Source organism: Pleurodeles waltl, chromosome 8 (assembly GCF_031143425.1).
Source record: "Pleurodeles waltl isolate 20211129_DDA chromosome 8, aPleWal1.hap1.20221129, whole genome shotgun sequence".
Taxonomy (NCBI): Eukaryota; Metazoa; Chordata; class Amphibia; order Caudata; family Salamandridae; genus Pleurodeles; species Pleurodeles waltl.
The window spans coordinates 1516028192-1516585313 of NC_090447.1; the positions used below are offsets into that span (position 1 = coordinate 1516028192).

A 557122-nucleotide genomic window follows, 5' to 3' on the forward strand; every position below is an offset into this window, starting at 1 on the left:
TTAATTTACCGATTAAAAGCTTCCACTGCTTGGCGCTATTAGCCTGTTTGTGTTTCTTACTGGGCCACTGGTTTTTAGAACTGTTTTGAACTGTCTCAGGAGCATTTGTTAGAGCTGGCGTCCCCGATCCCTCGGCTGGCACGTTTATTTCTGGACCAAATAGGTGTTTAATGTATCTGTGTCTCTCAGTTTTGCCCCGTGAACGTATAAAACGACTGGAGCAGCTGCGGCTGGCCCATAAATTTGTGTTTGTGCGTCTAACCCTTGCCTTTTTAGGGTGCGCTGTCAGGGTGTATTGAGGCGGATGTCTGCTGGGTTCTAACTTCTTTTTTACCATGAGGCCTTGTAAGAACCGTTGCGCTTTTGGAATTATGCCTTGTACCCTTTTTTATATTTGTGACTTTTGTCTGGTTTATTAATAGAGCTGGAACCTCAGTATTTTAGGGATTGCCACAGACACTGTCGAAATTAAATAGCTTCCACGTCTGTAACAGCTGATTTGCAAGATTGTAGCACTTTGTACACCTTTCCATCCTCTAGAATATCTCCTGTACATCCCTCAAGGGTCTATTCATGGATTCTCTCTTCCATAGTTTTATAGCTTTAGAGTTCAGAGTGGTTTTTACATTTCTGACATCCTTGTGCATCTCTTTCATATATGACCCTAGAATGCCTTTTAGGGCTAAAATCCCATATTCTGGGGTATTAACTATGAACGGAGGCACAGATTTTATATTAGCCCAGATCTCCCTGAGTACCATGCTCTGGGTACCTCCACTAACACTGTTCTGAAGGTCTGGAATGGCGGGGCTTGAAAAAGACGGTTCCCAATCTGAACATACCGTAGATGTATGGAGATTCTGTTTCAAAGCTCTAATTATGACAACCGCTCTATCCTATGCTGCTGTCAGGGAGTGTTGGAAATGGCCCTTTTTACAGGGTTTACCCCAAACGTTTTGCCTTCTTCCTCCTATTTGTTCAGGTCTGTTTTTGCTGGTTTATTGTCTCTGCGCACTTTACCACTGCTAATCAGTGCTAAAATGCAAGAGCTCCCTATAGAAATTGTACTGTTGATTGTTTTATCCACGATTGGCATATTTGATTTACTGGAAAGTCCCTAGTAAAGTGCACTAGAGGTGCCCAGTGCCACCCACATTAGTAGCCCTGTACCATGGCTCAGACCTGCCACTGCAGGTTTAAACTGCCAATTCGACTTGGCAAGTGTACACACTTGCCAGGCCTAAACCTTCCCGTTTTATACATGTAAGGCACCCCTAAGGTAGGCCCTATGTAGCCCCATGGGCAGGGTGCAGTGTATGTTTAAGGTAGGACATGTACTGGTGTGTTTTACATGTCCTGACAGTCAAATACTGCCATATTAGTTTTTCACTGTTACAATGCCTGTCTCTCTCATAGGTTAACATGGGGGCTGCCTTTAAATAACTTTAACATGCAGATTCCCTTTGGGAGCAGATAGAAATATGGAGTTTATGGTCTCTGAACTCACAATTTAAAAATACATCTTTTAGTAAAGTTGATTTTAAGATTGTGCGTTTGAAAATGCCACTTTTAGAAAGTAGACATTTTCTTACTTAATCCCTTCTGTGACTCTGCCTGTTTGTGGATTCCTGTCTGGGTCAGTTTGACAGTTGGGCTGTACACACCTCTCCTCTAGACCGTGACACAAAGGGGGCTGGGATGTAGCCTGCATATCCTGATGAGCCATCTGTGCTGGAAGGGAGGGGAGGAGTGGTCACTCACACCTGAAAGGACTGTGCCTGCCCTCACACAATGCAGTCTCCGACCCCCTGGTGTGTGTCTGGGGCCTGGCCTGGACAAGGAAGGATCTTGCAAACACTTGAGACTTTGCTTTGAAGTTTGCCAACTTCAAAGGCAGAAAGGGGTATAAGAAGAAGACCTCAAAACCCAGACTTTGAGAATCTTTCTGGAATCAAGAGGAACCTCTGCCCTGGAGAAGAGCTAAGGAGCTGGAGGAGGAGTACTTAACCTTTGCTGTGTTGCTTTGTTGGACTGGCCTGCAGTTGCTGCTTCTGCCTGAAAAGAGTGCAAAGGTTGAATTTTGCTGTGTGTCCTGCTTGAGAAAGTTCTCCAAGGGTTTGGAGTAGAGCTTGCCTACTGTTGGAAGTCTCAGGGACACCAACGACTTCAGTTTCCTCAACCTGCAGCACTGGGAACTGTGTGTTTTGTGCTGTTCAAGAGGAGAAACCACTGTGATGCCGCACCGTGACCTGCTGCTGCCGCACGGAGTTGCATTGCCCCGCTTCTCACCGCGACCCTGGTCTCACCAACGCCGTCATCGGACAACTTCACCGAGCTGCTGCTCACACCGCGACATATGGGCCCCGCGCTCCGGCATCACCTGCTCACACCACAGCCTGGGCATTCCCACCTGCACTGTGGCATGTGGCCACTGCTCGTGAGGAGCACAAAGCACTGTGCCGCACTGCAGCCCCGGTCCACCGATGCCAGCACCATCGACTCCAGTGTCATCACCAGGCATCCATGCCTGCACGGTGACCTGTGGACACCGCTCGTGAGGGTCCCATTCCGCACCGCTGGCTTGGGCCTACCGACGATGGCGATTCAGCAACGCCGCCGCCGCTGCCTGCACCGTGACCTGTGGACACCGCACGTTGCACTGCCCCACTTCGTACCGCATCCCCAATGCCATCAACACCGGCGCACCTGACTTCATCAGCCCGCAGTTTGATCCGCAAGGCGTGTGACTTCAAGGGCCTGACGAGTCCTGCACCGACTCTGGAACCGACACTGCAACGCCACTCTCTAGAGCTCACTGCAAGGATCACAACGCCCTGCAAATCCAAGATACTGTTTGCCGGTCTTCCTGACACCGTAGCTGGCCCGCGACGCCGCAGCTGGCCTGAACTGTTGGTTTTGTTGCTCACAACGCCGTGATAGCCCCAGGTGGAGCTATTGACTTCAAGGAATTGTATTTATGAATAAATCTTGCAAAATTCATATTTTTATTACTGTATGTTGGATTTTTATCGTATTTGGTCTTGTTTTAAATAGATCAATGTTGGCTATTTTTCTTAAACTGATGTGGTGTCCTTTTGTTATGTTTTCACTGTGTTACTGTGTGTTATGTGCAAATGCTTTACACAGTGCTTCTGTGATAAGCCTGGCTGCTTGTGTCAAGCTACAGAGGGGTGAGCAGGGGTTATCTGAGCAGGTATCTCCCTTATGCTGACTAGAGTGAGGGTCCCTACTTGGAAAGGGTGCAAACCCACTGCCAACTAGAGGCCTCATTTCTAACAGGGAGTATTGAGATGGGTGATGGAGGATTTACAGTTGTCGTGGGATCGTACACTCCTGGAGATGTAACTGGTGATAAAAGAGGATGTGGGGAATTTAAATGCTGGTCATAATAGTTCATAGTGGTGAGGAAGCGCAGGGACTGGGAACGGGTGTCTGCTGCCCCCCCCAGTGTCTCTGGTAGAAACCTGACTATAAACGGTTGTTGCGACGGCTAGCGGTTCAGAACCTGATGCTTCCCCGGTCAGACCCTTGAGAAGCCACGTACCTACAGAAGGTGTGTCCTTTCAAACCCTTTGTCAGATAGGGTCGGTGAGATTTTTGTAGGCAGTTGTGGCTCAGCGACTAGCCCCTTGAGAAACCCTATCTCTGCAGAATGCAGGTACGGGTCTGGGTGATCAGTTTCAGGACCTTCGTCAAACAGGGTCTGTGAGATTTTTATAGGAGGTTGTGACACAGCAGCTACCTCCTCATGAAACCCTATACATGCCTAATGCAGATATGGGCCGGGGGGACTTGTTTCAAGCCCAGCAACCCCAAGGCTATGTGAGATATTTCTTTATAGCTCTCTTAGACTGGGAGCAGTAACCTGTGAAAAGATTGTGAGTGACTGATGGAATTGTAACAGTATTTTTTAAATATAGATCTAAAGGGATGATTTTTAGGTCAGAGCCTGAGGGTTTCATCTTCCTTAAAGAAAGGCACCTCAAGTTTTTTTTTTTTGTGTGCGATCTACCTCCTGCTTTTTAAATGAGTGCTCTAGTTGTATGTCTGGGGTTGGAGTGGGTCACACTATAAGGTCCACCTCCCTACTCAGCAGCGCCCTTCCTGTTTGCGTGCTCGCTATATTGGTTACTCCTTTTGGTAGTAAAGCAGTGCAGGGGTTATGGTAGCAAGCATCTCTAAGTCCTTCTTTTGCAGAGCAGAGCATGGTTTGTTATGACTCACGGAGCGTCTCTCGCCAGTTGGTGCCATTGGTTCATTTTGTACGAGATATGTTATGTCGTTTAGAGGCATTGATGGTCGATTTGCCTTTCCTGGTATTCCGGTAGAGGTCTTTTGTGTTGGTGCTACAATGGAAAAAAAACAAAATTTCCATTAGTTAAAAAAAAAAAAAAAAAAAAACAGCCTTATGTTTGCTTTACATTTTTTATAGATGGATGCTGAAGAAAATTAATGCTTTAGACATGTATACATTAGGATTCTTAATGACCTACACTGCGTAAAACACACCTACTTTGTTCCTTTGTGGAACCAATTCTTGGTAGCCGGTCCACCTAAAGGCCCCAAAGGCTTCCTTTTTTTTAATGAGGGTGTGACCTTTCCAGGACTCTTTGAGGGCTCCACCGTCACTTTTGCTGGGGGTCTACCATATGTTGTGGTCTAGAATAATTGTGAGTTTCCAGGGGAACTGTGACGATAAGAAATCAGTGTCACAATTCCAATATAATAAACTGTTTTAGGGTACCTCTGGGGGGTTCAATGGAGTCCTGGGGTTTGGAGGGTACAAAATACCCCATGCACTTGCGGTCTAATCCTCACACATCATTTATACAACATGTTTTATTCACCTGTAATAGCGGTATTATGTTGCATGCTGTTCAGAGCGGGTGTTGCGTCTTCGTTGTTAGACTCTAAAATTCAGTTTAGTTCTTCAACAGCCAGCTGCACTTTTGCCTCATAACCTGTAAAACACATGAATACCTTTAAAAACAAAAAGGCGGTGATGTTGAGAGAACTCAGAACTAAAGCGCTCTAAATATCTGTACCTTGTTGAAAGTCAACTGTTTCCTCGTGGCTCCACGATAATGTTGGGAGATCATGCAAGTGGAAAAAACAAATTATGCATAAAAAAGGCTCTCACATGCCATAGTTTCTTACATTAACTTTTTTTTTTCTAAAGTTTCTAGACAGACGTTGTTCTTTTAAAGTTGCTGGAACTGTCATTCTTATCGGCCTGCGTAGCATTTAGGGCTAATTAACACACAGGCTTTGAACCGTCCCTTAACAATTCAGACACCTAAGCATGGGGAATGCATTGGATTCTTAATCCTTGCAGAATCATGCATTGAATATTACAATCAAAACAGCCTTACAAAAGTTACAACTGTTTTCTACACAGACTTGCATTAATTACAGGGTACTTACTACCTGTGCCTAAATTCCCAACATTTGCATTTTGCACATTACTTAAGACCATCTAAGCATATAAAAAATAAACCATCTGGAACTAAGGGGGTCATTCCAATGTTGGCGGGCGGCGGAGGCTGCCCGCCAGAATTCCCCCATCCGAAATACCGCGCCGCGGTCAAAAGACCGCGGCGGGTATTACAAGTTTTCCCCTGGGCTGGCGGGCGGTTGCTGAAAAACCGCCCGCCAGCCCAGGGGAAAACGACCTTCCCACGAGGATGCCGGCTCGTAATCGAGCCGGCGGAGTGGGAAGGTGCGACGGGTGCAGTGGCACCCGTCGCGTATTTCAGTGTCTGCAAGGCAGACACTGAAATACTTTGCGTGGCCCCATTGGATCCCGCCACCCTCCTCCCAGTTGACACACCCTCCCTCCTCCCCTCTTATGCCAGCCGCAGTGCGGGCGCGCCAAAGGCAAGCCCGCCTGCGCCCGTCCGTGCCAAGACCGCGCCTAGCGTCAGACCCCCTGGCCAACACGCTGCCCGCACTACCTTTAACCATTACACCGCCGACGAACTCCACGGCTTAAACCCAGGTCGTTCCTCCATCTGCTGCCAATCCACACCAACGCGCACCAGACGACCTTTCTCTTGCAACGCCTGCAAATTCACCTGCAAGCCAACCCCCGAACACCATACCAAAACAACAGACTGCCATCTAAGATGCATCCTGCTGAACACCCGCTCCGTCCACAAACATGCAATTGAACTCTGGGACTTACTTACCGCTCACTCGCCTGACGTCGCTTTCCTCACCAAAACATGGATGAACCCTGCCTCGGAACCAGACATAGCAATAGCTATACCAGATAATTACAAAATCACCAGAAGAGACTGCAATAACAAACCAGGAGGAGGAATTGCCATAGTCCATAAAACACCATAAGAATCTCCACCAACTCCGACGACTTCATCAAGTCCGCCGAGCACCTCCACTTCACCAGCTACGTAAATGCCAACAACACACTCAGAGGAAGACTGGTCTACAGCCCTCCCGGTCTGAGACCACAGTTCTGCGACAATATCGCAGACACCATCAGCTCCCAAGCCCTCACCTCAACGGACTATATCCTCCTAGGGGACCTGAATTTCCACCTGGAAAATAACAACAATACCAACACCAACAACCTAATCGACAACCTCGCCAACCTCGGCCTCAAGCAACTTGTCACTTCTCTGACCCACTCCGCAGGCCACACACTCGATCCCATCTTCTCAACCAGCAACCACGTCGCCTTCAACCACACCACCGAACTATACTGGACAGATCACCGATGCATCCATTTCTCCTACCAGAAACCAGTCACTCACAACCACCGCACACAACCGCCCCGACGCAACTGGAGCAAAATATCCACGGACCAACTGATCTCCACCCTCGCCCATACTCCCCCGGGACCTCAGACCCCAGCACAGCCGCCACCAACCTGCACCACTGGATTGAAGACTGCGCCAACACCCTCGCACCGCTCAAAAAACACCCTAACACCCCTCACAGAATCAAGGCCAGCTGGTTCACCCCAGATTTAAAGGAATCCAAACAACAATGCCGCAGAATGGAAAAAAGCTGGCGCCGTGACCCTACCACCTCCAATCGCATCGCCTTCAAGGAGGCCCTACGCAGACAGCACCAATTGATACGCACCACCAAAAGGACCCACTTCAAAAACCGCATCAACACCAACGCTCACAACAGCAAAGATCTCTTTGGCATCATCAAAGAGCTATCCACCCCCAGAGCCTGCTCCAACGAACCCCCGCCATCACAGGAGCTCTGCAACTCACTTGCATCTCACTTCCGTCGAAAAATAGAAGAAATCCACAACAGCTTCAACTCCCAGTCCCACCAGCTAACTACAAACACCCCAGAGCCCTACACGCCAAGCAACACCCACCTCCTCCACACCTGGACCCCGGTCAACACAGAAGACACCGCGAACACCATGGCCACCATCCACTCCGGATCACCATCGGACCCCTGCCCACACCACATCTTCAACAAAGCCAGCACCATCATCGCCCCCCCATCTCTGCCACACCCTCAACAGTTCCTTCGATTCAGCCACCTTCCCAGAGAGATGGAAGCATACAGAAATCAACGCCTTGCTAAAGAAACTCAAGGCAGACCCTGTCAACCCCACAAACTACCGACCTATCTCCCTCCTCCCCTTCCCAGCCAAGGTCATCAAAAAAATCATGAACAATCAACTATCCCGGTTCCTGGAAGACAACAAGGCACTCAACACCTCCCAATCCGGATTCCGCAAAAACCACAGCACCGAGACTGCACTCATTGCTGCAACAGATGACATCAGGACCATGCTCGACAAAGGAGAAACAGCAGCACTCATCCTCCTGGACCTCTCTGCAGCTTTTGACAAGGTATGCCACCAAACTCTCCACACACACCTCCACAACGCTGGAATCCGCGACAAAGCCCTGGACTGGATCTCATCATTCTCACAGACAGGACCCAAGGAGTCCGCCTACCGCCGTTCCTATCAGAAGCCTCCAACATCACCTGTGGCGTCCCTCAAGGATCTTCACTCAGCCCCACACTTTTCAACGTGTACATGGCCCCCCTCGGAAACATCGCACAAACACACCACATCAACATAGTCTTCTACGCTGACGACACTCAACTCATCTCCCTCACGAAAGATCCCACAACCGCAAAGGTCAGCCTCCACAACGGACTCTGGATGGAATCAAGCCACCTCAGGTTAAACACAGACAAGACAGAATTAATCATCTTCTGCACCAACCCCTCAGCCTGGAACGACTTCCTGGTGGCCCACCTCCCTAGGACCCTCACCCACCTCTCACGCATGCAACTTGGGCTTCATCCTGGACTCCACACTCAGCATGACTCAGCAGGTCAATGCCATCTCCTCTTCCTGCTACAACACCCTCCGCCTGCTCCACAGAATCTTCAAATGGATTCCCATCGAAACCAGGAAAACCGTCATCCACGCCTTGGTCAGTAGCGATTGGATTACAGAAACGCCCTATTTGCAGGAACAACAAACAAACTCCAAACAAAACTGCAAAGAATCCAGAACGCATCTGCCCGCCTCATTCTGGACATCCCACGCTGTGACCACATCTCACCCCACCTCAGAGACCTACACTGGCTACCAGTATCAAAGAGGATCACCTTCAAAATCCTCATCCACGCACACAAGGCCCTCCACAACACAGGTCCCAACTACCTCAACGACAGACTCACCTTTCACACCCCCACCCGCAACCTTTGCTCCGCCAACCACGCCCTCGCCTACGTTCCTCGCATCCGTCGCACGACCGCTGGAGGAAGATCATTCTCTCACCTTGCCGCAAAGACCAAGAACTCCCTACCACTCCACCTCCGTCTGACCCAAGACCTTCTATCTTTCAGGAAAAACCTCAAGACTTGGCTCTTCGACCAGTAGCTCCACCCCCCAGCCCCTTAGCGCCTTGAGACCTTACCGGGTGAGTAGTGCGCTTTATAAATCCCTGATTGATTAATTGATTGATTGAGTTGTAGTCCACACCCCCAAGGATCATCTCAGAGCTTCTGGACCCTTGGGGTGAGCTGTGGACCCCAAAAGAACCTTAAAAGAACATCTGGGAGAAGACCCAGAAGTTTGGAGAAGTTTGGAGAACTTTTGAAAAAAAGCTCCATAGAAGGACTGCCCTGCTAGACCCCTGGCCTGCACCTGGAACCTGCACTCTGAAGGACTGCACCAGCTTCACACTTGGGCTTCAAAACAAGAAGGGCTTTGCCTGGCTTCAACTAGTTCAAGGAGGGACTCCATGTTTGCTACAGGTGAAAAATTGCTAAACAGAGTCCCCTGCAACAACTCCCGAAGAAATCAACCAGCTGACCACTGCCCAGTGGCCAAAAAGGAGTTTGCACCAGGTGCATTCTGGGAGTTGTAGTCCACACACCCCAAGGATGATCTCAGAGCTTCTGGACCCTTGGGGTGAGCTGTGGACCCTAAAAGAACCTTAAAAGAACATCTGGGAGAAGACCCAGAAGTTTAGAGAAGTTTGGAGAACGTTTGAAAAAAAGCTCCATAGAGGGACCGACCCGCTGCGGCAACTCTAGCCGTGACCCGGCCTGATTTGCGGGTTCGTCCTGGTGAAAAAAATCTCCAAGAAAGAGACTAAGGGCCTCATTCCGACCCTCGGAGGATGCACCGCCAACAGGCTGGCGGTGCATCCAGGCCAATTCTGACCGCGGCGGTAAAGCCGCGGTCAGAAAAGGGAAACCAGCGGTTTCCCGCCGGTTTTCCCCTGGCCTAAAGAATCCTCCATGGCGGCGTTGCAGGCAGCGCCGCCATGGGGATTCCGACCCCCTTCCCGCCAGCCTGGTTCTGGCGGTTTTGACCGCCAGAACCAGGCTGGCGGGAACGGGTGTCGTGGGGCCCCCTAACAGGGCCCCACATTGATTTTCAGTGTCTGCATAGCAGACACTGAAAATCGCGACGGGTGCAACTGCACCCGTCGCACAAAAGCAACTCCGCCGGCTCCATTCGGAGCCGGCTTCATCGTTGCTGTGGCTTTCCCACTGGGCGGGCGGGCGGGTGGCCTTTTGGAGGTCACCCGCCCGCCCAGCGGGAAAGTCATAATGACCGCCGCGGTCTTTTGACCGCGGTAAGGTCATCTGGCGGTTCCCGCCAGGCGGGCGGCTACCGCCGCCAGCGGGGGTCGGAATGACCCCCAAAGTCCAAACATAGAAAGTTGACCAGGACCTCCCAGCCAGCGTATCCGAGGAGGGCTCCAGGGACGTCGGATCAAGATCCAGGTTTGCCCCGGTCAAAGGATTTTGACCTTGAAAAAACGACTAAGTCCGAAGGTAAAAATCTCCACCGAGGGCTCCTGTGACACGTATCCGGAGAAGAGTTCCAGGAGTTCAGATTGGACTGGCAGGTTCTTCCCGCTGAAGAAAAGCTTCAGAAAAGAGACTAAGTTCGAAGGTAAACTTTTGACCGAGGCCTCCCACGAGCTGTAGCCGAGCAGGGCTCCATCATGGTCGGCCTTAAACTTTGACTTTGCCCCGGTCGAGGTGCAACCAGATGACCCGATTGGCGGTTTTTGTTTCTAGGCGCTAAAAAAACAATAATTCTTTAAAAATTCGTATCTCCGGTTCCCCTTATCCGATTTTATTTGTTTCTGTGTCATTTTAAAGAAACAAATATAATCTATTTTTATAAATTGGTTTTGGATTTTTAAACTGTTTCCTGTGTTTTATTTAATTACTGTTTTGTGATATTTGAATGCTTTACACTCTGTCTCCTAAGATAAGCTTTGTCGCTCGTTGCCAAGCTACCAAGGGTTGAGCTGGGTTTAATTTACTGAGACCTAACTGGACCTAAGTGGAGGTTAGTGGCCTATTATTAGTGTAGGTACTTACCTGCCCTTACCAATAACCCATTTTCCAACATTTTTGGTGCGCAGTGGTGGGATCCTGTACTTGTATTCAGTATCACATTACAGTTTAAGTAAAACAAATTAAAAATCCTTTAAATTGTCCTACTGCAAAAATTGTTCTTAATTTTTTATTTGGATTAATTTAAATTATTGAATTTTTGTGATTTTTCTAAATTCTTGTTTCCAATTTTTGCAAAACTTTTTTGTTGACACAAAACTAGGGAACCATGGAGCTTGATCTGGCTAGCCTGCCCACACTGACAGTAATCCAGCTTAGGGGGTTGTGTACTGAAAGAGGGTTGCCTGCAACCACTGACCTCAGGAAGCATGTCCTGATCAAATCCCTGACAGCATGGGCTGAGGCCCAAGAAGTAGGCTCAGAGGAAGCTCCAGAGGAGGAAGAAGTAGGGGGAAGGGGCACTCAGGGGAGGGAGGGCATCTGAGCCTAAGTGAGGATGAGGAAGACCGGTCCTCACTACACACAGTCACTAGGGCCATACCCAAAGCTAGTTGGGGGAAAGGGGTCCCTTCAGGAGGAGAGAACCTGTCCCTCGGGGAAAAAGAGCTGGAGTCCCAGCTAGCATTTATAGCTTTGGAGGCAGAGAAGCTGGCCCTAGAAAAGAAGAAGTGGGCAAAGAAAGAGAAAATAGATGGTGGCAGCGATAGAGAAGCTGAGGTGTCCATGGGTTGGGTTTTTTGCCCCAGATTACCCAGGGGGGGTGGTTCCTGCCTATGTGGAGGGGGATGACATAGACAAATGGTTGGAGGCCTTTGAGAGGGCACTCCAAATAAGAAGGGTTAGGCCTCATTACTGGGGTTCATTTTTATGAGAGTTGTTCCCAAACTCAGGGAGGGATAGACTTCTGGCCTTAAGTGGGGAGGAGGCAGATTCATACCCTAGTATGAAGAGGAGGTTAACCAAGAAGTTTGGTCTGACCCCAGAGCAGTATAGGATGAAGTTCAGGGACACCCAGAAGGTCAGTACCCAGTCTTGGGTTGACTTTGTAGACACCTCACTTTAGGCACTAGAGGGCTGGATTCATGGTAACAAAGTAAATACTTATGAGGGGTTATACAATCTGATCATGAGTGAGCAAATCTTGACCAATTGTATCCACGAAAGGTTACACCAGCATCTAGTGGACTCTAAGCTGACCAACCCTAGAGAGCTGGGGGAGGCAGCTGATGAGTGGTTGAGAACAAGGGTGGTTGTCAAGTCCCAGGGGGAGACTCCAAGAAGGGGGGGGCGGTCAGGTCCCCAAAAACCTAAGGAGGGAGGTGGTAAGCCCACCACAGAGACTCCCTCTGTACCCCAGAACCCTAAGAGGGAGGAGAGTAAATCCCACTCTGACAAGCAGAGACAGGGAGATCCAGGGTAAAAAAAAGCTCCTGGACAGTAAGGTTTGCTTTGATTGTCAGCAGACAGGTCATTTCAGAGGAGATGCAGCCTGTCCAAAGAAGGTGGTTAGCACTGGGCTGTCCAGTGTAGCTATGGAGGAGGACTCCTCAGATGATGAAGTCCTCCTAGCTTTGAGCTGGGAGACAGGACCAGATGGGAAGCTGGTGATCCCTGAGGGTGGGCGTAAGCACTTCCACGCCATTCAGGTGAATGGGATCCCTACCACTGGCCTGAGAGACACCTGTGCCAGTCACACTATAGTGAGTGACCAGTTAGTGACCCCAGACATGTATGTCTCAGGAGAGACCAAGAAAGTCAGGATAGCCACAGGGGAGGTCATCTCCAAACCTGTAGCCATAGTGCCCCTAGAGAGGGAGGGTATCCTTGACTGGTTTAGGGTGGTAGTCAGTGCTGACCTCACCCTAGATTGTATCCTGGGAAATGACCTCCCAGAGGTGAGTCTGGTCCCAGATGGGGTGGTCGCCCAGAGCGCCCTCCCAACCCAAAGTCCTGGGGAGTCAGTCCCTACAGTTAGGAGACAGGGGTCCCCAATGAAAGGAAAGAAGAAAAGGAAGGGTGGGCCACTCTTAAAGAGAGTTCCAGGGAGCCAAAGGCCTTCTGCCCCAGTAGGGGGGAGCCCATAGTTGGCACTGGTGAGGCCTCACCTGTCCCCAAGGAAGTTCTGAGTAGTCAGGCAGATGTTCAGATGCAGGGTGTTGCCCCTGCACTGACAGAAGGGAGAGTGGAAGGATGGTGTCTGCCACAGGAGGTGGTAGCCCCCACTCTAGACAGCAAGATGGGTGCCAGGACCCCACAGTTGCCCCTAAAGCAGCTCAGCCACCTGTCAGTGGAGAGCTTAGGGTGTGGTTCTGGGTACTGACAGCTGTCAGCAGCCTCTGCTGGGTGCTAGCCTTCCTGACAGCACTGCACTTGGCCTGGGAGCAAAAGCAAAGTAGGCCCTGTGACCCTGTTGGTCATGGTGGGGTTGCTCAAGTGTTGGGTGACCTCTTTGGGTAAGCTAGGTGTTGCCCTAGCAAAGTTAGGAGTAGGGGAGGTGGGCATTTCAATACTCAAGTTGGCAGAGAGAGAGGAGGAAGACCCCCCTAGAGGGAAGTTTCAGTTTGAGATGGGTCCTTTTTACTGTTGTGATGGATTCACTACCCAGAGAGAGTGACCATGGCAGGAGGATGTAAGGCAGAGTAGGCCCTGCAAAGCGACAGCCTGTTCTCTTCCCTGTCTTCCTCGCCTGACAAGCCAGGAAGACTCTCCCAGGGTTGGGCTGAGCCTCCTGGGCATGTGGGCTGGGGGGTGGGGGGGCTTGTGTGAGAAAACAGGGCTGATTGCAGAGGCCCCCTAAATTGTTGCCCCCATTTTCCACTTTTTGCTGGTGTTTTCCTGTCTCTCATGGTACCCTGGGTACTGGTAACCAGTCCCAGGGCCTGTGCTCTGTGTAAAATCAATATGCAAATTCAGCTAATTATAATTGGCTAAGTCAACCTACCTATAAGTCCCTAGTATATGGTAGGGCATGTAGCTTTATGGACCCCAGCATAGGTAGTGCACCCATAGGTGCACTGCTGAGGTGCCCAGTGTCATTTTAAAGGCAGGCCTGCCTTGCTGGCTGCTTTCAAATTAAAGTTATATGCAAATTCGACTTTGGAATTAAAAGTAGTTCCAAAGTCTTAAACTACCTCATTTGTACATATAAGTCACCCTTAAGGTGTGCCCTATGTGCCCCGAGGGCTGGGTGCCATGTAATTATAAGCAGGGACCTTTTAAAAATAGTTTTCTAAGCCCTGGTGAGGTAAAAACAGGCACATTCATTTTTCCTTCATTGTAGTGAATGGCCTTCATAGGTTAGAATGGGGAGACTTTATTTAAATTTTAAAAGTCCCCATAAGTATAGATACAAAGATACATAGAGATACAAAGAGTTTGGTATCAAATTAATTGTTATAATAAATCCCACAACTTCCAGTTGTTGGATTTAATATAACTTGTTCAGGTAAAGAGTTTTAAACATTACCTGAAAAGTTGCCAGTTTCAGCCCTGCATTGTTTTTGCTGCTGTGCTCTGATTGGCCAGCCTTTGGCTGCCTTGATGAGGTGTGGAGTGGCCTGGCTTCACACAAAGAGATGTGCCTGTGGGAGGGAATTTCCCATCAGCAGATGGTGAGGCAGGAAGGGGGAGGGCTACCAAACTGGTCTTCAAAGGCAGATAAGGACATTTGGAGCAACCCAGCAACACCCCCACATCCTGCAACCCCAGACAACTAGGTGCCCCCTTGATTAGATTAGAAGAGGGCAGGAGAGGGGTGTGTTTATGATTTTTAGCCACACCAGTGGGTGGGCTCAGCCAGATGTAACCTCCAATAATCATTTTCGCCCATGAGGGATTTTTGAAGAATGTTGCCTCCTGGGATTGATTTTTGCCATACTTCCCAGGAAGTGGTCATCACAGGGGAAGGACCCTACACCTGATTGGAGAATTAGGACCCCCCTGTTTTTCACCCAGGAGCAAGGATAAAACTGGCAGACCTGCACCCACGCCTCAGTTCCCTACCACATCCCTACCAGCAAGAACTACAGAAGAAGAAGGACTGCCCTGCTAGACCCCTGGCCTGCACCTGGAACCTGCACTCTGAAGGACTGCACCAGCTGCACACTTGGGCTTCAAAACAAGAAGGGCTTTGCCTGGCTTCAACTGGTTCAAGGAGGGACTCCATGTTTGCTACAGGTGAAAAATTGCTAAACAGAGTCCCCTGCAACAACTCCTGAAGAAATCAACCAGCTGACCACTGCCCAGTGGCCAAAAAGGAGTTTGCACCAGGGTCATTCTGGGAGTTGTAGTCCACACACCCCAAGGATCATCTCAGAGCTTCTGGACCCTTGGGGTGAGCTGTGGACCCTAAAAGAACCTTAAAAGAACATCTGGGAGAAGACCCAGAAGTTTGGAGAAGTTTGGAGAACTTTTGAAAAAAAGCTCCATAGAGGGACCGACCCGCTGCGGCAACTCTAGCCGTGACCCGGCCTGATTTGCGGGTTCGTCCTGGTGAAGAAAATCTCCAAGAAAGAGACTAAGGCCCTCATTCCGACCCTAGCGGTTTGAAACCGCCAGGGTGGAGGGAAACGGAAGCACCGCCAACAGGCTGGCGGTGCTTCCAGGGCTATTCTGACCGCGGCGGTAAAGCCGCGGTCAGAAAAGGGGATCCGAAACCGCCGGATTTCCCCTGGCCCAGGGAATCCTCCATGGCGGCGCTGCTTGCAGCTTGCAGCTTGCTGCTTGCAGAGCCGCCATGGGGATTCCGACCCCCTTCCCGCCAGCCTGTTCCTGGCGGTAAAACCCGCCAGGAACAGGATGGCGGGAACAGGTGTCGTGGGGCCCCTGGGGGCCCCTGCACTGCCCATGCCACTGGCATGGGCAGTGCAGGGGCCCCCTAACAGGGCCCCACAAAGATTTTCACTGTCTGCTTAGCAGACAGTGAAAATTGCGACGGGTGCCACTGCACCCGTCGCACCCCTGCAACTCCGCCGGCTCCATTCGGAGCCGGCTTCCTCGTTGCAGGGTCTTTCCTGCTGGGCCGGCGCCGGCCCAGCGGGAAAGCCAGAATGGCTGCCGCGGTCTTTTGACCGCGGTGCGGTCATTCGGCGGTGACCGCATGGCAGGCGGCGACCGCCGCCCGCCGCGGTCAGAATGACCGCCTAAGTCCAAACGTAGAAAGTTGACCGGGACCTCCCAGCCAGCGTATCCGAGGAGGGCTCCAGGTACGTCGGATCAAGATCCAGGTTTGCCCCGGTCAAAGGATTTTGACCTCGAAAAAACGACTAAGTCCGAAGGTAAAAATCTCCACCGAGGGCTCCCGTGACACGTATCCGGAGAAGAGTTCCAGGAGTTCAGATTGGACTGGCAGGTTCTTCCCGCTGAAGAAAAGCTTCAGAAAAGAGACTAAGTTCGAAGGTAAACCTTTGACCGAGGCCTCCCGCGAGCTGTAGCCGAGCAGGGCTCCATTGTGGTAGGCCTTAAACTTTGACTTTGCCCCGGTCGAGGTGCAACCAGATGACCCGATTGGCGCTTTTTGTTTCTAGGTGCTAAAAAAACAATAATTCTTTAAAAATTCATATCTCCGGTTCCCCTTATCCGAATTTATTCGTTTTTGTGTCATTTTAAAGATACAAATATAATCTATTTTTATAAATTGGTTTTGGATTTTTAAACTGTTTCCTGTGTTTTATTTAATTACTGTTTTGTGATATTTGAATGCTTTACACTCTGTCTCCTAAGTTAAGCCTTGTCGCTCTTTGCCAAGCTACCAAGGGTTGAGCTGGGTTTAATTTACTGAGACCTAACTGGACCTAAGTGGAGGTTAGTGGCCTATTGTTAAGTGTAGGTACTTACCTGCCCCTACTAATAACCCATTTTTCAACAGTAACACAGTGAAATCACCACAAACATACACCACACAGGTTCAGAAAAATATATGATACTTATCTGGTTAAAGTAAAGTCAAAACGATAAAGATTCAATAAGCAGAAGTTGAAATATCACTTTTGCAAGCTTAAATAGTCTTAAATCTTAGAAATTAACAGTTGTCTCTTGGTTACCCAAAATACCTGGTTTGTGTCAAACATTACACCCACAAAGACCGCAGAGGAGAAGATGCGTGGAAAAATAAGGTGTGCTCCGGATTTAAATGACGCGGCACAGACGATGTGTTGTTTCTTTCCACGTTGCCAGGGGCTTTGCGTTGTTTTTCGGCGCAATGTCTTGGTTCCTCACTGTGATGCTGGGATCTTGTTGATGCCCTGGGATGATGCATGGAAATCTTGGGCGCGCTGTAAGAAGTCACAGGTGGTGCATCCATCCACTGTGGCAGCACGTCAAATTTTCTGTCACACAGCAGGCCTTGTGTCGATTTTCTACTCAGGGAATTGGCTGGGTGCTTCTGTTTCGGTTCTGCGTTGATCCAGTAGGGTTGTGCGTTGAATGTTCTGTCACAAGACAGGTGCTGCGTTGAATCTTCATTCGGGAAGTCGGGCTGCATAGTTCCAGTTTGGCTGTGCAGCAATTTCTCGATTGCAAAGCGGCTGTGTGTCATTTCTGGCAGGCTGTCTGTAGATTTGTGGCACACAAGGTGTAGGAAGTTGGCTCTGTATGTACTATTTCAAAGTAAGAAATAGCATGCACAGAGTCCAAGGGTTCCCGTTAGAGGTAAGATAGTGGCAAAAAGAGATAATTCTAATGCTCTATTTTGTGGTAGTGTGGTCGAGCAGTAGGCTTATCGGAGGGTAGTGTTAAGCATTTGTTGTACACACACAGGCAATAAATGAGGAACACACACTCAAAGACAATTCCAGGCCAATAGGTTTTTTATATAGAAAAATATATTTTCTTAGTTTATTTTAAGAACCACAGGCTCAAGATTTACAAACAATACTTTAAATGAAAGGTAATTCACTCAGGTATCATAGGAACCTTGAATCATCAAAATAGCTTGTACAGTTTTGGCAAAAATGCCAATAAGCTATTTTAAAACTAGACAGTGCAAATTTCAACAGTTTCTGGGGGAGGTAAGTATTTGTTAGTTTTGCAGGTAAGTAAAACACCCACAGGGTTCAAAGTTGGGTCCAAGGTAGCCCACCGTTGGGGGTTCAGGGCAACCCCAAGGTTACCACACCAGCAGCTCAGGGCCGGTCAGGTGCAGAGGTTAAAGTGGTGCCCAAAACGCATAGGCTTCAATGGAGAAGGGGGTGCCCCGGTTCCAGTCTGCCAGAAGGTAAGTACCCGCGTCTTCGGAGGGCAGACCAGGGGGGTTTTGTAGGGCACCGGGGGGACACAAGTCAGCACAAAAAGTACACCCTCAGCGGCACGGGGGTGGCTGGGTGCAAAGTGCAAACAGGCGTCGGGTTTGCAATAGGTTTCAATGGGAGACCCAGGGGTCTCTTCAGCGAAGCAGGCAGGCAAGGGGGGGGCTCCTCGGGGTAGCCACCACCTGGGCAAGGGAGAGGGCCACCTGGGGGTCGCTTCTGCACTGGAGGTCAGATCCTTCAGGTCCTGAGGGCTGCGGGTGCAGTGTCTTTACCAGGCGTCGGGTTCTTTGAAGCAGGCAGTCGCGGTCAGGAGAGCCTCTGGATTCCCTCTGCAGGCATCGCTGGGGAGGCTCAGGGGGGTCAACTCTGGCTACTAACAGGGTCACAGTCGTCGGGGAGTCCTCCCTGTAGTGTTGGTTCTCCGCAGGTCGAGCCGGGGGCGTCGGGTGCAGAGTGGAAAGTCTCACGCTTCAGGCGGGAAACGTGCAGTTCTTTAAAAGTTGTTTCTTTGTAGCAAAGTTGTATCTTCTTTGGAGCAGAGCCACTTTCCTCTGGAGTTCTTGGTCCTTTTAGATGCAGGGTAGTCCTCTGAGGCTTCAGAGGTCGCCGGACCCTGGGGGACGCGTCGCTGTTGCAGTTTTTCTTGAAGTGAGGAGACAGGCCGGTAGGGCTGGGGCCAAAGCAGTTGGTGTCTCCGTTTTCTCTGCAGGGCTTCAGGTCAGCAGTCCTTCTTCATCTTCAGGTTTCAGGAATCTCTCTTGCATGGTTCTGGGGGCCCCTAAATACTCAATTTAGGGGTGTGTTTAGGTCTGGGGGGTTAGTAGCCAATGGCTACTAACCCTGAGGGTGGCTACACCCTCTTTGTGCCTCCTCCCTGAGGGGAGGGGGGCACATCCCTAATCCTATTGGGGGAATCCTCCATCTGCAAGATGGAGGATTTCTAAAAGTCAGAGTCACCTCAGCTCAGGACACCTTAGGGGTTGTCCTGACTGGCCAGTGACTCCTCCTTGTTTTTCTCATTATCTCCTCCGGCCTTGCTGCCAAAAGTGGGCCTGTGGCCGGAGTGGGCGGGCATCTCCACTAGCTGGAGTACCCTGGGGCGCCTTAACAAAGGGGGGTGAGCCTTTGAGTCTCACTGCCAGGTGTTACAGTTCCTGCAGGTGGAGGTGAGAAGCACCTCCACCCAGTACAGGCTTTGTTACTAACCACAGAGTGACAAAGGCACTCTCCTCATGTGGCCAGCAACATGTCTGGTGTGTGGCAGGCTGGCAAAACTAGTCAGCCCACACTGGAAGTCGGGTTATGTTTTCAGGGGGCATCTCTAAGATGCCCTCTGGGGTGTATTTTACAATAAAATGAACACTGGCATCAGTGTGCATTTATTGTGCTGAGAAGTTTGATACCAAACTTCCCAGTTTTCACTGTGTAGCCATTATGGTGCTGTGGAGTTCGTGTATGACAGACTCCCAGACCATATACTCTTATGGCTACCCTGCACTTACAATGTCTAAGGTTTTGCTTAGACACTGTAGGGGCATAGTGCTCATGCACCTATGCCCTCACCTATGGTATAGTGCACCCTGCCTTAGGGCTAAAAGGCCTGCTAGAGGGGTGACTTATCTATGCCATAGGCAGTGTGAGGTTGGCATGGCACCCTGAGGGGAGTGCCATGTCGACTTAGTCATTTTCTCCTCACCACGCACACAAGCTGGCAAGCAGTGTGTCTGTGTTGAGTGAGGGGTCCCCAGGGTGGCATAAGACAAGCTGCAGCCCTTAGAGACCTTACCTTCCCTGGCATCAGGGCCCTTAGTACCAGGGGTACCAGTTACAAGGGACTTACCTGGCTGCCAGGGTGTGCCAACTGGGCAGACAAAGGTACAGTTTTAGGGAAAGAACACTGGTGCCGGGGCTTGGTTAGCAGGCCTCAGCACACTTTCAAATCATAACTTGGCATCAGCAAAGGCAAAAAGTTAGGGGGTAACCAGGCCAAGGAGGCATTTCCTTACACAAGGAGTTTCCTGAAGAGATTAAGGTCGTCATTACAACCCTGGTGGACGGTGTTAAAGCGGCGGTAAGACCACCAACAGGCCGGCGGAAAAGAAAATTGAATTACGACTGCGGCGGAAACCGCCAACAAAGGCAGCCACTTTAACACTCTGACCGCCACGGCGGTACATACAAACAGCATGGCGGTCACCGCCAACAGACAGGCGGAGGACAATGTAGCGCCCACAGTATCACAACCTACCAATCCGCCAACTTTTCCGGGCGGATTCGCCGCGAACAAAAAGACGGCGGAAACAGGACTTCGAAGGGAAAACGCTCACCTCTACACACCCCACGAGGAACCAGGACGCCATCGAACCCGAGCTTCACATTTTCCCTGCCCTTATCTTCTTGCTCCTCTACCAGGAGCACGAACACCGGTGGCGAAGACCACGGTGAGTACTGCACATACGACACAGGGGAAGGGGGAGGGAAAAAACAGGGACTCACACATGCAACAACCCCACCCCCACCCTCACCCACTACAACACACACACTAATACAGCATGATACATTACAGTTACACCCCCAAGCCCCCCAGAAGAATGCAAAGACAAAAGGAAATGAGTGTAACCATTGTAATATATTAAAATCCAGTACGCAAAAATATATATACACTATTAACGAATATATACACCAAGAATAGTAGTCCAGGTATAGCTCCATTGAAATCCGTGGAACACTTGGCCCACACGACATGGGGGAGGCCCACACTCAATACCTGAACATGACGGAGAGAACACTGCAGGGGCATCAGATAGCAATAAAACAGGCACCTCAGAGGGAAGGGAAAGGTCGGGCACCTCAGCCAGTTGAGTGCATGACGCCAAATCCACGAGGGGGCCCCATGCCCACTGTTCAATCCTGGGGAGTGCAAAGCCACAGTCTCTTAAGTCTCTACAGTGGGTGGGTTGCCCACTGTTCAATCCTGGGGAATGCAAAGCCACAGTCTCACAAGTCTCTACAGTGGGTGGGTTGCCCACTGTTCAATCCTGGGGAGTGCAAAGCCACAGTCTCTCAAGTCTCTACAGTGGGTGGTTTGCACACTGTTCAATCCTGGGGAGTGCAAAGCCACAGTCTCTCAATTCTCTACAGTGGGTGGTTTGCCCACTGTTCAATCCTGGGGAGTGCAAAGCCACAGTCTCTCAAGTGGATTACAGTCTCCACTGGTTCTGGAGGGGGCTTTGTGCCCAGAGTGCTTCATCCTGCCAAGGACAGAGGTAGTGGATGCCTTTCTCCACTGGTTTTGGAGGGGGCTTTGTGCCCAGAGTGCTTCATCCTGCTCGTGGCGGACACAGTAGCGTCAGTGCCCTTGGGGCTCATGGGCCAGCGGTGCTTGTGGCGGCGGTGTCCTGTTCAGCGGTGCTTGTGGCGGCGGGGTCCTTGGCAGCGACTCAGCTGGTGGTGGTCCTTTCTGGCCCAGCGGGGCTGGTGCTGGCGGTCCTTTCTGGCCCAGCGGGGCTGGTGCTGGCGGTCATTTCTGACCCAGCGGGGCTGAAGGCGGTGGCCTCCTGGGCAGCAGGGCTGATGGCGCTGGCCTCCTGGGCAGCGGGGATGGCGGTGGCCTCCTGGGCAGCGGGGATGATGGTGGTGGCAGCGGGGATGATGGCAGTGGCCTCCTGGGCAGCGGGGATAATGGCGATCTTCTCCGCTGTGCTGCTCTTCCCAGACTTGCTGAGTTTCTTGTGCCCCTTCCCCACCTTGGAAGGTGTCGCAGCTGACTCCACACTCCCACCTGAACCCCTGGGAGCGGCTTTGGTGGCTGGAGTCTTCCACCTCTCCCGCCGGGCACTGGGCAACTTTTGATGCTTGACAGGTGGGTGACTGTCCGTGCTGTGGCTCCTTGCCACACTGGCTGCCCTGCTGCCTGGTGCACTCCAGAATCCTGTGACTATTGGCACCACTGGTCCCGGAGATGTTGTGGCTGAGGTGCTAGGTTGGGACCTGGAGAATCGGGCCCTAGGAGACTGACGGGGTGGGGGAGGTGAGGGAAAGAGGTCAAGGGTGGACAGGAAAAGTTTCTTGGAAACACTGGGACGGGTAGCTGGAGGGGGTTGGAGTGGAGGAAGAGGTTGTGGTTGCAGGAGGTGTTCGTTTGGTGACTTTGGGTGAAGGTGCATGCGCTGGAGGCTGTCGTGAGGTGGATGGCTGTTGGGTGGGTGTGTGCCTGCTTTTGTGCATCTTGGGAGGTGGCGTCACAGACACACTGGGAGAGGACACAGGGGACGTGTGAATGGTAGTGGGGGTGGTGACTGAACGTGAGCGGGGTATGGTGGTGTGTGTGCTGGTGATGGAAGTAGTGGCTGTAGATGTAGTGCATGCAGGTGTGAGTGGAGACGAGACTGGGAGGGAGGAGGGAGATGAGGAGGAGGGGGACACAGTGGAGGCAGTGGATGCTGGTGTGTCTGCATGTGTGTGATGCTTGCATAAGTGCCTGTGGGATGTGTGGTGCTTATGTTTGCCAGAGCTTCCCTTGTGTGTTGACCTGTGTGCATGCTGGTCTGATGGTGTGCTTGGGGTATGCTGAGGTACAGGGTGTGGGTCTGCGTTGAGGCAGTTGGAGGGGGGAGGCTAGAGACAGGGACAATAGCTGCCATCAGTGCTGAGGCCAGAGTCTGAAAAGCTCGCTGAAGGGCTGCCTGACCAGAATGAATGCCCTCCAGGAATGCATTGGTTTGTTGCAACTGCCTCTCTACACCCTGGATGGCATTCAAATTGGTAGACTGCCCAACAGTGAGGGACCTGAGGAGGTCAATAGCCTCCTCACTGAGGGCAGCAGGGGTGACTGGGTGAGAGGGCACGGGCACGGGGCAAAGGCTGAGGGGCTGCTGGGAGGGCAGTGCTGGTAGGGGGGGTGGTGGCTGTACCTGTAGATGCGGGGGACACAGATGTGGCCACCACCACAAGGGAGCTCCCATCAGAGGACGAGCTGTATCACTGGTCTAAGCTCCTGTCCCCGCCGTGGAGTTCTCCTCGCCCTCCGTCCCACTGGTGAATTCCGAGTCCGTAGTCTCGCCCTCCAGGCCCATGTGGGATGCAGCTCTCTCCTGCTCCGGTGCCACTGCTCCTCCGCCTGATGATGCTAATGCACACAAGAACAGGGAGACCACAAAAAAGGGGGACCACGACATAAGAAAGACATGTTGAGTGCATGCATTACCGCTACCGTTGGCGGACACAACAGTCACAGAAGCCCCCTGCACTACGCCGCGCACTTGGGGTCCACTGTTCAATCCCTGGGACATGGCCTACAAGGCTATGGCCGACATCTGCACACATGGATGTCACAAGAGCCTGACTAGGTGTAGTTGGCAATGTACACAGGTGGGGTGGGGTGCCACAGGGTCTGCCAGAAGAAGGGGACCTAACTAGCACAGTCGCCCTGGCCTAGGGAAACCCACAGCCCACCTCCCCCACCAGACACCTCCACTACGCGCTGAATCAGCTGAATGAGAGTGTACTCACCCCCTTGTGGCTGCTGTGATGCCCTTAAGCGCCCATCCAACTGTTCTGCTTTCCTACTTATCTCGTATCAGAGCTTACAGAACATATCGAATGCACTTCTGAGTTTAAAGAAGACCTTTATTGTTGTTAATTCTTCCCCACCCACAAGTTCGTGAGAGTCGAATTAATAGATTTCAAGCACATGTTCAAATGAGTAAAAGTATTGCAGCAATGAAAACAAAATATATCACAGTACTTCTCAGTTGCAATGTACATAGCAGGTTATACATATATAAGATATTGATAAGATATTGAATGCAAAGCAAAACAAATACTTCACTGTGTGAGAAACTATTTACAGCTTCATCTTTCTGGGGTCTGCAAGTTGATGACTCCGGTCAACTGCGAGAAAGAGATTATCTACCCACACAGGACACTGGCAACTGGCACCAAGTTCCAGCCCGAAGTCCAGCAGATTCTAATCTGAATCTCCGAAGCCCCGGGTCATCCTTACAAAAGCGTGCCCCCTCCTCTCAGACTCGGGAAAACTACGCCAGCCTTTGGAGACTGGCCAGATCTCCTAGACTTCTCCTCTTCCCAAGCCTGAGCAGAAAGGAAAACACCAAATGTACTCTCTCTTATCAGTTCTAGTCTGGTATGAAGAAAACATCTTGGTTCATCTTGTGACAAAAACACAGCTTGGAAAAATACAGCTTGGATTCTCAACTGCAATGTCTAACTCCACGTTAAAGGCAATAGGCAGCCAACCTAAATATCAAATGCAATGTCTAATGTCATGTTAAAGCCAATAGGCAGCTGAGCTGAATACAAAATGTAAGGTCTAATATCACGTCAAAGCCAATAGGCAGCTAAGCTGAATACAAAATGTAATGTCTAATATCGTGTCAAAGCCAATAGGCAACTAAGCTGAATACAAAATGTGATGTCTAATATCATGTCAAAGCCAATAGGCAGCTAAGCTGGATACAGAATGTAATATCTAATAGCATGTCAAAGCCAATAGGCAGCTAAACTGAATACATCATGTCAAAGCCAATAGGCAGAATACAGAATGTAATGGCTAATGCAGTGTCAAAGCCCGTAGGCGGCTAAACTGGATACAGAAAGTAATGGCTAATGCCATGTCAAAGTCAATAGGCGGCTAGGCTGAACAAAACATACAATGTGCTACTGATGAACATTGAGCAACTAATATGCGCAGTGGTGAAACACAAAGTCATTGGTCAAACAAAATTAATATCATCACATTCCACCCTATGACCAATGAATTTTTGTTTCACATATCTCTTGTTTCAAACAGAAAAAAAAACATCAGCACAAAAAAAACCCATTATCAGCAAATCAGGTTTGAATGATCAAAGCAATCACTGTAAAGCAATGGAAGTGGATTAACATATAGATCTCATAACCTTTCACATCAGATAGATCTACACAGAAAAGACTGAAACTTTTATACTCTAAATGAGATGATAGTGTCTCTAAAATAGCAATTTGATGTAGCATGAGTACTACTCATGGAAAGGTGCACGGTCCACCTGAAAGGTTTGCTGGAATGTAAGTGAAAGTCAGAGTTCTATACGAAAAAACACAGAAAGTTAACTGTTAAGGTTGCTTAGTTCCAGTGGAAGAATGCAATCAAACAAGTTGAACTTGAACTGAAGGCGCCATGTGCGCAAAATGGATCCATGGTGCTTGTACTTTACTCAGTCAGGTTCAGGTTGGGGGTTCGGTCCCTTCCCCGACCCCACACGCACACACCCGAAGGGGGACCACACAGCACACTCAGGGATAGTGGCGATACGTGGTAGGATCTGCAAAAGAAACAAGTATGACTTTTCTTGCAAATAACATTTGTCATCTGAAAAGTACCCTTCCTCTTCCTTTCCCTGTGTTATAATCAGCAGGATGTTTTAGGGGCCCTTTATTATAATTTCTACAGGTTCTGAAGGGTCACTTGGGTCTTCAACCCACACCTCAGCACAGAGGTTTTTATCTGCTGCACCACAGCTTCCCTTTTCTTGCACTGTCAGAAGGGCTGGGCAGACTCATTCTTTACCAAACCTCCATTCACTGCACTTTTGACAAGTTGGGCCATTCTGTCTCCAATTTGTATGAATAAATCAGATTATTTTCTAGTTGCCAGCATAATTTTGATTTCTGCTTGGTAATCTGCAGCAATCACTTGCCCTAAAACCTGATCAATTTGCCATATTTGTCCTGGTAACTTTCCTCTCTCTGTGACTGCTTGTGGGACAATCTGCTTTTGTGCATGCTGCACAGTTTTTATCAAATCTAGGGGAATGTGCATCTCACTCCTCTCTTCCCACCTGTAAGTGGCTTTTTCTCCCAGCTGTTCACATTTCTGGTGCACCCACTTAGCCATCCCCACTAAGTCAGAATTCTGGGTGAACACTTCTCTCTCTGAATTTTTCTCTTTAACATCTGCTAGGGAATTGAACCAGTTAGGTGCAAGCCATGTGGAAAACCAAATGGCTAAACCATTGGCAATGAACCAAGAATCAGTGTAAAAATGACACATCTCACGCAGCTCTTGCTTTAAAATCTGACACACATTGTACAACGCTGTTCCTTCTCCTGTGCCAGAAAACAACATTTCAGTCAATGAATCATTAGTAAAACAAACATGCTTTTTATCTTCAGTGGACACGAATTCAAATGGTGCACTCAGTTTCACTGGTGACTCTTTTACCTGTGGTACTCTAGCCCTGTTTTTCAAGTACCAGATCCAGTGTATGATCCTAGCTAGGGGCACTATTTTCTTCACCTGTTCCTGATTTACATGTACATCAGTGTTTCCCTCTTGCACTGCGCAGAAACCTAAAGTCTGAATTATTTCATTTGCCAAATCACAAGCGCGCAGCTGCATATAATTTTTCCTAGTGACCTTATACCAAAGTGTTAGGATTTCACTCAGATGAGGGCTATTCTGTTTCCAAAAATCAAACAAGCTAATGAAACTCGGTGTCTCTTGCTTAGTGCAAACAATAAGAAACTCTAAAATCTTTTGTTTTACTTCATTTTGCAACGGTAACTCGTAAATCACATTCTGAGCTCCGTCGTCCTTCTCTGTGTTATCAGTTAAGGAATGCACTTTGACTGCCAAAAAACCTGGCTCACACGAAGAATCAGACTGTCTCACAGCTGTCTTAACCCCCTTATTACTGGAATGGGAAAAGACAGATTCTTCTAAAACAGCATTTTTATACATTTCAGCATTATCTTGCATTAATGTATTCTGGCAAATTTGCTCACATAAATTCTCATTTTCATGTTCCAACTGCCTACATTTCTCCTGCATTTCTCTGTAAGCAGATAAAAGTATCCAAACCCTTCTGTCAAAAACAAAAGGATCATCATTGCTTCCAAAAGGCACATTTTCTAAATATGCTTTATCACAGGAAAACATGTTTGTCACAGCACCATCAGGCAGTTTATCTACACATGCATTTTCAAACATGGTCTGCCGTGCTTCTGTAATTCTCCAAACAACAAAAAACAATTACACTTTTAAATTGTGCACGTAGAAATCTATAATTCGACCCTACCCCACTTCTGGTACCAAAATGTTCTGCTTTCCTACTTATCTCGTATCAGAGCTTACAGAACATATCTGAAATGCACTTCTGAGTTTAAAGAAGACCTTTATTGTTGTTAATTCTTCCCCACCCACAAGTTCGTGAGAGACAAATTAATAGATTTCAAGCACACGTTCAAATGAGTAAAAGTATCGCAGCAATGAAAACAAAATATATCACAGTACTTCTCAGTTGCAATGTACATAGCAGGTTATATATATATAAGATATTGATAAGATATTGAATGCAAAGCAAAACAAATACTTCACTGTGTGAGAAACTATTTACAGCTTCATCTTTCTGGGGTCTGCAAGTTGATGACTCCGGTCAACTGCGAGAAAGAGATTATCTACCCACACGGGACACTGGCAACTGGCACCAAGTTCCAGCCCGAAGTCCAGCAGATTCGAATCTGAATCTCCGAAGCCCCGGGTCATGATTACAAAAGCGTGCACCCTCCTCTCAGACTCGGGAAAACTACGCAAGCCTTTGGAGACTGGCCAGATCTCCTAGACTTCTCCTCTTCCCAAGCCTGAGCAGTAAGGAAAACACCAAATGTACTCTCTCTTATCAGGTCTAGTCTGGTGTGAAGAAAACATCTTGGTTCATCTTGTGGCAAAAACACAGCTTGGAAAAATACAGCTTGGATTCTCAACTGCAATGTCTAACTCCACGTTAAAGGCAATAGGCAGCCAACCTGAATATCAAATGCAATGTCTAATGTCATGTTAAAGCCAATAGGCAGCTGAGCTGAATACAAAATGTAAGGTCTAATATCACGTCAAAGCCAATAGGCAGCTAAGCTGAATACAAAATGTAATGTCTAATATCGTGTCAAAGCCAATAGGCAACTAAGCTGAATACAAAATGTGATGTCTAATATCATGTCAAAGCCAATAGGCAGCTAAGCTGGATACAGAATGTAATATCTAATAACATGTCAAAGCCAATAGGCAGCTAAACTGAATACATCATGTCAAAGCCAATAGGCAGAATACAGAATGTAATGGCTAATGCAGTGTCAAAGCCCGTAGGCGGCTAAACTGGATACAGAAAGTAATGGCTAATGCCATGTCAAAGTCAATAGGCGGCTAGGCTGAACAAAACATACAATGTGCTACTGATGAACATTGAGCAACTAATATGCGCAGTGGTGAAACACAAAGTCATTGGTCAAACAAAATTAATATCATCACATCAACTCCGTGTACGCCACAGCTAGGATCCTGAACATCAGGGGGGTCATGGTGTAACGGGCACCTCTCCCACGTTGGGAGGCCATCCCCAGCTGGGCCTCCGCCGTCTTCTTGCTCCAACAGCGAATGTCCTCCCATCTCTCACGGCAGTGGGTGCTCCGTCTGTGATAGACCCCCAGGGTCCGGACGTCCTTGGCGATTGCACGCCAAACATCTTTCTTCTGGTGGGCGCTGACCTACAGGAATTGTACAGGGGAAAAAGAAAAGTTATTACCAACTGCACCGTCACAGTCATTGGCCCCCATCCCTACCCTTGCCATGTGGCACATGCACTCACCGTCGTTTCATGCACGCCTCAATCTCCCCCCCCATCTTTCATCCACCCCAATTCACACAGGCATAGCCCATACAACATGCTCCCAGTGTACTTACCTGTTTGTCTGGAGGACCGTAGAGTAGCGTGTACTGGGGAGGACCCCATCCACAAGTTTCTCCAACTCCTCCGATGTGAAGGCAGGGGCCCATTCCCCAGACGCACGAGCCATTGTCCCTTCCAGACTGAGGTCACAGCAGCACTTGCAGTGTAGGTCCTCTCCTGTCGAAGATCAGGTATCGAGTGATTGAACAGATAGAAAGTGACGGTCACGTCCGCGGCGGTGGGTACCGTCACCGCCGGCGCACATTGGCTCCTAGGACCCATAGGGTCCACTGTTAACCAATGCAGAATTGCGCCGCAGTCTTCGACCGCCTACCTCAACGGTGTACAACGCCAGCGAAGTTACCTCACATCCCATTGTCCCACTTTACAGTTCAGGCAGCCGCCATTTCAAGGGCCCACATGGCTTAATTTTTAACTGCATCACACATACCAGGGCCTTGCCTCAACACTCATACATGCAAATTTTGGATTATGAATCGTGTTCTGTGTAAGCTGTGGGTACGTCCCTCTGAGTTGCTTGACTCTGTGCTCGCTGTTGTCCTTTATAGGCACCGTCCGCTGGGACTTGTGAGGAGATGGCGGCATCCTCCGGTGTACAGACCGCTGGTGGACCTGTCGACAATGAAGATAAGACATGTGATCATCACCTACAGGCTTGATCGTGCCACAATCCTGGAACTGTGTGCCCAGTTGGAGCCAGACCTCATGTCAGCTATCCGCCATCCCACAGGAATTCCCCCTTTAGTGCAGGTGCTGTCAGTTCTCCATTTCCTTGCAAGTGGGTCATTTCAAACAACAGTGGCCATAGCATCAGGGATGTCCTAGCCTATGTTTTCCAACGTGTTGTCCAGAGTGTTGTCTGCCCTGCTGAAACACATGCGGAGCTACATCGTTTTCCCTCAGGTGGAGGATTTGCCTACAGTGAAAGGTGATTTCTATGCCCTGGTACATATCCCCAACATCATAGGTGCCATTGATGGGACACATGTGGCTTTGGTACCCCCCCGCAGGAATGATCAGGTGTACAGAAACCGGAAGAGTTATCATTCGAGGAATGTGCAGATGGTGTGTTTGACCGACCAGTACATCTCCCATGTTAATGCCAAATTCCCTGGCTCAGTGCATGACGCTTACATCCTGCGGAATAGCAGCATCCCTTATGTGATGGGGCAACTCCAGAGGCACCGTTTGTGGCTATTAGCTGAGCAGCTGGAAGCTAGTCAATGGGAATGGTTGTCTGGGTCTGGGAATATCCCTACAGGTTAGTGTGTGTCTAACAGTTGTCCCTCGCCATTTGCAGGTGACTCTGGTTACCCCAACCTGTCATGGCTACTGACCCCAGTGAGGAATCCCAGGACAAGGGCAGAGGAACGCTACAATGAGGCCCATGGGCAAACTCGGAGGATTATAGAGCGGACCTTCGGCCTCCTGAAGGCCAGGTTCAGGTGCCTCCATATGACAGGTGGATCCCTATTCTACTCACCAAAGAAGGTGTGCCAGATCATCGTGGCCTGCTGTATGCTTCACAACTTAGCTTTGCGACGACAGGTGCCTTTTCTGCAGGAGGATGGTCCAGATTGAGGTGTTGTGGCAGCTGTGGAGCCTGTGGACAGTGACAGTGAAGACGAGGAAGCAGAAGAAGAGGACATCGACAACAGGAACTCGGTGATCCTGCAATACTTCCAGTGAGACACAGGTAAGAATACAAACCTGCCTACTACATGTACTTTAACACTACTACGTCTCTACTGTCTGTTGTTTTCACCCAGTGTATGGTCACCGAGTTGTCACTTTCCCTTACGATTTCACAGATGTGGGTCCCACTGTGTGACATCTGCTTTGTTTCCTCATGGAATAGAGCTGTGTGACATAGGTATGTTGACATTACAATTGAAAGAGCATTTTGACACTGGATTTGCTAATACACTATTTGGAAATCACAGACAGAATCCAGATTGTTTTGTGCTTTAAGGGTGTTTATTTAAGTGCTCAATATTGGAAGGTGCTGTAAAATGGTGAGGGGTGATGGTGGAGGAATGTCCATGGCAGAGTCCAGTTTATTAGTCTCACAGGTGCATTGCCCAAATGGGCATAGGAAGTGGAGCTGGGGCAGTTTGAGGATGGACTGGGTGACAAGGTGGGACAGAAGGATGACAGGGGGTCTTGGCATCGTTCTCTGTCTTTGTCCTGGATCTCAGGGACCGTTTGCGTGGTGGTTCTCCCTCTGCAAGGGGTGGGGTGCTGGTGTGGTGGTCCTGTTGCGGTGCCTCCTGTCCACTAGCGCCGGCGGAGGTGGTGGGCAGTTCATCGTCCAGGCTAGTGTCAGGGGCCCCTTGTTGTGCCACAGTGTCCCTTCTGGTGTTGAGGACTTCCTTCAGCACCCCTACGATGGTGCCCAGGGTGGAATTGATGGATCTGAGTTCCTCCCTGAAGCCCAAATACTGTTCCTCCTGCAGCCGCTGGGTCTCCTGAAACTTGGCCAGTACCGTTGCCATCGTCTCCTGGGATGTTGGAGAGGGCCTCGTGGAGAGTGGGTTCCCTGGGCCTGTCCTCCCCCTGTCGCACAGCAGCCCTCCCAGTTCCCCTGTGTTCCTGGGCCTCTGTCCCCTGGACCGTGTGCCCACTGCCACTGCCCCCAGGTCCCTGTTGTTGGGGTGGTGGGTTAGCCTGGGTTCCCTGTAGTGATGGCATGCAGGTAGGGTGGGGGATGTTATAGTTAAGATTTGACTTACCAGGGTCCATTCCTCCATCTACTCCTGCGAGGCCCTCAGGATGCAGAATCACCAAGACTTGCTCCTCCCATGTTGTTAGTTGTGGGGGAGGAGGTCGGGTCCGCTGCCTGCCCGCTGAACCGCAAGGTGGTGTCTTGAGAACACGGAACGCACCTTCCCCCGTAGGTCGTTCCACCTCTTCCGGATGTCATCCCTATTTCTTGGGTGCTGTCCCACTGCGTTAACCCTGTCCACTATTCTTCGCCATACCTCCATCTTCCTAGCTTTGGAGGTGTGCTGCACCTGTGATCCGAATAGCTGTGGCTCTACCCGGACGATTTCCTCCACCATGACCCTGAGCTCCTCCTCAGAGAACCTGGGGTGTCTTTGCCGTGCCATGGGGTGGTGTGGGTGATGTGTGGGGTGGTGTGTGTGGTGATAAGTGGGGTGATATTTGGTGGTGTGTTGTGTGAGGTGCGTGGAAGTTATGTTGGTGATGGTATTGTGTGCCTGTGGCTGCTTGGTAGTAGTTTGTAGTGTCTTTCTCTGGCCTTCTTTCGCTATTTTGGTCGTAGGGGTTTGTGGGTGATCAGGGTGTGTGTTTTATATTGTATTGGGTGTGTGGGAGTGGTGTGTGTATGTGTATCAGGTGTGTGTATTTCGAATTGTCCAATGTGGATGTGTTTTGTATATGTGTGTGTATTTTGAGCGCGGCGGTGTGTACCGCCAATGGAATACCGCGGTTGAAAGACCGCCACGTGGATTCGTGGGTCGTGATAGTGTGGGCGTATATCTGTTGGCGTGACAGTGGAGGTTTTGGTTTCGCCAGTTTATCACTGACCTTTGGTGTGGCGGACTTGTGTGGGTGTCTGAATTTTGGCGGATTCCGAGCTGTGGGTCGTAATAGCTGTGGTGGAATTCCACCGCCGCGGCGTTGTGTTGGCGGTCTTCTGCACGGCGGTAAGCGTTTTTTACTGCCAATGTTGTAACGAGGGCCTAAGTCTTTTTGGCCCTGAGACTTCAGAACACAGGAGGCAAGCTCAATCCAAGTCCTTGGAGAGCACTTCTCAGCAAAGTCAGAGGGCAGGAGGGCAGCAGTCCTTCTCAGCAAAGCAATCCAGATGAGTCCTTTGGCCAGCCAGGCAGTTCCTCTTGACAGGTTGCAGGTTCAGGTCCAGAAGTGTCTGAGTTGGTGAAGTCAGAAACCCAGTTTATATACCCAAAAATGCCTTTGAAGAGGGGGAGACTTCAAAGAGTGGTTTTGAAGTGCACAAGTTCCCCTTTCGGTACAGGTCTGTCTGCCAGGCATAGATGGTTTTTAAGTACAGAGACATGCTCACTTTCTAAAGTGGCATTTCTACAATAGTAATATAAAATCCAACCTCACCGATAAGCAGGAGTTTCTATTACCGTTCTAGCCATACTAAATATGACCTGGTTACCCCTTCCTGATCAGAAGCTATCACTCAAACAGTATAAGAGGGCAGACCTAATGCTATCCTATGAAAGGGGCAGGCCTCACAGTAGTGGAAAACGAAGTTTGTTTTCCATTACCAGGACAGTTAAAACACACATGTACATGTCCTGCCTTTTACCTACATAGCACCCTGCCCTATGGGTTATATAGGACATACCTTAGGGGTGACTTGCATGTAGAAAAAGGGGAGTTTAAGGCTTGGCAAGTACTTTTAAATGCCAAGTCGAAGTGACAGTGAAACTGCCCAAACAGGCCTTGCAATGGCAGGCCAGAGACATGGTTAGGGGGCTACTTATGTGGGTGGCACAATCAGTGCCGCAGGCCCGCAAGTAGCATTTAATTTACAGGCCCTGGGCACAAGTAAATCAAAAATGGAAATTGGGAATGAACCAATGTTACCATGTTTAAGGGAGAGAGCATATGCACTTTAGCACTGGTAAAGTGCACAGCGCCCTAAAACCAGCAAACAAAAATGTCAGAAAAGTGGAAGGAGACAGGCAAAAGGTTGGGGGATGACCACCCTAAGGCTGTCAGGTCTAACAGTCATATGTTGGGGGTTGGGGGAGTCAGACACATCTGCGTTTGGATTCTATTTAATAACAGTTTGGATTCTTTTATGAATATGTGTAGACGTTTTGAAACCTATTTAAATCAGCTTTTTCCTGACTTCATGATGAGTCGTCGGCTACTTTTGGGAGACAGTGGACCTGTTGCGGTTTCATCTGTCGCACCAAGGATTGTTGCGCTCCTAAGCTATGTGACAAGAAACCTTGGGTAGGGTAGTCGGAGAGGAGCTCTAGCTTATAACAGCGGGCCTTGCAGTCTGCATCGACGTCTTCTCTTCATACACCTGCTATACGATAGACAATAATTTTGAATGTTAATCTCTCTCTTTCTCACTCATTTTCAGACCCCACACCTCTCCTAACTCCCTTCTTTCTGACGCTCTCTATATATCTCTCTCCCCCACCCCTCCCTCCACCGTTTCTCCTAAACTCTGGGTCTGCCATTTATGCAACATAACACAATGCACCAATTTTGTTCTTAGTGGCAAACCCCCATCCCAGCAAAAGTCTGCATAATAAATAGGGATTCTCTAACAAAACATGCCCAGTCCTGTTTGCACACAAGCTCCCTCACACCTGCGGCTGTCTGAACAGTCCCGGGATAGTTTTGTTAGAGACTTCCAGACTGTACACACAGCAGGTGCTGCAATTTTACCTGAGACACGACTCTAGCCACAGGAGGCCAAGGCCTGTGACAGCTGCAGCATAGCACCATCTACATGTCTGGGCCATGACCACGCCACTAAGGTGATGTCACAAGACATGTGACCCAGCATGGTCACAAAATCCCACAAAGGTGATGTGTCACGGTGCCTTTTCCTCAGGATCTGCACACTGCCAAACATAAAGGCCCACCTCCCGACGTCACCAACTCAGAAAGCTTTTATAGCACAGAGTTATGATGAAGGAAAGGAAAAAGTTAGAACAAATATGTATATACTCATTCATAACAGTGTAACTCACCAATAGATTCTTGAATAAAGGCGTCTCCGTAATACCAGATTGAGACCCTTTATGAATTGGGCATAGCCCCTTCTTTGAATCATGAAGCAAAAATGAAATGAGACCTCAGAACCTTGAGAAGGCAAGAGCCTTAGACTATGGGCATTCTCTGAATATCAATCATGCAACTACTATGTATTCACAAACATAAAACGTTTGATCTCAGTCTAGAAATTCGTAAAGACTTAAATATGTATCTCACATATCATTCAAGACTTAATTATGTATCTCACATATTATGCTTCCAAAAACAATGAAACTGTGATTTGCTTATCTTTGAAACATTTTCACAATTGCCATCTAGGCCTGAAAGTTTTACTCATGTAAACTGAAGTACTTTGATTATTTGACCAAGGGCGCTTTACTCCTGTGAACTGAAGCGCTTTGATTACTGTGCCAAGGGCGCTTTGCTTTCTGTGAACTAAAGCGCTTTAAATGCTGTGTCACAGGTGCTTTAGTCATGTGAACTGAAGCGCTTAGATTGCTGTGCCTAAGGCGCTTTACTTCCTATGAACTGATGCGCTTTGAATATCGAGGCAAGTGCGCTTTACTCTTGGGAACTGAAGCGTTTTGAATATCGAGGCAAGAGCGCTTTATTCCTGTGAACTGAAACGCTTTGAATATGGAGGCAAATGCGCTTTACTCCTGTGAACTGAAGCGCTGTGGATATTGAGCCAAGGGCGCTTTACTTCTGTGAACTGAAGCGCTTTGAATATTGAGTCAAGAGCGCTTTATTCCTGTGAACTGAAGCGCTTTGGATATCGAGGCAAATGCGCTTTACTCCTGTGAACTGAAGCGCTCTGGATATTGAGTCAAGAGCTCTTTAGTCCTGTAAACTAAATCGCTTTGAATGTCGTGCCCAGGGCGCTTTATCAATGTGGCCTGATACGCTTTGCTCGTTATGCTAAGGGGGCGCTTTATCTTCGGAAGAAATAACTCCCTTCTAGATTGGGCTCATCAAGACCTTACCGCTACGAGTACGACCTACTCCTATCTGAATTCACCATGGAACCAAGGATCCTCTGAGTTACTGACAATCTGCTCTGAAGGAATTCTGCTCTTCTTCAGAGGAAACCCCCACGAGGTATGACTGCATCGAAGTCTTCAAAATAGTGAGCAACGTGCTTGGGTGTGGCTAGGCTTTATAGGCCTGCCACACCCCAAGATGGCTGCTGCCTCTAAAAACATGGGAATTGTAGTCCCTTCATAGGATAGCACTGATAAGTGCATCTTGTCCACCAATGCCCTGAACCTGCAGCTACATGAGCTTTACCACAGGGCAGACTACGCTGATGGCCACTCTTGGAACAAGTGGGGATGACAAGTGGTGTGCATAAAGCGCCGCAAATCCACGCAGCGGAGTTTTGGGTGGGACCTGGACCGCGCACAGCCTTATTCCTGACATTACACCCCTCTCCCAAGCGCAGTCCAGGGCCTGGTTTATCAGGATGGAGGAGATGAAATCATCGCACCAAACGTGGTGCATGGACATTTTTCGCAGGTTCTCAAGAGTCATTTTGCGGTCCGCATCCTTTCCAGGACACCAAGTACCAAAGAGAAGACCCCCGATATTTGGAGTCTAAGATAGCTCCCACCTCATATTTCCAATGACCTTGACTAATAGAGGAGCAGGTTGTGTGACACTTGAGGGCGAAGCAGGCTTAAGAAGCGAAGTGTGAACCACTGGGTGAATTTTCAAAGACTATGGTAATTTTAGTTTATATGTTACTGGGTGTACTTGTTGTAGAACTTCATAGGGCCCTATGAATCTTGGATGAAACATATTTTTATTTTGGAATACAAAGTTTTTTGTGGATAACCAAACTCTATCTTTGTCTGTATATTGAGGACCAGGCTGGTGTTTCTTGTCATACTGCATTTTATATTGTTTCTTTGCTTGATGAAGATTTGTTTGCAATTGTGAATGCACCTTTTTCATGTGTGCTAGCATGTCCATGACTGCTGGAGTGGTTTGCGTAGAAACAGGTAACGTGACTGGCAAAATGTGCGGATGACGCCCATATAAACCATTGAAAGGAGTTGAGTTTATTGAAGAGTGATGAGAGTTATTATAAGCCAGTTCTGCAAGCCACAAAAGATCCAGCCAGGTTTTAGGAGACTTTGTTGCATAACATCGTAAGTATTGTTTCAGAGTTTGGTTTAGTCTCTCTGACCATCCGTTTGTGGATGATAACTAGTAGATAAGGGCGAATCAATTCGTAAAGCCTTGCATCATTGTTGCCAAAAACGTGCAGAAAATTATGTTCCTCTATCTGAGAGGATGACTCATGGAAGTCCATGAAGGCGAACAATGTTTGTTAAGATGATAGTTGATAAGGTGGCGGAGGTTGGGAGCCCTTTACAAGCAATGAAATGAGCATATTTAGTAAGGCTGTCCACCACCACTAAAATGGTTGTAAATTGCTTTATTTGAGGAAGACCAGTAATAAAATCCATTGAGATATGTTCCCATGGATGATTGGAAACAGGTAGAGGTATCAGTAGACCTCTGGGCTTGCTATGTTCGCTTTTGTATCTTGCACATACTTCACATGATTGTAGCATTTGCTTAAGATCGTGAAAGAATGTAGGCCACCAAAAATACCTCTTCATGAGTTCTATTGTTTTGTGAGGACCTGGATGACCTGCCAGAGGATGACTATGTAACCAATGAAAAGCTGTTTCTCTTAACTCCTCAGTAGGAAGGAATACTCGAGATTCGTGTAGAGGTAAACCTTGTTGAATGGACCTTTTGGTGTCTTGTTGTAACCACTCTTGCCACTTGGTGATATGAAAATGATTACTAATAAGATCAAAGAATTTCTCTGCTGCTATTAAGCACAACACTTTTGAAGGCGTTACAATAGGCATGGGTTTTTGTTCGGTATGTGTGATCGAAGAATCTTGCCTAGACAATGCATCTGCCTTTTGATTATCTACTCCTGGGCTAAAAGTCACTATGAAATCAAATTCTGCGAAGAATAGCATCCATCTCAGTTGTCTGGGAGTTAGTAGTCCGGCAGAACTCATAAATTGTAAATTTCTGTGATCAGAATATACAGTTATTGTGTGTTTTGCTCCCAACAGATAATGTCTCCACTCTTTGAAAGCATTGCGAATTGCTAGTAATTCCTTTTCGGCGATGGTGTAATTCTGTTGCGCTTCATTCAATTTTCTTGACGCATATGCTATGGGGTGCAACTGTCCCGTTTCTCTATGACATTGGGACCGGATGGCTCCAACAGCAACATCGGATGCATTGGCTTCCACATTGAATGGTTCCTCCACACTGGGGTGAGCTAAGATGGGAGCTGTATTAAAGACCTTTTTTAAATCTTGAAATGCTTCCTCTGTCTCTTGGGACCAGTTGAAGATGACCTTTTTCCTTAGCAATTTGGCGATTGGTGCCACCTTTTGGGAGAAGTGATGGATGAAGCGCCAATAAAAATTCGCATAACCCAAAAAGCATTGAACATCACTTACTGATTTTGGTGTGGGCCATTCAGATATAGCTTGAAATTTTCTTTCAGTCATTTGCATGCCATCAGGTGTTAAAATGACTCCTAGAAATTCAACTTCTTCGGTATGGAATTCGCATTTACTTAATTTGCAGAACAAATTATGTTTCTGCAGGGTTTGTAACACCTTTTTTTTACATGTTCTTCATGTATTTCTTCAGAGTTTAAATAAATCAGTATATCGTCTATATAAACGATGACAAAGATGTCTAAATATTCTCTCAGAACATCGTTTAGAAAATATTGAAAGGCTGCTGGGGCATTACATAGACTAAACAGCATCACTAGATACTCAAAGAGGCCATAACGAGTTTTAAAAGCTGTTTTCCACTCATCTCCCTCTCGAATTCGGACTATGTGATAAGCACCTCGTAAGTCAAGTTTGGTATAGATAACGGCGGATTTTACCTGGTCTAACAAGACTGGTATGAGAGGCAGTGGATATTTATTTTTAACTGTGATCTTATTTATCGCTCTAAAGTCAATACAAGGCCTCAAATCGCCATTAGCTTTGGGTACGAAAAACAGCGGAGAAGCTGCTGGAGATCGTGATGACCGAATTAGCTTGTTGGCCAAACATTGATCAAGGTATTCTCGTATGACTTGATTTTCTTTCTCTGATAATGCATAGATTCTACAATTTGGTATACTGGCGCCAGGTACCAGGTCGATCTGACAATCGTACGGCCTGTGAGGTGGTAAAGAACTCGCTTTCTTTTCAATGAAAACATCAGTATATTCTGAATACTGGGATGGCAGATCAATTTCCTTCTCAACTGCAGTAGCAATAGAGTGTTGAAAATGTCCTTCTTTGTTTTATTTTGGTTGAAAACATCTTTTTGCACAAGAGGAAGAAGAAAAACACAAAACCTGGTTGCGCCAGCGATGCATGGATTGTGTAACATTAACCACGGCATTCCTAGAATAAAACCATATTGGGGTGCTTGGATTATATTGAAGCAAATGATCTCACAGTGGTTCTGGTTCTCATCATCTTTGCAAAATATTTGTATTCGTGAGGTTTGTTTAGTAACGGGCCTCCTGCCAATTCACTGCCATCAACTGCTTAAACAACTTCGGGAATCTTTTTCTTGACACTGGGTATATCTAAGTCTAGTGCAGTTTGTTGATCCACAAAATTTCCTGTTCCCCTGAATCAATTAGAACTTGTGCATTATGTCTTTTTCCCTGCACAGTCATTTGTACTAAAATTCGAAAATGTTTGACATAACGATTTGTGCACGAGCACACTGAAGGGATTGTTAATTTGCCCAAGAGGTCCCCTTCGTTTTTTCTTGGACACTTTAGTTTTTCCTGTGAGTCTTCCAAAGCAACTGCTATCTTTTTCTTTTTTACAAATGTTGGATCAATTTTATCTTTGTGTTTCTTTTGGCATTCTTTTATGAAATGACCCTTTTTTTCACAATACAGACACTGACCATTTCTCCGTCGCTTGTCTATTTCCTCTTTGGTCAAAGATGAGCAGACAGTTCCGATATCCATCGGTTCTATCATAGAGTCTGAGGACACTTGAAGGTGTCTGGGCCTTTCCATTTGCCAGTTAGTTTTTTCCCATTTTTTCCTTACTTCTTTTCTTTCAGAGAGTCTATGGTCTAACCGTAGGGTTAGATTAATTAAATCAGTGCAAGTTTCTGGTTGAGGTTCAACCTGGGCAAATGCATCTTTTAGTTTGTCTTTTAGCCCTTGATAAAATACTGCTGACCTTTTTTCCTCAGGCCAAGCGGTTTCTACTACTAACCAGTTGAAGTGTGACAAATACGTTATCAAGTCTTTATTTCCTTGGCGTAATTCTAGTAACTCTTTGTCTGCAGACATAGTTATTGCGCGTCTATCAAATACCTTTACAAATTCTTCTATAAAACAACGCCAATAATATGAAAGGGGGCTGTCTACTCGAACTAATGGCACTGCCCAAGTAGCTGCATCACCATTCAGATATGATATCAGAAATGCAATTCTAGATTATGCGTCTGAAAAAGCTCTGGGACGACACGCAAAATGTAACTCCACCCGTGTGAGAAAAATTTGAACCTTATTGGGGTCCCCTGAAAATCTTTCTGGTGCAGCTAGAGGAATCTGTGTAGGCACGTTCACAGCTATGTTAGTAGGTGTGGAAATGGTAGGACGAGACTCAGAATCAAAACCATCCACCTTACTCCGTAACTGGGTTACTTTACTAACTAAATTAGCTGTAACATTTTTTGAGTCTGTCAAATCTCTTTGCATCTGAGCAACTGCTTGCATAAGGGTGTCTAAGGTGGCCATTTTTGTGCAGCTAACGTACAGACCAAGAGGAAAGTATAAAATCGTGGTCTCACTATTCTGTCACGGTGCCTTTTCCTCGGGCTCTGCACGCTGCCGAACAAAAAGGCCCACTACCGGCGTCACCAACTCAGAAAGCTTTTATAGCACAGAGTTATGATGAAGCCAGGCGGGGAAAGGGAATTAGGGTAGGGAACTACTGGGAGACAGATCTGAAAGTAAAAAAGTTAGAACAAATATGCATATACTCATTCATAACAGTATAACTCACCAATAGACTCTTGAATAAAGGCGTCTCCGTAATATCAGATTGAGACCCTTTATGCATTGGGCATAGTCCCTTCTTTGAATCATGAAACGAAAATGAACTGAGACCTCTGAACCTTGAGAAGGCAAGAGCCTTAGACTATCGACATTCTCTGAGTATCAATCATGCAACTACTATGCATTCATAAACATAAAACGTTTGATCTCAGTCTAGAAATTCGTAAAGACTTAAATATGTATCTCACATATCATCAAAGACTTAAATATGTATCTCACATATTACGCTTCCAAAAATAATGAAACTGTGATTTGCTTATCTTTGAAACATTTTCACAATTGCCATCTAGGCCTGAAAGTTTTACTCATGTAAACTGAAGTACTTTGATCATTTGACCAAGGGAGCTTTACTCCTGTGAACTGAAGCGCTTTGATTACTGTGCCAAGGGCGCTTTGCTTTTTGTGAACTGAAGCATTTTAAATGCTGTGTCTCGGGCACTTTACTCATGTGAACTGAAGCCCTTAGATTGCTGTGCCTAAGGTGCTTTACTTCCTGTGAACTGAAGCGCTTTGAATATCGAGGCAAGTGCGCTTTACTCCTGGGAACTGAAGCGCTTTAAATATCGAGGCAAGAGCGCTTTATTCCTGTGAACTGAAACGCTTTGAATATGGAGGCAAATGCGCTTTACTCCTGTGAAGTGAAGCGCTTTGGATATTGAGTCAAGAGCGCTTTATTCCTGTGAACTGAAGCACTTTGAATATTGGGGCAAATGCGCTTTACTCCTGTGAACTGAAGCGCTTTGGATATTGAGCCAAGGACGCTTTACTTCCGTGAACTGAAGCGCTTTGAATATCGAGTCAAGAGCGCTTTATTCCTGTGAACTGAAGCACTTTGAATATTGGGGCAAATGCGCTTTACTCCTGTGAACTGAATCGCTTTGGATATTGAGTCAAGAGCGCTTTAGTCCTGTAAACTGAAGCGCTTTGAGTGTCGTGCCCGGTGCGCTTTATCAATGTGGCCTGCTCGTTATGCTAAGGGGGCGCTTTATCTTCGGAAGAAATAACTCCCTTCTAGATTGGGCTCATCACGACCTTACCGCTACGAGTACGACCTACTCCTATCTGAATTCACCATGGAAACAAGGATCCTCCAAGTTACTGCCAATTTGCTCTGAAGGAATTCTGCTGACTGTATCGAAGTCTTCAAAATAGTGAGCAACGTGCTTGGGTGTGGCTGGGCTTTATAGGCCTGCCACACCCCAAGATGGCTGCTGCCTCTAAAAACATGGGAATTGTAGTCCCTTCATAGGATAGCACTGATAAGTGCATCTTGTCCACCAATGCCCTGAACCTGCAGCTACATGAGCTTTACCACAGGGCAGACGACACTGATGGCCACTCTTGGAACAAGAGGGGATGACAAGTGGTGCGCATAAAGCGCTGCAAATCTGCGGAGCAGAGTTTCCGGTGGGACCTGGACCGCGCACAGCCTTATTCCTGACATGATGTCAGTTCTGGGAAGGGCCACTGAGGGCTCGGAATTCCTGGTCATGGAAGTGACATCACTTCCGGGGCGGAAGAGCTGCCACCTTTTGTTGAAGACCTAAGGTGTCCCATTACAATACTCGGATTTAAATCATTCAGTCTGTGGGTAAAGCTATGTGTTAAAGTGTCCTGTATCCTTCGGCATCTAAGTAGGAGCAATTAGTCGTTTACATTTTTGAGACACAAACAAGGTAGTTTTTTTGTAATCTCTGAATAGGCAACCACTCTGATACACAGAAATGTGTGGCATGAGTCGGCAAGCTATATCATCTGACAGTTGGTTCAAGGGAAGATGGAAATGATGCAGGCTACGGTTTACCTACTAATCAAGATAGAATCGGGAAATAATGGAAGTCAAAGCTGAAGGCAAGAGAGGTGGAATCCATTTTCAAAAGAAGATAGAAAACAAGTAGTCTTGTACTGATGGTATGTCAATTAAGGTTATGCAAGTTTTTTTATCAATTAAATACATTGTCACCTGAAGCTGACTCCAAGAAGGAAGTAGCCTAACTAGGTAGGTGCTCAGTCAAGGCTGAAACCCAGGATTGAACCAGGGACCTTTAGATCTTCAGTCTAACGCTCTCTCAACTGAGATATTTCGGCCAGTTGTCAGTGAGTGCCTTCCTAGGTATTGTTAATCATTGTACACAAAACACAGCAGTCCACGTTATTCACTGTGACAATACAGCTATGTTAAACTTTGCTTGACCCTTCTGCAGCTAACTGGGCGCAATTACTCATTTACTTTTTTGGTGCGCAACGTAGGTACTTCTTTTATTCCAAACTCTGAATAGGCACACAAATGTGTGGGATGAGTAAGCAAGCTATATCATCTGACAGCTTGGTTCATGGGAAAATGGAAGATGACGCAGCCTAAGCTTTACATTAAAATCAAGATAGAAACTGGAAATAATGGAAGTCAAAGCTGAAGGCAAGAGAGGTGGAAACCATTTTGAAAGGAAGATAGAACGCAAGTGCTGTGCTCTACTGATGGTATGTCGATCAGGTTATTAAAAGGTTTAATCTATGAACTAAAATGTGTACTGAAGCTGACTCCAAGAGAGAACTACACCTAATTAGCTAGGTGCTCAGTACTTGTCGAAACCCGGGATCGAACCAGGGACCTTTAGATCTTCAGTCTAACGCTCTCCCAACTGAGCTATTTCAGCCAGTTGTCAGAGAATACCTTCCTGATGAGTCTTAATAATTGTAGGCAACAAGAGGGCATCTGATCAATCACTAGGAGGGTACATCTATGTGTTAAAGTATGCTGTCCCCTTCTGCAGCTAACTGGGCACAATTACTCATTTACTTTTTTGGTGCGCAACGTAGGTACTTCTTTTATTCCAAACTCTGAATAGGCACACAAATGTGTGGGATGACTAAGCAAGCTATATCATCTGACAGCTTGGTTCATGGGAAAATGGAAGATGATGCAGCCTAAGCTTTACATTAAAATCAAGATAGAAACTGGAAATAATGGAAGTCAAAGCTGAAGGCAAGAGAGGTGGAAGCCATTTTGAAAGGAAGATAGAACGCACGTGCTGTGCTCTACTGATGGTATGTCGTTCAGGTAATGGAAAGGTTTTATCAATTAAATAAAATGTCACCTGAAGCTGACTCGAAGAAAGAAGTACACCTAATTAGCTAGATGCTCAGTCTTTGCCGAAACCCGGCTTTTGAACCAGGGACCTTTAGATCTTCAGTCTAAAGCTCTCCCAACTGAGCTATTGTGGCCAGAGAGTGCCTTCCTGATGATTGTTAATCACTGTAGACAACAAATGTGCGTCTACATCATCCACTAGGAGGGTACATCTATGTGTTAAAGTGTGCTGTATCCTTCTGCAGCTAACTGGGCGCAATTAGTCAATTTCTTTTTTATTGCGCAAGCTAGGTATTTCTTTTTTTTCTAAATGTTGAATAGGCTAGCAATCTAATACACAGAAATGTGTGGCATGAGTAAGCAAGCTATATCATCTGACAGTTTGGTTCAAGGGAAGATGGAAAATGATGCAGACTGCGGTTTACCTAAAAATCAAGATAGAAACGGTAAATAATGGAAGTCAAAGCTGAAGGCAAGAGAGGTGGAATCCATTTTGAGGGAACAACTATGTCTTAAACTTTCTGGTATCCTTCTGCAGCTAAGTGGGTGCAATTACTGATTTACTTTTTTGGTACCCAAGGTAGGTACTTCTGTTGGAGTGTGACCTTTATAATCAATATTAACATGAAAAGCTTTCAAAATAATGTATAAGTGATGCTGCATAGAAAACGTGGTAGAATAAATATTAATGCACGCATTTGAAATGTGCCCACAGAGAGTGGCCATCAATGAATACCATGACTAATAAAACTGACTAATAATGAATTAATAATGTACTCATGTATGATTCTGTATTAGCACTATGAATTATGTATTAAGGTTTTACTAAATGAATCACTAGGCCTTAGTAGCGAAGGTTGGGGACTAGCCACCTGGTCTCATATTAAATGTGTTTTTCTAACGTGCAATGCGCTGTCTTCCTGAAGGACATGAAGCTGTACTTTTCCAGAAGCTAGAGATGTGTGTGTGTAACCGTAGTAAATTCTTTCTCATGAGACCTGACTTGCTCAAGGAGACATTCTTGCCGAATGCAATAGTGTAATTTGCAACAGGCACAAGGTCACCTAAACCAAGGGAAGACAATGGAACTACTGACTGGAATGACTAGTGTAACTTTTCCTACCTGACATTCTACCTGTTGAAGATGTCAATCACGGGAGCCAATAAACTGTCTTAGGTGAAAATTCTAGTAAGGTGAGCAATGGATTATTGGACAGAGATATCGATGCACCAAAAATTGCCCAATTGGAAATTAGAGACTTGTCCGGCAACTTTAATATAATGACGTGACACAAGGAGAAATCAGCAATTTTTTGAGCCATTACTCGCCTTTACCCTGCCACTCGTGAAGCCGTTATTCTTCTTAGCTATCCTGAGAGACTTTGTCTTTAGCTGTTAAATGCCCTAAACCATCCTCGCCTTACCCCTTGCCTGATTTGCACTTCTCCTCCTTATGAGGGAAGAGCCTTTTGCTATGCCCTACTGAGCCTTACCTGCTTATCCTGTCTGATGGCGAATCGACTGCTGTCCTGAGGACGAAGACTGTCACTGTATGCCGCCCCATCTGGATGGGTAACTATCTGATGAAGAATTGAAATTGTCTGTTTGCCTTTTCTTTCTAGGTACCAACTGCTCTTTTGACAGAGGCCATAGTTAGATGTTTTCTAAATTCATATTACTAGATTGTTTTGCATGAAGCCCAACATGCTGATGCTAATTCGAGGTTAGTTAAGGAATTCACTAATGGCCAGATGTAGCAAAATTTTGCGAGTCGCAAATGGCCCGAATCGCTATTTGCGACCCCGCAAAATCGAAAATGGGATGCAAAAACCCCATTTCCGAATCGCAAATAGCAACACGAGCCATTACCGACTCGCAAAATTTGCGACCCCATTGTGCGACCCGCAAATACGAAGTCGCAATTTGCGAGTCGCAAACCATATGAAAAAGCCACTCGCAAATTGCGACTAGTCGCAAAAAGCCCATTTTGCACACCCAATTTACCCCTAACTCAGAGCAGGTGGTAACCAGAACCAAAGTATAAAAGGAGACCCAGAAGGCATCTGGGTGACTCAAGATAGCGGAGATATATGTGATAGCAAGGAGGAGGAGAGTCTACGCAGCCCAGCAGAGGAGGAGGAGGAGCCAGAGACAGGAGAGGATATACAGAACCAGGCAGACACTTTTCCAACAAACAGAGGAGGAGATTTATGATAAATACAGACTCAGCAGTGCAGCAATATTAGAAATAATAGATCTACCTAATCCGCAGCTTCAACGTCAGACTGTGCGCGGAAGCGCCATCCCCACACATGTGCAAGTGCCATGCTCACTGCACCTCTTGGCCTCGGGTAGCTATCAGGGGGTCATTGCTGTGGCAGGTGGGGTATTCCAAAGTGCACTCTCATGGTTTTTCAGATGTTTCTTAGATGCCATACTCACACACATATCCAGATACATATACCTACCCAGGAATGAGGCAGAAATCAACAGCACCAAGTTGGAATTCTACAGGATTGCCAACTTCCCGCATGTAATAGGGTGTGTAGACGGGACACATATACAAATATGCCCTCCTGCAAATCTGGAATATCTGTTCTGCAACTGGAAGTGTACCCACTCACTGAACATCCAGGTGGTATGTGACGCCCATTATATAATCACTGACATAGTAGCCAAATTTCCAGGGAGTACACATGACTCTTACATTTTCAGGCATAGTGGGATACACCAACGCCTAGAACGTGGGGAGTTTGGAGACGGATATCTCCTAGGTATAGCTGAATACACCTTGAAGACATACACACAGGTCAATGTGGAAACCATCCATGCCCTGCTAACATTGTTCAATTTTGCCAAACAGGTGACAGTGCATATGCGCTACGACCATGGATACTTACCCCGTACTTAACAACACCCAGCAATGAGACTGAGAGGCGATACAACAGTGCACATAGGAGGACCCGAAATGTTATAGAGAGGACCTTTTGACTGTTGAAAGCAAGATTCAGGTGCCTCCACAGAAGTGGAGGTGCGCTCCAGTATGACCCAATAACAGCATTCAAGATCGTTGGCGCATGCGCTATACTGCACAACATTGCCACCAGACGTGGGCTACATCTCACCCCAGAAGACCCAGATTCAGAGGATGACGAGCAAGAGCTACCACATCGCCATCATGGGGATAGAAGTATTGCAAATCAAGGTAGACAGAGACGGGACCACATTGCAAACCAATACTTTGGAAGGTATGTGCTGCCTGTCACCACACACACACAAATGTCACACACAAAGAGCCCAGGTGTGAAGTGGAACAAACAAGAACTTTTATTAAGTGAACCAAATAACTAAAGAACTGAACTGTTGGTCAGGGGCTGTAAATGTCCACCTGCAATGAGGACACATTCACCTCATGTGCCTCAATTGTTCGTAAGTGCGTAGCTCAACTCCTACGCCTGGTGCACCCAGCATGGCTAGTGCCTGGAGTGTCAGCAGATCCCTGACGTGCACTGCCACTCCTCAATACCCTGGTGTCCGTGGCAGATGCACTACTGACAGTGGAGCCCTCCTCACTATCTTGAGGTGTGTCTGCCGTGCCCCTAGCCACCTGTCTTGCCTCCATCATGTCCACAGCGTGGCTTATCCGTCCCAGCCCACGAGCCACATCCCCTGCAAAGTGGCCCAAGTCTACTTGTAAACTGACTGTCCGGCGTGACAGCCCTGTTGTATTGACAGCCAGGCGGATGATTGAGGCAGCCATGCGGTCCAAACGGTGTATGAGTTGGCGTTCACGGCGCCTTGCAATCTCTCTCTCTGAAACAAGTTCAGTCACTAGTTGCCTGATGGCGAGTGCAAGGTCACCGACATGACTGTTCAGGCTTTGGAAGTCTGTGTGCACCTGTGCCAGCCCTGTTGTGAAATTTCTCTCCATACGCTGCATGGCCCCTGATATGACTCTCATCTGCCTTGTTTGCAGGCGCCGACCTCTGATGAGAGCTGCCTCGGCGGTGGACATGGAGGACTCCCCTACATCTCCCTGGGACACTGCAGGGACATGGACACGTCGTCTGCGACGCAGTGGAGCATCAGGGTCCTGTTGGCTGGCACTGTGGCTGGGACCGGGTGCTGGGTCAATCTCCACAATTTACAATGGAGCATCTGGAGGGGACTGTGGTCAGGTGGTGCTGGGCCCTGTGGTGGCTGCTCCTGGGTCTTGTGCTGCCTGTTGGCTGACCTCTGCACCCTGGACGGACTGGCTGGTGGGGATGTCTTGTGGGAGACCTGTGGGACATATGGAACACACTGTCAGTATCTAACATCTGTTGTATGCTTCCTAATAAACTGTTGCCTATCAGCTGCCTACTGGACTACATTGCCCATAATGCACCATTCTGGTGGTTGCTACTCTGAAATGGAGCTCATTTGGTTGTGCATGCTGCTGTGTACTGGGTGGGTGGGGGTATGGCAGATATGGGTGTACATGCATGTTTCATGGTACTCACTTGTTGATGGTCCTGGCGCTCACATGTCCAACTCTCCTATTTCAGCCACTGCCTCTGACTCCAGGGTCTGTTGCACACGTTCCTCCATGGGTGTGGGTGGTGGGACGGTAGGTGGGCCTCCTCTTGTGCCTCATCTCCCAGAGGCGCTCTGCCACCCTCTCCTTGGTCCTGGGGAGCAGGTCGTACCATCTCTTTTTCAGCTCTTCAATGCTCCTGTGGCTCACCCCGATTGTATTTACCTTCTCCTGGATGTCAGTCCCAATCCTCCTTTTGTCAGACTCTGGCACACTGAGGGCAGCCCTTCCAAATAGCTGGTCATGCTGCTGGCAGCATTCATCTGTCAGCACCTCCAGTTCCTTCTCTGAAAATTTAAGTTTCCTCTTCCTGCCAGAGTCCTCCATTCTTGCTGCTGTTCCTCCTGGTGGTTGTACAGCAGTTGGAAATGGGTGTGGTCCTCCCTCCTCCCAGGTGTATTTGTAAACTTCCTGTCTGTGATGTCATCAGCAAGAGCCAGGAAGTGTTTTCCAGACTGTTCTGCTGCACCTGCATGCAATTTGCGGCACAGTCGCAATTTGCGACACCCACTCGCAATTTGCGTGTTCGTTTTTAGCGAGGTCGCAAAAAGCGACCTCGCAAACAGCGGACTCCCAATCTGCGGTGCGACTTCATTTGCGAGTCGCAAAATGAAGTCGCTTTTTCTTGTTGGATACCTGTTTGCGAGTCGGAAATTGCTAGTTGCAACGACTCGCAATTTCCGACTCGCATATTTTTGCCTACCTACATCTGGCCCTAAATCGGGTGCAAATAGACAAATGACCGAATCTTTGCTTTGTTGAATACTGAACTAATGATACTCTGCTAAAGTTGATTCATTTTGACGTCGTGCTTTGTTCTGATGTTCCTGATTTTTGCTTTGATAAAGTCTTATTCAAGTTGCCATATTATAATGCTTTTGATGTGCTTATTGATATTGAGACTAATAAACATGACCTTAAAATTGTAACTAATAGGGAATAAATATCTTAACCTTTACTAGATTTGTGTGATCATTTATTGGTTGGAAGGTCATGGTGTTTCATCCTTATTGGAGGGTATTGATAAGTAGAATTGTTTAGTTACTGTGAATATTGATGAAGTGATTGATCTATTGATTGAAATGCCAAATAGCTATCTCGTCCTAAGGAGTCCCCAATCAGGGTCAAAAGGTTCATTGGCCTAAAACGAGTCCCCATATAAGTAAAATTAGCTAGGTCGGGATGCGTTATCAGTTTTGGTAGCAGAGGACGGTTTCGGCCCTTTGGGGCCCAAAGACGAGGGACCATTGTTTTAGAATTGTTTTAGAGATAATTTAAATTGGAAGGATGATGTGCCCCTAAGTCCCAAATGACTTTCCCGGAACCTCGGAGCCTGCCGAAGTGAGTTGGGTATGTTCACGGCGTTCTAGTGACAGAGTAAGTGACGTAGGGTTTGCGCTTGCACAGCTTATGCATATCGCAGGTGAATTGTGAGGTTTGCAAGAATTTTAGGTCAGGTGATATTTTAGTAGGAGTGTGCGTACTCCACAGTATGAGAGTAGGGAAGTCGGCGAACTTCATGTGAATGTGGCGTGTGACGCTTTATGCTAAAAAATTGTCGTAGTTGTTGGTGATGTACGACCCTGCGTGGTCTAAGAGTCCGGAGTATATTGATAAGTGTATGAGGCACTTGGTTCATGTTGTAATTTGCGCGGTTTAATAGGTCAATCGGGCGTGGTTGACGAGTCGAGTTTGAGTCAATGTGAGTGAATGAAAACTTTGATGGAGATTTGGGGTGTTCTAAAGTGCACTAGGACAACAAATGACAAGTCAAGAGTAGAATTTGTGGGTCAAAATTTGCTTGCGAGTGCGGGATCTGAGAAGTAGAGAGTAGGGGCCGAGGCTTTAAGTGAAATCTCTGTAAAGTTCTGAAGGGATTGTGTTATCCCTTCCTGTAGTAAACCGGCAAATTTGAGTTTTTTTTGTTAGTGCTCGCAGTATATTGCATTAGTTTTGTGCGACTCGAGAGTGAGGAAGACAAGCCGCAAGACTTTGTCAGCCGCAGTGTCTGTGTGATGTCATTGGAGCCGCGCTGGGATAGGTCAGCTAATGAGAAGGACCGCACAAGGATTGGCAGCCGTCCGTGAGAGACAATTGGTTGAGAAGGTAGACGAAGAGTGTTCTGGGAATTAAAGTCACTTCCTGATTCAATTATACACTAAACAAAAGATGCAAAAATAAAGTTTTTTAAGGCTCCAAGGAGCGCTTTGAGGGGAGATGCGTACATTACCGTGACTGTGGGGGAGCCTACACTGCCAGAGGATACTCCGGCTTATGCCGTAATGGAGGAGAGGGGAGTCGCGCCATGTCTTTGGCTAAAGCAATGGTGCAAATTAACAGAAAACGATGGGAGTTTAGCGTTTCCAGAGAACGGGTCATTCAATATAATGATCTTAGAGAATTTGCGGAAGGTGTTAAATTAACAAAAGCTGCCTCCAAGACCAGCACAGTTTGAGGCCTTAGCAATTTGGGAACTGATGGCCATACGACAACGGCAACAAAAATTTGAGAGGAGAATGAGGAAAGCAGAAAAGACACTAGCGGAGGCTAGATGGGATAGTGAACACAGAATGTGGAGAAGGGAATTAATAGACGGAGTTAGGATGTTTCCAGCAATAACTCAAGAAGCCGACACGCAAGGAAGAAAGGCCACTTGTAAAACGGATAAGGGTTCTAGCAAGGAAAAGGATACTAAAAGGTCTTGGGCAGATGCAGATGACTCAGATGATGATGAGTTCCTCAATCAGTTGCTACATGATCGTCCACCGCCATATGCCATGGATGACAATAGACCAAGTACTAGTGCAGGTCCTGTAAATTTGACACAGGACCAGGGGACAGCGAATGCAGCACAGGTAAGTACAGTTGCGACACCAGCCCCGGTACAAAATAGTGTCAGTGTGTCTACTGCCCCAGAGATGCAGACACAGTTGCAGCCACCACCGGTTCAAAGACTCTACCCTGATGTCCCGATATTAGAGACAACTACGAGCTTGATGGTGCCGCCGGATCAGGCATACACGAGACCCAAGTTAGTACAGATTGAGCCAACTCCACTTTTATTGCCCCAGTCGCAGCAACACATGGTTCTGAGTTACACTTCGGTCACAGGACCGCAGTTAGGTACTGCACAGATAATGAATCAGAATATGGGAGCCAGTGTTCCACAGGTTGTGGGGAATAAGCCGGCACCAGCTGCTATATCCTTACCCATTACAGTTGGTCCACCAGTACCATTGTACACGCAGGACAAGCCTAGCGTATGTGATCAGGGAGTAATGACCCAGGACATGACAAGAGGAGGGTTCGTAGGGAGCTCTCAAGGGATGGCTCCAGTGAAACACTCAGGTTTGGAACTCCTGACTCCGCAGATCTCAAGTGCAAACATGCTGCAAACATCAAGTAATGCAGGCTGGGAATCTCTCTTTGCAAGGGTTAACAGCGAAACAGCTGAATGAATGGTTAGACAAGTTAAATTCACCACAGACTACTCCTGCGACAGCAGCGCGGTCAGAAAGAGAAGAGTACCTGAATTTTGTGAGGTTGGGCATGGAAACAGCTGAACTAGTTGAAGGAAGCATGGGAGTGAACAGACTAGAGTCTTATACTGAGGCAAAATTGAGGTATTTGTGCCCGAAAATAACTAAAGAAGTGAGCAAAGTGCATCAAAGGTTGGCAACCCTAGCAGACAAATATGGCATAGACTTAGACAATAATAAGCATCTGAAGAGGAGCTACAGGCTAGACTTTGAGCCGAAGGATTTTGATCACATGAGGTCTACTGGGATGAAGGCACACCTCAAAGAGATACTGCAGAGCGCCCAAGTTTGTGGAGCATTAGAAAAGTGGGAAGGCAGATGGGCAAAGAAAAGAGATAAAAGAAAGAGTGATTGCTGGGAGCAGCAGCAGATGAAATCAGTGCCTGACACTGGTACAATGAAGACGTACCCCATGAGAGAGACAGATGGAGGGGTTCTTGACCATGTACCGTGGTCCAGGGGTGACATTTTGTCATTTACAAATGACTTTCCCAGGTTAAGAGAGAAGCCAATAGAGTGGTATCAGCAGACAGATAGGTTTGTAAAGCTTGCGAAGTGTCTTTGGGAAGACCTGAATACCCTGATTGAGATTATTGTTCCAGCTGATTTGTGGATTGAATGCAAGAGAAGTGTTGATTGGCCGACAGCGGAACCGGCAAGGAACAGAGCCACAGGAGCACCGTCTCCTGATGTAATGAGGTACTACTATAAGGTGATTGAGTTTTTAAAGCAGAAGTTGTCACCGCAGAATATTGATTGGCAAAAGATTGATCGAACGGCACAGGAAGCTAAAGAGTTGATACATGCCTACTATGAGAGGTTGTTGAAAGTGTTCAAGCATTACATCGGTACCGAGGTTATAGAGGCAAAAATCACCTTGTGTCTAGGTTCGTTGAGGGGCTGAGGCCAGAGATTAGCCAGAGGATTAAGAATCATTTGATCTGTTGGTAAACAAAGCCGATTGATGAGGTGTTGCAGTATACGAAATATTGTAGTGACGAGATTGAGTTGAAGCAGAGAAAGTTGAAGGAGAAAGTGATGGTGATGCAAATTAAGGCAGCACAAGCAGGGATGCAGGGAAATGGAGTACAGCAGATTGTGCAACAGCCGCAAGGAAACGGAATGTTTCAGACGCAAGTAAGAGGCAAAGGTCGAGGAGGGTTTGCGAACCGTGGTCTAGATTTGAATACCATTGCAGTTCAATATGATGTGCAAGGGATGAAGAAGGTGTTACCATGTAATGCGTGCGGGGGCGTCGGACACTGGGAGCGGGAATGCCCGATGATGGTGCAGGAGGGTGTTGTTCAACAAAGCAATGATGTCAATACATTTCAAAATGTTAAAGGACGAAGAATGAGGGGTCCAAATCCGAACTTTCAGAATAACATGGTTCAGATGCAGGGTCTTCAACCCATGCAACAGGTACAGATGCCACGTGTACAACCAGTACAGATGCAGCAAATGCAACAGCAGATTCCTGTGGTACCTAGACAGCAAATGCAGTTGCCCTTAGCACCAATGGGACAGCAACAGGTGATGCTTCCTCAACAGGTCACAGGTCAAGGAATGAGTCAAAACAATGCAGTACAACAGTTCCCTTTGCGTGGTGAGAATGGAATAAACGATGAATGGTCGGATGACAGTTCAGATAGTGAGGAGTGTAGACTGGCAGCATCCCTAGAAGTAGATCAGAGAGGGCCCTATGTACAAGGGAAAGTGATGGGTCACAAGGTCTCATTCTTGGTTGACACAGGAGCTACACGCTCTACTAGAAAAAGGCAAAGTCGACATGGAATCCCCCTCAGGATGCCATGCACACAAAATACTGCCTGTGGCATAGGTAAGTCATCCGTCTAGCAGGCCTTACAGCCCTAAGGCAGGGTGCACTATACCACAAGTGAGGCCATAGCTGCATGAGCAATATGCCCCTACAGTGTCTAAGTCTATTCTTAGACATTGTAAGTACAGTTGTGGCCATATTAAGTATATGGTCCGGGAGTTTGTCTAAAACAAACTCCACAGCTCCATAATGGCCAAACTGAATACTGGGAAGTTTGGTATCAAACTTCTCAGAATAATAAACCCACACAGATTTCAGTGTTGGATTTATTAAAACAAAATGCACACAGAGGGCATCTTAGAGATGCCCCCTGTATTTTACCCAATTGTTCAGTGCAGGACTGACTGGTCTGTGCCAGCCTGCTGCTGAGAGACGAGTTTCTGACCTCATGTGGTGAGGGCCTTTGTGCTCTCTGAGGACAGAAACAAAAGCCTGCTCTGGGTGGAGGTGCTTCACACCGCCCCCCTGCAGGAACTGTAACACCTAGCAGTGAGCCTCAAAGGCTCAGGCTTCGTGTTACAAAGCCCCTGGGCACTCCAGCTAGTGGAGATGCCCGCCCCCTGGACACAGCCCCCACTTTTGGCAGCAAGTCCAGGAGAGATAATGAGAAAAACAAGGAGGAGTCACCCATCAGTCAGGACAGCCCCTAAGGTGTCCTGAGCTGAGGTGACCCCTGCCTTTAGAAATCCTCCATCTTGATTTTGGAGGATTCCCCCAATAGGAATAAGGATGTGCCCCCCTCCCCTCAGGGAGGAGGCACAAAGAGGGTGTAGCCACCGTCAAGGACAGTAGCCATTGGCTACTGCCCTCCCAGACCTAAACACACCCCTAAATTCAGTACTTAGGGGCTCCCCAGAACCTAGGAAACTAGATTCCTGCAACCTAAAATGAAAAAGGACTGCTGACCTGAAGCCCTGCAGAGAAGACGGAGACGCCAATTGCTTTGGCCCCAGCCATACCGGCCTGTCTCCCCACTTCACGAAAAACTGCAACAGCGACGCGTTACCCAGGGTCCAGCGACCTCTGAAGCCTCAGAGGACTACCCTGCATCTAAAAGGACCAAGAACTCCCGAGGACAGCGGCCCTCTTCCAAAGAAACCAAAACTTGCAACAAAGAAACAACTTTTAAAGGACTCCACGTTTCCCGCCGGAAGCATGAGACTTTCCACTCTGCACCCGACGCCCCCGGCTCGACCTGTGGAGAAACAACACAACAGGGAGGACTCCCCGGCGACTGCGAGCCCGTGAGTAGCCAGAGTTGACCTCCCTGAGCCCCCACAGTGACACCTGCAGAGGGAATCCAGAGGCTCCCCCTGACCGCAACTGCCTGCTTCAAAGAACCCGACGCCTGGTAAAGACACTGCACCCGCAGCCCCCAGGACCTGAAGGATCTGACCTCCAGTGCAGAAGCGACCCCCAGGTGGCCCTCTCCCTTGCCCAGGGGGTGGCTACCCCGAGGAGCCCCCCCCCTGTCCTGCCAGCTTTGCTGAAGAGACCCCTGGGTCTCCCATTGAAACCAATTGCAAACCTGACACCTGTTTGCACTCTGCACCCGGCCGCCCCTGTGCCGCTGAGGGTGTACTTTTTGTGCTGACTTGTGTCCCCCCCGGTTCCCTACAAAACCCCCCTGGTCTGCCCTCAGAAGTCACGGGTACCTACCTGCTGGCAGACTAGAACCGGGGCACCCCCTTCTCCATTGAAGCCTATGCGTTTTGGGCACCACTTTGTCCTCTGCACCTGACCGGCCCTGAGCTGCTGGTGTGGTAACTTTGGGGTTGCTCTGAACCCCCAACGGTGGGCTACCTTGGACCCAACTTTGAACCCTGTAGGTGTTTTACTTACCTGCAAAACTAACCAAAACTTACCTCCCCCAGGAACTGTTGAACATTGTCCTGTCTAGCTTTAAAATAGCTTATTGCCATTTTTGCTAAAACTGTATATGATATTGTGTTGATTCAAAGTTCCTAAGATACCTGAGTGAAATACCTTTAATTTGAAGTATTACTTGTAAATCGTGAACCTGTGGTTCTCAAAATAAACTAAGAAAATATATTTTTCTATATAAAAAACCTATTGGCCTGGAATTGTCTTTTGAGTGTATGTTCCTCATTTATTGCCTGTGTGTGTACAACAAATGCTTAACACTACCCTCTGATAAGCCTACTGCTCGACCACACTACCACAAAATAGAGCATTAGAATTATCTCTTTTTGCCACTATCTTACCTCTAAGGGGAACCCTTGGACTCTGTGCATGCTATTTCTTACTTTGAAATAGTACATACAGAGCCAACTTCCTACAGGCCCTCATAACTTTTTGTCCACATAAGCTAGCCAAGCCAAATTTGCGTCCTTTTTTCCAACATCCTAGGAATTCTAGAGGTACCCAGACTTTGTGGGTTCCCCTTAAGGAGGCCAAGAAATTAGCCAAAATACAGTGAACATTTTGTATTTTTAAAAAAAATGGGAAAAAGAGGCTGCAGAAGAAGGCTTGTGTTTTTTTTCCTGAAAATGGCATCAACTAAGGGTTTGTGGTGCTAAAATCACCATCTTCCCAGCTTTCAGGAACAGGCAGAGTTGAATCAGAAAACCCACTTTTTCAACACAAATGTGGCATTTTACTGGGACATACCCCATTTTTACGTTTTTTTGTGCTTTCAGCCTCCTTCCAGTCAGTGACAGAAATGGGCGTGAAACCAATGCTGGATCCCAAAAACCTAAACATTTCTGAAAAGTAGACACAATTCTGAATTCAGCAAGGGGTCATTTGTGTAGATCCTACAAGGGTTTCCTACAGAAAATAACAACTGAAAAAAAAAGATATTGAAATTGAGGTGAAAAAAAACAGCAATTTTTCTCTACGTTTTATTCTGTAACTTTTTCCTGCAATGTCAGATTTTTGAAAGCAATATACCAATACGTCTGCTGGACTCTTCTGGTTGCGGGGATATATAGTACCCAGAGCCAATAAATGAGCTGCACCCTGCAGTGGGTTTTCATTCTATACCGGGTATACAGCAATTCATTTGCTGAAATATAAAGAGTGAAAAATAGCTATCAGGAAAACCTTTGTATTTCCAAAATGGGCAAAAGATAAGGTGTTGGGGAGCAGTGGTTATTTGCACATCTCTGAATTCCGAGGGTGCCCATACTAGCATGTGAATTACATGGCAATTCTCAAATAGACGTCTTTTTTACACACTCTCTTATATTTGAAAGGAAAAAATGTAGAGAAAGAAAAGGGGCAGTAACACTTGTTTTGCTATTCTATGTTCCCCCAAGTCTCCCGATAAAAATGATACCTCACTTGTGTGGGTAGGCCTAGCATCACAATTTTTGACAGAAAACAGAGGTGTTTTTTGCAAAGTGCCTACCTTTAGATTTTGGCCTCTAGCTCAGCCGGCACCAGGGGGGGCAGAAATGGCCTAAAATAAATTTGACCCTCCCACCACCATTTTTGAAAACTAGAAACCTAGAGGAATCCAAGATGGGGTGACTTGTGGGGCTCTGGCCAGGTTCTGTTACCAGAATCCTTTTTAAACCTCAAAATGAGGCCAAAAAACACTTTTCCCTCTCATTTCGGTGAAAGAAAGTTCTGGAATCTGAGAGGAGCCACAAATTTCCTTCCACCCAGCGTTCCCCCAAGTCTCCCGATAAAAATGGTACCTCACTTGTGTGGGTAGGCCTAGCGCCCATGAAAGGAAACGGCCCAAAACGCAACGTGGACACATCACATTTTTTCACAGAAAACAGAGGTGTTTTTTTGCAAAGTGCCTACCTGTGGATTTTGGCCTCTAGCTCAGCCGGCACCAGGGGGGGCAGAAATGGCCTAAAATAAATTTGACCCCCCCACCGCCCTACCCCGCCAACCCCCTCCCCGGGAGCGACCCTTGCCTACGGGGTCACTCCCCTTGCATGACATTGGCGCAAAAAAAAAAATCCCCGATGCCTAGTGGTTTCTGCCCCCTTGGGAGCAGATTGACCTAAAATCGGCCGATCTGCCCCCAAGGGGGGCAGAAATGGTCTAAATACAATTTGCCCCCCAGGTCGCTCTCCATCTCTAAAAAAACAAACAAACCAAAAAAAAAACACAAAAAAAATTTGCCCTGGCGCCTAGAGGTTTCTGCCCCCCCTGGGGGCAGATCGGCCTATTAACAATAGGCCGATCTGCCCCCGGGGGGGTGCAGAAATGGCCTAAAATAAATTACATTTATTAAATAAATAAAATTGCAAAGCAATCCGGCTTTTGAAACGCTCAGAGAGACTTCAAAGGGAAGGAAATACATTTCCTTCCCTTTGAAACCTCTCCGGGCCTCCTCCACGTGATCAGAAGAGAAATGCTTTCCATTTCTCTTTCAATCGCACTGGAAGCTGAGCTTCCAGCGGGATGGAGGAGGGCCTTCTGTGATTGTCAGCGCGCAATGCGCGCTGACGTCACGGGGCGGCAGGGGTGGAAGGGGAAGGGATTCCCCTTCCATCCACGACCGGTTGGGGGGTGGGGAGCCCATGGGGGTAGCGCTAGCGCTCCCCCCAGTTCCCTGGTGCAGGACGAGGTGATCTCGTCCAAGGCACCTGGGAACCGGTGCCTTGGACGAGATTACCTCGTAAGGGCACCGTAGCGGTTAAGCTCTTGTGTGCAGCATTAAACATTGAGCAGAAGCTGCATTGTAGCTACCGGCCTGAAGCATCAGGATTAGTGGAGCAGATGAATGGTACCCTGAAGTCGAGAATGACAAAAATGAGTGCAGCTACAAATTTGAAATGGCCTGATGCGTTGACCTTAGTGCTAATGTCAATGAGAAACATGCCCAACAAGAAAACAGGACTGTCTCCTCATGAAATTCTCATGGGCCGGGCTATGAGACTGCCCACGGTGCCTGCAAATGCTCTTGTGAATATCACGGATGATATGGTGTTGGACTACTGCAAGGGTCTGGCTGATGTGGTCCGCTCTTTCTCTCACCAGGTGGAGGCCACCACATTGCCATCAAGAAACACATGAGGAAGTCGTGTTTGGAGCCACGTTGGTAGGGGCCATATCAAGTAATACTGACAACTACTACTGCTGTGAAGTGTGCAGGAATTCCAAACTGGATTCATGCCAGTCACACGAAAAAGGTGACGTGTCCGACTGATGAAGAGATTGAGTTGTCGAAAGTAACAGCAAAAGAAAAGGAAGTCTCAGGGCCGGAGAGTAATCAAAGGGGAACTGAGACAGAAGGAGAGCCCGTTGAGGACGGCTTGGTCACTTCAGTAAGAGACGCGACCCAGAGGGGTGACGCTGAGCCTATCACAACTGAGGCGCCAGAAGGACCGACCCAAAGAGAGGTTCTCCCAGAAGCAGACGGATATGGGTTTGAAGTTGAGCCCCTGACAGACCCAGAAGGCGAAGGAGCTGAGGCAGAAGAGGGTCAGGGTGTCCGGACTCCTCCTGAGCAAGCTGCAGGTTCATCAAGAGAAAACACCATAGAGTCAGAGGAGGGCAACGAGCTGCCACAAGTAAGATCAAAGACCAAAGAGACGCTGAAAGGAGATAAGTGGCCAGAATCGCAAGTGACAAAGGGAAAGGTGGGTGTTGAAGAAACAGTAGAAGAAGGGGTTGATACAATGAGGAAAGAAGATCTCAGTGAAGGAGAATTACAGGGCAAGCGTAAATTGAAAAGAAAGAGAGTAGCAAACAGAAGGTACGCAGGTCCTGAATGGGCATATGCAACATCAGCTGAGTGGCATCAAGAGTTTTTGGCATTTTGTTTTGATTGAGAAGTCCCAGGTCAATACTATGGTACCTGAGTTTGGCCACAAAGAAAAGAGACTGTGTTAAGTTGAAATTGAGTTAAAGGAAGCTGAGAAAAGAGACTAAGTTACCGGATGTGACACTGTTAACCTGAATTGACCTTTGAAAACTAATTTTGACAAGCTGCTAACCTGAATTGACAAGGATCCTGGGAGTGAATGAAAACCTGTAAATACTTGCTAAAGATAGACTTTGCTCAGCATTTGCCCAAGAAAAAAAAAAAAGAGAAGAGAGAAAAAAAAAAGCTTGAAACCATTCTCAGTTGGTTGTTTACACTTATAGCGCTCTGCTTTCTGATTCTTTACAGATCATGCCTAGCACAGGAGATGATAATGGGGGAAGTAGGCGTTGTAAATATTTGGGTGTTGCTTTGGGTGTTGTATGTGTAATATTCATAATAGCTTTGTTTGTAGAAATGCGATTGGTGGATGAGAATGAAACTAACAATGCTACAATTCCTGAGACGGCTAGACTAACACCTTGGGAGATGTTTGAGCAAGATACGAAGTATTTGCATGAAGGCACTAGCACAAAAGGAGAACTGTCTACTAATGTTTTCTATCACTTGCTGGGTGAGTATGTTGATACCATGGATGCGAAAGCTTGTTATGTGTGTACACAAATTCCTGTTTCAGTGCAAGAGGGCGTTACCTATCATAGTCTACCTTTAACTTAGGGATAAGTTGTAGTTTGTTACTAACTCAGTTCTATAACCAGGAAGAGATACAATATTTCTATTCTAACCACGACCTTGTGTTCTCTTATGTGCCTATCATGGAAGATTTGAATAGCATATTATGCCATAAAGTTAGTCAAGGGGTTCTTTGAAGCAACGTTAACAATTAGTACATCTTATGCACACGGCAATAATTTGACTTGCTTGCTTACACCTGTAGAGAAAAACTTTTTAGATCACACTGAAGATAGAAGGAGGGTTTTGAAGGGGAAACTAGAGAAAGGCTTGCAGCAGCGATCCTTTATTAATAGTGGGAGATATAGTGCGGTTAGGGAACAAGGGAAATTAGCTTTAGATGCACTACATGTAGGTAAGCTTTGCATAACACGACCTAAGTCATATTATGACAATGTGTTTGTGGGAACGAGTGAATGTAAGCATGTGTTTTTGTTTCAGAATAAATGGACGTTCATATTAAATGGACAGGATCCAGCGATCCCTGGAGTCTATTATATTTGTGGGCTTAATGCTTATTACCGTCTTCCAAAGGGATGGTATGGGACATCTTACTTGGGGATAGTTTTCCCAAATATATATCAGCTAGAGGATTTGAAGAAGTTTCCGAGGGTGTCTGAATTACATCGTACTAGAGAAAAGAGAGAGAATGCTACTGGTGTAGTAGGAGACATATTTGGAGCAATAATTCCTTCAGTGGGAGTTATCTTATACTCCATAAAGATTCGAAAGTTGTCTACTATTGTGGATAACATGCTGACAAATTTTACAGGAGCTATACTCCTGATGGATACTGAATTTGCTGCGGAGAGGGCTATGACTCTTCAAAACAGGCTTGCTTTAGACATTATTTTAGCAAAAAATGGCGGAGTCTGTAAGATGCTTAATGAGCGTCACTGCTGTGCCTACATACCTGACAATAGTAATGAGATTAGAAGTATGCTTACTAACCTAACAAGAGCTAGTACTGATTTGAAGGAAATGAAAGAACCAGTTGTTTGGGAAAAGGCTGGAAAGGGACTTGCTCATGTGGGAAGCTGGTTTAGTAATAGCTGGCATGGGATATTGGCAAAAATAATACAGGGAATATTGATTGTTTTGGCTTCTTTATTTGGATTATGGTTATCATGCAAAATTAGTAAAAGAATTTGGGCAAAAGTGGCAAAAACGTAATGCGAGGAGGGAAGAAAAGAAAAGGGAAAACATTTTCAGAGCAAAATATGAAAAGGCAAAATCAAGGGAAGAAATTGAGATGAAGGAACTCAGAAGATGAATAAATTGTGAAGAAAGGATTTGTGTGATGACAAGGGTCATCAGAGGAGGGAATGTTGTAGTGCGACCTTTATAATCAATATTAACATGAAAAGCTTGCAAAATAATGTATAAATGATCCTGCATAGAAAACGTGGTAGAATAAATATTAATGCACACGTTTGAAACGTGCCCACGGGAGTGGCCACCAATGAATACGATGACTAATGAAATTGACTAATAATGAATTAATAATGTACTCATTTATGATTCTGTATTAGCACTATGAATTATGTATTAAGGTTTTTCTAAATTAATCACTAGGCCTTAGTAGCGAGGGTCTGGGTCTAGCCGCCTGGTCTCATATTAAATGTGTTTTTCTAACGTACAATGCGTTGTCTTCCTGAAGGACATGAAGCTGTACTTTTCCAGAAGCTAGAGATGTGTGTGTAACCGTAGTAAATTCTTTCTCAGGAGACCCGCCTTGCTCAAGGAGACATTCTTGCCGAATGCAACAGTGTAATTCGCAACAGGTACAAGGTCGCCTAAACCAAGGGAAGTCAATGGAACTACTGACTGGAATGACTAGTGTAACTTTTCCTACCTGACATTCTACCCGTTGAAGACGTCAATCACGGGTGCACAAGAACTGTCTTAGGTGAAAATTCTAGTAAGGTAAGCAACGGATTATTGGACAGAGATAACGATGCACCAAATATTGCCCAATTGGAAATTAGAGACTTGTCCGGCAACTTTAATATAATGACGTGACACAAGGAGAAATCAGCCATTTTTTTAGCCGTTACTCGCCTTTACTCTGCCACTCTTGAAGCCGTTATCCTACTAAGCTATCCTGAGAGACTTTGGCGGTCATTACAACATTGGCTGTAAAAGCCGCTTACCGCCGTGCAGAAGACCGCCAACACACCGCCAACACACCGCCGCGGCTGCAGAATTCCGCCACAGCTATTATGACCCACATCTCGAAATCCGACAAAATTCAGACACCCATACAATTCCGCCACACCAAAGGTCAGTGATAAACTGGCGAAAACAAATCCTCCACCGTCACGCCAACAGAAATATGCCCAACCTATCATGACCCACGAATCCACGCGGCGGTCTTTCAACCGCGGTATTCCATTGGCGGAACACAACGCCGCGCTCAAAATACACACAGACATACAAAACACTGCCACATTGGACAATTCGAAATACACACACCTGATACACATACACACACCACACCCACACACCCAATACAATATAAAACACACACCCACATCACCCACAAACCCCTACTACCACAAATTCCGAAAGAAGGCCAGAGAGAGACACCACCATCCACAAACTAGCAGCCACAGGCACTCAACACCATCACCCACACAACTTCCACACACAAAACACCACACACCACTACATATCACCACACTTATCACCACACACACCACCCCACACATCACCCACACCACCCCATGGCACGGCAAAGATACCCCAGGTTCTCGGAGGAGGAGCTCAGGGTCATGGTGGAGGAAATCGTCCGGGTAGAGCCACAGCTATTCGGATCACAGGTGCAGCACACCTCCATAGCTAGGAAGATGGAGCTATGGCGAAGAATAGTCAACAGGGTCAACGCAGTGGGACAGCACCCAAGAAATCAGGACGGCATCAGGAAGAGGTGGAACAACCTATGGGGGAAGGTGCGTTCCGTGTTCTCAAGACACCACCTGGCGGTACAGCGGACTGGCGGCGGACCCCCACCTCCTCCACCACAACTAACAACATGGGAGGAGCAGGTCTTGGCGATTCTGCATCCTGAGGGCCTCGCAGGAGTCGGTGGAGGAATGGACTCTGGTAAGTCAAACCTTTAACTATCATATCCCCCACCCTACCTACATGCTACCACAGATCCCCACCCTCGCCCCCTCCCCTATCACTCCAACTCCTCACAAATGTACTAATAACACAAACCACACATCCCAACACCAAGCCCTGCATGACACAACAAAGAATGGACACCCATCACTAAAGCATGCCCACTGCACATACCCATAACACCCCCCTCAACCATCATCACACAAGCCCCCACACAGGAATGCTAGCACTGGGGTACACAGTCACCCACCCATCGCACACCATGACACACACAGATGCAATAATCATGCTTTTACACCCCTGCAGGACCACTACCCAACGTCACCAGACAGGAGGGTCCAGACATCTCCACCCCACCCACAGAAGAGGCCCACAGTGATGACAGCAGCTCTGTCCAACTGGATCCAGATGACCAGCCCGGACCATCGTGGGCCTCGGGGCAGTCGGTTCCCCTCACACAGGCACAGCCCACCACAGACCTTCCACCCTCTGGTAACACCAGCACAGCACCCATCCAGCGGGCCCATACCTCCGTGCCCAGGACACGTCAATCAGCTGTGTGTCCACCACTACAGGGAACCCAGGATAACCCACCACCCCAACAACAACAGGGATCTGGGGTCAGTGGTAATGGGCACACGGTCCAGGGGACGGAGGCACAGGAACACAGGGGAACTGGGAGGGCTGCCATGCAACAGGGGGCGGATAGGCCAAGGTAACCCACTCTCCACGAGGCCCTCTCCTCCATCATGGGAGCATACCACCTCTCCCAGGAGACGATGGCAACGGTCCTGGCCAAGTTTCAGGAGACCCAGCGCATGCAGGAGGAAGAGTATTTGGGGTTCAGGGAGGAACTCCGAACCATCAGCTCCGCCCTGGGCACCATCGTAGGGGTGCTGAAGGATATACTTAACACCAGGAGGGACACTGTGGCACTACAAGGGGCCCCTGACACTAGCATGGACGATGAACTGCCCACCACCACCGCTGGCGCTAGTGGACAGGAGGCCCCGCCACAGGACCACCACACCAGCACCCCCCCCCCCCTCCGACGGAGAACCACCCCTCAAGCGGTCCCTGAGATCCAGGAACAAGATAGAGCACGATGCCAAGACCCCCGCCAAGAAATGAGACCACCCTGATTGTCAAACCACTGTCCCACTTTGTAACCCTGTCTATATTGGAACTGCCCCAGCTCCACTTCCTATGCCCATATGGGCAATGCACCTGTGAGACTAATAGACTGGACTCTGCCATGGACATTCCTCCACCATCCCCCCTCACCATTTTACAACCCCCTCCAATATTGAGCACTTCAATGAACACCCTTGAAGCACAAAACAATCTGGAGTCAGTCTGTGATTTCAAAATTGTGTATTAGCAATGACAGTGACAAAATGCTTTTTCAAATGTAATGTCAGCATACCTATGTCACACATCTCAAGTCCATGAGGAATCTAAGCAGATGACACACATTGGAAACCACACCTGTGAAACCGTAAGGGAAAATGACAACTCAGTGACCATACACTGGTTGAAATCGACAAACAGGATAGAAGTAGAAGTGTTAAAGTACTTGTAGTAGGCAGGAATGTTTTCTCACCTGTGTGTCACTGGAAATATTGCTGGATGACTAAGTCCCTGCTGTCAATGTCTTCTTCCTCTGCATCCTCCTCATCACTGTCCACAGGCTCCACAGCTGCCACAACACTGCCATCTCGACCATCCTCCTGCAGAAAAGGCACCTGTCATTGCAAAGCCAAGTTGTGAAGCATACAGCAGGCCACGATGATCTGGCACACCTTTGGTGAGTAGAATAGGGAACCACCTGTCATATGGAGGCACCTGAACCTGGCCTTCAGGAGGCCGAAGGTGCGTTCGATCACCCTCCTAGTCCGCCCATGGGCCTCATTGTAGCGTTCCCCTGCCCTTGTCCTGGGATTCCTCACTGGGGTCAGTAGCCATGACAGGTTGGGGTAACCAGAGCCCCCTAATAGCCACACCCGGTGCCTCTGGAATTGACCCATCACATAAGGGATGCTGCTATTCCGCAGGATGTAGGCGTCATGCACAGAGCCAGGGAACATAGCATTTACCTGGGAGATGTACTGGTCTGCCAAACATACCATCTGTACATTCATGGAATGATAACTCTTCTGGTTCCTGTACACCTGTTCACTCCTTTGGGTGGGGACCAAAGCTACATGGGTCCCATCAATGGCACCTATGATGTTGGGGATATGTCCAAGGGCATAGAAGTCACCTTTCACTGTAGGCAAGTCCTCCACCTGAGGAAAAATGATATATCTCCGCATGTGTTTCAGAAGGGCAGACAACACTCTGGACAACACGTTGGAAAACATAGGCTGGGACATCCCTGATGCCATGGCCACTGTTGTTTGAAATGACCCACTTGCAAGGAAATGGAGCACTGATAGCAGGTTGGATTCCTGTGGGATGGCGGATTGCTGACATCAGGTCAGGCTCCAACTGGGTATACAGTTCCTGGATTGTGGCACGGTCAAACCTGTAGGTGATGATCAAACTTCTTTCCTCCATTGTCGACAAGTCCACCAGCGGTCGGTACACCGGAGGATGCCGCCATCTCCTCACATGTCCCAGCGGACGGTGCCTATGAAGGACAACAGCGACCACAGAGTCAAACAACTCAGAGGTATGTACCCACAGTCTACGCAGAACACCATTCATACACAAAATGTGGCCTGTATTTGTTTTGTGAGACAAGGCCTAGGTATGTGTGACGCAGTTGGTAATTAGGCCATGTGGCCCCTGAAATGGCGGCTGCCTGACCTCTAAACTGGGACAATGGGATGTGAGGTAACTGCGCTGGCGTTGTACACCGTTGCGGTAGGCGGTCGAAGACCGCGGCGCAATGCTGCATTGGTTAACATTGGACCCTATGGGTCCCAGGAGCCAATGACGATGTACGCCCGCGGTGATGGTACGCAGCGCCGCGGACGAAACCGCTGCGGACGTGACCGCCATTTTCTAGCTGTTGAATCACTCAATACCTGATCTTCGACAGGAGAGGACCTACACTGCAAGTGCTGCTGTGACCTCGGTCTGGAGGAGACAATGGCTCGTGCGTCTGGGGAAAGGGCCCCTGCCTTCCCTGCAGAGGAGTTGGAGAAGCTCGTCGACAGGGTCCTCCCCCAGTACACGCTACTCTACGGTCCTCCAGACCAACAGGTAAGTACACAGGGAGCATGTTGTATGGGCTATGCCTGTGTGGAGAGGGCTGGTTGCAAGAAGGAAGGGGGCACAGTTCTGCGTGCATGAAGGACTGTGAATGCATGTGCCACATGGCAAGGGTAGGGATGTGGGCCACTCACTTTGACGGTGCAGTTGGTAATGACTTCTCTTCTTCCCCTGCACATGTCATGTAGGTCAGCGCCCACCAGAAGAAGGATATTTGGTGTGCCATCGTCAAGGACGTCCAGACCCTGGGGGTCCACCACAGACGGAGCACTCACTGCCGTAAAAGATGGGAGGACATTCGCCGGTGGAGCAAGAAGACGGCGGAGGCTCAGCTGGGGATGGCCTCCCAATGTGGGAGGGGTGCCCGTCGAACCATGACCCCCCTGATGTTCCGGATCCTGGCGGTGGCCTACCCTAAGTTGGATGGCCGCTTGAGGGCATCACAGCAGACACAAGGGGGTGAGTACACTATCATTCAGTGGACTTTGCGCGCAGTGAAGGTGTCTGGGTGGGGGAGGAGGGCTGTGGGTTTCCCTAGGCCAGGGCGAGTTCAGTTGGCAAGGCCCCTCCGTAAGCCATGTGGCAACCCACTCCACCTCTGGTGAGTGCCAAGTACAGGTATTTATGCCCCTGTGTCATCTATGTGTGCAGATGTCGTCCATAGCCTTGTAGGCCATTTCCCAGGAATTGCATCTGTAGAGCCCAACAGCGCAACATAGTGCAGGGGGCTGCTGTGTCTGTATTGTCCGCCAACGGTAGCGGTAAGCCATGCACTCAACCTGTCTTTCTTCTGTGGCCCCCCCCTTTTTGTGGTCTCCCTGTTCTTGTGTGCATTAGCATCTTCAGGCGGAGGTACAGTGGCACCGGAGCACGAGGGAGCTGCATCCCACATGGCCATGGAGGGCAACACTACGGACTCAGAATACACCAGTGGGACAGAGGGCGAGGGGAGCACCACGGCGGTCACAGGATCTGCAACCAGCGACACAGACTCATCCTCCGATGGGAGCTCCCTTGTGGTGGCGGCAACATCTGTGCCCCCCACTTCAACAGAAACAGCCGCCACCCCCCCTACTAGCACTGCCCTCCCAGCAGCCCCTCAGCCTTCGCCCCGTGCCCGCTCACCCAGGAGGGTGGGCATCACCTTTGCCCCAGGCACCTCAGCCCCTGCCCCTGTCACCTCTGCTGCCCTCAGTGAGGAGGCCATTGACCTCCTCAGGTCCCTCACTGTTGGGCAGTCTACCATTTTGAATGCCATCCAGGGTGTAGAAAGGGAGTTGCAACACACAAATGAATTCCTGGAGGGCATTCATTCTGGTCAGGCTGCCCTTCATCGAACCCTTCAAACTCTGGCCTCAGCACTGATGGCAGCCATTGTCCCTGTGTCTAGCCTCCCCCTCCAACTTCCTCCACCCAGACCCAATCCCCTGCCCCTCTGCCTATCCCAAGCACACCATCAGACCAGCCTGTACACACCTCACCACAAAAGGAAGCTCAGGCAAACATAAGCACCACACATCCCACAGGCACTCACGCAAGCATCACACACATACAGACACACCAACATCCACTGCCTCCACTGTGTCCCCCTCCTCCTCGTCTCCCTCCTCCCTCCCAGTCTCGTCTACACTCACACCTGCATGCACTACCACTACAGCCACTACGTCCCGCACCAGCACACCCACCACCACACCCGCTCACGTGCACTCACCACCCCCACTACCATTTCCACGTCCCCTGTGTCCTCTCCCAGTGTGTCTGTGACGCCCCCTCCGAAGATACACAAACGCAGGCACACACCCACCCAACAGCCATCCACCTCACAACAGCCTCCAGCCCATGCACCTGCACCCAAATCCACAAACGTTACACCTCCTACAACCGCCACCTCTTCCTCCACTCCCAAACCCCCTCCAGCTACCCATCCCAGTGTCTCCCAAAAACTTTTCCTGTCCACCCTTAACCTATTCCCCCCGTCCAACTCATAGGTCCCGTACTAGCACCTCAGCAAAAAAATCTCCGGGACCAGTGGTGCCTGTTGTTACAGGTATGTGGAGTGCACCGGCCACCAGGCCAGCCAGTGTGGCACGGAGCCACAGCACAGCCAGTCCCCCCCCTGTGAAGCACCAGAAGTTGGACAGTGCCCGGCGGGAGAGGGGGAAGACTCCAGCCAGCCAAGCCGCTCACAGGGGCCCCGGGGGCAGTGTCAACTCAGCTTTGACTCCTCCCAAGGAGGGGAAGGGGCATTAGAAGTCTGGGAGGAGCAGCACGGCGGAGAAGACCGCCATCATCCCCGCTGCCCAAGAGGCCTCCGCCAGCCCCATCGTCACTGCGAAGGAGGCCACGCCAGCCTCATCGTCACTGCCCAGGAGGCCACCGCCAGAGTCACTGCCCAGGAGGCCACCACCAGCATCATCGTAACTGCCAAGGAGGCCACCGCCAGAGTCACTGCCCAGGAGGCCACCGCCAGCCCCATCATCACTGCCCAGGAGGCCTCCGCCAGCCCCATCGTCACTGCCCAGGAGGACACCGCCAGCCCCATCGTCACTGCCCAGGAGGCCACCGCCAGGGTCACTGCCCAGGAGGCCACTGCCAGCCCCATCGTCACTGCCCAGGAGGCCACCGCCAGAGTCACTGCCCAGGAGGCCACCGCCAGCCCCATCGTCACTGCCCAGGAGGCCACCGCCAGAGTCACTGCCCAGGAGGCCACTGCCAGCCCCATTGTCACTGCCGAGGAGGCCTCTGCCATCCCCATCGTCACTGCCCAGGAGGCCTCCAACAGGCCAGCCAGTGTGGCACGGAGCCACAGCACAGCCAGTCCCCCCCCCCGTGAAGCACCAGAAGTTGGACAGTGCCCGGCGGGAGAGGGGGAAGACTCCAGCCAGCCAAGCTGCTCACAGGGGTCCCGGGGGGAGTGTCGACTCAACTGTGACTCCTCCCAAGGTGGGGAAGGGGCAGAAGAAATCTCCAAAGTCTGGGAGGAGCAGCACGGCGGAGAAGACCGCCATCATCCCCGCTGCCCAGGAGGCCTCCACCAGCCCCATCGTCATTGCCCAGGAGGACACCGCCAGCTCCATCGTCACTGCCCAGGAGGCCACGGCCAGAGTCACTGCCTAGGAGGCCACCTCCAGCCCCATCGTCACTGCCCAGGAGGCCGCTGCCAGAGTCACTGCCCAGGAGGCCACCGCCAGCCACAGCCCAGCTAGCCAGGAGGGCCCCGCAAGCCACAGCCCAGCTGACCCATGAAGGACCGCCAGCCACAGCCCTGCTGGGCAATGAACGACCGCCTTGGCAAGGACTGCTGAACAGGGCAAAGACCGCCATGAAAAACACTGCTGAACAGGTCTGACACTGGCAACTCAAGCACCGCTGAACAGGCCAGGGACCGCTGAACAGGGCAAAGACCGCCATGGAAAGCACCGCTGAACAGGTCTGACACTGGCAACTCAAGCACCGCTGAACATGCCAAGGACCTGCATCCACTTGAGAGACTGTGGCTTTGCACTCCCCAGGATGGTACAGTGGGCAACCCACCCACTGTAGAGACTTGAGAGACTGTGGCTTTGCACTCCCCAGGATGGTACAGAGGGCAACCCACCCACTGGAGAGACTTGAGGGACTGTGGCTTTGCACTCCCCAGGATTGAACAGTGGGCAACCCACCCGCAGTAGTGACTTGAGAGACTGTGGCTTTGCACTCTCCAGGATACATCAATGGGCATTGAGCCCCCTCGTGGATCTGGCGTGGTGGACTCATCCGGCTGAGGTGCCCCCCTTTCCCTTCCTCCTAAGGTGCCTGTTGTATTTCGATCTGATGCCCCTGCAGTGTTCTCTCCGTTTGGATCGGGTATCTTGTGTGGGCCTAACCCATGCATTTTGGGCCCAGTGGTCCACGGACTATGAATGGTGCAATACCTGCACTACTAATCTTGGTGTATATTTTGTTTATTGTGTATATATATATGTATATATTTGCTTACTGTATTTTGATATATTACAATGGTTCCACTCATTTCCTTTTGTCTTTGCATTCTTCCGGGGGGTTGGGGGGTGTTACTGTAATGTATAGATATGCATTGGTGTGTGTGTTATAGTGGGTGAGGGTCGGGGTGGGGGTTGGGGTGTTGAGTGTGTGTGTCCCTGTGTTTTTGCCTCCCCCCTCCCCTATGTCGTAGGTGCAGTACTCACAGTGGTCTTCGCCGCCGGCGTTGATGATCCTCGTAGAGGAGCAGGAAGACTAGCGTTGGCAGAATATGAAGTTCCGGCTCCATGGTGCCCTCATTCCTCGTGGAGTGTGTAGAGGTGAGCGTTTTCCCTTTGAAATGGATGTTTCTGCCGTGTTTGTATCCGCGGTGAATCCGCTCCGGAAAAGGTGGCGGATTGGTATGTTGTGATACTGTGGGTGGTACATTGTCTTCCGCCTGTCTGTTGGCGGTGACTGCCGCGCTGTTTGTTTATACCGCTGTGGCGGTCAGAGTGTTAAAGTAGCTGTCTTTGTTGGCGGTTTCCGCCACGGTCATAATTGCAAATTTTTTACCGCCTGCCTGTTGGCGGTCTTACCGCCGCTTTAACACCGTCCGCCAGGGTTGTAATGACCACCTTTGTCTTTAGCTGTTAGATGCCCCAAACCATCCTTGCCTTACCCCTTGCCTGATTTGCACTTCTCCTCCTTCTGAGGGAAGAGCCTTTTGCTATGCCCTGCTGACCCTTACCTGCGTATCCTGTCTGATGGCGAATCAACTGCTGTCCTGAGGACAAGACTGTCACTGTATGCCGCCCCATCTGGATGGGTAACTATCTGATGATGAATTGAAATTGTCTGTTTGCCTTTTCTTTCTAGGTACCAACTGCTCTTTTGACAGAGGCCATAGTTAGATGTTTTCTAAATTCATGTTACTAAATTGTTTTGCATGAAGCCCAACATGCTGATGCTAATTCAAGGTTAGTTAAGGAATTCACCAAATCGAGTGCAAATAGACAAATGACTGAATCTTTGCTTTGTTGAATACTGTACTAATGATACTCTGCTAAAGTTGATTCATGTTGACGTTGTGCTTTGTTCTGATGTTCCTGATTTTTGCTTTGATAAAGTCTTATTCAAGTTGCCATATTATAATGCTTTTGATGTACTTATTGATATTGAGACTAATAAAGATGACATTAGAATTGTAACTAATAGGGAATAAATATCTTAACCTTTACTATATTTGTGTGATCATTTATTGATTGGAAGGTCATGGTGTTTCATCCTTATCGGAGGGTATTGATAAGTAGAATTGATTAGTGATGGAGTGTGATTAAAATCTAATAATTAACATGAGAAGCTTGCAATATAATGCTTAGTGAAATCGCATAGAAAATGTAAACGTTGATGCATGTGTATGAAATGTGCCCACGGGGAGTGGCCATCATTTTATTCGATGATTAATAAAACTGACTAATAATGAAATATTAATGTACTAATGTATGATTTTGTATTAGTATTAAGAGTTAAATGTTAAGGTTTTGCTAATTAATCACTAGGCCTTAGTTAGCATGAGTCGGGGCCTAGCCGCCCGGGTTCATATTAAACGTGTTTTTTTCCTAACGTGCAATGTGCTGACTTGCTGAAGGACATGAAGCTGTACTTTTCCAGAAGTTAGAGATGTGTGTGTAACCGTAGTAAATCTTCTCATGAGAACCCGACTTGCTCAAGGAGACATTCTTGTGGAGCGCAACAGTGTAATTCGCAACAGGTACAAGGTCATTTAGACTAGGGAAGACAATGGGACTACTGACTTAAGTAACAACTGTCACTTATTCCTCACCTGACATTTGATGAAGCAGAAAATGAAGGTTTTGATTTATTAACACGTAAACGTAGTGCGAAATAATCATGTGTGACTTTAACCAAACTAATAAAGATTGTACGGGGACAAAATGTGCCCTCAGAGTAGTTTGCCATCATTTATACGCGAGCTTAATATAACGTGGTGTATTAGAATTGCACTAATCCGACATAATCATAAACGTGTGCTATGATTTTCCTGTTTGAAATGCTTTAGCTTAGCATGACTTTAGCGGAGGCTTTGGCCTAGTTGCCTGGTCTCACGGTTTAGATGCTCGTATTTTTCCACTGTGCCAATAAACGTGTATTTTTGCTTGGAGCTGTACTTTTCCACAGAAACTGTTCACTTGCTTATCTTAAAGTTAGTGCCAGCCTGGCATATTTTCTCCTTACTCCAAGGTCGATCTGCAGGTGCGGACAATGGAAGCTCTGAAAGTAAGCTAATTGGTATACTATGTTGCAACTTGCGTACCCATCTCCAAGGATAATGTATGCTTAAGTAGAAGCTTGAGAACTGTCGTTTTTGATTGGTCAATTTGAAGCTAACCTATGAACCCTCCAATGGAGACCCTACTGGATTCGAACTGTTGTCTATAAAAACCAGGTGCACGAGAAGAAGGTAGCCATTGCGCCATTACGGCCATTATTGGACAGCCCGCCATTTTGACTTCGTAGCTATTATGGCCCACTTTGCTGCGACGCCATTTCGAAAGAGACCTTGATTCTTTCTCTAATCGAGAGAAAGAGACTTTAATGATTCTTGCCCTAGAGACTTTAACTTTGATCCCTTTGCATGAAGTAGTAGTTTTACCTTGCCGCCGTGAGGCAATTGCCCCGTCCATCCCTGCCCCTTTGCCCCGTCCCATGCTGATCGAAACGGTACCCATGATGACCGAAGAAGGGTACCTGTGAGACGAAGACTTCCTTGTATGCTGATCGTAATTGGTAAATATGAAAGGAAATTGTAAAATTGCATTGTGTTTCTTTTAGGTAACCAACTGCTGATTTTGATAAGGTCCCTAGTTAGGAGTTTTTCTAAATCAATGTTGCTAAATTGTTTTTGCATGAAGTCCCACATGCAGATGCTAATTTGAGGTTAGACGAGGATTCCATATGTCGCACGATGCAATTTGAGATCTTGTTATGCTGACTAAATGTATGCAATTAGTTCATTACAGATTATCGTATTAGTGATTTGCATAGCTATTATCGAATGCCTTGTGATTCAAATGCTACATAGATTACACTTGTTCCGCCGTTATGGACAGCTATTAATGTTCATATATGTTTATCATTTGGTGTTGAGACACATTTATATCGTGCTAGCTTTGTTAATATAGGGAAATAAATTCACTAACTTTGAATAAACTGGTGTGGTTATTCCTGACTGAAAGGTCAGGGTTCGCCGAAATGTATTCTGGATTAATTGTCAAGTGTTATGTCGAACAAGGGATTGCTTATGTTCGTTATTGATTATTGATTTGATGCAATTGATCGATTAAGAGTACAGAGAGTTCCCACTAAGTCAAAAGATTCATCGGCCTAAAGAGCGTCCGAACACAGGTAAAATTATTACTACGGACTGCTCTATCACATTCTACATGTTGGAGGTGTCAAATCCAGGAACCAATAAACTACGTGAGAACTGTTATGGGGTGACAATTGTAATGAGGTGACCGATGGACTATTGGATGGAGATAATGATGCACCAAAACTTGACCAATTGGAAATTAGAGACTTGTTCAACAATTTTAATATAACCGCATGACCCGAGGAGAAATCAGCCAATATATGCCATTTCCTTTGCCTTAGCCATGACGTGCCTTTTTGCTATCACCCAGCCACTTTGTTACTCTGCTTAAAGACTTTGCTGTTTGACTCTTCAAACCATCCTCACCTTTGCCTAGACCGTTCTATACTTTTCTTCCTTAAGAGGGAAATGTCCCTTATTACCTGTCTTGCTGAACTTTGCTGCGTTTCCTGGCTGATGGCGAATCAACTGATGTCCTCAGAAAGAAGACTGACCCTGTATGCTGACTCATTATGGAGGGTAACTATATGATGATGAAATTGTAATTGTCTGTTTGCCTTTTGTTTCTAGGTACCAACTGCTTCTTTTGATAGAGACCATAGATAGATGTTTTCTAAATTGGTGTTGCTAAATTGTTTTGCATGAAGCCCAACATGCTAATGCTGATTCGAGGTTATTTAAGGGGTTCACTAAACGGACGCAAATAGACAAATGACTGAATCTATGCTTTGTTGAATAATGCGCTAATGATATTCTGCTAAAGTTAATTCATGTTGACATCGTGCTATGTTCTAATGTTCATGATTTTTGCTTTGATGAAATCTTATTCGAGTTGGCATATTATGACATTCCTGATGTGTTTTCTGGTTTTGAGACTAATAAAGTTGCTAGTAGAATTGTAATCAACAGGGAATACATATCATAAATTGTACTAAATTCTGTGTGGTTATTCATGACTGAAAGGTCATGGCGTGTTTTAATTTTATTGATGTTATTGATTAATTTGATTGACTTGCTATTGTGAATATTGATGAGGTTATTGATTTATTATTGATATGTTGACTAGTTATCTCGTCTTAAGGAGACTTCAATCAGGGTCAAAAGATTCATCGGCCTAAAACGAGTCCAAGAGTGAAACAATTATCTAGATTGGGACGTGTTATCATTAGTTACTGTGAATATTGATGAAGTGATTGTACTATTGATTGAAATGACAAATAGCTATCTCGTCCTAAGGAGTCCCCCATCAGGGTCAAAAGGTTCATTGGCCTAAAACGAGTCCCCGTATAAGTAAAATTAGCTAGGTCGGGACGCATTATCAGTTCTTTTTTTCTAAACTCTGAATAGGCTAGCAATCTAATGCACAGAAATGTGTGGCATGAGTAAGCAAGCTATTTCATCTGACAGTTTGGTTCAAGGGTAGATGGAAAATGATGCAGACTGCGGTTTACCTAAAAATCAAGATAGAAACAGTAAATAATGGAAGTCAAAGCTGAAGGCAAGAGAGGTGGAATCCATTTTGAAAGGAAGATAGAAAACAAGTAATGTCTTGTACTGATGGTATGTCAATTAGGTTGATGAAAGGTTTTATCAATTAAATAAAACGTCACCAGAAGCTGAATCCAAGAAAGAAACACGCCTAACAAGCTGTCTTCTGAGTCTTTGCCGAAACCCGGGATTGAACCAGGGATCTTTAGATCTGTCTGTCTAACGCTCTCCCAACTGAGCTATTTCGGCCAGTTATTTCACAGGTCCCTCCGTTTTCTTCTTAATCATTGTAGACAAGACATACACCTCGAAATCATTCACTTTGAGGGTACAGCTATGTCTTAAACTTCCGGTATCCTTCTGCAGCTAACTGGGTGCAATTACTCATTTACTTTTTTGGTGCGCAACCTAGGTACTTCTTTTATTCCAAACTCTGAATAGGCACACAAATGTGTGGGATGAGTAAGCAAGCTATATCATCTGACAGCTTGGTTCATGGGAAAATGGAAGATGATGCAGCCTAAGGTTTACATTAAAATCAAGATAGAAACTGGAAATAATGGAAGTCAAAGCTGAAGGCAAGAGAGGTGGAATCCATTTTGAAAGGAAGATAGAACGCAAGTGATGTGCTCTACTGATGGTATGTCGATCAGGTTATTAAAAGGTTTCATCTATGAACTAAAATGTCTACTGAAGCTGACTCCAAGAGAGAACTACACCTAATTAGCTAGGTGCTCAGTCCTTGCCGAAACCCGGGATTAAAACAGGGACCTTTAGATCTTCAATCTAACACTCTCCCAACTGAGCTATTTCGGCCAGTTTTCAGAGAATACCTTCCTGATGATTCTTAATCATTGTAGGCAACAAGTGGGCATCTGATCAATCACTAGGAGGGTACATCTATGTGTTAAAGTATGCTGTATCCTTCTGCAGCTAACTGGGCACAATTAGTCAATTTATTTTTTATTGCGCAAGCTAGGTATTTCTTTTTTTCTAAACGCTAAATAGGCTAGCAATCTAATACACAGAAATGTGTGGCATGAGGAAGCGAGCTATATCATCTGACACTTTGGTCCAAGGTTAGATGGAAAATGATGCAGGCTACAGTTTACCCTAAAATCGAGATAGAAACGGGAAATAATGGAAGTCAAAGCTGAAGGCAAAAGAGGTGGAATCCATTTTCAAAGGAAGATAGAAAACACGTACTGTCTTGTACTGATGGTATGTCAATTAGGTTGATGAAAGGTTTTATTAATTAAATAAAACGTCACCGGAAGCTGACCCCAAAAAAGAAACATGCCCGACGAACTAGCTGCTCAGTCTTTGACCAAACCAAGGATTTAACCAGGGACCCTTAGATCTAAAGTTTGACGCTCTCGCAACTGAGCTCTTTCAGCCCGTTTTTTCACAGTGCCTTCCTTATTATTGTTAATCATTGTAGACAAGAAATATAAGTCGCAATCATTCACTGTGAGGGTACAGCTATGTGTTACACTTTGCTGTATCCTTCTGTAGCTAACTGGGGGCAATTACTCCTTTACTTTTTTGCTACGCGAGGTAGGTACTTCTTTTTTTCTAAACTCTGAATAGGCTACCACTCTCATAAACAGAAATGTGTGGCATGACTAAGCAAGCTATATCATCTGACAGTTTGGCTCATGGGAAAATGGAAGATGACGCTGGCTACGGTTTACATTAAAATCAAGATAGAAACGGGAAATAATGGAAGTCAAAGCTGAAGGCAAGAGAGGTGGAAGCCATTTTGAAAGGAAGATAGAACGCAAGTGCTGTGCTCTACTGATGGTATGTCGATCAGGTTATTAAAAGGTTTCATCTATGAACTAAAATGTCTACTGAAGCTGACTCCAACAGAGAACTACACCTAATTAGCTAGGTGCTCAGTCCTTGCCAAAAACCAGCATTGAACCAGGGACCTTTAGATCTTCAGTCGAATGCTCTCCTAACTGAGCTATTTGGGCCACTTATTTCACAGGTCCCTCCGTATTCTTCTTAATCATTGTAGACAAGATATACACCTCGAAATCATTCACTTTGAGGGTACAGCTATGTCTTAAACTTCCGGTATCCTTCTGCAGCTAACTGGGTGCAATTACTCATTTACTTTTTTGGTGCGCAACGTAGGTACTTCTTTTATTCCAAACTCTGAATAGGCACACAAATGTGTGGGATGAGTAAGCAAGCTATATCATCTGACAGCTTGGTTCATGGGAAAATAGAAGATGATGCAGCCTAAGCTTTACATGAAAATCAAGATAGAAACTGGAAATAATGGAAGTCAAAGCTGAAGGCAAGAGAGGTGGAAGCCATTTTGAAAGGAAGATAGAACGCAAGTGCTGTGCTCTACTGATGGTATGTCGATCAGGTTATTAAAAGGTTTCATCTATGAACTAAAATGTCTACTGAAGCTGACTCCAAGAGAGAACTACACCTTATTAGCTAGGTGCTCAGTCCTTGCCGAAACCCGGGATTGAACCAGGGACCTTTAGATCTTCAGTCTAACGCTCTCCCAACTGAGCTATTTCGGCCAGTTGTCAGAGAATACCTTCCTGATGATTCTTAATCATTGTAGGTGATAGAGCGTTCCGTACTAATAATTTACCTGTACTTGGACGCTCTTTCGGCCGATGAATCTTTTGGCTAAGTGGGACTCTCTTCACCCGAGATCAGTCAATTTAATCAAATCAATAATCAATAACGAACATAAGCAATGCCCTGATCAACATAACACTTAACAATTAATCCAGAATACATTTCGGCGAACCATGACCTTTCGGTCATGAATAACCACACCAGTTTATTCAAAGTTAATGAATTTATTTTCCTATATTAACAAAGCTAGCACAATATAGATGTGTCTCAACACCAAATGATAAACGTAAATGAACATTAATAGCTGTCCATAACGACGAAACAGGTGCAATCTATGCAGCATTTGAATAACAAGGCATTCGATGATAGCAATGCAAATCACTAAAACTATAATCTGTAATGAGCTAATTGTATACATTTAGTCAGCATAACAAGGTCTCAAATTGCATCGTGCAACAAAAGGAATCCTCATCTAACCTCAAATTAGCATCGGCATGTGGGACTTCATGCAAAAACAATTTAGCAACATTAATTTAGAAAAACTCCTAACTAGGGCTCTTATCAAAAATCAGCAGTTGGTTACCTAAAAGAAACACAATGCAATTGTACAATTTCCTTTCATATTTACCAATTACAATCAGCATTCAAGGAAGTCTTCGTCTCACAGGTACCGTTTCTCGATCAGCATGGAACGGGGCAAAGGGGCAGGGGTGGACGGGGCAATTGCCTCACGGCGGCAAGATAAACTACTACTTCATGCGAAGGGATCAAAGTTAAAGTCTCTAGGGCAAGAATCATTTAAAGTCTCTTTCTCTCGATTAGAGAAAGCATCAAAGTCTCTTTCAAAATGGCGTCGCAGCAAGGTGGGCCATAATAGCTGCAATGTCCTGCAAAATGGCGGGATGTCCAATAATGGCCACTTTCCTCTCGTGCACCTGGTTTAAATAGACAACAGTTCAAATCCAGTAGGGTCTTCCATTGGAGGGTTCATAGGTTGGCTTCAAATTGTCCAATCAAAAACAACAGTTCTCAAGCTTTTACTTAAGCATACATTAACCTTGGAGACGGGTACGCAAGTTGCAACATTTTATACCAATTAACTCACTTTCAGAGCTTCCATTGTCCGCACCTGCAGATTGACCTTGGAGCAAAGAGAAAAATGCCAGGCTGGCACGAAACCTTAAGATAAGCATGTGAACGATCTCAGTGGAAAAGTACAGCTTCAAGCAAAAATACACGTTTATTAGCACATTGGAAAAATACGAGCATCTAAATCGTGAGACAAGGCAACTAGGCCGAAGCCTGCACTAAAGTTATGCTAAGCTAAAACATTTCAAACAAGCAAATGATAGCACACGTTTACGATTATGTCGGATTAGTGCACTTCTAATACATCACGTTATATAAAGCACGCTTATAAATGTTGGCAAACTACTCTGAGGGCACATTTTGTCCCCGTACAATCTTTATTAGTTCGATTAAAGTCACACTCGATTATTGCAGCACTACGTTTATGCGCTAATAAATGTAAAACCTTCATTTCTGCGTCATCAATCCCTCCTCTGATGACTACTTGTCATCACACAAACTACTGCCACAAATTTTATTCCATTAAAATTCTGTCAGTTCTCTTTTCCTTTTAGTTCCCCTAGTTTTCGCTTTGTATTCTTCTGCCATCCTTTTCATCATTTTCTCTTCCTTCCTTCTTTTAATTCTTGCCATAATCATTATTATTCCCCTTTTTATTCCCCAAATTCCAAATATACAAATCAGTACTATTAATATTCCCTGTATTATTTTTAGTAATATTCCATTCCAAATGCCACCAAGCCAATTTCCCACTGAAGCAAGTCCTTTTCCAACCTTCTCCCACACTCCTGGTTCTTTCAATTCCTTCAAGTCTGCACTCTCCTTTGTTAGATTAGCAAGCATAGTTTTAATTTTCACACTGTTGTCTGGAATATACGTGCAACAGTGGCGCGCACCAAGCATTTTGCAAACGCCGCCATCCTTTGCTAAAAGAATGTCTAAGGCAAGCCTATTTTGAAGAGTCATAGATCTTTCCGCTGCAAGTTCAGCATCTATCAGGATTATAGCACCTGAAAACTTTGTCAACATGTTATCCACTATAGTAGACAACTTTCTTATTTTGATGGAATTCAACACAACTCCCAATGAAGGAATCATGGCTCCAAATATATCTCCTATCACAGCAGCTGCGGTCTCTCTTTTCTGGATACGATGGGATCCAGATGTCTTTTGAATCATCGATAGGTCATCCAGCTGATAAACCTTTGGGAACACTATACCCAAATAACATCTCCCCCACCATCCCTTTGGAAGACGATAATAGGCATTATACCCACAAATGTAATATACACCTGGAATGACAGGGTCAAGTCCGTTCATCATGAATGTCCATTTGGCCTTAAAGATAAACGTATGTTTACACTCACTCGCTCCTACGAAAATGTTATCATAATAAGATTATGATCTGTATAGAATCAGAGAGCTAGAAGCACCTATAAAGAAACTATTTAGCAATTCAGTTACAAAGCTGAACGAGCGCAATGTTCACACAGTTTTCTTCAAGAGGCCAGTCACTTATCGGTTAGCAGCATTTGTCTCAATTCGGCAATAACTCAGTCTTTTATCAGTTCAGCAAGTGTCTTATCCGGTTTAGCAATGTCTCAGCTGGTTGTATCACGTTAGATTGTAGCAAGCAATATCATTTATTACCCTTTCAATCGACAGAGTCCATAAAACTTTTCTTTTCTATTGGTATCTCTTCTTCTTCGTTCTCGAGGCTAAGAGATACAAATTCGTCAGTCCAATCGTCATTGACTACATATGCCCATTCTGGACCGGAATATCTCCTGTTTGGTATCCTTTTCCTTTTCAATTTTGCTTCTCTTTTCGATTCTGCCTCACTGGTACTTTCCTCTTTGGCCAAGTCTTTTCCTTCACTTGAAGATGGTACCACGACAGACACTTCCTTTCTTTTCTCTTTCACTTTTGGCCTTTCTCTGTCGTTCAAATTTTCTCTATCTCTTAGTTTTATTGGTGATATACTTAGTCTCCTCTTTGCACCGTGTCCATTTGATGGACCTGCGATCTTTTCTGTGGAAGCTTGAACTGTTTCGTTCTGTTCTGCCTTGTCCCCTCCTTCTGGGGAATCAATCACGTTCTCTTTTTCTTTTTCTGTATCGTCTGCTTCTGGGAAAGCCCTCCTCTGATCAGGCTCTCCTGCTTTTTCACCTCTTTCGAGCCCTTCGTCACCGTTACTTTCGTCAGGCTCTTTATCACTTTCAGATGCTTCAGGTTCTTTGTCACCTTCAGCTGCTTCAGGCTCTTTGCTACCCTCAGCTGCTTCAGGTTCTTTGTCACCTTCCGCTGCTTCGTCGCTGTCTGAGGTTTCTCCTTGGTCTTCCCCAAGTGAGTCGGTTGCTTCGTCCTCAGAGAATATTTCTCTCTCTCCTGTTTCTGCCTGTTCGCTTTCAGTTCGGTTTTGCTCTGTCTCAGCGCTTAGCACTGTTTTATCAGGCACTGGCAGTTTCAGCGCTTCAACTTCCTCATCTGTGGGACACAACACTTTTTTTGTGTGACTGGGGTGAAACCAGTTGGGAACTCCCGCACACTTCACAGCGGTAGTTGTCGTCAGGATCACTTGGAAAGGGCCTTTCCAACGGGGTTCCAGACACGACTTCCTCACATGCTTCTTTATCACGACCCAGTCACCTGCTTTCAGTGTGTGTCCTGGACCTTGGATCGGTGGCAAGGTGGTCGCTTCCACCTGGTGAGAGAAAGAGCGAACCACGTCAGCCAGACCTTTGCAGTAGTCTAACACCATATCATCTGTAATATTCAAAAGCGCGTTTGCGGGAACTGCAGGAAGTCTCATGGCCCTGCCCATGAGAATTTCGTGCGAGGACAATCCAGTCTTTCTGTCAGGGGTGTTTCTCATTGACATTAACACCAAAGGCAATGCGTCAGGCCATTTCAAATTTGTCGATGCACATATTTTCGCCATTCTTGATTTCAGTGTACCATTCATCTGCTCCACCAGTCCTGAAGCTTCTGGGCGATAGCTACAATGCAGTTTTTGCTCAATGTTCAGCGCTGCACAAAGTAACTTTATCACCTCGTTATTGAAGTGACTTCCTCTATCTGATTCTAAAGAGATCGGGAATCCGAAACGTGGTATTAGCTCCCTCAACAATAGTTTTGCAACTGTAAGGCTGTCATTTCTACGTGTGGGGTATGCTTCAATCCAGTGACTAAAAATGCACACAGTCACCAACACATACTTCAGACCTCCATGCACAGGCATCTCAATGAAGTCCATCTGCATTCTGCTGAACGGGCCACTCGCCCTACCAATGTGGCTCGCGTTCACAACCGTTCCCTTCCCTGGGTTCATCTGCTGAGAAATGACACATCGATGGCAAACTGCTTCTGCAGCTTGACGAAATCTGGGGTTAAACCAATCAGTTTTGAACAATCTTATCATGGCATCTCTCCCGAGGTGAGCCTGCCCATGATAGAACCGCACAAGCTGTGATAAGAGACTATTTGGCAAAACAAATTTTCCCTCATTTGAAACCCATAACTCATCTGGTCTTTTTATACATTGTGATTTAATCCAGGAATCTCTTTCATCCTCCCTGACGTTATTCTGTAATGCTTTTAGTTCATCTATTGTATCTACGACCTTCAAGGCAAATGCTTCAGCTGGTTCGAGTTCTGGTTCACTTATCGAATTCCATTCATCCCTGAGTAATATACAGTTCAAGGCACAAAATCTTGCGACTTGATCCGCATATGCATTTCCCAGAGAAACATAGTCCTGTCCTTTTGTATGAGCACTACACTTTACCACTGCAACTTCGGCTGGCATTTGAATGGCGTGTAACAATTCCCTTATTCTCTCCCGGTTTTTCACTGGGGATCCTGAAGAAGTCAGGAAACCTCTCTGTGACCATAGTTGTCCAAAGTCGTGCACAATTCCAAACCCGTACTGACTATCAGTGTAAATGGTGACTTTCATCAATGCAGACAGTTGACATGCTCTTGTAAGGGCTACAAGTTCTGCTACTTGTGCGGAATAGACTCCTTGGAGCCAGAATGCTTCCAAGACACCTGTTACAGTACATACAGCATATCCTGCTTTCAAAATTCCCATCCCATCTCTTAGACATGAACCATCAACGAAAACAATTTGGTCATTTTCATCAAGCTTAGTATCCTTAATGTCAGGTCGAGGTTTTGTGCAAAATTCAGTCACCTGAAGGCAGTCATGCTCGACGTCTTCAGCGTTCTCAATTTCAGCATTTTCACCAGGAAGCAAGGTTGCTCGATTCAACGTAGTGCACCTTTTCAGCTGCACGTTCGGTGAGCCCAGAATTACCGTTTCATACCTTGTGAGTCTTGCTCCAGTCATGTGTTGCGTTCGGGAGCGGGTCAAAAGTATCTCAACTGAGTGAGGGACCATGACTGTTACTGGGTGTCCCATCACTATTCCTTCACTCTGAGTGAGGCTGATACCAACTGCTGCTACGGCGCGCAAACACCCTGGAAGTGCTGCTGCGACCGGATCCAAAGTAGCTGAAAAATACGCTACTGGTCTGTTTATGCCACCATGGGCTTGAGTCAAGACAGACAAAGAACATGCATCACGTTCATGACAAAACAGTGTGAAAGGTTTTGTGTAATCAGGCATACCTAAAGCTGGAGCCCTGTACATGCATTCCTTTAATTCAATAAAAGCATCCATCTCATCTCCTTTCAGCTCAATCTGATCCAAGGCATCCTTCTGGGTCAGTTTCAGTAAAGGCTTTGCTAGAGTTGAAAAGTTGGGAATCCACTGACAACAGTAGCTTACCATTCCCAAAAACTTCCTCACCTCCCTCCTCGTCTTTGGTGGACTCATTTGAAGTACACTTGTTATTCTTTCCTTCATTATTCTCCGTGACCCTTTCTTTATCTGGTGACCCAAGTATTTCACTTTCTTCTGACAGAACTGCAACTTGGAAGGAGGCACCTTGTGTCCATTCCTTCCCAAATGGTTCAACAGAGCAATGGTGTCGGCTGTGCAGCCACTTTCTGTCTTTGATGCAATCAGTAAGTCATCGATGTACTGTACTAGGGTTGACTCGAATGGCAATTCTAATGCTTCCAAGTCTTTCTTTAGAATCTGATTGAAAATTGACGGTGACTCAGAAAACCCTTGAGGAATTCGACACCAACTGTAAACTCTGTCTAAGAATTTGAAACAAAAGAGAAATTGGCTGTCCTCATGAAGAGGCACCGAGAAGAATGCTTGGGACAGGTCGATGACTGAGAACCACTCGGCATCGCAAGGGACTTGAAACATTATCACAGCTGGATTCGGTACGACAGGGCAACATTTAATTATAATGTCATTTATTTTCCTCAAGTCCTGTACGATTCGGACCTTTCCACTCGGCTTTATTAGTCCCATGATTGGTGAATTACATGGACTGCTTAACACTTCTTTCAGTACTCCCTGCTTTACAAATTCGTCAATGAGTTGGGCAACTTTCATGAGGGTGTCTTGTGCCATGTGGTATTGTGGGGTCTGGGGAAAGGTTGCATTGGGCTTTACAGTCACTTTCACTGGTTCCACTCCTTTCATCAATCCCACCTCTTTCCCTGTCATATCCCACACTTCCTTTCCGACTGTTTCCCGTAATTCAGCTGGAATATCTTCTTCAGTTATCATCGGGAAAAGACAAATCAGAGGATACTCTTCATCGACAGTTTCCATCTCATCCCCCTCTACACTGTCCTCTTCTTCCCCATCACTGCTCGTCTGAATTTTGATTCCATCGTTCGAACACATAATCGAACATTCCAATTTGCACAATAGGTCTCTCCCTAACAGTGCTATCGGGCTTGAGTCACATACCACAAATTTGTGTAACCCTTGATAGTTACCAATGCTGACTGGTACCGGATCTGTAATTGGGTTTGTCAGGTGCCTGTTTGCTACTCCCACCACTTGAACTGTTCTCCCTGAGAGTGGCAAATTTGGTACTTCAATGCTCTTAACAGTTGAACGTGTGGCTCCTGTGTCAACCAAGAATGAGACACGATGACCCATTACTCTTCCCTCCACGTACGGACCCTTTTGATCAACTTCCAAGGATGCTGCAAGCACATAATCTCCTTCCTCTCCTGAACTTTCACTCTCCCATACATTCTTTATTCCACTCTCACTGTGTAATGGGAACTGTTGTACGGTGCCATTTGTATTCATTACCTGACCCGAGACCTGTGGAGGAACCATCACTTGCTGCTGACTCATTGGTGCCAAAGGTATTTGCATTTGCTGATTAGGTACCATGGGAAACTGCTGTTGCATTGGCTGCATTTGCGTCATCTGCATACGGGGCATCTGCATCTGCTGCGGCTGCATAGGTTGTAATCCCTGCAGCTGATTTATGGTCTGAAAATTTGGGTTTGGACCTCTCATTTTCGGTCCCCTCATTGTCTGAAATGCATTGACATCATTGTTTTGCTGACCAACACCTGCACCTTCCTGCACCACCATTGGGCACTCGCGTTTCCAATGACCGACAATTCCGCACACGTGACATGGCATCACTTTTTTCAATGCCTGCACACCATTCGGAGTCACAACAGTGTTCAAATCCGGACCATTATTTCCAAAACCTCCTCTGCCTCTGCCTCTCGCCTGTGGCTGAAACATCATATTTCCCTGCAACTGCGGCTGCGGTTGAGGTACCTGCTGTTGGAACCCTTGCAACCCTTGCAAACCTTGCAGACCTGTCTGAGCTGCTTTAAGTTGCATCATCATCACTTTCTCCTTCAACTTTTTCTGTTTCACTTCAATTTCGTCGCTACAATATTTCGCATAATTCAACACCTCATCAATCGGTTTCGATTGCCAGCAAATCAAATGCGACTTTATCATCTGACTTATCTCTGGTCTCAGCCCTTCCACAAATCTAAACACAAAATAAAGCATGTCCTTCGCCTCTATTGTTTCCGTGCCACTGTAGTTCTTGAACGCCTTCAACAACCTCTCATAGTAGCTATGAATCGACTCTTTAGCCTCTTGGGCAGTTCGATCGATCTTCTGCCAATCCACATTTTTCGCGGCAACCTTCGTCTTCAAATCACCTTATAGTACAAGCTTATCACCATAGGTGATGGTGCACCCTAATCCCTGTCTCTCTCCGGTTCACTTGTCGGCCAACCTACAGCTCTTTTGCAATCCTCCCACAAATCTGCCGGAACCACAATCTCAAAGAGAGTGTTCAGGTCTTCCCAAAGACATTTTGCAAGTTTCACAAACCCATCAGTCTGTTGATACCATTCAATCGGTTTCTCTCTCAGTTTGGGAAAATCATCCGTAAAAGACTGAATGTCGCTTCTGTGCCATGGTACATGTATTACTTTTCCCCCTGCTGTCTCCCTCATTGGTAACATGGTTACTGCATCACTACTCTGTGGTCTTTTCTCGTTGAGCTCTGGGGCACTGTCCCTCCTCTTTTCCTTTCTCTTTACCCATCTGCTTTCCCATTTGTCTAAGCACCTCCACACTTGTGCACTCTGCAGCAATTCTCTAAGGTGCGCCTTCATGCCTGCTGACCTCATGTGTTCAAAGTCTGTGGTCCCGAAATCCAATCTGTAGCTCCTGCTCAAGTGTTTTGTCTTGTCTATCTCAACCCCATTTTTGTCTGCTATTTCTTGCAACCTTCTATGTACCTTGTTCACTTCTCTCGTAATCCTGGGACATAGATACCTCAGCTCTTCTTCCGAGTAGGACTCTAACCTATTCACACCCATAGTCCCTTCCACCAATTCTTGTGCTTCCATGTTCAACCTGACCCTATTCAGATAGTCTTCTCCCTTCCCACTGGCTGAGCTTTGTGTGGAATTCAGACTGTTGAACCACTGTGTCAGCTGTTGCGCATTCAACCACATCAGTGTAGCACTCACATCGACTGCCATTGATGGTTGCGGCAACTTTTCAGTGTTCGATGATAGCGGTATCATCAGTGGGGGACTCGACCTCACCACTGTTGACTGAGCACATATGGGACTAAACTCCATCAAGGACCCAGATCCAGTTGGCAGAGCCGCTATCGGAGTTGTCTCTGGAGTGTTTTGTATGCACCTCCTTTCCATCCCGCTCTGCACCATTGATCCTTGACTGCTCATACCTGAATTAGGCTGAATGTCAAAGGTACCGGTGGACCTACAGTAATGGGTAGGGATATCGCATCTGCGTTCTGTCCATTCCCCATGTTCTGAGACATGTTCATTCCCATATTATGGGTCATCATTGCCGGCATGCCCGTCTGACTCCCCGTCATCTGAGCATGTGCGTTTCCCCCCTGCATCTGCTTTTGAGGCATCAGAAACTGGGTTGATTCAGCTTGTGCCAATGTTGAGTTGCGACCATTCTGTCCTCCCATTATGGTTGGATCTAGAATCATTCCCGTACTGTTGTCACTGCTGTAGTACCTTGGGACCTGCGGCTGATAATTTTCTGCTGGTTTCAACATGGGCACATCTGGATATATTCTCCTAACCTGCGGTATCTGCGGGGTGAACAGTAAACTCGGGTCCTTAGATCCCGATGGCGTTTCTGAACTCTGAGTTTCATTATTCTGTACCGGTGCCGGAGGGGCAGAACTGGTACTTGGACCTTGTCCACTCTCTGCATAAGGTGGTGGACGGTCGTTCAGCAATTGCATGATTAACTCCTCATCCTCTAACTCCTCTTCTCTTCTCAACTTTTCCTCGTCCTCTCTATCCTTGGAACACCTCCTGTTTGTCTTACAGGTAGCTTTCTTACCTGTCTCCTCTTCTTCCTTAGTAATTGCGGGAAACAATTTTATCCCCTGCAATACATCTGACCTCCACACCTTCTGTGCATTATCCCACCTAGCGTCCGCTAGTGTCTTTTCTACCTTTCTTATCCTGGTCTCGAACTTATTTTGCTGTTGCTGTCTAGCCATCAGTTCCCAAATTGCTAGAGCCTCAAACTGTGCTGGCCTTGGAGGTACCTTCATGTCGTACATCGCGAATCTCAAATTCTCTAGGATCCTTATATTGAATGTCCCATGGACTGGGAACGTTAACGCTCCCATGTTTCTCTGTCAGCTTGTGCCATTGCTTTAGCCAAAGGCACGGAGCTACCCCTTTTTCCTCCATTACAATGTAAGCTGGTGTACCTTCGGGCGGCGTCTCCTCTCCTACGCTCGCTTTAATGTAAGACTCCCCCTTCATCGCACTCCTTAATGCTTTAAAAAATTTCATTTTCTCGTCTTTTATTTCACAAAGTTTGTAATCAATAGGTGACTTTAATTCCCGGAATACTCTTCGCTTGCCTTTCCCCTTCCAATCGAGCCCCACGGACTGCGTCCAATCCGTGCACGACCCTTCTCTGCTACCAACCTATCCCAGCGCGGCTCCTAGTGACGTCACACTCACACACACTGCGGCTGACAAAGCCTCGCGGCTAGTCCTCCTTCACCCAGCTCCTCTCGTAACAACTTCTGGCATGTATCGCGAGCTACCAAAAAAATAATAATAAAACAGATCTGTCGGTTTACTACAGGAAGGGTAACACAATCGCTTCAGGACCTTAGGGATTTTTCACTAGCCTCTGCAGTTATTCCATCATTCTCGGTCCCCACGTTCGCAAGCAAATCTGACCCGCAGACTGCTCTCAACTTGTCAGTGATCTATTCTAGTGCACTTTAGAATTTTGTCAAAGCCCGAAGTCGAAGTTTTCTTTCACTCCCTTAACACACGCACCGACTCGTTGACCACGCCTGATCAACCTATTAAACCGACCAGACCACAACATAAAACAAGTGTCTCATACACTTTTCAACATACTCCGGAGTTTCTTGACCTCGCAGGGCCCGTCTCAACAACAACAACCACGTGGACCTTTTTCTGCACAAAGCGCCACATGCACATGAAGTTCGACGACTTCCCTACTCTCACACTCGGAGTCGCACCTCCGGTATTTTCTATGAAGTTCGACGACTTCCCTACTCCTACACTCGGAGTCGCACCTCCGCTATTCTCTAAAATCCTCGCAACCTTTTCACACAATCTGCGGCAATAAGCTGTGCAAGCGCAAAATCCTAACTTCACTCAAACCATCACTAGTACCGCCAACGCTGATCTCACACCTCCATTCTCTTCATTCGCAAGCTCCGAGATCCCGGGAAAGTCGCGGTGGACTTAGCCCATCATCATTTTCTCAATCTGTTTTACCAAAGAAAATCTAATTCAACTTCTCGAGTGGGATCTCAAAAGTCGAAACCGTTAATTCAACACCATGTATGTCTCGAGTGGGGTCCCAAAAGTCTAAACCGTCCTCTGCTACCATCTACTGATAGAGCGTTCCGTACTAATAATTTACCTGTACTTGGACGCTCTTTCGGCCGATGAATCTTTTGGCTAAGTGGGACTCTCTTCACCCGAGATCAGTCAATTTAATCAAATCAATAATCAATAACGAACATAAGAAATGCCCTGATCAACATAACACTTAACAATTAATCCAGAATACATTTCGGCGAACCATGACCTTTCGGTCATGAATAACCACACCAGTTTATTCAAAGTTAATGAATTTATTTCCCTATATTAACAAAGCTAGCACAATATAGATGTGTCTCAACACCAAATGATAAACGTAAATGAACATTAATAGCTGTCCATAACGACGAAACAGGTGCAATCTATGCAGCATTTGAATAACAAGGCATTCGATGATAGCAATGCAAATCACTAAAACTATAATCTGTAATGAGCTAATTGCATACATTTAGTCAGCATAACAAGGTCTCAAATTGCATCGTGCAACAAAAGGAATCCTCATCTAACCTCAAATTAGCATCGGCATGTGGGACTTCATGCAAAAACAATTTAGCAACATTAATTTAGAAAAACTCCTAACTAGGGCTCTTATCAAAAATCAGCAGTTGGTTACCTAAAAGAAACACAATGCAATTGTACAATTTCCTTTCATATTTACCAAATACAATCAGCATTCAAGGAAGTCTTCGTCTCACAGGTACCGTTTCTCGATCAGCATGGGACGGGGCAAAGGGGCAGGGGTGGACGGGGCAATTGCCTCACGGCGGCAAGATAAACTACTACTTCATGCGAAGGGATCAAAGTTAAAGTCTCTAGGGCAAGAATCATTTAAAGTCTCTTTCTCTCGATTAGAGAAAGCATCAAAGTCTCTTTCAAAATGGCGTCGCAGCAAGGTGGGCCATAATAGCTGCAATGTCCTGCAAGTGAAGTTTTGCGCTTGCACAGCTTATTGCCGCAGGGTGTGTGAAAAGGTTGCGAGGATTTTTTTTCTTTTAGAGGATAGCGGAGGTGCGACTCCGAGTGTAGAAGTAGAGAAGTCGTCGAACTTCATAGAAATAGCGGAGGTGCGACTCCGAGGGTGAGAGTAGGGAAGTCGTCGAACTTCATGTGCGTGTTGCGCTTTGTGCATAAAAAGGTCCACGTGGTTGTTGTTGTTGAGACGGGCCCTGCGAGGTCAAGAGACTCCGGAGTATGTTGTTTTATGTTGTGGTCTGGGCGGTTTAGTAGGTTGATCGGGCGTGGTCAACGAGTCGGTACGTGTGTAAGGGAGTGAAAGAAACTTCGACTTCGGGCTTTGACAAGATTCTAAGTGCACTAGAACAGATCATTGACAAGTTGAGAGTAGGTCTGCGGGTCAGATTTGCTTGCGAACGTGGGGACCGAGAAAGATGGAATAACTGCCGAGGCTAGTGAAAAATCCCTAAGGTCCTGAAGCGATTGTGTTACCCTTCCTGTAGTAAACCGACAGATCTGTTTTAGTTTTTGGTAGCTCGTGATACATGCAAGAAGTTGTTACGAGAGGAGCTGAGTGAAGGAAGACTAGCCGCGAGGCTTTGTCAGCCGCAGTGTGTGTGAGTGTGACGTCACTAGGAGCCGCGCTGGGATAGGTTGGTTGCAGAGAAGGGTCGCGCACGGATTGGACGCAGTCCGTGGGACTCGATTGGAAGGGGAAAGGCAAGCGAAGAGTATTCCGGGAATTAAAGTCACCTATTGATTACAAACTTTGTGAAATAAAAAACGAGAAAATGAAATTCTTTAAAGCATTTAGGAGTGCGATGAAGGGGGAGTCTTACATTAAAGCGAGCGTAGGAGAGGAGACGCCGCCCGAGGGCACACCAGCTTACATTGTAATGGAAGAGAAGGGGGTAGCTCCGTGTCTTTGGCTAAAGCAATGGCACAAACTGACAGAGAAACATGGGAGCGTAGCGTTCCCGATACATGGGACATTCAATATAAGGATCCTAGAGAATTTGAGATTCACGATGTACGACATGAAGGTGCCTCCAAGGCCAGCCCAGTTTGAGGCTCTAGCGATTTGGGAACTAATGGCCAGGCAGCAACAGCAGAAGAAGTTTGAGACCAGGATGAGAAAGGTAGAAAAGACACTAGCGGATGCTAGGTGGGATAATGCACAGAAGGTGTGGAGGTCAGATGTATTGCAGGGGATAAAATTGTTTCCCGCAATTACTAAGGAAGAAGGGGAGGCAGGTAAGAAAGCTACCTGTAAGACAGACAGGAAGTGTTCCAAGAATAGAGAGGACGAGGAAAAGTTGAGAAGAGAAGAGGAGTTAGAGGATGAGGAGTTAATAATGCAATTGCTGAACGACCGTCCACCACCTTATGCGGAGAATGGACAAGGTCCAAGTACCAGTTCTGCCCCTCCGGCACCGGTACGGAACAGTGAAACCCAGAGTTCAGGAGCGTCATCGGGATCTAAGGACCCGAGTTTATTGTTCACCCCGCAGATACCGCAGGTTAGGAGAATATGTCCAGATGTGCCCATGTTGAAACCAGCAGAAAATTATCAGCCGCAGATGCCAGGGTACTACAGCAGTGACAACAGTGGAGGAATGATTCTAGAACAAACCGTAAGGGGAGTACAGAATGGTCACAACCAGACATTGGCACAAGCTGAATCAACTCAGTTTTTGATGCCCCAAAAGCAGATGCAGGGGGGAAACGCACATGCTCAAATGACGGGGAGTCAGATGGGCATGCCGGCAATGATGACCCATGGTGTGGGAATGAACATGCCTCAGAACATGGGAAATGGACAAAACCCAGATGCGATATCACTACCCATTACTGTAGGTCCACCGGTACCTTTGTATAGTCAGCCTAACTTAGGTCTGAGCGGTCAGGGATCAATGCTGCAGAATGGGACCGAAAGGAGGTGCATAGAAAACACTCCAGGGATAACTCCGATAGCGGCTCAGCCAAATGGATCTGGGTCCTTGATGGAGTTTAGTCCCATGTGTGCTCAGTCAACACTGGTGAGGTCGAGCCCCCCCCTGATAATACCTCTAACATCGAACACTGAAAAGTTGCCGCAACCATCAATGGCAGTCGATGTGAACGCTACACTGATGGGGGTGAATGCACAACAGCTGACACAGTGGTTCAACAGTTTGAATTCCACCCAGGGCTCAGCCAGTGGGAAAGGAGAAGATTATCTGAATAGGATGAGGTTAAACATGGAAGCACAAGAATTGGTGGAAGGGACTATGGGTGTGAATAGGTTAGAGTCCTACTCGGAAGAGGAGCTGAGGTATCTATGTCCAAAGATTACGAAGGAAGTGAACAAGGTACATAAAAGCTTGCAGGAAATAGCTGACAAAAACGGGGTTGACATAGACAAGACAAAACACTTGAGCAGGAGCTACAGGTTGGATATTGGGACCACAGATTTTGAACACATGAGGTCAGCAGGCATGAAGGCACACCTTAGAGAATTGTTGCAGAGTGCACAAGTGTGGAGGTGTTTAGACAAGTGGGAAAGCAGGTGGGTAAAGAGAAAGGAAAAGAGGAGGGACAGCGCTACAGAGCACAATGAGAAAAGACCACAGAGCAGTGATACAGTAACTATGTTTCCAATGAGGGAGACAGCAGGGGGAAAATTAATACATGTACCATGGCACAGAAGTGACATTCAGTCTTTTACGGATGATTTTCCCAAACTGAGAGAGAAACAGATTGAATGGTATCAACAGACTGACAGGTTTGTGAAGCTTGCAAAATGTCTCTGGGAAGACCTGAACACTCTCTTTGAGATTGTGGTTCCGGCAGATTTGTGGGAAGATTGCAAAAGAGCTGTAGGTTGGCCGACAAGTGAACCAGAGAGAGACAGGGATACGGGTGCACCATCACCTATGGTGATGAGCTTGTACTATAAGGTGATTGAGCATTTGAAGACGAAGGTTGCCGCGAAAAATGTGGATTGGCAGAAGATCGATCGAACTGCCCAAGAGGCTAAAGAGTCGATTCATAGTTACTATGAGAGGTTGTTGAAGGCATTTAAGAACTACAGTGGCACGGAAACAATAGAGGCGAAGGACATGCTCCATTTTGTGTTTAGATTTGTGGAAGGGCTGAGGCCAGAGATAAGTCAGATGATAAAGTCGCATTTGATTTGCTGGCAGTCTAAACCGATTGACGAAGTCTTGAATTATGCGAAATACTGTAGCGACGAAATTGAAGTGAAACAGAAAAAGTTGAAAGAGAAGGTGATGATGATGCAGCTTAAGGCAGCTCAGACAGGTTTGCAAGGTCTGCAAGGGTTGCAAGGGTTCCAACAGCAGATACCGCAACCGCAGCCGCAGTTACAGGGAAACACAGCGTTTCAGCCACAGGCCAGAGGCAGAGGCAGAGGAGGTTTTGTGAATAATGGTCCGGATTTGAACACTGTTGTGAATGGTGTGCAGGCAATGAAGAAGGTGATACCGTGTCACGCGAGCGGAATAGAAGGTCATTGGAAACGCGAGTGCCCGATGGTGGTGCAGGAAGGTGCAGGTGCAGGTGTAGGTGTTGGTCAGCAAAACAATGATGTCAATGCATTTCAGACAATGAGGGGACCGAAAATGAGAGGTCCAAACCCAAATTTTCAGACCATAAATCAATTGCAGGGATTGCAACCTATGCAGCCGCAGCAGATGCAGATGCCTCGTATGCAGATGACGCAAATGCAGCCAATGCAACAGCAGTTACCCATGGTACCTAATCAGCAAATGCAAATACCCTTGGCACCAATGAGTCAGCAGCAAGTGACGGTTCCTCCACAGGTCTCGGGTCAGGTAATGAGTACAAATGGCACCGTGCAACAGTTCCCACTACACAGTGAAAGTGGAATAAACAATGTATGGGAGAGTGAAAGTTCAGAAGAAGAAGGAGATTGTGTGCTTGCAGCATCCTTGGAAGTTGATCAAAAGGGTCCGTACGTGGAGGGAAGAGTAATGGGTCATCGTGTCTCATTCTTGGTTGACACGGGAGCCACACGTTCAACTGTTAAGAGCAGTGAAGTACCAAATTTGCCACTCTCAGGGAGGACAGTTCAAGTGGTGGGAGTAGCAAACAGACATCTGACGAACCCAATAACAGATCCGGTACCAGTCAGCATCGGTAACTATCAAGGGGTACATCAGTTTGTGGTATGTGACTCAAGCCCGATAGCACTATTAGGGAGAGACCTATTGTGCAAATTGGGTTGTTCGATCATGTGTTCGAACGAAGGAATAACAATACAGACGAGCAGTGATGGGGAAGAAGAGGACAGTGTAGAGGGGGATGAGATGGAAACTGTAGATGAAGAGTATCCTCTGATTTGTCTCTTCCCGATGATAACTGAAGAAGATATTCCAGCTGAATTACGGGAAACAGTCGGAAAGGAAGTGTGGGATATGACAGGGAAAGAGGTGGGATTGATGAAAGGAGTGGAACCAGTGAAAGTGACTGTAAAGCCCAATGCAATCTTTCCCCAGACCCCACAATACCACATGGCACAAGACACCCTCATGAAAGTTGCTCAACTTATTGACGAATTTGTAAAACAGGGAGTACTGAAAGAAGTGTTAAGCAGTCCATGTAATTCACCAATAATGGGACTAATAAAGCCGAGTGGAAAGGTCCGACTCGTGCAGGACTTGAGGAAAATAAATGACATCTGAGTGGTTCTCAGTCATCGATTTGTCACAAGCATTCTTCTCGGTGCCTCTTCATGAGGACAGCCAATTTCTCTTTTGTTTCAAATTCCTAGACAGAGTGTACAGTTGGTGTCGAATTCCTCAAGGGTTTTCTGAGTCACCGTCAATCTTCAATCAGATTCTAAAGAAAGATTTGGAAGCATTAGAATTGCCATTCGAGTCAACCCTAGTACAGTACATTGATGACTTACTGGTTGCATCAAAGACAGAAAGTGGCTGCACAGCCGATACCATTGCTCTGTTGAATCATTTGGGAAGGAATGGACATAAAGTGTCTCCTTCCAAATTGCAGTTCTGTCAGAAGAAAGTGAAATACTTGGGTCACCAGATAGAGAAGGGGTCACGGAGAATAATGAAGGAAAGAATAACGAGTATACTTCAAATGAGTCCACCAAAGACAAGGAGGGAGGTGAGGAAGTTTTTGGGAATGGTGGGTTATTGTCGCCAGTGGATTCCCAACTTCTCGACTCTAGCAAAGCCTTTACTGAAATTGACCCAGAAGGATGCCTTGGATCAAATTGAGCTGAAGGGAGATGAGATGGATGCTTTTGTTGAACTCAAAGAATGCATGTGCAGGGCTCCAGCTTTAGGTATGCCTGACTACACAAAGCCTTTCACATTGTTTTGCCATGAACGTGATGCATGTTCTCTGTCTGTCTTGACTCAAGCCCATGGTGGCGTAAACAGACCAGTAGCGTATTTTTCAGCTACTTTGGATCCGGTCGCAGCAGCACTCCCAGGGTGTTTGCGCGCCGTAGCAGCAGTTGGTATCAGCCTCACTCAGAGTGAAGGAATAGTGATGGGACACCCAGTAACAGTCATGGTCCCTCACTCAGTTGAGATACTTTTGACCCGCTCCCGAACGCAGCACATGACTGGAGCTAGACTCACAAGGTATGAAACGATAATTCTGGGCTCACCGAATGTGCAGCTGAAAAGGTGCACTACGTTGAATCCAGCAACCTTGCTCCCTGGAGAAAATGCCGAAATTGAGAACGCTGAAGACGTCGAGCATGACTGCCTTCAGGTGACTGAATTTTGCACAAAACCTCGACCGGACATTAAGGATACTAAGCTTGATGAAAATGACCACATTCTTTTTGTTGATGGTTCATGTCTAAGAGACGGGATGGGGATTTTGAAAGCAGGATATGCTGTATGTACTGTAACAGGGGTCTTGGAAGCGGGATGGCTTCAAGGAGTCTATTCTGCACAAGTAGCAGAACTTGTAGCCCTTACCAGAGCATGTCAACTGTCTGCATTGATGAAAGTCCCCATTTACACTGATAGTCAATACGGGTTTGGGATTGTGCATGACTTTGGACAACTATGGTCACAGAGAGGTTTCCTGACTTCTTCAGGATCCCCAGTGAAAAACGGGGAGAGAATAAGGGAATTGTTACACGCCATTCAAGTGCCAGCCGAAGTTGCAGTGGTAAAGTGCAGTGCTCACACGAAAGGACAGGACTATGTTTCTCTGGGAAATGCGTATGCGGATCAAGTCGCAAGATTTTGTGCCTTGAACTGTATATTACTCAGGGACGAATGGAATTCAATAAGTGAGCCAGAACTAGAACCAGCTGAAGCATTTGACTTGAAGGTCGTAGATACAATAGATGAATTAAAAGCATTACAAAATAATGTCAGGGAGGATGAAAGAGATTCCTGGATTAAATCACAATGTATAAAGAGACCAGACGAGTTATGGGTTTCAAATGAGGGAAAATTTGTTTTGCCAAACAGTCTCTTATCACAGCTTGCGCGGTTCTATCATGGGCAGGCTCACCTAGGGAGAGATGCCATGATAAGATTGTTCAAAACTGATTGGTTTAACCCCAGATTTCGTCAAGCTGCAGAAGCAGTTTGCCATCGATGTGTCACTTGCCAGCAGATGAACCCAGGAAAGGGAACAGTTGTGAACGCGAGCCACATTGGTAGGGCAAGCGGGCCTTTTAGTCGTACGCAGATGGACTTCATTGAGATGCCTGTGCATGGAGGTCTGAAGTATGTGTTGGTGATTGTGTGCATTTTTAGTCATTGTATTGAGGCATACCCCACACGTAGAAATGACAGCCTTACAGTTGCAAAGCTATTGTTGAGAGAGTTAATACCACGTTTCGGATTCCCGATCTCTTTAGAATCAGATAGGGGAAGTCACTTCAATAACGAGGTGATAAAGTTACTTTGCGAAGCGCTGAACATTGAGCAAAAACTACATTGTAGCTATCGCCCTGAAGCCTCAGGACTGGTGGAGCAAATGAATGGTACACTGAAATCAAGAATGGTGAAAATATGTGCATCGACAAATTTGAAATGGCCTGACGCATTGCCCTTAGTGCTAATGTCAATGAGAAACACCCCTGATAGAAAGACTGGATTGTCTCCGCACGAAATTCTCATGGGCAGGGCTATGAGACTTCCTGCAGTTCCCGCAAACGCGCTTTTGAATATTACAGATGATATGGTGTTAGACTACTGCAAGGGTCTGGCTGACGTGGTTCGCTCTTTCTCTCACCAGGTGGAAGCGACCACCTTGCCACCGATCCAAGGTCCAGGACACGCACTGAAAGCAGGTGACTGGGTCGTGGTAAAGAAGCACGTGAGAAAGTCGTGTCTGGAACCCCGTTGGAAAGGCCCTTTCCAAGTGATCCTGACGACAACTACCGCTGTGAAGTGTGCGTGGGTTCCCAACTGGATTCACGCCAGTCACACAAAGAAGGTGTTGTGTCCCACAGATGAGGAAGTTGAAGCGCTAAAACTGCCAGTGCCTGACAAAACAGTGCTGAGTGCTGAGACAGAGCAAAACCGAACTGAAAGCGAACAGGCAGAAACGGGAGAGAGGGAGATATTCTCTGAGGACGAAGAGACCAATTCGCTTGGGGGAGACCAAGGAGAAAGTTCAGACAGCGACGAAGCAGCTGAAGGTGACAAAGAACCTGAAGCAGCTGAGGGTAGCAAAGAGCCTGAAGCAGCTGAAGGTGACAAAGAACCTGAAGCAGCTGAAAGTGATAAAGAGCCTGACGAAAGTAACGGTGACGAAGGGCTCGAAAAAGGTGAAAAAGCAGGAGAGCCTGATCAGAGGAGGGCTTTCCCAGAAGCAGACGATAGAGAAAAAGAAAAGGAGAACGTGATTGATTCCCCAGAAGGAGGGGACAAGGCAGAACAGGACGAAAAAGTTCAAGCCTCCACAGAAAAGATCGCAGGTCCATCAAATGGACACGGTGCAAAGAGGAGACTAAGTATATCACCAATAAAAGAAAGGACTAAAGAAAGTTTGAACGACGGAGAAAGGCCAAAAGTGAAAGAGAAAAGAAAGGAAGTGACTGTTGTGGAACAATCCTCAAGTGAAGAAAAAGACTTGACAAAAGAGGAAAGTACCAGCGAAGCAGAATCAAAAAGAGAAGCAAAATTGAAAAGGAAAAGGATACCAAACAGGAGATATTCCGGTCCTGAATGGGCATATGTAGTCAATGACGATTGGACTGACGAGTTTGTATCTCTAAGCATCGAGAACGAAGAAGAAGAAGAGATACCAATAGAAAAGAAAAGTTGTATGGACTCTGTCGATTGAAAGGGTAATAAATGATATTGCTTGCTACAATATAACGTGAAACAAACAACCAGCTGAGACATTGCTAAACCGGATGAGACTTGCTGAACTGATAAAGACTGAGTTATTGCCGAATTGAGACAAATGCTGCTAACCGATAAGTGACTGGCCTCCTGAAGAAGACGGTGTGAACATTGTGCTCGTTCAGCTTTGTAACTGAATTGCTAGATAGTTTCATTTACAAGTGCTTCTAGCTCTCTGATTCTATACAGATCATGACGCAAAACAATAGAAAGAAATATTGTAAATATGTGTGTATAGGCTTGATAATTGCATGTGTACTAATAATAATGGCAATTGTGCTTGGAATACATGGTAAGACTGAGAATGAGAGAATTGATGCTTCTACTCTTGCTCCTGTTACTGTCACCGAACTAACCGCATTGAAAAGACTAGCATTGGATGAGAGGCTCTTGCACGATAAGAAAGAGCTTTCGTATATCGTTTCCTATCGCTTGCTAACAGAATATGTTGTAACAGACTATGGATGCAAAGGATTGTTATGTGTGTACACAGATACCGACATCAGTGAAGGAAGGGGTGACATATCACCACATGCCTCTTACATACGGGATTACATGTAGTATAGTAATGTCTCGATTTTATGGTCAAACTAACATACAGTATTTTTACTCAAATTATGATGTTACCTTTGCATATGTTCCTATAATAGCGCAGCTAAGCCAGATTGCTAAAGATTGGGACGCTAAAATAATGAGGGAATTTTTCGAGCCAATGTAACCTTTTGAAACGGCTCACGCTCATAGGGAAAACCTTACCTGCTCGCTCTCTGCAATAGAAATAAGCTTTTTAGATCGCACAGATGATAGAAGGGCACAAATGAATGCGAAATTAGAAAACGAGTTACATAAGAGGACTTCAGTAGATAATTATGATTTTGCTGCAATAAAGACACAAGGGAAAATAGCTTTAGATGCTTGGCATGTAGGGAAATTTTGTATATATCGAGGTGAATCTTATTATGACAACATTTTTGTAGGAGCGAGTGAGTGTAAACATACGTTTATCTTTAAGGCCAAATGGACATTCATGATGGACAGACTTGACCCTGTCATTCCAGGTGTATATTACATTTGTGGGTATAATGCCTATTATCGTCTTCCAAAGGGATGGTGGGGGAGATGTTATTTGGGTATAGTGTTCCCAAAGGTTTATCAACTGGATGACCTATCGATGATTCAAAAGACATCTGGATCCCATCGTATCCAGAAAAGAGAGACCGCAGCTGCTGTGGTAGGAGATATATTTGGAGCCATGATTCCTTCGTTGGGAGTCGTGTTGAATTCCATCAAAATAAGAAAGTTGTCTACTATAGTGGATAACATGTTGACGAAGTTTTCAGGTGCTATAATCCTGATAGATGCTGAACTTGCAGCGGAAAGAGCTATGACTCTTCAAAATAGGCTTGCTTTAGACATTCTTTTAGCAAAGGATGGTGGCGTTTGCAAAATGCTTGGTACACGACACTGTTGTACATATATTCCTGACAATAGTGTGAAAATTAAAACTATGCTTGCTAATCTAACAAAAGAGAGTGCAGATTTGAAGGAATTGAAAGAACCAGGAGTGTGGGAGAAGGTTGGAAAAGGTATTGTTTCAGTGGGACATTGGATTGGGGGAATTTGGAATGGAATATTGTTAAAAATAATAGAGGGAATTTTAATAGTGATAATTTGCATATTTGGAATTTGGGGAATAAAAAGGGGAATAATAATGATTATGGAAAGAATTAAGAGAAGAAAAGAAGAGAAAATTATGAAAAGAATGGCAGAAGAATACAAAGCGCAAACTAGGGGAACTAAAAGGAAAAGAGAGCTGACAGAATTTTAATGGAATAAAATTTGTGGGCATGGTTTGCTGTGATGACAAGTAGTCATCAGAGGAGGGATTGATGAAGCAGAAAATGAAGGTTTTACATTTATTAACACGTAAACGTAGTGTGAAATAATCATGTGTGACTTTAACCGAACTAATAAAGATTGTACGGGGACAAAATGTGCCCTCAGAGTAGTTTGCCAACATTTATAAGCGTGCTTTATATAACGTGGTGTATTAGAATTGCACTAATCCGACATAATCGTAAACGTGTGCTATGATTTGCTTGTTTGAAATGTTTTAGCTTAGCATTACTTTAGTGCAGGCTTCGGCCTAGTGGCCTGGTCTCACGGTTTAGATGCTCGTATTTTTCCAATGTGCTATTAACGTGTACTTTTGCTTGAAGCTGTACTTTTCCACTGAGACCGTTCACATGCTTATCTTAAGGTTTCGTGCCAGCCTGGCATATTTTCTCTTTACTCCAAGGTCGATCTGCAGGTGCGGACAATGGAAGCTCTGAAAGTGAGTTAATTGGTATAAAATGTTGCAACTTGCGTACCCATCTCCAAGGATAATGTATGCTTAAGTAAAAGCTTGAGAACTGTCGTTTTTGATTGGACAATTTGAAGCTAACCTATGAACCCTCCAATGGAAGACCCTACTGTATTTGAACTGTTGTCTATAAAACCCAGGTGCATGAGAGGAAAGCAGCCATTATTGGACATCCCGCCATTTTGTAGACTTTGCAGCTATTATGGCCCACTTTGCTGCGACGCCATTTTGAAAGAGACTTTGATTCTTTCTCTAATCGAGAGAAAGAGACTTTAGATGATTCTTGCCCTAGAGACTTTAACTTTGATTTAATCCCTTGCATGAAGTAGTAGTTTTACCTTGCCGCCGTGAGGCAATTGCCCCGTCCACCCCTGCCCCTTTTGCCCCGTCCCATGCTGATCGAGAAACGGTACCTGTGAGACGAAGACTTCCTTGATTGCTGATCGTAATTGGTAAATATGAAAGGAAAATTGTAAAATTGCATTGTGTTTCTTTTAGGTAACCAACTGCTGATTTTGATAAGAGCCCTAGTTAGGAGTTTTTCTAAATTAATGTTGCTAAATTGTTTTTGCATGAAGTCCCACATGCCGATGCTAATTTGAGGTTAGACGAGGATTCCATATGTCGCACGATGCAATTTGAGATCTTGTTATGCTGACTAAATGTATGCAATTAGTTCGCTACAGATTATCGTATTAGTGATTTGCATTGCTATTATCGAATGCCTTGTGATTCAAATGCTACATAGATTGCACCTGTTTCGCCGTTATGGACAGCTATTAATGTCCATATATGTTTATCATTTGGTGTTGAGACACATCTATATTGTGCTAGCTTTGTTAATATAGGGAAATAAAATTCACTAACTTTGAATAAACTGGTGTGGTTATTCCTAACTGAAAGGTCAGGGTTCGCCGAAATGTATTCTGGATTAATTGTCAAGTGTTATGTTGATCAAGGTATTGCTTATGTTCGTTATTAATTATTGATTTAAGGAAGTTGACCGATATAGAGTACAGAGAGTCCCACTTAGTCAAAAGATTCATCGGCCTAAAGAGCATCCGAACACAGGTAAAGTTATTAGTACAGACCGCTCTATCACTTCTGAGTCTTTGGCGAAACCCGGGATTGAACCAGGGACCTTTAGATCTTCAGTCTAACGCTCTCCCAACTGAGCTATTTCGGCCAGTTGTCAGAGAATACCTTCCTGATGATTCTTAATCATTGTAGGCAACAAGTGGGCACCCGATCAATCACTAGGAGGGTACATCTATGTGTTAAAGTATGCGGTATCCTTCTGCAGCTAACTGGGCACAATTAGTCAATTTCTTTTTTATTGCGCAAGCTAGGTATTTCTTTTTTTCTAAACGCTAAATAGGCTAGCAATCTAATACACAGAAATGTGTGGCATGAGGAAGCAAGCTATATCATCTGACACTTTGGTCCAAGGTTAGATGGAAAATGATGCAGGCTACAGTTTACCCTAAAATCAAGATAGAAACGGCAAATAATGGAAGTCAAAGCTGAAGGCAAGAGAGGTGGAATCCATTTTCAAAGGAAGATAGAAAACACGTACTGTCTTGTACTGATGGTATGTCAATTAGGTTGATGAAAGGTTTTATCAATTAAATAAAACGTCACCAGAAGTTGAATCCAAGAAAGAAACACGCCTAACAAGCTGTCTTCTGAGTCTTTGCCGAAACCCGGGATTGAACCAGGGACCTTTAGATCTTCAGTCTAACGCTCTCCCAACTGAGCTATTTCGGCCACTTATTGCGCAGGTCCCTCCGTATTTTTCTTAATCATTGTAGACAAGACATACACCCCGAAATCATTCACTTTGAGGGTACAGCTATGTCTTAAACTTCCGGTATCCTTCTGCAGCTAACTGGGTGCAATTACTCATTTACTTTTTTGGTGCGCAACCTAGGTACTTCTTTTATTCCAAACTCTGAATAGGCACACAAATGTGTGGGATGAGTAAGCAAGCTATATCATCTGACAGCTTGGTTCATGGGAAAATGGAAGATGATGCAGCCTAAGCTTTACATTAAAATCAAGATAGAAACTGGAAATAATGGAAGTCAAAGCTGAAGGCAAGAGAGGTGGAAGCCATTTTGAAAGGAAGATAGAACGCAAGTGCTGTGCTCTACTGATGGTATGTTGATCAGGTTATTAAAAGGTTTCATCTATGAACTAAAATGTCTACTGAAGCTGACTCCAAGAGAGAACTACACCTAATTAGCTAGGTGCTCAGTCCTTGCCAAAACCCGGGATTGAACCAGGGACCTTTAGATCTTCAATCTAACGCTCTCCCAACTGAGCTATTTCGGCCACTTATTTCACAGGTCCCTCCGTATTCTTCTTAATCATTGTAGACAAGACATACACCTCGAAATCATTCACTTTGAGGGTACAGCTATGTCTTAAACTTCCGGTATCCTTCTGCAGCTAACTGGGTGCAATTACTCATTTACTTTTTTGGTGCGCAACCTAGGTACTTCTTTTATTCCAAACTCTGAATAGGCACACAAATGTGTGGGATGAGTAAGCAAGCTATATCATCTGACAGCTTGGTTCATGGGAAAATGTAAGATGATGCAGCCTAAGGTTTACATTAAAATCAAGATAGAAACTGGAAATAATGGAAGTCAAAGCTGAAGGCAAGAGAGGTGGAATCCATTTTGAAAGGAAGATAGAAAACAAGTACTGTCTTGTACTGATGGTATGTCAATTAGGTTGATGAAAGGTTTTATTAATTAAATAAAACGTCCCCGGAAGCTGAATCCAAGAAAGAAACACGCCTAACAAGCTGTCTTCTGAGTCTTTGCCGAAACCCGGGATTGAACCAGGGACCTTTAGATCTTCAGTCTAACGCTCTCCCAACTGAGCTATTTCAGCCAGTCATTTCACAGCTCCCTCCGTTTTCTTCTTAATCATTGTAGACAAGACATACACCTCCAAATCATTCACTTTGATGGTACAGCTATGTCTTAAACTTCCGGTATCCTTCTGCAGCTAACTGGGTGCATTTACTCATTTACTTTTTTGGTGCGCAACCTAGGTACTTCTTTTATTCCAAACTCTGAATAGGCACACAAATGTGTGGGATGAGTAAGCAAGCTATATCATCTGACAGCTTGGTTCATGGGAAAATAGATGATGTAGCCTAAGCTTTACATTAAAATCAAGATAGAAACTGGAAATAATGGAAGTCAAAGCTGAAGGCAAGAGAGGTGGAAGCCATTTTGAAAGGAAGATAGAACGCAAGTGCTGTGCTCTACTGATGGTATGTCGATCAGGTTATTGAAAGGTTTCATCTATGAACTAAAATGTCTACTGAAGCTGACTCCAAGAGAGAACTACACCTAATTAGCTAGGTGCTCAGTCCTTGCCGAATCCCGGGATTGAACCAGGGACCTTTAGATCTTCAGTCTAACGCTCTCCAACTGAGCTATTTCGGCCAGTTGTCAGAGAATACCTTCATGATGATTCTTAATCATTGTAGGCAACAAGTGGGCATCTGATCAATCACTAGGAGGGTGTTAAAGGATGCTGTATCCTTCTGCAGCTAACTGGGCACAATTAGTCAATTTATTTTTTATTGCGCAAGCTAGGTATTTCTTTTTTTCTAAACGCTATATAGGCTAGCAATCTAATACACAGAAATGTGTGGCATGAGGAAGCAAGCTATATCATCTGACACTTTGTTCCAAGGTTAGATGGAAAATGATGCAGGCTACAGTTTACCCTAAAATCGAGATAGAAACGGGAAATAATGGAAGTCAAAGCTGAAGGCAAGAGAGGTGGAATCCATTTTCAAAGGAAGATAGAAAACACGTACTGTCTTGTACTGATGGTATGTCAATTAGGTTGATGAAAGGTTTTATCAATTAAATAAAACGTCACCAGAAGCTGAATCCAAGAAAGAAACACACCTAACAAGCTGCCTTCTGAGTCTTTGCCGAAACCCGGGATTGAACCAGGGACCTTTAGATCTTCAGTCTAACACTCTCCCAACTGAGCTATTTCAGCCAGTCATTTCACAGCTCCCTCCGTTTTCTTCTTAATCATTGTAGACAAGACATACACCTCCAAATCATTCACTTTGATGGTACAGCTATGTCTTAAACTTCCGGTATCCTTCTGCAGCTAACTGGGTGCATTTACTCATTTACTTTTTTGGTGCGCAACCTAGGTACTTCTTTTATTCCAAACTCTGAAAAGGCACACAAATGTGTGGGATGAGTAAGCAAGCTATATCATCTGACAGCTTGGTTCATGGGAAAATAGAAGATGATGCAGCCTAAGCTTTACATTAAAATCAAGATAGAAACTGGAAATAATGGAAGTCAAAGCTGAAGGCAAGAGAGGTGGAAGCCATTTTGAAAGGAAGATAGAACGCAAGTGCTGTGCTCTACTGATGGTATGTCGATCAGGTTATTGAAAGGTTTCATCTATGAACTAAAATGTCTACTGAAGCTGACTCCAAGAGAGAACTACACCCAATTAGCTAGGTGCTCAGTCCTTGCCGAAACCCGGGATTGAACCAGGGACCTTTAGATCTTCAGTCTAACGCTCTCCCAACTGAGCTATTTCGGCCAGTTGTCAAAGAATACCTTCCGGATGATTCTTAATCATTGTAGGCAACAAGTGGGCATCTGATCAATCACTAGGAGGGTACATCTATGTGTTAAAGTATGCTGTATCCTTCTGCAGCTAACTGGGCACAATTAGTCAATTTATTTTTTATTGCGCAAGCTAGGTATTTCTTTTTTTCTAAACGCTAAATAGGCTTGCAATCTAATACACAGAAATGTGTGGCATGAGGAAGCAAGCTATATCATCTGACACTTTGGTCCAAGGTTAGATGGAAAATGATGCAGGCTACAGTTTACCCTAAAATCGAGATAGAAACGGGAAATAATGGAAGTCAAAGCTGAAGGCAAGAGAGGTGGAATCCATTTTCAAAGGAAGATAGAAAACACGTACTGTCTTGTACTGATGGTATGTCAATTAGGTTGATGAAAGGTTTTATTAATTAAATAAAACGTCACCGGAAGCTGACTCCAAAAAAGAAACTTGCCTGACGAACTAGCTGCTCAGTCTTTGACCAAACCAAGGATTTAACCAGGGACCCTTAGATCTAAAGTTTGACGTCCTCGCAACTGAGCTCTTTCAGCCCGTTTTTTCACAGTGCCTTCCTTATTATTATTAATCATTGTAGACAAGAAATATAAGTCGCAATCATTCACTGTGAGGGTACAGCTATGTGTTACACTTTGCTGTATCCTTCTGTAGCTAACTGGGGGCAATTACTCCTTTACTTTTTTGCTACGCGAGCTAGGTACTTCTTTTTTTCTAAACTCTGAATAGGCTACCACTCTCATAAACAGAAATGTGTGGCATGACTAAGCAAGCTATATCATCTGACAGTTTGGCTCATGGGAAAATGGAAGATGACGCCGCCTACGGTTTACATCAAAATCAAGATAGAAACGGGAAATAATGGAAGTCAAAGCTGAAGGCAAGAGAGGTGGAAGCCATTTTGAAAGGAAGATAGAAAATAAGTGCTCTTTTGTACCGATGGCATGTCGATCAGGTTGATGCAAGTTTTTATCAATGAAATAAAATGTCCCTTGAGAGTGACTCCAAGAAAGAAACATGCCTAACAAGCTGAGTGCTTGGTCTTTGGCACAACCCAGGATTGAACCAAGGACCTTTTTTATCTTTAGTCTAACATTATCCTAACTGAGATATTTTAGCCAGGTGTCATGAAAAGCTTTCCGTATCATTTTTAATCATTGTAGACAAGACACAGAAGTCTAAATCATTCACTGTGAGGGTACAGCTATGTCTTAAACTTTGTTGTATCCTTCTCCAGTTAACTGGGTGTAATTAGGGAATTTGTTTTTTATTCTGCAAGCTAGGTATTTCTTTTTTTCTAAACTCTAAATAGGCTAGCAATCTAATGCACAGAAATGTGTGGCATGAGTAAGCAAGCTATTTCATCCGACACTTTGGTTCAAGGGAAGATGGAGACTGATGCAGACTGCGGGTTACCTAAAAATCAAGACAGAAACAGTAAATAATGGAAGTCAAAGCTGAAGGCAAGAGAGGTGGAATCCATTTTGAAAGGAAGATAGAAAACAAGTACTGTCTTGTACTGATGGTATGTCAATTAGGTCGATGAAAGATTTTATCAATTAAATAAAACGTCACCAGAAGCTGAATCCAAGAAAGAAACACACCTAACAAGCTGTCTTCTGAGTCTTTGCCGAAACCCGGGATTGAACCAGGGACCTTTAGATCCTCAGTCTAACGCTCTCCCAACTGAGCTATTTCTGCCAGTTATTTCACAGCTCCCTCCGTTTTCTTCTTAATCATGGTAGACAAGACATACACCTCCAAATCATTCACTTTGAGGGTACAGCTATGTCTTAAACTTCCGGTATCCTTCTGCAGCTAACTGGGTGCATTTACTCATTTACTTTTTTGGTGCGCAACCTAGGTACTTCTTTTATTCCAAACTCTGAATAGGCACACAAATGTGTGGGATGAGTAAGCAAGCTATATCATCTGACAGCTTGGTTCATGGGAAAATAGAAGATGATGCAGCCTAAGCTTTACATTAAAATCAAGATAGAAACTAAAAATAATGGAAGTCAAAGCTGAAGGCAAGAGAGGTGGAAGCCATTTTGAAAGGAAGATAGAACGCAAGTGCTGTGCTCTACTGATGGTATGTCGATCAGGTTATTGAAAGGTTTCATCTATGAACTAAAATGTCTACCGAAGCTGACTCCAAGAGAGAACTACACCTAATTAGCTAGGTGCTCAGTCCTTGCCGAAACCCGGGATTGAACCAGGGACCTTTAAATCTTCAGTCTAACGCTCTCCCAACTGAGCTATTTCGGCCAGTTGTCAGAGAATACCTTCCTGATGATTCTTAATCATTGTAGGCAACAAGTGGGCATGTGATCAATCACTAGGAGGGTACATCTATGTGTTAAAGTATGCTGTATCCTTCTGCAGCTAACTGGGCACAATTAGTCAATTTATTTTTTATTGCGCAAGCTAGGTATTTCTTTTTTTCTAAACGCTAAATAGGCTAGCAATCTAATACACAGAAATGTGTGGCATGAGGAAGCAAGCTATATCATCTGACACTTTGGTCCAAGGTTAGATGGAAAATGATGAAGGCTACAGTTTACCCTAAAATCGAGATAGAAACGGCAAATAATGGAAGTCAAAGCTGAAGGCAAGAGAGGTGGAAGCCATTTTGAAAGGAAGATAGAAAATAAGTGCTCTTTTGTACCGATGGCATGTCGATCAGGTTGATGCAAGTTTTTATCAATGAAATAAAATGTCCCTTGAGAGTGACTCCAAGAAAGAAACATGCCTAACAAGCTGAGTGCTTGGTCTTTGGCACAACCCAGGATTGAACCAAGGACCTTTTTTATCTTTAGTCTAACATTCTCCCAACTGAGATATTTAAACCAGGTGTCATGAAAAGCTTTCCGTATCATTTTTAATCATTGTAGACAAGACACAGAAGTCTAAATCATTCACTGTGAGGGTACAGCTATGTCTTAAACTTTGCTGTATCCTTCTCCAGTTAACTGGGTGTAATTAGGGAATTCGTTTTTTATTGTGCAAGCTAGGTATTTCTTTTTTTCTAAACTCTAAATAGGCTAGCAATCTAATGCACAGAAATGTGTGGCATGAGTAAGCAAGCTATTTCATCCGACACTTTGGTTCAAGGGAAGATGGAGACTGATGCAGACTGCGGGTTACCTAAAAATCAAGACAGAAACAGTAAATAATGGAAGTCAAAGCTGAAGGCAAGAGAGGTGGAATCCATTTTGAAAGGAAGATAGAAAACAAGTACTGTCTTGTACTGATGGTATGTCAATTAGGTTGATGAAAGGTTTTAACAATTAAATAAAACATCACCAGAAGCTGAATCCAAGAAAGAAACACACCTAACAAGCTGTCTTCTGAGTTTTGCCGAAACCCGGGATTGAACCAGGGACCTTTAGATCTTCAGTCTAACGCTCTCCCAACTGAGCTATTTCGGCCAGTTATTGCACAGGTCCCTCCGTATTCTTCTTAATCATTGTAGACAAGACATACACCTCGAAATCATTCACTTTGAGGGTACAGCTATGTCTTAAACTTCCGGTATCCTTCTGCAGCTAACTGGGTGCATTTACTCATTTACTTTTTTGGTGCACAACCTAGGTACTTCTTTTATTCCAAACTCTGAATAGGCACACAAATGTGTGGGATGAGTAAGCAAGCTATATCATCTGACAGCTTGGTTCATGGGAAAATGGAAGATGATGCAGCCTAAGCTTTACATTAAAATCAAGATACAAACTGGAAATAATGGAAGTCAAAGCTGAAGGCAAGAGAGGTGGAAGCCATTTTGAAAGGAAGACAGAACGCAAGTGCTGTGCTCTACTGATGGTATGTCGATCAGGTGATTGAAAGGTTTCATCTATGAACTAAAATGTCTACTGAAGCTGACTCCAAGTGAGAACTACACCTAATTAGCTAGGTGCTCAGTCCTTGCCGAAACCCGGGATCTTTAGACCTTCAGTCTAACGCTCTCCCAACTGAGCTATTTCGGCCAGTTGTCAGAGAATTCCTTCCTGATGATTCCTAATCATTGTAGGTGATAGAGCGTTCCGTATTAGTAATTTACCTATACTTTGGACGCTCTTTAGGCCGATGAATCTTTTGGCTAAGTGGGACCCTCTCCACCCTTAGTCAGTCAATTTAATCAAATCAATAATCAATAACGAACATAAGCAATCCCCTGATCAACATAACACTTAACAATTAATCCAGAATACATTTTCGGCGAACCCTGACCTTTCAGTCAGGAATAACCACACCAGTTTATTCAAAGTTAGTGAATTTATTTCCCTATATTAACAAAGCTAGCACAATATAGATGTGTCTCAACACCAAATGATAAACATATATGAACATTAATAGCTGTCCATAACGGCGAAACAAGTGCAATCTATGCAACATTTGAATAACAAGGCATTCGATAATAGCAATGCAAATCACTAGAACTGTAATCTGTAATGAGCTAATTGCATACATTTAGTCAGCATAGCAAGATCTCAAATTGCATCGTGCGACAAAAGGACTCCTCATCTAACCTCAAATTAGCATCGGCATGTGGGACTTCATGCAAAAACGATTTAGCAACATTAATTTAGAAAACTCCTAACTAGGGCTCTTATCAAAATCAGCAGTTGGTTACCTAAAAGAGACACAATGCAATCGTACAATTTCCTTTCATATTTACCAATCTCAATCAGCATTCAAGGAAGACTTCGTCTCACAGGTATCGTTTCTCGATCAGCATGGGACGGGGCAAAGGGGCAGGGTGGACGGGGCAGTTGCCTCACGGCGGCAAGATGAACTACTACTTCATGCAAAGGGACAAATTCAAGTTAAAGTCTCTAGGGTAAGAATCATTTAAGTCTCTTTCTCTCGATTAGAGAAAGCATCAAAGTCTCTCAAAATGGCGTCGCAGCAAAGTGGGCCATAATAGCTGCAATGTCCTGCAAAATGGCGGGTATCGGGCTGGTGATGGCTGCAATGGCTGCTTTCTTCTCGTGCACCTGGTTTAAATAGACAACAGTTCAAATCCAGTAGGGTCTTCCATTGGAGGGTTCATAGGTTAGCTTCAAATGGTCCAATCAAAAACAACAGTTCTCAAGCTTTTACTTAAGCATACATTATCCTTGGAGACGGGTACGCAAGTTGCAACATTTTATACCAATTAACTCATTTTCAGAGCTTCCATTGTCCACACCTGCAGATTGACCTTGGAGTAAAGAGAAAAATGCCGGGCTGGCACGAAACCTTAAGATAAGCATGTGAACGATCTCAGTGGAAAAGTACAGCTTCAAGCAAGAATACACGTTCTATAGCACATTGGAAAAATACGAGCATCTAAACCGTGAGACCAGGCCACTAGGCCAAAGCCTCCACTAAAGTAATGCTAAGCAAAAACATTTCAAACAAGCAAATCATAGCACACGTTTATGATTATGTCGGATTAGTGCAATTCTAATACACCACATTATATAAAGCACGCTTATAAATGTTGGCAAACTACTCTGAGGGCACATTTTGTCCCCGTACAATCTTTATTAGTTCGGTTAAAGTCACACATGATTATTTCACACTACGTTTATGCGCTAATAAATGTAAAACCTTCATTTCAGCGTGATCAATCCCTCCTCTGATGACTACTTGTCATCACACCACACCATGCCCACAAATTTTATTCCATTAAAATTCTGTCAGTTCTCTTTTCCTTTTAATTCCCCTAGTTTTCGCTTTGTATTCTTCTGCCATTCTTTTCATCATTTTCTCTTCCTTCCTTCTTCTAATTCTTTCCATTATCATTATTATTCCTCTTTTTATTCCCCAAATTCCAAAAATGCAAATTACTACTATTAATATTCCCTGTATTATTTTTAGCAATATTCCATTCCAAATTCCCCCAATCCAATTTCCCACTGAAGCAAGTCCTTTTCCAACCTTCTCCCACACTCCTGGTTCTTTCAGTTCCTTCAAATCTGCACTCTCTTTTGTTAGATTAGCAAGCATAGTTTTAATTTTCACACTGTTGTCGGGAATATACGTGCAACAGTGGCGCGCACCAAGCATTTTGCAAACGCCGCCATCCTTTGCTAAAAGAATGTCTAAGGCAAGCCTATTTTGAAGAGTCATAGCTCTTTCCGCTGCAAGTTCAGCATCTATCAGGATTATAGCACCTGAAAACTTTGTCAACATGTTATCCACTATAGTAGACAACTTTCTTATTTTGATGGAATTCAACACAACTCCCAATGAAGGAATCATGGCTCCAAATATATCTCCTACCACAGCAGCTGCGGTCTCTCTTTTCTGGATACGATGGGATCCAGATGTCTTTGGAATCATCGATAGGTCATCCAGTTGATAAACCTTTGGGAACACTATACCCAAATAACATCTTCCCCACCATCCCTTTGGAAGACGATGATAGGCATTATACCCACAAATGTAATATACACCTGGAATGACAGGGTCAAGTCCGTTCATCATGAATGTCCATTTGGCCTTAAAAATAAACGTATGTTTACACTCACTCGCTCCTACGAAAATGTTATCATAATAAGATTCACCTCGATATATACAAAATTTCCCTACATGCCAAGCATCTAAAGCTATTCTCCCTTGTGTCTTTATTGCGGCAAAATCATAATTATCTACTGAAGTCCTCTTATGTAGCTCTTTTTCTAATTTCGCATTCATTTGTGCCCTTCTATCATCTGTGCGATCTAAAAAGCTTATTTCTACTGCAGAGAGCGAGCAGGTAAGGTTTTCCCTATGAGCGTGAGCCGTTTCAAAAGGTTGCATTGGCTCGAAAAATTCCCTCATTATTTTAGCATCCCAATCTTTAGCAATCTGGCTTAGCTGCGCTATTATAGGAACGTATGCAAAGGTAACATCTTAATTCGAGTAAAAATACTGTAGGTTAGTCTGACCATAAAACCTAGACATTACTATACTACATGTAATCCCGTATGTAAGAGGCATGTGGTGATAAGTCACCCCTTCCTTTACTGATGTCGGTATCTGTGTACACACATAACAATCTTTCGCATCCATAGTCTCAACATATTCTGTTAGCAAGCGATAGAAAACATTATACGAAAGTTCTTTCTTATCATGCAAGTGTCTCTCATCTAATTCTAGTCTTTTCAATGCGGTTAGTTCAGTGACAGTAACAGGAGCAAAAGTAGAAGCATCAATTTTCTCATTCTCACCCTTACCATGCATTCCAAGCACAATTGCCATTATTATTAGTACACATGCAATTACCAAGCCTACACACACATATTTACAATATTTCTTTCTACTGTTTTGCGTCATGATCTGTATAGAATCAGAGAGCTAGAAGCACCTATAAAGAAACTATTTAGCAATTCAGTTACAAAGCTGAACGAGCGCAATGTTCACACAGTCTTCTTCAAGAGGCCAGTCACTTATCGGTTAGCAGCATTTGTCTCAATTCGGCAATTGTTTTTTTTTTTTTTTTTTTTTCAATTCGGCAATAACTCAATTCGGCAATAACTCAGTCTCTATCAGTTCAGCAAGTGTCTCATCCGGTTTAGCAATGTCTCAGCTGGTTGTATCACGTTAGATTGTAGCAAGCAATATCATTTATTACCCTTTCAATCGACAGAGTCCATAAAACTTTTCTTTTCTATTGGTATCTCTTCTTCTTCGTTCTCGAGGCTAAGAGATACAAATTCGTCAGTCCAATCGTCATTGACTGCATATGCCCATTCTGGACCGGAATATCTCCTATTCGGTATACTTTTCCTTTTCAATTTTGCTTCTCTTTTCGATTCTGCCTCACTGGTACTTTCCTCTTTGGCCAAGTCTTTTCCTTCACTTGAGGATGGTACCACGACAGTCACTTCCTTTCTTTTCTCTTTCACTTTTGGCCTTTCTCCGTCGTTCAAACTTTCTTTAGTCCTTTGTTTTATTGGCGATATACTTAGTCTCCTCTTTGCACCGTGTCCATTTGATGGACCTGCGATCTTTTCTGTGGAAGCTTGAACTGTTTCGTTCTGTTCTGCCTTGTCCCCTCCTTCTGGGGAATCAATCACGTTCTCCTTTTCTTTTTCTCTATCGTCTGCTTCTGGGAAAGCCCTCCTCTGATCCGGCTCTCCTTCTTTTTCACCTCTTTCAAGCCCTTCGTCACCGTTACTTTCTTCAGACTCTTTATCACTTTCAGCTGCTTCAGGCTCTTTGTCACCTTCAGCTGCTTCAGGCTCTTTGCTACCCTCAGCTGCTTCAGGTTCTTTGTCACCTTCAGCTGCTTCGTCGCTGTCTGAACTTTCTCCTTGGTCTCCCCCAAGCGAGTTGGTCTCTTCGTCCTCAGAGAATATCTCTCTCTCTTCCGTTTCTGCCTGTTCGCTTTCAGTTTGGTTTTGCTCTGTCTCAGCGCTCAGCACTGTTTTATCAGGCACTGGTAGTTTCAGCGCTTCAACTTCCTCATCTGTGGGACACAACACTTTCTTTGTGTGACTGGCGTGAATCCAGTTGGGAACCCCCGCACACTTCACAGCGGTAGTTGTCGTCAGAATCACTTGGAAAGGGCCTTTCCAACGGGGTTCCAGACACGACTTCCCCACGTGCTTCTTTATCACGACCCAGTCACCTGCTTTCAGTGTGTGTCCTGGACCTTGGATCGGTGGCAAGGTGGTTGCTTCCACCTGGTGAGAGAAAGAGCGAACCACGTCAGCCAGACCTTTGCAGTAGTCTAACACCATATCATCTGTAATATTCAAAAGCGCGTTTGCGGGAACTGCAGGAAGTCTCATAGCCCTGCCCATAAGAATTTCGTGCGGAGACAATCCAGTCTTTCTATCAGGGGTGTTTCTCATTGACATTAGCACCAAGGGCAATGCGTCAGGCCATTTCAAATTTGTCGATGCACATATTTTCGCCATTCTTGATTTCAGTGTACCATTCATTTGCTCCACCAGTCCTGAGGCTTCAGGGCGATAGCTACAATGTAGTTTTTGCTCAATGTTCAGCGCTTCGCAAAGTAACTTTATCACCTCGTTATTGAAGTGACTTCCCCTATCTGATTCTAAAGAGATCGGGAATCCGAAACGTGGTATTAATTCCCTCAACAATAGTTTTGCAACTGTAAGGCTGTCATTTCTACGTGTGGGGTATGCTTCAATCCAGTGACTAAAAATGCACACAATCACCAACACATACTTCAAACCTCCATGTACAGGCATCTCAATGAAGTCCATCTGCATTCTACTAAATGGGCCACTGGCTCTGCCAATGTGGCTCGCGTTCACAACTGTTCCCTTTCCTGGGTTCATCTGCTGACAAATGACACATCGATGGCAAACTGCTTCTGCAGCTTGACGGAATCTGGGGTTAAACCAATCAGTTTTGAACAATCTTATCATGGCATCTCTCCCTAGGTGAGCCTGTCCATGATAGAACCGCGCAAGCTGTGATAAGAGACTATTTGGCAAAAAAATGTTCCCTCATTTGAAACCCATAACTCATCTGGTCTTTTTATACATTGTGATTTAATCCAGGAATCTCTTTCGTCCTCCCTGACGTTATTCTGTAATGTTTTTAGTTCATCTATTGTATCTACGACTTTCAAGGCAAATGCTTCAGCTGGTTCGAGTTCTGGTTCACTAATCAAATTCCATTCATCTCTGAGTAATATACAATTCAAGGCACAAAATCTTGCGACTTGATCCGCATATGCATTTCCCAGAGAAACATAGTCCTGTCCTTTTGTAGGAGCACTACACTTTACCACTGCAACTTCGGCTGGCATTTGAATGGCGTGTAACAATTCCCTTATTCTTTCCCCGTTTTTCACTGGGGATCCTGAAGAAGTCAGGAAACCTCTCTGTGACCATAGTTGTCCAAAATCATGCACAATCCCAAACCCGTACTGACTATCGGTGTAAATGGTGACTTTCATCAATGCAGACAGTTGACATGCTCTTGTAAGGGCTACAAGTTCTGCTACTTGTGCAGAATAGACTCCTTGAAGCCATCCCGCTTCCAAGACCCCTGTTACAGTACATACAGCGTATCCTGCTTTCAAAATCCCCATCCCATCCCTTAGACATGAACCATCAACAAAAAGAATTTGGTCATTTTCATCAAGCTTAGTATCCTTAATGTCCGGTCGGGGTTTTGTGCAAAATTCAGTCACCTGAAGGCAGTCATGCTCGACGTCTTCAGCGTTCTCAATTTCAGCATTTTCTCCAGGGAGCAAGGTTGCTGGATTCAGCGTAGTGCACCTTTTCAGCTGCACATTCGGTGAGCCCAGAATTATCGTTTCATACCTTGTGAGTCTTGCTCCAGTCATGTGTTGCGTTCGGGAGCGGGTCAAAAGTATCTCAACTGAGTGAGGGACCATGACTGTTACTGGGTGTCCCATCACTATTCCTTCACTCTGAGTGAGGCTGATACCAACTGCTGCTACAGCGCGCAAACACCCTGGAAGTGCTGCTGCGACCGGATCCAAGGTAGCTGAAAAATACGCTACTGGTCTGTTTATGCCACCATGGGCTTGAGTCAAGACAGACAAAGAACATGCATCACGTTCATGACAAAACAATGTGAAAGGCTTTGTGTAATCAGGCATACCTAAAGCTGGAGCCCTGCACATGCATTCCTTTAATTCAATAAAAGCATCCATCTCATCTCCTTTCAGCTCAATTTGATCCAAGGCATCCTTCTGGGTCAGCTTCAGTAAAGGCTTTGCTAGAGTTGAGAAGTTGGGAATCCACTGACGACAGTAGCCCACCATTCCCAAAAACTTCCTCACCTCCCTCCTTGTCCTTGGTGGACTCATTTGAAGTACACTCGTTATTCTTTCCTTCATTATTCTCCGTGACCCTTTCTCTATCTGGTGACCCAAGTATTTCACTTTCTTCTGACAGAACTGTAATTTGGAAGGAGACACCTTGTGTCCATTCCTTCCCAAATGGTTCAACAGAGCAATGGTATCGGCTGTGCAGCCACTTTCTGTCTTTGATGCAATCAGTAAGTCATCAATGTACTGTACTAGGGTTGACTCGAATGGCAATTCTAATGCTTCCAAGTCTTTCTTTAGAATCTGATTGAATATTGACGGTGACTCAGAAAACACTTGAGGAATTCGACACCAACTGTACACTCTGTCTAAGAATTTGAAACAAAAGAGAAATTGGCTGTCCTCATGAAGAGGCACCGAGAAGAACGCTTGTGACAAATCGATGACTGAGAACCACTCAGCATCGCAAGGGACTTGAAACATTATCACAGCTGGATTCGGTACTACAGGGCAGCATTTGACTATGATGTCATTTATTTTCCTCAAGTCCTGCACGAGTCGGACCTTTCCACTCGGCTTTATTAGTCCCATGATTGGTGAATTACATGGACTGCTTAACACTTCTTTCAGTACTCCCTGTTTTACAAATTCGTCAATGAGTTGGGCAACTTTCATGAGGGTGTCTTGTGTCATGTGGTATTGTGGGGTCTGGGGAAAGGTTGCATTGGGCTTTACAGTCACTTTCACTGGTTCCACTCCTTTCATCAATCCCACCTCTTTCCCTGTCATATCCCACACTTCCTTTCCGACTGTTTCCCGTAATTCAGCTGGAATATCTTCTTCAGTTATCATCGGGAAGAGACAAATCAGAGGATACTCTTCATCAACAGTTTCCATCTCATCCCCCTCTACACCGTCCTCTTCTTCCCCATCACTGCTCGTCTGAATTTTGATTCCCTCGTTCGAACACATAATCGAACAACCCAATTTGCACAATAGGTCTCTCCCTAACAGTGCTATCGGGCTTGAGTCACATACCACAAATTTGTGTAACCCTTGATAGTTACCAATGCTGACTGGTACTGGATCTGTGATTGGGTTTGTCAGGTGCCTGTTTGCTACTCCCACCACTTGAACTGTTCTCCCTGAGAGTGGCAAATTTGGTACTTCAATGCTCTTAACAGTTGAACGTGTGGCTCCTGTGTCAACCAAGAATGAGACACGATGACCCATTACTCTTCCCTCCACGTACGGACCCTTTTGATCAACTTCCAAGAATGCTGCAAGCACACAATCTCCTTCCTCTCCTGAACTTTCACTCTCCCATACATTGTTTATTCCACTCTCACTGTGTAATGGGAACTGTTGTACGGTGCCATTTGTATTCATTACCTGACCCGAGACCTGTGGAGGAACCATCACTTGCTGCTGACTCATTGGTGCCAAGGGTATTTGCATTTGCTGATTAGGTACCATGGGTAACTGCTGTTGCATTGGCTGCATTTGCGTCATCTGCATACGGGGCATCTGCATCTGCTGCGGCTGCATGGGCTGTAACCCCTGCAGCTGATTTATGGTCTGAAAATTTGGGTTTGGACCTCTCATCTTCGGTCCCCTCATTGTCTGAAATGCATTGACATCATTATTTTGCTGACCAACACCTGCACCTTCCTGCACCACCATCGGGCACTCGCGTTTCCAATGTCCGACAATTCCGCACACGTGACACGGCATCACCTTCTTCATTGCCTGCACACCATTCACAACAGTGTTCAAATCCGGACCATTATTCACAAAACCTCCTCTGCCTCTGCCTCTCGCCTGTGGCTGAAACGCCATGTTTCCCTGCAACTGCGGCTGCAGTTGCGGTACCTGTTGTTGGAACCCTTGCAACCCTTGCAGACCTTGCAAACCTGTCTGAGCTGCCTTAAGCTGCATCATCATCACTTTCTCTTTCAACCTTTTCTGTTTCACTTCAATTTCGTCGCTACAGTATTTCGCATAATTCAACACCTCATCAATAGGTTTCGACTGCCAACAAATCAAATGCGACTTTATCATCTGACTTATCTCTGGTCTCAGCCCTTCCACAAATCTAAACACAAAATGAAGCATGTCCTTCGCCTCTATTGTTTCCGTGCCACTGTAGTTCTTGAACGCCTTCAACAACCTCTCATAGTAACTATGAATCGACTCTTTAGCCTCTTGGGCAGTTCGATCGATCTTCTGCCAATCCACATTTTTCGCGGCAACCTTCGTCTTCAAATGCTCAATCACCTTATAGTACAAGCTCATCACCATAGGTGATGGTGCACCCGTATCCCTGTCTCTCTCCGGTTCACTTGTCGGCCAACCTACAGCTCTTTTGCAATCCTCCCACAAGTCTGCTGGAACCACAATCTCAAAGAGAGTGTTCAGGTCTTCCCAGAGACATTTTGCAAGCTTCACAAACCTGTCAGTCTGTTGATACCATTCAATCGGTTTCTCTCTCAGTTTGGGAAAATCATCCGTAAAAGCCTGAATGTCGCTTCTATGCCATGGTACATGTATTAGTTTTCCCCCTGCTGTCTCCCTCATTGGTAACATGGTTACTGCATCACTACTCTGTGGTCTTTTCTCGTTTAGCTCTGGGACACTGTCTTTCCTCTTTTCCTTTCTCTTTACCCATCTGCTTTCCCATTTGTCTAAGCACCTCCATACTTGTGCACTCTGCAACAATTCTCTAAGGTGCGCCTTCATGCCTGCTGACCTCATGTGTTCAAAATCTGTGGTCCCGAAATCCAACCTGTAGCTTCTGCTCAAGTGTTTTGTCTTGTCTATGTCAACCCCGTTTTTGTCAGCTATTTCCTGCAAGCTTTTATGTACCTTGTTCACTTCTCTCGTAATCCTGGGACATAGATACCTCAGCTCTTCTTCCGAGTAGGATTCTAACCTATTCACACCCATAGTCCCTTCCACCAATTCTTGTGCTTCCATGTTCAACCTGACCCTATTCAGATAATCTTCTTCCTTCCCACTGGCTGAGCTTTGTGTGGAATTCAGACTGTTGAACCACTGTGACAGCTGTTGCACATTCAACCCCATCAGTGTGGCATTCACATCGACTGCCATTGATGGTTGCGGCAACTTTTCAGTGTTCGATGTTAGAGGTATTATCAGTGGGGGGCTCGACCTCACCAGCGTTGACTGAGCACATACGGGACTAAACTCCATCAAGGACCCAGATCCGGTTGGCTGAGCCGCTATCGGAGTTATCCCTGGAGTGTTTTCTATGCACCTCCTTTCTGTCCCACTCTGCAGCATTGATCCATGACCGCTCATTCCTAAGTTAGGCTGACTGTACAAAGGTACCGGTGGGCCTACAGTAATGGGTAGTGATATCACGTCTGGGTTCTGTCCATTTCCCATGTTCTGGGACATGTTCATTCCCACACTATGGGTCATCATTGCCGGCATGCCCATCTGACTCCCCGTCATCTGAGCATGTGCGTTTCCCCCCTGCATCTGCTTTTGAGGCATCAAAAACTGGGTTGATTCAGCTTGTGCCAGTGTTGGGTTGTGACCATTCTGTCCTCCCATTACGGTTGGATCTAGAATCATTCCCGTACTGTTGTCACTGCTGTAGTACCTTGGGACCTGCGGCTGATCATTTTCTGCTGGTTTCAACATGGGCACATCTGGATATATTCTCCTAACCTGCGGTATCTGCGGGGTGAACAGTAAACTCGGGTCCTTAGATCCCGGTGATGCTCCTGAACTCTGAGTTTCACTGTTCTGTACCGGTGCCGGAGGGGCAGAACTGGTACTTGGACCTTGTCCACTCTCTGCATAAGGTGGTGGACGGTCGTTCAACAATTGCATGATTAACTCCTCATCCTCTAACTCCTCCTCTCTTCTCAACTTTTCCTCGTCCTCTCTATCCTTGGAACACCTCCTGTTTGTCTTACAGGTAGCTTTCTTACCTGTCTCCTCTTCTTCCTTAGTAATTGTGGGAAACAATTTTATCCCCTGCAATACATCTGACCTCCACACCTTCTGTGCATTGTCCCACCTAGCGTCCGCTAGTGTCTTTTCTACCTTCCTTATCCTAGTCTCGAACTTGTTTTGCTGTTGCTGTCTAGCCATTAGTTCCCAAATCGCTAGAGCCTCAAACTGTGCTGGCCTTGGGGGTACCTTCATGTCATACATCGCGAATCTCAAATTCTCTAGTATCCTTATATTAAACGTCCCATGGATCGGGAACGCTACGCTCCCATGTTTCTCTGTCACCTTGTGCCATTGCTTTAGCCAAAGACACGGAGCTACCCCCTTTTCCTCCATTACAATGTAAGCTGGTGTGCCTTCGGGCGGCGTTTCCTCTCCTACGCTCGCTTTAATGTATGTCTCCCCCTTCATCGCACTCCTTAATGCTTTAAAAAATTTCATTTTCTCGTCTTTTATTTCACAAAGTTTGTAATCAATAGGTGACTTTAATTCCCGGAATACTCTTCGCTTGCCTTTCCCCTTCCAATCGAGCCCCACGGACTGCGTCCAATCCGTGCGCGACCCTTCTCTACAACCAACCTATCCCAGCGCGGCTCCTAGTGACGTCACACTCACACACACTGCGGCTGACAAAGCCTCGCGGCTAGTCCTCCTTCACTCAGCTCCTCTCGTAACAACTTCTTGCATGTATCGCGAGCTACCAAAAAATATAAAACAGATCTGTCGGTTTACTATAGGAAGGGTAACACAATCGCTTCAGGACCTTAGGGATTTTTCACTAGCCTCGGCAGTTATTCCATCTTTCTCGGTCCCCACGTTCGCAAGCAAATCTGACCCGCAGACTCTGCTCTCAACTTGTCAGTGATCCATTCTAGTGCACTTAGAATTTGTCAAAGCCCGAAGTCGAAGTTTCTTTCACTCCCTTAACACACGTACCGACTTGTTGACCACGCCCGATCAACCTACTAAACCGACCAGACCACAACATAAAACAACATACTCCGGAGTCTCTTGACCTCGCAGGGCCCGTCTCAACAACAACAACCACGTGGACCTTTTTATGCACGAAGCGCCACATGCACATGAAGTTCGACGACTTCCCTACTCTCACACTCGGAGTCGCACCTCCGCTATTTCTATGAAGTTCAACGACTTCCCTACTTCTACACTCGGAGTCGCACCTCCGCTATTCTCTAAAATCCTCACAACCTTTTCACACAATCTGCGGCAATAAGCTGTGCAAGCGCAAAATCCTAACTTCTCTCATACCGTCACTAGTACCACCCACGCCGATTCCACACCTCCATTCTCTTCATTCGCAAGCTCTGAGATCCCGGGAAAGTCGCGGTGGACTTAGCCCATCATCATTCTCTCAATCTGTTTCATCCAAGAAAAATCTAATCCAACTTTTCGAGTGGGGTCTCAAAAGGCGTAACCGTTAATTCAACACCATGTACTTTAAGAGTACAGGGTCCCAAAAGGCGTAACCGTTAATTCAACACCATGTACTTTAAGAGTACAGGGTCCCAAAAGGCGTAACCGTCCTCTGCTACCATCTACTGATAGAGCGTTCCGTATTAGTAATTTACCTATACTTTGGACGCTCTTTAGGCCGATGAATCTTTTGGCTAAGTGGGACCCTCTCCACCCTTAGTCAGTCAATTTAATCAAATCAAATTCAATAACGAACATAAGCAATCCCCTGATCAACATAACACTTAACAATTAATCCAGAATACATTTTCGGCGAACCCTGACCTTTCAGTCAGGAATAACCACACCAGTTTATTCAAAGTTAGTGAATTTATTTCCCTATATTAACAAAGCTAGCACAATATAGATGTGTCTCAACACCAAATGATAAACATATATGAACATTAATAGCTGTCCATAACGGCGAAACAAGTGCAATCTATGCAACATTTGAATAACAAGGCATTCGATAATAGCAATGCAAATCACTAGACTCTATAATCTGTAATGAGCTAATTGTATACATTTAGTCAGCATAGCAAGATCTCAAATTGCATCGTGCGACAAAAGGACTCCTCATCTAACCTCAAATTAGCATCGGCATGTGGGACTTCATGCAAAAACGATTTAGCAACATTAATTTAGAAAACTCCTAACTAGGGCTCTTATCAAAATCAGCAGTTGGTTACCTAAAAGAGACACAATGCAATCGTACAATTTCCTTTCATATTTACCAATCTCAATCAGCATTCAAGGAAGTCTTCGTCTCACAGGTATCGTTTCTCGATCAGCATGGGACGGGGCAAAGGGGCAGGGTGGACGGGGCAGTTGCCTCACGGCGGCAAGATGAACTACTACTTCATGCAAAGGGACAAATTCAAGTTAAAGTCTCTAGGGTAAGAATCATTTAAGTCTCTTTCTCTCGATTAGAGAAAGCATCAAAGTCTCTCAAAATGGCGTCGCAGCAAAGTGGGCCATAATAGCTGCAATGTCCTGCAAAATGGCGGGTATCGGGCTGGTGATGGCTGCAATGGCTGCTTTCTTCTCGTGCACCTGGTTTAAATAGACAACAGTTCAAATCCAGTAGGGTCTTCCATTGGAGGGTTCATAAGTTAGCTTCAAATGGTCCAATCAAAAACAACAGTTCTCAAGCTTTTACTTAAGCATACATTATCCTTGGAGACGGGTACGCAAGTTGCAACATTTTATACCAATTAACTCATTTTCAGAGCTTCCATTGTCCGCACCTGCAGATTGACCTTGGAGTAAAGAGAAAAATGCCGGGCTGGCACGAAACCTTAAGATAAGCATGTGAACGATCTCAGTGGAAAAGTACAGCTTCAAGCAAGAATACACGTTTTATAGCACATTGGAAAAATACGAGCATCTAAACCGTGAGACCAGGCCACTAGGCCAAAGCCTCCACTAAAGTAATGCTAAGCAAAAACAATTCAAACAAGCAAATCATAGCACACGTTTATGATTATGTCGGATTAGTGCAATTCTAATACACCACGTTATATAAAGCACGCTTATAAATGTTGGCAAACTACTCTGAGGGCACATTTTGTCCCCGTACAATCTTTATTAGTTCGGTTAAAGTCACACATGATTATTTCACACTACGTTTATGCGCTAATAAATGTAAAACCTTCATTTCAGCGTGATCAATCCCTCCTCTGATGACTACTTGTCATCACACCACACCATGCCCACAAATTTTATTCCATTAAAATTCTGTCAGTTCTCTTTTCCTTTTAATTCCCCTAGTTTTCGCTTTGTATTCTTCTGCCATTCTTTTCATCATTTTCTCTTCCTTCCTTCTTCTAATTCTTTCCATTATCATTATTATTCCTCTTTTTATTCCCCAAATTCCAAAAATGCAAATTACTACTATTAATATTCCCTGTATTATTTTTAGCAATATTCCATTCCAAATTCCCCCAATCCAATTTCCCACTGAAGCAAGTCCTTTTCCAACCTTCTCCCACACTCCTGGTTCTTTCAGTTCCTTCAAATCTGCACTCTCTTTTGTTAGATTAGCAAGCATAGTTTTAATTTTCACACTGTTGTCGGGAATATACGTGCAACAGTGGCGCGCACCAAGCATTTTGCAAACGCCGCCATCCTTTGCTAAAAGAATGTCTAAGGCAAGCCTATTTTGAAGAGTCATAGCTCTTTCCGCTGCAAGTTCAGCATCTATCAGGATTATAGCACCTGAAAACTTTGTCAACATGTTATCCACTATAGTAGACAACTTTCTTATTTTGATGGAATTCAACACAACTCCCAATGAAGGAATCATGGCTCCAAATATATCTCCTACCACAGCAGCTGCGGTCTCTCTTTTCTGGATACGATGGGATCCAGATGTCTTTGGAATCATCGATAGGTCATCCAGTTGATAAACCTTTGGGAACACTATACCCAAATAACATCTTCCCCACCATCCCTTTGGAAGACGATGATAGGCATTATACCCACAAATGTAATATACACCTGGAATGACAGGGTCAAGTCCGTTCATCATGAATGTCCATTTGGCCTTAAAGATAAACGTATGTTTACACTCACTCGCTCCTACGAAAATGTTATCATAATAAGATTCACCTCGATATATACAAAATTTCCCTACATGCCAAGCATCTAAAGCTATTCTCCCTTGTGTCTTTATTGCGGCAAAATCATAATTATCTACTGAAGTCCTCTTATGTAGCTCTTTTTCTAATTTCGCATTCATTTGTGCCCTTCTATCATCTGTGCGATCTAAAAAGCTTATTTCTACTGCAGAGAGCGAGCAGGTAAGGTTTTCCCTATGAGCGTGAGCCGTTTCAAAAGGTTGCATTGGCTCGAAAAATTCCCTCATTATTTTAGCATCCCAATCTTTAGCAATCTGGCTTAGCTGCGCTATTATAGGAACGTATGCAAAGGTAACATCTTAATTCGAGTAAAAATACTGTAGGTTAGTCTGACCATAAAACCTAGACATTACTATACTACATGTAATCCCGTATGTAAGAGGCATGTGGTGATAAGTCACCCCTTCCTTTACTGATGTCGGTATCTGTGTACACACATAACAATCTTTCGCATCCATAGTCTCAACATATTCTGTTAGCAAGCGATAGAAAACATTATACGAAAGTTCTTTCTTATCATGCAAGTGTCTCTCATCTAATTCTAGTCTTTTCAATGCGGTTAGTTCAGTGACAGTAACAGGAGCAAAAGTAGAAGCATCAATTTTCTCATTCTCACCCTTACCATGCATTCCAAGCACAATTGCCATTATTATTAGTACACATGCAATTACCAAGCCTACACACACATATTTACAATATTTCTTTCTACTGTTTTGCGTCATGATCTGTATAGAATCAGAGAGCTAGAAGCACCTATAAAGAAACTATTTAGCAATTCAGTTACAAAGCTGAACGAGCGCAATGTTCACACAGTCTTCTTCAAGAGGCCAGTCACTTATCGGTTAGCAGCATTTGTCTCAATTCGGCAATTTTTTTTTATTTTTTATTTTTTTCAATTCGGCAATAACTCAATTCGGCAATAACTCAGTCTCTATCAGTTCAGCAAGTGTCTCATCCGGTTTAGCAATGTCTCAGCTGGTTGTATCACGTTAGATTGTAGCAAGCAATATCATTTATTACCCTTTCAATCGACAGAGTCCATAAAACTTTTCTTTTCTATTGGTATCTCTTCTTCTTCGTTCTCGAGGCTAAGAGATACAAATTCGTCAGTCCAATCGTCATTGACTGCATATGCCCATTCTGGACCGGAATATCTCCTATTCGGTATACTTTTCCTTTTCAATTTTGCTTCTCTTTTCGATTCTGCCTCACTGGTACTTTCCTCTTTGGCCAAGTCTTTTCCTTCACTTGAGGATGGTACCACGACAGTCACTTCCTTTCTTTTCTCTTTCACTTTTGGCCTTTCTCCGTCGTTCAAACTTTCTTTAGTCCTTTGTTTTATTGGCGATATACTTAGTCTCCTCTTTGCACCGTGTCCATTTGATGGACCTGCGATCTTTTCTGTGGAAGCTTGAACTGTTTCGTTCTGTTCTGCCTTGTCCCCTCCTTCTGGGGAATCAATCACGTTCTCCTTTTCTTTTTCTCTATCGTCTGCTTCTGGGAAAGCCCTCCTCTGATCCGGCTCTCCTTCTTTTTCACCTCTTTCAAGCCCTTCGTCACCGTTACTTTCTTCAGACTCTTTATCACTTTCAGCTGCTTCAGGCTCTTTGTCACCTTCAGCTGCTTCAGGCTCTTTGCTACCCTCAGCTGCTTCAGGTTCTTTGTCACCTTCAGCTGCTTCGTCGCTGTCTGAACTTTCTCCTTGGTCTCCCCCAAGCGAGTTGGTCTCTTCGTCCTCAGAGAATATCTCTCTCTCTTCCGTTTCTGCCTGTTCGCTTTCAGTTTGGTTTTGCTCTGTCTCAGCGCTCAGCACTGTTTTATCAGGCACTGGTAGTTTCAGCGCTTCAACTTCCTCATCTGTGGGACACAACACTTTCTTTGTGTGACTGGCGTGAATCCAGTTGGGAACCCCCGCACACTTCACAGCGGTAGTTGTCGTCAGAATCACTTGGAAAGGGCCTTTCCAACGGGGTTCCAGACACGACTTCCCCACGTGCTTCTTTATCACGACCCAGTCACCTGCTTTCAGTGTGTGTCCTGGACCTTGGATCGGTGGCAAGGTGGTTGCTTCCACCTGGTGAGAGAAAGAGCGAACCACGTCAGCCAGACCTTTGCAGTAGTCTAACACCATATCATCTGTAATATTCAAAAGCGCGTTTGCGGGAACTGCAGGAAGTCTCATAGCCCTGCCCATAAGAATTTCGTGCGGAGACAATCCAGTCTTTCTATCAGGGGTGTTTCTCAATGACATTAGCACCAAGGGCAATGCGTCAGGCCATTTCAAATTTGTCGATGCACATATTTTCGCCATTCTTGATTTCAGTGTACCATTCATTTGCTCCACCAGTCCTGAGGCTTCAGGGCGATAGCTACAATGCAGTTTTTGCTCAATGTTCAGCGCTGCGCAAAGTAACTTTATCACCTCGTTATTGAAGTGGCTTCCCCTATCTGATTCTAAAGAGATCGGGAATCCGAAACGTGGTATTAATTCCCTCAACAATAGTTTTGCAACTGTAAGGCTGTCATTTCTACGTGTGGGGTATGCTTCAATCCAGTGACTAAAAATGCACACAATCACCAACACATACTTCAAACCTCCATGTACAGGCATCTCAATGAAGTCCATCTGCATTCTACTAAATGGGCCACTGGCTCTGCCAATGTGGCTCGCGTTCACAACTGTTCCCTTTCCTGGGTTCATCTGCTGACAAATGACACATCGATGGCAAACTGCTTCTGCAGCTTGACGGAATCTGGGGTTAAACCAATCAGTTTTGAACAATCTTATCATGGCATCTCTCCCTAGGTGAGCCTGTCCATGATAGAACCGCGCAAGCTGTGATAAGAGACTATTTGGCAAAAAAATGTTCCCTCATTTGAAACCCATAACTCATCTGGTCTTTTTATACATTGTGATTTAATCCAGGAATCTCTTTCGTCCTCCCTGACGTTATTCTGTAATGTTTTTAGTTCATCTATTGTATCTACGACTTTCAAGGCAAATGCTTCAGCTGGTTCGAGTTCTGGTTCACTAATCAAATTCCATTCATCTCTGAGTAATATACAATTCAAGGCACAAAATCTTGCGACTTGATCCGCATATGCATTTCCCAGAGAAACATAGTCCTGTCCTTTTGTAGGAGCACTACACTTTACCACTGCAACTTCGGCTGGCATTTGAATGGCGTGTAACAATTCCCTTATTCTTTCCCCGTTTTTCACTGGGGATCCTGAAGAAGTCAGGAAACCTCTCTGTGACCATAGTTGTCCAAAATCATGCACAATCCCAAACCCGTACTGACTATCGGTGTAAATGGTGACTTTCATCAATGCAGACAGTTGACATGCTCTTGTAAGGGCTACAAGTTCTGCTACTTGTGCAGAATAGACTCCTTGAAGCCATCCCGCTTCCAAGACCCCTGTTACAGTACATACAGCGTATCCTGCTTTCAAAATCCCCATCCCATCCCTTAGACATGAACCATCAACAAAAAGAATTTGGTCATTTTCATCAAGCTTAGTATCCTTAATGTCCGGTCGGGGTTTTGTGCAAAATTCAGTCACCTGAAGGCAGTCATGCTCGACGTCTTCAGCGTTCTCAATTTCAGCATTTTCTCCAGGGAGCAAGGTTGCTGGATTCAGCGTAGTGCACCTTTTCAGCTGCACATTCGGTGAGCCCAGAATTATCGTTTCATACCTTGTGAGTCTTGCTCCAGTCATGTGTTGCGTTCGGGAGCGGGTCAAAAGTATCTCAACTGAGTGAGGGACCATGACTGTTACTGGGTGTCCCATCACTATTCCTTCACTCTGAGTGAGGCTGATACCAACTGCTGCTACAGCGCGCAAACACCCTGGAAGTGCTGCTGCGACCGGATCCAAGGTAGCTGAAAAATACGCTACTGGTCTGTTTATGCCACCATGGGCTTGAGTCAAGACAGACAAAGAACATGCATCACGTTCATGACAAAACAATGTGAAAGGCTTTGTGTAATCAGGCATACCTAAAGCTGGAGCCCTGCACATGCATTCCTTTAATTCAATAAAAGCATCCATCTCATCTCCTTTCAGCTCAATTTGATCCAAGGCATCCTTCTGGGTCAGCTTCAGTAAAGGCTTTGCTAGAGTTGAGAAGTTGGGAATCCACTGACGACAGTAGCCCACCATTCCCAAAAACTTCCTCACCTCCCTCCTTGTCCTTGGTGGACTCATTTGAAGTACACTCGTTATTCTTTCCTTCATTATTCTCCGTGACCCTTTCTCTATCTGGTGACCCAAGTATTTCACTTTCTTCTGACAGAACTGTAATTTGGAAGGAGACACCTTGTGTCCATTCCTTCCCAAATGGTTCAACAGAGCAATGGTATCGGCTGTGCAGCCACTTTCTGTCTTTGATGCAATCAGTAAGTCATCAATGTACTGTACTAGGGTTGACTCGAATGGCAATTCTAATGCTTCCAAGTCTTTCTTTAGAATCTGATTGAATATTGACGGTGACTCAGAAAACACTTGAGGAATTCGACACCAACTGTACACTCTGTCTAAGAATTTGAAACAAAAGAGAAATTGGCTGTCCTCATGAAGAGGCACCGAGAAGAACGCTTGTGACAAATCGATGACTGAGAACCACTCAGCATCGCAAGGGACTTGAAACATTATCACAGCTGGATTCGGTACTACAGGGCAGCATTTGACTATGATGTCATTTATTTTCCTCAAGTCCTGCACGAGTCGGACCTTTCCACTCGGCTTTATTAGTCCCATGATTGGTGAATTACATGGACTGCTTAACACTTCTTTCAGTACTCCCTGTTTTACAAATTCGTCAATGAGTTGGGCAACTTTCATGAGGGTGTCTTGTGTCATGTGGTATTGTGGGGTCTGGGGAAAGGTTGCATTGGGCTTTACAGTCACTTTCACTGGTTCCACTCCTTTCATCAATCCCACCTCTTTCCCTGTCATATCCCACACTTCCTTTCCGACTGTTTCCCGTAATTCAGCTGGAATATCTTCTTCAGTTATCATCGGGAAGAGACAAATCAGAGGATACTCTTCATCAACAGTTTCCATCTCATCCCCCTCTACACCGTCCTCTTCTTCCCCATCACTGCTCGTCTGAATTTTGATTCCCTCGTTCGAACACATAATCGAACAACCCAATTTGCACAATAGGTCTCTCCCTAACAGTGCTATCGGGCTTGAGTCACATACCACAAATTTGTGTAACCCTTGATAGTTACCAATGCTGACTGGTACTGGATCTGTGATTGGGTTTGTCAGGTGCCTGTTTGCTACTCCCACCACTTGAACTGTTCTCCCTGAGAGTGGCAAATTTGGTACTTCAATGCTCTTAACAGTTGAACGTGTGGCTCCTGTGTCAACCAAGAATGAGACACGATGACCCATTACTCTTCCCTCCACGTACGGACCCTTTTGATCAACTTCCAAGGATTCTGCAAGCACACAATCTCCTTCCTCTCCTGAACTTTCACTCTCCCATACATTGTTTATTCCACTCTCACTGTGTAATGGGAACTGTTGTACGGTGCCATTTGTATTCATTACCTGACCCGAGACCTGTGGAGGAACCATCACTTGCTGCTGACTCATTGGTGCCAAGGGTATTTGCATTTGCTGATTAGGTACCATGGGTAACTGCTGTTGCATTGGCTGCATTTGCGTCATCTGCATACGGGGCATCTGCATCTGCTGCGGCTGCATGGGCTGTAACCCCTGCAGCTGATTTATGGTCTGAAAATTTGGGTTTGGACCTCTCATCTTCGGTCCCCTCATTGTCTGAAATGCATTGACATCATTATTTTGCTGACCAACACCTGCACCTTCCTGCACCACCATCGGGCACTCGCGTTTCCAATGTCCGACAATTCCGCACACGTGACACGGCATCACCTTCTTCATTGCCTGCACACCATTCACAACAGTGTTCAAATCCGGACCATTATTCACAAAACCTCCTCTGCCTCTGCCTCTCGCCTGTGGCTGAAACGCCATGTTTCCCTGCAACTGCGGCTGCAGTTGCGGTACCTGTTGTTGGAACCCTTGCAACCCTTGCAGACCTTGCAAACCTGTCTGAGCTGCCTTAAGCTGCATCATCATCACTTTCTCTTTCAACCTTTTCTGTTTCACTTCAATTTCGTCGCTACAGTATTTCGCATAATTCAACACCTCATCAATAGGTTTCGACTGCCAACAAATCAAATGCGACTTTATCATCTGACTTATCTCTGGTCTCAGCCCTTCCACAAATCTAAACACAAAATGAAGCATGTCCTTCGCCTCTATTGTTTCCGTGCCACTGTAGTTCTTGAACGCCTTCAACAACCTCTCATAGTAACTATGAATCGACTCTTTAGCCTCTTGGGCAGTTCGATCGATCTTCTGCCAATCCACATTTTTCGCGGCAACCTTCGTCTTCAAATGCTCAATCACCTTATAGTACAAGCTCATCACCATAGGTGATGGTGCACCCGTATCCCTGTCTCTCTCCGGTTCACTTGTCGGCCAACCTACAGCTCTTTTGCAATCCTCCCACAAGTCTGCTGGAACCACAATCTCAAAGAGAGTGTTCAGGTCTTCCCAGAGACATTTTGCAAGCTTCACAAACCTGTCAGTCTGTTGATACCATTCAATCGGTTTCTCTCTCAGTTTGGGAAAATCATCCGTAAAAGCCTGAATGTCGCTTCTATGCCATGGTACATGTATTAGTTTTCCCCCTGCTGTCTCCCTCATTGGTAACATGGTTACTGCATCACTACTCTGTGGTCTTTTCTCGTTTAGCTCTGGGACACTGTCTTTCCTCTTTTCCTTTCTCTTTACCCATCTGCTTTCCCATTTGTCTAAGCACCTCCATACTTGTGCACTCTGCAACAATTCTCTAAGGTGCGCCTTCATGCCTGCTGACCTCATGTGTTCAAAATCTGTGGTCCCGAAATCCAACCTGTAGCTTCTGCTCAAGTGTTTTGTCTTGTCTATGTCAACCCCGTTTTTGTCAGCTATTTCCTGCAAGCTTTTATGTACCTTGTTCACTTCTCTCGTAATCCTGGGACATAGATACCTCAGCTCTTCTTCCGAGTAGGATTCTAACCTATTCACACCCATAGTCCCTTCCACCAATTCTTGTGCTTCCATGTTCAACCTGACCCTATTCAGATAATCTTCTTCCTTCCCACTGGCTGAGCTTTGTGTGGAATTCAGACTGTTGAACCACTGTGACAGCTGTTGCACATTCAACCCCATCAGTGTGGCATTCACATCGACTGCCATTGATGGTTGCGGCAACTTTTCAGTGTTCGATGTTAGAGGTATTATCAGTGGGGGGCTCGACCTCACCAGCGTTGACTGAGCACATACGGGACTAAACTCCATCAAGGACCCAGATCCGGTTGGCTGAGCCGCTATCGGAGTTATCCCTGGAGTGTTTTCTATGCACCTCCTTTCTGTCCCACTCTGCAGCATTGATCCATGACCGCTCATTCCTAAGTTAGGCTGACTGTACAAAGGTACCGGTGGGCCTACAGTAATGGGTAGTGATATCACGTCTGGGTTCTGTCCATTTCCCATGTTCTGGGACATGTTCATTCCCACACTATGGGTCATCATTGCCGGCATGCCCATCTGACTCCCCGTCATCTGAGCATGTGCGTTTCCCCCCTGCATCTGCTTTTGAGGCATCAAAAACTGGGTTGATTCAGCTTGTGCCAGTGTTGGGTTGTGACCATTCTGTCCTCCCATTACGGTTGGATCTAGAATCATTCCCGTACTGTTGTCACTGCTGTAGTACCTTGGGACCTGCGGCTGATCATTTTCTGCTGGTTTCAACATGGGCACATCTGGATATATTCTCCTAACCTGCGGTATCTGCGGGGTGAACAGTAAACTCGGGTCCTTAGATCCCGGTGATGCTCCTGAACTCTGAGTTTCACTGTTCTGTACCGGTGCCGGAGGGGCAGAACTGGTACTTGGACCTTGTCCACTCTCTGCATAAGGTGGTGGACGGTCGTTCAACAATTGCATGATTAACTCCTCATCCTCTAACTCCTCCTCTCTTCTCAACTTTTCCTCGTCCTCTCTATCCTTGGAACACCTCCTGTTTGTCTTACAGGTAGCTTTCTTACCTGTCTCCTCTTCTTCCTTAGTAATTGTGGGAAACAATTTTATCCCCTGCAATACATCTGACCTCCACACCTTCTGTGCATTGTCCCACCTAGCGTCCGCTAGTGTCTTTTCTACCTTCCTTATCCTAGTCTCGAACTTGTTTTGCTGTTGCTGTCTAGCCATTAGTTCCCAAATCGCTAGAGCCTCAAACTGTGCTGGCCTTGGGGGTACCTTCATGTCATACATCGCGAATCTCAAATTCTCTAGTATCCTTATATTAAACGTCCCATGGATCGGGAACGCTACGCTCCCATGTTTCTCTGTCACCTTGTGCCATTGCTTTAGCCAAAGACACGGAGCTACCCCCTTTTCCTCCATTACAATGTAAGCTGGTGTGCCTTCGGGCGGCGTTTCCTCTCCTACGCTCGCTTTAATGTATGTCTCCCCCTTCATCGCACTCCTTAATGCTTTAAAAAATTTCATTTTCTCGTCTTTTATTTCACAAAGTTTGTAATCAATAGGTGACTTTAATTCCCGGAATACTCTTCGCTTGCCTTTCCCCTTCCAATCGAGCCCCACGGACTGCGTCCAATCCGTGCGCGACCCTTCTCTACAACCAACCTATCCCAGCGCGGCTCCTAGTGACGTCACACTCACACACACTGCGGCTGACAAAGCCTCGCGGCTAGTCCTCCTTCACTCAGCTCCTCTCGTAACAACTTCTTGCATGTATCGCGAGCTACCAAAAAATATAAAACAGATCTGTCGGTTTACTATAGGAAGGGTAACACAATCGCTTCAGGACCTTAGGGATTTTTCACTAGCCTCGGCAGTTATTCCATCTTTCTCGGTCCCCACGTTCGCAAGCAAATCTGACCCGCAGACTCTGCTCTCAACTTGTCAGTGATCCATTCTAGTGCACTTAGAATTTGTCAAAGCCCGAAGTCGAAGTTTCTTTCACTCCCTTAACACACGTACCGACTTGTTGACCACGCCCGATCAACCTACTAAACCGACCAGACCACAACATAAAACAACATACTCCGGAGTCTCTTGACCTCGCAGGGCCCGTCTCAACAACAACAACCACGTGGACCTTTTTATGCACGAAGCGCCACATGCACATGAAGTTCGACGACTTCCCTACTCTCACACTCGGAGTCGCACCTCCGCTATTTCTATGAAGTTCAACGACTTCCCTACTTCTACACTCGGAGTCGCACCTCCGCTATTCTCTAAAATCCTCACAACCTTTTCACACAATCTGCGGCAATAAGCTGTGCAAGCGCAAAATCCTAACTTCTCTCATACCGTCACTAGTACCACCCACGCCGATTCCACACCTCCATTCTCTTCATTCGCAAGCTCTGAGATCCCGGGAAAGTCGCGGTGGACTTAGCCCATCATCATTCTCTCAATCTGTTTCATCCAAGAAAAATCTAATCCAACTTTTCGAGTGGGGTCTCAAAAGGCGTAACCGTTAATTCAACACCATGTACTTTAAGAGTACAGGGTCCCAAAAGGCGTAACCGTTAATTCAACACCATGTACTTTAAGAGTACAGGGTCCCAAAAGGCGTAACCGTCCTCTGCTACCATCTACTGATAGAGCGTTCCGTATTAGTAATTTACCTATACTTTGGACGCTCTTTAGGCCGATGAATCTTTTGGCTAAGTGGGACCCTCTCCACCCTTAGTCAGTCAATTTAATCAAATCAAATTCAATAACGAACATAAGCAATCCCCTGATCAACATAACACTTAACAATTAATCCAGAATACATTTTCGGCGAACCCTGACCTTTCAGTCAGGAATAACCACACCAGTTTATTCAAAGTTAGTGAATTTATTTCCCTATATTAACAAAGCTAGCACAATATAGATGTGTCTCAACACCAAATGATAAACATATATGAACATTAATAGCTGTCCATAACGGCGAAACAAGTGCAATCTATGCAACATTTGAATAACAAGGCATTCGATAATAGCAATGCAAATCACTAGACTCTATAATCTGTAATGAGCTAATTGTATACATTTAGTCAGCATAGCAAGATCTCAAATTGCATCGTGCGACAAAAGGACTCCTCATCTAACCTCAAATTAGCATCGGCATGTGGGACTTCATGCAAAAACGATTTAGCAACATTAATTTAGAAAACTCCTAACTAGGGCTCTTATCAAAATCAGCAGTTGGTTACCTAAAAGAGACACAATGCAATCGTACAATTTCCTTTCATATTTACCAATCTCAATCAGCATTCAAGGAAGTCTTCGTCTCACAGGTATCGTTTCTCGATCAGCATGGGACGGGGCAAATGGGCAGGGTGGACGGGGCAGTTGCCTCACGGCGGCAAGATGAACTACTACTTCATGCAAAGGGACAAATTCAAGTTAAAGTCTCTAGGGTAAGAATCATTTAAGTCTCTTTCTCTCGATTAGAGAAAGCATCAAAGTCTCTCAAAATGGCGTCGCAGCAAAGTGGGCCATAATAGCTGCAATGTCCTGCAAAATGGCGGGTATCGGGCTGGTGATGGCTGCAATGGCTGCTTTCTTCTCGTGCACCTGGTTTAAATAGACAACAGTTCAAATCCAGTAGGGTCTTCCATTGGAGGGTTCATAGGTTAGCTTCAAATGGTCCAATCAAAAACAACAGTTCTCAAGCTTTTACTTAAGCATACATTATCCTTGGAGACGGGTACGCAAGTTGCAACATTTTATACCAATTAACTCATTTTCAGAGCTTCCATTGTCCGCACCTGCAGATTGACCTTGGAGTAAAGAGAAAAATGCCGGGCTGGCACGAAACCTTAAGATAAGCATGTGAACGATCTCAGTGGAAAAGTACAGCTTCAAGCAAGAATACACGTTTTATAGCACATTGGAAAAATACGAGCATCTAAACCGTGAGACCAGGCCACTAGGCCAAAGCCTCCACTAAAGTAATGCTAAGCAAAAACAATTCAAACAAGCAAATCATAGCACACGTTTATGATTATGTCGGATTAGTGCAATTCTAATACACCACGTTATATAAAGCACGCTTATAAATGTTGGCAAACTACTCTGAGGGCACATTTTGTCCCCGTACAATCTTTATTAGTTCGGTTAAAGTCACACATGATTATTTCACACTACGTTTATGCGCTAATAAATGTAAAACCTTCATTTCAGCGTGATCAATCCCTCCTCTGATGACTACTTGTCATCACACCACACCATGCCCACAAATTTTATTCCATTAAAATTCTGTCAGTTCTCTTTTCCTTTTAATTCCCCTAGTTTTCGCTTTGTATTCTTCTGCCATTCTTTTCATCATTTTCTCTTCCTTCCTTCTTCTAATTCTTTCCATTATCATTATTATTCCTCTTTTTATTCCCCAAATTCCAAAAATGCAAATTACTACTATTAATATTCCCTGTATTATTTTTAGCAATATTCCATTCCAAATTCCCCCAATCCAATTTCCCACTGAAGCAAGTCCTTTTCCAACCTTCTCCCACACTCCTGGTTCTTTCAGTTCCTTCAAATCTGCACTCTCTTTTGTTAGATTAGCAAGCATAGTTTTAATTTTCACACTGTTGTCGGGAATATAAGTGCAACAGTGGCGCGCACCAAGCATTTTGCAAACGCCGCCATCCTTTGCTAAAAGAATGTCTAAGGCAAGCCTATTTTGAAGAGTCATAGCTCTTTCCGCTGCAAGTTCAGCATCTATCAGGATTATAGCACCTGAAAACTTTGTCAACATGTTATCCACTATAGTAGACAACTTTCTTATTTTGATGGAATTCAACACAACTCCCAATGAAGGAATCATGGCTCCAAATATATCTCCTACCACAGCAGCTGCGGTCTCTCTTTTCTGGATACGATGGGATCCAGATGTCTTTGGAATCATCGATAGGTCATCCAGTTGATAAACCTTTGGGAACACTATACCCAAATAACATCTTCCCCACCATCCCTTTGGAAGACGATGATAGGCATTATACCCACAAATGTAATATACACCTGGAATGACAGGGTCAAGTCCGTTCATCATGAATGTCCATTTGGCCTTAAAGATAAACGTATGTTTACACTCACTCGCTCCTACGAAAATGTTATCATAATAAGATTCACCTCGATATATACAAAATTTCCCTACATGCCAAGCATCTAAAGCTATTCTCCCTTGTGTCTTTATTGCGGCAAAATCATAATTATCTACTGAAGTCCTCTTATGTAGCTCTTTTTCTAATTTCGCATTCATTTGTGCCCTTCTATCATCTGTGCGATCTAAAAAGCTTATTTCTACTGCAGAGAGCGAGCAGGTAAGGTTTTCCCTATGAGCGTGAGCCGTTTCAAAAGGTTGCATTGGCTCGAAAAATTCCCTCATTATTTTAGCATCCCAATCTTTAGCAATCTGGCTTAGCTGCGCTATTATAGGAACGTATGCAAAGGTAACATCTTAATTCGAGTAAAAATACTGTAGGTTAGTCTGACCATAAAACCTAGACATTACTATACTACATGTAATCCCGTATGTAAGAGGCATGTGGTGATAAGTCACCCCTTCCTTTACTGATGTCGGTATCTGTGTACACACATAACAATCTTTCGCATCCATAGTCTCAACATATTCTGTTAGCAAGCGATAGAAAACATTATACGAAAGTTCTTTCTTATCATGCAAGTGTCTCTCATCTAATTCTAGTCTTTTCAATGCGGTTAGTTCAGTGACAGTAACAGGAGCAAAAGTAGAAGCATCAATTTTCTCATTCTCACCCTTACCATGCATTCCAAGCACAATTGCCATTATTATTAGTACACATGCAATTACCAAGCCTACACACACATATTTACAATATTTCTTTCTACTGTTTTGCGTCATGATCTGTATAGAATCAGAGAGCTAGAAGCACCTATAAAGAAACTATTTAGCAATTCAGTTACAAAGCTGAACGAGCGCAATGTTCACACAGTCTTCTTCAAGAGGCCAGTCACTTATCGGTTAGCAGCATTTGTCTCAATTCGGCAATTGTTTTTTTTTTTTTTTTTTTTTTCAATTCGGCAATAACTCAATTCGGCAATAACTCAGTCTCTATCAGTTCAGCAAGTGTCTCATCCGGTTTAGCAATGTCTCAGCTGGTTGTATCACGTTAGATTGTAGCAAGCAATATCATTTATTACCCTTTCAATCGACAGCGTCCATAAAACTTTTCTTTTCTATTGGTATCTCTTCTTCTTCGTTCTCGAGGCTAAGAGATACAAATTCGTCAGTCCAATCGTCATTGACTGCATATGCCCATTCTGGACCGGAATATCTCCTATTCGGTATACTTTTCCTTTTCAATTTTGCTTCTCTTTTCGATTCTGCCTCACTGGTACTTTCCTCTTTGGCCAAGTCTTTTCCTTCACTTGAGGATGGTACCACGACAGTCACTTCCTTTCTTTTCTCTTTCACTTTTGGCCTTTCTCCGTCGTTCAAACTTTCTTTAGTCCTTTGTTTTATTGGCGATATACTTAGTCTCCTCTTTGCACCGTGTCCATTTGATGGACCTGCGATCTTTTCTGTGGAAGCTTGAACTGTTTCGTTCTGTTCTGCCTTGTCCCCTCCTTCTGGGGAATCAATCACGTTCTCCTTTTCTTTTTCTCTATAGTCTGCTTCTGGGAAAGCCCTCCTCTGATCCGGCTCTCCTTCTTTTTCACCTCTTTCAAGCCCTTCGTCACCGTTACTTTCTTCAGACTCTTTATCACTTTCAGCTGCTTCAGGCTCTTTGTCACCTTCAGCTGCTTCAGGCTCTTTGCTACCCTCAGCTGCTTCAGGTTCTTTGTCACCTTCAGCTGCTTCGTCGCTGTCTGAACTTTCTCCTTGGTCTCCCCCAAGCGAGTTGGTCTCTTCGTCCTCAGAGAATATCTCTCTCTCTTCTGTTTCTGCCTGTTCGCTTTCAGTTTGGTTTTGCTCTGTCTCAGCGCTCAGCACTGTTTTATCAGGCACTGGTAGTTTCAGCGCTTCAACTTCCTCATCTGTGGGACACAACACTTTCTTTGTGTGACTGGCGTGAATCCAGTTGGGAACCCCCGCACACTTCACAGCGGTAGTTGTCGTCAGAATCACTTGGAAAGGGCCTTTCCAACGGGGTTCCAGACACGACTTCCCCACGTGCTTCTTTATCACGACCCAGTCACCTGCTTTCAGTGTGTGTCCTGGACCTTGGATCGGTGGCAAGGTGGTTGCTTCCACCTGGTGAGAGAAAGAGCGAACCACGTCAGCCAGACCTTTGCAGTAGTCTAACACCATATCATCTGTAATATTCAAAAGCGCGTTTGCGGGAACTGCAGGAAGTCTCATAGCCCTGCCCATAAGAATTTCGTGCGGAGACAATCCAGTCTTTCTATCAGGGGTGTTTCTCAATGACATTAGCACCAAGGGCAATGCGTCAGGCCATTTCAAATTTGTCGATGCACATATTTTCGCCATTCTTGATTTCAGTGTACCATTCATTTGCTCCACCAGTCCTGAGGCTTCAGGGCGATAGCTACAATGCAGTTTTTGCTCAATGTTCAGCGCTGCGCAAAGTAACTTTATCACCTCGTTATTGAAGTGGCTTCCCCTATCTGATTCTAAAGAGATCGGGAATCCGAAACGTGGTATTAATTCCCTCAACAATAGTTTTGCAACTGTAAGGCTGTCATTTCTACGTGTGGGGTATGCTTCAATCCAGTGACTAAAAATGCACACAATCACCAACACATACTTCAAACCTCCATGTACAGGCATCTCAATGAAGTCCATCTGCATTCTACTAAATGGGCCACTGGCTCTGCCAATGTGGCTCGCGTTCACAACTGTTCCCTTTCCTGGGTTCATCTGCTGACAAATGACACATCGATGGCAAACTGCTTCTGCAGCTTGACGGAATCTGGGGTTAAACCAATCAGTTTTGAACAATCTTATCATGGCATCTCTCCCTAGGTGAGCCTGTCCATGATAGAACCGCGCAAGCTGTGATAAGAGACTATTTGGCAAAAAAATGTTCCCTCATTTGAAACCCATAACTCATCTGGTCTTTTTATACATTGTGATTTAATCCAGGAATCTCTTTCGTCCTCCCTGACGTTATTCTGTAATGTTTTTAGTTCATCTATTGTATCTACGACTTTCAAGGCAAATGCTTCAGCTGGTTCGAGTTCTGGTTCACTAATCAAATTCCATTCATCTCTGAGTAATATACAATTCAAGGCACAAAATCTTGCGACTTGATCCGCATATGCATTTCCCAGAGAAACATAGTCCTGTCCTTTTGTAGGAGCACTACACTTTACCACTGCAACTTCGGCTGGCATTTGAATGGCGTGTAACAATTCCCTTATTCTTTCCCCGTTTTTCACTGGGGATCCTGAAGAAGTCAGGAAACCTCTCTGTGACCATAGTTGTCCAAAATCATGCACAATCCCAAACCCGTACTGACTATCGGTGTAAATGGTGACTTTCATCAATGCAGACAGTTGACATGCTCTTGTAAGGGCTACAAGTTCTGCTACTTGTGCAGAATAGACTCCTTGAAGCCATCCCGCTTCCAAGACCCCTGTTACAGTACATACAGCGTATCCTGCTTTCAAAATCCCCATCCCATCCCTTAGACATGAACCATCAACAAAAAGAATTTGGTCATTTTCATCAAGCTTAGTATCCTTAATGTCCGGTCGGGGTTTTGTGCAAAATTCAGTCACCTGAAGGCAGTCATGCTCGACGTCTTCAGCGTTCTCAATTTCAGCATTTTCTCCAGGGAGCAAGGTTGCTGGATTCAGCGTAGTGCACCTTTTCAGCTGCACATTCGGTGAGCCCAGAATTATCGTTTCATACCTTGTGAGTCTTGCTCCAGTCATGTGTTGCGTTCGGGAGCGGGTCAAAAGTATCTCAACTGAGTGAGGGACCATGACTGTTACTGGGTGTCCCATCACTATTCCTTCACTCTGAGTGAGGCTGATACCAACTGCTGCTACAGCGCGCAAACACCCTGGAAGTGCTGCTGCGACCGGATCCAAGGTAGCTGAAAAATACGCTACTGGTCTGTTTATGCCACCATGGGCTTGAGTCAAGACAGACAAAGAACATGCATCACGTTCATGACAAAACAATGTGAAAGGCTTTGTGTAATCAGGCATACCTAAAGCTGGAGCCCTGCACATGCATTCCTTTAATTCAATAAAAGCATCCATCTCATCTCCTTTCAGCTCAATTTGATCCAAGGCATCCTTCTGGGTCAGCTTCAGTAAAGGCTTTGCTAGAGTTGAGAAGTTGGGAATCCACTGACGACAGTAGCCCACCATTCCCAAAAACTTCCTCACCTCCCTCCTTGTCCTTGGTGGACTCATTTGAAGTACACTCGTTATTCTTTCCTTCATTATTCTCCGTGACCCTTTCTCTATCTGGTGACCCAAGTATTTCACTTTCTTCTGACAGAACTGTAATTTGGAAGGAGACACCTTGTGTCCATTCCTTCCCAAATGGTTCAACAGAGCAATGGTATCGGCTGTGCAGCCACTTTCTGTCTTTGATGCAATCAGTAAGTCATCAATGTACTGTACTAGGGTTGACTCGAATGGCAATTCTAATGCTTCCAAGTCTTTCTTTAGAATCTGATTGAATATTGACGGTGACTCAGAAAACACTTGAGGAATTCGACACCAACTGTACACTCTGTCTAAGAATTTGAAACAAAAGAGAAATTGGCTGTCCTCATGAAGAGGCACCGAGAAGAACGCTTGTGACAAATCGATGACTGAGAACCACTCAGCATCGCAAGGGACTTGAAACATTATCACAGCTGGATTCGGTACTACAGGGCAGCATTTGACTATGATGTCATTTATTTTCCTCAAGTCCTGCACGAGTCGGACCTTTCCACTCGGCTTTATTAGTCCCATGATTGGTGAATTACATGGAATGCTTAACACTTCTTTCAGTACTCCCTGTTTTACAAATTCGTCAATGAGTTGGGCAACTTTCATGAGGGTGTCTTGTGTCATGTGGTATTGTGGGGTCTGGGGAAAGGTTGCATTGGGCTTTACAGTCACTTTCACTGGTTCCACTCCTTTCATCAATCCCACCTCTTTCCCTGTCATATCCCACACTTCCTTTCCGACTGTTTCCCGTAATTCAGCTGGAATATCTTCTTCAGTTATCATCGGGAAGAGACAAATCAGAGGATACTCTTCATCAACAGTTTCCATCTCATCCCCCTCTACACCGTCCTCTTCTTCCCCATCACTGCTCGTCTGAATTTTGATTCCCTCGTTCGAACACATAATCGAACAACCCAATTTGCACAATAGGTCTCTCCCTAACAGTGCTATCGGGCTTGAGTCACATACCACAAATTTGTGTAACCCTTGATAGTTACCAATGCTGACTGGTACTGGATCTGTGATTGGGTTTGTCAGGTGCCTGTTTGCTACTCCCACCACTTGAACTGTTCTCCCTGAGAGTGGCAAATTTGGTACTTCAATGCTCTTAACAGTTGAACGTGTGGCTCCTGTGTCAACCAAGAATGAGACACGATGACCCATTACTCTTCCCTCCACGTACGGACCCTTTTGATCAACTTCCAAGGATGCTGCAAGCACACAATCTCCTTCCTCTCCTGAACTTTCACTCTCCCATACATTGTTTATTCCACTCTCACTGTGTAATGGGAACTGTTGTACGGTGCCATTTGTATTCATTACCTGACCCGAGACCTGTGGAGGAACCATCACTTGCTGCTGACTCATTGGTGCCAAGGGTATTTGCATTTGCTGATTAGGTACCATGGGTAACTGCTGTTGCATTGGCTGCATTTGCGTCATCTGCATACGGGGCATCTGCATCTGCTGCGGCTGCATGGGCTGTAACCCCTGCAGCTGATTTATGGTCTGAAAATTTGGGTTTGGACCTCTCATCTTCGGTCCCCTCATTGTCTGAAATGCATTGACATCATTATTTTGCTGACCAACACCTGCACCTTCCTGCACCACCATCGGGCACTCGCGTTTCCAATGTCCGACAATTCCGCACACGTGACACGGCATCACCTTCTTCATTGCCTGCACACCATTCACAACAGTGTTCAAATCCGGACCATTATTCACAAAACCTCCTCTGCCTCTGCCTCTCGCCTGTGGCTGAAACGCCATGTTTCCCTGCAACTGCGGCTGCAGTTGCGGTACCTGTTGTTGGAACCCTTGCAACCCTTGCAGACCTTGCAAACCTGTCTGAGCTGCCTTAAGCTGCATCATCATCACTTTCTCTTTCAACCTTTTCTGTTTCACTTCAATTTCGTCGCTACAGTATTTCGCATAATTCAACACCTCATCAATAGGTTTCGACTGCCAACAAATCAAATGCGACTTTATCATCTGACTTATCTCTGGTCTCAGCCCTTCCACAAATCTAAACACAAAATGAAGCATGTCCTTCGCCTCTATTGTTTCCGTGCCACTGTAGTTCTTGAACGCCTTCAACAACCTCTCATAGTAACTATGAATCGACTCTTTAGCCTCTTGGGCAGTTCGATCGATCTTCTGCCAATCCACATTTTTCGCGGCAACCTTCGTCTTCAAATGCTCAATCACCTTATAGTACAAGCTCATCACCATAGGTGATGGTGCACCCGTATCCCTGTCTCTCTCCGGTTCACTTGTCGGCCAACCTACAGCTCTTTTGCAATCCTCCCACAAGTCTGCTGGAACCACAATCTCAAAGAGAGTGTTCAGGTCTTCCCAGAGACATTTTGCAAGCTTCACAAACCTGTCAGTCTGTTGATACCATTCAATCGGTTTCTCTCTCAGTTTGGGAAAATCATCCGTAAAAGCCTGAATGTCGCTTCTATGCCATGGTACATGTATTAGTTTTCCCCCTGCTGTCTCCCTCATTGGTAACATGGTTACTGCATCACTACTCTGTGGTCTTTTCTCGTTTAGCTCTGGGACACTGTCTTTCCTCTTTTCCTTTCTCTTTACCCATCTGCTTTCCCATTTGTCTAAGCACCTCCATACTTGTGCACTCTGCAACAATTCTCTAAGGTGCGCCTTCATGCCTGCTGACCTCATGTGTTCAAAATCTGTGGTCCCGAAATCCAACCTGTAGCTTCTGCTCAAGTGTTTTGTCTTGTCTATGTCAACCCCGTTTTTGTCAGCTATTTCCTGCAAGCTTTTATGTACCTTGTTCACTTCTCTCGTAATCCTGGGACATAGATACCTCAGCTCTTCTTCCGAGTAGGATTCTAACCTATTCACACCCATAGTCCCTTCCACCAATTCTTGTGCTTCCATGTTCAACCTGACCCTATTCAGATAATCTTCTTCCTTCCCACTGGCTGAGCTTTGTGTGGAATTCAGACTGTTGAACCACTGTGACAGCTGTTGCACATTCAACCCCATCAGTGTGGCATTCACATCGACTGCCATTGATGGTTGCGGCAACTTTTCAGTGTTCGATGTTAGAGGTATTATCAGTGGGGGGCTCGACCTCACCAGCGTTGACTGAGCACATACGGGACTAAACTCCATCAAGGACCCAGATCCGGTTGGCTGAGCCGCTATCAGAGTTATCCCTGGAGTGTTTTCTATGCACCTCCTTTCTGTCCCACTCTGCAGCATTGATCCATGACCGCTCATTCCTAAGTTAGGCTGACTGTACAAAGGTACCGGTGGGCCTACAGTAATGGGTAGTGATATCACGTCTGGGTTCTGTCCATTTCCCATGTTCTGGGACATGTTCATTCCCACACTATGGGTCATCATTGCCGGCATGCCCATCTGACTCCCCGTCATCTGAGCATGTGCGTTTCCCCCCTGCATCTGCTTTTGAGGCATCAAAAACTGGGTTGATTCAGCTTGTGCCAGTGTTGGGTTGTGACCATTCTGTCCTCCCATTACGGTTGGATCTAGAATCATTCCCGTACTGTTGTCACTGCTGTAGTACCTTGGGACCTGCGGCTGATCATTTTCTGCTGGTTTCAACATGGGCACATCTGGATATATTCTCCTAACCTGCGGTATCTGCGGGGTGAACAGTAAACTCGGGTCCTTAGATCCCGGTGATGCTCCTGAACTCTGAGTTTCACTGTTCTGTACCGGTGCCGGAGGGGCAGAACTGGTACTTGGACCTTGTCCACTCTCTGCATAAGGTGGTGGACGGTCGTTCAACAATTGCATGATTAACTCCTCATCCTCTAACTCCTCCTCTCTTCTCAACTTTTCCTCGTCCTCTCTATCCTTGGAACACCTCCTGTTTGTCTTACAGGTAGCTTTCTTACCTGTCTCCTCTTCTTCCTTAGTAATTGTGGGAAACAATTTTATCCCCTGCAATACATCTGACCTCCACACCTTCTGTGCATTGTCCCACCTAGCGTCCGCTAGTGTCTTTTCTACCTTCCTTATCCTAGTCTCGAACTTGTTTTGCTGTTGCTGTCTAGCCATTAGTTCCCAAATCGCTAGAGCCTCAAACTGTGCTGGCCTTGGGGGTACCTTCATGTCATACATCGCGAATCTCAAATTCTCTAGTATCCTTATATTAAACGTCCCATGGATCGGGAACGCTACGCTCCATTTTTCTCTGTCAACTTGTGCCATTGCTTTAGCCAAAGACACGGAGCTACCCCCTTTTCCTCCATTACAATGTAAGCTGGTGTGCCTTCGGGCGGCGTTTCCTCTCCTACGCTCGCTTTAATGTATGTCTCCCCCTTCATCGCACTCCTTAATGCTTTAAAAAATTTCATTTTCTCGTCTTTTATTTCACAAAGTTTGTAATCAATAGGTGACTTTAATTCCCGGAATACTCTTCGCTTGCCTTTCCCCTTCCAATCGAGCCCCACGGACTGCGTCCAATCCGTGCGCGACCCTTCTCTACAACCAACCTATCCCAGCGCGGCTCCTAGTGACGTCACACTCACACACACTGCGGCTGACAAAGCCTCGCGGCTAGTCCTCCTTCACTCAGCTCCTCTCGTAACAACTTCTTGCATGTATCGCGAGCTACCAAAAAATATAAAACAGATCTGTCGGTTTACTATAGGAAGGGTAACACAATCGCTTCAGGACCTTAGGGATTTTTCACTAGCCTCGGCAGTTATTCCATCTTTCTCGGTCCCCACGTTCGCAAGCAAATCTGACCCGCAGACTCTGCTCTCAACTTGTCAGTGATCCATTCTAGTGCACTTAGAATTTGTCAAAGCCCGAAGTCGAAGTTTCTTTCACTCCCTTAACACACGTACCGACTTGTTGACCACGCCCGATCAACCTACTAAACCGACCAGACCACAACATAAAACAACATACTCCGGAGTCTCTTGACCTCGCAGGGCCCGTCTCAACAACAACAACCACGTGGACCTTTTTATGCACGAAGCGCCACATGCACATGAAGTTCGACGACTTCCCTACTCTCACACTCGGAGTCGCACCTCCGCTATTTCTATGAAGTTCAACGACTTCCCTACTTCTACACTCGGAGTCGCACCTCCGCTATTCTCTAAAATCCTCACAACCTTTTCACACAATCTGCGGCAATAAGCTGTGCAAGCGCAAAATCCTAACTTCTCTCATACCGTCACTAGTACCACCCACGCCGATTCCACACCTCCATTCTCTTCATTCCCAAGCTCTGAGATCCCGGGAAAGTCGCGGTGGACTTAGCCCATCATCATTCTCTCAATCTGTTTCATCCAAGAAAAATCTAATCCAACTTTTCGAGTGGGGTCTCAAAAGGCGTAACCGTTAATTCAACACCATGTACTTTAAGAGTACAGGGTCCCAAAAGGCGTAACCGTTAATTCAACACCATGTACTTTAAGAGTACAGGGTCCCAAAAGGCGTAACCGTCCTCTGCTACCATCTACTGATAGAGCGTTCCGTATTAGTAATTTACCTATACTTTGGACGCTCTTTAGGCCGATGAATCTTTTGGCTAAGTGGGACCCTCTCCACCCTTAGTCAGTCAATTTAATCAAATCAAATTCAATAACGAACATAAGCAATCCCCTGATCAACATAACACTTAACAATTAATCCAGAATACATTTTCGGCGAACCCTGACCTTTCAGTCAGGAATAACCACACCAGTTTATTCAAAGTTAGTGAATTTATTTCCCTATATTAACAAAGCTAGCACAATATAGATGTGTCTCAACACCAAATGATAAACATATATGAACATTAATAGCTGTCCATAACGGCGAAACAAGTGCAATCTATGCAACATTTGAATAACAAGGCATTCGATAATAGCAATGCAAATCACTAGACTCTATAATCTGTAATGAGCTAATTGTATACATTTAGTCAGCATAGCAAGATCTCAAATTGCATCGTGCGACAAAAGGACTCCTCATCTAACCTCAAATTAGCATCGGCATGTGGGACTTCATGCAAAAACGATTTAGCAACATTAATTTAGAAAACTCCTAACTAGGGCTCTTATCAAAATCAGCAGTTGGTTACCTAAAAGAGACACAATGCAATCGTACAATTTCCTTTCATATTTACCAATCTCAATCAGCATTCAAGGAAGTCTTCGTCTCACAGGTATCGTTTCTCGATCAGCATGGGACGGGGCAAAGGGGCAGGGTGGACGGGGCAGTTGCCTCACGGCGGCAAGATGAACTACTACTTCATGCAAAGGGACAAATTCAAGTTAAAGTCTCTAGGGTAAGAATCATTTAAGTCTCTTTCTCTCGATTAGAGAAAGCATCAAAGTCTCTCAAAATGGCGTCGCAGCAAAGTGGGCCATAATAGCTGCAATGTCCTGCAAAATGGCGGGTATCGGGCTGGTGATGGCTGCAATGGCTGCTTTCTTCTCGTGCACCTGGTTTAAATAGACAACAGTTCAAATCCAGTAGGGTCTTCCATTGGAGGGTTCATAGGTTAGCTTCAAATGGTCCAATCAAAAACAACAGTTCTCAAGCTTTTACTTAAGCATACATTATCCTTGGAGACGGGTACGCAAGTTGCAACATTTTATACCAATTAACTCATTTTCAGAGCTTCCATTGTCCGCACCTGCAGATTGACCTTGGAGTAAAGAGAAAAATGCCGGGCTGGCACGAAACCTTAAGATAAGCATGTGAACGATCTCAGTGGAAAAGTACAGCTTCAAGCAAGAATACACGTTTTATAGCACATTGGAAAAATACGAGCATCTAAACCGTGAGACCAGGCCACTAGGCCAAAGCCTCCACTAAAGTAATGCTAAGCAAAAACAATTCAAACAAGCAAATCATAGCACACGTTTATGATTATGTCGGATTAGTGCAATTCTAATACACCACGTTATATAAAGCACGCTTATAAATGTTGGCAAACTACTCTGAGGGCACATTTTGTCCCCGTACAATCTTTATTAGTTCGGTTAAAGTCACACATGATTATTTCACACTACGTTTATGCGCTAATAAATGTAAAACCTTCATTTCAGCTTCATCATAGGCAACAAGTGGGCATCTGATCAATCACTAGGAGGGTACATCTATGTGTTAAAGTATGCTGTATCCTTCTGCAGCTAACTGGGCACAATTAGTCAATTTCTTTTTTATTGCGCAAGCTAGGTATTTCTTTTTTTCTAAACGCTAAATAGGCTAGCAATCTAATACACAGAAATGTGTGGAATGAGGAAGCAAGCTATATCATCTGACACTTTGGTCCAAGGTTAGATGGAAAATGATGCAGGCTACAGTTTACCCTAAAATCGAGATAGAAACGGGAAATAATGGAAGTCAAAGCTGAAGGCAAGAGAGGTGGAATCCATTTTGAAAGGAAGATAGAAAACAAGTACTGTCTTGTACTGATGGTATGTCAATTAGGTTGATGAAAGGTTTTATCAATTAAATAAAACGTCACCAGAAGCTGAATCCAAGAAAGAAACACGACTAACAAGCTGTCTTCTGAGTCTTTGCCGAAACCCGGGATTGAACCAGGGACCTTTAGATCTTCAGTCTAACGCTCTCCCAACTGAGCTATTTCGGCCACTTATTGCACAGGTCCCTCCGTATTCTTCTTAATCATTGTAGACAAGACATACACCCCGAAATCATTCACTTTGAGGGTACAGCTATGTCTTAAACTTCCGGTATCCTTCTGCAGCTAACTGGGTGCATTTACTCATTTACTTTTTTGGTGCGCAACCTAGGTACTTCTTTTATTCCAAACTCTCAATAGGCACACAAATGTGTGGGATGAGTAAGCAAGCTATATCATCTGACAGCTTGGTTCATGGGAAAATAGAAGATGATGCAGCCTAAGCTTTACATTAAAATCAAGATAGAAACTGGAAATAATGGAAGTCAAAGCTGAAGGCAAGAGAGGTGGAAGACATTTTGAAAGGAAGATAGAACGCAAGTGCTGTGCTCTACTGATGGTATGTCGATCAGGTTATTGAAAGGTTTCATCTATGAACTAAAATGTCTACTGAAGCTGACTCCAAGAGAGAACTACACCTAATTAGCTAGGTGCTCAGTCCTTGCCGAAACCCGGGATTGAACCAGGGACCTTTAGATCTTCAGTCTAACGCTCTCCCAACTGAGCTATTTCGGCCAGTTGTCAGAGAATACCTTCCTGATGATTCTTAATCATTGTAGGCAACAAGTGGGCATGTGATCAATCACTAGGAGGGTACATCTATGTGTTAAAGTATGCTGTATCCTTCTGCAGCTAACTGGGCACAATTAGTCAATTTCTTTTTTATTGCGCAAGCTAGGTATTTCTTTTTTTCTAAACGCTAAATAGGCTAGCAATCTAATACACAGAAATGTGTGGCATGAGGAAGCAAGCTATATCATCTGACACTTTGGTCCAAGGTTAGATGGAAAATGATGCAGGCTACAGTTTACCCTAAAATCGAGATAGAAACGGCAAATAATGGAAGTCAAAGCTGAAGGCAAGAGAGGTGGAAGCCATTTTGAAAGTAAGATAGAAAATAAGTGCTCTTTTGTACCGATGGCATGTCGATCAGGTTGATGCAAGTTTTTATCAATGAAATAAAATGTCCCTTGAGAGTGACTCCAAGAAAGAAACATGCCTAACAAGCTGAGTGCTTGGTCTTTGGCACAACCCAGGATTGAACCAAGGACCTTTTTTTATCTTTAGTCTAACATTCTCCCAACTGAGATATTTAAACAAGGTGTCATGAAAAGCTTTCCGTATCATTTTTAATCATTGTAGACAAGACACAGAAGTCTAAATCATTCACTGTGAGGGTACAGCTATGTCTTAAACTTTGCTGTATCCTTCTCCAGTTAACTGGGTGTAATTAGGGAATTTGTTTTTTATTCTGCAAGCTAGGTATTTCTTTTTTTCTAAACTCTAAATAGGCTAGCAATCTAATGCACAGAAATGTGTGGCATGAGTAAGCAAGCTATTTCATCCGACACTTTGGTTCAAGGGAAGATGGAGACTGATGCAGACTGCGGGTTACCTAAAAATCAAGACAGAAACAGTAAATAATGGAAGTCAAAGCTGAAGGCAAGAGAGGTGGAATCCATTTTGAAAGGAAGATAGAAAACAAGTACTGTCTTGTACTGATGGTATGTCAATTAGGTTGATGAAAGGTTTTATCAATTAAATAAAACGTCACCAGAAGCTGAATCCAAGAAAGAAACACACCTAACAAGCTGTCTTCTGAGTCTTTGCCGAAACCCGGGATTGAACCAGGGACCTTTAGATCTTCAGTCTAACGCTCTCCCAACTGAGCTATTTCAGCCACTTATTGCGCAGGTCCCTCCGTATTTTTCTTAATCATTGTAGACAAGACATACACCCCGAAATCATTCACTTTGAGGGTACAGCTATGTCTTAAACTTCCGGTATCCTTCTGCAGCTAACTGGGTGCAATTACTCATTAAATTTTTTGGTGCGCAACCTAGGTACTTCTTTTATTCCAAACTCTGAATAGGCACACAAATGTGTGGGATGAGTAAGCAAGCTATATCATCTGACAGCTTGGTTCATGGGAAAATGGAAGATGATGCAGCCTAAGCTTTACATTAAAATCAAGATAGAAACTGGAAATAATGGAAGTCAAAGCTGAAGGCAACAGAGGTGGAAGCCATTTTGAAAGGAAGATAGAACGCAAGTGCTGTGCTCTACTGATGGTATGTTGATCAGGTTATTAAAAGGTTTCATCTATGAACTAAAATGTCTACTGAAGCTGACTCCAAGAGAGAACTACACCTAATTAGCTAGGTGCTCAGTCCTTGCCAAAACCTGGGATTGAACCAGGGACCTTTAGATCTTCAATCTAACGCTCTCCCAACTGAGCTATTTCGGCCACTTATTTCACAGGTCCCTCCGTATTCTTCTTAATCATTGTAGACAAGACATACACCTCTAAATCATTCACTTTGAGGGTACAGCTATGTCTTAAACTTCCGGTATCCTTCTGCAGCTAACTGGGTGCATTTACTCATTTACTTTTTTGGTGCACAACCTAGGTACTTCTTTTATTCCAAACTCTCAATAGGCACACAAATGTGTGGGATGAGTAAGCAAGCTATATCATCTGACAGCTTGGTTCAAGGGAAAATGGAAGATGATGCAGCCTAAGCTTTACATTAAAATCAAGATAGAATCTGGAAATAATGGAAGTCAAAGCTGATGGCAAGAGAGGTGGAAGCCATTTTGAAAGGAAGATAGAACGCAAGTGCTGTGCTCTACTGATGGTATGTCGATCAGGTTATTAAAAGGTTTCATCTATGAACTAAAATGTCTACTGAAGCTGACTCCAAGAGAGAACTACACCTAATTAGCTAGGTGCTCAGTCCTTGCCGAAACCCGGGTTTGAACCAGGGATCTTTAGATCTTCAGTCTAACGCTCTCCCAACTGAGCTATTTCAGCCAGTTGTCAGAGAATACCTTCCTGATGATTCTTAATCATTGTAGGCAACAAGTGGGCATCTGATCAATCACTAGGAGGGAACATCTATGTGTTAAAGTATGCTGTATCCTTCTGCAGCTAACTGGGCACAATTAGTCAATTTATTTTTTATTGCGCAAGCTAGGTATTTCTTTTTTTCTAAACGCTAAATAGGCTAGCAATCTAATACACAGAAATGTGTGGCATGAGGAAGCAAGCTATATCATCTGACACTTTGGTCCAAGGTTAGATGGAAAATGATGCAGGCTACAGTTTACCCTAAAATCGAGATAGAAACGGGAAATAATGGAATTCAAAGCTGAAGGCAAGAGAGGTGGAATCCATTTTCAAAGGAAGATAGAAAACACGTACTGTCTTGTACTGATGGTATGTCAATTAGGTTGATGAAAGGTTTTATTAATTAAATAAAACGTCACCGGAAGCTGACTCCAAAAAAGAAACTTGCCTGACGAACTAGCTGCTCAGTCTTTGACCAAACCAAGGATTTAACCAGGGACCCTTAGATCTAAAGTTTGACGTCCTCGCAACTGAGCTCTTTCAGCCCGTTTTTTCACAGTGCCTTCCTTATTATTGTTAATCATTGTAGACAAGAAATATAAGTCGCAATCATTCACTGTGAGGGTACAGCTATGTGTTACACTTTGCTGTATCCTTCTGTAGCTAACTGGGGGCAATTACTCCTTTACTTTTTTGCTACGCGAGGTAGGTACTTCTTTTTTTCTAAACTCTGAATAGGCGACCACTCTCATAAACAGAAATGTGTGGCATGACTAAGCAAGCTATATCATCTGACAGTTTGGCTCATGGGAAAATGGAAGATGACGCCGCCTACGGTTTACATCAAAATCAAGATACAAACGGGAAATAATGGAAGTCAAAGCTGAAGGCAAGAGAGGTGGAAGCCATTTTGAAAGGAAGATAGAAAATAAGTTCTCTTTTGTACCGATGGCATGTCGATCAGGTTGATGCAAGTTTTTATCAATGAAATAAAATGTCACTTGAGAGTGACTCCAAGAAAGAAACATGCCTACCAAGCTGAGTGCTTGGTCTTTGGCACAACCCAGGATTGAACCAAGGACCTTTTTTATCTTTAGTTTAACACTCTCCCAACTGAGATATTTTAGCCAGGTGTCACAAAAAGCTTTCCGTATCTTTTTTAATCATTGTAGACAAGACACAGAAGTCTAAATCATTTACAGTGAGGGTACAGCTATGTCTTAAACTTTGCTGTATCCTTCTCCAGTTAACTGGGTGTAATTAGGGAATTCGTTTTTTATTGTGCAAGCTAGGTATTTCTTTTTTTCTAAACTCTAAATAGGCTAGCAATCTAATGCACAGAAATGTGTGGCATGAGTAAGCAAGCTATTTCATCCGACACTTTGGTTCAAGGGAAGATGGAGACTGATGCAGACTGCGGGTTACCTAAAAATCAAGATAGAAACAGTAAATAATGGAAGTCAAAGCTGAAGGCAAGAGAGGTGGAATCCATTTTGAAAGGAAGATAGAAAACAAGTACTGTCTTGTACTGATGGTATGTCAATTAGGTTGATGAAAGATTTTATCAATTAAATAAAACGTCCCCAGAAGCTGAATCCAAGAAAGAAACACACCTAACAAGCTGTCTTCTGAGTCTTTGCCGAAACCCGGGATTGAACCAGGGACCTTTAGATCTTCAGTCTAACGCTCTCCCAACTGAGCTATTTCGGCCAGTCATTTGACAGGTCCCTCCGTTTTCTTCTTAATGATTGTAGACAAGACATACACCTCGAAATCATTCACTTTGAGGGTACAGCTATTGTGAGAAACTAGGGCTGATTGCAGAGGCCCCATAACTTTTTGCCCCCATTTTCCACTTTATGCTGGTGTTTTCCTGACTCTGATGGTGCCCTGGGTACTGCTAACCAGTCCCAGGGCCTGTGCTCTGTGTAAAATGGATATGCAAATAAGGCTAATTATAATTGGCTAAGTTAACCTACCTATAAGTCCCTAGTATATGGTAGGGCATGTAGGTTTAGGGACCACAGCATAGGTGGTGCACACCTAGGTGCATTGCTGAGGTGCCCAGTGTCATTTTAAAAGCAAGCCTGCCTTGCTGGCTGCTTTTAAATTAAAGTTATATGCAAATTCGACTTTGGAATTAAAGGTACTTCCAAAGTCTTAAACTACCTTATTTTTACATATAAGTCACCCCTAAGGTGTGCCCTATGTGCCCCTAGGGCTGGGTGCCATGTAACTATAAGCAGGGACTTTATAAAAATAGATTTATAAGCACTGGTGAGGTAAAAACAGCCAAATTCGTTTTTCCCTCATTGAAGTAAATGGCCTTCATAGGCTAGAATGGGCAGACTTTATTTTAAATTTTAAAGTCTCCTTAAATGTTACATACCAAGAATTTGGTATCAAATTGATTGTTATAATAAATCCCACAACTTCCAGTTGTTGGATTTAATATAACTAGTGCAGGTAAAAAGTTTAGACTTTACCTAAAAAGTTGCCAATTTCAGCTCTGCATTGTTTTTGCTGCTGTGCTCTGATTGGCCAGCCTGCAGCAGCTTCTGCCAGGCTACTTTAATGAGGTGTGAAGTGGCCTGGCTTCACACAAAGGAATGTGCTTGGGGGAGAGAATCTCCCCTCAGCAGATGGTGAGGCAGGAAGGGGGAGGGCTGCCAAACTGGTCTTCAAAGGCAGAGAAGGACATCTGGAGCACCCAGCAACACCCCCACATCCTGCAACCCCAGACAGCTAGGTGCCCCCTTGATTAGATTAGGAGAGGGCAGGAGAGGGGTGTGTTTATGATTTTTAGCCACACCAGTGGGTGGGCTCAGCCAGATCTCTCCTCCAAAAATCAGATTCATCCATTTTGGATTTTTAAAGACTGTTGCCTTCTGGGATGGATTTTTGCCACACTTCCCAGGAAGTGGTCATCACAGGGGGACGGCCCTGTCCCTGATTGGAGAACCAGGGCCCCCCTGCTTTTCACCCAGGAGCAAGGATAAAACTGGCAGACCTGCACCCACGCCTCAGATCCCCACCAAATTTCAAGAAGAAGGAACTACAAGGAGAAGAAGGACTGCCCTGCTGGACCCCTGGCCTGCACCTGGACCCTGCACTCAGAAAGACTGCACCAGCTGCACACTTGGGCTTCACCACAAGAAGGACTTTGCCTGGCTTCCACTGGTTCAAGGAGGGACTCCCTGTTTGCTACTGGTGAAAAATTGCTATCCAGAGTCCCCTGCACCAACTCCTGAAAAAGTGACCAGCTGACCACTGTCCAGTGGCCAAAAAGGAGTTTGCGCCAGGTGTATTCTGGGAGTTGAAGTCCGCACTTCCCAAGGACCATCACAGAACTTCTGGACCCTTGGGGTGAGCTGTGGACCCCAAAAGAACCTTAAAAGAACATCTGGGTGAAACCCCAGAAGTTTGGAAAAGATTGGAGAATTTTTAAAAAAAAGCTCCATAAAGTGACCGACCCGACGCGGAAATTCTAGCCGGCTTGCCTCAACCGCGACCCGGCCTGACTTCGTGGTTCGTCCCGGTAAAGAAAAACATCCAAAAAAGAGACTAAGTCCGAACGTAAAAAGTTGACCGGGACCTTCCAGCCATCGTATCCGAGAAGGGCTCCACGGACGTCGGATCAAGATCCAGGTTTACCCTGGTCGAAGGATTTTCATCTCGAAAAAACGACTAAATCCGAAGGTAAAAGTCTCCACCGAGGAAACCCACATCGCGTATCCGGACAAGGGCTCCAGGAGGTCGGATTCGACTGGCAGGTTCGTCCCGCTGAAGAAAAATCTTCAAAATAAAGACTAAGTCAGAAGGTAACTTTTTAACCGAGGCCTCCCGCGACCTGTAGCCGAGCAGGGCTCCATCGCGGTCGGCCTGAAAGTTTGACTTTGCCCCGGTCGAGGTGCAACCAGATGACCCGATTGGCGCTTTTTGTTTCTAAGCGCTAGAAAAGTAATAATTCTTTAAAAATTCATATCTCCGGTTCCCCTGAACCGATTTTATTCGTTTTTGTGTCATTTTAAAGATAAAAATATAAGCTATTTTTATGAATTGGTTTTGGATTTTTAAACTGTTTCCTGTGTTTTATTTAATTACTGTTTTGTGATATTTGAATGCTTTACACTTTGTCTCCTAAGTTAAGCCTTGACGCTCGATGCCAAGCTACCAAGGGTTGAGCTGGGATTAATTTACTGAGACCTAACTGTACCTATGTGGAGGTTAGTGGCTTGTTGCTAGGTGTAGGTACCTACCTGCCCTACCAATAACCCATTTTCCAACATAATTGGAAGCAGCGACGGGATCCTGTACTTGTGTTCAATATCACGTTACAGTTTTAGGTAAAACAAATTAAAAATCCTTTAAATTGTCCTAGTGCAAAAATTGTTTTTAATTTTTAATTTGGATTAATTTCAATTATTGATTTTTTTTAATTTTTCTAAATTCTTGTTTCCAATTTTTGCAAAAAGTTTTTGTTGACACAAAACTAGGGAACCATGGAGCTTGATCTGGCTAGCCTACCCACACTGACAGTAGTCCAGCTTAGGGGGTTGTGTATTGAAAGAGGGTTGCCTGCAACCACTGATCTCAGGAAGCAAATCCTGATCACATCTCTGACAGCATGGGCTGAGGCCCAAGAGGTAGAGTCAGAAGAAGCTCCAGAGGAGGGAGAAAGAAGGGAGGATGCAAGCTCTAACCACTCAGGGGAGGGAAGGCATCTGAGCCCAAGTGAGGATGAGGAAGAACGGTCCTCAGTAAATACAGTCACTAGGGGCAGATCCAAAGCTAGTGGTGGGAAGGGGGTCCTTTCAGGAGGAGAGAACCCATCCATCAGAGAAAGAGAGCTGGAGGCCCAGCTAGCATATATAGCTTTGGAAGCAGAGAAGCTGGCCCTAGAAAAGAAAAAGTGGGCATACAAAGAGAAAAGAGATGGAAGCAGCGATAAAGAAGCTGAGGTGTCCATGGGTGGGGGAGTTTGCCCCAGATTACCCAAGGGGGTGGTTCCTGCTTATGTAGAGGGGGATGACATAGATAAGTGGCTGGGGGCCTTTGAGAGGGCACTCCAAATGAGAAGGGTTAGGCCTCAATACTGGGGTTCCCTTTTGTGGGAGTTGGTCCCCAACTCAGGGAGGGATAGGCTTCTGACCTTAAGGGGGGAGGAGGCAGATTCATACCCTAGTATGAAGAGGTGCTTAGCCAAGAAGTTTGGTCTGACCCCAGAGCAATATAGAATGAAGTTCAGGGACACCCAGAAGGTCAGTACCCAGTCTTGGGTTGACTTTGTGGACATTTCACTAAAGGCACTAGAGGGCTGGATTATTGGTAACAAAGTAGATACTTATCAGGGGTTATACAATCTGATCATGAGAGAGCACATCTTGACCAATTGTATCCAAGAAAGGTTACGCCAGCATCTAGTGGACTCTAAGCAGACCAACCCTAGAGAGCTAGGGGAGGCAGCTGATGAGTGGTTGAGAACCAGGGTGGTTGTCAAGTCCCAGGGGGGAGACTCCAAGAAGGGGGGGACAGGTCCCCAAAAACCTAAGGAGGGAGGTGGTAAGCCCACCACAGAGACTCCCTCTGTACCCCAGAACCCTAAGAAGGAGGAGAGTAAATCCCACTCTGACCAGCAGAGACAGTTAGACCCAGGGTTAAAAAAGCTCTTGGACAGTAGGGCTTGCTTTGACTGTCAGCAGACAGGTCACTTCAGAGGAGATGCAGCCTGTCCAAAGAAGGTGGTTAGCACTGGGCTGTCCAGTGTAGCCATAGAGGAGGATTCCTCAGATGATGAAGTCCTCCTAGCATTTAGCTGGGAGACAGGACCAGATGGTAAGCTGGTGATCCCTGAGGGTGGGAGTAGGCACTTCCACCACATTCAAGTGAATGGGATCCCTACCACTGGCCTGAGAGACACCTGTGCCAGTCACACTATAGTGAGTGACCGGTTAGTGACCCCAGACATGTATGTCCCAGGAAAGACAAAGAAAGTCAGGATAGCCACAGGGGAGGTCACCTCCAAACCTGTAGCCATAGTGCCCCTAGAGAGGGAGGGTATCCTTGACTGGATTAGGGTGGTAGTCAGTGCTGACCTCCCCCTAGATTGTATCCTGGGCAATGACCTCCCAGAGGTGAGTCTGGTCCCAGATGGGGTGGTCACCCAGGGCGCCCCCCCAACCCAAAGTCCTGGGGAGTCAGTCCCTACAGTTAGGAGACAGGGGTCCCCAAGAAAAGGAAAGAAGAAAAGGAGGGGTAGTCCACTCTTAAAGAGAGTTCCAGGGAGCCAAGGGCCTTCTGCCCCAGTAAGGGGGGAGCCCAGAGTTGGCACTGGTGAGGCCTTACCTGACCCCAAGGAAGTCCTGAGTAGTCAGGCAGCTGTCCAGATGCAAGGTGTTGCCCCTGCACTGACAGAAGGGAGAGTGGAAGGAGGGTGTCCGCCACAGGAGGTGGTAGCCCCCCACTCTAGACAGCAAGAGGGGTGCCAGGACCCCAAAGTTGCCCCTAAAGCAGCTCAGCCACCTGTCAGTGGAGAGCTTAGGGTGTGGTTCTGGGTACTGACAGCTGTCAGTAGCCTCTGCTGGGTGCTAGCCTTCCTGGCAGCAATGTACTTGGCCTGGGAGGCAGACCCCAGGGCCAATAGCAAAGTAGGCCCCCTGACCCTATTGGTCATGGTGGGGTTGCTCAAGTGTTGGGTGACCTCTTTGGGTAAGCTAGGTGTTGCCCTAGCAAAGTTTGGAGTAGGGGAGGTGGGCACCTCACTACCCAAGTTGGCAGAGAGAAAGGAGGAAGACCCCCCTAGAGGAAAGTTTCAGTTTGTGTTGGGTCCTTTTACTGTTGGGATGGCTTCACTACCCAGAGGGAGTGACCCTGACAGGAGGATATAAGGCAGAGTAGGCCCTGCAAAGGGACAGCCAGTTTTCTTCACTGTCTTCCTCGCCTAACAAGCCAGGAAGACTCTCCCAGGGTTGGGCTGAGTCTCCTGGGCGTGTGGGCTTGGGGGGGGTTGTGTGAGAAACTAGGGCTGATTGCAGAGGCCCCATAACTTTTTGCCCCCATTTTCCACTTTATGCTGGTGTTTTCCTGACTCTGATGGTGCCCTGGGTACTGCTAACCAGTCCCAGGGCCTGTGCTCTGTGTAAAATGGATATGCAAATTAGGCTAATTATAATTGGCTAAGTTAACCTACCTGTAAGTCCCTAGTATATGGTAGGGCATGTAGGTTTAGGGACCACAGCAAAGGTGGTGCACACCTAGGTGCATTGCTGAGGTGCCCAGTGTCATTTTAAAAGCAAGCCTGCCTTGCTGGCTGCTTTTAAATTAAAGTTATATGCAAATTCGACTTTGGAATTAAATGTACTTCCAAAGTCTTAAACTACCTTATTTTTACATATAAGTCACCCCTAAGGTGTGCCCTATATGCCCCTAGGGCTGGGTGCCATGTAACTATAAGCAGGGACTTTATAAAAATAGATTTATAAGCCCTGGTGAGGTAAAAACAGCCAAATTCGTTTTTCCCTCATTGAAGTAAATGGCCTTCATAGGCTAGAATGGGCAGACTTTATTTTAAATTTTAAAGTCTCCTTAAATGTTACATACCAAGAATTTGGTATCAAATTGATTGTTATAATAAATCCCACAACTTCCAGTTGTTGGATTTAATATAACTAGTGCAGGTAAAAAGTTTAGACTTTACCTAAAAAGTTGCCAATTTCAGCTCTGCATTGTTTTTGCTGCTGTGCTCTGATTGGCCAGCCTGCAGCAGCTTCTGCCAGGCTACTTTAATGAGGTGTGAAGTGGCCTGGCTTCACACAAAGGAATGTGCTTGGGGGAGAGAATCTCCCCTCAGCAGATGGTGAGGCAGGAAGGGGGAGGGCTGCCAAACTGGTCTTCAAAGGCAGATAAGGACATCTGGAGCACCCAGCAACACCCCCACATCCTGCAACCCCAGACAGCTAGGTGCCCCCTTGATTAGATTAGGAGAGGGCAGGAGAGGGGTGTGTTTATGATTTTTAGCCACACCAGTGGGTGGGCTCAGCCAGATCTCTCCTCCAAAAATCAGATTCATCCATTTTGGATTTTTAGAGATTGTTGACTTCTGGGATGGATTTTTGCCACACTTCCCAGGAAGTGGTCATCACAGGGGGACGACCCTGTCCCTGATTGGAGAACCAGGGCCCCCCTGCTTTTCACCCAGGAGCAAGGATAAAACTGGCAGACCTGCACCCACGCCTCAGATCCCCACCAAATTTCAAGAAGAAGGAACTACAAGGAGAAGAAGGACTGCCCTGCTGGACCCCTGGCCTGCACCTGGACCCTGCACTCAGAAAGACTGCACCAGCTGCACACTTGGGCTTCACCACAAGAAGGACTTTGCCTGGCTTCCACTGGTTCAAGGAGGGACTCCCTGTTTGCTACAGGTGAAAAATTGCTATCCAGAGTCCCCTGCACCAACTCCTGAAAAAGTGACCAGCTGACCACTGTCCAGTGGCCAAAAAGGAGTTTGCGCCAGGTGTATTCTGGGAGTTGAAGTCCGCACTTCCCAAGGACCATCACAGAACTTCTGGACCCTTGGGGTGAGCTGTGGACCCCAAAAGAACCTTAAAAGAACATCTGGGTGAAGCCCCAGAAGTTTGGAAAAGATTGGAGAATTTTTGAAAAAAAGCTCCATAAAGTGAACGACCCGACGCGGAAATTCTGGCCGGCTAGCCTCAACCGCGACCCGGCCTGACTTCGTGGTTCGTCCCGGTAAAGAAAAACATCCAAAAAAGAGACTAAGTCCGAACGTAAAAAGTTGACCGGGACCTTCCAGCCATCGTATCCGAGAAGGGCTCCACGGACGTCGGATCAAGATCCAGGTTTACCCCGGTCGAAGGATTTTCATCTCGAAAAAACGACTAAGTCCGAAGGTAAAAGTCTCCACCGAGGAAACCCACATCGCGTATCTGGACAAGGGCTCCAGGAGGTCAGATTCGACTGGCAGGTTCGTCCCGCTGAAGAAAAATCTTCAAAATAAAGACTAAGTCAGAAGGTAACTTTTTAACCGAGGCCTCCCGCGACCTGTAGCAGAGCAGGGCTCCATCGCGGTCGGTCTGAAAGTTTGACTTTGCCCCGGTCGAGGTGCAACCAGATGACCCGATTGGCGCTTTTTGTTTCTAAGCGCTAGAAAAGTAATAATTCTTTAAAAATTCATATCTCCGGTTCCCCTGAACCGATTTTATTCGTTTTTGTGTCATTTTAAAGATAAAAATATAAGCTATTTTTATAAATTGGTTTTGGATTTTTAAATTGTTTCCTGTGTTTTATTTAATTACTGTTTTGTGATATTTGAATGCTTTACACTTTGTCTCCTAAGTTAAGCCTTGACACTCGATGCCAAGCTACCAAGGGTTGAGCTGGGATTAATTTACTGAGACCTAACTGTACCTATGTGGAGGTTAGTGGCTTGTTGCTAGGTGTAGGTACCTACCTGCCCTACCAATAACCCATTTTCCAACAGCTATGTCTTAAACTTCCGGTATCCTTCTGCAGCTAACTGGGTGCATTTACTCATTTACTTTTTTGGTGCGCAACCTAGGTAATTCTTTTATTCCAAACTCTGATTAGGCACACAAATGTGTGGGATGAGTAAGCAAGCTATATCATCTGACAGCTTGGTTCATGGGAAAATAGAAGATGATGCAGCCTAAGCTTTACATTAAAATCAAGATAGAAACTGGAAATAATGGAAGTCAAAGCTGAAGGCAAGAGAGGTGGAAGCCATTTAGAAAGGAAGATAGAACGCAAGTGATGTGCTCTACTGATGGTATGTCATTGAGGTTATTGAAAGGTTTCATCTATGAACTAAAATGTCTACTGAAGCTGACTCCAAGAGAGAACTACACCTAATTAGCTAGGTGCTCAGTCCTTGCCGAAACCCGGGATTGAACCAGGGACCTTTAGATCTTCAGTCTAACACTCTCCCAACTGAGCTATTTCGGCCAGTTGTCAAAGAATACCTTCCTGATGATTCTTAATCATTGTAGGCAACAAGTTGGCATCTGATCAATCACTAGGAGGGTACATCTATGTGTTAAAGTATGCTGTATCCTTCTGCAGCTAACTGGGCACAATTAGTCAATTTCTTTTTTATTGCGCAAGCTAGGTATTTCTTTTTTTCTAAACGCTAAATAGGCTAGCAATCTAATACACAGAAATGTGTGGCATGAGGAAGCAAGCCATATCATCTGACACTTTGGTCCAAGGTTAGATGGAAAATGATGCAGGCTACAGTTTACCCTAAAATCGAGATAGAAACGGCAAATAATGGAAGTGAAAGCTGAAGGCAAGAGAGGTGGAATCCATTTTCAAAGGAAGATAGAAAACACGTACTGTCTTGTACTGATGGTATGTCAATTAGGTTGATGAAAGGTTTTATTAATTAAATAAAACGTCACCGGAAGCTGACTCCAAAAAAGAAACTTGCCTGACGAACTAGCTGCTCAGTCTTTGACCAAACCAAGGATTTAACCAGGGACCCTTAGATCTAAAGTTTGACGTCCTCGCAACTGAGCTCTTTCAGCCCGTTTTTTCACAGTGCCTTCCTTATTATTGTTAATCATTGTAGACAAGAAATATAAGTCGCAATCATTCACTGTGAGGGTACAGCTATGTGTTACACTTTGCTGTATCCTTCTGTAGCTAACTGGGGGCAATTACTCCTTTACTTTTTTGCTACGCGAGGTAGGTACTTCTTTTTTTCTAAACTCTGAATAGGCTACCACTCTCATAAACAGAAATGTGTGGCATGACTAAGCAAGCTATATCATCTGACAGTTTGGCTCATGGGAAAATGAAAGATGACGCAGGCTACGGTTTACATTAAAATCAAGATAGAAACGGGAAATAATGGAAGTCAAAGCTGAAGGCAAGAGAGGTGGAAGCCATTTTGAAAGGAAGATAGAAAATAAGTGCTCTTTTGTACCGATGGCATGTCGATCAGGTTGATGCAAGTTTTTATCAATGAAATAAAATGTCACTTGAGAGTGACTCCAAGAAAGAAATATGCCTACAAGCTGAGTGCTTGGTCTTTGGCACAACCCAGGATTGAACCAAGGACCTTTTTTATCTTTAGTCTAACATTCTCCCAACTGAGATATTTTAGCCAGGTGTCACGAAAAGCTTTCCGTATCATTTTTAATCATTGTAGACAAGACACAGAAGTCTAAATCATTCACTGTGAGGGTACAGCTATGTCTTAAACTTTGCTGTATCCTTCTCCAGTTAACTGGGTGTAATTAGGGAATTCGTTTTTTATTGTGCAAGCTAGGTATTTCTTTTTTTCTAAACTCTAAATAGGCTATGAATCTAATGCACAGAAATGTGTGGCATGAGTAAGCAAGCTATTTCATCCGACACTTTGGTTCATGGAAAGATGGAGACTGATGCAGACTGCGGTTTACCTAAAAATCAAGATAGAAACAGTAAATAATGGAAGTCAAAGCTGAAGGCAAGAGAGGTGGAATCCATTTTGAAAGGAAGATAGAAAACACGTACTGTCTTGTACTGATGGTATGTCAATTAGGTTGATGAAAGGTTTTATCAATTAAATAAAACATCACCAGAAGCTGAATCCAAGAAAGAAACACACCTAACAAGCTGTCTTCTGAGTCTTTGCCGAAACCCGGGATTGAACCAGGGACCTTTTGATCTTCAGTCTAACGCTCTCCCAACTGAGCTATTTCTGCCAGTTATTTCCCTGGTCCCTCCGTATTCTTCTTAATCATTGTAGACAAGACATACACCTCGAAATCATTCACTTTGAGGGTACAGCTATGTCTTAAACTTCCGGTATCCTTCTGCAGCTAACTGGGTGCATTTACTCATTTACTTTTTTGGTGCACAACCTAGGTACTTCTTTTATTCCAAACTCTCAATAGGCACACAAATGTGTGGGATGAGTAAGCAAGCTATATCATCTGACAGCTTGGTTCATGGGAAAATAGAAGATGATGCAGCCTAAGCTTTACATTAAAATCAAGATAGAAACTGGAAATAATGGAAGTCAAAGCTGAAGGCAAGAGAGGTGGAAGCCATTTTGAAAGGAAGATAGAACGCAAGTGCTGTGCTCTACTGATGGTATGTCGATCAGGTTATTAAAAGGTTTCATCTATGAACTAAAATGTCTACTGAAGCTGACTCCAAGAGAGAACTACACATAATTACCTAGATGCTCAGTCCTTGCCAAAACCCAGGATTGAACCAGGGACCTTTAGATCTTCAATCTAACGCTCTCCCAACTGAGCTATTTCGGCCACTTATTTCACAGGTCCCTCCGTATTCTTCTTAATCATTGTAGACAAGACATACACCTCGAAATCATTCACTTTGAGGGTACAGCTATGTCTTAAACTTCCGGTATCCTTCTGCAGCTAACTGGGTGCAATTACTCATTTACTTTTTTGGTGCGCAACCTAGGTACTTCTTTTATTCCAAACTCTGAATAGGCACACAAATGTGTGGGATGAGTAAGCAAGCTATATCATCTGACAGCTTGGTTCATGGGAAAATGTAAGATGATGCAGCCTAAGGTTTACATTAAAATCAAGATAGAAACTGGAAATAATGGAAGTCAAAGCTGAAGGCAAGAGAGGTGGAAGCCATTTTGAAAGGAAGATAGAACGCAAGTGCTGTGCTCTACTGATGGTATGTCGAACAGGTTATTAAAAGGTTTCATCTATGAACTAAAATGTCTACTGAAGCTGACTCCAAGAGAGAACTACACCTAATTAGCTAGGTGCTCAGTCCTTGCCAAATCCCGGGATGGAACCAGAGATCTTTAGATCTTCAGTTTAACGCTCTCCCAAATGAGCTATTTCGGCCAGTTGTCAGAGAATACCTTCCTGATGATTCTTAATCATTGCAGGCAACAAGTGGGCATCTGATCAATCACTAGGAGGGTACATCTATGTGTTAAAGTATGCTGTATCCTTCTGCAGCTAACTGGGCACAATTAGTCAATTTATTTTTTATTGCGCAAGCTAGGTATTTCTTTTTTTCTAAACGCTAAATAGGCTAGCAATCTAATACACAGAAATGTGTGGCATGAGGAAGCAAGCTATATCATCTGACACTTTGGTCCAAGGTTAGATGGAAAATGATGCAGGCTACAGTTTACCCTAAAATCGAGATAGAAACGGCAAATAATGGAAGTCAAAGCTGAAGGCAAGAGAGGTGGAATCCATTTTCAAAGAAAGATAGAAAACACGTACTGTCTTGTACTGATGGTATGTCAATTAGGTTGATGAAAGGTTTTATTAATTAAATAAAACGTCACCGGAAGCTTACTCCAAAAAAGAAACTTGCCTGACGAACTAGCTGCTCAGTCTTTGACCAAACCAAGGATTTAACCAGGGACCCTTAGATCTAAAGTTTGACGTCCTCGCAACTGAGCTCTTTCAGCCCGTTTTTTCACAGTGCCTTCCTTATTATTGTTAATCATTGTAGACAAGAAATATAAGTCGCAATCATTCACTGTGAGGGTACAGCTATGTGTTACACTTTGCTGTATCCTTCTGTAGCTAACTGGGCGCAATTACTCCTTTACTTTTTTGCTACGCGAGCTAGGTACTTCTTTTTTTCTAAACTCTGAATAGGCTACCACTCTCATAAACAGAAATGTGTGGCATGACCAAGCAAGCTATATCATCTGACAGTTTGGCTCATGGGAAAATGGAAGATGACGCCGGCTACGGTTTACATTAAAATCAAGATAGAAACGGGAAATAATGGAAGTCAAAGCTGAAGGCAAGAGAGGTGGAAGCCATTTTGAAAGGAAGATAGAAAATAAGTTCTCTTTTGTACCGATGGCATGTCGATCAGGTTGATGCAAGTTTTTATCAATGAAATAAAATGTCACTTGAGAGTGACTCCAAGAAAGAAACATGCCTAACAAGCTTAGTGCTTGGTCTTTGGCACAACCCAGGATTGAACCAAGGACCTTTTTTATCTTTAGTCTAACATTATCCTAACTGAGATATTTTAGCCAGGTGTCATGAAAAGCTTTCCGTATCATTTTTAATCATTGTAGACAAGACACAGAAGTCTAAATCATTCACTGTGAGGGTACAGCTATGTCTTAAACTTTGTTGTATCCTTCTCCAGTTAACTGGGTGTAATTAGGGAATTTGTTTTTTATTCTGCAAGCTAGGTATTTCTTTTTTTCTAAACTCTAAATAGGCTAGCAATCTAATGCACAGAAATGTGTGGCATGAGTAAGCAAGCTATTTCATCCGACACTTTGGTTCAAGGGAAGATGGAGACTGATGCAGACTGCGGGTTACCTAAAAATCAAGATAGAAACAGTAAATAATGGAAGTCAAAGCTGAAGGCAAGAGAGGTGGAATCTATTTTGAAAGGAAGATAGAAAACAAGTACTGTCTTGTACTGATGGTATGTCAATTAGGTTGATGAAAGGTTTTATCAATTAAATAAAACGTCACCAGAAGCTGAATCCAAGAAAGAAACACGCCTAAAAAGCTGTCTTCTGAGTCTTTGTCAAAACCCGGGATTGAACCAGGGACCTTTAGATCTTCAGTCTAACGCTCTCCCAACTGAGCTATTTCGGCCACTTATTTCACAGGTCCCTCCGTATTCTTCTTAATCATTGTAGACAAGACATACACCTCCAAATCATTCACTTTGATGGTACAGCTATGTCTTAACCTTCCGGTATCCTTCTGCAGCTAACTGGGTGCATTTACTCATTTACTTTTTTGGTGCGCAACCTAGGTACTTCTTTTATTCCAAACTCTGAATAGGCACACAAATGTGTGGGATGAGTAAGCAAGCTATATCATCTGACAGCTTGGTTCATGGGAAAATAGAAGATGATGCAGCCTAAGCTTTACATTAAAATCAAGATAGAAACTGGAAATAATGGAAGTCAAAGCTGAAGGCAAGAGAGGTGGAAGCCATTTTGAAAGGAAGATAGAACGCAAGTGCTGTGCTCTACTGATGGTATGTCGATCAGGTTATTGAAAGGTTTCATCTCTGAACTAAAATGTCTTCTGAAGCTGACTCCAAGAGAGAACTACACCTAATTAGCTAGGTGCTCAGTCCTTGCCGAAACCCGCGATTGAACCAGGGACCTTTAGATCTTCAGTCTAACGCTCTCCGAACTGAGCTATTTCGGCCAGTTGTCAGAGAATACCTTCCTGATGATTCTTAATCATTGTAGGCAACAAGTGGGCATCTGATCAATCACTAGGAGGGTACATCTATGTGTTAAAGTATGCTGTATCCTTCTGCAGCTAACTGGGCACAATTAGTCAATTTATTTTTTATTGCGCAAGCTAGGTATTTCTTTTTTTATAAACGCTAAATAGGCTAGCAATCTAATACACAGAAATGTGTGGCATGAGGAAGCAAGCTATATCATCTGACACTTTGGTCCAAGGTTAGATGGAAAATGATGCAGGCTACAGTTTACCCTAAAATCGAGATAGAAACGGCAAATAATCGAAGTCAAAGCTGAAGGCAAGAGAGGTGGAAACCATTTTCAAAGGAAGATAGAAAACACGTACTGTCTTGTACTGATGGTATGTCAATTAGGTTGATGAAAAGTTTTATCAATTAAATAAAACGTCACCAGAAGCTGAATCCAAGAAAGAAACACGCCTAACAAGCTGCCTTCTGAGTCTTTGTCGAAACCCGGGATTGAACCAGGGACCTTTAGATCTTCAGTCTAACGCTCTCCCAACTGAGCTATTTCGGCCACTTATTTCACATGTCCCTCCGTATTCTTCTTAATCATTGTAGACAAGACATACACCTCGAAATCATTCACTTTGAGGGTACAGCTATGTCTTAAACTTCCGGTATCCTTCTGCAGCTAACTGGGTGCAATTACTCATTTACTTTTTTGGTGCGCAACCTAGGTACTTCTTTTATTCCAAACTCTGAATAGGCACACAAATGTGTGGGATGAGTAAGCAAGCTATATCATCTGACAGCTTGGTTCATGGGAAAATGTAAGATGATGCAGCCTAAGGTTTACATTAAAATCAAGATAGAAACTGGAAATAATGGAAGTCAAAGCTGAAGGCAAGAGAGGTGGAAGCCATTTTGAAAGGAAGATAGAACGCAAGTGCTGTGCTCTACTGATGGTATGTCGAACAGGTTATTAAAAGGTTTCATCTATGAACTAAAATGTCTACTGAAGCTGACTCCAAGAGAGAACTACACCTAATTAGCTAGGTGCTCAGTCCTTGCCAAAACCCGGGATTGAACCAGAGAGCTTTAGATCTTCAGTTTAACGCTCTCCCAAATGAGCTATTTCGGCCAGTTGTCAGAGAATACCTTCCTGATGATTCTTAATCATTGCAGGCAACAAGTGGGCATCTGATCAATCACTAGGAGGGTACATCTATGTGTTAAAGTATGCTGTATCCTTCTGCAGCTAACTGGGCACAATTAGTCAATTTATTTTTTATTGCGCAAGCTAGGTATTTCTTTTTTTCTAAACGCTAAATAGGCTAGCAATCTAATACACAGAGATGTGTGGCATGAGGAAGCAAGCTATATCATCTGACACTTTGGTCCAAGGTTAGATGGAAAATGATGCAGGCTACAGTTTACCCTAAAATCGAGATAGAAACGGGAAATAATGGAAGTCAAAGCTGAAGGCAAGAGAGGTGGAATCCATTTTCAAAGGAAGATAGAAAACACGTACTGTCTTGTACTGATGGTATGTCAATTAGGTTGATGAAAGGTTTTATTAATTAAATAAAACGTCACCGGAAGCTGACTCCAAAAAAGAAACTTGCCTGACGAACTAGCTGCTCAGTCTTTGACCAAACCAAGAATTTAACCAGGGACCCTTAGATCTAAAGTTTGACGTCCTCGCAACTGAGCTCTTTCAGCCCGTTTTTTCACAGTGCCTTCCTTATTATTATTAATCATTGTAGACAAGAAATATAAGTCGCAATCATTCACTGTGAGGGTACAGCTATGTGTTACACTTTGCTGTATCCTTCTGTAGCTAACTGGGGGCAATTACTCCTTTACTTTTTTGCTACGCGAGCTAGGTACTTCTTTTTTTCTAAACTCTGAATAGGCTACCATTCTCATAAACAGAAATGTGTGGCATGACTAAGCAAGCTATATCATCTGACAGTTTGGCTCATGGGAAAATGGAAGATGATGCCGCCTACGGTTTACATCAAAATCAAGATACAAACGGGAAATAATGGAAGTCAAAGCTGAAGGCAAGAGAGGTGGAAGCCATTTTGAAAGGAAGATAGAAAATAAGTGCTCTTTTGTACCGATGGCATGTCGATCAGGTTGATGCAAGTTTTTATCAGTGAAATAAAATGTCCCTTGAGAGTGACTCCAAGAAAGAAACATGCCTAACAAGCTGAGTGCTTGGTCTTTGGCACAACCCAGGATTGAACCAAGGACCTTTTTTATCTTTAGTCTAACATTCTCCCAACTGAGATATTTAAACCAGGTGTCATGAAAAGCTTTCCGTATCATTTTTAATCATTGTAGACAAGACACAGAAGTCTAAATCATTCACTGTGAGGGTACAGCTATGTCTTAAACTTTGCTGTATCCTTCTCCAGTTAACTGGGTGTAATTAGGGAATTCGTTTTTTATTCTGCAAGCTAGGTATTTCTTTTTTTCTAAACTCTAAATAGGCTAGCAATCTAATGCACAGAAATGTGTGGCATGAGTAAGCAAGCTATTTCATCCGACACTTTGGTTCAAGGGAAGATGGAGACTGATGCAGACTGCGGGTTACCTAAAAATCAAGACAGAAACAGTAAATAATGGAAGTCAAAGCTGAAGGCAAGAGAGGTGGAATCCATTTTGAAAGGAAGATAGAAAACAAGTACTGTCTTGTACTGATGGTATGTCAATTAGGTTGATGAAAGGTTTTATCAATTAAATAAAACGTCACCAGAAGCTGAATCCAAGAAAGAAACACGCCTAACAAGCTGTCTTCTGAGTCTTTGCCAAAACCCGGGATTGAACCAGGGACCTTTAGATCTTCAGTCTAACGCTCTCCCAACTGAGCTATTTCGGCCAGTTATTTCACATGTCCCTCCGTATTCTTCTTAATCATTGTAGACAAGACATACACCTCGAAATCATTCACTTTGATGGTACAGCTATGTCTTAAACTTCCGGTATCCTTCTGCAGCTAACTGGGTGCAATTACTCATTTACTTTTTTGGTGCGCAACCTAGGTACTTCTTTTATTCCAAACTCTGAATAGGCACACAAATGTGTGGGATGAGTAAGCAAGCTATATCATCTGACAGCTTGGTTCATGGGAAAATGGAAGATGATGCAGCCTAAGGTTTACATTAAAATCAAGATAGAAACTGGAAATAATGGAAGTCAAAGCTGAAGGCAAGAGAGGTGGAAGCCATTTTGAAAGGAAGATAGAACGCAAGTGCTGTGCTCTACTGATGGTATGTCGAACAGGTTATTAAAAGGTTTCATCTATGAACTAAAATGTCTACTGAAGCTGACTCCAAGAGAGAACTACACCTAATTAGCTAGGTGCTCAGTCCTTGCCAAAACCCGGGATTGAACCAGAGAGCTTTAGATCTTCAGTTTAACGCTCTCCCAAATGAGCTATTTCGGCCAGTTGTCAGAGAATACCTTCCTGATGATTCTTAATCATTGCAGGCAACAAGTGGGCATCTGATCAATCACTAGGAGGGTACATCTATGTGTTAAAGTATGCTGTATCCTTCTGCAGCTAACTGGGCACAATTAGTCAATTTATTTTTTATTGCGCAAGCTAGGTATTTCTTTTTTTATAAACGCTAAATAGGCTAGCAATCTAATACACAGAAATGTGTGGCATGAGGAAGCAAGCTATATCATCTGACACTTTGGTCCAAGGTTAGATGGAAAATGATGCAGGCTACAGTTTACCCTAAAATCGAGATAGAAACGGCAAATAATGGAAGTCAAAGCTGAAGGCAAGAGAGGTGGAATCCATTTTCAAAGAAAGATAGAAAACACGTACTGTCTTGTACTGATGGTATGTCAATTAGGTTGATGAAAGGTTTTATTAATTAAATAAAACGTCACCGGAAGCTGACTCCAAAAAAGAAACTTGCATGACGAACTAGCTGCTCAGTCTTTGACCAAACCAAGGATTTAACCAGGGACCCTTAGATCTAAAGTTTGACGTCCTCGCAACTGAGCTCTTTCAGCCCGTTTTTTCACAGTGCCTTCCTTATTATTGTTAATCATTGTAGACAAGAAATATAAGTCGCAATCATTCACTGTGAGGGTACAGCTATGTGTTACACTTTGCTGTATCCTTCTGTAGCTAACTGGGGGCAATTACTCCTTTACTTTTTTGCTACGCGAGGTAGGTACTTCTTTTTTTCTAAACTCTGAATAGGCTACCACTCTCATAAACAGAAATGTGTGGCATGACCAAGCAAGCTATATCATCTGACAGTTTGGCTCATGGGAAAATGGAAGATGACGCCGGCTAGGGTTTACATTAAAATCAAGATAGAAACGGGAAATAATGGAAGTCAAAGCTGAAGGCAAGAGAGGTGGAAGCCATTTTGAAAGGAAGATAGAAAATAAGTTCTCTTTTGTACCGATGGCATGTCGATCAGGTTGATGCAAGTTTTTATCAATGAAATAAAATGTCACTTGAGAGTGACTCCAAGAAAGAAACATGCCTAACAAGCTGAGTGCTTGGTCTTTGGCACAACCCAGGATTGAACCAAGGACCTTTTTTATCTTTAGTCTAACATTATCCTAACTGAGATATTTTAGCCAGGTGTGATGAAAAGCTTTCCGTATCATTTTTAATCATTGTAGACAAGACACAGAAGTCTAAATCATTCACTGTGAGGGTACAGCTATGTCTTAAACTTTGTTGTATCCTTCTCCAGTTAACTGGGTGTAATTAGGGAATTTGTTTTTTATTCTGCAAGCTAGGTATTTATTTTTTTCTAAACTCTAAATAGGCTAGCAATCTAATGCACAGAAATGTGTGGCATGAGTAAGCAAGCTATTTCATCCGACACTTTGGTTCAAGGGAAGATGGAGACTGATGCAGACTGCGGGTTACCTAAAAATCAAGATAGAAACAGTAAATAATGGAAGTCAAAGCTGAAGGCAAGAGAGGTGGAATCCATTTTGAAAGGAAGATAGAAAACAAGTACTGTCTTGTACTGATGGTATGTCAATTAGGTTGATGAAAGGTTTTATCAATTAAATAAAACGTCACCAGAAGCTGAATCCAAGAAAGAAACACGCCTAAAAGGCTGTCTTCTGAGTCTTTGCCAAAACCCGGGATTGAACCAGGGACCTTTAGATCTTCAGTCTAACTCTCTCCCAACTGAGCTATTTCGGCCAGTTATTTCACAGCTCCCTCCGTTTTCTTCTTAATCATTGTAGACAAGACATACACCTCCAAATCATTCACTTTGATGGTACAGCTATGTCTTAAACTTCCGGTATCCTTCTGCAGCTAACTGGGTGCATTTACTCATTTACTTTTTTGGTGCGCAACCTAGGTACTTCTTTTATTCCAAACTCTGAATAGGCACACAAATGTGTGGGATGAGTAAGCAAGCTATATCATCTGACAGCTTGGTTCATGGGAAAATAGAAGATGATGCAGCCTAAGCTTTACATTAAAATCAAGATACAAACTGGAAATAATGGAAGTCAAAGCTGAAGGCAACAGAGGTGGAAGCCATTTTGAAAGGAAGATAGAACGCAAGTGCTGTGCTCTACTGATGGTATGTCGATCAGGTTATTGAAAGGTTTCATCTATGAACTAAAATGTCTACTGAAGCTGACTCCGAGAGAGAACTACACCTAATTAGCTAGGTGCTCAGTCCTTGCCGAAACCCGGGATTGAACCAGGGACCTTTAGATCTTCAGTCTAACGCTCTCCCAACTGAGCTATTTCGGCCAGTTGTCAGAGAATACCTTCCTGATGATTCTTAATCATTGTAGGCAACAAGTGGGCATCTGATCAATCACTAGGAGGGTACATCTATGTGTTAAAGTATGCTGTATCCTTCTGCAGCTAACTGGGCACAATTAGTCAATTTATTTTTTATTGCGCAAGCTAGGTATTTCTTTTTTTCTAAACGCTAAATAGGCTAGCAATCTAATACACAGAAATGTGTGGCATGAGGAAGCAAGCTATATCATCTGACACTTTGGTCCAAGGTTAGATGGAAAATGATGCAGGCTACAGTTTACCCTAAAATCGAGATAGAAACGGCAAATAATCGAAGTCAAAGCTGAAGGCAAGAGAGGTGGAAACCATTTTCAAAGGAAGATAGAAAACACGTACTGTCTTGTACTGATGGTATGTCAATTAGGTTGATGAAAGGTTTTATCAATTAAATAAAACGTCACCAGAAGCTGAATCCAAGAAAGAAACACGCCTAACAAGCTGCCTTCTGAGTCTTTGCCAAAACCCGGGATTGAACCAGGGACCTTTAGATCTTCAGTCTAACACTCTCCCAACTGAGCTATTTCGGCCAGTTATTTCACAGGTCCCTCCGTTTTCTTCTTAATCATTGTAGACAAGACATACACCTCGAAATCATTCACTTTGAGGGTACAGCTATGTCTTAAACTTCCGGTATCCTTCTGCAGCTAACTGGGTGCATTTACTCATTTACTTTTTTGGTGCGCAACCTAGGTACTTCTTTTATTCCAAACTCTGAATAGGCACACAAATGTGTGGGCTGAGTAAGCAAGCTATATCATCTGACAGCTTGGTTCATGGGAAAATAGAAGATGATGCAGCCTAAGCTTTACATTAAAATCAAGATAGAAACTGGAAATAATGGAAGTCAAAGCTGAAGGCAAGAGAGGTGGAAGCCATTTTCAAAGGAAGATAGAACGCAAGTGCTGTGCTCTACTGATGGTATGTCGATCAGGTTATTGAAAGGTTTCATCTATGAACTAAAATGTCTACTGAAGCTGACTCCAAGAGAGAACTACACCTAATTAGCTAGGTGCTCAGTCCTTGCCAAAACCCGGGATTGAACCAGGGACCTTTAGATCTTCAGTCTAACGCTCTCCCAACTGAGCTATTTCGGCCAGTTGTCAAAGAATACCTTCCTGATGATTCTTAATCATTGTAGGCAACAAGTGGGCATCTGATCAATCACTAGGAGGGTACATCTATGTGTTAAAGTATGCTGTATCCTTCTGCAGCTAACTGGGCACAATTAGTCAATTTATTTTTTATTGCGCAAGCTAGGTATTTCTTTTTTTCTAAACGCTAAATAGGCTAGCAATCTAATACACAGAAATGTGTGGCATGAGGAAGCAAGCTATATCATCTGACACTTTGGTCCAAGGTTAGATGGAAAATGATGCAGGCTACAGTTTACCCTAAAATCGAGATAGAAACGGGAAATAATGGAAGTCAAAGCTGAAGGCAAGAGAGGTGGAATCCATTTTCAAAGGAAGATAGAAAACACGTACTGTCTTGTACTGATGGTATGTCAATTAGGTTGATGAAAGGTTTTATTAATTAAATAAAACGTCACCGGAAGCTGACTCCAAAAAAGAAACTTGCCTGACGAACTAGCTGCTCAGTCTTTGACCAAACCAAGGATTTAACCAGGGACCCTTAGATCTAAAGTTTGACGTCCTCGCAACTGAGCTCTTTCAGCCCGTTTTTTCACAGTGCCTTCCTTATTATTGTTAATCATTGTAGACAAGAAATATAAGTCGCAATCATTCACTGTGAGGGTACAGCTATGTGTTACACTTTGCTGTATCCTTCTGTAGCTAACTGGGGGCAATTACTCCTTTACTTTTTTGCTACGCGAGGTAGGTACTTCTTTTTTTCTAAACTCTGAATAGGCTACCACTCTCATAAACAGAAATGTGTGGCATGACCAAGCAAGCTATATCATTTGACAGTTTGGCTCATGGGAAAATGGAAGATGACGCCGGCTACGGTTTACATTAAAATCAAGATAGAAACGGGAAATAATGGAAGTCAAAGCTGAAGGCAAGAGAGGTGGAAGCCATTTTGAAAGGAAGATAGAAAATAAGTTCTCTTTTGTACCGATGGCATGTCGATCAGGTTGATGCAAGTTTTTATCAATGAAATAAAATGTCACTTGAGAGTGACTCCAAGAAAGAAACATGCCTAACAAGCTGAGTGCTTGGTCTTTGGCACAACCCAGGATTGAACCAAGGACCTTTTTTATCTTTAGTCTAACATTATCCTAACTGAGATATTTTAGCCAGGTGTCACGAAAAGCTTTCCGTATCATTTTTAATCATTGTAGACAAGACACAGAAGTCTAAATCATTCACTGTGAGGGTACAGCTATGTCTTAAACTTTGTTGTATCCTTCTCCAGTTAACTGGGTGTAATTAGGGAATTTGTTTTTTATTCTGCAAGCTAGGTATTTCTTTTTTTCTAAACTCTAAATAGGCTAGCAATCTAATGCACAGAAATGTGTGGCATGAGTAAGCAAGCTATTTCATCCGACACTTTGGTTCAAGGGAAGATGGAGACTGATGCAGACTGCGGGTTACCTAAAAATCAAGATAGAAACAGTAAATAATGGAAGTCTAAGCTGAAGGCAAGAGAGGTGGAATCCATTTTGAAAGGAAGATAGAAAACAAGTACTGTCTTGTACTGATGGTATGTCAATTAGGTTGATGAAAGGTTTTATCAATTAAATAAAACGTCACCAGAAGCTGAATCCAAGAAAGAAACACGCCTAAAAAGCTGTCTTCTGAGTCTTTGCCGAAACCCGGGATTGAACCAGGGACCTTTAGATCTTCAGTCTAACGCTCTCCCAACTGAGCTATTTCGGCCAGTTATTTCACAGGTCCCTCCGTTTTCTTCTTAATCATTGTAGACAAGACATACACCCCGAAATCATTCACTTTGATGGTACAGCTATGTCTTAAACTTCCGGTATCCTTCTGCAGCTAACTGGGTGCATTTACTCATTTACTTTTTTGGTGCGCAACCTAGGTACTTCTTTTATTCCAAACTCTGAATAGGCACACAAATGTGTGGGATGAGTAAGCAAGCTATATCATCTGACAGCTTGGTTCATGGGAAAATAGAAGATGATGCAGCCTAAGCTTTACATTAAAATCAAGATACAAACTGGAAATAATGGAAGTCAAAGCTGAAGGCAACAGAGGTGGAAGCCATTTTGAAAGGAAGATAGAACGCAAGTGCTGTGCTCTACTGATGGTATGTCGATCAGGTTATTGAAAGGTTTCATCTATGAACTAAAATGTCTACTGAAGCTGACTCCAAGAGAGAACTACACCTAATTAGCTAGGTGCTCAGTCCTTGCCGAAACCCGGGATTGAACCAGGGACCTTTAGATCTTCAGTCTAACGCTCTCCCAACTGAGCTATTTCGGCCAGTTGTCAGAGAATACCTTCCTGATGATTCTTAATCATTGTAGGCAACAAGTGGGCATCTGATCAATCACTAGGAGGGTACATCTATGTGTTAAAGTATGCTGTATCCTTCTGCAGCTAACTGGGCACAATTAGTCAATTTATTTTTTATTGCGCAAGCTAGGTATTTCTTTTTTTCTAAACGCTAAATAGGCTAGCAATCTAATACACAGAAATGTGTGGCATGAGGAAGCAAGCTATATCATCTGACACTTTGGTCCAAGGTTAGATGGAAAATGATGCAGGCTACAGTTTACCCTAAAATCGAGATAGAAACGGCAAATAATCGAAGTCAAAGCTGAAGGCAAGAGAGGTGGAAACCATTTTCAAAGGAAGATAGAAAACACGTACTGTCTTGTACTGATGGTATGTCAATTAGGTTGATGAAAGGTTTTATCAATTAAATAAAACGTCACCAGAAGCTGAATCCAAGAAAGAAACACGCCTAACAAGCTGCCTTCTGAGTCTTTGTCGAAACCCGGGATTGAACCAGGGACCTTTAGATCTTCAGTCTAACACTCTCCCAACTGAGCTATTTCGGCCAGTTATTTCACAGGTCCCTCCGTTTTCTTCTTAATCATTGTAGATAAGACATACACCTCGAAATCATTCACTTTGAGGGTACAGCTATGTCTTAAACTTCCGGTATCCTTCTGCAGCTAACTGGGTGCATTTACTCATTTACTTTTTTGGTGCGCAACCTAGGTACTTCTTTTATTCCAAACTCTGAATAGGCACACAAATGTGTGGGATGAGTAAGCAAGCTATATCATCTGACAGCTTGGTTCATGGGAAAATAGAAGATGATGCAGCCTAAGCTTTACATTAAAATCAAGATAGAAACTGGAAATAATGGAAGTCAAAGCTGAAGGCAAGAGAGGTGGAAGTCATTTTGAAAGGAAGATAGAACGCAAGTGCTGTGCTCTACTGATGGTATGTCGATCAGGTTATTGAAAGGTTTCATCTATGAATTAAAATGTCTACTGAAGCTGACTCCAAGAGAGAACTACACCTAATTAGCTAGGTGCTCACTCCTTGCCAAAACCCGGGATTGAACCAGGGACCTTTAGATCTTCAGTCTAACGCTCTCCCAACTGAGCTATTTCGGCCAGTTGTCAAAGAATACCTTCCTGATGATTCTTAATCATTGTAGGCAACAAGTGGGCATCTGATCAATCACTAGGAGGGTACATCTATGTGTTAAAGTATGCTGTATCCTTCTGCAGCTAACTGGGCACAATTAGTCAATTCATTTTTTATTGCGCAAGCTAGGTATTTCTTTTTTTCTAAACGCTAAATAGGCTAGCAATCTAATACACAGAAATGTGTGGCATGAGGAAGCAAGCTATATCATCTGACACTTTGGTCCAAGGTTAGATGGAAAATGATGCAGGCTACAGTTTACCCTAAAATCGAGATAGAAACGGGAAATAATGGAAGTCAAAGCTGAAGGCAAGAGAGGTGGAATCCATTTTCAAAGGAAGATAGAAAACACGTACTGTCTTGTACTGATGGTATGTCAATTAGGTTGATGAAAGGTTTTATTAATTAAATAAAACGTCACCGGAAGCTGACTCCAAAAAAGAAACTTGCCTGACGAACTAGCTGCTCAGTCTTTGACCAAACCAAGAATTTAACCAGGGACCCTTAGATCTAAAGTTTGACGTCCTCGCAACTGAGCTCTTTCAGCCCGTTTTTTCACAGTGCCTTCCTTATTATTATTAATCATTGTAGACAAGAAATATAAGTCGCAATCATTCACTGTGAGGGTACAGCTATGTGTTACACTTTGCTGTATCCTTCTGTAGCTAACTGGGGGCAATTACTCCTTTACTTTTTTGCTACGCGAGCTAGGTACTTCTTTTTTTCTAAACTCTGAATAGGCTACCACTCTCATAAACAGAAATGTGTGGCATGACTAAGCAAGCTATATCATCTGACAGTTTGGCTCATGGGAAAATGGAAGATGACGCCGCCTACGGTTTACATCAAAATCAAGATAGAAACGGGAAATAATGGAAGTCAAAGCTGAAGGCAAGAGAGGTGGAAGCCATTTTGAAAGGAAGATAGAAAATAAGTGCTCTTTTGTACCGATGGCATGTCGATCAGGTTGATGCAAGTTTTTATCAATGAAATAAAATGTCCCTTGAGAGTGACTCCAAGAAAGAAACATGCCTAACAAGCTGAGTGCTTGGTCTTTGGCACAACCCAGGATTGAACCAAGGACCTCTTTTATCTAGTGTCTAACATTATCCTAACTGAGATATTTTAGCCAGGTGTCATGAAAAGCTTTCCGTATCATTTTTAATCATTGTAGACAAGACACAGAAGTCTAAATCATTCACTGTGAGGGTACAGCTATGTCTTAAACTTTGTTGTATCCTTCTCCAGTTAACTGGGTGTAATTAGGGAATTTGTTTTTTATTCTGCAAGCTAGGTATTTCTTTTTTTCTAAACTCTAAATAGGCTAGCAATCTAATGCACAGAAATGTGTGGCATGAGTAAGCAAGCTATTTCATCCGACACTTTGGTTCAAGGGAAGATGGAGACTGATGCAGACTGCGGGTTACCTTAAAATCAAGATAGAAACAGTAAATAATGGAAGTCAAAGCTGAAGGCAAGAGAGGTGGAATCCATTTTGAAAGGAAGATAGAAAACAAGTACTGTCTTGTACTGATGGTATGTCAATTAGGTTGATGAAAGGTTTTATCAATTAAATAAAACGTCACCAGAAGCTGAATCCAAGAAAGAAACACGGCTAACAAGCTGTCTTCTGAGTCTTTGCCGAAACCCGGGATTGAACCAGGGACCTTTAGATCTTCAGTCTAGCGCTCTCCCAACTGAGCTATTTCAACCAGTTATTTCACAGGTCCCTCCGTTTTCTTCTTAATCATTGTAGACAAGACATACACCTCGAAATCATTCACTTTGAGGGTACAGCTATGTCTTAAACTTCCGGTATCCTTCTGCAGCTAACTGGGTGCATTTACTCATTTACTTTTTTGGTGCACAACCTAGGTACTTCTTTTATTCCAAACTCTCAATAGGCACACAAATGTGTGGGATGAGTAAGCAAGCTATATCATCTGACAGCTTGGTTCAAGGGAAAATGGAAGATGATGCAGCCTAAGCTTTACATTAAAATCAAGATAGAATCTGGAAATAATGGAAGTCAAAGCTGATGGCAAGAGAGGTGGAAGCCATTTTGAAAGGAAGATAGAACGCAAGTGCTGTGCTCTACTGATGGTATGTCGATCAGGTTATTAAAAGGTTTCATCTATGAACTAAAATGTCTACTGAAGCTGACTCCAAGAGAGAACTACACCTAATTAGCTAGGTGCTCAGTCCTTGCCGAAACCCGGGTTTGAACCAGGGACCTTTAGATCTTCAGTCTAACGCTCTCCCAACTGAGCTATTTCAGCCAGTTGTCAGAGAATACCTTCCTGATGATTCTTAATCATTGTAGGCAACAAGTGGGCATCTGATCAATCACTAGGAGGGAACATCTATGTGTTAAAGTATGCTGTATCCTTCTGCAGCTAACTGGGCACAATTAGTCAATTTATTTTTTATTGCGCAAGCTAGGTATTTCTTTTTTTCTAAACGCTAAATAGGCTAGCAATCTAATACACAGAAATGTGTGGCATGAGGAAGCAAGCTATATCATCTGACACTTTGGTCCAAGGTTAGATGGAAAATGATGCAGGCTACAGTTTACCCTAAAATCGAGATAGAAACGGGAAATAATGGAATTCAAAGCTGAAGGCAAGAGAGGTGGAATCCATTTTCAAAGGAAGATAGAAAACACGTACTGTCTTGTACTGATGGTATGTCAATTAGGTTGATGAAAGGTTTTATTAATTAAATAAAACGTCACCGGAAGCTGACTCCAAAAAAGAAACTTGCCTGACGAACTAGCTGCTCAGTCTTTGACCAAACCAAGGATTTAACCAGGGACCCTTAGATCTAAAGTTTGACGTCCTCGCAACTGAGCTCTTTCAGCCCGTTTTTTCACAGTGCCTTCCTTATTATTGTTAATCATTGTAGACAAGAAATATAAGTCGCAATCATTCACTGTGAGGGTACAGCTATGTGTTACACTTTGCTGTATCCTTCTGTAGCTAACTGGGGGCAATTACTCCTTTACTTTTTTGCTACGCGAGGTAGGTACTTCTTTTTTTCTAAACTCTGAATAGGCTACCACTCTCATAAACAGAAATGTGTGGCATGACTAAGCAAGCTATATCATCTGACAGTTTGGCTCATGGGAAAATGGAAGATGACGCCGCCTACGGTTTACATCAAAATCAAGATACAAACGGGAAATAATGGAAGTCAAAGCTGAAGGCAAGAGAGGTGGAAGCCATTTTGAAAGGAAGATAGAAAATAAGTGCTCTTTTGTACCGATGGCATGTCGATCAGGTTGATGCAAGTTTTTATCAATGAAATAAAATGTCACTTGAGAGTGACTCCAAGAAAGAAACATGCCTAACAAGCTGAGTGCTTGGTCTTTGGCACAACCCAGGATTGAACCAAGGACCTTTTTTATCTTTAGTTTAACACTCTCCCAACTGAGATATTTTAGCCAGGTGTCACAAAAAGCTTTCCGTATCTTTTTTAATCATTGTAGACAAGACACAGAAGTCTAAATCATTTACAGTGAGGGTACAGCTATGTCTTAAACTTTGCTGTATCCTTCTCCAGTTAACTGGGTGTAATTAGGGAATTCGTTTTTTATTGTGCAAGCTAGGTATTTCTTTTTTTCTAAACTCTAAATAGGCTAGCAATCTAATGCACAGAAATGTGTGGCATGAGTAAGCAAGCTATTTCATCCGACACTTTGGTTCAAGGGAAGATGGAGACTGATGCAGACTGCGGGTTACCTAAAAATCAAGACAGAAACAGTAAATAATGGAAGTCAAAGCTGAAGGCAAGAGAGGTGGAATCCATTTTGAAAGGAAGATAGAAAACAAGTACTGTCTTGTACTGATGGTATGTCAATTAGGTTGATGAAAGGTTTTATCAATTAAATAAAACGTCACCAGAAGCTGAATCCAAGAAAGAAACACGCCTAACAAGCTGACTTCTGAGTCTTTGCCGAAACATGGGATTGAACCAGGGATCTTTAGATCTTCAGTCTAACGCTCTCCCAAATGAGCTATTTCGGCCAGTTATTTCACAGGTCCCTCCGTTTTCTTCTTAATCATTGTAGACAAGACATACACCTCCAAATCATTCACTTTGAGGGTACAGCTATTGTGAGAAACTAGGGCTGATTGCAGAGGCCCCATAACTTTTTGCCCCCATTTTCCACTTTATGCTGGTGTTTTCCTGACTCTGATGGTGCCCTGGGTACTGCTAACCAGTCCCAGGGCCTGTGCTCTGTGTAAAATGGATATGCAAATAAGGCTAATTATAATTGGCTAAGTTAACCTACCTATAAGTCCCTAGTATATGGTAGGGCATGTAGGTTTAGGGACCACAGCATAGGTGGTGCACACCTAGGTGCATTGCTGAGGTGCCCAGTGTCATTTTAAAAGCAAGCCTGCCTTGCTGGCTGCTTTTAAATTAAAGTTATATGCAAATTCGACTTTGGAATTAAAGGTACTTCCAAAGTCTTAAACTACCTTATTTTTACATATAAGTCACCCCTAAGGTGTGCCCTATGTGCCCCTAGGGCTGGGTGCCATGTAACTATAAGCAGGGACTTTATAAAAATAGATTTATAAGCCCTGGTGAGGTAAAAACAGCCAAATTCGTTTTTCCCTCATTGAAGTAAATGGCCTTCATAGGCTAGAATGGGCAGACTTTATTTTAAATTTTAAAGTCTCCTTAAATGTTACATACCAAGAATTTGGTATCAAATTGATTGTTATAATAAATCCCACAACTTCCAGTTGTTGGATTTAATATAACTAGTGCAGGTAAAAAGTTTAGACTTTACCTAAAAAGTTGCCAATTTCAGCTCTGCATTGTTTTTGCTGCTGTGCTCTGATTGGCCAGCCTGCAGCAGCTTCTGCCAGGCTACTTTAATGAGGTGTGAAGTGGCCTGGCTTCACACAAAGGAATGTGCTTGGGGGAGAGAATCTCCCCTCAGCAGATGGTGAGGCAGGAAGGGGGAGGGCTGCCAAACTGGTCTTCAAAGGCAGAGAAGGACATCTGGAGCACCCAGCAACACCCCCACATCCTGCAACCCCAGACAGCTAGGTGCCCCCTTGATTAGATTAGGAGAGGGCAGGAGAGGGGTGTGTTTATGATTTTTAGCCACACCAGTGGGTGGGCTCAGCCAGATCTCTCCTCCAAAAATCAGATTCATCCATTTTGGATTTTTAAAGACTGTTGCCTTCTGGGATGGATTTTTGCCACACTTCCCAGGAAGTGGTCATCACAGGGGGACGGCCCTGTCCCTGATTGGAGAACCAGGGCCCCCCTGCTTTTCACCCAGGAGCAAGGATAAAACTGGCAGACCTGCACCCACGCCTCAGATCCCCACCAAATTTCAAGAAGAAGGAACTACAAGGAGAAGAAGGACTGCCCTGCTGGACCCCTGGCCTGCACCTGGACCCTGCACTCAGAAAGACTGCACCAGCTGCACACTTGGGCTTCACCACAAGAAGGACTTTGCCTGGCTTCCACTGGTTCAAGGAGGGACTCCCTGTTTGCTACAGGTGAAAAATTGCTATCCAGAGTCCCCTGCACCAACTCCTGAAAAAGTGACCAGCTGACCACTGTCCAGTGGCCAAAAAGGAGTTTGCGCCAGGTGTATTCTGGGAGTTGAAGTCCGCACTTCCCAAGGACCATCACAGAACTTCTGGACCCTTGGGGTGAGCTGTGGACCCCAAAAGAACCTTAAAAGAACATCTGGGTGAAACCCCAGAAGTTTGGAAAAGATTGGAGAATTTTTTTAAAAAAGCTCCATAAAGTGACCGACCCGACGCGGAAATTCTAGCCGGCTTGCCTCAACCGCGACCCGGCCTGACTTCGTGGTTCGTCCCGGTAAAGAAAAACATCCAAAAAAGAGACTAAGTCCGAACGTAAAAAGTTGACCGGGACCTTCCAGCCATCGTATCCGAGAAGGGCTCCACGGACGTCGGATCAAGATCCAGGTTTACCCTGGTCGAAGGATTTTCATCTCGAAAAAACGACTAAATCCGAAGGTAAAAGTCTCCACCGAGGAAACCCACATCGCGTATCCGGACAAGGGCTCCAGGAGGTCGGATTCGACTGGCAGGTTCGTCCCGCTGAAGAAAAATCTTCAAAATAAAGACTAAGTCAGAAGGTAACTTTTTAACCGAGGCCTCCCGCGACCTGTAGCCGAGCAGGGCTCCATCGCGGTCGGCCTGAAAGTTTGACTTTGCCCCGGTCGAGGTGCAACCAGATGACCCGATTGGCGCTTTTTGTTTCTAAGCGCTAGAAAAGTAATAATTCTTTAAAAATTCATATCTCCGGTTCCCCTGAACCGATTTTATTCGTTTTTGTGTCATTTTAAAGATAAAAATATAAGCTATTTTTATGAATTGGTTTTGGATTTTTAAACTGTTTCCTGTGTTTTATTTAATTACTGTTTTGTGATATTTGAATGCTTTACACTTTGTCTCCTAAGTTAAGCCTTGACGCTCGATGCCAAGCTACCAAGGGTTGAGCTGGGATTAATTTACTGAGACCTAACTGTACCTATGTGGAGGTTAGTGGCTTGTTGCTAGGTGTAGGTACCTACCTGCCCTACCAATAACCCATTTTCCAACATAATTGGAAGCAGCGACGGGATCCTGTACTTGTGTTCAATATCACGTTACAGTTTTAGGTAAAACAAATTAAAAATCCTTTACATTGTCCTAGTGCAAAAATTGTTTTTAATTTTTAATTTGGATTAATTTCAATTATTGATTTTTTTTAATTTTTCTAAATTCTTGTTTCCAATTTTTGCAAAAAGTTTTTGTTGACACAAAACTAGGGAACCATGGAGCTTGATCTGGCTAGCCTACCCACACTGACAGTAGTCCAGCTTAGGGGGTTGTGTATTGAAAGAGGGTTGCCTGCAACCACTGATCTCAGGAAGCAAATCCTGATCACATCTCTGACAGCATGGGCTGAGGCCCAAGAGGTAGAGTCAGAAGAAGCTCCAGAGGAGGGAGAAAGAAGGGAGGATGCAAGCTCTAACCACTCAGGGGAGGGAAGGCATCTGAGCCCAAGTGAGGATGAGGAAGAACGGTCCTCAGTAAATACAGTCACTAGGGGCAGATCCAAAGCTAGTGGTGGGAAGGGGGTCCTTTCAGGAGGAGAGAACCCATCCATCAGAGAAAGAGAGCTGGAGGCCCAGCTAGCATATATAGCTTTGGAAGCAGAGAAGCTGGCCCTAGAAAAGAAAAAGTGGGCATACAAAGAGAAAAGAGATGGAAGCAGCGATAAAGAAGCTGAGGTGTCCATGGGTGGGGGAGTTTGCCCCAGATTACCCAAGGGGGTGGTTCCTGCTTATGTAGAGGGGGATGACATAGATAAGTGGCTGGGGGCCTTTGAGAGGGCACTCCAAATGAGAAGGGTTAGGCCTCAATACTGGGGTTCCCTTTTGTGGGAGTTGGTCCCCAACTCAGGGAGGGATAGGCTTCTGACCTTAAGGGGGGAGGAGGCAGATTCATACCCTAGTATGAAGAGGTGCTTAGCCAAGAAGTTTGGTCTGACCCCAGAGCAATATAGAATGAAGTTCAGAGACACCCAGAAGGTCAGTACCCAGTCTTGGGTTGACTTTGTGGACATTTCACTAAAGGCACTAGAGGGCTGGATTATTGGTAACAAAGTAGATACTTATCAGGGGTTATACAATCTGATCATGAGAGAGCACATCTTGACCAATTGTATCCAAGAAAGGTTACGCCAGCATCTAGTGGACTCTAAGCAGACCAACCCTAGAGAGCTAGGGGAGGCAGCTGATGAGTGGTTGAGAACCAGGGTGGTTGTCAAGTCCCAGGGGGGAGACTCCAAGAAGGGGGGGACAGGTCCCCAAAAACCTAAGGAGGGAGGTGGTAAGCCCACCACAGAGACTCCCTCTGTACCCCAGAACCCTAAGAAGGAGGAGAGTAAATCCCACTCTGACCAGCAGAGACAGTTAGACCCAGGGTTAAAAAAGCTCTTGGACAGTAGGGCTTGCTTTGACTGTCAGCAGACAGGTCACTTCAGAGGAGATGCAGCCTGTCCAAAGAAGGTGGTTAGCACTGGGCTGTCCAGTGTAGCCATAGAGGAGGATTCCTCAGATGATGAAGTCCTCCTAGCATTTAGCTGGGAGACAGGACCAGATGGTAAGCTGGTGATCCCTGAGGGTGGGAGTAGGCACTTCCACCACATTCAAGTGAATGGGATCCCTACCACTGGCCTGAGAGACACCTGTGCCAGTCACACTATAGTGAGTGACCGGTTAGTGACCCCAGACATGTATGTCCCAGGAAAGACAAAGAAAGTCAGGATAGCCACAGGGGAGGTCACCTCCAAACCTGTAGCCATAGTGCCCCTAGAGAGGGAGGGTATCCTTGACTGGATTAGGGTGGTAGTCAGTGCTGACCTCCCCCTAGATTGTATCCTGGGCAATGACCTCCCAGAGGTGAGTCTGGTCCCAGATGGGGTGGTCACCCAGGGCGCCCCCCCAACCCAAAGTCCTGGGGAGTCAGTCCCTACAGTTAGGAGACAGGGGTCCCCAAGAAAAGGAAAGAAGAAAAGGAGGGGTAGTCCACTCTTAAAGAGAGTTCCAGGGAGCCAAGGGCCTTCTGCCCCAGTAAGGGGGGAGCCCAGAGTTGGCACTGGTGAGGCCTTACCTGACCCCAAGGAAGTCCTGAGTAGTCAGGCAGCTGTCCAGATGCAAGGTGTTGCCCCTGCACTGACAGAAGGGAGAGTGGAAGGAGGGTGTCCGCCACAGGAGGTGGTAGCCCCCCACTCTAGACAGCAAGAGGGGTGCCAGGACCCCAAAGTTGCCCCTAAAGCAGCTCAGCCACCTGTCAGTGGAGAGCTTAGGGTGTGGTTCTGGGTACTGACAGCTGTCAGTAGCCTCTGCTGGGTGCTAGCCTTCCTGGCAGCAATGTACTTGGCCTGGGAGGCAGACCCCAGGGCCAATAGCAAAGTAGGCCCCCTGACCCTATTGGTCATGGTGGGGTTGCTCAAGTGTTGGGTGACCTCTTTGGGTAAGCTAGGTGTTGCCCTAGCAAAGTTTGGAGTAGGGGAGGTGGGCACCTCACTACCCAAGTTGGCAGAGAGAAAGGAGGAAGGCCCCCCTAGAGGAAAGTTTCAGTTTGTGTTGGGTCCTTTTACTGTTGGGATGGCTTCACTACCCAGAGGGAGTGACCCTGACAGGAGGATATAAGGCAGAGTAGGCCCTGCAAAGGGACAGCCAGTTTTCTTCACTGTCTTCCTCGCCTAACAAGCCAGGAAGACTCTCCCAGGGTTGGGCTGAGTCTCCTGGGCGTGTGGGCTTGGGGGGGGTTGTGTGAGAAACTAGGGCTGATTGCAGAGGCCCCATAACTTTTTGCCCCCATTTTCCACTTTATGCTGGTGTTTTCCTGACTCTGATGGTGCCCTGGGTACTGCTAACCAGTCCCAGGGCCTGTGCTCTGTGTAAAATGGATATGCAAATTAGGCTAATTATAATTGGCTAAGTTAACCTACCTATAAGTCCCTAGTATATGGTAGGGCATGTAGGTTTAGGGACCACAGCAAAGGTGGTGCACACCTAGGTGCATTGCTGAGGTGCCCAGTGTCATTTTAAAAGCAAGCCTGCCTTGCTGGCTGCTTTTAAATTAAAGTTATATGCAAATTCGACTTTGGAATTAAATGTACTTCCAAAGTCTTAAACTACCTTATTTTTACATATAAGTCACCCCTAAGGTGTGCCCTATATGCCCCTAGGGCTGGGTGCCATGTAACTATAAGCAGGGACTTTATAAAAATAGATTTATAAGCCCTGGTGAGGTAAAAACAGCCAAATTCGTTTTTCCCTCATTGAAGTAAATGGCCTTCATAGGCTAGAATGGGCAGACTTTATTTTAAATTTTAAAGTCTCCTTAAATGTTACATACCAAGAATTTGGTATCAAATTGATTGTTATAATAAATCCCACAACTTCCAGTTGTTGGATTTAATATAACTAGTGCAGGTAAAAAGTTTAGACTTTACCTAAAAAGTTGCCAATTTCAGCTCTGCATTGTTTTTGCTGCTGTGCTCTGATTGGCCAGCCTGCAGCAGCTTCTGCCAGGCTACTTTAATGAGGTGTGAAGTGGCCTGGCTTCACACAAAGGAATGTGCTTGGGGGAGAGAATCTCCCCTCAGCAGATGGTGAGGCAGGAAGGGGGAGGGCTGCCAAACTGGTCTTCAAAGGCAGATAAGGACATCTGGAGCACCCAGCAACACCCCCACATCCTGCAACCCCAGACAGCTAGGTGCCCCCTTGATTAGATTAGGAGAGGGCAGGAGAGGGGTGTGTTTATGATTTTTAGCCACACCAGTGGGTGGGCTCAGCCAGATCTCTCCTCCAAAAATCAGATTCATCCATTTTGGATTTTTAGAGATTGTTGACTTCTGGGATGGATTTTTGCCACACTTCCAAGGAAGTGGTCATCACAGGGGGACGACCCTGTCCCTGATTGGAGAACCAGGGCCCCCCTGCTTTTCACCCAGGAGCAAGGATAAAACTGGCAGACCTGCACCCACGCCTCAGATCCCCACCAAATTTCAAGAAGAAGGAACTACAAGGAGAAGAAGGACTGCCCTGCTGGACCCCTGGCCTGCACCTGGACCCTGCACTCAGAAAGACTGCACCAGCTGCACACTTGGGCTTCACCACAAGAAGGACTTTGCCTGGCTTCCACTGGTTCAAGGAGGGACTCCCTGTTTGCTACAGGTGAAAAATTGCTATCCAGAGTCCCCTGCACCAACTCCTGAAAAAGTGACCAGCTGACCACTGTCCAGTGGCCAAAAAGGAGTTTGCGCCAGGTGTATTCTGGGAGTTGAAGTCCGCACTTCCCAAGGACCATCACAGAACTTCTGGACCCTTGGGGTGAGCTGTGGACCCCAAAAGAACCTTAAAAGAACATCTGGGTGAAGCCCCAGAAGTTTGGAAAAGATTGGAGAATTTTTGAAAAAAAGCTCCATAAAGTGAACGACCCGACGCGGAAATTCTGGCCGGCTAGCCTCAACCGCGACCCGGCCTGACTTCGTGGTTCGTCCCGGTAAAGAAAAACATCCAAAAAAGAGACTAAGTCCGAACGTAAAAAGTTGACCGGGACCTTCCAGCCATCGTATCCGAGAAGGGCTCCACGGACGTCGGATCAAGATCCAGGTTTACCCCGGTCGAAGGATTTTCATCTCGAAAAAACGACTAAGTCCGAAGGTAAAAGTCTCCACCGAGGAAACCCACATCGCGTATCTGGACAAGGGCTCCAGGAGGTCAGATTCGACTGGCAGGTTCGTCCCGCTGAAGAAAAATCTTCAAAATAAAGACTAAGTCAGAAGGTAACTTTTTAACCGAGGCCTCCCGCGACCTGTAGCAGAGCAGGGCTCCATCGCGGTCGGCCTGAAAGTTTGACTTTGCCCCGGTCGAGGTGCAACCAGATGACCCGATTGGCGCTTTTTGTTTCTAAGCGCTAGAAAAGTAATAATTCTTTAAAAATTCATATCTCCGGTTCCCCTGAACCGATTTTATTCGTTTTTGTGTCATTTTAAAGATAAAAATATAAGCTATTTTTATAAATTGGTTTTGGATTTTTAAATTGTTTCCTGTGTTTTATTTAATTACTGTTTTGTGATATTTGAATGCTTTACACTTTGTCTCCTAAGTTAAGCCTTGACACTCGATGCCAAGCTACCAAGGGTTGAGCTGGGATTAATTTACTGAGACCTAACTGTACCTATGTGGAGGTTAGTGGCTTGTTGCTAGGTGTAGGTACCTACCTGCCCTACCAATAACCCATTTTCCAACAGCTATGTCTTAAACTTCCGGTATCCTTCTGCAGCTAACTGGGTGCATTTACTCATTTACTTTTTTGGTGCGCAACCTAGGTAATTCTTTTATTCCAAACTCTGATTAGGCACACAAATGTGTGGGATGAGTAAGCAAGCTATATCATCTGACAGCTTGGTTCATGGGAAAATAGAAGATGATGCAGCCTAAGCTTTACATTAAAATCAAGATAGAAACTGGAAATAATGGAAGTCAAAGCTGAAGGCAAGAGAGGTGGAAGCCATTTAGAAAGGAAGATAGAACGCAAGTGATGTGCTCTACTGATGGTATGTCGATGAGGTTATTGAAAGGTTTCATCTATGAACTAAAATGTCTACTGAAGCTGACTCCAAGAGAGAACTACACCTAATTAGCTAGGTGCTCAGTCCTTGCCGAAACCCGGGATTGAACCAGGGACCTTTAGATCTTCAGTCTAACACTCTCCCAACTGAGCTATTTCGGCCAGTTGTCAGAGAATACCTTCCTGATGATTCTTAATCATTGTAGGCAACAAGTTGGCATCTGATCAATCACTAGGAGGGTACATCTATGTGTTAAAGTATGCTGTATCCTTCTGCAGCTAACTGGGCACAATTAGTCAATTTCTTTTTTATTGCGCAAGCTAGGTATTTCTTTTTTTCTAAACGCTAAATAGGCTAGCAATCTAATACACAGAAATGTGTGGCATGAGGAAGCAAGCTATATCATCTGACACTTTGGTCCAAGGTTAGATGGAAAATGATGCAGGCTACAGTTTACCCTAAAATCGAGATAGAAACGGGAAATAATGGAAGTCAAAGCTGAAGGCAAGAGAGGTGGAATCCATTTTCAAAGGAAGATAGAAAACACGTACTGTCTTGTACTGATGGTATGTCAATTAGGTTGATGAAAGGTTTTATTAATTAAATAAAACGTCACCGGAAGCTGACTCCAAAAAAGAAACTTGCCTGACGAACTAGCTGCTCAGTCTTTGACCAAACCAAGGATTTAACCAGGGACCCTTAGATCTAAAGTTTGACGTCCTCGCAACTGAGCTCTTTCAGCCCGTTTTTTCACAGTGCCTTCCTTATTATTGTTAATCATTGTAGACAAGAAATATAAGTCGCAATCATTCACTGTGAGGGTACAGCTATGTGTTACACTTTGCTGTATCCTTCTGTAGCTAACTGGGGGCAATTACTCCTTTACTTTTTTGCTACGCGAGGTAGGTACTTCTTTTTTTCTAAACTCTGAATAGGCTACCACTCTCATAAACAGAAATGTGTGGCATGACTAAGCAAGCTATATCATCTGACAGTTTGGCTCATGGGAAAATGAAAGATGACGCAGGCTACGGTTTACATTAAAATCAAGATAGAAACGGGAAATAATGGAAGTCAAAGCTGAAGGCAAGAGAGGTGGAAGCCATTTTGAAAGGAAGATAGAAAATAAGTGCTCTTTTGTACCGATGGCATGTCGATCAGGTTGATGCAAGTTTTTATCAATGAAATAAAATGTCACTTGAGAGTGACTCCAAGAAAGAAATATGCCTACCAGCTGAGTGCTTGGTCTTTGGCACAACCCAGGATTGAACCAAGGACCTTTTTTATCTTTAGTCTAACATTCTCCCAACTGAGATATTTTAGCCAGGTGTCACGAAAAGCTTTCCGTATCATTTTTAATCATTGTAGACAAGACACAGAAGTCTAAATCATTCACTGTGAGGGTACAGCTATGTCTTAAACTTTGCTGTATCCTTCTCCAGTTAACTGGGTGTAATTAGGGAATTCGTTTTTTATTGTGCAAGCTAGGTATTTCTTTTTTTCTAAACTCTAAATAGGCTATGAATCTAATGCACAGAAATGTGTGGCATGAGTAAGCAAGCTATTTCATCCGACACTTTGGTTCATGGAAAGATGGAGACTGATGCAGACTGCGGTTTACCTAAAAATCAAGATAGAAACAGTAAATAATGGAAGTCAAAGCTGAAGGCAAGAGAGGTGGAATCCATTTTGAAAGGAAGATAGAAAACACGTACTGTCTTGTACTGATGGTATGTCAATTAGGTTGATGAAAGGTTTGATCAATTAAATAAAACATCACCAGAAGCTGAATCCAAGAAAGAAACACACCTAACAAGCTGTCTTCTGAGTCTTTGCCGAAACCCGGGATTGAACCAGGGACCTTTTGATCTTCAGTCTAACGCTCTCCCAACTGAGCTATTTCTGCCAGTTATTTCCCTGGTCCCTCCGTATTCTTCTTAATCATTGTAGACAAGACATACACCTCGAAATCATTCACTTTGAGGGTACAGCTATGTCTTAAACTTCCGGTATCCTTCTGCAGCTAACTGGGTGCATTTACTCATTTACTTTTTTGGTGCACAACCTAGGTACTTCTTTTATTCCAAACTCTCAATAGGCACACAAATGTGTGGGATGAGTAAGCAAGCTATATCATCTGACAGCTTGGTTCATGGGAAAATAGAAGATGATGCAGCCTAAGCTTTACATTAAAATCAAGATAGAAACTGGAAATAATGGAAGTCAAAGCTGAAGGCAAGAGAGGTGGAAGCCATTTTGAAAGGAAGATAGAACGCAAGTGCTGTGCTCTACTGATGGTATGTCGATCAGGTTATTAAAAGGTTTCATCTATGAACTAAAATGTCTACTGAAGCTGACTCCAAGAGAGAACTACACATAATTACCTAGATGCTCAGTCCTTGCCAAAACCCAGGATTGAACCAGGGACCTTTAGATCTTCAGTCTAATGCTCTCCCAACTGAGCTATTTCGGCCACTTATTTCACAGGTCCCTCCGTATTCTTCTTAATCATTGTAGACAAGACATACACCTCGAAATCATTCACTTTGAGGGTACAGCTATGTCTTAAACTTCCGGTATCCTTCTGCAGCTAACTGGGTGCAATTACTCATTTACTTTTTTGGTGCGCAACCTAGGTACTTCTTTTATTCCAAACTCTGAATAGGCACACAAATGTGTGGGATGAGTAAGCAAGCTATATCATCTGACAGCTTGGTTCATGGGAAAATGTAAGATGATGCAGCCTAAGGTTTACATTAAAATCAAGATAGAAACTGGAAATAATGGAAGTCAAAGCTGAAGGCAAGAGAGGTGGAAGCCATTTTGAAAGGAAGATAGAACGCAAGTGCTGTGCTCTACTGATGGTATGTCGAACAGGTTATTAAAAGGTTTCATCTATGAACTAAAATGTCTACTGAAGCTGACTCCAAGAGAGAACTACACCTAATTAGCTAGGTGCTCAGTCCTTGCCAAAACCCGGGATTGAACCAGAGAGCTTTAGATCTTCAGTTTAACGCTCTCCCAAATGAGCTATTTCGGCCAGTTGTCAGAGAATACCTTCCTGATGATTCTTAATCATTGCAGGCAACAAGTGGGCATCTGATCAATCACTAGGAGGGTACATCTATGTGTTAAAGTATGCTGTATCCTTCTGCAGCTAACTGGGCACAATTAGTCAATTTATTTTTTATTGCGCAAGCTAGGTATTTCTTTTTTTCTAAACGCTAAATAGGCTAGCAATCTAATACACAGAAATGTGTGGCATGAGGAAGCAAGCTATATCATCTGACACTTTGGTCCAAGGTTAGATGGAAAATGATGCAGGCTACAGTTTACCCTAAAATCGAGATAGAAACGGCAAATAATGGAAGTCAAAGCTGAAGGCAAGAGAGGTGGAATCCATTTTCAAAGAAAGATAGAAAACACGTACTGTCTTGTACTGATGGTATGTCAATTAGGTTGATGAAAGGTTTTATTAATTAAATAAAACGTCACCGGAAGCTGACTCCAAAAAAGAAACTTGCCTGACGAACTAGCTGCTCAGTCTTTGACCAAACCAAGGATTTAACCAGGGACCCTTAGATCTAAAGTTTGACGTCCTCGCAACTGAGCTCTTTCAGCCCGTTTTTTCACAGTGCCTTCCTTATTATTGTTAATCATTGTAGACAAGAAATATAAGTCGCAATCATTCACTGTGAGGGTACAGCTATGTGTTACACTTTGCTGTATCCTTCTGTAGCTAACTGGGGGCAATTACTCCTTTACTTTTTTGCTACGCGAGGTAGGTACTTCTTTTTTTCTAAACTCTGAATAGGCTACCACTCTCATAAACAGAAATGTGTGGCATGACCAAGCAAGCTATATCATCTGACAGTTTGGCTCATGGGAAAATGGAAGATGACGCCGGCTAGGGTTTACATTAAAATCAAGATAGAAACGGGAAATAATGGAAGTCAAAGCTGAAGGCAAGAGAGGTGGAAGCCATTTTGAAAGGAAGATAGAAAATAAGTTCTCTTTTGTACCGATGGCATGTCGATCAGGTTGATGCAAGTTTTTATCAATGAAATAAAATGTCACTTGAGAGTGACTCCAAGAAAGAAACATGCCTAACAAGCTGAGTGCTTGGTCTTTGGCACAACCCAGGATTGAACCAAGGACCTTTTTTTATCTTTAGTCTAACATTATCCTAACTGAGATATTTTAGCCAGGTGTCATGAAAAGCTTTCCGTATCATTTTTAATCATTGTAGACAAGACACAGAAGTCTAAATCATTCACTGTGAGGGTACAGCTATGTCTTAAACTTTGTTGTATCCTTCTCCAGTTAACTGGGTGTAATTAGGGAATTTGTTTTTTATTCTGCAAGCTAGGTATTTCTTTTTTTCTAAACTCTAAATAGGCTAGCAATCTAATGCACAGAAATGTGTGGCATGAGTAAGCAAGCTATTTCATCCGACACTTTGGTTCAAGGGAAGATGGAGACTGATGCAGACTGCGGGTTACCTAAAAATCAAGATAGAAACAGTAAATAATGGAAGTCAAAGCTGAAGGCAAGAGAGGTGGAATCCATTTTGAAAGGAAGATAGAAAACAAGTACTGTCTTGTACTGATGGTATGTCAATTAGGTTGATGAAAGGTTTTATCAATTAAATAAAACGTCACCAGAAGCTGAATCCAAGAAAGAAACACGCCTAAAAAGCTGTCTTCTGAGTCTTTGCCAAAACCCGGGATTGAACCAGGGACCTTTAGATCTTCAGTCTAACGCTCTCCCAACTGAGCTATTTCGGCCAGTTATTTCACAGCTCCCTCCGTTTTCTTCTTAATCATTGTAGACAAGACATACACCTCCAAATCATTCACTTTGATGGTACAGCTATGTCTTAAACTTCCGGTATCCTTCTGCAGCTAACTGGGTGCATTTACTCATTTACTTTTTTGGTGCGCAACCTAGGTACTTCTTTTATTCCAAACTCTGAATAGGCACACAAATGTGTGGGATGAGTAAGCAAGCTTTATCATCTGACAGCTTGGTTCATGGGAAAATAGAAGATGATGCAGCCTAAGCTTTACATTAAAATCAAGATACAAACTGGAAATAATGGAAGTCAAAGCTGAAGGCAACAGAGGTGGAAGCCATTTTGAAAGGAAGATAGAACGCAAGTGCTGTGCTCTACTGATGGTATGTCGATCAGGTTATTGAAAGGTTTCATCTATGAACTAAAATGTCTACTGAAGCTGACTCCAAGAGAGAACTACACCTAATTAGCTAGGTGCTCAGTCCTTGCCGAAACCCGGGATTGAACCAGGGACCTTTAGATCTTCAGTCTAACGCTCTCCCAACTGAGCTATTTCGGCCAGTTGTCAGAGAATACCTTCCTGATGATTCTTAATCATTGTAGGCAACAAGTGGGCATCTGATCAATCACTAGGAGGGTACATCTATGTGTTAAAGTATGCTGTATCCTTCTGCAGCTAACTGGGCACAATTAGTCAATTTATTTTTTATTGCGCAAGCTAGGTATTTCTTTTTTTCTAAACGCTAAATAGGCTAGCAATCTAATACACAGAAATGTGTGGCATGAGGAAGCAAGCTATATCATCTGACACTTTGGTCCAAGGTTAGATGGAAAATGATGCAGGCTACAGTTTACCCTAAAATCGAGATAGAAACGGCAAATAATCGAAGTCAAAGCTGAAGGCAAGAGAGGTGGAATCCATTTTCAAAGGAAGATAGAAAACACGTACTGTCTTGTACTGATGGTATGTCAATTAGGTTGATGAAAGGTTTTATTAATTAAATAAAACGTCACCGGAAGCTGACTCCAAAAAAGAAACTTGCCTGACGAGCTAGCTGCTCAGTCTTTGACCAAACCAAGAATTTAACCAGGGACCCTTAGATCTAAAGTTTGACGTCCTCGCAACTGAGCTCTTTCAGCCCGTTTTTTCACAGTGCCTTCCTTATTATTATTAATCATTGTAGACAAGAAATATAAGTCGCAATCATTCACTGTGAGGGTACAGCTATGTGTTACACTTTGCTGTATCCTTCTGTAGCTAACTGGAGGCAATTACTCCTTTACTTTTTTGCTACGCGAGCTAGGTACTTCTTTTTTTCTAAACTCTGAATAGGCTACCACTCTCATAAACAGAAATGTGTGGCATGACTAAGCAAGCTATATCATCTGACAGTTTGGCTCATGGGAAAATGGAAGATGACGCCGCCTACGGTTTACATCAAAATCAAGATAGAAACGGGAAATAATGGAAGTCAAAGCTGAAGGCAAGAGAGGTGGAAGCCATTTTGAAAGGAAGATAGAAAATAAGTGCTCTTTTGTACCGATGGCATGTCGATCAGGTTGATGCAAGTTTTTATCAATGAAATAAAATGTCACTTGAGAGTGACTCCAAGAAAGAAACATGCCTAACAAGCTGAGTGCTTGGTCTTTGGCACAACCCAGGATTGGACCAAGGACCTTTTTTATCTTTAGTCTAACATTCTCCCAACTGAGATATTTTAGCCAGGTGTCATGAAAAGCTTTCCGTATCATTTTTAATCATTGTAGACAAGACACAGAAGTCTAAATCATTCACTGTGAGGGTACAGCTATGTCTTAAACTTTGCTGTATCCTTCTCCAGTTAACTGGGTGTAATTAGGGAATTCGTTTTTTATTGTGCAAGCTAGGTATTTCTTTTTTTCTAAACTCTAAATAGGCTAGCAATCTAATGCACAGAAATGTGTGGCATGAGTAAGCAAGCTATTTCATCCGACACTTTGGTTCAAGGGAAGATGGAGACTGATGCAGACTGCGGGTTACCTAAAAATCAAGACAGAAACAGTAAATAATGGAAGTCAAAGCTGAAGGCAAGAGAGGTGGAATCCATTTTGAAAGGAAGATAGAAAACAAGTACTGTCTTGTACTGATGGTATGTCAATTAGGTTGATGAAAGGTTTTATCAATTAAATAAAACGTCACCAGAAGCTGAATCCAAGAAAGAAACACGCCTAAAAAGCTGTCTTCTGAGTCTTTGCCGAAACCCGGGATTGAACCAGGGATCTTTAGATCTTCAGTCTAACGCTCTCCCAAATAAGCTATTTCGGCCAGTTATTTCACAGGTCCCTCCGTTTTCTTCTTAATCATTGTAGACAAGACATACACCTCCAAATCATTCACTTTGATGGTACAGCTATGTCTTAAACTTCCGGTATCCTTCTGCAGCTAACTGGGTGCATTTACTCATTTACTTTTTTGGTGCGCAACCTAGGTACTTCTTTTATTCCAAACTCTGAATAGGCACACAAATGTGTGGGATGAGTAAGCAAGCTATATCATCTGACAGCTTGGTTCATGGGAAAATAGAAGATGATGCAGCCTAAGCTTTACATTAAAATCAAGATACAAACTGGAAATAATGGAAGTCAAAGCTGAAGGCAACAGAGGTGGAAGCCATTTTGAAAGGAAGATAGAACGCAAGTGCTGTGCTCTACTGATGGTATGTCGATCAGGTTATTGAAAGGTTTCATCTATGAACTAAAATGTCTACTGAAGCTGACTCCAAGAGAGAACTACACCTAATTAGCTAGGTGCTCAGTCCTTGCCGAAACCCGGGATTGAACCAGGGACCTTTAGATCTTCAGTCTAACGCTCTCCCAACTGAGCTATTTCGGCCAGTTGTCAGAGAATACCTTCCTGATGATTCTTAATCATTGTAGGCAACAAGTGGGCATCTGATCAATCACTAGGAGGGTACATCTATGTGTTAAAGTATGCTGTATCCTTCTGCAGCTAACTGGGCACAATTAGTCAATTTATTTTTGTGAGAAACTGGGGCTGATTGCAGAGGCCCCATAACTTTTTGCCCCCATTTTCCACTTTATGCTGGTGTTTTCCTGACTCTGATGGTGCCCTGGGTACTGCTAACCAGTCCCAGGGCCTGTGCTCTGTGTAAAATGGATATGCAAATTAGGCTAATTATAATTGGCTAAGTTAACCTACCTATAAGTCCCTAGTATATGGTAGGGCATGTAGGTTTAGGGACCACAGCATAGGTGGTGCACACCTAGGTGCATTGCTGAGGTGCCCAGTGTCATTTTAAAAGCAAGCCTGCCTTGCTGGCTGCTTTTAAATTAAAGTTATATGCAAATTCGACTTTGGAATTAAAGGTACTTCCAAAGTCTTAAACTACCTTATTTTTACATATAAGTCACCCCTAAGGTGTGCCCTATGTGCCCCTAGGGCTGGGTGCCATGTAACTATAAGCAGGGACTTTATAAAAATAGATTTATAAGCCCTGGTGAGGTAAAAACAGCCAAATTCGTTTTTCCCTCATTGAAGTAAATGGCCTTCATAGGCTAGAATGGGCAGACTTTATTTTAAATTTTAAAGTCTCCTTAAATGTTACATACCAAGAATTTGGTATCAAATTGATTGTTATAATAAATCCCACAACTTCCAGTTGTTGGATTTAATATAACTAGTGCAGGTAAAAAGTTTAGACTTTACCTAAAAAGTTGCCAATTTCAGCTCTGCATTGTTTTTGCTGCTGTGCTCTGATTGGCCAGCCTGCAGCAGCTTCTGCCAGGCTACTTTAATGAGGTGTGAAGTGGCCTGGCTTCACACAAAGGAATGTGCTTGGGGGAGAGAATCTCCCCTCAGCAGATGGTGAGGCAGGAAGGGGGAGGGCTGCCAAACTGGTCTTCAAAGGCAGAGAAGGACATCTGGAGCACCCAGCAACACCCCCACATCCTGCAACCCCAGACAGCTAGGTGCCCCCTTGATTAGATTAGGAGAGGGCAGGAGAGGGGTGTGTTTATGATTTTTAGCCACACCAGTGGGTGGGCTCAGCCAGATCTCTCCTCCAAAAATCAGATTCATCCATTTTGGATTTTTAAAGACTGTTGCCTTCTGGGATGGATTTTTGCCACACTTCCCAGGAAGTGGTCATCACAGGGGGACGGCCCTGTCCCTGATTGGAGAACCAGGGCCCCCCTGCTTTTCACCCAGGAGCAAGGATAAAACTGGCAGACCTGCACCCACGCCTCAGATCCCCACCAAATTTCAAGAAGAAGGAACTACAAGGAGAAGAAGGACTGCCCTGCTGGACCCCTGGCCTGCACCTGGACCCTGCACTCAGAAAGACTGCACCAGCTGCACACTTGGGCTTCACCACAAGAAGGACTTTGCCTGGCTTCCACTGGTTCAAGGAGGGACTCCCTGTTTGCTACAGGTGAAAAATTGCTATCCAGAGTCCCCTGCACCAACTCCTGAAAAAGTGACCAGCTGACCACTGTCCAGTGGCCAAAAAGGAGTTTGCGCCAGGTGTATTCTGGGAGTTGAAGTCCGCACTTCCCAAGGACCATCACAGAACTTCTGGACCCTTGGGGTGAGCTGTGGACCCCAAAAGAACCTTAAAAGAACATCTGGGTGAAACCCCAGAAGTTTGGAAAAGATTGGAGAATTTTTAAAAAAAAGCTCCATAAAGTGACCGACCCGACGCGGAAATTCTAGCCGGCTTGCCTCAACCGCGACCCGGCCTGACTTCGTGGTTCGTCCCGGTAAAGAAAAACATCCAAAAAAGAGACTAAGTCCGAACGTAAAAAGTTGACCGGGACCTTCCAGCCATCGTATCCGAGAAGGGCTCCACGGACGTCGGATCAAGATCCAGGTTTACCCTGGTCGAAGGATTTTCATCTCGAAAAAACGACTAAATCCGAAGGTAAAAGTCTCCACCGAGGAAACCCACATCGCGTATCCGGACAAGGGCTCCAGGAGGTCGGATTCGACTGGCAGGTTCGTCCCGCTGAAGAAAAATCTTCAAAATAAAGACTAAGTCAGAAGGTAACTTTTTAACCGAGGCCTCCCGCGACCTGTAGCCGAGCAGGGCTCCATCGCGGTCGGCCTGAAAGTTTGACTTTGCCCCGGTCGAGGTGCAACCAGATGACCCGATTGGCGCTTTTTGTTTCTAAGCGCTAGAAAAGTAATAATTCTTTAAAAATTCATATCTCCGGTTCCCCTGAACCGATTTTATTCGTTTTTGTGTCATTTTAAAGATAAAAATATAAGCTATTTTTATGAATTGGTTTTGGATTTTTAAACTGTTTCCTGTGTTTTATTTAATTACTGTTTTGTGATATTTGAATGCTTTACACTTTGTCTCCTAAGTTAAGCCTTGACGCTCGATGCCAAGCTACCAAGGGTTGAGCTGGGATTAATTTACTGAGACCTAACTGTACCTATGTGGAGGTTAGTGGCTTGTTGCTAGGTGTAGGTACCTACCTGCCCTACCAATAACCCATTTTCCAACATAATTGGAAGCAGCGACGGGATCCTGTACTTGTGTTCAATATCACGTTACAGTTTTAGGTAAAACAAATTAAAAATCCTTTAAATTGTCCTAGTGCAAAAATTGTTTTTAATTTTTAATTTGGATTAATTTCAATTATTGATTTTTTTTAATTTTTCTAAATTCTTGTTTCCAATTTTTGCAAAAAGTTTTTGTTGACACAAAACTAGGGAACCATGGAGCTTGATCTGGCTAGCCTACCCACACTGACAGTAGTCCAGCTTAGGGGGTTGTGTATTGAAAGAGGGTTGCCTGCAACCACTGATCTCAGGAAGCAAATCCTGATCACATCTCTGACAGCATGGGCTGAGGCCCAAGAGGTAGAGTCAGAAGAAGCTCCAGAGGAGGGAGAAAGAAGGGAGGATGCAAGCTCTAACCACTCAGGGGAGGGAAGGCATCTGAGCCCAAGTGAGGATGAGGAAGAACGGTCCTCAGTAAATACAGTCACTAGGGGCAGATCCAAAGCTAGTGGTGGGAAGGGGGTCCTTTCAGGAGGAGAGAACCCATCCATCAGAGAAAGAGAGCTGGAGGCCCAGCTAGCATATATAGCTTTGGAAGCAGAGAAGCTGGCCCTAGAAAAGAAAAAGTGGGCATACAAAGAGAAAAGAGATGGAAGCAGCGATAAAGAAGCTGAGGTGTCCATGGGTGGGGGAGTTTGCCCCAGATTACCCAAGGGGGTGGTTCCTGCTTATGTAGAGGGGGATGACATAGATAAGTGGCTGGGGGCCTTTGAGAGGGCACTCCAAATGAGAAGGGTTAGGCCTCAATACTGGGGTTCCCTTTTGTGGGAGTTGGTCCCCAACTCAGGGAGGGATAGGCTTCTGACCTTAAGGGGGGAGGAGGCAGATTCATACCCTAGTATGAAGAGGTGCTTAGCCAAGAAGTTTGGTCTGACCCCAGAGCAATATAGAATGAAGTTCAGGGACACCCAGAAGGTCAGTACCCAGTCTTGGGTTGACTTTGTGGACATTTCACTAAAGGCACTAGAGGGCTGGATTATTGGTAACAAAGTAGATACTTATCAGGGGTTATACAATCTGATCATGAGAGAGCACATCTTGACCAATTGTATCCAAGAAAGGTTACGCCAGCATCTAGTGGACTCTAAGCAGACCAACCCTAGAGAGCTAGGGGAGGCAGCTGATGAGTGGTTGAGAACCAGGGTGGTTGTCAAGTCCCAGGGGGGAGACTCCAAGAAGGGGGGGACAGGTCCCCAAAAACCTAAGGAGGGAGGTGGTAAGCCCACCACAGAGACTCCCTCTGTACCCCAGAACCCTAAGAAGGAGGAGAGTAAATCCCACTCTGACCAGCAGAGACAGTTAGACCCAGGGTTAAAAAAGCTCTTGGACAGTAGGGCTTGCTTTGACTGTCAGCAGACAGGTCACTTCAGAGGAGATGCAGCCTGTCCAAAGAAGGTGGTTAGCACTGGGCTGTCCAGTGTAGCCATAGAGGAGGATTCCTCAGATGATGAAGTCCTCCTAGCATTTAGCTGGGAGACAGGACCAGATGGTAAGCTGGTGATCCCTGAGGGTGGGAGTAGGCACTTCCACCACATTCAAGTGAATGGGATCCCTACCACTGGCCTGAGAGACACCTGTGCCAGTCACACTATAGTGAGTGACCGGTTAGTGACCCCAGACATGTATGTCCCAGGAAAGACAAAGAAAGTCAGGATAGCCACAGGGGAGGTCACCTCCAAACCTGTAGCCATAGTGCCCCTAGAGAGGGAGGGTATCCTTGACTGGATTAGGGTGGTAGTCAGTGCTGACCTCCCCCTAGATTGTATCCTGGGCAATGACCTCCCAGAGGTGAGTCTGGTCCCAGATGGGGTGGTCACCCAGGGCGCCCCCCCAACCCAAAGTCCTGGGGAGTCAGTCCCTACAGTTAGGAGACAGGGGTCCCCAAGAAAAGGAAAGAAGAAAAGGAGGGGTAGTCCACTCTTAAAGAGAGTTCCAGGGAGCCAAGGGCCTTCTGCCCCAGTAAGGGGGGAGCCCAGAGTTGGCACTGGTGAGGCCTTACCTGACCCCAAGGAAGTCCTGAGTAGTCAGGCAGCTGTCCAGATGCAAGGTGTTGCCCCTGCACTGACAGAAGGGAGAGTGGAAGGAGGGTGTCCGCCACAGGAGGTGGTAGCCCCCCACTCTAGACAGCAAGAGGGGTGCCAGGACCCCAAAGTTGCCCCTAAAGCAGCTCAGCCACCTGTCAGTGGAGAGCTTAGGGTGTGGTTCTGGGTACTGACAGCTGTCAGTAGCCTCTGCTGGGTGCTAGCCTTCCTGGCAGCAATGTACTTGGCCTGGGAGGCAGACCCCAGGGCCAATAGCAAAGTAGGCCCCCTGACCCTATTGGTCATGGTGGGGTTGCTCAAGTGTTGGGTGACCTCTTTGGGTAAGCTAGGTGTTGCCCTAGCAAAGTTTGGAGTAGGGGAGGTGGGCACCTCACTACCCAAGTTGGCAGAGAGAAAGGAGGAAGACCCCCCTAGAGGAAAGTTTCAGTTTGTGTTGGGTCCTTTTACTGTTGGGATGGCTTCACTACCCAGAGGGAGTGACCCTGACAGGAGGATATAAGGCAGAGTAGGCCCTGCAAAGGGACAGCCAGTTTTCTTCACTGTCTTCCTCGCCTAACAAGCCAGGAAGACTCTCCCAGGGTTGGGCTGAGTCTCCTGGGCGTGTGGGCTTGGGGGGGGTTGTGTGAGAAACTAGGGCTGATTGCAGAGGCCCCATAACTTTTTGCCCCCATTTTCCACTTTATGCTGGTGTTTTCCTGACTCTGATGGTGCCCTGGGTACTGCTAACCAGTCCCAGGGCCTGTGCTCTGTGTAAAATGGATATGCAAATTAGGCTAATTATAATTGGCTAAGTTAACCTACCTATAAGTCCCTAGTATATGGTAGGGCATGTAGGTTTAGGGACCACAGCAAAGGTGGTGCACACCTAGGTGCATTGCTGAGGTGCCCAGTGTCATTTTAAAAGCAAGCCTGCCTTGCTGGCTGCTTTTAAATTAAAGTTATATGCAAATTCGACTTTGGAATTAAATGTACTTCCAAAGTCTTAAACTACCTTATTTTTACATATAAGTCACCCCTAAGGTGTGCCCTATATGCCCCTAGGGCTGGGTGCCATGTAACTATAAGCAGGGACTTTATAAAAATAGATTTATAAGCCCTGGTGAGGTAAAAACAGCCACATTCGTTTTTCCCTCATTGAAGTAAATGGCCTTCATAGGCTAGAATGGGCAGACTTTATTTTAAATTTTAAAGTCTCCTTAAATGTTACATACCAAGAATTTGGTATCAAATTGATTGTTATAATAAATCCCACAACTTCCAGTTGTTGGATTTAATATAACTAGTGCAGGTAAAAAGTTTAGACTTTACCTAAAAAGTTGCCAATTTCAGCTCTGCATTGTTTTTGCTGCTGTGCTCTGATTGGCCAGCCTGCAGCAGCTTCTGCCAGGCTACTTTAATGAGGTGTGAAGTGGCCTGGCTTCACACAAAGGAATGTGCTTGGGGGAGAGAATCTCCCCTCAGCAGATGGTGAGGCAGGAAGGGGGAGGGCTGCCAAACTGGTCTTCAAAGGCAGAGAAGGACATCTGGAGCACCCAGCAACACCCCCACATCCTGCAACCCCAGACAGCTAGGTGCCCCCTTGATTAGATTAGGAGAGGGCAGGAGAGGGGTGTGTTTATGATTTTTAGCCACACCAGTGGGTGGGCTCAGCCAGATCTCTCCTCCAAAAATCAGATTCATCCATTTTGGATTTTTAGAGATTGTTGACTTCTGGGATGGATTTTTGCCACACTTCCCAGGAAGTGGTCATCACAGGGGGACGACCCTGTCCCTGATTGGAGAACCAGGGCCCCCCTGCTTTTCACCCAGGAGCAAGGATAAAACTGGCAGACCTGCACCCACGCCTCAGATCCCCACCAAATTTCAAGAAGAAGGAACTACAAGGAGAAGAAGGACTGCCCTGCTGGACCCCTGGCCTGCACCTGGACCCTGCACTCAGAAAGACTGCACCAGCTGCACACTTGGGCTTCACCACAAGAAGGACTTTGCCTGGCTTCCACTGGTTCAAGGAGGGACTCCCTGTTTGCTACAGGTGAAAAATTGCTATCCAGAGTCCCCTGCACCAACTCCTGAAAAAGTGACCAGCTGACCACTGTCCAGTGGCCAAAAAGGAGTTTGCGCCAGGTGTATTCTGGGAGTTGAAGTCCGCACTTCCCAAGGACCATCACAGAACTTCTGGACCCTTGGGGTGAGCTGTGGACCCCAAAAGAACCTTAAAAGAACATCTGGGTGAAGCCCCAGAAGTTTGGAAAAGATTGGAGAATTTTTGAAAAAAAGCTCCATAAAGTGAACGACCCGACGCGGAAATTCTGGCCGGCTAGCCTCAACCGCGACCCGGCCTGACTTCGTGGTTCGTCCCGGTAAAGAAAAACATCCAAAAAAGAGACTAAGTCCGAACGTAAAAAGTTGACCGGGACCTTCCAGCCATCGTATCCGAGAAGGGCTCCACGGACGTCGGATCAAGATCCAGGTTTACCCCGGTCGAAGGATTTTCATCTCGAAAAAACGACTAAGTCCGAAGGTAAAAGTCTCCACCGAGGAAACCCACATCGCGTATCTGGACAAGGGCTCCAGGAGGTCAGATTCGACTGGCAGGTTCGTCCCGCTGAAGAAAAATCTTCAAAATAAAGACTAAGTCAGAAGGTAACTTTTTAACCGAGGCCTCCCGCGACCTGTAGCAGAGCAGGGCTCCATCGCGGTCGGCCTGAAAGTTTGACTTTGCCCCGGTCGAGGTGCAACCAGATGACCCGATTGGCGCTTTTTGTTTCTAAGCGCTAGAAAAGTAATAATTCTTTAAAAATTCATATCTCCGGTTCCCCTGAACCGATTTTATTCGTTTTTGTGTCATTTTAAAGATAAAAATATAAGCTATTTTTATAAATTGGTTTTGGATTTTTAAATTGTTTCCTGTGTTTTATTTAATTACTGTTTTGTGATATTTGAATGCTTTACACTTTGTCTCCTAAGTTAAGCCTTGACACTCGATGCCAAGCTACCAAGGGTTGAGCTGGGATTAATTTACTGAGACCTAACTGTACCTATGTGGAGGTTAGTGGCTTGTTGCTAGGTGTAGGTACCTACCTGCCCTACCAATAACCCATTTTCCAACAGCTATGTCTTAAACTTCCGGTATCCTTCTGCAGCTAACTGGGTGCATTTACTCATTTACTTTTTTGGTGCGCAACCTAGGTAATTCTTTTATTCCAAACTCTGATTAGGCACACAAATGTGTGGGATGAGTAAGCAAGCTATATCATCTGACAGCTTGGTTCATGGGAAAATAGAAGATGATGCAGCCTAAGCTTTACATTAAAATCAAGATAGAAACTGGAAATAATGGAAGTCAAAGCTGAAGGCAAGAGAGGTGGAAGCCATTTAGAAAGGAAGATAGAACGCAAGTGATGTGCTCTACTGATGGTATGTCGATGAGGTTATTGAAAGGTTTCATCTATGAACTAAAATGTCTACTGAAGCTGACTCCAAGAGAGAACTACACCTAATTAGCTAGGTGCTCACTCCTTGCCGAAACCCGGGATTGAACCAGGGACCTTTAGATCTTCAGTCTAACACTCTCCCAACTGAGCTATTTCGGCCAGTTGTCAGAGAATACCTTCCTGATGATTCTTAATCATTGTAGGCAACAAGTTGGCATCTGATCAATCACTAGGAGGGTACATCTATGTGTTAAAGTATGCTGTATCCTTCTGCAGCTAACTGGGCACAATTAGTCAATTTCTTTTTTATTGCGCAAGCTAGGTATTTCTTTTTTTCTAAACGCTAAATAGGCTAGCAATCTAATACACAGAAATGTGTGGCATGAGGAAGCAAGCCATATCATCTGACACTTTGGTCCAAGGTTAGATGGAAAATGATGCAGGCTACAGTTTACCCTAAAATCGAGATAGAAACGGCAAATAATGGAAGTGAAAGCTGAAGGCAAGAGAGGTGGAATCCATTTTCAAAGGAAGATAGAAAACACGTACTGTCTTGTACTGATGGTATGTCAATTAGGTTGATGAAAGGTTTTATTAATTAAATAAAACGTCACCGGAAGCTGACTCCAAAAAAGAAACTTGCCTGACGAACTAGCTGCTCAGTCTTTGACCAAACCAAGGATTTAACCAGGGACCCTTAGATCTAAAGTTTGACGTCCTCGCAACTGAGCTCTTTCAGCCCGTTTTTTCACAGTGCCTTCCTTATTATTGTTAATCATTGTAGACAAGAAATATAAGTCGCAATCATTCACTGTGAGGGTACAGCTATGTGTTACACTTTGCTGTATCCTTCTGTAGCTAACTGGGGGCAATTACTCCTTTACTTTTTTGCTACGCGAGGTAGGTACTTCTTTTTTTCTAAACTCTGAATAGGCTACCACTCTCATAAACAGAAATGTGTGGCATGACTAAGCAAGCTATATCATCTGACAGTTTGGCTCATGGGAAAATGAAAGATGACGCAGGCTACGGTTTACATTAAAATCAAGATAGAAACGGGAAATAATGGAAGTCAAAGCTGAAGGCAAGAGAGGTGGAAGCCATTTTGAAAGGAAGATAGAAAATAAGTGCTCTTTTGTACCGATGGCATGTCGATCAGGTTGATGCAAGTTTTTATCAATGAAATAAAATGTCACTTGTGAGTGACTCCAAGAAAGAAATATGCCTACAAGCTGAGTGCTTGGTCTTTGGCACAACCCAGGATTGAACCAAGGACCTTTTTTATCTTTAGTCTAACATTCTCCCAACTGAGATATTTTAGCCAGGTGTCACGAAAAGCTTTCCGTATCATTTTTAATCATTGTAGACAAGACACAGAAGTCTAAATCATTCACTGTGAGGGTACAGCTATGTCTTAAACTTTGCTGTATCCTTCTCCAGTTAACTGGGTGTAATTAGGGAATTCGTTTTTTATTGTGCAAGCTAGGTATTTCTTTTTTTCTAAACTCTAAATAGGCTATGAATCTAATGCACAGAAATGTGTGGCATGAGTAAGCAAGCTATTTCATCCGACACTTTGGTTCATGGAAAGATGGAGACTGATGCAGACTGCGGTTTACCTAAAAATCAAGATAGAAACAGTAAATAATGGAAGTCAAAGCTGAAGGCAAGAGAGGTGGAATCCATTTTGAAAGGAAGATAGAAAACACGTACTGTCTTGTACTGATGGTATGTCAATTAGGTTGATGAAAGGTTTTATCAATTAAATAAAACATCACCAGAAGCTGAATCCAAGAAAGAAACACACCTAACAAGCTGTCTTCTGAGTCTTTGCCGAAACCCGGGATTGAACCAGGGACCTTTTGATCTTCAGTCTAACGCTCTCCCAACTGAGCTATTTCTGCCAGTTATTTCCCTGGTCCCTCCGTATTCTTCTTAATCATTGTAGACAAGACATACACCTCGAAATCATTCACTTTGAGGGTACAGCTATGTCTTAAACTTCCGGTATCCTTCTGCAGCTAACTGGGTGCATTTACTCATTTACTTTTTTGGTGCACAACCTAGGTACTTCTTTTATTCCAAACTCTCAATAGGCACACAAATGTGTGGGATGAGTAAGCAAGCTATATCATCTGACAGCTTGGTTCATGGGAAAATAGAAGATGATGCAGCCTAAGCTTTACATTAAAATCAAGATAGAAACTGGAAATAATGGAAGTCAAAGCTGAAGGCAAGAGAGGTGGAAGCCATTTTGAAAGGAAGATAGAACGCAAGTGCTGTGCTCTACTGATGGTATGTCGATCAGGTTATTAAAAGGTTTCATCTATGAACTAAAATGTCTACTGAAGCTGACTCCAAGAGAGAACTACACATAATTACCTAGATGCTCAGTCCTTGCCAAAACCCAGGATTGAACCAGGGACCTTTAGATCTTCAGTCTAATGCTCTCCCAACTGAGCTATTTCGGGTATTTGTCAGAGAATACCTTCCTGATGATTCTTAATCATAGTAGGCAACAAGTGGGCATCTGATCAATCACTAGGAGGGTACATCTATGTGTTAAAGTATGCTGTATCCTTCTGCAGCTAACTGGGCACAATTAGTCAATTTATTTTTTATTGCGCAAGCTAGGTATTTCTTTTTTTCTAAACGCTAAATAGGCTAGCAATCTAATACACACAAATGTGTGGCATGAGGAAGCAAGCTATATCATCTGACACTTTGGTCCAAGGTTAGATGGAAAATGATGCAGGCTACAGTTTACCCTAAAATCGAGATAGAAAAGGGAAATAATGGAAGTCAAAGCTGAAGGCAAGAGAGGTGGAATCCATTTTCAAAGGAAGATAGAAAACACGTACTGTCTTGTACTGATGGTATGTCAATTAGGTTGATGGAAGGTTTTATTAATTAAATAAAACGTCACCGGAAGCTGACTCCAAAAAAGAAACATGCCTGACGAACTAGCTGCTCAGTCTTTGACCAAACCAAGGATTTAACCAGGGACCCTTAGATCTAAAGTTTGACGCTCTCGCAACTGAGCTCTTTCAGCCCGTTTTTTCACAGTGCCTTCCTTATTATTGTTAATCATTGTAGACAAGAAATATAAGTCGCAATCATTCACTGTGAGGGTACAGCTATGTGTTACACTTTGCTGTATCCTTCTGTAGCTAACTGGGGGCAATTACTCCTTTACTTTTTTGCTACGCGAGGTAGGTACTTCTTTTTTTCTAAACTCTGAATAGGCTACCACTCTCATAAACAGAAATGTGTGGCATGACTAAGCAAGCTATATCATCTGACAGCTTGGTTCATGGGAAAATGGAAGATGACGCCGCCTACGGTTTACATCAAAATCAAGATAGAAACGGGAAATAATGGAAGTCAAAGCTGAAGGCAAGAGAGGTGGAAGCCATTTTGAAAGGAAGATAGAAAATAAGTGCTCTTTTGTACCGATGGCATGTCGATCAGGTTGATGCAAGTTTTTATCAATGAAATAAAATGTCCCTTGAGAGTGACTCCAAGAAAGAAACATGCCTAACAAGCTGAGTGCTTGGTCTTTGGCACAACCCAGGATTGAACCAAGGACCTTTTTTATCTTTAGTTTAACACTCTCCCAACTGAGATATTTTAGCCAGGTGTCACGAAAAGCTTTCCATATCTTTTTTAATCATTGTAGACAAGACACAGAAGTCTAAATCATTCACTGTGAGGGTACAGCTATGTCTTAAACTTTGCTGTATCCTTCTCCAGTTAACTGGGTGTAATTAGGGAATTCGTTTTTTATTCTGCAAGCTAGGTATTTCTTTTTTTCTAAACTCTAAATAGGTTAGCAATCTAATGCACAGAAATGTGTGGCATGAGTAAGCAAGCTATTTCATCCGACACTTTGGTTCAAGGGAAGATGGAGACTGATGCAGACTGCGGGTTACCTAAAAATCAAGATAGAAACAGTAAATAATGGAAGTCAAAGCTGAAGGCAAGAGAGGTGGAATCCATTTTGAAAGGAAGATAGAAAACAAGTACTGTCTTGTACTGATGGTATGTCAATTAGGTTGATGAAAGGTTTTATCAATTAAATAAAACGTCACCAGAAGCTGAATCCAAGAAAGAAACACGCCTAACAAGCTGTCTTCTGAGTCTTTGCAAAAACCCGGGATTGAACCAGGGACCTTTAGATCTTCAGTCTAACGCTCTCCCAACTGAGCTATTTCAGCCAGTTATTTCACAGCTCCCTCCGTTTTCTTCTTAATCATTGTAGACAAGACATACACCTCGAAATCATTCACTTTGAGGGTACAGCTATGTCTTAAACTTCCGGTATCCTTCAGCAGCTAACTGGGTGCAATTACTCATTTACTTTTTTGGTGCACAACCTAGGTACTTCTTTTATTCCAAACTATGAATAGGCACACAAATGTGTGGGATGAGTAAGCAAGCTATATCATCTGACAGCTTGGTTCATGGGAAAATGGAAGATGATGCAGCCTAAGCTTTACATTAAAATCAAGATAGAATCTGGAAATAATGGAAGTCAAAGCTGAAGGCAAGAGAGGTGGAAGCCATTTTGAAAGGAAGACAGAACGCAAGTGCTGTGCTCTACTGATGGTATGTCGATCAGGTTATTGAAAGGTTTCATCTATGAACTAAAATGTCTACTGAAGCTGACTCCAAGAGAGAACTACACCTAATTAGCTAGGTGCTCAGTCCTTGCCGAAACCCGGGTTTGAACCAGGGATCTTTAGACCTTCAGCCTAACGCTCTCCCAACTGAGCTATTTCGGCCAGTTGTCAGAGAATACCTTCCTGATGATTCTTAATCATTGTAGGCAACAAGTGGGCATCTGATCAATCACTAGGAGGGTACATCTATGTGTTAAAGTATGCTGTATCCTTCTGCAGCTAACTGGGCACAATTAGTCAATTTCTTTTTTATTGCGCAAGCTAGGTAATTCTTTTTTTCTAAACGCTAAATAGGCTAGCAATCTAATACACAGAAATGTGTGGCATGAGGAAGCAAGATATATCATCTGACACTTTGGTCCAAGGTTAGATGGAAAATGATGCAGGCTACAGTTTACCCTAAAATCGAGATAGAAACGGGAAATAATGGAAGTCAAAGCTGAAGGCAAGAGAGGTGGAATCCATTTTCAAAGGAAGATAGAAAACACGTACTGTCTTGTACTGATGGTATGTCAATTAGGTTGATGAAAGGTTTTATTAATTAAATAAAACGTCACCGGAAGCTGACTCCAAAAAAGAAACATGCCTGACGAACTAGCTGCTCAGTCTTTGACCAAACCAAGGATTTAACCAGGGACCCTTAGATCTAAAGTTTGACGCTCTCGCAACTGAGCTCTTTCAGCCCGTTTTTTCACAGTGCCTTCCTTATTATTGTTAATCATTGTAGACAAGAAATATAAGTCGCAATCATTCACTGTGAGGGTACAGCTATGTGTTACACTTTGCTGTATCCTTCTGTAGCTAACTGGGGGCAATTACTCCTTTACTTTTTTCCTACGCGAGGTAGGTACTTCTTTTTTTCTAAACTCTGAATAGGCTACCACTCTCATAAACAGAAATGTGTGGCATGACCGAGCAAGCTATATCATCTGACAGTTTGGCTCATGGGAAAATGGAAGATGACGCCGGCTACGGTTTACATCAAAATCAAGATAGAAACGGGAAATAATGGAAGTCAAAGCTGAAGGCAAGAGAGGTGGAAGCCATTTTGAAAGGAAGATAGAAAATAAGTGCTCTTTTGTACCGATGGCATGTCGATCAGGTTGATGCAAGTTTTTATCAATGAAATAAAATGTCCCTTGAGAGTGACTCCAAGAAAGAAACATGCCTAACAAGCTGAGTGCTTGGTCTTTGGCACAACCCAGGATTGAACCAAGGACCTTTTTCATCTTTAGTCTAACACTTTCCCAACTGAGATATTTTAGCCAGGTATCACGAAAAGCTTTCCGTATCTTATTTAATCATTGTAGACAAGACACAGAAGTCTAAATCCTTCACTGTGAGGGTACAGCTATGTCTTAAACTTTGCTGTATCCTTCTCCAGTTAACTGGGTGTAATTAGGGAATTCGTTTTTTATTGTGCAAGCTAGGTATTTCTTTTTTTCTAAACTCTAAATAGGCTAGCAATCTAATGCACAGAAATGTGTGGCATGAGTAAGCAAGCTATTTCATCCGACACTTTGGTTCAAGGGAAGATGGAGACTGATGCAGACTGCGGGTTACCTAAAAATCAAGACAGAAACAGTAAATAATGGAAGTCAAAGCTGAAGGCAAGAGAGGTGGAATCCATTTTGAAAGGAAGATAGAAAACAAGTACTGTCTTGTACTGATGGTATGTCAATTAGGTTGATGAAAGATTTTATCAATTAAATAAAACGTCACCAGAAGCTGAATCCAAGAAAGAAACACGCCTAACAAGCTGTCTTCTGAGTCTTTGCCGAAACCCGGGATTGAACCAGGGACCTTTAGATCTTCAGTCTAACGCTCTCCCAACTGAGCTATTTCAGCCACTTCTTTCACAGGTCCCTCCGTATTCTTCTTAATCATTGTAGACAAGACATACACCTCGAAATCATTCACTTTGTGGGTACAGCTATGTCTTAAACTTCCGGTATCCTTCTGCAGCTAACTGGGTGCAATTACTCATTTACTTTTTTGGTGCGCAACGTAGGTACTTCTTTTATTCCAAACTCTGAATAGGCACACAAATGTGTGGGATGAGTAAGCAAGCTATATCATCTGACAGCTTGGTTCATGGGAAAATAGAAGATGATGCAGCCTAAGCTTTACATGAAAATCAAGATAGAAACTGGAAATAATGGAAGTCAAAGCTGAAGGCAAGAGAGGTGGAAGCCATTTTGAAAGGAAGATAGAACGCAAGTGCTGTGCTCTACTGATGGTATGTCGATCAGGTTATTAAAAGGTTTCATCTATGAACTAAAATGTCTACTGAAGCTGACTCCAAGAGAGAACTACACCTAATTAGCTAGGTGCTCAGTCCTTGCCGAAACCCGGGATTGAACCAGGGACCTTTAGATCTTCAGTCTAACGCTCTCCCAACTGAGCTATTTCGGCCAGTTGTCAGAGAATACCTTCCTGATGATTCTTAATCATTGTAGGTGATAGAGCGTTCCGTACTAATAATTTACCTGTACTTGGACGCTCTTTCGGCCGATGAATCTTTTGGCTAAGTGGGACTCTCTTCACCCGAGATCAGTCAATTTAATCAAATCAATAATCAATAACGAACATAAGCAATGCCCTGATCAACATAACACTTAACAATTAATCCAGAATACATTTCGGCGAACCATGACCTTTCGGTCATGAATAACCACACCAGTTTATTCAAAGTTAATGAATTTATTTTCCTATATTAACAAAGCTAGCACAATATAGATGTGTCTCAACACCAAATGATAAACGTAAATGAACATTAATAGCTGTCCATAACGACGAAACAGGTGCAATCTATGCAGCATTTGAATAACAAGGCATTCAATGATAGCAATGCAAATCACTAAAACTATAATCTGTAATGAGCTAATTGCATACATTTAGTCAGCATAACAAGGTCTCAAATTGCATCGTGCAACAAAAGGAATCCTCATCTAACCTCAAATTAGCATCGGCATGTGGGACTTCATGCAAAAACAATTTAGCAACATTAATTTAGAAAAACTCCTAACTAGGGCTCTTATCAAAAATCAGCAGTTGGTTACCTAAAAGAAACACAATGCAATTGTACAATTTCCTTTCATATTTACCAATTACAATCAGCATTCAAGGAAGTCTTCGTCTCACAGGTACCGTTTCTCGATCAGCATGGAACGGGGCAAAGGGGTAGGGGTGGACGGGGCAATTGCCTCACGGCGGCAAGATAAACTACTACTTCATGCGAAGGGATCAAAGTTAAAGTCTCTAGGGCAAGAATCATTTAAAGTCTCTTTCTCTCGATTAGAGAAAGCATCAAAGTCTCTTTCAAAATGGCGTCGCAGCAAGGTGGGCCATAATAGCTGCAATGTCCTGCAAAATGGCGGGATGTCCAATAATGGCCACTTTCCTCTCGTGCACCTGGTTTAAATAGACAACAGTTCAAATCCAGTAGGGTCTTCCATTGGAGGGTTCATAGGTTGGCTTCAAATTGTCCAATCAAAAACAACAGTTCTCAAGCTTTTACTTAAGCATACATTAACCTTGGAGACGGGTACGCAAGTTGCAACATTTTATACCAATTAACTCACTTTCAGAGCTTCCATTGTCCGCACCTGCAGATTGACCTTGGAGCAAAGAGAAAAATGCCAGGCTGGCACGAAACCTTAAGATAAGCATGTGAACGATCTCAGTGGAAAAGTACAGCTTCAAGCAAAAATACACGTTTATTAGCACATTGGAAAAATACGAGCATCTAAATCGTGAGACAAGGCAACTAGGCCGAAGCCTGCACTAAAGTTATGCTAAGCTAAAACATTTCAAACAAGCAAATCATAGCACACGTTTACGATTATGTCGGATTAGTGCACTTCTAATACATCACGTTATATAAAGCACGCTTATAAATGTTGGCAAACTACTCTGAGGGCACATTTTGTCCCCGTACAATCTTTATTAGTTCGATTAAAGTCACACTCGATTATTGCAGCACTACGTTTATGCGCTAATAAATGTAAAACCTTCATTTCTGCGTCATCAATCCCTCCTCTGATGACTACTTGTCATCACACAAACTACTGCCACAAATTTTATTCCATTAAAATTCTGTCAGTTCTCTTTTCCTTTTAGTTCCCCTAGTTTTTGCTTTGTATTCTTCTGCCATCCTTTTCATCATTTTCTCTTCCTTCCTTCTTTTAATTCTTGCCATAATCATTATTATTCCCCTTTTTATTCCCCAAATTCCAAATATACAAATCAGTACTATTAATATTCCCTGTATTATTTTTAGTAATATTCCATTCCAAATGCCACCAAGCCAATTTCCCACTGAAGCAAGTCCTTTTCCAACCTTCTCCCACACTCCTGGTTCTTTCAATTCCTTCAAGTCTGCATTCTCCTTTGTTAGATTAGCAAGCATAGGTTTAATTTTCACACTGTTGTCTGGAATATACGTGCAACAGTGGCGCGCACCAAGCATTTTGCAAACGCCGCCATCCTTTGCTAAAAGAATGTCTAAGGCAAGCCTATTTTGAAGAGTCATAGATCTTTCCGCTGCAAGTTCAGCATCTATCAGGATTATAGCACCTGAAAACTTTGTCAACATGTTATCCACTATAGTAGACAACTTTCTTATTTTGATGGAATTCAACACAACTCCCAATGAAGGAATTATGGCTCCAAATATATCTCCTATCACAGCAGCTGCGGTCTCTCTTTTCTGGATACGATGGGATCCAGATGTCTTTTGAATCATCGATAGGTCATCCAGCTGATAAACCTTTGGGAACACTATACCCAAATAACATCTCCCCCACCATCCCTTTGGAAGACGATAATAGGCATTATACCCACAAATGTAATATACACCTGGAATGACAGGGTCAAGTCCGTTCATCATGAATGTCCATTTGGCCTTAAAGATAAACGTATGTTTACACTCACTCGCTCCTACGAAAATGTTATCATAATAAGATTATGATCTGTATAGAATCAGAGAGCTAGAAGCACCTATAAAGAAACTATTTAGCAATTCAGTTACAAAGCTGAACGAGCGCAATGTTCACACAGTTTTCTTCAAGAGGCCAGTCACTTATCGGTTAGCAGCATTTGTCTCAATTCGGCAATAACTCAGTCTTTTATCAGTTCAGCAAGTGTCTTATCCGGTTTAGCAATGTCTCAGCTGGTTGTATCACGTTAGATTGTAGCAAGCAATATCATTTATTACCCTTTCAATCGACAGAGTCCATAAAACTTTTCTTTTCTATTGGTATCTCTTCTTCTTCGTTCTCGAGGCTAAGAGATACAAATTCGTCAGTCCAATCGTCATTGACTACATATGCCCATTCTGGACCGGAATATCTCCTGTTTGGTATCCTTTTCCTTTTCAATTTTGCTTCTCTTTTCGATTCTGCCTCACTGGTACTTTCCTCTTTGGCCAAGTCTTTTCCTTCACTTGAAGATGGTACCACGACAGACACTTCCTTTCTTTTCTCTTTCACTTTTGGCCTTTCTCTGTCGTTCAAATTTTCTCTATCTCTTAGTTTTATTGGTGATATACTTAGTCTCCTCTTTGCACCGTGTCCATTTGATGGACCTGCGATCTTTTCTGTGGAAGCTTGAACTGTTTCGTTCTGTTCTGCCTTGTCCCCTCCTTCTGGGGAATCAATCACGTTCTCTTTTTCTTTTTCTGTATCGTCTGCTTCTGGGAAAGCCCTCCTCTGATCAGGCTCTCCAGCTTTTTCACCTCTTTCGAGCCCTTCGTCACCGTTACTTTCGTCAGGCTCTTTATCACTTTCAGATGCTTCAGGTTCTTTGTCACCTTCAGCTGCTTCAGGCTCTTTGCTACCCTCAGCTGCTTCAGGTTCTTTGTCACCTTCCGCTGCTTCGTCGCTGTCTGAGGTTTCTCCTTGGTCTTCCCCAAGTGAGTCGGTTGCTTCGTCCTCAGAGAATATTTCTCTCTCTCCTGTTTCTGCCTGTTCGCTTTCAGTTCGGTTTTGCTCTGTCTCAGCGCTTAGCACTGTTTTATCAGGCACTGGCAGTTTCAGCGCTTCAACTTCCTCATCTGTGGGACACAACACTTTTTTTGTGTGACTGGGGTGAAACCAGTTGGGAACTCCTGCACACTTCACAGCGGTAGTTGTCGTCAGGATCACTTGGAAAGGGCCTTTCCAACGGGGTTCCAGACACGACTTCCTCACATGCTTCTTTATCACGACCCAGTCACCTGCTTTCAGTGTGTGTCCTGGACCTTGGATCGGTGGCAAGGTGGTCGCTTCCACCTGGTGAGAGAAAGAGCGAACCACGTCAGCCAGACCTTTGCAGTAGTCTAACACCATATCATCTGTAATATTCAAAAGCGCGTTTGCGGGAATGCAGGAAGTCTCATGGCCCTGCCCATGAGAATTTCGTGCGGGGACAATCCAGTCTTTCTGTCAGGGGTGTTTCTCATTGACATTAACACCAAAGGCAATGCGTCAGGCCATTTCAAATTTGTGGATGCACATATTTTCGCCATTCTTGATTTCAGTGTACCATTCATCTGCTCCACCAGTCCTGAAGCTTCTGGGCGATAGCTACAATGCAGTTTTTGCTCAATGTTCAGCGCTGCGCAAAGTAACTTTATCACCTCGTTATTGAAGTGACTTCCTCTATCTGATTCTAAAGAGATCGGGAATCCGAAACGTGGTATTAGCTCCCTCAACAATAGTTTTGCAACTGTAAGGCTGTCATTTCTACGTGTGGGGTATGCTTCAATCCAGTGACTAAAAATGCACACAGTCACCAACACATACTTCAGACCTCCATGCACAGGCATCTCAATGAAGTCCATCTGCATTCTGCTGAACGGGCCACTCGCCCTACCAATGTGGCTCGCGTTCACAACCGTTCCCTTCCCTGGGTTCATCTGCTGACAAATGACACATCGATGGCAAACTGCTTCTGCAGCTTGACGAAATCTGGGGTTAAACCAATCAGTTTTGAACAATCTTATCATGGCATCTCTCCCGAGGTGAGCCTGCCCATGATAGAACCGCACAAGCTGTGATAAGAGACTATTTGGCAAAACAAATTTTCCCTCATTTGAAACCCATAACTCATCTGGTCTTTTTATACATTGTGATTTAATCCAGGAATCTCTTTCATCCTCCCTGACGTTATTCTGTAATGCTTTTAGTTCATCTATTGTATCTACGACCTTCAAGGCAAATGCTTCAGCTGGTTCGAGTTCTGGTTCACTTATCGAATTCCATTCATCCCTGAGTAATATACAGTTCAAGGCACAAAATCTTGCGACTTGATCCGCATATGCATTTCCCAGAGAAACATAGTCCTGTCCTTTTGTATGAGCACTACACTTTACCACTGCAACTTCGGCTGGCATTTGAATGGCGTGTAACAATTCCCTTATTCTCTCCCCGTTTTTCACTGGGGATCCTGAAGAAGTCAGGAAACCTCTCTGTGACCACAGTTGTCCAAAGTCGTGCACAATTCCAAACCCGTACTGACTATCAGTGTAAATGGTGACTTTCATCAATGCAGACAGTTGACATGCTCTTGTAAGGGCTACAAGTTCTGCTACTTGTGCGGAATAGACTCCTTGGAGCCAGGATGCTTCCAAGACACCTGTTACAGTACATACAGCATATCCTGCTTTCAAAATTCCCATCCCATCTCTTAGACATGAACCATCAACGAAAACAATTTGGTCATTTTCATCAAGCTTAGTATCCTTAATGTCAGGTCGAGGTTTTGTGCAAAATTCAGTCACCTGAAGGCAGTCATGCTCGACGTCTTCAGCGTTCTCAATTTCAGCATTTTCATCAGGAAGCAAGGTTGCTGGATTCAACGTAGTGCACCTTTTCAGCTGCACGTTCGGTGAGCCCAGAATTACCGTTTCATACCTTGTGAGTCTTGCTCCAGTCATGTGTTGCGTTCGGGAGCGGGTCAAAAGTATCTCAACTGAGTGAGGGACCATGACTGTTACTGGGTGTCCCATCACTATTCCTTCACTCTGAGTGAGGCTGATACCAACTGCTGCTACGGCGCGCAAACACCCTGGAAGTGCTGCTGCGACCGGATCCAAAGTAGCTGAAAAATACGCTACTGGTCTGTTTATGCCACCATGGGCTTGAGTCAAGACAGACAAAGAACATGCATCACGTTCATGACAAAACAGTGTGAAAGGTTTTGTGTAATCAGGCATACCTAAAGCTGGAGCCCTGCACATGCATTCCTTTAATTCAATAAAAGCATCCATCTCATCTCCTTTCAGCTCAATCTGATCCAAGGCATCCTTCTGGGTCAGTTTCAGTAAAGGCTTTGCTAGAGTTGAAAAGTTGGGAATCCACTGACAACAGTAGCTTACCATTCCCAAAAACTTCCTCACCTCCCTCCTCGTCTTTGGTGGACTCATTTGAAGTACACTTGTTATTCTTTCCTTCATTATTCTCCGTGACCCTTTCTCTATCTGGTGACCCAAGTATTTCACTTTCTTCTGACAGAACTGCAACTTGGAAGGAGGCACCTTGTGTCCATTCCTTCCCAAATGGTTCAACAGAGCAATGGTGTCGGCTGTGCAGCCACTTTCTGTCTTTGATGCAATCAGTAAGTCATCGATGTACTGTACTAGGGTTGACTCGAATGGCAATTCTAATGCTTCCAAGTCTTTCTTTAGAATCTGATTGAAAATTGACGGTGACTCAGAAAACCCTTGAGGAATTCGACACCAACTGTAAACTCTGTCTAAGAATTTGAAACAAAAGAGAAATTGGCTGTCCTCATGAAGAGGCACCGAGAAGAATGCTTGGGACAGGTCGATGACTGAGAACCACTCGGCATCGCAAGGGACTTGAAACATTATCACTGCTGGATTCGGTACGACAGGGCAACATTTAATTATAATGTCATTTATTTTCCTCAAGTCCTGTACGATTCGGACCTTTCCACTCGGCTTTATTAGTCCCATGATTGGTGAATTACATGGACTGCTTAACACTTCTTTCAGTACTCCCTGCTTTACAAATTCGTCAATGAGTTGGGCAACTTTCATGAGGGTGTCTTGTGCCATGTGGTATTGTGGGGTCTGGGGAAAGGTTGCATTGGGCTTTACAGTCACTTTCACTGGTTCCACTCCTTTCATCAATCCCACCTCTTTCCCTGTCATATCCCACACTTCCTTTCCGACTGTTTCCCATAATTCAGCTGGAATATCTTCTTCAGTTATCATCGGGAAAAGACAAATCAGAGGATACTCTTCATCGACAGTTTCCATCTCATCCCCCTCTACACTGTCCTCTTCTTCCCCATCACTGCTCGTCTGAATTTTGATTCCATCGTTCGAACACATAATCGAACATTCCAATTTGCACAATAGGTCTCTCCCTAACAGTGCTATCGGGCTTGAGTCACATACCACAAATTTGTGTAACCCTTGATAGTTACCAATGCTGACTGGTACCGGATCTGTAATTGGGTTTGTCAGGTGCCTGTTTGCTACTCCCACCACTTGAACTGTTCTCCCTGAGAGTGGCAAATTTGGTACTTCAATGCTCTTACCAGTTGAACGTGTGGCTCCTGTGTCAACCAAGAATGAGACACGATGACCCATTACTCTTCCCTCCACGTACGGACCCTTTTGATCAACTTCCAAGGATGCTGCAAGCACATAATCTCCTTCCTCTCCTGAACTTTCACTCTCCCATACATTCTTTATTCCACTCTCACTGTGTAATGGGAACTGTTGTACGGTGCCATTTGTATTCATTACCTGACCCGAGACCTGTGGAGGAACCATCACTTGCTGCTGACTCATTGGTGCCAAAGGTATTTGCATTTGCTGATTAGGTACCATGGGAAACTGCTGTTGCATTGGCTGCATTTGCGTCATCTGCATACGGGGCATCTGCATCTGCTGCGGCTGCATAGGTTGTAATCCCTGCAGCTGATTTATGGTCTGAAAATTTGGGTTTGGACCTCTCATTTTCGGTCCCCTCATTGTCTGAAATGCATTGACATCATTGTTTTGCTGACCAACACCTGCACCTTCCTGCACCACCATCGGGCACTCGCGTTTCCAATGACCGACAATTCCGCACACGTGACATGGCATCACTTTTTTCAATGCCTGCACACCATTCGGAGTCACAACAGTGTTCAAATCCGGACCATTATTTCCAAAACCTCCTCTGCCTCTGCCTCTCGCCTGTGGCTGAAACATCATATTTCCCTGCAACTGCGGCTGCGGTTGAGGTACCTGCTGTTGGAACCCTTGCAACCCTTGCAAACCTTGCAGACCTGTCTGAGCTGCTTTAAGTTGCATCATCATCACTTTCTCCTTCAACTTTTTCTGTTTCACTTCAATTTCGTCGCTACAATATTTCGCATAATTCAACACCTCATCAATCGGTTTCAATTGCCAGCAAATCAAATGCGACTTTATCATCTGACTTATCTCTGGTCTCAGCCCTTCCACAAATCTAAACACAAAATGAAGCATGTCCTTCGCCTCTATTGTTTCCGTGCCACTGTAGTTCTTGAACGCCTTCAACAACCTCTCATAGTAGCTATGAATCGACTCTTTAGCCTCTTGGGCAGTTCGATCGATCTTCTGCCAATCCACATTTTTCGCGGCAACCTTTGTCTTCAAATGCTCAATCACCTTGTAGTACAAGCTTATCACCATAGGTGATGGTGCACCCTAATCCCTGTCTCTCTCCGGTTCACTTGTCGGCCAACCTACAGCTCTTTTGCAATCCTCCCACAAATCTGCCGGAACCACAATCTCAAAGAGAGTGTTCAGGTCTTCCCAAAGACATTTTGCAAGTTTCACAAACCTATCAGTCTGTTGATACCATTCAATCGGTTTCTCTCTCAGTTTGGGAAAATCATCCGTAAAAGACTGAATGTCGCTTCTGTGCCATGGTACATGTATTAATTTTCCCCCTGCTGTCTCCCTCATTGGTAACATGGTTACTGCATCACTACTCTGTGGTCTTTTCTCGTTGAGCTCTGGGGCACTGTCCCTCCTCTTTTCCTTTCTCTTTACCCATCTGCTTTCCCATTTGTCTAAGCACCTCCACACTTGTGCACTCTGCAGCAATTCTCTAAGGTGCGCCTTCATGCCTGCTGACCTCATGTGTTCAAAGTCTGTGGTCCCGAAATCCAATCTGTAGCTCCTGCTCAAGTGTTTTGTCTTGTCTATCTCAACCCCATTTTTGTCTGCTATTTCTTGCAACCTTCTATGTACCTTGATCACTTCTCTCGTAATCCTGGGACATAGATACCTCAGCTCTTCTTCCGAGTAGGACTCTAACCTATTCACACCCATAGTCCCTTCCACCAATTCTTGTGCTTCCATGTTCAACCTGACCCTATTCAGATAGTCTTCTCCCTTCCCACTGGCTGAGCTTTGTGTGGAATTCAGACTGTTGAACCACTGTGTCAGCTGTTGCGCATTCAACCCCATCAGTGTAGCACTCACATCGACTGCCATTGATGGTTGCGGCAACTTTTCAGTGTTCGATGATAGCGGTATCATCAGTGGGGGACTCGACCTCACCACTGTTGACTGAGCACATATGGGACTAAACTCCATCAAGGACCCAGATCCAGTTGGCAGAGCCGCTATCGGAGTTGTCTCTGGAGTGTTTTGTATGCACCTCCTTTCCATCCCGCTCTGCACCATTGATCCTTGACTGCTCATACCTGAATTAGGCTGAATGTCAAAGGTACCGGTGGACCTACAGTAATGGGTAGGGATATCGCATCTGCGTTCTGTCCATTCCCCATGTTCTGAGACATGTTCATTCCCATATTATGGGTCATCATTGCCGGCATGCCCGTCTGACTCCCCGTCATCTGAGCATGTGCGTTTCCCCCCTGCATCTGCTTTTGAGGCATCAGAAACTGGGTTGATTCAGCTTGTGCCAATGTTGAGTTGCGACCATTCTGTCCTCCCATTATGGTTGGATCTAGAATCATTCCCGTACTGTTGTCACTGCTGTAGTACCTTGGGACCTGCGGCTGATAATTTTCTGCTGGTTTCAACATGGGCACATCTGGATATATTCTCCTAACCTGCGGTATCTGCGGGGTGAACAGTAAACTCGGGTCCTTAGATCCCGATGGCGTTTCTGAACTCTGAGTTTCATTATTCTGTACCGGTGCCGGAGGGGCAGAACTGGTACTTGGACCTTGTCCACTCTCTGCATAAGGTGGTGGACGGTCGTTCAGCAATTGCATGATTAACTCCTCATCCTCTAACTCCTCTTCTCTTCTCAACTTTTCCTCGTCCTCTCTATCCTTGGAACACCTCCTGTTTGTCTTACAGGTAGCTTTCTTACCTGTCTCCTCTTCTTCCTTAGTAATTGCGGGAAACAATTTTATCCCCTGCAATACATCTGACCTCCACACCTTCTGTGCATTATCCCACCTAGCGTCCGCTAGTGTCTTTTCTACCTTTCTTATCCTGGTCTCGAACTTATTTTGCTGTTGCTGTCTAGCCATCAGTTCCCAAATTGCTAGAGCCTCAAACTGTGCTGGCCTTGGAGGTACCTTCATGTCGTACATCGCGAATCTCAAATTCTCTAGGATCCTTATATTGAATGTCCCATGGACTGGGAACGTTAACGCTCCCATGTTTCTCTGTCAGCTTGTGCCATTGCTTTAGCCAAAGGCACGGAGCTACCCCTTTTTCCTCCATTACAATGTAAGCTGGTGTACCTTCGGGCGGCGTCTCCTCTCCTACGCTCGCTTTAATGTAAGACTCCCCCTTCATCGCACTCCTTAATGCTTGAAAAAATTTCATTTTCTCGTCTTTTATTTCACAAAGTTTGTAATCAATAGGTGACTTTAATTCCCGGAATACTCTTCGCTTGCCTTTCCCCTTCCAATCGAGCCCCACGGACTGCGTCCAATCCGTGCACGACCCTTCTCTGCTACCAACCTATCCCAGCGCGGCTCCTAGTGACGTCACACTCACACACACTGCGGCTGACAAAGCCTCGCGGCTAGTCCTCCTTCACCCAGCTCCTCTCGTAACAACTTCTGGCATGTATCGCGAGCTACCAAAAAAATAATAATAAAACAGATCTGTCGGTTTACTACAGGAAGGGTAACACAATCGCTTCAGGACCTTAGGGATTTTTCACTAGCCTCTGCAGTTATTCCATCTTTCTCGGTCCCCACGTTCGCAAGCAAATCTGACCCGCAGACTGCTCTCAACTTGTCAGTGATCTATTCTAGTGCACTTTAGAATTTTGTCAAAGCCCGAAGTCGAAGTTTTATTTCACTCCCTTAACACACGCACCGACTCGTTGACCACGCCCGATCAACCTATTAAACCGACCAGACCACAACATAAAACAAGTGTCTCATACACTTTTCAACATACTCCGGAGTTTCTTGACCTCGCAGGGCCCGTCTCAACAACAACAACCACGTGGACCTTTTTCTGCACAAAGCGCCACATGCACATGAAGTTCGACGACTTCCCTACTCTCACACTCGGAGTCGCACCTCCGCTATTTTCTATGAAGTTCGACGACTTCCCTACTCCTACACTCGGAGTCGCACCTCCGCTATTCTCTAAAATCCTCGCAACCTTTTCACACAATCTGCGGCAATAAGCTGTGCAAGCGCAAAATCCTAACTTCACTCATACCATCACTAGTACCGCCAACGCTGATCTCACACCTCCATTCTCTTCATTCGCAAGCTCCGAGATCCCGGGAAAGTCGCGGTGGACTTAGCCCATCATCATTTTCTCAATCTGTTTTACCAAAGAAAATCTAATTCAACTTCTCGAGTGGGGTCCCAAAAGTCGAAACCGTCCTCTGCTACCATCTACTGATAGAGCGTTCCGTACTAATAATTTACCTGTACTTGGACGCTCTTTCGGCCGATGAATCTTTTGGCTAAGTGGGACTCTCTTCACCCGAGATCAGTCAATTTAATCAAATCAATAATCAATAACGAACATAAGAAATGCCCTGATCAACATAACACTTAACAATTAATCCAGAATACATTTCGGCGAACCATGACCTTTCGGTCATGAATAACCACACCAGTTTATTCAAAGTTAATGAATTTATTTCCCTATATTAACAAAGCTAGCACAATATAGATGTGTCTCAACACCAAATGATAAACGTAAATGAACATTAATAGCTGTCCATAACGACGAAACAGGTGCAATCTATGCAGCATTTGAATAACAAGGCATTCGATGATAGCAATGCAAATCACTAAAACTATAATCTGTAATGAGCTAATTGCATACATTTAGTCAGCATAACAAGGTCTCAAATTGCATCGTGCAACAAAAGGAATCCTCATCTAACCTCAAATTAGCATCGGCATGTGGGACTTCATGCAAAAACAATTTAGCAACATTAATTTAGAAAAACTCCTAACTAGGGCTCTTATCAAAAATCAGCAGTTGGTTACCTAAAAGAAACACAATGCAATTGTACAATTTCCTTTCATATTTACCAATTACAATCAGCATTCAAGGAAGTCTTCGTCTCACAGGTACCGTTTCTCGATCAGCATGGGACGGGGCAAAGGGGCAGGGGTGGACGGGGCAATTGCCTCACGGCGGCAAGATAAACTACTACTTCATGCGAAGGGATCAAAGTTAAAGTCTCTAGGGCAAGAATCATTTAAAGTCTCTTTCTCTCGATTAGAGAAAGCATCAAAGTCTCTTTCAAAATGGCGTCGCAGCAAGGTGGGCCATAATAGCTGCAATGTCCTGCAAGTGAAGTTTTGCGCTTGCACAGCTTATTGCCGCAGGGTGTGTGAAAAGGTTGCGAGGATTTTTTTTCTTTTAGAGGATAGCGGAGGTGCGACTCCGAGTGTAGAAGTAGAGAAGTCGTCGAACTTCATAGAAATAGCGGAGGTGCGACTCCGAGGGTGAGAGTAGGGAAGTCGTCGAACTTCATGTGCGTGTGGCGCTTTGTGCATAAAAAGGTCCACGTGGTTGTTGTTGTTGAGACGGGCCCTGCGAGGTCAAGAGACTCCGGAGTATGTTGTTTTATGTTGTGGTCTGGGCGGTTTAGTAGGTTGATCGGGCGTGGTCAACGAGTCGGTACGTGTGTAAGGGAGTGAAAGAAACTTCGACTTCGGGCTTTGACAAGATTCTAAGTGCACTAGAACAGATCATTGACAAGTTGAGAGTAGGTCTGCGGGTCAGATTTGCTTGCGAACGTGGGGACCGAGAAAGATGGAATAACTGCCGAGGCTAGTGAAAAATCCCTAAGGTCCTGAAGCGATTGTGTTACCCTTCCTGTAGTAAACCGACAGATCTGTTTTAGTTTTTGGTAGCTCGCGATACATGCAAGAAGTTGTTACGAGAGGAGCTGAGTGAAGGAAGACTAGCCGCGAGGCTTTGTCAGCCGCAGTGTGTGTGAGTGTGACGTCACTAGGAGCCGCGCTGGGATAGGTTGGTTGCAGAGAAGGGTCGCGCACGGATTGGACGCAGTCCGTGGGACTCGATTGGAAGGGGAAAGGCAAGCGAAGAGTATTCCGGGAATTAAAGTCACCTATTGATTACAAACTTTGTGAAATAAAAAACGAGAAAATGAAATTCTTTAAAGCATTTAGGAGTGCGATGAAGGGGGAGTCTTACATTAAAGCGAGCGTAGGAGAGGAGACGCCGCCCGAGGGCACACCAGCTTACATTGTAATGGAAGAGAAGGGGGTAGCTCCGTGTCTTTGGCTAAAGCAATGGCACAAACTGACAGAGAAACATGGGAGCGTAGCGTTCCCGATACATGGGACATTCAATATAAGGATCCTAGAGAATTTGAGATTCACGATGTACGACATGAAGGTGCCTCCAAGGCCAGCCCAGTTTGAGGCTCTAGCGATTTGGGAACTAATGGCCAGGCAGCAACAGCAGAAGAAGTTTGAGACCAGGATGAGAAAGGTAGAAAAGACACTAGCGGATGCTAGGTGGGATAATGCACAGAAGGTGTGGAGGTCAGATGTATTGCAGGGGATAAAATTGTTTCCCGCAATTACTAAGGAAGAAGGGGAGGCAGGTAAGAAAGCTACCTGTAAGACAGACAGGAAGTGTTCCAAGAATAGAGAGGACGAGGAAAAGTTGAGAAGAGAAGAGGAGTTAGAGGATGAGGAGTTAATAATGCAATTGCTGAACGACCGTCCACCACCTTATGCGGAGAATGGACAAGGTCCAAGTACCAGTTCTGCCCCTCCGGCACCGGTACGGAACAGTGAAACCCAGAGTTCAGGAGCGTCATCGGGATCTAAGGACCCGAGTTTATTGTTCACCCCGCAGATACCGCAGGTTAGGAGAATATGTCCAGATGTGCCCATGTTGAAACCAGCAGAAAATTATCAGCCGCAGATGCCAGGGTACTACAGCAGTGACAACAGTGGAGGAATGATTCTAGAACAAACCGTAAGGGGAGTACAGAATGGTCACAACCAGACATTGGCACAAGCTGAATCAACTCAGTTTTTGATGCCCCAAAAGCAGATGCAGGGGGGAAACGCACATGCTCAAATGACGGGGAGTCAGATGGGCATGCCGGCAATGATGACCCATGGTGTGGGAATGAACATGCCTCAGAACATGGGAAATGGACAAAACCCAGATGCGATATCACTACCCATTACTGTAGGTCCACCGGTACCTTTGTATAGTCAGCCTAACTTAGGTCTGAGCGGTCAGGGATCAATGCTGCAGAATGGGACCGAAAGGAGGTGCATAGAAAACACTCCAGGGATAACTCCGATAGCGGCTCAGCCAAATGGATCTGGGTCCTTGATGGAGTTTAGTCCCATGTGTGCTCAGTCAACACTGGTGAGGTCGAGCCCCCCCCTGATAATACCTCTAACATCGAACACTGAAAAGTTGCCGCAACCATCAATGGCAGTCGATGTGAACGCTACACTGATGGGGGTGAATGCACAACAGCTGACACAGTGGTTCAACAGTTTGAATTCCACCCAGGGCTCAGCCAGTGGGAAAGGAGAAGATTCTCTGAATAGGATGAGGTTAAACATGGAAGCACAAGAATTGGTGGAAGGGACTATGGGTGTGAATAGGTTAGAGTCCTACTCGGAAGAGGAGCTGAGGTATCTATGTCCAAAGATTACGAAGGAAGTGAACAAGGTACATAAAAGCTTGCAGGAAATAGCTGACAAAAACGGGGTTGACATAGACAAGACAAAACACTTGAGCAGGAGCTACAGGTTGGATATTGGGACCACAGATTTTGAACACATGAGGTCAGCAGGCATGAAGGCACACCTTAGAGAATTGTTGCAGAGTGCACAAGTGTGGAGGTGTTTAGACAAGTGGGAAAGCAGGTGGGTAAAGAGAAAGGAAAAGAGGAGGGACAGCGCTACAGAGCACAATGAGAAAAGACCACAGAGCAGTGATACAGTAACTATGTTTCCAATGAGGGAGACAGCAGGGGGAAAATTAATACATGTACCATGGCACAGAAGTGACATTCAGTCTTTTACGGATGATTTTCCCAAACTGAGAGAGAAACAGATTGAATGGTATCAACAGACTGACAGGTTTGTGAAGCTTGCAAAATGTCTCTGGGAAGACCTGAACACTCTCTTTGAGATTGTGGTTCCGGCAGATTTGTGGGAAGATTGCAAAAGAGCTGTAGGTTGGCCGACAAGTGAACCAGAGAGAGACAGGGATACGGGTGCACCATCACCTATGGTGATGAGCTTGTACTATAAGGTGATTGAGCATTTGAAGACGAAGGTTGCCGCGAAAAATGTGGATTGGCAGAAGATCGATCGAACTGCCCAAGAGGCTAAAGAGTCGATTCATAGTTACTATGAGAGGTTGTTGAAGGCATTTAAGAACTACAGTGGCACGGAAACAATAGAGGCGAAGGACATGCTCCATTTTGTGTTTAGATTTGTGGAAGGGCTGAGGCCAGAGATAAGTCAGATGATAAAGTCGCATTTGATTTGCTGGCAGTCTAAACCGATTGACGAAGTCTTGAATTATGCGAAATACTGTAGCGACGAAATTGAAGTGAAACAGAAAAAGTTGAAAGAGAAGGTGATGATGATGCAGCTTAAGGCAGCTCAGACAGGTTTGCAAGGTCTGCAAGGGTTGCAAGGGTTCCAACAGCAGATACCGCAACCGCAGCCGCAGTTACAGGGAAACACAGCGTTTCAGCCACAGGCCAGAGGCAGAGGCAGAGGAGGTTTTGTGAATAATGGTCCGGATTTGAACACTGTTGTGAATGGTGTGCAGGCAATGAAGAAGGTGATACCGTGTCACGCGAGCGGAATAGAAGGTCATTGGAAACGCGAGTGCCCGATGGTGGTGCAGGAAGGTGCAGGTGCAGGTGTAGGTGTTGGTCAGCAAAACAATGATGTCAATGCATTTCAGACAATGAGGGGACCGAAAATGAGAGGTCCAAACCCAAATTTTCAGACCATAAATCAATTGCAGGGATTGCAACCTATGCAGCCGCAGCAGATGCAGATGCCTCGTATGCAGATGACGCAAATGCAGCCAATGCAACAGCAGTTACCCATGGTACCTAATCAGCAAATGCAAATACCCTTGGCACCAATGAGTCAGCAGCAAGTGACGGTTCCTCCACAGGTCTCGGGTCAGGTAATGAGTACAAATGGCACCGTGCAACAGTTCCCACTACACAGTGAAAGTGGAATAAACAATGTATGGGAGAGTGAAAGTTCAGAAGAAGAAGGAGATTGTGTGCTTGCAGCATCCTTGGAAGTTGATCAAAAGGGTCCGTACGTGGAGGGAAGAGTAATGGGTCATCGTGTCTCATTCTTGGTTGACACGGGAGCCACACGTTCAACTGTTAAGAGCAGTGAAGTACCAAATTTGCCACTCTCAGGGAGGACAGTTCAAGTGGTGGGAGTAGCAAACAGACATCTGACGAACCCAATAACAGATCCGGTACCAGTCAGCATCGGTAACTATCAAGGGGTACATCAGTTTGTGGTATGTGACTCAAGCCCGATAGCACTATTAGGGAGAGACCTATTGTGCAAATTGGGTTGTTCGATCATGTGTTCGAACGAAGGAATAACAATACAGACGAGCAGTGATGGGGAAGAAGAGGACAGTGTAGAGGGGGATGAGATGGAAACTGTAGATGAAGAGTATCCTCTGATTTGTCTCTTCCCGATGATAACTGAAGAAGATATTCCAGCTGAATTACGGGAAACAGTTGGAAAGGAAGTGTGGGATATGACAGGGAAAGAGGTGGGATTGATGAAAGGAGTGGAACCAGTGAAAGTGACTGTAAAGCCCAATGCAATCTTTCCCCAGACCCCACAATACCACATGGCACAAGACACCCTCATGAAAGTTGCTCAACTTATTGACGAATTTGTAAAACAGGGAGTACTGAAAGAAGTGTTAAGCAGTCCATGTAATTCACCAATAATGGGACTAATAAAGCCGAGTGGAAAGGTCCGACTCGTGCAGGACTTGAGGAAAATAAATGACATCATAGTCAAATGCTGCCCAGTAGTACCGAATCCAGCTGTGATAATGTTCCAGGTCCCTTGCGATGCTGAGTGGTTCTCAGTCATCGATTTGTCACAAGCATTCTTCTCGGTGCCTCTTCATGAGGACAGCCAATTTCTCTTTTGTTTCAAATTCCTAGACAGAGTGTACAGTTGGTGTCGAATTCCTCAAGGGTTTTCTGAGTCACCGTCAATCTTCAATCAGATTCTAAAGAAAGATTTGGAAGCATTAGAATTGCCATTCGAGTCAACCCTAGTACAGTACATTGATGACTTACTGGTTGCATCAAAGACAGAAAGTGGCTGCACAGCCGATACCATTGCTCTGTTGAATCATTTGGGAAGGAATGGACATAAAGTGTCTCCTTCCAAATTGCAGTTCTGTCAGAAGAAAGTGAAATACTTGGGTCACCAGATAGAGAAGGGGTCACGGAGAATAATGAAGGAAAGAATAACGAGTATACTTCAAATGAGTCCACCAAAGACAAGGAGGGAGGTGAGGAAGTTTTTGGGAATGGTGGGTTATTGTCGCCAGTGGATTCCCAACTTCTCGACTCTAGCAAAGCCTTTACTGAAATTGACCCAGAAGGATGCCTTGGATCAAATTGAGCTGAAGGGAGATGAGATGGATGCTTTTGTTGAACTCAAAGAATGCATGTGCAGGGCTCCAGCTTTAGGTATGCCTGACTACACAAAGCCTTTCACATTGTTTTGCCATGAACGTGATGCATGTTCTCTGTCTGTCTTGACTCAAGCCCATGGTGGCGTAAACAGACCAGTAGCGTATTTTTCAGCTACTTTGGATCCGGTCGCAGCAGCACTCCCAGGGTGTTTGCGCGCCGTAGCAGCAGTTGGTATCAGCCTCACTCAGAGTGAAGGAATAGTGATGGGACACCCAGTAACAGTCATGGTCCCTCACTCAGTTGAGATACTTTTGACCCGCTCCCGAACGCAGCACATGACTGGAGCTAGACTCACAAGGTATGAAACGATAATTCTGGGCTCACCGAATGTGCAGCTGAAAAGGTGCACTACGTTGAATCCAGCAACCTTGCTCCCTGGAGAAAATGCCGAAATTGAGAACGCTGAAGACGTCGAGCATGACTGCCTTCAGGTGACTGAATTTTGCACAAAACCTCGACCGGACATTAAGGATACTAAGCTTGATGAAAATGACCAAATTCTTTTTGTTGATGGTTCATGTCTAAGAGACGGGATGGGGATTTTGAAAGCAGGATATGCTGTATGTACTGTAACAGGGGTCTTGGAAGCGGGATGGCTTCAAGGAGTCTATTCTGCACAAGTAGCAGAACTTGTAGCCCTTACCAGAGCATGTCAACTGTCTGCATTGATGAAAGTCACCATTTACACTGATAGTCAATACGGGCATGACTTTGGACAACTATGGTCACAGAGAGGTTTCCTGACTTCTTCAGGATCCCCAGTGAAAAACGGGGAGAGAATAAGGGAATTGTTACACGCCATTCAAGTGCCAGCCGAAGTTGCAGTGGTAAAGTGCAGTGCTCACACGAAAGGACAGGACTATGTTTCTCTGGGAAATGCGTATGCGGATCAAGTCGCGAGATTTTGTGCCTTGAACTGTATATTACTCAGGGACGAATGGAATTCAATAAGTGAGCCAGAACTAGAACCAGCTGAAGCATTTGACTTGAAGGTCGTAGATACAATAGATGAATTAAAAGCATTACAAAATAATGTCAGGGAGGATGAAAGAGATTCCTGGATTAAATCACAATGTATAAAGAGACCAGACGAGTTATGGGTTTCAAATGAGGGAAAATTTGTTTTGCCAAACAGTCTCTTATCACAGCTTGCGCGGTTCTATCATGGGCAGGCTCACCTAGGGAGAGATGCCATGATAAGATTGTTCAAAACTGATTGGTTTAACCCCAGATTTCGTCAAGCTGCAGAAGCAGTTTGCCATCGATGTGTCACTTGCCAGCAGATGAACCCAGTAAAGGGAACAGTTGTGAACGCGAGCCACATTGGTAGGGCAAGCGGGCCTTTTAGTCGTACGCAGATGGACTTCATTGAGATGCCTGTGCATGGAGGTCTGAAGTATGTGTTGGTGATTGTGTGCATTTTTAGTCATTGGATTGAGGCATACCCCACACGTAGAAATGACAGCCTTACAGTTGCAAAGCTATTGTTGAGAGAGTTAATACCACGTTTCGGATTCCCGATCTCTTTAGAATCAGATAGGGGAAGTCACTTCAATAACGTGGTGATAAAGTTACTTTGCGAAGCGCTGAACATTGAGCAAAAACTACATTGTAGCTATCGCCCTGAAGCCTCAGGACTGGTGGAGCAAATGAATGGTACACTGAAATCAAGAATGGCGAAAATATGTGCATCGACAAATTTGAAATGGCCTGACGCATTGCCCTTAGTGCTAATGTCAATGAGAAACACCCCTGATAGAAAGACTGGATTGTCTCCGCACGAAATTCTCATGGGCAGGGCTATGAGACTTCCTGCAGTTCCCGCAAACGCGCTTTTGAATATTACAGATGATATGGTGTTAGACTACTGCAAGGGTCTGGCTGACGTGGTTCGCTCTTTCTCTCACCAGGTGGAAGCGACCACCTTGCCACCGATCCAAGGTCCAGGACACGCACTGAAAGCAGGTGACTGGGTCGTGGTAAAGAAGCACGTGAGAAAGTCGTGTCTGGAACCCCGTTGGAAAGGCCCTTTCCAAGTGATCCTGACGACAACTACCGCTGTGAAGTGTGCGGGGGTTCCCAACTGGATTCACGCAAGTTACACATAGAAGGTGTTGTGTCCCACAGATGAGGAAGTTGAAGCGCTAAAACTGCCAGTGCCTGACAAAACAGTGCTGAGTGCTGAGACAGAGCAAAACCGAACTGAAAGCGAACAGGCAGAAACGGGAGAGAGGGAGATATTCTCTGAGGACGAAGAGACCAATTCGCTTAGGGGAGACCAAGGAGAAAGTTCAGACAGCGACGAAGCAGCTGAAGGTGACAAAGAACCTGAAGCAGCTGAGGGTAGCAAAGAGCCTGAAGCAGCTGAAGGTGACAAAGAACCTGAAGCAGCTGAAAGTGATAAAGAGCCTGACGAAAGTAACGGTGACGAAGGGCTCGAAAAAGGTGAAAAAGCAGGAGAGCCTGATCAGAGGAGGGCTTTCCCAGAAGCAGACGATAGAGAAAAAGAAAAGGAGAACGTGATTGATTCCCCAGAAGGAGGGGACAAGGCAGAACAGGACGAAAAAGTTCAAGCCTCCACAGAAAAGATCGCAGGTCCATCAAATGGACACGGTGCAAAGAGGAGACTAAGTATATCACCAATAAAAGAAAGGACTAAAGAAAGTTTGAACGACGGAGAAAGGCCAAAAGTGAAAGAGAAAGGAAAGGAAGTGACTGTTGTGGAACAATCCTCAAGTGAAGAAAAAGACTTGACAAAAGAGGAAAGTACCAGCGAAGCAGAATCAAAAAGAGAAGCAAAATTGAAAAGGAAAAGGATACCAAACAGGAGATATTCCGGTCCTGAATGGGCATATGTAGTCAATGACGATTGGACTGACGAGTTTGTATCTCTAAGCATCGAGAACGAAGAAGAAGAAGAGATACCAATAGAAAATAAAAGTTTTATGGACTCTGTCGATTGAAAGGGTAATAAATGATATTGCTTGCTACAATATAACGTGAAACAAACAACCAGCTGAGACATTGCTAAACCGGATGAGACTTGCTGAACTGATAAAGACTGAGTTATTGCCGAATTGAGACAAATGCTGCTAACCGATAAGTGACTGGCCTCCTGAAGAAGACGGTGTGAACATTGTGCTCGTTCAGCTTTGTAACTGAATTGCTAGATAGTTTCATTTACAAGTGCTTCTAGCTCTCTGATTCTATACAGATCATGACGCAAAACAATAGAAAGAAATATTGTAAATATGTGTGTATAGGCTTGATAATTGCATGTGTACTAATAATAATGGCAATTGTGCTTGGAATACATGGTAAGACTGAGAATGAGAGAATTGATGCTTCTACTCTTGCTCCTGTTACTGTCACCGAACTAACCGCATTGAAAAGACTAGCATTGGATGAGAGGCTCTTGCACGATAAGAAAGAGCTTTCGTATATCGTTTTCTATCGCTTGCTAACAGAATATGTTGAGACTATGGATGCAAAGGATTGTTATGTGTGTACACAGATACCGACATCAGTGAAGGAAGGGGTGACATATCACCACATGCCTCTTACATACGGGATTACATGTAGTATAGTAATGTCTAGATTTTATGGTCAAACTAACATACAGTATTTTTACTCAAATTATGATGTTACCTTTGCATATGTTCCTATAATAGCGCAGCTAAGCCAGATTGCTAAAGATTGGGACGCTAAAATAATGAGGGAATTTTTCGAGCCAATGCAACCTTTTGAAACGGCTCACGCTCATAGGGAAAACCTTACCTGCTCGCTCTCTGCAATAGAAATAAGCTTTTTAGATCGCACAGATGATAGAAGGGCACAAATGAATGCGAAATTAGAAAAGGAGTTACATAAGAGGACTTCAGTAGATAATTATGATTTTGCTGCAATAAAGACACAAGGGCAATAGCTTTAGATGCTTGGCATGTAGGGAAATTTTGTATATATCGAGGTGAATCTTATTATGACAACATTTTTGTAGGAGCGAGTGAGTGTAAACATACGTTTATCATTAAGGCCAAATGGACATTCATGATGGACGGACTTGACCCTGTCATTCCAGGTGTATATTACATTTGTGGGTATAATGCCTATTATCGTCTTCCAAAGGGATGGTGGGGGAGATGTTATTTGGGTATAGTGTTCCCAAAGGTTTATCAACTGGATGACCTATCGATGATTCAAAAGACATCTGGATCCCATCGTATCCAGAAAAGAGAGACCGCAGCTTCTGTGGTAGGAGATATATTTGGAGCCATGATTCCTTCGTTGGGAGTCGTGTTGAATTCCATCAAAATAAGAAAGTTGTCTACTATAGTGGATAACATGTTGACGAAGTTTTCAGGTGCTATAATCCTGATAGATGCTGAACTTGCAGCGGAAAGAGCTATGACTCTTCAAAATAGGCTTGCTTTAGACATTCTTTTAGCAAAGGATGGTGGCGTTTGCAAAATGCTTGGTACACAACACTGTTGTACATATATTCCTGACAATAGTGTGAAAATTAAAACTATGCTTGCTAATCTAACAAAAGAGAGTGCAGATTTGAAGGAATTGAAAGAACCAGGAGTGTGGGAGAAGGTTGGAAAAGGTATTGTTTCAGTGGGACATTGGATTGGGGGAATTTGGAATGGAATATTGTTAAAAATAATAGAGGGAATTTTAATAGTGATAATTTGCATATTTGGAATTTGGGGAATAAAAAGGGGAATAATAATGATTATGGAAAGAATTAAGAGAAGAAAAGAAGAGAAAATTATGAAAAGAATGGCAGAAGAATACAAAGCGCAAACTAGGGGAACTAAAAGGAAAAGAGAGCTGACAGAATTTTAATGGAATAAAATTTGTGGGCATGGTTTGGTGTGATGACAAGTAGTCATCAGAGGAGGGATTGATGAAGCAGAAAATGAAGGTTTTACATTTATTAACACGTAAACGTAGTGTGAAATAATCATGTGTGACTTTAACCGAACTAATAAAGATTGTACGGGGACAAAATGTGCCCTCAGAGTAGTTTGCCAACATTTATAAGCGTGCTTTATATAACGTGGTGTATTAGAATTGCACTAATCCGACATAATCGTAAACGTGTGCTATGATTTGCTTGTTTGAAATGTTTTAGCTTAGCATTACTTTAGTGCAGGCTTCGGCCTAGTGGCCTGGTCTCACGGTTTAGATGCTCGTATTTTTCCAATGTGCTATTAACGTGTACTTTTGCTTCAAGCTGTACTTTTCCACTGAGACCGTTCACATGCTTATCTTAAGGTTTCGTGCCAGCCTGGCATATTTTCTCTTTACTCCAAGGTCGATCTGCAGGTGCGGACAATGGAAGCTCTGAAAGTGAGTTAATTGGTATAAAATGTTGCAACTTGCGTACCCATCTCCAAGGATAATGTATGCTTAAGTAAAAGCTTGAGAACTGTTGTTTTTGATTGGACAATTTGAAGCTAACCTATGAACCCTCCAATGGAAGACCCTACTGGATTTGAACTGTTGTCTATAAAACCCAGGTGCACGAGAGGAAAGCAGCCATTATTGGACATCCCGCCATTTTGTAGACTTTGCAGCTATTATGGCCCACTTTGCTGAGACGCCATTTTGAAAGAGACTTTGATTCTTTCTCTAATCGAGAGAAAGTGACTTTAGATGATTCTTGCCCTAGAGACTTTAACTTTGATTTAATCCCTTGCATGAAGTAGTAGTTTTACCTTGCCGCCGTGAGGCAATTGCCCCGTCCACCCCTGCCCCTTTTGCCCCGTCCCATGCTGATCGAGAAACGGTACCTGTGAAACGAAGACTTCCTTGATTGCTGATCGTAATTGGTAAATATGAAAGGAAATTGTACAATTGCATTGTGTTTCTTTTAGGTAACCAACTGCTGATTTTGATAAGAGCCCTAGTTAGGAGTTTTTCTAAATTAATGTTGCTAAATTGTTTTTGCATGAAGTCCCACATGCCGATGCTAATTTGAGGTTAGACGAGGATTCCATATGTCGCACGATGCAATTTGAGATCTTGTTATGCTGACTAAATGTATGCAATTAGTTCGCTACAGATTAACGTATTAGTGATTTGCATTGCTATTATCGAATGCCTTGTGATTCAAATGCTACATAGATTGCACCTGTTTCGCCGTTATGGACAGCTATTAATGTCCATATATGTTTATCATTTGGTGTTGAGACACATCTATATTGTGCTAGCTTTGTTAATATAGGGAAATAAAATTCACTAACTTTGAATAAACTGGTGTGGTTATTCCTGACTGAAAGGTCAGGGTTCGCCGAAATGTATTCTGGATTAATTGTCAAGTGTTATGTTGATCAAGGTATTGCTTATGTTCGTTATTAATTATTGATTTAAGGAAGTTGACCGATATAGAGTACAGAGAGTCCCACTTAGTCAAAAGATTCATCGGCCTAAAGAGCGTCCGAACACAGGTAAAATTATTAGTACAGACCGCTCTATCACTTCTGAGTCTTTGGCGAAACCCGGGATTGAACTAGGGACCTTTAGATCTTCAGTCTAACGCTCTCCCAACTGAGCTATTTCGGCCAGTTGTCAGAGAAAACCTTCCTGATGATTCTTAATCATTGTAGGCAACAAGTGGGCACCCGATCAATCACTAGGAGGGTACATCTATGTGTTAAAGTATGCGGTATCCTTCTGCAGCTAACTGGGCACAATTAGTCAATTTATTTTTTATTGCGCAAGCTAGGTATTTCTTTTTTTCTAAACGCTAAATAGGCTAGCAATCTAATACACAGAAATGTGTGGCATGAGGAAGCAAGCTATATCATCTGACACTTTGGTCCAAGGTTAGATGGAAAATGATGCAGGCTACAGTTTACCCTAAAATCGAGATAGAAACGGGAAATAATGGAATTCAAAGCTGAAGGCAAGAGAGGTGGAATCCATTTTCAAAGGAAGATTGAAAACACGTACTGTCTTGTACTGATGGTATGTCAATTAGGTTGATGAAAGGTTTTATCAATTAAATAAAACGTCACCAGAAGCTGAATCCAAGAAAGAAACACGCCTAACAAGCTGCCTTCTGAGTCTTTGCCAAAACCGGGGATTGAACCAGGGACCTTAAGATCTTCAGTCTAACACTCTCCCAACTGAGCTCTTTCGGCCAGTTATTTCACAGGTCCCTCCGTTTTCTTCTTAATCATTGTAGACAAGACATACACCTCGAAATCATTCACTTTGAGGGTACAGCTATGTCTTAAACTTCCGGTATCCTTCTGCAGCTAACTGGGTGCATTTACTCATTTACTTTTTTGGTGCGCAACCTAGGTACTTCTTTTATTCCAAACTCTGAATAGGCACACAAATGTGTGGGATGAGTAAGCAAGCTATATCATCTGACAGCTTGGTTCATGGGAAAATAGAAGATGATGCAGCCTAAGCTTTACATTAAAATCAAGATAGAAACTGGAAATAATGGAAGTCAAAGCTGAAGGCAAGAGAGGTGGAAGCCATTTTGAAAGGAAGATAGAACGCAAGTGCTGTGCTCTACTGATGGTATGTCGATCAGGTTATTGAAAGGTTTCATCTATGAACTAAAATGTCTACTGAAGCTGACTCCAAGAGAGAACTACACCTAATTAGCTAGGTGCTCAGTCCTTGCCGAAACCCGGGATTAAACCAGGGACCTTTAGATCTTCAGTCTAACGCTCTCCCAACTGAGCTATTTCGGCCAATTGTCAAAGAATACCTTCCTGATGATTCTTAATCATTGTAGGCAACAAGTGGGCATCTGATCAATCACTAGGAGGGTACATCTATGTGTTAAAGTATGCTGTATCCTTCTGCAGCTAACTGGGCACAATTAGTCAATTTATTTTTTATTGCGCAAGCTAGGTATTTCTTTTTTTCTAAACGCTAAATAGGCTAGCAATCTAATACACAGAAATGTGTGGCATGAGGAAGCAAGCTATATCATCTGACACTTTGGTCCAAGGTTAGATGGAAAATGATGCAGGCTACAGTTTACCCTAAAATCGAGATAGAAACGGGAAATAATGGAAGTCAAAGCTGAAGGCAAGAGAGGTGGAATCCATTTTCAAAGGAAGATAGAAAACACGTACTGTCTTGTACTGATGGTATGTCAATTAGGTTGATGAAAGGTTTTATTAATTAAATAAAACGTCACCGGTAGCTGACTCCAAAAAAGAAACTTGCCTGACGAACTAGCTGCTCAGTCTTTGACCAAACCAAGGATTTAACCAGGGACCCTTAGATCTAAAGTTTGACGTCCTCGCAACTGAGCTCTTTCAGCCCGTTTTTTCACAGTGCCTTCCTTATTATTATTAATCATTGTAGACAAGAAATATAAGTCGCAATCATTCACTGTGAGGGTACAGCTATGTGTTACACTTTGCTGTATCCTTCTGTAGCTAACTGGGGGCAATTACTCCTTTACTTTTTTGCTACGCGAGCTAGGTACTTCATTTTTTCTAAACTCTGAATAGGCTACCATTCTCATAAACAGAAATGTGTGGCATGACTAAGCAAGCTATATCATCTGACAGTTTGGCTCATGGGAAAATGGAAGAAGACGCCGCCTACGGTTTACATCAAAATCAAGATAGAAACGGGAAATAATGGAAGTCAAAGCTGAAGGCAAGAGAGGTGGAAGCCATTTTGAAAGGAAGATAGAAAATAAGTGCTCTTTTGTACCGATGGCATGTCGATCAGGTTGATGCAAGTTTTTATCAATGAAATAAAATGTCCCTTGAGAGTGACTCCAAGAAAGAAACATGCCTAACAAGCTGAGAGCTTGGTCTTTGGCACAACCCAGGATTGAACCAAGGACCTTTTTTATCTTTAGTCTAACATTCTCCCAACTGAGATATTTAAACCAGGTGTCATGAAAAGCTTTCCGTATCATTTTTAATCATTGTAGACAAGACACAGAAGTCTAAATCATTCACTGTGAGGGTACAGCTATGTCTTAAACTTTGCTGTATCCTTCTCCAGTTAACTGGGTGTAATTAGGGAATTCGTTTTTTATTGTGCAAGCTAGGTATTTCTTTTTTTCTAAACTCTAAATAGGCTAGCAATCTAATGCACAGAAATGTGTGGCATGAGTAAGCAAGCTATTTCATCCGACACTTTGGTTCAAGGGAAGATGGAGACTGATGCAGACTGCGGGTTACCTAAAAATCAAGACAGAAACAGTAAATAATGGAAGTCAAAGCTGAAGGCAAGAGAGGTGGAATCCATTTTGAAAGGAAGATAGAAAACAAGTACTGTCTTGTACTGATGGTATGTCAATTAGGTTGATGAAAGGTTTTATCAATTAAATAAAACGTCACCAGAAGCTGAATCCAAGAAAGAAACACGCCTAAAAAGCTGTCTTCTGAGTCTTTGCCGAAACCCGGGATTGAACCAGGGACCTTTAGATCTTCAGTCTAACGCTCTCCCAACTGAGCTATTTCGGCCAGTCATTTGACCGGTCCCTCCGTTTTCTTCTTAATCATTGTAGACAAGACATACACCTCGAAATCATTCACTTTGAGGGTACAGCTATGTCTTAAAATTCCGGTATCCTTCTGCAGCTAACTGGGTGCAATTACTCATTTACTTTTTTGCTGCGCAACCTAGGTACTTCTTTTATTCCAAACTCTGAATAGGCTCACAAATGTGTGGGATGAGTAAGCAAGCTATATCATCTGACAGCTTGGTTCATGGGAAAATGGAAGATGATGCAGCCTAAACTTTACATTAAAATCAAGATAGAAACTGGAAATAATGGAAGTCAAAGCTGAAGGCAAGAGAGGTGGAAGCCATTTTGAAAGGAAGATAGAACGCAAGTGCTGTGCTCTACTGATGGTATGTGGATCAGGTTATTAAAAGGTTTCATCTATGAACTAAAATGTCTACTGAAGCTGACTCCAAGAGAGAACTACACCTAATTAGCTAGGTGCTCAGTCCTTGCCAAAACCCTGGATTGAACCAGGGACCTTTAGATCTTCAGTCTAACGCTCTCCCAACTGAGCTATTTCGGCCACTTATTTCACAGGTCCCTCCGTATTCTTCTTAATCATTGTAGACAAGACATGCACCTCGAAATCATTCACTTTGAGGGTACAGCTATGTCATAAACTTCTGGTATCCTTCTGCAGCTAACTGGGTGCAATTACTCATTTACTTTTTTGGTGCGCAACCTAGGTACTTCTTTTATTCCAAACTCTGAACAGGCACACAAATGTGTGGGATGAGTAAGCAAGCTATATCATCTGACAGCTTGGTTCATGGGAAAATGGAAGATGATGCAGCCTAAGCTTTACATTAAAATCAAGATAGAAACTGGAAATAATGGAAGTCAAAGCTGAAGGCAAGAGAGGTGGAAGCCATTTTGAAAGGAAGATAGAAAGCAAGTGCTGTGCTCTACTGATGGTATGTGGATCAGGTTATTAAAAGTTTTCATCTATGAACTAAAATGTCTACTGAAGCTGACATCAAGAGAGAACTACACCTAATTAGCTAGTTGCTCAGTCTTTGCCGAAACCCGGGACCTTTAGATCTTCAGTCTAACGCTCTCCCAACTGAGCTATTTCGGCCAATTGTCAGAGAATACCTTCCTGATGGTTCTTAATCATTGTAGGCAACAAGTGGGCATCTGAGCAATCACTAGGAGGGTACATCTGTGTGTTAAAGTATGCTGTATCCTTCTGCAGCTAACTGGGCACAATTAGTCAATTTATTTTTTATTGCGCAAGCTAGGTATTTATTTTTTTCTAAACGCTAAATAGGCTAGCAATCTAATACACAGAAATGTGTGGCATGAGGAAGCAAGCTATATCATCTGACACTTTGGTCCAAGGTTAGATGGAAAATGATGCAGGCTACAGTTTACCCTAAAATCGAGATAGAAACGGCAAATAATGGAAGTCAAAGCTGAAGGCAAGAGAGGTGGAATCCATTTTGAAAGGAAGATAGAAAACAAGTACTGTCTTGTACTGATGGTATGTCAATTAGGTTGATGAAAGGTTTTATTAATTAAATAAAACGTCCCCGGAAGCTGACTCCAAGAAAGAAACACGCCTAACAAGCTGTCTTCTGAGTCTTTGCCGAAACCTGGGATTGAACCAGGGACCTTTAGATCTTCAGTCTAACGCTCTCCCAACTGAGCTATTTCGGCCACTTCTTGCACAGGTCCCTCCGTATTTTTCTTAATCATTGTAGACAAGACATACACCCCGAAATCATTCACTTTGAGGGTACAGCTATGTCTTAAACTTCCGGTATCCTTCTGCAGCTAACTGGGTGCAATTACTCATTTACTTTTTTGGTGTGCAACCTAGGTACTTCTTTTATTCCAAACTCTGAATAGGCACACAAATGTGTGGGATGAGTAAGCAAGCTATATCATCTGACAGCTTGGTTCATGGGAAAATGGAAGATGATGCAGCCTAAGCTTCACATTAAAATCAAGATAGAAACTGGAAATAATGGAAGTCAAAGCTGAAGGCAAGAGAGGTGGAAGCCATTTTGAAAGGAAGATAGAACGCAAGTGCTGTGCTCTACTGATGGTATGTCGATCAGGTTATTAAAAGGTTTCAACTATGAACTGAAATGTCTACTGAAGCTGACTCCCAGAGTGAACTACACCTAATTAGCTAGGTGCTCAGTCTTTGCCGAAACCCGGGATTGAACCAGGGACCTTTAGATCTTCAATCTAACGCTCTCCCAACTGAGCTATTTCGGCCACTTATTTCACAGGTGATGAAGCAGAAAATGAAGGTTTTACTTTTATTAACACGTAAACGTAGTGTGAAATAATCATGTGTGACTTTAACCGAACTAATAAAGAATGTACGGGGACAAAATGTGCCCTCAGAGTAGTTTGCCAACATTTATAAGCGTGCTTTATATAACGTGGTGTATTAGAATTGCACTAATCCGACATAATCGTAAACGTGTGCTATGATTTGCTCGTTTGAAATGTTTTAGCTTAGCATTACTTTAGTGCAGGCTTCGGCCTAGTGGCCTGGTTTCACGGTTTAGATGCTCGTATTTTTCCAATGTGCTATTAAACGTGTACTTTTGCTTGAAGCTGTACTTTTCCACTGAGATCGTTCACATGCTTATCTTAAGGTTTCGTGCCAGCCTGGCATATTTTCTCTTTACTCCAAGGTCGATTTGCAGGTGCGGACAATGGAGGCTCTGAAAGTGAGCTAATTGGTATACAATGTTGCAACTTGCGTACCCATCTCCAAGGATAATGTATGCTTAAGTAAAAGCTTGAGAACTGTCGTTTTTGATTGGACAATTTGAAGCTAACCTATGAACCCTCCAATGGAAGACCCTACTGGATTTGAACTATTGTCTATAAAAACCAGGTGCACGAGAAGAAGGTAGCCATTACGCGCTATGATTGCCATTGCGCTATCATCTGCCATTATTGGACATCCCGCCATTTTGCAGACTTCGTAGCTATTATGGCCCACTTTGCTGCGACGCCATTTTGAAAGAGACTTTGATGCTTTCTCTAATCGAGAGAAAGAGACTTTAATGATTCTTGCCCTAGAGACTTTAACTTTGATCCCTTTGCATGAAGTAGTAGTTTACCTTGCCGCCGTGAGGCAATTGCCCCGTCCACCCCTGCCCCTTTTGCCCCGTCCCATGCTGATCGAGAAACGGTACCTGTGAGACGAAGACTTCCTTGATTGCTGATCGTAATTGGTAAATATGAAAGGAAATTGTAAAATTGCATTGTGTTTCCTTTAGGTAACCAACTGCTGATTTTGATAAGAGCCCTAGTTAGGAGTTTTTCTAAATTAATGTTGCTAAATTGTTTTTGCATGAAGTCCCACATGCCGATGCTAATTTGAGGTTAGACGAGGATTCCATATGTCGCACGATGCAATTGGAGATCTTGTTATGCTGACTAAATGTATGCAATTAGTTCATTACAGATTATCGTATTAGTGATTTGCATTGCCATTATCGAATGCCTTGTGATTCAAATGCTACATAGATTGCACTTGTTCCGCCGTTATGGACAGCTATTAATGTTCATATATGTTTATCATTTGGTGTTGAGACACATTTATATCGTGCTAGCTTTGTTAATATAGGGAAATAAATTCACTAACTTTGAATAAACTGGTGTGGTTATTCCAGACTGAAAGGTCAGGGTTCGCCGAAATGTATTCTGGATTAATTGTCAAATGTTATGTTGATCAAGGTATTGCTTATGATCGTTATTAATTATTGATTAAAGGAAGTTGACCGATATAGAGTACAGAGAGTCCCACTTAGTCAAAAGATTCATCGGCCTAAAGAGCGTCCGAACACAGGTAAAATTATTAGTACGGACCGCTCTATCACAGGTCCCTCTGTATTCTTCTTAATCATTGTAGACAAGACATACACCTCGAAATCATTCACTTTGAGGGTACAGCTATGTCTTAAACTTCCGGTATCCTTCTGCAGCTAACTGGGTGCAATTACTCATTTACTTTTTTGGTGTGCAACCTAGGTACTTCTTTTATTCCAAACTCTGAATAGGCACACAAATGTGTGGGATGAGTAAGCAAGCTATATCATCTGACAGCTTGGTTCATGGGAAAATGGAAGATGATGCAGCCTAAGGTTTACATTAAAATCAAGATAGAAACTGGAAATAATGGAAGTCAAAGCTGAAGGCAAGAGAGGTGGAAGCCATTTTGAAAGGAAGATAGAACGCAAGTGCTGTGCTCTACTGATGGTATGTCGATCAGGTTATTGAAAGGTTTCATCTATGAACTAAAATGTCTACTGAAGCTGACTCCAAGAGAGAACTACACCTAATTAGCTAGGTGCTCAGTCCTTGCCGAAACTCAGGATTGAACCAGGGAGCTTTAGATCTTCAGTTTAACGCTCTCCCAAATGAGCTATTTCAGCCAGTTGTCAGAGAATACCTTCCTGATGATTCTTAATCATTGCAGGCAACAAGTGGGCATCTGATCAATCACTAGGAGGGTACATCTATGTGTTAAAGTATGCTGTATCCTTCTGCAGCTAACTGGGCACAATTAGTCAATTTCTTTTTTATTGCGCAAGCTAGGTATTTCTTTTTTTCTAAACGCTAAATAGGCTAGCAATCTAATACACAGAAATGTGTGGCATGAGGAAGCAAGCTATATCATCTGACACTTTGGTCCAAGGTTAGATGGAAAATGATGCAGGCTACAGTTTACCCTAAAATCGAGATAGAAACGGCAAATAATGGAAGTCAAAGCTGAAGGCAAGAGAGGTGGAATCCATTTTCAAAGGAAGATAGAAAACACGTACTGTCTTGATCTGATGGTATGTCAATTAGGTTGATGAAAGGTTTTAACTGGAAGCTGACTCCAAAAAAGAAACTTGCCTGACGAACTAGCTGCTCAGTCTTTGACCAAACCAAGGATTTAACCAGGGACCCTTAGATCTAAAGTTTGACGCTCTCGCAACTGAGCTCTTTCAGCCCGTTTTTTCACAGTGCCTTCCTTATTATTGTTAATCATTGTAGACAAGAAATATAAGTGGCAATCATTCACTGTGAGGGTACAGCTATGTGTTACACTTTGCTGAATCCTTCTGTAACTAACTGGGGGCAATTACTCCTTTACTTTTTTGCTACGCGAGGTAGGTACTTCTTTTTTTTCTAAACTCTGAATAGGCTACCACTCTCATAAACAGAAATGTGTGGCAGGACTAAGCAAGCTATATCATCTGACAGTTTGGCTCATGGGAAAATGGAAGATGACGCCGGCTACGGTTTACATTAAAATCAAGATAGAAACGGGAAATAATGGAAGTCAAAGCTGAAGGCAAGAGAGGTGGAAGCCATTTTGAAAGGAAGATAGAAAATAAGTTCTCTTTTGTACCGATGGCATGTCGATCAGGTTGATGCAAGTTTTTATCAATGAAATAAAATGTCACTTGAGAGTGACTCCAAGAAAGAAACATGCCTAACAAGCTGAGTGCTTGGTCTTTGGCACAACCCAGGATTGAACCAAGGACCTTTTTTATCTTTAGTCTAACATTATCCTAACTGAGATATTTTAGCCAGGTGTCATGAAAAGCTTTCCGTATCATTTTTAATCATTGTAGACAAGACACAGAAGTCTAAATCATTCACTGTGAGGGTACAGCTATGTCTTAAACTTTGCTGTATCCTTCTCCAGTTAACTGGGTGTAATTAGGGAATTTGTTTTTTATTCTGCAAGCTAGGTATTTCTTTTTTTCTAAACTCTAAATAGGCTAGCAATCTAATGCACAGAAATGTGTGGCATGAGTAAGCAAGCTATTTCATCCGACACTTTGGTTCAAGGGAAGATGGAGACTGATGCAGACTGCGGGTTACCTAAAAATCAAGATAGAAACAGTAAATAATGGAAGTCAAAGCTGAAGGCAAGAGAGGTGGAATTGTACTGATGGTATGTCAATTAGGTTGATGAAAGGTTTTATCAATTAAATAAAACGTCACCAGAAGCTGAATCCAAGAAAGAAACACGCCTAAAAAGCTGTCTTCTGAGTCTTTGCCGAAACCCGGGATTGAACCAGGGACCTTTAGATCTTCAGTCTAACGCTCTCCCAACTGTGCTATTTCGGCCAGTTATTTCACAGCTCCCTCCGTTTTCTTCTTAATCATTGTAGACAAGACATACACCTCCAAATCATTCACTTTGATGGTACAGCTATGTCTTAAACTTCCGGTATCCTTCTGCAGCTAACTGGGTGCATTTACTCATTTACTTTTTTGGTGCGCAACCTAGGTACTTCTTTTATTCCAAACTCTGAATAGGCACACAAATGTGTGGGATGAGTAAGCAAGCTATATCATCTGACAGCTTGGTTCATGGGAAAATAGAAGATGATGCAGCCTAAGCTTTACATTAAAATCAAGATAGAAACTGGAAATAATGGAAGTCAAAGCTGAAGGCAAGAGAGGTGGAAGCCATTTTGAAAGGAAGATAGAACGCAAGTGCTGTGCTCTACTGATGGTATGTCGATCAGGTTATTGAAAGGTTTCATCTATGAACTAAAATGTCTACTGAAGCTGACTCCAAGAGAGAACTACACCTAATTAGCTAGGTGCTCAGTCCTTGCCGAAACCCGGGATTGAACCAGGGACCTTGAGATCTTCAGTCTAACGCTCTCCCAACTGAGCTATTTCGGCCAGATGTCAGAGAATACCTTCCTGATGATTCTTAATCATTGTAGGCAACAAGTGGGCATCTGATCAATCACTAGGAGGGTACATCTATGTGTTAAAGTATGCTGTATCCTTCTGCAGCTAACTGGGCACAATTAGTCAATTTATTTTTTATTGCGCAAGCTAGGTATTTCTTTTTTTCTAAACGCTAAATAGGCTAGCAATCTAATACACAGAAATGTGTGGCATGAGGAAGCAAGCTATATCATCTGACACTTTGGTCCAAGGTTAGATGGAAAATGATGCAGGCTACAGTTTACCCTAAAATCGAGATAGAAACGGCAAATAATGGAAGTCAAAGCTGAAGGCAAGAGAGGTGGAATCCATTTTCAAAGGAAGATAGAAAACACGTACTGTCTTGTACTGATGGTATGTCAATTAGGTTGATGAAAGGTTTTATCAATTAAATAAAACGTCACCAGAAGCTGAATCCAAGAAAGAAACACGCCTAACAAGCTGCCTTCTGAGTCTTTGCCGAAACCCGGGATTGAACCAGGGACCTTTAGATCTTCAGTCTAACACTCTCCCAACTGAGCTATTTCGGCCAGTTATTTCACAGGTCCCTACGTTTTCTTCTTAATCATTGTAGACAAGACATACACCTCGAAATCATTCACTTTGAGGGTACAGCTATGTCTTAAACTTCCGGTATCCTTTTGCAGCTAACTGGGTGCATTTACTCATTTACTTTTTTGGTGCGCAACCTAGGTACTTCTTTTATTCCAAACTCTGAATAGGCACACAAATGTGTGGGATGAGTAAGCAAGCTATATCATCTGACAGCTTGGTTCATGGGAAAATAGAAGATGATGCAGCCTAAGCTTTACATTAAAATCAAGATAGAAACTGGAAATAATGGAAGTCAAAGCTGAAGGCAAGAGAGGTGGAAGCCATTTTGAAAGGAAGATAGAACGCAAGTGCTGTGCTCTACTGATGGTATGTCGATCAGGTTATTGAAAGGTTTCATCTATGAACTAAAATGTCTACTGAAGCTGACTCCAAGAGAGAACTACACCTAATTAGCTAGGTGCTCAGTCCTTGCCGAAACCCGGGATTGAACGAGGGATCTTTAGATCTTCAGTCTAACGCTCTCCCAACTGAGCTATTTCGGCCAGTTGTCAAAGAATACCTTCCTGATGATTCTTAATCATTGCAGGCAACAAGTGGGCATCTGATCAATCACTAGGAGGGTACATCTATGTGTTAAAGTATGCTGTATCCTTCTGCAGCTAACTGGGCACAATTAGTCAATTTCTTTTTTATTGCGCAAGCTAGGTATTTCTTTTTTTCTAAACGCTAAATAGGCTAGCAATCTAATACACAGAAATGTGTGGCATGAGGAAGCAAGCTATATCATCTGACACTTTGGTCCAAGGTTAGATGGAAAATGATGCAGGCTACAGTTTACCCTAAAATCGAGATAGAAACGGGAAATAATGGAAGTCAAAGCTGAAGGCAAGAGAGGTGGAATCCATTTTCAAAGGAAGATAGAAAACACGTACTGTCTTGTACTGATGGTATGTCAATTAGGTTGATGAAAGGTTTTATCAATTAAATAAAACGTCACCAGAAGCTGAATCCAAGAAAGAAACACACCTAACAAACTGTCTTCTGAGTCTTTGCCGAAACCTGGGATTGAACCAGGGACCTTTAGATCTTCAGTCTAACGCTCTCCCAACTGAGCTATTTCGGCCAGTTATTTCACAGGTCCCTCCGTTTTCTTCTTAATCATTGTAGACAAGACATACACCTCGAATTCATTCACTTTGAGGGTACAGCTATGTCTTAAACTTCCGGTATCCTTCTGCAGCTAACTGGGTGCATTTACTCATTTACTTTTTTGGTGCGCAACCTAGGTACTTCTTTTATTCCAAACTCTGAATAGGCACACAAATGTGTGGGATGAGTAAGCAAGCTTTATCATCTGACAGCTTGGTTCATGGGAAAATAGAAGATGATGCAGCCTAAGCTTTACATTAAAATCAAGATACAAACTGGAAATAATGGAAGTCAAAGCTGAAGGCAACAGAGGTGGAAGCCATTTTGAAAGGAAGATAGAACGCAAGTGCTGTGCTCTACTGATGGTATGTCGATCAGGTTATTGAAAGGTTTCATCTATGAACTAAAATGTCTACTGAAGCTGACTCCAAGAGAGAACTACACCTAATTAGCTAGGTGCTCAGTCCTTGCCGAAACCCGGGATTGAACCAGGGACCTTTAGATCTTCAGTCTAACGCTCTCCCAACTGAGCTATTTCGGCCAGTTGTCAGAGAATACCTTCCTGATGATTCTTAATCATTGTAGGCAACAAGTGGGCATCTGATCAATCACTAGGAGGGTACATCTATGTGTTAAAGTATGCTGTATCCTTCTGCAGCTAACTGGGCACAATTAGTCAATTTATTTTTTATTGCGCAAGCTAGGTATTTCTTTTTTTCTAAACGCTAAATAGGCTAGCAATCTAATACACAGAAATGTGTGGCATGAGGAAGCAAGCTATATCATCTGACACTTTGGTCCAAGGTTAGATGGAAAATGATGCAGGCTACAGTTTACCCTAAAATCGAGATAGAAACGGCAAATAATCGAAGTCAAAGCTGAAGGCAAGAGAGGTGGAATCCATTTTCAAAGGAAGATAGAAAACACGTACTGTCTTGTACTGATGGTATGTCAATTAGGTTGATGAAAGGTTTTATTAATTAAATAAAACGTCACCGGAAGCTGACTCCAAAAAAGAAACTTGCCTGACGAACTAGCTGCTCAGTCTTTGACCAAACCAAGAATTTAACCAGGGACCCTTAGATCTAAAGTTTGACGTCCTCGCAACTGAGCTCTTTCAGCCCGTTTTTTCACAGTGCCTTCCTTATTATTGTTAATCATTGTAGACAAGAAATATAAGTCGCAATCATTCACTGTGAGGGTACAGCTATGTGTTACACTTTGCTGTATCCTTCTGTAGCTAACTGGGGGCAATTACTCCTTTACTTTTTTGCTACGTGAGGTAGGTACTTCTTTTTTTCTAAACTCTGAATAGACTACCACTCTCATAAACAGAAATGTGTGGCATGACCAAGCAAGCTATATCATCTGACAGTTTGGCTCATGGGAAAATGGAAGATGACGCCGGCTACGGTTTACATCAAAATCAAGATAGAAACGGGAAATAATGGAAGTCAAAGCAGAAGGCAAGAGAGGTGGAAGCTATTTAGAAATGAAGATAGAAAATAAGTGCTCTTTTGTACCGATGGCATGTCGATCAGGTTGATGCAAGTTTTTATCAATGAAATAAAATGTCCCTTGAGAGTGACTCCAAGAAAGAAACATGCCTAACAAGCTGAGTGCTTGGTCTTTGGCACAACCCAGGATTGAACCAAGGACCTTTTTTTATCTTTAGTCTAACATTCTCCCAACTGAGATATTTAAACCAGGTGTCATGAAAAGCTTTCCGTATCATTTTTAATCATTGTAGACAAGACACAGAAGTCTAAATCATTCACTGTGAGGGTACAGCTATGTCTTAAACTTTGCTGTATCCTTCTCCAGTTAACTGGGTGTAATTAGGGAATTCGTTTTTTATTCTGCAAGCTAGGTATTTCTTTTTTTCTAAACTCTAAATAGGCTAGCAATCTAATGCACAGAAATGTGTGGCATGAGTAAGCAAGCTATTTCATCCGACACTTTGGTTCAAGGGAAGATGGAGACTGATGCAGACTGCGGGTTACCTAAAAATCAAGACAGAAACAGTAAATAATGGAAGTCAAAGCTGAAGGCAAGAGAGGTGGAATCCATTTTGAAAGGAAGATAGAAAACAAGTACTGTCTTGTACTGATGGTATGTCAATGAGGTTGATGAAAGATTTTATCAATTAAATAAAACGTCCCCAGAAGCTGAATCCAAGAAAGAAACACGCCTAACAAGCTGTCTTCTGAGTCTTTGCCGAAACCCGGGATTGAACCAGGGACCTTTAGATCTTCAGTCTAACGCTCTCCCAACTGAGCTATTTCGGCCAGTTATTTCACAGCTCCCTCCGTTTTCTTCTTAATCATTGTAGACAAGACATACACCTCGAAATCATTCACTTTGAGGGTACAGCTATGTCTTAAACTTCCGGTATCCTTCTGCAGCTAACTGGGTGCATTTACTCATTTACTTTTTTGGTGCGCAACCTAGGTACTTCTTTATTCCAAACTCTGAATAGGCACACAAATGTGTGGGATGAGTAAGCAAGCTATATCATCTGACAGCTTGGTTCATGGGAAAATAGAAGATGATGCAGCCTAAGCTTTACATTAAAATCAAGATAGAAACTGGAAATAATGGAAGTCAAAGCTGAAGGCAAGAGAGGTGGAATCCATTTTGAAAGGAAGATAGAAAACAAGTACTGTCTTGTACTGATGGTATGTCAATTAGGTTGATGAAAGATTTTATCAATTAAATAAAACGTCCCCGGAAGCTGACTCCAAGAAAGAAACACACCTAACAAGCTGTCTTCTGAGTCTTTGCCGAAACCCGGGATTGAACCAGGGACCTTTAGATCTTCAGTCTAACGCTCTCCCAACTGAGATATTTCGGCCACTTATTGCGCAGGTCCCTCCGTATTTTTCTTAATCATTGTAGACAAGACATACACCCCGAAATCATTCACTTTGAGGGTACAGCTATGTCTTAAACTTCCGGTATCCTTCTGCAGCTAACTGGGTGCAATTACTCATTTAATTTTTTGGTGCGCAACCTAGGTACTTCTTTTATTCCAAACTCTGAATAGGCACACAAATGTGTGGGATGAGTAAGCAAGCTATATCATCTGACAGCTTGGTTCATGGGAAAATGGAAGATGACGCAGCCTAAGCTTTACATTAAAATCAAGATAGAAACTGGAAATAATGGAAGTCAAAGCTGAAGGCAACAGAGGTGGAAGCCATTTTGAAAGGAAGATAGAACGCAAGTGCTGTGCTCTACTGATGGTATGTTGATCAGGTTATTAAAAGGTTTCATCTATGAACGAAAATGTCTACTGAAGCTGACTCCAAGAGAGAACTACACCTAATTAGCTAGGTGCTCAGTCCTTGCCAAAACCCGGGATAAAACCAGGGACCTTTAGATCTTCAATCTAACGCTCTCCCAACTGAGCTATTTCGGCCACTTATTTCACAGGTCCCTCCGTATTCTTCTTAATCATTGTAGACAAGACATACACCTCGAAATCATTCACTTTGAGGGTACAGCTATGTCTTAAACTTCCGGTATCCTTCTGCAGCTAACTGGGTGCAATTACTCATTTACTTTTTTGGTGCGCAACCTAGGTACTTCTTTTATTCCAAACTCTGAATAGGCACACAAATGTGTGGGATGAGTAAGCAAGCTATATCATCTGACAGCTTGGTTCATGGGAAAATGTAAGATGATGCAGCCTAAGGTTTACATTAAAATCAAGATAGAAACTGGAAATAATGGAAGTCAAAGCTGAAGGCAAGAGAGGTGGAAGCCATTTTGAAAGGAAGATAGAACGCAAGTGCTGTGCTCTACTGATGGTATGTTGAACAGGTTATTAAAAGGTTTCATCTATGAACTAAAATGTCTACTGAAGCTGACTCCAAGAGAGAACTACACCTAATTAGCTAGGTGCTCAGTCCTTGCCAAAACCCGGGATTGAACCAGAGAGCTTTAGATCTTCAGTTTAACGCTCTCCCAAATGAGCTATTTCGGCCAGTTGTCAGAGAATACCTTCCTGATGATTCTTAATCATTGCAGGCAACAAGTGGGCATCTGATCAATCACTAGGAGGGTACATCTATGTGTTAAAGTATGCTGTATCCTTCTGCAGCTAACTGGGCACAATTAGTCAATTTATTTTTTATTGCGCAAGCTAGGTATTTCTTTTTTTCTAAACGCTAAATAGGCTAGCAATCTAATACACAGAAATGTGTGGCATGAGGAAGCAAGCTATATCATCTGACACTTTGGTCCAAGGTTAGATGGAAAATGATGCAGGCTACAGTTTACCCTAAAATCGAGATAGAAACGGCAAATAATGGAAGTCAAAGCTGAAGGCAAGAGAGGTGGAATCCATTTTCAAAGAAAGATAGAAAACACGTACTGTCTTGTACTGATGGTAAGTCAATTAGGTTGATGAAAGGTTTTATTAATTAAATAAAACGTCACCGGAAGCTGACTCCAAAAAAGAAACTTGCCTGACGAACTAGCTGCTCAGTCTTTGACCAAACCAAGGATTTAACCAGGGACCCTTAGATCTAAAGTTTGACGTCCTCGCAACTGAGCTCTTTCAGCCCGTTTTTTCACAGTGCCTTCCTTATTATTGTTAATCATTGTAGACAAGAAATATAAGTCGCAATCATTCACTGTGAGGGTACAGCTATGTGTTACACTTTGCTGTATCCTTCTGTAGCTAACTGGGGGCAATTACTCCTTTACTTTTTTGCTACGCGAGGTAGGTACTTCTTTTTTTCTAAACTCTGAATAGGCTACCACTCTCATAAACAGAAATGTGTGGCATGACCAAGCAAGCTATATCATCTGACAGTTTGGCTCATGGGAAAATGGAAGATGACGCCGGCTAGGGTTTACGTTAAAATCAAGATAGAAACGGGAAATAATGGAAGTCAAAGCTGAAGGCAAGAGAGGTGGAAGCCATTTTGAAAGGAAGATAGAAAATAAGTTCTCTTTTGTACCGATGGCATGTCGATCAGGTTGATGCAAGTTTTTATCAATGAAATAAAATGTCACTTGAGAGTGACTCCAAGAAAGAAACATGCCTAACAAGCTGAGTGCTTGGTCTTTGGCACAACCCAGGATTGAACCAAGGACCTTTTTTATCTTTAGTCTAACATTATCCTAACTGAGATATTTTAGCCAGGTGTCATGAAAAGCTTTCCGTATCATTTTTAATCATTGTAGACAAGACACAGAAGTCTAAATCATTCACTGTGAGGGTACAGCTATGTCTTAAACTTTGTTGTATCCTTCTCCAGTTAACTGGGTGTAATTAGGGAATTTGTTTTTTATTCTGCAAGCTAGGTATTTCTTTTTTTCTAAACTCTAAATAGGCTAGCAATCTAATGCACAGAAATGTGTGGCATGAGTAAGCAAGCTATTTCATCCGACACTTTGGTTCAAGGGAAGATGGAGACTGATGCAGACTGCGGGTTACCTAAAAATCAAGATAGAAACAGTAAATAATGGAAGTCAAAGCTGAAGGCAAGAGAGGTGGAATCCATTTTGAAAGGAAGATAGAAAACAAGTACTGTCTTGTACTGATGGTATGTCAATTAGGTTGATGAAAGGTTTTATCAATTAAATAAAACGTCACCTGAAGCTGAATCCAAGAAAGAAACACGCCTAAAAAGCTGTCTTCTGAGTCTTTGCCGAAACCCGGGATTGAACCAGGGACCTTTAGATCTTCAGTCTAACGCTCTCCCAACTGAGCTATTTCGGCCAGTTATTTCACAGCTCCCTCCGTTTTCTTCTTAATCATTGTAGACAAGACATACACCTCGAAATCATTCACTTTGATGGTACAGCTATGTCTTAAACTTCCGGTATCCTTCTGCAGCTAACTGGGTGCATTTACTCATTTACTTTTTTGGTGCGCAACCTAGGTACTTCTTTTATTCCAAACTCTGAATAGGCACACAAATGTGTGGGATGAGTAAGCAAGCTATATCATCTGACAGCTTGGTTCATGGGAAAATAGAAGATGATGCAGCCTAAGCTTTACATTAAAATCAAGATACAAACTGGAAATAATGGAAGTCAAAGCTGAAGGCAACAGAGGTGGAAGCCATTTTGAAAGGAAGATAGAACGCAAGTGCTGTGCTCTACTGATGGTATGTCGATCAGGTTATTGAAAGGTTTCATCTATGAACTAAAATGTCTACTGAAGCTGACTCCAAGAGAGAACTACACCTAATTAGCTAGGTGCTCAGTCCTTGCCGAAACCCGGGATTGAACCAGGGACCTTTAGATCTTCAGTCTAACGCTCTCCCAACTGAGGTATTTCGGCCAGTTGTCAGAGAATACCTTCCTGATGATTCTTAATCATTGTAGGCAACAAGTGGGCATCTGATCAATCACTAGGAGGGTACATCTATGTGTTAAAGTATGCTGTATCCTTCTGCAGCTAACTGGGCACAATTAGTCAATTTATTTTTTATTGCGCAAGCTAGGTATTTCTTTTTTTCTAAACGCTAAATAGGCTAGCAATCTAATACACAGAAATGTGTGGCATGAGGAAGCAAGCTATATCATCTGACACTTTGGTCCAAGGTTAGATGGAAAATGATGCAGGCTACAGTTTACCCTAAAATCGAGATAGAAACGGCAAATAATCGAAGTCAAAGCTGAAGGCAAGAGAGGTGGAAACCATTTTCAAAGGAAGATAGAAAACACGTACTGTCTTGTACTGATGGTATGTCAATTAGGTTGATGAAAGGTTTTATCAATTAAATAAAACGTCACCAGAAGCTGAATCCAAGAAAGAAACACGCCTAACAAGCTGCCTTCTGAGTCTTTGTCGAAACCCGGGATTGAACCAGGGACCTTTAGATCTTCAGTCTAACACTATCCCAACTGAGCTATTTCGGCCAGTTATTTCACAGGTCCCTCCGTTTTCTTCTTAATCATTGTAGACAAGACATACACCTCGAAATCATTCACTTTGAGGGTACAGCTATGTCTTAAACTTCCGGTATCCTTCTGCAGCTAACTGGGTGCATTTACTCATTTACTTTTTTGGTGCGCAACCTAGGTACTTCTTTTATTCCAAACTCTGAATAGGCACACAAATGTGTGGGCTGAGTAAGCAAGCTATATCATCTGACAGCTTGGTTCATAGGAAAATAGAAGATGATGCAGCCTAAGCTTTACATTAAAATCAAGATAGAAACTGGAAATAATGGAAGTCAAAGCTGAAGGCAAGAGAGGTGGAAGCCATTTTCAAAGGAAGATAGAACGCAAGTGCTGTGCTCTACTGATGGTATGTCGATCAGGTTATTGAAAGGTTTCATCTATGAACTAAAATGTCTACTGAAGCTGACTCCAAGAGAGAACTACACCTAATTAGCTAGGTGCTCAGTCCTTGCCAAAACCCGGGATTGAACCAGGGACCTTTAGATCTTCAGTCTAACGCTCTCCCAACTGAGCTATTTAGGCCAGTTGTCAAAGAATACCTTCCTGATGATTCTTAATCATTGTAGGCAACAAGTGGGCATCTGATCAATCACTAGGAGGGTACATCTATGTGTTAAAGTATGCTGTATCCTTCTGCAGCTAACTGGGCACAATTAGTCAATTTATTTTTTATTGCGCAAGCTAGGTATTTCTTTTTTTCTAAACGCTAAATAGGCTAGCAATCTAATACACAGAAATGTGTGGCATGAGGAAGCAAGCTATATCATCTGACACTTTGGTCCAAGGTTAGATGGAAAATGATGCAGGCTACAGTTTACCCTAAAATCGAGATAGAAACGGGAAATAATGGAAGTCAAAGCTGAAGGCAAGAGAGGTGGAATCCATTTTCAAAGGAAGATAGAAAACACGTACTGTCTTGTACTGATGGTATGTCAATTAGGTTGATGAAAGGTTTTATTAATTAAATAAAACGTCACCGGAAGCTGACTCCAAAAAAGAAACTTGCCTGACGAACTAGCTGCTCAGTCTTTGACCAAACCAAGAATTTAACCAGGGACCCTTAGATCTAAAGTTTGACGTCCTCGCAACTGAGCTCTTTCAGCCCGTTTTTTCACAGTGCCTTCCTTATTATTATTAATCATTGTAGACAAGAAATATAAGTCGCAATCATTCACTGTGAGGGTACAGCTATGTGTTACACTTTGCTGTATCCTTCTGTAGCTAACTGGGGGCAATTACTCCTTTACTTTTTTGCTACGCAAGGTAGGTACTTCTATTTTTCTAAACTCTGAATAGGCTACTACTCTCATAAACAGAAATGTGTGGCATGACTAAGCAAGCTATATCATCTGACAGTTTGGCTCATGGGAAAATGGAAGATGACGCCGCCTACGGTTTACATCAAAATCAAGATAGAAACGGGAAATAATGGAAGTCAAAGCTGAAGGCAAGAGAGGTGGAAGCCATTTTGAAAGGAAGATAGAAAATAAGTGCTCTTTTGTACCGATGGCATGTCGATCAGGTTGATGCAAGTTTTTATCAATGAAATAAAATGTCACTTGAGAGTGACTCCAAGAAAGAAACATGCCTAACAAGCTGAGTGCTTGGTCTTTGGCACAACCCAGGATTGGACCAAGGACCTTTTTTATCTTTAGTCTAACATTCTCCCAACTGAGATATTTTAGCCAGGTGTCATGAAAAGCTTTCCGTATCATTTTTAATCATTGTAGACAAGACACAGAAGTCTAAATCATTCACTGTGAGGGTACAGCTATGTCTTAAACTTTGCTGTATCCTTCTCCAGTTAACTGGGTGTAATTAGGGAATTCGTTTTTTATTGTGCAAGCTAGGTATTTCTTTTTTTCTAAACTCTAAATAGGCTAGCAATCTAATGCACAGAAATGTGTGGCATGAGTAAGCAAGCTATTTCATCCGACACTTTGGTTCAAGGGAAGATGGAGACTGATGCAGACTGCGGGTTACCTAAAAATCAAGACAGAAACAGTAAATAATGGAAGTCAAAGCTGAAGGCAAGAGAGGTGGAATCCATTTTGAAAGGAAGATAGAAAACAAGTACTGTCTTGTACTGATGGTATGTCAATTAGGTTGTTGAAAGGTTTTATCAATTAAATAAAACGTCACCAGAAGCTGAATCCAAGAAAGAAACACGCCTAACAAGCTGTCTTCTGAGTCTTTGCCAAAACCCGGGTTTGAACCAGGGACCTTTAGATCTTCAGTCTAACGCTCTCCCAACTGAGCTATTTCGGCCAGTTATTTCACAGCTCCCTCCGTTTTCTTCTTAATCATTGTAGACAAGACATACACCTCGAAATCATTCACTTTGAGGGTACAGCTATGTCTTAAACTTCCGGTATCCTTCTGCAGCTAACTGGGTGCAATTACTCATTTACTTTTTTGGTGCGCAACCTAGGTACTTCTTTTATTCCAAACTCTGAATAGGCTCACAAATGTGTGGGATGAGTAAGCAAGCTATATCATCTGACAGCTTGTTTCATGGGAAAATGGAAGATGATGCAGCCTAAGCTTTACATTAAAATCAAGATAGAAACTGGAAATAATGGAAGTCAAAGCTGAAGGCAAGAGAGGTGGAAGCCATTTTGAAAGGAAGATAGAACGCAAGTGCTGTGCTCTACTGATGGTATGTCGAACAGGTTATTAAAAGGTTTCATCTATGAACTAAAATGTCTACTGAAGCTGACTCCAAGAGAGAACTACACCTAATTAGCTAGGTGCTCAGTCCTTGCCAAAACCCGGGATTGAACTAGAGAGCTTTAGATCTTCAGTTTAACGCTCTCCCAAATGAGCTATTTCGGCCAGTTGTCAGAGAATACCTTCCTGATGATTCTTAATCATTGCAGGCAACAAGTGGGCATCTGATCAATCACTAGGAGGGTACATCTATGTGTTAAAGTATGCTGTATCCTTCTGCAGCTAACTGGGCACAATTAGTCAATTTATTTTTTATTGCGCAAGCTAGGTATTTCTTTTTTTCTAAACGCTAAATAGGCTAGCAATCTAATACACAGAAATGTGTGGCATGTGGAAGCAAGCTATATCATCTGACACTTTGGTCCAAAGTTAGATGGAAAATGATGCAGGCTACAGTTTACCCTAAAATCGAGATAGAAACGGCAAATAATGGAAGTCAAAGCTGAAGGCAAGAGAGGTGGAATCCATTTTGAAAAGAAGTTATAAAACAAGTACTGTCTTGTACTGATGGTATGTCAATTAGGTTGATGAAAGGTTTTATTAATTAAATAAAACGTCCCCGGAAGCTGACTCCAAGAAAGAAACACGCCTAACAAGCTGTCTTCTGAGTCTTTGCCGAAACCCGGGATTGAACCAGGGACCTTTAGATCTTCAGTCTAACGCTCTCCCAACTGAGCTATTTCGGCCACTTATTGCGCAGGTCCCTCCGTATTTTTCTTAATCATTGTAGACAAGACATACACCCCGAAATCATTCACTTTGAGGGTACAGCTATGTCTTAAACTTCCGGTATCCTTCTGCAGCTAACTGGGTGCAATTACTCATTTACTTTTTTGGTGCGCAACCTAGGTACTTCTTTTATTCCAAACTCTGAATAGGCACACAAATGTGTGGGATGAGTAAGCAAGCTATATCATCTGACAGCTTGGTTCATGGGAAAATGGAAGATGATGCAGCCTAAGCTTTAAATTAAAATCAAGATAGAAACTGGAAATAATGGAAGTCAAAGCTGAAGGCAACAGAGGTGGAAGCCATTTTGAAAGGAAGATAGAACGCAAGTGCTGTGCTCTACTGATGGTATGTTGATCAGGTTAATAAAAGGTTTCATCTATGAACTAAAATGTCTACTGAAGCTGACTCCAAGAGAGAACTACTCCTAATTAGCTAGGTGCTCAGTCCTTGCCAAAACCCGGGATTGAACCAGGGACCTTTAGATCTTCAATCTAACGCTCTCCCAACTGAGCTATTTCGGCCACTTATTTCACAGGTCCCTCCGTATTCTTCTTAATCATTGTAGACAAGACATACACCTCGAAATCATTCACTTTGAGGGTACAGCTATGTCTTAAACTTCCGGTATCCTTCTGCAGCTAACTGGGTGCAATTACTCATTTACTTTTTTGGTGCGCAACCTAGGTACTTCTTTTATTCCAAACTCTGAATAGGCACACAAATGTGTGGGATGAGTAAGCAAGCTATATCATCTGACAGCTTGGTTCATGGGAAAATGTAAGATGATGCAGCCTAAGGTTTACATTAAAATCAAGATAGAAACTGGAAATAATGGAAGTCAAAGCTGAAGGCAAGAGAGGTGGAAGCCATTTTGAAAGGAAGATAGAACGCAAGTGCTGTGCTCTACTGATGGTATGTCGAACAGGTTATTAAAAGGTTTCATCTATGAACTAAAATGTCTACTGAAGCTGACTCCAAGAGAGAACTACACCTAATTAGCTAGGTGCTCAGTCCTTGCCAAAACCCGGGATTGAACCAGAGAGCTTTAGATCTTCAGTTTAACACTCTCCCAAATGAGCTATTTCGGCCAGTTGTCAGAGAATACCTTCCTGATGATTCTTAATCATTGCAGGCAACAAGTGGGCATCTGATCAATCACTAGGAGGGTACATCTATGTGTTAAAGTATGCTGTATCCTTCTGCAGCTAACTGGGCACAATTAGTCAATTTATTTTTTATTGCGCAAGCTAGGTATTTCTTTTTTTCTAAACGCTAAATAGGCTAGCAATCTAATACACAGAAATGTGTGGCATGAGGAAGCAAGCTATATCATCTGACACTTTGGTCCAAGGTTAGATGGAAAATGATGCAGGCTACAGTTTACCCTAAAATCGAGATAGAAACGGCAAATAATGGAAGTCAAAGCTGAAGGCAAGAGAGGTGGAATCCATTTTCAAAGAAAGATAGAAAACACGTACTGTCTTGTACTGATGGTATGTCAATTAGGTTGATGAAAGGTTTTATTAATTAAATAAAACGTCACCGGAAGCTGACTCCAAAAAAGAAACTTGCCTGACGAACTAGCTGCTCAGTCTTTGACCAAACCAAGGATTTAACCAGGGACCCTTAGATCTAAAGTTTGACGTCCTCGCAACTGAGCTCTTTCAGCCCGTTTTTTCACAGTGCCTTCCTTATTATTGTTAATCATTGTAGACAAGAAATATAAGTCGCAATCATTCACTGTGAGAGTACAGCTATGTGTTACACTTTGCTGTATCCTTCTGTAGCTAACTGGGGGCAATTACTCCTTTACTTTTTTGCTACGCGAGGTAGGTACTTCTTTTTTTCTAAACTCTGAATAGGCTACCACTCTCATAAACAGAAATGTGTGGCATGACCAAGCAAGCTATATCATCTGACAGTTTGGCTCATGGGAAAATGGAAGATGACGCCGGCTAGGGTTTACATTAAAATCAAGATAGAAACGGGAAATAATGGAAGTCAAAGCTGAAGGCAAGAGAGGTGGAAGCCATTTTGAAAGGAAGATAGAAAATAAGTTCTCTTTTGTACCGATGGCATGTCGATCAGGTTGATGCAAGTTTTTATCAATGAAATAAAATGTCACTTGAGAGTGACTCCAAGAAAGAAACATGCCTAACAAGCTGAGTGCTTGGTCTTTGGCACAACCCAGGATTGAACCAAGGACCTTTTTTATCTTTAGTCTAACATTATCCTAACTGAGATATTTTAGCCAGGTGTCATGAAAAGCTTTCCGTATCATTTTTAATCATTGTAGACAAGACACAGAAGTCTAAATCATTCACTGTGAGGGTACAGCTATGTCTTAAACTTTGTTGTATCCTTCTCCAGTTAACTGGGTGTAATTAGGGAATTTGTTTTTTATTCTGCAAGCTAGGTATTTCTTTTTTTCTAAACTCTAAATAGGCTAGCAATCTAATGCACAGAAATGTGTGGCATGAGTAAGCAAGCTATTTCATCCGACACTTTGGTTCAAGGGAAGATGGAGACTGATGCAGACTGCGGGTTACCTAAAAATCAAGATAGAAACAGTAAATAATGGAAGTCAAAGCTGAAGGCAAGAGAGGTGGAATCCATTTTGAAAGGAAGATAGAAAACAAGTACTGTCTTGTACTGATGGTATGTCAATTAGGTTGATGAAAGGTTTTATCAATTAAATAAAACGTCACCAGAAGCTGAATCCAAGAAAGAAACACGCCTAAAAAGCTGTCTTCTGAGTCTTTGCCGAAACCCGGGATTGAACCAGGGACCTTTAGATCTTCAGTCTAACGCTCTCCCAACTGAGCTATTTCGGCCAGTTATTTCACAGCTCCCTCCGTTTTCTTCTTAATCATTGTAGACAAGACATACACCTCCAAATCATTCACTTTGATGGTACAGCTATGTCTTAAACTTCCGGTATCCTTCTGCAGCTAACTGGGTGCATTTACTCATTTACTTTTTTGGTGCGCAACCTAGGTACTTCTTTTATTCCAAACTCTGAATAGGCACACAAATGTGTGGGATGAGTAAGCAAGCTATATCATCTGACAGCTTGGTTCATGGGAAAATAGAAGATGATGCAGCCTAAGCTTTACATTAAAATCAAGATACAAACTGGAAATAATGGAAGTCAAAGCTGAAGGCAACAGAGGTGGAAGCCATTTTGAAAGGAAGATAGAACGCAAGTGCTGTGCTCTACTGATGGTATGTCGATCAGGTTATTGAAAGGTTTCATCTATGAACTAAAATGTCTACTGAAGCTGACTCCAAGAGAGAACTACACCTAATTAGCTAGGTGCTCAGTCCTTGCCGAAACCCGGGATTGAACCAGGGACCTTTAGATCTTCAGTCTAACGCTCTCCCAACTGAGGTATTTCGGCCAGTTGTCAGAGAATACCTTCCTGATGATTCTTAATCATTGTAGGCAACAAGTGGGCATCTGATCAATCACTAGGAGGGTACATCTATGTGTTAAAGTATGCTGTATCCTTCTGCAGCTAACTGGGCACAATTAGTCAATTTATTTTTTATTGCGCAAGCTAGGTATTTCTTTTTTTCTAAACGCTAAATAGGCTAGCAATCTAATACACAGAAATGTGTGGCATGAGGAAGCAAGCTATATCATCTGACACTTTGGTCCAAGGTTAGATGGAAAATGATGCAGGCTACAGTTTACCCTAAAATCGAGATAGAAACGGCAAATAATCGAAGTCAAAGCTGAAGGCAAGAGAGGTGGAAACCATTTTCAAAGGAAGATAGAAAACACGTACTGTCTTGTACTGATGGTATGTCAATTAGGTTGATGAAAGGTTTTATCAATTAAATAAAACGTCACCAGAAGCTGAATCCAAGAAAGAAACACGCCTAACAAGCTGCCTTCTGAGTCTTTGTCGAAACCCGGGATTGAACCAGGGACCTTTAGATCTTCAGTCTAACACTATCCCAACTGAGCTATTTCGGCCAGTTATTTCACAGGTCCCTCCGTTTTCTTCTTAATCATTGTAGACAAGACATACACCTCGAAATCATTCACTTTGAGGGTACAGCTATGTCTTAAACTTCCGGTATCCTTCTGCAGCTAACTGGGTGCATTTACTCATTTACTTTTTTGGTGCGCAACCTAGGTACTTCTTTTATTCCAAACTCTGAATAGGCACACAAATGTGTGGGCTGAGTAAGCAAGCTATATCATCTGACAGCTTGGTTCATGGGAAAATAGAAGATGATGCAGCCTAAGCTTTACATTAAAATCAAGATAGAAACTGGAAATAATGGAAGTCAAAGCTGAAGGCAAGAGAGGTGGAAGCCATTTTCAAAGGAAGATAGAACGCAAGTGCTGTGCTCTACTGATGGTATGTCGATCAGGTTATTGAAAGGTTTCATCTATGAACTAAAATGTCTACTGAAGCTGACTCCAAGAGAGAACTACACCTAATTAGCTAGGTGCTCAGTCCTTGCCAAAACCCGGGATTGAACCAGGGACCTTTAGATCTTCAGTCTAACGCTCTCCCAACTGAGCTATTTCGGCCAGTTGTCAAAGAATACCTTCCTGATGATTCTTAATCATTGTAGGCAACAAGTGGGCATCTGATCAATCACTAGGAGGGTACATCTATGTGTTAAAGTATGCTGTATCCTTCTGCAGCTAACTGGGCACAATTAGTCAATTTATTTTTTATTGCGCAAGCTAGGTATTTCTTTTTTTCTAAACGCTAAATAGGCTAGCAATCTAATACACAGAAATGTGTGGCATGAGGAAGCAAGCTATATCATCTGACACTTTGGTCCAAGGTTAGATGGAAAATGATGCAGGCTACAGTTTACCCTAAAATCGAGATAGAAACGGGAAATAATGGAAGTCAAAGCTGAAGGCAAGAGAGGTGGAATCCATTTTCAAAGGAAGATAGAAAACACGTACTGTCTTGTACTGATGGTATGTCAATTAGGTTGATGAAAGGTTTTATTAATTAAATAAAACGTCACCGGAAGCTGACTCCAAAAAAGAAACTTGCCTGACGAACTAGCTGCTCAGTCTTTGACCAAACCAAGAATTTAACCAGGGACCCTTAGATCTAAAGTTTGACGTCCTCGCAACTGAGCTCTTTCAGCCCGTTTTTTCACAGTGCCTTCCATATTATTATTAATCATTGTAGACAAGAAATATAAGTCGCAATCATTCACTGTGAGGGTACAGCTATGTGTTACACTTTGCTGTATCCTTCTGTAGCTAACTGGGGGCAATTACTCCTTTACTTTTTTGCTACGCAAGGTAGGTACTTCTATTTTTCTAAACTCTGAATAGGCTACTACTCTCATAAACAGAAATGTGTGGCATGACTAAGCAAGCTATATCATCTGACAGTTTGGCTCATGGGAAAATGGAAGATGACGCCGCCTACGGTTTACATCAAAATCAAGATAGAAACGGGAAATAATGGAAGTCAAAGCTGAAGGCAAGAGAGGTGGAAGCCATTTTGAAAGGAAGATAGAAAATAAGTGCTCTTTTGTACCGATGGCATGTCGATCAGGTTGATGCAAGTTTTTATCAATGAAATAAAATGTCACTTGAGAGTGACTCCAAGAAAGAAACATGCCTAACAAGCTGAGTGCTTGGTCTTTGGCACAACCCAGGATTGGACCAAGGACCTTTTTTATCTTTAGTCTAACATTCTCCCAACTGAGATATTTTAGCCAGGTGTCATGAAAAGCTTTCCGTATCATTTTTAATCATTGTAGACAAGACACAGAAGTCTAAATCATTCACTGTGAGGGTACAGCTATGTCTTAAACTTTGCTGTATCCTTCTCCAGTTAACTGGGTGTAATTAGGGAATTCGTTTTTTATTGTGCAAGCTAGGTATTTCTTTTTTTCTAAACTCTAAATAGGCTAGCAATCTAATGCACAGAAATGTGTGGCATGAGTAAGCAAGCTATTTCATCCGACACTTTGGTTCAAGGGAAGATGGAGACTGATGCAGACTGCGGGTTACCTAAAAATCAAGACAGAAACAGTAAATAATGGAAGTCAAAGCTGAAGGCAAGAGAGGTGGAATCCATTTTGAAAGGAAGATAGAAAACAAGTACTGTCTTGTACTGATGGTATGTCAATTAGGTTGTTGAAAGGTTTTATCAATTAAATAAAACGTCACCAGAAGCTGAATCCAAGAAAGAAACACGCCTAACAAGCTGTCTTCTGAGTCTTTGCCAAAACCCGGGTTTGAACCAGGGACCTTTAGATCTTCAGTCTAACGCTCTCCCAACTGAGCTATTTCGGCCACTTATTTCACAGGTCCCTCCGTTTTCTTCTTAATCATTGTAGACAAGACATACACCTCGAAATCATTCACTTTGAGGGTACAGCTATGTCTTAAACTTCCGGTATCCTTCTGCAGCTAACTGGGTGCAATTACTCATTTACTTTTTTGGTGCGCAACCTAGGTACTTCTTTTATTCCAAACTCTGAATAGGCTCACAAATGTGTGGGATGAGTAAGCAAGCTATATCATCTGACAGCTTGTTTCATGGGAAAATGGAAGATGATGCAGCCTAAGCTTTACATTAAAATCAAGATAGAAACTGGAAATAATGGAAGTCAAAGCTGAAGGCAAGAGAGGTGGAAGCCATTTTGAAAGGAAGATAGAACGCAAGTGCTGTGCTCTACTGATGGTATGTCGAACAGGTTATTAAAAGGTTTCATCTATGAACTAAAATGTCTACTGAAGCTGACTCCAAGAGAGAACTACACCTAATTAGCTAGGTGCTCAGTCCTTGCCAAAACCCGGGATTGAACTAGAGAGCTTTAGATCTTCAGTTTAACGCTCTCCCAAATGAGCTATTTCGGCCAGTTGTCAGAGAATACCTTCCTGATGATTCTTAATCATTGCAGGCAACAAGTGGGCATCTGATCAATCACTAGGAGGGTACATCTATGTGTTAAAGTATGCTGTATCCTTCTGCAGCTAACTGGGCACAATTAGTCAATTTATTTTTTATTGCGCAAGCTAGGTATTTCTTTTTTTCTAAACGCTAAATAGGCTAGCAATCTAATACACAGAAATGTGTGGCATGAGGAAGCAAGCTATATCATCTGACACTTTGGTCCAAAGTTAGATGGAAAATGATGCAGGCTACAGTTTACCCTAAAATCGAGATAGAAACGGCAAATAATGGAAGTCAAAGCTGAAGGCAAGAGAGGTGGAATCCATTTTGAAAAGAAGTTATAAAACAAGTACTGTCTTGTACTGATGGTATGTCAATTAGGTTGATGAAAGGTTTTATTAATTAAATAAAACGTCCCCGGAAGCTGACTCCAAGAAAGAAACACGCCTAACAAGCTGTCTTCTGAGTCTTTGCCGAAACCCGGGATTGAACCAGGGACCTTTAGATCTTCAGTCTAACGCTCTCCCAACTGAGCTATTTCGGCCACTTATTGCGCAGGTCCCTCCGTATTTTTCTTAATCATTGTAGACAAGACATACACCCCGAAATCATTCACTTTGAGGGTACAGCTATGTCTTAAACTTCCGGTATCCTTCTGCAGCTAACTGGGTGCAATTACTCATTTACTTTTTTGGTGCGCAACCTAGGTACTTCTTTTATTCCAAACTCTGAATAGGCACACAAATGTGTGGGATGAGTAAGCAAGCTATATCATCTGACAGCTTGGTTCATGGGAAAATGGAAGATGATGCAGCCTAAGCTTTAAATTAAAATCAAGATAGAAACTGGAAATAATGGAAGTCAAAGCTGAAGGCAACAGAGGTGGAAGCCATTTTGAAAGGAAGATAGAACGCAAGTGCTGTGCTCTACTGATGGTATGTTGATCAGGTTATTAAAAGGTTTCATCTATGAACTAAAATGTCTACTGAAGCTGACTCCAAGAGAGAACTACTCCTAATTAGCTAGGTGCTCAGTCCTTGCCAAAACCCGGGATTGAACCAGGGACCTTTAGATCTTCAATCTAACGCTCTCCCAACTGAGCTATTTCGGCCACTTATTTCACAGGTCCCTCCGTATTCTTCTTAATCATTGTAGACAAGACATACACCTCGAAATCATTCACTTTGAGGGTACAGCTATGTCTTAAACTTCCGGTATCCTTCTGCAGCTAACTGGGTGCAATTACTCATTTACTTTTTTGGTGCGCAACCTAGGTACTTCTTTTATTCCAAACTCTGAATAGGCACACAAATGTGTGGGATGAGTAAGCAAGCTATATCATCTGACAGCTTGGTTCATGGGAAAATGTAAGATGATGCAGCCTAAGGTTTACATTAAAATCAAGATAGAAACTGGAAATAATGGAAGTCAAAGCTGAAGGCAAGAGAGGTGGAAGCCATTTTGAAAGGAAGATAGAACGCAAGTGCTGTGCTCTACTGATGGTATGTCGAACAGGTTATTAAAAGGTTTCATCTATGAACTAAAATGTCTACTGAAGCTGACTCCAAGAGAGAACTACACCTAATTAGCTAGGTGCTCAGTCCTTGCCAAAACCCGGGATTGAACCAGAGAGCTTTAGATCTTCAGTTTAACACTCTCCCAAATGAGCTATTTCGGCCAGTTGTCAGAGAATACCTTCCTGATGATTCTTAATCATTGCAGGCAACAAGTGGGCATCTGATCAATCACTAGGAGGGTACATCTATGTGTTAAAGTATGCTGTATCCTTCTGCAGCTAACTGGGCACAATTAGTCAATTTATTTTTTATTGCGCAAGCTAGGTATTTCTTTTTTTCTAAACGCTAAATAGGCTAGCAATCTAATACACAGAAATGTGTGGCATGAGGAAGCAAGCTATATCATCTGACACTTTGGTCCAAGGTTAGATGGAAAATGATGCAGGCTACAGTTTACCCTAAAATCGAGATAGAAACGGCAAATAATGGAAGTCAAAGCTGAAGGCAAGAGAGGTGGAATCCATTTTCAAAGAAAGATAGAAAACACGTACTGTCTTGTACTGATGGTATGTCAATTAGGTTGATGAAAGGTTTTATTAATTAAATAAAACGTCACCGGAAGCTGACTCCAAAAAAGAAACTTGCCTGACGAACTAGCTGCTCAGTCTTTGACCAAACCAAGGATTTAACCAGGGACCCTTAGATCTAAAGTTTGACGTCCTCGCAACTGAGCTCTTTCAGCCCGTTTTTTCACAGTGCCTTCCTTATTATTGTTAATCATTGTAGACAAGAAATATAAGTCGCAATCATTCACTGTGAGAGTACAGCTATGTGTTACACTTTGCTGTATCCTTCTGTAGCTAACTGGGGGCAATTACTCCTTTACTTTTTTGCTACGCGAGGTAGGTACTTCTTTTTTTCTAAACTCTGAATAGGCTACCACTCTCATAAACAGAAATGTGTGGCATGACCAAGCAAGCTATATCATCTGACAGTTTGGCTCATGGGAAAATGGAAGATGACGCCGGCTAGGGTTTACATTAAAATCAAGATAGAAACGGGAAATAATGGAAGTCAAAGCTGAAGGCAAGAGAGGTGGAAGCCATTTTGAAAGGAAGATAGAAAATAAGTTCTCTTTTGTACCGATGGCATGTCGATCAGGTTGATGCAAGTTTTTATCAATGAAATAAAATGTCACTTGAGAGTGACTCCAAGAAAGAAACATGCCTAACAAGCTGAGTGCTTGGTCTTTGGCACAACCCAGGATTGAACCAAGGACCTTTTTTATCTTTAGTCTAACATTATCCTAACTGAGATATTTTAGCCAGGTGTCATGAAAAGCTTTCCGTATCATTTTTAATCATTGTAGACAAGACACAGAAGTCTAAATCATTCACTGTGAGGGTACAGCTATGTCTTAAACTTTGTTGTATCCTTCTCCAGTTAACTGGGTGTAATTAGGGAATTTGTTTTTTATTCTGCAAGCTAGGTATTTCTTTTTTTCTAAACTCTAAATAGGCTAGCAATCTAATGCACAGAAATGTGTGGCATGAGTAAGCAAGCTATTTCATCCGACACTTTGGTTCAAGGGAAGATGGAGACTGATGCAGACTGCGGGTTACCTAAAAATCAAGATAGAAACAGTAAATAATGGAAGTCAAAGCTGAAGGCAAGAGAGGTGGAATCCATTTTGAAAGGAAGATAGAAAACAAGTACTGTCTTGTACTGATGGTATGTCAATTAGGTTGATGAAAGGTTTTATCAATTAAATAAAACGTCACCAGAAGCTGAATCCAAGAAAGAAACACGCCTAAAAAGCTGTCTTCTGAGTCTTTGCCGAAACCCGGGATTGAACCAGGGACCTTTAGATCTTCAGTCTAACGCTCTCCCAACTGAGCTATTTCGGCCAGTTATTTCACAGCTCCCTCCGTTTTCTTCTTAATCATTGTAGACAAGACATACACCTCCAAATCATTCACTTTGATGGTACAGCTATGTCTTAAACTTCCGGTATCCTTCTGCAGCTAACTGGGTGCATTTACTCATTTACTTTTTTGGTGCGCAACCTAGGTACTTCTTTTATTCCAAACTCTGAATAGGCACACAAATGTGTGGGATGAGTAAGCAAGCTATATCATCTGACAGCTTGGTTCATGGGAAAATAGAAGATGATGCAGCCTAAGCTTTACATTAAAATCAAGATACAAACTGGAAATAATGGAAGTCAAAGCTGAAGGCAACAGAGGTGGAAGCCATTTTGAAAGGAAGATAGAACGCAAGTGCTGTGCTCTAATGATGGTATGTCGATCAGGTTATTGAAAGGTTTCATCTATGAACTAAAATGTCTACTGAAGCTGACTCCAAGAGAGAACTACACCTAATTAGCTAGGTGCTCAGTCCTTGCCGAAACCCGGGATTGAACCAGGGACCTTTAGATCTTCAGTCTAACGCTCTCCCAACTGAGCTATTTCGGCCAGTTGTCAGAGAATACCTTCCTGATGATTCTTAATCATTGTAGGCAACAAGTGGGCATCTGATCAATCACTAGGAGGGTACATCTATGTGTTAAAGTATGCTGTATCCTTCTGCAGCTAACTGGGCACAATTAGTCAATTTATTTTTTATTGCGCAAGCTAGGTATTTCTTTTTTTCTAAACGCTAAATAGGCTAGCAATCTAATACACAGAAATGTGTGGCATGAGGAAGCAAGCTATATCATCTGACACTTTGGTCCAAGGTTAGATGGAAAATGATGCAGGCTACAGTTTACCCTAAAATCGAGATAGAAACGGCAAATAATCGAAGTCAAAGCTGAAGGCAAGAGAGGTGGAAACCATTTTCAAAGGAAGATAGAAAACACGTACTGTCTTGTACTGATGGTATGTCAATTAGGTTGATGAAAGGTTTTATCAATTAAATAAAACGTCACCAGAAGCTGAATCCAAGAAAGAAACACGCCTAACAAGCTGCCTTCTGAGTCTTTGTCGAAACCCGGGATTGAACCAGGGACCTTTAGATCTTCAGTCTAACACTCTCCCAACTGAGCTATTTCGGCCAGTTATTTCACAGGTCCCTCCGTTTTCTTCTTAATCATTGTAGACAAGACATACACCTCGAAATCATTCACTTTGAGGGTACAGCTATGTCTTAAACTTCCGGTATCCTTCTGCAGCTAACTGGGTGCATTTACTCATTTACTTTTTTGGTGCGCAACCTAGGTACTTCTTTTATTCCAAACTCTGAATAGGCACACAAATGTGTGGGCTGAGTAAGCAAGCTATATCATCTGACAGCTTGGTTCATGGGAAAATAGAAGATGATGCAGCCTAAGCTTTACATTAAAATCAAGATAGAAACTGGAAATAATGGAAGTCAAAGCTGAAGGCAAGAGAGGTGGAAGCCATTTTCAAAGGAAGATAGAACGCAAGTGCTGTGCTCTACTGATGGTATGTCGATCAGGTTATTGAAAGGTTTCATCTATGAACTAAAATGTCTACTGAAGCTGACTCCAAGAGAGAACTACACCTAATTAGCTAGGTGCTCAGTCCTTGCCAAAACCCGGGATTGAACCAGGGACCTTTAGATCTTCAGTCTAACGCTCTCCCAACTGAGCTATTTCGGCCAGTTGTCAAAGAATACCTTCCTGATGATTCTTAATCATTGTAGGCAACAAGTGGGCATCTGATCAATCACTAGGAGGGTACATCTATGTGTTAAAGTATGCTGTATCCTTCTGCAGCTAACTGGGCACAATTAGTCAATTTATTTTTTATTGCGCAAGCTAGGTATTTCTTTTTTTCTAAACGCTAAATAGGCTAGCAATCTAATACACAGAAATGTGTGGCATGAGGAAGCAAGCTATATCATCTGACACTTTGGTCCAAGGTTAGATGGAAAATGATGCAGGCTACAGTTTACCCTAAAATCGAGATAGAAACGGGAAATAATGGAAGTCAAAGCTGAAGGCAAGAGAGGTGGAATCCATTTTCAAAGGAAGATAGAAAACACGTACTGTCTTGTACTGATGGTATGTCAATTAGGTTGATGAAAGGTTTTATTAATTAAATAAAACGTCACCGGAAGCTGACTCCAAAAAAGAAACTTGCCTGACGAACTAGCTGCTCAGTCTTTGACCAAACCAAGAATTTAACCAGGGACCCTTAGATCTAAAGTTTGACGTCCTCGCAACTGAGCTCTTTCAGCCCGTTTTTTCACAGTGCCTTCCTTATTATTATTAATCATTGTAGACAAGAAATATAAGTCGCAATCATTCACTGTGAGGGTACAGCTATGTGTTACACTTTGCTGTATCCTTCTGTAGCTAACTGGGGGCAATTACTCCTTTACTTTTTTGCTACGCGAGCTAGGTACTTCTTTTTTTCTAAACTCTGAATAGGCTACCACTCTCATAAACAGAAATGTGTGGCATGACTAAGCAAGCTATATCATCTGACAGTTTGGCTCATGGGAAAATGGAAGATGACGCCGCCTACGGTTTACATCAAAATCAAGATAGAAACGGGAAATAATGGAAGTCAAAGCTGAAGGCAAGAGAGGTGGAAGCCATTTTGAAAGGAAGATAGAAAATAAGTGCTCTTTTGTACCGATGGCATGTCGATCAGGTTGATGCAAGTTTTTATCAATGAAATAAAATGTCACTTGAGAGTGACTCCAAGAAAGAAACATGCCTAACAAGCTGAGTGCTTGGTCTTTGGCACAACCCAGGATTGGACCAAGGACCTTTTTTATCTTTAGTCTAACATTCTCCCAACTGAGATATTTTAGCCAGGTGTCATGAAAAGCTTTCCGTATCATTTTTAATCATTGTAGACAAGACACAGAAGTCTAAATCATTCACTGTGAGGGTACAGCTATGTCTTAAACTTTGCTGTATCCTTCTCCAGTTAACTGGGTGTAATTAGGGAATTCGTTTTTTATTGTGCAAGCTAGGTATTTCTTTTTTTCTAAACTCTAAATAGGCTAGCAATCTAATGCACAGAAATGTGTGGCATGAGTAAGCAAGCTATTTCATCCGACACTTTGGTTCAAGGGAAGATGGAGACTGATGCAGACTGCGGGTTACCTAAAAATCAAGACAGAAACAGTAAATAATGGAAGTCAAAGCTGAAGGCAAGAGAGGTGGAATCCATTTTGAAAGGAAGATAGAAAACAAGTACTGTCTTGTACTGATGGTATGTCAATTAGGTCGATGAAAGGTTTTATCAATTAAATAAAACGTCACCAGAAGCTGAATCCAAGAAAGAAACACGCCTAACAAGCTGTCTTCTGAGTCTTTGCCGAAACCCGGGATTGAACCAGGGACCTTTAGATCTTCAGTCTAACGCTCTCCCAACTGAGCTATTTCGGCCACTTATTTCACAGGTCCCTCCGTATTCTTCTTAATCATTGTAGACAAGACATACACCTCGAAATCATTCACTTTGAGGGTACAGCTATGTCTTAAACTTCCGGTATCCTTCTGCAGCTAACTGGGTGCAATTACTCATTTACTTTTTTGGTGCGCAACCTAGGTACTTCTTTTATTCCAAACTCTGAATAGGCACACAAATGTGTGGGATGAGTAAGCAAGCTATATCATCTGACAGCTTGGTTCATGGGAAAATGGAAGATGATGCAGCCTAAGCTTTACATTAAAATCAAGATACAAACTGGAAATAATGGAAGTCAAAGCTGAAGGCAAGAGAGGTGGAAGCCATTTTGAAAGGAAGATAGAACGCAAGTGCTGTGCTCTACTGATGGTATGTCGAACAGGTTATTAAAAGGTTTCATCTATGAACTAAAATGTCTACTGAAGCTGACTCCAAGAGAGAACTACACCTAATTAGCTAGGTGCTCAGTCCTTGCCAAAACCCGGGATTGAACCAGAGAGCTTTAGATCTTCAGTTTAACGCTCTCCCAAATGAGCTATTTCGGCCAGTTGTCAGAGAATACCTTCCTGATGATTCTTAATCATTGCAGGCAACAAGTGGGCATCTGATCAATCACTAGGAGGGTACATCTATGTGTTAAAGTATGCTGTATCCTTCTGCAGCTAACTGGGCACAATTAGTCAATTTATTTTTTATTGCGCAAGCTAGGTATTTCTTTTTTTCTAAACGCTAAATAGGCTAGCAATCTAATACACAGAAATGTGTGGCATGAGGAAGCAAGCTATATCATCTGACACTTTGGTCCAAGGTTAGATGGAAAATGATGCAGGCTACAGTTTACCCTAAAATCGAGATAGAAACGGCAAATAATGGAAGTCAAAGCTGAAGGCAAGAGAGGTGGAATCCATTTTCAAAGAAAGATAGAAAACACGTACTGTCTTGTACTGATGGTATGTCAATTAGGTTGATGAAAGGTTTTATTAATTAAATAAAACGTCACCGGAAGCTGACTCCAAAAAAGAAACTTGCCTGACGAACTAGCTGCTCAGTCTTTGACCAAACCAAGGATTTAACCAGGGACCCTTAGATCTAAAGTTTGACGTCCTCGCAACTGAGCTCTTTCAGCCCGTTTTTTCACAGTGCCTTCCTTATTATTGTTAATCATTGTAGACAAGAAATATAAGTCGCAATCATTCACTGTGAGGGTACAGCTATGTGTTACACTTTGCTGTATCCTTCTGTAGCTAACTGGAGGCAATTACTCCTTTACTTTTTTGCTACGCGAGGTAGGTACTTCTTTTTTTCTAAACTCTGAATAGGCTACCACTCTCATAAACAGAAATGTGTGGCATGACCAAGCAAGCTATATCATCTGACAGTTTGGCTCATGGGAAAATGGAAGATGACGCCGGCTACGGTTTACATTAAAATCAAGATAGAAACGGGAAATAATGGAAGTAAAAGCTGAAGGCAAGAGAGGTGGAAGCCATTTTGAAAGGAAGATAGAAAATAAGTTCTCTTTTGTACCGATGGCATGTCGATCAGGTTGATGCAAGTTTTTATCAATGAAATAAAATGTCACTTGAGAGTGACTCCAAGAAAGAAACATGCCTAACAAGCTGAGTGCTTGGTCTTTGGCACAACCCAGGATTGAACCAAGGACCTTTTTTATCTTTAGTCTAACATTATCCTAACTGAGATATTTTAGCCAGGTGTCATGAAAAGCTTTCCGTATCATTTTTAATCATTGTAGACAAGACACAGAAGTCTAAATCATTCACTGTGAGGGTACAGCTATGTCTTAAACTTTGTTGTATCCTTCTCCAGTTAACTGGGTGTAATTAGGGAATTTGTTTTTTATTCTGCAAGCTAGGTATTTCTTTTTTTCTAAACTCTAAATAGGCTAGCAATCTAATGCACAGAAATGTGTGGCATGAGTAAGCAAGCTATTTCATCCGACACTTTGGTTCAAGGGAAGATGGAGACTGATGCAGACTGCGGGTTACCTAAAAATCAAGATAGAAACAGTAAATAATGGAAGTCAAAGCTGAAGGCAAGAGAGGTGGAATCCATTTTGAAAGGAAGTTAGAAAACAAGTACTGTCTTGTACTGATGGTATGTCAATTAGGTTGATGAAAGGTTTTATCAATTAAATAAAACGTCACCAGAAGCTGAATCCAAGAAAGAAACACGCCTAACAAGCTGTCTTCTGAGTCTTTGCCGAAACCCGGGACCTTTAGATCTTCAGTCTAACGCTCTCCCAACTGAGCTATTTCGGCCAGTTATTTCACAGGTCCCTCCGTTTTCTTCTTAATCATTGTAGACAAGACATACACCTCGAAATCATTCACTTTGAGGGTACAGCTATGTCTTAAACTTCCGGTATCCTTCTGCAGCTAACTGGGTGCATTTACTCATTTACTTTTTTGGTGCGCAACCTAGGTACTTCTTTTATTCCAAACTCTGAATAGGCACACAAATGTGTGGGATGAGTAAGCAAGCTATATCATCTGACAGCTTGGTTCATGGGAAAATAGAAGATGATGCAGCCTAAGCTTTACATTAAAATCAAGATAGAAACTGGAAATAATGGAAGTCAAAGCTGAAGGCAAGAGAGGTGGAAGCCATTTTGAAAGGAAGATAGAACGCAAGTGCTGTGCTCTACTGATGGTATGTCGATCAGGTTATTGAAAGGTTTCATCTATGAACTAAAATGTCTACTGAAGCTGACTCCAAGAGAGAACTTCACCTAATTAGCTAGGTGCTCAGTCCTTGCCGAAACCCGGGATTGAACCAGGGACCTTTAGATCTTCAGTCTAACGCTCTCCCAACTGAGCTATTTTGGCCAGTTGTCAGAAAATACCTTCCTGATGATTCTTAATCATTGGAGGAAACAAGTGGGCATCTGATCAATCACTAGGAGGGTACATCTATGTGTTAAAGTATGCTGTATCCTTCTGCAGCTAACTGGGCACAATTAGTCAATTTATTTTTTATTGCGCAAGCTAGGTATTTCTTTTTTTCTAAACGCTAAATAGGCTAGCAATCTAATACACAGAAATGTGTGGCATGAGGAAGCAAGCTATATCATCTGACACTTTGGTCCAAGGTTAGATGGAAAATGATGCAGGCTACAGTTTACCCTAAAATCGAGATAGAAACGGCAAATAATGGAAGTCAAAGCTGAAGGCAAGAGAGGTGGAATCCATTTTCAAAGAAAGATAGAAAACACGTACTGTCTTGTACTGATGGTATGTCAATTAGGTTGATGAAAGGTTTTATTAATTAAATAAAACGTCACCGGAAGCTGACTCCAAAAAAGAAACTTGCCTGACGAACTAGCTGCTCAGTCTTTGACCAAACCAAGGATTTAACCACGGACCCTTAGATCTAAAGTTTGACGTCCTCGCAACTGAGCTCTTTCAGCCCGTTTTTTCACAGTGCCTTCCTTATTATTGTTAATCATTGTAGACAAGAAATATAAGTCGCAATCATTCACTGTGAGGGTACAGCTATGTGTTACACTTTGCTGTATCCTTCTGTAGCTAACTGGGGGCAATTACTCCTTTACTTTTTTGCTACGCGAGGTAGGTACTTCTTTTTTTCTAAACTCTGAATAGGCTACCACTCTCATAAACAGAAATGTGTGGCATGACCAAGCAAGCTATATCATCTGACAGTTTGGCTCATGGGAAAATGGAAGATGACGCCGGCTACGGTTTACATTAAAATCAAGATAGAAACGGGAAATAATGGAAGTCAAAGCTGAAGGCAAGAGAGGTGGAAGCCATTTTGAAAGGAAGATAGAAAATAGGTGCTCTTTTGTACCGATGGCATGTCGATCAGGTTGATGCAAGTTTTTATCAATGAAATTAAATGTCACTTGAGAGTGATTCCAAGAAAGAAACATGCCTAACAAGCTGAGTGCTTGGTCTTTGGCACAACCCAGGATTGAACCAAGGACCTTTTTTATCTTTAGTCTAACATTCTCCCAACTGAGATATTTTAGCCAGGTGTCATGAAAAGCTTTCCGTATCATTTTTAATCATTGTAGACAAGACACAGAAGTCTAAATCATTCACTGTGAGGGTACAGCTATGTCTTAAACTTTGCTGTATCCTTCTCCAGTTAACTGGGTGTAATTAGGGAATTCGTTTTTTATTGTGCAAGCTAGGTATTTCTTTTTTTCTAAACTCTAAATAGGCTAGCAATCTAATGCACAGAAATGTGTGGCATGAGTAAGCAAGCTATTTCATCCGACACTTTGGTTCAAGGGAAGATGGAGACTGATGCAGACTGCGGGTTACCTAAAAATCAAGATAGAAACAGTAAATAATGGAAGTCAAAGCTGAAGGCAAGAGAGGTGGAATCCATTTTGAAAGGAAGATAGAAAACAAGTACTGTCTTGTACTGATGGTATGTCAATTAGGTTGATGAAAGGTTTTATCAATTAAATAAAACGTCACCAGAAGCTGAATCCAAGAAAGAAACACGCCTAACAAGCTGTCTTCTGAGTCTTTGCCGAAACCCGGGACCTTTAGATCTTCAGTCTAACGCTCTCCCAACTGAGCTATTTCGGCCAGTTATTTCACAGGTCCCTCCGTTTTCTTCTTAATCATTGTAGACAAGACATACACCTCGAAATCATTCACTTTGAGGGTACAGCTATGTCTTAAACTTCCGGTATCCTTCTGCAGCTAACTGGGTGCATTTACTCATTTACTTTTTTGGTGCGCAACCTAGGTACTTCTTTTATTCCAAACTCTGAATAGGCACACAAATGTGTGGGATGAGTAAGCAAGCTATATCATCTGACAGCTTGGTTCATGGGAAAATAGAAGATGATGCAGCCTAAGCTTTACATTAAAATCAAGATAGAAACTGGAAATAATGGAAGTCAAAGCTGAAGGCAAGAGAGGTGGAAGCCATTTTGAAAGGAAGATAGAACGCAAGTGCTGTGCTCTACTGATGGTATGTCGATCAGGTTATTGAAAGGTTTCATCTTTGAACTAAAATGTCTACTGAAGCTGACTCCAAGAGAGAACTACACCTAATTAGCTAGGTGCACAGTCCTTGCAGAAACCCGGGATTGAACCAGGGACCTTTAGATCTTCAGTCTAACGCTCTCCCAACTGAGCTATTTCGGCCAGTTGTCAAAGAATACCTTCCTGATGATTCTTAATCATTGTAGGCAACAAGTGGGCATCTGATCAATCACTAGGAGGGTACATCTATGTGTTAAAGTATGCTGTATCCTTCTGCAGCTAACTGGGCACAATTAGTCAATTTATTTTTTATTGCGCAAGCTAGGTATTTCTTTTTTTCTAAACGCTAAATAGGCTAGCAATCTAATACACAGAAATGTGTGGCATGAGGAAGCAAGCTATATCATCTGACACTTTGGTCCAAGGTTAGATGGAAAATGATGCAGGCTACAGTTTACCCTAAAATCGAGATAGAAACGGCAAATAATGGAAGTCAAAGCTGAAGGCAAGAGAGGTGGAATCCATTTTCAAAGAAAGATAGAAAACACGTACTGTCTTGTACTGATGGTATGTCAATTAGGTTGATGAAAGGTTTTATTAATTAAATAAAACGTCACCGGAAGCTGACTCCAAAAAAGAAACTTGCCTGACGACCTAGCTGCTCAGTCTTTGACCAAACCAAGGATTTAACCAGGGACCCTTAGATCTAAAGTTTGACGTCCTCGCAACTGAGCTCTTTCAGCCCGTTTTTTCACAGTGCCTTCCTTATTATTGTTAATCATTGTAGACAAGAAATATAAGTCGCAATCATTCACTGTGAGGGTACAGCTATGTGTTACACTTTCCTGTATCCTTCTGTAGCTAACTGGGGGCAATTACTCCTTTACTTTTTTGCTACGCGAGGTAGGTACTTCTTTTTTTCTAAACTCTGAATAGGCTACCACTCTCATAAACAGAAATGTGTGGCATGACCAAGCAAGCTATATCATCTGACAGTTTGGCTCATGGGAAAATGGAAGATGACGCCGGCTAGGGTTTACATTAAAATCAAGATAGAAACGGGAAATAATGGAAGTCAAAGCTGAAGGCAAGAGAGGTGGAAGCCATTTTGAAAGGAAGATAGAAAATAAGTTCTCTTTTGTACCGATGGCATGTCGATCAGGTTGATGCAAGTTTTTATCAATGAAATAAAATGTCACTTGAGAGTGACTCCAAGAAAGAAACATGCCTAACAAGCTGAGTGCTTGGTCTTTGGCACAACCCAGGATTGAACCAAGGACCTTTTTTATCTTTAGTCTAACATTCTCCCAACTGAGATATTTTAGCCAGGTGTCATGAAAAGCTTTCCGTATCATTTTTAATCATTGTAGACAAGACACAGAAGTCTAAATCATTCACTGTGAGGGTACAGCTATGTCTTAAACTTTGTTGTATCCTTCTCCAGTTAACTGGGTGTAATTAGGGAATTTGTTTTTTATTCTGCAAGCTAGGTATTTCTTTTTTTCTAAACTCTAAATAGGCTAGCAATCTAATGCACAGAAATGTGTGGCATGAGTAAGCAAGCTATTTCATCCGACACTTTGGTTCATGGAAAGATGGAGACTGATGCAGACTGCGGTTTACCTAAAAATCAAGATAGAAACAGTAAATAATGGAAGTCAAAGCTGAAGGCAAGAGAGGTGGAATCCATTTTGAAAGGAAGATAGAAAACAAGTACTGTCTTGTACTGATGGTATGTCAATTAGGTTGATGAAAGGTTTTATCAATTAAATAAAACGTCACCAGAAGCTGAATCCAAGAAAGAAACACGCCTAAAAAGCTGTCTTCTGAGTCTTTGCCGAAACCCGGGATTGAACCAGGGACCTTTAGATCTTCAGTCTAACGCTCTCCCAACTGAGCTATTTCGGCCAGTTATTTCACAGCTCCCTCCGTTTTCTTCTTAATCATTGTAGACAAGACATACACCTCGAAATCATTCACTTTGATGGTACAGCTATGTCTTAAACTTCCGGTATCCTTCTGCAGCTAACTGGGTGCATTTACTCATTTACTTTTTTGGTGCGCAACCTAGGTACTTCTTTTATTCCAAACTCTGAATAGGCACACAAATGTGTGGGATGAGTAAGCAAGCTATATCATCTGACAGCTTGGTTCATGGGAAAATAGAAGATGATGCAGCCTAAGCTTTACATTAAAATCAAGATACAAACTGGAAATAATGGAAGTCAAAGCTGAAGGCAACAGAGGTGGAAGCCATTTTGAAAGGAAGATAGAACGCAAGTGCTGTGCTCTACTGATGGTATGTCGATCAGGTTATTGAAAGGTTTCATCTATGAACTAAAATGTCTACTGAAGCTGACTCCAAGAGAGAACTACACCTAATTAGCTAGGTGCTCAGTCCTTGCCGAAACCCGGGATTGAACCAGGGACCTTTAGATCTTCAGTCTAACGCTCTCCCAACTGAGCTATTTCGGCCAGTTGTCAGAGAATACCTTCCTGATGATTCTTAATCATTGTAGGCAACAAGTGGGCATCTGATCAATCACTAGGAGGGTACATCTATGTGTTAAAGTATGCTGTATCCTTCTGCAGCTAACTGGGCACAATTAGTCAATTTATTTTTGTGAGAAACTGGGGCTGATTGCAGAGGCCCCATAACTTTTTGCCCCCATTTTCCACTTTATGCTGGTGTTTTCCTGACTCTGATGGTGCCCTGGGTACTGCTAACCAGTCCCAGGGCCTGTGCTCTGTGTAAAATGGATATGCAAATTAGGCTAATTATAATTGGCTAAGTTAACCTACCTATAAGTCCCTAGTATATGGTAGGGCATGTAGGTTTAGGGACCACAGCATAGGTGGTGCACACCTAGGTGCATTGCTGAGGTGCCCAGTGTCATTTTAAAAGCAAGCCTGCCTTGCTGGCTGCTTTTAAATTAAAGTTATATGCAAATTCGACTTTGGAATTAAAGGTACTTCCAAAGTCTTAAACTACCTTATTTTTACATATAAGTCACCCCTAAGGTGTGCCCTATGTGCCCCTAGGGCTGGGTGCCATGTAACTATAAGCAGCGACTTTATAAAAATAGATTTATATGCCCTGGTGAGGTAAAAACAGCCAAATTCGTTTTTCCCTCATTGAAGTGAATGGCCTTCATAGGCTAGAATGGGCAGACTTTATTTTAAATTTTAAAGTCTCCTTAAATGTTACATACCAAGAATTTGGTATCAAATTGATTGTTATAATAAATCCCACAACTTCCAGTTGTTGGATTTAATATAACTAGTGCAGGTAAAAAGTTTAGACTTTACCTAAAAAGTTGCCAATTTCAGCTCTGCATTGTTTTTGCTGCTGTGCTCTGATTGGCCAGCCTGCAGCAGCTTCTGCCAGGCTGCTTTAATGAGGTGTGAAGTGGCCTGACTTCACACAAAGGAATGTGCTTGGGGGAGAGAATCTCCCCTCAGCAGATGGGGAAGCAGGAAGGGGGAGGGCTGCCAAACTGGTCTTCAAAGGCAGAGAAGGACATCTGGAGCACCCAGCAACACCCCCACATCCTGCAACCCCAGACAGCTAGGTGCCCCCTTGATTAGATTAGGAGAGGGCAGGAGAGGGGTGTGTTTATGATTTTTAGCCACACCAGTGGGTGGGCTCAGCCAGATCTCTCCTCTAAAAATCAGATTCATCCATTTTGGATTTTTAGAGACTGTTGCCTTCTGGGATGGATTTTTGCCACACTTCCCAGGAAGTGGTCATCACAGGGGGACGACCCTGTCCCTGATTGGAGGACCAGGGCCCCCCTGCTTTTCACCCAGGAGCAAGGATAAAACTGGCAGACCTGCACCCACGCCTCAGATCCCCTCCAGAATTCAACAAGAAAGGAACTAAAGAAGAAGAAGGACTGCCCTGCTGGACCCCTGGCCTGCACCTGGACCCTGCACTCAGAAAGACTGCACCAGCTGCACACTTGGGCTTCACCACAAGAAGGACTTTGCCTGGCTTCCACTGGTTCAAGGAGGGACTCCCTGTTTGCTACAGGTGAAAAATTGCTAACCAGAGTCCCCTGCACCAACTCCTGAAAAAGTGACCAGCTGACCACTGCCCAGTGGCCAAAAAGGAGTTTGCGCCAGGTGCACTCTGGGAGTTGAAGTCCGCACTTCCCAAGGACCATCACAGAACTTCTGGACCCTTGGGGTGAGCTGTGGACCCCAAAAGAACCTTAAAAGAACATCTGGGTGAAGCCCCAGAAGTTTGGAAAAGATTGGAGAAATTTTAGAAAAAAGCTCCATAAAGTGACCGACTCGACGCGGAAATTCTAGCCGGCTTGCCTCAACCGCGACCCGGCCTGACTTCGTGGTTCGTCCCGGTCAAGAAAAACATCCGAAAAAGAGACTAAGTCCGAACGTAAAAAGTTGACCGGGACCTTCCAGCCATCGTATCCGAGAAGGGCTCCACGGACGTCGGATCAAGATCCAGGTTTACCCCGGTCGAAGGATTTTCATCTCGAAAAAACGACTAAGTCCGAAGGTAGAAATCACCACCGAGGAAACCGACTTCGCGTATCCGGACAAGGGCTCCAGGAGGTCGGATCCAACTGGCAGGTTCGTCCCGGTGAAGAAAAACTTCAAAATAAAGACTAAGTCAGAAGGTAACTTTTTAACCGAGGCCTCCCGCGACCTGTAGCCGAGCAGGGCTCCATCGCGGTCGGCCTGAAAGTTTGACTTTGTCCCGGTCCTGGTGCAACCAGTTGACCCGATTGGCGCTTTTTGTTTCTATGCGCTAGAAAATAATAATACTTTAAAAATTCATATCTCCGGTTCCCCTGAACCGATTTTAATCGTTTTTGTGTCATTTTAAAGATAAAAATATAAGCTATTTTTATAAATTGGTTTTGGATTTTTAAACTGTTTCCTGTGTTTTATTTAATTACTGTTTTGTGATATTTGAATGCTTTACACTTTGTCTCCTAAGTTAAGCCTTGACGCTCAATGCCAAGCTACCAAGGGTAGAGCTGGGATTAATTTACTGAGACCTAACTGTACTTTTGTGGAGGTTTGTGGCTTGTTGCTAGGTGTAGGTACCTACCTGCCCTACCAATAACCCATTTTCCAACATAATTGGAAGCAGCGACGGGATCCTGTACTTGTGTTCAATATCACGTTACAGTTTTAGATAAAAACAAATTAAAAATCCTTTAAATTGTCCTAGTGCAAAAATTGTTTTTAATTTTTAATTTTAATTTTTTTAAAAAAAATTAATTTGGATTAATTTCAATTATTGAATTTTTGTAATTTTTCTAAATTCCTGTTACCAATTTTTGCAAAAAGTTTTTGTTGACACAAAACTAGGGAACCATGGAGCTTGATCTGGCTAGCCTACCCACACTGACAGTAGTCCAGCTTAGGGGGTTGTGTATTGAGAGGGGGTTGCCTGCAACCACTAATCTCAGGAAGGAAATCCTGATTAAATCCCTGACAGCATGGGCTGAGGCCCAAGAGGTAGAGACAGAGGAAGCTCCAGAGGGGGAAGAAAAAGAGCAAGATGCTAACTCTAACCACTCAGGGGAGGGAAGGCATCAGACCCCAAGTGAGGGAGAGGAGGAACGGTCCTCACTGGACACAGTCACTAGGGGCAGACCCAAAGCTAGTGGTAGGAAGAGGGTCCTTTCAGGAGGAGAGAACCCATCCATCAGGGAAAGAGAGCTGGAAGCCCAGCTAGCCTACATAGCTTTGGAAGCAGAGAAGCTGGCCCTAGAAAAGAAAAAGTGGGCATACAAAGAGAAAAGAGATGGAAGCAGCGATAAAGAAGTTGAGGTGTCCATGGGTGGGGGAGTTTGCCCCAGATTACCCAAGGGGGTAGTTCCTGCTTATATAGAGGGGGATGACATAGATAAGTGGCTAGGGGCCTTTGAGAGGGCACTCCAAATGAGAAGGGTTAAGCCTCAATACTGGGGTTCCCTTTTGTGGGAGTTGGTCCCCAACTCAGGGAGGGATAGGCTTCTGACCTTAAGGGGGGAGGAGGCAGATTCATACCCTAGTATGAAGAGGTGCTTAGTCAAGAAGTTTGGTCTGACCCCAGAGCAATATAGAATGAAGTTCAGGGACACCCAGAAGGTCAGTACCCAGTCTTGGGTTGACTTTGTGGACACCTCACTAAAGGCACTAGAGGGCTGGATTATTGGCAACAAAGTAAATACTTATGAGGGGTTATACAATCTGATCATGAGAGAGCACATCTTGACCAATTGTATCCAAGAAAGGTTACGCCAGCATCTAGTGGACTCTAAGCTGACCAACCCTAGAGAGCTAGGGGAGGCAGCTGATGAGTGGTTGAGAACCAGGGTGGTTGTCAAGTCCCAGGGGGGAGACTCCAAGAAGGGGGGGACAGGTCCCCAAAAACCTAAGGAGGGAGGTGGTAAGCCCACCACAGAGACTCCCTCTGTACCCCAGAACCCTAAGAAGGAGGAGAGTAAATCCCACTCCCACTCTGACATGCAGAGACAGGGAGACCCAGGGTTAAAAAAGCTCTTGGACAGTAGGGCTTGCTTTGACTGTCAGCAGACAGGTCACTTCAGAGGAGATGCAGCCTGTCCAAAGAAGGTGGTTAGCACTGGGCTGTCCAGTGTAGCCATAGAGGAGGATTCCTCAGATGATGAAGTCCTCCTAGCATTGTGCTGGGAGACAGGACCAGATGGTAAGCTGGTGATCCCTGAGGGTGGGAGTAGGCACTTCCACCACATTCAAGTGAATGGGATCCCTACCACTGGCCTGAGAGACACCGGTGCCAGTCACACTATAGTGAGTGACCGGTTAGTGACCCCAGACATGTATGTCCCAGGAAAGACAAAGAAAGTCAGGATAGCCACAGGGGAGGTCACCTCCAAACCTGTAGCCATAGTGCCCCTAGAGAGGGAGGGTATCCTTGACTGGATTAGGGTGGTAGTCAGTGCTGACCTTCCCCTAGATTGTATCCTGGGCAATGACCTCCCAGAGGTGAGTCTGGTCACAGATGGGGTGGTCGCCCAGGGCGCCCCCCCAACCCAAAGTCCTGGGGAGTCAGTCCCTACAGTTAGGAGACAGGGGTCCCCAAGAAAAGGAAAGAAGAAAAGGAAGGGTATGCCACTCTTAAAGAGAGTTCCAGGGAGCCAAGGGCCTTCTGCCCCAGTAGGGGGGGAGCCCAGAGTTGGCACTGGTGAGGCCTCACCTGACCCCAAGGAAGTCCTGAGTAGTCGGGCAGCTGTCCAGATGCAAGGTGTTGCCCCTGCACTGACAGAAGGGAGAGTGGAAGGAGGGTGTCTGCCACAGGAGGTGGTAGCCCCCCACTCTAGACAGCAAGAGGGGTGCCAGGACCCCAAAGATGCCCCTAAAGCAGCTCAGCCACCTGTCAGTGGAGAGCTTAGGGTGTGGTTCTGGGTACTGACAGCTGTCAGTAGCCTCTGCTGGGTGCTAGCCTTCCTGGCAGCACTGTACTTGGCCTGGGAGGCAGACCCCAAGGCCAATAGCAAAGTAGGCCCCCTGACCCTGTTGGTCATGGTGGGGTTGCTCAAGTGTTGGGTGACCTCTTTGGGTAAGCTAGGTGTTGCCCTAGCAAAGTTAGGAGTAGGGGAGGTGGGCACCTCACTACCCAAGTTGGCAGAGAGAGAGGAGGAAGACCCCCCTAGAGGGAAGTTTCAGTTTGAGTTGGGTCCTTTTACTGTTGGGATGGCTTCACTACCCAGAGGGAGTGACCCTGACAGGAGGATATAAGGCAGAGTAGGCCCTGCAAAGGGACAGCCAGTTTTCTTCACTGTCTTCCTCGCCTAACAAGCCAGGAAGACTCTCCCAGGGTTGGGCTGAGTCTCCTGGGCGTGTGGGCTGGGGGGGGGTTGTGTGAGAAACTGGGGCTGATTGCAGAGGCCCCATAACTTTTTGCCCCCATTTTCCACTTTATGCTGGTGTTTTCCTGACTCTGATGGTGCCCTGGGTACTGCTAACCAGTCCCAGGGCCTGTGCTCTGTGTAAAATGGATATGCAAATTAGGCTAATTATAATTGGCTAAGTTAACCTACCTATAAGTCTCTAGTATATGGTAGGGCATGTAGGTTTAGGGACCACAGCATAGGTGGTGCACACCTAGGTGCATTGCTGAGGTGCCCAGTGTCATTTTAAAAGCAAGCCTGCCTTGCTGGCTGCTTTTAAATTAAAGTTATATGCAAATTCGACTTTGGAATTAAAGGTACTTCCAAAGTCTTAAACTACCTTATTTTTACATATAAGTCACCCCTAAGGTGTGCCCTATGTGCCCCTAGGGCTGGGTGCCATGTAACTATAAGCAGCGACTTTATAAAAATAGATTTATATGCCCTGGTGAGGTAAAAACAGCCAAATTCGTTTTTCCCTCATTGAAGTGAATGGCCTTCATAGGCTAGAATGGGCAGACTTTATTTTAAATTTTAAAGTCTCCTTAAATGTTACATACCAAGAATTTGGTATCAAATTGATTGTTATAATAAATCCCACAACTTCCAGTTGTTGGATTTAATATAACTAGTGCAGGTAAAAAGTTTAGACTTTACCTAAAAAGTTGCCAATTTCAGCTCTGCATTGTTTTTGCTGCTGTGCTCTGATTGGCCAGCCTGCAGCAGCTTCTGCCAGGCTGCTTTAATGAGGTGTGAAGTGGCCTGACTTCACACAAAGGAATGTGCTTGGGGGAGAGAATCTCCCCTCAGCAGATGGGGAAGCAGGAAGGGGGAGGGCTGCCAAACTGGTCTTCAAAGGCAGAGAAGGACATCTGGAGCACCCAGCAACACCCCCACATCCTGCAACCCCAGACAGCTAGGTGCCCCCTTGATTAGATTAGGAGAGGGCAGGAGAGGGGTGTGTTTATGATTTTTAGCCACACCAGTGGGTGGGCTCAGCCAGATCTCTCCTCTAAAAATCAGATTCATCCATTTTGGATTTTTAGAGACTGTTGCCTTCTGGGATGGATTTTTGCCACACTTCCCAGGAAGTGGTCATCACAGGGGGACGACCCTGTCCCTGATTGGAGGACCAGGGCCCCCCTGCTTTTCACCCAGGAGCAAGGATAAAACTGGCAGACCTGCACCCACGCCTCAGATCCCCTCCAGAATTCAACAAGAAAGGAACTAAAGAAGAAGAAGGACTGCCCTGCTGGACCCCTGGCCTGCACCTGGACCCTGCACTCAGAAAGACTGCACCAGCTGCACACTTGGGCTTCACCACAAGAAGGACTTTGCCTGGCTTCCACTGGTTCAAGGAGGGACTCCCTGTTTGCTACAGGTGAAAAATTGCTAACCAGAGTCCCCTGCACCAACTCCTGAAAAAGTGACCAGCTGACCACTGCCCAGTGGCCAAAAAGGAGTTTGCGCCAGGTGCACTCTGGGAGTTGAAGTCCGCACTTCCCAAGGACCATCACAGAACTTCTGGACCCTTGGGGTGAGCTGTGGACCCCAAAAGAACCTTAAAAGAACATCTGGGTGAAGCCCCAGAAGTTTGGAAAAGATTGGAGAAATTTTAGAAAAAAGCTCCATAAAGTGACCGACTCGACGCGGAAATTCTAGCCGGCTTGCCTCAACCGCGACCCGGCCTGACTTCGTGGTTCGTCCCGGTCAAGAAAAACATCCGAAAAAGAGACTAAGTCCGAACGTAAAAAGTTGACCGGGACCTTCCAGCCATCGTATCCGAGAAGGGCTCCACGGACGTCGGATCAAGATCCAGGTTTACCCCGGTCGAAGGATTTTCATCTCGAAAAAACGACTAAGTCCGAAGGTAGAAATCACCACCGAGGAAACCGACTTCGCGTATCCGGACAAGGGCTCCAGGAGGTCGGATCCAACTGGCAGGTTCGTCCCGGTGAAGAAAAACTTCAAAATAAAGACTAAGTCAGAAGGTAACTTTTTAACCGAGGCCTCCCGCGACCTGTAGCCGAGCAGGGCTCCATCGCGGTCGGCCTGAAAGTTTGACTTTGTCCCGGTCCTGGTGCAACCAGATGACCCGATTGGCGCTTTTTGTTTCTATGCGCTAGAAAATAATAATACTTTAAAAATTCATATCTCCGGTTCCCCTGAACCGATTTTAATCGTTTTTGTGTCATTTTAAAGATAAAAATATAAGCTATTTTTATAAATTGGTTTTGGATTTTTAAACTGTTTCCTGTGTTTTATTTAATTACTGTTTTGTGATATTTGAATGCTTTACACTTTGTCTCCTAAGTTAAGCCTTGACGCTCGATGCCAAGCTACCAAGGGTAGAGCTGGGATTAATTTACTGAGACCTAACTGTACTTTTGTGGAGGTTTGTGGCTTGTTGCTAGGTGTAGGTACCTACCTGCCCTACCAATAACCCATTTTCCAACATAATTGGAAGCAGCGACGGGATCCTGTACTTGTGTTCAATATCACGTTACAGTTTTAGATAAAAACAAATTAAAAATCCTTTAAATTGTCCTAGTGCAAAAATTGTTTTTAATTTTTAATTTTAATTTTTAAAAAAAAAATTAATTTGGATTAATTTCAATTATTGAATTTTTGTAATTTTTCTAAATTCCTGTTACCAATTTTTGCAAAAAGTTTTTGTTGACACAAAACTAGGGAACCATGGAGCTTGATCTGGCTAGCCTACCCACACTGACAGTAGTCCAGCTTAGGGGGTTGTGTATTGAGAGGGGGTTGCCTGCAACCACTAATCTCAGGAAGGAAATCCTGATTAAATCCCTGACAGCATGGGCTGAGGCCCAAGAGGTAGAGACAGAGGAAGCTCCAGAGGGGGAAGAAAAAGAGCAAGATGCTAACTCTAACCACTCAGGGGAGGGAAGGCATCAGACCCCAAGTGAGGGAGAGGAGGAACGGTCCTCACTGGACACAGTCACTAGGGGCAGACCCAAAGCTAGTGGTAGGAAGAGGGTCCTTTCAGGAGGAGAGAACCCATCCATCAGGGAAAGAGAGCTGGAAGCCCAGCTAGCCTACATAGCTTTGGAAGCAGAGAAGCTGGCCCTAGAAAAGAAAAAGTGGGCATACAAAGAGAAAAGAGATGGAAGCAGCGATAAAGAAGTTGAGGTGTCCATGGGTGGGGGGGTTTGCCCCAGATTACCCAAGGGGGTAGTTCCTGCTTATATAGAGGGGGATGACATAGATAAGTGGCTAGGGGCCTTTGAGAGGGCACTCCAAATGAGAAGGGTTAAGCCTCAATACTGGGGTTCCCTTTTGTGGGAGTTGGTCCCCAACTCAGGGAGGGATAGGCTTCTGACCTTAAGGGGGGAGGAGGCAGATTCATACCCTAGTATGAAGAGGTGCTTAGTCAAGAAGTTTGGTCTGACCCCAGAGCAATATAGAATGAAGTTCAGGGACACCCAGAAGGTCAGTACCCAGTCTTGGGTTGACTTTGTGGACACCTCACTAAAGGCACTAGAGGGCTGGATTATTGGCAACAAAGTAAATACTTATGAGGGGTTATACAATCTGATCATGAGAGAGCACATCTTGACCAATTGTATCCAAGAAAGGTTACGCCAGCATCTAGTGGACTCTAAGCTGACCAACCCTAGAGAGCTAGGGGAGGCAGCTGATGAGTGGTTGAGAACCAGGGTGGTTGTCAAGTCCCAGGGGGGAGACTCCAAGAAGGGGGGGACAGGTCCCCAAAAACCTAAGGAGGGAGGTGGTAAGCCCACCACAGAGACTCCCTCTGTACCCCAGAACCCTAAGAAGGAGGAGAGTAAATCCCACTCCCACTCTGACATGCAGAGACAGGGAGACCCAGGGTTAAAAAAGCTCTTGGACAGTAGGGCTTGCTTTGACTGTCAGCAGACAGGTCACTTCAGAGGAGATGCAGCCTGTCCAAAGAAGGTGGTTAGCACTGGGCTGTCCAGTGTAGCCATAGAGGAGGATTCCTCAGATGATGAAGTCCTCCTAGCATTGTGCTGGGAGACAGGACCAGATGGTAAGCTGGTGATCCCTGAGGGTGGGAGTAGGCACTTCCACCACATTCAAGTGAATGGGATCCCTACCACTGGCCTGAGAGACACCGGTGCCAGTCACACTATAGTGAGTGACCGGTTAGTGACCCCAGACATGTATGTCCCAGGAAAGACAAAGAAAGTCAGGATAGCCACAGGGGAGGTCACCTCCAAACCTGTAGCCATAGTGCCCCTAGAGAGGGAGGGTATCCTTGACTGGATTAGGGTGGTAGTCAGTGCTGACCTTCCCCTAGATTGTATCCTGGGCAATGACCTCCCAGAGGTGAGTCTGGTCACAGATGGGGTGGTCCCCCAGGGCGCCCCCCCAACCCAAAGTCCTGGGGAGTCAGTCCCTACAGTTAGGAGACAGGGGTCCCCAAGAAAAGGAAAGAAGAAAAGGAAGGGTAGGCCACTCTTAAAGAGAGTTCCAGGGAGCCAAGGGCCTTCTGCCCCAGTAGGGGGGAGCCCAGAGTTGGCACTGGTGAGGCCTCACCTGACCCCAAGGAAGTCCTGAGTAGTCGGGCAGCTGTCCAGATGCAAGGTGTTGCCCCTGCACTGACAGAAGGGAGAGTGGAAGGAGGGTGTCTGCCACAGGAGGTGGTAGCCCCCCACTCTAGACAGCAAGAGGGGTGCCAGGACCCCAAAGATGCCCCTAAAGCAGCTCAGCCACCTGTCAGTGGAGAGCTTAGGGTGTGGTTCTGGGTACTGACAGCTGTCAGTAGCCTCTGCTGGGTGCTAGCCTTCCTGGCAGCACTGTACTTGGCCTGGGAGGCAGACCCCAAGGCCAATAGCAAAGTAGGCCCCCTGACCCTGTTGGTCATGGTGGGGTTGCTCAAGTGTTGGGTGACCTCTTTGGGTAAGCTAGGTGTTGCCCTAGCAAAGTTAGGAGTAGGGGAGGTGGGCACCTCACTACCCAAGTTGGCAGAGAGAGAGGAGGAAGACCCCCCTAGAGGGAAGTTTCAGTTTGAGTTGGGTCCTTTTACTGTTGGGATGGCTTCACTACCCAGAGGGAGTGACCCTGACAGGAGGATATAAGGCAGAGTAGGCCCTGCAAAGGGACAGCCAGTTTTCTTCACTGTCTTCCTCGCCTAACAAGCCAGGAAGACTCTCCCAGGGTTGGGCTGAGTCTCCTGGGCGTGTGGGCTGGGGGGGGGTTGTGTGAGAAACTGGGGCTGATTGCAGAGGCCCCATAACTTTTTGCCCCCATTTTCCACTTTATGCTGGTGTTTTCCTGACTCTGATGGTGCCCTGGGTACTGCTAACCAGTCCCAGGGCCTGTGCTCTGTGTAAAATGGATATGCAAATTAGGCTAATTATAATTGGCTAAGTTAACCTACCTATAAGTCCCTAGTATATGGTAGGGCATGTAGGTTTAGGGACCACAGCATAGGTGGTGCACACCTAGGTGCATTGCTGAGGTGCCCAGTGTCATTTTAAAAGCAAGCCTGCCTTGCTGGCTGCTTTTAAATTAAAGTTATATGCAAATTCGACTTTGGAATTAAAGGTACTTCCAAAGTCTTAAACTACCTTATTTTTACATATAAGTCACCCCTAAGGTGTGCCCTATGTGCCCCTAGGGCTGGGTGCCATGTAACTATAAGCAGCGACTTTATAAAAATAGATTTATATGCCCTGGTGAGGTAAAAACAGCCAAATTCGTTTTTCCCTCATTGAAGTGAATGGCCTTCATAGGCTAGAATGGGCAGACTTTATTTTAAATTTTAAAGTCTCCTTAAATGTTACATACCAAGAATTTGGTATCAAATTGATTGTTATAATAAATCCCACAACTTCCAGTTGTTGGATTTAATATAACTAGTGCAGGTAAAAAGTTTAGACTTTACCTAAAAAGTTGCCAATTTCAGCTCTGCATTGTTTTTGCTGCTGTGCTCTGATTGGCCAGCCTGCAGCAGCTTCTGCCAGGCTGCTTTAATGAGGTGTGAAGTGGCCTGACTTCACACAAAGGAATGTGCTTGGGGGAGAGAATCTCCCCTCAGCAGATGGGGAAGCAGGAAGGGGGAGGGCTGCCAAACTGGTCTTCAAAGGCAGAGAAGGACATCTGGAGCACCCAGCAACACCCCCACATCCTGCAACCCCAGACAGCTAGGTGCCCCCTTGATTAGATTAGGAGAGGGCAGGAGAGGGGTGTGTTTATGATTTTTAGCCACACCAGTGGGTGGGCTCAGCCAGATCTCTCCTCTAAAAATCAGATTCATCCATTTTGGATTTTTAGAGACTGTTGCCTTCTGGGATGGATTTTTGCCACACTTCCCAGGAAGTGGTCATCACAGGGGGACGACCCTGTCCCTGATTGGAGGACCAGGGCCCCCCTGCTTTTCACCCAGGAGCAAGGATAAAACTGGCAGACCTGCACCCACGCCTCAGATCCCCTCCAGAATTCAACAAGAAAGGAACTAAAGAAGAAGAAGGACTGCCCTGCTGGACCCCTGGCCTGCACCTGGACCCTGCACTCAGAAAGACTGCACCAGCTGCACACTTGGGCTTCACCACAAGAAGGACTTTGCCTGGCTTCCACTGGTTCAAGGAGGGACTCCCTGTTTGCTACAGGTGAAAAATTGCTAACCAGAGTCCCCTGCACCAACTCCTGAAAAAGTGACCAGCTGACCACTGCCCAGTGGCCAAAAAGGAGTTTGCGCCAGGTGCACTCTGGGAGTTGAAGTCCGCACTTCCCAAGGACCATCACAGAACTTCTGGACCCTTGGGGTGAGCTGTGGACCCCAAAAGAACCTTAAAAGAACATCTGGGTGAAGCCCCAGAAGTTTGGAAAAGATTGGAGAAATTTTAGAAAAAAGCTCCATAAAGTGACCGACTCGACGCGGAAATTCTAGCCGGCTTGCCTCAACCGCGACCCGGCCTGACTTCGTGGTTCGTCCCGGTCAAGAAAAACATCCGAAAAAGAGACTAAGTCCGAACGTAAAAAGTTGACCGGGACCTTCCAGCCATCGTATCCGAGAAGGGCTCCACGGACGTCGGATCAAGATCCAGGTTTACCCCGGTCGAAGGATTTTCATCTCGAAAAAACGACTAAGTCCGAAGGTAGAAATCACCACCTAGGAAACCGACTTCGCGTATCCGGACAAGGGCTCCAGGAGGTCGGATCCAACTGGCAGGTTCGTCCCGGTGAAGAAAAACTTCAAAATAAAGACTAAGTCAGAAGGTAACTTTTTAACCGAGGCCTCCCGCGACCTGTAGCCGAGCAGGGCTCCATCGCGGTCGGCCTGAAAGTTTGACTTTGTCCCGGTCCTGGTGCAACCAGATGACCCGATTGGCGCTTTTTGTTTCTATGCGCTAGAAAATAATAATACTTTAAAAATTCATATCTCCGGTTCCCCTGAACCGATTTTAATCGTTTTTGTGTCATTTTAAAGATAAAAATATAAGCTATTTTTATAAATTGGTTTTGGATTTTTAAACTGTTTCCTGTGTTTTATTTAATTACTGTTTTGTGATATTTGAATGCTTTACACTTTGTCTCCTAAGTTAAGCCTTGACGCTCGATGCCAAGCTACCAAGGGTAGAGCTGGGATTAATTTACTGAGACCTAACTGTACTTTTGTGGAGGTTTGTGGCTTGTTGCTAGGTGTAGGTACCTACCTGCCCTACCAATAACCCATTTTCCAACAATTTTTTATTGCGCAAGCTAGGTATTTCTTTTTTTCTAAACGCTAAATAGGCTAGCAATCTAATACACAGAAATGTGTGGCATGAGGAAGCAAGCTATATCATCTGACACTTTGGTCCAAGGTTAGATGGAAAATGATGCAGGCTACAGTTTACCCTAAAATCGAGATAGAAACGGCAAATAATCGAAGTCAAAGCTGAAGGCAAGAGAGGTGGAAACCATTTTCAAAGGAAGATAGAAAACACGTACTGTCTTGTACTGATGGTATGTCATTTAGGTTGATGAAAGGTTTTATCAATTAAATAAAACGTCACCAGAAGCTGAATCCAAGAAAGAAACACGCCTAACAAGCTGCCTTCTGAGTCTTTGTCGAAACCCGGGATTGAACCAGGGACCTTTAGATCTTCAGTCTAACACTCTCCCAACTGAGCTATTTCGGCCAGTTATTTCACAGGTCCCTCCGTTTTCTTCTTAATCATTGTAGACAAGACATACACCTCGAAATCATTCACTTTGAGGGTACAGCTATGTCTTAAACTTCCGGTATCCTTCTGCAGCTAACTGGGTGCATTTACTCATTTACTTTTTTGGTGCGCAACCTAGGTACTTCTTTTATTCCAAACTCTGAATAGGCACACAAATGTGTGGGATGAGTAAGCAAGCTATATCATCTGACAGCTTGGTTCATGGGAAAATAGAAGATGATGCAGCCTAAGCTTTACATTAAAATCAAGATAGAAACTGGAAATAATGGAAGTCAAAGCTGAAGGCAAGAGAGGTGGAAGCCATTTTGAAAGGAAGATAGAACGCAAGTGCTGTGCTCTACTGATGGTATGTCGATCAGGTTATTGAAAGGTTTCATCTATGAACTAAAATGTCTACTGAAGCTGACTCCAAGAGAGAACTACACCTAATTAGCTAGGTGCTCACTCCTTGCCAAAACCCGGGATTGAACCAGGGACCTTTAGATCTTCAGTCTAACGCTCTCCCAACTGAGCTATTTCAGCCAGTTGTCAAAGAATACCTTCCTGATGATTCTTAATCATTGTAGGCAACAAGTGGGCATCTGATCAATCACTAGGAGGGTACATCTATGTGTTAAAGTATGCTGTATCCTTCTGCAGCTAACTGGGCACAATTAGTCAATTCATTTTTTATTGCGCAAGCTAGGTATTTCTTTTTTTCTAAACGCTAAATAGGCTAGCAATCTAATACACAGAAATGTGTGGCATGAGGAAGCAAGCTATATCATCTGACACTTTGGTCCAAGGTTAGATGGAAAATGATGCAGGCTACAGTTTACCCTAAAATCGAGATAGAAACGGGAAATAATGGAAGTCAAAGCTGAAGGCAAGAGAGGTGGAATCCATTTTCAAAGGAAGATAGAAAACACGTACTGTCTTGTACTGATGGTATGTCAATTAGGTTGATGAAAGGTTTTATTAATTAAATAAAACGTCACCGGAAGCTGACTCCAAAAAAGAAACTTGCCTGACGAACTAGCTGCTCAGTCTTTGACCAAACCAAGAATTTAACCAGGGACCCTTAGATCTAAAGTTTGACGTCCTCGCAACTGAGCTCTTTCAGCCCGTTTTTTCACAGTGCCTTCCTTATTATTATTAATCATTGTAGACAAGAAATATAAGTCGCAATCATTCACTGTGAGGGTACAGCTATGTGTTACACTTTGCTGTATCCTTCTGTAGCTAACTGGGGGCAATTACTCCTTTACTTTTTTGCTACGCGAGCTAGGTACTTCTTTTTTTCTAAACTCTGAATAGGCTACCATTCTCATAAACAGAAATGTGTGGCATGACTAAGCAAGCTATATCATCTGACAGTTTGGCTCATGGGAAAATGGAAGATGACGCCGCCTACGGTTTACATCAAAATCAAGATAGAAACGGGAAATAATGGAAGTCAAAGCTGAAGGCAAGAGAGGTGGAAGCCATTTTGAAAGGAAGATAGAAAATAAGTGCTCTTTTGTACCGATGGCATGTCGATCAGGTTGATGCAAGTTTTTATCAATGAAATAAAATGTCCCTTGAGAGTGACTCCAAGAAAGAAACATGCCTAACAAGCTGAGTGCTTGGTCTTTGGCACAACCTAGGATTGAACCAAGGACCTTTTTTTATCTTTAGTCTAACATTCTCCCAACTGAGATATTTAAACCAGGTGTCATGAAAAGCTTTCCGTATCATTTTTAATCATTGTAGACAAGACACAGAAGTCTAAATCATTCACTGTGAGGGTACAGCTATGTCTTAAACTTTGCTGTATCCTTCTCCAGTTAACTGGGTGTAATTAGGGAATTCGTTTTTTATTGTGCAAGCTAGGTATTTCTTTTTTTCTAAACTCTAAATAGGCTAGCAATCTAATGCACAGAAATGTGTGGCATGAGTAAGCAAGCTATTTCATCCGACACTTTGGTTCAAGGGAAGATGGAGACTGATGCAGACTGCGGGTTACCTAAAAATCAAGACAGAAACAGTAAATAATGGAAGTCAAAGCTGAAGGCAAGAGAGGTGGAATCCATTTTGAAAGGAAGATAGAAAACAAGTACTGTCTTGTACTGATGGTATGTCAATTAGGTTGATGAAAGATTTTATCAATTAAATAAAACGTCACCAGAAGCTGAATCCAAGAAAGAAACACGCCTAACAAGCTGTCTTCTGAGTCTTTGCCGAAACCCGGGATTGAACCAGGGACCTTTAGATCTTCAGTCTAACGCTCTCCCAACTGAGCTATTTCGGCCACTTATTGCGCAGGTCCCTCCGTATTTTTCTTAATCATTGTAGACAAGACATACACCCCGAAATCATTCACTTTGAGGGTACAGCTATGTCTTAAACTTCCGGTATCCTTCTGCAGAAACTGGGTGCAATTACTCATTTAATTTTTTGGTGCGCAACCTAGGTACTTCTTTTATTCCAAACTCTGAATAGGCACACAAATGTGTGGGATGAGTAAGCAAGCTATATCATCTGACAGCTTGGTTCATGGGAAAATGGAAGATGATGCAGCCTAAGCTTTACATTAAAATCAAGATAGAAACTGGAAATAATGGAAGTCAAAGCTGAAGGCAACAGAGGTGGAAGCCATTTTGAAAGGAAGATAGAACGCAAGTGCTGTGCTCTACTGATGGTATGTTGATCAGGTTATTAAAAGGTTTCATCTATGAACTAAAATGTCTACTGAAGCTGACTCCAAGAGAGAACTACACCTAATTAGCTAGGTGCTCAGTCCTTGCCAAAACCCGGGATTGAACCAGGGACCTTTAGATCTTCAATCTAACGCTCTCCCAACTGAGCTATTTCGGCCACTTATTTCACAGGTCCCTCCGTATTCTTCTTAATCATTGTAGACAAGACATACACCTCGAAATCATTCACTTTGAGGGTACAGCTATGTCTTAAACTTCCGGTATCCTTCTGCAGCTAACTGGGTGCAATTACTCATTTACTTTTTTGGTGCGCAACCTAGGTACTTCTTTTATTCCAAACTCTGAATAGGCACACAAATGTGTGGGATGAGTAAGCAAGCTATATCATCTGACAGCTTGGTTCATGGGAAAATGTAAGATGATGCAGCCTAAGGTTTACATTAAAATCAAGATAGAAACTGGAAATAATGGAAGTCAAAGCTGAAGGCAAGAGAGGTGGAAGCCATTTTGAAAGGAAGATAGAACGCAAGTGCTGTGCTCTACTGATGGTATGTCGAACAGGTTATTAAAAGGTTTCATCTATGAACTAAAATGTCTACTGAAGCTGACTCCAAGAGAGAACTACACCTAATTAGCTAGGTGCTCAGTCCTTGCCAAATCCCAGGATGGAACCAGAGATCTTTAGATCTTCAGTTTAACGCTCTCCCAAATGAGCTATTTCGGCCAGTTGTCAGAGAATACCTTCCTGATGATTCTTAATCATTGCAGGCAACAAGTGGGCATCTGATCAATCACTAGGAGGGTACATCTATGTGTTAAAGTATGCTGTATCCTTCTGCAGCTAACTGGGCACAATTAGTCAATTTATTTTTTATTGCGCAAGCTAGGTATTTCTTTTTTTCTAAACGCTAAATAGGCTAGCAATCTAATACACAGAAATGTGTGGCATGAGGAAGCAAGCTATATCATCTGACACTTTGGTCCAAGGTTAGATGGAAAATGATGCAGGCTACAGTTTACCCTAAAATCGAGATAGAAACGGCAAATAATGGAAGTCAAAGCTGAAGGCAAGAGAGGTGGAATCCATTTTCAAAGAAAGATAGAAAACACGTACTGTCTTGTACTGATGGTATGTCAATTAGGTTGATGAAAGGTTTTATTAATTAAATAAAACGTCACCGGAAGCTGACTCCAAAAAAGAAACTTGCCTGACGAACTAGCTGCTCAGTCTTTGACCAAACCAAGGATTTAACCAGGGACCCTTAGATCTAAAGTTTGACGTCCTCGCAACTGAGCTCTTTCAGCCCGTTTTTTCACAGTGCCTTCCTTATTATTGTTAATCATTGTAGACAAGAAATATAAGTCGCAATCATTCACTGTGAGGGTACAGCTATGTGTTACACTTTGCTGTATCCTTCTGTAGCTAACTGGGCGCAATTACTCCTTTACTTTTTTGCTACGCGAGCTAGGTACTTCTTTTTTTCTAAACTCTGAATAGGCTACCACTCTCATAAACAGAAATGTGTGGCATGACCAAGCAAGCTATATCATCTGACAGTTTGGCTCATGGGAAAATGGAAGATGACGCCGGCTACGGTTTACATTAAAATCAAGATAGAAACGGGAAATAATGGAAGTCAAAGCTGAAGGCAAGAGAGGTGGAAGCCATTTTGAAAGGAAGATAGAAAATAAGTTCTCTTTTGTACCGATGGCATGTCGATCAGGTTGATGCAAGTTTTTATCAATGAAATAAAATGTCACTTGAGAGTGACTCCAAGAAAGAAACATGCCTAACAAGCTTAGTGCTTGGTCTTTGGCACAACCCAGGATTGAACCAAGGACCTTTTTTATCTTTAGTCTAACATTATCCTAACTGAGATATTTTAGCCAGGTGTCATGAAAAGCTTTCCGTATCATTTTTAATCATTGTAGACAAGACACAGAAGTCTAAATCATTCACTGTGAGGGTACAGCTATGTCTTAAACTTTGTTGTATCCTTCTCCAGTTAACTGGGTGTAATTAGGGAATTTGTTTTTTATTCTGCAAGCTAGGTATTTCTTTTTTTCTAAACTCTAAATAGGCTAGCAATCTAATGCACAGAAATGTGTGGCATGAGTAAGCAAGCTATTTCATCCGACACTTTGGTTCAAGGGAAGATGGAGACTGATGCAGACTGCGGGTTACCTAAAAATCAAGATAGAAACAGTAAATAATGGAAGTCAAAGCTGAAGGCAAGAGAGGTGGAATCCATTTTGAAAGGAAGATAGAAAACAAGTACTGTCTTGTACTGATGGTATGTCAATTAGGTTGATGAAAGGTTTTATCAATTAAATAAAACGTCACCAGAAGCTGAATCCAAGAAAGAAACACACCTAACAAGCTGTCTTCTGAGTCTTTGCCGAAACCCGGGATTGAACCAGGGACCTTTAGATCTTCAGTCTAACGCTCTCCCAACTGAGCTATTTCGGCCACTTATTTCACAGGTCCCTCCGTATTCTTCTTAATCATTGTAGACAAGACATACACCTCCAAATCATTCACTTTGATGGTACAGCTATGTCTTAACCTTCCGGTATCCTTCTGCAGCTAACTGGGTGCATTTACTCATTTACTTTTTTGGTGCGCAACCTAGGTACTTCTTTTATTCCAAACTCTGAATAGGCACACAAATGTGTGGGATGAGTAAGCAAGCTATATCATCTGACAGCTTGGTTCATGGGAAAATAGAAGATGATGCAGCCTAAGCTTTACATTAAAATCAAGATAGAAACTGGAAATAATGGAAGTCAAAGCTGAAGGCAAGAGAGGTGGAAGCCATTTTGAAAGGAAGATAGAACGCAAGTGCTGTGCTCTACTGATGGTATGTCGATCAGGTTATTGAAAGGTTTCATCTATGAACTAAAATGTCTACTGAAGCTGACTCCAAGAGAGAACTACACCTAATTAGCTAGGTGCTCAGTCCTTGCCGAAACCCGCGATTGAACCAGGGACCTTTAGATCTTCAGTCTAACGCTCTCCCAACTGAGCTATTTCGGCCAGTTGTCAGAGAATACCTTCCTGATGATTCTTAATCATTGTACGCAACAAGTGGGCATCTGATCAATCACTAGGAGGGTACATCTATGTGTTAAAGTATGCTGTATCCTTCTGCAGCTAACTGGGCACAATTAGTCAATTTATTTTTTATTGCGCAAGCTAGGTATTTCTTTTTTTCTAAACGCTAAATAGGCTAGCAATCTAATACACAGAAATGTGTGGCATGAGGAAGCAAGCTATATCATCTGACACTTTGGTCCAAGGTTAGATGGAAAATGATGCAGGCTACAGTTTACCCTAAAATCGAGATAGAAACGGCAAATAATCGAAGTCAAAGCTGAAGGCAAGAGAGGTGGAAACCATTTTCAAAGGAAGATAGAAAACACGTACTGTCTTGTACTGATGGTATGTCAATTAGGTTGATGAAAGGTTTTATCAATTAAATAAAACGTCACCAGAAGCTGAATCCAAGAAAGAAACACGCCTAACAAGCTGCCTTCTGAGTCTTTGTCGAAACCCGGGATTGAACCAGGGACCTTTAGATCTTCAGTCTTACACTCTCCCAACTGAGCTATTTCGGCCAGTTATTTCACAGGTCCCTCCGTTTTCTTCTTAATCATTGTAGACAAGACATACACCTCGAAATCATTCACTTTGAGGGTACAGCTATGTCTTAAACTTCCGGTATCCTTCTGCAGCTAACTGGGTGCATTTACTCATTTACTTTTTTGGTGCGCAACCTAGGTACTTCTTTTATTCCAAACTCTGAATAGGCACACAAATGTGTGGGATGAGTAAGCAAGCTATATCATCTGACAGCTTGGTTCATGGGAAAATGGAAGATGATGCAGCGTAAGCTTCACATTAAAATCAAGATAGAAACTGGAAATAATGGAAGTCAAAGCTGAAGGCAAGAGAGGTGGAAGCCATTTTGAAAGGAAGATAGAACGCAAGTGCTGTGCTCTACTGATGGTATGTCGATCAGGTTATTGAAAGGTTTCATCTATGAACTAAAATGTCTACTGAAGCTGACTCCAAGAGAGAACTACACCTAATTAGCTAGGTGCTCACTCCTTGCCAAAACCCGGGATTGAACCAGGGACCTTTAGATCTTCAGTCTAACGCTCTCCCAACTGAGCTATTTCGGCCAGTTGTCAAAGAATACCTTCCTGATGATTCTTAATCATTGTAGGCAACAAGTGGGCATCTGATCAATCACTAGGAGGGTACATCTATGTGTTAAAGTATGCTGTATCCTTCTGCAGCTAACTGGGCACAATTAGTCAATTTATTTTTTATTGCCCAAGCTATGTATTTCTTTTTTTCTAAACGCTAAATAGGCTAGCAATCTAATACACAGAAATGTGTGGCATGAGGAAGCAAGCTATATCATCTGACACTTTGGTCCAAGGTTAGATGGAAAATGATGCAGGCTACAGTTTACCCTAAAATCGAGATAGAAACGGGAAATAATGGAAGTCAAAGCTGAAGGCAAGAGAGGTGGAATCCATTTTCAAAGGAAGATAGAAAACACGTACTGTCTTGTACTGATGGTATGTCAATTAGGTTGATGAAAGGTTTTATTAATTAAATAAAACGTCACCGGAAGCTGACTCCAAAAAAGAAACTTGCCTGACGAACTAGCTGCTCAGTCTTTGACCAAACCAAGAATTTAACCAGGGACCCTTAGATCTAAAGTTTGACGTCCTCGCAACTGAGCTCTTTCAGCCCGTTTTTTCACAGTGCCTTCCTTATTATTATTAATCATTGTAGACAAGAAATATAAGTCGCAATCATTCACTGTGAGGGTACAGCTATGTGTTACACTTTGCTGTATCCTTCTGTAGCTAACTGGGGGCAATTACTCCTTTACTTTTTTGCTACGCGAGCTAGGTACTTCTTTTTTTCTAAACTCTGAATAGGCTACCATTCTCATAAACAGAAATGTGTGGCATGACTAAGCAAGCTATATCATCTGACAGTTTGGCTCATGGGAAAATGGAAGATGACGCCGCCTACGGTTTACATCAAAATCAAGATAGAAACGGGAAATAATGGAAGTCAAAGCTGAAGGCAAGAGAGGTGGAAGCCATTTTGAAAGGAAGATAGAAAATAAGTGCTCTTTTGTACCGATGGCATGTCGATCAGGTTGATGCAAGTTTTTATCAATGAAATAAAATGTCCCTTGAGAGTGACTCCAAGAAAGAAACATGCCTAACAAGCTGAGTGCTTGGTCTTTGGCACAACCCAGGATTGAACCAAGGACCTTTTTTTATCTTTAGTCTAACATTCTCCCAACTGAGATATTTAAACCAGGTGTCATGAAAAGCTTTCCGTATCATTTTTAATCATTGTAGACAAGACACAGAAGTCTAAATCATTCACTGTGAGGGTACAGCTATGTCTTAAACTTTGTTGTATCCTTCTCCAGTTAACTGGGTGTAATTAGGGAATTTGTTTTTTATTCTGCAAGCTAGGTATTTCTTTTTTTCTAAACTCTAAATAGGCTAGCAATCTAATGCACAGAAATGTGTGGCATGAGTAAGCAAGCTATTTCATCCGACACTTTGGTTCAAGGGAAGATGGAGACTGATGCAGACTGCGGGTTACCTAAAAATCAAGATAGAAACAGTAAATAATGGAAGTCAAAGCTGAAGGCAAGAGAGGTGGAATCCATTTTGAAAGGAAGATAGAAAACAAGTACTGTCTTGTACTGATGGTATGTCAATTAGGTTGATGAAAGGTTTTATCAATTAAATAAAACGTCACCAGAAGCTGAATCCAAGAAAGAAACACACCTAACAAGCTGTCTTCTGAGTTTTGCCGAAACCCGGGATTGAACCAGGGACCTTTAGATCTTCAGTCTAACGCTCTCCCAACTGAGCTATTTCGGCCAGTTATTTCACAGGTCCCTCTGTATTCTTCTTAATCATTGTAGACAAGACATACACCTCGAAATCATTCACTTTGAGGGTACAGCTATGTCTTAAACTTCCGGTATCCTTCTGCAGCTAACTGGGTGAAATTACTCATTTACTTTTTTGGTGCGCAACCTAGGTACTTTTTTTTTATTCCAAACTCTGAATAGGCACACAAATGTGTGGGATGAGTAAGCAAGCTATATCATCTGACAGCTTGGTTCATGGGAAAATGGAAGATGATGCAGCCTAAGCTTTACATTAAAATCAAGATAGAAACTGGAAATAATGGAAGTCAAAGCTGAAGGCAAGAGAGGTGGAAGCCATTTTGAAAGGAAGATAGAACGCAAGTGCTGTGCTCTACTGATGGTATGTCGATCAGGTTATTAAAAGGTTTCATCTATGAACTAAAATGTCTACTGAAGCTGACTCCAAGAGAGAACTACACCTAATTAGCTAGGTGCTCAGTCCTTGCCGAAACCCGCGATTGAACCAGGGACCTTTAGATCTTCAGTCTAACGCTCTCCCAACTGAGCTATTTCGGCCAGTTGTCAGAGAATACCTTCCTGATGATTCTTAATCATTGTAGGCAACAAGTGGGCATCTGATCAATCACTAGGAGGGTACATCTATGTGTTAAAGTATGCTGTATCCTTCTGCAGCTAACTGGGCACAATTAGTCAATTTATTTTTTATTGCGCAAGCTAGGTATTTCTTTTTTTCTAAACGCTAAATAGGCTAGCAATCTAATACACAGAAATGTGTGGCATGAGGAAGCAAGCTATATCATCTGACACTTTGGTCCAAGGTTAGATGGAAAATGATGCAGGCTACAGTTTACCCTAAAATCGAGATAGAAACGGCAAATAATCGAAGTCAAAGCTGAAGGCAAGAGAGGTGGAATCCATTTTGAAAGGAAGTTAGAAAACACGTACTGTCTTGTACTGATGGTATGTCAATTAGGTTGATGAAAGGTTTTATTAATTAAATAAAACGTCACCGGAAGCTGAATCCAAGAAAGAAACACGCCTAACAAGCTGTCTTCTGAGTCTTTGCCGAAACCCGGGATTGAACCAGGGACCTTTAGATCTTCAGTCTAACGCTCTCCCAACTGAGCTATTTCGGCCACTTATTGCGCAGGTCCCTCCGTATTTTTCTTAATCATTGTAGACAAGACATACACCCCGAAATCATTCACTTTGAGGGTACAGCTATGTCTTAAACTTCCGGTATCCTTCTGCAGCTAACTGGGTGCAATTACTCATTTACTTTTTTGGTGCGCAACCTAGGTACTTCTTTTATTCCAAACTCTGAATAGGCACACAAATGTGTGGGATGAGTAAGCAAGCTATATCATCTGACAGCTTGGTTCATGGGAAAATGGAAGATGATGCAGCCTAAGCTTTAAATTAAAATCAAGATAGAAACTGGAAATAATGGAAGTCAAAGCTGAAGGCAACAGAGGTGGAAGCCATTTTGAAAGGAAGATAGAACGCAAGTGCTGTGCTCTACTGATGGTATGTTGATCAGGTTATTAAAAGGTTTCATCTATGAACTAAAATGTCTACTGAAGCTGACTCCAAGAGAGAACTACACCTAATTAGCTAGGTGCTCAGTCCTTGCCAAAACCCGGGATTGAACCAGGGACCTTTAGATCTTCAATCTAACGCTCTCCCAACTGAGCTATTTCGGCCACTTATTTCACAGGTCCCTCCGTATTCTTCTTAATCATTGTAGACAAGACATACACCTCGAAATCATTCACTTTGAGGGTACAGCTATGTCTTAAACTTCCGGTATCCTTCTGCAGCTAACTGGGTGCAATTACTCATTTACTTTTTTGGTGCGCAACCTAGGTACTTCTTTTATTCCAAACTCTGAATAGGCACACAAATGTGTGGGATGAGTAAGCAAGCTATATCATCTGACAGCTTGGTTCATGGGAAAATGTAAGATGATGCAGCCTAAGGTTTACATTAAAATCAAGATAGAAACTGGAAATAATGGAAGTCAAAGCTGAAGGCAAGAGAGGTGGAAGCCATTTTGAAAGGAAGATAGAACGCAAGTGCTGTGCTCTACTGATGGTATGTCGAACAGGTTATTAAAAGGTTTCATCTATGAACTAAAATGTCTACTGAAGCTGACTCCAAGAGAGAACTACACCTAATTAGCTAGGTGCTCAGTCCTTGCCAAAACCCGGGATTGAACCAGAGAGCTTTAGATCTTCAGTTTAACGCTCTCCCAAATGAGCTATTTCGGCCAGTTGTCAGAGAATACCTTCCTGATGATTCTTAATCATTGCAGGCAACAAGTGGGCATCTGATCAATCACTAGGAGGGTACATCTATGTGTTAAAGTATGCTGTATCCTTCTGCAGCTAACTGGGCACAATTAGTCAATTTATTTTTTATTGCGCAAGCTAGGTATTTCTTTTTTTCTAAACGCTAAATAGGCTAGCAATCTAATACACAGAAATGTGTGGCATGAGGAAGCAAGCTATATCATCTGACACTTTGGTCCAAGGTTAGATGGAAAATGATGCAGGCTACAGTTTACCCTAAAATCGAGATAGAAACGGCAAATAATGGAAGTCAAAGCTGAAGGCAAGAGAGGTGGAATCCATTTTCAAAGAAAGATAGAAAACACGTACTGTCTTGTACTGATGGTATGTCAATTAGGTTGATGAAAGGTTTTATTAATTAAATAAAACGTCACCGGAAGCTGACTCCAAAAAAGAAACTTGCCTGACGAACTAGCTGCTCAGTCTTTGACCAAACCAAGGATTTAACCAGGAACCCTTAGATCTAAAGTTTGACGTCCTCGCAACTGAGCTCTTTCAGCCCGTTTTTTCACAGTGCCTTCTTTATTATTGTTAATCATTGTAGACAAGAAATATAAGTCGCAATCATTCACTGTGAGGGTACAGCTATGTGTTACACTTTGCTGTATCCTTCTGTAGCTAACTGGGGGCAATTACTCCTTTACTTTTTTGCTACGCGAGGTAGGTACTTCTTTTTTTCTAAACTCTGAATAGGCTACCACTCTCATAAACAGAAATGTGTGGCATGACCAAGCAAGCTATATCATCTGACAGTTTGGCTCATGGGAAAATAGAAGATGACGCCGGCTACGGTTTACATTAAAATCAAGATAGAAACGGGAAATAATGGAAGTAAAAGCTGAAGGCAAGAGAGGTGGAAGCCATTTTGAAAGGAAGATAGAAAATAAGTTCTCTTTTGTACCGATGGCATGTCGATCAGGTTGATGCAAGTTTTTATCAATGAAATAAAATGTCACTTGAGAGTGACTCCAAGAAAGAAACATGCCTAACAAGCTGAGTGCTTGGTCTTTGGCACAACCCAGGATTGAACCAAGGACCTTTTTTATCTTTAGTCTAACATTATCCTAACTGAGATATTTTAGCCAGGTGTCATGAAAAGCTTTCCGTATCATTTTTAATCATTGTAGACAAGACACAGAAGTCTAAATCATTCACTGTGAGGGTACAGCTATGTCTTAAACTTTGTTGTATCCTTCTCCAGTTAACTGGGTGTAATTAGGGAATTTGTTTTTTATTCTGCAAGCTAGGTATTTCTTTTTTTCTAAACTCTAAATAGGCTAGCAATCTAATGCACAGAAATGTGTGGCATGAGTAAGCAAGCTATTTCATCCGACACTTTGGTTCAAGGGAAGATGGAGACTGATGCAGACTGCGGGTTACCTAAAAATCAAGATAGAAACAGTAAATAATGGAAGTCAAAGCTGAAGGCAAGAGAGGTGGAATCCATTTTGAAAGGAAGATAGAAAACAAGTACTGTCTTGTACTGATGGTATGTCAATTAGGTTGATGAAAGGTTTTATCAATTAAATAAAACGTCACCAGAAGCTGAATCCAAGAAAGAAACACGCCTAAAAAGCTGTCTTCTGAGTCTTTGCCGAAACCCGGGATTGAACCAGAGACCTTTAGATCTTCAGTCTAACGCTCTCCCAACTGAGCTATTTCGGCCAGTTATTTCACAGCTCCCTCCGTTTTCTTCTTAATCTTTGTAGACAAGACATACACCTCCAAATCATTCACTTTGATGGTACAGCTATGTCTTAAACTTCCGGTATCCTTCTGCAGCTAACTGGGTGCATTTACTCATTTACTTTTTTGGTGCGCAACCTAGGTACTTCTTTTATTCCAAACTCTGTATAGGCACACAAATGTGTGGGATGAGTAAGCAAGCTATATCATCTGACAGCTTGGTTCATGGGAAAATAGAAGATGATGCAGCCTAAGCTTTACATTAAAATCAAGATACAAACTGGAAATAATGGAAGTCAAAGCTGAAGGCAACAGAGGTGGAAGCCATTTTGAAAGGAAGATAGAACGCAAGTGCTGTGCTCTACTGATGGTATGTCGATCAGGTTATTGAAAGGTTTCATCTATGAACTAAAATGTCTACTGAAGCTGACTCCAAGAGAGAACTACACCTAATTAGCTAGGTGCTCAGTCCTTGCCGAAACCCGGGATTGAACCAGGGACCTTTAGATCTTCAGTCTAACGCTCTCCCAACTGAGCTATTTCGGCCAGTTGTCAGAGAATACCTTCCTGATGATTCTTAATCATTGTAGGCAACAAGTGGGCATCTGATCAATCACTAGGAGGGTACATCTATGTGTTAAAGTATGCTGTATCCTTCTGCAGCTAACTGGGCACAATTAGTCAATTTATTTTTTATTGCGCAAGCTAGGTATTTCTTTTTTTCTAAACGCTAAATAGGCTAGCAATCTAATACACAGAAATGTGTGGCATGAGGAAGCAAGCTATATCATCTGACACTTTGGTCCAAGGTTAGATGGAAAATGATGCAGGCTACAGTTTACCCTAAAATCGAGATAGAAACGGCAAATAATCGAAGTCAAAGCTGAAGGCAAGAGAGGTGGAAACCATTTTCAAAGGAAGATAGAAAACACGTACTGTCTTGTACTGATGGTATGTCAATTAGGTTGATGAAAGGTTTTATCAATTAAATAAAACGTCACCAGAAGCTGAATCCAAGAAAGAAACACGCCTAACAAGCTGTCTTCTGAGTCTTTGCCGAAACCCGGGATTGAACCAGGGACCTTTAGATCTTCAGTCTAACGCTCTCCCAACTGAGCTATTTCGGCCACTTATTTCACATGTCCCTCCGTATTCTTCTTAATCATTGTAGACAAGACATACACCTCGAAATCATTCACTTTGAGGGTACAGCTATGTCTTAAACTTCCGGTATCCTTCTGCAGCTAACTGGGTGCAATTACTCATTTACTTTTTTGGTGCGCAACCTAGGTACTTCTTTTATTCCAAACTCTGAATAGGCACACAAATGTGTGGGATGAGTAAGCAAGCTATATCATCTGACAGCTTGGTTCATGGGAAAATGTAAGATGATGCAGCCTAAGGTTTACATTAAAATCAAGATAGAAACTGGAAATAATGGAAGTCAAAGCTGAAGGCAAGAGAGGTGGAAGCCATTTTGAAAGGAAGATAGAACGCAAGTGCTGTGCTCTACTGATGGTATGTCGAACAGGTTATTAAAAGGTTTCATCTATGAACTAAAATGTCTACTGAAGCTGACTCCAAGAGAGAACTACACCTAATTAGCTAGGTGCTCAGTCCTTGCCAAAACCCGGGATTGAACCAGAGAGCTTTAGATCTTCAGTTTAACGCTCTCCCAAATGAGCTATTTCGGCCAGTTGTCAGAGAATACCTTCCTGATGATTCTTAATCATTGCAGGCAACAAGTGGGCATCTGATCAATCACTAGGAGGGTACATCTATGTGTTAAAGTATGCTGTATCCTTCTGCAGCTAACTGGGCACAATTAGTCAATTTATTTTTTATTGCGCAAGCTAGGTATTTCTTTTTTTCTAAACGCTAAATAGGCTAGCAATCTAATACACAGAAATGTGTGGCATGAGGAAGCAAGCTATATCATCTGACACTTTGGTCCAAGGTTAGATGGAAAATGATGCAGGCTACAGTTTACCCTAAAATCGAGATAGAAACGGCAAATAATGGAAGTCAAAGCTGAAGGCAAGAGAGGTGGAATCCATTTTCAAAGAAAGATAGAAAACACGTACTGTCTTGTACTGATGGTATGTCAATTAGGTTGATGAAAGGTTTTATTAATTAAATAAAACGTCACCGGAAGCTGACTCCAAAAAAGAAACTTGCCTGACGAACTAGCTGCTCAGTCTTTGACCAAACCAAGGATTTAACCAGGAACCCTTAGATCTAAAGTTTGACGTCCTCGCAACTGAGCTCTTTCAGCCCGTTTTTTCACAGTGCCTTCTTTATTATTGTTAATCATTGGAGACAAGAAATATAAGTCGCAATCATTCACTGTGAGGGTACAGCTATGTGTTACACTTTGCTGTATCCTTCTGTAGTTAACTGGGGGCAATTACTCCTTTACTTTTTTGCTACGCGAGGTAGGTACTTCTTTTTTTCTAAACTCTGAATAGGCTACCACTCTCATAAACAGAAATGTGTGGCATGACCAAGCAAGCTATATCATCTGACAGTTTGGCTCATGGGAAAATGGAAGATGACGCCGGCTACGGTTTACATTAAAATCAAGATAGAAACGGGAAATAATGGAAGTCAAAGCTGAAGGCAAGAGAGGTGGAAGCCATTTTGAAAGGAAGATAGAAAATAAGTTCTCTTTTGTACCGATGGCATGTCGATCAGGTTGATGCAAGTTTTTATCAATGAAATAAAATGTCACTTGAGAGTGACTCCAAGAAAGAAACATGCCTAACAAGCTGAGTGCTTGGTCTTTGGCACAACCCAGGATTGAACCAAGGACCTTTTTTATCTTTAGTCTAACATTATCCTAACTGAGATATTTTAGCCAGGTGTCATGAAAAGCTTTCCGTATCATTTTTAATCATTGTAGACAAGACACAGAAGTCTAAATCATTCACTGTGAGGGTACAGCTATGTCTTAAACTTTGTTGTATCCTTCTCCAGTTAACTGGGTGTAATTAGGGAATTTGTTTTTTATTCTGCAAGCTAGGTATTTCTTTTTTTCTAAACTCTAAATAGGCTAGCAATCTAATGCACAGAAATGTGTGGCATGAGTAAGCAAGCTATTTCATCCGACACTTTGGTTCAAGGGAAGATGGAGACTGATGCAGACTGCGGGTTACCTAAAAATCAAGATAGAAACAGTAAATAATGGAAGTCAAAGCTGAAGGCAAGAGAGGTGGAATCCATTTTGAAAGGAAGATAGAAAACAAGTACTGTCTTGTACTGATGGTATGTCAATTAGGTTGATGAAAGGTTTTATCAATTAAATAAAACGTCACCAGAAGCTGAATCCAAGAAAGAAACACGCCTAAAAAGCTGTCTTCTGAGTCTTTGCCGAAACCCGGGATTGAACCAGGGACCTTTAGATCTTCAGTCTAACGCTCTCCCAACTGAGCTATTTCGGCCAGTTATTTCACAGCTCCCTCCGTTTTCTTCTTAATCATTGTAGACAAGACATACACCTCCAAATCATTCACTTTGATGGTACAGCTATGTCTTAAACTTCCGGTATCCTTCTGCAGCTAACTGGGTGCATTTACTCATTTACTTTTTTGGTGCGCAACCTAGGTACTTCTTTTATTCCAAACTCTGAATAGGCACACAAATGTGTGGGATGAGTAAGCAAGCTATATCATCTGACAGCTTGGTTCATGGGAAAATAGAAGATGATGCAGCCTAAGCTTTACATTAAAATCAAGATACAAACTGGAAATAATGGAAGTCAAAGCTGAAGGCAACAGAGGTGGAAGCCATTTTGAAAGGAAGATAGAACGCAAGTGCTGTGCTCTACTGATGGTATGTCGATCAGGTTATTCAAAGGTTTCATCTATGAACTAAAATGTCTACTGAAGCTGACTCCAAGAGAGTACTACACCTAATTAGCTAGGTGCTCAGTCCTTGCCGAAACCCGGGATTGAACCAGGGACCTTTAGATCTTCAGTCTAACGCTCTCCCAACTGAGCTATTTCGGCCAGTTGTCAGAGAATACCTTCCTGATGATTCTTAATCATTGTAGGCAACAAGTGGGCATCTGATCAATCACTAGGAGGGTACATCTATGTGTTAAAGTATGCTGTATCCTTCTGCAGCTAACTGGGCACAATTAGTCAATTTATTTTTTATTGCGCAAGCTAGGTATTTCTTTTTTTCTAAACGCTAAATAGGCTAGCAATCTAATACACAGAAATGTGTGGCATGAGGAAGCAAGCTATATCATCTGACACTTTGGTCCAAGGTTAGATGGAAAATGATGCAGGCTACAGTTTACCCTAAAATCGAGATAGAAACGGCAAATAATCGAAGTCAAAGCTGAAGGCAAGAGAGGTGGAAACCATTTTCAAAGGAAGATAGAAAACACGTACTGTCTTGTACTGATGGTATGTCAATTAGGTTGATGAAAGGTTTTATCAATTAAATAAAACGTCACCAGAAGCTGAATCCAAGAAAGAAACACGCCTAACAAGCTGCCTTCTGAGTCTTTGTCGAAACCCGGGATTGAACCAGGGACCTTTAGATCTTCAGTCTAACACTCTCCCAACTGAGCTATTTCGGCCAGTTATTTCACAGGTCCCTCCGTTTTCTTCTTAATCATTGTAGACAAGACATACACCTCGAAATCATTCACTTTGAGGGTACAGCTATGTCTTAAACTTCCGGTATCCTTCTGCAGCTAACTGGGTGCATTTACTCATTTACTTTTTTGGTGTGCAACCTAGGTACTTCTTTTATTCCAAACTCTGAATAGGCACACAAATGTGTGGGATGAGTAAGCAAGCTATATCATCTGACAGCTTGGTTCATGGGAAAATAGAAGATGATGCAGCCTAAGCTTTACATTAAAATCAAGATAGAAACTGGAAATAATGGAAGTCAAAGCTGAAGGCAAGAGAGGTGGAAGCCATTTTCAAAGGAAGATAGAACGCAAGTGCTGTGCTCTACTGATGGTATGTCGATCAGGTTATTGAAAGGTTTCATCTATGAACTAAAATGTCTACTGAAGCTGACTCCAAGAGAGAACTACACCTAATTAGATAGGTGCTCACTCCTTGCCAAAACCCGGGATTGAACCAGAGACCTTTAGATCTTCAGTCTAACGCTCTCCCAACTGAGCTATTTCGGCCAGTTGTCAAAGAATACCTTCCTGATGATTCTTAATCATTGTAGGCAACAAGTGGGCATCTGATCAATCACTAGGAGGGTACATCTATGTGTTAAAGTATGTTGTATCCTTCTGCAGCTAACTGGGCACAATTAGTCAATTTATTTTTTATTGCGCAAGCTAGGTATTTCTTTTTTTCTAAACGCTAAATAGGCTAGCAATCTAATACACAGAAATGTGTGGCATGAGGAAGCAAGCTATATCATCTGACACTTTGGTCCAAGGTTAGATGGAAAATGATGCAGGCTACAGTTTACCCTAAAATCGAGATAGAAACGGGAAATAATGGAAGTCAAAGCTGAAGGCAAGAGAGGTGGAATCCATTTTCAAAGGAAGATAGAAAACACGTACTGTCTTGTACTGATGGTATGTCAATTAGGTTGATGAAAGGTTTTATTAATTAAATAAAACGTCACCGGAAGCTGACTCCAAAAAAGAAACTTGCCTGACGAACTAGCTGCTCAGTCTTTGACCAAACCAAGAATTTAACCAGGGACCCTTAGATCTAAAGTTTGACGTCCTCGCAACTGAGCTCTTTCAGCCCGTTTTTTCACAGTGCCTTCCTTATTATTATTAATCATTGTAGACAAGAAATATAAGTCGCAATCATTCACTGTGAGGGTACAGCTATGTGTTACACTTTGCTGTATCCTTCTGTAGCTAACTGGGGGCAATTACTCCTTTACTTTTTTGCTACGCGAGCTAGGTACTTCTTTTTTTCTAAACTCTGAATAGGCTACCATTCTCATAAACAGAAATGTGTGGCATGACTAAGCAAGCTATATCATCTGACAGTTTGGCTCATGGGAAAATGGAAGATGACGCCGCCTACGGTTTACATCAAAATCAAGATACAAACGGGAAATAATGGAAGTCAAAGCTGAAGGCAAGAGAGGTGGAAGCCATTTTGAAAGGAAGATAGAAAATAAGTGCTCTTTTGTACCGATGGCATGTCGATCAGGTTGATGCAAGTTTTTATCAATGAAATAAAATGTCCCTTGAGAGTGACTCCAAGAAAGAAACATGCCTAACAAGCTGAGTGCTTGGTCTTTGGCACAACCCAGGATTGAACCAAGGACCTTTTTTTATCTTTAGTCTAACATTCTCCCAACTGAGATATTTAAACCAGGTGTCATGAAAAGCTTTCCGTATCATTTTTAATCATTGTAGACAAGACACAGAAGTCTAAATCATTCACTGTGAGGGTACAGCTATGTCTTAAACTTTGCTGTATCCTTCTCCAGTTAACTGGGTGTAATTAGGGAATTCGTTTTTTATTGTGCAAGCTAGGTATTTCTTTTTTTCTAAACTCTAAATAGGCTAGCAATCTAATGCACAGAAATGTGTGGCATGAGTAAGCAAGCTATTTCATCCGACACTTTGGTTCAAGGGAAGATGGAGACTGATGCAGACTGCGGGTTACCTAAAAATCAAGACAGAAACAGTAAATAATGGAAGTCAAAGCTGAAGGCAAGAGAGGTGGAAACCATTTTCAAAGGAAGATAGAAAACACGTACTGTCTTGTACTGATGGTATGTCAATTAGGTTGATGAAAGGTTTTATCAATTAAATAAAACGTCACCAGAAGCTGAATCCAAGAAAGAAACACGCCTAACAAGCTGTCTTCTGAGTCTTTGCCGAAACCCGGGATTGAACCAGGGACCTTTAGATCTTCAGTCTAACGCTCTCCCAACTGAGCTATTTCGGCCACTTATTGCGCAGGTCTCTCCGTATTTTTCTTAATCATTGTAGACAAGACATACACCCCGAAATCATTCACTTTGAGGGTACAGCTATGTCTTAAACTTCCGGTATCCTTCTGCAGCTAACTGGGTGCAATTACTCATTTACTTTTTTGGTGCGCAACCTAGGTACTTCTTTTATTCCAAACTCTGAATAGGCACACAAATGTGTGGGATGAGTAAGCAAGCTATATCATCTGACAGCTTGGTTCATGGGAAAATGGAAGATGATGCAGCCTAAGGTTTACATTAAAATCAAGATAGAAACTGGAAATAATGGAAGTCAAAGCTGAAGGCAAGAGAGGTGGAAGCCATTTTGAAAGGAAGATAGAACGCAAGTGCTGTGCTCTACTGATGGTATGTTGAACAGGTTATTAAAAGGTTTCATCTATGAACTAAAATGTCTACTGAAGCTGACTCCAAGAGAGAACTACACCTAATTAGCTCGGTGCTCAGTCCTTGCCAAAACCCGGGATTGAACCAGAGAGCTTTAGATCTTCAGTTTAACGCTCTCCCAAATGAGCTATTTCGGCCAGTTGTCAGAGAATACCTTCCTGATGATTCTTAATCATTGCAGGCAACAAGTGGGCATCTGATCAATCACTAGGAGGGTACATCTATGTGTTAAAGTATGCTGTATCCTTCTGCAGCTAACTGGGCACAATTAGTCAATTTATTTTTTATTGCGCAAGCTAGGTATTTCTTTTTTTATAAACGCTAAATAGGCTAGCAATCTAATACACAGAAATGTGTGGCATGAGGAAGCAAGCTATATCATCTGACACTTTGGTCCAAGGTTAGATGGAAAATGATGCAGGCTACAGTTTACCCTAAAATCGAGATAGAAACGGCAAATAATGGAAGTCAAAGCTGAAGGCAAGAGAGGTGGAATCCATTTTCAAAGGAAGATAGAAAACACGTACTGTCTTGTACTGATGGTATGTCAATTAGGTTGATGAAAGGTTTTATTAATTAAATAAAACGTCACCGGAAGCTGACTCCAAAAAAGAAACTTGCATGACGAACTAGCTGCTCAGTCTTTGACCAAACCAAGGCTTTAACCAGGGACCCTTAGATCTAAAGTTTGACGTCCTCGCAACTGAGCTCTTTCAGCCCGTTTTTTCACAGTGCCTTCCTTATTATTGTTAATCATTGTAGACAAGAAATATAAGTCGCAATCATTCACTGTGAGGGTACAGCTATGTGTTACACTTTGCTGTATCCTTCTGTAGCTAACTGGGGGCAATTACTCCTTTACTTTTTTGCTACGCGAGCTAGGTACTTCTTTTTTTCTAAACTCTGAATAGGCTACCACTCTCATAAACAGAAATGTGTGGCATGACTAAGCAAGCTATATCATCTGACAGTTTGGCTCATGGGAAAATGGAAGATGACGCCGCCTACGGTTTACATCAAAATCAAGATACAAACGGGAAATAATGGAAGTCAAAGCTGAAGGCAAGAGAGGTGGAAGCCATTTTGAAAGGAAAATAGAAAATAAGTGCTCTTTTGTACCGATGGCATGTCGATCAGGTTGATGCAAGTTTTTATCAATGAAATAAAATGTCACTTGAGAGTGACTCCAAGAAAGAAACATGCCTAACAAGCTGAGTGCTTGGTCTTTGGCACAACCCAGGATTGAACCAAGGACCTTTTTTATCTTTAGTCTAACATTCTCCCAACTGAGATATTTTAGCCAGGTGTCATGAAAACCTTTCAGTATCATTTTTAATCATTGTAGACAAGACACAGAAGTCTAAATCATTCACTGTGAGGGTTCAGCTATGTCTTAAACTTTGCTGTATCCTTCTCCAGTTAACTGGGTGTAATTAGGGAATTCGTTTTTTATTGTGCAAGCTAGGTATTTCTTTTTTTCTAAACTCTAAATAGGCTAGCAATCTAATGCACAGAAATGTGTGGCATGAGTAAGCAAGCTATTTCATCCGACACTTTGGTTCAAGGGAAGATGGAGACTGATGCAGACTGCGGGTTACCTAAAAATCAAGACAGAAACAGTAAATAATGGAAGTCAAAGCTGAAGGCAAGAGAGGTGGAATCCATTTTGAAAGGAAGATAGAAAACAAGTACTGTCTTGTACTGATGGTATGTCAATTAGGTTGATGAAAGGTTTTATCAATTAAATAAAACGTCACCAGAAGCTGAATCCAAGAAAGAAACACGCCTAAAAAGCTGTCTTCTGAGTCTTTGCCGAAACCCGGGATTGAACCAGGGACCTTTAGATCTTCAGTCTAACGCTCTCCCAACTGAGCTATTTCGGCCAGTTATTTCACAGGTCCCTCCGTTTTCTTCTTAATCATTGTAGACAAGACATACACCTCGAAATCATTCACTTTGAGGGTACAGCTATGTCTTAAACTTCCGGTATCCTTCTGCAGCTAACTGGGTGAAATTACTCATTTACTTTTTTGGTGCGCAACCTAGGTACTTTTTTTTTATTCCAAACTCTGAATAGGCACACAAATGTGTGGGATGAGTAAGCAAGCTATATCATCTGACAGCTTGGTTCATGGGAAAATGTAAGATGATGCAGCCTAAGGTTTACATTAAAATCAAGATAGAAACTGGAAATAATGGAAGTCAAAGCTGAAGGCAAGAGAGGTGGAAGCCATTTTGAAAGGAAGATAGAACGCAAGTGCTGTGCTCTACTGATGGTATGTCGATCAGGTTATTAAAAGGTTTCATCTATGAACTAAAATGTCTACTGAAGCTGACTCCAAGAGAGAACTACACCTAATTAGCTAGGTGCTCAGTCCTTGCCGAAACCCGCGATTGAACCAGGGACCTTTAGATCTTCAGTCTAACGCTCTCCCAACTGAGCTATTTCGGCCAGTTGTCAGAGAATACCTTCCTGATGATTCTTAATCATTGTAGGCAACAAGTGGGCATCTGATCAATCACTAGGAGGGTACATCTATGTGTTAAAGTATGCTGTATCCTTCTGCAGCTAACTGGGCACAATTAGTCAATTTATTTTTTATTGCGCAAGCTAGGTATTTCTTTTTTTCTAAACGCTAAATAGGCTAGCAATCTAATACACAGAAATGTGTGGCATGAGGAAGCAAGCTATATCATCTGACACTTTGGTCCAAGGTTAGATGGAAAATGATGCAGGCTACAGTTTACCCTAAAATCAAGACAGAAACAGTAAATAATGGAAGTCAAAGCTGAAGGCAAGAGAGGTGGAATCCATTTTGAAAGGAAGATAGAAAACAAGTACTGTCTTGTACTGATGGTATGTCAATTAGGTTGATGAAAGATTTTATCAATTAAATAAAATGTCACCAGAAGCTGAATCCAAGAAAGAAACACGCCTAACAAGCTGCCTTCTGAGTCTTTGCCGAAACCCGGGATTGAACCAGGGACCTTTAGATCTTCAGTCTAACGCTCTCCCAACTGAGCTATTTCGGCCACTTATTGCGCAGGTCCCTCCGTATTTTTCTTAATCATTGTAGACAAGACATACACCCCGAAATCATTCACTTTGAGGGTACAGCTATGTCTTAAACTTCCGGTATCCTTCTGCAGCTAACTGGGTGCAATTACTCATTTACTTTTTTGGTGCGCAACCTAGGTACTTCTTTTATTCCAAACTCTGAATAGGCACACAAATGTGTGGGATGAGTAAGCAAGCTATATCATCTGACAGCTTGGTTCATGGGAAAATGGAAGATGATGCAGCCTAAGCTTTAAATTAAAATCAAGATAGAAACTGGAAATAATGGAAGTCAAAGCTGAAGGCAACAGAGGTGGAAGCCATTTTGAAAGGAAGATAGAACGCAAGTGCTGTGCTCTACTGATGGTATGTTGATCAGGTTATTAAAAGGTTTCATCTATGAACTAAAATGTCTACTGAAGCTGACTCCAAGAGAGAACTACACCTAATTAGCTAGGTGCTCAGTCCTTGCCAAAACCCGGGATTGAACCAGGGACCTTTAGATCTTCAATCTAACGCTCTCCCAACTGAGCTATTTCGGCCACTTATTTCACAGGTCCCTCCGTATTCTTCTTAATCATTGTTGACAAGACATACACCTCGAAATCATTCACTTTGAGGGTACAGCTATGTCTTAAACTTCCGGTATCCTTCTGCAGCTAACTGGGTGCAATTACTCATTTACTTTTTTGGTGCGCAACCTAGGTACTTCTTTTATTCCAAACTCTGAATAGGCACACAAATGTGTGGGATGAGTAAGCAAGCTATATCATCTGACAGCTTGGTTCATGGGAAAATGTAAGATGATGCAGCCTAAGGTTTACATTAAAATCAAGATAGAAACTGGAAATAATGGAAGTCAAAGCTGAAGGCAAGAGAGGTGGAAGCCATTTTGAAAGGAAGATAGAACGCAAGTGCTGTGCTCTACTGATGGTATGTCGAACAGGTTATTAAAAGGTTTCATCTATGAACTAAAATGTCTACTGAAGCTGACTCCAAGAGAGAACTACACCTAATTAGCTAGGTGCTCAGTCCTTGCCAAAACCCGGGATTGAACCAGAGAGCTTTAGATCTTCAGTTTAACGCTCTCCCAAATGAGCTATTTCGGCCAGTTGTCAGAGAATACCTTCCTGATGATTCTTAATCATTGCAGGCAACAAGTGGGCATCTGATCAATCACTAGGAGGGTACATCTATGTGTTAAAGTATGCTGTATCCTTCTGCAGCTAACTGGGCACAATTAGTCAATTTATTTTTTATTGCGCAAGCTAGGTATTTCTTTTTTTCTAAACGCTAAATAGGCTAGCAATCTAATACACAGAAATGTGTGGCATGAGGAAGCAAGCTATATCATCTGACACTTTGGTCCAAGGTTAGATGGAAAATGATGCAGGCTACAGTTTACCCTAAAATCGAGATAGAAACGGCAAATAATGGAAGTCAAAGCTGAAGGCAAGAGAGGTGGAATCCATTTTCAAAGAAAGATAGAAAACACGTACTGTCTTGTACTGATGGTATGTCAATTAGGTTGATGAAAGGTTTTATTAATTAAATAAAACGTCACCGGAAGCTGACTCCAAAAAAGAAACTTGCCTGACGAACTAGCTGCTCAGTCTTTGACCAAACCAAGGATTTAACCAGGGACCCTTAGATCTAAAGTTTGACGTCCTCGCAACTGAGCTCTTTCAGCCCGTTTTTTCACAGTGCCTTCCTTATTATTGTTAATCATTGTAGACAAGAAATATAAGTCGCAATCATTCACTGTGAGGGTACAGCTATGTGTTACACTTTGCTGTATCCTTCTGTAGCTAACTGGGGGCAATTACTCCTTTACTTTTTTGCTACGCGAGGTAGGTACTTCTTTTTTTCTAAACTCTGAATAGGCTACCACTCTCATAAACAGAAATGTGTGGCATGACCAAGCAAGCTATATCATCTGACAGTTTGGCTCATGGGAAAATGGAAGATGACGCCGGCTAGGGTTTACATTAAAATCAAGATAGAAACGGGAAATAATGGAAGTCAAAGCTGAAGGCAAGAGAGGTGGAAGCCATTTTGAAAGGAAGATAGAAAATAAGTTCTCTTTTGTACCGATGGCATGTCGATCAGGTTGATGCAAGTTTTTATCAATGAAATAAAATGTCACTTGAGAGTGACTCCAAGAAAGAAACATGCCTAACAAGCTGAGTGCTTGGTCTTTGGCACAACCCAGGATTGAACCAAGGACCTTTTTTATCTTTAGTCTAACATTATCCTAACTGAGATATTTTAGCCAGGTGTCATGAAAAGCTTTCCGTATCATTTTTAATCATTGTAGACAAGACACAGAAGTCTAAATCATTCACTGTGAGGGTACAGCTATGTCTTAAACTTTGTTGTATCCTTCTCCAGTTAACTGGGTGTAATTAGGGAATTTGTTTTTTATTCTGCAAGCTAGGTATTTCTTTTTTTCTAAACTCTAAATAGGCTAGCAATCTAATGCACAGAAATGTGTGGCATGAGTAAGCAAGCTATTTCATCCGACACTTTGGTTCAAGGGAAGATGGAGACTGATGCAGACTGCGGGTTACCTAAAAATCAAGATAGAAACAGTAAATAATGGAAGTCAAAGCTGAAGGCAAGAGAGGTGGAATCCATTTTGAAAGGAAGATAGAAAACAAGTACTGTCTTGTACTGATGGTATGTCAATTAGGTTGATGAAAGGTTTTATCAATTAAATAAAACGTCACCAGAAGCTGAATCCAAGAAAGAAACACGCCTAAAAGGCTGTCTTCTGAGTCTTTGCCGAAACCCGGGATTGAACCAGGGACCTTTAGATCTTCAGTCTAACGCTCTCCCAACTGAGCTATTTCGGCCAGTTATTTCACAGCTCCCTCCGTTTTCTTCTTAATCATTGTAGACAAGACATACACCTCCAAATCATTCACTTTGATGGTACAGCTATGTCTTAAACTTCCGGTATCCTTCTGCAGCTAACTGGGTGCATTTACTCATTTACTTTTTTGGTGCGCAACCTAGGTACTTCTTTTATTCCAAACTCTGAATAGGCACACAAATGTGTGGGATGAGTAAGCAAGCTATATCATCTGACAGCTTGGTTCATGGGAAAATAGAAGATGATGCAGCCTAAGCTTTACATTAAAATCAAGATACAAACTGGAAATAATGGAAGTCAAAGCTGAAGGCAACAGAGGTGGAAGCCATTTTGAAAGGAAGATAGAACGCAAGTGCTGTGCTCTACTGATGGTATGTCGATCAGGTTATTGAAAGGTTTCATCTATGAACTAAAATGTCTACTGAAGCTGACTCCAAGAGAGAACTACACCTAATTAGCTAGGTGCTCAGTCCTTGCCGAAACCCGGGATTGAACCAGGGACCTTTAGATCTTCAGTCTAACACTCTCCCAACTGAGCTATTTCGGCCAGTTGTCAGAGAATACCTTCCTGATGATTCTTAATCATTGTAGGCAACAAGTGGGCATCTGATCAATCACTAGGAGGGTACATCTATGTGTTAAAGTATGCTGTATCCTTCTGCAGCTAACTGGGCACAATTAGTCAATTTATTTTTTATTGCGCAAGCTAGGTATTTCTTTTTTTCTAAACGCTAAATAGGCTAGCAATCTAATACACAGAAATGTGTGGCATGAGGAAGCAAGCTATATCATCTGACACTTTGGTCCAAGGTTAGATGGAAAATGATGCAGGCTACAGTTTACCCTAAAATCGAGATAGAAACGGCAAATAATCGAAGTCAAAGCTGAAGGCAAGAGAGGTGGAAACCATTTTCAAAGGAAGATAGAAAACACGTACTGTCTTGTACTGATGGTATGTCAATTAGGTTGATGAAAGGTTTTATCAATTAAATAAAACGTCACCAGAAGCTGAATCCAAGAAAGAAACACGCCTAACAAGCTGCCTTCTGAGTCTTTGTCGAAACCCGGGATTGAACCAGGGACCTTTAGATCTTCAGTCTAACACTCTCCCAACTGAGCTATTTCGGCCAGTTATTTCACAGGTCCCTCCGTTTTCTTCTTAATCATTGTAGACAAGACATACACCTCGAAATCATTCACTTTGAGGGTACAGCTATGTCTTAAACTTCCGGTATCCTTCTGCAGCTAACTGGGTGCATTTACTCATTTACTTTTTTGGTGCGCAACCTAGGTACTTCTTTTATTCCAAACTCTGAATAGGCACACAAATGTGTGGGCTGAGTAAGCAAGCTATATCATCTGACAGCTTGGTTCATGGGAAAATAGAAGATGATGCAGCCTAAGCTTTACATTAAAATCAAGATAGAAACTGGAAATAATGGAAGTCAAAGCTGAAGGCAAGAGAGGTGGAAGCCATTTTCAAAGGAAGATAGAACGCAAGTGCTGTGCTCTACTGATGGTATGTCGATCAGGTTATTGAAAGGTTTCATCTATGAACTAAAATGTCTACTGAAGCTGACTCCAAGAGAGAACTACACCTAATTAGCTAGGTGCTCAGTCCTTGCCAAAACCCGGGATAGAACCAGGGACCTTTAGATCTTCAGTCTAACGCTCTCCCAACTGAGCTATTTCGGCCAGTTGTCAAAGAATACCTTCCTGATGATTCTTAATCATTGTAGGCAACAAGTGGGCATCTGATCAATCACTAGGAGGGTACATCTATGTGTTAAAGTATGCTGTATCCTTCTGCAGCTAACTGGGCACAATTAGTCAATTTATTTTTTATTGCGCAAGCTAGGTATTTCTTTTTTTCTAAACGCTAAATAGGCTAGCAATCTAATACACAGAAATGTGTGGCATGAGGAAGCAAGCTATATCATCTGACACTTTGGTCCAAGGTTAGATGGAAAATGATGCAGGCTACAGTTTACCCTAAAATCGAGATAGAAACGGCAAATAATGGAAGTCAAAGCTGAAGGCAAGAGAGGTGGAATCCATTTTCAAAGGAAGATAGAAAACACGTACTGTCTTGTACTGATGGTATGTCAATTAGGTTGATGAAAGGTTTTATTAATTAAATAAAACGTCACCGGAAGCTGACTCCAAAAAAGAAACTTGCCTGACGAACTAGCTGCTCAGTCTTTGACCAAACCAAGGATTTAACCAGGGACCCTTAGATCTAAAGTTTGACGTCCTCGCAACTGAGCTCTTTCAGCCCGTTTTTTCACAGTGCCTTCCTTATTATTGTTAATCATTGTAGACAAGAAATATAAGTCGCAATCATTCACTGTGAGGGTACAGCTATGTGTTACACTTTGCTGTATCCTTCTGTAGCTAACTGGGGGCAATTACTCCTTTACTTTTTTGCTACGCGAGGTAGGTACTTCTTTTTTTCTAAACTCTGAATAGGCTACCACTCTCATAAACAGAAATGTGTGGCATGACCAAGCAAGCTATATCATTTGACAGTTTGGCTCATGGGAAAATGGAAGATGACGCCGGCTACGGTTTACATTAAAATCAAGATAGAAACGGGAAATAATGGAAGTCAAAGCTGAAGGCAAGAGAGGTGGAAGCCATTTTGAAAGGAAGATAGAAAATAAGTTCTCTTTTGTACCGATGGCATGTCGATCAGGTTGATGCAAGTTTTTATCAATGAAATAAAATGTCACTTGAGAGTGACTCCAAGAAAGAAACATGCCTAACAAGCTGAGTGCTTGGTCTTTGGCACAACCCAGGATTGAACCAAGGACCTTTTTTATCTTTAGTCTAACATTATCCTAACTGAGATATTTTAGCCAGGTGTCATGAAAAGCTTTCCGTATCATTTTTAATCATTGTAGACAAGACACAGAAGTCTAAATCATTCACTGTGAGGGTACAGCTATGTCTTAAACTTTGTTGTATCCTTCTCCAGTTAACTGGGTGTAATTAGGGAATTTGTTTTTTATTCTGCAAGCTAGGTATTTCTTTTTTTCTAAACTCTAAATAGGCTAGCAATCTAATGCACAGAAATGTGTGGCATGAGTAAGCAAGCTATTTCATCCCACACTTTGGTTCAAGGGAAGATGGAGACTGATGCAGACTGCGGGTTACCTAAAAATCAAGATAGAAACAGTAAATAATGGAAGTCAAAGCTGAAGGCAAGAGAGGTGGAATCCATTTTGAAAGGAAGATAGAAAACAAGTACTGTCTTGTACTGATGGTATGTCAATTAGGTTGATGAAAGGTTTTATCAATTAAATAAAACGTCACCAGAAGCTGAATCCAAGAAAGAAACACGCCTAAAAAGCTGTCTTCTGAGTCTTTGCCGAAACCCGGGATTGAACCAGGGACCTTTAGATCTTCAGTCTAACGCTCTCCCAACTGAGCTATTTCGGCCAGTTATTTCACAGGTCCCTCCGTTTTCTTCTTAATCATTGTAGACAAGACATACACCTCCAAATCATTCACTTTGATGGTACAGCTATGTCTTAAACTTCCGGTATCCTTCTGCAGCTAACTGGGTGCATTTACTCATTTACTTTTTTGGTGCGCAACCTAGGTACTTCTTTTATTCCAAACTCTGAATAGGCACACAAATGTGTGGGATGAGTAAGCAAGCTATATCATCTGACAGCTTGGTTCATGGGAAAATAGAAGATGATGCAGCCTAAGCTTTACATTAAAATCAAGATAGAAACTGGAAATAATGGAAGTCAAAGCTGAAGGCAACAGAGGTGGAAGCCATTTTGAAAGGAAGATAGAACGCAAGTGCTGTGCTCTACTGATGGTATGTCGATCAGGTTATAGAAAGGTTTCATCTATGAACTAAAATGTCTACTGAAGCTGACTCCAAGAGAGAACTACACCTAATTAGCTAGGTGCTCAGTCCTTGCCGAAACCCGGGATTGAACCAGGGACCTTTAGATCTTCAGTCTAACGCTCTCCCAACTGAGCTATTTCGGCCAGTTGTCAGAGAATACCTTCCTGATGATTCTTAATCATTGTAGGCAACAAGTGGGCATCTGATCAATCACTAGGAGGGTACATCTATGTGTTAAAGTATGCTGTATCCTTCTGCAGCTAACTGGGCACAATTAGTCAATTTATTTTTTATTGCGCAAGCTAGGTATTTCTTTTTTTCTAAACGCTAAATAGGCTAGCAATCTAATACACAGAAATGTGTGGCATGAGGAAGCAAGCTATATCATCTGACACTTTGGTCCAAGGTTAGATGGAAAATGATGCAGGCTACAGTTTACCCTAAAATCGAGATAGAAACGGCAAATAATCGAAGTCAAAGCTGAAGGCAAGAGAGGTGGAAACCATTTTCAAAGGAAGATAGAAAACACGTACTGTCTTGTACTGATGGTATGTCAATTAGGTTGATGAAAGGTTTTATCAATTAAATAAAACGTCACCAGAAGCTGAATCCAAGAAAGAAACACGCCTAACAAGCTGCCTTCTGAGTCTTTGTCGAAACCCGGGATTGAACCAGGGACCCTTAGATCTAAAGTTTGACGTCCTCACAACTGAGCTCTTTCAGCCCGTTTTTTCACAGTGCCTTCCTTATTATTGTTAATCATTGTAGACAAGAAATATAAGTCGCAATCATTCACTGTGAGGGTACAGCTATGTGTTACACTTTGCTGTATCCTTCTGTAGCTAACTGGGGGCAATTACTCCTTTACTTTTTTGCTACGCGAGGTAGGTACTTCTTTTTTTCTAAACTCTGAATAGGCTACCACTCTCATAAACAGAAATGTGTGGCATGACCAAGCAAGCTATATCATTTGACAGTTTGGCTCATGGGAAAATGGAAGATGACGCCGGCTACGGTTTACATTAAAATCAAGATAGAAACGGGAAATAATGGAAGTCAAAGCTGAAGGCAAGAGAGGTGGAAGCCATTTTGAAAGGAAGATAGAAAATAAGTTCTCTTTTGTACCGATGGCATGTCGATCAGGTTGATGCAAGTTTTTATCAATGAAATAAAATGTCACTTGAGAGTGACTCCAAGAAAGAAACATGCCTAACAAGCTGAGTGCTTGGTCTTTGGCACAACCCAGGATTGAACCAAGGACCTTTTTTATCTTTAGTCTAACATTATCCTAACTGAGATATTTTAGCCAGGTGTCATGAAAAGCTTTCCGTATCATTTTTAATCATTGTAGACAAGACACAGAAGTCTAAATCATTCACTGTGAGGGTACAGCTATGTCTTAAACTTTGTTGTATCCTTCTCCAGTTAACTGCGTGTAATTAGGGAATTTGTTTTTTATTCTGCAAGCTAGGTATTTCTTTTTTTCTAAACTCTAAATAGGCTAGCAATCTAATGCACAGAAATGTGTGGCATGAGTAAGCAAGCTATTTCATCCGACACTTTGGTTCAAGGGAAGATGGAGACTGATGCAGACTGCGGGTTACCTAAAAATCAAGATAGAAACAGTAAATAATGGAAGTCAAAGCTGAAGGCAAGAGAGGTGGAATCCATTTTGAAAGGAAGATAGAAAACAAGTACTGTCTTGTACTGATGGTATGTCAATTAGGTTGATGAAAGGTTTTATCAATTAAATAAAACGTCACCAGAAGCTGAATCCAAGAAAGAAACACGCCTAAAAAGCTGTCTTCTGAGTCTTTGCCGAAACCCGGGATTGAACCAGGGACCTTTAGATCTTCAGTCTAACGCTCTCCCAACTGAGCTATTTCGGCCAGTTATTTCACAGCTCCCTCCGTTTTCTTCTTAATCATTGTAGACAAGACATACACCTCCAAATCATTCACTTTGATGGTACAGCTATGTCTTAAACTTCCGGTATCCTTCTGCAGCTAACTGGGTGCATTTACTCATTTACTTTTTTGGTGCGCAACCTAGGTACTTCTTTTATTCCAAACTCTGAATAGGCACACAAATGTGTGGGATGAGTAAGCAAGCTATATCATCTGACAGCTTGGTTCATGGGAAAATAGAAGATGATGCAGCCTAAGCTTTACATTAAAATCAAGATAGAAACTGGAAATAATGGAAGTCAAAGCTGAAGGCAACAGAGGTGGAAGCCATTTTGAAAGGAAGATAGAACGCAAGTGCTGTGCTCTACTGATGGTATGTCGATCAGGTTATTCAAAGGTTTCATCTATGAACTAAAATGTCTACTGAAGCTGACTCCAAGAGAGAACTACACCTAATTAGCTAGGTGCTCAGTCCTTGCCGAAACCCGGGATTGAACCAGGGACCTTTAGATCTTCAGTCTAACGCTCTCCCAACTGAGCTATTTCGGCCAGTTGTCAGAGAATACCTTCCTGATGATTCTTAATCATTGTAGGCAACAAGTGGGCATCTGATCAATCACTAGGAGGGTACATCTATGTGTTAAAGTATGCTGTATCCTTCTGCAGCTAACTGGGCACAATTAGTCAATTTATTTTTTATTGCGCAAGCTAGGTATTTCTTTTTTTCTAAACGCTAAATAGGCTAGCAATCTAATACACAGAAATGTGTGGCATGAGGAAGCAAGCTATATCATCTGACACTTTGGTCCAAGGTTAGATGGAAAATGATGCAGGCTACAGTTTACCCTAAAATCGAGATAGAAACGGCAAATAATCGAAGTCAAAGCTGAAGGCAAGAGAGGTGGAAACCATTTTCAAAGGAAGATAGAAAACACGTACTGTCTTGTACTGATGGTATGTCAATTAGGTTGATGAAAGGTTTTATCAATTAAATAAAACGTCACCAGAAGCTGAATCCAAGAAAGAAACACGCCTAACAAGCTGCCTTCTGAGTCTTTGTCGAAACCCGGGATTGAACCAGGGACCTTTAGATCTTCAGTCTAACACTCTCCCAACTGAGCTATTTCGGCCAGTTATTTCACAGGTCCCTCCGTTTTCTTCTTAATCATTGTAGACAAGACATACACCTCGAAATCATTCACTTTGAGGGTACAGCTATGTCTTAAACTTCCGGTATCCTTCTGCAGCTAACTGGGTGCATTTACTCATTTACTTTTTTGGTGCGCAACCTAGGTACTTCTTTTATTCCAAACTCTGAATAGGCACACAAATGTGTGGGATGAGTAAGCAAGCTATATCATCTGACAGCTTGGTTCATGGGAAAATAGAAGATGATGCAGCCTAAGCTTTACATTAAAATCAAGATAGAAACTGGAAATAATGGAAGTCAAAGCTGAAGGCAAGAGAGGTGGAAGCCATTTTCAAAGGAAGATAGAACGCAAGTGCTGTGCTCTACTGATGGTATGTCGATCAGGTTATTGAAAGGTTTCATCTATGAACTAAAATGTCTACTGAAGCTGACTCCAAGAGAGAACTACACCTAATTAGCTAGGTGCTCACTCCTTGCCAAAACCCGGGATTGAACCAGAGACCTTTAGATCTTCAGTCTAACGCTCTCCCAACTGAGCTATTTCGGCCAGTTGTCAAATAATACCTTCCTGATGATTCTTAATCATTGTAGGCAACAAGTGGGCATCTGATCAATCACTAGGAGGGTACATCTATGTGTTAAAGTATGTTGTATCCTTCTGCAGCTAACTGGGCACAATTAGTCAATTTATTTTTTATTGCGCAAGCTAGGTATTTCTTTTTTTCTAAACGCTAAATAGGCTAGCAATCTAATACACAGAAATGTGTGGCATGAGGAAGCAAGCTATATCATCTGACACTTTGGTCCAAGGTTAGATGGAAAATGATGCAGGCTACAGTTTACCCTAAAATCGAGATAGAAACGGGAAATAATGGAAGTCAAAGCTGAAGGCAAGAGAGGTGGAATCCATTTTCAAAGGAAGATAGAAAACACGTACTGTCTTGTACTGATGGTATGTCAATTAGGTTGATGAAAGGTTTTATTAATTAAATAAAACGTCACCGGAAGCTGACTCCAAAAAAGAAACTTGCCTGACGAACTAGCTGCTCAGTCTTTGACCAAACCAAGAATTTAACCAGGGACCCTTAGATCTAAAGTTTGACGTCCTCGCAACTGAGCTCTTTCAGCCCGTTTTTTCACAGTGCCTTCCTTATTATTATTAATCATTGTAGACAAGAAATATAAGTCGCAATCATTCACTGTGAGGGTACAGCTATGTGTTACACTTTGCTGTATCCTTCTGTAGCTAACTGGGGGCAATTACTCCTTTACTTTTTTGCTACGCGAGCTAGGTACTTCTTTTTTTCTAAACTCTGAATAGGCTACCATTCTCATAAACAGAAATGTGTGGCATGACTAAGCAAGCTATATCATCTGACAGTTTGGCTCATGGGAAAATGGAAGATGACGCCGCCTACGGTTTACATCAAAATCAAGATACAAACGGGAAATAATGGAAGTCAAAGCTGAAGGCAAGAGAGGTGGAAGCCATTTTGAAAGGAAGATAGAAAATAAGTGCTCTTTTGTACCGATGGCATGTCGATCAGGTTGATGCAAGTTTTTATCAATGAAATAAAATGTCCCTTGAGAGTGACTCCAAGAAAGAAACATGCCTAACAAGCTGAGTGCTTGGTCTTTGGCACAACCCAGGATTGAACCAAGGACCTTTTTTTATCTTTAGTCTAACATTCTCCCAACTGAGATATTTAAACCAGGTGTCATGAAAAGCTTTCCGTATCATTTTTAATCATTGTAGACAAGACACAGAAGTCTAAATCATTCACTGTGAGGGTACAGCTATGTCTTAAACTTTGCTGTATCCTTCTCCAGTTAACTGGGTGTAATTAGGGAATTCGTTTTTTATTGTGCAAGCTAGGTATTTCTTTTTTTCTAAACTCTAAATAGGCTAGCAATCTAATGCACAGAAATGTGTGGCATGAGTAAGCAAGCTATTTCATCCGACACTTTGGTTCAAGGGAAGATGGAGACTGATGCAGACTGCGGGTTACCTAAAAATCAAGACAGAAACAGTAAATAATGGAAGTCAAAGCTGAAGGCAAGAGAGGTGGAAACCATTTTCAAAGGAAGATAGAAAACACGTACTGTCTTGTACTGATGGTATGTCAATTAGGTTGATGAAAGGTTTTATCAATTAAATAAAACGTCACCAGAAGCTGAATCCAAGAAAGAAACACGCCTAACAAGCTGTCTTCTGAGTCTTTGCCGAAACCCGGGATTGAACCAGGGACCTTTAGATCTTCAGTCTAACGCTCTCCCAACTGAGCTATTTCGGCCACTTATTGCGCAGGTCCCTCCGTATTTTTCTTAATCATTGTAGACAAGACATACACCCCGAAATCATTCACTTTGAGGGTACAGCTATGTCTTAAACTTCCGGTATCCTTCTGCAGCTAACTGGGTGCAATTACTCATTTACTTTTTTGGTGCGCAACCTAGGTTCTTCTTTTATTCCAAACTCTGAATAGGCACACAAATGTGTGGGATGAGTAAGCAAGCTATATCATCTGACAGCTTGGTTCATGGGAAAATGGAAGATGATGCAGCCTAAGGTTTACATTAAAATCAAGATAGAAACTGGAAATAATGGAAGTCAAAGCTGAAGGCAAGAGAGGTGGAAGCCATTTTGAAAGGAAGATAGAACGCAAGTGCTGTGCTCTACTGATGGTATGTTGAACAGGTTATTAAAAGGTTTCATCTATGAACTAAAATGTATACTGAAGCTGACTCCAAGAGAGAACTACACCTAATTAGCTAGGTGCTCAGTCCTTGCCAAAACCCGGGATTGAACCAGAGAGCTTTAGATCTTCAGTTTAACGCTCTCCCAAATGAGCTATTTCGGCCAGTTGTCAGAGAATACCTTCCTGATGATTCTTAATCATTGCAGGCAACAAGTGGGCATCTGATCAATCACTAGGAGGGTACATCTATGTGTTAAAGTATGCTGTATCCTTCTGCAGCTAACTGGGCACAATTAGTCAATTTATTTTTTATTGCGCAAGCTAGGTATTTCTTTTTTTATAAACGCTAAATAGGCTAGCAATCTAATACACAGAAATGTGTGGCATGAGGAAGCAAGCTATATCATCTGACACTTTGGTCCAAGGTTAGATGGAAAATGATGCAGGCTACAGTTTACCCTAAAATCGAGATAGAAACGGCAAATAATGGAAGTCAAAGCTGAAGGCAAGAGAGGTGGAATCCATTTTCAAAGGAAGATAGAAAACACGTACTGTCTTGTACTGATGGTATGTCAATTAGGTTGATGAAAGGTTTTATTAATTAAATAAAACGTCACCGGAAGCTGACTCCAAAAAAGAAACTTGCATGACGAACTAGCTGCTCAGTCTTTGACCAAACCAAGGCTTTAACCAGGGACCCTTAGATCTAAAGTTTGACGTCCTCGCAACTGAGCTCTTTCAGCCCGTTTTTTCACAGTGCCTTCCTTATTATTGTTAATCATTGTAGACAAGAAATATAAGTCGCAATCATTCACTGTGAGGGTACAGCTATGTGTTACACTTTGCTGTATCCTTCTGTAGCTAACTGGGGGCAATTACTCCTTTACTTTTTTGCTACGCGAGCTAGGTACTTCTTTTTTTCTAAACTCTGAATAGGCTACCACTCTCATAAACAGAAATGTGTGGCATGACTAAGCAAGCTATATCATCTGACAGTTTGGCTCATGGGAAAATGGAAGATGACGCCGCCTACGGTTTACATCAAAATCAAGATACAAACGGGAAATAATGGAAGTCAAAGCTGAAGGCAAGAGAGGTGGAAGCCATTTTGAAAGGAAGATAGAAAATAAGTGCTCTTTTGTACCGATGGCATGTCGATCAGGTTGATGCAAGTTTTTATCAATGAAATAAAATGTCACTTGAGAGTGACTCCAAGAAAGAAACATGCCTAACAAGCTGAGTGCTTGGTCTTTGGCACAACCCAGGATTGAACCAAGGACCTTTTTTATCTTTAGTCTAACATTCTCCCAACTGAGATATTTTAGCCAGGTGTCATGAAAACCTTTCAGTATCATTTTTAATCATTGTAGACAAGACACAGAAGTCTAAATCATTCACTGTGAGGGTTCAGCTATGTCTTAAACTTTGCTGTATCCTTCTCCAGTTAACTGGGTGTAATTAGGGAATTCGTTTTTTATTGTGCAAGCTAGGTATTTCTTTTATTCTAAACTCTAAATAGGCTAGCAATCTAATGCACAGAAATGTGTGGCATGAGTAAGCAAGCTATTTCATCCGACACTTTGGTTCAAGGGAAGATGGAGACTGATGCAGACTGCGGGTTACCTAAAAATCAAGATAGAAACAGTAAATAATGGAAGTCAAAGCTGAAGGCAAGAGAGGTGGAATCCATTTTGAAAGGAAGATAGAAAACAAGTACTGTCTTGTACTGATGGTATGTCAATTAGGTTGATGAAAGGTTTTATCAATTAAATAAAACGTCACCAGAAGCTGAATCCAAGAAAGAAACACGCCTAACAAGCTGTCTTCTGAGTCTTTGCCGAAACCCGGGATTGAACCAGGGACCTTTAGATCTTCAGTCTAACACTCTCCCAACTGAGCTATTTCGGCCAGTTATTTCACAGGTCCCTCCGTTTTCTTCTTAATCATTGTAGACAAGACATACACCTCGAAATCATTCACTTTGAGGGTACAGCTATGTCTTAAACTTCCGGTATCCTTCTGCAGCTAACTGGGTGAAATTACTCATTTACTTTTTTGGTGCGCAACCTAGGTACTTTTTTTTTATTCCAAACTCTGAATAGGCACACAAATGTGTGGGATGAGTAAGCAAGCTATATCATCTGACAGCTTGGTTCATGGGAAAATGGAAGATGATGCAGCCTAAGCTTTACATTAAAATCAAGATAGAAACTGGAAATAATGGAAGTCAAAGCTGAAGGCAAGAGAGGTGGAAGCCATTTTGAAAGGAAGATAGAACGCAAGTGCTGTGCTCTACTGATGGTATGTCGATCAGGTTATTAAAAGGTTTCATCTATGAACTAAAATGTCTACTGAAGCTGACTCCAAGAGAGAACTACACCTAATTAGCTAGGTGCTCAGTCCTTGCCGAAACCCGCGATTGAACCAGGGACCTTTAGATCTTCAGTCTAACGCTCTCCCAACTGAGCTATTTCGGCCAGTTGTCAGAGAATACCTTCCTGATGATTCTTAATCATTGTAGGCAACAAGTGGGCATCTGATCAATCACTAGGAGGGTACATCTATGTGTTAAAGTATGCTGTATCCTTCTGCAGCTAACTGGGCACAATTAGTCAATTTATTTTTTATTGCGCAAGCTAGGTATTTCTTTTTTTCTAAACGCTAAATAGGCTAGCAATCTAATACACAGAAATGTGTGGCATGAGGAAGCAAGCTATATCATCTGACACTTTGGTCCAAGGTTAGATGGAAAATGATGCAGGCTACAGTTTACCCTAAAATCAAGACAGAAACAGTAAATAATGGAAGTCAAAGCTGAAGGCAAGAGAGGTGGAATCCATTTTGAAAGGAAGATAGAAAACAAGTACTGTCTTGTACTGATGGTATGTCAATTAGGTTGATGAAAGATTTTATCAATTAAATAAAATGTCACCAGAAGCTGAATCCAAGAAAGAAACACGCCTAACAAGCTGCCTTCTGAGTCTTTGCCGAAACCCGGGATTGAACCAGGGACCTTTAGATCTTCAGTCTAACGCTCTCCCAACTGAGCTATTTCGGCCACTTATTGCGCAGGTCCCTCCGTATTTTTCTTAATCATTGTAGACAAGACATACACCCCGAAATCATTCACTTTGAGGGTACAGCTATGTCTTAAACTTCCGGTATCCTTCTGCAGCTAACTGGGTGCAATTACTCATTTACTTTTTTGGTGCGCAACCTAGGTACTTCTTTTATTCCAAACTCTGAATAGGCACACAAATGTGTGGGATGAGTAAGCAAGCTATATCATCTGACAGCTTGGTTCATGGGAAAATGGAAGATGATGCAGCCTAAGCTTTAAATTAAAATCAAGATAGAAACTGGAAATAATGGAAGTCAAAGCTGAATTCAACAGAGGTGGAAGCCATTTTGAAAGGAAGATAGAACGCAAGTGCTGTGCTCTACTGATGGTATGTTGATCAGGTTATTAAAAGGTTTCATCTATGAACTAAAATGTCTACTGAAGCTGACTCCAAGAGAGAACTACACCTAATTAGCTAGGTGCTCAGTCCTTGCCAAAACCCGGGATTGAACCAGGGACCTTTAGATCTTCAATCTAACGCTCTCCCAACTGAGCTATTTCGGCCACTTATTTCACAGGTCCCTCCGTATTCTTCTTAATCATTGTAGACAAGACATACACCTCGAAATCATTCACTTTGAGGGTACAGCTATGTCTTAAACTTCCGGTATCCTTCTGCAGCTAACTGGGTGCAATTACTCATTTACTTTTTTGGTGCGCAACCTAGGTACTTCTTTTATTCCAAACTCTGAATAGGCACACAAATGTGTGGGATGAGTAAGCAAGCTATATCATCTGACAGCTTGGTTCATGGGAAAATGTAAGATGATGCAGCCTAAGGTTTACATTAAAATCAAGATAGAAACTGGAAATAATGGAAGTCAAAGCTGAAGGCAAGAGAGGTGGAAGCCATTTTGAAAGGAAGATAGAACGCAAGTGCTGTGCTCTACTGATGGTATGTCGAACAGGTTATTAAAAGGTTTCATCTATGAACTAAAATGTCTACTGAAGCTGACTCCAAGAGAGAACTACACCTAATTAGCTAGGTGCTCAGTCCTTGCCAAAACCCGGGATTGAACCAGAGAGCTTTAGATCTTCAGTTTAACGCTCTCCCAAATGAGCTATTTCGGCCAGTTGTCAGAGAATACCTTCCTGATGATTCTTAATCATTGCAGGCAACAAGTGGGCATCTGATCAATCACTAGGAGGGTACATCTATGTGTTAAAGTATGCTGTATCCTTCTGCAGCTAACTGGGCACAATTAGTCAATTTATTTTTTATTGCGCAAGCTAGGTATTTCTTTTTTTCTAAACGCTAAATAGGCTAGCAATCTAATACACAGAAATGTGTGGCATGAGGAAGCAAGCTATATCATCTGACACTTTGGTCCAAGGTTAGATGGAAAATGATGCAGGCTACAGTTTACCCTAAAATCGAGATAGAAACGGCAAATAATGGAAGTCAAAGCTGAAGGCAAGAGAGGTGGAATCCATTTTCAAAGAAAGATAGAAAACACGTACTGTCTTGTACTGATGGTATGTCAATTAGGTTGATGAAAGGTTTTATTAATTAAATAAAACGTCACCGGAAGCTGACTCCAAAAAAGAAACTTGCCTGACGAACTAGCTGCTCAGTCTTTGACCAAACCAAGGATTTAACCAGGGACCCTTAGATCTAAAGTTTGACGTCCTCGCAACTGAGCTCTTTCAGCCCGTTTTTTCACAGTGCCTTCCTTATTATTGTTAATCATTGTAGACAAGAAATATAAGTCGCAATCATTCACTGTGAGGGTACAGCTATGTGTTACACTTTGCTGTATCCTTCTGTAGCTAACTGGGGGCAATTACTCCTTTACTTTTTTGCTACGCGAGGTAGGTACTTCTTTTTTTCTAAACTCTGAATAGGCTACCACTCTCATAAACAGAAATGTGTGGCATGACCAAGCAAGCTATATCATCTGACAGTTTGGCTCATGGGAAAATGGAAGATGACGCCGGCTAGGGTTTACATTAAAATCAAGATAGAAACGGGAAATAATGGAAGTCAAAGCTGAAGGCAAGAGAGGTGGAAGCCATTTTGAAAGGAAGATAGAAAATAAGTTCTCTTTTGTACCGATGGCATGTCGATCAGGTTGATGCAAGTTTTTATCAATGAAATAAAATGTCACTTGAGAGTGACTCCAAGAAAGAAACATGCCTAACAAGCTGAGTGCTTGGTCTTTGGCACAACCCAGGATTGAACCAAGGACCTTTTTTATCTTTAGTCTAACATTATCCTAACTGAGATATTTTAGCCAGGTGTCATGAAAAGCTTTCCGTATCATTTTTAATCATTGTAGACAAGACACAGAAGTCTAAATCATTCACTGTGAGGGTACAGCTATGTCTTAAACTTTGTTGTATCCTTCTCCAGTTAACTGGGTGTAATTAGGGAATTTGTTTTTTATTCTGCAAGCTAGGTATTTCTTTTTTTCTAAACTCTAAATAGGCTAGCAATCTAATGCACAGAAATGTGTGGCATGAGTAAGCAAGCTATTTCATCCGACACTTTGGTTCAAGGGAAGATGGAGACTGATGCAGACTGCGGGTTACCTAAAAATCAAGATAGAAACAGTAAATAATGGAAGTCAAAGCTGAAGGCAAGAGAGGTGGAATCCATTTTGAAAGGAAGATAGAAAACAAGTACTGTCTTGTACTGATGGTATGTCAATTAAGTTGATGAAAGGTTTTATCAATTAAATAAAACGTCACCAGAAGCTGAATCCAAGAAAGAAACACGCCTAAAAGGCTGTCTTCTGAGTCTTTGCCGAAACCCGGGATTGAACCAAGGACCTTTAGATCTTCAGTCTAACGCTCTCCCAACTGAGCTATTTCGGCCAGTTATTTCACAGCTCCCTCCGTTTTCTTCTTAATCATTGTAGACAAGACATACACCTCCAAATCATTCACTTTGATGGTACAGCTATGTCTTAAACTTCCGGTATCCTTCTGCAGCTAACTGGGTGCATTTACTCATTTACTTTTTTGGTGCGCAACCTAGGTACTTCTTTTATTCCAAACTCTGAATAGGCACACAAATGTGTGGGATGAGTAAGCAAGCTATATCATCTGACAGCTTGGTTCATGGGAAAATAGAAGATGATGCAGCCTAAGCTTTACATTAAAATCAAGATACAAACTGGAAATAATGGAAGTCAAAGCTGAAGGCAACAGAGGTGGAAGCCATTTTGAAAGGAAGATAGAACGCAAGTGCTGTGCTCTACTGATGGTATGTCGATCAGGTTATTGAAAGGTTTCATCTATGAACTAAAATGTCTACTGAAGCTGACTCCAAGAGAGAACTACACCTAATTAGCTAGGTGCTCAGTCCTTGCCGAAACCCGGGATTGAACCAGGGACCTTTAGATCTTCAGTCTAACGCTCTCCCAACTGAGCTATTTCGGCCAGTTGTCAGAGAATACCTTCCTGATGATTCTTAATCATTGTAGGCAACAAGTGGGCATCTGATCAATCACTAGGAGGGTACATCTATGTGTTAAAGTATGCTGTATCCTTCTGCAGCTAACTGGGCACAATTAGTCAATTTATTTTTTATTGCGCAAGCTAGGTATTTCTTTTTTTCTAAACGCTAAATAGGCTAGCAATCTAATACACAGAAATGTGTGGCATGAGGAAGCAAGCTATATCATCTGACACTTTGGTCCAAGGTTAGATGGAAAATGATGCAGGCTACAGTTTACCCTAAAATCGAGATAGAAACGGCAAATAATCGAAGTCAAAGCTGAAGGCAAGAGAGGTGGAAACCATTTTCAAAGGAAGATAGAAAACACGTACTGTCTTGTACTGATGGTATGTCAATTAGGTTGATGAAAGGTTTTATCAATTAAATAAAACGTCACCAGAAGCTGAATCCAAGAAAGAAACACGCCTAACAAGCTGCCTTCTGAGTCTTTGTCGAAACCCGGGATTGAACCAGGGACCTTTAGATCTTCAGTCTAACACTCTCCCAACTGAGCTATTTCGGCCAGTTATTTCACAGGTCCCTCCGTTTTCTTCTTAATCATTGTAGACAAGACATACACCTCGAAATCATTCACTTTGAGGGTACAGCTATGTCTTAAACTTCCGGTATCCTTCTGCAGCTAACTGGGTGCATTTACTCATTTACTTTTTTGGTGCGCAACCTAGGTACTTCTTTTATTCCAAACTCTGAATAGGCACACAAATGTGTGGGCTGAGTAAGCAAGCTATATCATCTGACAGCTTGGTTCATGGGAAAATAGAAGATGATGCAGCCTAAGCTTTACATTAAAATCAAGATAGAAACTGGAAATAATGGAAGTCAAAGCTGAAGGCAAGAGAGGTGGAAGCCATTTTCAAAGGAAGATAGAACGCAAGTGCTGTGCTCTACTGATGGTATGTCGATCAGGTTATTGAAAGGTTTCATCTATGAACTAAAATGTCTACTGAAGCTGACTCCAAGAGAGAACTACACCTAATTAGCTAGGTGCTCAGTCCTTGCCAAAACCCGGGATAGAACCAGGGACCTTTAGATCTTCAGACTACCGCTCTCCAAACTGAGCTATTTCGGCCAGTTGTCAAAGAATACCTTCCTGATGATTCTTAATCATTGTAGGCAACAAGTGGGCATCTGATCAATCACTAGGAGGGTACATCTATGTGTTAAAGTATGTTGTATCCTTCTGCAGCTAACTGGGCACAATTAGTCAATTTATTTTTTATTGCGCAAGCTAGGTATTTCTTTTTTTCTAAACGCTAAATAGGCTAGCAATCTAATACACAGAAATGTGTGGCATGAGGAAGCAAGCTATATCATCTGACACTTTGGTCCAAGGTTAGATGGAAAATGATGCAGGCTACAGTTTACCCTAAAATCGAGATAGAAACGGGAAATAATGGAAGTCAAAGCTGAAGGCAAGAGAGGTGGAATCCATTTTCAAAGGAAGATAGAAAACACGTACTGTCTTGTACTGATGGTATGTCAATTAGGTTGATGAAAGGTTTTATTAATTAAATAAAACGTCACCGGAAGCTGACTCCAAAAAAGAAACTTGCCTGACGAACTAGCTGCTCAGTCTTTGACCAAACCAAGAATTTAACCAGGGACCCTTAGATCTAAAGTTTGACGTCCTCGCAACTGAGCTCTTTCAGCCCGTTTTTTCACAGTGCCTTCCTTATTATTATTAATCATTGTAGACAAGAAATATAAGTCGCAATCATTCACTGTGAGGGTACAGCTATGTGTTACACTTTGCTGTATCCTTCTGTAGCTAACTGGGGGCAATTACTCCTTTACTTTTTTGCTACGCGAGCTAGGTACTTCTTTTTTTCTAAACTCTGAATAGGCTACCATTCTCATAAACAGAAATGTGTGGCATGACTAAGCAAGCTATATCATCTGACAGTTTGGCTCATGGGAAAATGGAAGATGACGCCGCCTACGGTTTACATCAAAATCAAGATACAAACGGGAAATAATGGAAGTCAAAGCTGAAGGCAAGAGAGGTGGAAGCCATTTTGAAAGGAAGATAGAAAATAAGTGCTCTTTTGTACCGATGGCATGTCGATCAGGTTGATGCAAGTTTTTATCAATGAAATAAAATGTCCCTTGAGAGTGACTCCAAGAAAGAAACATGCCTAACAAGCTGAGTGCTTGGTCTTTGGCACAACCCAGGATTGAACCAAGGACCTTTTTTTATCTTTAGTCTAACATTCTCCCAACTGAGATATTTAAACCAGGTGTCATGAAAAGCTTTCCGTATCATTTTTAATCATTGTAGACAAGACACAGAAGTCTAAATCATTCACTGTGAGGGTACAGCTATGTCTTAAACTTTGCTGTATCCTTCTCCAGTTAACTGGGTGTAATTAGGGAATTCGTTTTTTATTGTGCAAGCTAGGTATTTCTTTTTTTCTAAACTCTAAATAGGCTAGCAATCTAATGCACAGAAATGTGTGGCATGAGTAAGCAAGCTATTTCATCCGACACTTTGGTTCAAGGGAAGATGGAGACTGATGCAGACTGCGGGTTACCTAAAAATCAAGACAGAAACAGTAAATAATGGAAGTCAAAGCTGAAGGCAAGAGAGGTGGAAACCATTTTCAAAGGAAGATAGAAAACACGTACTGTCTTGTACTGATGGTATGTCAATTAGGTTGATGAAAGGTTTTATCAATTAAATAAAACGTCACCAGAAGCTGAATCCAAGAAAGAAACACGCCTAACAAGCTGTCTTCTGAGTCTTTGCCGAAACCCGGGATTGAACCAGGGACCTTTAGATCTTCAGTCTAACGCTCTCCCAACTGAGCTATTTCAGCCACTTATTGCGCAGGTCCCTCCGTATTTTTCTTAATCATTGTAGACAAGACATACACCCCGAAATCATTCACTTTGAGGGTACAGCTATGTCTTAAACTTCCGGTATCCTTCTGCAGCTAACTGGGTGCAATTACTCATTTACTTTTTTGGTGCGCAACCTAGGTACTTCTTTTATTCCAAACTCTGAATAGGCACACAAATGTGTGGGATGAGTAAGCAAGCTATATCATCTGACAGCTTGGTTCATGGGAAAATGGAAGATGATGCAGCCTAAGGTTTACATTAAAATCAAGATAGAAACTGGAAATAATGGAAGTCAAAGCTGAAGGCAAGAGAGGTGGAAGCCATTTTGAAAGGAAGATAGAACGCAAGTGCTGTGCTCTACTGATGGTATGTTGAACAGGTTATTAAAAGGTTTCATCTATGAACTAAAATGTCTACTGAAGCTGACTCCAAGAGAGAACTACACCTAATTAGCTAGGTGCTCAGTCCTTGCCAAAACCCGGGATTGAACCAGAGAGCTTTAGATCTTCAGTTTAACGCTCTCCCAAATGAGCTATTTCGGCCAGTTGTCAGAGAATACCTTCCTGATGATTCTTAATCATTGCAGGCAACAAGTGGGCATCTGATCAATCACTAGGAGGGTACATCTATGTGTTAAAGTATGCTGTATCCTTCTGCAGCTAACTGGGCACAATTAGTCAATTTATTTTTTATTGCGCAAGCTAGGTATTTCTTTTTTTCTAAACGCTAAATAGGCTAGCAATCTAATACACAGAAATGTGTGGCATGAGGAAGCAAGCTATATCATCTGACACTTTGGTCCAAGGTTAGATGGAAAATGATGCAGGCTACAGTTTACCCTAAAATCGAGATAGAAACGGCAAATAATGGAAGTCAAAGCTGAAGGCAAGAGAGGTGGAATCCATTTTCAAAGGAAGATAGAAAACACGTACTGTCTTGTACTGATGGTATGTCAATTAGGTTGATGAAAGGTTTTATTAATTAAATAAAACGTCACCGGAAGCTGACTCCAAAAAAGAAACTTGCATGACGAACTAGCTGCTCAGTCTTTGACCAAACCAAGGCTTTAACCAGGGACCCTTAGATCTAAAGTTTGACGTCCTCGCAACTGAGCTCTTTCAGCCCGTTTTTTCACAGTGCCTTCCTTATTATTGTTAATCATTGTAGACAAGAAATATAAGTCGCAATCATTCACTGTGAGGGTACAGCTATGTGTTACACTTTGCTGTATCCTTCTGTAGCTAACTGGGGGCAATTACTCCTTTACTTTTTTGCTACGCGAGCTAGGTACTTCTTTTTTTCTAAACTCTGAATAGGCTACCACTCTCATAAACAGAAATGTGTGGCATGACTAAGCAAGCTATATCATCTGACAGTTTGGCTCATGGGAAAATGGAAGATGACGCCGCCTACGGTTTACATCAAAATCAAGATACAAACGGGAAATAATGGAAGTCAAAGCTGAAGGCAAGAGAGGTGGAAGCCATTTTGAAAGGAAGATAGAAAATAAGTGCTCTTTTGTACCGATGGCATGTCGATCAGGTTGATGCAAGTTTTTATCAATGAAATAAAATGTCACTTGAGAGTGACTCCAAGAAAGAAACATGCCTAACAAGCTGAGTGCTTGGTCTTTGGCACAACCCAGGATTGAACCAAGGACCTTTTTTATCTTTAGTCTAACATTCTCCCAACTGAGATATTTTAGCCAGGTGTCATGAAAACCTTTCAGTATCATTTTTAATCATTGTAGACAAGACACAGAAGTCTAAATCATTCACTGTGAGGGTTCAGCTATGTCTTAAACTTTGCTGTATCCTTCTCCAGTTAACTGGGTGTAATTAGGGAATTCGTTTTTTATTGTGCAAGCTAGGTATTTCTTTTTTTCTAAACTCTAAATAGGCTAGCAATCTAATGCACAGAAATGTGTGGCATGAGTAAGCAAGCTATTTCATCCGACACTTTGGTTCAAGGGAAGATGGAGACTGATGCAGACTGCGGGTTACCTAAAAATCAAGATAGAAACAGTAAATAATGGAAGTCAAAGCTGAAGGCAAGAGAGGTGGAATCCATTTTGAAAGGAAGTTAGAAAACAAGTACTGTCTTGTACTGATGGTATGTCAATTAGGTTGATGAAAGGTTTTATCAATTAAATAAAACGTCACCAGAAGCTGAATCCAAGAAAGAAACACGCCTAAAAAGCTGTCTTCTGAGTCTTTGCCGAAACCCGGGATTGAACCAGGGACCTTTAGATCTTCAGTCTAACGCTCTCCCAACTGAGCTATTTCGGCCAGTTATTTCACAGGTCCCTCCGTTTTCTTCTTAATCATTGTAGACAAGACATACACCTCGAAATCATTCACTTTGAGGGTACAGCTATGTCTTAAACTTCCGGTATCCTTCTGCAGCTAACTGGGTGAAATTACTCATTTACTTTTTTGGTGCGCAACCTAGGTACTTTTTTTTTATTCCAAACTCTGAATAGGCACACAAATGTGTGGGATGAGTAAGCAAGCTATATCATCTGACAGCTTGGTTCATGGGAAAATGGAAGATGATGCAGCCTAAGCTTTACATTAAAATCAAGATAGAAACTGGAAATAATGGAAGTCAAAGCTGAAGGCAAGAGAGGTGGAAGCCATTTTGAAAGGAAGATAGAACGCAAGTGCTGTGCTCTACTGATGGTATGTCGATCAGGTTATTAAAAGGTTTCATCTATGAACTAAAATGTCTACTGAAGCTGACTCCAAGAGAGAACTACACCTAATTAGCTAGGTGCTCAGTCCTTGCCGAAACCCGCGATTGAACCAGGGACCTTTAGATCTTCAGTCTAACGCTCTCCCAACTGAGCTATTTCGGCCAGTTGTCAGAGAATACCTTCCTGATGATTCTTAATCATTGTAGGCAACAAGTGGGCATCTGATCAATCACTAGGAGGGTACATCTATGTGTTAAAGTATGCTGTATCCTTCTGCAGCTAACTGGGCACAATTAGTCAATTTATTTTTTATTGCGCAAGCTAGGTATTTCTTTTTTTCTAAACGCTAAATAGGCTAGCAATCTAATACACAGAAATGTGTGGCATGAGGAAGCAAGCTATATCATCTGACACTTTGGTCCAAGGTTAGATGGAAAATGATGCAGGCTACAGTTTACCCTAAAATCAAGACAGAAACAGTAAATAATGGAAGTCAAAGCTGAAGGCAAGAGAGGTGGAATCCATTTTGAAAGGAAGATAGAAAACAAGTACTGTCTTGTACTGATGGTATGTCAATTAGGTTGATGAAAGATTTTATCAATTAAATAAAATGTCACCAGAAGCTGAATCCAAGAAAGAAACACGCCTAACAAGCTGCCTTCTGAGTCTTTGCCGAAACCCGGGATTGAACCAGGGACCTTTAGATCTTCAGTCTAACGCTCTCCCAACTGAGCTATTTCGGCCACTTATTGCGCAGGTCCCTCCGTATTTTTCTTAATCATTGTAGACAAGACATACACCCCGAAATCATTCACTTTGAGGGTACAGCTATGTCTTAAACTTCCGGTATCCTTCTGCAGCTAACTGGGTGCAATTACTCATTTACTTTTTTGGTGCGCAACCTAGGTACTTCTTTTATTCCAAACTCTGAATAGGCACACAAATGTGTGGGATGAGTAAGCAAGCTATATCATCTGACAGCTTGGTTCATGGGAAAATGGAAGATGATGCAGCCTAAGCTTTAAATTAAAATCAAGATAGAAACTGGAAATAATGGAAGTCAAAGCTGAAGGCAACAGAGGTGGAAGCCATTTTGAAAGGAAGATAGAACGCAAGTGCTGTGCTCTACTGATGGTATGTTGATCAGGTTATTAAAAGGTTTCATCTATGAACTAAAATGTCTACTGAAGCTGACTCCAAGAGAGAACTACACCTAATTAGCTAGGTGCTCAGTCCTTGCCAAAACCCGGGATTGAACCAGGGACCTTTAGATCTTCAATCTAACGCTCTCCCAACTGAGCTATTTCGGCCACTTATTTCACAGGTCCCTCCGTATTCTTCTTAATCATTGTAGACAAGACATACACCTCGAAATCATTCACTTTGAGGGAACAGCTATGTCTTAAACTTCCGGTATCCTTCTGCAGCTAACTGGGTGCAATTACTCATTTACTTTTTTGGTGCGCAACCTAGGTACTTCTTTTATTCCAAACTCTGAATAGGCACACAAATGTGTGGGATGAGTAAGCAAGCTATATCATCTGACAGCTTGGTTCATGGGAAAATGTAAGATGATGCAGCCTAAGGTTTACATTAAAATCAAGATAGAAACTGGAAATAATGGAAGTCAAAGCTGAAGGCAAGAGAGGTGGAAGCCATTTTGAAAGGAAGATAGAACGCAAGTGCTGTGCTCTACTGATGGTATGTCGAACAGGTTATTAAAAGGTTTCATCTATGAACTAAAATGTCTACTGAAGCTGACTCCAAGAGAGAACTACACCTAATTAGCTAGGTGCTCAGTCCTTGCCAAAACCCGGGATTGAACCAGAGAGCTTTAGATCTTCAGTTTAACGCTCTCCCAAATGAGCTATTTCGGCCAGTTGTCAGAGAATACCTTCCTGATGATTCTTAATCATTGCAGGCAACAAGTGGGCATCTGATCAATCACTAGGAGGGTACATCTATGTGTTAAAGTATGCTGTATCCTTCTGCAGCTAACTGGGCACAATTAGTCAATTTATTTTTTATTGCGCAAGCTAGGTATTTCTTTTTTTCTAAACGCTAAATAGGCTAGCAATCTAATACACAGAAATGTGTGGCATGAGGAAGCAAGCTATATCATCTGACACTTTGGTCCAAGGTTAGATGGAAAATGATGCAGGCTACAGTTTACCCTAAAATCGAGATAGAAACGGCAAATAATGGAAGTCAAAGCTGAAGGCAAGAGAGGTGGAATCCATTTTCAAAGAAAGATAGAAAACACGTACTGTCTTGTACTGATGGTATGTCAATTAGGTTGATGAAAGGTTTTATTAATTAAATAAAACGTCACCGGAAGCTGACTCCAAAAAAGAAACTTGCCTGACGAACTAGCTGCTCAGTCTTTGACCAAACCAAGGATTTAACCAGGGACCCTTAGATCTAAAGTTTGACGTCCTCGCAACTGAGCTCTTTCAGCCCGTTTTTTCACAGTGCCTTCCTTATTATTGTTAATCATTGTAGACAAGAAATATAAGTCGCAATCATTCACTGTGAGGGTACAGCTATGTGTTACACTTTGCTGTATCCTTCTGTAGCTAACTGGGGGCAATTACTCCTTTACTTTTTTGCTACGCGAGGTAGGTACTTCTTTTTTTCTAAACTCTGAATAGGCTACCACTCTCATAAACAGAAATGTGTGGCATGACCAAGCAAGCTATATCATCTGACAGTTTGGCTCATGGGAAAATGGAAGATGACGCCGGCTAGGGTTTACATTAAAATCAAGATAGAAACGGGAAATAATGGAAGTCAAAGCTGAAGGCAAGAGAGGTGGAAGCCATTTTGAAAGGAAGATAGAAAATAAGTTCTCTTTTGTACCGATGGCATGTCGATCAGGTTGATGCAAGTTTTTATCAATGAAATAAAATGTCACTTGAGAGTGACTCCAAGAAAGAAACATGCCTAACAAGCTGAGTGCTTGGTCTTTGGCACAACCCAGGATTGAACCAAGGACCTTTTTTATCTTTAGTCTAACATTCTCCCAACTGAGATATTTTAGCCAGGTGTCATGAAAAGCTTTCCGTATCATTTTTAATCATTGTAGACAAGACACAGAAGTCTAAATCATTCACTGTGAGGGTACAGCTATGTCTTAAACTTTGTTGTATCCTTCTCCAGTTAACTGGGTGTAATTAGGGAATTTGTTTTTTATTCTGCAAGCTAGGTATTTCTTTTTTTCTAAACTCTAAATAGGCTAGCAATCTAATGCACAGAAATGTGTGGCATGAGTAAGCAAGCTATTTCATCCGACACTTTGGTTCAAGGGAAGATGGAGACTGATGCAGACTGCGGGTTACCTAAAAATCAAGATAGAAACAGTAAATAATGGAAGTCAAAGCTGAAGGCAAGAGAGGTGGAATCCATTTTGAAAGGAAGATAGAAAACAAGTACTGTCTTGTACTGATGGTATGTCAATTAGGTTGATGAAAGGTTTTATCAATTAAATAAAACGTCACCAGAAGCTGAATCCAAGAAAGAAACACGCCTAAAAGGCTGTCTTCTGAGTCTTTGCCGAAACCCGGGATTGAACCAGGGACCTTTAGATCTTCAGTCTAACGCTCTCCCAACTGAGCTATTTCGGCCAGTTATTTCACAGCTCCCTCCGTTTTCTTCTTAATCATTGTAGACAAGACATACACCTCCAAATCATTCACTTTGATGGTACAGCTATGTCTTAAACTTCCGGTATCCTTCTGCAGCTAACTGGGTGCATTTACTCATTTACTTTTTTGGTGCGCAACCTAGGTACTTCTTTTATTCCAAACTCTGAATAGGCACACAAATGTGTGGGATGAGTAAGCAAGCTATATCATCTGACAGCTTGGTTCATGGGAAAATAGAAGATGATGCAGCCTAAGCTTTACATTAAAATCAAGATACAAACTGGAAATAATGGAAGTCAAAGCTGAAGGCAACAGAGGTGGAAGCCATTTTGAAAGGAAGATAGAACGCAAGTGCTGTGCTCTACTGATGGTATGTCGATCAGGTTATTGAAAGGTTTCATCTATGAACTAAAATGACTACTGAAGCTGACTCCAAGAGAGAACTACACCTAATTAGCTAGGTGCTCAGTCCTTGCCGAAACCCGGGATTGAACCAGGGACCTTTAGATCTTCAGTCTAACGCTCTCCCAACTGAGCTATTTCGGCCAGTTGTCAGAGAATACCTTCCTGATGATTCTTAATCATTGTAGGCAACAAGTGGGCATCTGATCAATCACTAGGAGGGTACATCTATGTGTTAAAGTATGCTGTATCCTTCTGCAGCTAACTGGGCACAATTAGTCAATTTATTTTTTATTGCGCAAGCTAGGTATTTCTTTTTTTCTAAACGCTAAATAGGCTAGCAATCTAATACACAGAAATGTGTGGCATGAGGAAGCAAGCTATATCATCTGACACTTTGGTCCAAGGTTAGATGGAAAATGATGCAGGCTACAGTTTACCCTAAAATCGAGATAGAAACGGCAAATAATCGAAGTCAAAGCTGAAGGCAAGAGAGGTGGAAACCATTTTCAAAGGAAGATAGAAAACACGTACTGTCTTGTACTGATGGTATGTCAATTAGGTTGATGAAAGGTTTTATCAATTAAATAAAACGTCACCAGAAGCTGAATCCAAGAAAGAAACACGCCTAACAAGCTGCCTTCTGAGTCTTTGTCGAAACCCGGGATTGAACCAGGGACCTTTAGATCTTCAGTCTAACACTCTCCCAACTGAGCTATTTCGGCCAGTTATTTCACAGGTCCCTCCGTTTTCTTCTTAATCATTGTAGACAAGACATACACCTCGAAATCATTCACTTTGAGGGTACAGCTATGTCTTAAACTTCCGGTATCCTTCTGCAGCTAACTGGGTGCATTTACTCATTTACTTTTTTGGTGCGCAACCTAGGTACTTCTTTTATTCCAAACTCTGAATAGGCACACAAATGTGTGGGCTGAGTAAGCAAGCTATGTCATCTGACAGCTTGGTTCATGGGAAAATAGAAGATGATGCAGCCTAAGCTTTACATTAAAATCAAGATAGAAACTGGAAATAATGGAAGTCAAAGCTGAAGGCAAGAGAGGTGGAAGCCATTTTCAAAGGAAGATAGAACGCAAGTGCTGTGCTCTACTGATGGTATGTCGATCAGGTTATTGAAAGGTTTCATCTATGAACTAAAATGTCTACTGAAGCTGACTCCAAGAGAGAACTATACCTAATTAGCTAGGTGCTCAGTCCTTGCCAAAACCCGGGATAGAACCAGGGACCTTTAGATCTTCAGTCTAACGCTCTCCCAACTGAGCTATTTCAGCCAGTTGTCAAAGAATACCTTCCTGATGATTCTTAATCATTGTAGGCAACAAGTGGGCATCTGATCAATCACTAGGAGGGTACATCTATGTGTTAAAGTATGCTGTATCCTTCTGCAGCTAACTGGGCACAATTAGTCAATTTATTTTTTATTGCGCAAGCTAGGTATTTCTTTTTTTCTAAACGCTAAATAGGCTAGCAATCTAATACACAGAAATGTGTGGCATGAGGAAGCAAGCTATATCATCTGACACTTTGGTCCAAGGTTAGATGGAAAATGATGCAGGCTACAGTTTACCCTAAAATCGAGATAGAAACGGCAAATAATGGAAGTCAAAGCTGAAGGCAAGAGAGGTGGAATCCATTTTCAAAGGAAGATAGAAAACACGTACTGTCTTGTACTGATGGTATGTCAATTAGGTTGATGAAAGGTTTTATTAATTAAATAAAACGTCACCGGAAGCTGACTCCAAAAAAGAAACTTGCCTGACGAACTAGCTGCTCAGTCTTTGACCAAACCAAGGATTTAACCAGGGACCCTTAGATCTAAAGTTTGACGTCCTCGCAACTGAGCTCTTTCAGCCCGTTTTTTCACAGTGCCTTCCTTATTATTGTTAATCATTGTAGACAAGAAATATAAGTCGCAATCATTCACTGTGAGGGTACAGCTATGTGTTACACTTTGCTGTATCCTTCTGTAGCTAACTGGGGGCAATTACTCCTTTACTTTTTTGCTACGCGAGGTAGGTACTTCTTTTTTTCTAAACTCTGAATAGGCTACCACTCTCATAAACAGAAATGTGTGGCATGACCAAGCAAGCTATATCATTTGACAGTTTGGCTCATGGGAAAATGGAAGATGACGCCGGCTACGGTTTACATTAAAATCAAGATAGAAACGGGAAATAATGGAAGTCAAAGCTGAAGGCAAGAGAGGTGGAAGCCATTTTGAAAGGAAGATAGAAAATAAGTTCTCTTTTGTACCGATGGCATGTCGATCAGGTTGATGCAAGTTTTTATCAATGAAATAAAATGTCACTTGAGAGTGACTCCAAGAAAGAAACATGCCTAACAAGCTGAGTGCTTGGTCTTTGGCACAACCCAGGATTGAACCAAGGACCTTTTTTATCTTTAGTCTAACATTATCCTAACTGAGATATTTTAGCCAGGTGTCATGAAAAGCTTTCCGTATCATTTTTAATCATTGTAGACAAGACACAGAAGTCTAAATCATTCACTGTGAGGGTACAGCTATGTCTTAAACTTTGTTGTATCCTTCTCCAGTTAACTGGGTGTAATTAGGGAATTTGTTTTTTATTCTGCAAGCTAGGTATTTCTTTTTTTCTAAACTCTAAATAGGCTAGCAATCTAATGCACAGAAATGTGTGGCATGAGTAAGCAAGCTATTTCATCCGACACTTTGGTTCAAGGGAAGATGGAGACTGATGCAGACTGCGGGTTACCTAAAAATCAAGATAGAAACAGTAAATAATGGAAGTCAAAGCTGAAGGCAAGAGAGGTGGAATCCATTTTGAAAGGAAGATAGAAAACAAGTACTGTCTTGTACTGATGGTATGTCAATTAGGTTGATGAAAGGTTTTATCAATTAAATAAAACGTCACCAGAAGCTGAATCCAAGAAAGAAACACGCCTAAAAAGCTGTCTTCTGAGTCTTTGCCGAAACCCGGGATTGAACCAGGGACCTTTAGATCTTCAGTCTAACGCTCTCCCAACTGAGCTATTTCGGCCAGTTATTTCACAGCTCCCTCCGTTTTCTTCTTAATCATTGTAGACAAGACATACACCTCCAAATCATTCACTTTGATGGTACAGCTATGTCTTAAACTTCCGGTATCCTTCTGCAGCTAACTGGGTGCATTTACTCATTTACTTTTTTGGTGCGCAACCTAGGTACTTCTTTTATTCCAAACTCTGAATAGGCACACAAATGTGTGGGATGAGTAAGCAAGCTATATCATCTGACAGCTTGGTTCATGGGAAAATAGAAGATGATGCAGCCTAAGCTTTACATTAAAATCAAGATACAAACTGGAAATAATGGAAGTCAAAGCTGAAGGCAACAGAGGTGGAAGCCATTTTGAAAGGAAGATAGAACGCAAGTGCTGTGCTCTACTGATGGTATGTCGATCAGGTTATTCAAAGGTTTCATCTATGAACTAAAATGTCTACTGAAGCTGACTCCAAGAGAGAACTACACCTAATTAGCTAGGTGCTCAGTCCTTGCCGAAACCCGGGATTGAACCAGGGACCTTTAGATCTTCAGTCTAACGCTCTCCCAACTGAGCTATTTCGGCCAGTTGTCAGAGAATACCTTCCTGATGATTCTTAATCATTGTAGGCAACAAGTGGGCATCTGATCAATCACTAGGAGGGTACATCTATGTGTTAAAGTATGCTGTATCCTTCTGCAGCTAACTGGGCACAATTAGTCAATTTATTTTTTATTGCGCAAGCTAGGTATTTCTTTTTTTCTAAACGCTAAATAGGCTAGCAATCTAATACACAGAAATGTGTGGCATGAGGAAGCAAGCTATATCATCTGACACTTTGGTCCAAGGTTAGATGGAAAATGATGCAGGCTACAGTTTACCCTAAAATCGAGATAGAAACGGCAAATAATCGAAGTCAAAGCTGAAGGCAAGAGAGGTGGAAACCATTTTCAAAGGAAGATAGAAAACACGTACTGTCTTGTACTGATGGTATGTCAATTAGGTTGATGAAAGGTTTTATCAATTAAATAAAACGTCACCAGAAGCTGAATCCAAGAAAGAAACACGCCTAACAAGCTGCCTTCTGAGTCTTTGTCGAAACCCGGGATTGAACCAGGGACCTTTAGATCTTCAGTCTAACACTCTCCCAACTGAGCTATTTCGGCCAGTTATTTCACAGGTCCCTCCGTTTTCTTCTTAATCATTGTAGACAAGACATACACCTCGAAATCATTCACTTTGAGGGTACAGCTATGTCTTAAACTTCCGGTATCCTTCTGCAGCTAACTGGGTGCATTTACTCATTTACTTTTTTGGTGCGCAACCTAGGTACTTCTTTTATTCCAAACTCTGAATAGGCACACAAATGTGTGGGATGAGTAAGCAAGCTATATCATCTGACAGCTTGGTTCATGGGAAAATAGAAGATGATGCAGCCTAAGCTTTACATTAAAATCAAGATAGAAACTGGAAATAATGGAAGTCAAAGCTGAAGGCAAGAGAGGTGGAAGCCATTTTCAAAGGAAGATAGAACGCAAGTGCTGTGCTCTACTGATGGTATGTCGATCAGGTTATTGAAAGGTTTCATCTATGAACTAAAATGTCTACTGAAGCTGACTCCAAGAGAGAACTACACCTAATTAGCTAGGTGCTCACTCCTTGCCAAAACCCGGGATTGAACCAGAGACCTTTAGATCTTCAGTCTAACGCTCTCCCAACTGAGCTATTTCGGCCAGTTGTCAAAGAATACCTTCCTGATGATTCTTAATCATTGTAGGCAACAAGTGGGCATCTGATCAATCACTAGGAGGGTACATCTATGTGTTAAAGTATGTTGTATCCTTCTGCAGCTAACTGGGCACAATTAGTCAATTTATTTTTTATTGCGCAAGCTAGGTATTTCTTTTTTTCTAAACGCTAAATAGGCTAGCAATCTAATACACAGAAATGTGTGGCATGAGGAAGCAAGCTATATCATCTGACACTTTGGTCCAAGGTTAGATGGAAAATGATGCAGGCTACAGTTTACCCTAAAATCGAGATAGAAACGGGAAATAATGGAAGTCAAAGCTGAAGGCAAGAGAGGTGGAATCCATTTTCAAAGGAAGATAGAAAACACGTACTGTCTTGTACTGATGGTATGTCAATTAGGTTGATGAAAGGTTTTATTAATTAAATAAAACGTCACCGGAAGCTGACTCCAAAAAAGAAACTTGCCTGACGAACTAGCTGCTCAGTCTTTGACCAAACCAAGAATTTAACCAGGGACCCTTAGATCTAAAGTTTGACGTCCTCGCAACTGAGCTCTTTCAGCCCGTTTTTTCACAGTGCCTTCCTTATTATTATTAATCATTGTAGACAAGAAATATAAGTCGCAATCATTCACTGTGAGGGTACAGCTATGTGTTACACTTTGCTGTATCCTTCTGTAGCTAACTGGGGGCAATTACTCCTTTACTTTTTTGCTACGCGAGCTAGGTACTTCTTTTTTTCTAAACTCTGAATAGGCTACCATTCTCATAAACAGAAATGTGTGGCATGACTAAGCAAGCTATATCATCTGACAGTTTGGCTCATGGGAAAATGGAAGATGACGCCGCCTACGGTTTACATCAAAATCAAGATACAAACGGGAAATAATGGAAGTCAAAGCTGAAGGCAAGAGAGGTGGAAGCCATTTTGAAAGGAAGATAGAAAATAAGTGCTCTTTTGTACCGATGGCATGTCGATCAGGTTGATGCAAGTTTTTATCAATGAAATAAAATGTCCCTTGAGAGTGACTCCAAGAAAGAAACATGCCTAACAAGCTGAGTGCTTGGTCTTTGGCACAACCCAGGATTGAACCAAGGACCTTTTTTTATCTTTAGTCTAACATTCTCCCAACTGAGATATTTAAACCAGGTGTCATGAAAAGCTTTCCGTATCATTTTTAATCATTGTAGACAAGACACAGAAGTCTAAATCATTCACTGTGAGGGTACAGCTATGTCTTAAACTTTGCTGTATCCTTCTCCAGTTAACTGGGTGTAATTAGGGAATTCGTTTTTTATTGTGCAAGCTAGGTATTTCTTTTTTTCTAAACTCTAAATAGGCTAGCAATCTAATGCACAGAAATGTGTGGCATGAGTAAGCAAGCTATTTCATCCGACACTTTGGTTCAAGGGAAGATGGAGACTGATGCAGACTGCGGGTTACCTAAAAATCAAGACAGAAACAGTAAATAATGGAAGTCAAAGCTGAAGGCAAGAGAGGTGGAAACCATTTTCAAAGGAAGATAGAAAACACGTACTGTCTTGTACTGATGGTATGTCAATTAGGTTGATGAAAGGTTTTATCAATTAAATAAAACGTCACCAGAAGCTGAATCCAAGAAAGAAACACGCCTAACAAGCTGTCTTCTGAGTCTTTGCCGAAACCCGGGATTGAACCAGGGACCTTTAGATCTTCAGTCTAACGCTCTCCCAACTGAGCTATTTCGGCCACTTATTGCGCAGGTCCCTCCGTATTTTTCTTAATCATTGTAGACAAGACATACACCCCGAAATCATTCACTTTGAGGGTACAGCTATGTCTTAAACTTCCGGTATCCTTCTGCAGCTAACTGGGTGCAATTACTCATTTACTTTTTTGGTGCGCAACCTAGGTACTTCTTTTATTCCAAACTCTGAATAGGCACACAAATGTGTGGGATGAGTAAGCAAGCTATATCATCTGACAGCTTGGTTCATGGGAAAATGGAAGATGATGCAGCCTAAGGTTTACATTAAAATCAAGATAGAAACTGGAAATAATGGAAGTCAAAGCTGAAGGCAAGAGAGGTGGAAGCCATTTTGAAAGGAAGATAGAACGCAAGTGCTGTGCTCTACTGATGGTATGTTGAACAGGTTATTAAAAGGTTTCATCTATGAACTAAAATGTCTACTGAAGCTGACTCCAAGAGAGAACTACACCTAATTAGCTAGGTGCTCAGTCCTTGCCAAAACCCGGGATTGAACCAGAGAGCTTTAGATCTTCAGTTTAACGCTCTCCCAAATGAGCTATTTCGGCCAGTTGTCAGAGAATACCTTCCTGATGATTCTTAATCATTGCAGGCAACAAGTGGGCATCTGATCAATCACTAGGAGGGTACATCTATGTGTTAAAGTATGCTGTATCCTTCTGCAGCTAACTGGGCACAATTAGTCAATTTATTTTTTATTGCGCAAGCTAGGTATTTCTTTTTTTATAAACGCTAAATAGGCTAGCAATCTAATACACAGAAATGTGTGGCATGAGGAAGCAAGCTATATCATCTGACACTTTGGTCCAAGGTTAGATGGAAAATGATGCAGGCTACAGTTTACCCTAAAATCGAGATAGAAACGGCAAATAATGGAAGTCAAAGCTGAAGGCAAGAGAGGTGGAATCCATTTTCAAAGGAAGATAGAAAACACGTACTGTCTTGTACTGATGGTATGTCAATTAGGTTGATGAAAGGTTTTATTAATTAAATAAAACGTCACCGGAAGCTGACTCCAAAAAAGAAACTTGCATGACGAACTAGCTGCTCAGTCTTTGACCAAACCAAGGCTTTAACCAGGGACCCTTAGATCTAAAGTTTGACGTCCTCGCAACTGAGCTCTTTCAGCCCGTTTTTTCACAGTGCCTTCCTTATTATTGTTAATCATTGTAGACAAGAAATATAAGTCGCAATCATTCACTGTGAGGGTACAGCTATGTGTTACACTTTGCTGTATCCTTCTGTAGCTAACTGGGGGCAATTACTCCTTTACTTTTTTGCTACGCGAGCTAGGTACTTCTTTTTTTCTAAACTCTGAATAGGCTACCACTCTCATAAACAGAAATGTGTGGCATGACTAAGCAAGCTATATCATCTGACAGTTTGGCTCATGGGAAAATGGAAGATGACGCCGCCTACGGTTTACATCAAAATCAAGATTCAAACGGGAAATAATGGAAGTCAAAGCTGAAGGCAAGAGAGGTGGAAGCCATTTTGAAAGGAAGATAGAAAATAAGTGCTCTTTTGTACCGATGGCATGTCGATCAGGTTGATGCAAGTTTTTATCAATGAAATAAAATGTCACTTGAGAGTGACTCCAAGAAAGAAACATGCCTAACAAGCTGAGTGCTTGGTCTTTGGCACAACCCAGGATTGAACCAAGGACCTTTTTTATCTTTAGTCTAACATTCTCCCAACTGAGATATTTTAGCCAGGTGTCATGAAAACCTTTCAGTATCATTTTTAATCATTGTAGACAAGACACAGAAGTCTAAATCATTCACTGTGAGGGTTCAGCTATGTCTTAAACTTTGCTGTATCCTTCTCCAGTTAACTGGGTGTAATTAGGGAATTCGTTTTTTATTGTGCAAGCTAGGTATTTCTTTTTTTCTAAACTCTAAATAGGCTAGCAATCTAATGCACAGAAATGTGTGGCATGAGTAAGCAAGCTATTTCATCCGACACTTTGGTTCAAGGGAAGATGGAGACTGATGCAGACTGCGGGTTACCTAAAAATCAAGATAGAAACAGTAAATAATGGAAGTCAAAGCTGAAGGCAAGAGAGGTGGAATCCATTTTGAAAGGAAGATAGAAAACAAGTACTGTCTTGTACTGATGGTATGTCAATTAGGTTGATGAAAGGTTTTATCAATTAAATAAAACGTCACCAGAAGCTGAATCCAAGAAAGAAACACGCCTAAAAAGCTGTCTTCTGAGTCTTTGCCGAAACCCGGGATTGAACCAGGGACCTTTAGATCTTCAGTCTAACGCTCTCCCAACTGAGCTATTTCGGCCAGTTATTTCACAGGTCCCTCCGTTTTCTTCTTAATCATTGTAGACAAGACATACACCTCGAAATCATTCACTTTGAGGGTACAGCTATGTCTTAAACTTCCGGTATCCTTCTGCAGCTAACTGGGTGAAATTACTCATTTACTTTTTTGGTGCGCAACCTAGGTACTTTTTTTTTATTCCAAACTCTGAATAGGCACACAAATGTGTGGGATGAGTAAGCAAGCTATATCATCTGACAGCTTGGTTCATGGGAAAATGGAAGATGATGCAGCCTAAGCTTTACATTAAAATCAAGATAGAAACTGGAAATAATGGAAGTCAAAGCTGAAGGCAAGAGAGGTGGAAGCCATTTTGAAAGGAAGATAGAACGCAAGTGCTGTGCTCTACTGATGGTATGTCGATCAGGTTATTAAAAGGTTTCATCTATGAACTAAAATGTCTACTGAAGCTGACTCCAAGAGAGAACTACACCTAATTAGCTAGGTGCTCAGTCCTTGCCGAAACCCGCGATTGAACCAGGGACCTTTAGATCTTCAGTCTAACGCTCTCCCAACTGAGCTATTTCGGCCAGTTGTCAGAGAATACCTTCCTGATGATTCTTAATCATTGTAGGCAACAAGTGGGCATCTGATCAATCACTAGGAGGGTACATCTATGTGTTAAAGTATGCTGTATCCTTCTGCAGCTAACTGGGCACAATTAGTCAATTTATTTTTTATTGCGCAAGCTAGGTATTTCTTTTTTTCTAAACGCTAAATAGGCTAGCAATCTAATACACAGAAATGTGTGGCATGAGGAAGCAAGCTATATCATCTGACACTTTGGTCCAAGGTTAGATGGAAAATGATGCAGGCTACAGTTTACCCTAAAATCAAGACAGAAACAGTAAATAATGGAAGTCAAAGCTGAAGGCAAGAGAGGTGGAATCCATTTTGAAAGGAAGATAGAAAACAAGTACTGTCTTGTACTGATGGTATGTCAATTAGGTTGATGAAAGATTTTATCAATTAAATAAAATGTCACCAGAAGCTGAATCCAAGAAAGAAACACGCCTAACAAGCTGCCTTCTGAGTCTTTGCCGAAACCCGGGATTGAACCAGGGACCTTTAGATCTTCAGTCTAACGCTCTCCCAACTGAGCTATTTCGGCCACTTATTGCGCAGGTCCCTCCGTATTTTTCTTAATCATTGTAGACAAGACATACACCCCGAAATCATTCACTTTGAGGGTACAGCTATGTCTTAAACTTCCGGTATCCTTCTGCAGCTAACTGGGTGCAATTACTCATTTACTTTTTTGGTGCGCAACCTAGGTACTTCTTTTATTCCAAACTCTGAATAGGCACACAAATGTGTGGGATGAGTAAGCAAGCTATATCATCTGACAGCTTGGTTCATGGGAAAATGGAAGATGATGCAGCCTAAGCTTTAAATTAAAATCAAGATAGAAACTGGAAATAATGGAAGTCAAAGCTGAAGGCAACAGAGGTGGAAGCCATTTTGAAAGGAAGATAGAACGCAAGTGCTGTGCTCTACTGATGGTATGTTGATCAGGTTATTAAAAGGTTTCATCTATGAACTAAAATGTCTACTGAAGCTGACTCCAAGAGAGAACTACACCTAATTAGCTAGGTGCTCAGTCCTTGCCAAAACCCGGGATTGAACCAGGGACCTTTAGATCTTCAATCTAACGCTCTCCCAACTGAGCTATTTCGGCCACTTATTTCACAGGTCCCTCCGTATTCTTCTTAATCATTGTAGACAAGACATACACCTCGAAATCATTCACTTTGAGGGTACAGCTATGTCTTAAACTTCCGGTATCCTTCTGCAGCTAACTGGGTGCAATTACTCATTTACTTTTTTGGTGCGCAACCTAGGTACTTCTTTTATTCCAAACTCTGAATAGGCACACAAATGTGTGGGATGAGTAAGCAAGCTATATCATCTGACAGCTTGGTTCATGGGAAAATGTAAGATGATGCAGCCTAAGGTTTACATTAAAATCAAGATAGAAACTGGAAATAATGGAAGTCAAAGCTGAAGGCAAGAGAGGTGGAAGCCATTTTGAAAGGAAGATAGAACGCAAGTGCTGTGCTCTACTGATGGTATGTCGAACAGGTTATTAAAAGGTTTCATCTATGAACTAAAATGTCTACTGAAGCTGACTCCAAGAGAGAACTACACCTAATTAGCTAGGTGCTCAGTCCTTGCCAAAACCCGGGATTGAACCAGAGAGCTTTAGATCTTCAGTTTAACGCTCTCCCAAATGAGCTATTTCGGCCAGTTGTCAGAGAATACCTTCCTGATGATTCTTAATCATTGCAGGCAACAAGTGGGCATCTGATCAATCACTAGGAGGGTACATCTATGTGTTAAAGTATGCTGTATCCTTCTGCAGCTAACTGGGCACAATTAGTCAATTTATTTTTTATTGCGCAAGCTAGGTATTTCTTTTTTTCTAAACGCTAAATAGGCTAGCAATCTAATACACAGAAATGTGTGGCATGAGGAAGCAAGCTATATCATCTGACACTTTGGTCCAAGGTTAGATGGAAAATGATGCAGGCTACAGTTTACCCTAAAATCGAGATAGAAACGGCAAATAATGGAAGTCAAAGCTGAAGGCAAGAGAGGTGGAATCCATTTTCAAAGAAAGATAGAAAACACGTACTGTCTTGTACTGATGGTATGTCAATTAGGTTGATGAAAGGTTTTATTAATTAAATAAAACGTCACCGGAAGCTGACTCCAAAAAAGAAACTTGCCTGACGAACTAGCTGCTCAGTCTTTGACCAAACCAAGGATTTAACCAGGGACCCTTAGATCTAAAGTTTGACGTCCTCGCAACTGAGCTCTTTCAGCCCGTTTTTTCACAGTGCCTTCCTTATTATTGTTAATCATTGTAGACAAGAAATATAAGTCGCAATCATTCACTGTGAGGGTACAGCTATGTGTTACACTTTGCTGTATCCTTCTGTAGCTAACTGGGGGCAATTACTCCTTTACTTTTTTGCTACGCGAGGTAGGTACTTCTTTTTTTCTAAACTCTGAATAGGCTACCACTCTCATAAACAGAAATGTGTGGCATGACCAAGCAAGCTATATCATCTGACAGTTTGGCTCATGGGAAAATGGAAGATGACGCCGGCTAGGGTTTACATTAAAATCAAGATAGAAACGGGAAATAATGGAAGTCAAAGCTGAAGGCAAGAGAGGTGGAAGCCATTTTGAAAGGAAGATAGAAAATAAGTTATCTTTTGTACCGATGGCATGTCGATCAGGTTGATGCAAGTTTTTATCAATGAAATAAAATGTCACTTGAGAGTGACTCCAAGAAAGAAACATGCCTAACAAGCTGAGTGCTTGGTCTTTGGCACAACCCAGGATTGAACCAAGGACCTTTTTTATCTTTAGTCTAACATTATCCTAACTGAGATATTTTAGCCAGGTGTCATGAAAAGCTTTCCGTATCATTTTTAATCATTGTAGACAAGACACAGAAGTCTAAATCATTCACTGTGAGGGTACAGCTATGTCTTAAACTTTGTTGTATCCTTCTCCAGTTAACTGGGTGTAATTAGGGAATTTGTTTTTTATTCTGCAAGCTAGGTATTTCTTTTTTTCTAAACTCTAAATAGGCTAGCAATCTAATGCACAGAAATGTGTGGCATGAGTAAGCAAGCTATTTCATCCGACACTTTGGTTCAAGGGAAGATGGAGACTGATGCAGACTGCGGGTTACCTAAAAATCAAGATAGAAACAGTAAATAATGGAAGTCAAAGCTGAAGGCAAGAGAGGTGGAATCCATTTTGAAAGGAAGATAGAAAACAAGTACTGTCTTGTACTGATGGTATGTCAATTAGGTTGATGAAAGGTTTTATCAATTAAATAAAACGTCACCTGAAGCTGAATCCAAGAAAGAAACACGCCTAAAAAGCTGTCTTCTGAGTCTTTGCCGAAACCCGGGATTGAACCAGGGACCTTTAGATCTTCAGTCTAACGCTCTCCCAACTGAGCTATTTCGGCCAGTTATTTCACAGCTCCCTCCGTTTTCTTCTTAATCATTGTAGACAAGACATACACCTCCAAATCATTCACTTTGATGGTACAGCTATGTCTTAAACTTCCGGTATCCTTCTGCAGCTAACTGGGTGCATTTACTCATTTACTTTTTTGGTGCGCAACCTAGGTACTTCTTTTATTCCAAACTCTGAATAGGCACACAAATGTGTGGGATGAGTAAGCAAGCTATATCATCTGACAGCTTGGTTCATGGGAAAATAGAAGATGATGCAGCCTAAGCTTTACATTAAAATCAAGATACAAACTGGAAATAATGGAAGTCAAAGCTGAAGGCAACAGAGGTGGAAGCCATTTTGAAAGGAAGATAGAACGCAAGTGCTGTGCTCTACTGATGGTATGTCGATCAGGTTATTGAAAGGTTTCATCTATGAACTAAAATGTCTACTGAAGCTGACTCCAAGAGAGAACTACACCTAATTAGCTAGGTGCTCAGTCCTTGCCGAAACCCGGGATTGAACCAGGGACCTTTAGATCTTCAGTCTAACGCTCTCCCAACTGAGCTATTTCGGCCAGTTGTCAGAGAATACCTTCCTGATGATTCTTAATCATTGTAGGCAACAAGTGGGCATCTGATCAATCACTAGGAGGGTACATCTATGTGTTAAAGTATGCTGTATCCTTCTGCAGCTAACTGGGCACAATTAGTCAATTTATTTTTTATTGCGCAAGCTAGGTATTTCTTTTTTTCTAAACGCTAAATAGGCTAGCAATCTAATACACAGAAATGTGTGGCATGAGGAAGCAAGCTATATCATCTGACACTTTGGTCCAAGGTTAGATGGAAAATGATGCAGGCTACAGTTTACCCTAAAATCGAGATAGAAACGGCAAATAATGGAAGTCAAAGCTGAAGGCAAGAGAGGTGGAATCCATTTTCAAAGGAAGATAGAAAACACGTACTGTCTTGTACTGATGGTATGTCAATTAGGTTGATGAAAGGTTTTATTAATTAAATAAAACGTCACCGGAAGCTGACTCCAAAAAAGAAACTTGCCTGACGAACTAGCTGCTCAGTCTTTGACCAAACCAAGGATTTAACCAGGGACCCTTAGATCTAAAGTTTGACGTCCTCGCAACTGAGCTCTTTCAGCCCGTTTTTTCACAGTGCCTTCCTTATTATTGTTAATCATTGTAGACAAGAAATATAAGTCGCAATCATTCACTGTGAGGGTACAGCTATGTGTTACACTTTGCTGTATCCTTCTGTAGCTAACTGGGGGCAATTACTCCTTTACTTTTTTGCTACGCGAGCTAGGTACTTCTTTTTTTCTAAACTCTGAATAGGCTACCACTCTCATAAACAGAAATGTGTGGCATGACTAAGCAAGCTATATCATCTGACAGTTTGGCTCATGGGAAAATGGAAGATGACGCCGGCTACGGTTTACATTAAAATCAAGATAGAAACGGGAAATAATGGAAGTCAAAGCTGAAGGCAAGAGAGGTGGAAGCCATTTTGAAAGGAAGATAGAAAATAATTGCTCTTTTGTACCGATGGCATGTCGATCAGGTTGATGCAAGTTTTTATCAATGAAATAAAATGTCACTTGAGAGTGACTCCAAGAAAGAAACATGCCTAACAAGCTGAGTGCTTGGTCTTTGGCACAACCCAGGATTGAACCAAGGACCTTTTTTATCTTTAGTCTAACATTCTCCCAACTGAGATATTTAAACCAGGTGTCATGAAAAGCTTTCCGTATCATTTTTAATCATTGTAGACAAGACACAGAAGTCTAAATCATTCACTGTGAGGGTACAGCTATGTCTTAAACTTTGCTGTATCCTTCTCCAGTTAACTGGGTGTAATTAGGGAATTCGTTTTTTATTGTGCAAGCTAGGTATTTCTTTTTTTCTAAACTCTAAATAGGCTAGCAATCTAATGCACAGAAATGTGTGGCATGAGTAAGCAAGCTATTTCATCCGACACTTTGGTTCAAGGGAAGATGGAGACTGATGCAGACTGCGGGTTACCTAAAAATCAAGATAGAAACAGTAAATAATGGAAGTCAAAGCTGAAGGCAAGAGAGGTGGAATCCATTTTGAAAGGAAGATAGAAAACAAGTACTGTCTTGTACTGATGGTATGTCAATTAGGTTGATGAAAGGTTTTATCAATTAAATAAAACATCACCAGAAGCTGAATCCAAGAAAGAGACACGCCTAACAAGCTGCCTTCTGAGTCTTTGCCGAAACCCGGGATTGAACCAGGGACCTTTAGATCTTCAGTCTAACGCTCTCCCAACTGAGCTATTTCGGCCAGTTATTTCACAGGTCCCTCTGTATTCTTCTTAATCATTGTAGACAAGACATACACCTCGAAATCATTCACTTTGAGGGTACAGCTATGTCTTAAACTTCCGGTATCCTTCTGCAGCTAACTGGGTGAAATTACTCATTTACTTTTTTGGTGCGCAACCTAGGTACTTTTTTTTTATTCCAAACTCTGAATAGGCACACAAATGTGTGGGATGAGTAAGCAAGCTATATCATCTGACAGCTTGGTTCATGGGAAAATGGAAGATGATGCAGCCTAAGCTTTACATTAAAATCAAGATAGAAACTGGAAATAATGGAAGTCAAAGCTGAAGGCAGGAGAGGTGGAAGCCATTTTGAAAGGAAGATAGAACGCAAGTGCTGTGCTCTACTGATGGTATGTCGATCAGGTTATTAAAAGGTTTCATCTATGAACTAAAATGTCTACTGAAGCTGACTCCAAGAGAGAACTACACCTAATTAGCTAGGTGCTCAGTCCTTGCCGAAACCCGCGATTGAACCAGGGACCTTTAGATCTTCAGTCTAACGCTCTCCCAACTGAGCTATTTCGGCCACTTATTGCGCAGGTCCCTCCGTATTTTTCTTAATCATTGTAGACAAGACATACACCCCGAAATCATTCACTTTGAGGGTACAGCTATGTCTTAAACTTCCGGTATCCTTCTGCAGCTAACTGGGTGCAATTACTCATTTACTTTTTTGGTGCGCAACCTAGGTACTTCTTTTATTCCAAACTCTGAATAGGCACACAAATGTGTGGGATGAGTAAGCAAGCTATATCATCTGACAGCTTGGTTCATGGGAAAATGGAAGATGATGCAGCCTAAGCTTTAAATTAAAATCAAGATAGAAACTGGAAATAATGGAAGTCAAAGCTGAAGGCAACAGAGGTGGAAGCCATTTTGAAAGGAAGATAGAACGCAAGTGCTGTGCTCTACTGATGGTATGTTGATCAGGTTATTAAAAGGTTTCATCTATGAACTAAAATGTCTACTGAAGCTGACTCCAAGAGAGAACTACACCTAATTAGCTAGGTGCTCAGTCCTTGCCAAAACCCGGGATTGAACCAGGGACCTTTAGATCTTCAATCTAACGCTCTCCCAACTGAGCTATTTCGGCCACTTATTTCACAGGTCCCTCCGTATTCTTCTTAATCATTGTAGACAAGACATACACCTCGAAATCATTCACTTTGAGGGTACAGCTATGTCTTAAACTTCCGGTATCCTTCTGCAGCTAACTGGGTGCAATTACTCATTTACTTTTTTGGTGCACAACCTAGGTACTTCTTTTATTCCAAACTCTGAATAGGCACACAAATGTGTGGGATGAGTAAGCAAGCTATATCATCTGACAGCTTGGTTCATGGGAAAATGTAAGATGATGCAGCCTAAGGTTTACATTAAAATCAAGATAGAAACTGGAAATAATGGAAGTCAAAGCTGAAGGCAAGAGAGGTGGAAGCCATTTTGAAAGGAAGATAGAACGCAAGTGCTGTGCTCTACTGATGGTATGTCGAACAGGTTATTAAAAGGTTTCATCTATGAACTAAAATGTCTACTGAAGCTGACTCCAAGAGAGAACTACACCTAATTAGCTAGGTGCTCAGTCCTTGCCAAAACCCGGGATTGAACCAGAGAGCTTTAGATCTTCAGTTTAACGCTCTCCCAAATGAGCTATTTCGGCCAGTTGTCAGAGAATACCTTCCTGATGATTCTTAATCATTGCAGGCAACAAGTGGGCATCTGATCAATCACTAGGAGGGTACATCTATGTGTTAAAGTATGCTGTATCCTTCTGCAGCTAACTGGGCACAATTAGTCAATTTATTTTTTATTGCGCAAGCTAGGTATTTCTTTTTTTCTAAACGCTAAATAGGCTAGCAATCTAATACACAGAAATGTGTGGCATGAGGAAGCAAGCTATATCATCTGACACTTTGGTCCAAGGTTAGATGGAAAATGATGCAGGCTACAGTTTACCCTAAAATCGAGATAGAAACGGCAAATAATGAAAGTCAAAGCTGAAGGCAAGAGAGGTGGAATCCATTTTCAAAGAAAGATAGAAAACACGTACTGTCTTGTACTGATGGTATGTCAATTAGGTTGATGAAAGGTTTTATTAATTAAATAAAACGTCACCGGAAGCTGACTCCAAAAAAGAAACTTGCCTGACGAACTAGCTGCTCAGTCTTTGACCAAACCAAGGATTTAACCAGGAACCCTTAGATCTAAAGTTTGACGTCCTCGCAACTGAGCTCTTTCAGCCCGTTTTTTCACAGTGCCTTCTTTATTATTGTTAATCATTGTAGACAAGAAATATAAGTCGCAATCATTCACTGTGAGGGTACAGCTATGTGTTACACTTTGCTGTATCCTTCTGTAGCTAACTGGGGGCAATTACTCCTTTACTTTTTTGCTACGCGAGGTAGGTACTTCTTTTTTTCTAAACTCTGAATAGGCTACCACTCTCATAAACAGAAATGTGTGGCATGACCAAGCAAGCTATATCATCTGACAGTTTGGCTCATGGGAAAATGGAAGATGACGCCGGCTACGGTTTACATTAAAATCAAGATAGAAACGGGAAATAATGGAAGTCAAAGCTGAAGGCAAGAGAGGTGGAAGCCATTTTGAAAGGAAGATAGAAAATAAGTTCTCTTTTGTACTGATGGCATGTCGATCAGGTTGATGCAAGTTTTTATCAATGAAATAAAATGTCACTTGAGAGTGACTCCAAGAAAGAAACATGCCTAACAAGCTGAGTGCTTGGTCTTTGGCACAACCCAGGATTGAACCAAGGACCTTTTTTATCTTTAGTCTAACATTCTCCCAACTGAGATATTTTAGCCAGGTGTCATGAAAACCTTTCAGTATCATTTTTAATCATTGTAGACAAGACACAGAAGTCTAAATCATTCACTGTGAGGGTTCAGCTATGTCTTAAACTTTGCTGTATCCTTCTCCAGTTAACTGGGTGTAATTAGGGAATTCGTTTTTTATTGTGCAAGCTAGGTATTTCTTTTTTTCTAAACTCTAAATAGGCTAGCAATCTAATGCACAGAAATGTGTGGCATGAGTAAGCAAGCTATTTCATCCGACACTTTGGTTCAAGGGAAGATGGAGACTGATGCAGACTGCGGGTTACCTAAAAATCAAGATAGAAACAGTAAATAATGGAAGTCAAAGCTGAAGGCAAGAGAGGTGGAATCCATTTTGAAAGGAAGATAGAAAACAAGTACTGTCTTGTACTGATGGTATGTCAATTAGGTTGATGAAAGGTTTTATCAATTAAATAAAACATCACCAGAAGCTGAATCCAAGAAAGAAACACACCTAACAAGCTGTCTTCTGAGTTTTGCCGAAACCCGGGATTGAACCAGGGACCTTTAGATCCTCAGTCTAACGCTCTCCCAACTGAGCTATTTCGGCCAGTTATTTCACAGGTCCCTCTGTATTCTTCTTAATCATTGTAGACAAGACATACACCTCGAAATCATTCACTTTGAGGGTACAGCTATGTCTTAAACTTCCGGTATCCTTCTGCAGCTAACTGGGTGAAATTACTCATTTACTTTTTTGGTGCGCAACCTAGGTACTTTTTTTTTATTCCAAACTCTGAATAGGCACACAAATGTGTGGGATGAGTAAGCAAGCTATATCATCTGACAGCTTGGTTCATGGGAAAATGGAAGATGATGCAGCCTAAGCTTTACATTAAAATCAAGATAGAAACTGGAAATAATGGAAGTCAAAGCTGAAGGCAAGAGAGGTGGAAGCCATTTTGAAAGGAAGATAGAACGCAAGTGCTGTGCTCTACTGATGGTATGTCGATCAGGTTATTAAAAGGTTTCATCTATGAACTAAAATGTCTACTGAAGCTGACTCCAAGAGAGAACTACACCTAATTAGCTAGGTGCTCAGTCCTTGCCGAAACCCGCGATTGAACCAGGGACCTTTAGATCTTCAGTCTAACGCTCTCCCAACTGAGCTATTTCGGCCAGTTGTCAGAGAATACCTTCCTGATGATTCTTAATCATTGTAGGCAACAAGTGGGCATCTGATCAATCACTAGGAGGGTACATCTATGTGTTAAAGTATGCTGTATCCTTCTGCAGCTAACTGGGCACAATTAGTCAATTTATTTTTTATTGCGCAAGCTAGGTATTTCTTTTTTTCTAAACGCTAAATAGGCTAGCAATCTAATACTCAGAAATGTGTGGCATGAGGAAGCAAGCTATATCATCTGACACTTTGGTCCAAGGTTAGATGGAAAATGATGCAGGCTACAGTTTACCCTAAAATCGAGATAGAAACGGCAAATAATGGAAGTCAAAGCTGAAGGCAAGAGAGGTGGAAGCCATTTTGAAAAGAAGTTAGAAAACAAGTACTGTCTTGTACTGATGGTATGTCAATTAGGTTGATGAAAGGTTTTATTAATTAAATAAAACGTCCCCGGAAGCTGACTCCAAGAAAGAAACACGCCTAACAAGCTGCCTTCTGAGTCTTTGCCGAAACCCGGGATTGAACCAGGGAGCTTTAGATCTTCAGTCTAACGCTCTCCCAACTGAGCTATTTCGGCCACTTATTGCGCAGGTCCCTCCGTATTTTTCTTAATCATTGTAGACAAGACATACACCCCGAAATCATTCACTTTGAGGGTACAGCTATGTCTTAAACTTCCGGTATCCTTCTGCAGCTAACTGGGTGCAATTACTCATTTACTTTTTTGGTGCGCAACCTAGGTACTTCTTTTATTCCAAACTCTGAATAGGCACACAAATGTGTGGGATGAGTAAGCAAGCTATATCATCTGACAGCTTGGTTCATGGGAAAATGGAAGATGATGCAGCCTAAGCTTTAAATTAAAATCAAGATAGAAACTGGAAATAATGGAAGTCAAAGCTGAAGGCAACAGAGGTGGAAGCCATTTTGAAAGGAAGATAGAACGCAAGTGCTGTGCTCTACTGATGGTATGTTGATCAGGTTATTAAAAGGTTTCATCTATGAACTAAAATGTCTACTGAAGCTGACTCCAAGAGAGAACTACACCTAATTAGCTAGGTGCTCAGTCCTTGCCAAAACCCGGGATTGAACCAGGGACCTTTAGATCTTCAATCTAACGCTCTCCCAACTGAGCTATTTCGTCCACTTATTTCACAGGTCCCTCCGTATTCTTCTTAATCATTGTAGACAAGACATACACCTCGAAATCATTCACTTTGAGGGTACAGCTATGTCTTAAACTTCCGGTATCCTTCTGCAGCTAACTGGGTGCAATTACTCATTTACTTTTTTGGTGCGCAACCTAGGTACTTCTTTTATTCCAAACTCTGAATAGGCACACAAATGTGTGGGATGAGTAAGCAAGCTATATCATCTGACAGCTTGGTTCATGGGAAAATGTAAGATGATGCAGCCTAAGGTTTACATTAAAATCAAGATAGAAACTGGAAATAATGGAAGTCAAAGCTGAAGGCAAGAGAGGTGGAAGCCATTTTGAAAGGAAGATAGAACGCAAGTGCTGTGCTCTACTGATGGTATGTCGAACAGGTTATTAAAAGGTTTCATCTATGAACTAAAATGTCTACTGAAGCTGACTCCAAGAGAGAACTACACCTAATTAGCTAGGTGCTCAGTCCTTGCCAAAACCCGGGATTGAACCAGAGAGCTTTAGATCTTCAGTTTAACGCTCTCCCAAATGACCTATTTCGGCCAGTTGTCAGAGAATACCTTCCTGATGATTCTTAATCATTGCAGGCAACAAGTGGGCGTCTGATCAATCACTAGGAGGGTACATATATGTGTTAAAGTATGCTGTATCCTTCTGCAGCTAACTGGGCACAATTAGTCAATTTATTTTTTATTGCGCAAGCTAGGTATTTCTTTTTTTCTAAACGCTAAATAGGCTAGCAATCTAATACACAGAAATGTGTGGCATGAGGAAGCAAGCTATATCATCTGACACTTTGGTCCAAGGTTAGATGGAAAATGATGCAGGCTACAGTTTACCCTAAAATCGAGATAGAAACGGCAAATAATGGAAGTCAAAGCTGAAGGCAAGAGAGGTGGAATCCATTTTCAAAGAAAGATAGAAAACACGTACTGTCTTGTACTGATGGTATGTCAATTAGGTTGATGAAAGGTTTTATTAATTAAATAAAACGTCACCGGAAGCTGACTCCAAAAAAGAAACTTGCCTGACGAACTAGCTGCTCAGTCTTTGACCAAACCAAGGATTTAACCAGGGACCCTTAGATCTAAAGTTTGACGTCCTCGCAACTGAGCTCTTTCAGCCCGTTTTTTCACAGTGCCTTCCTTATTATTGTTAATCATTGTAGACAAGAAATATAAGTCGCAATCATTCACTGTGAGGGTACAGCTATGTGTTACACTTTGCTGTATCCTTCTGTAGCTAACTGGGGGCAATTACTCCTTTACTTTTTTGCTACGCGAGGTAGGTACTTCTTTTTTTCTAAACTCTGAATAGGCTACCACTCTCATAAACAGAAATGTGTGGCATGACCAAGCAAGCTATATCATCTGACAGTTTGGCTCATGGGAAAATGGAAGATGACGCCGGCTAGGGTTTACATTAAAATCAAGATAGAAACGGGAAATAATGGAAGTCAAAGCTGAAGGCAAGAGAGGTGGAAGCCATTTTGAAAGGAAGATAGAAAATAAGTTCTCTTTTGTACCGATGGCATGTCGATCAGGTTGATGCAAGTTTTTATCAATGAAATAAAATGTCACTTGAGAGTGACTCCAAGAAAGAAACATGCCTAACAAGCTGAGTGCTTGGTCTTTGGCACAACCCAGGATTGAACCAAGGACCTTTTTTATCTTTAGTCTAACATTATCCTAACTGAGATATTTTAGCCAGGTGTCATGAAAAGCTTTCCGTATCATTTTTAATCATTGTAGACAAGACACAGAAGTCTAAATCATTCACTGTGAGGGTACAGCTATGTCTTAAACTTTGTTGTATCCTTCTCCAGTTAATAGGGTGTAATTAGGGAATTTGTTTTTTATTCTGCAAGCTAGGTATTTCTTTTTTTCTAAACTCTAAATAGGCTAGCAATCTAATGCACAGAAATGTGTGGCATGAGTAAGCAAGCTATTTCATCCGACACTTTGGTTCAAGGGAAGATGGAGACTGATGCAGACTGCGGGTTACCTAAAAATCAAGATAGAAACAGTAAATAATGGAAGTCAAAGCTGAAGGCAAGAGAGGTGGAATCCATTTTGAAAGGAAGATAGAAAACAAGTACTGTCTTGTACTGATGGTATGTCAATTAGGTTGATGAAAGGTTTTATCAATTAAATAAAACGTCACCAGAAGCTGAATCCAAGAAAGAAACACGCCTAAAAGGCTGTCTTCTGAGTCTTTGCCGAAACCCGGGATTGAACCAGGGACCTTTAGATCTTCAGTCTAACGCTCTCCCAACTGAGCTATTTCGGCCAGTTATTTCTCAGCTCCCTCCGTTTTCTTCTTAATCATTGTAGACAAGACATACACCTCCAAATCATTCACTTTGATGGTACAGCTATGTCTTAAACTTCCGGTATCCTTCTGCAGCTAACTGGGTGCATTTACTCATTTACTTTTTTGGTGCGCAACCTAGGTACTTCTTTTATTCCAAACTCTGAATAGGCACACAAATGTGTGGGATGAGTAAGCAAGCTATATCATCTGACAGCTTGGTTCATGGGAAAATAGAAGATGATGCAGCCTAAGCTTTACATTAAAATCAAGATACAAACTGGAAATAATGGAAGTCAAAGCTGAAGGCAAGAGAGGTGGAAGCCATTTTGAAAGGAAGATAGAACGCAAGTGCTGTGCTCTACTGATGGTATGTCGATCAGGTTATTGAAAGGTTTCATCTATGAACTAAAATGTCTACTGAAGCTGACTCCAAGAGAGAACTACACCTAATTAGCTAGGTGCTCAGTCCTTGCCGAAACCCGGGATCGAACCAGGGACCTTTAGATCTTCAGTCTAACGCTCTCCCAACTGAGCTATTTCGGCCAGTTGTCAGAGAATACCTTCCTGATGATTCTTAATCATTGTAGGCAACAAGTGGGCATCTGATCAATCACTAGGAGGGTACATCTATGTGTTAAAGTATGCTGTATCCTTCTGCAGCTAACTGGGCACAATTAGTCAATTTATTTTTTATTGCGCAAGCTAGGTATTTCTTTTTTTCTAAACGCTAAATAGGCTAGCAATCTAATACACAGAAATGTGTGGCATGAGGAAGCAAGCTATATCATCTGACACTTTGGTCCAAGGTTAGATGGAAAATGATGCAGGCTACAGTTTACCCTAAAATCGAGATAGAAACGGCAAATAATGGAAGTCAAAGCTGAAGGCAAGAGAGGTGGAAACCATTTTCAAAGGAAGATAGAAAACACGTACTGTCTTGTACTGATGGTATGTCAATTAGGTTGATGAAAGGTTTTATCAATTAAATAAAACGTCACCAGAAGCTGAATCCAAGAAAGAAACACGCCTAACAAGCTGCCTTCTGAGTCTTTGTCGAAACCCGGGATTGAACCAGGGACCTTTAGATCTTCAGTCTAACACTCTCCCAACTGAGCTATTTCGGCCAGTTATTTCACAGGTCCCTCCGTTTTCTTCTTAATCATTGTAGACAAGACATACACCTCGAAATCATTCACTTTGAGGGTACAGCTATGTCTTAAACTTCCGGTATCCTTCTGCAGCTAACTGGGTGCATTTACTCATTTACTTTTTTGGTGCGCAACCTAGGTACTTCTTTTATTCCAAACTCTGAATAGGCACACAAATGTGTGGGCTGAGTAAGCAAGCTATATCATCTGACAGCTTGGTTCATGGGAAAATAGAAGATGATGCAGCCTAAGCTTTACATTAAAATCAAGATAGAAACTGGAAATAATGGAAGTCAAAGCTGAAGGCAAGAGAGGTGGAAGCCATTTTCAAAGGAAGATAGAACGCAAGTGCTGTGCTCTACTGATGGTATGTCGATCAGGTTATTGAAAGGTTTCATCTATGAACTAAAATGTCTACTGAAGCTGACTCCAAGAGAGAACTACACCTAATTAGCTAGGTGCTCAGTCCTTGCCAAAACCCGGGATTGAACCAGGGACCTTTAGATCTTCAGTCTAACGCTCTCCCAACTGAGCTATTTCGGCCAGTTGTCAAAGAATACCTTCCTGATGATTCTTAATCATTGTAGGCAACAAGTGGGCATCTGATCAATCACTAGGAGGGTACATCTATGTGTTAAAGTATGCTGTATCCTTCTGCAGCTAACTGGGCACAATTAGTCAATTTATTTTTTATTGCGCAAGCTAGGTATTTCTTTTTTTCTAAACGCTAAATAGGCTAGCAATCTAATACACAGAAATGTGTGGCATGAGGAAGCAAGCTATATCATCTGACACTTTGGTCCAAGGTTAGATGGAAAATGATGCAGGCTACAGTTTACCCTAAAATCGAGATAGAAACGGGAAATAATGGAAGTCAAAGCTGAAGGCAAGAGAGGTGGAATCCATTTTCAAAGGAAGATAGAAAACACGTACTGTCTTGTACTGATGGTATGTCAATTAGGTTGATGAAAGGTTTTATTAATTAAATAAAACGTCACCGGAAGCTGACTCCAAAAAAGAAACTTGCCTGACGAACTAGCTGCTCAGTCTTTGACCAAACCAAGAATTTAACCAGGGACCCTTAGATCTAAAGTTTGACGTCCTCGCAACTGAGCTCTTTCAGCCCGTTTTTTCACAGTGCCTTCCTTATTATTATTAATCATTGTAGACAAGAAATATAAGTCGCAATCATTCACTGTGAGGGTACAGCTATGTGTTACACTTTGCTGTATCCTTCTGTAGCTAACTGGGGGCAATTACTCCTTTACTTTTTTGCTACGCGAGCTAGGTACTTCTTTTTTTCTAAACTCTGAATAGGCTGCCACTCTCATAAACAGAAATGTGTGGCATGACTAAGCAAGCTATATCATCTGACAGTTTGGCTCATGGGAAAATGGAAGATGACGCCGCCTACGGTTTACATCAAAATCAAGATAGAAACGGGAAATAATGGAAGTCAAAGCTGAAGGCAAGAGAGGTGGAAGCCATTTTGAAAGGAAGATAGAAAATAAGTGCTCTTTTGTACCGATGGCATGTCGATCAGGTTGATGCAAGTTTTTATCAATGAAATAAAATGTCACTTGAGAGTGACTCCAAGAAAGAAACATGCCTAACAAGCTGAGTGCTTGGTCTTTGGCACAACCCAGGATTGGACCAAGGACCTTTTTTATCTTTAGTCTAACATTCTCCCAACTGAGATATTTTAGCCAGGTGTCATGAAAAGCTTTCCGTATCATTTTTAATCATTGTAGACAAGACACAGAAGTCTAAATCATTCACTGTGAGGGTACAGCTATGTCTTAAACTTTGCTGTATCCTTCTCCAGTTAACTGGGTGTAATTAGGGAATTCGTTTTTTATTGTGCAAGCTAGGTATTTCTTTTTTTCTAAACTCTAAATAGGCTAGCAATCTAATGCACAGAAATGTGTGGCATGAGTAAGCAAGCTATTTCATCCGACACTTTGGTTCAAGGGAAGATGGAGACTGATGCAGACTGCGGGTTACCTAAAAATCAAGACAGAAACAGTAAATAATGGAAGTCAAAGCTGAAGGCAAGAGAGGTGGAATCCATTTTGAAAGGAAGATAGAAAACAAGTACTGTCTTGTACTGATGGTATGTCAATTAGGTTGATGAAAGGTTTTATCAATTAAATAAAACGTCACCAGAAGCTGAATCCAAGAAAGAAACACGCCTAACAAGCTGTCTTCTGAGTCTTTGCCAAAACCCGGGATTGAACCAGGGACCTTTAGATCTTCAGTCTAACACTCTCCCAACTGAGCTATTTCGGCCAGTTATTTCACAGGTCCCTCCGTTTTCTTCTTAAGCATTGTAGACAAGACATACACCTCGAAATCATTCACTTTGAGGGTACAGCTATGTCTTAAACTTCCGGTATCCTTCTGCAGCTAACTGGGTGCAATTACTCATTTACTTTTTTGGTGCGCAACCTAGGTACTTCTTTTATTCCAAACTCTGAATAGGCACACAAATGTGTGGGATGAGTAAGCAAGCTATATCATCTGACAGCTTGGTTCATGGGAAAATGGAAGATGATGCAGCCTAAGCTTTACATTAAAATCAAGATAGAAACTGGAAATAATGGAAGTCAAAGCTGAAGGCAAGAGAGGTGGAAGCCATTTTGAAAGGAAGATAGAACGCAAGTGCTGTGCTCTACTGATGGTATGTCGAACAGGTTATTAAAAGGTTTCATCTATGAACTAAAATGTCTACTGAAGCTGACTCCAAGAGAGAACTACACCTAATTAGCTAGGTGCTCAGTCCTTGCCAAAACCCGGGATTGAACCAGAGAGCTTTAGATCTTCAGTTTAACGCTCTCCCAAATGAGCTATTTCGGCCAGTTGTCAGAGAATACCTTCCTGATGATTCTTAATCATTGCAGGCAACAAGTGGGCATCTGATCAATCACTAGGAGGGTACATCTATGTGTTAAAGTATGCTGTATCCTTCTGCAGCTAACTGGGCACAATTAGTCAATTTATTTTTTATTGCGCAAGCTAGGTATTTCTTTTTTTCTAAACGCTAAATAGGCTAGCAATCTAATACACAGAAATGTGTGGCATGAGGAAGCAAGCTATATCATCTGACACTTTGGTCCAAAGTTAGATGGAAAATGATGCAGGCTACAGTTTACCCTAAAATCGAGATAGAAACGGCAAATAATGGAAGTCAAAGCTGAAGGCAAGAGAGGTGGAATCCATTTTGAAAAGAAGTTAGAAAACAAGTACTGTCTTGTACTGATGGTATGTCAATTAGGTTGATGAAAGGTTTTATTAATTAAATAAAACGTCCCCGGAAGCTGACTCCAAGAAAGAAACACGCCTAACAAGCTGTCTTCTGAGTCTTTGCCGAAACCCGGGATTGAACCAGGGACCTTTAGATCTTCAGTCTAACGCTCTCCCAACTGAGCTATTTCGGCCACTTATTGCGCAGGTCCCTCCGTATTTTTCTTAATCATTGTAGACAAGACATACACCCCGAAATCATTCACTTTGAGGGTACAGCTATGTCTTAAACTTCCGGTATCCTTCTGCAGCTAACTGGGTGCAATTACTCATTTACTTTTTTGGTGCGCAACCTAGGTACTTCTTTTATTCCAAACTCTGAATAGGCACACAAATGTGTGGGATGAGTAAGCAAGCTATATCATCTGACAGCTTGGTTCATGGGAAAATGGAAGATGATGCAGCCTAAGCTTTAAATTAAAATCAAGATAGAAACTGGAAATAATGGAAGTCAAAGCTGAAGGCAACAGAGGTGGAAGCCATTTTGAAAGGAAGATAGAACGCAAGTGCTGTGCTCTACTGATGGTATGTTGATCAGGTTATTAAAAGGTTTCATCTATGAACTAAAATGTCTACTGAAGCTGACTCCAAGAGAGAACTACACCTAATTAGCTAGGTGCTCAGTCCTTGCCAAAACCCGGGATTGAACCAGGGACCTTTAGATCTTCAGTCTAACGCTCTCCCAACTGAGCTATTTCGGCCAGTTGTCAAAGAATACCTTCCTGATGATTCTTAATCATTGTAGGCAACAAGTGGGCATCTGATCAATCACTAGGAGGGTACATCTATGTGTTAAAGTATGCTGTATCCTTCTGCAGCTAACTGGGCACAATTAGTCAATTCATTTTTTATTGCGCAAGCTAGGTATTTCTTTTTTTCTAAACGCTAAATAGGCTAGCAATCTAATACTCAGAAATGTGTGGCATGAGGAAGCAAGCTATATCATCTGACACTTTGGTCCAAGGTTAGATGGAAAATGATGCAGGCTACAGTTTACCCTAAAATCGAGATAGAAACGGCAAATAATGGAAGTCAAAGCTGAAGGCAAGAGAGGTGGAATCCATTTTCAAAGAAAGATAGAAAACACGTACTGTCTTGTACTGATGGTATGTCAATTAGGTTGATGAAAGGTTTTATTAATTAAATAAAACGTCACCGGAAGCTGACTCCAAAAATGAAACTTGCCTGACGAACTAGCTGCTCAGTCTTTGACCAAACCAAGGATTTAACCAGGGACCCTTAGATCTAAAGTTTGACGTCCTCGCAACTGAGCTCTTTCAGCCCGTTTTTTCACAGTGCCTTCCTTATTATTGTTAATCATTGTAGACAAGAAATATAAGTCGCAATCATTCACTGTGAGGGTACAGCTATGTGTTACACTTTGCTGTATCCTTCTGTAGCTAACTGGGGGCAATTACTCCTTTACTTTTTTGCTACGTGAGGTAGGTACTTCTTTTTTTCTAAACTCTGAATAGGCTACCACTCTCATAAACAGAAATGTGTGGCATGACCAAGCAAGCTATATCATCTGACAGTTTGGCTCATGGGAAAATGGAAGATGACGCCGGCTACGGTTTACATTAAAATCAAGATAGAAACGGGAAATAATGGAAGTCAAAGCTGAAGGCAAGAGAGGTGGAAGCCATTTTGAAAGGAAGATAGAAAATAAGTTCTCTTTTGTACCGATGGCATGTCGATCAGGTTGATGCAAGTTTTTATCAATGAAATAAAATGTCACTTGAGAGTGACTCCAAGAAAGAAACATGCCTCACAAGCTGAGTGCTTGGTCTTTGGCACAACCCAGGATTGAACCAAGGACCTCTTTAATCTTTAGTCTAACATTATCCTAACTGAGATATTTTAGCCAGGTGTCATGAAAAGCTTTCCGTATCATTTTTAATCATTGTAGACAAGACACAGAAGTCTAAATCATTCACTGTGAGGGTACAGCTATGTCTTAAACTTTGTTGTATCCTTCTCCAGTTAACTGGGTGTAATTAGGGAATTTGTTTTTTATTCTGCAAGCTAGGTATTTCTTTTTTTCTAAACTCTAAATAGGCTAGCAATCTAATGCACAGAAATGTGTGGCATGAGTAAGCAAGCTATTTCATCCGACACTTTGGTTCAAGGGAAGATGGAGACTGATGCAGACTGCGGGTTACCTAAAAATCAAGATAGAAACAGTAAATAATGGAAGTCAAAGCTGAAGGCAAGAGAGGTGGAATCCATTTTGAAAGGAAGATAGAAAACAAGTACTGTCTTGTACTGATGGTATGTCAATTAGGTTGATGAAAGGTTTTATCAATTAAATAAAACGTCACCAGAAGCTGAATCCAAGAAAGAAACACGCCTAATAAGCTGTCTTCTGAGTCTTTGCCGAAACCCGGGATTGAACCAGGGACCTTTAGATCTTCAGTCTAACCCTCTCCCAACTGAGCTATTTCGGCCAGTTATTTCACAGCTCCCTCCGTTTTCTTCTTAATCATTGTAGACAAGACATACACCTCCAAATCATTCACTTTGATGGTACAGCTATGTCTTAAACTTCCGGTATCCTTCTGCAGCTAACTGGGTGCATTTACTCATTTACTTTTTTGGTGCGCAACCTAGTTACTTCTTTTATTCCAAACTCTGAATAGGCACACAAATGTGTGGGATGAGTAAGCAAGCTATATCATCTGACAGCTTGGTTCATGGGAAAATAGAAGATGATGCAGCCTAAGCTTTACATTAAAATCAAGATAGAAACTGGAAATAATGGAAGTCAAAGCTGAAGGCAAGAGAGGTGGAAGCCATTTTGAAAGGAAGATAGAACGCAAGTGCTGTGCTCTACTGATGGTATGTCGATCAGGTTATTGAAAGGTTTCATCTATGAACTAAAATGTCTACTGAGGCTGACTCCAAGAGAGAACTACACCTAATTAGCTAGGTGCTCAGTCCTTGCCGAAACCCGGGATTGAACCAGGGACCTTTAGATTTTCAGTCTAACGCTCTCCCAACTGAGCTATTTCAGCCAGTTGTCAGAGAATACCTTCCTGATGATTCTTAATCATTGTAGGCAACAAGTGGGCATCTGATCAATCACTAGGAGGGTACATCTATGTGTTAAAGTATGCTGTATCCTTCTGCAGCTAACTGGGCACAATTAGTCAATTTATTTTTTATTGCGCAAGCTAGGTATTTCTTTTTTTCTAAACGCTAAATAGGCTAGCAATCTAATACACAGAAATGTGTGGCATGAGGAAGCAAGCTATATCATCTGACACTTTGGTCCAAGGTTAGATGGAAAATGATGCAGGCTACAGTTTACCCTAAAATCGAGATAGAAACGGCAAATAATCGAAGTCAAAGCTGAAGGCAAGAGAGGTGGAAACCATTTTCAAAGGAAGATAGAAAACACGTACTGTCTTGTACTGATGGTATGTCAATTAGGTTGATGAAAGGTTTTATCAATTAAATAAAACGTCACCAGAAGCTGAATCCAAGAAAGAAACACGCCTAACAAGCTGCCTTCTGAGTCTTTGTCGAAACCCGGGATTGAACCAGGGACCTTTAGATCTTCAGTCTAACACTCTCCCAACTGAGCTATTTCGGCCAGTTATTTCACAGGTCCCTCCGTTTTCTTCTTAAGCATTGTAGACAAGACATACACCTCGAAATCATTCACTTTGAGGGTACAGCTATGTCTTAAACTTCCGGTATCCTTCTGCAGCTAACTGGGTGCATTTACTCATTTACTTTTTTGGTGCGCAACCTAGGTACTTCTTTTATTCCAAACTCTGAATAGGCACACAAATGTGTGGGATGAGTAAGCAAGCTATATCATCTGACAGCTTGGTTCATGGGAAAATAGAAGATGATGCAGCCTAAGCTTTACATTAAAATCAAGATAGAAACTGGAAATAATGGAAGTCAAAGCTGAAGGCAAGAGAGGTGGAAGCCATTTTCAAAGGAAGATAGAACGCAAGTGCTGTGCTCTACTGATGGTATGTCGATCAGGTTATTGAAAGGTTTCATCTATGAACTAAAATGTCTACTGAAGCTGACTCCAAGAGAGAACTACACCTAATTAGCTAGGTGCTCACTCCTTGCCAAAACCCGGGATTGAACCAGGGACCTTTAGATCTTCAGTCTAACGCTCTCCCAACTGAGCTATTTCGGCCAGTTGTCAAAGAATACCTTCCTGATGATTCTTAATCATTGTAGGCAACAAGTGGGCATCTGATCAATCACTAGGAGGGTACATCTATGTGTTAAAGTATGCTGTATCCTTCTGCAGCTAACTGGGCACAATTAGTCAATTTATTTTTTATTGCGCAAGCTAGGTATTTCTTTTTTTCTAAACGCTAAATAGGCTAGCAATCTAATACACAGAAATGTGTGGCATGAGGAAGCAAGCTATATCATCTGACACTTTGGTCCAAGGTTAGATGGAAAATGATGCAGGCTACAGTTTACCCTAAAATCGAGATAGAAACGGGAAATAATGGAAGTCAAAGCTGAAGGCAAGAGAGGTGGAATCCATTTTCAAAGGAAGATAGAAAACACGTACTGTCTTGTACTGATGGTATGTCAATTAGGTTGATGAAAGGTTTTATTAATTAAATAAAACGTCACCAGAAGCTGACTCCAAAAAAGAAACTTGCCTGACGAACTAGCTGCTCAGTCTTTGACCAAACCAAGAATTTAACCAGGGACCCTTAGATCTAAAGTTTGACGTCCTCGCAACTGAGCTCTTTCAGCCCGTTTTTTCACAGTGCCTTCCTTATTATTATTAATCATTGTAGACAAGAAATATAAGTCGCAATCATTCACTGTGAGGGTACAGCTATGTGTTACACTTTGCTGTATCCTTCTGTAGCTAACTGGGGGCAATTACTCCTTTACTTTTTTGCTACGCGAGCTAGGTACTTCTTTTTTTCTAAACTCTGAATAGGCTACCACTCTCATAAACAGAAATGTGTGGCATGACCAAGCAAGCTATATCATCTGACAGTTTGGCTCATGGGAAAATGGAAGATGACGCCGCCTACGGTTTACATCAAAATCAAGATAGAAACGGGAAATAATGGAAGTCAAAGCTGAAGGCAAGAGAGGTGGAAGCCATTTTGAAAGGAAGATAGAAAATAAGTGCTCTTTTGTACCGATGGCATGTCGATCAGGTTGATGCAAGTTTTTATCAATGAAATAAAATGTCCCTTGAGAGTGACTCCAAGAAAGAAACATGCCTAACAAGCTGAGTGCTTGGTCTTTGGCACAACCCAGGATTCAACCAAGGACCTTTTTTATCTTTAGTCTAACATTCTCCCAACTGAGATATTTAAACCAGGTGTCATGAAAAGCTTTCCGTATCATTTTTAATCATTGTAGACAAGACACAGAAGTCTAAATCATTCACTGTGAGGGTACAGCTATGTCTTAAACTTTGCTGTATCCTTCTCCAGTTAACTGGGTGTAATTAGGGAATTCGTTTTTTATTGTGCAAGCTAGGTATTTCTTTTTTTCTAAACTCTAAATAGGCTAGCAATCTAATGCACAGAAATGTGTGGCATGAGTAAGCAAGCTATTTCATCCGACACTTTGGTTCAAGGGAAGATGGAGACTGATGCAGACTGCGGGTTACCTAAAAATCAAGATAGAAACAGTAAATAATGGAAGTCAAAGCTGAAGGCAAGAGAGGTGGAATCCATTTTGAAAGGAAGATAGAAAACAAGTACTGTCTTGTACTGATGGTATGTCAATTAGGTTGATGAAAGATTTTATCAATTAAATAAAACGTCACCGGAAGCTGAATCCAAGAAAGAAACACACACGCCTAACAAGCTGTCTTCTGAGTCTTTGCCGAAACCCGGGATTGAACCAGGGACCTTTAGATCTTCAGTCTAACGCTCTCCCAACTGAGCTATTTCGGCCAGTCATTTGACAGGTCCCTCCGCTTTCTTCTTAATCATTGTAGAGAAGACATACACCTCGAAATCATTCACTTTGAGGGTACAGCTATGTCTTAAACTTCCGGTATCCTTCTGCAGCTAACTGGGTGCATTTACTCATTTACTTTTTTGGTGCGCAACCTAGGTACTTCTTTTATTCCAAACTCTGAATAGGCACACAAATGTGTGGGATGAGTAATCAAGCTATATCATCTGACAGCTTGGTTCATGGGAAAATGTAAGATGATGCAGCCTAAGGTTTACATTAAAATCAAGATAGAAACTGGAAATAATGGAAGTCAAAGCTGAAGGCAAGAGAGGTGGAAGCCATTTTGAAAGGAAGATAGAACGCAAGTGCTGTGCTCTACTGATGGTATGTCGAACAGGTTATTAAAAGGTTTCATCTATGAACTAAAATGTCTACTGAAGCTGACTCCAAGAGAGAACTACACCTAATTAGCTAGGTGCTCAGTCCTTGCCAAAACCCGGGATTGAACCAGAGAGCTTTAGATCTTCAGTTTAACGCTCTCCCAAATGAGCTATTTCGGCCAGTTGTCAGAGAATACCTTCCTGATGATTCTTAATCATTGCAGGCAACAAGTGGGCATCTGATCAATCACTAGGAGGGTACATCTATGTGTTAAAGTATGCTGTATCCTTCTGCAGCTAACTGGGCACAATTAGTCAATTTATTTTTTATTGCGCAAGCTAGGTATTTCTTTTTTTCTAAACGCTAAATAGGCTAGCAATCTAATACACAGAAATGTGTGGCATGAGGAAGCAAGCTATATCATCTGACACTTTGGTCCAAGGTTAGATGGAAAATGATGCAGGCTACAGTTTACCCTAAAATCGAGATAGAAACGGCAAATAATGGAAGTCAAAGCTGAAGGCAAGAGAGGTGGAATCCATTTTCAAAGCAAGATAGAAAACACGTACTGTCTTGTACTGATGGTATGTCAATTAGGTTGATGAAAGGTTTTATTAATTAAATAAAACATCACCGGAAGCTGACTCCAAAAAAGAAACTTGCCTGACGAACTAGTTGCTCAGTCTTTGACCAAACCAAGGATTTAACCAGGGACCCTTAGATCTAAAGTTTGACGTCCTCGCAACTGAGCTCTTTCAGCCCGTTTTTTCACAGTGCCTTCCTTATTATTGTTAATCATTGTAGACAAGAAATATAAGTCGCAATCATTCACTGTGAGGGTACAGCTATGTGTTACACTTTGCTGTATCCTTCTGTAGCTAACTGGGGGCAATTACTCCTTTACTTTTTTGCTACGCGAGGTAGGTACTTCTTTTTTTCTAAACTCTGAATAGGCTACCACTCTCATAAACAGAAATGTGTGGCATGACCAAGCAAGCTATATCATCTGAAAGTTTGGCTCATGGGAAAATGGAAGATGACGCCGGCTACGGTTTACATTAAAATCAAGATAGAAACGGGAAATAATGGAAGTCAAAGCTGAAGGCAAGAGAGGTGGAAGCCATTTTGAAAGGAAGATAGAAATAAGTTCTCTTTTGTACCGATGGCATGTCGATCAGGTTGATGCAAGTTTTTATCAATGAAATAAAATGTCACTTGAGAGTGACTCCAAGAAAGAAACATGCCTAACAAGCTGAGTGCTTGGTCTTTGGCACAACCCAGGATTGAACCAAGGACCTTTTTTATCTTTAGTCTAACATTATCCTAACTGAGATATTTTAGCCAGGTGTCATGAAAAGCTTTCCGTATCATTTTTAATCATTGTAGACAAGACACAGAAGTCTAAATCATTCACTGTGAGGGTACAGCTATGTCTTAAACTTTGTTGTATCCTTCTCCAGTTAACTGGGTGTAATTAGGGAATTTGTTTTTTATTCTGCAAGCTAGGTATTTCTTTTTTTCTAAACTCTAAATAGGCTAGCAATCTAATGCACAGAAATGTGTGGCATGAGTAAGCAAGCTATTTCATCCGACACTTTGGTTCAAGGGAAGATGGAGACTGATGCAGACTGCGGGTTACCTAAAAATCAAGATAGAAACAGTAAATAATGGAAGTCAAAGCTGAAGGCAAGAGAGGTGGAATCCATTTTGAAAGGAAGATAGAAAACAAGTACTGTCTTGTACTGATGGTATGTCAATTAGGTTGATGAAAGGTTTTATCAATTAAATAAAACGTCACCAGAAGCTGAATCCAAGAAAGAAACACGCCTAACAAGCTGTCTTCTGAGTCTTTGCCGAAACCCGGGACCTTTAGATCTTCAGTCTAACGCTCTCCCAACTGAGCTATTTCGGCCAGTTATTTCACAGGTCCCTCCGTTTTCTTCTTAATCATTGTAGACAAGACATACACCTCGAAATCATTCACTTTGAGGGTACAGCTATGTCTTAAACTTCCGGTATCCTTCTGCAGCTAACTGGGTGCATTTACTCATTTACTTTTTTGGTGCGCAACCTAGGTACTTCTTTTATTCCAAACTCTGAATAGGCACACAAATGTGTGGGATGAGTAAGCAAGCTATATCATCTGACAGCTTGGTTCATGGGAAAATAGAAGATGATGCAGCCTAAGCTTTACATTAAAATCAAGATAGAAACTGGAAATAATGGAAGTCAAAGCTGAAGGCAAGAGAGGTGGAAGCCATTTTGAAAGGAAGATAGAACGCAAGTGCTGTGCTCTACTGATGGTATGTCGATCAGGTTATTGAAAGGTTTCATCTATGAACTAAAATGTCTACTGAAGCTGACTCCAAGAGAGAACTACACCTAATTAGCTAGGTGCTCAGTCCTTGCCGAAACCCGGGATTGAACCAGGGACCTTTAGATCTTCAGTCTAACGCTCTCCCAACTGAGCTATTTCGGCCAGTTGTCAGAGAATACCTTCCTGATGATTCTTAATCATTGCAGGCAACAAGTGGGCATCTGATCAATCACTAGGAGGGTACATCTATGTGTTAAAGTATGCTGTATCCTTCTGCAGCTAACTGGGCACAATTAGTCAATTTATTTTTTATTGCGCAAGCTAGGTATTTCTTTTTTTCTAAACGCTAAATAGGCTAGCAATCTAATACACAGAAATGTGTGGCATGAGGAAGCAAGCTATATCATCTGACACTTTGGTCCAAGGTTAGATGGAAAATGATGCAGGCTACAGTTTACCCTAAAATCGAGATAGAAACGGCAAATAATGGAAGTCAAAGCTGAAGGCAAGAGAGGTGGAATCCATTTTCAAAGAAAGATAGAAAACACGTACTGTCTTGTACTGATGGTATGTCAATTAGGTTGATGAAAGGTTTTATTAATTAAATAAAACGTCACCGGAAGCTGACTCCAAAAAAGAAACTTGCCTGACGAACTAGCTGCTCAGTCTTTGACCAAACCAAGGATTTAACCAGGGACCCTTAGATCTAAAGTTTGACGTCCTCGCAACTGAGCTCTTTCAGCCCGTTTTTTCACAGTGCCTTCCTTATTATTGTTAATCATTGTAGACAAGAAATATAAGTCGCAATCATTCACTGTGAGGGTACAGCTATGTGTTACACTTTGCTGTATCCTTCTGTAGCTAACTGGGGGCAATTACTCCTTTACTTTTTTGCTACGCGAGGTAGGTACTTCTTTTTTTCTAAACTCTGAATAGGCTACCACTCTCATAAACAGAAATGTGTGGCATGACCAAGCAAGCTATATCATCTGACAGTTTGGCTCATGGGAAAATGGAAGATGACGCCGGCTACGGTTTACATTAAAATCAAGATAGAAACGGGAAATAATGGAAGTCAAAGCTGAAGGCAAGAGAGGTGGAAGCCATTTTGAAAGGAAGATAGAAAATAGGTGCTCTTTTGTACCGATGGCATGTCGATCAGGTTGATGCAAGTTTTTATCAATGAAATAAAATGTCACTTGAGAGTGATTCCAAGAAAGAAACATGCCTAACAAGCTGAGTGCTTGGTCTTTGGCACAACCCAGGATTGAACCAAGGACCTTTTTTATCTTTAGTCTAACATTCTCCCAACTGAGATATTTTAGCCAGGTGTCATGAAAAGCTTTCCGTATCATTTTTAATCATTGTAGACAAGACACAGAAGTCTAAATCATTCACTGTGAGGGTACAGCTATGTCTTAAACTTTGCTGTATCCTTCTCCAGTTAACTGGGTGTAATTAGGGAATTCGTTTTTTATTGTGCAAGCTAGGTATTTCTTTTTTTCTAAACTCTAAATAGGCTAGCAATCTAATGCACAGAAATGTGTGGCATGAGTAAGCAAGCTATTTCATCCGACACTTTGGTTCAAGGGAAGATGGAGACTGATGCAGACTGCGGGTTACCTAAAAATCAAGACAGAAACAGTAAATAATGGAAGTCAAAGCTGAAGGCAAGAGAGGTGGAATCCATTTTGAAAGGAAGATAGAAAACAAGTACTGTCTTGTACTGATGGTATGTCAATTAGGTTGATGAAAGGTTTTATCAATTAAATAAAACGTCACCAGAAGCTGAATCCAAGAAAGAAACACGCCTAACAAGCTGTCTTCTGAGTCTTTGCCGAAACCCGGGATTGAACCAGGGACCTTTAGATCTTCAGTCTAACGCTCTCCCAACTGAGCTATTTCGGCCAGTTATTTCACAGGTCCCTCCGTTTTCTTCTTAATCATTGTAGACAAGACATACACCTCGAAATCATTCACTTTGAGGGTACAGCTATGTCTTAAACTTCCGGTATCCTTCTGCAGCTAACTGGGTGCATTTACTCATTTACTTTTTTGGTGCGCAACCTAGGTACTTCTTTTATTCCAAACTCTGAATAGGCACACAAATGTGTGGGATGAGTAAGCAAGCTATATCATCTGACAGCTTGGTTCATGGGAAAATAGAAGATGATGCAGCCTAAGCTTTACATTAAAATCAAGATAGAAACTGGAAATAATGGAAGTCAAAGCTGAAGGCAAGAGAGGTGGAAGCCATTTTGAAAGGAAGATAGAACGCAAGTGCTGTGCTCTACTGATGGTATGTCGATCAGGTTATTGAAAGGTTTCATCTATGAACTAAAATGTCTACTGAAGCTGACTCCAAGAGGGAACTACACCTAATTAGCTAGGTGCTCAGTCCTTGCCGAAACCCGGGATTGAACCAGGGACCTTTAGATCTTCAGTCTAACGCTCTCCCAACTGAGCTATTTCGGCCAGTTGTCAGAGAATACCTTCCTGATGATTCTTAATCATTGTAGGCAACAAGTGGGCATCTGATCAATCACTAGGAGGGTACATCTATGTGTTAAAGTATGCTGTATCCTTCTGCAGCTAACTGGGCACAATTAGTCAATTTATTTTTGTGAGAAACTGGGGCTGATTGCAGAGGCCCCATAACTTTTTGCCCCCATTTTCCACTTTATGCTGGTGTTTTCCTGACTCTGATGGTGCCCTGGGTACTGCTAACCAGTCCCAGGGCCTGTGCTCTGTGTAAAATGGATATGCAAATTAGGCTAATTATAATTGGCTAAGTTAACCTACCTATAAGTCCCTAGTATATGGTAGGGCATGTAGGTTTAGGGACCACAGCATAGGTGGTGCACACCTAGGTGCATTGCTGAGGTGCCCAGTGTCATTTTAAAAGCAAGCCTGCCTTGCTGGCTGCTTTTAAATTAAAGTTATATGCAAATTCGACTTTGGAATTAAAGGTACTTCCAAAGTCTTAAACTACCTTATTTTTACATATAAGTCACCCCTAAGGTGTGCCCTATGTGCCCCTAGGGCTGGGTGCCATGTAACTATAAGCAGCGACTTTATAAAAATAGATTTATATGCCCTGGTGAGGTAAAAACAGCCAAATTCGTTTTTCCCTCATTGAAGTGAATGGCCTTCATAGGCTAGAATGGGCAGACTTTATTTTAAATTTTAAAGTCTCCTTAAATGTTACATACCAAGAATTTGGTATCAAATTGATTGTTATAATAAATCCCACAACTTCCAGTTGTTGGATTTAATATAACTAGTGCAGGTAAAAAGTTTAGACTTTACCTAAAAAGTTGCCAATTTCAGCTCTGCATTGTTTTTGCTGCTGTGCTCTGATTGGCCAGCCTGCAGCAGCTTCTGCCAGGCTGCTTTAATGAGGTGTGAAGTGGCCTGACTTCACACAAAGGAATGTGCTTGGGGGAGAGAATCTCCCCTCAGCAGATGGGGAAGCAGGAAGGGGGAGGGCTGCCAAACTGGTCTTCAAAGGCAGAGAAGGACATCTGGAGCACCCAGCAACACCCCCACATCCTGCAACCCCAGACAGCTAGGTGCCCCCTTGATTAGATTAGGAGAGGGCAGGAGAGGGGTGTGTTTATGATTTTTAGCCACACCAGTGGGTGGGCTCAGCCAGATCTCTCCTCTAAAAATCAGATTCATCCATTTTGGATTTTTAGAGACTGTTGCCTTCTGGGATGGATTTTTGCCACACTTCCCAGGAAGTGGTCATCACAGGGGGACGACCCTGTCCCTGATTGGAGGACCAGGGCCCCCCTGCTTTTCACCCAGGAGCAAGGATAAAACTGGCAGACCTGCACCCACGCCTCAGATCCCCTCCAGAATTCAACAAGAAAGGAACTAAAGAAGAAGAAGGACTGCCCTGCTGGACCCCTGGCCTGCACCTGGACCCTGCACTCAGAAAGACTGCACCAGCTGCACACTTGGGCTTCACCACAAGAAGGACTTTGCCTGGCTTCCACTGGTTCAAGGAGGGACTCCCTGTTTGCTACAGGTGAAAAATTGCTAACCAGAGTCCCCTGCACCAACTCCTGAAAAAGTGACCAGCTGACCACTGCCCAGTGGCCAAAAAGGAGTTTGCGCCAGGTGCACTCTGGGAGTTGAAGTCCGCACTTCCCAAGGACCATCACAGAACTTCTGGACCCTTGGGGTGAGCTGTGGACCCCAAAAGAACCTTAAAAGAACATCTGGGTGAAGCCCCAGAAGTTTGGAAAAGATTGGAGAAATTTTAGAAAAAAGCTCCATAAAGTGACCGACTCGACGCGGAAATTCTAGCCGGCTTGCCTCAACCGCGACCCGGCCTGACTTCGTGGTTCGTCCCGGTCAAGAAAAACATCCGAAAAAGAGACTAAGTCCGAACGTAAAAAGTTGACCGGGACCTTCCAGCCATCGTATCCGAGAAGGGCTCCACGGACGTCGGATCAAGATCCAGGTTTACCCCGGTCGAAGGATTTTCATCTCGAAAAAACGACTAAGTCCGAAGGTAGAAATCACCACCGAGGAAACCGACTTCGCGTATCCGGACAAGGGCTCCAGGAGGTCGGATCCAACTGGCAGGTTCGTCCCGGTGAAGAAAAACTTCAAAATAAAGACTAAGTCAGAAGGTAACTTTTTAACCGAGGCCTCCCGCGACCTGTAGCCGAGCAGGGCTCCATCGCGGTCGGCCTGAAAGTTTGACTTTGTCCCGGTCCTGGTGCAACCAGATGACCCGATTGGCGCTTTTTGTTTCTATGCGCTAGAAAATAATAATACTTTAAAAATTCATATCTCCGGTTCCCCTGAACCGATTTTAATCGTTTTTGTGTCATTTTAAAGATAAAAATATAAGCTATTTTTATAAATTGGTTTTGGATTTTTAAACTGTTTCCTGTGTTTTATTTAATTACTGTTTTGTGATATTTGAATGCTTTACACTTTGTCTCCTAAGTTAAGCCTTGACGCTCGATGCCAAGCTACCAAGGGTAGAGCTGGGATTAATTTACTGAGACCTAACTGTACTTTTGTGGAGGTTTGTGGCTTGTTGCTAGGTGTAGGTACCTACCTGCCCTACCAATAACCCATTTTCCAACATAATTGGAAGCAGCGACGGGATCCTGTACTTGTGTTCAATATCACGTTACAGTTTTAGATAAAAACAAATTAAAAATCCTTTAAATTGTCCTAGTGCAAAAATTGTTTTTAATTTTTAATTTTAATTTTTTTTAAAAAAATTAATTTGGATTAATTTCAATTATTGAATTTTTGTAATTTTTCTAAATTCCTGTTACCAATTTTTGCAAAAAGTTTTTGTTGACACAAAACTAGGGAACCATGGAGCTTGATCTGGCTAGCCTACCCACACTGACAGTAGTCCAGCTTAGGGGGTTGTGTATTGAGAGGGGGTTGCCTGCAACCACTAATCTCAGGAAGGAAATCCTGATTAAATCCCTGACAGCATGGGCTGAGGCCCAAGAGGTAGAGACAGAGGAAGCTCCAGAGGGGGAAGAAAAAGAGCAAGATGCTAACTCTAACCACTCAGGGGAGGGAAGGCATCAGACCCCAAGTGAGGGAGAGGAGGAACGGTCCTCACTGGACACAGTCACTAGGGGCAGACCCAAAGCTAGTGGTAGGAAGAGGGTCCTTTCAGGAGGAGAGAACCCATCCATCAGGGAAAGAGAGCTGGAAGCCCAGCTAGCCTACATAGCTTTGGAAGCAGAGAAGCTGGCCCTAGAAAAGAAAAAGTGGGCATACAAAGAGAAAAGAGATGGAAGCAGCGATAAAGAAGTTGAGGTGTCCATGGGTGGGGGGGTTTGCCCCAGATTACCCAAGGGGGTAGTTCCTGCTTATATAGAGGGGGATGACATAGATAAGTGGCTAGGGGCCTTTGAGAGGGCACTCCAAATGAGAAGGGTTAAGCCTCAATACTGGGGTTCCCTTTTGTGGGAGTTGGTCCCCAACTCAGGGAGGGATAGGCTTCTGACCTTAAGGGGGGAGGAGGCAGATTCATACCCTAGTATGAAGAGGTGCTTAGTCAAGAAGTTTGGTCTGACCCCAGAGCAATATAGAATGAAGTTCAGGGACACCCAGAAGGTCAGTACCCAGTCTTGGGTTGACTTTGTGGACACCTCACTAAAGGCACTAGAGGGCTGGATTATTGGCAACAAAGTAAATACTTATGAGGGGTTATACAATCTGATCATGAGAGAGCACATCTTGACCAATTGTATCCAAGAAAGGTTACGCCAGCATCTAGTGGACTCTAAGCTGACCAACCCTAGAGAGCTAGGGGAGGCAGCTGATGAGTGGTTGAGAACCAGGGTGGTTGTCAAGTCCCAGGGGGGAGACTCCAAGAAGGGGGGGACAGGTCCCCAAAAACCTAAGGAGGGAGGTGGTAAGCCCACCACAGAGACTCCCTCTGTACCCCAGAACCCTAAGAAGGAGGAGAGTAAATCCCACTCCCACTCTGACATGCAGAGACAGGGAGACCCAGGGTTAAAAAAGCTCTTGGACAGTAGGGCTTGCTTTGACTGTCAGCAGACAGGTCACTTCAGAGGAGATGCAGCCTGTCCAAAGAAGGTGGTTAGCACTGGGCTGTCCAGTGTAGCCATAGAGGAGGATTCCTCAGATGATGAAGTCCTCCTAGCATTGTGCTGGGAGACAGGACCAGATGGTAAGCTGGTGATCCCTGAGGGTGGGAGTAGGCACTTCCACCACATTCAAGTGAATGGGATCCCTACCACTGGCCTGAGAGACACCGGTGCCAGTCACACTATAGTGAGTGACCGGTTAGTGACCCCAGACATGTATGTCCCAGGAAAGACAAAGAAAGTCAGGATAGCCACAGGGGAAGTCACCTCCAAACCTGTAGCCATAGTGCCCCTAGAGAGGGAGGGTATCCTTGACTGGATTAGGGTGGTAGTCAGTGCTGACCTTCCCCTAGATTGTATCCTGGGCAATGACCTCCCAGAGGTGAGTCTGGTCACAGATGGGGTGGTCGCCCAGGGCGCCCCCCCAACCCAAAGTCCTGGGGAGTCAGTCCCTACAGTTAGGAGACAGGGGTCCCCAAGAAAAGGAAAGAAGAAAAGGAAGGGTAGGCCACTCTTAAAGAGAGTTCCAGGGAGCCAAGGGCCTTCTGCCCCAGTAGGGGGGAGCCCAGAGTTGGCACTGGTGAGGCCTCACCTGACCCCAAGGAAGTCCTGAGTAGTCGGGCAGCTGTCCAGATGCAAGGTGTTGCCCCTGCACTGACAGAAGGGAGAGTGGAAGGAGGGTGTCTGCCACAGGAGGTGGTAGCCCCCCACTCTAGACAGCAAGAGGGGTGCCAGGACCCCAAAGATGCCCCTAAAGCAGCTCAGCCACCTGTCAGTGGAGAGCTTAGGGTGTGGTTCTGGGTACTGACAGCTGTCAGTAGCCTCTGCTGGGTGCTAGCCTTCCTGGCAGCACTGTACTTGGCCTGGGAGGCAGACCCCAAGGCCAATAGCAAAGTAGGCCCCCTGACCCTGTTGGTCATGGTGGGGTTGCTCAAGTGTTGGGTGACCTCTTTGGGTAAGCTAGGTGTTGCCCTAGCAAAGTTAGGAGTAGGGGAGGTGGGCACCTCACTACCCAAGTTGGCAGAGAGAGAGGAGGAAGACCCCCCTAGAGGGAAGTTTCAGTTTGAGTTGGGTCCTTTTACTGTTGGGATGGCTTCACTACCCAGAGGGAGTGACCCTGACAGGAGGATATAAGGCAGAGTAGGCCCTGCAAAGGGACAGCCAGTTTTCTTCACTGTCTTCCTCGCCTAACAAGCCAGGAAGACTCTCCCAGGGTTGGGCTGAGTCTCCTGGGCGTGTGGGCTGGGGGGGGGTTGTGTGAGAAACTGGGGCTGATTGCAGAGGCCCCATAACTTTTTGCCCCCATTTTCCACTTTATGCTGGTGTTTTCCTGACTCTGATGGTGCCCTGGGTACTGCTAACCAGTCCCAGGGCCTGTGCTCTGTGTAAAATGGATATGCAAATTAGGCTAATTATAATTGGCTAAGTTAACCTACCTATAAGTCCCTAGTATATGGTAGGGCATGTAGGTTTAGGGACCACAGCATAGGTGGTGCACACCTAGGTGCATTGCTGAGGTGCCCAGTGTCATTTTAAAAGCAAGCCTGCCTTGCTGGCTGCTTTTAAATTAAAGTTATATGCAAATTCGACTTTGGAATTAAAGGTACTTCCAAAGTCTTAAACTACCTTATTTTTACATATAAGTCACCCCTAAGGTGTGCCCTATGTGCCCCTAGGGCTGGGTGCCATGTAACTATAAGCAGCGACTTTATAAAAATAGATTTATATGCCCTGGTGAGGTAAAAACAGCCAAATTCGTTTTTCCCTCATTGAAGTGAATGGCCTTCATAGGCTAGAATGGGCAGACTTTATTTTAAATTTTAAAGTCTCCTTAAATGTTACATACCAAGAATTTGGTATCAAATTGATTGTTATAATAAATCCCACAACTTCCAGTTGTTGGATTTAATATAACTAGTGCAGGTAAAAAGTTTAGACTTTACCTAAAAAGTTGCCAATTTCAGCTCTGCATTGTTTTTGCTGCTGTGCTCTGATTGGCCAGCCTGCAGCAGCTTCTGCCAGGCTGCTTTAATGAGGTGTGAAGTGGCCTGACTTCACACAAAGGAATGTGCTTGGGGGAGAGAATCTCCCCTCAGCAGATGGGGAAGCAGGAAGGGGGAGGGCTGCCAAACTGGTCTTCAAAGGCAGAGAAGGACATCTGGAGCACCCAGCAACACCCCCACATCCTGCAACCCCAGACAGCTAGGTGCCCCCTTGATTAGATTAGGAGAGGGCAGGAGAGGGGTGTGTTTATGATTTTTAGCCACACCAGTGGGTGGGCTCAGCCAGATCTCTCCTCTAAAAATCAGATTCATCCATTTTGGATTTTTAGAGACTGTTGCCTTCTGGGATGGATTTTTGCCACACTTCCCAGGAAGTGGTCATCACAGGGGGACGACCCTGTCCCTGATTGGAGGACCAGGGCCCCCCTGCTTTTCACCCAGGAGCAAGGATAAAACTGGCAGACCTGCACCCACGCCTCAGATCCCCTCCAGAATTCAACAAGAAAGGAACTAAAGAAGAAGAAGGACTGCCCTGCTGGACCCCTGGCCTGCACCTGGACCCTGCACTCAGAAAGACTGCACCAGCTGCACACTTGGGCTTCACCACAAGAAGGACTTTGCCTGGCTTCCACTGGTTCAAGGAGGGACTCCCTGTTTGCTACAGGTGAAAAATTGCTAACCAGAGTCCCCTGCACCAACTCCTGAAAAAGTGACCAGCTGACCACTGCCCAGTGGCCAAAAAGGAGTTTGCGCCAGGTGCACTCTGGGAGTTGAAGTCCGCACTTCCCAAGGACCATCACAGAACTTCTGGACCCTTGGGGTGAGCTGTGGACCCCAAAAGAACCTTAAAAGAACATCTGGGTGAAGCCCCAGAAGTTTGGAAAAGATTGGAGAAATTTTAGAAAAAAGCTCCATAAAGTGACCGACTCGACGCGGAAATTCTAGCCGGCTTGCCTCAACCGCGACCCGGCCTGACTTCGTGGTTCGTCCCGGTCAAGAAAAACATCCGAAAAAGAGACTAAGTCCGAACGTAAAAAGTTGACCGGGACCTTCCAGCCATCGTATCCGAGAAGGGCTCCACGGACGTCGGATCAAGATCCAGGTTTACCCCGGTCGAAGGATTTTCATCTCGAAAAAACGACTAAGTCCGAAGGTAGAAATCACCACCGAGGAAACCGACTTCGCGTATCCGGACAAGGGCTCCAGGAGGTCGGATCCAACTGGCAGGTTCGTCCCGGTGAAGAAAAACTTCAAAATAAAGACTAAGTCAGAAGGTAACTTTTTAACCGAGGCCTCCCGCGACCTGTAGCCGAGCAGGGCTCCATCGCGGTCGGCCTGAAAGTTTGACTTTGTCCCGGTCCTGGTGCAACCAGATGACCCGATTGGCGCTTTTTGTTTCTATGCGCTAGAAAATAATAATACTTTAAAAATTCATATCTCCGGTTCCCCTGAACCGATTTTAATCGTTTTTGTGTCATTTTAAAGATAAAAATATAAGCTATTTTTATAAATTGGTTTTGGATTTTTAAACTGTTTCCTGTGTTTTATTTAATTACTGTTTTGTGATATTTGAATGCTTTACACTTTGTCTCCTAAGTTAAGCCTTGACGCTCGATGCCAAGCTACCAAGGGTAGAGCTGGGATTAATTTACTGAGACCTAACTGTACTTTTGTGGAGGTTTGTGGCTTGTTGCTAGGTGTAGGTACCTACCTGCCCTACCAATAACCCATTTTCCAACAATTTTTTATTGCGCAAGCTAGGTATTTCTTTTTTTCTAAACGCTAAATAGGCTAGCAATCTAATACACAGAAATGTGTGGCATGAGGAAGCAAGCTATATCATCTGACACTTTGGTCCAAGGTTAGATGGAAAATGATGCAGGCTACAGTTTACCCTAAAATCGAGATAGAAACGGCAAATAATCGAAGTCAAAGCTGAAGGCAAGAGAGGTGGAAACCATTTTCAAAGGAAGATAGAAAACACGTACTGTCTTGTACTGATGGTATGTCATTTAGGTTGATGAAAGGTTTTATCAATTAAATAAAACGTCACCAGAAGCTGAATCCAAGAAAGAAACACGCCTAACAAGCTGCCTTCTGAGTCTTTGTCGAAACCCGGGATTGAACCAGGGACCTTTAGATCTTCAGTCTAACACTCTCCCAACTGAGCTATTTCGGCCAGTTATTTCACAGGTCCCTCCGTTTTCTTCTTAATCATTGTAGACAAGACATACACCTCGAAATCATTCACTTTGAGGGTACAGCTATGTCTTAAACTTCCGGTATCCTTCTGCAGCTAACTGGGTGCATTTACTCATTTACTTTTTTGGTGCGCAACCTAGGTACTTCTTTTATTCCAAACTCTGAATAGGCACACAAATGTGTGGGATGAGTAAGCAAGCTATATCATCTGACAGCTTGGTTCATGGGAAAATAGAAGATGATGCAGCCTAAGCTTTACATTAAAATCAAGATAGAAACTGGAAATAATGGAAGTCAAAGCTGAAGGCAAGAGAGGTGGAAGCCATTTTGAAAGGAAGATAGAACGCAAGTGCTGTGCTCTACTGATGGTATGTCGATCAGGTTATTGAAAGGTTTCATCTATGAACTAAAATGTCTACTGAAGCTGACTCCAAGAGAGAACTACACCTAATTAGCTAGGTGCTCACTCCTTGCCAAAACCCGGGATTGAACAAGGGACCTTTAGATCTTCAGTCTAACGCTCTCCCAACTGAGCTATTTCAGCCAGTTGTCAAAGAATACCTTCCTGATGATTCTTAATCATTGTAGGCAACAAGTGGGCATCTGATCAATCACTAGGAGGGTACATCTATGTGTTAAAGTATGCTGTATCCTTCTGCAGCTAACTGGGCACAATTAGTCAATTCATTTTTTATTGCGCAAGCTAGGTATTTCTTTTTTTCTAAACGCTAAATAGGCTAGCAATCTAATACACAGAAATGTGTGGCATGAGGAAGCAAGCTATATCATCTGACACTTTGGTCCAAGGTTAGATGGAAAATGATGCAGGCTACAGTTTACCCTAAAATCGAGATAGAAACGGGAAATAATGGAAGTCAAAGCTGAAGGCAAGAGAGGTGGAATCCATTTTCAAAGGAAGATAGAAAACACGTACTGTCTTGTACTGATGGTATGTCAATTAGGTTGATGAAAGGTTTTATTGATTAAATAAAACGTCACCGGAAGCTGACTCCAAAAAAGAAACTTGCCTGACGAACTAGCTGCTCAGTCTTTGACCAAACCAAGAATTTAACCAGGGACCCTTAGATCTAAAGTTTGACGTCCTCGCAACTGAGCTCTTTCAGCCCGTTTTTTCACAGTGCCTTCCTTATTATTATTAATCATTGTAGACAAGAAAGATAAGTCGCAATCATTCACTGTGAGGGTACAGCTATGTGTTACACTTTGCTGTATCCTTCTGTAGCTAACTGGAGGCAATTACTCCTTTACTTTTTTGCTACGCGAGGTAGGTACTTCTTTTTTTCTAAACTCTGAATAGGCTACCACTCTCATAAACAGAAATGTGTGGCAGGACTAAGCAAGCTATATCATCTGACAGTTTGGCTCATGGGAAAATGGAAGATGACGCAGGCTACGGTTTACATCAAAATCAAGATAGAAACGGGAAATAATGGAAGTCAAAGCTGAAGGCAAGAGAGGTGGAAGCCATTTTGAAAGGAAGATAGAAAATAAGTGCTCTTTTGTACCGATGGCATGTCGATCAGGTTGATGCAAGTTTTTATCAATGAAATAAAATGTCCCTTGAGAGTGACTCCAAGAAAGAAACATGCCTAACAAGCTGAGTGCTTGGTCTTTGGCACAACCCAGGATTGAACCAAGGACCTTTTTTATCTTTAGTCTAACATTATCCTAACTGAGATATTTTAGCCAGGTGTCATGAAAAGCTTTCCGTATCATTTTTAATCATTGTAGACAAGACACAGAAGTCTAAATCCTTCACTGTGAGGGTACAGCTATGTCTTAAACTTTGCTGTATCCTTCTCCAGTTAACTGGGTGTAATTAGGGAATTCGTTTTTTATTGTGCAAGCTAGGTATTTCTTTTTTTCTAAACTCTAAATAGGCTAGCAATCTAATGCACAGAAATGTGTGGCATGAGTAAGCAAGCTATTTCATCCGACACTTTGGTTCAAGGGAAGATGGAGACTGATGCAGACTGCGGGTTACCTAAAAATCAAGACAGAAACAGTAAATAATGGAAGTCAAAGCTGAAGGCAAGAGAGGTGGAATCCATTTTGAAAGGAAGATAGAAAACAAGTACTGTCTTGTACTGATGGTATGTCAATTAGGTTGATGAAAGGTTTTATTAATTAAATAAAACGTCCCCGGAAGCTGACTCCAAGAAAGAAACACGCCTAACAAGCTGTCTTCTGAGTCTTTGCCGAAACCCGGGATTGAACCAGGGACCTTTAGATCTTCAGTCTAACGCTCTCCCAACTGAGCTATTTCGGCCACTTATTGCGCAGGTCCCTCCGTATTTTTCTTAATCATTGTAGACAAGACATACACCCCGAAATCATTCACTTTGAGGGTACAGCTATGTCTTAAACTTCCGGTATCCTTCTGCAGCTAACTGGGTGCAATTACTCATTTAATTTTTTGGTGCGCAACCTAGGTACTTCTTTTATTCCAAACTCTGAATAGGCACACAAATGTGTGGGATGAGTAAGCAAGCTATATCATCTGACAGCTTGGTTCATAGGAAAATGGAAGATGATGCAGCCTAAGCTTTACATTAAAATCAAGATAGAAACTGGAAATAATGGAAGTCAAAGCTGAAGGCAACAGAGGTGGAAGCCATTTTGAAAGGAAGATAGAACGCAAGTGCTGTGCTCTACTGATGGTATGTCGATCAGGTTATTGAAAGGTTTCATCTATGAACTAAAATGTCTACTGAAGCTGACTCCAAGAGAGAACTACACCTAATTAGCTAGGTGCTCAGTCCTTGCCAAAACCCGGGATTGAACCAGGGACCTTTAGATCTTCAATCTAACGCTGTCCCAACTGAGCTATTTCGGCCACTTATTTCACAGGTCCCTCCGTATTCTTCTTAATCATTGTAGACAAGACATACACCTCGAAATCATTCACTTTGAGGGTACAGCTATGTCTTAAACTTCCGGTATCCTTCTGCAGCTAACTGGGTGCAATTACTCATTTACTTTTTTGGTGCGCAACCTAGGTACTTCTTTTATTCCAAACTCTGAATAGGCACACAAATGTGTGGGATGAGTAAGCAAGCTATATCATCTGACAGCTTGGTTCATGGGAAAATGTAAGATGATGCAGCCTAAGGTTTACATTAAAATCAAGATAGAAACTGGAAATAATGGAAGTCAAAGCTGAAGGCAAGAGAGGTGGAAGCCATTTTGAAAGGAAGATAGAACGCAAGTGCTGTGCTCTACTGATGGTATGTCGAACAGGTTATTAAAAGGTTTCATCTATGAACTAAAATGTCTACTGAAGCTGACTCCAAGAGAGAACTACACCTAATTAGCTAGGTGCTCAGTCCTTGCCAAATCCCGGGATGGAACCAGAGATCTTTAGATCTTCAGTTTAACGCTCTCCCAAATGAGCTATTTCGGCCAGTTGTCAGAGAATGCCTTCCTGATGATTCTTAATCATTGCAGGCAACAAGTGGGCATCTGATCAATCACTAGGAGGGTACATCTATGTGTTAAAGTATGCTGTATCCTTCTGCAGCTAACTGGGCACAATTAGTCAATTTATTTTTTATTGCGCAAGCTAGGTATTTCTTTTTTTCTAAACGCTAAATAGGCTAGCAATCTAATACACAGAAATGTGTGGCATGAGGAAGCAAGCTATATCATCTGACACTTTGGTCCAAGGTTAGATGGAAAATGATGCAGGCTACAGTTTACCCTAAAATCGAGATAGAAACGGCAAATAATGGAAGTCAAAGCTGAAGGCAAGAGAGGTGGAATCCATTTTCAAAGAAAGATAGAAAACACGTACTGTCTTGTACTGATGGTATGTCAATTAGGTTGATGAAAGGTTTTATTAATTAAATAAAACGTCACCGGAAGCTGACTCCAAAAAAGAAACTTGCCTGACGAACTAGCTGCTCAGTCTTTGACCAAACCAAGGATTTAACCAGGGACCCTTAGATCTAAAGTTTGACGTCCTCGCAACTGAGCTCTTTCAGCCCGTTTTTTCACAGTGCCTTCCTTATTATTGTTAATCATTGTAGACAAGAAATATAAGTCGCAATCATTCACTGTGAGGGTACAGCTATGTGTTACACTTTGCTGTATCCTTCTGTAGCTAACTGGGCGCAATTACTCCTTTACTTTTTTGCTACGCGAGCTAGGTACTTCTTTTTTTCTAAACTCTGAATAGGCTACCACTCTCATAAACAGAAATGTGTGGCATGACCAAGCAAGCTATATCATCTGACAGTTTGGCTCATGGGAAAATGGAAGATGACGCCGGCTACGGTTTACATTAAAATCAAGATAGAAACGGGAAATAATGGAAGTCAAAGCTGAAGGCAAGAGAGGTGGAAGCCATTTTGAAAGGAAGATAGAAAATAAGTTCTCTTTTGTACCGATGGCATGTCGATCAGGTTGATGCAAGTTTTTATCAATGAAATAAAATGTCACTTGAGAGTGACTCCAAGAAAGAAACATGCCTAACAAGCTTAGTGCTTGGTCTTTGGCACAACCCAGGATTGAACCAAGGACCTTTTTTATCTTTAGTCTAACATTATCCTAACTGAGATATTTTAGCCAGGTGTCATGAAAAGCTTTCCGTATCATTTTTAATCATTGTAGACAAGACACAGAAGTCTAAATCATTCACTGTGAGGGTACAGCTATGTCTTAAACTTTGTTGTATCCTTCTCCAGTTAACTGGGTGTAATTAGGGAATTTGTTTTTTATTCTGCAAGCTAGGTATTTCTTTTTTTCTAAACTCTAAATAGGCTAGCAATCTAATGCACAGAAATGTGTGGCATGAGTAAGCAAGCTATTTCATCCGACACTTTGGTTCAAGGGAAGATGGAGACTGATGCAGACTGCGGGTTACCTAAAAATCAAGATAGAAACAGTAAATAATGGAAGTCAAAGCTGAAGGCAAGAGAGGTGGAATCCATTTTGAAAGGAAGATAGAAAACACGTACTGTCTTGTACTGATGGTATGTCAATTAGGTTGATGAAAGGTTTTATCAATTAAATAAAACATCACCAGAAGCTGAATCCAAGAAAGAAACACACCTAACAAGCTGTCTTCTGAGTCTTTGCCGAAACCCGGGATTGAACGAGGGACCTTTTGATCTTCAGTCTAACGCTCTCCCAACTGAGCTATTTCTGCCAGTTATTTCCCTGGTCCCTCCGTATTCTTCTTAATCATTGTAGACAAGACATACACCTCGAAATCATTCACTTTGAGGGTACAGCTATGTCTTAAACTTCCGGTATCCTTCTGCAGCTAACTGGGTGCATTTACTCATTTACTTTTTTGGTGCACAACCTAGGTACTTCTTTTATTCCAAACTCTCAATAGGCACACAAATGTGTGGGATGAGTAAGCAAGCTATATCATCTGACAGCTTGGTTCATGGGAAAATAGAAGATGATGCAGCCTAAGCTTTACATTAAAATCAAGATAGAAACTGGAAATAATGGAAGTCAAAGCTGAAGGCAAGAGAGGTGGAAGCCATTTTGAAAGGAAGATAGAACGCAAGTGCTGTGCTCTACTGATGGTATGTCGATCAGGTTATTAAAAGGTTTCATCTATGAACTAAAATGTCTACTGAAGCTGACTCCAAGAGAGAACTACACATAATTACCTAGATGCTCAGTCCTTGCCAAAACCCAGGATTGAACCAGGGACCTTTAGATCTTCAGTCTAATGCTCTCCCAACTGAGCTATTTCGGCCACTTATTTCACAGGTCCCTCCGTATTCTTCTTAATCATTGTAGACAAGACATACACCTCCAAATCATTCACTTTGATGGTACAGCTATGTCTTAACCTTCCGGTATCCTTCTGCAGCTAACTGGGTGCATTTACTCATTTACTTTTTTGGTGCGCAACCTAGGTACTTCTTTTATTCCAAACTCTGAATAGGCACACAAATGTGTGGGATGAGTAAGCAAGCTATATCATCTGACAGCTTGGTTCATGGGAAAATAGAAGATGATGCAGCCTAAGCTTTACATTAAAATCAAGATAGAAACTGGAAATAATGGAAGTCAAAGCTGAAGGCAAGAGAGGTGGAAGCCATTTTGAAAGGAAGATAGAACGCAAGTGCTGTGCTCTACTGATGGTATGTCGATCAGGTTATTGAAAGGTTTCATCTATGAACTAAAATGTCTACTGAAGCTGACTCCAAGAGAGAACTACACCTAATTAGCTAGGTGCTCAGTCCTTGCCGAAACCCGCGATTGAACCAGGGACCTTTAGATCTTCAGTCTAACGCTCTCCCAACTGAGCTATTTCGGCCAGTTGTCAGAGAATACCTTCCTGATGATTCTTAATCATTGTAGGCAACAAGTGGGCATCTGATCAATCACTAGGAGGGTACATCTATGTGTTAAAGTATGCTGTATCCTTCTGCAGCTAACTGGGCACAATTAGTCAATTTATTTTTTATTGCGCAAGCTAGGTATTTCTTTTTTTCTAAACGCTAAATAGGCTAGCAATCTAATACACAGAAATGTGTGGCATGAGGAAGCAAGCTATATCATCTGACACTTTGGTCCAAGGTTAGATGGAAAATGATGCAGGCTACAGTTTACCCTAAAATCGAGATAGAAACGGCAAATAATCGAAGTCAAAGCTGAAGGCAAGAGAGGTGGAAACCATTTTCAAAGGAAGATAGAAAACACGTACTGTCTTGTACTGATGGTATGTCAATTAGGTTGATGAAAGGTTTTATCAATTAAATAAAACGTCACCAGAAGCTGAATCCAAGAAAGAAACACGCCTAACAAGCTGCCTTCTGAGTCTTTGTCGAAACCCGGGATTGAACCAGGGACCTTTAGATCTTCAGTCTAACACTCTCCCAACTGAGCTATTTCGGCCAGTTATTTCACAGGTCCCTCCGTTTTCTTCTTAATCATTGTAGACAAGACATACACCTCGAAATCATTCACTTTGAGGGTACAGCTATGTCTTAAACTTCCGGTATCCTTCTGCAGCTAACTGGGTGCATTTACTCATTTACTTTTTTGGTGCGCAACCTAGGTACTTCTTTTATTCCAAACTCTGAATAGGCACACAAATGTGTGGGATGAGTAAGCAAGCTATATCATCTGACAGCTTGGTTCATGGGAAAATGGAAGATGATGCAGCCTAAGCTTCACATTAAAATCAAGATAGAAACTGGAAATAATGGAAGTCAAAGCTGAAGGCAAGAGAGGTGGAAGCCATTTTGAAAGGAAGATAGAACGCAAGTGCTGTGCTCTACTGATGGTATGTCGATCAGGTTATTGAAAGGTTTCATCTATGAACTAAAATGTCTACTGAAGCTGACTCCAAGAGAGAACTACACCTAATTAGCTAGGTGCTCACTCCTTGCCAAAACCCGGGATTGAACCAGGGACCTTTAGATCTTCAGTCTAACGCTCTCCCAACTGAGCTATTTCGGCCAGTTGTCAAAGAATACCTTCCTGATGATTCTTAATCATTGTAGGCAACAAGTGGGCATCTGATCAATCACTAGGAGGGTACATCTATGTGTTAAAGTATGCTGTATCCTTCTGCAGCTAACTGGGCACAATTAGTCAATTTATTTTTTATTGCCCAAGCTATGTATTTCTTTTTTTCTAAACGCTAAATAGGCTAGCAATCTAATACACAGAAATGTGTGGCATGAGGAAGCAAGCTATATCATCTGACACTTTGGTCCAAGGTTAGATGGAAAATGATGCAGGCTACAGTTTACCCTAAAATCGAGATAGAAACGGGAAATAATGGAAGTCAAAGCTGAAGGCAAGAGAGGTGGAATCCATTTTCAAAGGAAGATAGAAAACACGTACTGTCTTGTACTGATGGTATGTCAATTAGGTTGATGAAAGGTTTTATTAATTAAATAAAACGTCACCGGAAGCTGACTCCAAAAAAGAAACTTGCCTGACGAACTAGCTGCTCAGTCTTTGACCAAACCAAGAATTTAACCAGGGACCCTTAGATCTAAAGTTTGACGTCCTCGCAACTGAGCTCTTTCAGCCCGTTTTTTCACAGTGCCTTCCTTATTATTATTAATCATTGTAGACAAGAAATATAAGTCGCAATCATTCACTGTGAGGGTACAGCTATGTGTTACACTTTGCTGTATCCTTCTGTAGCTAACTGGGGGCAATTACTCCTTTACTTTTTTGCTACGCGAGCTAGGTACTTCTTTTTTTCTAAACTCTGAATAGGCTACCACTCTCATAAACAGAAATGTGTGGCATGACTAAGCAAGCTATATCATCTGACAGTTTGGCTCATGGGAAAATGGAAGATGACGCCGCCTACGGTTTACATCAAAATCAAGATAGAAACGGGAAATAATGGAAGTCAAAGCTGAAGGCAAGAGAGGTGGAAGCCATTTTGAAAGGAAGATAGAAAATAAGTGCTCTTTTGTACCGATGGCATGTCGATCAGGTTGATGCAAGTTTTTATCAATGAAATAAAATGTCCCTTGAGAGTGACTCCAAGAAAGAAACATGCCTAACAAGCTGAGTGCTTGGTCTTTGGCACAACCCAGGATTGAACCAAGGACCTTTTTTTATCTTTAGTCTAACATTCTCCCAACTGAGATATTTAAACCAGGTGTCATGAAAAGCTTTCCGTATCATTTTTAATCATTGTAGACAAGACACAGAAGTCTAAATCATTCACTGTGAGGGTACAGCTATGTCTTAAACTTTGTTGTATCCTTCTCCAGTTAACTGGGTGTAATTAGGGAATTTGTTTTTTATTCTGCAAGCTAGGTATTTCTTTTTTTCTAAACTCTAAATAGGCTAGCAATCTAATGCACAGAAATGTGTGGCATGAGTAAGCAAGCTATTTCATCCGACACTTTGGTTCAAGGGAAGATGGAGACTGATGCAGACTGCGGGTTACCTAAAAATCAAGATAGAAACAGTAAATAATGGAAGTCAAAGCTGAAGGCAAGAGAGGTGGAATCCATTTTGAAAGGAAGATAGAAAACAAGTACTGTCTTGTACTGATGGTATGTCAATTAGGTTGATGAAAGGTTTTATCAATTAAATAAAACGTCACCAGAAGCTGAATCCAAGAAAGAAACACGCCTAACAAGCTGTCTTCTGAGTTTTGCCGAAACCCGGGATTGAACCAGGGACCTTTAGATCTTCAGTCTAACGCTCTCCCAACTGAGCTATTTCGGCCAGTTATTTCACAGGTCCCTCTGTATTCTTCTTAATCATTGTAGACAAGACATACACCTCGAAATCATTCACTTTGAGGGTACAGCTATGTCTTAAACTTCCGGTATCCTTCTGCAGCTAACTGGGTGAAATTACTCATTTACTTTTTTGGTGCGCAACCTAGGTACTTTTTTTTTATTCCAAACTCTGAATAGGCACACAAATGTGTGGGATGAGTAAGCAAGCTATATCATCTGACAGCTTGGTTCATGGGAAAATGGAAGATGATGCAGCCTAAGCTTTACATTAAAATCAAGATAGAAACTGGAAATAATGGAAGTCAAAGCTGAAGGCAAGAGAGGTGGAAGCCATTTTGAAAGGAAGATAGAACGCAAGTGCTGTGCTCTACTGATGGTATGTCGATCAGGTTATTAAAAGGTTTCATCTATGAACTAAAATGTCTTCTGAAGCTGACTCCAGGAGAGAACTTCACCTAATTAGCTAGGTGCTCAGTCCTTGCCGAAACCCGGGATTGAACCAGGGACCTTTAGATCTTCAGTCTAACGCTCTCCCAACTGAGCTATTTCGGCCAGTTGTCAGAGAATACCTTCCTGATGATTCTTAATCATTGTAGGCAACAAGTGGGCATCTGATCAATCACTAGGAGGGTACATCTATGTGTTAAAGTATGCTGTATCCTTCTGCAGCTAACTGGGCACAATTAGTCAATTTATTTTTTATTGCGCAAGCTAGGTATTTCTTTTTTTCTAAACGCTAAATAGGCTAGCAATCTAATACACAGAAATGTGTGGCATGAGGAAGCAAGCTATATCATCTGACACTTTGGTCCAAAGTTAGATGGAAAATGATGCAGGCTACAGTTTACCCTAAAATCGAGATAGAAACGGCAAATAATGGAAGTCAAAGCTGAAGGCAAGAGAGGTGGAATCCATTTTGAAAGGAAGTTAGAAAACAAGTACTGTCTTGTACTGATGGTATGTCAATTAGGTTGATGAAAGGTTTTATTAATTAAATAAAACGTCACCGGAAGCTGAATCCAAGAAAGAAACACGCCTAACAAGCTGTCTTCTGAGTCTTTGCCGAAACCCGGGATTGAACCAGGGACCTTTAGATCTTCAGTCTAACGCTCTCCCAACTGAGCTATTTCGGCCACTTATTGCGCAGGTCCCTCCGTATTTTTCTTAATCATTGTAGACAAGACATACACCCCGAAATCATTCACTTTGAGGGTACAGCTATGTCTTAAACTTCCGGTATCCTTCTGCAGCTAACTGGGTGCAATTACTCATTTACTTTTTTGGTGCGCAACCTAGGTACTTCTTTTATTCCAAACTCTGAATAGGCACACAAATGTGTGGGATGAGTAAGCAAGCTATATCATCTGACAGCTTGGTTCATGGGAAAATGGAAGATGATGCAGCCTAAGCTTTAAATTAAAATCAAGATAGAAACTGGAAATAATGGAAGTCAAAGCTGAAGGCAACAGAGGTGGAAGCCATTTTGAAAGGAAGATAGAACGCAAGTGCTGTGCTCTACTGATGGTATGTTGATCAGGTTATTAAAAGGTTTCATCTATGAACTAAAATGTCTACTGAAGCTGACTCCAAGAGAGAACTACACCTAATTAGCTAGGTGCTCAGTCCTTGCCAAAACCCGGGATTGAACCAGGGACCTTTAGATCTTCAATCTAACGCTCTCCCAACTGAGCTATTTCGGCCACTTATTTCACAGGTCCCTCCGTATTCTTCTTAATCATTGTAGACAAGACATACACCTCGAAATCATTCACTTTGAGGGTACAGCTATGTCTTAAACTTCCGGTATCCTTCTGCAGCTAACTGGGTGCAATTACTCATTTACTTTTTTGGTGCGCAACCTAGGTACTTCTTTTATTCCAAACTCTGAATAGGCACACAAATGTGTGGGATGAGTAAGCAAGCTATATCATCTGACAGCTTGGTTCATGGGAAAATGTAAGATGATGCAGCCTAAGGTTTACATTAAAATCAAGATAGAAACTGGAAATAATGGAAGTCAAAGCTGAAGGCAAGAGAGGTGGAAGCCATTTTGAAAGGAAGATAGAACGCAAGTGCTGTGCTCTACTGATGGTATGTCGAACAGGTTATTAAAAGGTTTCATCTATGAACTAAAATGTCTACTGAAGCTGACTCCAAGAGAGAACTACACCTAATTAGCTAGGTGCTCAGTCCTTGCCAAAACCCGGGATTGAACCAGAGAGCTTTAGATCTTCAGTTTAACGCTCTCCCAAATGAGCTATTTCGGCCAGTTGTCAGAGAATACCTTCCTGATGATTCTTAATCATTGCAGGCAACAAGTGGGCATCTGATCAATCACTAGGAGGGTACATCTATGTGTTAAAGTATGCTGTATCCTTCTGCAGCTAACTGGGCACAATTAGTCAATTTATTTTTTATTGCGCAAGCTAGGTATTTCTTTTTTTCTAAACGCTAAATAGGCTAGCAATCTAATACACAGAAATGTGTGGCATGAGGAAGCAAGCTATATCATCTGACACTTTGGTCCAAGGTTAGATGGAAAATGATGCAGGCTACAGTTTACCCTAAAATCGAGATAGAAACGGCAAATAATGGAAGTCAAAGCTGAAGGCAAGAGAGGTGGAATCCATTTTCAAAGAAAGATAGAAAACACGTACTGTCTTGTACTGATGGTATGTCAATTAGGTTGATGAAAGGTTTTATTAATTAAATAAAACGTCACCGGAAGCTGACTCCAAAAAAGAAACTTGCCTGACGAACTAGCTGCTCAGTCTTTGACCAAACCAAGGATTTAACCAGGAACCCTTAGATCTAAAGTTTGACGTCCTCGCAACTGAGCTCTTTCAGCCCGTTTTTTCACAGTGCCTTCTTTATTATTGTTAATCATTGTAGACAAGAAATATAAGTCGCAATCATTCACTGTGAGGGTACAGCTATGTGTTACACTTTGCTGTATCCTTCTGTAGCTAACTGGGGGCAATTACTCCTTTACTTTTTTGCTACGCGAGGTAGGTACTTCTTTTTTTCTAAACTCTGAATAGGCTACCACTCTCATAAACAGAAATGTGTGGCATGACCAAGCAAGCTATATCATCTGACAGTTTGGCTCATGGGAAAATGGAAGATGACGCCGGCTACGGTTTACATTAAAATCAAGATAGAAACGGGAAATAATGGAAGTAAAAGCTGAAGGCAAGAGAGGTGGAAGCCATTTTGAAAGGAAGATAGAAAATAAGTTCTCTTTTGTACCGATGGCATGTCGATCAGGTTGATGCAAGTTTTTATCAATGAAATAAAATGTCACTTGAGAGTGACTCCAAGAAAGAAACATGCCTAACAAGCTGAGTGCTTGGTCTTTGGCACAACCCAGGATTGGACCAAGGACCTTTTTTATCTTTAGTCTAACATTCTCCCAACTGAGATATTTTAGCCAGGTGTCATGAAAAGCTTTCCGTATCATTTTTAATCATTGTAGACAAGACACAGAAGTCTAAATCATTCACTGTGAGGGTACAGCTATGTCTTAAACTTTGCTGTATCCTTCTCCAGTTAACTGGGTGTAATTAGGGAATTCGTTTTTTATTGTGCAAGCTAGGTATTTCTTTTTTTCTAAACTCTAAATAGGCTAGCAATCTAATGCACAGAAATGTGTGGCATGAGTAAGCAAGCTATTTCATCCGACACTTTGGTTCAAGGGAAGATGGAGACTGATGCAGACTGCGGGTTACCTAAAAATCAAGATAGAAACAGTAAATAATGGAAGTCAAAGCTGAAGGCAAGAGAGGTGGAATCCATTTTGAAAGGAAGATAGAAAACAAGTACTGTCTTGTACTGATGGTATGTCAATTAGGTTGATGAAAGGTTTTATCAATTAAATAAAACGTCACCAGAAGCTGAATCCAAGAAAGAAACACGCCTAAAAAGCTGTCTTCTGAGTCTTTGCCGAAACCCGGGATTGAACCAGGGACCTTTAGATCTTCAGTCTAACGCTCTCCCAACTGAGCTATTTCGGCCAGTTATTTCACAGCTCCCTCCGTTTTCTTCTTAATCTTTGTAGACAAGACATACACCTCCAAATCATTCACTTTGATGGTACAGCTATGTCTTAAACTTCCGGTATCCTTCTGCAGCTAACTGGGTGCATTTACTCATTTACTTTTTTGGTGCGCAACCTAGGTACTTCTTTTATTCCAAACTCTGTATAGGCACACAAATGTGTGGGATGAGTAAGCAAGCTATATCATCTGACAGCTTGGTTCATGGGAAAATAGAAGATGATGCAGCCTAAGCTTTACATTAAAATCAAGATAGAAACTGGAAATAATGGAAGTCAAAGCTGAAGGCAAGAGAGGTGGAAGCCATTTTGAAAGGAAGATAGAACGCAAGTGCTGTGCTCTACTGATGGTATGTCGATCAGGTTATTGAAAGGTTTCATCTATGAACTAAAATGTCTACTGAAGCTGACTCCAAGAGAGAACTACACCTAATTAGCTAGGTGCTCAGTCCTTGCCGAAACCCGGGATTGAACCAGGGACCTTTAGATCTTCAGTCTAACGCTCTCCCAACTGAGCTATTTCGGCCAGTTGTCAGAGAATACCTTCCTGATGATTCTTAATCATTGTAGGCAACAAGTGGGCATCTGATCAATCACTAGGAGGGTACATCTATGTGTTAAAGTATGCTGTATCCTTCTGCAGCTAACTGGGCACAATTAGTCAATTTATTTTTTATTGCGCAAGCTAGGTATTTCTTTTTTTCTAAACGCTAAATAGGCTAGCAATCTAATACACAGAAATGTGTGGCATGAGGAAGCAAGCTATATCATCTGACACTTTGGTCCAAGGTTAGATGGAAAATGATGCAGGCTACAGTTTACCCTAAAATCGAGATAGAAACGGCAAATAATCGAAGTCAAAGCTGAAGGCAAGAGAGGTGGAAACCATTTTCAAAGGAAGATAGAAAACACGTACTGTCTTGTACTGATGGTATGTCAATTAGGTTGATGAAAGGTTTTATCAATTAAATAAAACGTCACCAGAAGCTGAATCCAAGAAAGAAACACGCCTAACAAGCTGTCTTCTGAGTCTTTGCCGAAACCCGGGATTGAACCAGGGACCTTTAGATCTTCAGTCTAACGCTCTCCCAACTGAGCTATTTCGGCCACTTATTTCACATGTCCCTCCGTATTCTTCTTAATCATTGTAGACAAGACATACACCTCGAAATCATTCACTTTGAGGGTACAGCTATGTCTTAAACTTCCGGTATCCTTCTGCAGCTAACTGGGTGCAATTACTCATTTACTTTTTTGGTGCGCAACCTAGGTACTTCTTTTATTCCAAACTCTGAATAGGCACACAAATGTGTGGGATGAGTAAGCAAGCTATATCATCTGACAGCTTGGTTCATGGGAAAATGTAAGATGATGCAGCCTAAGGTTTACATTAAAATCAAGATAGAAACTGGAAATAATGGAAGTCAAAGCTGAAGGCAAGAGAGGTGGAAGCCATTTTGAAAGGAAGATAGAACGCAAGTGCTGTGCTCTACTGATGGTATGTCGAACAGGTTATTAAAAGGTTTCATCTATGAACTAAAATGTCTACTGAAGCTGACTCCAAGAGAGAACTACACCTAATTAGCTAGGTGCTCAGTCCTTGCCAAAACCCGGGATTGAACCAGAGAGCTTTAGATCTTCAGTTTAACGCTCTCCCAAATGAGCTATTTCGGCCAGTTGTCAGAGAATACCTTCCTGATGATTCTTAATCATTGCAGGCAACAAGTGGGCATCTGATCAATCACTAGGAGGGTACATCTATGTGTTAAAGTATGCTGTATCCTTCTGCAGCTAACTGGGCACAATTAGTCAATTTATTTTTTATTGCGCAAGCTAGGTATTTCTTTTTTTCTAAACGCTAAATAGGCTAGCAATCTAATACACAGAAATGTGTGGCATGAGGAAGCAAGCTATATCATCTGACACTTTGGTCCAAGGTTAGATGGAAAATGATGCAGGCTACAGTTTACCCTAAAATCGAGATAGAAACGGCAAATAATGGAAGTCAAAGCTGAAGGCAAGAGAGGTGGAATCCATTTTCAAAGAAAGATAGAAAACACGTACTGTCTTGTACTGATGGTATGTCAATTAGGTTGATGAAAGGTTTTATTAATTAAATAAAACGTCACCGGAAGCTGACTCCAAAAAAGAAACTTGCCTGACGAACTAGCTGCTCAGTCTTTGACCAAACCAAGGATTTAACCAGGAACCCTTAGATCTAAAGTTTGACGTCCTCGCAACTGAGCTCTTTCAGCCCGTTTTTTCACAGTGCCTTCTTTATTATTGTTAATCATTGGAGACAAGAAATATAAGTCGCAATCATTCACTGTGAGGGTACAGCTATGTGTTACACTTTGCTGTATCCTTCTGTAGTTAACTGGGGGCAATTACTCCTTTACTTTTTTGCTACGCGAGGTAGGTACTTCTTTTTTTCTAAACTCTGAATAGGCTACCACTCTCATAAACAGAAATGTGTGGCATGACCAAGCAAGCTATATTATCTGACAGTTTGGCTCATGGGAAAATGGAAGATGACGCCGGCTACGGTTTACATTAAAATCAAGATAGAAACGGGAAATAATGGAAGTCAAAGCTGAAGGCAAGAGAGGTGGAAGCCATTTTGAAAGGAAGATAGAAAATAAGTTCTCTTTTGTACCGATGGCATGTCGATCAGGTTGATGCAAGTTTTTATCAATGAAATAAAATGTCACTTGAGAGTGACTCCAAGAAAGAAACATGCCTAACAAGCTGAGTGCTTGGTCTTTGGCACAACCCAGGATTGAACCAAGGACCTTTTTTATCTTTAGTCTAACATTATCCTAACTGAGATATTTTAGCCAGGTGTCATGAAAAGCTTTCCGTATCATTTTTAATCATTGTAGACAAGACACAGAAGTCTAAATCATTCACTGTGAGGGTACAGCTATGTCTTAAACTTTGTTGTATCCTTCTCCAGTTAACTGGGTGTAATTAGGGAATTTGTTTTTTATTCTGCAAGCTAGGTATTTCTTTTTTTCTAAACTCTAAATAGGCTAGCAATCTAATGCACAGAAATGTGTGGCATGAGTAAGCAAGCTATTTCATCCGACACTTTGGTTCAAGGGAAGATGGAGACTGATGCAGACTGCGGGTTACCTAAAAATCAAGATAGAAACAGTAAATAATGGAAGTCAAAGCTGAAGGCAAGAGAGGTGGAATCCATTTTGAAAGGAAGATAGAAAACAAGTACTGTCTTGTACTGATGGTATGTCAATTAGGTTGATGAAAGGTTTTATCAATTAAATAAAACGTCACCAGAAGCTGAATCCAAGAAAGAAACACGCCTAAAAAGCTGTCTTCTGAGTCTTTGCCGAAACCCGGGATTGAACCAGGGACCTTTAGATCTTCAGTCTAACGCTCTCCCAACTGAGCTATTTCGGCCAGTTATTTCACAGGTCCCTCCGTTTTCTTCTTAATCATAGTAGACAAGACATACACCTCCAAATCATTCACTTTGAGGGTACAGCTATGTCTTAAACTTCCGGTATCCTTCTGCAGCTAACTGGGTGCATTTACTCATTTACTTTTTTGGTGCGCAACCTAGGTACTTCTTTTATTCCAAACTCTGTATAGGCACTCAAATGTGTGGGATGAGTAAGCAAGCTATATCATCTGACAGCTTGGTTCATGGGAAAATAGAAGATGATGCAGCCTAAGCTTTACATTAAAATCAAGATAGAAACTGGAAATAATGGAAGTCAAAGCTGAAGGCAAGAGAGGTGGAAGCCATTTTGAAAGGAAGATAGAACGCAAGTGCTGTGCTCTACTGATGGTATGTCGATCAGGTTATTGAAAGGTTTCATCTATGAACTAAAATGTCTACTGAAGCTGACTCCAAGAGAGAACTACACCTAATTAGCTAGGTGCTCAGTCCTTGCCGAAACCCGGGATTGAACCAGGGACCTTTAGATCTTCAGTCTAACGCTCTCCCAACTGAGCTATTTCGGCCAGTTGTCAGAGAATACCTTCCTGATGATTCTTAATCATTGTAGGCAACAAGTGGGCATCTGATCAATCACTAGGAGGGTACATCTATGTGTTAAAGTATGCTGTATCCTTCTGCAGCTAACTGGGCACAATTAGTCAATTTATTTTTTATTGCGCAAGCTAGGTATTTCTTTTTTTCTAAACGCTAAATAGGCTAGCAATCTAATACACAGAAATGTGTGGCATGAGGAAGCAAGCTATATCATCTGACACTTTGGTCCAAGGTTAGATGGAAAATGATGCAGGCTACAGTTTACCCTAAAATCGAGATAGAAACGGCAAATAATCGAAGTCAAAGCTGAAGGCAAGAGAGGTGGAAACCATTTTCAAAGGAAGATAGAAAACACGTACTGTCTTGTACTGATGGTATGTCAATTAGGTTGATGAAAGGTTTTATCAATTAAATAAAACGTCACCAGAAGCTGAATCCAAGAAAGAAACACGCCTAACAAGCTGTCTTCTGAGTCTTTGCCGAAACCCGGGATTGAACCAGGGACCTTTAGATCTTCAGTCTAACGCTCTCCCAACTGAGCTATTTCGGCCACTTATTTCACATGTCCCTCCGTATTCTTCTTAATCATTGTAGACAAGACATACACCTCGAAATCATTCACTTTGAGGGTACAGCTATGTCTTAAACTTCCGGTATCCTTCTGCAGCTAACTGGGTGCAATTACTCATTTACTTTTTTGGTGCGCAACCTAGGTACTTCTTTTATTCCAAACTCTGAATAGGCACACAAATGTGTGGGATGAGTAAGCAAGCTATATCATCTGACAGCTTGGTTCATGGGAAAATGTAAGATGATGCAGCCTAAGGTTTACATTAAAATCAAGATAGAAACTGGAAATAATGGAAGTCAAAGCTGAAGGCAAGAGAGGTGGAAGCCATTTTGAAAGGAAGATAGAACGCAAGTGCTGTGCTCTACTGATGGTATGTCGAACAGGTTATTAAAAGGTTTCATCTATGAACTAAAATGTCTACTGAAGCTGACTCCAAGAGAGAACTACACCTAATTAGCTAGGTGCTCAGTCCTTGCCAAAACCCGGGATTGAACCAGAGAGCTTTAGATCTTCAGTTTAACGCTCTCCCAAATGAGCTATTTCGGCCAGTTGTCAGAGAATACCTTCCTGATGATTCTTAATCATTGCAGGCAACAAGTGGGCATCTGATCAATCACTAGGAGGGTACATCTATGTGTTAAAGTATGCTGTATCCTTCTGCAGCTAACTGGGCACAATTAGTCAATTTATTTTTTATTGCGCAAGCTAGGTATTTCTTTTTTTCTAAACGCTAAATAGGCTAGCAATCTAATACACAGAAATGTGTGGCATGAGGAAGCAAGCTATATCATCTGACACTTTGGTCCAAGGTTAGATGGAAAATGATGCAGGCTACAGTTTACCCTAAAATCGAGATAGAAACGGCAAATAATGGAAGTCAAAGCTGAAGGCAAGAGAGGTGGAATCCATTCTCAAAGAAAGATAGAAAACACGTACTGTCTTGTACTGATGGTATGTCAATTAGGTTGATGAAAGGTTTTATTAATTAAATAAAACGTCACCGGAAGCTGACTCCAAAAAAGAAACTTGCCTGACGAACTAGCTGCTCAGTCTTTGACCAAACCAAGGATTTAACCAGGGACCCTTAGATCTAAAGTTTGACGTCCTCGCAACTGAGCTCTTTCAGCCCGTTTTTTCACAGTGCCTTCCTTATTATTGTTAATCATTGTAGACAAGAAATATAAGTCGCAATCATTCACTGTGAGGGTACAGCTATGTGTTACACTTTGCTGTATCCTTCTGTAGCTAACTGGGGGCAATTACTCCTTTACTTTTTTGCTACGCGAGGTAGGTACTTCTTTTTTTCTAAACTCTGAATAGGCTACCACTCTCATAAACAGAAATGTGTGGCATGACCAAGCAAGCTATATCATCTGACAGTTTGGCTCATGGGAAAATGGAAGATGACGCCGGCTAGGGTTTACATTAAAATCAAGATAGAAACGGGAAATAATGGAAGTCAAAGCTGAAGGCAAGAGAGGTGGAAGCCATTTTGAAAGGAAGATAGAAAATAAGTTCTCTTTTGTACCGATGGCATGTCGATCAGGTTGATGCAAGTTTTTATCAATGAAATAAAATGTCACTTGAGAGTGACTCCAAGAAAGAAACATGCCTAACAAGCTGAGTGCTTGGTCTTTGGCACAACCCAGGATTGAACCAAGGACCTTTTTTATCTTTAGTCTAACATTATCCTAACTGAGATATTTTAGCCAGGTGTCATGAAAAGCTTTCCGTATCATTTTTAATCATTGTAGACAAGACACAGAAGTCTAAATCATTCACTGTGAGGGTACAGCTATGTCTTAAACTTTGTTGTATCCTTCTCCAGTTAATAGGGTGTAATTAGGGAATTTGTTTTTTATTCTGCAAGCTAGGTATTTCTTTTTTTCTAAACTCTAAATAGGCTAGCAATCTAATGCACAGAAATGTGTGGCATGAGTAAGCAAGCTATTTCATCCGACACTTTGGTTCAAGGGAAGATGGAGACTGATGCAGACTGCGGGTTACCTAAAAATCAAGATAGAAACAGTAAATAATGGAAGTCAAAGCTGAAGGCAAGAGAGGTGGAATCCATTTTGAAAGGAAGATAGAAAACAAGTACTGTCTTGTACTGATGGTATGTCAATTAGGTTGATGAAAGGTTTTATCAATTAAATAAAACGTCACCAGAAGCTGAATCCAAGAAAGAAACACGCCTAAAAGGCTGTCTTCTGAGTCTTTGCCGAAACCCGGGATTGAACCAGGGACCTTTAGATCTTCAGTCTAACGCTCTCCCAACTGAGCTATTTCGGCCAGTTATTTCACAGCTCCCTCCGTTTTCTTCTTAATCATTGTAGACAAGACATACACCTCCAAATCATTCACTTTGATGGTACAGCTATGTCTTAAACTTCCGGTATCCTTCTGCAGCTAACTGGGTGCATTTACTCATTTACTTTTTTGGTGCGCAACCTAGGTACTTCTTTTATTCCAAACTCTGAATAGGCACACAAATGTGTGGGATGAGTAAGCAAGCTATATCATCTGACAGCTTGGTTCATGGGAAAATAGAAGATGATGCAGCCTAAGCTTTACATTAAAATCAAGATACAAACTGGAAATAATGGAAGTCAAAGCTGAAGGCAAGAGAGGTGGAAGCCATTTTGAAAGGAAGATAGAACGCAAGTGCTGTGCTCTACTGATGGTATGTCGATCAGGTTATTGAAAGGTTTCATCTATGAACTAAAATGTCTACTGAAGCTGACTCCAAGAGAGAACTACACCTAATTAGCTAGGTGCTCAGTCCTTGCCGAAACCCGGGATTGAACCAGGGACCTTTAGATCTTCAGTCTAACGCTCTCCCAACTGAGCTATTTCGGCCAGTTGTCAGAGAATACCTTCCTGATGATTCTTAATCATTGTAGGCAACAAGTGGGCATCTGATCAATCACTAGGAGGGTACATCTATGTGTTAAAGTATGCTGTATCCTTCTGCAGCTAACTGGGCACAATTAGTCAATTTATTTTTTATTGCGCAAGCTAGGTATTTCTTTTTTTCTAAACGCTAAATAGGCTAGCAATCTAATACACAGAAATGTGTGGCATGAGGAAGCAAGCTATATCATCTGACACTTTGGTCCAAGGTTAGATGGAAAATGATGCAGGCTACAGTTTACCCTAAAATCGAGATAGAAACGGCAAATAATCGAAGTCAAAGCTGAAGGCAAGAGAGGTGGAAACCATTTTCAAAGGAAGATAGAAAACACGTACTGTCTTGTACTGATGGTATGTCAATTAGGTTGATGAAAGGTTTTATCAATTAAATAAAACGTCACCAGAAGCTGAATCCAAGAAAGAAACACGCCTAACAAGCTGCCTTCTGAGTCTTTGTCGAAACCCGGGATTGAACCAGGGACCTTTAGATCTTCAGTCTAACACTCTCCCAACTGAGCTATTTCGGCCAGTTATTTCACAGGTCCCTCCGTTTTCTTCTTAATCATTGTAGACAAGACATACACCTCGAAATCATTCACTTTGAGGGTACAGCTATGTCTTAAACTTCCGGTATCCTTCTGCAGCTAACTGGGTGCATTTACTCATTTACTTTTTTGGTGCGCAACCTAGGTACTTCTTTTATTCCAAACTCTGAATAGGCACACAAATGTGTGGGCTGAGTAAGCAAGCTATATCATCTGACAGCTTGGTTCATGGGAAAATAGAAGATGATGCAGCCTAAGCTTTACATTAAAATCAAGATAGAAACTGGAAATAATGGAAGTCAAAGCTGAAGGCAAGAGAGGTGGAAGCCATTTTGAAAGGAAGATAGAACGCAAGTGCTGTGCTCTACTGATGGTATGTCGATCAGGTTATTGAAAGGTTTCATCTATGAACTAAAATGTCTACTGAAGCTGACTCCAAGAGAGAACTACACCTAATTAGCTAGGTGCTCAGTCCTTGCCGAAACCCGCGATTGAACCAGGGACCTTTAGATCTTCAGTCTAACGCTCTCCCAACTGAGCTATTTCGGCCAGTTGTCAGAGAATACCTTCCTGATGATTCTTAATCATTGTAGGCAACAAGTGGGCATCTGATCAATCACTAGGAGGGTACATCTATGTGTTAAAGTATGCTGTATCCTTCTGCAGCTAACTGGGCACAATTAGTCAATTTATTTTTTATTGCGCAAGCTAGGTATTTCTTTTTTTCTAAACGCTAAATAGGCTAGCAATCTAATACACAGAAATGTGTGGCATGAGGAAGCAAGCTATATCATCTGACACTTTGGTCCAAGGTTAGATGGAAAATGATGCAGGCTACAGTTTACCCTAAAATCGAGATAGAAACGGCAAATAATCGAAGTCAAAGCTGAAGGCAAGAGAGGTGGAAACCATTTTCAAAGGAAGATAGAAAACACGTACTGTCTTGTACTGATGGTATGTCAATTAGGTTGATGAAAGGTTTTATCAATTAAATAAAACGTCACCAGAAGCTGAATCCAAGAAAGAAACACGCCTAACAAGCTGCCTTCTGAGTCTTTGTCGAAACCCGGGATTGAACCAGGGACCTTTAGATCTTCAGTCTAACACTCTCCCAACTGAGCTATTTCGGCCAGTTATTTCACAGGTCCCTCCGTTTTCTTCTTAATCATTGTAGACAAGACATACACCTCGAAATCATTCACTTTGAGGGTACAGCTATGTCTTAAACTTCCGGTATCCTTCTGCAGCTAACTGGGTGCATTTACTCATTTACTTTTTTGGTGCGCAACCTAGGTACTTCTTTTATTCCAAACTCTGAATAGGCACACAAATGTGTGGGATGAGTAAGCAAGCTATATCATCTGACAGCTTGGTTCATGGGAAAATGGAAGATGATGCAGCCTAAGCTTCACATTAAAATCAAGATAGAAACTGGAAATAATGGAAGTCAAAGCTGAAGGCAAGAGAGGTGGAAGCCATTTTGAAAGGAAGATAGAACGCAAGTGCTGTGCTCTACTGATGGTATGTCGATCAGGTTATTGAAAGGTTTCATCTATGAACTAAAATGTCTACTGAAGCTGACTCCAAGAGAGAACTACACCTAATTAGCTAGGTGCTCATTCCTTGCCAAAACCCGGGATTGAACCAGGGACCTTTAGATCTTCAGTCTAACGCTCTCCCAACTGAGCTATTTCGGCCAGTTGTCAAAGAATACCTTCCTGATGATTCTTAATCATTGTAGGCAACAAGTGGGCATCTGATCAATCACTAGGAGGGTACATCTATGTGTTAAAGTATGCTGTATCCTTCTGCAGCTAACTGGGCACAATTAGTCAATTTATTTTTTATTGCCCAAGCTATGTATTTCTTTTTTTCTAAACGCTAAATAGGCTAGCAATCTAATACACAGAAATGTGTGGCATGAGGAAGCAAGCTATATCATCTGACACTTTGGTCCAAGGTTAGATGGAAAATGATGCAGGCTACAGTTTACCCTAAAATCGAGATAGAAACGGGAAATAATGGAAGTCAAAGCTGAAGGCAAGAGAGGTGGAATCCATTTTCAAAGGAAGATAGAAAACACGTACTGTCTTGTACTGATGGTATGTCAATTAGGTTGATGAAAGGTTTTATTAATTAAATAAAACGTCACCGGAAGCTGACTCCAAAAAAGAAACTTGCCTGACGAACTAGCTGCTCAGTCTTTGACCAAACCAAGAATTTAACCAGGGACCCTTAGATCTAAAGTTTGACGTCCTCGCAACTGAGCTCTTTCAGCCCGTTTTTTCACAGTGCCTTCCTTATTATTATTAATCATTGTAGACAAGAAATATAAGTCGCAATCATTCACTGTGAGGGTACAGCTATGTGTTACACTTTGCTGTATCCTTCTGTAGCTAACTGGGGGCAATTACTCCTTTACTTTTTTGCTACGCGAGCTAGGTACTTCTTTTTTTCTAAACTCTGAATAGGCTACCACTCTCATAAACAGAAATGTGTGGCATGACTAAGCAAGCTATATCATCTGACAGTTTGGCTCATGGGAAAATGGAAGATGACGCCGCCTACGGTTTACATCAAAATCAAGATAGAAACGGGAAATAATGGAAGTCAAAGCTGAAGGCAAGAGAGGTGGAAGCCATTTTGAAAGGAAGATAGAAAATAAGTGCTCTTTTGTACCGATGGCATGTCGATCAGGTTGATGCAAGTTTTTATCAATGAAATAAAATGTCCCTTGAGAGTGACTCCAAGAAAGAAACATGCCTAACAAGCTGAGTGCTTGGTCTTTGGCACAACCCAGGATTGAACCAAGGACCTTTTTTTATCTTTAGTCTAACATTCTCCCAACTGAGATATTTAAACCAGGTGTCATGAAAAGCTTTCCGTATCATTTTTAATCATTGTAGACAAGACACAGAAGTCTAAATCATTCACTGTGAGGGTACAGCTATGTCTTAAACTTTGTTGTATCCTTCTCCAGTTAACTGGGTGTAATTAGGGAATTTGTTTTTTATTCTGCAAGCTAGGTATTTCTTTTTTTCTAAACTCTAAATAGGCTAGCAATCTAATGCACAGAAATGTGTGGCATGAGTAAGCAAGCTATTTCATCCGACACTTTGGTTCAAGGGAAGATGGAGACTGATGCAGACTGCGGGTTACCTAAAAATCAAGATAGAAACAGTAAATAATGGAAGTCAAAGCTGAAGGCAAGAGAGGTGGAATCCATTTTGAAAGGAAGATAGAAAACAAGTACTGTCTTGTACTGATGGTATGTCAATTAGGTTGATGAAAGGTTTTATCAATTAAATAAAACGTCACCAGAAGCTGAATCCAAGAAAGAAACACGCCTAACAAGCTGTCTTCTGAGTTTTGCCGAAACCCGGGATTGAACCAGGGACCTTTAGATCTTCAGTCTAACGCTCTCCCAACTGAGCTATTTCGGCCAGTTATTTCACAGGTCCCTCTGTATTCTTCTTAATCATTGTAGACAAGACATACACCTCGAAATCATTCACTTTGAGGGTACAGCTATGTCTTAAACTTCCGGTATCCTTCTGCAGCTAACTGGGTGAAATTACTCATTTACTTTTTTGGTGCGCAACCTAGGTACTTTTTTTTTATTCCAAACTCTGAATAGGCACACAAATGTGTGGGATGAGTAAGCAAGCTATATCATCTGACAGCTTGGTTCATGGGAAAATGGAAGATGATGCAGCCTAAGCTTTACATTAAAATCAAGATAGAAACTGGAAATAATGGAAGTCAAAGCTGAAGGCAAGAGAGGTGGAAGCCATTTTGAAAGGAAGATAGAACGCAAGTGCTGTGCTCTACTGATGGTATGTCGATCAGGTTATTAAAAGGTTTCATCTATGAACTAAAATGTCTTCTGAAGCTGACTCCAGGAGAGAACTACACCTAATTAGCTAGGTGCTCAGTCCTTGCCGAAACCCGGGATTGAACCAGGGACCTTTAGATCTTCAGTCTAACGCTCTCCCAACTGAGCTATTTCGGCCAGTTGTCAGAGAATACCTTCCTGATGATTCTTAATCATTGTAGGCAACAAGTGGGCATCTGATCAATCACTAGGAGGGTACATCTATGTGTTAAAGTATGCTGTATCCTTCTGCAGCTAACTGGGCACAATTAGTCAATTTATTTTTTATTGCGCAAGCTAGGTATTTCTTTTTTTCTAAACGCTAAATAGGCTAGCAATCTAATACACAGAAATGTGTGGCATGAGGAAGCAAGCTATATCATCTGACACTTTGGTCCAAAGTTAGATGGAAAATGATGCAGGCTACAGTTTACCCTAAAATCGAGATAGAAACGGCAAATAATGGAAGTCAAAGCTGAAGGCAAGAGAGGTGGAATCCATTTTGAAAGGAAGTTAGAAAACAAGTACTGTCTTGTACTGATGGTATGTCAATTAGGTTGATGAAAGGTTTTATTAATTAAATAAAACGTCACCGGAAGCTGAATCCAAGAAAGAAACACGCCTAACAAGCTGTCTTCTGAGTCTTTGCCGAAACCCGGGATTGAACCAGGGACCTTTAGATCTTCAGTCTAACGCTCTCCCAACTGAGCTATTTCGGCCACTTATTGCGCAGGTCCCTCCGTATTTTTCTTAATCATTGTAGACAAGACATACACCCCGAAATCATTCACTTTGAGGGTACAGCTATGTCTTAAACTTCCGGTATCCTTCTGCAGCTAACTGGGTGCAATTACTCATTTACTTTTTTGGTGCGCAACCTAGGTACTTCTTTTATTCCAAACTCTGAATAGGCACACAAATGTGTGGGATGAGTAAGCAAGCTATATCATCTGACAGCTTGGTTCATGGGAAAATGGAAGATGATGCAGCCTAAGCTTTAAATTAAAATCAAGATAGAAACTGGAAATAATGGAAGTCAAAGCTGAAGGCAACAGAGGTGGAAGCCATTTTGAAAGGAAGATAGAACGCAAGTGCTGTGCTCTACTGATGGTATGTTGATCAGGTTATTAAAAGGTTTCATCTATGAACTAAAATGTCTACTGAAGCTGACTCCAAGAGAGAACTACACCTAATTAGCTAGGTGCTCAGTCCTTGCCAAAACCCGGGATTGAACCAGGGACCTTTAGATCTTCAATCTAACGCTCTCCCAACTGAGCTATTTCGGCCACTTATTTCACAGGTCCCTCCGTATTCTTCTTAATCATTGTAGACAAGACATACACCTCGAAATCATTCACTTTGAGGGTACAGCTATGTCTTAAACTTCCGGTATCCTTCTGCAGCTAACTGGGTGCAATTACTCATTTACTTTTTTGGTGCGCAACCTAGGTACTTCTTTTATTCCAAACTCTGAATAGGCACACAAATGTGTGGGATGAGTAAGCAAGCTATATCATCTGACAGCTTGGTTCATGGGAAAATGTAAGATGATGCAGCCTAAGGTTTACATTAAAATCAAGATAGAAACTGGAAATAATGGAAGTCAAAGCTGAAGGCAAGAGAGGTGGAAGCCATTTTGAAAGGAAGATAGAACGCAAGTGCTGTGCTCTACTGATGGTATGTCGAACAGGTTATTAAAAGGTTTCATCTATGAACTAAAATGTCTACTGAAGCTGACTCCAAGAGAGAACTACACCTAATTAGCTAGGTGCTCAGTCCTTGCCAAAACCCGGGATTGAACCAGAGAGCTTTAGATCTTCAGTTTAACGCTCTCCCAAATGAGCTATTTCGGCCAGTTGTCAGAGAATACCTTCCTGATGATTCTTAATCATTGCAGGCAACAAGTGGGCATCTGATCAATCACTAGGAGGGTACATCTATGTGTTAAAGTATGCTGTATCCTTCTGCAGCTAACTGGGCACAATTAGTCAATTTATTTTTTATTGCGCAAGCTAGGTATTTCTTTTTTTCTAAACGCTAAATAGGCTAGCAATCTAATACACAGAAATGTGTGGCATGAGGAAGCAAGCTATATCATCTGACACTTTGGTCCAAGGTTAGATGGAAAATGATGCAGGCTACAGTTTACCCTAAAATCGAGATAGAAACGGCAAATAATGGAAGTCAAAGCTGAAGGCAAGAGAGGTGGAATCCATTTTCAAAGAAAGATAGAAAACACGTACTGTCTTGTACTGATGGTATGTCAATTAGGTTGATGAAAGGTTTTATTAATTAAATAAAACGTCACCGGAAGCTGACTCCAAAAAAGAAACTTGCCTGACGAACTAGCTGCTCAGTCTTTGACCAAACCAAGGATTTAACCAGGAACCCTTAGATCTAAAGTTTGACGTCCTCGCAACTGAGCTCTTTCAGCCCGTTTTTTCACAGTGCCTTCTTTATTATTGTTAATCATTGTAGACAAGAAATATAAGTCGCAATCATTCACTGTGAGGGTACAGCTATGTGTTACACTTTGCTGTATCCTTCTGTAGCTAACTGGGGGCAATTACTCCTTTACTTTTTTGCTACGCGAGGTAGGTACTTCTTTTTTTCTAAACTCTGAATAGGCTACCACTCTCATAAACAGAAATGTGTGGCATGACCAAGCAAGCTATATCATCTGACAGTTTGGCTCATGGGAAAATGGAAGATGACGCCGGCTACGGTTTACATTAAAATCAAGATAGAAACGGGAAATAATGGAAGTAAAAGCTGAAGGCAAGAGAGGTGGAAGCCATTTTGAAAGGAAGATAGAAAATAAGTTCTCTTTTGTACCGATGGCATGTCGATCAGGTTGATGCAAGTTTTTATCAATGAAATAAAATGTCACTTGAGAGTGACTCCAAGAAAGAAACATGCCTAACAAGCTGAGTGCTTGGTCTTTGGCACAACCCAGGATTGGACCAAGGACCTTTTTTATCTTTAGTCTAACATTCTCCCAACTGAGATATTTTAGCCAGGTGTCATGAAAAGCTTTCCGTATCATTTTTAATCATTGTAGACAAGACACAGAAGTCTAAATCATTCACTGTGAGGGTACAGCTATGTCTTAAACTTTGCTGTATCCTTCTCCAGTTAACTGGGTGTAATTAGGGAATTCGTTTTTTATTGTGCAAGCTAGGTATTTCTTTTTTTCTAAACTCTAAATAGGCTAGCAATCTAATGCACAGAAATGTGTGGCATGAGTAAGCAAGCTATTTCATCCGACACTTTGGTTCAAGGGAAGATGGAGACTGATGCAGACTGCGGGTTACCTAAAAATCAAGATAGAAACAGTAAATAATGGAAGTCAAAGCTGAAGGCAAGAGAGGTGGAATCCATTTTGAAAGGAAGATAGAAAACAAGTACTGTCTTGTACTGATGGTATGTCAATTAGGTTGATGAAAGGTTTTATCAATTAAATAAAACGTCACCAGAAGCTGAATCCAAGAAAGAAACACGCCTAAAAAGCTGTCTTCTGAGTCTTTGCCGAAACCCGGGATTGAACCAGGGACCTTTAGATCTTCAGTCTAACGCTCTCCCAACTGAGCTATTTCGGCCAGTTATTTCACAGCTCCCTCCGTTTTCTTCTTAATCTTTGTAGACAAGACATACACCTCCAAATCATTCACTTTGATGGTACAGCTATGTCTTAAACTTCCGGTATCCTTCTGCAGCTAACTGGGTGCATTTACTCATTTACTTTTTTGGTGCGCAACCTAGGTACTTCTTTTATTCCAAACTCTGTATAGGCACACAAATGTGTGGGATGAGTAAGCAAGCTATATCATCTGACAGCTTGGTTCATGGGAAAATAGAAGATGATGCAGCCTAAGCTTTACATTAAAATCAAGATAGAAACTGGAAATAATGGAAGTCAAAGCTGAAGGCAAGAGAGGTGGAAGCCATTTTGAAAGGAAGATAGAACGCAAGTGCTGTGCTCTACTGATGGTATGTCGATCAGGTTATTGAAAGGTTTCATCTATGAACTAAAATGTCTACTGAAGCTGACTCCAAGAGAGAACTACACCTAATTAGCTAGGTGCTCAGTCCTTGCCGAAACCCGGGATTGAACCAGGGACCTTTAGATCTTCAGTCTAACGCTCTCCCAACTGAGCTATTTCGGCCAGTTGTCAGAGAATACCTTCCTGATGATTCTTAATCATTGTAGGCAACAAGTGGGCATCTGATCAATCACTAGGAGGGTACATCTATGTGTTAAAGTATGCTGTATCCTTCTGCAGCTAACTGGGCACAATTAGTCAATTTATTTTTTATTGCGCAAGCTAGGTATTTCTTTTTTTCTAAACGCTAAATAGGCTAGCAATCTAATACACAGAAATGTGTGGCATGAGGAAGCAAGCTATATCATCTGACACTTTGGTCCAAGGTTAGATGGAAAATGATGCAGGCTACAGTTTACCCTAAAATCGAGATAGAAACGGCAAATAATCGAAGTCAAAGCTGAAGGCAAGAGAGGTGGAAACCATTTTCAAAGGAAGATAGAAAACACGTACTGTCTTGTACTGATGGTATGTCAATTAGGTTGATGAAAGGTTTTATCAATTAAATAAAACGTCACCAGAAGCTGAATCCAAGAAAGAAACACGCCTAACAAGCTGTCTTCTGAGTCTTTGCCGAAACCCGGGATTGAACCAGGGACCTTTAGATCTTCAGTCTAACGCTCTCCCAACTGAGCTATTTCGGCCACTTATTTCACATGTCCCTCCGTATTCTTCTTAATCATTGTAGACAAGACATACACCTCGAAATCATTCACTTTGAGGGTACAGCTATGTCTTAAACTTCCGGTATCCTTCTGCAGCTAACTGGGTGCAATTACTCATTTACTTTTTTGGTGCGCAACCTAGGTACTTCTTTTATTCCAAACTCTGAATAGGCACACAAATGTGTGGGATGAGTAAGCAAGCTATATCATCTGACAGCTTGGTTCATGGGAAAATGTAAGATGATGCAGCCTAAGGTTTACATTAAAATCAAGATAGAAACTGGAAATAATGGAAGTCAAAGCTGAAGGCAAGAGAGGTGGAAGCCATTTTGAAAGGAAGATAGAACGCAAGTGCTGTGCTCTACTGATGGTATGTCGAACAGGTTATTAAAAGGTTTCATCTATGAACTAAAATGTCTACTGAAGCTGACTCCAAGAGAGAACTACACCTAATTAGCTAGGTGCTCAGTCCTTGCCAAAACCCGGGATTGAACCAGAGAGCTTTAGATCTTCAGTTTAACGCTCTCCCAAATGAGCTATTTCGGCCAGTTGTCAGAGAATACCTTCCTGATGATTCTTAATCATTGCAGGCAACAAGTGGGCATCTGATCAATCACTAGGAGGGTACATCTATGTGTTAAAGTATGCTGTATCCTTCTGCAGCTAACTGGGCACAATTAGTCAATTTATTTTTTATTGCGCAAGCTAGGTATTTCTTTTTTTCTAAACGCTAAATAGGCTAGCAATCTAATACACAGAAATGTGTGGCATGAGGAAGCAAGCTATATCATCTGACACTTTGGTCCAAGGTTAGATGGAAAATGATGCAGGCTACAGTTTACCCTAAAATCGAGATAGAAACGGCAAATAATGGAAGTCAAAGCTGAAGGCAAGAGAGGTGGAATCCATTCTCAAAGAAAGATAGAAAACACGTACTGTCTTGTACTGATGGTATGTCAATTAGGTTGATGAAAGGTTTTATTAATTAAATAAAACGTCACCGGAAGCTGACTCCAAAAAAGAAACTTGCCTGACGAACTAGCTGCTCAGTCTTTGACCAAACCAAGGATTTAACCAGGGACCCTTAGATCTAAAGTTTGACGTCCTCGCAACTGAGCTCTTTCAGCCCGTTTTTTCACAGTGCCTTCCTTATTATTGTTAATCATTGTAGACAAGAAATATAAGTCGCAATCATTCACTGTGAGGGTACAGCTATGTGTTACACTTTGCTGTATCCTTCTGTAGCTAACTGGGGGCAATTACTCCTTTACTTTTTTGCTACGCGAGGTAGGTACTTCTTTTTTTCTAAACTCTGAATAGGCTACCACTCTCATAAACAGAAATGTGTGGCATGACCAAGCAAGCTATATCATCTGACAGTTTGGCTCATGGGAAAATGGAAGATGACGCCGGCTAGGGTTTACATTAAAATCAAGATAGAAACGGGAAATAATGGAAGTCAAAGCTGAAGGCAAGAGAGGTGGAAGCCATTTTGAAAGGAAGATAGAAAATAAGTTCTCTTTTGTACCGATGGCATGTCGATCAGGTTGATGCAAGTTTTTATCAATGAAATAAAATGTCACTTGAGAGTGACTCCAAGAAAGAAACATGCCTAACAAGCTGAGTGCTTGGTCTTTGGCACAACCCAGGATTGAACCAAGGACCTTTTTTATCTTTAGTCTAACATTATCCTAACTGAGATATTTTAGCCAGGTGTCATGAAAAGCTTTCCGTATCATTTTTAATCATTGTAGACAAGACACAGAAGTCTAAATCATTCACTGTGAGGGTACAGCTATGTCTTAAACTTTGTTGTATCCTTCTCCAGTTAATAGGGTGTAATTAGGGAATTTGTTTTTTATTCTGCAAGCTAGGTATTTCTTTTTTTCTAAACTCTAAATAGGCTAGCAATCTAATGCACAGAAATGTGTGGCATGAGTAAGCAAGCTATTTCATCCGACACTTTGGTTCAAGGGAAGATGGAGACTGATGCAGACTGCGGGTTACCTAAAAATCAAGATAGAAACAGTAAATAATGGAAGTCAAAGCTGAAGGCAAGAGAGGTGGAATCCATTTTGAAAGGAAGATAGAAAACAAGTACTGTCTTGTACTGATGGTATGTCAATTAGGTTGATGAAAGGTTTTATCAATTAAATAAAACGTCACCAGAAGCTGTATCCAAGAAAGAAACACGCCTAAAAGGCTGTCTTCTGAGTCTTTGCCGAAACCCGGGATTGAACCAGGGACCTTTAGATCTTCAGTCTAACGCTCTCCCAACTGAGCTATTTCGGCCAGTTATTTCACAGCTCCCTCCGTTTTCTTCTTAATCATTGTAGACAAGACATACACCTCCAAATCATTCACTTTGATGGTACAGCTATGTCTTAAACTTCCGGTATCCTTCTGCAGCTAACTGGGTGCATTTACTCATTTACTTTTTTGGTGCGCAACCTAGGTACTTCTTTTATTCCAAACTCTGAATAGGCACACAAATGTGTGGGATGAGTAAGCAAGCTATATCATCTGACAGCTTGGTTCATGGGAAAATAGAAGATGATGCAGCCTAAGCTTTACATTAAAATCAAGATACAAACTGGAAATAATGGAAGTCAAAGCTGAAGGCAACAGAGGTGGAAGCCATTTTGAAAGGAAGATAGAACGCAAGTGCTGTGCTCTACTGATGGTATGTCGATCAGGTTATTGAAAGGTTTCATCTATGAACTAAAATGTCTACTGAAGCTGACTCCAAGAGAGAACTACACCTAATTAGCTAGGTGCTCAGTCCTTGCCGAAACCCGGGATTGAACCAGGGACCTTTAGATCTTCAGTCTAACGCTCTCCCAACTGAGCTATTTCGGCCAGTTGTCAGAGAATACCTTCCTGATGATTCTTAATCATTGTAGGCAACAAGTGGGCATCTGATCAATCACTAGGAGGGTACATCTATGTGTTAAAGTATGCTGTATCCTTCTGCAGCTAACTGGGCACAATTAGTCAATTTATTTTTTATTGCGCAAGCTAGGTATTTCTTTTTTTCTAAACGCTAAATAGGCTAGCAATCTAATACACAGAAATGTGTGGCATGAGGAAGCAAGCTATATCATCTGACACTTTGGTCCAAGGTTAGATGGAAAATGATGCAGGCTACAGTTTACCCTAAAATCGAGATAGAAACGGCAAATAATCGAAGTCAAAGCTGAAGGCAAGAGAGGTGGAAACCATTTTCAAAGGAAGATAGAAAACACGTACTGTCTTGTACTGATGGTATGTCAATTAGGTTGATGAAAGGTTTTATCAATTAAATAAAACGTCACCAGAAGCTGAATCCAAGAAAGAAACACGCCTAACAAGCTGCCTTCTGAGTCTTTGTCGAAACCCGGGACCTTTAGATCTTCAGTCTAACACTCTCCCAACTGAGCTATTTCGGCCAGTTATTTCACAGGTCCCTCCGTTTTCTTCTTAATCATTGTAGACAAGACATACACCTCGAAATCATTCACTTTGAGGGTACAGCTATGTCTTAAACTTCCGGTATCCTTCTGCAGCTAACTGGGTGCATTTACTCATTTACTTTTTTGGTGCGCAACCTAGGTACTTCTTTTATTCCAAACTCTGAATAGGCACACAAATGTGTGGGCTGAGTAAGCAAGCTATATCATCTGACAGCTTGGTTCATGGGAAAATAGAAGATGATGCAGCCTAAGCTTTACATTAAAATCAAGATAGAAACTGGAAATAATGGAAGTCAAAGCTGAAGGCAAGAGAGGTGGAAGCCATTTTCAAAGGAAGATAGAACGCAAGTGCTGTGCTCTACTGATGGTATGTCGATCAGGTTATTGAAAGGTTTCATCTATGAACTAAAATGTCTACTGAAGCTGACTCCAAGAGAGAACTACACCTAATTAGCTAGGTGCTCAGTCCTTGCCAAAACCCGGGATTGAACCAGGGACCTTTAGATCTTCAGTCTAACGCTCTCCCAACTGAGCTATTTCGGCCAGTTGTCAAAGAATACCTTCCTGATGATTCTTAATCATTGTAGGCAACAAGTGGGCATCTGATCAATCACTAGGAGGGTACATCTATGTGTTAAAGTATGCTGTATCCTTCTGCAGCTAACTGGGCACAATTAGTCAATTTATTTTTTATTGCGCAAGCTAGGTATTTCTTTTTTTCTAAACGCTAAATAGGCTAGCAATCTAATACACAGAAATGTGTGGCATGAGGAAGCAAGCTATATCATCTGACACTTTGGTCCAAGGTTAGATGGAAAATGATGCAGGCTACAGTTTACCCTAAAATCGAGATAGAAACGGGAAATAATGGAAGTCAAAGCTGAAGGCAAGAGAGGTGGAATCCATTTTCAAAGGAAGATAGAAAACACGTACTGTCTTGTACTGATGGTATGTCAATTAGGTTGATGAAAGGTTTTATTAATTAAATAAAACGTCACCGGAAGCTGACTCCAAAAAAGAAACTTGCCTGACGAACTAGCTGCTCAGTCTTTGACCAAACCAAGAATTTAACCAGGGACCCTTAGATCTAAAGTTTGACGTCCTCGCAACTGAGCTCTTTCAGCCCGTTTTTTCACAGTGCCTTCCTTATTATTATTAATCATTGTAGACAAGAAATATAAGTCGCAATCATTCACTGTGAGGGTACAGCTATGTGTTACACTTTGCTGTATCCTTCTGTAGCTAACTGGGGGCAATTACTCCTTTACTTTTTTGCTACGCGAGCTAGGTACTTCTTTTTTTCTAAACTCTGAATAGGCTACCACTCTCATAAACAGAAATGTGTGGCATGACTAAGCAAGCTATATCATCTGACAGTTTGGCTCATGGGAAAATGGAAGATGACGCCGCCTACGGTTTACATCAAAATCAAGATAGAAACGGGAAATAATGGAAGTCAAAGCTGAAGGCAAGAGAGGTGGAAGCCATTTTGAAAGGAAGATAGAAAATAAGTGCTCTTTTGTACCGATGGCATGTCGATCAGGTTGATGCAAGTTTTTATCAATGAAATAAAATGTCACTTGAGAGTGACTCCAAGAAAGAAACATGCCTAACAAGCTGAGTGCTTGGTCTTTGGCACAACCCAGGATTGGACCAAGGACCTTTTTTATCTTTAGTCTAACATTCTCCCAACTGAGATATTTTAGCCAGGTGTCATGAAAAGCTTTCCGTATCATTTTTAATCATTGTAGACAAGACACAGAAGTCTAAATCATTCACTGTGAGGGTACAGCTATGTCTTAAACTTTGCTGTATCCTTCTCCAGTTAACTGGGTGTAATTAGGGAATTCGTTTTTTATTGTGCAAGCTAGGTATTTCTTTTTTTCTAAACTCTAAATAGGCTAGCAATCTAATGCACAGAAATGTGTGGCATGAGTAAGCAAGCTATTTCATCCGACACTTTGGTTCAAGGGAAGATGGAGACTGATGCAGACTGCGGGTTACCTAAAAATCAAGACAGAAACAGTAAATAATGGAAGTCAAAGCTGAAGGCAAGAGAGGTGGAATCCATTTTGAAAGGAAGATAGAAAACAAGTACTGTCTTGTACTGATGGTATGTCAATTAGGTCGATGAAAGGTTTTATCAATTAAATAAAACGTCACCAGAAGCTGAATCCAAGAAAGAAACACGCCTAACAAGCTGTCTTCTGAGTCTTTGCCGAAACCCGGGATTGAACCAGGGACCTTTAGATCTTCAGTCTAACGCTCTCCCAACTGAGCTATTTCGGCCACTTATTTCACAGGTCCCTCCGTATTCTTCTTAATCATTGTAGACAAGACATACACCTCGAAATCATTCACTTTGAGGGTACAGCTATGTCTTAAACTTCCGGTATCCTTCTGCAGCTAACTGGGTGCAATTACTCATTTACTTTTTTGGTGCGCAACCTAGGTACTTCTTTTATTCCAAACTCTGAATAGGCACACAAATGTGTGGGATGAGTAAGCAAGCTATATCATCTGACAGCTTGGTTCATGGGAAAATGGAAGATGATGCAGCCTAAGCTTTACATTAAAATCAAGATAGAAACTGGAAATAATGGAAGTCAAAGCTGAAGGCAAGAGAGGTGGAAGCCATTTTGAAAGGAAGATAGAACGCAAGTGCTGTGCTCTACTGATGGTATGTCGAACAGGTTATTAAAAGGTTTCATCTATGAACTAAAATGTCTACTGAAGCTGACTCCAAGAGAGAACTACACCTAATTAGCTAGGTGCTCAGTCCTTGCCAAAACCCGGGATTGAACCAGAGAGCTTTAGATCTTCAGTTTAACGCTCTCCCAAATGAGCTATTTCGGCCAGTTGTCAGAGAATACCTTCCTGATGATTCTTAATCATTGCAGGCAACAAGTGGGCATCTGATCAATCACTAGGAGGGTACATCTATGTGTTAAAGTATGCTGTATCCTTCTGCAGCTAACTGGGCACAATTAGTCAATTTATTTTTTATTGCGCAAGCTAGGTATTTCTTTTTTTCTAAACGCTAAATAGGCTAGCAATCTAATACACAGAAATGTGTGGCATGAGGAAGCAAGCTATATCATCTGACACTTTGGTCCAAGGTTAGATGGAAAATGATGCAGGCTACAGTTTACCCTAAAATCGAGATAGAAACGGCAAATAATGGAAGTCAAAGCTGAAGGCAAGAGAGGTGGAATCCATTTTCAAAGAAAGATAGAAAACACGTACTGTCTTGTACTGATGGTATGTCAATTAGGTTGATGAAAGGTTTTATTAATTAAATAAAACGTCACCGGAAGCTGACTCCAAAAAAGAAACTTGCCTGACGAACTAGCTGCTCAGTCTTTGACCAAACCAAGGATTTAACCAGGGACCCTTAGATCTAAAGTTTGACGTCCTCGCAACTGAGCTCTTTCAGCCCGTTTTTTCACAGTGCCTTCCTTATTATTGTTAATCATTGTAGACAAGAAATATAAGTCGCAATCATTCACTGTGAGGGTACAGCTATGTGTTACACTTTGCTGTATCCTTCTGTAGCTAACTGGGGGCAATTACTCCTTTACTTTTTTGCTACGCGAGGTAGGTACTTCTTTTTTTCTAAACTCTGAATAGGCTACCACTCTCATAAACAGAAATGTGTGGCATGACCAAGCAAGCTATATCATTTGACAGTTTGGCTCATGGGAAAATGGAAGATGACGCCGGCTACGGTTTACATTAAAATCAAGATAGAAACGGGAAATAATGGAAGTCAAAGCTGAAGGCAAGAGAGGTGGAAGCCATTTTGAAAGGAAGATAGAAAATAAGTTCTCTTTTGTACCGATGGCATGTCGATCAGGTTGATGCAAGTTTTTATCAATGAAATAAAATGTCACTTGAGAGTGACTCCAAGAAAGAAACATGCCTAACAAGCTGAGTGCTTGGTCTTTGGCACAACCCAGGATTGAACCAAGGACCTTTTTTATCTTTAGTCTAACATTATCCTAACTGAGATATTTTAGCCAGGTGTCATGAAAAGCTTTCCGTATCATTTTTAATCATTGTAGACAAGACACAGAAGTCTAAATCATTCACTGTGAGGGTACAGCTATGTCTTAAACTTTGTTGTATCCTTCTCCAGTTAACTGGGTGTAATTAGGGAATTTGTTTTTTATTCTGCAAGCTAGGTATTTCTTTTTTTCTAAACTCTAAATAGGCTAGCAATCTAATGCACAGAAATGTGTGGCATGAGTAAGCAAGCTATTTCATCCGACACTTTGGTTCAAGGGAAGATGGAGACTGATGCAGACTGCGGGTTACCTAAAAATCAAGATAGAAACAGTAAATAATGGAAGTCAAAGCTGAAGGCAAGAGAGGTGGAATCCATTTTGAAAGGAAGATAGAAAACAAGTACTGTCTTGTACTGATGGTATGTCAATTAGGTTGATGAAAGGTTTTATCAATTAAATAAAACGTCACCAGAAGCTGAATCCAAGAAAGAAACACGCCTAAAAAGCTGTCTTCTGAGTCTTTGCCGAAACCCGGGATTGAACCAGGGACCTTTAGATCTTCAGTCTAACGCTCTCCCAACTGAGCTATTTCGGCCAGTTATTTCACAGCTCCCTCCGTTTTCTTCTTAATCATTGTAGACAAGACATACACCTCCAAATCTTTCACTTTGATGGTACAGCTATGTCTTAAACTTCCGGTATCCTTCTGCAGCTAACTGGGTGCATTTACTCATTTACTTTTTTGGTGCGCAACCTAGGTACTTCTTTTATTCCAAACTCTGAATAGGCACACAAATGTGTGGGATGAGTAAGCAAGCTATATCATCTGACAGCTTGGTTCATGGGAAAATAGAAGATGATGCAGCCTAAGCTTTACATTAAAATCAAGATAGAAACTGGAAATAATGGAAGTCAAAGCTGAAGGCAAGAGAGGTGGAAGCCATTTTGAAAGGAAGATAGAACGCAAGTGCTGTGCTCTACTGATGGTATGTCGATCAGGTTATTGAAAGGTTTCATCTATGAACTAAAATGTCTACTGAAGCTGACTCCAAGAGAGAACTACACCTAATTAGCTAGGTGCTCAGTCCTTGCCGAAACCCGGGATTGAACCAGGGACCTTTAGATCTTCAGTCTAACGCTCTCCCAACTGAGCTATTTCGGCCAGTTGTCAGAGAATACCTTCCTGATGATTCTTAATCATTGTAGGCAACAAGTGGGCATCTGATCAATCACTAGGAGGGTACATCTATGTGTTAAAGTATGCTGTATCCTTCTGCAGCTAACTGGGCACAATTAGTCAATTTATTTTTTATTGCGCAAGCTAGGTATTTCTTTTTTTCTAAACGCTAAATAGGCTAGCAATCTAATACACAGAAATGTGTGGCATGAGGAAGCAAGCTATATCATCTGACACTTTGGTCCAAGGTTAGATGGAAAATGATGCAGGCTACAGTTTACCCTAAAATCGAGATAGAAACGGCAAATAATCAAAGTCAAAGCTGAAGGCAAGAGAGGTGGAAACCATTTTCAAAGGAAGATAGAAAACACGTACTGTCTTGTACTGATGGTATGTCAATTAGGTTGATGAAAGGTTTTATCAATTAAATAAAACGTCACCAGAAGCTGAATCCAAGAAAGAAACACGCCTAACAAGCTGTCTTCTGAGTCTTTGCCGAAACCCGGGACCTTTAGATCTTCAGTCTAACGCTCTCCCAACTGAGCTATTTCGGCCAGTTATTTCACAGGTCCCTCCGTTTTCTTCTTAATCATTGTAGACAAGACATACACCTCGAAATCATTCACTTTGAGGGTACAGCTATGTCTTAAACTTCCGGTATCCTTCTGCAGCTAACTGGGTGCATTTACTCATTTACTTTTTTGGTGCGCAACCTAGGTACTTCTTTTATTCCAAACTCTGAATAGGCACACAAATGTGTGGGATGAGTAAGCAAGCTATATCATCTGACAGCTTGGTTCATGGGAAAATAGAAGATGATGCAGCCTAAGCTTTACATTAAAATCAAGATAGAAACTGGAAATAATGGAAGTCAAAGCTGAAGGCAAGAGAGGTGGAAGCCATTTTGAAAGGAAGATAGAACGCAAGTGCTGTGCTCTACTGATGGTATGTCGATCAGGTTATTGAAAGGTTTCATCTATGAACTAAAATGTCTACTGAAGCTGACTCCAAGAGAGAACTACACCTAATTAGCTAGGTGCTCAGTCCTTGCCGAAACCCGGGATTGAACCAGGGACCTTTTGATCTTCAGTCTAACGCTCTCCCAACTGAGCTATTTTGGCCAGTTGTCAGAAAATACCTTCCTGATGATTCTTAATCATTGGAGGAAACAAGTGGGCATCTGATCAATCACTAGGAGGGTACATCTATGTGTTAAAGTATGCTGTATCCTTCTGCAGCTAACTGGGCACAATTAGTCAATTTATTTTTTATTGCGCAAGCTAGGTATTTCTTTTTTTCTAAACGCTAAATAGGCTAGCAATCTAATACACAGAAATGTGTGGCATGAGGAAGCAAGCTATATCATCTGACACTTTGGTCCAAGGTTAGATGGAAAATGATGCAGGCTACAGTTTACCCTAAAATCGAGATAGAAACGGCAAATAATGGAAGTCAAAGCTGAAGGCAAGAGAGGTGGAATCCATTTTCAAAGAAAGATAGAAAACACGTACTGTCTTGTACTGATGGTATGTCAATTAGGTTGATGAAAGGTTTTATTAATTAAATAAAACGTCACCGGAAGCTGACTCCAAAAAAGAAACTTGCCTGACGAACTAGCTGCTCAGTCTTTGACCAAACCAAGGATTTAACCACGGACCCTTAGATCTAAAGTTTGACGTCCTCGCAACTGAGCTCTTTCAGCCCGTTTTTTCACAGTGCCTTCCTTATTATTGTTAATCATTGTAGACAAGAAATATAAGTCGCAATCATTCACTGTGAGGGTACAGCTATGTGTTACACTTTGCTGTATCCTTCTGTAGCTAACTGGGGGCAATTACTCCTTTACTTTTTTGCTACGCGAGGTAGGTACTTCTTTTTTTCTAAACTCTGAATAGGCTACCACTCTCATAAACAGAAATGTGTGGCATGACCAAGCAAGCTATATCATCTGACAGTTTGGCTCATGGGAAAATGGAAGATGACGCCGGCTACGGTTTACATTAAAATCAAGATAGAAACGGGAAATAATGGAAGTCAAAGCTGAAGGCAAGAGAGGTGGAAGCCATTTTGAAAGGAAGATAGAAAATAGGTGCTCTTTTGTACCGATGGCATGTCGATCAGGTTGATGCAAGTTTTTATCAATGAAATAAAATGTCACTTGAGAGTGATTCCAAGAAAGAAACATGCCTAACAAGCTGAGTGCTTGGTCTTTGGCACAACCCAGGATTGAACCAAGGACCTTTTTTATCTTTAGTCTAACATTCTCCCAACTGAGATATTTTAGCCAGGTGTCATGAAAAGCTTTCCGTATCATTTTTAATCATTGTAGACAAGACACAGAAGTCTAAATCATTCACTGTGAGGGTACAGCTATGTCTTAAACTTTGCTGTATCCTTCTCCAGTTAACTGGGTGTAATTAGGGAATTCGTTTTTTATTGTGCAAGCTAGGTATTTCTTTTTTTCTAAGCTCTAAATAGGCTAGCAATCTAATGCACAGAAATGTGTGGCATGAGTAAGCAAGCTATTTCATCCGACACTTTGGTTCAAGGGAAGATGGAGACTGATGCAGACTGCGGGTTACCTAAAAATCAAGACAGAAACAGTAAATAATGGAAGTCAAAGCTGAAGGCAAGAGAGGTGGAATCCATTTTGAAAGGAAGATAGAAAACAAGTACTGTCTTGTACTGATGGTATGTCAATTAGGTTGATGAAAGGTTTTATCAATTAAATAAAACGTCACCAGAAGCTGAATCCAAGAACGAAACACGTCTAAAAAGCTGTCTTCTGAGTCTTTGCCGAAACCCGGGATTGAACCAGGGACCTTTAGATCTTCAGTCTAACGCTCTCCCAACTGAGCTATTTCGGCCAGTTATTTCACAGCTCCCTCCGTTTTCTTCTTAATCATTGTAGACAAGACATACACCTCGAAATCATTCACTTTGAGGGTACAGCTATGTCTTAAACTTCCGGTATCCTTCTGCAGCTAACTGGGTGCATTTACTCATTTACTTTTTTGGTGCGCAACCTAGGTACTTCTTTTATTCCAAACTCTGAATAGGCACACAAATGTGTGGGATGAGTAAGCAAGCTATATCATCTGACAGCTTGGTTCATGGGAAAATAGAAGATGATGCAGCCTAAGCTTTACATTAAAATCAAGATACAAACTGGAAATAATGGAAGTCAAAGCTGAAGGCAAGAGAGGTGGAAGCCATTTTGAAAGGAAGATAGAACGCAAGTGCTGTGCTCTACTGATGGTATGTCGATCAGGTTATTGAAAGGTTTCATCTATGAACTAAAATGTCTACTGAAGCTGACTCCAAGAGGGAACTACACCTAATTAGCTAGGAGCTCAGTCCTTGCCGAAACCCGGGATTGAACAAGGGACCTTTAGATCTTCAGTCTAACGCTCTCCCAACTGAGCTATTTCGGCCAGTTGTCAAAGAATACCTTCCTGATGATTCTTAATCATTGTAGGCAACAAGTGGGCATCTGATCAATCACTAGGAGGGTACATCTATGTGTTAAAGTATGCTGTATCCTTCTGCAGCTAACTGGGCACAATTAGTCAATTTATTTTTTATTGCGCAAGCTAGGTATTTCTTTTTTTCTAAACGCTAAATAGGCTAGCAATCTAATACACAGAAATGTGTGGCATGAGGAAGCAAGCTATATCATCTGACACTTTGGTCCAAGGTTAGATGGAAAATGATGCAGGCTACAGTTTACCCTAAAATCGAGATAGAAACGGCAAATAATGGAAGTCAAAGCTGAAGGCAAGAGAGGTGGAATCCATTTTCAAAGAAAGATAGAAAACACGTACTGTCTTGTACTGATGGTATGTCAATTAGGTTGATGAAAGGTTTTATTAATTAAATAAAACGTCACCGGAAGCTGACTCCAAAAAAGAAACTTGCCTGACGAACTAGCTGCTCAGTCTTTGACCAAACCAAGGATTTAACCAGGGACCCTTAGATCTAAAGTTTGACGTCCTCGCAACTGAGCTCTTTCAGCCCGTTTTTTCACAGTGCCTTCCTTATTATTGTTAATCATTGTAGACAAGAAATATAAGTCGCAATCATTCACTGTGAGGGTACAGCTATGTGTTACACTTTGCTGTATCCTTCTGTAGCTAACTGGGGGCAATTACTCCTTTACTTTTTTGCTACGTGAGGTAGGTACTTCTTTTTTTCTAAACTCTGAATAGGCTACCACTCTCATAAACAGAAATGTGTGGCATGACCAAGCAAGCTATATCATCTGACAGTTTGGCTCATGGGAAAATGGAAGATGACTCCGGCTACGGTTTACATCAAAATCAAGATAGAAACGGGAAATAATGGAAGTCAAAGCTGAAGGCAAGAGAGGTGGAAGCCATTTTGAAAGGAAGATAGAAAACAAGTGCGCGTTTGTACCGATGGCATGTCGATCAGGTTGATGCAAGTTTTTATCAATGAAATAAAATGTCCCTTGAGAGTGACTCCAAGAAAGAAACATGCCTAACAAGCTGAGTGCTTGGTCTTTGGCACAACCCAGGATTGGACCAAGGACCTTTTTTATCTTTAGTCTAACATTCTCCTAACTGAGATATTTAAACCAGGTGTCATGAAAAGCTTTCCGTATCATTTTTAATCATTGTAGACAAGACACAGAAGTCTAAATCATTCACTGTGAGGGTACAGCTATGTCTTAAACTTTGCTGTATCCTTCTCCAGTTAACTGGGTGTAATTAGGGAATTTGTTTTTTATTGTGCAAGCTAGGTATTTCTTTTTTTCTAAACTCTAAATAGGCTAGCAATCTAATGCACAGAAATGTGTGGCATGAGTAAGCAAGCTATTTCATCCGACACTTTGGTTCAAGGGAAGATGGAGACTGATGCAGACTGCGGGTTACCTAAAAATCAAGACAGAAACAGTAAATAATGGAAGTCAAAGCTGAAGGCAAGAGAGGTGGAATCCATTTTGAAAGGAAGATAGAAAACAAGTACTGTCTTGTACTGATGGTATGTCAATTAGGTTGATGAAAGATTTTATCAATTAAATAAAACGTCACCAGAAGCTGAATCCAAGAAAGAAACACGCCTAACAAGCTGTCTTCTGAGTCTTTGCCAAAACCCGGGATTGAACCAGGGACCTTTATATCTTCAGTCTAACGCTCTCCCAACTGAGCTATTTCAGCCAGTCATTTGACAGGTCCCTCCGTAAACTTCTTAATCATTGTAGACAAGACATACACCTCGAAATCATTCACTTTGAGGGTACAGCTATGTCTTAAACTTCCGGTATCCTTCTGCAGCTAACTGGGTGCATTTACTCATTTACTTTTTTGGTGCGCAACCTAGGTACTTCTTTATTCCAAACTCTGAATAGGCACACAAATGTGTGGGATGAGTAAGCAAGCTATATCATCTGACAGCTTGGTTCATGGGAAAATAGAAGATGATGCAGCCTAAGCTTTACATTAAAATCAAGATAGAAACTGGAAATAATGGAAGTCAAAGCTGAAGGCAAGAGAGGTGGAAGCCATTTTGAAAGGAAGATAGAAAATAAGTGCTCTTTTGTACCGATGGCATGTCGATCAGGTTGATGCAAGTTTTTATCAATGAAATAAAATGTCACTTGAGAGTGACTCCAAGAAAGAAACATGCCTAACAAGCTGAGTGCTTGGTCTTTGGCACAACCCAGGATTGGACCAAGGACCTTTTTTATCTTTAGTCTAACATTCTCCCAACTGAGATATTTTAGCCAGGTGTCATGAAAAGCTTTCCGTATCATTTTTAATCATTGTAGACAAGACACAGAAGTCTAAATCATTCACTGTGAGGGTACAGCTATGTCTTAAACTTTGCTGTATCCTTCTCCAGTTAACTGGGTGTAATTAGGGAATTCGTTTTTTATTGTGCAAGCTAGGTATTTCTTTTTTTCTAAACTCTAAATAGGCTAGCAATCTAATGCACAGAAATGTGTGGCATGAGTAAGCAAGCTATTTCATCCGACACTTTGGTTCAAGGGAAGATGGAGACTGATGCAGACTGCGGGTTACCTAAAAATCAAGACAGAAACAGTAAATAATGGAAGTCAAAGCTGAAGGCAAGAGAGGTGGAATCCATTTTGAAAGGAAGATAGAAAACAAGTACTGTCTTGTACTGATGGTATGTCAATTAGGTTGATGAAAGATTTTATCAATTAAATAAAACGTCACCAGAAGCTGAATCCAAGAAAGAAACACGCCTAACAAGCTGTCTTCTGAGTCTTTGCCGAAACCCGGGATTGAACCAGGGACCTTTAGATCTTCAGTCTAACGCTCTCCCAACTGAGCTATTTCGGCCAGTTATTTCACAGGTCCCTCCGTTTTCTTCTTAATCATTGTAGACAAGACATACACCTCGAAATCATTCACTTTGAGGGTACAGCTATGTCTTAAACTTCCGGTATCCTTCTGCAGCTAACTGGGTGCATTTACTCATTTACTTTTTTGGTGCGCAACCTAGGTACTTCTTTTATTCCAAACTCTGAATAGGCACACAAATGTGTGGGATGAGTAAGCAAGCTATATCATCTGACAGCTTGGTTCATGGGAAAATAGAAGATGATGCAGCCTAAGCTTTACATTAAAATCAAGATACAAACTGGAAATAATGGAAGTCAAAGCTGAAGGCAAGAGAGGTGGAAGCCATTTTGAAAGGAAGATAGAACGCAAGTGCTGTGCTCTACTGATGGTATGTCGATCAGGTTATTGAAAGGTTTCATCTATGAACTAAAATGTCTACTGAAGCTGACTCCAAGAGAGAACTACACCTAATTAGCTAGGTGCTCAGTCCTTGCCGAAACCCAGGATTGAACCAGGGACCTTTAGAGCTTCAGTCTAACGCTCTCCCAACTGAGCTATTTCGGCCAGTTGTCAAAGAATACCTTCCTGATGATTCTTAATCATTGTAGGCAACAAGTGGGCATCTGATCAATCACTAGGAGGGTACATCTATGTGTTAAAGTATGCTGTATCCTTCTGCAGCTAACTGGGCACAATTAGTCAATTTATTTTTTATTGCGCAAGCTAGGTATTTCTTTTTTTCTAAACGCTAAATAGGCTAGCAATCTAATACACAGAAATGTGTGGCATGAGGAAGCAAGCTATATCATCTGACACTTTGGTCCAAGGTTAGATGGAAAATGATGCAGGCTACAGTTTACCCTAAAATCGAGATAGAAACGGCAAATAATGGAAGTCAAAGCTGAAGGCAAGAGAGGTGGAATCCATTTTCAAAGAAAGATAGAAAACACGTACTGTCTTGTACTGATGGTATGTCAATTAGGTTGATGAAAGGTTTTATTAATTAAATAAAACGTCACCGGAAGCTGACTCCAAAAAAGAAACTTGCCTGACGAACTAGCTGCTCAGTCTTTGACCAAACCAAGGATTTAACCAGGGACCCTTAGATCTAAAGTTTGACGTCCTCGCAACTGAGCTCTTTCAGCCCGTTTTTTCACAGTGCCTTCCTTATTATTGTTAATCATTGTAGACAAGAAATATAAGTCGCAATCATTCACTGTGAGGGTACAGCTATGTGTTACACTTTGCTGTATCCTTCTGTAGCTAACTGGGGGCAATTACTCCTTTACTTTTTTGCTACGTGAGGTAGGTACTTCTTTTTTTCTAAACTCTGAATAGGCTACCACTCTCATAAACAGAAATGTGTGGCATGACCAAGCAAGCTATATCATCTGACAGTTTGGCTCATGGGAAAATGGAAGATGACGCCGGCTACGGTTTACATCAAAATCAAGATAGAAACGGGAAATAATGGAAGTCAAAGCTGAAGGCAAGAGAGGTGGAAGCCATTTTGAAAGGAAGATAGAAAATAAGTGCTCTTTTGTACCGATGGCATGTCGATCAGGTTGATGCAAGTTTTTATCAATGAAATAAAATGTCACTTGAGAGTGACTCCAAGAAAGAAACATGCCTAACAAGCTTAGTGCTTGGTCTTTGGCACAACCCAGGATTGAACCAAGGACCTTTTTTATCTTTAGTCTAACATTATCCTAACTGAGATATTTTAGCCAGGTGTCATGAAAAGCTTTCCGTATCATTTTTAATCATTGTAGACAAGACACAGAAGTCTAAATCATTCACTGTGAGGGTACAGCTATGTCTTAAACTTTGTTGTATCCTTCTCCAGTTAACTGGGTGTAATTAGGGAATTTGTTTTTTATTGTGCAAGCTAGGTATTTCTTTTTTTCTAAACTCTAAATAGGCTAGCAATCTAATGCACAGAAATGTGTGGCATGAGTAAGCAAGCTATTTCATCCGACACTTTGGTTCAAGGGAAGATGGAGACTGATGCAGACTGCGGGTTACCTAAAAATCAAGACAGAAACAGTAAATAATGGAAGTCAAAGCTGAAGGCAAGAGAGGTGGAATCCATTTTGAAAGGAAGATAGAAAACAAGTACTGTCTTGTACTGATGGTATGTCAATTAGGTTGATGAAAGATTTTACCAATTAAATAAAACGTCCCCAGAAGCTGAATCCAAGAAAGAAACACGCCTAACAAGCTGTCTTCTGAGTCTTTGCCGAAACCCGGGATTGAACCAGGGACCTTTATATCTTCAGTCTAACGCTCTCCCAACTGAGCTATTTCAGCCACTTATTGCGCAGGTCCCTCCGTATTTTTCTTAATCATTGTAGACAAGACATACACCTCGAAATCATTCACTTTGAGGGTACAGCTATGTCTTAAACTTCCGGTATCCTTCTGCAGCTAACTGGGTGAAATTACTCATTTACTTTTTTGGTGCGCAACCTAGGTACTTTTTTTTTATTCCAAACTCTGAATAGGCACACAAATGTGTGGGATGAGTAAGCAAGCTATATCATCTGACAGCTTGGTTCATAGGAAAATGGAAGATGATGCAGCCTAAGCTTTACATTAAAATCAAGATAGAAACTGGAAATAATGGAAGTCAAAGCTGAAGGCAAGAGAGGTGGAAGCCATTTTGAAAGGAAGATAGAACGCAAGTGCTGTGCTCTACTGATGGTATGTCGATCAGGTTATTAAAAGGTTTCATCTATGAACTAAAATGTCTTCTGAAGCTGACTCCAGGAGAGAACTACACCTAATTAGCTAGGTGCTCAGTCCTTGCCGAAACCCGGGATTGAACCAGGGACCTTTAGATCTTCAGTCTAACGCTCTCCCAACTGAGCTATTTCGGCCAGTTGTCAGAGAATACCTTCCTGATGATTCTTAATCATTGTAGGCAACAAGTGGGCATCTGATCAATCACTAGGAGGGTACATCTATGTGTTAAAGTATGCTGTATCCTTCTGCAGCTAACTGGGCACAATTAGTCAATTTATTTTTTATTGCGCAAGCTAGGTATTTCTTTTTTTCTAAACGCTAAATAGGCTAGCAATCTAATACACAGAAATGTGTGGCATGAGGAAGCAAGCTATATCATCTGACACTTTGGTCCAAAGTTAGATGGAAAATGATGCAGGCTACAGTTTACCCTAAAATCGAGATAGAAACGGCAAATAATGGAAGTCAAAGCTGAAGGCAAGAGAGGTGGAATCCATTTTGAAAGGAAGTTAGAAAACAAGTACTGTCTTGTACTGATGGTATGTCAATTAGGTTGATGAAAGGTTTTATTAATTAAATAAAACGTCACCGGAAGCTGAATCCAAGAAAGAAACACGCCTAACAAGCTGTCTTCTGAGTCTTTGCCGAAACCCGGGATTGAACCAGGGACCTTTAGATCTTCAGTCTAACGCTCTCCCAACTGAGCTATTTCGGCCACTTATTGCGCAGGTCCCTCCGTATTTTTCTTAATCATTGTAGACAAGACATACACCCCGAAATCATTCACTTTGAGGGTACAGCTATGTCTTAAACTTCCGGTATCCTTCTGCAGCTAACTGGGTGCAATTACTCATTTACTTTTTTGGTGCGCAACCTAGGTACTTCTTTTATTCCAAACTCTGAATAGGCACACAAATGTGTGGGATGAGTAAGCAAGCTATATCATCTGACAGCTTGGTTCATGGGAAAATGGAAGATGATGCAGCCTAAGCTTTAAATTAAAATCAAGATAGAAACTGGAAATAATGGAAGTCAAAGCTGAAGGCAACAGAGGTGGAAGCCATTTTGAAAGGAAGATAGAACGCAAGTGCTGTGCTCTACTGATGGTATGTTGATCAGGTTATTAAAAGGTTTCATCTATGAACTAAAATGTCTACTGAAGCTGACTCCAAGAGAGAACTACACCTAATTAGCTAGGTGCTCAGTCCTTGCCAAAACCCGGGATTGAACCAGGGACCTTTAGATCTTCAATCTAACGCTCTCCCAACTGAGCTATTTCGGCCACTTATTTCACAGGTCCCTCCGTATTCTTCTTAATCATTGTAGACAAGACATACACCTCGAAATCATTCACTTTGAGGGTACAGCTATGTCTTAAACTTCCGGTATCCTTCTGCAGCTAACTGGGTGCAATTACTCATTTACTTTTTTGGTGCGCAACCTAGGTACTTCTTTTATTCCAAACTCTGAATAGGCACACAAATGTGTGGGATGAGTAAGCAAGCTATATCATCTGACAGCTTGGTTCATGGGAAAATGTAAGATGATGCAGCCTAAGGTTTACATTAAAATCAAGATAGAAACTGGAAATAATGGAAGTCAAAGCTGAAGGCAAGAGAGGTGGAAGCCATTTTGAAAGGAAGATAGAACGCAAGTGCTGTGCTCTACTGATGGTATGTCGAACAGGTTATTAAAAGGTTTCATCTATGAACTAAAATGTCTACTGAAGCTGACTCCAAGAGAGAACTACACCTAATTAGCTAGGTGCTCAGTCCTTGCCAAAACCCGGGATTGAACCAGAGAGCTTTAGATCTTCAGTTTAACGCTCTCCCAAATGAGCTATTTCGGCCAGTTGTCAGAGAATACCTTCCTGATGATTCTTAATCATTGCAGGCAACAAGTGGGCATCTGATCAATCACTAGGAGGGTACATCTATGTGTTAAAGTATGCTGTATCCTTCTGCAGCTAACTGGGCACAATTAGTCAATTTATTTTTTATTGCGCAAGCTAGGTATTTCTTTTTTTCTAAACGCTAAATAGGCTAGCAATCTAATACACAGAAATGTGTGGCATGAGGAAGCAAGCTATATCATCTGACACTTTGGTCCAAGGTTAGATGGAAAATGATGCAGGCTACAGTTTACCCTAAAATCGAGATAGAAACGGCAAATAATGGAAGTCAAAGCTGAAGGCAAGAGAGGTGGAATCCATTTTCAAAGAAAGATAGAAAACACGTACTGTCTTGTACTGATGGTATGTCAATTAGGTTGATGAAAGGTTTTATTAATTAAATAAAACGTCACCGGAAGCTGACTCCAAAAAAGAAACTTGCCTGACGAACTAGCTGCTCAGTCTTTGACCAAACCAAGGATTTAACCAGGAACCCTTAGATCTAAAGTTTGACGTCCTCGCAACTGAGCTCTTTCAGCCCGTTTTTTCACAGTGCCTTCTTTATTATTGTTAATCATTGTAGACAAGAAATATAAGTCGCAATCATTCACTGTGAGGGTACAGCTATGTGTTACACTTTGCTGTATCCTTCTGTAGCTAACTGGGGGCAATTACTCCTTTACTTTTTTGCTACGCGAGGTAGGTACTTCTTTTTTTCTAAACTCTGAATAGGCTACCACTCTCATAAACAGAAATGTGTGGCATGACCAAGCAAGCTATATCATCTGACAGTTTGGCTCATGGGAAAATGGAAGATGACGCCGGCTACGGTTTACATTAAAATCAAGATAGAAACGGGAAATAATGGAAGTAAAAGCTGAAGGCAAGAGAGGTGGAAGCCATTTTGAAAGGAAGATAGAAAATAAGTTCTCTTTTGTACCGATGGCATGTCGATCAGGTTGATGCAAGTTTTTATCAATGAAATAAAATGTCACTTGAGAGTGACTCCAAGAAAGAAACATGCCTAACAAGCTGAGTGCTTGGTCTTTGGCACAACCCAGGATTGGACCAAGGACCTTTTTTATCTTTAGTCTAACATTCTCCCAACTGAGATATTTTAGCCAGGTGTCATGAAAAGCTTTCCGTATCATTTTTAATCATTGTAGACAAGACACAGAAGTCTAAATCATTCACTGTGAGGGTACAGCTATGTCTTAAACTTTGCTGTATCCTTCTCCAGTTAACTGGGTGTAATTAGGGAATTCGTTTTTTATTGTGCAAGCTAGGTATTTCTTTTTTTCTAAACTCTAAATAGGCTAGCAATCTAATGCACAGAAATGTGTGGCATGAGTAAGCAAGCTATTTCATCCGACACTTTGGTTCAAGGGAAGATGGAGACTGATGCAGACTGCGGGTTACCTAAAAATCAAGATAGAAACAGTAAATAATGGAAGTCAAAGCTGAAGGCAAGAGAGGTGGAATCCATTTTGAAAGGAAGATAGAAAACAAGTACTGTCTTGTACTGATGGTATGTCAATTAGGTTGATGAAAGGTTTTATCAATTAAATAAAACGTCACCAGAAGCTGAATCCAAGAAAGAAACACGCCTAAAAAGCTGTCTTCTGAGTCTTTGCCGAAACCCGGGATTGAACCAGGGACCTTTAGATCTTCAGTCTAACGCTCTCCCAACTGAGCTATTTCGGCCAGTTATTTCACAGCTCCCTCCGTTTTCTTCTTAATCTTTGTAGACAAGACATACACCTCCAAATCATTCACTTTGATGGTACAGCTATGTCTTAAACTTCCGGTATCCTTCTGCAGCTAACTGGGTGCATTTACTCATTTACTTTTTTGGTGCGCAACCTAGGTACTTCTTTTATTCCAAACTCTGTATAGGCACACAAATGTGTGGGATGAGTAAGCAAGCTATATCATCTGACAGCTTGGTTCATGGGAAAATAGAAGATGATGCAGCCTAAGCTTTACATTAAAATCAAGATAGAAACTGGAAATAATGGAAGTCAAAGCTGAAGGCAAGAGAGGTGGAAGCCATTTTGAAAGGAAGATAGAACGCAAGTGCTGTGCTCTACTGATGGTATGTCGATCAGGTTATTGAAAGGTTTCATCTATGAACTAAAATGTCTACTGAAGCTGACTCCAAGAGAGAACTACACCTAATTAGCTAGGTGCTCAGTCCTTGCCGAAACCCGGGATTGAACCAGGGACCTTTAGATCTTCAGTCTAACGCTCTCCCAACTGAGCTATTTCGGCCAGTTGTCAGAGAATACCTTCCTGATGATTCTTAATCATTGTAGGCAACAAGTGGGCATCTGATCAATCACTAGGAGGGTACATCTATGTGTTAAAGTATGCTGTATCCTTCTGCAGCTAACTGGGCACAATTAGTCAATTTATTTTTTATTGCGCAAGCTAGGTATTTCTTTTTTTCTAAACGCTAAATAGGCTAGCAATCTAATACACAGAAATGTGTGGCATGAGGAAGCAAGCTATATCATCTGACACTTTGGTCCAAGGTTAGATGGAAAATGATGCAGGCTACAGTTTACCCTAAAATCGAGATAGAAACGGCAAATAATCGAAGTTAAAGCTGAAGGCAAGAGAGGTGGAAACCATTTTCAAAGGAAGATAGAAAACACGTACTGTCTTGTACTGATGGTATGTCAATTAGGTTGATGAAAGGTTTTATCAATTAAATAAAACGTCACCAGAAGCTGAATCCAAGAAAGAAACACGCCTAACAAGCTGTCTTCTGAGTCTTTGCCGAAACCCGGGATTGAACCAGGGACCTTTAGATCTTCAGTCTAACGCTCTCCCAACTGAGCTATTTCGGCCACTTATTTCACATGTCCCTCCGTATTCTTCTTAATCATTGTAGACAAGACATACACCTCGAAATCATTCACTTTGAGGGTACAGCTATGTCTTAAACTTCCGGTATCCTTCTGCAGCTAACTGGGTGCAATTACTCATTTACTTTTTTGGTGCGCAACCTAGGTACTTCTTTTATTCCAAACTCTGAATAGGCACACAAATGTGTGGGATGAGTAAGCAAGCTATATCATCTGACAGCTTGGTTCATGGGAAAATGGAAGATGATGCAGCCTAAGCTTTACATTAAAATCAAGATAGAAACTGGAAATAATGGAAGTCAAAGCTGAAGGCAAGAGAGGTGGAAGCCATTTTGAAAGGAAGATAGAACGCAAGTGCTGTGCTCTACTGATGGTATGTCGAACAGGTTATTAAAAGGTTTCATCTATGAACTAAAATGTCTACTGAAGCTGACTCCAAGAGAGAACTACACCTAATTAGCTAGGTGCTCAGTCCTTGCCAAAACCCGGGATTGAACCAGAGAGCTTTAGATCTTCAGTTTAACGCTCTCCCAAATGAGCTATTTCGGCCAGTTGTCAGAGAATACCTTCCTGATGATTCTTAATCATTGCAGGCAACAAGTGGGCATCTGATCAATCACTAGGAGGGTACATCTATGTGTTAAAGTATGCTGTATCCTTCTGCAGCTAACTGGGCACAATTAGTCAATTTATTTTTTATTGCGCAAGCTAGGTATTTCTTTTTTTCTAAACGCTAAATAGGCTAGCAATCTAATACACAGAAATGTGTGGCATGAGGAAGCAAGCTATATCATCTGACACTTTGGTCCAAGGTTAGATGGAAAATGATGCAGGCTACAGTTTACCCTAAAATCGAGATAGAAACGGCAAATAATGGAAGTCAAAGCTGAAGGCAAGAGAGGTGGAATCCATTTTCAAAGAAAGATAGAAAACACGTACTGTCTTGTACTGATGGTATGTCAATTAGGTTGATGAAAGGTTTTATTAATTAAATAAAACGTCACCGGAAGCTGACTCCAAAAAAGAAACTTGCCTGACGAACTAGCTGCTCAGTCTTTGACCAAACCAAGGATTTAACCAGGAACCCTTAGATCTAAAGTTTGACGTCCTCGCAACTGAGCTCTTTCAGCCCGTTTTTTCACAGTGCCTTCTTTATTATTGTTAATCATTGGAGACAAGAAATATAAGTCGCAATCATTCACTGTGAGGGTACAGCTATGTGTTACACTTTGCTGTATCCTTCTGTAGTTAACTGGGGGCAATTACTCCTTTACTTTTTTGCTACGCGAGGTAGGTACTTCTTTTTTTCTAAACTCTGAATAGGCTACCACTCTCATAAACAGAAATGTGTGGCATGACCAAGCAAGCTATATCATCTGACAGTTTGGCTCATGGGAAAATGGAAGATGACGCCGGCTACGGTTTACATTAAAATCAAGATAGAAACGGGAAATAATGGAAGTCAAAGCTGAAGGCAAGAGAGGTGGAAGCCATTTTGAAAGGAAGATAGAAAATAAGTTCTCTTTTGTACCGATGGCATGTCGATCAGGTTGATGCAAGTTTTTATCAATGAAATAAAATGTCACTTGAGAGTGACTCCAAGAAAGAAACATGCCTAACAAGCTGAGTGCTTGGTCTTTGGCACAACCCAGGATTGAACCAAGGACCTTTTTTATCTTTAGTCTAACATTATCCTAACTGAGATATTTTAGCCAGGTGTCATGAAAAGCTTTCCGTATCATTTTTAATCATTGTAGACAAGACACAGAAGTCTAAATCATTCACTGTGAGGGTACAGCTATGTCTTAAACTTTGTTGTATCCTTCTCCAGTTAACTGGGTGTAATTAGGGAATTTGTTTTTTATTCTGCAAGCTAGGTATTTCTTTTTTTCTAAACTCTAAATAGGCTAGCAATCTAATGCACAGAAATGTGTGGCATGAGTAAGCAAGCTATTTCATCCGACACTTTGGTTCAAGGGAAGATGGAGACTGATGCAGACTGCGGGTTACCTAAAAATCAAGATAGAAACAGTAAATAATGGAAGTCAAAGCTGAAGGCAAGAGAGGTGGAATCCATTTTGAAAGGAAGATAGAAAACAAGTACTGTCTTGTACTGACGGTATGTCAATTAGGTTGATGAAAGGTTTTATCAATTAAATAAAACGTCACCAGAAGCTGAATCCAAGAAAGAAACACGCCTAAAAAGCTGTCTTCTGAGTCTTTGCCGAAACCCGGGATTGAACCAGGGACCTTTAGATCTTCAGTCTAACGCTCTCCCAACTGAGCTATTTCGGCCAGTTATTTCACAGGTCCCTCCGTTTTCTTCTTAATCATTGTAGACAAGACATACACCTCCACATCATTCACTTTGATGGTACAGCTATGTCTTAAACTTCCGGTATCCTTCTGCAGCTAACTGGGTGCATTTACTCATTTACTTTTTTGGTGCGCAACCTAGGTACTTCTTTTATTCCAAACTCTGTATAGGCACTCAAATGTGTGGGATGAGTAAGCAAGCTATATCATCTGACAGCTTGGTTCATGGGAAAATAGAAGATGATGCAGCCTAAGCTTTACATTAAAATCAAGATAGAAACTGGAAATAATGGAAGTCAAAGCTGAAGGCAAGAGAGGTGGAAGCCATTTTGAAAGGAAGATAGAACGCAAGTGCTGTGCTCTACTGATGGTATGTCGATCAGGTTATTGAAAGGTTTCATCTATGAACTAAAATGTCTACTGAAGCTGACTCCAAGAGAGAACTACACCTAATTAGCTAGGTGCTCAGTCCTTGCCGAAACCCGGGATTGAACCAGGGACCTTTAGATCTTCAGTCTAACGCTCTCCCAACTGAGCTATTTCGGCCAGTTGTCAGAGAATACCTTCCTGATGATTCTTAATCATTGTAGGCAACAAGTGGGCATCTGATCAATCACTAGGAGGGTACATCTATGTGTTAAAGTATGCTGTATCCTTCTGCAGCTAACTGGGCACAATTAGTCAATTTATTTTTTATTGCGCAAGCTAGGTATTTCTTTTTTTCTAAACGCTAAATAGGCTAGCAATCTAATACACAGAAATGTGTGGCATGAGGAAGCAAGCTATATCATCTGACACTTTGGTCCAAGGTTAGATGGAAAATGATGCAGGCTACAGTTTACCCTAAAATCGAGATAGAAACGGCAAATAATCGAAGTCAAAGCTGAAGGCAAGAGAGGTGGAAACCATTTTCAAAGGAAGATAGAAAACACGTACTGTCTTGTACTGATGGTATGTCAATTAGGTTGATGAAAGGTTTTATCAATTAAATAAAACGTCACCAGAAGCTGAATCCAAGAAAGAAACACGCCTAACAAGCTGTCTTCTGAGTCTTTGCCGAAACCCGGGATTGAACCAGGGACCTTTAGATCTTCAGTCTAACGCTCTCCCAACTGAGCTATTTCGGCCACTTATTTCACATGTCCCTCCGTATTCTTCTTAATCATTGTAGACAAGACATACACCTCGAAATCATTCACTTTGAGGGTACAGCTATGTCTTAAACTTCCGGTATCCTTCTGCAGCTAACTGGGTGCAATTACTCATTTACTTTTTTGGTGCGCAACCTAGGTACTTCTTTTATTCCAAACTCTGAATAGGCACACAAATGTGTGGGATGAGTAAGCAAGCTATATCATCTGACAGCTTGGTTCATGGGAAAATGTAAGATGATGCAGCCTAAGGTTTACATTAAAATCAAGATAGAAACTGGAAATAATGGAAGTCAAAGCTGAAGGCAAGAGAGGTGGAAGCCATTTTGAAAGGAAGATAGAACGCAAGTGCTGTGCTCTACTGATGGTATGTCGAACAGGTTATTAAAAGGTTTCATCTATGAACTAAAATGTCTACTGAAGCTGACTCCAAGAGAGAACTACACCTAATTAGCTAGGTGCTCAGTCCTTGCCAAAACCCGGGATTGAACCAGAGAGCTTTAGATCTTCAGTTTAACGCTCTCCCAAATGAGCTATTTCGGCCAGTTGTCAGAGAATACCTTCCTGATGATTCTTAATCATTGCAGGCAACAAGTGGGCATCTGATCAATCACTAGGAGGGTACATCTATGTGTTAAAGTATGCTGTATCCTTCTGCAGCTAACTGGGCACAATTAGTCAATTTATTTTTTATTGCGCAAGCTAGGTATTTCTTTTTTTCTAAACGCTAAATAGGCTAGCAATCTAATACACAGAAATGTGTGGCATGAGGAAGCAAGCTATATCATCTGACACTTTGGTCCAAGGTTAGATGGAAAATGATGCAGGCTACAGTTTACCCTAAAATCGAGATAGAAACGGCAAATAATGGAAGTCAAAGCTGAAGGCAAGAGAGGTGGAATCCATTCTCAAAGAAAGATAGAAAACACGTACTGTCTTGTACTGATGGTATGTCAATTAGGTTGATGAAAGGTTTTATTAATTAAATAAAACGTCACCGGAAGCTGACTCCAAAAAAGAAACTTGCCTGACGAACTAGCTGCTCAGTCTTTGACCAAACCAAGGATTTAACCAGGGACCCTTAGATCTAAAGTTTGACGTCCTCGCAACTGAGCTCTTTCAGCCCGTTTTTTCACAGTGCCTTCCTTATTATTGTTAATCATTGTAGACAAGAAATATAAGTCGCAATCATTCACTGTGAGGGTACAGCTATGTGTTACACTTTGCTGTATCCTTCTGTAGCTAACTGGGGGCAATTACTCCTTTACTTTTTTGCTACGCGAGGTAGGTACTTCTTTTTTTCTAAACTCTGAATAGGCTACCACTCTCATAAACAGAAATGTGTGGCATGACCAAGCAAGCTATATCATCTGACAGTTTGGCTCATGGGAAAATGGAAGATGACGCCGGCTAGGGTTTACATTAAAATCAAGATAGAAACGGGAAATAATGGAAGTCAAAGCTGAAGGCAAGAGAGGTGGAAGCCATTTTGAAAGGAAGATAGAAAATAAGTTCTCTTTTGTACCGATGGCATGTCGATCAGGTTGATGCAAGTTTTTATCAATGAAATAAAATGTCACTTGAGAGTGACTCCAAGAAAGAAACATGCCTAACAAGCTGAGTGCTTGGTCTTTGGCACAACCCAGGATTGAACCAAGGACCTTTTTTATCTTTAGTCTAACATTATCCTAACTGAGATATTTTAGCCAGGTGTCATGAAAAGCTTTCCGTATCATTTTTAATCATTGTAGACAAGACACAGAAGTCTAAATCATTCACTGTGAGGGTACAGCTATGTCTTAAACTTTGTTGTATCCTTCTCCAGTTAATAGGGTGTAATTAGGGAATTTGTTTTTTATTGTGCAAGCTAGGTATTTCTTTTTTTCTAAACTCTAAATAGGCTAGCAATCTAATGCACAGAAATGTGTGGCATGAGTAAGCAAGCTATTTCATCCGACACTTTGGTTCAAGGGAAGATGGAGACTGATGCAGACTGCGGGTTACCTAAAAATCAAGATAGAAACAGTAAATAATGGAAGTCAAAGCTGAAGGCAAGAGAGGTGGAATCCATTTTGAAAGGAAGATAGAAAACAAGTACTGTCTTGTACTGATGGTATGTCAATTAGGTTGATGAAAGGTTTTATCAATTAAATAAAACGTCACCAGAAGCTGAATCCAAGAAAGAAACACGCCTAAAAGGCTGTCTTCTGAGTCTTTGCCGAAACCCGGGATTGAACCAGGGACCTTTAGATCTTCAGTCTAACGCTCTCCCAACTGAGCTATTTCGGCCAGTTATTTCACAGCTCCCTCCGTTTTCTTCTTAATCATTGTAGACAAGACATACACCTCCAAATCATTCACTTTGATGGTACAGCTATGTCTTAAACTTCCGGTATCCTTCTGCAGCTAACTGGGTGCATTTACTCATTTACTTTTTTGGTGCGCAACCTAGGTACTTCTTTTATTCCAAACTCTGAATAGGCACACAAATGTGTGGGATGAGTAAGCAAGCTATATCATCTGACAGCTTGGTTCATGGGAAAATAGAAGATGATGCAGCCTAAGCTTTACATTAAAATCAAGATACAAACTGGAAATAATGGAAGTCAAAGCTGAAGGCAACAGAGGTGGAAGCCATTTTGAAAGGAAGATAGAACGCAAGTGCTGTGCTCTACTGATGGTATGTCGATCAGGTTATTGAAAGGTTTCATCTATGAACTAAAATGTCTACTGAAGCTGACTCCAAGAGAGAACTACACCTAATTAGCTAGGTGCTCAGTCCTTGCCGAAACCCGGGATTGAACCAGGGACCTTTAGATCTTCAGTCTAACGCTCTCCCAACTGAGCTATTTCGGCCAGTTGTCAGAGAATACCTTCCTGATGATTCTTAATCATTGTAGGCAACAAGTGGGCATCTGATCAATCACTAGGAGGGTACATCTATGTGTTAAAGTATGCTGTATCCTTCTGCAGCTAACTGGGCACAATTAGTCAATTTATTTTTTATTGCGCAAGCTAGGTATTTCTTTTTTTCTAAACGCTAAATAGGCTAGCAATCTAATACACAGAAATGTGTGGCATGAGGAAGCAAGCTATATCATCTGACACTTTGGTCCAAGGTTAGATGGAAAATGATGCAGGCTACAGTTTACCCTAAAATCGAGATAGAAACGGCAAATAATCGAAGTCAAAGCTGAAGGCAAGAGAGGTGGAAACCATTTTCAAAGGAAGATAGAAAACACGTACTGTCTTGTACTGATGGTATGTCAATTAGGTTGATGAAAGGTTTTATCAATTAAATAAAACGTCACCAGAAGCTGAATCCAAGAAAGAAACACGCCTAACAAGCTGCCTTCTGAGTCTTTGTCGAAACCCGGGATTGAACCAGGGACCTTTAGATCTTCAGTCTAACACTCTCCCAACTGAGCTATTTCGGCCAGTTATTTCACAGGTCCCTCCGTTTTCTTCTTAATCATTGTAGACAAGACATACACCTCGAAATCATTCACTTTGAGGGTACAGCTATGTCTTAAACTTCCGGTATCCTTCTGCAGCTAACTGGGTGCATTTACTCATTTACTTTTTTGGTGTGCAACCTAGGTACTTCTTTTATTCCAAACTCTGAATAGGCACACAAATGTGTGGGCTGAGTAAGCAAGCTATATCATCTGACAGCTTGGTTCATGGGAAAATAGAAGATGATGCAGCCTAAGCTTTACATTAAAATCAAGATAGAAACTGGAAATAATGGAAGTCAAAGCTGAAGGCAAGAGAGGTGGAAGCCATTTTCAAAGGAAGATAGAACGCAAGTGCTGTGCTCTACTGATGGTATGTCGATCAGGTTATTGAAAGGTTTCATCTATGAACTAAAATGTCTACTGAAGCTGACTCCAAGAGAGAACTACACCTAATTAGCTAGGTGCTCAGTCCTTGCCAAAACCCGGGATTGAACCAGGGACCTTTAGATCTTCAGTCTAACGCTCTCCCAACTGAGCTATTTCGGCCAGTTGTCAAAGAATACCTTCCTGATGATTCTTAATCATTGTAGGCAACAAGTGGGCATCTGATCAATCACTAGGAGGGTACATCTATGTGTTAAAGTATGCTGTATCCTTCTGCAGCTAACTGGGCACAATTAGTCAATTTATTTTTTATTGCGCAAGCTAGGTATTTCTTTTTTTCTAAACGCTAAATAGGCTAGCAATCTAATACACAGAAATGTGTGGCATGAGGAAGCAAGCTATATCATCTGACACTTTGGTCCAAGGTTAGATGGAAAATGATGCAGGCTACAGTTTACCCTAAAATCGAGATAGAAACGGGAAATAATGGAAGTCAAAGCTGAAGGCAAGAGAGGTGGAATCCATTTTCAAAGGAAGATAGAAAACACGTACTGTCTTGTACTGATGGTATGTCAATTAGGTTGATGAAAGGTTTTATTAATTAAATAAAACGTCACCGGAAGCTGACTCCAAAAAAGAAACTTGCCTGACGAACTAGCTGCTCAGTCTTTGACCAAACCAAGAATTTAACCAGGGACCCTTAGATCTAAAGTTTGACGTCCTCGCAACTGAGCTCTTTCAGCCCGTTTTTTCACAGTGCCTTCCTTATTATTATTAATCATTGTAGACAAGAAATATAAGTCGCAATCATTCACTGTGAGGGTACAGCTATGTGTTACACTTTGCTGTATCCTTCTGTAGCTAACTGGGGGCAATTACTCCTTTACTTTTTTGCTACGCGAGCTAGGTACTTCTTTTTTTCTAAACTCTGAATAGGCTACCACTCACATAAACAGAAATGTGTGGCATGACTAAGCAAGCTATATCATCTGACAGTTTGGCTCATGGGAAAATGGAAGATGACGCCGCCTACGGTTTACATCAAAATCAAGATAGAAACGGGAAATAATGGAAGTCAAAGCTGAAGGCAAGAGAGGTGGAAGCCATTTTGAAAGGAAGATAGAAAATAAGTGCTCTTTTGTACCGATGGCATGTCGATCAGGTTGATGCAAGTTTTTATCAATGAAATAAAATGTCACTTGAGAGTGACTCCAAGAAAGAAACATGCCTAACAAGCTGAGTGCTTGGTCTTTGGCACAACCCAGGATTGGACCAAGGACCTTTTTTATCTTTAGTCTAACATTCTCCCAACTGAGATATTTTAGCCAGGTGTCATGAAAAGCTTTCCGTATCATTTTTAATCATTGTAGACAAGACACAGAAGTCTAAATCATTCACTGTGAGGGTACAGCTATGTCTTAAACTTTGCTGTATCCTTCTCCAGTTAACTGGGTGTAATTAGGGAATTCGTTTTTTATTGTGCAAGCTAGGTATTTCTTTTTTTCTAAACTCTAAATAGGCTAGCAATCTAATGCACAGAAATGTGTGGCATGAGTAAGCAAGCTATTTCATCCGACACTTTGGTTCAAGGGAAGATGGAGACTGATGCAGACTGCGGGTTACCTAAAAATCAAGACAGAAACAGTAAATAATGGAAGTCAAGCTGAAGGCAAGAGAGGTGGAATCCATTTTGAAAGGAAGATAGAAAACAAGTACTGTCTTGTACTGATGGTATGTCAATTAGGTCGATGAAAGGTTTTATCAATTAAATAAAACGTCACCAGAAGCTGAATCCAAGAAAGAAACATGCCTAACAAGCTGTCTTCTGAGTCTTTGCCGAAACCCGGGATTGAACCAGGGACCTTTAGATCTTCAGTCTAACGCTCTCCCAACTGAGCTATTTCGGCCACTTATTTCACAGGTCCCTCCGTATTCTTCTTAATCATTGTAGACAAGACATACACCTCGAAATCATTCACTTTGAGGGTACAGCTATGTCTTAAACTTCCGGTATCCTTCTGCAGCTAACTGGGTGCAATTACTCATTTACTTTTTTGGTGCGCAACCTAGGTACTTCTTTTATTCCAAACTCTGAATAGGCACACAAATGTGTGGGATGAGTAAGCAAGCTATATCATCTGACAGCTTGGTTCATGGGAAAATGGAAGATGATGCAGCCTAAGCTTTACATTAAAATCAAGATAGAAACTGGAAATAATGGAAGTCAAAGCTGAAGGCAAGAGAGGTGGAAGCCATTTTGAAAGGAAGATAGAACGCAAGTGCTGTGCTCTACTGATGGTATGTCGAACAGGTTATTAAAAGGTTTCATCTATGAACTAAAATGTCTACTGAAGCTGACTCCAAGAGAGAACTACACCTAATTAGCTAGGTGCTCAGTCCTTGCCAAAACCCGGGATTGAACCAGAGAGCTTTAGATCTTCAGTTTAACGCTCTCCCAAATGAGCTATTTCGGCCAGTTGTCAGAGAATACCTTCCTGATGATTCTTAATCATTGCAGGCAACAAGTGGGCATCTGATCAATCACTAGGAGGGTACATCTATGTGTTAAAGTATGCTGTATCCTTCTGCAGCTAACTGGGCACAATTAGTCAATTTATTTTTTATTGCGCAAGCTAGGTATTTCTTTTTTTCTAAACGCTAAATAGGCTAGCAATCTAATACACAGAAATGTGTGGCATGAGGAAGCAAGCTATATCATCTGACACTTTGGTCCAAGGTTAGATGGAAAATGATGCAGGCTACAGTTTACCCTAAAATCGAGATAGAAACGGCAAATAATGGAAGTCAAAGCTGAAGGCAAGAGAGGTGGAATCCATTTTCAAAGAAAGATAGAAAACACGTACTGTCTTGTACTGATGGTATGTCAATTAGGTTGATGAAAGGTTTTATTAATTAAATAAAACGTCACCGGAAGCTGACTCCAAAAAAGAAACTTGCCTGACGAACTAGCTGCTCAGTCTTTGACCAAACCAAGGATTTAACCAGGGACCCTTAGATCTAAAGTTTGACGTCCTCGCAACTGAGCTCTTTCAGCCCGTTTTTTCACAGTGCCTTCCTTATTATTGTTAATCATTGTAGACAAGAAATATAAGTCGCAATCATTCACTGTGAGGGTACAGCTATGTGTTACACTTTGCTGTATCCTTCTGTAGCTAACTGGGGGCAATTACTCCTTTACTTTTTTGCTACGCGAGGTAGGTACTTCTTTTTTTCTAAACTCTGAATAGGCTACCACTCTCATAAACAGAAATGTGTGGCATGACCAAGCAAGCTATATCATTTGACAGTTTGGCTCATGGGAAAATGGAAGATGACGCCGGCTACGGTTTACATTAAAATCAAGATAGAAACGGGAAATAATGGAAGTCAAAGCTGAAGGCAAGAGAGGTGGAAGCCATTTTGAAAGGAAGATAGAAAATAAGTTCTCTTTTGTACCGATGGCATGTCGATCAGGTTGATGCAAGTTTTTATCAATGAAATAAAATGTCACTTGAGAGTGACTCCAAGAAAGAAACATGCCTAACAAGCTGAGTGCTTGGTCTTTGGCACAACCCAGGATTGAACCAAGGACCTTTTTTATCTTTAGTCTAACATTATCCTAACTGAGATATTTTAGCCAGGTGTCATGAAAAGCTTTCCGTATCATTTTTAATCATTGTAGACAAGACACAGAAGTCTAAATCATTCACTGTGAGGGTACAGCTATGTCTTAAACTTTGTTGTATCCTTCTCCAGTTAACTGGGTGTAATTAGGGAATTTGTTTTTTATTCTGCAAGCTAGGTATTTCTTTTTTTCTAAACTCTAAATAGGCTAGCAATCTAATGCACAGAAATGTGTGGCATGAGTAAGCAAGCTATTTCATCCGACACTTTGGTTCAAGGGAAGATGGAGACTGATGCAGACTGCGGGTTACCTAAAAATCAAGATAGAAACAGTAAATAATGGAAGTCAAAGCTGAAGGCAAGAGAGGTGGAATCCATTTTGAAAGGAAGATAGAAAACAAGTACTGTCTTGTACTGATGGTATGTCAATTAGGTTGATGAAAGGTTTTATCAATTAAATAAAACGTCACCAGAAGCTGAATCAAAGAAAGAAACACGCCTAAAAAGCTGTCTTCTGAGTCTTTGCCGAAACCCGGGATTGAACCAGGGACCTTTAGATCTTCAGTCTAACGCTCTCCCAACTGAGCTATTTCGGCCAGTTATTTCACAGCTCCCTCCGTTTTCTTCTTAATCATTGTAGACAAGACATACACCTCCAAATCTTTCACTTTGATGGTACAGCTATGTCTTAAACTTCCGGTATCCTTCTGCAGCTAACTGGGTGCATTTACTCATTTACTTTTTTGGTGCGCAACCTAGGTACTTCTTTTATTCCAAACTCTGAATAGGCACACAAATGTGTGGGATGAGTAAGCAAGCTATATCATCTGACAGCTTGGTTCATGGGAAAATAGAAGATGATGCAGCCTAAGCTTTACATTAAAATCAAGATAGAAACTGGAAATAATGGAAGTCAAAGCTGAAGGCAAGAGAGGTGGAAGCCATTTTGAAAGGAAGATAGAACGCAAGTGCTGTGCTCTACTGATGGTATGTCGATCAGGTTATTGAAAGGTTTCATCTATGAACTAAAATGTCTACTGAAGCTGACTCCAAGAGAGAACTACACCTAATTAGCTAGGTGCTCAGTCCTTGCCGAAACCCGGGATTGAACCAGGGACCTTTAGATCTTCAGTCTAACGCTCTCCCAACTGAGCTATTTCGGCCAGTTGTCAGAGAATACCTTCCTGATGATTCTTAATCATTGTAGGCAACAAGTGGGCATCTGATCAATCACTAGGAGGGTACATCTATGTGTTAAAGTATGCTGTATCCTTCTGCAGCTAACTGGGCACAATTAGTCAATTTATTTTTTATTGCGCAAGCTAGGTATTTCTTTTTTTCTAAACGCTAAATAGGCTAGCAATCTAATACACAGAAATGTGTGGCATGAGGAAGCAAGCTATATCATCTGACACTTTGGTCCAAGGTTAGATGGAAAATGATGCAGGCTACAGTTTACCCTAAAATCGAGATAGAAACGGCAAATAATCAAAGTCAAAGCTGAAGGCAAGAGAGGTGGAAACCATTTTCAAAGGAAGATAGAAAACACGTACTGTCTTGTACTGATGGTATGTCAATTAGGTTGATGAAAGGTTTTATCAATTAAATAAAACGTCACCAGAAGCTGAATCCAAGAAAGAAACACGCCTAACAAGCTGTCTTCTGAGTCTTTGCCGAAACCCGGGACCTTTAGATCTTCAGTCTAACGCTCTCCCAACTGAGCTATTTCGGCCAGTTATTTCACAGGTCCCTCCGTTTTCTTCTTAATCATTGTAGACAAGACATACACCTCGAAATCATTCACTTTGAGGGTACAGCTATGTCTTAAACTTCCGGTATCCTTCTGCAGCTAACTGGGTGCATTTACTCATTTACTTTTTTGGTGCGCAACCTAGGTACTTCTTTTATTCCAAACTCTGAATAGGCACACAAATGTGTGGGATGAGTAAGCAAGCTATATCATCTGACAGCTTGGTTCATGGGAAAATAGAAGATGATGCAGCCTAAGCTTTACATTAAAATCAAGATAGAAACTGGAAATAATGGAAGTCAAAGCTGAAGGCAAGAGAGGTGGAAGCCATTTTGAAAGGAAGATAGAACGCAAGTGCTGTGCTCTACTGATGGTATGTCGATCAGGTTATTGAAAGGTTTCATCTATGAACTAAAATGTCTACTGAAGCTGACTCCAAGAGAGAACTACACCTAATTAGCTAGGTGCTCAGTCCTTGCCGAAACCCGGGATTGAACCAGGGACCTTTTGATCTTCAGTCTAACGCTCTCCCAACTGAGCTATTTTGGCCAGTTGTCAGAAAATACCTTCCTGATGATTCTTAATCATTGGAGGAAACAAGTGGGCATCTGATCAATCACTAGGAGGGTACATCTATGTGTTAAAGTATGCTGTATCCTTCTGCAGCTAACTGGGCACAATTAGTCAATTTATTTTTTATTGCGCAAGCTAGGTATTTCTTTTTTTCTAAACGCTAAATAGGCTAGCAATCTAATACACAGAAATGTGTGGCATGAGGAAGCAAGCTATATCATCTGACACTTTGGTCCAAGGTTAGATGGAAAATGATGCAGGCTACAGTTTACCCTAAAATCGAGATAGAAACGGCAAATAATGGAAGTCAAAGCTGAAGGCAAGAGAGGTGGAATCCATTTTCAAAGAAAGATAGAAAACACGTACTGTCTTGTACTGATGGTATGTCAATTAGGTTGATGAAAGGTTTTATTAATTAAATAAAACGTCACCGGAAGCTGACTCCAAAAAAGAAACTTGCCTGACGAACTAGCTGCTCAGTCTTTGACCAAACCAAGGATTTAACCACGGACCCTTAGATCTAAAGTTTGACGTCCTCGCAACTGAGCTCTTTCAGCCCGTTTTTTCACAGTGCCTTCCTTATTATTGTTAATCATTGTAGACAAGAAATATAAGTCGCAATCATTCACTGTGAGGGTACAGCTATGTGTTACACTTTGCTGTATCCTTCTGTAGCTAACTGGGGGCAATTACTCCTTTACTTTTTTGCTACGCGAGGTAGGTACTTCTTTTTTTCTAAACTCTGAATAGGCTACCACTCTCATAAACAGAAATGTGTGGCATGACCAAGCAAGCTATATCATCTGACAGTTTGGCTCATGGGAAAATGGAAGATGACGCCGGCTACGGTTTACATTAAAATCAAGATAGAAACGGGAAATAATGGAAGTCAAAGCTGAAGGCAAGAGAGGTGGAAGCCATTTTGAAAGGAAGATAGAAAATAGGTGCTCTTTTGTACCGATGGCATGTCGATCAGGTTGATGCAAGTTTTTATCAATGAAATAAAATGTCACTTGAGAGTGATTCCAAGAAAGAAACATGCCTAACAAGCTGAGTGCTTGGTCTTTGGCACAACCCAGGATTGAACCAAGGACCTTTTTTATCTTTAGTCTAACATTCTCCCAACTGAGATATTTTAGCCAGGTGTCATGAAAAGCTTTCCGTATCATTTTTAATCATTGTAGACAAGACACAGAAGTCTAAATCATTCACTGTGAGGGTACAGCTATGTCTTAAACTTTGCTGTATCCTTCTCCAGTTAACTGGGTGTAATTAGGGAATTCGTTTTTTATTGTGCAAGCTAGGTATTTCTTTTTTTCTAAGCTCTAAATAGGCTAGCAATCTAATGCACAGAAATGTGTGGCATGAGTAAGCAAGCTATTTCATCCGACACTTTGGTTCAAGGGAAGATGGAGACTGATGCAGACTGCGGGTTACCTAAAAATCAAGACAGAAACAGTAAATAATGGAAGTCAAAGCTGAAGGCAAGAGAGGTGGAATCCATTTTGAAAGGAAGATAGAAAACAAGTACTGTCTTGTACTGATGGTATGTCAATTAGGTTGATGAAAGGTTTTATCAATTAAATAAAACGTCACCAGAAGCTGAATCCAAGAACGAAACACGTCTAAAAAGCTGTCTTCTGAGTCTTTGCCGAAACCCGGGATTGAACCAGGGACCTTTAGATCTTCAGTCTAACGCTCTCCCAACTGAGCTATTTCGGCCAGTTATTTCACAGCTCCCTCCGTTTTCTTCTTAATCATTGTAGACAAGACATACACCTCGAAATCATTCACTTTGAGGGTACAGCTATGTCTTAAACTTCCGGTATCCTTCTGCAGCTAACTGGGTGCATTTACTCATTTACTTTTTTGGTGCGCAACCTAGGTACTTCTTTTATTCCAAACTCTGAATAGGCACACAAATGTGTGGGATGAGTAAGCAAGCTATATCATCTGACAGCTTGGTTCATGGGAAAATAGAAGATGATGCAGCCTAAGCTTTACATTAAAATCAAGATACAAACTGGAAATAATGGAAGTCAAAGCTGAAGGCAAGAGAGGTGGAAGCCATTTTGAAAGGAAGATAGAACGCAAGTGCTGTGCTCTACTGATGGTATGTCGATCAGGTTATTGAAAGGTTTCATCTATGAACTAAAATGTCTACTGAAGCTGACTCCAAGAGGGAACTACACCTAATTAGCTAGGAGCTCAGTCCTTGCCGAAACCCGGGATTGAACAAGGGACCTTTAGATCTTCAGTCTAACGCTCTCCCAACTGAGCTATTTCGGCCAGTTGTCAAAGAATACCTTCCTGATGATTCTTAATCATTGTAGGCAACAAGTGGGCATCTGATCAATCACTAGGAGGGTACATCTATGTGTTAAAGTATGCTGTATCCTTCTGCAGCTAACTGGGCACAATTAGTCAATTTATTTTTTATTGCGCAAGCTAGGTATTTCTTTTTTTCTAAACGCTAAATAGGCTAGCAATCTAATACACAGAAATGTGTGGCATGAGGAAGCAAGCTATATCATCTGACACTTTGGTCCAAGGTTAGATGGAAAATGATGCAGGCTACAGTTTACCCTAAAATCGAGATAGAAACGGCAAATAATGGAAGTCAAAGCTGAAGGCAAGAGAGGTGGAATCCATTTTCAAAGAAAGATAGAAAACACGTACTGTCTTGTACTGATGGTATGTCAATTAGGTTGATGAAAGGTTTTATTAATTAAATAAAACGTCACCGGAAGCTGACTCCAAAAAAGAAACTTGCCTGACGAACTAGCTGCTCAGTCTTTGACCAAACCAAGGATTTAACCAGGGACCCTTAGATCTAAAGTTTGACGTCCTCGCAACTGAGCTCTTTCAGCCCGTTTTTTCACAGTGCCTTCCTTATTATTGTTAATCATTGTAGACAAGAAATATAAGTCGCAATCATTCACTGTGAGGGTACAGCTATGTGTTACACTTTGCTGTATCCTTCTGTAGCTAACTGGGGGCAATTACTCCTTTACTTTTTTGCTACGTGAGGTAGGTACTTCTTTTTTTCTAAACTCTGAATAGGCTACCACTCTCATAAACAGAAATGTGTGGCATGACCAAGCAAGCTATATCATCTGACAGTTTGGCTCATGGGAAAATGGAAGATGACTCCGGCTACGGTTTACATCAAAATCAAGATAGAAACGGGAAATAATGGAAGTCAAAGCTGAAGGCAAGAGAGGTGGAAGCCATTTTGAAAGGAAGATAGAAAACAAGTGCGCGTTTGTACCGATGGCATGTCGATCAGGTTGATGCAAGTTTTTATCAATGAAATAAAATGTCCCTTGAGAGTGACTCCAAGAAAGAAACATGCCTAACAAGCTGAGTGCTTGGTCTTTGGCACAACCCAGGATTGGACCAAGGACCTTTTTTATCTTTAGTCTAACATTCTCCTAACTGAGATATTTAAACCAGGTGTCATGAAAAGCTTTCCGTATCATTTTTAATCATTGTAGACAAGACACAGAAGTCTAAATCATTCACTGTGAGGGTACAGCTATGTCTTAAACTTTGCTGTATCCTTCTCCAGTTAACTGGGTGTAATTAGGGAATTTGTTTTTTATTGTGCAAGCTAGGTATTTCTTTTTTTCTAAACTCTAAAAAGGCTAGCAATCTAATGCACAGAAATGTGTGGCATGAGTAAGCAAGCAATTTCATCCGACACTTTGGTTCAAGGGAAGATGGAGACTGATGCAGACTGCGGGTTACCTAAAAATCAAGACAGAAACAGTAAATAATGGAAGTCAAAGCTGAAGGCAAGAGAGGTGGAATCCATTTTGAAAGGAAGATAGAAAACAAGTACTGTCTTGTACTGATGGTATGTCAATTAGGTTGATGAAAGATTTTATCAATTAAATAAAACGTCACCAGAAGCTGAATCCAAGAAAGAAACACGCCTAACAAGCTGTCTTCTGAGTCTTTGCCAAAACCCGGGATTGAACCAGGGACCTTTATATCTTCAGTCTAACGCTCTCCCAACTGAGCTATTTCGGCCAGTCATTTGACAGGTCCCTCCGTAAACTTCTTAATCATTGTAGACAAGACATACACCTCGAAATCATTCACTTTGAGGGTACAGCTATGTCTTAAACTTCCGGTATCCTTCTGCAGCTAACTGGGTGCATTTACTCATTTACTTTTTTGGTGCGCAACCTAGGTACTTCTTTATTCCAAACTCTGAATAGGCACACAAATGTGTGGGATGAGTAAGCAAGCTATATCATCTGACAGCTTGGTTCATGGGAAAATAGAAGATGATGCAGCCTAAGCTTTACATTAAAATCAAGATAGAAACTGGAAATAATGGAAGTCAAAGCTGAAGGCAAGAGAGGTGGAAGCCATTTTGAAAGGAAGATAGAAAATAAGTGCTCTTTTGTACCGATGGCATGTCGATCAGGTTGATGCAAGTTTTTATCAATGAAATAAAATGTCACTTGAGAGTGACTCCAAGAAAGAAACATGCCTAACAAGCTGAGTGCTTGGTCTTTGGCACAACCCAGGATTGGACCAAGGACCTTTTTTATCTTTAGTCTAACATTCTCCCAACTGAGATATTTTAGCCAGGTGTCATGAAAAGCTTTCCGTATCATTTTTAATCATTGTAGACAAGACACAGAAGTCTAAATCATTCACTGTGAGGGTACAGCTATGTCTTAAACTTTGCTGTATCCTTCTCCAGTTAACTGGGTGTAATTAGGGAATTCGTTTTTTATTGTGCAAGCTAGGTATTTCTTTTTTTCTAAACTCTAAATAGGCTAGCAATCTAATGCACAGAAATGTGTGGCATGAGTAAGCAAGCTATTTCATCCGACACTTTGGTTCAAGGGAAGATGGAGACTGATGCAGACTGCGGGTTACCTAAAAATCAAGACAGAAACAGTAAATAATGGAAGTCAAAGCTGAAGGCAAGAGAGGTGGAATCCATTTTGAAAGGAAGATAGAAAACAAGTACTGTCTTGTACTGATGGTATGTCAATTAGGTTGATGAAAGATTTTATCAATTAAATAAAACGTCACCAGAAGCTGAATCCAAGAAAGAAACACGCCTAACAAGCTGTCTTCAGAGTCTTTGCCGAAACCCGGGATTGAACCAGGGACCTTTAGATCTTCAGTCTAACGCTCTCCCAACTGAGCTATTTCGGCCAGTTATTTCACAGGTCCCTCCGTTTTCTTCTTAATCATTGTAGACAAGACATACACCTCGAAATCATTCACTTTGAGGGTACAGCTATGTCTTAAACTTCCGGTATCCTTCTGCAGCTAACTGGGTGCATTTACTCATTTACTTTTTTGGTGCGCAACCTAGGTACTTCTTTTATTCCAAACTCTGAATAGGCACACAAATGTGTGGGATGAGTAAGCAAGCTATATCATCTGACAGCTTGGTTCATGGGAAAATAGAAGATGATGCAGCCTAAGCTTTACATTAAAATCAAGATACAAACTGGAAATAATGGAAGTCAAAGCTGAAGGCAAGAGAGGTGGAAGCCATTTTGAAAGGAAGATAGAACGCAAGTGCTGTGCTCTACTGATGGTATGTCGATCAGGTTATTGAAAGGTTTCATCTATGAACTAAAATGTCTACTGAAGCTGACTCCAAGAGAGAACTACACCTAATTAGCTAGGTGCTCAGTCCTTGCCGAAACCCAGGATTGAACCAGGGACCTTTAGATCTTCAGTCTAACGCTCTCCCAACTGAGCTATTTCGGCCAGTTGTCAAAGAATACCTTCCTGATGATTCTTAATCATTGTAGGCAACAAGTGGGCATCTGATCAATCACTAGGAGGGTACATCTATGTGTTAAAGTATGCTGTATCCTTCTGCAGCTAACTGGGCACAATTAGTCAATTTATTTTTTATTGCGCAAGCTAGGTATTTCTTTTTTTCTAAACGCTAAATAGGCTAGCAATCTAATACACAGAAATGTGTGGCATGAGGAAGCAAGCTATATCATCTGACACTTTGGTCCAAGGTTAGATGGAAAATGATGCAGGCTACAGTTTACCCTAAAATCGAGATAGAAACGGCAAATAATGGAAGTCAAAGCTGAAGGCAAGAGAGGTGGAATCCATTTTCAAAGAAAGATAGAAAACACGTACTGTCTTGTACTGATGGTATGTCAATTAGGTTGATGAAAGGTTTTATTAATTAAATAAAACGTCACCGGAAGCTGACTCCAAAAAAGAAACTTGCCTGACGAACTAGCTGCTCAGTCTTTGACCAAACCAAGGATTTAACCAGGGACCCTTAGATCTAAAGTTTGACGTCCTCGCAACTGAGCTCTTTCAGCCCGTTTTTTCACAGTGCCTTCCTTATTATTGTTAATCATTGTAGACAAGAAATATAAGTCGCAATCATTCACTGTGAGGGTACAGCTATGTGTTACACTTTGCTGTATCCTTCTGTAGCTAACTGGGGGCAATTACTCCTTTACTTTTTTGCTACGTGAGGTAGGTACTTCTTTTTTTCTAAACTCTGAATAGGCTACCACTCTCATAAACAGAAATGTGTGGCATGACCAAGCAAGCTATATCATCTGACAGTTTGGCTCATGGGAAAATGGAAGATGACGCCGGCTACGGTTTACATCAAAATCAAGATAGAAACGGGAAATAATGGAAGTCAAAGCTGAAGGCAAGAGAGGTGGAAGCCATTTTGAAAGGAAGATAGAAAATAAGTGCTCTTTTGTACCGATGGCATGTCGATCAGGTTGATGCAAGTTTTTATCAATGAAATAAAATGTCACTTGAGAGTGACTCCAAGAAAGAAACATGCCTAACAAGCTTAGTGCTTGGTCTTTGGCACAACCCAGGATTGAACCAAGGACCTTTTTTATCTTTAGTCTAACATTATCCTAACTGAGATATTTTAGCCAGGTGTCATGAAAAGCTTTCCGTATCATTTTTAATCATTGTAGACAAGACACAGAAGTCTAAATCATTCACTGTGAGGGTACAGCTATGTCTTAAACTTTGTTGTATCCTTCTCCAGTTAACTGGGTGTAATTAGGGAATTTGTTTTTTATTGTGCAAGCTAGGTATTTCTTTTTTTCTAAACTCTAAATAGGCTAGCAATCTAATGCACAGAAATGTGTGGCATGAGTAAGCAAGCTATTTCATCCGACACTTTGGTTCAAGGGAAGATGGAGACTGATGCAGACTGCGGGTTACCTAAAAATCAAGACAGAAACAGTAAATAATGGAAGTCAAAGCTGAAGGCAAGAGAGGTGGAATCCATTTTGAAAGGAAGATAGAAAACAAGTACTGTCTTGTACTGATGGTATGTCAATTAGGTTGATGAAAGATTTTATCAATTAAATAAAACGTCCCCAGAAGCTGAATCCAAGAAAGAAACACGCCTAACAAGCTGTCTTCTGAGTCTTTGCCGAAACCCGGGATTGAACCAGGGACCTTTATATCTTCAGTCTAACGCTCTCCCAACTGAGCTATTTCAGCCACTTATTGCGCAGGTCCCTCCGTATTTTTCTTAATCATTGTAGACAAGACATACACCCCGAAATCATTCACTTTGAGGGTACAGCTATGTCTTAAACTTCCGGTATCCTTCTGCAGCTAACTGGGTGCAATTACTCATTAAATTTTTTGGTGCGCAACCTAGGTACTTCTTTTATTCCAAACTCTGAATAGGCACACAAATGTGTGGGATGAGTAAGCAAGCTATATCATCTGACAGCTTGGTTCATGGGAAAATGGAAGATGATGCAGCCTAAGCTTTACATTAAAATCAAGATAGAAACTGGAAATAATGGAAGTCAAAGCTGAAGGCAACAGAGGTGGAAGCCATTTTGAAAGGAAGATAGAACGCAAGTGCTGTGCTCTACTGATGGTATGTTGATCAGGTTATTAAAAGGTTTCATCTATGAACTAAAATGTCTACTGAAGCTGACTCCAAGAGAGAACTACACCTAATTAGCTAGGTGCTCAGTCCTTGCCAAAACCCGGGATTGAACCAGGGACCTTTAGATCTTCAATCTAACGCTCTCCCAACTGAGCTATTTCGGCCACTTATTTCACAGGTCCCTCCGTATTCTTCTTAATCATTGTAGACAAGACATACACCTCTAAATCATTCACTTTGAGGGTACAGCTATGTCTTAAACTTCCGGTATCCTTCTGCAGCTAACTGGGTGCAATTACTCATTTACTTTTTTGGTGCGCAACCTAGGTACTTCTTTTATTCCAAACTCTGAATAGGCACACAAATGTGTGGGATGAGTAAGCAAGCTATATCATCTGACAGCTTGGTTCATGGGAAAATGTAAGATGATGCAGCCTAAGGTTTACATTAAAATCAAGATAGAAACTGGAAATAATGGAAGTCAAAGCTGAAGGCAAGAGAGGTGGAAGCCATTTTGAAAGGAAGATAGAACGCAAGTGCTGTGCTCTACTGATGGTATGTCGAACAGGTTATTAAAAGGTTTCATCTATGAACTAAAATGTCTACTGAAGCTGACTCCAAGAGAGAACTACACCTAATTAGCTAGGTGCTCAGTCCTTGCCAAAACCCGGGATTGAACCAGAGAGCTTTAGATCTTCAGTTTAACGCTCTCCCAAATGAGCTATTTCGGCCAGTTGTCAGAGAATACCTTCCTGATGATTCTTAATCATTGCAGGCAACAAGTGGGCATCTGATCAATCACTAGGAGGGTACATCTATGTGTTAAAGTATGCTGTATCCTTCTGCAGCTAACTGGGCACAATTAGTCAATTTATTTTTTATTGCGCAAGCTAGGTATTTCTTTTTTTCTTAACGCTAAATAGGCTAGCAATCTAATACACAGAAATGTGTGGCATGAGGAAGCAAGCTATATCATCTGACACTTTGGTCCAAGGTTAGATGGAAAATGATGCAGGCTACAGTTTACCCTAAAATCGAGATAGAAACGGCAAATAATGGAAGTCAAAGCTGAAGGCAAGAGAGGTGGAATCCATTTTCAAAGAAAGATAGAAAACACTTACTGTCTTGTACTGATGGTATGTCAATTAGGTTGATGAAAGGTTTTATTAATTAAATAAAACGTCACCGGAAGCTGACTCCAAAAAAGAAACTTGCCTGACGAACTAGCTGCTCAGTCTTTGACCAAACCAAGGATTTAACCAGGGACCCTTAGATCTAAAGTTTGACGTCCTCGCAACTGAGCTCTTTCAGCCCGTTTTTTCACAGTGCCTTCCTTATTATTGTTAATCATTGTAGACAAGAAATATAAGTCGCAATCATTCACTGTGAGGGTACAGCTATGTGTTACACTTTCCTGTATCCTTCTGTAGCTAACTGGGGGCAATTACTCCTTTACTTTTTTGCTACGCGAGGTAGGTACTTCTTTTTTTCTAAACTCTGAATAGGCTACCACTCTCATAAACAGAAATGTGTGGCATGACCAAGCAAGCTATATCATCTGACAGTTTGGCTCATGGGAAAATGGAAGATGACGCCGGCTAGGGTTTACATTAAAATCAAGATAGAAACGGGAAATAATGGAAGTCAAAGCTGAAGGCAAGAGAGGTGGAAGCCATTTTGAAAGGAAGATAGAAAATAAGTTCTCTTTTGTACCGATGGCATGTCGATCAGGTTGATGCAAGTTTTTATCAATGAAATAAAATGTCACTTGAGAGTGACTCCAAGAAAGAAACATGCCTAACAAGCTGAGTGCTTGGTCTTTGGCACAACCCAGGATTGAACCAAGGACCTTTTTTATCTTTAGTCTAACATTATCCTAACTGAGATATTTTAGCCAGGTGTCATGAAAAGCTTTCCGTATCATTTTTAATCATTGTAGACAAGACACAGAAGTCTAAATCATTCACTGTGAGGGTACAGCTATGTCTTAAACTTGGTTGTATCCTTCTCCAGTTAACTGGGTGTAATTAGGGAATTTGTTTTTTATTCTGCAAGCTAGGTATTTCTTTTTTTCTAAACTCTAAATAGGCTAGCAATCTAATGCACAGAAATGTGTGGCATGAGTAAGCAAGCTATTTCATCCGACACTTTGGTTCAAGGGAAGATGGAGACTGATGCAGACTGCGGTTTACCTAAAAATCAAGATAGAAACAGTAAATAATGGAAGTCAAAGCTGAAGGCAAGAGAGGTGGAATCCATTTTGAAAGGAAGATAGAAAACAAGTACTGTCTTGTACTGATGGTATGTCAATTAGGTTGATGAAAGGTTTTATCAATTAAATAAAACGTCACCAGAAGCTGAATCCAAGAACGAAACACGCCTAACAAGCTGTCTTCTGAGTCTTTGCCGAAACCCGGGATTGAACCAGGGACCTTTAGATCTTCAGTCTAACGCTCTCCCAACTGAGCTATTTCGGCCAGTTATTTCACAGCTCCCTCCGTTTTCTTCTTAATCATTGTAGACAAGACATACACCTCCAAATCATTCACTTTGATGGTACAGCTATGTCTTAAACTTCCGGTATCCTTCTGCAGCTAACTGGGTGCATTTACTCATTTACTTTTTTGGTGCGCAACCTAGGTACTTCTTTTATTCCAAACTCTGAATAGGCACACAAATGTGTGGGATGAGTAAGCAAGCTATATCATCTGACAGCTTGGTTCATGGGAAAATAGAAGATGATGCAGCCTAAGCTTTACATTAAAATCAAGATACAAACTGGAAATAATGGAAGTCAAAGCTGAAGGCAAGAGAGGTGGAAGCCATTTTGAAAGGAAGATAGAACGCAAGTGCTGTGCTCTACTGATGGTATGTCGATCAGGTTATTGAAAGGTTTCATCTATGAACTAAAATGTCTACTGAAGCTGACTCCAAGAGAGAACTACACCTAATTAGCTAGGTGCTCAGTCCTTGCCGAAACCCGGGATTGAACCAGGGACCTTTAGATCTTCAGTCTAACGCTCTCCCAACTGAGCTATTTCGGCCAGTTGTCAGAGAATACCTTCCTGATGATTCTTAATCATTGTAGGCAACAAGTGGGCATCTGATCAATCACTAGGAGGGTACATCTATGTGTTAAAGTATGCTGTATCCTTCTGCAGCTAACTGGGCACAATTAGTCAATTTATTTTTTATTGCGCAAGCTAGGTATTTCTTTTTTTCTAAACGCTAAATAGGCTAGCAATCTAATACACAGAAATGTGTGGCATGAGGAAGCAAGCTATATCATCTGACACTTTGGTCCAAGGTTAGATGGAAAATGATGCAGGCTACAGTTTACCCTAAAATCGAGATAGAAACGGCAAATAATCGAAGTCAAAGCTGAAGGCAAGAGAGGTGGAATCCATTTTCAAAGGAAGATAGAAAACACGTACTGTCTTGTACTGATGGTATGTCAATTAGGTTGATGAAAGGTTTTATTAATTAAATAAAACGTCACCGGAAGCTGACTCCAAAAAAGAAACTTGCCTGACGAACTAGCTGCTCAGTCTTTGACCAAACCAAGAATTTAACCAGGGACCCTTAGATCTAAAGTTTGACGTCCTCGCAACTGAGCTCTTTCAGCCCGTTTTTTCACAGTGCCTTCCTTATTATTATTAATCATTGTAGACAAGAAATATAAGTCGCAATCATTCACTGTGAGGGTACAGCTATGTGTTACACTTTGCTGTATCCTTCTGTAGCTAACTGGGGGCAATTACTCCTTTACTTTTTTGCTACGTGAGGTAGGTACTTCTTTTTTTCTAAACTCTGAATAGGCTACCACTCTCATAAACAGAAATGTGTGGCATGACCAAGCAAGCTATATCATCTGACAGTTTGGCTCATGGGAAAATGGAAGATGACGCCGGCTACGGTTTACATCAAAATCAAGATAGAAACGGGAAATAATGGAAGTCAAAGCTGAAGGCAAGAGAGGTGGAAGCCATTTTGAAAGGAAGATAGAAAATAAGTGCTCTTTTGTACCGATGGCATGTCGATCAGGTTGATGCAAGTTTTTATCAATGAAATAAAATGTCCCTTGAGAGTGACTCCAAGAAAGAAACATGCCTAACAAGCTGAGTGCTTGGTCTTTGGCACAACCCAGGATTGAACCAAGGACCTTTTTTTATCTTTAGTCTAACATTCTCCCAACTGAGATATTTTAGCCAGGTGTCATGAAAAGCTTTCCGTATCATTTTTAATCATTGTAGACAAGACACAGAAGTCTAAATCATTCACTGTGAGGGTACAGCTATGTCTTAAACTTTGCTGTATCCTTCTCCAGTTAACTGGGTGTAATTAGGGAATTCGTTTTTTATTGTGCAAGCTAGGTATTTCTTTTTTTCTAAACTCTAAATAGGCTAGCAATCTAATGCACAGAAATGTGTGGCATGAGTAAGCAAGCTATTTCATCCGACACTTTGGTTCAAGGGAAGATGGAGACTGATGCAGACTGCGGGTTACCTAAAAATCAAGATAGAAACAGTAAATAATGGAAGTCAAAGCTGAAGGCAAGAGAGGTGGAATCCATTTTGAAAGGAAGATAGAAAACAAGTACTGTCTTGTACTGATGGTATGTCAATTAGGTTGATGAAAGGTTTTATCAATTAAATAAAACGTCACCAGAAGCTGAATCCAAGAAAGAAACACGCCTAACAAGCTGTCTTCTGAGTCTTTGCCGAAACCCGGGATTGAACCAGGGACCTTTATATCTTCAGTCTAACGCTCTCCCAACTGAGCTATTTCGGCCAGTTATTTCACAGGTCCCTCCGTTTTCTTCTTAATCATTGTAGACAAGACATACACCTCGAAATCATTCACTTTGAGGGTACAGCTATGTCTTAAACTTCCGGTATCCTTCTGCAGCTAACTGGGTGCAATTACTCATTTAATTTTTTGGTGCGCAACCTAGGTACTTCTTTTATTCCAAACTCTGAATAGGCACACAAATGTGTGGGATGAGTAAGCAAGCTATATCATCTGACAGCTTGGTTCATGGGAAAATGGAAGATGACGCAGCCTAAGCTTTACATTAAAATCAAGATAGAAACTGGAAATAATGGAAGTCAAAGCTGAAGGCAACAGAGGTGGAAGCCATTTTGAAAGGAAGATAGAACGCAAGTGCTGTGCTCTACTGATGGTATGTTGATCAGGTTATTAAAAGGTTTCATCTATGAACGAAAATGTCTACTGAAGCTGACTCCAAGAGAGAACTACACCTAATTAGCTAGGTGCTCAGTCCTTGCCAAAACCCGGGATAGAACCAGGGACCTTTAGATCTTCAATCTAACGCTCTCCCAACTGAGCTATTTCGGCCACTTATTTCACAGGTCCCTCCGTATTCTTCTTAATCATTGTAGACAAGACATACACCTCGAAATCATTCACTTTGAGGGTACAGCTATGTCTTAAACTTCCGGTATCCTTCTGCAGCTAACTGGGTGCAATTACTCATTTACTTTTTTGGTGCGCAACCTAGGTACTTCTTTTATTCCAAACTCTGAATAGGCACACAAATGTGTGGGATGAGTAAGCAAGCTATATCATCTGACAGCTTGGTTCATGGGAAAATGTAAGATGATGCAGCCTAAGGTTTACATTAAAATCAAGATAGAAACTGGAAATAATGGAAGTCAAAGCTGAAGGCAAGAGAGGTGGAAGCCATTTTGAAAGGAAGATAGAACGCAAGTGCTGTGCTCTACTGATGGTATGTCGAACAGGTTATTAAAAGGTTTCATCTATGAACTAAAATGTCTACTGAAGCTGACTCCAAGAGAGAACTACACCTAATTAGCTAGGTGCTCAGTCCTTGCCAAAACCCGGGATTGAACCAGAGAGCTTTAGATCTTCAGTTTAACGCTCTCCCAAATGAGCTATTTCGGCCAGTTGTCAGAGAATACCTTCCTGATGATTCTTAATCATTGCAGGCAACAAGTGGGCATCTGATCAATCACTAGGAGGGTACATCTATGTGTTAAAGTATGCTGTATCCTTCTGCAGCTAACTGGGCACAATTAGTCAATTTATTTTTTATTGCGCAAGCTAGGTATTTCTTTTTTTCTAAACGCTAAATAGGCTAGCAATCTAATACACAGAAATGTGTGGCATGAGGAAGCAAGCTATATCATCTGACACTTTGGTCCAAGGTTAGATGGAAAATTATGCAGGCTACAGTTTACCCTAAAATCGAGATAGAAACGGCAAATAATGGAAGTCAAAGCTGAAGGCAAGAGAGGTGGAATCCATTTTCAAAGAAAGATAGAAAACACGTACTGTCTTGTACTGATGGTATGTCAATTAGGTTGATGAAAGGTTTTATTAATTAAATAAAACGTCACCGGAAGCTGACTCCAAAAAAGAAACTTGCCTGACGAACTAGCTGCTCAGTCTTTGACCAAACCAAGGATTTAACCAGGGACCCTTAGATCTAAAGTTTGACGTCCTCGCAACTGAGCTCTTTCAGCCCGTTTTTTCACAGTGCCTTCCTTATTATTGTTAATCATTGTAGACAAGAAATATAAGTCGCAATCATTCACTGTGAGGGTACAGCTATGTGTTACACTTTGCTGTATCCTTCTGTAGCTAACTGGGGGCAATTACTCCTTTACTTTTTTGCTACGCGAGGTAGGTACTTCTTTTTTTCTAAACTCTGAATAGGCTACCACTCTCATAAACAGAAATGTGTGGCATGACCAAGCAAGCTATATCATCTGACAGTTTGGCTCATGGGAAAATGGAAGATGACGCCGGCTACGGTTTACATTAAAATCAAGATAGAAACGGGAAATAATGGAAGTCAAAGCTGAAGGCAAGAGAGGTGGAAGCCATTTTGAAAGGAAGATAGAAAATAAGTTCTCTTTTGTACCGATGGCATGTCGATCAGGTTGATGCAAGTTTTTATCAATGAAATAAAATGTCACTTGAGAGTGACTCCAAGAAAGAAATATGCCTAACAACCTGAGTGCTTGGTCTTTGGCACAACCCAGGATTGAACCAAGGACCTTTTTTATCTTTAGTCTAACATTCTCCCAACTGAGATATTTTAGCCAGGTGTCATGAAAAGCTTTCCGTATCATTTTTAATCATTGTAGACAAGACACAGAAGTCTAAATCATTCACTGTGAGGGTACAGCTATGTCTTAAACTTTGTTGTATCCTTCTCCAGTTAACTGGGTGTAATTAGGGAATTTGTTTTTTATTCTGCAAGCTAGGTATTTCTTTTTTTCTAAACTCTAAATAGGCTAGTAATCTAATGCACAGAAATGTGTGGCATGAGTAAGCAAGCTATTTCATCCGACACTTTGGTTCAAGGGAAGATGGAGACTGATGCAGACTGCGGTTTACCTAAAAATCAAGATAGAAACAGTAAATAATGGAAGTCAAAGCTGAAGGCAAGAGAGGTGGAATCCATTTTGAAAGGAAGATAGAAAACAAGTACTGTCTTGTACTGATGGTATGTCAATTAGGTTGATGAAAGGTTTTATCAATTAAATAAAACGTCACCAGAAGCTGAAACCAAGAAAGAAACACGCCTAAAAAGCTGTCTTCTGAGTCTTTGCCGAAACCCGGGATTGAACCAGGGACCTTTAGATCTTCAGTCTAACGCTCTCCCAACTGAGCTATTTCGGCCAGTTATTTCACAGCTCCCTCCGTTTTCTTCTTAATCATTGTAGACAAGACATACACCTCCAAATCATTCACTTTGATGGTACAGCTATGTCTTAAACTTCCGGTATCCTTCTGCAGCTAACTGGGTGCATTTACTCATTTACTTTTTTGGTGCGCAACCTAGGTACTTCTTTTATTCCAAACTCTGAATAGGCACACAAATGTGTGGGATGAGTAAGCAAGCTATATCATCTGACAGCTTGGTTCATGGGAAAATAGAAGATGATGCAGCCTAAGCTTTACATTAAAATCAAGATACAAACTGGAAATAATGGAAGTCAAAGCTGAAGGCAACAGAGGTGGAAGCCATTTTGAAAGGAAGATAGAACGCAAGTGCTGTGCTCTACTGATGGTATGTCGATCAGGTTATTGAAAGGTTTCATCTATGAACTAAAATGTCTACTGAAGCTGACTCCAAGAGAGAACTACACCTAATTAGCTAGGTGCTCAGTCCTTGCCGAAACCCGGGATTGAACCAGGGACCTTTAGATCTTCAGTCTAACTCTCTCCCAACTGAGCTATTTCGGCCAGTTGTCAGAGAATACCTTCCTGATGATTCTTAATCATTGTAGGCAACAAGTGGGCATCTGATCAATCACTAGGAGGGTACATCTATGTGTTAAAGTATGCTGTATCCTTCTGCAGCTAACTGGGCACAATTAGTCAATTTATTTTTGTGAGAAACTGGGGCTGATTGCAGAGGCCCCATAACTTTTTGCCCCCATTTTCCACTTTATGCTGGTGTTTTCCTGACTCTGATGGTGCCCTGGGTACTGCTAACCAGTCCCAGGGCCTGTGCTCTGTGTAAAATGGATATGCAAATTAGGCTAATTATAATTGGCTAAGTTAACCTACCTATAAGTCCCTAGTATATGGTAGGGCATGTAGGTTTAGGGACCACAGCATAGGTGGTGCACACCTAGGTGCATTGCTGAGGTGCCCAGTGTCATTTTAAAAGCAAGCCTGCCTTGCTGGCTGCTTTTAAATTAAAGTTATATGCAAATTCGACTTTGGAATTAAAGGTACTTCCAAAGTCTTAAACTACCTTATTTTTACATATAAGTCACCCCTAAGGTGTGCCCTATGTGCCCCTAGGGCTGGGTGCCATGTAACTATAAGCAGCGACTTTATAAAAATAGATTTATATGCCCTGGTGAGGTAAAAACAGCCAAATTCGTTTTTCCCTCATTGAAGTGAATGGCCTTCATAGGCTAGAATGGGCAGACTTTATTTTAAATTTTAAAGTCTCCTTAAATGTTACATACCAAGAATTTGGTATCAAATTGATTGTTATAATAAATCCCACAACTTCCAGTTGTTGGATTTAATATAACTAGTGCAGGTAAAAAGTTTAGACTTTACCTAAAAAGTTGCCAATTTCAGCTCTGCATTGTTTTTGCTGCTGTGCTCTGATTGGCCAGCCTGCAGCAGCTTCTGCCAGGCTGCTTTAATGAGGTGTGAAGTGGCCTGACTTCACACAAAGGAATGTGCTTGGGGGAGAGAATCTCCCCTCAGCAGATGGGGAAGCAGGAAGGGGGAGGGCTGCCAAACTGGTCTTCAAAGGCAGAGAAGGACATCTGGAGCACCCAGCAACACCCCCACATCCTGCAACCCCAGACAGCTAGGTGCCCCCTTGATTAGATTAGGAGAGGGCAGGAGAGGGGTGTGTTTATGATTTTTAGCCACACCAGTGGGTGGGCTCAGCCAGATCTCTCCTCTAAAAATCAGATTCATCCATTTTGGATTTTTAGAGACTGTTGCCTTCTGGGATGGATTTTTGCCACACTTCCCAGGAAGTGGTCATCACAGGGGGACGACCCTGTCCCTGATTGGAGGACCAGGGCCCCCCTGCTTTTCACCCAGGAGCAAGGATAAAACTGGCAGACCTGCACCCACGCCTCAGATCCCCTCCAGAATTCAACAAGAAAGGAACTAAAGAAGAAGAAGGACTGCCCTGCTGGACCCCTGGCCTGCACCTGGACCCTGCACTCAGAAAGACTGCACCAGCTGCACACTTGGGCTTCACCACAAGAAGGACTTTGCCTGGCTTCCACTGGTTCAAGGAGGGACTCCCTGTTTGCTACAGGTGAAAAATTGCTAACCAGAGTCCCCTGCACCAACTCCTGAAAAAGTGACCAGCTGACCACTGCCCAGTGGCCAAAAAGGAGTTTGCGCCAGGTGCACTCTGGGAGTTGAAGTCCGCACTTCCCAAGGACCATCACAGAACGTCTGGACCCTTGGGGTGAGCTGTGGACCCCAAAAGAACCTTAAAAGAACATCTGGGTGAAGCCCCAGAAGTTTGGAAAAGATTGGAGAAATTTTAGAAAAAAGCTCCATAAAGTGACCGACTCGACGCGGAAATTCTAGCCGGCTTGCCTCAACCGCGACCCGGCCTGACTTCGTGGTTCGTCCCGGTCAAGAAAAACATCCGAAAAAGAGACTAAGTCCGAACGTAAAAAGTTGACCGGGACCTTCCAGCCATCGTATCCGAGAAGGGCTCCACGGACGTCGGATCAAGATCCAGGTTTACCCCGGTCGAAGGATTTTCATCTCGAAAAAACGACTAAGTCCGAAGGTAGAAATCACCACCGAGGAAACCGACTTCGCGTATCCGGACAAGGGCTCCAGGAGGTCGGATCCAACTGGCAGGTTCGTCCCGGTGAAGAAAAACTTCAAAATAAAGACTAAGTCAGAAGGTAACTTTTTAACCGAGGCCTCCCGCGACCTGTAGCCGAGCAGGGCTCCATCGCGGTCGGCCTGAAAGTTTGACTTTGTCCCGGTCCTGGTGCAACCAGATGACCCGATTGGCGCTTTTTGTTTCTATGCGCTAGAAAATAATAATACTTTAAAAATTCATATCTCCGGTTCCCCTGAACCGATTTTAATCGTTTTTGTGTCATTTTAAAGATAAAAATATAAGCTATTTTTATAAATTGGTTTTGGATTTTTAAACTGTTTCCTGTGTTTTATTTAATTACTGTTTTGTGATATTTGAATGCTTTACACTTTGTCTCCTAAGTTAAGCCTTGACGCTCGATGCCAAGCTACCAAGGGTAGAGCTGGGATTAATTTACTGAGACCTAACTGTACTTTTGTGGAGGTTTGTGGCTTGTTGCTAGGTGTAGGTACCTACCTGCCCTACCAATAACCCATTTTCCAACATAATTGGAAGCAGCGACGGGATCCTGTACTTGTGTTCAATATCACGTTACAGTTTTAGATAAAAACAAATTAAAAATCCTTTAAATTGTCCTAGTGCAAAAATTGTTTTTAATTTTTAATTTTAATTTTTTTAAAAAAAATTAATTTGGATTAATTTCAATTATTGAATTTTTGTAATTTTTCTAAATTCCTGTTACCAATTTTTGCAAAAAGTTTTTGTTGACACAAAACTAGGGAACCATGGAGCTTGATCTGGCTAGCCTACCCACACTGACAGTAGTCCAGCTTAGGGGGTTGTGTATTGAGAGGGGGTTGCCTGCAACCACTAATCTCAGGAAGGAAATCCTGATTAAATCCCTGACAGCATGGGCTGAGGCCCAAGAGGTAGAGACAGAGGAAGCTCCAGAGGGGGAAGAAAAAGAGCAAGATGCTAACTCTAACCACTCAGGGGAGGAAAGGCATCAGACCCCAAGTGAGGGAGAGGAGGAACGGTCCTCACTGGACACAGTCACTAGGGGCAGACCCAAAGCTAGTGGTAGGAAGAGGGTCCTTTCAGGAGGAGAGAACCCATCCATCAGGGAAAGAGAGCTGGAAGCCCAGCTAGCCTACATAGCTTTGGAAGCAGAGAAGCTGGCCCTAGAAAAGAAAAAGTGGGCATACAAAGAGAAAAGAGATGGAAGCAGCGATAAAGAAGTTGAGGTGTCCATGGGTGGGGGAGTTTGCCCCAGATTACCCAAGGGGGTAGTTCCTGCTTATATAGAGGGGGATGACATAGATAAGTGGCTAGGGGCCTTTGAGAGGGCACTCCAAATGAGAAGGGTTAAGCCTCAATACTGGGGTTCCCTTTTGTGGGAGTTGGTCCCCAACTCAGGGAGGGATAGGCTTCTGACCTTAAGGGGGGAGGAGGCAGATTCATACCCTAGTATGAAGAGGTGCTTAGTCAAGAAGTTTGGTCTGACCCCAGAGCAATATAGAATGAAGTTCAGGGACACCCAGAAGGTCAGTACCCAGTCTTGGGTTGACTTTGTGGACACCTCACTAAAGGCACTAGAGGGCTGGATTATTGGCAACAAAGTAAATACTTATGAGGGGTTATACAATCTGATCATGAGAGAGCACATCTTGACCAATTGTATCCAAGAAAGGTTACGCCAGCATCTAGTGGACTCTAAGCTGACCAACCCTAGAGAGCTAGGGGAGGCAGCTGATGAGTGGTTGAGAACCAGGGTGGTTGTCAAGTCCCAGGGGGGAGACTCCAAGAAGGGGGGGACAGGTCCCCAAAAACCTAAGGAGGGAGGTGGTAAGCCCACCACAGAGACTCCCTCTGTACCCCAGAACCCTAAGAAGGAGGAGAGTAAATCCCACTCCCACTCTGACATGCAGAGACAGGGAGACCCAGGGTTAAAAAAGCTCTTGGACAGTAGGGCTTGCTTTGACTGTCAGCAGACAGGTCACTTCAGAGGAGATGCAGCCTGTCCAAAGAAGGTGGTTAGCACTGGGCTGTCCAGTGTAGCCATAGAGGAGGATTCCTCAGATGATGAAGTCCTCCTAGCATTGTGCTGGGAGACAGGACCAGATGGTAAGCTGGTGATCCCTGAGGGTGGGAGTAGGCACTTCCACCACATTCAAGTGAATGGGATCCCTACCACTGGCCTGAGAGACACCGGTGCCAGTCACACTATAGTGAGTGACCGGTTAGTGACCCCAGACATGTATGTCCCAGGAAAGACAAAGAAAGTCAGGATAGCCACAGGGGAGGTCACCTCCAAACCTGTAGCCATAGTGCCCCTAGAGAGGGAGGGTATCCTTGACTGGATTAGGGTGGTAGTCAGTGCTGACCTTCCCCTAGATTGTATCCTGGGCAATGACCTCCCAGAGGTGAGTCTGGTCACAGATGGGGTGGTCGCCCAGGGCGCCCCCCCAACCCAAAGTCCTGGGGAGTCAGTCCCTACAGTTAGGAGACAGGGGTCCCCAAGAAAAGGAAAGAAGAAAAGGAAGGGTAGGCCACTCTTAAAGAGAGTTCCAGGGAGCCAAGGGCCTTCTGCCCCAGTAGGGGGGGAGCCCAGAGTTGGCACTGGTGAGGCCTCACCTGACCCCAAGGAAGTCCTGAGTAGTCGGGCAGCTGTCCAGATGCAAGGTGTTGCCCCTGCACTGACAGAAGGGAGAGTGGAAGGAGGGTGTCTGCCACAGGAGGTGGTAGCCCCCCACTCTAGACAGCAAGAGGGGTGCCAGGACCCCAAAGATGCCCCTAAAGCAGCTCAGCCACCTGTCAGTGGAGAGCTTAGGGTGTGGTTCTGGGTACTGACAGCTGTCAGTAGCCTCTGCTGGGTGCTAGCCTTCCTGGCAGCACTGTACTTGGCCTGGGAGGCAGACCCCAAGGCCAATAGCAAAGTAGGCCCCCTGACCCTGTTGGTCATGGTGGGGTTGCTCAAGTGTTGGGTGACCTCTTTGGGTAAGCTAGGTGTTGCCCTAGCAAAGTTAGGAGTAGGGGAGGTGGGCACCTCACTACCCAAGTTGGCAGAGAGAGAGGAGGAAGACCCCCCTAGAGGGAAGTTTCAGTTTGAGTTGGGTCCTTTTACTGTTGGGATGGCTTCACTACCCAGAGGGAGTGACCCTGACAGGAGGATATAAGGCAGAGTAGGCCCTGCAAAGGGACAGCCAGTTTTCTTCACTGTCTTCCTCGCCTAACAAGCCAGGAAGACTCTCCCAGGGTTGGGCTGAGTCTCCTGGGCGTGTGGGCTGGGGGGGGGTTGTGTGAGAAACTGGGGCTGATTGCAGAGGCCCCATAACTTTTTGCCCCCATTTTCCACTTTATGCTGGTGTTTTCCTGACTCTGATGGTGCCCTGGGTACTGCTAACCAGTCCCAGGGCCTGTGCTCTGTGTAAAATGGATATGCAAATTAGGCTAATTATAATTGGCTAAGTTAACCTACCTATAAGTCCCTAGTATATGGTAGGGCATGTAGGTTTAGGGACCACAGCATAGGTGGTGCACACCTAGGTGCATTGCTGAGGTGCCCAGTGTCATTTTAAAAGCAAGCCTGCCTTGCTGGCTGCTTTTAAATTAAAGTTATATGCAAATTCGACTTTGGAATTAAAGGTACTTCCAAAGTCTTAAACTACCTTATTTTTACATATAAGTCACCCCTAAGGTGTGCCCTATGTGCCCCTAGGGCTGGGTGCCATGTAACTATAAGCAGCGACTTTATAAAAATAGATTTATATGCCCTGGTGAGGTAAAAACAGCCAAATTCGTTTTTCCCTCATTGAAGTGAATGGCCTTCATAGGCTAGAATGGGCAGACTTTATTTTAAATTTTAAAGTCTCCTTAAATGTTACATACCAAGAATTTGGTATCAAATTGATTGTTATAATAAATCCCACAACTTCCAGTTGTTGGATTTAATATAACTAGTGCAGGTAAAAAGTTTAGACTTTACCTAAAAAGTTGCCAATTTCAGCTCTGCATTGTTTTTGCTGCTGTGCTCTGATTGGCCAGCCTGCAGCAGCTTCTGCCAGGCTGCTTTAATGAGGTGTGAAGTGGCCTGACTTCACACAAAGGAATGTGCTTGGGGGAGAGAATCTCCCCTCAGCAGATGGGGAAGCAGGAAGGGGGAGGGCTGCCAAACTGGTCTTCAAAGGCAGAGAAGGACATCTGGAGCACCCAGCAACACCCCCACATCCTGCAACCCCAGACAGCTAGGTGCCCCCTTGATTAGATTAGGAGAGGGCAGGAGAGGGGTGTGTTTATGATTTTTAGCCACACCAGTGGGTGGGCTCAGCCAGATCTCTCCTCTAAAAATCAGATTCATCCATTTTGGATTTTTAGAGACTGTTGCCTTCTGGGATGGATTTTTGCCACACTTCCCAGGAAGTGGTCATCACAGGGGGACGACCCTGTCCCTGATTGGAGGACCAGGGCCCCCCTGCTTTTCACCCAGGAGCAAGGATAAAACTGGCAGACCTGCACCCACGCCTCAGATCCCCTCCAGAATTCAACAAGAAAGGAACTAAAGAAGAAGAAGGACTGCCCTGCTGGACCCCTGGCCTGCACCTGGACCCTGCACTCAGAAAGACTGCACCAGCTGCACACTTGGGCTTCACCACAAGAAGGACTTTGCCTGGCTTCCACTGGTTCAAGGAGGGACTCCCTGTTTGCTACAGGTGAAAAATTGCTAACCAGAGTCCCCTGCACCAACTCCTGAAAAAGTGACCAGCTGACCACTGCCCAGTGGCCAAAAAGGAGTTTGCGCCAGGTGCACTCTGGGAGTTGAAGTCCGCACTTCCCAAGGACCATCACAGAACTTCTGGACCCTTGGGGTGAGCTGTGGACCCCAAAAGAACCTTAAAAGAACATCTGGGTGAAGCCCCAGAAGTTTGGAAAAGATTGGAGAAATTTTAGAAAAAAGCTCCATAAAGTGACCGACTCGACGCGGAAATTCTAGCCGGCTTGCCTCAACCGCGACCCGGCCTGACTTCGTGGTTCGTCCCGGTCAAGAAAAACATCCGAAAAAGAGACTAAGTCCGAACGTAAAAAGTTGACCGGGACCTTCCAGCCATCGTATCCGAGAAGGGCTCCACGGACGTCGGATCAAGATCCAGGTTTACCCCGGTCGAAGGATTTTCATCTCGAAAAAACGACTAAGTCCGAAGGTAGAAATCACCACCGAGGAAACCGACTTCGCGTATCCGGACAAGGGCTCCAGGAGGTCGGATCCAACTGGCAGGTTCGTCCCGGTGAAGAAAAACTTCAAAATAAAGACTAAGTCAGAAGGTAACTTTTTAACCGAGGCCTCCCGCGACCTGTAGCCGAGCAGGGCTCCATCGCGGTCGGCCTGAAAGTTTGACTTTGTCCCGGTCCTGGTGCAACCAGATGACCCGATTGGCGCTTTTTGTTTCTATGCGCTAGAAAATAATAATACTTTAAAAATTCATATCTCCGGTTCCCCTGAACCGATTTTAATCGTTTTTGTGTCATTTTAAAGATAAAAATATAAGCTATTTTTATAAATTGGTTTTGGATTTTTAAACTGTTTCCTGTGTTTTATTTAATTACTGTTTTGTGATATTTGAATGCTTTACACTTTGTCTCCTAAGTTAAGCCTTGACGCTCGATGCCAAGCTACCAAGGGTAGAGCTGGGATTAATTTACTGAGACCTAACTGTACTTTTGTGGAGGTTTGTGGCTTGTTGCTAGGTGTAGGTACCTACCTGCCCTACCAATAACCCATTTTCCAACATAATTGGAAGCAGCGACGGGATCCTGTACTTGTGTTCAATATCACGTTACAGTTTTAGATAAAAACAAATTAAAAATCCTTTAAATTGTCCTAGTGCAAAAATTGTTTTTAATTTTTAATTTTAATTTTTTTAAAAAAAATTAATTTGGATTAATTTCAATTATTGAATTTTTGTAATTTTTCTAAATTCCTGTTACCAATTTTTGCAAAAAGTTTTTGTTGACACAAAACTAGGGAACCATGGAGCTTGATCTGGCTAGCCTACCCACACTGACAGTAGTCCAGCTTAGGGGGTTGTGTATTGAGAGGGGGTTGCCTGCAACCACTAATCTCAGGAAGGAAATCCTGATTAAATCCCTGACAGCATGGGCTGAGGCCCAAGAGGTAGAGACAGAGGAAGCTCCAGAGGGGGAAGAAAAAGAGCAAGATGCTAACTCTAACCACTCAGGGGAGGGAAGGCATCAGACCCCAAGTGAGGGAGAGGAGGAACGGTCCTCACTGGACACAGTCACTAGGGGCAGACCCAAAGCTAGTGGTAGGAAGAGGGTCCTTTCAGGAGGAGAGAACCCATCCATCAGGGAAAGAGAGCTGGAAGCCCAGCTAGCCTACATAGCTTTGGAAGCAGAGAAGCTGGCCCTAGAAAAGAAAAAGTGGGCATACAAAGAGAAAAGAGATGGAAGCAGCGATAAAGAAGTTGAGGTGTCCATGGGTGGGGGGGTTTGCCCCAGATTACCCAAGGGGGTAGTTCCTGCTTATATAGAGGGGGATGACATAGATAAGTGGCTAGGGGCCTTTGAGAGGGCACTCCAAATGAGAAGGGTTAAGCCTCAATACTGGGGTTCCCTTTTGTGGGAGTTGGTCCCCAACTCAGGGAGGGATAGGCTTCTGACCTTAAGGGGGGAGGAGGCAGATTCATACCCTAGTATGAAGAGGTGCTTAGTCAAGAAGTTTGGTCTGACCCCAGAGCAATATAGAATGAAGTTCAGGGACACCCAGAAGGTCAGTACCCAGTCTTGGGTTGACTTTGTGGACACCTCACTAAAGGCACTAGAGGGCTGGATTATTGGCAACAAAGTAAATACTTATGAGGGGTTATACAATCTGATCATGAGAGAGCACATCTTGACCAATTGTATCCAAGAAAGGTTACGCCAGCATCTAGTGGACTCTAAGCTGACCAACCCTAGAGAGCTAGGGGAGGCAGCTGATGAGTGGTTGAGAACCAGGGTGGTTGTCAAGTCCCAGGGGGGAGACTCCAAGAAGGGGGGGACAGGTCCCCAAAAACCTAAGGAGGGAGGTGGTAAGCCCACCACAGAGACTCCCTCTGTACCCCAGAACCCTAAGAAGGAGGAGAGTAAATCCCACTCCCACTCTGACATGCAGAGACAGGGAGACCCAGGGTTAAAAAAGCTCTTGGACAGTAGGGCTTGCTTTGACTGTCAGCAGACAGGTCACTTCAGAGGAGATGCAGCCTGTCCAAAGAAGGTGGTTAGCACTGGGCTGTCCAGTGTAGCCATAGAGGAGGATTCCTCAGATGATGAAGTCCTCCTAGCATTGTGCTGGGAGACAGGACCAGATGGTAAGCTGGTGATCCCTGAGGGTGGGAGTAGGCACTTCCACCACATTCAAGTGAATGGGATCCCTACCACTGGCCTGAGAGACACCGGTGCCAGTCACACTATAGTGAGTGACCGGTTAGTGACCCCAGACATGTATGTCCCAGGAAAGACAAAGAAAGTCAGGATAGCCACAGGGGAGGTCACCTCCAAACCTGTAGCCATAGTGCCCCTAGAGAGGGAGGGTATCCTTGACTGGATTAGGGTGGTAGTCAGTGCTGACCTTCCCCTAGATTGTATCCTGGGCAATGACCTCCCAGAGGTGAGTCTGGTCACAGATGGGGTGGTCGCCCAGGGCGCCCCCCCAACCCAAAGTCCTGGGGAGTCAGTCCCTACAGTTAGGAGACAGGGGTCCCCAAGAAAAGGAAAGAAGAAAAGGAAGGGTAGGCCACTCTTAAAGAGAGTTCCAGGGAGCCAAGGGCCTTCTGCCCCAGTAGGGGGGAGCCCAGAGTTGGCACTGGTGAGGCCTCACCTGACCCCAAGGAAGTCCTGAGTAGTCGGGCAGCTGTCCAGATGCAAGGTGTTGCCCCTGCACTGACAGAAGGGAGAGTGGAAGGAGGGTGTCTGCCACAGGAGGTGGTAGCCCCCCACTCTAGACAGCAAGAGGGGTGCCAGGACCCCAAAGATGCCCCTAAAGCAGCTCAGCCACCTGTCAGTGGAGAGCTTAGGGTGTGGTTCTGGGTACTGACAGCTGTCAGTAGCCTCTGCTGGGTGCTAGCCTTCCTGGCAGCACTGTACTTGGCCTGGGAGGCAGACCCCAAGGCCAATAGCAAAGTAGGCCCCCTGACCCTGTTGGTCATGGTGGGGTTGCTCAAGTGTTGGGTGACCTCTTTGGGTAAGCTAGGTGTTGCCCTAGCAAAGTTAGGAGTAGGGGAGGTGGGCACCTCACTACCCAAGTTGGCAGAGAGAGAGGAGGAAGACCCCCCTAGAGGGAAGTTTCAGTTTGAGTTGGGTCCTTTTACTGTTGGGATGGCTTCACTACCCAGAGGGAGTGACCCTGACAGGAGGATATAAGGCAGAGTAGGCCCTGCAAAGGGACAGCCAGTTTTCTTCACTGTCTTCCTCGCCTAACAAGCCAGGAAGACTCTCCCAGGGTTGGGCTGAGTCTCCTGGGCGTGTGGGCTGGGGGGGGGTTGTGTGAGAAACTGGGGCTGATTGCAGAGGCCCCATAACTTTTTGCCCCCATTTTCCACTTTATGCTGGTGTTTTCCTGACTCTGATGGTGCCCTGGGTACTGCTAACCAGTCCCAGGGCCTGTGCTCTGTGTAAAATGGATATGCAAATTAGGCTAATTATAATTGGCTAAGTTAACCTACCTATAAGTCCCTAGTATATGGTAGGGCATGTAGGTTTAGGGACCACAGCATAGGTGGTGCACACCTAGGTGCATTGCTGAGGTGCCCAGTGTCATTTTAAAAGCAAGCCTGCCTTGCTGGCTGCTTTTAAATTAAAGTTATATGCAAATTCGACTTTGGAATTAAAGGTACTTCCAAAGTCTTAAACTACCTTATTTTTACATATAAGTCACCCCTAAGGTGTGCCCTATGTGCCCCTAGGGCTGGGTGCCATGTAACTATAAGCAGCGACTTTATAAAAATAGATTTATATGCCCTGGTGAGGTAAAAACAGCCAAATTCGTTTTTCCCTCATTGAAGTGAATGGCCTTCATAGGCTAGAATGGGCAGACTTTATTTTAAATTTTAAAGTCTCCTTAAATGTTACATACCAAGAATTTGGTATCAAATTGATTGTTATAATAAATCCCACAACTTCCAGTTGTTGGATTTAATATAACTAGTGCAGGTAAAAAGTTTAGACTTTACCTAAAAAGTTGCCAATTTCAGCTCTGCATTGTTTTTGCTGCTGTGCTCTGATTGGCCAGCCTGCAGCAGCTTCTGCCAGGCTGCTTTAATGAGGTGTGAAGTGGCCTGACTTCACACAAAGGAATGTGCTTGGGGGAGAGAATCTCCCCTCAGCAGATGGGGAAGCAGGAAGGGGGAGGGCTGCCAAACTGGTCTTCAAAGGCAGAGAAGGACATCTGGAGCACCCAGCAACACCCCCACATCCTGCAACCCCAGACAGCTAGGTGCCCCCTTGATTAGATTAGGAGAGGGCAGGAGAGGGGTGTGTTTATGATTTTTAGCCACACCAGTGGGTGGGCTCAGCCAGATCTCTCCTCTAAAAATCAGATTCATCCATTTTGGATTTTTAGAGACTGTTGCCTTCTGGGATGGATTTTTGCCACACTTCCCAGGAAGTGGTCATCACAGGGGGACGACCCTGTCCCTGATTGGAGGACCAGGGCCCCCCTGCTTTTCACCCAGGAGCAAGGATAAAACTGGCAGACCTGCACCCACGCCTCAGATCCCCTCCAGAATTCAACAAGAAAGGAACTAAAGAAGAAGAAGGACTGCCCTGCTGGACCCCTGGCCTGCACCTGGACCCTGCACTCAGAAAGACTGCACCAGCTGCACACTTGGGCTTCACCACAAGAAGGACTTTGCCTGGCTTCCACTGGTTCAAGGAGGGACTCCCTGTTTGCTACAGGTGAAAAATTGCTAACCAGAGTCCCCTGCACCAACTCCTGAAAAAGTGACCAGCTGACCACTGCCCAGTGGCCAAAAAGGAGTTTGCGCCAGGTGCACTCTGGGAGTTGAAGTCCGCACTTCCCAAGGACCATCACAGAACTTCTGGACCCTTGGGGTGAGCTGTGGACCCCAAAAGAACCTTAAAAGAACATCTGGGTGAAGCCCCAGAAGTTTGGAAAAGATTGGAGAAATTTTAGAAAAAAGCTCCATAAAGTGACCGACTCGACGCGGAAATTCTAGCCAGCTTGCCTCAACCGCGACCCGGCCTGACTTCGTGGTTCGTCCCGGTCAAGAAAAACATCCGAAAAAGAGACTAAGTCCGAACGTAAAAAGTTGACCGGGACCTTCCAGCCATCGTATCCGAGAAGGGCTCCACGGACGTCGGATCAAGATCCAGGTTTACCCCGGTCGAAGGATTTTCATCTCGAAAAAACGACTAAGTCCGAAGGTAGAAATCACCACCGAGGAAACCGACTTCGCGTATCCGGACAAGGGCTCCAGGAGGTCGGATCCAACTGGCAGGTTCGTCCCGGTGAAGAAAAACTTCAAAATAAAGACTAAGTCAGAAGGTAACTTTTTAACCGAGGCCTCCCGCGACCTGTAGCCGAGCAGGGCTCCATCGCGGTCGGCCTGAAAGTTTGACTTTGTCCCGGTCCTGGTGCAACCAGATGACCCGATTGGCGCTTTTTGTTTCTATGCGCTAGAAAATAATAATACTTTAAAAATTCATATCTCCGGTTCCCCTGAACCGATTTTAATCGTTTTTGTGTCATTTTAAAGATAAAAATATAAGCTATTTTTATAAATTGGTTTTGGATTTTTAAACTGTTTCCTGTGTTTTATTTAATTACTGTTTTGTGATATTTGAATGCTTTACACTTTGTCTCCTAAGTTAAGCCTTGACGCTCGATGCCAAGCTACCAAGGGTAGAGCTGGGATTAATTTACTGAGACCTAACTGTACTTTTGTGGAGGTTTGTGGCTTGTTGCTAGGTGTAGGTACCTACCTGCCCTACCAATAACCCATTTTCCAACATAATTGGAAGCAGCGACGGGATCCTGTACTTGTGTTCAATATCACGTTACAGTTTTAGATAAAAACAAATTAAAAATCCTTTAAATTGTCCTAGTGCAAAAATTGTTTTTAATTTTTAATTGTAATTTTTTTAAAAAAAATTAATTTGGATTAATTTCAATTATTGAATTTTTGTAATTTTTCTAAATTCCTGTTACCAATTTTTGCAAAAAGTTTTTGTTGACACAAAACTAGGGAACCATGGAGCTTGATCTGGCTAGCCTACCCACACTGACAGTAGTCCAGCTTAGGGGGTTGTGTATTGAGAGGGGGTTGCCTGCAACCACTAATCTCAGGAAGGAAATCCTGATTAAATCCCTGACAGCATGGGCTGAGGCCCAAGAGGTAGAGACAGAGGAAGCTCCAGAGGGGGAAGAAAAAGAGCAAGATGCTAACTCTAACCACTCAGGGGAGGGAAGGCATCAGACCCCAAGTGAGGGAGAGGAGGAACGGTCCTCACTGGACACAGTCACTAGGGGCAGACCCAAAGCTAGTGGTAGGAAGAGGGTCCTTTCAGGAGGAGAGAACCCATCCATCAGGGAAAGAGAGCTGGAAGCCCAGCTAGCCTACATAGCTTTGGAAGCAGAGAAGCTGGCCCTAGAAAAGAAAAAGTGGGCATACAAAGAGAAAAGAGATGGAAGCAGCGATAAAGAAGTTGAGGTGTCCATGGGTGGGGGGGTTTGCCCCAGATTACCCAAGGGGGTAGTTCCTGCTTATATAGAGGGGGATGACATAGATAAGTGGCTAGGGGCCTTTGAGAGGGCACTCCAAATGAGAAGGGTTAAGCCTCAATACTGGGGTTCCCTTTTGTGGGAGTTGGTCCCCAACTCAGGGAGGGATAGGCTTCTGACCTTAAGGGGGGAGGAGGCAGATTCATACCCTAGTATGAAGAGGTGCTTAGTCAAGAAGTTTGGTCTGACCCCAGAGCAATATAGAATGAAGTTCAGGGACACCCAGAAGGTCAGTACCCAGTCTTGGGTTGACTTTGTGGACACCTCACTAAAGGCACTAGAGGGCTGGATTATTGGCAACAAAGTAAATACTTATGAGGGGTTATACAATCTGATCATGAGAGAGCACATCTTGACCAATTGTATCCAAGAAAGGTTACGCCAGCATCTAGTGGACTCTAAGCTGACCAACCCTAGAGAGCTAGGGGAGGCAGCTGATGAGTGGTTGAGAACCAGGGTGGTTGTCAAGTCCCAGGGGGGAGACTCCAAGAAGGGGGGGACAGGTCCCCAAAAACCTAAGGAGGGAGGTGGTAAGCCCACCACAGAGACTCCCTCTGTACCCCAGAACCCTAAGAAGGAGGAGAGTAAATCCCACTCCCACTCTGACATGCAGAGACAGGGAGACCCAGGGTTAAAAAAGCTCTTGGACAGTAGGGCTTGCTTTGACTGTCAGCAGACAGGTCACTTCAGAGGAGATGCAGCCTGTCCAAAGAAGGTGGTTAGCACTGGGCTGTCCAGTGTAGCCATAGAGGAGGATTCCTCAGATGATGAAGTCCTCCTAGCATTGTGCTGGGAGACAGGACCAGATGGTAAGCTGGTGATCCCTGAGGGTGGGAGTAGGCACTTCCACCACATTCAAGTGAATGGGATCCCTACCACTGGCCTGAGAGACACCGGTGCCAGTCACACTATAGTGAGTGACCGGTTAGTGACCCCAGACATGTATGTCCCAGGAAAGACAAAGAAAGTCAGGATAGCCACAGGGGAGGTCACCTCCAAACCTGTAGCCATAGTGCCCCTAGAGAGGGAGGGTATCCTTGACTGGATTAGGGTGGTAGTCAGTGCTGACCTTCCCCTAGATTGTATCCTGGGCAATGACCTCCCAGAGGTGAGTCTGGTCACAGATGGGGTGGTCGCCCAGGGCGCCCCCCCAACCCAAAGTCCTGGGGAGTCAGTCCCTACAGTTAGGAGACAGGGGTCCCCAAGAAAAGGAAAGAAGAAAAGGAAGGGTAGGCCACTCTTAAAGAGAGTTCCAGGGAGCCAAGGGCCTTCTGCCCCAGTAGGGGGGAGCCCAGAGTTGGCACTGGTGAGGCCTCACCTGACCCCAAGGAAGTCCTGAGTAGTCGGGCAGCTGTCCAGATGCAAGGTGTTGCCCCTGCACTGACAGAAGGGAGAGTGGAAGGAGGGTGTCTGCCACAGGAGGTGGTAGCCCCCCACTCTAGACAGCAAGAGGGGTGCCAGGACCCCAAAGATGCCCCTAAAGCAGCTCAGCCACCTGTCAGTGGAGAGCTTAGGGTGTGGTTCTGGGTACTGACAGCTGTCAGTAGCCTCTGCTGGGTGCTAGCCTTCCTGGCAGCACTGTACTTGGCCTGGGAGGCAGACCCCAAGGCCAATAGCAAAGTAGGCCCCCTGACCCTGTTGGTCATGGTGGGGTTGCTCAAGTGTTGGGTGACCTCTTTGGGTAAGCTAGGTGTTGCCCTAGCAAAGTTAGGAGTAGGGGAGGTGGGCACCTCACTACCCAAGTTGGCAGAGAGAGAGGAGGAAGACCCCCCTAGAGGGAAGTTTCAGTTTGAGTTGGGTCCTTTTACTGTTGGGATGGCTTCACTACCCAGAGGGAGTGACCCTGACAGGAGGATATAAGGCAGAGTAGGCCCTGCAAAGGGACAGCCAGTTTTCTTCACTGTCTTCCTCGCCTAACAAGCCAGGAAGACTCTCCCAGGGTTGGGCTGAGTCTCCTGGGCGTGTGGGCTGGGGGGGGGTTGTGTGAGAAACTGGGGCTGATTGCAGAGGCCCCATAACTTTTTGCCCCCATTTTCCACTTTATGCTGGTGTTTTCCTGACTCTGATGGTGCCCTGGGTACTGCTAACCAGTCCCAGGGCCTGTGCTCTGTGTAAAATGGATATGCAAATTAGGCTAATTATAATTGGCTAAGTTAACCTACCTATAAGTCCCTAGTATATGGTAGGGCATGTAGGTTTAGGGACCACAGCATAGGTGGTGCACACCTAGGTGCATTGCTGAGGTGCCCAGTGTCATTTTAAAAGCAAGCCTGCCTTGCTGGCTGCTTTTAAATTAAAGTTATATGCAAATTCGACTTTGGAATTAAAGGTACTTCCAAAGTCTTAAACTACCTTATTTTTACATATAAGTCACCCCTAAGGTGTGCCCTATGTGCCCCTAGGGCTGGGTGCCATGTAACTATAAGCAGCGACTTTATAAAAATAGATTTATATGCCCTGGTGAGGTAAAAACAGCCAAATTCGTTTTTCCCTCATTGAAGTGAATGGCCTTCATAGGCTAGAATGGGCAGACTTTATTTTAAATTTTAAAGTCTCCTTAAATGTTACATACCAAGAATTTGGTATCAAATTGATTGTTATAATAAATCCCACAACTTCCAGTTGTTGGATTTAATATAACTAGTGCAGGTAAAAAGTTTAGACTTTACCTAAAAAGTTGCCAATTTCAGCTCTGCATTGTTTTTGCTGCTGTGCTCTGATTGGCCAGCCTGCAGCAGCTTCTGCCAGGCTGCTTTAATGAGGTGTGAAGTGGCCTGACTTCACACAAAGGAATGTGCTTGGGGGAGAGAATCTCCCCTCAGCAGATGGGGAAGCAGGAAGGGGGAGGGCTGCCAAACTGGTCTTCAAAGGCAGAGAAGGACATCTGGAGCACCCAGCAACACCCCCACATCCTGCAACCCCAGACAGCTAGGTGCCCCCTTGATTAGATTAGGAGAGGGCAGGAGAGGGGTGTGTTTATGATTTTTAGCCACACCAGTGGGTGGGCTCAGCCAGATCTCTCCTCTAAAAATCAGATTCATCCATTTTGGATTTTTAGAGACTGTTGCCTTCTGGGATGGATTTTTGCCACACTTCCCAGGAAGTGGTCATCACAGGGGGACGACCCTGTCCCTGATTGGAGGACCAGGGCCCCCCTGCTTTTCACCCAGGAGCAAGGATAAAACTGGCAGACCTGCACCCACGCCTCAGATCCCCTCCAGAATTCAACAAGAAAGGAACTAAAGAAGAAGAAGGACTGCCCTGCTGGACCCCTGGCCTGCACCTGGACCCTGCACTCAGAAAGACTGCACCAGCTGCACACTTGGGCTTCACCACAAGAAGGACTTTGCCTGGCTTCCACTGGTTCAAGGAGGGACTCCCTGTTTGCTACAGGTGAAAAATTGCTAACCAGAGTCCCCTGCACCAACTCCTGAAAAAGTGACCAGCTGACCACTGCCCAGTGGCCAAAAAGGAGTTTGCGCCAGGTGCACTCTGGGAGTTGAAGTCCGCACTTCCCAAGGACCATCACAGAACTTCTGGACCCTTGGGGTGAGCTGTGGACCCCAAAAGAACCTTAAAAGAACATCTGGGTGAAGCCCCAGAAGTTTGGAAAAGATTGGAGAAATTTTAGAAAAAAGCTCCATAAAGTGACCGACTCGACGCGGAAATTCTAGCCAGCTTGCCTCAACCGCGACCCGGCCTGACTTCGTGGTTCGTCCCGGTCAAGAAAAACATCCGAAAAAGAGACTAAGTCCGAACGTAAAAAGTTGACCGGGACCTTCCAGCCATCGTATCCGAGAAGGGCTCCACGGACGTCGGATCAAGATCCAGGTTTACCCCGGTCGAAGGATTTTCATCTCGAAAAAACGACTAAGTCCGAAGGTAGAAATCACCACCGAGGAAACCGACTTCGCGTATCCGGACAAGGGCTCCAGGAGGTCGGATCCAACTGGCAGGTTCGTCCCGGTGAAGAAAAACTTCAAAATAAAGACTAAGTCAGAAGGTAACTTTTTAACCGAGGCCTCCCGCGACCTGTAGCCGAGCAGGGCTCCATCGCGGTCGGCCTGAAAGTTTGACTTTGTCCCGGTCCTGGTGCAACCAGATGACCCGATTGGCGCTTTTTGTTTCTATGCGCTAGAAAATAATAATACTTTAAAAATTCATATCTCCGGTTCCCCTGAACCGATTTTAATCGTTTTTGTGTCATTTTAAAGATAAAAATATAAGCTATTTTTATAAATTGGTTTTGGATTTTTAAACTGTTTCCTGTGTTTTATTTAATTACTGTTTTGTGATATTTGAATGCTTTACACTTTGTCTCCTAAGTTAAGCCTTGACGCTCGATGCCAAGCTACCAAGGGTAGAGCTGGGATTAATTTACTGAGACCTAACTGTACTTTTGTGGAGGTTTGTGGCTTGTTGCTAGGTGTAGGTACCTACCTGCCCTACCAATAACCCATTTTCCAACAATTTTTTATTGCGCAAGCTAGGTATTTCTTTTTTTCTAAACGCTAAATAGGCTAGCAATCTAATACACAGAAATGTGTGGCATGAGGAAGCAAGCTATATCATCTGACACTTTGGTCCAAGGTTAGATGGAAAATGATGCAGGCTACAGTTTACCCTAAAATCGAGATAGAAACGGCAAATAATCGAAGTCAAAGCTGAAGGCAAGAGAGGTGGAAACCATTTTCAAAGGAAGATAGAAAACACGTACTGTCTTGTACTGATGGTATGTCATTTAGGTTGATGAAAGGTTTTATCAATTAAATAAAACGTCACCAGAAGCTGAATCCAAGAAAGAAACACGCCTAACAAGCTGCCTTCTGAGTCTTTGTCGAAACCCGGGATTGAACCAGGGACCTTTAGATCTTCAGTCTAACACTCTCCCAACTGAGCTATTTCGGCCAGTTATTTCACAGGTCCCTCCGTTTTCTTCTTAATCATTGTAGACAAGACATACACCTCGAAATCATTCACTTTGAGGGTACAGCTATGTCTTAAACTTCCGGTATCCTTCTGCAGCTAACTGGGTGCATTTACTCATTTACTTTTTTGGTGCGCAACCTAGGTACTTCTTTTATTCCAAACTCTGAATAGGCACACAAATGTGTGGGATGAGTAAGCAAGCTATATCATCTGACAGCTTGGTTCATGGGAAAATAGAAGATGATGCAGCCTAAGCTTTACATTAAAATCAAGATAGAAACTGGAAATAATGGAAGTCAAAGCTGAAGGCAAGAGAGGTGGAAGCCATTTTGAAAGGAAGATAGAACGCAAGTGCTGTGCTCTACTGATGGTATGTCGATCAGGTTATTGAAAGGTTTCATCTATGAACTAAAATGTCTACTGAAGCTGACTCCAAGAGAGAACTACACCTAATTAGCTAGGTGCTCACTCCTTGCCAAAACCCGGGATTGAACCAGGGACCTTTAGATCTTCAGTCTAACGCTCTCCCAACTGAGCTATTTCAGCCAGTTGTCAAAGAATACCTTCCTGATGATTCTTAATCATTGTAGGCAACAAGTGGGCATCTGATCAATCACTAGGAGGGTACATCTATGTGTTAAAGTATGCAGTATCCTTCTGCAGCTAACTGGGCACAATTAGTCAATTCATTTTTTATTGCGCAAGCTAGGTATTTCTTTTTTTCTAAACGCTAAATAGGCTAGCAATCTAATACACAGAAATGTGTGGCATGAGGAAGCAAGCTATATCATCTGACACTTTGGTCCAAGGTTAGATGGAAAATGATGCAGGCTACAGTTTACCCTAAAATCGAGATAGAAACGGGAAATAATGGAAGTCAAAGCTGAAGGCAAGAGAGGTGGAATCCATTTTCAAAGGAAGATAGAAAACACGTACTGTCTTGTACTGATGGTATGTCAATTAGGTTGATGAAAGGTTTTATTAATTAAATAAAACGTCACCGGAAGCTGACTCCAAAAAAGAAACTTGCCTGACGAACTAGCTGCTCAGTCTTTGACCAAACCAAGAATTTAACCAGGGACCCTTAGATCTAAAGTTTGACGTCCTCGCAACTGAGCTCTTTCAGCCCGTTTTTTCACAGTGCCTTCCTTATTATTATTAATCATTGTAGACAAGAAAGATAAGTCGCAATCATTCACTGTGAGGGTACAGCTATGTGTTACACTTTGCTGTATCCTTCTGTAGCTAACTGGAGGCAATTACTCCTTTACTTTTTTGCTACGCGAGGTAGGTACTTCTTTTTTTCTAAACTCTGAATAGGCTACCATTCTCATAAACAGAAATGTGTGGCATGACTAAGCAAGCTATATCATCTGACAGTTTGGCTCATGGGAAAATGGAAGATGACGCCGCCTACGGTTTACATCAAAATCAAGATAGAAACGGGAAATAATGGAAGTCAAAGCTGAAGGCAAGAGAGGTGGAAGCCATTTTGAAAGGAAGATAGAAAATAAGTGCTCTTTTGTACCGATGGCATGTCGATCAGGTTGATGCAAGTTTTTATCAATGAAATAAAATGTCACTTGAGAGTGACTCCAAGAAAGAAACATGCCTAACAAGCTGAGTGCTTGGTCTTTGGCACAACCCAGGATTGAACCAAGGACCTTTTTTATCTTTAGTCTAACATTCTCCCAACTGAGATATTTAAACCAGGTGTCATGAAAAGCTTTCCGTATCATTTTTAATCATTGTAGACAAGACACAGAAGTCTAAATCCTTCACTGTGAGGGTACAGCTATGTCTTAAACTTTGCTGTATCCTTCTCCAGTTAACTGGGTGTAATTAGGGAATTCGTTTTTTATTGTGCAAGCTAGGTATTTCTTTTTTTCTAAACTCTAAATAGGCTAGCAATCTAATGCACAGAAATGTGTGGCATGAGTAAGCAAGCTATTTCATCCGACACTTTGGTTCAAGGGAAGATGGAGACTGATGCAGACTGCGGGTTACCTAAAAATCAAGACAGAAACAGTAAATAATGGAAGTCAAAGCTGAAGGCAAGAGAGGTGGAATCCATTTTGAAAGGAAGATAGAAAACAAGTACTGTCTTGTACTGATGGTATGTCAATTAGGTTGATGAAAGATTTTATTAATTAAATAAAACGTCACCAGAAGCTGAATCCAAGAAAGAAACACGCCTAAAAAGCTGTCTTCTGAGTCTTTGCCGAAACCCGGGATTGAACCAGGGACCTTTAGATCTTCAGTCTAACGCTCTCCCAACTGAGCTATTTCGGCCACTTATTGCGCAGGTCCCTCCGTATTTTTCTTAATCATTGTAGACAAGACATACACCCCGAAATCATTCACTTTGAGGGTACAGCTATGTCTTAAACTTCCGGTATCCTTCTGCAGCTAACTGGGTGCAATTACTCATTTAATTTTTTGGTGCGCAACCTAGGTACTTCTTTTATTCCAAACTCTGAATAGGCACACAAATGTGTGGGATGAGTAAGCAAGCTATATCATCTGACAGCTTGGTTCATGGGAAAATGGAAGATGATGCAGCCTAAGCTTTACATTAAAATCAAGATAGAAACTGGAAATAATGGAAGTCAAAGCTGAAGGCAACAGAGGTGGAAGCCATTTTGAAAGGAAGATAGAACGCAAGTGCTGTGCTCTACTGATGGTATGTTGATCAGGTTATTAAAAGGTTTCATCTATGAACTAAAATGTCTACTGAAGCTGACTCCAAGAGAGAACTACACCTAATTAGCTAGGTGCTCAGTCCTTGCCAAAACCCGGGATTGAACCAGGGACCTTTAGATCTTCAATCTAACGCTCTCCCAACTGAGCTATTTCGGCCACTTATTTCACAGGTCCCTCCGTATTCTTCTTAATCATTGTAGACAAGACATACACCTCGAAATCATTCACTTTGAGGGTACAGCTATGTCTTAAACTTCCGGTATCCTTCTGCAGCTAACTGGGTGCAATTACTCATTTAATTTTTTGGTGCGCAACCTAGGTACTTCTTTTATTCCAAACTCTGAATAGGCACACAAATGTGTGGGATGAGTAAGCAAGCTATATCATCTGACAGCTTGGTTCATGGGAAAATGTAAGATGATGCAGCCTAAGGTTTACATTAAAATCAAGATAGAAACTGGAAATAATGGAAGTCAAAGCTGAAGGCAAGAGAGGTGGAAGCCATTTTGAAAGGAAGATAGAACGCAAGTGCTGTGCTCTACTGATGGTATGTCGAACAGGTTATTAAAAGGTTTCATCTATGAACTAAAATGTCTACTGAAGCTGACTCCAAGAGAGAACTACACCTAATTAGCTAGGTGCTCAGTCCTTGCCAAATCCCGGGATGGAACCAGAGATCTTTAGATCTTCAGTTTAACGCTCTCCCAAATGAGCTATTTCGGCCAGTTGTCAGAGAATACCTTCCTGATGATTCTTAATCATTGCAGGCAACAAGTGGGCATCTGATCAATCACTAGGAGGGTACATCTATGTGTTAAAGTATGCTGTATCCTTCTGCAGCTAACTGGGCACAATTAGTCAATTTATTTTTTATTGCGCAAGCTAGGTATTTCTTTTTTTCTAAACGCTAAATAGGCTAGCAATCTAATACACAGAAATGTGTGGCATGAGGAAGCAAGCTATATCATCTGACACTTTGGTCCAAGGTTAGATGGAAAATGATGCAGGCTACAGTTTACCCTAAAATCGAGATAGAAACGGCAAATAATGGAAGTCAAAGCTGAAGGCAAGAGAGGTGGAATCCATTTTCAAAGAAAGATAGAAAACACGTACTGTCTTGTACTGATGGTATGTCAATTAGGTTGATGAAAGGTTTTATTAATTAAATAAAACGTCACCGGAAGCTGACTCCAAAAAAGAAACTTGCCTGACGAACTAGCTGCTCAGTCTTTGACCAAACCAAGGATTTAACCAGGGACCCTTAGATCTAAAGTTTGACGTCCTCGCAACTGAGCTCTTTCAGCCCGTTTTTTCACAGTGCCTTCCTTATTATTGTTAATCATTGTAGACAAGAAATATAAGTCGCAATCATTCACTGTGAGGGTACAGCTATGTGTTACACTTTGCTGTATCCTTCTGTAGCTAACTGGGCGCAATTACTCCTTTACTTTTTTGCTACGCGAGGTAGGTACTTCTTTTTTTCTAAACTCTGAATAGGCTACCACTCTCATAAACAGAAATGTGTGGCATGACCAAGCAAGCTATATCATCTGACAGTTTGGCTCATGGGAAAATGGAAGATGACGCCGGCTACGGTTTACATTAAAATCAAGATAGAAACGGGAAATAATGGAAGTCAAAGCTGAAGGCAAGAGAGGTGGAAGCCATTTTGAAAGGAAGATAGAAAATAAGTTCTCTTTTGTACCGATGGCATGTCGATCAGGTTGATGCAAGTTTTTATCAATGAAATAAAATGTCACTTGAGAGTGACTCCAAGAAAGAAACATGCCTAACAAGCTTAGTGCTTGGTCTTTGGCACAACCCAGGATTGAACCAAGGACCTTTTTTATCTTTAGTCTAACATTATCCTAACTGAGATATTTTAGCCAGGTGTCATGAAAAGCTTTCCGTATCATTTTTAATCATTGTAGACAAGACACAGAAGTCTAAATCATTCACTGTGAGGGTACAGCTATGTCTTAAACTTTGTTGTATCCTTCTCCAGTTAACTGGGTGTAATTAGGGAATTTGTTTTTTATTCTGCAAGCTAGGTATTTCTTTTTTTCTAAACTCTAAATAGGCTAGCAATCTAATGCACAGAAATGTGTGGCATGAGTAAGCAAGCTATTTCATCCGACACTTTGGTTCAAGGGAAGATGGAGACTGATGCAGACTGCGGGTTACCTAAAAATCAAGATAGAAACAGTAAATAATGGAAGTCAAAGCTGAAGGCAAGAGAGGTGGAATCCATTTTGAAAGGAAGATAGAAAACAAGTACTGTCTTGTACTGATGGTATGTCAATTAGGTTGATGAAAGGTTTTATCAATTAAATAAAACGTCACCAGAAGCTGAATCCAAGAAAGAAACACGCCTAAAAAGCTGTCTTCTGAGTCTTTGCCAAAACCCGGGATTGAACCAGGGACCTTTAGATCTTCAGTCTAACGCTCTCCCAACTGAGCTATTTCGGCCACTTATTTCACAGGTCCCTCCGTATTCTTCTTAATCATTGTAGACAAGACATACACCTCCAAATCATTCACTTTGATGGTACAGCTATGTCTTAACCTTCCGGTATCCTTCTGCAGCTAACTGGGTGCATTTACTCATTTACTTTTTTGGTGCGCAACCTAGGTACTTCTTTTATTCCAAACTCTGAATAGGCACACAAATGTGTGGGATGAGTAAGCAAGCTATATCATCTGACAGCTTGGTTCATGGGAAAATAGAAGATGATGCAGCCTAAGCTTTACATTAAAATCAAGATAGAAACTGGAAATAATGGAAGTCAAAGCTGAAGGCAAGAGAGGTGGAAGCCATTTTGAAAGGAAGATAGAACGCAAGTGCTGTGCTCTACTGATGGTATGTCGATCAGGTTATTGAAAGGTTTCATCTATGAACTAAAATGTCTACTGAAGCTGACTCCAAGAGAGAACTACACCTAATTAGCTAGGTGCTCAGTCCTTGCCGAAACCCGCGATTGAACCAGGGACCTTTAGATCTTCAGTCTAACGCTCTCCCAACTGAGCTATTTCGGCCAGTTGTCAGAGAATACCTTCCTGATGATTCTTAATCATTGTAGGCAACAAGTGGGCATCTGATCAATCACTAGGAGGGTACATCTATGTGTTAAAGTATGCTGTATCCTTCTGCAGCTAACTGGGCACAATTAGTCAATTTATTTTTTATTGCGCAAGCTAGGTATTTCTTTTTTTCTAAACGCTAAATAGGCTAGCTGTGAGAAACTGGGGCTGATTGCAGAGGCCCCCTAACTTTTTGCCCCCATTTTCCACTTTATGCTGGTGTTTTCCTGACTCTGATGGTGCCCTGGGTACTGCTAACCAGTCCCAGGGCCTGTGCTCTGTGTAAAATGGATATGCAAATTAGGCTAATTATAATTGGCTAAGTTAACCTACCTATAAGTCCCTAGTATATGGTAGGGCATGTAGGTTTAGGGACCACAGCATAGGTGGTGCACACCTAGGTGCATTGCTGAGGTGCCCAGTGTCATTTTAAAAGCAAGCCTGCCTTGCTGGCTGCTTTTAAATTAAAGTTATATGCAAATTCGACTTTGGAATTAAAGGTACTTCCAAAGTCTTAAACTACCTTATTTTTACATATAAGTCACCCCTAAGGTGTGCCCTATGTGCCCCTAGGGCTAGGTGCCATGTAACTATAAGCAGGGACTTTATAAAAATAGATTTATAAGCCCTGGTGAGGTAAAAACAGCCAAATTCGTTTTTCCCTCATTGAAGTAAATGGCCTTCATAGGCTAGAATGGGCAGACTTTATTTTAAATTTTAAAGTCTCCTTAAATGTTACATACCAAGAATTTGGTATCAAATTGATTGTTATAATAAATCCCACAACTTCCAGTTGTTGGATTTAATATAACTAGTGCAGGTAAAAAGTTTAGACTTTACCTAAAAAGTTGCCAATTTCAGCTCTGCATTGTTTTTGCTGCTGTGCTCTGATTGGCCAGCCTGCAGCAGCTTCTGCCAGGCTACTTTAATGAGGTGTGAAGTGGCCTGACTTTACACAAAGGAATGTGCTTGGGGGAGAGAATCTCCCCTCAGCAGATGGGGAAGCAGGAAGGGGGAGGGCTGCCAAACTGGTCTTCAAAGGCAGAGAGGGACATCTGGAGCACCCAGCAACACCCCCACATCCTGCAACCCCAGACAGCTAGGTGCCCCCTTGATTAGATTAGGAGAGGGCAGGAGAGGGGTGTGTTTATGATTTTTAGCCACACCAGTGGGTGGGTTCAGCCAGATCTCTCCTCCAAAAATCAGATTCATCCATTTTGGATTTTTAGAGACTATTGCCTTCTGGGATGGATTTTTGCCACACTTCCCAGGAAGTGGTCATCACAGGGGGACGACCCTGTCCCTGATTGGAGGACCAGGGCCCCCCTGCTTTTCACCCAGGAGCAAGGATAAAACTGGCAGACCTGCACCCACGCCTCAGATCCCCACCAAATTTCAAGAAGAAAGAACTACAAGGAGAAGAAGGACTGCCCTGCTGGACCCCTGGCCTGCACCTGGACCCTGCACTCAGAAAGACTGCACCAGCTGCACACTTGGGCTTCACCACAAGAAGGACTTTGCCTGGCTTCCACTGGTTCAAGGAGGGACTCCCTGTTTGCTACAGGTGAAAAATTGCTAACCAGAGTCCCCTGCACCAACTCCTGAAAAAGTGACCAGCTGACCACTGCCCAGTGGCCAAAAAGGAGTTTGCGCCAGGTGCACTCTGGGAGTTGAAGTCCGCACTTCCCAAGGACCATCACAGAACTTCTGGACCCTTGGGGTGAGCTGTGGACCCCAAAAGAACCTTAAAAGAACATCTGGGTGAAGCCCCAGAAGTTTGGAAAAGATTGGAGAAATTTTAGAAAAAAGCTCCATAAAGTGACCGACTCGACGCGGAAATTCTAGCCGGCTTGCCTCAACCGCGACCCGGCCTGACTTCGTGGTTCGTCCCGGTCAAGAAAAACATCCGAAAAAGAGACTAAGTCCGAACGTAAAAAGTTGACCGGGACCTTCCAGCCATCGTATCCGAGAAGGGCTCCACGGACGTCGGATCAAGATCCAGGTTTACCCCGGTCGAAGGATTTTCATCTCGAAAAAACGACTAAGTCCGAAGGTAGAAATCACCACCGAGGAAACCGACTTCGCGTATCCGGACAAGGGCTCCAGGAGGTCGGATCCAACTGGCAGGTTCGTCCCGGTGAAGAAAAACTTCAAAATAAAGACTAAGTCAGAAGGTAACTTTTTAACCGAGGCCTCCCGCGACCTGTAGCCGAGCAGGGCTCCATCGCGGTCGGCCTGAAAGTTTGACTTTGTCCCGGTCCTGGTGCAACCAGATGACCCGATTGGCGCTTTTTGTTTCTATGCGCTAGAAAATAATAATACTTTAAAAATTCATATCTCCGGTTCCCCTGAACCGATTTTAATCGTTTTTGTGTCATTTTAAAGATAAAAATATAAGCTATTTTTATAAATTGGTTTTGGATTTTTAAACTGTTTCCTGTGTTTTATTTAATTACTGTTGTGTGATATTTGAATGCTTTACACTTTGTCTCCTAAGTTAAGCCTTGACGCTCGATGCCAAGCTACCAAGGGTAGAGCTGGGATTAATTTACTGAGACCTAACTGTACTTTTGTGGAGGTTTGTGGCTTGTTGCTAGGTGTAGGTACCTACCTGCCCTACCAATAACCCATTTTCCAACACTAGCAATCTAATACACAGAAATGTGTGGCATGAGGAAGCAAGCTATATCATCTGACACTTTGGTCCAAGGTTAGATGGAAAATGATGCAGGCTACAGTTTACCCTAAAATCGAGATAGAAACGGCAAATAATCGAAGTCAAAGCTGAAGGCAAGAGAGGTGGAAACCATTTTCAAAGGAAGATAGAAAACACGTACTGTCTTGTACTGATGGTATGTCAATTAGGTTGATGAAAGGTTTTATCAATTAAATAAAACGTCACCAGAAGCTGAATCCAAGAAAGAAACACGCCTAACAAGCTGCCTTCTGAGTCTTTGTCGAAACCCGGGATTGAACCAGGGACCTTTAGATCTTCAGTCTAACACTCTCCCAACTGAGCTATTTCGGCCAGTTATTTCACAGGTCCCTCCGTTTTCTTCTTAATCATTGTAGACAAGACATACACCTCGAAATCATTCACTTTGAGGGTACAGCTATGTCTTAAACTTCCGGTATCCTTCTGCAGCTAACTGGGTGCATTTACTCATTTACTTTTTTGGTGCGCAACCTAGGTACTTCTTTTATTCCAAACTCTGAATAGGCACACAAATGTGTGGGATGAGTAAGCAAGCTATATCATCTGACAGCTGGGTTCATGGGAAAATAGAAGATGATGCAGCCTAAGCTTTACATTAAAATCAAGATAGAAACTGGAAATAATGGAAGTCAAAGCTGAAGGCAAGAGAGGTGGAAGCCATTTTGAAAGGAAGATAGAACGCAAGTGCTGTGCTCTACTGATGGTATGTCGATCAGGTTATTGAAAGGTTTCATCTATGAACTAAAATGTCTACTGAAGCTGACTCCAAGAGAGAACTACACCTAATTAGCTAGGTGCTCAGTCCTTGCCGAAACCCGGGATTGAACCAGGGACCTTTAGATCTTCAGTCTAACGCTCTCCCAACTGAGCTATTTCGGCCAGTTGTCAGAGAATACCTTCCTGATGATTCTTAATCATTGTAGGCAACAAGTGGGCATCTGATCAATCACTAGGAGGGTACATCTATGTGTTAAAGTATGCTGTATCCTTCTGCAGCTAACTGGGCACAATTAGTCAATTTATTTTTTATTGCGCAAGCTAGGTATTTCTTTTTTTCTAAACGCTAAATAGGCTAGCAATCTAATACACAGAAATGTGTGGCATGAGGAAGCAAGCTATATCATCTGACACTTTGGTCCAAGGTTAGATGGAAAATGATGCAGGCTACAGTTTACCCTAAAATCGAGATAGAAACGGCAAATAATCAAAGTCAAAGCTGAAGGCAAGAGAGGTGGAAACCATTTTCAAAGGAAGATAGAAAACACGTACTGTCTTGTACTGATGGTATGTCAATTAGGTTGATGAAAGGTTTTATCAATTAAATAAAACGTCACCAGAAGCTGAATCCAAGAAAGAAACACGCCTAACAAGCTGTCTTCTGAGTCTTTGCCGAAACCCGGGACCTTTAGATCTTCAGTCTAACGCTCTCCCAACTGAGCTATTTCGGCCAGTTATTTCACAGGTCCCTCCGTTTTCTTCTTAATCATTGTAGACAAGACATACACCTCGAAATCATTCACTTTGAGGGTACAGCTATGTCTTAAACTTCCGGTATCCTTCTGCAGCTAACTGGGTGCATTTACTCATTTACTTTTTTGGTGCGCAACCTAGGTACTTCTTTTATTCCAAACTCTGAATAGGCACACAAATGTGTGGGATGAGTAAGCAAGCTATATCATCTGACAGCTTGGTTCATGGGAAAATAGAAGATGATGCAGCCTAAGCTTTACATTAAAATCAAGATAGAAACTGGAAATAATGGAAGTCAAAGCTGAAGGCAAGAGAGGTGGAAGCCATTTTGAAAGGAAGATAGAACGCAAGTGCTGTGCTCTACTGATGGTATGTCGATCAGGTTATTGAAAGGTTTCATCTATGAACTAAAATGACTACTGAAGCTGACTCCAAGAGAGAACTACACCTAATTAGCTAGGTGCTCAGTCTTTGCCGAAACCCGGGATTGAACCAGGGACCTTTAGATCTTCAGTCTAACGCTCTCCCAACTGAGCTATTTTGGCCAGTTGTCAGAAAATACCTTCCTGATGATTCTTAATCATTGGAGGAAACAAGTGGGCATCTGATCAATCACTAGGAGGGTACATCTATGTGTTAAAGTATGCTGTATCCTTCTGCAGCTAACTGGGCACAATTAGTCAATTTATTTTTTATTGCGCAAGCTAGGTATTTCTTTTTTTCTAAACGCTAAATAGGCTAGCAATCTAATACACAGAAATGTGTGGCATGAGGAAGCAAGCTATATCATCTGACACTTTGGTCCAAGGTTAGATGGAAAATGATGCAGGCTACAGTTTACCCTAAAATCGAGATAGAAACGGCAAATAATGGAAGTCAAAGCTGAAGGCAAGAGAGGTGGAATCCATTTTCAAAGAAAGATAGAAAACACGTACTGTCTTGTACTGATGGTATGTCAATTAGGTTGATGAAAGGTTTTATTAATTAAATAAAACGTCACCGGAAGCTGACTCCAAAAAAGAAACTTGCCTGACGAACTAGCTGCTCAGTCTTTGACCAAACCAAGGATTTAACCACGGACCCTTAGATCTAAAGTTTGACGTCCTCGCAACTGAGCTCTTTCAGCCCGTTTTTTCACAGTGCCTTCCTTATTATTGTTAATCATTGTAGACAAGAAATATAAGTCGCAATCATTCACTGTGAGGGTACAGCTATGTGTTACACTTTGCTGTATCCTTCTGTAGCTAACTGGGGGCAATTACTCCTTTACTTTTTTGCTACGTGAGGTAGGTACTTCTTTTTTTCTAAACTCTGAATAGGCTACCACTCTCATAAACAGAAATGTGTGGCATGACCAAGCAAGCTATATCATCTGACAGTTTGGCTCATGGGAAAATGGAAGATGACGCCGGCTACGGTTTACATCAAAATCAAGATAGAAACGGGAAATAATGGAAGTCAAAGCTGAAGGCAAGAGAGGTGGAAGCCATTTTGAAAGGAAGATAGAAAACAAGTGCGCGTTTGTACCGATGGCATGTCGATCAGGTTGATGCAAGTTTTTATCAATGAAATAAAATGTCCCTTGAGAGTGACTCCAAGAAAGAAACATGCCTAACAAGCTGAGTGCTTGGTCTTTGGCACAACCTAGGATTGAACCAAGGACCTTTTTTTATCTTTAGTCTAACATTCTCCCAACTGAGATATTTAAACCAGGTGTCATGAAAAGCTTTCCGTATCATTTTTAATCATTGTAGACAAGACACAGAAGTCTAAATCATTCACTGTGAGGGTACAGCTATGTCTTAAACTTTGCTGTATCCTTCTCCAGTTAACTGGGTGTAATTAGGGAATTCGTTTTTTATTGTGCAAGCTAGGTATTTCTTTTTTTCTAAACTCTAAATAGGCTAGCAATCTAATGCACAGAAATGTGTGGCATGAGTAAGCAAGCTATTTCATCCGACACTTTGGTTCAAGGGAAGATGGAGACTGATGCAGACTGCGGGTTACCTAAAAATCAAGACAGAAACAGTAAATAATGGAAGTCAAAGCTGAAGGCAAGAGAGGTGGAATCCATTTTGAAAGGAAGATAGAAAACAAGTACTGTCTTGTACTGATGGTATGTCAATTAGGTTGATGAAAGGTTTTATCAATTAAATAAAACGTCACCAGAAGCTGAATCCAAGAAAGAAACACGCCTAACAAGCTGTCTTCTGAGTCTTTGCCAAAACCCGGGATTGAACCAGGGACCTTTAGATCTTCAGTCTAACGCTCTCCCAACTGAGCTATTTCGGCCAGTTATTTCACAGGTCCCTCCGTTTTCTTCTTAATCATTGTAGACAAGACATACACCTCGAAATCATTCACTTTGAGGGTACAGCTATGTCTTAAACTTCCGGTATCCTTCTGCAGCTAACTGGGTGCATTTACTCATTTACTTTTTTGGTGCGCAACCTAGGTACTTCTTTTATTCCAAACTCTGAATAGGCACACAAATGTGTGGGATGAGTAAGCAAGCTATATCATCTGACAGCTTGGTTCATGGGAAAATAGAAGATGATGCAGCCTAAGCTTTACATTAAAATCAAGATAGAAACTGGAAATAATGGAAGTCAAAGCTGAAGGCAAGAGAGGTGGAAGCCATTTTCAAAGGAAGATAGAACGCAAGTGCTGTGCTCTACTGATGGTATGTCGATCAGGTTATTGAAAGGTTTCATCTATGAACTAAAATGTCTACTGAAGCTGACTCCAAGAGAGAACTACACCTAATTAGCTAGGTGCTCAGTCCTTGCCGAAACCCGGGATTGAACCAGGGACCTTTAGATCTTCAGTCTAACGCTCTCCCAACTGAGCTATTTTGGCCAGTTGTCAGAGAATACCTTCCTGATGATTCTTAATCATTGTAGGAAACAAGTGGGCATCTGATCAATCACTAGGAGGGTACATCTATGTGTTAAAGTATGCTGTATCCTTCTGCAGCTAACTGGGCACAATTAGTCAATTTATTTTTTATTGCGCAAGCTAGGTATTTCTTTTTTTCTAAACGCTAAATAGGCTAGCAATCTAATACACAGAAATGTGTGGCATGAGGAAGCAAGCTATATCATCTGACACTTTGGTCCAAGGTTAGATGGAAAATGATGCAGGCTACAGTTTACCCTAAAATCGAGATAGAAACGGCAAATAATGGAAGTCAAAGCTGAAGGCAAGAGAGGTGGAATCCATTTTCAAAGAAAGATAGAAAACACGTACTGTCTTGTACTGATGGTATGTCAATTAGGTTGATGAACGGTTTTATTAATTAAATAAAACGTCACCGGAAGCTGACTCCAAAAAAGAAACTTGCCTGACGAACTAGCTGCTCAGTCTTTGACCAAACCAAGGATTTAACCAGGGACCCTTAGATCTAAAGTTTGACGTCCTCGCAACTGAGCTCTTTCAGCCCGTTTTTTCACAGTGCCTTCCTTATTATTGTTAATCATTGTAGACAAGAAATATAAGTCGCAATCATTCACTGTGAGGGAACAGCTATGTGTTACACTTTGCTGTATCCTTCTGTAGCTAACTGGGGGCAATTACTCCTTTACTTTTTTGCTACGCGAGGTAGGTACTTCTTTTTTTCTAAACTCTGAATAGGCTACCACTCTCATAAACAGAAATGTGTGGCATGACCGAGCAAGCTATATCATCTGACAGTTTGGCTCATGGGAAAATGGAAGATGACGCCGGCTACGGTTTACATTAAAATCAAGATAGAAACGGGAAATAATGGAAGTCAAAGCTGAAGGCAAGAGAGGTGGAAGCCATTTTGAAAGGAAGATAGAAAATAGGTGCTCTTTTGTACCGATGGCATGTCGATCAGGTTGATGCAAGTTTTTATCAATGAAATAAAATGTCACTTGAGAGTGATTCCAAGAAAGAAACATGCCTAACAAGCTGAGTGCTTGGTCTTTGGCACAACCCAGGATTGAACCAAGGACCTTTTTTATCTTTAGTCTAACATTCTCCCAACTGAGATATTTTAGCCGGGTGTCATGAAAAGCTTTCCGTATCATTTTTAATCATTGTAGACAAGACACAGAAGTCTAAATCATTCACTGTGAGGGTACAGCTATGTCTTAAACTTTGCTGTATCCTTCTCCAGTTAACTGGGTGTAATTAGGGAATTCGTTTTTTATTGTGCAAGCTAGGTATTTCTTTTTTTCTAAACTCTAAATAGGCTAGCAATCTAATGCACAGAAATGTGTGGCATGAGTAAGCAAGCTATTTCATCCGACACTTTGGTTCAAGGGAAGATGGAGACTGATGCAGACTGCGGGTTACCTAAAAATCAAGACAGAAACAGTAAATAATGGAAGTCAAAGCTGAAGGCAAGAGAGGTGGAATCCATTTTGAAAGGAAGATAGAAAACAAGTACTGTCTTGTACTGATGGTATGTCAATTAGGTTGATGAAAGGTTTTATCAATTAAATAAAACGTCACCAGAAGCTGAATCCAAGAAAGAAACAGCCTAACAAGCTGTCTTCTGAGTCTTTGCCGAAACCCGGGATTGAACCAGGGACCTTTAGATCTTCAGTCTAACGCTCTCCCAACTGAGCTATTTCGGCCAGTTATTTCACAGGTCCCTCCGTTTTCTTCTTAATCATTGTAGACAAGACATACACCTCGAAATCATTCACTTTGAGGGTACAGCTATGTCTTAAACTTCCGGTATCCTTCTGCAGCTAACTGGGTGCATTTACTCATTTACTTTTTTGGTGCGCAACCTAGGTACTTCTTTTATTCCAAACTCTGAATAGGCACACAAATGTGTGGGATGAGTAAGCAAGCTATATCATCTGACAGCTTGGTTCATGGGAAAATAGATGATGCAGCCTAAGCTTTACATTAAAATCAAGATACAAACTGGAAATAATGGAAGTCAAAGCTGAAGGCAAGAGAGGTGGAAGCCATTTTGAAAGGAAGATAGAACGCAAGTGCTGTGCTCTACTGATGGTATGTCGATCAGGTTATTGAAAGGTTTCATCTAAGAACTAAAATGTCTACTGGAGCTGACTCCAAGAGAGAACTACACCTAATTAGCTAGGTGCTCAGTCCTTGCCGAAACCCGGGATTGAACCAGGGACCTTTAGATCTTCAGTCTAACGCTCTCCCAACTGAGCTATTTCGGCCAGTTGTCAAAGAATACCTTCCTGATGATTCTTAATCATTGTAGGCAACAAGTGGGCATCTGATCAATCACTAGGAGGGTACATCTATGTGTTAAAGTATGCTGTATCCTTCTGCAGCTAACTGGGCACAATTAGTCAATTAATTTTTTATTGCGCAAGCTAGGTATTTCTTTTTTTCTAAACGCTAAATAGGCTAGCAATCTAATACACAGAAATGTGTGGCATGAGGAAGCAAGCTATATCATCTGACACTTTGGTCCAAGGTTAGATGGAAAATGATGCAGGCTACAGTTTACCCTAAAATCGAGATAGAAACGGCAAATAATGGAAGTCAAAGCTGAAGGCAAGAGAGGTGGAATCCATTTTCAAAGAAAGATAGAAAACACGTACTGTCTTGTACTGATGGTATGTCAATTAGGTTGATGAAAGGTTTTATTAATTAAATAAAACGTCACCGGAAGCTGACTCCAAAAAAGAAACTTGCCTGACGAACTAGCTGCTCAGTCTTTGACCAAACCAAGGATTTAACCAGGGACCCTTAGATCTAAAGTTTGACGTCCTCGCAACTGAGCTCTTTCAGCCCGTTTTTTCACAGTGCCTTCCTTATTATTGTTAATCATTGTAGACAAGAAATATAAGTCGCAATCATTCACTGTGAGGGTACAGCTATGTGTTACACTTTGCTGTATCCTTCTGTAGCTAACTGGGGGCAATTACTCCTTTACTTTTTTGCTACGTGAGGTAGGTACTTCTTTTTTTCTAAACTCTGAATAGGCTACCACTCTCATAAACAGAAATGTGTGGCATGACCAAGCAAGCTATATCATCTGACAGTTTGGCTCATGGGAAAATGGAAGATGACGCCGGCTACGGTTTACATTAAAATCAAGATAGAAACGGGAAATAATGGAAGTCAAAGCTGAAGGCAAGAGAGGTGGAAGCCATTTTGAAAGGAAGATAGAAAATAAGTTCTCTTTTGTACCGATGGCATGTCGATCAGGTTGATGCAAGTTTTTATCAATGAAATAAAATGTCACTTGAGAGTGACTCCAAGAAAGAAACATGCCTAACAAGCTGAGTGCTTGGTCTTTGGCACAACCCAGGATTGAACCAAGGACCTCTTTTATCTTTAGTCTAACATTATCCTAACTGAGATATTTTAGCCAGGTGTCATGAAAAGCTTTCCGTATCATTTTTAATCATTGTAGACAAGACACAGAAGTCTAAATCATTCACTGTGAGGGTACAGCTATGTCTTAAACTTTGTTGTATCCTTCTCCAGTTAACTGGGTGTAATTAGGGAATTTGTTTTTTATTCTGCAAGCTAGGTATTTCTTTTTTTCTAAACTCTAAATAGGCTAGCAATCTAATGCACAGAAATGTGTGGCATGAGTAAGCAAGCTATTTCATCCGACACTTTGGTTCAAGGGAAGATGGAGACTGATGCAGACTGCGGGTTACCTTAAAATCAAGATAGAAACAGTAAATAATGGAAGTCAAAGCTGAAGGCAAGAGAGGTGGAATCCATTTTGAAAGGAAGATAGAAAACAAGTACTGTCTTGTACTGATGGTATGTCAATTAGGTTGATGAAAGGTTTTATCAATTAAATAAAACGTCACCAGAAGCTGAATCCAAGAAAGAAACACGCCTAATAAGCTGTCTTCTGAGTCTTTGCCGAAACCCGGGATTGAACCAGTGACCTTTAGATCTTCAGTCTAACGCTCTCCCAACTGAGCTATTTCGGCCAGTTATTTCACAACTCCCTCCGTTTTCTTCTTAATCATTGTAGACAAGACATACACCTCCAAATCATTCACTTTGATGGTACAGCTATGTCTTAAACTTCCGGTATCCTTCTGCAGCTAACTGGGTGCATTTACTCATTTACTTTTTTGGTGCGCAACCTAGGTACTTCTTTTATTCCAAACTCTGAATAGGCACACAAATGTGTGGGATGAGTAAGCAAGCTATATCATCTGACAGCTTGGTTCATGGGAAAATAGAAGATGATGCAGCCTAAGCTTTACATTAAAATCAAGATAGAAACTGGAAATAATGGAAGTCAAAGCTGAAGGCAAGAGAGGTGGAAGCCATTTTGAAAGGAAGATAGAACGCAAGTGCTGTGCTCTACTGATGGTATGTCGATCAGGTTATTGAAAGGTTTCATCTATGAACTAAAATGTCTACTGAAGCTGACTCCAAGAGAGAACTACACCTCATTAGCTAGGTGCTCAGTCCTTGCCGAAACCCGGGATTGAACCAGGGACCTTTAGATCTTCAGTCTAACGCTCTCCCAACTGAGCTATTTCGGCCAGTTGTCAGAGAATACCTTCCTGATGATTCTTAATCATTGTAGGCAACAAGTGGGCATCTGATCAATCACTAGGAGGGTACATCTATGTGTTAAAGTATGCTGTATCCTTCTGCAGCTAACTGGGCACAATTAGTCAATTTATTTTTTATTGCGCAAGCTAGGTATTTCTTTTTTTCTAAACGCTAAATAGGCTAGCAATCTAATACACAGAAATGTGTGGCATGAGGAAGCAAGCTATATCATCTGACACTTTGGTCCAAGGTTAGATGGAAAATGATGCAGGCTACAGTTTACCCTAAAATCGAGATAGAAACGGCAAATAATCAAAGTCAAAGCTGAAGGCAAGAGAGGTGGAAACCATTTTCAAAGGAAGATAGAAAACACGTACTGTCTTGTACTGATGGTATGTCAATTAGGTTGATGAAAGGTTTTATCAATTAAATAAAACGTCACCAGAAGCTGAATCCAAGAAAGAAACACGCCTAACAAGCTGTCTTCTGAGTCTTTGCCGAAACCCGGGACCTTTAGATCTTCAGTCTAACGCTCTCCCAACTGAGCTATTTCGGCAAGTTATTTCACAGGTCCCTCCGTTTTCTTCTTAATCATTGTAGACAAGACATACACCTCGAAATCATTCACTTTGAGGGTACAGCTATGTCTTAAACTTCCGGTATCCTTCTGCAGCTAACTGGGTGCATTTACTCATTTACTTTTTTGGTGCGCAACCTAGGTACTTCTTTTATTCCAAACTCTGAATAGGCACACAAATGTGTGGGATGAGTAAGCAAGCTATATCATCTGACAGCTTGGTTCATGGGAAAATAGAAGATGATGCAGCCTAAGCTTTACATTAAAATCAAGATACAAACTGGAAATAATGGAAGTCAAAGCTGAAGGCAAGAGAGGTGGAAGCCATTTTGAAAGGAAGATAGAACGCAAGTGCTGTGCTCTACTGATGGTATGTCGATCAGGTTATTGAAAGGTTTCATCTATGAACTAAAATGTCTACTGAAGCTGACTCCAAGAGAGAACTACACCTAATTAGCTAGGTGCTCAGTCCTTGCCGAAACCCAGGATTGAACCAGGGACCTTTAGATCTTCAGTCTAACGCTCTCCCAACTGAGCTATTTCGGCCAGTTGTCAAAGAATACCTTCCTGATGATTCTTAATCATTGTAGGCAACAAGTGGGCATCTGATCAATCACTAGGAGGGTACATCTATGTGTTAAAGTATGCTGTATCCTTCTGCAGCTAACTGGGCACAATTAGTCAATTTATTTTTTATTGCGCAAGCTAGGTATTTCTTTTTTTCTAAACGCTAAATAGGCTAGCAATCTAATACACAGAAATGTGTGGCATGAGGAAGCAAGCTATATCATCTGACACTTTGGTCCAAGGTTAGATGGAAAATGATGCAGGCTACAGTTTACCCTAAAATCGAGATAGAAACGGCAAATAATGGAAGTCAAAGCTGAAGGCAAGAGAGGTGGAATCCATTTTCAAAGAAAGATAGAAAACACGTACTGTCTTGTACTGATGGTATGTCAATTAGGTTGATGAAAGGTTTTATTAATTAAATAAAACGTCACCGGAAGCTGACTCCAAAAAAGAAACTTGCCTGACGAACTAGCTGCTCAGTCTTTGACCAAACCAAGGATTTAACCAGGGACCCTTAGATCTAAAGTTTGACGTCCTCGCAACTGAGCTCTTTCAGCCCGTTTTTTCACAGTGCCTTCCTTATTATTGTTAATCATTGTAGACAAGAAATATAAGTCGCAATCATTCACTGTGAGGGTACAGCTATGTGTTACACTTTGCTGTATCCTTCTGTAGCTAACTGGGGGCAATTACTCCTTTACTTTTTTGCTACGTGAGGTAGGTACTTCTTTTTTTCTAAACTCTGAATAGGCTACCACTCTCATAAACAGAAATGTGTGGCATGACCAAGCAAGCTATATCATCTGACAGTTTGGCTCATGGGAAAATGGAAGATGACGCCGGCTACGGTTTACATCAAAATCAAGATAGAAACGGGAAATAATGGAAGTCAAAGCTGAAGGCAAGAGAGGTGGAAGCCATTTTGAAAGGAAGATAGAAAATAAGTGCTCTTTTGTACCGATGGCATGTCGATCAGGTTGATGCAAGTTTTTATCAATGAAATAAAATGTCACTTGAGAGTGACTCCAAGAAAGAAACATGCCTAACAAGCTTAGTGCTTGGTCTTTGGCACAACCCAGGATTGAACCAAGGACCTTTTTTATCTTTAGTCTAACATTATCCTAACTGAGATATTTTAGCCAGGTGTCATGAAAAGCTTTCCGTATCATTTTTAATCATTGTAGACAAGACACAGAAGTCTAAATCATTCACTGTGAGGGTACAGCTATGTCTTAAACTTTGTTGTATCCTTCTCCAGTTAACTGGGTGTAATTAGGGAATTTGTTTTTTATTGTGCAAGCTAGGTATTTCTTTTTTTCTAAACTCTAAATAGGCTAGCAATCTAATGCACAGAAATGTGTGGCATGAGTAAGCAAGCTATTTCATCCGACACTTTGGTTCAAGGGAAGATGGAGACTGATGCAGACTGCGGGTTACCTAAAAATCAAGACAGAAACAGTAAATAATGGAAGTCAAAGCTGAAGGCAAGAGAGGTGGAATCCATTTTGAAAGGAAGATAGAAAACAAGTACTGTCTTGTACTGATGGTATGTCAATTAGGTTGATGAAAGATTTTATCAATTAAATAAAACGTCCCCAGAAGCTGAATCCAAGAAAGAAACACGCCTAACAAGCTGTCTTCTGAGTCTTTGACGAAACCCGGGATTGAACCAGGGACCTTTATATCTTCAGTCTAACGCTCTCCCAACTGAGCTATTTCAGCCACTTATTGCGCAGGTCCCTCCGTATTTTTCTTAATCATTGTAGACAAGACATACACCCCGAAATCATTCACTTTGAGGGTACAGCTATGTCTTAAACTTCCGGTATCCTTCTGCAGCTAACTGGGTGCAATTACTCATTAAATTTTTTGGTGCGCAACCTAGGTACTTCTTTTATTCCAAACTCTGAATAGGCACACAAATGTGTGGGATGAGTAAGCAAGCTATATCATCTGACAGCTTGGTTCAATGGAAAATGGAAGATGATGCAGCCTAAGCTTTACATTAAAATCAAGATAGAAACTGGAAATAATGGAAGTCAAAGCTGAAGGCAACAGAGGTGGAAGCCATTTTGAAAGGAAGATAGAACGCAAGTGCTGTGCTCTACTGATGGTATGTTGATCAGGTTATTAAAAGGTTTCATCTATGAACTAAAATGTCTACTGAAGCTGACTCCAAGAGAGAACTACACCTAATTAGCTAGGTGCTCAGTCCTTGCCAAAACCCGGGATTGAACCAGGGACCTTTAGATCTTCAATCTAACGCTCTCCCAACTGAGCTATTTCGGCCACTTATTTCACAGGTCCCTCCGTATTCTTCTTAATCATTGTAGACAAGACATACACCTCTAAATCATTCACTTTGAGGGTACAGCTATGTCTTAAACTTCCGGTATCCTTCTGCAGCTAACTGGGTGCAATTACTCATTTACTTTTTTGGTGCGCAACCTAGGTACTTCTTTTATTCCAAACTCTGAATAGGCACACAAATGTGTGGGATGAGTAAGCAAGCTATATCATCTGACAGCTTGGTTCATGGGAAAATGTAAGATGATGCAGCCTAAGGTTTACATTAAAATCAAGATAGAAACTGGAAATAATGGAAGTCAAAGCTGAAGGCAAGAGAGGTGGAAGCCATTTTGAAAGGAAGATAGAACGCAAGTGCTGTGCTCTACTGATGGTATGTCGAACAGGTTATTAAAAGGTTTCATCTATGAACTAAAATGTCTACTGAAGCTGACTCCAAGAGAGAACTACACCTAATTAGCTAGGTGCTCAGTCCTTGCCAAAACCCGGGATTGAACCAGAGAGCTTTAGATCTTCAGTTTAACGCTCTCCCAAATGAGCTATTTCGGCCAGTTGTCAGAGAATACCTTCCTGATGATTCTTAATCATTGCAGGCAACAAGTGGGCATCTGATCAATCACTAGGAGGGTACATCTATGTGTTAAAGTATGCTGTATCCTTCTGCAGCTAACTGGGCACAATTAGTCAATTTATTTTTTATTGCGCAAGCTAGGTATTTCTTTTTTTCTAAACGCTAAATAGGCTAGCAATCTAATACACAGAAATGTGTGGCATGAGGAAGCAAGCTATATCATCTGACACTTTGGTCCAAGGTTAGATGGAAAATGATGCAGGCTACAGTTTACCCTAAAATCGAGATAGAAACGGCAAATAATGGAAGTCAAAGCTGAAGGCAAGAGAGGTGGAATCCATTTTCAAAGAAAGATAGAAAACACTTACTGTCTTGTACTGATGGTATGTCAATTAGGTTGATGAAAGGTTTTATTAATTAAATAAAACGTCACCGGAAGCTGACTCCAAAAAAGAAACTTGCCTGACGAACTAGCTGCTCAGTCTTTGACCAAACCAAGGATTTAACCAGGGACCCTTAGATCTAAAGTTTGACGTCCTCGCAACTGAGCTCTTTCAGCCCGTTTTTTCACAGTGCCTTCCTTATTATTGTTAATCATTGTAGACAAGAAATATAAGTCGCAATCATTCACTGTGAGGGTACAGCTATGTGTTACACTTTCCTGTATCCTTCTGTAGCTAACTGGGGGCAATTACTCCTTTACTTTTTTGCTACGCGAGGTAGGTACTTCTTTTTTTCTAAACTCTGAATAGGCTACCACTCTCATAAACAGAAATGTGTGGCATGACCAAGCAAGCTATATCATCTGACAGTTTGGCTCATGGGAAAATGGAAGATGACGCCGGCTAGGGTTTACATTAAAATCAAGATAGAAACGGGAAATAATGGAAGTCAAAGCTGAAGGCAAGAGAGGTGGAAGCCATTTTGAAAGGAAGATAGAAAATAAGTTCTCTTTTGTACCGATGGCATGTCGATCAGGTTGATGCAAGTTTTTATCAATGAAATAAAATGTCACTTGAGAGTGACTCCAAGAAAGAAACATGCCTAACAAGCTGAGTGCTTGGTCTTTGGCACAACCCAGGATTGAACCAAGGACCTTTTTTATCTTTAGTCTAACATTATCCTAACTGAGATATTTTAGCCAGGTGTCATGAAAAGCTTTCCGTATCATTTTTAATCATTGTAGACAAGACACAGAAGTCTAAATCATTCACTGTGAGGGTACAGCTATGTCTTAAACTTTGTTGTATCCTTCTCCAGTTAACTGGGTGTAATTAGGGAATTTGTTTTTTATTCTGCAAGCTAGGTATTTCTTTTTTTCTAAACTCTAAATAGGCTAGCAATCTAATGCACAGAAATGTGTGGCATGAGTAAGCAAGCTATTTCATCCGACACTTTGGTTCAAGGGAAGATGGAGACTGATGCAGACTGCGGTTTACCTAAAAATCAAGATAGAAACAGTAAATAATGGAAGTCAAAGCTGAAGGCAAGAGAGGTGGAATCCATTTTGAAAGGAAGATAGAAAACAAGTACTGTCTTGTACTGATGGTATGTCAATTAGGTTGATGAAAGGTTTTATCAATTAAATAAAACGTCACCAGAAGCTGAATCCAAGAACGAAACACGCCTAACAAGCTGTCTTCTGAGTCTTTGCCGAAACCCGGGATTGAACCAGGGACCTTTAGATCTTCAGTCTAACGCTCTCCCAACTGAGCTATTTCGGCCAGTTATTTCACAGCTCCCTCCGTTTTCTTCTTAATCATTGTAGACAAGACATACACCTCCAAATCATTCACTTTGATGGTACAGCTATGTCTTAAACTTCCGGTATCCTTCTGCAGCTAACTGGGTGCATTTACTCATTTACTTTTTTGGTGCGCAACCTAGGTACTTCTTTTATTCCAAACTCTGAATAGGCACACAAATGTGTGGGATGAGTAAGCAAGCTATATCATCTGACAGCTTGGTTCATGGGAAAATAGAAGATGATGCAGCCTAAGCTTTACATTAAAATCAAGATACAAACTGGAAATAATGGAAGTCAAAGCTGAAGGCAACAGAGGTGGAAGCCATTTTGAAAGGAAGATAGAACGCAAGTGCTGTGCTCTACTGATGGTATGTCGATCAGGTTATTGAAAGGTTTCATCTATGAACTAAAATGTCTACTGAAGCTGACTCCAAGAGAGAACTACACCTAATTAGCTAGGTGCTCAGTCCTTGCCGAAACCCGGGATTGAACCAGGGACCTTTAGATCTTCAGTCTAACGCTCTCCCAACTGAGCTATTTCGGCCAGTTGTCAGAGAATACCTTCCTGATGATTCTTAATCATTGTAGGCAACAAGTGGGCATCTGATCAATCACTAGGAGGGTACATCTATGTGTTAAAGTATGCTGTATCCTTCTGCAGCTAACTGGGCACAATTAGTCAATTTATTTTTTATTGCGCAAGCTAGGTATTTCTTTTTTTCTAAACGCTAAATAGGCTAGCAATCTAATACACAGAAATGTGTGGCATGAGGAAGCAAGCTATATCATCTGACACTTTGGTCCAAGGTTAGATGGAAAATGATGCAGGCTACAGTTTACCCTAAAATCGAGATAGAAACGGCAAATAATCGAAGTCAAAGCTGAAGGCAAGAGAGGTGGAATCCATTTTCAAAGGAAGATAGAAAACACGTACTGTCTTGTACTGATGGTATGTCAATTAGGTTGATGAAAGGTTTTATTAATTAAATAAAACGTCACCGGAAGCTGACTCCAAAAAAGAAACTTGCCTGACGAACTAGCTGCTCAGTCTTTGACCAAACCAAGAATTTAACCAGGGACCCTTAGATCTAAAGTTTGACGTCCTCGCAACTGAGCTCTTTCAGCCCGTTTTTTCACAGTGCCTTCCTTATTATTATTAATCATTGTAGACAAGAAATATAAGTCGCAATCATTCACTGTGAGGGTACAGCTATGTGTTACACTTTGCTGTATCCTTCTGTAGCTAACTGGAGGCAATTACTCCTTTACTTTTTTGCTACGCGAGCTAGGTACTTCTTTTTTTCTAAACTCTGAATAGGCTACCACTCTCATAAACAGAAATGTGTGGCATGACCGAGCAAGCTATATCATCTGACAGTTTGGCTCATGGGAAAATGGAAGATGACGCCGCCTACGGTTTACATCAAAATCAAGATAGAAACGGGAAATAATGGAAGTCAAAGCTGAAGGCAAGAGAGGTGGAAGCCATTTTGAAAGGAAGATAGAAAATAAGTGCTCTTTTGTACCGATGGCATGTCGATCAGGTTGATGCAAGTTTTTATCAATGAAATAAAATGTCCCTTGAGATTGACTCCAAGAAAGAAACATGCCTAACAAGCTGAGTGCTTGGTCTTTGGCACAACCCAGGATTGAACCAAGGACCTTTTTTATCTTTAGTCTAACATTATCCTAACTGAGATATTTTAGCCAGGTGTCATGAAAAGCTTTCCGTATCATTTTTAATCATTGTAGACAAGACACAGAAGTCTAAATCATTCACTGTGAGGGTACAGCTATGTCTTAAACTTTGCTGTATCCTTCTCCAGTTAACTGGGTGTAATTAGGGAATTCGTTTTTTATTGTGCAAGCTAGGTATTTCTTTTTTTCTAAACTCTAAATAGGCTAGCAATCTAATGCACAGAAATGTGTGGCATGAGTAAGCAAGCTATTTCATCCGACACTTTGGTTCAAGGGAAGATGGAGACTGATGCAGACTGCGGGTTACCTAAAAATCAAGATAGAAACAGTAAATAATGGAAGTCAAAGCTGAAGGCAAGAGAGGTGGAATCTATTTTGAAAGGAAGATAGAAAACAAGTACTGTCTTGTACTGATGGTATGTCAATTAGGTTGATGAAAGGTTTTATCAATTAAATAAAACGTCACCAGAAGCTGAATCCAAGAAAGAAACACGCCTAAAAAGCTGTCTTCTGAGTCTTTGCCGAAACCCGGGATTGAACCAGGGACCTTTATATCTTCAGTCTAACGCTCTCCCAACTGAGCTATTTCGGCCAGTCATTTGACCGGTCCCTCCGTTTTCTTCTTAATCATTGTAGACAAGACATACACCTCGAAATCATTCACTTTGAGGGTACAGCTATGTCTTAAACTTCCGGTATCCTTCTGCAGCTAACTGGGTGCAATTACTCATTTAATTTTTTGGTGCCCAACCTAGGTACTTCTTTTATTCCAAACTCTGAATAGGCACACAAATGTGTGGGATGAGTAAGCAAGCTATATCATCTGACAGCTTGGTTCATGGGAAAATGGAAGATGACGCAGCCTAAGCTTTACATTAAAATCAAGATAGAAACTGGAAATAATGGAAGTCAAAGCTGAAGGCAACAGAGGTGGAAGCCATTTTGAAAGGAAGATAGAACGCAAGTGCTGTGCTCTACTGATGGTATGTTGATCAGGTTATTAAAAGGTTTCATCTATGAACGAAAATGTCTACTGAAGCTGACTCCAAGAGAGAACTACACCTAATTAGCTAGGTGCTCAGTCCTTGCCAAAACCCGGGATTGAACCAGGGACCTTTAGATCTTCAATCTAACGCTCTCCCAACTGAGCTATTTCGGCCACTTATTTCACAGGTCCCTCCGTATTCTTCTTAATCATTGTAGACAAGACATACACCTCGAAATCATTCACTTTGAGGGTACAGCTATGTCTTAAACTTCCGGTATCCTTCTGCAGCTAACTGGGTGCAATTACTCATTTACTTTTTTGGTGCGCAACCTAGGTACTTCTTTTATTCCAAACTCTGAATAGGCACACAAATGTGTGGGATGAGTAAGCAAGCTATATCATCTGACAGCTTGGTTCATGGGAAAATGTAAGATGATGCAGCCTAAGGTTTACATTAAAATCAAGATAGAAACTGGAAATAATGGAAGTCAAAGCTGAAGGCAAGAGAGGTGGAAGCCATTTTGAAAGGAAGATAGAACGCAAGTGCTGTGCTCTACTGATGGTATGTCGAACAGGTTATTAAAAGGTTTCATCTATGAACTAAAATGTCTACTGAAGCTGACTCCAAGAGAGAACTACACCTAATTAGCTAGGTGCTCAGTCCTTGCCAAAACCCGGGATTGAACCAGAGAGCTTTAGATCTTCAGTTTAACGCTCTCCCAAATGAGCTATTTCGGCCAGTTGTCAGAGAATACCTTCCTGATGATTCTTAATCATTGCAGGCAACAAGTGGGCATCTGATCAATCACTAGGAGGGTACATCTATGTGTTAAAGTATGCTGTATCCTTCTGCAGCTAACTGGGCACAATTAGTCAATTTATTTTTTATTGCGCAAGCTAGGTATTTCTTTTTTTCTAAACGCTAAATAGGCTAGCAATCTAATACACAGAAATGTGTGGCATGAGGAAGCAAGCTATATCATCTGACACTTTGGTCCAAGGTTAGATGGAAAATGATGCAGGCTACAGTTTACCCTAAAATCGAGATAGAAACGGCAAATAATGGAAGTCAAAGCTGAAGGCAAGAGAGGTGGAATCCATTTTCAAAGAAAGATAGAAAACACGTACTGTCTTGTACTGATGGTATGTCAATTAGGTTGATGAAAGGTTTTATTAATTAAATAAAACGTCACCGGAAGCTGACTCCAAAAAAGAAACTTGCCTGACGAACTAGCTGCTCAGTCTTTGACCAAACCAAGGATTTAACCAGGGACCCTTAGATCTAAAGTTTGACGTCCTCGCAACTGAGCTCTTTCAGCCCGTTTTTTCACAGTGCCTTCCTTATTATTGTTAATCATTGTAGACAAGAAATATAAGTCGCAATCATTCACTGTGAGGGTACAGCTATGTGTTACACTTTGCTGTATCCTTCTGTAGCTAACTGGGGGCAATTACTCCTTTACTTTTTTGCTACGCGAGGTAGGTACTTCTTTTTTTCTAAACTCTGAATAGGCTACCACTCTCATAAACAGAAATGTGTGGCATGACCAAGCAAGCTATATCATCTGACAGTTTGGCTCATGGGAAAATGGAAGATGACGCCGGCTACGGTTTACATTAAAATCAAGATAGAAACGGGAAATAATGGAAGTCAAAGCTGAAGGCAAGAGAGGTGGAAGCCATTTTGAAAGGAAGATAGAAAATAAGTTCTCTTTTGTACCGATGGCATGTCGATCAGGTTGATGCAAGTTTTTATCAATGAAATAAAATGTCACTTGAGAGTGACTCCAAGAAAGAAATATGCCTAACAACCTGAGTGCTTGGTCTTTGGCACAACCCAGGATTGAACCAAGGACCTTTTTTATCTTTAGTCTAACATTCTCCCAACTGAGATATTTTAGCCAGGTGTCATGAAAAGCTTTCCGTATCATTTTTAATCATTGTAGACAAGACACAGAAGTCTAAATCATTCACTGTGAGGGTACAGCTATGTCTTAAACTTTGTTGTATCCTTCTCCAGTTAACTGGGTGTAATTAGGGAATTTGTTTTTTATTCTGCAAGCTAGGTATTTCTTTTTTTCTAAACTCTAAATAGGCTAGCAATCTAATGCACAGAAATGTGTGGCATGAGTAAGCAAGCTATTTCATCCGACACTTTGGTTCATGGAAAGATGGAGACTGATGCAGACTGCGGTTTACCTAAAAATCAAGATAGAAACAGTAAATAATGGAAGTCAAAGCTGAAGGCAAGAGAGGTGGAATCCATTTTGAAAGGAAGATAGAAAACAAGTACTGTCTTGTACTGATGGTATGTCAATTAGGTTGATGAAAGGTTTTATCAATTAAATAAAACGTCACCAGAAGCTGAATCCAAGAAAGAAACACGCCTAAAAAGCTGTCTTCTGAGTCTTTGCCGAAACCCGGGATTGAACCAGGGACCTTTAGATCTTCAGTCTAACGCTCTCCCAACTGAGCTATTTCGGCCAGTTATTTCACAGCTCCCTCCGTTTTCTTCTTAATCATTGTAGACAAGACATACACCTCCAAATCATTCACTTTGATGGTACAGCTATGTCTTAAACTTCCGGTATCCTTCTGCAGCTAACTGGGTGCATTTACTCATTTACTTTTTTGGTGCGCAACCTAGGTACTTCTTTTATTCCAAACTCTGCATAGGCACACAAATGTGTGGGATGAGTAAGCAAGCTATATCATCTGACAGCTTGGTTCATGGGAAAATAGAAGATGATGCAGCCTAAGCTTTACATTAAAATCAAGATACAAACTGGAAATAATGGAAGTCAAAGCTGAAGGCAACAGAGGTGGAAGCCATTTTGAAAGGAAGATAGAACGCAAGTGCTGTGCTCTACTGATGGTATGTCGATCAGGTTATTGAAAGGTTTCATCTATGAACTAAAATGTCTACTGAAGCTGACTCCAAGAGAGAACTACACCTAATTAGCTAGGTGCTCAGTCCTTGCCGAAACCCGGGATTGAACCAGGGACCTTTAGATCTTCAGTCTAACGCTCTCCCAACTGAGCTATTTCGGCCAGTTGTCAGAGAATACCTTCCTGATGATTCTTAATCATTGTAGGCAACAAGTGGGCATCTGATCAATCACTAGGAGGGTACATCTATGTGTTAAAGTATGCTGTATCCTTCTGCAGCTAACTGGGCACAATTAGTCAATTTATTTTTGTGAGAAACTGGGGCTGATTGCAGAGGCCCCATAACTTTTTGCCCCCATTTTCCACTTTATGCTGGTGTTTTCCTGACTCTGATGGTGCCCTGGGTACTGCTAACCAGTCCCAGGGCCTGTGCTCTGTGTAAAATGGATATGCAAATTAGGCTAATTATAATTGGCTAAGTTAACCTACCTATAAGTCCCTAGTATATGGTAGGGCATGTAGGTTTAGGGACCACAGCATAGGTGGTGCACACCTAGGTGCATTGCTGAGGTGCCCAGTGTCATTTTAAAAGCAAGCCTGCCTTGCTGGCTGCTTTTAAATTAAAGTTATATGCAAATTCGACTTTGGAATTAAAGGTACTTCCAAAGTCTTAAACTACCTTATTTTTACATATAAGTCACCCCTAAGGTGTGCCCTATGTGCCCCTAGGGCTGGGTGCCATGTAACTATAAGCAGCGACTTTATAAAAATAGATTTATATGCCCTGGTGAGGTAAAAACAGCCAAATTCGTTTTTCCCTCATTGAAGTGAATGGCCTTCATAGGCTAGAATGGGCAGACTTTATTTTAAATTTTAAAGTCTCCTTAAATGTTACATACCAAGAATTTGGTATCAAATTGATTGTTATAATAAATCCCACAACTTCCAGTTGTTGGATTTAATATAACTAGTGCAGGTAAAAAGTTTAGACTTTACCTAAAAAGTTGCCAATTTCAGCTCTGCATTGTTTTTGCTGCTGTGCTCTGATTGGCCAGCCTGCAGCAGCTTCTGCCAGGCTGCTTTAATGAGGTGTGAAGTGGCCTGACTTCACACAAAGGAATGTGCTTGGGGGAGAGAATCTCCCCTCAGCAGATGGGGAAGCAGGAAGGGGGAGGGCTGCCAAACTGGTCTTCAAAGGCAGAGAAGGACATCTGGAGCACCCAGCAACACCCCCACATCCTGCAACCCCAGACAGCTAGGTGCCCCCTTGATTAGATTAGGAGAGGGCAGGAGAGGGGTGTGTTTATGATTTTTAGCCACACCAGTGGGTGGGCTCAGCCAGATCTCTCCTCTAAAAATCAGATTCATCCATTTTGGATTTTTAGAGACTGTTGCCTTCTGGGATGGATTTTTGCCACACTTCCCAGGAAGTGGTCATCACAGGGGGACGACCCTGTCCCTGATTGGAGGACCAGGGCCCCCCTGCTTTTCACCCAGGAGCAAGGATAAAACTGGCAGACCTGCACCCACGCCTCAGATCCCCTCCAGAATTCAACAAGAAAGGAACTAAAGAAGAAGAAGGACTGCCCTGCTGGACCCCTGGCCTGCACCTGGACCCTGCACTCAGAAAGACTGCACCAGCTGCACACTTGGGCTTCACCACAAGAAGGACTTTGCCTGGCTTCCACTGGTTCAAGGAGGGACTCCCTGTTTGCTACAGGTGAAAAATTGCTAACCAGAGTCCCCTGCACCAACTCCTGAAAAAGTGACCAGCTGACCACTGCCCAGTGGCCAAAAAGGAGTTTGCGCCAGGTGCACTCTGGGAGTTGAAGTCCGCACTTCCCAAGGACCATCACAGAACTTCTGGACCCTTGGGGTGAGCTGTGGACCCCAAAAGAACCTTAAAAGAACATCTGGGTGAAGCCCCAGAAGTTTGGAAAAGATTGGAGAAATTTTAGAAAAAAGCTCCATAAAGTGACCGACTCGACGCGGAAATTCTAGCCGGCTTGCCTCAACCGCGACCCGGCCTGACTTCGTGGTTCGTCCCGGTCAAGAAAAACATCCGAAAAAGAGACTAAGTCCGAACGTAAAAAGTTGACCGGGACCTTCCAGCCATCGTATCCGAGAAGGGCTCCACGGACGTCGGATCAAGATCCAGGTTTACCCCGGTCGAAGGATTTTCATCTCGAAAAAACGACTAAGTCCGAAGGTAGAAATCACCACCGAGGAAACCGACTTCGCGTATCCGGACAAGGGCTCCAGGAGGTCGGATCCAACTGGCAGGTTCGTCCCGGTGAAGAAAAACTTCAAAATAAAGACTAAGTCAGAAGGTAACTTTTTAACCGAGGCCTCCCGCGACCTGTAGCCGAGCAGGGCTCCATCGCGGTCGGCCTGAAAGTTTGACTTTGTCCCGGTCCTGGTGCAACCAGATGACCCGATTGGCGCTTTTTGTTTCTATGCGCTAGAAAATAATAATACTTTAAAAATTCATATCTCCGGTTCCCCTGAACCGATTTTAATCGTTTTTGTGTCATTTTAAAGATAAAAATATAAGCTATTTTTATAAATTGGTTTTGGATTTTTAAACTGTTTCCTGTGTTTTATTTAATTACTGTTTTGTGATATTTGAATGCTTTACACTTTGTCTCCTAAGTTAAGCCTTGACGCTCGATGCCAAGCTACCAAGGGTAGAGCTGGGATTAATTTACTGAGACCTAACTGTACTTTTGTGGAGGTTTGTGGCTTGTTGCTAGGTGTAGGTACCTACCTGCCCTACCAATAACCCATTTTCCAACATAATTGGAAGCAGCGACGGGATCCTGTACTTGTGTTCAATATCACGTTACAGTTTTAGATAAAAACAAATTAAAAATCCTTTAAATTGTCCTAGTGCAAAAATTGTTTTTAATTTTTAATTTTAATTTTTTTTAAAAAAATTAATTTGGATTAATTTCAATTATTGAATTTTTGTAATTTTTCTAAATTCCTGTTACCAATTTTTGCAAAAAGTTTTTGTTGACACAAAACTAGGGAACCATGGAGCTTGATCTGGCTAGCCTACCCACACTGACAGTAGTCCAGCTTAGGGGGTTGTGTATTGAGAGGGGGTTGCCTGCAACCACTAATCTCAGGAAGGAAATCCTGATTAAATCCCTGACAGCATGGGCTGAGGCCCAAGAGGTAGAGACAGAGGAAGCTCCAGAGGGGGAAGAAAAAGAGCAAGATGCTAACTCTAACCACTCAGGGGAGGGAAGGCATCAGACCCCAAGTGAGGGAGAGGAGGAACGGTCCTCACTGGACACAGTCACTAGGGGCAGACCCAAAGCTAGTGGTAGGAAGAGGGTCCTTTCAGGAGGAGAGAACCCATCCATCAGGGAAAGAGAGCTGGAAGCCCAGCTAGCCTACATAGCTTTGGAAGCAGAGAAGCTGGCCCTAGAAAAGAAAAAGTGGGCATACAAAGAGAAAAGAGATGGAAGCAGCGATAAAGAAGTTGAGGTGTCCATGGGTGGGGGAGTTTGCCCCAGATTACCCAAGGGGGTAGTTCCTGCTTATATAGAGGGGGATGACATAGATAAGTGGCTAGGGGCCTTTGAGAGGGCACTCCAAATGAGAAGGGTTAAGCCTCAATACTGGGGTTCCCTTTTGTGGGAGTTGGTCCCCAACTCAGGGAGGGATAGGCTTCTGACCTTAAGGGGGGAGGAGGCAGATTCATACCCTAGTATGAAGAGGTGCTTAGTCAAGAAGTTTGGTCTGACCCCAGAGCAATATAGAATGAAGTTCAGGGACACCCAGAAGGTCAGTACCCAGTCTTGGGTTGACTTTGTGGACACCTCACTAAAGGCACTAGAGGGCTGGATTATTGGCAACAAAGTAAATACTTATGAGGGGTTATACAATCTGATCATGAGAGAGCACATCTTGACCAATTGTATCCAAGAAAGGTTACGCCAGCATCTAGTGGACTCTAAGCTGACCAACCCTAGAGAGCTAGGGGAGGCAGCTGATGAGTGGTTGAGAACCAGGGTGGTTGTCAAGTCCCAGGGGGGAGACTCCAAGAAGGGGGGGACAGGTCCCCAAAAACCTAAGGAGGGAGGTGGTAAGCCCACCACAGAGACTCCCTCTGTACCCCAGAACCCTAAGAAGGAGGAGAGTAAATCCCACTCCCACTCTGACATGCAGAGACAGGGAGACCCAGGGTTAAAAAAGCTCTTGGACAGTAGGGCTTGCTTTGACTGTCAGCAGACAGGTCACTTCAGAGGAGATGCAGCCTGTCCAAAGAAGGTGGTTAGCACTGGGCTGTCCAGTGTAGCCATAGAGGAGGATTCCTCAGATGATGAAGTCCTCCTAGCATTGTGCTGGGAGACAGGACCAGATGGTAAGCTGGTGATCCCTGAGGGTGGGAGTAGGCACTTCCACCACATTCAAGTGAATGGGATCCCTACCACTGGCCTGAGAGACACCGGTGCCAGTCACACTATAGTGAGTGACCGGTTAGTGACCCCAGACATGTATGTCCCAGGAAAGACAAAGAAAGTCAGGATAGCCACAGGGGAGGTCACCTCCAAACCTGTAGCCATAGTGCCCCTAGAGAGGGAGGGTATCCTTGACTGGATTAGGGTGGTAGTCAGTGCTGACCTTCCCCTAGATTGTATCCTGGGCAATGACCTCCCAGAGGTGAGTCTGGTCACAGATGGGGTGGTCGCCCAGGGCGCCCCCCCAACCCAAAGTCCTGGGGAGTCAGTCCCTACAGTTAGGAGACAGGGGTCCCCAAGAAAAGGAAAGAAGAAAAGGAAGGGTAGGCCACTCTTAAAGAGAGTTCCAGGGAGCCAAGGGCCTTCTGCCCCAGTAGGGGGGAGCCCAGAGTTGGCACTGGTGAGGCCTCACCTGACCCCAAGGAAGTCCTGAGTAGTCGGGCAGCTGTCCAGATGCAAGGTGTTGCCCCTGCACTGACAGAAGGGAGAGTGGAAGGAGGGTGTCTGCCACAGGAGGTGGTAGCCCCCCACTCTAGACAGCAAGAGGGGTGCCAGGACCCCAAAGATGCCCCTAAAGCAGCTCAGCCACCTGTCAGTGGAGAGCTTAGGGTGTGGTTCTGGGTACTGACAGCTGTCAGTAGCCTCTGCTGGGTGCTAGCCTTCCTGGCAGCACTGTACTTGGCCTGGGAGGCAGACCCCAAGGCCAATAGCAAAGTAGGCCCCCTGACCCTGTTGGTCATGGTGGGGTTGCTCAAGTGTTGGGTGACCTCTTTGGGTAAGCTAGGTGTTGCCCTAGCAAAGTTAGGAGTAGGGGAGGTGGGCACCTCACTACCCAAGTTGGCAGAGAGAGAGGAGGAAGACCCCCCTAGAGGGAAGTTTCAGTTTGAGTTGGGTCCTTTTACTGTTGGGATGGCTTCACTACCCAGAGGGAGTGACCCTGACAGGAGGATATAAGGCAGAGTAGGCCCTGCAAAGGGACAGCCAGTTTTCTTCACTGTCTTCCTCGCCTAACAAGCCAGGAAGACTCTCCCAGGGTTGGGCTGAGTCTCCTGGGCGTGTGGGCTGGGGGGGGGTTGTGTGAGAAACTGGGGCTGATTGCAGAGGCCCCATAACTTTTTGCCCCCATTTTCCACTTTATGCTGGTGTTTTCCTGACTCTGATGGTGCCCTGGGTACTGCTAACCAGTCCCAGGGCCTGTGCTCTGTGTAAAATGGATATGCAAATTAGGCTAATTATAATTGGCTAAGTTAACCTACCTATAAGTCCCTAGTATATGGTAGGGCATGTAGGTTTAGGGACCACAGCATAGGTGGTGCACACCTAGGTGCATTGCTGAGGTGCCCAGTGTCATTTTAAAAGCAAGCCTGCCTTGCTGGCTGCTTTTAAATTAAAGTTATATGCAAATTCGACTTTGGAATTAAAGGTACTTCCAAAGTCTTAAACTACCTTATTTTTACATATAAGTCACCCCTAAGGTGTGCCCTATGTGCCCCTAGGGCTGGGTGCCATGTAACTATAAGCAGCGACTTTATAAAAATAGATTTATATGCCCTGGTGAGGTAAAAACAGCCAAATTCGTTTTTCCCTCATTGAAGTGAATGGCCTTCATAGGCTAGAATGGGCAGACTTTATTTTAAATTTTAAAGTCTCCTTAAATGTTACATACCAAGAATTTGGTATCAAATTGATTGTTATAATAAATCCCACAACTTCCGGTTGTTGGATTTAATATAACTAGTGCAGGTAAAAAGTTTAGACTTTACCTAAAAAGTTGCCAATTTCAGCTCTGCATTGTTTTTGCTGCTGTGCTCTGATTGGCCAGCCTGCAGCAGCTTCTGCCAGGCTGCTTTAATGAGGTGTGAAGTGGCCTGACTTCACACAAAGGAATGTGCTTGGGGGAGAGAATCTCCCCTCAGCAGATGGGGAAGCAGGAAGGGGGAGGGCTGCCAAACTGGTCTTCAAAGGCAGAGAAGGACATCTGGAGCACCCAGCAACACCCCCACATCCTGCAACCCCAGACAGCTAGGTGCCCCCTTGATTAGATTAGGAGAGGGCAGGAGAGGGGTGTGTTTATGATTTTTAGCCACACCAGTGGGTGGGCTCAGCCAGATCTCTCCTCTAAAAATCAGATTCATCCATTTTGGATTTTTAGAGACTGTTGCCTTCTGGGATGGATTTTTGCCACACTTCCCAGGAAGTGGTCATCACAGGGGGACGACCCTGTCCCTGATTGGAGGACCAGGGCCCCCCTGCTTTTCACCCAGGAGCAAGGATAAAACTGGCAGACCTGCACCCACGCCTCAGATCCCCTCCAGAATTCAACAAGAAAGGAACTAAAGAAGAAGAAGGACTGCCCTGCTGGACCCCTGGCCTGCACCTGGACCCTGCACTCAGAAAGACTGCACCAGCTGCACACTTGGGCTTCACCACAAGAAGGACTTTGCCTGGCTTCCACTGGTTCAAGGAGGGACTCCCTGTTTGCTACAGGTGAAAAATTGCTAACCAGAGTCCCCTGCACCAACTCCTGAAAAAGTGACCAGCTGACCACTGCCCAGTGGCCAAAAAGGAGTTTGCGCCAGGTGCACTCTGGGAGTTGAAGTCCGCACTTCCCAAGGACCATCACAGAACTTCTGGACCCTTGGGGTGAGCTGTGGACCCCAAAAGAACCTTAAAAGAACATCTGGGTGAAGCCCCAGAAGTTTGGAAAAGATTGGAGAAATTTTAGAAAAAAGCTCCATAAAGTGACCGACTCGACGCGGAAATTCTAGCCGGCTTGCCTCAACCGCGACCCGGCCTGACTTCGTGGTTCGTCCCGGTCAAGAAAAACATCCGAAAAAGAGACTAAGTCCGAACGTAAAAAGTTGACCGGGACCTTCCAGCCATCGTATCCGAGAAGGGCTCCACGGACGTCGGATCAAGATCCAGGTTTACCCCGGTCGAAGGATTTTCATCTCGAAAAAACGACTAAGTCCGAAGGTAGAAATCACCACCGAGGAAACCGACTTCGCGTATCCGGACAAGGGCTCCAGGAGGTCGGATCCAACTGGCAGGTTCGTCCCGGTGAAGAAAAACTTCAAAATAAAGACTAAGTCAGAAGGTAACTTTTTAACCGAGGCCTCCCGCGACCTGTAGCCGAGCAGGGCTCCATCGCGGTCGGCCTGAAAGTTTGACTTTGTCCCGGTCCTGGTGCAACCAGATGACCCGATTGGCGCTTTTTGTTTCTATGCGCTAGAAAATAATAATACTTTAAAAATTCATATCTCCGGTTCCCCTGAACCGATTTTAATCGTTTTTGTGTCATTTTAAAGATAAAAATATAAGCTATTTTTATAAATTGGTTTTGGATTTTTAAACTGTTTCCTGTGTTTTATTTAATTACTGTTTTGTGATATTTGAATGCTTTACACTTTGTCTCCTAAGTTAAGCCTTGACGCTCGATGCCAAGCTACCAAGGGTAGAGCTGGGATTAATTTACTGAGACCTAACTGTACTTTTGTGGAGGTTTGTGGCTTGTTGCTAGGTGTAGGTACCTACCTGCCCTACCAATAACCCATTTTCCAACAATTTTTTATTGCGCAAGCTAGGTATTTCTTTTTTTCTAAACGCTAAATAGGCTAGCAATCTAATACACAGAAATGTGTGGCATGAGGAAGCAAGCTATATCATCTGACACTTTGGTCCAAGGTTAGATGGAAAATGATGCAGGCTACAGTTTACCCTAAAATCGAGATAGAAACGGCAAATAATCGAAGTCAAAGCTGAAGGCAAGAGAGGTGGAAACCATTTTCAAAGGAAGATAGAAAACACGTACTGTCTTGTACTGATGGTATGTCATTTAGGTTGATGAAAGGTTTTATCAATTAAATAAAACGTCACCAGAAGCTGAATCCAAGAAAGAAACACGCCTAACAAGCTGCCTTCTGAGTCTTTGTCGAAACCCGGGATTGAACCAGGGACCTTTAGATCTTCAGTCTAACACTCTCCCAACTGAGCTATTTCGGCCAGTTATTTCACAGGTCCCTCCGTTTTCTTCTTAATCATTGTAGACAAGACATACACCTCGAAATCATTCACTTTGAGGGTACAGCTATGTCTTAAACTTCCGGTATCCTTCTGCAGCTAACTGGGTGCATTTACTCATTTACTTTTTTGGTGCGCAACCTAGGTACTTCTTTTATTCCAAACTCTGAATAGGCACACAAATGTGTGGGATGAGTAAGCAAGCTATATCATCTGACAGCTTGGTTCATGGGAAAATAGAAGATGATGCAGCCTAAGCTTTACATTAAAATCAAGATAGAAACTGGAAATAATGGAAGTCAAAGCTGAAGGCAAGAGAGGTGGAAGCCATTTTGAAAGGAAGATAGAACGCAAGTGCTGTGCTCTACTGATGGTATGTCGATCAGGTTATTGAAAGGTTTCATCTATGAACTAAAATGTCTACTGAAGCTGACTCCAAGAGAGAACTACACCTAATTAGCTAGGTGCTCACTCCTTGCCAAAACCCGGGATTGAACCAGGGACCTTTAGATCTTCAGTCTAACGCTCTCCCAACTGAGCTATTTCAGCCAGTTGTCAAAGAATACCTTCCTGATGATTCTTAATCATTGTAGGCAACAAGTGGGCATCTGATCAATCACTAGGAGGGTACATCTATGTGTTAAAGTATGCAGTATCCTTCTGCAGCTAACTGGGCACAATTAGTCAATTCATTTTTTATTGCGCAAGCTAGGTATTTCTTTTTTTCTAAACGCTAAATAGGCTAGCAATCTAATACACAGAAATGTGTGGCATGAGGAAGCAAGCTATATCATCTGACACTTTGGTCCAAGGTTAGATGGAAAATGATGCAGGCTACAGTTTACCCTAAAATCGAGATAGAAACGGGAAATAATGGAAGTCAAAGCTGAAGGCAAGAGAGGTGGAATCCATTTTCAAAGGAAGATAGAAAACACGTACTGTCTTGTACTGATGGTATGTCAATTAGGTTGATGAAAGGTTTTATTAATTAAATAAAACGTCACCGGAAGCTGACTCCAAAAAAGAAACTTGCCTGACGAACTAGCTGCTCAGTCTTTGACCAAACCAAGAAATTAACCAGGGACCCTTAGATCTAAAGTTTGACGTCCTCGCAACTGAGCTCTTTCAGCCCGTTTTTTCACAGTGCCTTCCTTATTATTATTAATCATTGTAGACAAGAAAGATAAGTCGCAATCATTCACTGTGAGGGTACAGCTATGTGTTACACTTTGCTGTATCCTTCTGTAGCTAACTGGGGGCAATTACTCCTTTACTTTTTTGCTACGCGAGCTAGGTACTTCTTTTTTTCTAAACTCTGAATAGGCTACCACTCTCATAAACAGAAATGTGTGGCATGACTAAGCAAGCTATATCATCTGACAGTTTGGCTCATGGGAAAATGGAAGATGACGCCGCCTACGGTTTACATCAAAATCAAGATAGAAACGGGAAATAATGGAAGTCAAAGCTGAAGGCAAGAGAGGTGGAAGCCATTTTGAAAGGAAGATAGAAAATAAGTGCTCTTTTGTACCGATGGCATGTCGATCAGGTTGATGCAAGTTTTTATCAATGAAATAAAATGTCACTTGAGAGTGACTCCAAGAAAGAAACATGCCTAACAAGCTGAGTGCTTGGTCTTTGGCACAACCCAGGATTGAACCAAGGACCTTTTTTATCTTTAGTCTAACATTCTCCCAACTGAGATATTTAAACCAGGTGTCATGAAAAGCTTTCCGTATCATTTTTAATCATTGTAGACAAGACACAGAAGTCTAAATCCTTCACTGTGAGGGTACAGCTATGTCTTAAACTTTGCTGTATCCTTCTCCAGTTAACTGGGTGTAATTAGGGAATTCGTTTTTTATTGTGCAAGCTAGGTATTTCTTTTTTTCTAAACTCTAAATAGGCTAGCAATCTAATGCACAGAAATGTGTGGCATGAGTAAGCAAGCTATTTCATCCGACACTTTGGTTCAAGGGAAGATGGAGACTGATGCAGACTGCGGGTTACCTAAAAATCAAGACAGAAACAGTAAATAATGGAAGTCAAAGCTGAAGGCAAGAGAGGTGGAATCCATTTTGAAAGGAAGATAGAAAACAAGTACTGTCTTGTACTGATGGTATGTCAATTAGGTTGATGAAAGATTTTATCAATTAAATAAAACGTCACCAGAAGCTGAATCCAAGAAAGAAACACGCCTAACAAGCTGTCTTCTGAGTCTTTGCCGAAACCCGGGACCTTTAGATCTTCAGTCTAACGCTCTCCCAACTGAGCTATTTCGGCCACTTATTGCGCAGGTCCCTCCGTATTTTTCTTAATCATTGTAGACAAGACATACACCCCGAAATCATTCACTTTGAGGGTACAGCTATGTCTTAAACTTCCGGTATCCTTCTGCAGCTAACTGGGTGCAATTACTCATTTAATTTTTTGGTGCGCAACCTAGGTACTTCTTTTATTCCAAACTCTGAATAGGCACACAAATGTGTGGGATGAGTAAGCAAGCTATATCATCTGACAGCTTGGTTCATGGGAAAATGGAAGATGATGCAGCCTAAGCTTTACATTAAAATCAAGATAGAAACTGGAAATAATGGAAGTCAAAGCTGAAGGCAACAGAGGTGGAAGCCATTTTGAAAGGAAGATAGAACGCAAGTGCTGTGCTCTACTGATGGTATGTTGATCAGGTTATTAAAAGGTTTCATCTATGAACTAAAATGTCTACTGAAGCTGACTCCAAGAGAGAACTACACCTAATTAGCTAGGTGCTCAGTCCTTGCCAAAACCCGGGATTGAACCAGGGACCTTTAGATCTTCAATCTAACGCTCTCCCAACTGAGCTATTTCGGCCACTTATTTCACATGTCCCTCCGTATTCTTCTTAATCATTGTAGACAAGACATACACCTCGAAATCATTCACTTTGAGGGTACAGCTATGTCTTAAACTTCCGGTATCCTTCTGCAGCTAACTGGGTGCAATTACTCATTTAATTTTTTGGTGCGCAACCTAGGTACTTCTTTTATTCCAAACTCTGAATAGGCACACAAATGTGTGGGATGAGTAAGCAAGCTATATCATCTGACAGCTTGGTTCATGGGAAAATGTAAGATGATGCAGCCTAAGGTTTACATTAAAATCAAGATAGAAACTGGAAATAATGGAAGTCAAAGCTGAAGGCAAGAGAGGTGGAAGCCATTTTGAAAGGAAGATAGAACGCAAGTGCTGTGCTCTACTGATGGTATGTCGAACAGGTTATTAAAAGGTTTCATCTATGAACTAAAATGTCTACTGAAGCTGACTCCAAGAGAGAACTACACCTAATTAGCTAGGTGCTCAGTCCTTGCCAAATCCCGGGATGGAACCAGAGATCTTTAGATCTTCAGTTTAACGCTCTCCCAAATGAGCTATTTCGGCCAGTTGTCAGAGAATACCTTCCTGATGATTCTTAATCATTGCAGGCAACAAGTGGGCATCTGATCAATCACTAGGAGGGTACATCTATGTGTTAAAGTATGCTGTATCCTTCTGCAGCTAACTGGGCACAATTAGTCAATTTATTTTTTATTGCGCAAGCTAGGTATTTCTTTTTTTCTAAACGCTAAATAGGCTAGCAATCTAATACACAGAAATGTGTGGCATGAGGAAGCAAGCTATATCATCTGACACTTTGGTCCAAGGTTAGATGGAAAATGATGCAGGCTACAGTTTACCCTAAAATCGAGATAGAAACGGCAAATAATGGAAGTCAAAGCTGAAGGCAAGAGAGGTGGAATCCATTTTCAAAGAAAGATAGAAAACACGTACTGTCTTGTACTGATGGTATGTCAATTAGGTTGATGAAAGGTTTTATTAATTAAATAAAACGTCACCGGAAGCTGACTCCAAAAAAGAAACTTGCCTGACGAACTAGCTGCTCAGTCTTTGACCAAACCAAGGATTTAACCAGGGACCCTTAGATCTAAAGTTTGACGTCCTCGCAACTGAGCTCTTTCAGCCCGTTTTTTCACAGTGCCTTCCTTATTATTGTTAATCATTGTAGACAAGAAATATAAGTCGCAATCATTCACTGTGAGGGTACAGCTATGTGTTACACTTTGCTGTATCCTTCTGTAGCTAACTGGGCGCAATTACTCCTTTACTTTTTTGCTACGCGAGCTAGGTACTTCTTTTTTTCTAAACTCTGAATAGGCTACCACTCTCATAAACAGAAATGTGTGGCATGACCAAGCAAGCTATATCATCTGACAGTTTGGCTCATGGGAAAATGGAAGATGACGCCGGCTAGGGTTTACATTAAAATCAAGATAGAAACGGGAAATAATGGAAGTCAAAGCTGAAGGCAAGAGAGGTGGAAGCCATTTTGAAAGGAAGATAGAAAATAAGTTCTCTTTTGTACCGATGGCATGTCGATCAGGTTGATGCAAGTTTTTATCAATGAAATAAAATGTCACTTGAGAGTGACTCCAAGAAAGAAACATGCCTAACAAGCTTAGTGCTTGGTCTTTGGCACAACCCAGGATTGAACCAAGGACCTTTTTTATCTTTAGTCTAACATTATCCTAACTGAGATATTTTAGCCAGGTGTCATGAAAAGCTTTCCGTATCATTTTTAATCATTGTAGACAAGACACAGAAGTCTAAATCATTCACTGTGAGGGTACAGCTATGTCTTAAACTTTGTTGTATCCTTCTCCAGTTAACTGGGTGTAATTAGGGAATTTGTTTTTTATTCTGCAAGCTAGGTATTTCTTTTTTTCTAAACTCTAAATAGGCTAGCAATCTAATGCACAGAAATGTGTGGCATGAGTAAGCAAGCTATTTCATCCGACACTTTGGTTCAAGGGAAGATGGAGACTGATGCAGACTGCGGGTTACCTAAAAATCAAGATAGAAACAGTAAATAATGGAAGTCAAAGCTGAAGGCAAGAGAGGTGGAATCCATTTTGAAAGGAAGATAGAAAACAAGTACTGTCTTGTACTGATGGTATGTCAATTAGGTTGATGAAAGGTTTTATCAATTAAATAAAACGTCACCAGAAGCTGAATCCAAGAAAGAAACACGCCTAAAAAGCTGTCTTCTGAGTCTTTGCCAAAACCCGGGATAGAACCAGGGACCTTTAGATCTTCAGTCTAACGCTCTCCCAACTGAGCTATTTCGGCCACTTATTTCACAGGTCCCTCCGTATTCTTCTTAATCATTGTAGACAAGACATACACCTCCAAATCATTCACTTTGATGGTACAGCTATGTCTTAACCTTCCGGTATCCTTCTGCAGCTAACTGGGTGCATTTACTCATTTACTTTTTTGGTGCGCAACCTAGGTACTTCTTTTATTCCAAACTCTGAATAGGCACACAAATGTGTGGGATGAGTAAGCAAGCTATATCATCTGACAGCTTGGTTCATGGGAAAATAGAAGATGATGCAGCCTAAGCTTTACATTAAAATCAAGATAGAAACTGGAAATAATGGAAGTCAAAGCTGAAGGCAAGAGAGGTGGAAGCCATTTTGAAAGGAAGATAGAACGCAAGTGCTGTGCTCTACTGATGGTATGTCGATCAGGTTATTGAAAGGTTTCATCTATGAACTAAAATGTCTACTGAAGCTGACTCCAAGAGAGAACTACACCTAATTAGCTAGGTGCTCAGTCCTTGCCGAAACCCGCGATTGAACCAGGGACCTTTAGATCTTCAGTCTAACGCTCTCCCAACTGAGCTATTTCGGCCAGTTGTCAGAGAATACCTTCCTGATGATTCTTAATCATTGTAGGCAACAAGTGGGCATCTGATCAATCACTAGGAGGGTACATCTATGTGTTAAAGTATGCTGTATCCTTCTGCAGCTAACTGGGCACAATTAGTCAATTTATTTTTTATTGCGCAAGCTAGGTATTTCTTTTTTTCTAAACGCTAAATAGGCTAGCAATCTAATACACAGAAATGTGTGGCATGAGGAAGCAAGCTATATCATCTGACACTTTGGTCCAAGGTTAGATGGAAAATGATGCAGGCTACAGTTTACCCTAAAATCGAGATAGAAACGGCAAATAATCGAAGTCAAAGCTGAAGGCAAGAGAGGTGGAAACCATTTTCAAAGGAAGATAGAAAACACGTACTGTCTTGTACTGATGGTATGTCAATTAGGTTGATGAAAGGTTTTATCAATTAAATAAAACGTCACCAGAAGCTGAATCCAAGAAAGAAACACGCCTAACAAGCTGCCTTCTGAGTCTTTGTCGAAACCCGGGATTGAACCAGGGACCTTTAGATCTTCAGTCTAACACTCTCCCAACTGAGCTATTTCGGCCAGTTATTTCACAGGTCCCTCCGTTTTCTTCTTAATCATTGTAGACAAGACATACACCTCGAAATCATTCACTTTGAGGGTACAGCTATGTCTTAAACTTCCGGTATCCTTCTGCAGCTAACTGGGTGCATTTACTCATTTACTTTTTTGGTGCGCAACCTAGGTACTTCTTTTATTCCAAACTCTGAATAGGCACACAAATGTGTGGGATGAGTAAGCAAGCTATATCATCTGACAGCTTGGTTCATGGGAAAATAGAAGATGATGCAGCCTAAGCTTTACATTAAAATCAAGATAGAAACTGGAAATAATGGAAGTCAAAGCTGAAGGCAAGAGAGGTGGAAGCCATTTTCAAAGGAAGATAGAACGCAAGTGCTGTGCTCTACTGATGGTATGTCGATCAGGTTATTGAAAGGTTTCATCTATGAACTAAAATGTCTACTGAAGCTGACTCCAAGAGAGAACTACACCTAATTAGCTAGGTGCTCACTCCTTGCCAAAACCCGGGATTGAACCAGAGACCTTTAGATCTTCAGTCTAACGCTCTCCCAACTGAGCTATTTCGGCCAGTTGTCAAAGAATACCTTCCTGATGATTCTTAATCATTGTAGGCAACAAGTGGGCATCTGATCAATCACTAGGAGGGTACATCTATGTGTTAAAGTATGTTGTATCCTTCTGCAGCTAACTGGGCACAATTAGTCAATTTATTTTTTATTGCGCAAGCTAGGTATTTCTTTTTTTCTAAACGCTAAATAGGCTAGCAATCTAATACACAGAAATGTGTGGCATGAGGAAGCAAGCTATATCATCTGACACTTTGGTCCAAGGTTAGATGGAAAATGATGCAGGCTACAGTTTACCCTAAAATCGAGATAGAAACGGGAAATAATGGAAGTCAAAGCTGAAGGCAAGAGAGGTGGAATCCATTTTCAAAGGAAGATAGAAAACACGTACTGTCTTGTACTGATGGTATGTCAATTAGGTTGATGAAAGGTTTTATTAATTAAATAAAACGTCACCGGAAGCTGACTCCAAAAAAGAAACTTGCCTGACGAACTAGCTGCTCAGTCTTTGACCAAACCAAGAATTTAACCAGGGACCCTTAGATCTAAAGTTTGACGTCCTCGCAACTGAGCTCTTTCAGCCCGTTTTTTCACAGTGCCTTCCTTATTATTATTAATCATTGTAGACAAGAAATATAAGTCGCAATCATTCACTGTGAGGGTACAGCTATGTGTTACACTTTGCTGTATCCTTCTGTAGCTAACTGGGGGCAATTACTCCTTTACTTTTTTGCTACGCGAGCTAGGTACTTCTTTTTTTCTAAACTCTGAATAGGCTACCACTCTCATAAACAGAAATGTGTGGCATGACTAAGCAAGCTATATCATCTGACAGTTTGGCTCATGGGAAAATGGAAGATGACGCCGCCTACGGTTTACATCAAAATCAAGATACAAACGGGAAATAATGGAAGTCAAAGCTGAAGGCAAGAGAGGTGGAAGCCATTTTGAAAGGAAGATAGAAAATAAGTGCTTTTTTGTACCGATGGCATGTCGATCAGGTTGATGCAAGTTTTTATCAATGAAATAAAATGTCCCTTGAGAGTGACTCCAAGAAAGAAACATGCCTAACAAGCTGAGTGCTTGGTCTTTGGCACAACCCAGGATTGAACCAAGGACCTTTTTTTATCTTTAGTCTAACATTCTCCCAACTGAGATATTTAAACCAGGTGTCATGAAAAGCTTTCCGTATCATTTTTAATCATTGTAGACAAGACACAGAAGTCTAAATCATTCACTGTGAGGGTACAGCTATGTCTTAAACTTTGCTGTATCCTTCTCCAGTTAACTGGGTGTAATTAGGGAATTTGTTTTTTATTGTGCAAGCTAGGTATTTCTTTTTTTCTAAACTCTAAATAGGCTAGCAATCTAATGCACAGAAATGTGTGGCATGAGTAAGCAAGCTATTTCATCCGACACTTTGGTTCAAGGGAAGATGGAGACTGATGCAGACTGCGGGTTACCTAAAAATCAAGACAGAAACAGTAAATAATGGAAGTCAAAGCTGAAGGCAAGAGAGGTGGAATCCATTTTGAAAGGAAGATAGAAAACAAGTACTGTCTTGTACTGATGGTATGTCAATTAGGTTGATGAAAGGTTTTATCAATTAAATAAAACGTCACCAGAAGCTGAATCCAAGAAAGAAACACGCCTAAAAAGCTGTCTTCTGAGTCTTTGCCGAAACCCGGGATTGAACCAGGGACCTTTAGATCTTCAGTCTAACGCTCTCCCAACTGAGCTATTTCGGCCAGTCATTTGACCGGTCCCTCCGTTTTCTTCTTAATCATTGTAGACAAGACATACACCTCGAAATCATTCACTTTGAGGGTACAGCTATGTCTTAAACTTCCGGTATCCTTCTGCAGCTAACTGGGTGCAATTACTCATTTAATTTTTTGGTGCGCAACCTAGGTACTTCTTTTATTCCAAACTCTGAATAGGCACACAAATGTGTGGGATGAGTAAGCAAGCTATATCATCTGACAGCTTGGTTCATGGGAAAATGGAAGATGATGCAGCCTAAGCTTTACATTAAAATCAAGATAGAAACTGGAAATAATGGAAGTCAAAGCTGAAGGCAAGAGAGGTGGAAGCCATTTTGAAAGGAAGATAGAACGCAAGTGCTGTGCTCTACTGATGGTATGTCGATCAGGTTATTAAAAGGTTTCATCTATGAACTAAAATGTCTACTGAAGCTGACTCCAAGAGAGAACTACACCTAATTAGCTAGGTGCTCAGTCCTTGCCGAAACCCGCGATTGAACCAAGGACCTTTAGATCTTCAGTCTAACGCTCTCCCAACTGAGCTATTTCGGCCAGTTGTCAGAGAATACCTTCCTGATGATTCTTAATCATTGTAGGCAACAAGTGGGCATCTGATCAATCACTAGGAGGGTACATCTATGTGTTAAAGTATGCTGTATCCTTCTGCAGCTAACTGGGCACAATTAGTCAATTTATTTTTTATTGCGCAAGCTAGGTATTTCTTTTTTTCTAAACGCTAAATAGGCTAGCAATCTAATACACAGAAATGTGTGGCATGAGGAAGCAAGCTATATCATCTGACACTTTGGTCCAAGGTTAGATGGAAAATGATGCAGGCTACAGTTTACCCTAAAATCAAGACAGAAACAGTAAATAATGGAAGTCAAAGCTGAAGGCAAGAGAGGTGGAATCCATTTTGAAAGGAAGATAGAAAACAAGTACTGTCTTGTACTGATGGTATGTCAATTAGGTTGATGAAAGATTTTATCAATTAAATAAAATGTCACCAGAAGCTGAATCCAAGAAAGAAACACGCCTAACAAGCTGCCTTCTGAGTCTTTGCCGAAACCCGGGATTGAACCAGGGACCTTTAGATCTTCAGTCTAACGCTCTCCCAACTGAGCTATTTCGGCCACTTATTGCGCAGGTCCCTCCGTATTTTTCTTAATCATTGTAGACAAGACATACACCCCGAAATCATTCACTTTGAGGGTACAGCTATGTCTTAAACTTCCGGTATCCTTCTGCAGCTAACTGGGTGCAATTACTCATTTACTTTTTTGGTGCGCAACCTAGGTACTTCTTTTATTCCAAACTCTGAATAGGCACACAAATGTGTGGGATGAGTAAGCAAGCTATATCATCTGACAGCTTGGTTCATGGGAAAATGGAAGATGATGCAGCCTAAGCTTTAAATTAAAATCAAGATAGAAACTGGAAATAATGGAAGTCAAAGCTGAAGGCAAGAGAGGTGGAATCCATTTTCAAAGAAAGATAGAAAACACGTACTGTCTTGTACTGATGGTATGTCAATTAGGTTGATGAAAGGTTTTATTAATTAAATAAAACGTCACCGGAAGCTGACTCCAAAAAAGAAACTTGCCTGACGAACTAGCTGCTCAGTCTTTGACCAAACCAAGGATTTAACCAGGGACCCTTAGATCTAAAGTTTGACGTCCTCGCAACTGAGCTCTTTCAGCCCGTTTTTTCACAGTGCCTTCCTTATTATTGTTAATCATTGTAGACAAGAAATATAAGTCGCAATCATTCACTGTGAGAGTACAGCTATGTGTTACACTTTGCTGTATCCTTCTGTAGCTAACTGGGGGCAATTACTCCTTTACTTTTTTGCTACGCGAGGTAGGTACTTCTTTTTTTCTAAACTCTGAATAGGCTACCACTCTCATAAACAGAAATGTGTGGCATGACCAAGCAAGCTATATCATCTGACAGTTTGGCTCATGGGAAAATGGAAGATGACGCCGGCTAGGGTTTACATTAAAATCAAGATAGAAACGGGAAATAATGGAAGTCAAAGCTGAAGGCAAGAGAGGTGGAAGCCATTTTGAAAGGAAGATAGAAAATAAGTTCTCTTTTGTACCGATGGCATGTCGATCAGGTTGATGCAAGTTTTTATCAATGAAATAAAATGTCCCTTGAGAGTGACTCCAAGAAAGAAACATGCCTAACAAGCTGAGTGCTTGGTCTTTGGCACAACCCAGGATTGAACCAAGGACCTTTTTTATCTTTAGTCTAACATTATCCTAACTGAGATATTTTAGCCAGGTGTCATGAAAAGCTTTCCGTATCATTTTTAATCATTGTAGACAAGACACAGAAGTCTAAATCATTCACTGTGAGGGTACAGCTATGTCTTAAACTTTGTTGTATCCTTCTCCAGTTAACTGGGTGTAATTAGGGAATTTGTTTTTTATTCTGCAAGCTAGGTATTTCTTTTTTTCTAAACTCTAAATAGGCTAGCAATCTAATGCACAGAAATGTGTGGCATGAGTAAGCAAGCTATTTCATCCGACACTTTGGTTCAAGGGAAGATGGAGACTGATGCAGACTGCGGGTTACCTAAAAATCAAGATAGAAACAGTAAATAATGGAAGTCAAAGCTGAAGGCAAGAGAGGTGGAATCCATTTTGAAAGGAAGATAGAAAACAAGTACTGTCTTGTACTGATGGTATGTCAATTAGGTTGATGAAAGGTTTTATCAATTAAATAAAACGTCACCAGAAGCTGAATCCAAGAAAGAAACACGCCTAAAAAGCTGTCTTCTGAGTCTTTGCCGAAACCCGGGATTGAACCAGGGACCTTTAGATCTTCAGTCTAACGCTCTCCCAACTGAGCTATTTCGGCCAGTTATTTCACAGCTCCCTCCGTTTTCTTCTTAATCATTGTAGACAAGACATACACCTCGAAATCATTCACTTTGATGGTACAGCTATGTCTTAAACTTCCGGTATCCTTCTGCAGCTAACTGGGTGCATTTACTCATTTACTTTTTTGGTGCGCAACCTAGGTACTTCTTTTATTCCAAACTCTGAATAGGCACACAAATGTGTGGGATGAGTAAGCAAGCTATATCATCTGACAGCTTGGTTCATGGGAAAATAGAAGATGATGCAGCCTAAGCTTTACATTAAAATCAAGATACAAACTGGAAATAATGGAAGTCAAAGCTGAAGGCAACAGAGGTGGAAGCCATTTTGAAAGGAAGATAGAACGCAAGTGCTGTGCTCTACTGATGGTATGTCGATCAGGTTATTGAAAGGTTTCATCTATGAACTAAAATGTCTACTGAAGCTGACTCCAAGAGAGAACTACACCTAATTAGCTAGGTGCTCAGTCCTTGCCGAAACCCGGGATTGAACCAGGGACCTTTAGATCTTCAGTCTAACGCTCTCCCAACTGAGCTATTTCGGCCAGTTGTCAGAGAATACCTTCCTGATGATTCTTAATCATTGTAGGCAACAAGTGGGCATCTGATCAATCACTAGGAGGGTACATCTATGTGTTAAAGTATGCTGTATCCTTCTGCAGCTAACTGGGCACAATTAGTCAATTTATTTTTTATTGCGCAAGCTAGGTATTTCTTTTTTTCTAAACGCTAAATAGGCTAGCAATCTAATACACAGAAATGTGTGGCATGAGGAAGCAAGCTATATCATCTGACACTTTGGTCCAAGGTTAGATGGAAAATGATGCAGGCTACAGTTTGCCCTAAAATCGAGATAGAAACGGCAAATAATCGAAGTCAAAGCTGAAGGCAAGAGAGGTGGAAACCATTTTCAAAGGAAGATAGAAAACACGTACTGTCTTGTACTGATGGTATGTCAATTAGGTTGATGAAAGGTTTTATCAATTAAATAAAACGTCACCAGAAGCTGAATCCAAGAAAGAAACACGCCTAACAAGCTGCCTTCTGAGTCTTTGTCGAAACCCGGGATTGAACCAGGGACCTTTAGATCTTCAGTCTAACACTCTCCCAACTGAGCTATTTCGGCCAGTTATTTCACAGGTCCCTCCGTTTTCTTCTTAATCATTGTAGACAAGACATACACCTCGAAATCATTCACTTTGAGGGTACAGCTATGTCTTAAACTTCCGGTATCCTTCTGCAGCTAACTGGGTGCATTTACTCATTTACTTTTTTGGTGCGCAACCTAGGTACTTCTTTTATTCCAAACTCTGAATAGGCACACAAATGTGTGGGCTGAGTAAGCAAGCTATATCATCTGACAGCTTGGTTCATGGGAAAATAGAAGATGATGCAGCCTAAGCTTTACATTAAAATCAAGATAGAAACTGGAAATAATGGAAGTCAAAGCTGAAGGCAAGAGAGGTGGAAGCCATTTTCAAAGGAAGATAGAACGCAAGTGCTGTGCTCTACTGATGGTATGTCGATCAGGTTATTGAAAGGTTTCATCTATGAACTAAAATGTCTACTGAAGCTGACTCCAAGAGAGAACTACACCTAATTAGCTAGGTGCTCAGTCCTTGCCAAAACCCGGGATTGAACCAGGGACCTTTAGATCTTCAGTCTAACGCTCTCCCAACTGAGCTATTTCGGCCAGTTGTCAAAGAATACCTTCCTGATGATTCTTAATCATTGTAGGCAACAAGTGGGCATCTGATCAATCACTAGGAGGGTACATCTATGTGTTAAAGTATGCTGTATCCTTCTGCAGCTAACTGGGCACAATTAGTCAATTTATTTTTTATTGCGCAAGCTAGGTATTTCTTTTTTTCTAAACGCTAAATAGGCTAGCAATCTAATACACAGAAATGTGTGGCATGAGGAAGCAAGCTATATCATCTGACACTTTGGTCCAAGGTTAGATGGAAAATGATGCAGGCTACAGTTTACCCTAAAATCGAGATAGAAACGGCAAATAATGGAAGTCAAAGCTGAAGGCAAGAGAGGTGGAATCCATTTTCAAAGGAAGATAGAAAACACGTACTGTCTTGTACTGATGGTATGTCAATTAGGTTGATGAAAGGTTTTATTAATTAAATAAAACGTCACCGGAAGCTGACTCCAAAAAAGAAACTTGCCTGACGAACTAGCTGCTCAGTCTTTGACCAAACCAAGAATTTAACCAGGGACCCTTAGATCTAAAGTTTGACGTCCTCGCAACTGAGCTCTTTCAGCCCGTTTTTTCACAGTGCCTTCCTTATTATTATTAATCATTGTAGACAAGAAATATAAGTCGCAATCATTCACTGTGAGGGTACAGCTATGTGTTACACTTTGCTGTATCCTTCTGTAGCTAACTGGGGGCAATTACTCCTTTACTTTTTTGCTACGCGAGCTAGGTACTTCTTTTTTTCTAAACTCTGAATAGGCTACCACTCTCATAAACAGAAATGTGTGGCATGACTAAGCAAGCTATATCATCTGACAGTTTGGCTCATGGGAAAATGGAAGATGACGCCGCCTACGGTTTACATCAAAATCAAGATAGAAACGGGAAATAATGGAAGTCAAAGCTGAAGGCAAGAGAGGTGGAAGCCATTTTGAAAGGAAGATAGAAAATAAGTGCTCTTTTGTACCGATGGCATGTCGATCAGGTTGATGCAAGTTTTTATCAATGAAATAAAATGTCACTTGAGAGTGACTCCAAGAAAGAAACATGCCTAACAAGCTGAGTGCTTGGTCTTTGGCACAACCCAGGATTGGACCAAGGACCTTTTTTATCTTTAGTCTAACATTCTCCCAACTGAGATATTTTAGCCAGGTGTCATGAAAAGCTTTCCGTATCATTTTTAATCATTGTAGACAAGACACAGAAGTCTAAATCATTCACTGTGAGGGTACAGCTATGTCTTAAACTTTGCTGTATCCTTCTCCAGTTAACTGGGTGTAATTAGGGAATTCGTTTTTTATTGTGCAAGCTAGGTATTTCTTTTTTTCTAAACTCTAAATAGGCTAGCAATCTAATGCACAGAAATGTGTGGCATGAGTAAGCAAGCTATTTCATCCGACACTTTGGTTCAAGGGAAGATGGAGACTGATGCAGACTGCGGGTTACCTAAAAATCAAGACAGAAACAGTAAATAATGGAAGTCAAAGCTGAAGGCAAGAGAGGTGGAATCCATTTTGAAAGGAAGATAGAAAACAAGTACTGTCTTGTACTGATGGTATGTCAATTAGGTCGATGAAAGGTTTTATCAATTAAATAAAACGTCACCAGAAGCTGAAACCAAGAAAGAAACACGCCTAACAAGCTGTCTTCTGAGTCTTTGCCGAAACCCGGGATTGAACCAGGGACCTTTAGATCTTCAGTCTAACGCTCTCCCAACTGAGCTATTTCGGCCACTTATTTCACAGGTCCCTCCGTATTCTTCTTAATCATTGTAGACAAGACATACACCTCGAAATCATTCACTTTGAGGGTACAGCTATGTCTTAAACTTCCGGTATCCTTCTGCAGCTAACTGGGTGCAATTACTCATTTACTTTTTTGGTGCGCAACCTAGGTACTTCTTTTATTCCAAACTCTGAATAGGCACACAAATGTGTGGGATGAGTAAGCAAGCTATATCATCTGACAGCTTGGTTCATGGGAAAATGGAAGATGATGCAGCCTAAGCTTTACATTAAAATCAAGATAGAAACTGGAAATAATGGAAGTCAAAGCTGAAGGCAAGAGAGGTGGAAGCCATTTTGAAAGGAAGATAGAACGCAAGTGCTGTGCTCTACTGATGGTATGTCGAACAGGTTATTAAAAGGTTTCATCTATGAACTAAAATGTCTACTGAAGCTGACTCCAAGAGAGAACTACACCTAATTAGCTAGGTGCTCAGTCCTTGCCAAAACCCGGGATTGAACCAGAGAGCTTTAGATCTTCAGTTTAACGCTCTCCCAAATGAGCTATTTCGGCCAGTTGTCAGAGAATACCTTCCTGATGATTCTTAATCATTGCAGGCAACAAGTGGGCATCTGATCAATCACTAGGAGGGTACATCTATGTGTTAAAGTATGCTGTATCCTTCTGCAGCTAACTGGGCACAATTAGTCAATTTATTTTTTATTGCGCAAGCTAGGTATTTCTTTTTTTCTAAACGCTAAATAGGCTAGCAATCTAATACACAGAAATGTGTGGCATGAGGAAGCAAGCTATATCATCTGACACTTTGGTCCAAGGTTAGATGGAAAATGATGCAGGCTACAGTTTACCCTAAAATCGAGATAGAAACGGCAAATAATGGAAGTCAAAGCTGAAGGCAAGAGAGGTGGAATCCATTTTCAAAGAAAGATAGAAAACACGTACTGTCTTGTACTGATGGTATGTCAATTAGGTTGATGAAAGGTTTTATTAATTAAATAAAACGTCACCGGAAGCTGACTCCAAAAAAGAAACTTGCCTGACGAACTAGCTGCTCAGTCTTTGACCAAACCAAGGATTTAACCAGGGACCCTTAGATCTAAAGTTTGACGTCCTCGCAACTGAGCTCTTTCAGCCCGTTTTTTCACAGTGCCTTCCTTATTATTGTTAATCATTGTAGACAAGAAATATAAGTCGCAATCATTCACTGTGAGGGTACAGCTATGTGTTACACTTTGCTGTATCCTTCTGTAGCTAACTGGGGGCAATTACTCCTTTACTTTTTTGCTACGCGAGGTAGGTACTTCTTTTTTTCTAAACTCTGAATAGGCTACCACTCTCATAAACAGAAATGTGTGGCATGACCAAGCAAGCTATATCATCTGACAGTTTGGCTCATGGGAAAATGGAAGATGACGCCGGCTACGGTTTACATTAAAATCAAGATAGAAACGGGAAATAATGGAAGTCAAAGCTGAAGGCAAGAGAGGTGGAAGCCATTTTGAAAGGAAGATAGAAAATAGGTGCTCTTTTGTACCGATGGCATGTCGATCAGGTTGATGCAAGTTTTTATCAATGAAATAAAATGTCACTTGAGAGTGATTCCAAGAAAGAAACATGCCTAACAAGCTGAGTGCTTGGTCTTTGGCACAACCCAGGATTGAACTAAGGACCTTTTTTATCTTTAGTCTAACATTCTCCCAACTGAGATATTTTAGCCAGGTGTCATGAAAAGCTTTCCGTATCATTTTTAATCATTGTAGACAAGACACAGAAGTCTAAATCATTCACTGTGAGGGTACAGCTATGTCTTAAACTTTGCTGTATCCTTCTCCAGTTAACTGGGTGTAATTAGGGAATTCGTTTTTTATTGTGCAAGCTAGGTATTTCTTTTTTTCTAAACTCTAAATAGGCTAGCAATCTAATGCACAGAAATGTGTGGCATGAGTAAGCAAGCTATTTCATCCGACACTTTGGTTCAAGGGAAGATGGAGACTGATGCAGACTGCGGGTTACCTAAAAATCAAGACAGAAACAGTAAATAATGGAAGTCAAAGCTGAAGGCAAGAGAGGTGGAATCCATTTTGAAAGGAAGATAGAAAACAAGTACTGTCTTATACTGATGGTATGTCAATTAGGTTGATGAAAGGTTTTATCAATTAAATAAAACGTCACCAGAAGCTGAATCCAAGAAAGAAACACGCCTAACAAGCTGTCTTCTGAGTCTTTGCCGAAACCCGGGATTGAACAAGGGACCTTTAGATCTTCAGTCTAACGCTCTCCCAACTGAGCTATTTCGGCCAGTTATTTCACAGGTCCCTCCGTTTTCTTCTTAATCATTGTAGACAAGACATACACCTCGAAATCATTCACTTTGAGGGTACAGCTATGTCTTAAACTTCCGGTATCCTTCAGCAGCTAACTGGGTGCATTTACTCATTTACTTTTTTGGTGCGCAACCTAGGTACTTCTTTTATTCCAAACTCTGAATAGGCACACAAATGTGTGGGATGAGTAAGCAAGCTATATCATCTGACAGCTTGGTTCATGGGAAAATAGAAGATGATGCAGCCTAAGCTTTACATTAAAATCAAGATACAAACTGGAAATAATGGAAGTCAAAGCTGAAGGCAAGAGAGGTGGAAGCCATTTTGAAAGGAAGATAGAACGCAAGTGCTGTGCTCTACTGATGGTATGTCGATCAGGTTATTGAAAGGTTTCATCTATGAACTAAAATGTCTACTGAAGCTGACTCCAAGAGGGAACTACACCTAATTAGCTAGGTGCTCAGTCCTTGCCGAAACCCGGGATTGAACCAGGGACCTTTAGATCTTCAGTCTAACGCTCTCCCAACTGAGCTATTTCGGCCAGTTGTCAAAGAATACCTTCCTGATGATTCTTAATCATTGTAGGCAACAAGTGGGCATCTGATCAATCACTAGGAGGGTACATCTATGTGTTAAAGTATGCTGTATCCTTCTGCAGCTAACTGGGCACAATTAGTCAATTTATTTTTTATTGCGCAAGCTAGGTATTTCTTTTTTTCTAAACGCTAAATAGGCTAGCAATCTAATACACAGAAATGTGTGGCATGAGGAAGCAAGCTATATCATCTGACACTTTGGTCCAAGGTTAGATGGAAAATGATGCAGGCTACAGTTTACCCTAAAATCGAGATAGAAACGGCAAATAATGGAAGTCAAAGCTGAAGGCAAGAGAGGTGGAATCCATTTTCAAAGAAAGATAGAAAACACGTACTGTCTTGTACTGATGGTATGTCAATTAGGTTGATGAAAGGTTTTATTAATTAAATAAAACGTCACCGGAAGCTGACTCCAAAAAAGAAACTTGCCTGACGAACTAGCTGCTCAGTCTTTGACCAAACCAAGGATTTAACCAGGGACCCTTAGATCTAAAGTTTGACGTCCTCGCAACTGAGCTCTTTCAGCCCGTTTTTTCACAGTGCCTTCCTTATTATTGTTAATCATTGTAGACAAGAAATATAAGTCGCAATCATTCACTGTGAGGGTACAGCTATGTGTTACACTTTCCTGTATCCTTCTGTAGCTAACTGGGGGCAATTACTCCTTTACTTTTTTGCTACGCGAGGTAGGTACTTCTTTTTTTCTAAACTCTGAATAGGCTACCACTCTCATAAACAGAAATGTGTGGCATGACCAAGCAAGCTATATCATCTGACAGTTTGGCTCATGGGAAAATGGAAGATGACGCCGGCTAGGGTTTACATTAAAATCAAGATAGAAACGGGAAATAATGGAAGTCAAAGCTGAAGGCAAGAGAGGTGGAAGCCATTTTGAAAGGAAGATAGAAAATAAGTGCTTTTTTGTACCGATGGCATGTCGATCAGGTTGATGCAAGTTTTTATCAATGAAATAAAATGTCCCTTGAGAGTGACTCCAAGAAAGAAACATGCCTAACAAGCTGAGTGCTTGGTCTTTGGCACAACCCAGGATTGAACCAAGGACCTTTTTTTATCTTTAGTCTAACATTCTCCCAACTGAGATATTTAAACCAGGTGTCATGAAAAGCTTTCCGTATCATTTTTAATCATTGTAGACAAGACACAGAAGTCTAAATCATTCACTGTGAGGGTACAGCTATGTCTTAAACTTTGCTGTATCCTTCTCCAGTTAACTGGGTGTAATTAGGGAATTTGTTTTTTATTGTGCAAGCTAGGTATTTCTTTTTTTCTAAACTCTAAATAGGCTAGCAATCTAATGCACAGAAATGTGTGGCATGAGTAAGCAAGCTATTTCATCCGACACTTTGGTTCAAGGGAAGATGGAGACTGATGCAGACTGCGGGTTACCTAAAAATCAAGACAGAAACAGTAAATAATGGAAGTCAAAGCTGAAGGCAAGAGAGGTGGAATCCATTTTGAAAGGAAGATAGAAAACAAGTACTGTCTTGTACTGATGGTATGTCAATTAGGTTGATGAAAGGTTTTATCAATTAAATAAAACGTCACCAGAAGCTGAATCCAAGAAAGAAACACGCCTAAAAAGCTGTCTTCTGAGTCTTTGCCGAAACCCGGGATTGAACCAGGGACCTTTAGATCTTCAGTCTAACGCTCTCCCAACTGAGCTATTTCGGCCAGTCATTTGACCGGTCCCTCCGTTTTCTTCTTAATCATTGTAGACAAGACATACACCTCGAAATCATTCACTTTGAGGGTACAGCTATGTCTTAAACTTCCGGTATCCTTCTGCAGCTAACTGGGTGCAATTACTCATTTAATTTTTTGGTGCGCAACCTAGGTACTTCTTTTATTCCAAACTCTGAATAGGCACACAAATGTGTGGGATGAGTAAGCAAGCTATATCATCTGACAGCTTGGTTCATGGGAAAATGGAAGATGATGCAGCCTAAGCTTTACATTAAAATCAAGATAGAAACTGGAAATAATGGAAGTCAAAGCTGAAGGCAAGAGAGGTGGAAGCCATTTTGAAAGGAAGATAGAACGCAAGTGCTGTGCTCTACTGATGGTATGTCGATCAGGTTATTAAAAGGTTTCATCTATGAACTAAAATGTCTACTGAAGCTGACTCCAAGAGAGAACTACACCTAATTAGCTAGGTGCTCAGTCCTTGCCGAAACCCGCGATTGAACCAGGGACCTTTAGATCTTCAGTCTAACGCTCTCCCAACTGAGCTATTTCGGCCAGTTGTCAGAGAATACCTTCCTGATGATTCTTAATCATTGTAGGCAACAAGTGGGCATCTGATCAATCACTAGGAGGGTACATCTATGTGTTAAAGTATGCTGTATCCTTCTGCAGCTAACTGGGCACAATTAGTCAATTTATTTTTTATTGCGCAAGCTAGGTATTTCTTTTTTTCTAAACGCTAAATAGGCTAGCAATCTAATACACAGAAATGTGTGGCATGAGGAAGCAAGCTATATCATCTGACACTTTGGTCCAAGGTTAGATGGAAAATGATGCAGGCTACAGTTTACCCTAAAATCAAGACAGAAACAGTAAATAATGGAAGTCAAAGCTGAAGGCAAGAGAGGTGGAATCCATTTTGAAAGGAAGATAGAAAACAAGTACTGTCTTGTACTGATGGTATGTCAATTAGGTTGATGAAAGATTTTATCAATTAAATAAAATGTCACCAGAAGCTGAATCCAAGAAAGAAACACGCCTAACAAGCTGCCTTCTGAGTCTTTGCCGAAACCCGGGATTGAACCAGGGACCTTTAGATCTTCAGTCTAACGCTCTCCCAACTGAGCTATTTCGGCCACTTATTGCGCAGGTCCCTCCGTATTTTTCTTAATCATTGTAGACAAGACATACACCCCGAAATCATTCACTTTGAGGGTACAGCTATGTTTTAAACTTCCGGTATCCTTCTGCAGCTAACTGGGTGCAATTACTCATTTACTTTTTTGGTGCGCAACCTAGGTACTTCTTTTATTCCAAACTCTGAATAGGCACACAAATGTGTGGGATGAGTAAGCAAGCTATATCATCTGACAGCTTGGTTCATGGGAAAATGGAAGATGATGCAGCCTAAGCTTTAAATTAAAATCAAGATAGAAACTGGAAATAATTGAAGTCAAAGCTGAAGGCAAGAGAGGTGGAATCCATTTTCAAAGAAAGATAGAAAACACGTACTGTCTTGTACTGATGGTATGTCAATTAGGTTGATGAAAGGTTTTATTAATTAAATAAAACGTCACCGGAAGCTGACTCCAAAAAAGAAACTTGCCTGACGAACTAGCTGCTCAGTCTTTGACCAAACCAAGGATTTAACCAGGGACCCTTAGATCTAAAGTTTGACGTCCTCGCAACTGAGCTCTTTCAGCCCGTTTTTTCACAGTGCCTTCCTTATTATTGTTAATCATTGTAGACAAGAAATATAAGTCGCAATCATTCACTGTGAGAGTACAGCTATGTGTTACACTTTGCTGTATCCTTCTGTAGCTAACTGGGGGCAATTACTCCTTTACTTTTTTGCTACGCGAGGTAGGTACTTCTTTTTTTCTAAACTCTGAATAGGCTACCACTCTCATAAACAGAAATGTGTGGCATGACCAAGCAAGCTATATCATCTGACAGTTTGGCTCATGGGAAAATGGAAGATGACGCCGGCTAGGGTTTACATTAAAATCAAGATAGAAACGGGAAATAATGGAAGTCAAAGCTGAAGGCAAGAGAGGTGGAAGCCATTTTGAAAGGAAGATAGAAAATAAGTTCTCTTTTGTACCGATGGCATGTCGATCAGGTTGATGCAAGTTTTTATCAATGAAATAAAATGTCCCTTGAGAGTGACTCCAAGAAAGAAACATGCCTAACAAGCTGAGTGCTTGGTCTTTGGCACAACCCAGGATTGAACCAAGGACCTTTTTTATCTTTAGTCTAACATTATCCTAACTGAGATATTTTAGCCAGGTGTCATGAAAAGCTTTCCGTATCATTTTTAATCATTGTAGACAAGACACAGAAGTCTAAATCATTCACTGTGAGGGTACAGCTATGTCTTAAACTTTGTTGTATCCTTCTCCAGTTAACTGGGTGTAATTAGGGAATTTGTTTTTTATTCTGCAAGCTAGGTATTTCTTTTTTTCTAAACTCTAAATAGGCTAGCAATCTAATGCACAGAAATGTGTGGCATGAGTAAGCAAGCTATTTCATCCGACACTTTGGTTCAAGGGAAGATGGAGACTGATGCAGACTGCGGGTTACCTAAAAATCAAGATAGAAACAGTAAATAATGGAAGTCAAAGCTGAAGGCAAGAGAGGTGGAATCCATTTTGAAAGGAAGATAGAAAACAAGTACTGTCTTGTACTGATGGTATGTCAATTAGGTTGATGAAAGGTTTTATCAATTAAATAAAACGTCACCAGAAGCTGAATCCAAGAAAGAAACACGCCTAAAAAGCTGTCTTCTGAGTCTTTGCCGAAACCCGGGATTGAACCAGGGACCTTTAGATCTTCAGTCTAACGCTCTCCCAACTGAGCTATTTCGGCCAGTTATTTCACAGCTCCCTCCGTTTTCTTCTTAATCATTGTAGACAAGACATACACCTCGAAATCATTCACTTTGATGGTACAGCTATGTCTTAAACTTCCGGTATCCTTCTGCAGCTAACTGGGTGCATTTACTCATTTACTTTTTTGGTGCGCAACCTAGGTACTTCTTTTATTCCAAACTCTGAATAGGCACACAAATGTGTGGGATGAGTAAGCAAGCTATATCATCTGACAGCTTGGTTCATGGGAAAATAGAAGATGATGCAGCCTAAGCTTTACATTAAAATCAAGATACAAACTGGAAATAATGGAAGTCAAAGCTGAAGGCAACAGAGGTGGAAGCCATTTTGAAAGGAAGATAGAACGCAAGTGCTGTGCTCTACTGATGGTATGTCGATCAGGTTATTGAAAGGTTTCATCTATGAACTAAAATGTCTACTGAAGCTGACTCCAAGAGAGAACTACACCTAATTAGCTAGGTGCTCAGTCCTTGCCGAAACCCGGGATTGAACCAGGGACCTTTAGATCTTCAGTCTAACGCTCTCCCAACTGAGCTATTTCGGCCAGTTGTCAGAGAATACCTTCCTGATGATTCTTAATCATTGTAGGCAACAAGTGGGCATCTGATCAATCACTAGGAGGGTACATCTATGTGTTAAAGTATGCTGTATCCTTCTGCAGCTAACTGGGCACAATTAGTCAATTTATTTTTTATTGCGCAAGCTAGGTATTTCTTTTTTTCTAAACGCTAAATAGGCTAGCAATCTAATACACAGAAATGTGTGGCATGAGGAAGCAAGCTATATCATCTGACACTTTGGTCCAAGGTTAGATGGAAAATGATGCAGGCTACAGTTTGCCCTAAAATCGAGATAGAAACGGCAAATAATCGAAGTCAAAGCTGAAGGCAAGAGAGGTGGAAACCATTTTCAAAGGAAGATAGAAAACACGTACTGTCTTGTACTGATGGTATGTCAATTAGGTTGATGAAAGGTTTTATCAATTAAATAAAACGTCACCAGAAGCTGAATCCAAGAAAGAAACACGCCTAACAAGCTGCCTTCTGAGTCTTTGTCGAAACCCGGGATTGAACCAGGGACCTTTAGATCTTCAGTCTAACACTCTCCCAACTGAGCTATTTCGGCCAGTTATTTCACAGGTCCCTCCGTTTTCTTCTTAATCATTGTAGACAAGACATACACCTCGAAATCATTCACTTTGAGGGTACAGCTATGTCTTAAACTTCCGGTATCCTTCTGCAGCTAACTGGGTGCATTTACTCATTTACTTTTTTGGTGCGCAACCTAGGTACTTCTTTTATTCCAAACTCTGAATAGGCACACAAATGTGTGGGCTGAGTAAGCAAGCTATATCATCTGACAGCTTGGTTCATGGGAAAATAGAAGATGATGCAGCCTAAGCTTTACATTAAAATCAAGATAGAAACTGGAAATAATGGAAGTCAAAGCTGAAGGCAAGAGAGGTGGAAGCCATTTTCAAAGGAAGATAGAACGCAAGTGCTGTGCTCTACTGATGGTATGTCGATCAGGTTATTGAAAGGTTTCATCTATGAACTAAAATGTCTACTGAAGCTGACTCCAAGAGAGAACTACACCTAATTAGCTAGGTGCTCAGTCCTTGCCAAAACCCGGGATTGAACCAGGGACCTTTAGATCTTCAGTCTAACGCTCTCCCAACTGAGCTATTTCGGCCAGTTGTCAAAGAATACCTTCCTGATGATTCTTAATCATTGTAGGCAACAAGTGGGCATCTGATCAATCACTAGGAGGGTACATCTATGTGTTAAAGTATGCTGTATCCTTCTGCAGCTAACTGGGCACAATTAGTCAATTTATTTTTTATTGCGCAAGCTAGGTATTTCTTTTTTTCTAAACGCTAAATAGGCTAGCAATCTAATACACAGAAATGTGTGGCATGAGGAAGCAAGCTATATCATCTGACACTTTGGTCCAAGGTTAGATGGAAAATGATGCAGGCTACAGTTTACCCTAAAATCGAGATAGAAACGGGAAATAATGGAAGTCAAAGCTGAAGGCAAGAGAGGTGGAATCCATTTTCAAAGGAAGATAGAAAACACGTACTGTCTTGTACTGATGGTATGTCAATTAGGTTGATGAAAGGTTTTATTAATTAAATAAAACGTCACCGGAAGCTGACTCCAAAAAAGAAACTTGCCTGACGAACTAGCTGCTCAGTCTTTGACCAAACCAAGAATTTAACCAGGGACCCTTAGATCTAAAGTTTGACGTCCTCGCAACTGAGCTCTTTCAGCCCGTTTTTTCACAGTGCCTTCCTTATTATTATTAATCATTGTAGACAAGAAATATAAGTCGCAATCATTCACTGTGAGGGTACAGCTATGTGTTACACTTTGCTGTATCCTTCTGTAGCTAACTGGGGGCAATTACTCCTTTACTTTTTTGCTACGCGAGCTAGGTACTTCTTTTTTTCTAAACTCTGAATAGGCTACCACTCTCATAAACAGAAATGTGTGGCATGACTAAGCAAGCTATATCATCTGACAGTTTGGCTCATGGGAAAATGGAAGATGACGCCGCCTACGGTTTACATCAAAATCAAGATAGAAACGGGAAATAATGGAAGTCAAAGCTGAAGGCAAGAGAGGTGGAAGCCATTTTGAAAGGAAGATAGAAAATAAGTGCTCTTTTGTACCGATGGCATGTCGATCAGGTTGATGCAAGTTTTTATCAATGAAATAAAATGTCACTTGAGAGTGACTCCAAGAAAGAAACATGCCTAACAAGCTGAGTGCTTGGTCTTTGGCACAACCCAGGATTGGACCAAGGACCTTTTTTATCTTTAGTCTAACATTCTCCCAACTGAGATATTTTAGCCAGGTGTCATGAAAAGCTTTCCGTATCATTTTTAATCATTGTAGACAAGACACAGAAGTCTAAATCATTCACTGTGAGGGTACAGCTATGTCTTAAACTTTGCTGTATCCTTCTCCAGTTAACTGGGTGTAATTAGGGAATTCGTTTTTTATTGTGCAAGCTAGGTATTTCTTTTTTTCTAAACTCTAAATAGGCTAGCAATCTAATGCACAGAAATGTGTGGCATGAGTAAGCAAGCTATTTCATCCGACACTTTGGTTCAAGGGAAGATGGAGACTGATGCAGACTGCGGGTTACCTAAAAATCAAGACAGAAACAGTAAATAATGGAAGTCAAAGCTGAAGGCAAGAGAGGTGGAATCCATTTTGAAAGGAAGATAGAAAACAAGTACTGTCTTGTACTGATGGTATGTCAATTAGGTCGATGAAAGGTTTTATCAATTAAATAAAACGTCACCAGAAGCTGAAACCAAGAAAGAAACACGCCTAACAAGCTGTCTTCTGAGTCTTTGCCGAAACCCGGGATTGAACCAGGGACCTTTAGATCTTCAGTCTAACGCTCTCCCAACTGAGCTATTTCGGCCACTTATTTCACAGGTCCCTCCGTATTCTTCTTAATCATTGTAGACAAGACATACACCTCGAAATCATTCACTTTGAGGGTACAGCTATGTCTTAAACTTCCGGTATCCTTCTGCAGCTAACTGGGTGCAATTACTCATTTACTTTTTTGGTGCGCAACCTAGGTACTTCTTTTATTCCAAACTCTGAATAGGCACACAAATGTGTGGGATGAGTAAGCAAGCTATATCATCTGACAGCTTGGTTCATGGGAAAATGGAAGATGATGCAGCCTAAGCTTTACATTAAAATCAAGATAGAAACTGGAAATAATGGAAGTCAAAGCTGAAGGCAAGAGAGGTGGAATCCATTTTCAAAGGAAGATAGAAAACACGTACTGTCTTGTACTGATGGTATGTCAATTAGGTTGATGAAAGGTTTTATTGATTAAATAAAACGTCACCGGAAGCTGACTCCAAAAAAGAAACTTGCCTGACGAACTAGCTGCTCAGTCTTTGACCAAACCAAGAATTTAACCAGGGACCCTTAGATCTAAAGTTTGACGTCCTCGCAACTGAGCTCTTTCAGCCCGTTTTTTCACAGTGCCTTCCTTATTATTATTAATCATTGTAGACAAGAAATATAAGTCGCAATCATTCACTGTGAGGGTACAGCTATGTGTTACACTTTGCTGTATCCTTCTGTAGCTAACTGGGGGCAATTACTCCTTTACTTTTTTGCTACGCGAGCTAGGTACTTATTTTTTTCTAAACTCTGAATAGGCTACCATTCTTATAAACAGAAATGTGTGGCATGACTAAGCAAGCTATATCATCTGACAGTTTGGCTCATGGGAAAATGGAAGATGACGCCGCCTACGGTTTACATCAAAATCAAGATAGAAACGGGAAATAATGGAAGTCAAAGCTGAAGGCAAGAGAGGTGGAAGCCATTTTGAAAGGAAGATAGAAAATAAGTGCTCTTTTGTACCGATGGCATGTCGATCAGGTTGATGCAAGTTTTTATCAATGAAATAAAATGTCCCTTGAGAGTGACTCCAAGAAAGAAACATGCCTAACAAGCTGAGTGCTTGGTCTTTGGCACAACCCAGGATTGAACCAAGGACCTTTTTTTATCTTTAGTCTAACATTCTCCCAACTGAGATATTTAAACCAGGTGTCATGAAAAGCTTTCCGTATCATTTTTAATCATTGTAGACAAGACACAGAAGTCTAAATCATTCACTGTGAGGGTACAGCTATGTCTTAAACTTTGTTGTATCCTTCTCCAGTTAACTGGGTGTAATTAGGGAATTTGTTTTTTATTCTGCAAGCTAGGTATTTCTTTTTTTCTAAACTCTAAATAGGCTAGCAATCTAATGCACAGAAATGTGTGGCATGAGTAAGCAAGCTATTTCATCCGACACTTTGGTTCAAGGGAAGATGGAGACTGATGCAGACTGCGGGTTACCTAAAAATCAAGATAGAAACAGTAAATAATGGAAGTCAAAGCTGAAGGCAAGAGAGGTGGAATCCATTTTGAAAGGAAGATAGAAAACAAGTACTGTCTTGTACTGATGGTATGTCAATTAGGTTGATGAAAGATTTTATCAATTAAATAAAACGTCACCAGAAGCTGAATCCAAGAAAGAAACACGCCTAACAAGCTGTCTTCTGAGTCTTTGCCGAAACCCGGGACCTTTAGATCTTCAGTCTAACGCTCTCCCAACTGAGCTATTTCGGCCAGTTATTTCACAGGTCCCTCCGT

At 42.7% G+C, this 557122-nt stretch overlaps 183 non-coding genes across 183 annotated transcripts; all 183 read right to left on the bottom strand.

Moving 5' to 3' along the window:
• Nucleotides 1-75619: 75619 nt before the first annotated feature.
• On the bottom strand, nt 75620-75693 carry TRNAV-GAC (transfer RNA valine (anticodon GAC)). The gene has a single exon. It is a non-coding gene; the product is annotated as a tRNA-Val (tRNA).
• A 2224-nt stretch (nt 75694-77917) lies between these two features.
• On the bottom strand, nt 77918-77990 carry TRNAF-GAA (transfer RNA phenylalanine (anticodon GAA)). Its single transcript has one exon. It is a non-coding gene; the product is annotated as a tRNA-Phe (tRNA).
• A 24846-nt stretch (nt 77991-102836) lies between these two features.
• Nucleotides 102837-102909, bottom strand: TRNAF-GAA (transfer RNA phenylalanine (anticodon GAA)). Its single transcript has one exon. It is a non-coding gene; the product is annotated as a tRNA-Phe (tRNA).
• Nucleotides 102910-103403: 494 nt separating this feature from the next.
• On the bottom strand, nt 103404-103476 carry TRNAF-GAA (transfer RNA phenylalanine (anticodon GAA)). Its single transcript has one exon. It is a non-coding gene; the product is annotated as a tRNA-Phe (tRNA).
• A 2195-nt stretch (nt 103477-105671) lies between these two features.
• Nucleotides 105672-105744, bottom strand: TRNAF-GAA (transfer RNA phenylalanine (anticodon GAA)). The gene has a single exon. It is a non-coding gene; the product is annotated as a tRNA-Phe (tRNA).
• A 1673-nt stretch (nt 105745-107417) lies between these two features.
• TRNAL-GAG (transfer RNA leucine (anticodon GAG)) lies at nt 107418-107490 on the bottom strand. Its single transcript has one exon. It is a non-coding gene; the product is annotated as a tRNA-Leu (tRNA).
• A 494-nt stretch (nt 107491-107984) lies between these two features.
• TRNAF-GAA (transfer RNA phenylalanine (anticodon GAA)) lies at nt 107985-108057 on the bottom strand. Its single transcript has one exon. It is a non-coding gene; the product is annotated as a tRNA-Phe (tRNA).
• A 1090-nt stretch (nt 108058-109147) lies between these two features.
• TRNAF-GAA (transfer RNA phenylalanine (anticodon GAA)) lies at nt 109148-109220 on the bottom strand. Its single transcript has one exon. It is a non-coding gene; the product is annotated as a tRNA-Phe (tRNA).
• Nucleotides 109221-148668: 39448 nt separating this feature from the next.
• On the bottom strand, nt 148669-148741 carry TRNAF-GAA (transfer RNA phenylalanine (anticodon GAA)). The gene has a single exon. It is a non-coding gene; the product is annotated as a tRNA-Phe (tRNA).
• Nucleotides 148742-149235: 494 nt separating this feature from the next.
• TRNAF-GAA (transfer RNA phenylalanine (anticodon GAA)) lies at nt 149236-149308 on the bottom strand. Its single transcript has one exon. It is a non-coding gene; the product is annotated as a tRNA-Phe (tRNA).
• Nucleotides 149309-150967: 1659 nt separating this feature from the next.
• TRNAF-GAA (transfer RNA phenylalanine (anticodon GAA)) lies at nt 150968-151040 on the bottom strand. The gene has a single exon. It is a non-coding gene; the product is annotated as a tRNA-Phe (tRNA).
• A 2240-nt stretch (nt 151041-153280) lies between these two features.
• On the bottom strand, nt 153281-153353 carry TRNAF-GAA (transfer RNA phenylalanine (anticodon GAA)). Its single transcript has one exon. It is a non-coding gene; the product is annotated as a tRNA-Phe (tRNA).
• Nucleotides 153354-161551: 8198 nt separating this feature from the next.
• TRNAF-GAA (transfer RNA phenylalanine (anticodon GAA)) lies at nt 161552-161624 on the bottom strand. The gene has a single exon. It is a non-coding gene; the product is annotated as a tRNA-Phe (tRNA).
• An 8013-nt stretch (nt 161625-169637) lies between these two features.
• On the bottom strand, nt 169638-169710 carry TRNAF-GAA (transfer RNA phenylalanine (anticodon GAA)). The gene has a single exon. It is a non-coding gene; the product is annotated as a tRNA-Phe (tRNA).
• A 2807-nt stretch (nt 169711-172517) lies between these two features.
• Nucleotides 172518-172590, bottom strand: TRNAF-GAA (transfer RNA phenylalanine (anticodon GAA)). The gene has a single exon. It is a non-coding gene; the product is annotated as a tRNA-Phe (tRNA).
• A 1075-nt stretch (nt 172591-173665) lies between these two features.
• On the bottom strand, nt 173666-173738 carry TRNAF-GAA (transfer RNA phenylalanine (anticodon GAA)). Its single transcript has one exon. It is a non-coding gene; the product is annotated as a tRNA-Phe (tRNA).
• Nucleotides 173739-175411: 1673 nt separating this feature from the next.
• TRNAF-GAA (transfer RNA phenylalanine (anticodon GAA)) lies at nt 175412-175484 on the bottom strand. The gene has a single exon. It is a non-coding gene; the product is annotated as a tRNA-Phe (tRNA).
• A 494-nt stretch (nt 175485-175978) lies between these two features.
• On the bottom strand, nt 175979-176051 carry TRNAF-GAA (transfer RNA phenylalanine (anticodon GAA)). The gene has a single exon. It is a non-coding gene; the product is annotated as a tRNA-Phe (tRNA).
• Nucleotides 176052-177126: 1075 nt separating this feature from the next.
• Nucleotides 177127-177199, bottom strand: TRNAF-GAA (transfer RNA phenylalanine (anticodon GAA)). The gene has a single exon. It is a non-coding gene; the product is annotated as a tRNA-Phe (tRNA).
• Nucleotides 177200-189456: 12257 nt separating this feature from the next.
• Nucleotides 189457-189529, bottom strand: TRNAF-GAA (transfer RNA phenylalanine (anticodon GAA)). The gene has a single exon. It is a non-coding gene; the product is annotated as a tRNA-Phe (tRNA).
• A 4553-nt stretch (nt 189530-194082) lies between these two features.
• Nucleotides 194083-194155, bottom strand: TRNAF-GAA (transfer RNA phenylalanine (anticodon GAA)). Its single transcript has one exon. It is a non-coding gene; the product is annotated as a tRNA-Phe (tRNA).
• A 494-nt stretch (nt 194156-194649) lies between these two features.
• On the bottom strand, nt 194650-194722 carry TRNAF-GAA (transfer RNA phenylalanine (anticodon GAA)). The gene has a single exon. It is a non-coding gene; the product is annotated as a tRNA-Phe (tRNA).
• Nucleotides 194723-196962: 2240 nt separating this feature from the next.
• Nucleotides 196963-197035, bottom strand: TRNAF-GAA (transfer RNA phenylalanine (anticodon GAA)). Its single transcript has one exon. It is a non-coding gene; the product is annotated as a tRNA-Phe (tRNA).
• Nucleotides 197036-205291: 8256 nt separating this feature from the next.
• TRNAF-GAA (transfer RNA phenylalanine (anticodon GAA)) lies at nt 205292-205364 on the bottom strand. The gene has a single exon. It is a non-coding gene; the product is annotated as a tRNA-Phe (tRNA).
• A 6865-nt stretch (nt 205365-212229) lies between these two features.
• Nucleotides 212230-212302, bottom strand: TRNAF-GAA (transfer RNA phenylalanine (anticodon GAA)). Its single transcript has one exon. It is a non-coding gene; the product is annotated as a tRNA-Phe (tRNA).
• A 27162-nt stretch (nt 212303-239464) lies between these two features.
• Nucleotides 239465-239537, bottom strand: TRNAF-GAA (transfer RNA phenylalanine (anticodon GAA)). Its single transcript has one exon. It is a non-coding gene; the product is annotated as a tRNA-Phe (tRNA).
• Nucleotides 239538-241167: 1630 nt separating this feature from the next.
• TRNAF-GAA (transfer RNA phenylalanine (anticodon GAA)) lies at nt 241168-241240 on the bottom strand. The gene has a single exon. It is a non-coding gene; the product is annotated as a tRNA-Phe (tRNA).
• Nucleotides 241241-241734: 494 nt separating this feature from the next.
• Nucleotides 241735-241807, bottom strand: TRNAF-GAA (transfer RNA phenylalanine (anticodon GAA)). The gene has a single exon. It is a non-coding gene; the product is annotated as a tRNA-Phe (tRNA).
• Nucleotides 241808-246755: 4948 nt separating this feature from the next.
• Nucleotides 246756-246828, bottom strand: TRNAF-GAA (transfer RNA phenylalanine (anticodon GAA)). Its single transcript has one exon. It is a non-coding gene; the product is annotated as a tRNA-Phe (tRNA).
• Nucleotides 246829-247903: 1075 nt separating this feature from the next.
• TRNAF-GAA (transfer RNA phenylalanine (anticodon GAA)) lies at nt 247904-247976 on the bottom strand. The gene has a single exon. It is a non-coding gene; the product is annotated as a tRNA-Phe (tRNA).
• Nucleotides 247977-248470: 494 nt separating this feature from the next.
• Nucleotides 248471-248543, bottom strand: TRNAF-GAA (transfer RNA phenylalanine (anticodon GAA)). The gene has a single exon. It is a non-coding gene; the product is annotated as a tRNA-Phe (tRNA).
• Nucleotides 248544-250217: 1674 nt separating this feature from the next.
• On the bottom strand, nt 250218-250290 carry TRNAF-GAA (transfer RNA phenylalanine (anticodon GAA)). The gene has a single exon. It is a non-coding gene; the product is annotated as a tRNA-Phe (tRNA).
• A 3373-nt stretch (nt 250291-253663) lies between these two features.
• TRNAF-GAA (transfer RNA phenylalanine (anticodon GAA)) lies at nt 253664-253736 on the bottom strand. Its single transcript has one exon. It is a non-coding gene; the product is annotated as a tRNA-Phe (tRNA).
• Nucleotides 253737-257124: 3388 nt separating this feature from the next.
• Nucleotides 257125-257197, bottom strand: TRNAF-GAA (transfer RNA phenylalanine (anticodon GAA)). The gene has a single exon. It is a non-coding gene; the product is annotated as a tRNA-Phe (tRNA).
• Nucleotides 257198-258272: 1075 nt separating this feature from the next.
• On the bottom strand, nt 258273-258345 carry TRNAF-GAA (transfer RNA phenylalanine (anticodon GAA)). Its single transcript has one exon. It is a non-coding gene; the product is annotated as a tRNA-Phe (tRNA).
• A 494-nt stretch (nt 258346-258839) lies between these two features.
• TRNAF-GAA (transfer RNA phenylalanine (anticodon GAA)) lies at nt 258840-258912 on the bottom strand. Its single transcript has one exon. It is a non-coding gene; the product is annotated as a tRNA-Phe (tRNA).
• Nucleotides 258913-261152: 2240 nt separating this feature from the next.
• Nucleotides 261153-261225, bottom strand: TRNAF-GAA (transfer RNA phenylalanine (anticodon GAA)). Its single transcript has one exon. It is a non-coding gene; the product is annotated as a tRNA-Phe (tRNA).
• A 1642-nt stretch (nt 261226-262867) lies between these two features.
• Nucleotides 262868-262940, bottom strand: TRNAF-GAA (transfer RNA phenylalanine (anticodon GAA)). The gene has a single exon. It is a non-coding gene; the product is annotated as a tRNA-Phe (tRNA).
• A 1673-nt stretch (nt 262941-264613) lies between these two features.
• Nucleotides 264614-264686, bottom strand: TRNAF-GAA (transfer RNA phenylalanine (anticodon GAA)). Its single transcript has one exon. It is a non-coding gene; the product is annotated as a tRNA-Phe (tRNA).
• Nucleotides 264687-265761: 1075 nt separating this feature from the next.
• TRNAF-GAA (transfer RNA phenylalanine (anticodon GAA)) lies at nt 265762-265834 on the bottom strand. The gene has a single exon. It is a non-coding gene; the product is annotated as a tRNA-Phe (tRNA).
• A 494-nt stretch (nt 265835-266328) lies between these two features.
• On the bottom strand, nt 266329-266401 carry TRNAF-GAA (transfer RNA phenylalanine (anticodon GAA)). Its single transcript has one exon. It is a non-coding gene; the product is annotated as a tRNA-Phe (tRNA).
• A 2240-nt stretch (nt 266402-268641) lies between these two features.
• TRNAF-GAA (transfer RNA phenylalanine (anticodon GAA)) lies at nt 268642-268714 on the bottom strand. Its single transcript has one exon. It is a non-coding gene; the product is annotated as a tRNA-Phe (tRNA).
• Nucleotides 268715-269208: 494 nt separating this feature from the next.
• Nucleotides 269209-269281, bottom strand: TRNAF-GAA (transfer RNA phenylalanine (anticodon GAA)). Its single transcript has one exon. It is a non-coding gene; the product is annotated as a tRNA-Phe (tRNA).
• Nucleotides 269282-270356: 1075 nt separating this feature from the next.
• TRNAF-GAA (transfer RNA phenylalanine (anticodon GAA)) lies at nt 270357-270429 on the bottom strand. Its single transcript has one exon. It is a non-coding gene; the product is annotated as a tRNA-Phe (tRNA).
• Nucleotides 270430-272102: 1673 nt separating this feature from the next.
• On the bottom strand, nt 272103-272175 carry TRNAF-GAA (transfer RNA phenylalanine (anticodon GAA)). The gene has a single exon. It is a non-coding gene; the product is annotated as a tRNA-Phe (tRNA).
• A 2795-nt stretch (nt 272176-274970) lies between these two features.
• Nucleotides 274971-275043, bottom strand: TRNAF-GAA (transfer RNA phenylalanine (anticodon GAA)). The gene has a single exon. It is a non-coding gene; the product is annotated as a tRNA-Phe (tRNA).
• A 3974-nt stretch (nt 275044-279017) lies between these two features.
• TRNAF-GAA (transfer RNA phenylalanine (anticodon GAA)) lies at nt 279018-279090 on the bottom strand. The gene has a single exon. It is a non-coding gene; the product is annotated as a tRNA-Phe (tRNA).
• A 494-nt stretch (nt 279091-279584) lies between these two features.
• Nucleotides 279585-279657, bottom strand: TRNAF-GAA (transfer RNA phenylalanine (anticodon GAA)). Its single transcript has one exon. It is a non-coding gene; the product is annotated as a tRNA-Phe (tRNA).
• Nucleotides 279658-295450: 15793 nt separating this feature from the next.
• Nucleotides 295451-295523, bottom strand: TRNAF-GAA (transfer RNA phenylalanine (anticodon GAA)). The gene has a single exon. It is a non-coding gene; the product is annotated as a tRNA-Phe (tRNA).
• Nucleotides 295524-296016: 493 nt separating this feature from the next.
• On the bottom strand, nt 296017-296089 carry TRNAF-GAA (transfer RNA phenylalanine (anticodon GAA)). Its single transcript has one exon. It is a non-coding gene; the product is annotated as a tRNA-Phe (tRNA).
• A 2240-nt stretch (nt 296090-298329) lies between these two features.
• TRNAF-GAA (transfer RNA phenylalanine (anticodon GAA)) lies at nt 298330-298402 on the bottom strand. The gene has a single exon. It is a non-coding gene; the product is annotated as a tRNA-Phe (tRNA).
• Nucleotides 298403-300044: 1642 nt separating this feature from the next.
• On the bottom strand, nt 300045-300117 carry TRNAF-GAA (transfer RNA phenylalanine (anticodon GAA)). Its single transcript has one exon. It is a non-coding gene; the product is annotated as a tRNA-Phe (tRNA).
• Nucleotides 300118-301790: 1673 nt separating this feature from the next.
• Nucleotides 301791-301863, bottom strand: TRNAF-GAA (transfer RNA phenylalanine (anticodon GAA)). Its single transcript has one exon. It is a non-coding gene; the product is annotated as a tRNA-Phe (tRNA).
• A 1077-nt stretch (nt 301864-302940) lies between these two features.
• On the bottom strand, nt 302941-303013 carry TRNAF-GAA (transfer RNA phenylalanine (anticodon GAA)). Its single transcript has one exon. It is a non-coding gene; the product is annotated as a tRNA-Phe (tRNA).
• A 494-nt stretch (nt 303014-303507) lies between these two features.
• TRNAF-GAA (transfer RNA phenylalanine (anticodon GAA)) lies at nt 303508-303580 on the bottom strand. The gene has a single exon. It is a non-coding gene; the product is annotated as a tRNA-Phe (tRNA).
• Nucleotides 303581-306387: 2807 nt separating this feature from the next.
• Nucleotides 306388-306460, bottom strand: TRNAF-GAA (transfer RNA phenylalanine (anticodon GAA)). The gene has a single exon. It is a non-coding gene; the product is annotated as a tRNA-Phe (tRNA).
• A 508-nt stretch (nt 306461-306968) lies between these two features.
• TRNAF-GAA (transfer RNA phenylalanine (anticodon GAA)) lies at nt 306969-307041 on the bottom strand. The gene has a single exon. It is a non-coding gene; the product is annotated as a tRNA-Phe (tRNA).
• A 2240-nt stretch (nt 307042-309281) lies between these two features.
• TRNAF-GAA (transfer RNA phenylalanine (anticodon GAA)) lies at nt 309282-309354 on the bottom strand. Its single transcript has one exon. It is a non-coding gene; the product is annotated as a tRNA-Phe (tRNA).
• A 494-nt stretch (nt 309355-309848) lies between these two features.
• Nucleotides 309849-309921, bottom strand: TRNAF-GAA (transfer RNA phenylalanine (anticodon GAA)). The gene has a single exon. It is a non-coding gene; the product is annotated as a tRNA-Phe (tRNA).
• Nucleotides 309922-312743: 2822 nt separating this feature from the next.
• On the bottom strand, nt 312744-312816 carry TRNAF-GAA (transfer RNA phenylalanine (anticodon GAA)). The gene has a single exon. It is a non-coding gene; the product is annotated as a tRNA-Phe (tRNA).
• Nucleotides 312817-315056: 2240 nt separating this feature from the next.
• On the bottom strand, nt 315057-315129 carry TRNAF-GAA (transfer RNA phenylalanine (anticodon GAA)). Its single transcript has one exon. It is a non-coding gene; the product is annotated as a tRNA-Phe (tRNA).
• Nucleotides 315130-316206: 1077 nt separating this feature from the next.
• Nucleotides 316207-316279, bottom strand: TRNAF-GAA (transfer RNA phenylalanine (anticodon GAA)). Its single transcript has one exon. It is a non-coding gene; the product is annotated as a tRNA-Phe (tRNA).
• A 494-nt stretch (nt 316280-316773) lies between these two features.
• On the bottom strand, nt 316774-316846 carry TRNAF-GAA (transfer RNA phenylalanine (anticodon GAA)). The gene has a single exon. It is a non-coding gene; the product is annotated as a tRNA-Phe (tRNA).
• Nucleotides 316847-319086: 2240 nt separating this feature from the next.
• On the bottom strand, nt 319087-319159 carry TRNAF-GAA (transfer RNA phenylalanine (anticodon GAA)). The gene has a single exon. It is a non-coding gene; the product is annotated as a tRNA-Phe (tRNA).
• A 494-nt stretch (nt 319160-319653) lies between these two features.
• Nucleotides 319654-319726, bottom strand: TRNAF-GAA (transfer RNA phenylalanine (anticodon GAA)). The gene has a single exon. It is a non-coding gene; the product is annotated as a tRNA-Phe (tRNA).
• Nucleotides 319727-322547: 2821 nt separating this feature from the next.
• Nucleotides 322548-322620, bottom strand: TRNAF-GAA (transfer RNA phenylalanine (anticodon GAA)). The gene has a single exon. It is a non-coding gene; the product is annotated as a tRNA-Phe (tRNA).
• Nucleotides 322621-323114: 494 nt separating this feature from the next.
• TRNAF-GAA (transfer RNA phenylalanine (anticodon GAA)) lies at nt 323115-323187 on the bottom strand. Its single transcript has one exon. It is a non-coding gene; the product is annotated as a tRNA-Phe (tRNA).
• A 1673-nt stretch (nt 323188-324860) lies between these two features.
• On the bottom strand, nt 324861-324933 carry TRNAF-GAA (transfer RNA phenylalanine (anticodon GAA)). The gene has a single exon. It is a non-coding gene; the product is annotated as a tRNA-Phe (tRNA).
• Nucleotides 324934-325427: 494 nt separating this feature from the next.
• On the bottom strand, nt 325428-325500 carry TRNAF-GAA (transfer RNA phenylalanine (anticodon GAA)). Its single transcript has one exon. It is a non-coding gene; the product is annotated as a tRNA-Phe (tRNA).
• A 2822-nt stretch (nt 325501-328322) lies between these two features.
• Nucleotides 328323-328395, bottom strand: TRNAF-GAA (transfer RNA phenylalanine (anticodon GAA)). Its single transcript has one exon. It is a non-coding gene; the product is annotated as a tRNA-Phe (tRNA).
• Nucleotides 328396-330635: 2240 nt separating this feature from the next.
• On the bottom strand, nt 330636-330708 carry TRNAF-GAA (transfer RNA phenylalanine (anticodon GAA)). Its single transcript has one exon. It is a non-coding gene; the product is annotated as a tRNA-Phe (tRNA).
• Nucleotides 330709-331785: 1077 nt separating this feature from the next.
• On the bottom strand, nt 331786-331858 carry TRNAF-GAA (transfer RNA phenylalanine (anticodon GAA)). The gene has a single exon. It is a non-coding gene; the product is annotated as a tRNA-Phe (tRNA).
• Nucleotides 331859-332352: 494 nt separating this feature from the next.
• On the bottom strand, nt 332353-332425 carry TRNAF-GAA (transfer RNA phenylalanine (anticodon GAA)). Its single transcript has one exon. It is a non-coding gene; the product is annotated as a tRNA-Phe (tRNA).
• A 2240-nt stretch (nt 332426-334665) lies between these two features.
• Nucleotides 334666-334738, bottom strand: TRNAF-GAA (transfer RNA phenylalanine (anticodon GAA)). Its single transcript has one exon. It is a non-coding gene; the product is annotated as a tRNA-Phe (tRNA).
• A 494-nt stretch (nt 334739-335232) lies between these two features.
• Nucleotides 335233-335305, bottom strand: TRNAF-GAA (transfer RNA phenylalanine (anticodon GAA)). Its single transcript has one exon. It is a non-coding gene; the product is annotated as a tRNA-Phe (tRNA).
• A 5135-nt stretch (nt 335306-340440) lies between these two features.
• TRNAF-GAA (transfer RNA phenylalanine (anticodon GAA)) lies at nt 340441-340513 on the bottom strand. Its single transcript has one exon. It is a non-coding gene; the product is annotated as a tRNA-Phe (tRNA).
• A 1077-nt stretch (nt 340514-341590) lies between these two features.
• TRNAF-GAA (transfer RNA phenylalanine (anticodon GAA)) lies at nt 341591-341663 on the bottom strand. Its single transcript has one exon. It is a non-coding gene; the product is annotated as a tRNA-Phe (tRNA).
• Nucleotides 341664-342157: 494 nt separating this feature from the next.
• Nucleotides 342158-342230, bottom strand: TRNAF-GAA (transfer RNA phenylalanine (anticodon GAA)). The gene has a single exon. It is a non-coding gene; the product is annotated as a tRNA-Phe (tRNA).
• A 2240-nt stretch (nt 342231-344470) lies between these two features.
• On the bottom strand, nt 344471-344543 carry TRNAF-GAA (transfer RNA phenylalanine (anticodon GAA)). Its single transcript has one exon. It is a non-coding gene; the product is annotated as a tRNA-Phe (tRNA).
• A 494-nt stretch (nt 344544-345037) lies between these two features.
• On the bottom strand, nt 345038-345110 carry TRNAF-GAA (transfer RNA phenylalanine (anticodon GAA)). Its single transcript has one exon. It is a non-coding gene; the product is annotated as a tRNA-Phe (tRNA).
• A 2821-nt stretch (nt 345111-347931) lies between these two features.
• Nucleotides 347932-348004, bottom strand: TRNAF-GAA (transfer RNA phenylalanine (anticodon GAA)). The gene has a single exon. It is a non-coding gene; the product is annotated as a tRNA-Phe (tRNA).
• Nucleotides 348005-348498: 494 nt separating this feature from the next.
• On the bottom strand, nt 348499-348571 carry TRNAF-GAA (transfer RNA phenylalanine (anticodon GAA)). Its single transcript has one exon. It is a non-coding gene; the product is annotated as a tRNA-Phe (tRNA).
• A 2822-nt stretch (nt 348572-351393) lies between these two features.
• Nucleotides 351394-351466, bottom strand: TRNAF-GAA (transfer RNA phenylalanine (anticodon GAA)). The gene has a single exon. It is a non-coding gene; the product is annotated as a tRNA-Phe (tRNA).
• A 2240-nt stretch (nt 351467-353706) lies between these two features.
• Nucleotides 353707-353779, bottom strand: TRNAF-GAA (transfer RNA phenylalanine (anticodon GAA)). Its single transcript has one exon. It is a non-coding gene; the product is annotated as a tRNA-Phe (tRNA).
• A 1077-nt stretch (nt 353780-354856) lies between these two features.
• Nucleotides 354857-354929, bottom strand: TRNAF-GAA (transfer RNA phenylalanine (anticodon GAA)). Its single transcript has one exon. It is a non-coding gene; the product is annotated as a tRNA-Phe (tRNA).
• A 494-nt stretch (nt 354930-355423) lies between these two features.
• On the bottom strand, nt 355424-355496 carry TRNAF-GAA (transfer RNA phenylalanine (anticodon GAA)). Its single transcript has one exon. It is a non-coding gene; the product is annotated as a tRNA-Phe (tRNA).
• Nucleotides 355497-357736: 2240 nt separating this feature from the next.
• Nucleotides 357737-357809, bottom strand: TRNAF-GAA (transfer RNA phenylalanine (anticodon GAA)). The gene has a single exon. It is a non-coding gene; the product is annotated as a tRNA-Phe (tRNA).
• Nucleotides 357810-358303: 494 nt separating this feature from the next.
• On the bottom strand, nt 358304-358376 carry TRNAF-GAA (transfer RNA phenylalanine (anticodon GAA)). The gene has a single exon. It is a non-coding gene; the product is annotated as a tRNA-Phe (tRNA).
• Nucleotides 358377-360049: 1673 nt separating this feature from the next.
• TRNAF-GAA (transfer RNA phenylalanine (anticodon GAA)) lies at nt 360050-360122 on the bottom strand. The gene has a single exon. It is a non-coding gene; the product is annotated as a tRNA-Phe (tRNA).
• Nucleotides 360123-361185: 1063 nt separating this feature from the next.
• Nucleotides 361186-361258, bottom strand: TRNAF-GAA (transfer RNA phenylalanine (anticodon GAA)). The gene has a single exon. It is a non-coding gene; the product is annotated as a tRNA-Phe (tRNA).
• A 2239-nt stretch (nt 361259-363497) lies between these two features.
• Nucleotides 363498-363570, bottom strand: TRNAL-GAG (transfer RNA leucine (anticodon GAG)). Its single transcript has one exon. It is a non-coding gene; the product is annotated as a tRNA-Leu (tRNA).
• Nucleotides 363571-367527: 3957 nt separating this feature from the next.
• TRNAF-GAA (transfer RNA phenylalanine (anticodon GAA)) lies at nt 367528-367600 on the bottom strand. Its single transcript has one exon. It is a non-coding gene; the product is annotated as a tRNA-Phe (tRNA).
• Nucleotides 367601-368094: 494 nt separating this feature from the next.
• TRNAF-GAA (transfer RNA phenylalanine (anticodon GAA)) lies at nt 368095-368167 on the bottom strand. The gene has a single exon. It is a non-coding gene; the product is annotated as a tRNA-Phe (tRNA).
• Nucleotides 368168-369242: 1075 nt separating this feature from the next.
• TRNAF-GAA (transfer RNA phenylalanine (anticodon GAA)) lies at nt 369243-369315 on the bottom strand. The gene has a single exon. It is a non-coding gene; the product is annotated as a tRNA-Phe (tRNA).
• A 2821-nt stretch (nt 369316-372136) lies between these two features.
• On the bottom strand, nt 372137-372209 carry TRNAF-GAA (transfer RNA phenylalanine (anticodon GAA)). The gene has a single exon. It is a non-coding gene; the product is annotated as a tRNA-Phe (tRNA).
• Nucleotides 372210-372703: 494 nt separating this feature from the next.
• On the bottom strand, nt 372704-372776 carry TRNAF-GAA (transfer RNA phenylalanine (anticodon GAA)). Its single transcript has one exon. It is a non-coding gene; the product is annotated as a tRNA-Phe (tRNA).
• Nucleotides 372777-375016: 2240 nt separating this feature from the next.
• TRNAF-GAA (transfer RNA phenylalanine (anticodon GAA)) lies at nt 375017-375089 on the bottom strand. Its single transcript has one exon. It is a non-coding gene; the product is annotated as a tRNA-Phe (tRNA).
• A 1075-nt stretch (nt 375090-376164) lies between these two features.
• TRNAF-GAA (transfer RNA phenylalanine (anticodon GAA)) lies at nt 376165-376237 on the bottom strand. The gene has a single exon. It is a non-coding gene; the product is annotated as a tRNA-Phe (tRNA).
• A 1677-nt stretch (nt 376238-377914) lies between these two features.
• Nucleotides 377915-377987, bottom strand: TRNAF-GAA (transfer RNA phenylalanine (anticodon GAA)). The gene has a single exon. It is a non-coding gene; the product is annotated as a tRNA-Phe (tRNA).
• Nucleotides 377988-380781: 2794 nt separating this feature from the next.
• TRNAF-GAA (transfer RNA phenylalanine (anticodon GAA)) lies at nt 380782-380854 on the bottom strand. The gene has a single exon. It is a non-coding gene; the product is annotated as a tRNA-Phe (tRNA).
• A 1673-nt stretch (nt 380855-382527) lies between these two features.
• Nucleotides 382528-382600, bottom strand: TRNAF-GAA (transfer RNA phenylalanine (anticodon GAA)). The gene has a single exon. It is a non-coding gene; the product is annotated as a tRNA-Phe (tRNA).
• Nucleotides 382601-383094: 494 nt separating this feature from the next.
• TRNAF-GAA (transfer RNA phenylalanine (anticodon GAA)) lies at nt 383095-383167 on the bottom strand. Its single transcript has one exon. It is a non-coding gene; the product is annotated as a tRNA-Phe (tRNA).
• Nucleotides 383168-393719: 10552 nt separating this feature from the next.
• On the bottom strand, nt 393720-393792 carry TRNAF-GAA (transfer RNA phenylalanine (anticodon GAA)). The gene has a single exon. It is a non-coding gene; the product is annotated as a tRNA-Phe (tRNA).
• A 5089-nt stretch (nt 393793-398881) lies between these two features.
• Nucleotides 398882-398954, bottom strand: TRNAF-GAA (transfer RNA phenylalanine (anticodon GAA)). The gene has a single exon. It is a non-coding gene; the product is annotated as a tRNA-Phe (tRNA).
• Nucleotides 398955-400627: 1673 nt separating this feature from the next.
• TRNAF-GAA (transfer RNA phenylalanine (anticodon GAA)) lies at nt 400628-400700 on the bottom strand. The gene has a single exon. It is a non-coding gene; the product is annotated as a tRNA-Phe (tRNA).
• A 496-nt stretch (nt 400701-401196) lies between these two features.
• On the bottom strand, nt 401197-401269 carry TRNAF-GAA (transfer RNA phenylalanine (anticodon GAA)). The gene has a single exon. It is a non-coding gene; the product is annotated as a tRNA-Phe (tRNA).
• A 508-nt stretch (nt 401270-401777) lies between these two features.
• On the bottom strand, nt 401778-401850 carry TRNAF-GAA (transfer RNA phenylalanine (anticodon GAA)). The gene has a single exon. It is a non-coding gene; the product is annotated as a tRNA-Phe (tRNA).
• A 494-nt stretch (nt 401851-402344) lies between these two features.
• Nucleotides 402345-402417, bottom strand: TRNAF-GAA (transfer RNA phenylalanine (anticodon GAA)). The gene has a single exon. It is a non-coding gene; the product is annotated as a tRNA-Phe (tRNA).
• Nucleotides 402418-404657: 2240 nt separating this feature from the next.
• Nucleotides 404658-404730, bottom strand: TRNAF-GAA (transfer RNA phenylalanine (anticodon GAA)). Its single transcript has one exon. It is a non-coding gene; the product is annotated as a tRNA-Phe (tRNA).
• Nucleotides 404731-405224: 494 nt separating this feature from the next.
• Nucleotides 405225-405297, bottom strand: TRNAF-GAA (transfer RNA phenylalanine (anticodon GAA)). The gene has a single exon. It is a non-coding gene; the product is annotated as a tRNA-Phe (tRNA).
• Nucleotides 405298-405805: 508 nt separating this feature from the next.
• On the bottom strand, nt 405806-405878 carry TRNAF-GAA (transfer RNA phenylalanine (anticodon GAA)). Its single transcript has one exon. It is a non-coding gene; the product is annotated as a tRNA-Phe (tRNA).
• A 2240-nt stretch (nt 405879-408118) lies between these two features.
• On the bottom strand, nt 408119-408191 carry TRNAF-GAA (transfer RNA phenylalanine (anticodon GAA)). Its single transcript has one exon. It is a non-coding gene; the product is annotated as a tRNA-Phe (tRNA).
• Nucleotides 408192-408685: 494 nt separating this feature from the next.
• TRNAF-GAA (transfer RNA phenylalanine (anticodon GAA)) lies at nt 408686-408758 on the bottom strand. Its single transcript has one exon. It is a non-coding gene; the product is annotated as a tRNA-Phe (tRNA).
• A 508-nt stretch (nt 408759-409266) lies between these two features.
• On the bottom strand, nt 409267-409339 carry TRNAF-GAA (transfer RNA phenylalanine (anticodon GAA)). Its single transcript has one exon. It is a non-coding gene; the product is annotated as a tRNA-Phe (tRNA).
• Nucleotides 409340-411579: 2240 nt separating this feature from the next.
• On the bottom strand, nt 411580-411652 carry TRNAF-GAA (transfer RNA phenylalanine (anticodon GAA)). Its single transcript has one exon. It is a non-coding gene; the product is annotated as a tRNA-Phe (tRNA).
• Nucleotides 411653-412146: 494 nt separating this feature from the next.
• TRNAF-GAA (transfer RNA phenylalanine (anticodon GAA)) lies at nt 412147-412219 on the bottom strand. The gene has a single exon. It is a non-coding gene; the product is annotated as a tRNA-Phe (tRNA).
• Nucleotides 412220-414442: 2223 nt separating this feature from the next.
• TRNAF-GAA (transfer RNA phenylalanine (anticodon GAA)) lies at nt 414443-414515 on the bottom strand. Its single transcript has one exon. It is a non-coding gene; the product is annotated as a tRNA-Phe (tRNA).
• Nucleotides 414516-416188: 1673 nt separating this feature from the next.
• TRNAF-GAA (transfer RNA phenylalanine (anticodon GAA)) lies at nt 416189-416261 on the bottom strand. Its single transcript has one exon. It is a non-coding gene; the product is annotated as a tRNA-Phe (tRNA).
• A 496-nt stretch (nt 416262-416757) lies between these two features.
• On the bottom strand, nt 416758-416830 carry TRNAF-GAA (transfer RNA phenylalanine (anticodon GAA)). Its single transcript has one exon. It is a non-coding gene; the product is annotated as a tRNA-Phe (tRNA).
• A 508-nt stretch (nt 416831-417338) lies between these two features.
• TRNAF-GAA (transfer RNA phenylalanine (anticodon GAA)) lies at nt 417339-417411 on the bottom strand. The gene has a single exon. It is a non-coding gene; the product is annotated as a tRNA-Phe (tRNA).
• Nucleotides 417412-417905: 494 nt separating this feature from the next.
• TRNAF-GAA (transfer RNA phenylalanine (anticodon GAA)) lies at nt 417906-417978 on the bottom strand. The gene has a single exon. It is a non-coding gene; the product is annotated as a tRNA-Phe (tRNA).
• A 2240-nt stretch (nt 417979-420218) lies between these two features.
• On the bottom strand, nt 420219-420291 carry TRNAF-GAA (transfer RNA phenylalanine (anticodon GAA)). The gene has a single exon. It is a non-coding gene; the product is annotated as a tRNA-Phe (tRNA).
• A 494-nt stretch (nt 420292-420785) lies between these two features.
• On the bottom strand, nt 420786-420858 carry TRNAF-GAA (transfer RNA phenylalanine (anticodon GAA)). Its single transcript has one exon. It is a non-coding gene; the product is annotated as a tRNA-Phe (tRNA).
• Nucleotides 420859-421366: 508 nt separating this feature from the next.
• On the bottom strand, nt 421367-421439 carry TRNAF-GAA (transfer RNA phenylalanine (anticodon GAA)). Its single transcript has one exon. It is a non-coding gene; the product is annotated as a tRNA-Phe (tRNA).
• A 2240-nt stretch (nt 421440-423679) lies between these two features.
• Nucleotides 423680-423752, bottom strand: TRNAF-GAA (transfer RNA phenylalanine (anticodon GAA)). The gene has a single exon. It is a non-coding gene; the product is annotated as a tRNA-Phe (tRNA).
• Nucleotides 423753-424246: 494 nt separating this feature from the next.
• TRNAF-GAA (transfer RNA phenylalanine (anticodon GAA)) lies at nt 424247-424319 on the bottom strand. The gene has a single exon. It is a non-coding gene; the product is annotated as a tRNA-Phe (tRNA).
• Nucleotides 424320-425382: 1063 nt separating this feature from the next.
• On the bottom strand, nt 425383-425455 carry TRNAF-GAA (transfer RNA phenylalanine (anticodon GAA)). The gene has a single exon. It is a non-coding gene; the product is annotated as a tRNA-Phe (tRNA).
• Nucleotides 425456-427128: 1673 nt separating this feature from the next.
• TRNAF-GAA (transfer RNA phenylalanine (anticodon GAA)) lies at nt 427129-427201 on the bottom strand. The gene has a single exon. It is a non-coding gene; the product is annotated as a tRNA-Phe (tRNA).
• Nucleotides 427202-429441: 2240 nt separating this feature from the next.
• Nucleotides 429442-429514, bottom strand: TRNAF-GAA (transfer RNA phenylalanine (anticodon GAA)). Its single transcript has one exon. It is a non-coding gene; the product is annotated as a tRNA-Phe (tRNA).
• Nucleotides 429515-430008: 494 nt separating this feature from the next.
• On the bottom strand, nt 430009-430081 carry TRNAF-GAA (transfer RNA phenylalanine (anticodon GAA)). Its single transcript has one exon. It is a non-coding gene; the product is annotated as a tRNA-Phe (tRNA).
• Nucleotides 430082-432890: 2809 nt separating this feature from the next.
• Nucleotides 432891-432963, bottom strand: TRNAF-GAA (transfer RNA phenylalanine (anticodon GAA)). Its single transcript has one exon. It is a non-coding gene; the product is annotated as a tRNA-Phe (tRNA).
• Nucleotides 432964-436352: 3389 nt separating this feature from the next.
• TRNAF-GAA (transfer RNA phenylalanine (anticodon GAA)) lies at nt 436353-436425 on the bottom strand. Its single transcript has one exon. It is a non-coding gene; the product is annotated as a tRNA-Phe (tRNA).
• A 2809-nt stretch (nt 436426-439234) lies between these two features.
• TRNAF-GAA (transfer RNA phenylalanine (anticodon GAA)) lies at nt 439235-439307 on the bottom strand. The gene has a single exon. It is a non-coding gene; the product is annotated as a tRNA-Phe (tRNA).
• Nucleotides 439308-439815: 508 nt separating this feature from the next.
• Nucleotides 439816-439888, bottom strand: TRNAF-GAA (transfer RNA phenylalanine (anticodon GAA)). The gene has a single exon. It is a non-coding gene; the product is annotated as a tRNA-Phe (tRNA).
• Nucleotides 439889-440382: 494 nt separating this feature from the next.
• On the bottom strand, nt 440383-440455 carry TRNAF-GAA (transfer RNA phenylalanine (anticodon GAA)). The gene has a single exon. It is a non-coding gene; the product is annotated as a tRNA-Phe (tRNA).
• A 2240-nt stretch (nt 440456-442695) lies between these two features.
• TRNAF-GAA (transfer RNA phenylalanine (anticodon GAA)) lies at nt 442696-442768 on the bottom strand. The gene has a single exon. It is a non-coding gene; the product is annotated as a tRNA-Phe (tRNA).
• Nucleotides 442769-443262: 494 nt separating this feature from the next.
• On the bottom strand, nt 443263-443335 carry TRNAF-GAA (transfer RNA phenylalanine (anticodon GAA)). Its single transcript has one exon. It is a non-coding gene; the product is annotated as a tRNA-Phe (tRNA).
• Nucleotides 443336-443843: 508 nt separating this feature from the next.
• TRNAF-GAA (transfer RNA phenylalanine (anticodon GAA)) lies at nt 443844-443916 on the bottom strand. Its single transcript has one exon. It is a non-coding gene; the product is annotated as a tRNA-Phe (tRNA).
• A 2240-nt stretch (nt 443917-446156) lies between these two features.
• TRNAF-GAA (transfer RNA phenylalanine (anticodon GAA)) lies at nt 446157-446229 on the bottom strand. Its single transcript has one exon. It is a non-coding gene; the product is annotated as a tRNA-Phe (tRNA).
• Nucleotides 446230-446723: 494 nt separating this feature from the next.
• Nucleotides 446724-446796, bottom strand: TRNAF-GAA (transfer RNA phenylalanine (anticodon GAA)). Its single transcript has one exon. It is a non-coding gene; the product is annotated as a tRNA-Phe (tRNA).
• Nucleotides 446797-447304: 508 nt separating this feature from the next.
• Nucleotides 447305-447377, bottom strand: TRNAF-GAA (transfer RNA phenylalanine (anticodon GAA)). The gene has a single exon. It is a non-coding gene; the product is annotated as a tRNA-Phe (tRNA).
• Nucleotides 447378-449617: 2240 nt separating this feature from the next.
• On the bottom strand, nt 449618-449690 carry TRNAF-GAA (transfer RNA phenylalanine (anticodon GAA)). The gene has a single exon. It is a non-coding gene; the product is annotated as a tRNA-Phe (tRNA).
• A 494-nt stretch (nt 449691-450184) lies between these two features.
• Nucleotides 450185-450257, bottom strand: TRNAF-GAA (transfer RNA phenylalanine (anticodon GAA)). The gene has a single exon. It is a non-coding gene; the product is annotated as a tRNA-Phe (tRNA).
• A 1075-nt stretch (nt 450258-451332) lies between these two features.
• On the bottom strand, nt 451333-451405 carry TRNAF-GAA (transfer RNA phenylalanine (anticodon GAA)). Its single transcript has one exon. It is a non-coding gene; the product is annotated as a tRNA-Phe (tRNA).
• Nucleotides 451406-453077: 1672 nt separating this feature from the next.
• On the bottom strand, nt 453078-453150 carry TRNAF-GAA (transfer RNA phenylalanine (anticodon GAA)). Its single transcript has one exon. It is a non-coding gene; the product is annotated as a tRNA-Phe (tRNA).
• A 2240-nt stretch (nt 453151-455390) lies between these two features.
• On the bottom strand, nt 455391-455463 carry TRNAF-GAA (transfer RNA phenylalanine (anticodon GAA)). Its single transcript has one exon. It is a non-coding gene; the product is annotated as a tRNA-Phe (tRNA).
• A 494-nt stretch (nt 455464-455957) lies between these two features.
• On the bottom strand, nt 455958-456030 carry TRNAF-GAA (transfer RNA phenylalanine (anticodon GAA)). The gene has a single exon. It is a non-coding gene; the product is annotated as a tRNA-Phe (tRNA).
• Nucleotides 456031-458839: 2809 nt separating this feature from the next.
• Nucleotides 458840-458912, bottom strand: TRNAF-GAA (transfer RNA phenylalanine (anticodon GAA)). The gene has a single exon. It is a non-coding gene; the product is annotated as a tRNA-Phe (tRNA).
• A 3389-nt stretch (nt 458913-462301) lies between these two features.
• TRNAF-GAA (transfer RNA phenylalanine (anticodon GAA)) lies at nt 462302-462374 on the bottom strand. Its single transcript has one exon. It is a non-coding gene; the product is annotated as a tRNA-Phe (tRNA).
• A 2807-nt stretch (nt 462375-465181) lies between these two features.
• TRNAF-GAA (transfer RNA phenylalanine (anticodon GAA)) lies at nt 465182-465254 on the bottom strand. Its single transcript has one exon. It is a non-coding gene; the product is annotated as a tRNA-Phe (tRNA).
• A 2240-nt stretch (nt 465255-467494) lies between these two features.
• Nucleotides 467495-467567, bottom strand: TRNAF-GAA (transfer RNA phenylalanine (anticodon GAA)). Its single transcript has one exon. It is a non-coding gene; the product is annotated as a tRNA-Phe (tRNA).
• A 494-nt stretch (nt 467568-468061) lies between these two features.
• On the bottom strand, nt 468062-468134 carry TRNAF-GAA (transfer RNA phenylalanine (anticodon GAA)). Its single transcript has one exon. It is a non-coding gene; the product is annotated as a tRNA-Phe (tRNA).
• A 4554-nt stretch (nt 468135-472688) lies between these two features.
• TRNAF-GAA (transfer RNA phenylalanine (anticodon GAA)) lies at nt 472689-472761 on the bottom strand. Its single transcript has one exon. It is a non-coding gene; the product is annotated as a tRNA-Phe (tRNA).
• Nucleotides 472762-494359: 21598 nt separating this feature from the next.
• On the bottom strand, nt 494360-494432 carry TRNAF-GAA (transfer RNA phenylalanine (anticodon GAA)). The gene has a single exon. It is a non-coding gene; the product is annotated as a tRNA-Phe (tRNA).
• A 494-nt stretch (nt 494433-494926) lies between these two features.
• Nucleotides 494927-494999, bottom strand: TRNAF-GAA (transfer RNA phenylalanine (anticodon GAA)). The gene has a single exon. It is a non-coding gene; the product is annotated as a tRNA-Phe (tRNA).
• Nucleotides 495000-497239: 2240 nt separating this feature from the next.
• On the bottom strand, nt 497240-497312 carry TRNAF-GAA (transfer RNA phenylalanine (anticodon GAA)). Its single transcript has one exon. It is a non-coding gene; the product is annotated as a tRNA-Phe (tRNA).
• A 4134-nt stretch (nt 497313-501446) lies between these two features.
• TRNAF-GAA (transfer RNA phenylalanine (anticodon GAA)) lies at nt 501447-501519 on the bottom strand. Its single transcript has one exon. It is a non-coding gene; the product is annotated as a tRNA-Phe (tRNA).
• Nucleotides 501520-502582: 1063 nt separating this feature from the next.
• TRNAF-GAA (transfer RNA phenylalanine (anticodon GAA)) lies at nt 502583-502655 on the bottom strand. The gene has a single exon. It is a non-coding gene; the product is annotated as a tRNA-Phe (tRNA).
• A 1674-nt stretch (nt 502656-504329) lies between these two features.
• TRNAF-GAA (transfer RNA phenylalanine (anticodon GAA)) lies at nt 504330-504402 on the bottom strand. The gene has a single exon. It is a non-coding gene; the product is annotated as a tRNA-Phe (tRNA).
• A 494-nt stretch (nt 504403-504896) lies between these two features.
• TRNAF-GAA (transfer RNA phenylalanine (anticodon GAA)) lies at nt 504897-504969 on the bottom strand. Its single transcript has one exon. It is a non-coding gene; the product is annotated as a tRNA-Phe (tRNA).
• A 1672-nt stretch (nt 504970-506641) lies between these two features.
• On the bottom strand, nt 506642-506714 carry TRNAF-GAA (transfer RNA phenylalanine (anticodon GAA)). Its single transcript has one exon. It is a non-coding gene; the product is annotated as a tRNA-Phe (tRNA).
• A 491-nt stretch (nt 506715-507205) lies between these two features.
• Nucleotides 507206-507278, bottom strand: TRNAF-GAA (transfer RNA phenylalanine (anticodon GAA)). The gene has a single exon. It is a non-coding gene; the product is annotated as a tRNA-Phe (tRNA).
• Nucleotides 507279-509518: 2240 nt separating this feature from the next.
• On the bottom strand, nt 509519-509591 carry TRNAF-GAA (transfer RNA phenylalanine (anticodon GAA)). Its single transcript has one exon. It is a non-coding gene; the product is annotated as a tRNA-Phe (tRNA).
• Nucleotides 509592-512967: 3376 nt separating this feature from the next.
• Nucleotides 512968-513040, bottom strand: TRNAF-GAA (transfer RNA phenylalanine (anticodon GAA)). The gene has a single exon. It is a non-coding gene; the product is annotated as a tRNA-Phe (tRNA).
• A 2240-nt stretch (nt 513041-515280) lies between these two features.
• On the bottom strand, nt 515281-515353 carry TRNAF-GAA (transfer RNA phenylalanine (anticodon GAA)). Its single transcript has one exon. It is a non-coding gene; the product is annotated as a tRNA-Phe (tRNA).
• A 494-nt stretch (nt 515354-515847) lies between these two features.
• TRNAF-GAA (transfer RNA phenylalanine (anticodon GAA)) lies at nt 515848-515920 on the bottom strand. Its single transcript has one exon. It is a non-coding gene; the product is annotated as a tRNA-Phe (tRNA).
• Nucleotides 515921-518160: 2240 nt separating this feature from the next.
• On the bottom strand, nt 518161-518233 carry TRNAF-GAA (transfer RNA phenylalanine (anticodon GAA)). The gene has a single exon. It is a non-coding gene; the product is annotated as a tRNA-Phe (tRNA).
• A 2240-nt stretch (nt 518234-520473) lies between these two features.
• On the bottom strand, nt 520474-520546 carry TRNAF-GAA (transfer RNA phenylalanine (anticodon GAA)). The gene has a single exon. It is a non-coding gene; the product is annotated as a tRNA-Phe (tRNA).
• Nucleotides 520547-521040: 494 nt separating this feature from the next.
• TRNAF-GAA (transfer RNA phenylalanine (anticodon GAA)) lies at nt 521041-521113 on the bottom strand. The gene has a single exon. It is a non-coding gene; the product is annotated as a tRNA-Phe (tRNA).
• Nucleotides 521114-532220: 11107 nt separating this feature from the next.
• On the bottom strand, nt 532221-532293 carry TRNAF-GAA (transfer RNA phenylalanine (anticodon GAA)). Its single transcript has one exon. It is a non-coding gene; the product is annotated as a tRNA-Phe (tRNA).
• A 5702-nt stretch (nt 532294-537995) lies between these two features.
• TRNAF-GAA (transfer RNA phenylalanine (anticodon GAA)) lies at nt 537996-538068 on the bottom strand. Its single transcript has one exon. It is a non-coding gene; the product is annotated as a tRNA-Phe (tRNA).
• Nucleotides 538069-539143: 1075 nt separating this feature from the next.
• On the bottom strand, nt 539144-539216 carry TRNAF-GAA (transfer RNA phenylalanine (anticodon GAA)). The gene has a single exon. It is a non-coding gene; the product is annotated as a tRNA-Phe (tRNA).
• A 1659-nt stretch (nt 539217-540875) lies between these two features.
• Nucleotides 540876-540948, bottom strand: TRNAF-GAA (transfer RNA phenylalanine (anticodon GAA)). The gene has a single exon. It is a non-coding gene; the product is annotated as a tRNA-Phe (tRNA).
• A 494-nt stretch (nt 540949-541442) lies between these two features.
• TRNAF-GAA (transfer RNA phenylalanine (anticodon GAA)) lies at nt 541443-541515 on the bottom strand. The gene has a single exon. It is a non-coding gene; the product is annotated as a tRNA-Phe (tRNA).
• Nucleotides 541516-542590: 1075 nt separating this feature from the next.
• Nucleotides 542591-542663, bottom strand: TRNAF-GAA (transfer RNA phenylalanine (anticodon GAA)). The gene has a single exon. It is a non-coding gene; the product is annotated as a tRNA-Phe (tRNA).
• Nucleotides 542664-544336: 1673 nt separating this feature from the next.
• On the bottom strand, nt 544337-544409 carry TRNAF-GAA (transfer RNA phenylalanine (anticodon GAA)). The gene has a single exon. It is a non-coding gene; the product is annotated as a tRNA-Phe (tRNA).
• Nucleotides 544410-547216: 2807 nt separating this feature from the next.
• Nucleotides 547217-547289, bottom strand: TRNAF-GAA (transfer RNA phenylalanine (anticodon GAA)). The gene has a single exon. It is a non-coding gene; the product is annotated as a tRNA-Phe (tRNA).
• A 1674-nt stretch (nt 547290-548963) lies between these two features.
• On the bottom strand, nt 548964-549036 carry TRNAF-GAA (transfer RNA phenylalanine (anticodon GAA)). Its single transcript has one exon. It is a non-coding gene; the product is annotated as a tRNA-Phe (tRNA).
• Nucleotides 549037-550111: 1075 nt separating this feature from the next.
• Nucleotides 550112-550184, bottom strand: TRNAF-GAA (transfer RNA phenylalanine (anticodon GAA)). Its single transcript has one exon. It is a non-coding gene; the product is annotated as a tRNA-Phe (tRNA).
• A 1659-nt stretch (nt 550185-551843) lies between these two features.
• On the bottom strand, nt 551844-551916 carry TRNAF-GAA (transfer RNA phenylalanine (anticodon GAA)). Its single transcript has one exon. It is a non-coding gene; the product is annotated as a tRNA-Phe (tRNA).
• Nucleotides 551917-552410: 494 nt separating this feature from the next.
• On the bottom strand, nt 552411-552483 carry TRNAF-GAA (transfer RNA phenylalanine (anticodon GAA)). The gene has a single exon. It is a non-coding gene; the product is annotated as a tRNA-Phe (tRNA).
• A 1075-nt stretch (nt 552484-553558) lies between these two features.
• Nucleotides 553559-553631, bottom strand: TRNAF-GAA (transfer RNA phenylalanine (anticodon GAA)). The gene has a single exon. It is a non-coding gene; the product is annotated as a tRNA-Phe (tRNA).
• A 1673-nt stretch (nt 553632-555304) lies between these two features.
• TRNAF-GAA (transfer RNA phenylalanine (anticodon GAA)) lies at nt 555305-555377 on the bottom strand. Its single transcript has one exon. It is a non-coding gene; the product is annotated as a tRNA-Phe (tRNA).
• Between the last annotated feature and the right edge of the window lie 1745 nt (nt 555378-557122).